Source organism: Ascaphus truei, chromosome 2 (genome assembly GCF_040206685.1).
Source record: "Ascaphus truei isolate aAscTru1 chromosome 2, aAscTru1.hap1, whole genome shotgun sequence".
Classification (NCBI taxonomy): domain Eukaryota; kingdom Metazoa; phylum Chordata; class Amphibia; order Anura; family Ascaphidae; genus Ascaphus; species Ascaphus truei.
This window is the reverse complement of record NC_134484.1, coordinates 316,754,696-317,267,680: the sequence shown is the minus strand read 5'-3', so window position 1 is coordinate 317,267,680 and position 512,985 is coordinate 316,754,696. Positions and strand designations below refer to the sequence as shown.

Sequence of the window (512,985 nt, the reverse complement as noted above, 5' to 3'; positions counted from 1 at the left end):
GTGGCTGGACCTTAAGAGAGCTGTGAATAAACAAATGCCCACAAACCTCAATGAAGCAACGTTGTAAAGAAGAGTGGGTCAAAATTCCTCCACAACAATGTGAGAGACTTATAAAGTCATACAGAAAATGATTACTTCAAGTTATTGCTGCTAAAAGTGGTTCTACAAGCTATTGAATCATAAGGTATACTTAGTTTTTCACACATGGCTTCTCCATTTTGTCTTTATTTTTGTTAAATAAATCATGACACCGTGTAATATGTCTTGTGTTGTTGTTCATCTGAGGTTGTATTTACCTAATTTTAAGACCTCCTGATATGTAAAACCATTGAATTCAAAGAGGGCGTACTTTCTTTTTCACACAACTGTATGTGTTAGGGGGTGGGGGTGTATTTATTTAAAAGTATTGTTTATTTTTATTTTTGGTACCGCAGGCCAGCGGCGACCCCCGGACTCCCTCGGGGATTACCTGAGGACACCGGCTAGCCTGTTGTATTAATGGTGTGCCTGAAAAAAGGTAGATAAACCCAAGTGATTTAGAACGGCGCTAAGACACAGTATAGTGTATAAAAGATAATAGTGACTTGTAAGGTGAGTAAGAAAAATTCTCAACCTTCACAGGGAATTTGTACAAGTTCCCTCATAGGCAGTAACGGATATCCAGAATGTGAAGGGAGCGATATTTCAGGAACACCCCAAAAAGAAAAACACAACAATAGTGCAATAAAATCACACAATAGTGAAGCAGATAAAATCTTGGCTCAAGTGGATTTCCTACTTACAACAAGTAAGTGAAGAATCAGCATTTAACAGGAAAGCAGGATTGGTGCTTCTGAATATCACAAAAATTGTCTCTTAACAATGTAAATTGTCATATATCTAGACTATTATCTTGAAATCTATTGGTTATATCAATTTCTATATGATACTGTTATTTACCACATATGATATAAGGGTTAACTCTATATACTGTATTATATATGACACAAGGGTTAACCCTATACAATGTATTAAGATTATACTCTCTTCATGATTAATTAACAAGCAAATCATATTTCATGTCCTGTTCACATCCATATAATGAACCAATTGCGCATACAATTAGAATATATATGTTATACGTTGTTGTTTTGTATATTTTAACTTTGTGTTTTATCCCTTGTTTTCTCCTTCACTCCCGCAGCTGAACGGGAGACCTTAGCCCCACCCCCCCTCCCCAGACGCACCTTCCGAATCAGCTTTCTGATTGGAAGCCTGTTTCAGCCAATAGCATTGTATGGTAGCGCTCGCGCCAAAACCGCGAGGCATCACTGGGTAATGGAGGCGGGGAATCCCCTTCATAACTGCGGGCTAGTGAGACGCGATTGTACTCTTTGATAAAGGGCTGCATAGCCTGAAACGCGTCAGAGTATGTTCTGTCTCCCCCCCGTTCATACAATGTTTCAATAAATCTATATTTTTAACCTTTCACTGCTGGTGCTGGCCCCATTCTTCAGCTGTGCTCCGCTGCAAATCTCTGGATTTCAAGCTTCTGTTTACCTACTCTGCGTGATACACGCACCGATGGAGAAAGGATCTAGTAAGTGAGTATTGTATCTCCCCACCAATGGATTTAAGGGGAGTTGTAGACCGGTAACAGTGCAGCAGGTAAGAGTTTCTTTTTGTCTTGTGAGGTGCCATAAGGCATTGAATAGTCCCTCACTAAAAGATATTATTTTTTATGACACCTTCCTGCGTTTGCACTGGGTCCAATACTCCTACAATTGCAATATACCTCTCCGTATTTTGGTCATAAATATATATACCATTTATTGGTGCATCTCATCTGCTGAAGCGCCGTTTTTGGGAATCTATCCCACCTTTCCACTGCTAATGGAGACAGTTTAGGGTGAAATTAACATATGACTTTATTGGGCCTGTCCCTTTAAACAGCACAGCAAAAAAGAAATATACAAAAATAGCAAACACCTAACCCTTGGCTTACTTCCCCAGTCCCTCTCTGCAAGGCAGGGGGGGGGGGCGTGGGTGGTGGGGAGAAGTCACTTACCCACCTATCACCCGAAAGTCTAAACAGTACCTTTAACGCAGGTGGCCCTTCAGGTCAGTGGTGTCCGGGTAGTTGTCTGCTTGAGGGTCCAGGCATAGAGGTCTGGTCCACTTGTGTCTTGCTCTCAGAACACAGCCCTCCTGTGCTCTCAAGACTCTCCTCTCTTTCTGTCATCCCAATTGTAACTGTGCTAAGGAAATCTCCCTCCTGTTTCCAACAGCAGGCTTTTTCTTAGCGCTATAATTTAGCCAGGTGGAGTCTGATTAATTGTCTAGCTTAATTAACCAGCTCCCTGCGGGATTTAGAGGCAGTTTCTCCTAACCAGGGATAAGTCACTGTTCCAGACAGCCTTTTAGGAAGTGTGGGATGTGACTCATTTAAATACACTTTTCATACCTATTATCATATCTCCCAGGGTACCTAAGGTGTGTATCTTTTTCAGCACAAACATCTCTCCCTAACTAATTGGAGGGAGGTTTGAGAGGATATATATATATACACAACTAGCAACTACTAAAATGGAACCCCCCATCTGATTCTTAGTGAAAGTAAAAAAAATTTAAAAAAAGAGTATTTACCTTTTTTGAGACTGATCCCCAAAATTACGTGGATGAAAGGAACTGGCCAGTCCATGGTGGATTCAAATTGTATTTACCATGTGCATTGGAAATACTGTTTGGAATAATATTGGCGAACCCCCTCCCTTTTTTCCCTATGTTTCTTTTTTTTGAGTGCTTTTCCTCATTTTATATCTGTACCCTCCCCTCCATCAATCCCTACTAAAATTCTCAATGAAAATGAAACCACGTAGGCAGTCTCAAACCAGTAAGTCATAGAAAAAACAATTTAATTTGAATGGCTTAATACAGTACGTTCCCTACATACCTACATCCTCTCCCACTCTCACTCTGTGCTCCTAGTTTTTTTTTATATCCTCCCTATGCAGCACTTACCTATTACTGTATGTCAGCCACATTGCTTTGATAATCCTTTTAAGTCTCGATGCAAAACAATAATATGGTTTCCTTTTAAATGATTAATGAAATTTGATTACTTTGCCAAAGTGATGTTTAGCCAAAGAGCAGCAGCAGCAACAACAACACTAAACATTTTAATCTTCTAATATTTCTGCAGTTCTGTCATTTTATGATGGTAATGGAGTTTCCGAAACATTATTCCTTGCAGGGCATCACGACAAGCTACATTAGAATGACTGCCATGATGAAACAAATGGATGGTAAACAGTAATTGTTTGCTACTATTTCTTTTGGAAACAAAAGCTGCCGTCCTACAGTTTGCTAAAAATAGACGATTGAATGTTTGTTGGTAACTATTATGACTTTGTGACTCCAAGGTAAAAATGATGTAAAAATTGAACGCAGGAAAAGTCAACATTAAATGGAAATAAGGAAACTGAACTGTTCTTTTTTTTGGCCTTTAAGAAAAATGTACTTGGGACTTGTGACTTACTCTAGGATTATGCCCAGTTTAGGATTACAGAAAGTGCTAATCTGGCACCATGTCATCATGAGACTTTAGTCCAGTTCGTGTGCTCTAATTTTAATCCTAATACATTCTGGTTTGTTGTAGTCCTGTACTGCTATGGAAAATTTAGACTGGGAAAACCGGCACCAGTATTCAATCTCATTATGACATGTAGTCAGCATGGCATTACTGGAATCGCCCTAATTTTATTTACCATATTTGCCCTAATTTCAGTAGTAGCAGGAAAGAAAAAAGTTTATGCACACACACTGCCCACAATTTTCAATTTAGCCCAGTATCCGAAGCGGAGATTACACAAGCGCTCCTCAAATTAAAACTAAGCAGCCAATGTGGACCTGACTTACTACAATCTAGGTTCCTAAGACTTGGTGCCCCAGCAATTGCCAAACCAATTGCTTCCATAGTCAACTCTATCCGGTCTGCAGGCCATATCCCTAAGACATAGAAAACTGCCAGAGTTGTCCCAATCTTCAAATTTCCCTAGCCAATTCTAATCTGGCTTTCGCCCCAAACACTCTACCGTAACTACCCTGCTAAAAGTTTGCAATTAAATCCAGTGTGGAATGGAACTGGGTCAACTCACTGGTGCAATATTCCTAGATTTTGCAAAGGCTTTTGATACTGTTGATCATGCTAAACTTCTTAACAAACTCCAGAGCTCTGGAATAGGGAAGCATGCTTTAAACTGGTTTCAGTCCTACCTATCGGGTAGATCCCAACATGTGTCCATCTCAGGCTCTAACTCTAACCCCGTGGATATCATCTGTGGCGTCCCGCAAGGCTCTGTTCCCCTACTCTTCTCAGTGTTCATCAATGATCTTCACACAGCTTGTAAGGAAGCTTCAATACAACTGTATACAGATGACACAATTCTATATGCACACAGCCATAACCTCTCCGACCTTCAACACATACTTCAGTCTGACTTTTTGAGACTCGAAAACTGGATTTCCCAAAACAAACTGTTTTTAAACACTGACAAGACTGTAACAATGGTATTTGGGACCAAGACTAAATTTTTAAAGCTTCCAGTGACTGAGCTCCAGATCAGAACCAACGTTAATACCACCCTAACTCCTGTTACTAGTTATAAATACCTGGGCATATGGTTTGACTCCCACTTAACATTCGGAATGCACATTGATACCCTCACATCCAAAACCTATGCCAAACTAGGTGTACTTTACAGGAACAAATCCTCCATAAGCCTGCTGGTCAGAAAGCGTATCGCACAGCAGATGCTAATGCCAATTATATACTATGGAGACATAGTATATGGCTCGGCACACCAAACCCACCTTAGCAAACTTGACACCCTCTACAATTCAATTTGTCGTTTCGTTCTCCAATGCAACTACAACACACACCACTGCGAAATACGCAAAGAACTAGATTGGTCGTCACTCGAGTCTAGGTGCAAAGTTCACCTTTCCTGTCTTGCCTTCAAATACTTTCTGGGCAAGCTACCCACCTATCTGAAAAAGCTCCTCACCCCTACCACATGCAGCACTTATCATCTGAGATCAGACTCTAAAAGACTGTTCATGGTCCCAAGGCTCAACAAAGTATCCGGCCGCTCCTCCTTCTCTTACCGTGCACCCCAAAACTGGAACAACCTAACGGAGACTCTCACATCCACCACCAGTTTAAGTTCTTTCAAAACTAAGGCTGTCTCACATTTTAATCTGGTCTGTAACTGTTACATAATGTAAGCCTATAATATACATCTCCTCTAGCTGTGCATGTAATGTACAGTATTGTATATAATGTATACCCTGTTAATTTATGTAACAGTATTTGTAACCATGTATTATTTGTCATATTAACTATGTATTGTATTGTATGTCTTTATTTATATAGCAACATAGGGCACAACGGGTTTAGCAAATCAAACTCATTTATTGAGCCAACACGACGTTTCGACCATAATGGTCTTTATCAAATGACAATGGCATAAGTACATTCCCTAGTAACAACATATAAATAGTGCCCCAAACCCCCATACTGCAACCTGTTCAATTAGTGCTGATGGAATTAATGTGCGGATTCAGTCCTTCTAGCCAATGTCCAGTCTGTATCTCTTGTTAGATAACCCCAACAGCTGTTAGCAATCCTCGTGGAGTTTACATTCTGATCATTTCTGTGTATCCTGGCATCCATCTTGCTGACGTCATCAATCTGGGTTCTTAGCAGTTGGAACGCTTGCGTTTCAGGTTCGCGCATGTGCGGTAGTTATCCGCTCGATCCTCTTCTATAATTTTGGAATGCAAAAAGCGCAGACTACTTGTGAGTCATTGCGCACGCGTGAACCAGTCTCCCTGCGGTCCTGCAGGCATAAGGGGGGTTAGTTGATCTTCCGTTTTCATCCTGCAGACGCCATCAGTCCGGGTCTTTAACAGTTGGAACGCATCCGGATGTCTCATCTGGTGCGTTGCAAGTTCGCGCAAGTGCAGTAGTTGTCCGATCGATCCTCTTCCCCTTCTGTGACAACTACTGCACTTGCGCGAACTTGCAACGCACCAGATGAGACATCATCTGCAAAATGAAACAAAAATATATACATGTTCTGAACTTGGTGGAACATCACAATAAATGACCATCATACAGTACATGGGGACGGTAACAGGGATGTATCACTAGTTAAGAGAATCTGCCTCTAAATCCAGCAGCGAGCTGGTTAATTGCACACAGCCAATCAACCAGACTCCACCTGACTGATTAGGGCTCTAAGAAAAAGCCTGATGTGAGAAACAGGAGAGAGATTCCTTAGCTCACATTTGGGCTGACATAAGGAGAAGATAGACAGCACAGATTTTCCTTAGCCCACAACTGGGCTGACCTGAGGAAAAGATGATGTCTTGATGCACACAGAAGGACTGTATGCTGACAGCAAGACAAGGGGATAAGACCTTTATACCTGAACACGGACATTTCTATAGCACACAAGCGTGCTGACCCAGGAGAGCAGAGAGGCTTTCCCCCTACAGCTACAACAACAGAAACAGATAAGAGACTTTCTTGGTGGACTGTTGTATATCTATATATTTATATATGTTTGGGGTGGTAATCAGCTTAGCTACCCACCCAGTTAGAGAGGGCTGGAGTAAAGGTTTAGATATTCTCCAAAGTGGAATAGGCCTTTATTTTATTTATTTTGAATGTTTTGCCTTGTTAAAAGAACAGGCGCAATAAAGCTGGGATTTAATTTCACCCTAATCAGTCTCCATTAAATATACCTCTGCACACATCTCTTACAGGGACACTTTCCAGATCCCATTTCATAAAAAGAGTGGCAGGGTTGTTGCTAAAAAGATTCTACTTAGGGGGCACGCATGCAGCATCTGGGAGGATAGGAGCTTTTTGATCTCCTCCGTGGGCTCCGTTTTAATTGCAGCTGTTTAAGCCCTCCAAACCGTCAAATAAGTACTTAAAATACCTGCCCCCATCAGCGGAACCCTCAGCGATGGCTCCCAAAAAGGATAGGAAGCGGCAGACTCCCCTTGGTCTTCCAAGTGACCTTGGACAAAGCTGTGGCAGAATTCAGGTCAGATCTCTCTACCCTGGCAGAACGGACAACGCAGCTAGAGAATAAACTCAAAAAATCCGTGCAGAGCCAGGGTTCAATGGTACACGAGTTATTCAGGTTTAACGACGAAATTAGGAACCTGAAAGATAACGTCGACGATTTGGAAAATCGGGAAAGAAGACAGAACCTTGGTAAGAAATATCTCGGAAGAAATTAATCCAGATAACTTGCAACCCTATTTAATACATTTATTTAAGCAAATATTCCCATCTCTCTTAACAAGCGACATGCATATGGATAGAGCACATTGAGCCCCAGGCCCAAGGTTCACGGACATCTGGAAATCCAGGGATGTAATTGTAAAATTACACTACTAAGGAGAAAAGTATAAGATGCTGCAGAAATCAAGAATTTTTGGACTTTGAGAACTCTAGGATTCAGATTTTCCAAGATCTCCCCAGATCTACAATCACAAGATGAAGAAGTCCTCATCCAGTCAAAACAAGATCCGCTACAGATGGACTTTCCCATTTCGACTTGTGGTTAATTAGGATGGCAGGCAAGTTTCATTAAGATACCTGGAAGAGGCGGAGAATTTCCTAAGAGCCCTTGGTCTACATGAGCGGCTGACCATGATATCCCAGCTTTCCCCGAGGTCTGAGGGATCACGGAAGACCCACACCAAGAAGGATTAAGTGACCGTCCGAGGTGTTTCCGAGTCCACCCACCCACCCTGATGGTGCAAAGTGTCCTTCCCCATGCTTGAAATCCGATCAAATGATAGAAGAGGTCGGCCGTCCAGAATTTATGCCCTGCTTGTGATGCTTTTTTCTCTGTGTTTTTGATATTTTATCTGCCTCATTGTGGTCCCGTGCGACCTTTGAGGAGATCAAAGGAACTAAAGAGAAATGAGACTTTTTAATAGTTTCAATGCTATCCTATTTATTTCTTGTGGGGTATTAACTCTATTGATTTTATGAAATTTTATATGACCCTAAACCGCATCCCAATTATTATAACGATAAGCTGTATATTCTCTAGGAAATGTGAAACCATCTACTTTGGGAGGTTTAGGCGGTTTTTTTTTCTCTTTAGTACTAAAGGCTAATATTAGTCTTTCTATAAAAGGGATAGGAACTTAGATGATAAGTGGTTGGGAGGTATGAATATTTAGGAGCCCATCTGCGGAGTTCAGGGTTCCCGGAATCCTCGAGGCTTGTGCCCATAACCCCCCCCCCACCTCCCCCAGCCCCCACCTCCCCTAACTGTTTTTTCTAGCCCTTTATTTTGGTCAACTGTAGGACCATTAGTTAAACGGTTTTGGGATGGACAGTGTTTCTGTTCTGTCTCTTCTAACTTCTCTATTCCCCCAAAGATGTCCCCCCCCCCTAGTACCACCACAGATCATCAAGGAGGATATGGACTATAGTAAGTCTTCAACCTCAGTTAATGACTCCTTCACACCCACACTCCATTCCACATTTTATGATAAGTAGAAAGGGAGCTTTATCTTGTAACCTATGGCTAATCAGAGAAAATGCTGTGAATAAAGCACTAAAGTGACCAAATAACTAACTAGTAATAAATCAAAAATACACTCTTTAAATAAAGATATGCTGCCTGATAACTACTGTCCAGTACAGACAGAATAACACATGAAACAAAATAAACAAAATAAACCTGGCGCCAGATAATGTCCAAAAAGATGAGACCTGTGATACTCTAGAATCCGCACTGTTGCTCACAGGTCATGTAAAAAGAGAGAGAAGACAAAAAAAAACCCAAAAAAAAACAGATCATAGCATTTAACTGTTGGGTAATGACAGCCTATGCTAAAGATACTACATACAAACTCAAAAGTAACAGACTAAAGTAATTTATTAAAACATAATGAACTATGTCATAAAAAAGGACCAAAGACAGTGAGAAATAACTGGTGATCCGGAGGTGCTAAAATCAAACCCCTACTTACAAGAAGCAGGGTGATATCAGGCAGTAACAAGCTGAGGTAACTTCCTATAAAAGTAGTCTCTTTAAATGTAAAGGGGCTAAACTTGAACAATAAAAGGAGACAAGCTCTGAGAGAATTTAAGATGCAGGCAGATATTTTATTTCTCCAGGGATCTCATTTTAATAGCCAGGACCCCCTAACACTTTTCGAGGTACTTACCCGTTAGCTTATTATTATTCTTTCTCCAAAAAGAAAAGAGGAGTAGCTATTTTGTTTAAACATGATTTCAAATGGAAGAAATTTAAAGGAATAAGGAGGGCAGATTTATAATGGTGAGGGGTCTTCTGGTAGGGGTTAGACTAAACTTAGTTAATATATACAGTATGCTCCGAATGATCAACAAATTGAATTTCTGAAATCAATTTTAGAAGAAATTGGGGAGTCCCCCTCGGGAGATAATATTTGGAGGAGATTTTAATATGACCCATAACCCCGATCTGGACAGATCCTCATCTCCATGGCAAAAGATAGCGAATGAGGTATTTAACAAAGCAAAACATTTTAAGAAACTTTGAAAATAATTTACACACGAGGACGCTTGGAGCATGAAGAATAAAAAACAAAGAGATTATAGATTTTATTCTCACCCTCATGATATTTATACAAGAATTGATTATATATTTATGTCAGTGAATATTTTGGATCTGGTCGGCCGGCCAAATACTGTAGTGCCGACGAGTATTCTAAAACAAATCGGGGGCAATCACCAAGACCCAGGTACATACTGGGTACAGGAAAAGGGAGACCAAAAAGCGCACCAGCAAAAACGGAGCAGGAATACCCAAAACGAAAAAATGATTAAAAGGGCACTTTAATGTGACAAGAGACCCATCCAACGCGTTTCGAACGTCACAGCGTTCTTTTTCAAGGATAAAACACAATGTAATGACATCCATTAAATACCCTCTTATCTGTAGGCCGTTTCGCGCCAAAAAACGGAACCTGACCAGAGCGACCCAGTGCCGTTCTAAGGGCAAAGGAAGTCCCACAGGCAGTGTGGCCATCTTGGTTAAGGGCAAGCCATAGAGAATCACTGACCCACTGATACAATAACATCCCTATGACGCTTACACGCAGTGCTAATCAATGCGCATGCGCATTGCGGCGATGCAGACATAAACAAAACTAAAATCAAAAGTTTAAGAAAAATAGAAAAAAGAAGAAGAATAGCATTCTATTCATAAGGGAAAATGAAAAAACAACAATAATAACTTACATCTTATGCTAAAACATAAAGGGAAAATAAGGGTATAAAACATATAGCCACAAATTTACAAAAAGTAGAGTAATTTAAAGCATCTAAATAACTTGAAAAACATGTAAATACATGAATACTGCATAACATATAATGTATATCTAGAACCTAGGAACCAGGGAAATATGTTCACATATAGTACATATAAAACATTGTATAATAAAGGTATCATCAACACAAGACATCAAAAACAAGTGTATTGTATACTATATGAAACTTTATGAAACTTTACACTTTGATCAATCCATTTGTCGTTTAAGCAAAATTGATTTGAAGTGTAATTAACTCATAAAAATTAGCATATTACAAAAAATGGGTTAACTGCCAGTCAATATTCAGACCCATAGGGAAGCGCGTTTGGAGAGTGAAAATCCAATACGCCTCCCTATGGTTCAGAAGGTTGACATGATCACCTCCTCTAGATTTACAATTAACTAATTCAATTCCCAGGAAGGAAAAATTACTTGTTCCTCCCTGACCACATTGTGTGAAGTGTTTGGAAACAGGATGATTAGTGTCTTTCAATCTTATGAGCCTTAAATGCTCTAACATCCTGACCTTAAGAGCTCTAATCGTTCTACCCACATATCTTTTGCCGCAACCACATGTTATGAGATAAACAACAAATTGACTTTTACAATTTATAAAACTGTTGATATAAAATTCCTTGTTTTTTACTTTATTCACATCCTGTGGCTGCGGCAAGACATATTGTAGAAAACTTTTCGCTGGCTTCATGTGTTTGCATATACTACAAGAGCCACATTTAAAGGATCCCCTGGTGACATAAGGTCTTACAGACCCAGGAGTAATAAGATCACTTGGTGAGACATAAGATCCAATTGTTCTCGCTCTACGGTATACAAACGTAGGACCAGGTTCAACATATTTTTTAAGTACAGGGTCCATAGATAGGACATTCCAATGTTTGGAAATTATAGAATTAATTTTTCCACTTTGTTTGTTAAACTGTGAAATAAAAAGAGGACATTTATTTTTGGACTTTACCAATCCATGTGTACCCTGTTTATTAACATGAGTCTCATTGGTGTTACCAAGACGAGAATCCCCAATTGAATATGCGGGTAACAATGATGCCCTCTCTGTTTGTACTGCATTATTGAAAGCAACTGCTATATGGGATTTAGGATATCCCCTTTCCAAAAACCTCTTCGTCAGGTCCTCAGACTGAGAAAGAAAACCACTAAATGTAGAGCAGTTTCTTCTCAGTCTGAGGAACTGTCCCTTGGGTATGGCTTTTATTATATGATATGGATGATGGCAGCTGTCCGCCCTAAGGAATGTATTTCTTGCGTTTAATTTCCTATAGACATCAGTTTGGATTGTTTTGTCTATATCCACAAATAATTGTAGATCCAGAAATTCAATGTGATGAAAATGAAAATTTAATGTAAATTTTAAGTTGTATATATTGTCATTAAGATAAGGAACAAAAGCGTGAAGTGTAGTGACATCCCCTTTCCAAATAATAATGAAATCATCCACAAACCTTTTATAAAAAACAATATTGTGACGAAAAGAATTAGTGCTTGAATATATAAAAAGTGCTTCCCACCACCCCATAAATAGATTTGCATAATTGTAGCTGCACAGCTTGCCTACCTACCACCAGGATGTGAGTATTGCTTATTTTCAGGGGAACCTGCCGATGAGACTGAGGGTGAGTGGGCTTGTACCATCTACCACCTATCTTCAGGAGGATAGTACCCATACTATTGCACATTAAGTACTATATTATTCTTATTAGTACCCTGGTTTAGTGGTTTGGCTTATTTTATTCATTGCACCTGCATTTGAGCGCTTTAGCCTACTTTACATACTGGGTACATGCTGGGTACATTCTGCAACATTTCAGTGACATTTCTGCAGACAGACTAATGGCCCATCGGATTAACAGCAGGGGTACCTGGCAGTCCCATTCAAACTGAATGGGACTGCCAGGGACGCCTGCTGTGTTAATCCGATTGGCCATTAGTCTCTGCAGAAATGTCACTGAAATGTTGCAGCATGTACCCAGCATGTACACAGCATGTACCTGGGTCTTGTTGGTGATAGCCCCAGATTTTCCAAGACAAGTTTAAGGCAAGTTTTAGAATACTCGTCGGCGCACCTATATAGGCCCTTTAACATGGTCAGACCACGCCCCAGTGGAAATGGTCCTGTAACCCCCTTTTTTTAGGCCCAAGGTGTTCCAGTGGCACCTAAACGAGTCGCTTCTGAACCAGACAGGGATCAGGGAACAGATAGGGAATATTTTGGTAGATTATTTCAAGTTAAATAAAGGCTCAGGTGAAAGCTCGTCCACCTACTGGGAAGCCCATAAAGCCTCCATTAGAGGTGAATTAATCTCAATAGCTTCATACAGGAAAAGAGCTAAAAAATTTAAGCAGGGAAAACTTACGCCAAAAATAATTGAACTAGAACAGGAAGATAAATCACGCCCATGAAAGAAGATGTATCAACTTCTATGCCAGACCAGAGAGGAATTACATAAACTAAGATTGGAAGACACAGAGAAAGCATTAAAATGGACCCGTTGACTTATTATGAGCAGATAAGCTGCTTGCTAGTAAGTTAAGAGGTGTTAAATCTAAATCACGTTTCAGCGATATGACGGGGTAACAGGGAAATCACATAACCCTTTCCAAATTGTCGAGGAATTTTGAAAATTCTACAATAATTTGTATAATCTGGACTCATCAGACCCTAATTTCAAAACAAAATCCAGTGAACAAATAGCTATTTACAGGCATGCAAACTTCCAAAGCTGTCTGTGGAAGAATCGGAAGGTCTCAATGCTAAAATAAATATTAGAAGTAAGAACAGGTCATTAAAGGTCTAAAACCCTCAACAGCCCCAGGCCCGGTTGGATTTTCAAATCTATACTATAAAAAATATTGGGGAATTTTAGCACCATATCTTTTAGATATGTTCAATTGTTTTTTATCGGGTTCCCAGATTCCTACGCAAATGTCAAAAGCAAATTTAGTAGTGATACCTAAGGAAGGAAAAGACCCAATGAGTTGTGCAAGCTACAGGTGTCACAGGGGACCAGGCATTTACACCTTTTATACCGGGATCATAACAGTGAGCAAAACAAGTTGATAAAATAAATTGTCATTTATTCACTTAAAATAGGTTAAGCACAACGAAACACAAAATACATGAGAAAGACACACTTACTGGGGGTATGGGGCTGAAACAAGACTTTCCTAGCTTATATAGAACGTAAAACAAAGTCTTTGGTTGACCGGGACTTGGTCCCAAACGTCCTGGAACTATTTTCGGCTTGAAATCCCAGCCACAACCTCTACAGTCAATTCTCAGAACTTGGCCGCAAAAAAGTGGAACTTAGAAAATTTCTCGACCTGAAATTTCTGAAGCTGTCTCGCTGCTATTTCTCCTTGAGCATCTTTTGGCACATTCAAATTTGCCACTGCTGTTCTGGTGCTTAGAATCTGCTCTCCGGATTGGCTGAGAGTTTCTTATAGTATTTCAGAGTTTATTCATGAAATACTACAGCCAATCCCAGCGTTTGAGAATTCCTACCACCCAATCAGAGCGCTGTCAGTCTAGTGAAGCCGGGCAAGCGTGGATTCAGAATCTGACAAGGGCATGCGCCAACTTGGCACCTATGCCACCTGTCATGCATAAGCCACCCGCTGAGTTAAGCTCCTCAAAGTCTGGGTTGGGGCAAATGGGGGTCCGATGACTTCCATTCACCCCAGGACGTGAGTACATGAGGCTAACTCCGGTACCCAAATGGCTTTCATACCTGGCAACCTCTGCGGCTTTCATGTCTGAGACCTGCACAGACTTGATGGCACCAAGCTTGGTAGCCAAATGGTCTCTCGGAACCCTGGACCTGGAAGTCCAAGCTGATAATACTGTGCACAAGCATATACAGGCATACCCCGCTTTAAGGACACTCACTTTAAGTACACTCGCGAGTAAGTACATGTCGCCCAATAGGCAAATGGCAGCTCACGCATGCGCCTGTCAGCACGTCCTGAACAGCAATACCGGCTCCCTACCTGTACCGAAGCTGTGCACAAGCGGGGAGACTATAGAGCATGTTACAAATGCGTTATTTACATCAGTTATGCACGTATATGACGATTGCAGTACAGTACATGCATCGATAAGTGGAAAAAAGGTACTGCTTCACTTTAAGTACATTTTCGCTTTACATACATGCTCCGGTCCCATTGCGTATGTTAATGCCGGGTATGCCTGTACACACTTTAAACATGCTGTTCAATAAAATATATATTTTATACCTTTCTAAATCTTATAGTTATGGGGAATACAATAAGAATCTTGCGCTTTATTCCTACTAGTCATATTCCACACACGCTATACCGGACTTAGACTTTAAAACTCTTTGCAACCTTATGTATGGTTGCAGTATCCCCAGAACCCCTATACCGGATTCTGGGTGACCTGGGCATTAACTGGGCATTCCTTCTTAAACTAAGACCTTCTTAAACTATTACCGTTCCAGGGATACCACACATCCCTATGCCCCATTTACCTTTCTGGTATGTGCTGAAGCAGGGAATCCTAGCGTTGAGTCGCACAAGCATTTTCAAGGGGACATTTTGCCGGAACAATGTGTCTTAACGTATCCGAGAATCCATCCTGATTCCCGGGTACATTTTTGGGGTATCCAGCAACTCTGGAACCCGGTTAGCTAGACACATTCTGACAAGACGTTCTCCATTAAACCCCCCTTGAAACTCATAGCCTAGCAATCTCTGCTTGCTGGCACACCTGGAAAGGTAGAAACTCAAAAATGTATTTATTGTCGCACATTTTTACAGAATGCATTAGCAATCACTGGGCTCAAGAGCTGACACTCCCGAACTCCAATACATGGATCAGAGGTAACCAGACAGGCTTAATCTTTATTAAGATTAATACCATCAGGCCAATTTCACTTCTTAACACAGATTTCAAAATTGATAGTAACATTTTGGCGAATAGATAAAACCCAATCCTGCCCCGCCTAATCTACAACGATCAGGTAGGTTTTATAAGCATGTGTTAATGTGAGGATTCGTCATCCTGGTGGTCGCAGACCGCCTCCTCACCTCAACAAGCCTTCCGTGACGGATACCCAGCATGCGCGGTTTCATGGCCCCAGTACGTGCGTGCGCGCACAGACCTTGCGCACTCTGTACAACCGCCCGCAAATTCAGACCCCGCCCCATCACTGTCACACGACGTGGACGTTCACCAGCCTCCCTGCTGATGCGCGAGTCAGGCCCCGCCCTCTGACCTCCGTGATGCGTGCTGGTCAGCACACGACTGTCTCTGCCCACCTCTGGTCCCAGGAATCGGTGTGGGAGTGACGCGCACTCTAAAGTCCGCCCCCTGGCCTCCGTGACACGCGCAGTACGGCGCGCGAGCAGTTCTACCCTCAACCCTGATTAGGCTGCATCATAGTGCAATATCTGTGTGCACCAGCAGCCAATCGACTCTCACTTCCTGGTTCTGCCCTGGCTGGCTATTGGAGGCTCATCCTATATATACCCTCAGTCTGCAATCAGTCTGTGCTGAGCATAGTCATTGTGACGCCGTGCCCTGCCACATCCTTGTTGCTGAATCTTGCCTTGCCTTGTATGCTGTTTAACCTCTTGTTGCCTGAACCCTGCTAGCTCCTTGGACTCCGCTTCTCTCTACTCCTGATCCGGCTTGTATGACAAACCTCCAGTCTCCAGTCCTGACATTGGCTAAGTACTCCAATGATCCGACATTCTCCTATCCTGAACCTGGCAACGTACCCTGACTATCCGATACTCTCCAATCCTGAACCTGGCTATGAACTTCAATGATCCGAAACTCTCCACTCCTGAACTTGGCAAGTACCTTAACCATTCTCCAATATATAACCCTGACCTGGCTTAAACAACTACTCTACATCCTAGACGCGCCCGCGTGGCTATGGGTCAGCGTTATCCAATTCCCTACATCAGCACCGCGGTCGCGCTTAGTTTGTGGTGAGCTACGCGTTACAGTCAAGCTTCAGACAATACACATAAGATTATCAATATAATAGATTATATACAATCTGCTAAACCCAATGCGGTGTTATTGAGTTTAGACACCGAAAGAGCGTTCGATAGAATTAAATGGGATTTTCTGGATCAAACTCTGCCATTACCGAACTCTTCCAATTCCTCCCTCTCTTGCTTTTCCCTCCTTTGAGGCTCCAGATCTTCTCTCCTCTCCCTGTCCATGGGCGGTCATCTATCGCCTACCTCTACTCATCCCCCTTCTGCCTTTCTCTCTCACTTTGAATCCTGGCTCTCTTTCTTTCTCTCCTCAGACTCCCCTGTTCTTCTCCTTGGGGACTTCAATTGCCACATTGATGACCCCTCTCTCTCTTGGGCTTTCCGCTTTCTCTCTCTAACCTCTTATTTTGGCCTTCAACAGTGGACTGCAGCCAGCACCCACAAAGATGGCCACCACTTAGACCTGGTTTTCACTAAAAACTTCTCTCTCTCCAATTTCTCCATTTCCCCTTTTCCTTTCTCTGACCATCACCTCATCTCATTCTCTCTATCTCGCTTCTCCCCTTCTCCACCTCCATCTACCCCCCGGTTCTGCAGAAACCTGCGCTCTATTCACTTACCTGACTTTGAGTCCACTTTACGCTCCTCCCTCTCCTCTCTCAGCTCTGCTACAGACACTGACTACCTGGTCAGGAACTACAACTCTGCCTTGTCCTCCTCTCTTGATCTACATGCCCCGCTTTCTCTCTGCCGCCCTCGCTCTTCTAACCCTAGACCCTGGCTAAATTCCCACACACGCATGCTGCATTCCTCCACTCGTTCCTCTGAACGCCTCTGGAGGAAATCTCATACTCTCGCAGACTTCCTTCACTACAAATTTATGCTATCCTGTTTCAACTCTGCCCTCTCGCAAGCTAAACAAGCCTACGTTTCTTCACTAATCAACATGCACAAGTCTAACCCACGCCAACAGTTCTCTGTCTTTGATACTCTACTCAAACCACCCTCAGATGCCTCTCCTTCCTCCATCTCCGATCAGGACTTTGCTGACTATTTTAAGGAAAAGGTGGAATCCATACGTCAGAACATCCCCTCTGTTTCTTCCTCCATACTACACCTCTTCCTAACTCTCCTCCTGCCTTCCTTGACTCTTTTTCCACTGTCTCAGAGGAGGATGTGTCGAGGTTGATTGCCTCTTCTCCCTCTACCACTTGCTCTCTTGACCCCATTCCCTCCCATCTCCTGAAACCTCTTGGTCCTACTGTAATCCCTATGCTCACACACATTTTTAACTCCTCCCTCTGCTCTGGAACCTTTCCATCCTCCTTCAAACATGCAACAGTTATACCTTTACTCAAAACAGCAAGCTTGACCCTACCTGTTTTTCTAACTATTGACCTGTCTCCCTCCTGCCTGTTGCCTCTAAACTCCTTGAGTGTCTTGTATTCTCTCGCTTACTCCATTTTCTCAACACCTATTCTCTCCTAGACTCTCTACAATCTGGCTTCCGCACTGCTCACTCCATGGAAACAGCCCTCACTAAAATAACTGACGACCTCCATGCTGCCAAAGACAGAGGTCATTACACTCTGCTCATATTACTCGACCTCTCTGCAGCATTTGACACCGTGGATCACCCTCTTCTCCTTCACATTCTCCGTACTCTTGGTATTCGGAACAAAGCTCTATCCTGGATCTTATCCTACCTCTCCTATTGTAATTTCAGTGTCTCTTCTGCTAACACCTCCTCCTCCTCTATTGATCTCTCTGTGGGGGTACCCAAAGGCTCTGTCCTGGGACCTCTTCTCTTTTCTCTGTATACACACTCTCTAGGTGACTGTTGCAGGGTACATGCAACTACACATGCGGGTTCTTTGGATAAGGCTTATTTATTTGAGCCTTAAAACATACAGCACACCAAAAACAAAGAGCTTCTCATCAGCAAACAAAAGAAAAACAGCTTTTTCTTCAGCAGAAAAACATAATATCTTCTTTTTAGCAGACAGAGTAAAATAGGTTCTCTTTAGCAGACAAAACAAAAATAAGGCAGCTACTCTTTTGTATGTAGGAGACAGACAGTTCATCACATAAGTACTTTGCAACACAGACCTTACAGCAGTAATCTCTTCAGCACTTTCAGTCCTATCTCCTCACCAGCCAGGCATGTGTGCACAGCCTGGGGTTTTTAACACACCTTGATTAGGCAGCTGGGATTCAACTAATTGCCATGAGCTTCCCAGCTGAAGTTAACCTCATCACTGCTGCACTGCAGACTAAACATATGTCTGCCAGGCATATAGCTGGTGGCTTTTATTTATCCTGTCACAGTGACCTAATAACATCTTTTGGGTTTAAATATCACCTCTATGCTGATGACACACAAATGTACTTTTCAACACCCGACCTTTCACCTGCTGTACAAATCAAAGTTTCTGAATGTCTCTCTGCTATATCATCCTGGATGGCCCTCCGCCGCCTTAAACTCAACATGACTAAAACAGAGCTCCTCATACTTCCTCCCAAACCTGGCCCTCCTACCTACTTCCACATTACTGTTGGAACTACGATCATTCACCCAGTAGCCCAATCCCGCTGCCTAGTGGTCACACTCGACTCCTCTCTCACATTCGCCCCTCACATTTAAAACATATCTAAAACCTGTCGCTTTTTCCTCCGCAATATAACAAAGATACGCCCTTTCCTCTGTTGCTCGACTGCAAAAACTCTGACTCAGGCCCTCATTCTCTCCCGTCTTTATTACTGTAACCTCCTGCTGTCCGGCCTTCCTGCCTCTCACCTGTCTCCCCTACAATCTATCCTAAACGCTGCTGCCTGAATCAATCTACTCTTTCCTAAATCTGTCTCTGCGTCTCCCCTCCTGAAATCCCTCTCCTGCCTTCCGATCAAATCCCACATCTCACACTCAATTCTCCTCCTCACTTTTAAAGCTTTACACTCTTCTGCCCCTCCTTACATCTCAGCCCTAATTTCTCGTTATGCACCATCCAGACTCTTGCGTTCTTCTCAAGGATGTATTCTTTCTACCCCCTTTGTATCTAAAGCCTTCTCCCGCCTTAAACCCTTTTCACTGACTGCTCCACACCTCTGGAATGCCCTTCCCCTCAGTACCCAACTAGCACCCTCTCTATCCACCTTTAAGACCCACCTTAAGACACACTTGCTTAAAGAAGCATATGAGTAGCACTGTGGATATTCTGAACACATGATACATAAAGTTTGGCCCCCTGCAGACGCACTTACCGGAACTCCCTCCTACTGTCTCTGTACGTTCTCCCTACCTACCAATTAGACTGTAAGCTCGTTGGAGCAGGGACTCCTCTTCCTTAATGTTACTTTTATGTCTGAAGCACTTATTCCCATGATCTGTTATTTATATTATCTGTTATTTATTTGATTACCACGTGTATTGCTACTGTGAAGTGCTATTTACATTAATGGCACTATATAAATAAAGATATACAATACAATACAATACAATACAATACAAACTATGCAAGAGTTTGTTTTTTCCGATCCATTTTTAAGGGGTCGAAGCCCTATATGAGACCCTGATAGCTTCTTTAAAAAATGCCAGGGGGGGAGTTAAACCAAATTAAAATCAGCAATTGCACTAGGCAGGGTTGCCCATTATCGCCCCTGATTTTTGCGTTAACAATTGATCGGCTTGCAATTAAAATTATGAAAAACCCTAATGTACAGGATATCAAGATTGGCCAGGAAAATGTCATATTAACTTTGTTTGCTGACAATATCATTTTGACAATTGCTAATCCCCTGATTTATCTTCCCAATTTACAAGAAGAGCTTTCTTGATTTGGTTCGTTTTCAGGCTATAAAATTAATTCAGCCAAGTCAGAGGCTCTAAATTTAGCTTTATCAGATATTGAGGTAAAAATAATCAAATTAAATTTCAATTATCACTGGAATACCATAAAAATGAAATATTAAGGGATCTTTCTCACAAAAAACTATCAATCTCTTTATATATTTAATAGAGCTTTTCACAAGAATTCAACAGATCTTTTATTATGGAATGGTCACCAAATTTCCTGGATGGGCCATAATATATCAGTCAAGATGAATGTTCTCCCAAAACTGCTTTACTGTTTCCAGACATTACCGGTCGCTATCCCGATAAAATATATAAAGGATTTACAGAATAAAATCATGCAATTTATATGGGGTAATAAAAGACCAAGAGTGGCGAGATCAGTTATGCTCGCATCCAGAGAAAGTGGAGGTTTAGCGTCCCGGATATCAGGAAATATTACTTAGCTTCCCATTTGAAATAGATAATTTTTTGGCACTCTCATGAAAATCAATATAGGTGGGTAGATTAGAAAGTATATTTAATAGCTCTGTAGCTCTCCTGGCCCTTCTATGGAATAACAAGCCAAAAAAGGGTTCTAGGCTAGACTTTTTTGATTCTGCGGTAATAAATTTTTCTCTTAAAATTTGGCATACAGTAGGGTCCAAATTTATCATCAACTTTTTTCACCTCCTTCGAGATTTATCCCTATTTTTACAAGTTTCCCATAATCTTAGGCGGTTGTCCCCGGGTGGGTCTTTCCCAGAGTGTTCTGTATTCGAAGAATTATATAGAAAAATAAACTATCAATGGGGTCTTATCTCAAAATTATACCAAGTTTTTATTTCTCGGGAATTTAATGCTCCCTCCACACACTGTTATGTGGATCAATGGGCCCATGATTTTCAGGCAGAGATTTCTTGGGAAGATTGGCAATATATTTGGGACAATCAGGTAGAAGAACATTGTTCAAGTATAGTGCTCTAGTGACAAAGTTTGTAATAAACAATAATATCTTGATTGAAGGTCATAGGCTGGATTTAAGGTATATATATATGAGTGAGGTATATATGGGTGAATATATATGTCTGAGACCTGAATAAATGTCCTGGTGAGTGTGGGTAATGGAGATATATGAGCCCCACCCCCTCACTGCCAATATGGACTGGTACTGACAATTAGTAATAACACCAATAAAATACCTCTGTTTACTGTTTAAGGTACAGACTCACGTGACCTTGCCCATTGTGCCTTCTGGAATGCGTGCTTCTGCCAGTTGAAATGATTCAGGTAGCCACAAGTGTAGAGATGCAGCGCACAGCAAAGAACTGGATCCACGGGACAGCAGCAGTTTTATAAAAATATATTTCTTTAATGAAAAAACATGGTGCAGACAGGTATGGGTGCAGGGAAAAAAAAGCCTCTGTCTCTAACGCGTTTCACGCCTGTGTGGCGCTTCGTCGGAGAGTGCTGCTGTCCCGTGGATCCAGTTCTTTGCTGTGCCCTGCATTTCTATATTTGGGACAATGCAACAAATACATCATTATGCACAATATCTAAAGAGAATATCTATAAAGTTATGTTCAGATGGTATCTGACGCCTCAGAGGTTAAATCAGATCTATCCAGGCACCACAAATCTTTACTGGAGAGGTTGCAGCGGTGTTGGTGATATGGCCCATATTTGGTGGTTTAGTGCAGAATTTGTTACGAGAACCTATTAGGATAAGAATCTCCCTAGACCCGCTTATAATGGTCCTGGGTAAACTGCTAGATAATTTAAAACAAAATATATTGAAATTATTGTTACACATTCTAACCATGGCGAGATGTGCAAACGCAGGGGCCTGGAAAAAGTCCCAACTCCCCCCCATCTGTGGAAAGACTAACAGCTTATGTGAAACATAACTCAAGAAAATTTCAAAACGTTTGGGAGCACTGGTACTCTAAGGGGAAATAGGTGAATTTTTGAGTTACTGTGGACTGTATTTTCTCAGAGAGTTGGTTACTCTGTGTAATGGGTGGAGATGTGGTTGTCTAGCATCATTATATTTATATATATTGATACCTGTGTTAAAACTGGGTTCCTTTCCCCCTCCCTACCCCCTTTTTCTATTTCTGTATTCTTTTCTTTATGTTTTTAAAAAAAACTCAAATAAAAAATAAGTTACAAAAAAAAAAAAAAAAGATTCTACTTATTAAGGTCTTCCCTGCATTGTACAATTGTAAGGTAGAACAACAAATGTTGTGAGTGAAGAGTATATATATATATAGCTCTTTACACAATCAATACTTAATATTTGCATTTAGTTGCAGATCTGCATACAGTTAATAACTTTGTGTGCTCATTTATTATTTGTATTATATTTTGTTGTACTTCTTAGTTTTTAGCCATATTTGTTCAATCACAACATATTTAAGTGAGGTTCCTCATAAAACAGCGATCACCGCGGGATGAATTAAAGCCTTCCCGCACTAAGATGCGAGCGCGGCGAGTGCAGAAAAACAAATTTTAGTGTTCTGGCTTTTAAAAACATGAAATTGACACAGTAGCACAGTAGCAGAGTACTGTACACATTACAATTCATCCATTTTATTGCAACAAATTCAAACAAAACATCTGCGATAAGCGCGGGTGCCTGGGGCGATTGGCCGCGTTTATGCTGCGTGGGGAACAGCAGAGAACTCAAAATCGGTGCCGTGATGTGTTCGAATAACAGCCGCTGCATCAGTACTTAAGTTTCCTGGCTGCAAAACTGAGGTAAAACCAATGTCAAAAAAGCACCATATTTATCATAGAAAATTAATGTCATTAGAAGCAACTGGAGTTTTTCTTTTAAAATAAATTATTTTGCACTGGGTTTCCCTCATTTTTGCTAGTGGAAGGCTTTCAAATAACCCCCACAATGACTGCAGAAGGGTTGAAGACTAGTTGCTAAATGGTGTTGACACCATAAATAATTTGAATACAAAAAAGAATGGGGGAGCACAGTTATAGGAAACGGGCAGTTAATATATCTAGTGATCGATATGGTAATTAACACATCTATTAAAGTGATAGTTCATGGAGCAGATTCGAAACGCAAAAGGTATATATACATTGATGTGTGTATGTGGGTGGAAAGGTAAGAGAATAAATAACTTACACAGCCTTGTGTAAGTTCTGTCACATCAAGGTTTCTTTGGGTTTCTTGTCGTCTTGGAGTGATGTGTTCTTCTGCGGTCTAGACTTTTCTCCTTGGTGTGTTTTCAGCTTTCTTCGTTCATTTGATGTATCCCTCCAGGGGGGTTTCCTCTCATGTAAACAAAAAAGGAGGTTAGATTAAGTCAAATATACAGAGGCTGCAATATGGGGAAGGATGATACAGCAGTAGACCATTGAAATGCAATGGTATGATCAACCACTCACATGGGCCAATGTGAGTCTTCTCCTATCTTGGTATCTTATTGTTGCCCGTTAGGGCAGGGCCTCAGATATTGTTATCTGTGGATAACTTTCAAATGGTTGCAGGTGGTGATGAAGGGGGAATAAAAAACGATATAAACAGACAGCCGGTCCATATCTATCGAGCCTGAGGAAGTCCAGTTCTGGACGAAACGCGTTGCTCTGCTCTTCAGTTGGGACATTTGTATAGCATATTCAAAGGAGGCAGAGGTGCAGTCGTAGCTCCCCATCCGGACGCGGAAGGAGAGACCCCCTACCACTAAACACCTTATTACTCCCCTTGCTTTTATTTCCCTATAGAAGCCTTTGGTTTCTTTGTTTTTTACCTGTTTCATTTTTATAGCATGTTTTTTATTTAAATAAAGTTTTTATCCTGTAGACCATAGTGTCATTTAATCTGTCTTCACCCCATTATCAGTTTTAGGGGCATATAACGACTAAGAACAGAAGTGTAAAGAAAACACTAGGAGTGTGAGTATTGTGTTATATCATTTTTTATTGTGCTCCCCCATTCTTTTTTGTATTCATTGCCAACAAGGGTCCCGGATAGATACTGCTGGGGTTCCGAGTCACAGGAGGACATCAAAAGAATACTATTTTCAGGCAGTATCATACCCCCATTTTTTACATCTTTACATCTTCAATACGCCTTATAGAGATAGCGCCCGGGTACCTTTTCAAACAAACCATAAATAATTTGCATGACAAAATAGTTTTTTTGAAATGATTCTTTATTGCATTATCAAAATAATCAACAGATAAAGGTCATTTTAAAACATAAACGTCTCATTAATATAATGACCTAAATTGAAAGAAACCTGAAAGAAATCATGAAGGGGTTTGCATTCAAAGGAATCACAGTATGTCATGTTAATGTAAATAATACCATATTTGTATAACAGAAAGTTTTGAGCTCTATTTTACAGCTCCGTCCATTTGCTACTGGAAGAGTCAGCAACACATTACTAGGATAGCGCTCCGCTCTACAATACTTTGTTGCTCATTAGTATTTCCTATGCCTCAACTGCCCATGGTAGAGATTAACCAGAGCAAAACGTGATGGACTATATATCAAAGATTTATTTTTAAACAATTGATGTAGTGCCAAGCGGTACTAAGCGGTTCTAGGAGGTACTAAGCCATAAAACACCTCCTGGCACCAGAAGACCCCTAACAGCCTACAGTATTCAAGGTAATGGGCCGTATTGTGTCTTCTGGCACTGAAAGGTGTCTTAAGGCATGGCACTGCTTATTAAATAAACATAGCTCTATGTATCAAGTACAATGGAAGAAATGTAGACAGTGTACAGTACTTAGAAAGTACTCTATCTTCATCATGTTTGAGGAACATAGGGCAATAGTGAAAAAAGTATCTTATTTATTTGAGGCACACACACAAATAAAAGTGCCATAGAGGCAAATTGGTATGTAGCCACAAAAGATTTGACACAGTATGTAATATACACCAAAACATGGACTGTATCCAAACCAACACACACACACACACAGTAATAACAAAATTGAATACAAAAACAGAAAACATTGTACAATGTTTCAGTTCCCAGAGATACCTTTCTCAAGAAGTAGCAAGCAAATGTGTCAAAAATGTCTTATAGTTGTAAATTAGAACAGCACAAATTCAGTTTATTTAAAATCTTTGTAGTGATAAATAATCCCTTTATTTCAGGGCAACCGTTCATGTTTGCTAATAGTATTACTTAATACACCTTTACATATATATATATATATATATATTGGTACTATATACATATATATATATATATATATATTGGTACTACTAGGAAGTAAAGTATCTTCTCTCCAGATAGAACATGAATTTGCCATCCTTTGAATGTCAACAATCCCATCCCCAATCTGAGGAAATTGATTTGGCAATCTTGACCAGAAATGCTGCTAGCAAGTATTTGTTCTATTATCCTACTACTGTAAAAGAACCACCTGCTATTGTCATGTACTGTACCTTTTTATGTCAATACAGATAGTGTAAATTCAGCCACCCTGGCTTTCAGCAGTTAATATGTCATAGAATGAGCAACAGGACTTTTGCTATAATGTGAGTTAGCATAAAATGCTGGAATACAGAAAATCCAATAAAGATGATCTTGATATTGCTTGTATCTTATCTATTTAAATACCTAGATGCAAAAATGATGGGAGTACAACTAAGATCACACATGGGGGTCTCAACCCTTGCAATGGGACAAGAGTCTAGCTCAAGTTAAAAAGGTTTATATAAACAGTAGTTATTCTCCAACAATATCTAGTGATTATGCTTTAACAATTTATACTGTAGAAAGGGGGAGATTTCTATCGTTTCTAGAAGAGGGGTTGTAAAGAGTTCTAAGTATCAAGGCAAATGTTTGCGCTATTCTGATCACATTCTTAGCACATATTTTTAGTTGTACAGCTTCTTGAGCATCATTTTATATTACTACCCACTAAGTATATCACACGCATACTATTGCACATAATTTGATTAGGAAAATGCCACTTTCATCACATGTATGGGCTTCATGGTGTGCTAACCATGATCACTCATTAACTTTAGTTACACGTCATTGTAATTACATTTTAATGAATATACCCCTAGTTCATTGGTTCTCCCTTGGTAAAAAGAGTATAGGTTAATATCTGTGTCTATCCCCTAGGGGGCTATTCATTGAACTATGATTGTGCCGATCAGGGCACAATCACACAGAAACTCCCATTGACTTCAATGGGAGTTTCCCTGTGATAGTGCCCTTATCAGCACTCTAACAGTTTAGTGATTAAACCCCTTAGAATCCATTTACTTAGATATGATATTTGACAAAAACATGATAGGAAAACAGGAAAGCTCAGATAGAGGCAGTGCACAGTGTGCTGGTGCCTTAAAGGTCAGAAACTGGAGAGGAAATAGACTTCATTTGTGGTAGTGTATTACTGAGACAAAAAAGATGAGTGATACAGGAATTTGAAAAATAAAGACAAGGCATTTTGAAGGTGATTAGAATATACTTAAATGACATAGCCTGTCAATAATACATTCATAAAAATTGAAAGAGAGAAGAATAAAACAATGCTAAAGATGAAAAAAGAAACAAAATATGAGTTGTGTGTATACAGTGTGTGTGTGTGTGTGTGTGTGTGTGTGTGTGTGTGTGTGTGTGTGTGTGTGTATGTATACACACACACACACACACACACACACACACACACACACACACACACACACACACACACACAGTAACACAGTACACACACAACTTACATTTTGTTTCTTTTTCTTTTTCTTTAAGTTCTTTAGACTCTCATAGCAAATCTAACCATGAGATATATATATATATATATATATATATATATATATATATATATATATATATATATATATATATATAAAATAATGTATACAGAATGTAAAAAAAAAGAGAGAAACATTATACAATAGCAAAAGTTCATTACTTTTGCTACAACACCTGCTGCTGACAATAACAGCTGCCACTCAGCATTTTCAAAATTCAGGATATAACTGAATCTGGTTGCCCAACAAGTATTTTTTAACATTTGATCAGCATGTACTGTATATCATATAGAACAACATATCACTAAAATTCTATTCTATGGAAAACAGCAACATCAAGCAGACTAAGATACATCACATGTAATTATGTGATCATTAACCTTTTTATGTACCCTACGAAATGATTGAAGGGTTATAATTTTGTTCTAGCATTCAATATTGAATACACTACACTACACTAATAAGTGTATCATCTGGTTTGTCATCAGAGAAATACTACATCCGAGCGAAAAAAGTGTTAAAGGAGCAATCCAAGCAATATCCTATGTTTTTAATTTTTTTTTTTTAAATAAATCAGTTCTGTAGTTTTAGATAATACTAACAACCTTTTTTTAATTTAAAATTCAACTCTTAATGCTATTTTAATGAGTTTGAATATACATACTTAACATCCTTTGATTTCTATACTAGGCTTTAGCCCACGTCCCCAGCAGTGCAAGATCAAACACTTTCCTGTTTGTGATAAATTGTTGCCAATATTCCCAGCAGTTTGCGCTGTAAACTGTAACAATAGATAATGTTACCTTTGTAATATAACGATACATTGTAGCTGCTGAGTTCCACTGACTGATGGATTGATTTCAAACTGCAAGGCAGCCATTTAGTGAACCCCAGGAAATAGAATTTTACCGATCTATTGACAGCTTAGGTAATTGGTTTTCAATTAAGGTTGTTTAAATGCTGCATATATTAAAAAGAAAACATACATATAATATACTGTATATATCAAATAAAAATATTACTTGTGAGCACATTCATATGTCTTAAGCTGAGTCCCCGCTGGCGCTGAGCATGCCATTTAGCATGCTTGAAAGTATAATTTTTTGTTTACATAAGCGCGGGTGAGCGTGTGTGCGGGGACTTACATATAGCTATATATGTAAGTAACCGCCGCAAGTGCAGCCCACTCAGCGCCAGCGGGGACTCAGCCTTAGATAGGTCTGCAACCGTGCTTTTCACCATTATCACCTAGCATACAGTTCTTCCACTGCAGCAAGGGATTCTGGTAAATGGCATGCAAATGAGCACACATGCCACCTTTTGTCTCAAATCCATTATTACATGGAACTCTTAAGCCAATGCTCGCCGCTGTTTTAAACACAGCTTTTAAACACAGCCTGGGATCGACTTTGCATCTGATCCCCGGCTGTGTTTAAAAGCTGTGTTTAAAACAGTGTGCAGTGGCTTAAGGGTTCCATTTAATAATGGATTTGAGGCAAAAGGTGGCACTGTGTGCTCATTTGCATGTCATTTCCCAGAATCACTTGCTGCAGTGGAAGCATGGCATGCTGGGTGATAATGGTGAAAGGCAGGGTTGCAGACCTGTCTAAGACATGCAAATGAGCACACAGTAATATTTATATATGCTATATGCTATACGGTGGAGGGTTTTCTGTCACCTTTTCAGCCACCATAACCTAAATAATGTGTGGTATATACAGTCATGTGAAAAAGAAAGTACACCCTCTTTGAATTCTATGGTTTTACATATCCGGACATAATAACAATCATCTGTTCCATAGCAGGTCTTAAAATTAGGTAAATACAACCTTAGATGAACAACAACACATGACATATTACACCGTGTCATGACTAATTTAACATAAATAAAGCCAAAATGGAGAAGCCATGTGTGAAAAATTAAGTATACCTTGTGATTCAAAAGCTTGTAGAACCACCTTTAGCAGCAATAACTTGAAGTAATCGTTTTCTATATGACTTTATCAGTCTCTCACATCATTGTGGAGGAATTTTGGCCCACTCTTCTTCACAACATTGCTTCAGTTCATTGAGGTTTGTGGGCATTTGTTTATGCACAGCTCTCTTAAGGTCCAGCCACAGCATTTCAATCGGGTTGAGGTCTGGACTTTGACTGGGCCATTGCAACACCTTGATTCTTTTCTTTTTCACCCATTCTGTTGTAGATTTGTTGGTGTGCTTGGGATCATTGTCCTGTTGCATGGCCCAATTTCGGCCAAGCTTTAGCTGTCGCACAGATGGCCTCACATTTGACTCTAGAATACTTTGGTATACAGAAGAGTTCATGGTCGACTCAATGACTGCAAGGTTCCGAGGTCCTGTGGCTGCAAAAACAAGCCCAAATAATCACCTCTCCCACACTGTGCTTGACAGTTGGTATGAGGTTTTGTGCTGATATGTTGTGTTTGGTTTTCGCCAAACGTGGCGCTGTGCATTATGGCCAAACATCTCCACTTTGGTCCCGTCTGTCCAAAGGACATTGTTCCAGAAGTCTTGTGTTTTGTTCAGATGCAACTTTGCAAACCTAAGCTGTGCTGCCATGTTCTTTTTAGAGAGAAGAGGCTTTCTCCTGACAACCCTTCCAAACAAACCATACTTGTTCAGTCTTTTTCTAATTGTACTGTCATGAACTTTAACATTTAACATGCTAACTGAGGCCTGTAGAGTCTGAGATGTAACGCTTGTTTTTTTTGCAATTTCTCTGAGCATTGCACGGTCTGACCTTGGGGTGAATTTGCTGGGAAGTCCACTCCTGAGAAGATTGGCAACTGTCTTGATTTTTTTCCACTTTTGAATAATCTTTCTCACTGTAGAATGATGGACATTAAATTGTTTGGAAATTGCCTTATAACCCTTCCCAGAGTGATGGGCAGCAACAATTGCTTCTCTAAGACCATTGCTGATGTCTTTCCTCCTTGCCATTGTGTTAACACAGCTGAGTGCCCCAGACCAGCAAACTGCTAAAACTTCAGCTTTTATAGAGGTGGTCACACTTGCTGATGATCAATTAATCAAGGGCATTTGATTAGCAGCAACTGTCTGCTATTTAGCATCTTAATTCCTATGGAAGCAGTAAGGGTGTACTTAGTTTTTCACACATGGCTTCTCCATTTTGGCATTATTTTTGTTAAATAAATCATGACACAGTGTAATATGTCATGTGTTGTTGTTCATCTGAGGTTGTATTTACCTCATTTTTAGACCTGCTAAGGAACAGATGATTGTTATTACAGTATGTCCTGATATGTAAACCATGGAATTCAAAGAGGGTGTACTTTCTTTTTCACATGACTGTATATCTTCTTTTTTTAAGATGCTTGGATTACCTCTTTAATTTAATTTAACAAAAAACAAACATCAACATTTGAAAGTCTGTTTATTATATGATCACATAAAAAGCAGCTGTTAAACTCTATATCACATTATTTGCATAAAAAGATGCCACAGGACACCTAGAAACCTGGGTACCACGTTGTGCAAATAAATAACACTTTGCACAGGAGTTGAACTCCGATACATTTCCCTAAACAGAAAACACTATTTTGAATAGTAGACACTATTGTCAAGCATCTATGTCATTGACACAGGCACCAGAAAGCAGTACATAGGAGTACTGCACATTTATGTTCTCATTCCACTTAAAAAAGCAAATGCTCTGTTGTTGTTGTTGTTGCTGAAGTTTTTTTAAAGACATACAGAGCGGCTATAACTTTATTTCTAAACCTCCAGTTTTCTTCTCAGCACTGTGACCCTTTCCCTTTCCACTATGGAGATCCCAAACACCTTGCAATTTCCTATATGTTTTCTCAATTAGTTAACCTATTTTAGTTTTTTTTTCAGTGTTGAACCAGTCTAAAAGGTCTTCTGTCTTCTTTTCTTTCACAGCTGTCTGTCCAAGATGGTCAACGCGACTCATCTTAGTGACACAGTGTGAGATGAAACAGACCTGTATTTCCAGAAAGCTTTTCCAATTGCAACATTCAGAGGCCAAAGTCAGATATTTTCCAACACATCTAAGGGGACAAAGCCTTTTTTCTTTCCACTGTTCACTTTGAGAAATCCATTGTGTTCCTTCTCAGAGCTTGCACATATCTAAGTGTGAAGAAAGGAGAAGAAAGGTAGATAAATAAATAACACATATGAACATAATATATACACATACATATATCCATGTTATATTTATATTTATTTTGAGAAAAATAAACATAAATGCAACATTTGACAATTATGTTTCACAAGGGAAAATGTACATCCTTTATTACCCAAGTGAATCAAAGTTGCAACCTGTATCAATTAACTTGAATCAACGTGCCTACATATTTTTTTCTTGTGAGTAAGATGTAGGGGGCCATATTACCTAAGCGGTGCTATTCCTTTGTCCTTTGTCCTTTCTAAACTTTTTCTTGAAGTTGTCTTTCTCTACGTTGTTTTATAGAGTAGCACTGTTTAGTGAATATGGTCCACAATTTGTCCCAGTCATACTTTTGTTTTGCATCTACCATTGTCCCCAAGGGTGGTAGAATTAACATTTGTATTTCCCTTCCTGAGAATTACTTTCAAGAAATTGAAGCATGAAAGTTTTGAGCCAAGAAACTGCACAAACCTCTGAAGGCCTGTCTTGAAACATACCCAAGTCTTCTTGCTGCAGAACATTGCTAAACAATGCACAAAATGAAGAAATTCCGTACATTTGAAAGTGGCCCCTCCTCCCTCTTCCAGTTGTGTAGTCTGGATGAAATAAAACCAACTAATTTAGTAAACATTATATTAATTATCTTTAGAGCATTATTCTGTTCAAATAATTCAGGAAAAATCTGAACAATTGCCACCATATTGTGCATTCTACAGTGTTATTTTTCTGTTCTACCTAGATAAGTCAATAAGTATATACAGTAAAACACAAAGGGATACGTATATAAAGTTAAAACGTGCTATTTCTTAATTCGGACAAAAATTGGCTTTAATTGCCAACAGAAAAATGTCATAAAAAGCCTTGTGTACATTGATGCAACTTCAGAAGTATGGACTCTGAATTTACTTCCTAGTTACAATATTTGACTGCATCAACCCAGACCAAATGTGTCTATTCTTTCTTAAAAAACATAAACAGTTGTGAATTGTTCAATATTTAACATTTATCTCCACAGTTTATTAACTTATGAATTACTTTACCAAAACCGTCAATTTAATATCTCAATTACTATTCAAATACACATATGGTGTGACAAAATCAGGTCTATCTATTCATTTACTATTAGATTTAAAAAAAATCATGCTCAGTTTCATTTTATCTAAAACAGTGATTGCCACAGTGATGTTCTAATTCTAAGGGTTCACCTCAAAACATAAAATTTAATGGCAGATCCCAGTCAGTATAGTGTGGGGGTTGCGCACTTAGTAAGACCACAAACTGCCCATTAGTGTGGGTGGTATAGCTCTCAATTACAGTAGGAGATTCCAAACTTGGTTATAACAATGCTTTGCATTCATAGCGGCTACGGCATTGTAGGGCATGACTTTAAAAGCTACAGCAGGGATTGACAGCTATACCTCCAATGCTGTCTACACACACTGACGGGCAGTTTTGAGACTTATTAAGTGACTTTTCCCCCCCATGAGCTCAGAACACTATATTGTCTGGGATTGGTCTAAGAGTTCTTTTAGACATATGGGCCTATTCTAGTAGCTTCGATGACTTTGTGTCCCTGGCTTATGGTGCTACTTAGCTATCAGGGACCCACAATTTTCAGGTTTAAGGAGTGGGGCTTTATTATGAAGACTGACTTCCCCCTACCATCACAATCACCACCTCAAGAAGCCCTGTAAGCCATGTAACCGAAAAACACATTCCAAAAAAAGATTAGCAGTTTCTCTTGCTGACTGTAGTTTTTTGCCAGAATTAAATGTGCCATCTAAGTTGACCGCCAACTACCAAAATGGTGTTAATGCCCAGGGAAGGTGGGAGTTCCACAATAAAATCCTTGGAAGTTGAAGTTTTGGAATATATCAGAATTGGTATGGGCTGCAGGAAACTGCATGGTTAAGTTTCAGGTGATTTGTGGCAAGTGCAGACTTCACAGGATAGAACATACAGATGCCGTAGCCGTTATATGATCATTTCACGGGTTGTATTCCTTTGCGCACTCTGTGTTGGTTCGATATTTCTTTAAATTTACCCGCCTTAAGACGCGAGTTTACTAGTGTTTTGATCGAGTGCAGAAAATTGCATTTTAGCATTGTCTGCAATACCATCGAGAAACTCAAGTGGGCGATCACGAGTTGTCTTAAAACATCTCATTGCAATTCAACCTGTCTTTTATTCCCGTACAGTACTTCAAGTGTGTATGTGTAATTTTAATTTGAAGTTTAAAGATATTAATTCATATACTGTACAGTTCGTGGGAAAGAAGTTCTTTCTAAGGCTCCTTAGCTTTTAGCCATACAAAAATTCTCGAATTGTAGAAGATTTAAAATATGAACACAAACAACAAAAAGTATTTTTAACGAATTAAATGTTTTATTTGTACAGGATAATAAAGTTTATGTTAAATTGGAACCTTGTTGAAACGTATACTGTATGCCGAGTCATCACATTTCTGCGCATGCGTTTGTTAAATTGGAACCTTGTTGAAATGCATATGCATGTCATCCCATTTCTGTGCATGCATGTATGTCAAATTTGAATCTCATTGAAACGCATACGCATGTTATCACATTTCTACGCATGTGTGTATGTCAAATTGGAACCTTGTTGAAACGTATGTGTGTCATCACATTTCTGCGCATGTGAGGAATGTACAGAACAGTACTGTGCATGCGTGTTACTGTACAGTAAGATACAGTGCATTTCCTCACGGAGTCGCTAAATATCTGCTATGCAGTAGTACAGTTCTGCTGGTAGTGTACTGTATATAACTAGTAAAAACAACTTTTATTTTCTAGATTTATATAGTATAGTGTACATACTGTACTGTATGTTTATTTAAGCACTAAAAGCAAATTAATTTCATTACTGTACAGTAAGATATAGTACAGTGCATTTCCTCATGGAGTCGCTAGATATCTGTTTTACGGTAGTACTGCTTTTTGTGTATCTACAGTACTGTACTGTACATAGTAAAAATACAATTTATGTACTATACCATACTTATATACTGTAGTATACTGTACAGTATCTCAATTAGACATTTTTATATATTTAAATGCATTTAGAACTTTACATTACAGTATGTACTGGATTTTAAAGATTTTTATAGTGTACTGTATGTCAAAGATTAACAGTATTTATATATACTATACTTAAACTACATCAGTACTTAATTTTTTTTATAGTACTTTTTAAGCACTAAAAGCAACTTAATTTCAAGATTGATATGCTGTATATGGTACTGTACTGTATATCATATATATATATTAAATGCCTTTACAACTTTATGTACAGTGAAGTACTGTACATGTACTACTGTAAGTGTGTAAACAGTAAAACATGAACACACCAAAAAATTATGAGTAAAGAATGAAAAATGTTAATTTTTCAGGATAACAAAGGAAAAATGCATAATACAAAAATACAATGTCGCTTCTTTCAAATTTACAATCTGGTCTTTTTCTTCTTCGCAATGGATGGTGCTTCTTGGACATCTTGGTCTGTAATGAAAGAGACAATATTATATATTTACAATCGCACCGTACATTATTCAATACAGATTTTTGGGGTGTTAAGGGAGAAAGGGCATGACATGGGGAACAGTACATTATGACTACAGTGCCTTGTATCTTCTGCTTTTGGGTGAGAGGGGGTTGGAGGAGGCAAAGCATGCATGACATTGGCTACGGCACTGTACAATAGGAATAGAGGTTTACAGTACATTAGGTTTTGGGGTTTTTGGAGGAAGGGACATGGCATGCATGGATTTGAGCACTGTGTCTTACCTGGCAGTATTGCTGAGAGAGTTCCTGCACCAAGGTTTTTTTCCCCTGCATGTTGTTTTTGCCCAGCTCCAGACATGCAAAATAGAAAATAAGCATTAAACAATTAAAAAAAAAACTGTTGATTTTTTTAAATGATTTAAGATTAAATACATTGGTGGCGCATCATTATTTGTAAATAAATTTAAGACCAATAGTCATCAAACAAGTCGATGTACCTCCAGGGAAGAGCCATAGTATGCCTCAAAAGGCTATTGATGCTGTCTCTCATGGTTTTCAGAAGAAGACTGGTAGCTTTAAAATAGAACTTCACATCCTCCATAATTGTTCTCCTTAAATTTGCTGCAAGAGCCTTGTTGTATTTATTGCCTTCATAATTTACATTTTGGGTCCACTCGCTGTACAGCTCAAAACTGACGTGGTGTTTAAAGATGAACTGGGCATATTTCTGAGGTAGACCACCACACCTGATCTTGTATTTCTCCCTGATGCTCTGGGGCAGGTCTCTCCTCATGATGTCTGGAGCTGTACAATCCTGGGTGCTGAAGCGGGTGTGCTTCTGGCAGAAGGCGGGGGTAGATGGTCGGATGCTTTCCTCCTGGCGTGGCCTACTGATGCAGCCACGAGTATCCGAACATTTGCCTGGGAAAATCTGGGGCAATACCCCAGTAATGCTGCCACATTTCTGTGATATTTCTGCAGGCAGACTAATGGCCCATCGGATTAACACAGCGGGGGTCCCTGGCAGTCCCATTCAAACTGATTGAGACTGCCAGGGACCCTCACTGTGTTAATACCGATGGGCCACTAGTCTGTTTTCAGAAATGTTTCAGAAATGTTGCAGCATTACTGGGGTATTGCCCCAGATTTTCAAAGGCAAGTGTTCGGATTCTCGTTGCTGCATCTGTAGCTCTTACCGGGGTTGTCATTTCCTCCAACAGAAGGGTAAATGTGTATCCTGGAGTAAGAGGGGGTACGCCTGGCAGGTCCCATGGTGTGCTTTGTGTTGGCACCATGGTCAAATCCAGGGATTGAGATTGTGCACGGGGGTGGGGGGGGGGAGGGGTTTTGCAGTTCCTTCATGGGAGAAAAAGGCACCTCCAGGCCACCCTCCTGCTCCTGCATTGGACATACAGGGGCAGGGATTCAAGCAAAGAATAGAGCCCCGCGATGTGCCTCTCAATCTTATCCAGACGAACAACCATGCACCTATCCATATTCACCATGGTCTCTAAAAGACGATCCATCTTGGCCTCCATTTGATCCCTGTATTGCTCTGTTGAGTTGTCAGCGATTTCAATACCACTGACAACATCCAGCATGCGAGCTGGATCTGGTGCAAGCTGGTGTAACCCAGATGAAGGAGGAGGTGAGCTGGGGGCTTCGGGACGAACATCAGCCTTGCTGGATGCAGGAGCAGGTGAGCTGGAGGTTTCTGGATGAGCATTGTGTGGATGGGTCCTGGAGCAGGTGAGCTGTTGGTTTCCAGATGAGCATTAGTGTGGATGGGTGCGGGAGAAGGTGAGCTTGTGGTTTCCGGACGAGCATCGGTGGACAAAGGGCCTGAGCAGGCGGATGTTTTGGAATCGGTGGCGGTGGGCGATGGCAGTGAAAAGTCCGGGACATCGATTTTGACTTCGGTGGGTGAAGGGACACTTCTGGGACCCGTCCAAAAAACTTGATCCTTGTTGATTTTTGCTATTATCTTCATCACATAATAAAGGCCAGGGTTCATTGCCTTGGGAACCCTCAGAACCTTCAGAACCTTTTCTCTAGGCACCTTTGGCTTGTGCTTGAAAACAGCTTCCGAGTTTCACTTTCTCGAGGTCGGCACAGCAGAAGAAACCAGGATCCTGCGTCCATAGAATCGGTGTTGATCCATGGAAGCAGATGGAAGAATGCACAATACAGTACCTGTTCAAGAGCTCGTTGAGATAAAGATCAGTGTGTGGAAGGCTGTCCATTTTGTGTCACCTTTTATGCACTGTGTTCCTCTTTGAATTTTTTGGCGGGCAAGGACACGAGTTGCAGGTGTTAAAAGTGGGCATACTGTATACATTACTTAACCTGTCGAGTGAGCTCCATTACATTATAAATACTCCCTCACTTATGTTGATTCAATGCACATTGAATATACATCAGATATACATTCCTCTGTACTTGATTTATTTTCTAAAGCAGCGATGCCGAAGAAAGTTATTTCAAAGGATCTCAGCATGAGAATACAGGACATGTACAAGAGAGGACACAGAATTTTACAGATCAAAAGTTGGTTACTGAATTCGGGCCTCAATTTAGCACAAAGCACTGTCAGCTATCATGCCCATGGTCAAGCAAAAAGTGTAAAGCGGAGTCCCTCAGTAACAACAGAGTAAGTATTTTTGGTTTCTTTCTACAATTATTGTATTACTCAAAAAACTTCTTACATATCAAAAAGCATGTTTCTGTTTACTTGTTTTCTGTTGTATTCTTTTAGGCCCAAGCAATTACTGTACTACTGTGCTTTGAGAAGAAAATAGAAAATGTTTTTTTTCTCTTTCAGCTTTGATTACTCAAATTCTTCACTTTTCCTTTTAACTGTAGGCAAAGCATCTAGTGGACGAAATCAGCTAGGCTAATGATGAGCGCTGTGCAGCATTAGTCAAGATCTGTTCTAAAGAACAGTCACTATATCACAGCATCTGAGACCAGCATAAGGGTGTTGAGAGGCTAATTGGGATGGAAATATGAACGCATCAAGTAAGTGTCTTATTGTAATAAAGTCCTGTATAGCATAATGCAATACTGTAGTATGCAAAGTGACAGAACAGAGTGACAGAAGAGGGTTGATAATGTAATTACTGTGCAGTAGTTAGGACAGTGCAGGCAAAGTGTTTTTTTGTACACTACTGTACTGTAGATAAAAGTGTGGTTTTACTGTACCTGTAAAATTCTTCCTTTTCTTTACAGAGCGTATCCAATGATAAGGGATCCATCTTGGCCTCCATTCGATCCTTGTATTGCTCTGTTGAGTTGTCAGCGATTTCGATACCACTGAAAACATCCAGCATGCGAGCTGGATCTGGTGCAAGCTGGTGTCACCCAGATGAAGGAGGAGGTGAGCTGGAGGCTTCGGGATGAACATCAGCCTTGCTGGATGCAGGAGCAGGTGAGCTGGGGGTTTCCGGACGAGCATCGATGTGGATGGGTCCTGGAGAAGGTGAGCTGTTGGTTTCCAGATGAGCATCAGCGTGGATGGGTGCGGGAGCAGGTGAGCTTGTGGTTTCCGGACGAGCATCAGTGGACAAAGGGCCTGAGCAGGCGGATGTTTTGGAATCGGTGGCGGTGGGCGATGGCAGTGAAAAGTCCGGGACATCGAATTTGACTTCGGTGGGTGCAGGGGCACTTCTGGGACCCGTCCAAAAAACTTGATCCTTGTTGATTTTTGCTATTATCTTCATCACATAATAAAGGCCAGGGTTCATTGCCTTGGGAACCCTCAGAACCTTCAGAACCTTTTCTCTAGGCACCTTTGGCTTGTGCTTGAAAACAGCTTCCGAGTTTCACTTTCTCGAGGTCGGCACAGCAGAAGAAACCAGGATCCTGCGTCCATAGAATCGGGGTTGATCCATGGAAGCAGATGGAAGAATGCACAATACAGTACCTGTTCAAGAGCTCGTTGAGATAAAGATCAGTGTGTGGAAGGCTGCCAATTTTGTGTCACCTTTTATGCACTGTGTCCCTCTTTGAATTTTTTGCGGGCAAGGACACGAGTTGCAGGTGTTAAAAGTGGGCGTACTGTATACATTACTTAACCTGTTGAGTGAGCTCCATTACATTATAAATACTCCCTCACTTATGTTGATTCAATGCACATTGAATATACATCAGATATACATTCCTCTGTGCTTGATTTATTTTCTAAAGCAGCGATGCCGAAGAAAGTTATTTCAAAGGATCTCAGCATGAGAATACAGGACATGAACAAGAGAGGACACAGAATTTTACAGATCAAAAGCTGGTTACTGAATTCGGGCCTCAATTTAGCACAAAGCACTGTCAGCTATCATGCCCATGGTCAAGCAAAAAGTGTAAAGTGGAGTCCCTCAGTAACAACAGAGTAAGTATTTTTGGTTTCTTCTACAATTACTGTATTACTCAAAAAACTTCTTACATATCAAAAAGCATGTTTTTGTTTACTTGTTTTCTGTTGTATTCTTTTAGGCCCAAGCAATTACTGTACTACTGTACTTTGAGAAGAAAATACAAAATGTTTTTTTTCTTTTTCTGCGTTTATTACTCCAATTCTTCTCTTTTCCTTTTAACTGTAGGCAAAGCATCTGGCGGAGGAAATCAGCTAGGCTAATGATGAGCGCTGTACAGCAATAGTCAAGATCTGTTCTAAAGAACAGTCACAATATCACTGCATCTGAGACCAGCATCAGGGTGATGAGATGCTAATTGGGATGGAAATATGAACGTATCAAGTAAGTGTCTTATTGTAATAAAGTACTGTATAGCATAATGCAATACTGTAGTATGCAAAGTGACAGAACAGAGTGACAGAAGAGGGTTGATAATGTAATTACTGTGCAGTAGTTAGGACAGTGCAGGCAAAGTGTATTTTTGTACACTACTGTACTGTAGGTAAAAGTGTGGTTTTACTGTACCTGTAAAATTCTTCCTTGTCTTTACAGAGCGTATCCAATGATAAGGGATCCATCTTGGCCTCCATTCGATCCTTGTATTGCTCTGTTGAGTTGTCAGCGATTTCGATACCACTGAAAACATCCAGCATGCGAGCTGGATCTGGTGCAAGCTGGTGTCACCCAGATGAAGGAGGAGGTGAGCTGGAGGCTTCGGGATGAACATCAGCCTTGCTGGATGCAGGAGCAGGTGAGCTGGGGGTTTCCGGACGAGCATCGGTGTGGATGGGTCCTGGAGAAGGTGAGCTGTTGGTTTCCAGATGAGCATCAGCGTGGATGGGTGCGGGAGCAGGTTAGCTTGTGGTTTCCGGATGAGCATCAGTGGACAAAGGGTCTGAGCAGGCGGATGTTTTGGAATCGGTGGCGGTGGGCGATGGCAGTGAAAAGTCCGGGACATCGAATTTGACTTCGGTGGGTGCAGGGGCACTTCTGGGACCCGTCCAAAAAACTTGATCCTTGTTGATTTTTGCTATTATCTTCATCACATAATAAAGGCCAGGGTTCATTGCCTTGGGAACCCTCAGAACCTTCAGAACCTTTTCTCTAGGCACCTTTGGCTTGTGCTTGAAAACAGCTTCCGAGTTTCACTTTCTCGAGGTCGGCACAGCAGAAGAAACCAGGATCCTGCGTCCATAGAATCGGGGTTGATCCATGGAAGCAGATGGAAGAATGCACAATACAGTACCTGTTCAAGAGCTCGTTGAGATAAAGATCAGTGTGTGGAAGGCTGCCAATTTTGTGTTACCTTTTATGCACTGTGTCCCTCTTTGAATTTTTTGGCGGGCAAGGACACGAGTTGCAGGTGTTAAAAGTGGGCGTACTGTATACATTACTTAACCTGTCGAGTGAGCTCCATTACATTATAAATACTCCCTCACTTATGTTGATTCAATGCACATTGAATATACATCAGATATACATTCCTCTGTGCTTGATTTATTTTCTAAAGCAGCGATGCCGAAGAAAGTTATTTCAAAGGATCTCAGCATGAGAATACAGGACATGTACAAGAGAGGACACAGAATTTTACAGATCGAAAGCTGGTTACTGAATTCGGGCCTCAATTTAACACAAAGCACTGTCAGCTATCATGCCCATAGTCAAGCAAAAAGTGTAAAGTGGAGTCCCTCAGTAACAACAGAGTAAGTATTTTTGGTTTCTTTCTACAATTATTGTATTACTCAAAAAACTTCTTACATATCAAAAAGCATGTTTTTGTTTACTTGTTTTCTGTTGTATTCTTTTAGGCCCAAGCAATTACTGTACTACTGTACTTTGAGAAGAAAATACAAAATGTTTTTTTTCTTTTTCTGCGTTTATTACTCAAATTCTTCTCTTTTCCTTTTAACTGTAGGCAAAGCGTCTGGTGGAGGAAATCAGCTAGGCTAATGATGAGCGCTGTGCAGCAATAGTCAAGATCTGTTCTAAAGAACAGTCACAATATCACTGCATCTGAGACCAGCATCAGGGTGATGAGATGCAAATTGGGATGGAAATATGAACGTATCAAGTAAGTGTCTTATTGTAATAAAGTACTGTATAGCATAATGCATTACTGTAGTATGCAAAGTGACAGAACAGAGTGACAGAACAGGGTTGATAATGTAATTACTGTGCAGTAGTTAGGACAGTGCAGGCAAAGTGTTTTTTTGTACACTACTGTAGTGTAGATCAAAGTGTGGTTTTACTGTACCTGTAAAATTCTTCCTTGTCTTTACAGAGTGTATCCAATGATAAGGGATGTCAACAAGGTAAAAGAGTGGAACAAGTACGGGCATGGATCGAAAGTGGCAAGACTTTTCAGGATGTCATCTTTTCTGACGAGACAACTGTAGCTCTTGTGAGATTTGCCACTTTTGCATTCCACAAAAAAGGAAACCTATCTCTGAATCTGCGTCCCAAGGACCCAATGAAGATGCATGTGTGGGGTGTGATCTCTAGACGTTGACCAGGATGCATAATAATATTTGAGGGTAAAATAATGCACAAAGTCACACACTGTAGTGTATTCTGTACCCTAATGTTCAGTTTAAACATAATTTGTTTTTCTCTTGTTCCAGGAATCACGGACAAAGTATTTTTCTAAGAGCAAATAGTCCCCCGTATTGTTGAATACATTAGGCATGATTTTCCATCTGGTGGTCACCGGTTCTTCCAGGACAATGACCCTAAACATACTGCCTCCCTACCCATATTCCTGCAAGCGGTATCAACTGGGTTAAGATGCCACTGGTGTAAGTGCTCCAGTGTAAACTACCGACACACTTTATTGAAGTGTGGTCGGTACCGCAAGCCGGGAAATCTCCCGGCTTGCTAGTGGCCGCCCCTCGGCGTGCCGCGCGTCATAGACGCGCGGTCACGCGTCATCGGGAGCGTGCGCCCCCTGCAGGGGGTTCCGGGGGACCCGGCGGACCCGGCAGCGGTAGGGAGAGCGCCCCGATCGGAGGGCGCTCTTCCGCTGCTTCGGCGTGCGCCCGTCACACTCGGGCGCGCGCCAGGCTACTGCTGCGGCACAGAACGGGCAAATGCTCGAATAAACTGTGCCGCAGCAGTACCTGAAGCACTTCTCATTGTTTTAAACAGTTTTTATCTGTTCAACTACACTGGCGACACACTTTATTCGAGCTTGGCTAGTCCCACGAATTCGGGTATACCCGGGTGTATTGAGGTTTGTGACTGTTTTCTGCCCGAGTGCATTGAGTTATTTTCCAAGCAGGGATTGAAGCATTTTATTCTAGCTGGCTGCAATACTGCACAGTATATATATATAAACTGCATTACAATTCATGAATTTATGCCATATGGTAGACACGCGAAGCATTGCAGCCTATTAAATCCTAATCATTATCATTTAACAGATCAGCCGCCCATCAGCCAGGCATGAACCCAGGCTGGGAAGGCAAATGCAACGGGGCTTGTCAGAGGTTAGGAGCGGCGCATTCCAGGTATCTGCCAGGTACATACCGGGTATTTGCTCGAATAAAGTGTGTCGGTGCAGTAGTTCACTTTTTTCCCCCTCCCATTCCAGATCACCAGATTTGAACCCTATAGAATTGGTGTGGCATACGCTGAAGGATCATATCGGAAAGGTTGTTAATCCGTACAAAAAGGAGGAATTAATACAAGGAATAATGAGTTTCTGGAATAACATACTGACTGTACAAAGATGCAACAACTACAAAGCCATATTAGCAGCGTTTTGACCGTTCTTTTAGAGCATAATGGGAGTTCCATGGCATGTAGTAAGGTACATTACTGTGCTGTACTGTACTAAGGTAAGTACAGGTACAGTAAGTATAGTACAGGTAAGTATGGTACTGACAATAACCTGATTAAATGTTAGCCTTCTATTAAAGGTAATTGAATGTTAACCATTTTATCTCTGTGCTTACTCTCTACTTTATATATACTAAATTATATACAGAAATGTATGTACAGTATAGTATTTGTATTAGAAAAACATGTAATACATATTTTTTTTTTAAATTCATTATAGTTTACATGTATGGGATGTTACTGTATAGTTTATTCGTTTTGTGTGACTTTCAGTAGTGTTAACCAGTCAAGGCCTTCAATTCACTAATCCTGCAGCCATGTATGGTACAGACAATAACCTGATTTAATGTTAGCTTTCTATTAAAGGTAATTGAACATTTTCCATTTTATCTCTGCACTTATTCTTCACTTTATATATACTTAATTATATACAGAACTGTATGTATACAATTTGTATTAGAAATACGTGTAATATCCATTATATTTAACAATTCATTATAGTTTACATGTATGGCAAGTTACTGAATAGTTGTGTGTGGCTTTCAGTAGTGTAACCAGTCAAGGCATTCTATTTACTAATCCTGCAGCCTTTTTTTTCTTTCACAGATGCAGCACTGCTGGAAGGGGAGGGGGATGTCCAAGCGTATTGTACTGTGTGCATAATAACAGTGAATAGTTTGTCCTAATCCCCCCCCCTCTCTCAATGACAAAAGAACTCCACAGTCGTCTACACCTTGTGAGTTGATTCAGTTAAACCCCATGGAATTAATAACTAATTTAGTCCGTCTTGGTCTAATGCTGTGATGAGCCTGCAGGAAAAAGTTGAAAGAAATCATTTCAACTGTTATAAAATCCAATAAAAGTTATGACTCCCTTTATACCATGTGTGTGTGTGTTATATTTCCATAAACAGTAAGATACTGTAAGCAGACCAAGCCTACCCAAAGTTGCAGGTATTGAATAGAATTCCCACCCCCCCAAAAAAATTTGTATCACAGTATGCCACCTCCAAGAGAAATAAAAATGTAGGTATTGAATAGATTTCCATGCTCCCCAAAAAGTAATAATATTTTTTGGGGGGGTTTCTTCCCCGACTTAATTACACGTGCAAAGTCTATTTATAATGCAAAAAGCAACATCATAGAGAAATAAAAATTTAGTGATTTTTTAAATGTAAAAATTGATCAAATATGATAAAAAAAATGCATAACAAAGTTTTCCTTAAAATCACTCATTTATTAAGCCCTGCTCGATAGAATTTTTTAAAAAAAAAATATGCCTTTATTTATTTTTTGCACTTGAAATTCACATTGGCAGTTAGTAATTTTTCAGCCCAAAACCAAATCCTGAAAGATTGTGTGAATGTCCTATCCCTGGCAGAGGTGTTGATAACCAGTTGAAGGCCTTGGCTTAGTGAGGGTGGGGTGGGGGAATGTGCAACTATGCAAATTGTTTAATCTTTGAGTAACTAGGGGATACCCGTGCAGGATTACACTTGAAAGAAGTCATTTGAAAAGATATGACCCAAAGTTGAAGGTATTGAATAGAACCCCCCCCCCAAATGTATTAATATTATTGGGGGAGTTTCTTCCCCAACTTAATTACACATGCAAGGTGTATTTATAATGCAAAAAGCAACATCATAGAGAAATAAAAATGTAGGGATTTTTTTAATGTAAAAATTGCTAAAATATGATAAAAAAAATGCATAATATAAAGTTTTCCTTAAAATCAATCATTTATTAAGCCCTGCTAGAGAAAATTAAAAAAAAATGCCTTAATTTAATTTTTTTTGGACTTGAAATTTGATTGGAACAATGTTGACATTGATGAAACATTAAATAAAAGCATTATATAAAGTGTTTCTTCAAATCACTCATTTATTAATCCCTTCTCGAGGAAAAAAAGGAAAAAAAGGAAAAGGCTTTTTTTTTGACGACTAGAAATTCACATTGGCAGTGAAGTCATTCTAGCCAAATTAAAGTGCAGGCCTTCTTATCAGCCATGTACATGCGTTTGAAAGTGGGAAAAGTAATTGCTCAGCCAAGACCCGAAGCATATGTAATGTGTCTTTTTGTGTGAATGTCCTTGATCAGCCGGGGGGAGGTCAAATGCCTTTTGCTTGGCTTTGTTGAGGGGGGGAGGTGCAACTAAAGTCTTGGTGAAAGATGACCAACCCTACCAAAAGTTGAAGGTATTGAATAGAATTCCCCCCCCCCAAAAAAAAACAATGACAGTACTGTATGCCACCTCATAGAGAAATAAAAAGGTAGTGATTTTATAAATGTAATAATTGATTAAATATTAAAATAAATTAATCGCATAAGGTTTTGTTTACAGCTCACAATTATTCTCTACTTCTCAAAAAAAAATTACTTTAATTTTTTTGTTTCCCATTGGATTCTACAGTTAGTCCGATTGGCAGTGAGAGCTTTCTATTGTACACTAGTTCACAATGCTCATGCGTGGGGAACCAGGAAATGTAAATTTCTATACCAGCAGACAAATCATGAAACCGTCTTAGACTTTCTCTATTACAGGTAATTTCTGTAGGTGTTGATAGCTAGTCCCATGCCTTTGCTTTGTGGGGGTGGGTGGCAGGTGAGATGCAACTCAATTGCAACTCAATTGGTCTGTCTTACAGTACTGCACGTCTGATCGTGAAGGATTCGAAAACAACTGTTTCAACTGTTTGCAAATGTAGTTATTGTCTAAATCTGAAAATTGATTAACTATGAAAAAAATGCATCACTTAATGTTATCCATTAACCATGAAGTAGAATAAAATCAATCAACATATCTGTATGAAATTTTATTATAGGGTCATGTGACATCACGTTGCCATGGTAATTTGATGCCGGGTTACCATGATGACATGTTGCTGGAAGGGAAAGTACTGTAAGTGTATTTTGAAGGCTTTGCACGATCTCCCGACATTTAATTTAAATGCCTGGTGGGAGAGCGTGGGACCTCTATAACTAACTCGCCCCCCCCCAGAAAATCTAGTGACCCCCCAGGGGAATTAAAGTTAATACTGTATAGTACATTATATTTATCTTCATTATAAACTTTGTGCCAAACGGGTGGCGATGAGCCAATGTCAGAGGTGTATTGTGCGTACAAGCTGGGGTCACTCATGTAATCAGCATTATAGTTGACAGGTGCCTGCTGAAGCTGGTATCAGGCGGAGCCAGGTAGCAAGGATTGCGATTCATCAGGTTTTTCAGTCACAGTAGGCCCGTTATTGCAGAAGGGAAGCCGGTGTTGGTACCTGTACACTGCAGGGTCGGGAAGTACATACAGCTACTGTAAGTATCTTAAATGGATGAAACCCGACCTTTCTTCTTCCATGATCAAACATACCGGCAAAAGCTGGTAGCACAGATCAATATCCTCTTGTACAGGTATCTCCCGGAGGAGGGGCTGTGCGAAAAAAGTAATCCTCATTAGTCAAAGTTTACCTTATCGAATGCTCCAGCCACATTGGTTCGGTGAAAATTTGAAGAATTCCTGTTTTTTCATTATATAGTCATATATCTCTGCTAAAGTCGTCTTCTTATCTGTTCCAGCATTAATTGCAGAAAATATGAGAAATGCGTAACTACATTGTGGTTTGGTAAAAGGACTTGACATGACTTGACTTGACATGATGTCTATTCAACAAGTGCAGGGATAGCAATGTAGAATAATGAGACAAGCATTGTGTATACTGTGGAGATTTTAATTATGAAACTCCTAAATTTGATAACGCCTTCAGCGACCAAGGTAAATTTACAATGGATGACTGTAGTGGCCACACTTTTTATCTAGTTTTTAAACACCTGCAAATTGACTACCCACAATTCACTGGTTGCCCTGTGCAAAAGGATTCGTTTTTGCCATCTGGCAGAAACACGCAGAACTTCACCCAACCAAAACACAATCACAGTAATCACGGAAATCAACAACGGTAAACAGGTGTGTGATTGACAGCCTTCACACAAGATTAATCCGTAGATGCCGCATGGATCCACGGGTGGATCATTCAGGAATGCTGGGTTCAAAGACACTAGGTACATTGATCTGGCACAGGAAACAGGATCTGGATGTTTTAAATAGTAATACCAACAAAATGTATTCTATTTTCTTTCATATTTTTTTGCTGTACCGTTTAGAGTTAGGCCTAATCTGAATACCTTTCAAAGTATGTTAACATAAGAAAACAAACTTCAAGGAGGCTAATTCAACATACAAACCTGAAGCAAACAATTCTGAACGTGATTGGCCGGAAACCCTCATTAAAGTGAATTGGGTGCTGTTGGGTTTAAAATCCTATTGAATTATCCCCAGAGTTGTTACAATATATGGTTGAATCTCACTTCTTTACAACTCTAATCAGTGGCGGATTTCGAAATACGCCATCCCTAGTCACTTATATATGCCGGCAGCCTCCTTTATGCCGCCCTCCTCATCCTTACGATTCGCAGAGTCAAATGTTAAATGTTATGACAACTTAATGACTTAATTTGATGCCACAATGTCACATTGCCATGGCAACGAGTTGCAGTGTGATGCCACATTGGTGATGTCCGCGGCGTCATTTGACGCTGCGAATTGGAAGGAGGACGAGGGCGGCAGAAAGGAGACAGCAAGGGGGCGCCCGGCATATGTAAGTGACTTCCCATCAGGCCCGATAGGCCTGAGAGTGCGGCAAATGTATATGGGGCGGACATTTTTGCCACCCCCAAATTTTTCTGCCCTAGACCCGGGCCTAATGGGAAATCTGCCACTGACTCTAATACAAAGGTATTATTTGCTCTAGTGGTGCCAGTTCATAATTAGGATTAGTATTTTTTAAATGATTTCTAATATTAAGAAGTAAAGAAAAGCAAAACCTAGTAATATTTTTGTGCTGTTAAAGGTATAATGTTAAAACATGAGAAGAACAATGCCTGTTTTATTTTATGTTGCCAGACAGTAAGAGCAGTGATGCATGGAGCTATGCTGATCCAGTGTCCCCTACTGATTGTATTTAAAAATCTGGTAATGCTCCACTGCTCTACTTCCAAACCTAGTCTCCAACCCAACCTTCGAATAGCTGTCACATTGAATAAAGAACGTAAGCAGTGGGACTCAATGCTCTGCCATGGCAGTACCCCAGCTGCCTGGCAATTTATACAACACTAATACATTTGTTGGCAGGTAATAATCTGGCCCTGAAAAATAATAAAGTGTGCAGCTTTGGATAGATGAAACCTGACACCTCTGCTTTGTATCAAATTGGAACCACTAAGAAACAAAGGACAGAGTGTCCAGACTGGTGGGAACATTTTTGGAAGATGTCAAATTGAGCAGGTAATCAGACAGCTGTGAACCAAGTCTCAGCTGAACTGCCACCAGGAATTGACACTGATGCTTGGCTATAGTACTGTGTTTTGGGAATGGTGTTTTATACAGTATAATTTCTCATCCTATTTTAGAATGATCAGATGCCTCTGTGATGTATAGTTAATAGTTTCTCTTTTCTTAGCTCCAATAAAACAAATGAGATAACTTAGCACATGAAAGTTGTACATCAGCACAGTTGGGTCTCGCTATCCGTTGTTCCGTTATCCATCTAACACGATAAACTGATGCGTCATAATGCATTCAGCAGAACGCATTATCCGTCATCGGAACAGATTATCCGCCGCACACTGCCTTGGATTAACATGGCATTTGCAATCCGGCGTTTTCCTATCTGATGGTGGCTTGCAGAACGGATTCCGTTGGATAACCGAGGACCTCCTGTAATAGCAAAAAAGTTGTAGACAAATTTTGATCAGACCAGCACTCAAAAACAACAATTTGCTAACTCAATGGGTAATTCCCTCCAAATTATTTAATAAGAAATTACAAAAAGGGTACGTTTACAAAAAATCTATTTAATCATACTTCATGAATAATGAAGTAAATAATCACAAAGAGTATAATAGAAAGTAAAAAATATATAGGATGTACATATTCAATAGACGGATTTCAAAGCAACACTAGCGTTTCAGGGCTTCCTTGTCCTCTCCTCAGGCTTAACTAAGAATAGCCATGCTGGTCTGATCTAAAATTTGTATGTACTGTATGTACATTGGACCTGTTGGTGGAGGCAGTAGACCAGAGCAGTAGATACAGTTATCAAGAGAGGATGATTGCTTTGTTTGTATTGTATAGCAAAAAAGAGAACGCTAAAGCATTCATAACAATAGAGATGCCTCAAATTGGATATTATCAACATATCTGGAATTCTCTTTTAGTAAGATGATTCTTTCAGACACATGATACATAAGCTCAAAGCCATAAGGAGTAATAGGTAGCTCTGAAGCCATTTGCACAAGGGCAGCATGACTGAGGGTCCTCCCTCAAAAAAATTTAAGCACGTCAAAAAGGCGTTCATTATTATTTTGACATTTATTTTAATTAAGGGAATACAAATATCACTAGTGACTGGTGAAGTGCAGAACACAGGGATAAATCAGGAAAATTGTGGTAATTTGGATTGCCCACAAAGCAAGTATGGTAACTATGGTAAGTATACAACTTCATCTGGAACTCTTAAAATATGTTTTGCTGGCAATGTACTCTTAATTTATGTATAAAATTATAAATGGTGGCTATCTCACAATTGTGTCAATTTGTATGCAGGAGTAAAAGATAAGTGGGATGCCACAAAGGTGAAGTGGCAATTAAGGAGTCCACCAGTCAAACATTCTTATGATTTCTTGAGAGCAATGATATATCTTTAGTACAGTATAAAGATGTACAACATGCTTTATCTATGTATCTGGTGTGCGCTAGACTGAAATAATATGCTCCTCTAAATATTGTGTTTAGAGCAAGTTATTTTTATTTCCTTCGCCATGAGATTTAAGGAACTAGAAATCACTTAAATAATATTGGCAAAAAGATAGCAGCATTTACATACTGTATATCCATGAATCCACATTTCATTTTGATGCCCTTTCGTGTTCCTGTGATTTCTTATTGTGGTCTTTAATGTGTTTTATTTGGCTGGGTACGCTGTCAACACTATACAACAGGAAAAAACACACCTTATAGAGAGTTCACATGAGGTAAAATGCTATTGAGTTGATAAGGTCTGTAATTTAGTACCATTTGTGATCTTTTATAGTTCTCAGTCAAGGTGCTTATCGCTATTTAAGCTTTAATTAGCTCTGTGTATTTGCAACTGGGCGGCTGCTTTTATTCACTGTCACTGAACTCCAAATAAATCTTGGTGGTTTTTATAATAAAAACATCAATACAAATAAATTCAATTTTGAATTACTATTACTGGCAACCATCCAAAGAACAAGAATCTAGGGATAAGAAAACCGAACACTGAACCTTTCCCCTGAAAATCAAAAGCCACATACATTTGCATAGTATATTCCAAAAGTAAGCTTTTCAATAAGTAATATTTCAGTTGTATTCATTAATTACATACCGTTAAAATGTAAATCAAAATTATTAAACACCTGCAAAAATAAAGCTATAGAATGCACCATATAAATATGTGCACCACATTCATCACAGTTCTTGGTACTATAATTCAAGAGTAATTAAATATGCATATATTGGAGTTCACATCCATCCATCCATTATCCATCTTTCTTTCATCCATCCATCTATCATCCATCCATGATTGACACTTAATTTTATGTACAGAGAGAAATATGTTTACATACTGTATGTGTTTATATGTGTACACATGCACAAATGTTTGTACAGTATGTCTGGAAATATACAAACTGTATGTATAGGTTTACTAACTTTCATTGGGGTTTTTATTTACTTAAGTAATCGAGTGTCCTGTGGTTCATTTAATGTTTCAAATATTTTACACGGTTTATTTTCACACTCCATATTGGGATACTATTTGGTGTTGATTATATCATTGGTTTTTGGTTATGCAATTGTGACAAACTTTTGTCTTCTTGTTTCCCTTTTTCCATGCCTGGTTCTCTATAGCAGTCCAACTACATAATTCCGTTATTACGTCACGACCGCTGGAAGGCATTACTCTGGTGAAATACATGGTGGAATGCACTGTAAAGGAAGTGCGCCACCCGAACTTCTGGTTCCCGTTTTCGGAAAGGGTATAAATATGTGATGAGACATGAAAGACAGGCTCTGTCATAAGGGTTGCAAAATCATTTTTTTACTCAGAAACTTCTGATAAATATATTATTTTTTGTACTTGAATACTCACTCATCTTGCTGTATTCATGACAGACTCTGGGATAAATAGCCATTTTATTTAAGGTTGGCAGGATCTTTGTACCAATCCCTCTATATCACACCCAGTTACATTTCAATAGTTGGTGGGTTTTATTGTACAGCAAGGCCCCGCTTCTCAGCGCACCACTTTTCGGAGATCCGCTGATACAGCGGCACCGAGAAGGGGGCCTCCATGCCTCTTCAGAGGCTGTTGCCGCTGGCGCGCATGCACAGAACGTAGCTTGCGCGCGTAGAACTTAGGTCACGCACGCACAAGGGGGAAATTGCCAGGTTGCGCATGCGCACAAGGGGGAAATTGCCGGGTTGCGCATGCACACAAGGGGGAAATTGCCAGGTTACGCATGCGCACAGCTGAAAATCGCCGGTTCCGCTTTTCCGCTTTCTGGCGATTTTCACTATATGACGGGCCCTTAGAACAGAACCCGCCGTATGTCTGGGGCCCTACTGTATTCAAAATGCCAAAGGGTAAGTACTGGGGAATGATTGTAGTTGTTCTTGCTGACACGTTTATTGATTTCATTACTATTTTCTACTTACCTAAGCTACCAATAATTTTTAAATGTAACAAACTTTTAATCAAGGTTGCTCAAAAGAATGACAAATGTATTGGTGAAAGGGAATTATTAAAAGAAGTGACAAAGCATAAATGTAACGTATAATCATGAAAAATGTAGAGGGATATTCATGCAACCATTTTTCAAAAGATGTATTCCCTAGGAAGTAAATGATCTGTTTAAAAATAAGAAAATTAGGTATTCTTTTCCAATACCATTAAACCTGAATTGACTTATACCCATGGATTTTTGATGCCCTTTGTCTTCCTATGATTACATACTGTGTCCTTGGCATTAAAATTTTAAAGTGGAGAGCATACTGTAGAATCTAATTTTTGTTACCTAATGCTGATGTGGTTGGAAATTGCCATTCATCTCGCAGAACTGTGAACGGCCACAGTGTGTCTTATCTACAGTCACAGGGAGCAGACACTGTGATTCAAAGTAGAAACACGCTCCAAAGACCATTCCGCTTCACATGAACTATGAATTACATAAGCAGGTGAAATCACATGACTGCATAGCTACAGTGACATACTGTAAGGCATCTTAACTTTCTTGTGGCACACAATTTCTAGCGCATACCTGATTTTCTTTGAGCGTTATCTGTCCTTGCTCCTTGCATCCGATAAATGTCCTGCTGCACCGGAAAAGTCTTTCATTTTGTTGCACCTTCTGAACAAAATTTGCGGGGAAAAACCCCACTCGGTCTTCTATTTTACCCTGCAAGCAAAAGGGGGTGTTATGGATGTTGGAGAAATCAGCGGTCCTTCAAATTGCTAGCAAGTTCTTACTTGGCACGGTGCGCCTCTATTTTCCAGCAAACTTTTCACTAACCCCCTTTCTAAATCAATGCCAATTTGCAAGTTTTTCCAGGAAAATTTGGTCCAGTCATAGCCAATATTATGGAGTTTGTAGGGCTGTTTCAATAAATATGAAGCACAGGGCCTATAAATAAGGAATGCTGCTTAAAAACTTGACCAAATCGCCCTAATTCGGGTTGGTTAGTCGACAAGCATGTTTCACTGCTTAATGATGCTAAGGACCTCATTCAGAGAGGGTTGATAAAAATTATCGCCAGGGCTTTTAAAATGACGCTTTTTGGGGTGTTGCTATCATGGTATTCAGAAAGGCTCGATTACCAGTGATAGCAAAATTCCCAAAACGGGCGAGTTGCTGCCAGCGAGAGCCTCGAGCCTCTGAAAAGGCCTGAACCGGCAATTCATTTCTGCTGCAGAGAGAGCGGCTCTGAGAGAGCCGCCTCTCCCAGCTGAAATGTCACCCGAAAATTATTTATTTAAATATACATTTCTTTCATAGTGTATATTTGCAGGGGGTCTCCGGAGCTGAACCACGTTGGTTTCAGGTCCAGGGACCCCCTGCTTCCCGAGATACAGGCACTTTTATAGGGTGCTGCAAGGAAATGTCCCGGTCACGTGACGCGGGATCACATGACCCCATAAAGGTGCCTGTATCCCGGGAAGCAGGGGGTCCCTGGACATAAAGCCAACGTGGTTCAGCTCCGGAGAACCTCTGCACATCTACACTATGAAAGAAATGTATATTAATAAATATTTTAATAAACATTAATACACGCCCCCCCCCCCTCCGCCCAAACCCATATGGTACAGTAATGGGGCAAATTACTATTATACAGATATGGATAATAGATTATTTGCCCATTAATAAACACTGCATTAGCATACAAAAATAAAGTAAATAAATACAGTTATACTTACCACAACAGCAGGTTCCTCTGTCCTCCGTAGCAAGAAAGCATATATACATAATAAAGACATTCTAATGGCCCCTAACCCCGTAATCACCTTAGCGGTTACTAACCGCTATAGTCATTAAGGGGTTAACCCACCCTGACTCGATACAAACCCAGGAGGCCTAAGCACCCACCCCTGACTGACTACCCACCCTATACCCATTGAGTAGTATAGTGGTACATCATACCCATATAATAATAATATGGGCATGATAAGCCTCTATAGCACTCAATGGCCAACCTAATTACAATACATTAATACACAAGACACACAATAATAAAACCTAGCTAAACTCCAAAAAAACACACTTCACTAAATAAAAACAGTAGCCAGCTAATCCAATTAATACAAGCAATAACAACATCAACAATGAATTAATTAAAACATTAACCAATCAAACCAATTAATTCCTAAACCAACTCAAAATGAATAGTAACACTAACCAATCCAAACAATGAATTACTCCAACATTAATGAATTTAAACAGTAAAATAGAAAGAAAGAAATTCTAACAATATCTGAACTAACCATAAAACACATTAGCTAACATAATATAACATTAAATACAAACGAACACCAATCGCAAACCTTTTATTACATTAAGCATGAACAAACAAACAATGACATCCACATAATAAATTAAATGAAAAAAAGCAACAGCAATACCAAGCGAGAAATGCCCCCCAAATATTGGCATAATAATGTATTCATCTGTACCCTAAAGAGGTACAGATTAATATATTATCCGTCAATGTGCCTCCCCAAAAAAATCAAAAAACAAATCCAAAGAATAAACCTGTAAAAAGAGACATTTACAAACATTGAATATATTACTTACCATTAGAAGCGGTGGCCCTCCGACTCCCGGGGTAACAGGAAGCTCACGTACCTTGAAGGCCTCCAACAGCATCCGATGCCATCCGCCATGAAGATCCGGATAAGTTACCCAAATCTTCTTTTTTCTTTCTTTAATCATCTTCTTCTATCTTCATCTGTAACCATTTCTTGATCTTCTTTATCTTCTTTCTTCATCTGTCAATCCAAAATACCCCATGTTAAATCCCAACCGATGTTGTCTCGTCGGCTTCTTGGGCTCAAATGAGGCGTCACAGCCTTAAGTAGGGCTTGTGACGTCACATTTAGCCTCAAAAGGGTTAACAGCCACCTGATTGGCTTTTAAAACCATGTTCCGACTTTAATTTTTTTTGACATGACGTCACTTAAAGGGAATGATGCCAGCCAATCAGAATGGCTGTGCTTCATTTGCTTTAAGATGACGTCACGAAGTCGGCGTCACATAGTATTTCAGCCAATCAGATCGTGGGAACCAATTCCACACTCTGATTGGCTGAAATACGTGACACAGCGGCCATCTTGGATTTAGTGACGTCATGTTAAAGGGAATCATGCCAGCCAATCAGAATGGCTGTGCTTAATTTGCCTTTAAGATGACGTCACTAAATCCAAGATGGCCGGTGTGACAAGGTATTTCAGCCAATCAGAGTGTGGCATTGGTTCCCACGATCTGATTGGCTGAAATACCATGTGACGCTGGCTTCGTGACGTCATCTTAAAGGCAAATGAAGCACATCCCTTCTGATTGGCTGGCATCATTCCCTTTAAGTGACGTCATGTCAAAAAATAAAAATTAAAGTCGGAACATGGTTTTAACAGCCAATCAGATGGCTGTTATCCATTTTGAGGCTAAATGTGACATCACAAGCACTATTTAAGGCCGTGACGCCTCATTTGAGCCCAAGAAGCCGACGAGACAACATCGGTTGGGATTTAACATAGGGTATTTTGGATTGACAGATGAAGAAAGAAGATAAAGAAGATCAAGAAATGGTTACAGATGAAGATAGAAGGTGGTGATTAAAGAAAGAAAAAAGAAGATTGGGGTACCTGATCCGGATCTTCATGGCGGGTGGCACCGGATGCTGTTGGAGGGCTTCAAGATACGTGAGCTTCCTGTTACCCCGGGAGTCGGAGGGCCACAGCTTCTAATGGTAAGTAATATATTCAATGTTTGTAAATGTCTCTTTTTACAGGTTTATTCTTTGGATGTGTTTTTTGATTTTTTGGCTGGAGGCACATTGATAATATATTAATCTGTACCTCTTTAGGGTACAGATTAATACATTATTATGCCAATATTTGGGGGGCATTTCTCGCTTGGTATTGCTGTTGCATTTTTTCATTTAATTTATTATGTGGATGTCATTGTTTGTTTGTTCATGCTTAATGTAATAAAAGGTTTGCGATTGGTGTTCGTTTGTACTTAATGTTATATTATGTTAGCTAATGCGTTTTATGGTTAGTTCAGATATTGTTAGAATTTCTTTCTTTCTATTTTACTGTTTAAATTCATTAATGTTGGAGTAATTAATTGTTTGGATTGGTTAGTGTTACTATTCATTTTGAGTTGATTTAGGAATGAATTGGTTTGATTGGTTAATGGTTTAATTAATTAATTGTTGATGTTGTTATTGCTTGTATTGATTGGATTAGCTGGCTACTGTTTTTATTTAGTGAAGTGTGTTTTTTTGGAGTTTAGTTAGGTTTTATTATTGTGTGTCTTGTGTATTAATGTATTGTCATTAGGGTGCCCATTGAGTGCTATAGAGGCTTATCATGCCCATATTATTATTATATGGGTATGATGTGCCACTATACTACTCAATGGGTACAGGGTGGGTATAGTCAGTCCGGGGTGGGTGCTTAGGCCTCATGGATGGGTGAAGGGGGTATGAGCCCTAAGGATGGGTGTTTAGACCTTGCGAGGGGGTAGTGGTTGGGTTAACCCCTTTATTACCTTAGCGGTATTAACCGCTAAGGTAATGAAGGGGTTAAGTCCCCCCGCAAGGCCTAAACAGCCACTAAGGGCCAAATTCCCCCTTCACCCACCCTCGCTAGCCACAGTAGTGTATTGTATTGTATGTCTTTACAGTAAGCCTGCCACGGGTGTTTAACCCCTTCATTGCCTTAGCGGTTAGCCGCTAAAGTAATGAAGTTGCTGTACATGCATGTTTCCTGCATCAGATGCATGCCGGGGGGGGTCCGGAGCTGCTATTAATGGCTACCAGCTCCGGAGACCCCCGGCATCAATCCGAGGCAGGAAAGGGGCCTGATTTTTTCTAAGTCCCGACACATCGCAGCTCATCGAGGCCATCTCCCCACCAATTTACCTAAAGTTTGAGGTGAATTGGATTTGGGGAGAAGAACGCCTTTTAGGGCTGCGATGGGCTGCGATAGGCCGCGACAGCTGACTCGCGGGTATCTGAATCGCGTGAGTTTATGATCCTTCAGAAAATGGTCGATAAGCGGCTGATCGAATTTGTGTTGGTGATAAAATTTTGCGTTGATACAGGCCGTTATCGAGCACTTATCAAGGCTTACTGAATAGGAGTAGCCATTTTGGTCGATAAGTGCTCGATAAGGGCCTTATCGAGGCTTTCTGAATGAGGCCCTAATTATTTTTATATACACCTTTTCCTAAGATAGATAAGAATGCATATTACCCCCCCCCCCAACACATCTTTAGAGAACATATAGGGACGGAAGAAACCTGTGCACAAAAAGGAGCACAGCTGAGATACTTGGGTCATATGCTTAACTTAAATAATTTGAATATACTTTGCATCTCTCTCTCTCTCTCTCTCTCTCTCTCTCTCTCTCTCTCTCTCTCTATTTTAGAGTCTGGGTGGAAGTAACACCACCTTAAGTATGCAAACGACATGTTAACAGTGCATGTCCATATTAGGATATGCAAAGTATGTTGTAATGACTCCTATTAACATATTTCCCAGGTATCTAGGTGTGCACTCGTTTGAGCACAGGTATCTAGCCACATGGTGTTTGAAAGGAGTTTTCAGGGGACGTATTTAGCACTTGAGAGTATTCTAAAATAGATCTAAAATACCCTGCTGGGGAGAAGAGATTAGATCACCAACATCATCAGAAATATTACAGATACGCACACTGTTCCAGTTTTAATTTTGTAATTTGTTTGAGGGGAGAATATTGCAATCATTTCACAACATTTTCATGGGGGACGTTAAAGAAACTCTACCTTTAAAAAATACAAAAGTATTCCCCTCCTCAGTGGGAATCAGAGGTTTTCCGGGCCAGAACTGTGTTCATTTCAGTTTTGGCGACCCCCTGCTCCCTGAGATACTTATCTCTAAAGGGGCTGCCAGTATTTCAAATGTGTTATTATTCACCCCTTGTGGCCTACAGAAAACTGCAAGTGATGCTACTGGCAGCCCCATCACAGGTAAGTATCTCGAGAAGTAGGGTGTTCCCAGAACTGAAATAAACACAGTTGAGCTCAGGAGACCCCTCCCTTCCTCCCCCCCCCCCACTTCCAACCTAGTCCAATTATTCTTACTGTTTTTTTACAGAAACACTTTAGAGGGAACACCATTTTAAAGTCACCCTATGTTTCACATTTTACAAACAAATTCAGCATAACAAAATGTTATTTATTTTAAAAAAAAAATACTAGGTAACATAGACATGTAACCTGCACATTGGACATGTGACCTTGCACTTTAAGGTCATATGATCCAGCAAATTTGTATTTATAAACTGTTTGTCGCAATTTTTTTCGACAAACAAACCTAGCACATTTTTTTGCGCATTCATGAACAGTTTGTTCATCTCTATGAAAAAGCATTATTTTATCCTGATCAATAGGACATTAGGGGTTTTTAAAAGAAGAAAGGGAGAGACACATAACTATGTCAGCAAAGTACACTGAAAATATAATATTTAAAGCACCAATCCCAGCTGCTCATTTTTTTTTAACCTATTTTTTTATTTTATTATAATAATAATAATAATAATTATTATTTTTATTTGAACCCAGGAGTTTCCCGGACCTAAACCGTGTGATACTCACTGGTGAGGTTACCGGTACTTCTTCTCCCTCCATGGGAAATTGTCTCCAAATTTCCAGCCTAAAGGAAGCCGCGATGTCATAGCTAGTGGCTTCCTAAGCACAAACACTGCTAACTTCATATGTGAGTATTTAGGGGGCCCGGGGGATCCCAGTATCTAAAATTAGATCTAACCCCCGATTCGAATCATATCTAAAAATAAATAAATGGGATTTTTGTTTTACGCAATATCTTGCAATTCTCTGGGAAATTGATGATACTGTATGTTGTGGTACAGTATATAACCATTATTATAAAAGTGTTGGCTATTTAAAACTGTAGGTTACACATAAGAAGATATAAAATGTACCTTCCACCAGTCCTCATTTGAATCATCCAGGATAGTTATTCTATCACCTGGCCTGCAATAAAGACATACTATACTGTACACATTAAAAAACCTATGACAACAGCATTTTCAAATATATACCAATGTATCCCTTGACTTATTTACATAAACTGTCTGTCTACTCCTATCTATCTATCTATCTATCTATCTATCTATCTATCTATCTATCTATCTATCTATCTATCTATCTATCTATCTATCTATCTATCTATCTATCTATCTATCTATCTATCTATCTATCTATCTGTTTATAAACAATGGAGTGATTATATAATCACATTAAGGAGTTTTCACTGAAACTAGTCGCAACACAAATAATGTGTTGCTCACACTCGTATTTTATTTCCAGTTTTTACACGTTTGTAAATGAAAAGAAAAGCAATAAAATGCAGTTTTGACAAGTTTGTCTCAGAAATAAGTTGTAAGCAGAAGAAAAGCACGTTTGTTTCTGCAAAATGTCTGCAGGCAGGTTGCTTTAAAAAAAAAAAGAAGTTTAGGTCATGATTGTTTTTATATAGTAGCTGTTTCAGAGTTCGGCCAGAGATATGTCATATACATATGATATACAGTATGTCATTTTAAGAAATGGGTCAGCTCGACAGTCTCTATCTCTTTTGTCAATTGTATACATTCATATTAACTTCCATGCTGTTTTGCAATGCTCTGCAGGTTTCTCAAACCACAGGATTAATCATTAAAGTGGATCTTTTGTTAGCTTTAACGACTGTAACAAAGAAAGGGGTTTCATAACACAATAAGTGTCAGGGAAAGGAGTCAGTATGGTTTCCTTTCTCAAGAACTGGTGCAAAGCGACAAAATGACTCAGCTGGCAAATGGTAAATGAGCTTTCAACACTGGCTCTTTGTAAGTCTGCTTAGATGTTATGGCTGTAATGCTGGGACCATGAATAAACTGCAGAGATATATCTCAGGTGGCAGATTTCATTCGATGCTCTGCAATAGATCACTCATCCGCACCTGTGAAGTCTACTGAAGCCAGGATATTTAAGTCATGGAACCGTAGCAATATTTCAGACGCTATGCATCTAGAGTCAATAATAGAAAGGTGACAATGGCTAAGCTGACACTGGGTCTTCTCTGTAAAGAGGTTAAAGAGTGTTAAATATTCACTAATATGGCTTTTGAACACTATCAAGCATAATAGTAATTAGTGATTAGTCCTTTGATCTGAGATAGCCATAAAGGTTAATAAAAAAGAGAGAAAAGAGCAAGTCACACTCAATGCACAGTAAGTGTTTGAACAAAATTGAGAAAAAAAAAAACATATGAAAAGCATATTTATTTAGTAATTTTTCTTCTAATGCACCACTCACCAACCTACTACAGTGCGTACATGTGACATAAGCAGTTTAACCCTTTGCGTGCCCCCAGACGTAGTGGCTATGTCGTGGCCTTTTTGTGCTTGTTTTCCAGGGGATATTGCATGCTGCGCTCCTATGGACTATGGTGATCTGACACGCAGGCAAATGGAAGAGAACTCCCCCTCTTCTGTTTTCAGATTAAGTGACACCGCGAACACACGATCGCTCTGAGGAGAGGTTATGTGATTGCCATACACTACCGACACACTTTATTGCAGCACGGCTAGCACCGCAAGCCGGGGGATGCCCCGGTGTGCTAGCCGCACTCCCTCAGCGTGCCGCGCAACACCGATGCGCGGTCACGCGTCATCGGGTGCCTGCGCCCCCTGCACGCCCGTCCAGGTTAATGCGCGCGCCAGGTTACTGCTGCGGCCGAGAACGGGCAAATGCTCGAATAAACTCTGCCTCAGCAGTATGCCGGAATGTCAATAATGAAGTGTTTAGTTCATAGACATGAAAAGAAGTGGAAATATGGTATAAACTGAAATAGCCACTGCTCTCTACCAAACAAATACACTTTTAATATAGATGTAGCCAGGTCCCTCTTGCCCCCTTACCTCCATTGCAGGAGCGGGGAGGATGCACAGGCTACCGCCGGGAGCTGCGGGTGCCGCCAGTATTGCGGGTGAACCCGAGGAGGAGTAGGGAACCAGGCAGGCTGGTGACCGAGTCGCCGGAGCTCTGCGGCACACCAAGCAAGCAGGGGCCACCATGTTGATTGCGTGCGCATGCGCAGGGTGAGCTTTGCCCAGGCGCAGTGTTCCCAATAGTGCAGCGGCCATTAGCCAAGCTCTGCATAGCAGCCAGAGGGACTACAAGTGCCAGCATTCACCAGGGTGACTGGTCAGGTGGCGGAGCACAGCCAATAGGGCTGCAGTATCCACGGCAAGCTGCAAGAGATACATTTGGCACTTGGCACCACGCTTCAGTTGGAGCCAGGACTCAGAAGGGTAAGGTAGTGTTCGAGTGCCAGTGGTTCCGGGACTAGACCCAGATTGCCCCTTAGGTCCCAGATAGACCCCACACGTTGAGGTTGTGGCTGCTACAGGAAAACTCCCCCATATAGGGGCATTTCCCCATAGTTATAGCAGACTTAGGGTATTGTGTCAAGACACTGCGCATATAGACACTTAAGGTGAGACCCTCCAATGAGAGTTCACCCCACGCAGAAGCGGATTTTTCACGGACGATGACATCGCTGGATCAGCAGATCCCTGTTTGTTATTCGGCAGTACCCAAGTGCTGGAGCGCCTGGGCAGGTACCAGACCATGTACACCAACGGTTCATGGGATAGCGCTATTCCATACACTTTTGGGTGGGCCCTGACATTGGGGGAGAAGGACATCAGGTATATTGGTGCCAAGCACCCTATGTACTTTGGGTACACTCAATTGGTGTATTGGGGTTATGTGTGGGTTAAATACAGTACTGTGGGGTGCAGATTGCACATTTTTGTTCAATAAAACCTGTTATTATATACCTGTGTGTATTTACTATTTGGTCCCTGTGAGGGACTTATCCCGCTATGCTAGGATCCCTCGCAGGTGGAGGTGCTGCACTGAGGCGACCAAGCGACACCACAGGCACCAGTGGCAGAGGCTCAGGCCCTCTGGTAGCCAAACAGGTAATGACAGTACCAGTGGTTCCTTTAGTTATGGGGAAAGGGCTGCATTAAGTTAATCAAGTCCATAAAAATATCTTCAATTCAAATAAATACATGGGAGGTAGGTGCTCCTTCTTCCAGGTTGATTCCCAGACTCTTTGTTACCAGTAGTAGAACTCTAAAGGTGTGAGTGACCTATGTTTGTATTTTATAATTTACTATTAAAGGGTGTGTTTGTATGCTGCTCTGTTTTCTTTAGAATTAAATAGAGTGTTTTGTAGCCACGATGTTATACAGGTATCTTTTTACTAAGATATCTATGGATAGTAATTAGCTATTCACTTGACCATGGTAATTACTCCCTTTAGAGAGTTGTTTTCATTATTTCTTTATTAAGTAAGTTTGGTTAATGTAACACAGGGCACAGCTTTTTTCATTAGCGAGTATTATGGTCAAAACTGTGAGGATGCTGGGTACTGAAGAGTCTGTTTTCTATGACAAAACATGTTCCAATGTTAAAGAAATAACCCTCTTAACAGCTCCCCACATTCTCTGATTGCATGCATACATGAAACTCAATGCTATTTCTTACAAAACTTGAACTTTTTTATTTTACTCAATATTTGTTTGCATCTTGCCAACACAACAACTAAAAAAAAAATCTAAAATCTATTCAACCCAGAATTTTTTAAGAGAGATTGGCAAATATGTATTGTAGATTTGGATACCATCATTCCAGTCATTAGGTTGGTGCCTTATTTAAAACGTATTTTATTAGGAAACTCTCACATATACATTCTGGGAACATTTACTCTAGATTTTGTGTTTAATGTATATACAGTGTCTTTGTCATCTATGTGCTGATATACCCCACTTCTTTTGTTGATTAAATAGAATAAAGTATTTTAAATTAATTATTTTTTCACCACTGTTTACTAGAGGTGTGTCCAGAGTTTACTAGCTCAGAACCAATTAATTAAATGAATTAGTCGTTTTGTATGGTGTCAGATCAATTATCACCTACAGATGCAGCCACCAGTATCCGATGACTTGCCTGGGAAAATACCATGGCGATTTCACAGCAAATGGTGGAACATTTCTGTGAGATTCTGGAGCCAGACTAATGGCCCATCGGATTAACACAGCGGGGGTCCCTGCAGTCCCATTCAGTTTGAATGGGACCTTCAGGGACCCCCATGGTGTTAATCCGATGGGCCATTAGTCTGGCTGCAGAAATCTCACAGAAATGTTGCAGTTTACTGGGAGATTGCCGCACATTTTCCAAGGCAAGTCATCGGATACTGGTGGCTTCAGCTGTATATAGGAGAGTGCACGGCAAAGGGTTCTATGGTGTGTGCCGGGTCTTCCGCAGCCACCCCCAATTCTTTCTGTCCATTGCCTATCCTAACCCTTATGCACCCCTAAATATCCTGAACTTTTTGGCTGTGGGTGGTTCTTTTCTTTCTTGCTGCCTTGGGCTTATCTACTCTATATGGTTGGTATGGAAATGCCCCTTACTCTGGCTTTGGATACATATTGAAATCTGAGGGCGGCTTCTTAAAAGTCCATCCAGATGTTCCTATTTATTAGACACAAAACATTAGCATTGAATACTGCACTTGATGCTGTTTTGAATTTTCTTTGTAGCAGGGAAATGTTGATAAATCTTAAAGTGTATATGTTTTAATATTTTATCTTGGTGTGGAGGCAGACAGGCTTCCTATATTTTGTCAAGAGATGCAACTAAAGAAATACATATGCTTCCCCCCCTACTTATGCCATTATATGTATTGATATATGATTATACATATATTGAAAACTATATAATTTTATCGTTTGCTATAAACTATGTATGAAGTGGGCAAAACACTGTAAGATCAATGTATAAAGCAATTTTAGAGCAATATTTATGCAAAAAGCATGCTTTCATTTAATGTCATAAATGGATAAAGTTATGCGCTCTGATTTTTGGCCCATTAGCTCCAGTTTCCTATTGGAAGAGTATTAAAAGGAGGAGCTATGGATGAGTTACACGACATTCATATTATAATCAGATGTATAATTATATGCACATGGGGCATTGTTTAATTCATAGCATACACTTAATGCCCTGTGTTAACTGAAAATAACATGGAGTTAAGCATGTCTTACCTAAAGGTGACACTACTTTCATACATACCCTGCATGGGTGTTTAACTAAAGGTAAAGTTTCTTGTTTGTGCCATATGGCTGTGTAACTTCTTAAGTGTCACATATAAAGTGTCTGGAGTTAATACTGGTGTAACGGGTATCCCCCCCCCCCCCAATCGCATATATGGCGTATGTAAGGGGAACTTAATGTTACCAGGTGTTGTGCATTACCTGTTAGGCTCACAGGAGGGCTGAGCTTCCGCCACGGGGAACCTGGGGCAAGTATAATAAGAGTAACCTCGTACTTGGTGCAGCGCCTCCACCTGCGATGGCTCCCACCAGAGAGGGAGTGGTTCCTCGCAGGACAATATATATTAATACACACACACTCAGCATGTATAACAATCAATGCCTTTACTATGATAACGAAGGGTGGCAATAATACATAACATGTACACGTATACTCTAACAGTATAACCTTAACGGCTCCCTCACTCATCAGGAGTACATCTAAGTCCCCTCACCGCAGTGCCCCACACACCGTGTCCATGTATAGCAATATGTTGGTATAGGCTCGGTCCTCTAGCCACTCGCTAGTGTCCTTAAATAGTTGAGCCTAAGGCGGGATCAGCACCTGGTGACCGGTGTTGGTGCACTTGTTGTTATAATACCTCCCGGTCACGGCGGTGACCGGTACCTCTTTGAAAATGGTCAGGCGGATCGCGGTCTGCCTTCTGGGTCTCAATGTCCAGCCGTCTGGTCCCAGACGACTCGCCAGCAAACCTGCTCCGCACTCTTGTCCCTTTGTCCCTAGCTGGTACTCAGTAAGGGTGATGCTCGTTGCTACTATAGGCCGTACGGGGTAGCCTGTCCTATGCAGGTGGGTCACTGACCCCCTGCACCTACACTACCTCTCCCTTCACCACCCGGGTCCCCTCTGACTAACTTCTACCTAATACTCCCAGCACCTGTAGCAATGCACTGCAACCTGCTTGGTACCTGCAGCAAACGTGCTGCACACACACACGATGCCTTCTTGTCAGCCCTCACAGCACTGACAGCCGTGACACTGACAAGACTGCACACCACACGCACCTAAGGGCAGGGTCCCTAACCTAGGGGCCGTCCCTCAGTAATTACCCACTAACCTAGTGGGGAGTTGGGGCCTGCCTGGGATCTGGGGAACCTTACCTGGTGTAGGAGCCACTTGCTCCCTACACCCTTCCTTCCCCTTCCTGCTCCCAGCTCCAACTGCCGTGCTCCAAAGCACGTGAAATGTATCTATCTCCCTGCCTTGGAATCCTGGGCCTTCATTGGCCACCATGAGGCACCTGGTGCCTGCCTCCCTATGCATCATGGGACATGTAGTCCCGTGGAGGCTGCTAATCCATTGGGGCCGCGTGCGCGATCCTCCTGCGCATGCGCGAGTCTCCAATGGCTGCCGCAACTCCCTGACTGTCCCCGCGTATGCGCGATCACTCACACGCTCGCGCAACCTGTCATGGTGGCCCCCGCTAGCCGGGTGCACCACGGGACTCTGAGCACTCTCAGCGCTCCCTGCACTGGCCCCCACCTTCGTGTTGTGCCGGCGGGTCCGTCGCTGCCTCCAGCGGCACCCGCGACCGCTCGGCACTTCGTGAGGGGGGTCTCTGGGAGCCGGAGGGTACCTGGGGTACACTCTCCCCCTGGTGAAAAATCCAACGTCCCCGCTTGGGGAACGACGTCACTCAGCATACGTTTATACAATAAAAATGCAGGGCGTGATATGTACAACTTATCACACTTGACTCTAAACAATAGGGTACAGTCCAGTGCACATAAGATAACCCAGGCCAGCTGCATGTTTGCTGAGACCATTTGTTGGGTGCCCCTAACTGATCATGTGGGGGTACCTCACTTTGACGTCTGTGAGCCTCCCCCGGGATAAACTCTTGGAGAGCATGTTCTGGGGTAACATTCACAGGGTCCTTACTACTTCCTCCCCGTGGTGGAAGGAATAGTACAATGTCTCTTAGCCAGACCTTTACCCGGCCATCTGCGGCATGGATGTGGTAGGCCAGGATATCGTGACCTTTTCCGCGGTCCACCACATGGTGAATGGAGTGCTCCTTTTTGCGCGTAAGAGATGCCAATTTCACTGGATCACTCACAACACAGTCCTTGTCCCTAAGTACTTGAGAGGCTTCCACTGGGAAGTGAGCAATTGGCAATGTCTCTGTCCTCAAAGTCTCTGTTTCATCCTGCAGGGGATAAAGGGTTGATACCTTACCGCTGTGGTGATTCACGGTGGCCAACAGGTCCTCGGGGACCAGTCAGTTCCCACCTCGGCTGTCTTGGGACCTGTCCCCGACACTTCCGGGGAAGTCCACTCACTTTCTGGACACTCGGGAGCGTGGGGTCCCAGTCATGGGACCAATTGGGTTGGAGCGCACGGGCTCACACTCAGCTCAATTGTGGTAGCGGTTATGGCAGCACACGGGCCCACCGTCAGGTCATGAGCAGTCTCACCTCGGGCACACGGATGTCCAGCGATGTTCTGCTGCTCAGCAGGAGCATTAGTTGAGGCCTTTTCCACGGCCACCTCCATTGGAGCCATTTGTGCTTCACTGGACATCACGATGGGGCTGCCTTTTCTCTTCACCTGGATGATAGGTGGTAGGTACTGGTCCACTCGCACCACTGGACAGCGATCTTCTAAGGGGGACACCTCCGCCAGGACGCGATGCCAAGTGGAGCTAATCGCCCTGGTTGCCAGAGGTAAGGAGCTACCGTGCTCCGCGATCACCTGGAAGCTCACACCCGACACCCCTGGGGTAGTCAACTCACACTTGTCGTCGTTAGGTACTGATCCCCAGCCTAGACCCGATGGTACCATCGTAGTAGGCCAGACTGGCCATTGTAGGGCACACGGGCCCATCTCAGGATCCGCAGCAGATGGGATAAATGTCTGTTTATCTCCAGCTTAACTTGTGTGGTCTGCCGGCGGGCGCATCGCCACAGTTGGTTGTTGGTTGCTGGAATCACTAAGCGCAGATGGGGGTAGAGACACCTTACCCTGTGATTCTGGAATTTGCGGTTCTGAGTGAGCAACCAAGTCTAGAACCGGGGTTAGAGTGCACAGGCCCTCCGAAACCTTCGTGGCTGGGTAGATTGGTTAGCTGCAGTGACCGGCCCGGTACTGAAGCCAATCACTTCCGTCGGGGCAGGTTCCATTATCCACGGGCTTCAGGAACCGTTCCCCGCAGCAGGCACAGTCGGGCCCCCACATCAGGTCGTCCCTAGAACAATCACAGGTGGCAATAAAGCATTGTAGGCACTTTTCCCAATCAACCTCTGTCCTCCTGTAGTCTAGTGGAAGCTGGAGTAGGTCAACTCCCTTCTTCCAGGTTTCCCGTAAGCAGGGGCACAGTAGCACGAGTTCGTCTATTCCTGGTAATTGCCGGCTCACATACAGGTGCGGGTGGGTTTTACTGCATCCTGTACCTCCCTTAGGGTGAACAGTTGTTACAGGTTGAGGCTCACTGGGTGTGCTCCCCCTGGTGGAATTAAAGGAGGGACGGCACACTCTTTCAAGGAGTGTTTCTGGCTCTGCACTGCGCCACTCAGTTAGCGGGGGCGGGGCTTAGGTTTTCCCGCCAATCACGGACAGTTTTCTGCAACATTTTTCTGTGAAGGCTCGCAGTCAGCGACACATGCGCTCTCCTGACTTGGCGGGAGACGCCATTTTAGAGGTGACTCACTGGATGAGGGAGCCTCCATTTTGATCACAGTTCTGTTAACTACACCGCAGCTTTTTGCATAGATAAGAGGGTAGCCTCCTGTGGGGCACCTAGGGCTGATAAAGTCAGAGGGGCATTTTCCCAGCATATCTCCTTCTCCACCCTCATTAGTACGGCAGCCCAGTAACGAGGGACGCCATTCTTATGGTCTATCACCCACAATTGGTCTAGACCCAGGAGTTTCTTTAGGGCTTTCCAGATTCCACTCATCGGCACACGTGTGGAAACATTCCCTACTGCTACCATGTGGCTGGGCTCCTCGTGGAGCTCTAAGGCCCATTCGCTCACTTGTTGCGGCGTGAGCGCAGACATGATGATTGGGACAGTAACCAATTTAGAGTACTTAATAGGGCACCCCAGGTCTATCTCAGCAGCACCTCCAAATGTAACGGGTATCCCCCCCCCAATCGCATATATGGTGTATGTAAGGGGAACTTAATGTTACCAGGTGTGGTGCATTACCTGTTAGGCTCACAGGAGGGCTGAGCTTCCGCCACGGGGAACCTGGGGCAAGTAACCTCGTACTTGGTGCAGCGCCTCCACCTGCGATGGCTCCCACCAGAGAGGGAGTGGTTCCTCGCAGGACAATATATATTAATACACACACACTCAGCATGTATAACAATCAATGCCTTTACTATGATAACGAAGGGTGGCAATAACACATACTGCACCGACACACTTTATTCGAGCAAATACCCAGTATGTACCTGGCAGATACCTGGAATGCGCCGCTCCTCACCTCTGACAAGCCCCGTTGCATTTGCCTTCCCAGCCTGGGTTCATGCCTGGCTGACGGGCGGCTGATCTGTTAAATGATAATGATTAGGATTTAATAGGCTGCAATGCTTCGCGTGTCTACCAGATGGCATAAATTCATGAATTGTAATGCAGTATATATATATGTACTGTGCAGTATTGCAGCCAGCGGGAATAAAATGCTTCAATCCCTGCCGGAAAATAACTCAATGCACTCGGGCAGAAAACAGTCACAAACCTCAATACACCCGGGTATACCCGAATTCGTGGGACTAGCCGAGCTCGAATAAAGTGTGTCGCCAGTGTAACATGTACACGTATACTCTAACAGTATAACCTTAGCGGCTCCCTCACTCATCAGGAGTACATCTACGTCCCCTCACCGCAGTGCCCCACACACCATGTCCATGTATAGCAATATGTTGGTATAGGCTCGGTCCTCTAGCCACTCGCTAGTGTCCTTAAATAGTTGAGCCTAAGGCGGGATCAGCACCTGGTGACCGGTGTTGGTGCACTTGTTGTTATAATACCTCCCGGTCACGGCGGTGACCGGTACCTCTTTGAAAATGGTCAGGCGGATCGCGGTCTGCCTTCTGGGTCTCAATGTCCAGCCGTCTGGTCCCAGACGACTCGCCAGCAAACCTGCTCCACACTCTTGTCCTTTTGTCCCTAGCTGGTACTCAGTAAGGGTGATGCTCGTTGCTACTATAGGCCATCCCTACAGCACAGCAACCTTAAGTGACTTCAGGGAACACTCCTAGGGGCCTACGGGGTAGCCTGTCCTATGCAGGTGGGTCACTGACCCCCTGCACCCACACCACCTCTCCCTTCACCACCCGGGTCCCCTCTGACTAACTTCTACCTAATACTCCCAGCACCTGTAGCAACACACTGCAACCTGCTTGGTACCTGCAGCAAACATGCTGCACACACACACGATGCCTTCTTGTCAGCCCTCACAGCACTGACAGCCGTGACACTGACAAGACTGCACACCACACGCACCTAAGGGCAGGGTCCCTAACCTAGGGGCCGTCCCTCAGTAATTACCCACTAACCTAGTGGGGAGTTGGGGCCTGCCTGGGATCTGGGGAACCTTACCTGGTGTAGGAGCCACTTTCTCCCTACACCCTTCCTTGCCCTTCCTGCTCCCAGCTCCAACTTCCGTGCTCCAAGGCCCGCAAAATGTATCTATCTCCCTGTCTGGGAATCCTGGGCCCTCATTGGCCACCATGAGGCACCTGGTGCCTGCCTCCCTATGCATGTGCGAGTCTCCAATGGCCGCCGCAACTCCCTGACTGTCCCTGCGCATGCGCGATCACTCACACGCTCGCGCAACCTGTCATGGCGGCCCCCGCTAGCCAAGTGCGCCGCCGGGACTCTGAGCGCTCGGAGCGCTCCCTGTACTGGCCCCCACCTTCGTGTTGTGCCGGCGGGTCCGTCACTGCCTCCGGCGGCACCCGCGACCACTCGGCACTTCGTGAGGGGGGTCTCTGGGAGCCGGAGGGTACCAGGGCTACACTGGAGTTGGAATTAGAGGTGAAGAATGAAGATCTGGACTCTGCACTACAACAACACTGTAACTGTGAGAACGTGACTTTCTAAATGCTCTTATAATTTGTACTTTTCCTATCATCCAAAACCTGAGAAGTCTCTCCTCCTGCATCTCACTATGCTCTCCCTATTGCTTTTTTGTTTATTGTTTCCTCACTCCTTTGTAAACGTTTCTGTTCTCTCACACTTCCCCACTCCCCTCCTATCCACATTTCTTCATCTATCCTCACCTCGACCTATGCCTGTGCCCATACACTGCACCATTATTTATACACCTCTCTCTCAACAATTTGTTTACCCCTCAATAAAAAGCACCCACACAAATCCTCTATTCACACCCTCTATCTACTCCTTCCTGCTACTGGGGATATCTCTCCTAATCCTGGACCCAGATATATACACACCTGCTGCCACCCGCACCTCCCTGACAGCTCTTCCCCTACTAATGGTGTTAACCTATCTGATTTAATACTAACTAACTTTAAAATTCACCCACAAATCAAGTATCACAATATCCTGCACTCATGGCTATTGTCCCACACCCACAGTCACTCCTACCAAACATTGTGGCCAAGCACTGCCATCTACTGCACTTATTCCCTGACCTGCTGTCTCTGTGAGTCTCCCATCACACCACTTAGATTGTAAGCTCTTTGGGGCAGGGATTTCCTTTCCTATTGTCTGATTTTGCTGCGCTAATTATATTATAATAATTCCCTGTACTGTATTCTTTGAGAAGCGCTGAGTACACTTTTGGCGCTATATAAATAAATATATACATACACATATAAAAAAAATAGAGGAAAGGAGAGGGATATAGCAACGTAACTAATGCTATGTTAAATAATAACTTACTGTGGTGTTACACTCATCTAAACCATGTGAAAGCCCTATTTCAGAGTCTACCTGTGAGTAACACCAAGTTTAGCTATAACTTAACATCAAGTTAAATTCCTGCATTAACTTTAATGGTCCTTTGTGGATACAGTACAGTATGTGTTGTTAAGGGGAAACAACTCCTTAACATAGCATTAGCACTAATGTCCATTATAGTTAACACAATGTCCTTTCAGGCTGCAAACAGCACCTAACACTGCGTTATAAAGCTGTGAAGATACCCGTTAATGCTGAATGAGGCGTTAATTTAAATTAGCGCCACATTAAGTTAATTATGGATCTCTGTGGATTTGGGCATTAGTGGGTTATTCATTACACTAATAGTGATAATCAGGATACTATCAAACAGAAACTCCTGTTCAAGTCAATAGCAGTGTCCATATACTGTAATAAGACCCAAATGGGCACTAAAGTAGTTCTGAGGCAACCAATGCTACTAAATATAACTTTTAAAAAGAATGCATTTATAATAATTTATAAATTATATATTTTTTTACATTTTTTGGACTAACCCAAAAATATATTTTCAAGACAAGCTTTCAAGAGCAATGCATTTTTCCTAAGGTCAAGTATTATAAAATAGCTTTACAATGTTTGTATGTATATGCTTATTTAAATAGCACAAAGAATGTACGAAGTGCTTAACAAAATAGAAATAACATACAGGGAATTATAATACAAAAAGGATAACATATCTTTAAGCAGGGAATGAAAGTCCCTGCCCCAAATACGGGCAAATGTATTAAGGCAAAAAAAGAGCAATTCTGGGAAAACAATGGCACTATATAGTATGTATCCAAGAAAAAAATCCTATAGATTTCAAATGGGATTTTTAGCTGTTTTAGCTGTTTTATATGAGGCTATATACCCCTATGTGAAAATATATTCTGCTAGTCCAAATACAAGAGTTATTGCCTACTATTAAAAGTTCTCACTTATTTTTGCACAATGGCTATGAAAGTGGCTCAGTTATATACGCCAGTAAGACACCGTGGGCGAACAAAGAAATCTAATAAAATAAAAAAATTACAAAATTAAATTGATACATTTGGTGCAGTTTTTTGTGCAAGAAATGCATTTAACTGGGCATTTAGGAGCCTCTGGGGGTTATTTATTAAAGTAGGATGAAAGATTGGGGCAAAGTCTGTGCAAAAGGAATTGCACCAGATTTCTCAAGGGGCAAACTCTCATTACTTTCATGCAATTCCTTTGCTTTGATAAATATGGAAACCAAACAACAATTCCTGCGCTCCAACCAATTGGACTAAAATATACTAGTGACATTTTGAAATTTTGACATTTACAACCTAAGTCTGTGTAACAAAGGAGTTATTTGGTTGCATCTTTGGATCAAGACATGATTCAGCCTGACAACCTCATTAAGGTAGATTCCATTTAGCAGGTACTTACACTGAATATATGCAATTTCTTATTGTCTTATGAACTAAACTTTGTGAAGTATGTGAAAGTGCCCTGAAGGGGTTAAATAAATTAAGCATATGCTTATTTGTGATTTAGTGCAGTTAAAAGCTGGCCAAAGCCAGTAACAAAGTTCCCCCATTGTTAAATATAGCTCTATTTTATGCACTCGGTTTGCCCTACTTATACAGCCAGGAGACTTTAAAAAATAGTCAGCTCTGGGTGTTATGTCTCAAAGTCTCCAACTAGAGCAATACACTGCACCATATTTATCTAAGCACCAAAAAGCCATTGTATCCTAAGGGATTTTTAATTTGATAAATCTGATGCAGTTTTTTTGCTATTGTTTTTCCCCCCACATTTTGCAGCCAACAGCCTTTTATACATAACCCCCAAATATCATGGCAAATATCATGCAAATCTGAGGTAAAAAAAAACAGACACCATATGTATTAAAACCTTTGTACCCCCTTCAGTGTCGGAGGCCCCTACATCAAGTCATGACCATGTGATCGCTCCTCAACAATCACATGGTCACAACGTACCCATGCTGATGTGAACTAAACAGAAGGGTCCACCTCTTCCGTTCAGATCATGTTTCACAGTGAACCGATTTCCCCAAGAAAAATTAGAAAAAAAGGGCATTACATTCACTGATCATTATAAGGGCCCTCAGAGTGAACACCAAAAGGGCAATCCACCTGTTATTAATGCTTCCTTGGTATAATTCAAGATCATTTTCTGATATCACAAATTGGATGTGATTCTACATTTACAGTCATTTACAACATGATCCATCCTCAATTACCTCATTGTCAAGTCTTCATTTTCTTGTGGTGCAAATTTGTACAAAGCAACAAAAGTATCCACTGCATCTTTATATAAAGGTACCTGCAGCAAAAGAAAGATAACATTGGTTGGTTAAATGTCCAGTGTATGGACTGCTGTAATGGTACAAATAACAAGTTGAGATGTGCAAATCTTTTGTCCAAAACAGGTGAATATTGGACTTTCAATACTTACAAAAGTTTTTTTTCCATTTTGGATAAAAATGCAGGAGATAGAGAAATAAACATATTTAATAGTCAAAATAGATTAAATTGTTGCCTTTTTTGCATGTATAATGAATATTTTTACATATGCAATTGCTCTTTGAAAACACCTTAGTTGAATCAGTTAAGTATTTTTGTGAAAAAAGATGGATAGAAGAAGCCTCAATGTTACTGTATTATTGGCATTATAATATCAACAATTATAGGCTAAAGCAGTCAAATTCTGGGCATTATTGAAATTCCTGCCCTCTGATTAAAATTCCGGGCATTATCCAATCAGTAATGCCCTGAATTTAAGCTGCTTGCAAAGTGTTGATTTCAATGTGATTATTTCCAGCCAATCAGCTTTCAGAACAGCTGAGACAGGGCAGGGGATTGGTCTAAAAGTAGGAAAAGCTCTGAGACAGGGCAGGGGATTGGTTAAGAAGTATCAGCCATGGGTTGACTCCTCTCTTGCTCTGTGAACTGAGCAGATTCAGTTGAATATGTAGGGTGGGTGGGGGGAGTCTGCAAAGCAAGTTAGTGTCTGTCTGCAGTTTGTTTCTGGCTGTAGTTTTTGTGTGTGTGTTTGTGTGTGTGTCAGCAGCAGCAGTGTTTATGAGTGTAGCAGCAGCTGTGTGTGTGTGTGTGCTGTGCTGTTGTGTTGTATGTGTGTGTGTAGCAGCAGTTTGTGTGTGTAGAGGTGTGTGTTGTGTGTAGAGGTGCTGTGTTGTGTGTAGAGGTGCTGTGTTGTGTGTGTAGAGGTGCTGTGTTGTGAGTGTAGAGGTGCTGTGTTGTGTGTGTAGAGGTGCTGTGTTGTGTGTGTAGAGCTCCAGTGTGTGTATGTGAGTGTGTGTGTGTGTGTGTGTGTGTGTGTGTGTGTGTGTGTGTGTGTGTGTGTGGTGTGCTTGTGTGTGTAGAGTTACTGTGTGTGTAGAGGTGCTGTTTTGTGTGTGTTGTGTGTTACTGTATGTGTGTGTGTGTAGCAGCAGTTTGTAGGTGTGTAGATCTGGTGTGTTGTGTTGAGCTGCTGTGTTGTGTGTGTGTGTGTGTTTACACAGAGGGGGCGGCAGTGTGTGGATATAGATATCTGCAGTGTAAGAGTATATAGAGGTGGATTCATGTATTTATCATTTTATTTTAATAAAAACATCTATATAACTATACAAAAGTGTCTATTATTTATGAAAAAAGTTTCCATTAATCTATAATAGTAATAATCCCCTCAGAACAGGGCATTACTGGCCAATAATGCCCTGGCTGGGTTAAAGTCCCTCGACTTCGCCTCGGGCCTTCAACTCTTTCATCCAGGGCATTATTGGCGAGTAATGCCCTGTTCTTCTGGGATTATTACTTAAGTATAAAGGAAAGGGACCTGGGAGTCCCAATTTCTGGTGATGTAAAAGTAGGCAAGCAATGTAACAAACCGATAGGGAAAGCCTTATGCTTTATAACATTGTTAAACCTCACCTAGAGTACTGTGTTCAGTTCCAGAGACCTTATCTCCAGAGAGACATAAATAATTTAGAGATGGTGCCAAGAAGGACTATAAAATGGTGCATGGTCTACCTCATAAAACAGAACTAATACAGTATGCACAGCTTGTATGAGGAATGAAAGGATGGATATGTATGTACTGTATGTATGTCTTTATATATCACCATTAATGTACATATCGCTTCACAGTAGTAATACACGTGACAATCATATAAGTAACAAATAATAAAAATAACAGATCATGGGAATAAGTGCTTCAGACATAAAAGTAACATTTAGGAAGAGGAGTCCCTGCTCTTACAATCTAATTGATAGGTAGGAAGAACATACAGATAGTAGGAGGGCATTCTGGTAATTGCGTCTGCAAGGGGTCAAGGTTTATGTATCATGTGTAGAACAAGCAAACAAGAAGACACAAGAGGTCTCCCACAGATCCCTTTTAACACTGCACAACAAGGCTGTTAATTGTATTAGGGGTATAGTGCTCCCTGATGTATGATCAAATGAGCTGTATGGGGTACAGAAAGTAACCGCTCCCAACACTGTGGGCGGACGGTTACCAATAAAAGCCTGATGTAGGAAAAACAATAAAGTTTTATTAATTACACAAGACAACGACGCGTATTCAAATATCATAAAAACAATTAAAACACAAGGTATTGGGTGACACCAGAAGGAAATGGAGTAAACAATCCAATAATGGATACATCAAATGAACCCTCCTGGTGGTGACTAGAATCAGGACAGGGGGTGTGAAGGCTTGAAACATTGTATATGTGCTGTGGGATTCCAAGTCCATGGTTCTGAGAGACCAGATGGCTTCCAACCTTGGCACCACTGAGTCTACTCCAGACCCGGAGTTGAAAGCCTCAGGGACGCCATGGTGTTAGAATAGGAGGAGTACTGTAGTTATACATGAGTACCTCCGCCCTGGGCTAAGAAAGGGCTGTCAGGAGAATTCCCACGTGCTGATTTGTTGTAGTGGTTTCTGAATGGGACTCTAAAACCTATAAGAAACCTTGCAGCCAATCAGGACCTCAGATTCCAAGCGTCAAACCATCAGCGGCAAATTTAAAGATGATCTGTAAGGAATAGACGCGAGCCGGCTTCAAAGATTTTGACTAAAGAAATTTTCTAAGTCCCGCTTTTTGAGGACGTAGCATTCGCGGCTGGAATTGCATACTAAATTGCGTTCCAGGACTTTCATGAGTACCTCCCGGTCATTGGAAAGAGCTCCTACAGTGGTTGTTTGTGTGTGACAATTATGTTTTAAGGAAAGGTTATTTTGTTAGCCCCGTTCCCAGTAAGTGTGTTAACCGTGTAAATTGTGTTACTGTGTGTGTATGTCAAATTCTGGAATAAATTACAATTTATTTTACTGCTGTGTCTTGTTCAATCAGATGATCCGGTAGGAAAAGTTGTTAATAACCGTGGTCTCCCGTGACATCAAATATATAACATGTTTACACAAAGTTCAGTAGGGAAGCATATTTCAGAGAAAGAGGGGTGATAGAGCAAGAGGTGATGCTCTAAGCTAAGGGTGGTAGATTCATGAAATAGCCTCCCAACAGAGATGAAAGAGGCTACTACAGTAAGGGAATTGAAAAAGGTTTGAGATAGATGTAGCCCTGGCTGGTTTTGGGCTATAAGTCTGCCCTTCTCCTGGCAGTAATCCCTAATAACGGTAGGTTGCCAGGAGTAATCATGGGTTTTCCCCACACCTTGCAGCTCAGTGAGTCAGAGAAGGTAGTGCCATCAGGCCTGTTGTCCATCAGGGATAGGGGATTGTTCTTACTGGAACTGACTCAAGGAGTTGCACTTCCTCTATTTAGCAGTGTGCCTCTACCGTGATAGAGGTGTAGTCTATCCAAACTAGTGAGCAGGGCTCTGCTTACTGGGTGCCTTCCCTGAGGGGAAAGGTGGAAGACTATTCCCCTTACCATACCAGGGGGTATGGGAAGAGCAATGACTGCTCCTGGTGGCCAGTGGTCGGGAGTGTAGGTCCAGAGACATCCTAAAGACCTGATTGTTAAAGAATTGATTTGGTGCAAACTGTACACTGCCGTTGATTGTGTGAGAAAGAGCAACCAGAATAAAGATCATCTTTTTCCACGTTCTTCTGGCCTGAGACTGAAATCTATCAGAAAGAAGAAGAGGTTGTTCTCCTGCAGAGATTTCTCCCCACACCTCCGGGGGCTGCAAGAGATGGGGGCGCTGTCACCGTGAGTACGATTCAGGCAAGACCCCAGAAGCCTGTCCTGACCTCCCCCATAACACCAGGCGGGAGACTCAGGGCCCCCTGTTACCAGCAGGTATGCACCAAACTACCATAAGTAACCAGAGCAGCTTTCCCCTTGATAGACCCTATATGAGATTGGGTGGGGGAAACAGGGTTAAATAGATATTAGGCTCTTCCAAATATGAGAGAAAGCCAAGGATTAACTAAGGTCTGAGGTTTTACAATAAAAAAGATGCAGGCAATTCTAATTTACATTTTATTAATATTGTAAAAATAATAATTTCTTTAGATATAATGGTTATTTCAAGTTGAGTAGGTCACTTAGTTTCTGTGTTATATAGGCAGAATGGACAATCTCGTGCTCTCTCTTTCCTCCGCCAAAGAAATAAACTTGTAGGTGAAAATGAGAAAATGTTAATTAAAATGAATTGTGAAACGTTTGAATATGTGAAATAAACAGAATTATATCCACTGGCCAATATGTGAAAAGCTTAAAAGGTATTAAAGTGAACTCAGACACATTTGCACCTCTCTAACAACAAGCCTCTGTTTTTATCCAAGGGGTGAGATATCTGTATTAGTGTTTGGACCTCAAGATTACAGCATGAGTGATCAATGCTGGTATGGTATCTACTGACAAAAATGATTGCGATCTGGTGATCCTACTGGTGACACCGACTTCTCCTCATTGAGTCATTCCATTCATTGAGTTAGGGGGACTATTCAAATCAATAGGAGTTTTCAGTCCTTCAGAGCTCATTGAAATAAGCCACTCAGTCTTAATGGTGGACATGTGTTAGGTAAGCATACATTAATTACGTTTTGAGAGATGCAGATAGATTGACCTAAGAAAGATATCTTATAATACTGAGGTTTGGAGATAAGGATAATTCATTTAAAAGCATTTAATATTTGAGAACCCACATATACACACACACACACACACACACACACACACACACACACACACACACACACACACACACACACACACACACACACACACACACACACACACACACACACAGTGTGTGGTGTGAGAGCAGAATCAAAATAAAAGAAATACAGTTCATGGTTAGTTATATATAGTGTTATTGTTGGGAATATTTATAGAGATGGGGAAACGTAGTGAATTTCGGTCCATGAACATTTGCGCAAACTTTTGTCAATCCTGGTAAACCCGCAAGAGTTCTTCTGCGCAGTTTGTGCGTCTAAATCAGAGTGAAATAATGGAAATCTGTTTTTGCAAACTCTTTTGTTTTTATTTTGGTGCATACATTTTGCACAATGAAATAATAATAAAATAAAAGAGTGGCAGGTTTTTCCAAACTCGCACTCGTCATTGAAGATTTGCACTTTTGAAGATATGCCAATTTTGAGGACAACTCAAAGTTTGCGACAAGTTAGCCCATCTCCAGTTAGTTATTGTTTGTTATAGTTTGAGAGTTATTAATCAGTTAGTTATAGTTATATCATTATATTATAGTTGTAGTTTGTTAGAGTTACAGTTTTATAGTTATAGTTCTATAGTTATAGTTTGTGTGTTACAGTTAAATAGTTAGAAAGTTATAGTTAGTTTATGAAGTTTATTAAGTTTTAAATTGTTTTATGGTTTATAATTTTGTTTCATACAGTAGTTGTATAGTTTATATTTTTATTATTAATGTCAGGGGTGGATTGCCCTATTGGTTGTTCAATCTTGCACCGGTGGGCCAGTGCTGTGGGGGGTCCGGTGCAGCTATTACAGAGGCCCTCTGTAACAATTAAATTGTTAATTAAACTATTAAACTGATTGCCGGGGGAGAAGTTGGTGCCTCTCTAAATAACGATGATGATGATGTGATGATGATGATGATGACGATGATGAAGATGATGACGATGATGACGATGATGACGATGATGACGATGATGACGATGATGACGATGATGATGATGATGGCGATGATGAAGATGATGACGATGATGACGATGATGACGATGATGACGATGATGACGATGATGACGATGATGACGATGATGACGATGATGACGATGATGATGATGATGATGATGATGATGATGATGATGATGATAACTTTATATAGTGCTTTTCTCCCAATGGGACACACAACACTTCACAGTTACAGAAGGGGGAAAAGAAAAAACACATTAACGTAATAGAAGAGACCAAACAGAAGCAAATATGCAATACAGGAGTGGATGGTACTGTAGCTATTAAATGCCAGGTGTGGTTCATTATATTAAAAATATATAATGTGGTTCATTATATTAAATACCTGGGTAAGCAGTTAGGTCTTGAGCCTGTTTTGATAGATTTCCACAAAGGTGGCTTCTAGAACTGTATGAGGCAGATTGCCCCAGAGTGGGAACAGCGTGGCTAAAAGCTCTGTCCCCAAAGGAAGTCAAGGATATTCTGGGAAATTTTAGGAGTCCTTCAGCTTCAGAATATCAACAAGCTAATCTTGAAATACATTTATAAAGGTCTGTTACCTTCTCCCTATATATTTTTAATTTATTATGGAGGGAAAGAGTGGAGGAAGAGTCAGGGGAGAATGCCATTTAGTAGGTGGAGCCTAGCAGTGGCTCCCCTGCTCCCCGCTTTAAGATAGAGCATAAATGGAAGCTATGATCCACCAGGTCAAGTACAGTCTCTAAGTGAGACCAGCGCTACAAGTCAGACCACTACGTGAGCAGCAGTATTAGGAGAAGTGGAAGAAAAAAAAATGTATGATACTGTAACCTGAAGTTATATCCATAGCAATGTCTGTTTTTCTGTATCAGAACCTGCAAAACTTGCTAATGAGTTATAATGAGAAGTGAATTCTAAAGATTATTTACTGCCCAATACAAATAAATGAAACTTGTCATAGAGCCCAAAAACTGTTTATTTTACTCTGAAAAAAATATTTGTTATATTTAAATTTAAAGGGTGCTGGACCAAAATATTACATTTTAACAGTTTTTTCCTGGTATCTGGGAGTATCAGCCCATTGAAGGCCACTGATGCTGGGAATGAGTGAGGCTATCTTCCAATGAGTGAGAGTCAAATTGGGGATGCTGCAATGGCGGTCAATTCACATATTCAACCAAAATATTATATATACTTACTGTAGAAAAGCTGTTTATGAATTTAAAAAAAATGGTCTCTTCCATCAGTAAGGCTAAGGCCCCGCTCCCTCAGTCAACGTGTCCGCACTGCATGCAGGCAGCGCGCTGAGAGGCACAGACCGCTATCTGCGGTCTGTAGGGAGCAGGAGCCGGAGCTGGGGGTGTGTGGTTTGAGCGGGGGGGGGGCATGGTTTGAACGGAGGGTCCGTCCGTTCGTACCCCCCTCCCCTCCTCCGGTGTGCAGGAGCCCGGAGATACGATCACGCTCTAGCACAAACAAAAAAAAAACAAGCCATGACACAGCTCAACAGGCCGCCTCCCTACGAGCTCCTTCCCTGCTCCCCTGCTTACCTCATTAGCTCACACACGCACCACGTGATGCGTCAACGCTTCAGAACACCTTCTTCTGGTAGCGCTGGCCGGCTGACGCGTCACAGCACGTAGTGAGCCACGGAGGGAGGAGGCAGCGGGGACCAACGGATTGCAGGTAAGGGGCTGGTGGCCGCACGCGCCACCGGACGCAGCGGGACCAAGCACTTAGGCTCATAACCAGCTCTTATTAAAATCATTGTGTGTTGTATAGACTGTGCAAAATTTGTCAATGTGTTATTCAGAGTTAGGATACAGGGTACAATTTTGCAAAACTGTAGCACATATTTTTTTTCATTCTGCAGTGCTTCATTACTGTACATACAATACATAGGGTTTACTTAGTCTCCTGGCTGCAAATTATCATTTGTGTAGGGTGCGATTTTAGGTTTAAAATGGTGAATTTCTATTGTCACCAGATATTTTTCACCTTAAATCTTAACATTAGAAGTTGTGGTAGGTTATGATACATTTCAAATGACCAACAGCAGAGCTACAGTATTAGATATATTACTGTACTTTTCTCCATGACCTATATGACTAATAGAACTTTGAATAAACTTAAAGTCCACAATCTATTTACTAACATCTAACAGCTTGAAAACAGTGTAAAAACACGGAAAACAAAATAGCACCATATTTATCAAAGAAAATAAATTCCAATGGAATGCATTTGAGTTTCTCTGATTCATCTGGTGCATTTCTTTTAAATTGGTCTTGCTCAAGTTTTGCATTCGGTAGACATTTGTAAGTAACCCTCAATGTATCAAGGCAAAACTGTATACAGGCATAACCCGCATTAACGTACGCAATGGGACCGGAGCATGTATGTAAAGTGAAAATGTACTTAAAATGAAGCACTACCTTTTTTCCACTTATCGATGCATGTACTGTACTGCAATCGTCATATATGTGCATAACTGATGTAAATAACGCATTTGTAACAGGCTCTATAGTCTCCCCGCTTGCGCACAGCTTCGGTAAAGGTAGGGAGCCGGTATTGCTGTTAAGGACGTGCTGACAGGCACATGCGTGAGCTGCCGTTTGCCTATTGAGCGATATGTATAAACCGGGGTATGCCTGTATAAGAAAAACTAATTTTATATAAGTACTGTAGGTTACATTTTCTTCCAATTGTACCAATTATAAACCAAGGAATAATAGATATCTAGTGTATATATCCTGCAAAAACATCTATTGCATCATAGAAAATGTTATGGAAATAACATGTTTCTTTAAGAAATTCTCCATCACTTTTAACATAATGATTACATTAAATAACAAGCACTGCACAGTTTATGAAAAGGTTAATTAAGATTTGGTATCATGGCTCCAATGTCCATTTGATGTTACATAAAAACGACTGAATTATTTTTCTCAAACCATCAGGGAAAATGTTGTGTCCAAATTAATAATACATTTACATGCTTTAACTAAGATGGACTTTTCTCCATGTCTGCTGTCTGAAGGTTTTATATCCTGTCTGAGTTAATAATTTTTCTGATTTCTTATTTGGAGAGGGTTGACAATACTGTGATGTGACATTTATGTCAACTTAAATATCAGCTTTAGGTTTCCTGTTCTTGACTACTTGAAAGGGCTACCTCTGCCCAATCAGCATCTTCCTTCCTAATTATACCCCACATATTTATCATACTATGAATGTTGAGAAAGAAGGAAAAATCTAACTACAAGGTGTTATTTGCAAGATAAATTTGAAGCAATATATAATTATGGATTCCTACACAGGCACATGACATGGATTTGACCTTGTGACAGGAATGGTAACGTTAATGACATATGTATTTCACTGCATATTAAACCAAAAAGGCTAAAACTACTTTAGAACATTCAGAAACCATGGTCAAAGGGTTCAATTCTAAGCACGAATGGCGTAGGAATGCCCAGACATTTCAAATGAAATAACGGCTAGCATTAAAATAAAATGTAATTAAAACAAATGTACCCTATAATATTAACAATCCCAACATAACCTATTTTGGGGCCTTCAACTCCTCCAGCCATGCCAACAATGGTCAAGTAATACCACAACTCAATGCCAAACTGGTTCTTGAGTTAAGTAATGAAGCCTGTAGGAATATTACTTAAATGTAGTGAACAATATTAGCCAGTTAGGCATACTGTTGTTGTGGGAATATGGGCAATATTTACAAAGCAGTGCCGAGCCATAAGACACCTTAAAGCGCAATAAGACACCCTAGGCTGAGTCCCCACCAGCTCTGAGCTCGCTGAGCAGGCGGCGCTTGGCGCGGTCACTTGCATATATATATATGTAACGGGTGTTCCCTATGAATACCGCCGCTGCTACTTGCTGTGCAACCTGTGTGGCTCTCAGGAGCCTAAGCCTCCGCTTGGGGAACCTGGGGTACATATATATCATACATCTCTAGGTGCAACGCCTCCACCTGGGAGGGATCCCAATGGAGTGGGAGGAGGCCCTCACAGGAAACAACCACACAACGCTACCGAATATAAAACAGGACTGGCTTTACTGCATGGAAACACACATATCACGTAATAACATCATAACATCATAACAGCATAACCTCATCATGCGCCACGGCGGGCGCTAACCACACTGGGTGTCACGGCGGACACTAACCACACTAGGCGTCACGGCGGACGCTACCACCTCTGGGCGTCACGGCGGACGCTATCACCTCTAGGCGTCACGGCGGACGCTAACACCTCTAGGCGTCACGGCGGACGCTAACCACCCACAATGTGACCCCACCCTGTGTCCAGTAACCCCCACCCAAATGTCTCGTGCTCCCGAAGTCAAATACCACTGTACATGTGTATGTGTGACTGCGCAGCCACTATGTTTGGTGATAGGCCTGGTTGGTGCACGTGAGTTGCAGGTTACCTGCCCGGGCTCCAGCCACGGGTACCGCGATATAAATCCGCACGATCCGACGTGGTCCTCCAAACCGTGTGGGTTGAAAGTCCAGCGCGAACAATGTCACTCCTTGTCGCAGGGTCTTTGGTGGTGTCCTGAGCCCAGAACCCACCTCACAGGGCCGCACGGCTTCAACACTGTGTCCCTGTCTATTCAACCAATAATGGGGCAGTGTCCCTATCTAGGGCCTGTCCCTAAGCTCCACAAGCTACTAGATAGCTCAGGACCTAACTGGGACCTTGGGGGCTGCTGGCCTAATGCAGAGGGTCACTGACCCCTGCATCCACCTCTTACCCCTATCTAGTCCGGATCCTGACTGCCTGCGTGGCTGCAAAACCCCGCGAAATGTAGCAATCTCTTCCCAGGCAAATCCCTCAGCCCTACAGGTGTCTCTACCCCTATGCACCCTGGGGACTGGCATGCTCATCTCGCGCATGCGCGAGCTATCTGGTCCTCCCGCGCTGGGTTCGGGCACTGCGCATGCGCAACAGCCCTAACATGGCGGCGCCCTGCTTCCCGAGCCGCCGGGCCGGTAGCAACGCGATCGCAGCCTTAGCGACGGCCCGATCGCGTCCCCGGCAACCGGCCTGCTTGCCGCTCGCGTCCCTAGCTACCAGGGATCTCTCCTTCGTGCGCCGGCCCCCCCTCACTCCCTCGCACACAGCGTCTGCCGAAAGGGAGGAGGGGGTCAGCCATGACAGGGGGGACATGGCTACATCCTCCCCCTAGTGAGAACTTCAACGTCCTCGCTTGAACCACATAACCTTCCAACAGTGTACCAAAATTATATAATAAAAATGCAGTGTAAAAATACAACTTAACGATTACTCTAAACGAGATTGTACAGTTCAACAAACATATTTATAACTGAGGCTAGCTTGGCTTTAGCTTGCTGCTGAGACTCATAGTGAGGTGCCCCTAATGAATCATAAGCCACTCTAGTGGGAGGGCGTCTCACTCGCTGACTCCTGCGAGTCTCAGTCTCCATTTCTTCCTCTTGAGACAGACCATCGTAGGCTTGAGGCCTAGACTCTCTGGCAGAGGGTGAACCAGTTTGGGGAAAGTCTCTTTGTAACTGAACATTGTCTCTTTGAGGCACAAAACTCGGAGTGGTAGGATCTAATGATTGGTTACTTGGTGATAATTCTGATGAAGGTACTTTGTCAGCCGGCCCCTTACTTGTTGCTCCTTCGGGAGGTGCCCACCAGTCTCTGTTGGATGTTCCCTCCAAAGGATCTTGAATTGTCTCATCTGTGGGCCCTGGATTCTCAATAGACTCTTCAGGCTCACTGTCGTTTGTTACTGTTTCTGTTTCGGGTTCACTTTCTCCCAGTTGGGAGATAGGTAACAAGTGGTTTCGGTGCCAGACTTTTACCCTGCCATTCACGTCACGTATGCGATAAACAGGGAGGCCCGGCATTTGGGACTCTACTTGAAAAGGCCCCTCTCTCCAGCGATCAGCTAACTTGTGCTTGCCTGGAATCCCTAAGTTGCGTAGGAGAACTGCGTCTCCCGGTTGGAGCGCTCTATAGCGTACTTTGTGGTCGTACCGTCTTTTATTATTGGCATTCAGTCGAGCGGTGGCTCTTTCGGCTAACTGATAGGCACGGTTCAGACTGTCCTGGAGTCTCTGCACATATCGATAATGAGCCATGTTGGGTATACTCGTAGGCGGATGTCGATTGGCAGTCTGGCTTCTCTCCCGAACATCATGAAGTATGGGGTGTACCCGGTGGACTCGTGCCTAGTGCAATTGTAGGCATGCACCAAGGCCTCAACATGTTTACTCCATTCTCCTTTTTGGGAATTTTTCAGAGTGCCTAGCATGTCCAGCAATGTCCGATTAAATCTTTCAGGGAGCGCATCTCCCTCTGGGTGGTAGGGAGTAGTCCTGGACTTTTGAATGTTCAACAGTGTTAACAACTCTTTGATCAGCTTGCTCTCAAAATCCCGTCCCTGGTCAGAGTGCATCCTGCTGGGCAGACCATAATGCACAAAATACTTCTCCCACAGTACTTTAGCCACTGTGGTAGCCTTCTGGTCCTTCGTGGGGAAGGCTTGAGCGTATTGAGTGTAGTGATCTGTCACTACTAGCACATTTCCTATACCCTTTGAATCTGGCACTATGCACAAAAAGTCCATACAAACTAAATCCATAGGCCCAGCACTTTTGAGATGGCCCATTGGAGCAGCACGGGTGGGAAGGGTCTTCCTATGAATGCACCGTAGACATTTTCTGCAGTGTTGTTCAATGACTCCCGCATTCTAGGCCAGAAGAACCGGTCTCGCACTAAACCCAAGGTCTTATCCACCCCCAAATGTCCATGATCATCATGTAGTGATCTTAAAACGAGGCCTTGCATACTCCGAGGTAGAAATAGTTGTCGACGGTCAGGATGATTGTGGAATTGAACAACCCTATAGAGTAGGCCGTTATTCATCTCAAACTTATCCCATTCTCTCATGAGAAGACGCACATCCTCGCGAGGAGCCCGTTTCACCAGTGAAGAGTCATTTTTGTGTAGGGCCTCTCGGACAGCCTTAGCCGCAGGATCATGTGTCTGTGCTAGTACCAGTTCCTTCACCGTGAAGATAACGTCTTGTGTTAGACCCATGCCATCGGGGTGGCAGTAAGCTTCTGGAAGGGCTTGAGGTCGACACCCTAAAGAATCCACTACTCGTAGCTCGGAGAATGCCACTCGGTCGTTTACAATAGCCGCAGTGGAACACATAGCTCTCATTCCTGGTCCTGGAATTTCTTCCCAAGGGCCATCGTCGGCGGTCTCGCCCAGTCCCGATCTCCTAGATAGAGCATCGGCTCCTATATTGAGAGGTCCAGGCTTATATTTCATAGAAAACTGGTAATTGGCAAGGGTGGCCAACCATCTGTGACCGGTCGCATCTAACTTGGCCGTGGTTTGTACATAGGTCAGCGGATTGTTGTCTGTTCGGACCTCGAAGGTGACCCCATATAGGTAATCATGTAGTTTGTCAGATATGGCCCATTTGAGGGCGAGGAACTCCAACTTGTGAACTGGATAATTATTTTCACTGGGAGTCAAACTTCTACTTGCATATGCCACAGGACGAAGCCCAGTGGGGTACTTCTGGTGTAGCACAGCTCCCAATCCGTTGAGGCTGGCATCCACGTGCAGAATGTAAGGCTTCTCCGGATCAGCATAGGCTAGGACGGGAGCCTCTGTTAAACTATTCTTCAGCCTCTTAAATGCTTCTTCACAAGCGGGCGTCCACCGATCCCCGAAGGGGGTCCTTGGGGTGGTCCTCTTCTGCTTGGGTTCCTCTGGATAGACCTTCAGCAGATCGTTCAGCACAGCTGCCTTCTTGGAGTATCCGTCCACGAATCGTCTATAGTATCCACAGAACCAGAGAAATGACCTCAGCTCCATCACATTCTCTGGTCTTGGCCAATTCACCACCGCCTCCACCTTGGCCGGGTCGGTGGCCACTCCGTCTGCGGACACGATATGACCCACATAAGTGACCGATGTTCGACAGAAGCGGCACTTATCCAAGGAGAGCTTCAGGCCTTCTTTCCCTAAGCGATCCAACACTTTCATCAGCCTAGTCTCGTGTTCTTCAAGTGTGGTTCCGAACACAATTATGTCGTCTAGGTAGACCAGACACTCACGCGGACACATATCTCCAATCGTCTTTTCCATAAGCCGTTGGAAAGTGGCTGGAGCGCCACAGATACCTTGGGGCATCCGAGTGAACTGATAAAATCCCAGAGGACAGACGAACGCCGTCTTCTCTTGATCAGTGGGGCTCATCGGAACCTGGTAATACCCAGATCGAAGGTCCAACACGCTAAACCACTGGCTTCCGGACAGTGCGCTGAGAATCTCCTCTATTCGGGGTAGCGTGTATTGGTCAGGCACAGTACGTCTGTTCAATGTTCTGTAGTCCACGCACAATCGAACAGACCCATTCTTCTTTCGTACCACCACAATCGGTGAGGCATAGGGACTCCGAGATCCGGTCACTATACCGGCCGTTTCCATCTCATTCAGGACACCACGCACATCCTCCACATCTCTGGGAGCTAAGCGGCGCGACCTTTCCCTAAATGGCGTGTCATCATTCAGACGAATCGTGTGCTGAGCGCTTCTGCTGCATCCCACGTCCATCTCACTAGTAGAGAACACATCTCGTCTCTCTCTCAACTGAGCACGTAGCTTCTCTTTCCATGCTTCCTCCAGGGGAGACTCTCCGAAGTCGAATTGTAGTGCCTCGGCCTCTTCTCCCACACGGGCAGTGTGAACGGTCACTGGGTCGTCTACAGGATCCACAGGATAAATTCTACCCAACCTTTGTCCTACTTCCAGCGGCACGGTATGGAGAGACATGTTCTGGATAGACACGGTAATCTTCCTGGGGACAGTAGATGGCCAATCCCGTACTTCAGGTATCATTCGGTATCCCCACTGACTCTCAGACTCGGGGAGGGTCTCCAGCGAGAAGTATCGGTCGTGTTCGTGCCGACTGGGGTACTCGATCAGCGCTGTCACTTGCCTCACTCCCCCTGGTGGAATCTGCAATAACCCTCGCTCTTGATTAAAGATTTCACCATACTCTTCTTCATACGCCACCCTATAGCATTCTTCCCGCAGGCCAGGGGCTATATTCAGGGATGACAACGGTAGCTCGCCGGCTTCTTGTAGGAATGAGTGAATCACCGACCTCACAATATCTGCATTCGTGCCTAGTATGATGGGGGCACTGGGATGTTCTCGAGCCTCCGGACAGACCAAAGCTTCCACCAGCATGGGATGCGACTTGTTAGTGTTCAACTGCAAGATATCCAGCTTGACCGCCACTATTCCGTCTATGGGATAATCATCTTTACTCAGTCCCCATAACTTCATCTTTTCGGCTGACTGCAAGGGAAGATGACTGAGGTGCTGGTCGTAGAATGGACGGTAGATGATGGTCACTTGTGATCCAGTGTCCAGAAGTGCTGAAGAGTATATCCCCTCCACGACGACTCTTATTACAATGGTGGGCCCTACTCGGCAGTAAGCATCGGCCGGGGGCGTCTCCTCCGTGGAAGGCCTCCCCGACTCCTCAGCAACATCCTCAGGTACGGTTGATAGGGACGAGATTGCCTTCCGCACGGTCACGGTGTAGGTCTGGGCCTTAGTGGGGTGCGAACAGCTCCTTGCAACATGGCCCTGCTCGCCACAGTTGAAGCAACGGAAGTCTGGGCGGGGACCCGGACCGTCAAGTGACCTGGGAGCGGACCTAGGCACCTCCGGGGTGGCCGTATCCTTACCGCTCTTGCTTCCCTTTGCTTTGGGCACTGTTGCTTCCTTGGTCTCATCCTTGCGAGGGTCTTTGGCCTTCTTGGGCGTATGCAACCTAGTATAGGCCTCATGACCCTTCACCTCATCCAGTAGGTCTTCCAGAGTAGGGGGGTCCCCCTTCTGTAGCGTGCATCTGATCATTACCACGATATGGTGCGTGGGTATGGCTCCCTGCAGGAATTGAGTGCGCCTATACTCATTTACTTCTGAGGCCTTGATGACTTGGCGGGAACGTAGCTCCCACAAGAGCAATTGGATCCGTTGTATGAACTCGGATAGGTCTTCCCCCTCTTTCTGGCGGAGATTGTAATACTTAGTCCATAACTCACTCACATCATCTTCCTTACCATATGCCCGGGTAAGCGACTCCATCATCTGATGTGCGGTAACCTCAGTATGCTGATCTTTATACATCTTGATGGTAGTGGACGCAGGCGGGCGCAGGCACTCCATGATTCGTTGTCTTTTCACCTCATCAGGACAGGTCCACTCTTCCAGTACCTGTGAAGCATATTCCTTCCAAACATCAAAAGCCTCTTCACCAGTGGGAGTAGGGTTTACCCCTGAAAAGAGCTTTAACTTGCGGTATGGCTGAGGGGAAGGGGATTCGTGCTTGGGCCCACCCAGTTGTTGGATGGCCTGGGCTAGTAATTGGATTTCTCCCATTCTACTGGGGCTGGAGCTCCGTCTGCTTGAGCGACAATTAGCACAGGATAATACACTGGCCTCATCCCCGCATATACTTTCTGGTGGGGACAGGGACATGCGCATACTAGTCTCTAGCAGGTCTGTACTGGGGCTACAGGGTTCGGGTTTTATCGGCATTTCAGGATATATGCCGGAGGGCCCCGTGGAAACGCAAGTTGGATGGGCCTTGCTGTGGCGACAATTCACATCCCCCAGTGATTAATACGGTGCACCATGACCCATCTGGGTCGGAGCGGCGACCCAAGATTCTGGCATCTTCTAAGCCTGGGTACTGCATTAGGATTAAACATAGTTCATAGGATGAGGCATTGGCGGGAACTTGTCCTACAGCAAGGGTTTGTGAGGGCGGGACTTGCCTTTTTACCGCCCACGTGTACACCTCTTGGCGGGAAGGTAACGTGTAACCTAACGACATTTTTACTGAGTTCGGGCACCCCAGGTCTGACTCTCAGCAGCGCCTCCAAATGTAACGGGTGTTCCCTATGAATACCGCCGCTACAGGTTGCTGTGCAACCTGTGTGGCTCTCAGGAGCCTAAGCCTCCGCTTGGGGAACCTGGGGTACATACATATCATACATCTCTAGGTGCAACGCCTCCACCTGGGAGGGATCCCAATGGAGTGGGAGGAGGCCCTCACAGGAAACAACCACACAACGCTACTGAATATAAAACAGGACTGGCTTTACTGCATGGAAACACACATATCACGTAATAACATCATAACATCATAACAGCATAACCTCATCATGCGCCACGGCGGGCGCTAACCACACTGGGTGTCACGGCGGACACTAACCACACTAGGCGTCACGGCGGACGCTATCACCTCTGGGCGTCACGGCGGACGCTATCACCTCTAGGCGTCACGGCGGACGCTAACACCTCTAGGCGTCACGGCGGACGCTAACCACCCACAATGTGACCCCACCCTGTGTCCAGTAACCCCCACCCAAATGTCTCGTGCTCCCGAAGTCAAATACCACTGTACATGTGTATGTGTGACTGCGCAGCCACTATGTTTGGTGATAGGCCTGGTTGGTGCACGTGAGTTGCAGGTTACCTGCCCGGGCTCCAGCCACGGGTACCGCGATATAAATCCGCACGATCCGACGTGGTCCTCCACACCGCGTGGGTTGAAAGTCCAGCGCGAACAATGTCACTCCTTGTCGCAGGGTCTTTGGTGGGGTCCTGAGCCCAGAACCCACCTCACAGGGCCACACGGCTTCAACACTGTGTCCCTGTCTATTCAACCAATAATGGGGCAGTGTCCCTATCTGGGGCCTGTCCCTAAGCTCCACAAGCTACTAGATAGCTCAGGACCTAACTGGGACCTTGGGGGCTGCTGGCCTAATGCAGAGGGTCACTGACCCCTGCATCCACCTCTTACCCCTATCTAGTCCGGATCCTGACTGCCTGCGTGGCTGCAAAACCCCGCGAAATGTAGCAATCTCTTCCCAGGCAAATCCCTCAGCCCTATTGGCTCCCTTGCGTCAGGTGTCTCTACCCCTATGCACCCTGGGGGCTGGCATGCTCATCTCGCGCATGCGCGAGCTATCTGGTCCTCCCGCGCTGGTTTCAAGGGCACTGCGCATGCGCAACAGCCCTAACATGGCGGCGCCCTGCTTCCCGAGCCGCCGGGCCGGTAGCAACGCGATCGCAGCCTTAGCGATGGCCCGATCGCGTCCCCGGCAACCGGCCTGCTTGCCGCTCGCGTCCCTAGCTACCAGGGATCTCTCCTTCGCGCGCCGGCCCCCCCTCACTCCCTCGCACACAGCGTCTGCCGAAAGGGAGGAGGGGGTCAGCCATGACAGGGGGGACCTGGCTACATCTATATATGCACGTTCCCGCGTGTGCGCATGAGCGGGCACACATGCTCGGCGCTTTTGTAAATAAAATTTTTAAACTTTCCCGTTTGCACCGATAGCCCGCAATTGCGCCCCCCCGCTCCTCCCCACTGCGCGCGCGCCCGCAAGTTGCAGAACATCTGGCGCTCATGCTCTAAGCATGAATGCGCTCAGCGCCAGCGGGGACTCAGCCTTATAGACCTTTAAGCAAATTTTTTTGATGGCACTATATGGTGTATTATGGTTTCATTATGGAATAAGGTGAAAGCTGCACACCAACAGGTATTTCAAGTATGATACAATTATTGGTGCCTCACTTGACAAAGACCTTTAAGGTCGAAATGTTGTGTTTTTTTTGGCTAAATAATAAATTAGATTCATTTCAAATCCATTGTGCCCTATATTGCCCTTCTCCTTGTATTATGGTTTCAGACATATGACCTTTTATGTCTACATTTATCATAAAGTTTTATATAGATACTGTATGTCCTGCATTATTTCCTCCATTAATTTAACTAATACAGGTGAATTTTGGAATCTGTAATAATGTTTTTTTTTTTTAATTGATGTATGTACAGTTGTTTTCAAGGCCATAAACAAATGTTGAATCCCTATGCTTACAGCTTTTTTCATAGTGTATTCAGTAATAAAGACTCTGCTAGGCATATGTAATAATACTTCATTTGTGTACTTACTTACAGACTTGGCATAAAAAAAACATTTCTGAATAGGCCGTTATATTTACTCTCTATGTTAAAACCCCTGTTTCTGGAAATATAAAAATATCAGTAAAATAATTACACAATACTGTGGGATTTGGAGTAAAGATAAAAGCAGTTTTGTACCGTGGAGTTAATGCTCTTCTGTTCTTGGTCTTCCGTGAAGTTTGCTGTGCCGTTTTCTAAGTAGCTAAACACTGTAATGAGACAGCAAGACAGAGTTGGGTAACAAGTTTTCGGATATAAGAAATCAGTGAGAAAAGGAAAACGTATTTATATTCCATTGATCAATATAATAAGTGAGATACATTATACAGTAGCACTATACATAATGACATACTGTACAGAGAAAATAACCCAGCATAAACAGATATAACTGAAGCTAGGAACCTAAAATGGGTTTCTAGCTCAGTGGTTTTCAAAAAACATTTGGTTAAGGAACCCTATAACAATATTGTGAAATTCTTCATAAATCCAATCCCCTCTAATAGCACATCTGAGATCAGGTGCATTGTAATGAACCACTAACCCTCTCTAATAGCACATCTGAGATCAGATGCATTGTAAGGAACCCCAACCCTCTCTAAAAGCACATCTGAGATCAGGTGCATTGTAATGAACCCCAACCCTCTCTAATAGCATGTCTGAGATCAGGTGCATTGAAATTAACCTCTAACCCGCTCTAATAGTGCATCTAAGATCCAATGCATTGTAAATTCTTCTATATTTGGTACAATTGTCAATTGACCTGAACATTGCAGGGAGCCCTTTAAGGATAACCCTACGAACCCCTGTTAAAAAACACTGTTCTAGATGTATAACTTCAACAACAAAAAATAACATATAGTTTAATTGCAATGCTTGCATTAAACATTAAATAAAGTGCCCAGTAATATTAGGACCCAATTGGGTATTGTTGGAAAGTACAAGTGCGGAAAATGCAAGGTTTGTAATCATGTTAAAACTGATAAGCAGGCAGTTTTTTCAGTAACAAACAAAACATATAAAGTTACAAATGTTATTCATTGTCTAACTACACATGTAGTGTATGTACTACAGTGCCAATGTAATTTACAGTACATTGGCAAAACAAAAAGGGCATTGAAACTAAGAATGTTGGAACACAAGGAATATTAAAAACATACCTAAGCTATTAGAAAAGGGTCAACCATTAACACCATTATTAAAACACTTCAAGGAAGTACATAATTGTGATCCCAGTTCTATCAGCTTTATGGGGATTGAATGTGTTCCACGCACTTTGAGACAAGGTAATAGAGACTTTTTTTAAATTAAAACGAGAGCAATATTGGATCTACAGATCAACCCCATTATAGTGTGGTTCGCTACAACGTGGATCCGCTTATAATGCGGTCTGAGCGTGGTTCCCGATTTACAGTAGAAAATCTCCAAGGTTTTTTTTTTTACATATCTATTCAATGCTTTATTGCTAATGGACACACACAGAGATAGATGCACACAGAGACCCCCCCCTGCAATGGCTGACCAGTGGTGTCAGATTCCCAGCATCCTGCGAAGCTGCTCCGGGTCTGGGACAGCTGGGAGAGTTATCCAAGCTCTCCCCCTTTGGCGGACGCGGAACCCCAGATCACGATCCTCGATATAACACGGTCACATTATGTGGACCCCAAGCACTACGTTATAACAGGGTTCAGCTGTATACCTTTGATTCAAAGTATCCTAAAGTTTTCAATTAATAGAATTAACACCTTTTCTTAGATAGAATGTGTTATCTGCTTGTCCGTTGATAGAATATGTATTTTATTGTATATTTTTATACATTTTAGGTATTTCTAACATTATGTTTATGTCTGTTTTGCCTTATCATGGGTAGAGTGTTGTTTATTGATTATATATGAATGGTAATACATTTCCCCATGTATTATGATATTGGAGGCATTTTTGTATTTTGTTTAAGTCATTAAGACATCGGGGCTGGTAACAGTGATTTCATTGGCTGTTGGAGCTTTATTATGCACGTGAGTGACCTTTAACGTGACCTCCTGACAAAGCACGCAGTTGCAAAATGCTTGAGGTCACGAGAGGTCACTAAACACAATCACTCACTGGTTGGAGCAGGGAATCTGGGGAGTTCGGGTGGAAGAGTCATCGCCATATGCTGGTGTAGTCCGGACTGACCATCAGCACCAGCAAATGGTAACCTACCTTTCACTCCTGGCTAGTACCTATTCCCCTCAGTGCAGTTTTATGTTCAGTCACTACATTTCACTATATCTAGGTGTTTATCTGTCAGACTGACTGTACTTGTGACCATTGCATCTGTGCATTTGTGCATTTGTGTTCATCTTATATGTATTACAAGCAGGGATTTTTTTCTCTATCTTGAAGAGAGGCTGGCGCCTCCTAAGTGTTGTATTTTAAATTATGTGTGGTAATTTTACCTATTATTAAATTGATTTTTATTCTCTAATTTTCACCCATTAGATTTGATTATAATATTCTATTTGAGCTAATACACGAATACCTGGTGTGCTTTGTGTATACTTTCCTCATTTGTCTGTTTGAGACTCCCTTTTTGGGAAGTCTCTTCTTTAGGAGCGTTTGGGGAGGTGCTACACACACACAGCTGCAAGGGCATTTGGTGTTAAACGGATATTCTACTGACAGCATGAGCACGGAATCCTTGTTGTATTTTTTGCATTAAATATCCTTATATAGTAAAGAATGTCATACCATCACGGTGAATAGTTATGTAATAGCACAGATGTACATAATTACTGAACACTTACTAATATTGGCATCATTGCAAAAAAAAAAATGCAAACTTTCCTAATCGGCTGTAAATCCTCAGACGTTATTTGATCCTTAGAAAGAATGATTGTTACCTGTAGCGCTCTACACCCAATCAGTAATTACAAAGATTCAAATAGTGTGTAATCTTAGTAAAAGAACCTCAAGTAGGTCTAAACGACCTATGTGAGTAATATCTCCCCATTAAATGTGTTACATATGTATGTATACAAATGTATGTAAACAAAAAGTAACACGATACCCTCTTTTCTTTCTGTGCCCCAACCCCCACCTTTTTCACCTTAATTCAAATAAAGTAAATAAAAATAACACCTTTACACATGCATAGAGTAAATAATCCACATACTGTACATCATAAAGTGAAGAAATAAATAAAAATGTGAATAAATTGCTATAATCTATAAAACAACCATTGATTGCAGCTCAAACCCTTAGTGTGAATTGCTTTCTCAATCCCTCAGTGTAGATGTCCAGGACTTGGGGAGCGCAGATGTTGTAACCAAAAAAAAGTAAATGACACAGTATAGCGCAATATGTCTGATAATATGTCTGATAATAATTTTTAAATTATCACGACTATAATGTGAATATACTCACATGTTCCCCACAATCACAAGCATATCCAAAATCAGTGGCAATGGTGATTGTGGTATGACCCGCTGGTAATCTTAGAAGAAAGAACCTTTTAAAAGAGAAGTAGAAAGGACCAATCGCCTTACTGTCCAAGCCCCTACCACCTTTGTTATGTAGCCCGGAGCTCCTGCAGCTCCTTGAGACCCCCCTCCCTTGGAGCAGTGCAGTCGCGGGTGCCGTCGGAGCCAGCGCCGGGCCCGTCGGCTACTTCCAAGGGTGGGGGCCGGAGCGGGGAGTCGCGCGCTGTTCCCTGATGCGGCCGGTTGCCGGGGACGCGAGTGGCCCGTTGTTAGGGCCGCGATCGCGTTGCCGAGGCCCCGGCGGCTCAGGGTACAGGGCGCCGCCATTGCGCAACAGCTCGCGCATGTGCAGGGATAGCCAGGCAGCAGGAGAGCTCCAGAGAGGTCGCGCATGTGCAGGACAGAGCCTAGAGAGGTTGCGGCGGCCATTAGGGGTTAGCGCAGGCGCAGGAAAGGCGCGCACGCGGCCCCAATTTATTTGCAGCCTCCACGGGACTACAACTCCCATGAGGCTTAGGGGCAAGCACATCAGCTGCCTCCGTGTGGCCAATAAGGGCCAAGGATTTCCAGAGGGAGCAATAAGATACTTTTCGCGCGCTGAGAACGGCAGTTGGAGCTGGGGAGCTGTGAGAGAAGGAAGGGTGCAGAGAGCATGTGCAGCTCCTGCATCGAGTAAGGTCCCCACATCCCAAGTAAGGCCCCAACTCCCCACCAGGGTAGTGGGTAAGTGCTGAGGGACGGCCCAAGATAGGGACGCTGCCCTTAGTGCGTGTGTGAGTGCTGTCTTATCAGGGTCACGGCTGGCAGTGCTGTGAGGCTTGACAAGAAGGCATAGTGCTAGTGTGCAGCAAGTTGCTGTACGCGTTCCGAAGTTTGCAGTGCGTAGCTGCTAGTGTTAGTGTTAGTGTTCAGTCAGTGTCCAGAGTCAGGACTGGGACGAGTTAGGGGAGTGGGGCAGGTTATTACCCCGCAGGCCCTAGGAGTTTCCCCCAAGTCACCTCAGGTTGCGGTACATCAGGGACAGGCCCTAGGCTAGGGTTCCTGCCACGCTACTGCCCGTTAGCGAGATAGGGATATAGCGGCGGTTGCTGTTCCCGTGATTCGGTTGCTGTTCCCGTGAAGCGGTGGGACCCACGTTGGGGTCCTGGAGAATATCACCTGGATAGGATCAGACGGATGCATCGCACGTCTGACCCTTTGAGAAGATTGTTGCAGGCCCGAGAACCGGAGTGCTCGGCAGGTAACTCTGAATCACATGTGCACCAACAGGCCTAGTAGTTCTTAGTGACTGCGCAGTCACCCACGTTCTCTACTAGAGTGCGAGACATTGGGTGGGGATTCTCGGGACACTGGGTGGGATCACCTAGTGTTGGGGAAGCATCCTGCGCGACGCAGTAAGTGTCTCCTCTAGAGAGGGACACAGGTTATGATGATATTGCTGTGATCTGTTTTCTTGCATGTTCAGTAAAGTCCCTAGTTAATATATATATCTGTGTGAGTATCGATTATTGTGATTGTCCTGCGAGGAACCACTCCCCCTCTGGTGGGAGCCATCGCAGGTGGAGGCGCTGCATCGTTGGAAGTAAGTACCCCTAGTATAAATGCCCCAGGTTCCCCGTGGCGGAAGCTCAGCCCTCCTGTGAGCCAACAGGTATAGCACCACACTGAGAAGTAGTCAGATACACCTACACACCCCAATCTCACTTAAGGGGGGGGAAAGAGGGCTACATTTGGAGGCGCTGCTGAGATCCAGACCTGGGGTGCCCTGTCCATTTTTTTTCAAATTTGTCCACCATGTTTGTAAAGTCCGGACACGAGGTCCTTGCCTGGGGTTTGAGGCAATATATGGAACCTGGCCGGGTGGTGGCGGTAGGAGGCCTTCCCGCACATACACCCGCGGTTGAGGTTCAGTACTATATGCGTAGAATTCCTGGGTGGCCGTGTGCATGTGTCTTAGATGAAGAACAGGATACCACGTCCCCATGGAAAACTCTACTTTTTGTGGCAATCCCCACTGCGGATATATGCCTGGCAGAGGCACCGTCCGCCCTGTGTATGCCCGGGGGCCCGTCTGAGGGGTACCCCCTGGTTTACGCCGACCCAGCCAAATGGCGTCTCCCGCCAGAGCAGGGGAGCGCACGTGCTGCTGGCTGCAAGCCTGCACTAAATTGTGTGGAAGAAAACTGTCCAGGATTGGCGGGAAAACCAGAAGGCTACCCCCCTATCTATACAGAGAGCCCTAGTGTAATTGCAGAGACTGTGATTAAAATGGAGTCTCTCTCTAGCAGTGAGTCACACCTAAGATGGCGGCTCCCGCCAAGTCGGGAGAGCACCAGGACTGTGCAAGAAATTGTTGCAGAATATTGTCCGGGTTGGGCGCGAAAACCTGAACCCCGCCCCTGCACTGTGAGTGACTCAGCACAGAGCCAGAACCACTCCCTTGTAGAAAGTGCACCTCCTTCAGATTCCACCAGGGGGAGCAAGCCTTGTTATCTTCAAGCATACAGTGAAGCCGCTACTAATTCTTTCACTTCAGCGATGGAGGTAGTGGAGGGGCCGTGTGCCCAAATGGACTTTTCAGACGCTGAGCCGGAGCCGCTGAAGGCGGATCTCCAGATGTCGGAACCCCAGATGTCGGTTCCAGACCCGGTTCCCGAGCAGGAACCACCGAGACCAGAACCACAGATTCCGGAAGCCCAGGGTAAGATGTTTATACCCCCATCTTTGTCTGGTGACTCCAGCGGCCAACCGCTCGTGGTGATGCGCCTGCCGGCGGACCACTCCAGTGAGGTCACCGAGCCAACCACCTCAGCTGATGCAGACCGTGATATGGGCCCGTGTGCCCTGCAACGGCCAGTCCGGCCTACCACCGAGTTACCAGCGGTTCTAGGCTTGGGATCAGTACCTGCCAACAACGACAGGAGTAAGTTGACTGCCCCAGGGGTGTCGGGTGTGAGCTCCCTGGTGATCGTGGAGCCTGGTGACTCCAAAGGTAGGGTCACCCGGGCGATGGGCTCACCCCGTCATCGCGTCCTGGTGGAGGTGTCTCCCCCAGAAGATCTCTGCAGACCAGGGAACGAATCCGACCTCATCAAGGAATCCGGTACAATGGACCGGAGCGACACTTACTCCTGCGTGAGGAATCTCCAAGCTTGGCCTTTTCAAGACACGGGCCGGCACGAAGAGGTTGTGCTGTCCGCAGAAGATGTCACCGTTAAAGGGATTGCTGGAGCGGACAAAGACTGTGTGGAGAAGGATTCAGGGAAAGGTGCCTCCTTTAAGCCCAAAAAGGAGCGCTCCATTCACCATGTAGTGGACCGCGGGAAAGGTCCTGGCCTCCGGGTCTACCGCATCCCTGCCGTGGATGGCCGGGTAAAGGCCTGGCCCAGAGACACTGTTCTATTCCTTCCACCAGGGGGAGGAAGTAGTACAGAACCGGTGACTGTCACCCCAGAGCGTGCTCTACAGGAGATTTTTCTAGCGGAGGCTCACGGACGCAAAAGTGAGGTACCCCCACTTGATCAGTTAGGGGCACCCCACAAATGGTCTCAGCTAGTCTCGGGTATAGTATGGTGTGAAGTGCATTGTAATCAGATGTTTATAGTCGAAATGATAAGTTGTATTTTCTGTGCAATGCATTTTGGTTATATAACTTTTATGCCTTGTGATGTCGTTCATCAAGCGGGGACGTTGGATTTTCCACCAGGGGGAGAGTGTAGCCTGGAGCTCCCGCAGCTCCTTGAGACCCCCCCTCCCTTGGAGCAGTGCGGTCACGGGTGCCGTCGGAGCCAGCGCCGGGCCCGTCGGCTACTTCCAAGGGTGGCGGCCGGAGCGGGGAGTCGCGCATTGTTCCCTGATGCGGCCGGTTGCCGGGGACGCGAGCGGCCCGTTGTTAGGGCCGCGATCGCGTTGCCGAGGCCCCGGCGGCTCAGGGTACAGGGCGCCGCCATTGCGCAACAGCTCGCGCATGCGCAGGGATAGCCAGGCGGCAGGAGAGCTCCAGAGAGGTCGCGCATGCGCAGGACAGAGCCTAGAGAGGTTGCGGTGGCCATTAGGGGTTAGCGCAGGCGCAGGAAAGGCGCACACGCGGCCCCAATGTATTTGCAGCCTCCACGGGACTACAACTCCCATGAGGCTTAGGGGCAAGCACATCAGCTGCCTCCGTGTGGCCAATAAGGGCCAAGGATTTCCAGAGGGAGCAATAAGATACTTTTCGCGCGCTGAGAACGGCAGTTGGAGCTGGGGAGCTGTGAGGGAAGGAAGGGTGCAGAGAGCATGTGCAGCTCCTGCATCGAGTAAGGTCCCCACATCCCAAGTAAGGCCCCAACTCCCCACCAGGGTAGTGGGTAAGTGCTGAGGGACGGCCCAAGATAGGGACGCTGCCCTTAGTGCGTGTGTGAGTGCTGTCTTGTCAAGGCTGGCAGTGCTGTGAGGCTTGACAAGAAGGCATAGTGCTAGTGTGCAGCAAGTTGCTGTACGCGTTCCGAAGTTTGCAGTGCGTAGCTGCTAGTGTTAGTGTTAGTGTTAGTGTTCAGTGAGAGTCAGGACTGGGACGAGTTAGGGGAGTGGGGCAGGTTATTACCCCGCAGGCCCTAGGAGTTTCCCCCAAGTCACCTCAGGTTGCGGTACATCAGGGACAGGCCCTAGGCTAGGGTTCCTGCCACACTACTGCCCGTTAGCCAGATAGGGATATAGCGGCGGTTGCTGTTCCCGTGATTCGGTTGCTGTTCCCGTGAAGCGGTGGGACCCACGTTGGGGTCCTGGAGAATATCACCTGGATAGGATCAGACGGATGCATCGCACGTCTGACCCTTTGAGAAGATTGTTGCAGGCCCGAGCACCGGAGTGCTCGGCAGGTAACTCTGAATCACATGTGCACCAACAGGCCTAGTAGTTCTTAGTGACTGCGCAGTCACCCACGTTCTCTACTAGAGTGCGGGACATTGGGTGGGGATTCTCGGGACACTGGGTGGGATCACCTAGTGTTGGGGAAGCGTCCTGCGCGACGCAGTAAGTGTCTCCTCTAGAGAGGGACACAGGTTATGATGATATTGCTGTGATCTGTTTTCTTGCATGTTCAGTAAAGTCCCTAGTTAATATATATATATCTGTGTGAGTATCGATTATTGTGATTGTCCTGCGAGGAACCACTCCCCCTCTGGTGGGAGCCATCGCAGGTGGAGGCGCTGCATTGTTGGAAGTAAGTACCCCTAGTATAAATGCCCCAGGTTCCCCGTGGCGGAAGCTCAGCCCTCCTGTGAGCCAACAGGTATAGCACCACACTGAGAAGTAGTCAGATACACCTACACACCCCAATCTCACTTAAGGGGGGGAAAGAGGGCTACAGTTAGGAGGCTTTTCCCGAATCACCGCCCTTTCCACGAAGAAGCACTGCCTCACATTTTCCATTTGTCTTACACCCTCTACACAAAAGGAGATATGTTGACCAGGAAATTAACCTGGGTTAACCAACACAGCCTCAAGTCACCACTATATTGGCAACATTCATGATTTTTTTTTTTTAAGTGAGTTTTGTAATATATTGAAACTTCCACAAAATCATTGGTGAAATTCAAAAACATAAATATGTGTTGGAAAAAATAAAGAAAAAAGGAAATGTAAGTTTTCTGCAAATCTCAAAAAAATAGAGTATTTCAATGTTGCTATTTTTATTCAATACATTGTCTAACCTATAGATATTTCAGAATAACCTTTCTTTTTTAAACAAATGGAAGCTTCCATTATAGATATGCACATTTCTTTGTGGATAACAAGATGAGTGCATATGAAATATTTATCAGTGGGAAGTAACCCTTCAAAATCATTAAAAAAAATGACACGACTTGTCAAATTTTGTGTCATTTTCCAGCAATTTGTCAAATAATGTATTATTAAATTTCTCTCTATTGACAGATTAGCAACAGTGATGAATTGCACCATATCTGCCATACATTTATCTTTTGAAAGACAGGCTTCCAAATAATGCAAGGGACAAAACACTGCAAACAGATACAGGAGATGAATAACATTAGAAACACTGTACACAGAAAGAAAAATATTTGCAATATTTTTGGCATTTTAAGAAGTCAACTTTTGAAGATACCTAACAGAAATCTACTAAAGGGTTTAAATAAAACACCAAGCTCTTCAATGACTGTATTTGTTCAGCCTAACTAATACCAAACTACAAAATCTAGCATTAGGGTGGGGGTACGAGGGGAGGTGGGTGTTACGTAATGGAAATAGGAAAGTTTCCTGCCAAACAATAACTAACTATATTGGCATAAAAGCTGAACAAATAGATTCTAGATTCTTATGTGCAATTTGTGAATGGAAAAAACATTAATTTGACTCACACTGCATGTGTAACATCCTCCAAAGGGTAGAAACACATGGAAAGGCACGTCATGGAATATAAAAGTTCTGGACAACAAATAAAGGCATCATTTATCTGTGTCGCAAAGTATCAGAATGTGTTTACTGCTAGTGCCAGAGTAGCCTGCTTGGAATGTGTTACTGGCCCCTTTTGGAGCAAAGAGATAAATAAATTGTACAAACTAGTAATGTGTAAGCCTCTCCATTCAACAAAATAATAAAGGAAAAAAAAAGATATCCAATTTAACCCTTTGAAAGAAACCATTAGGTGGGACAACTACTAAGTGTTAGTGCAGTCTGGACCATCATGACACCTTCCAATTACCTCCATGTCTACTGAGTGGCTTTTGAGGTTGTAAATCAAAACAGTGTGGTTCCAGAATATGCAGTTCAGCAGACACAGTGTAGATTATTATAAAAAATGAGCTAATGTTCTGACAAGGAGACATTTTCTAAGTCAGGCGTGTGCAGTTTGATGCATGTGCTCCTATGTCAATAATCATAATGAATCTTCTGAACTGCCCGCTTGAAGTACATACTCTGGAAGACAAGCAATGAATGGCTCAAACTTTCTTTATCAGTGTCTGATGAATAAATATGAAATAAGTGATTGTACATTGTATGTTTTTATTGTATATATATATATATATATATATATATATATATATATATATATATATATATATATATATATATATATATTGTGACAAACGCCCCTCTTTTGTAGGGCTGACATCTGTCTGGGTTCTTCCCAACACAGTCTTCTAGGGTTATTTATACAAAAACAGGATCATGCAAAGTATTATGCTGCTTAACTCAGGCTTCTGCCTGCTTTATTTTCATCCAAGTAAGGTACTGCAGCTTTAACAAGTGTAGATTAGAGGTACTCAGATACTTTCATTCAGCAGTTCACTCCTTTCAGTGTTACAGTATTTCCCACACTGTTATTTCAAATAGCAAGAAACCAAATTATATAAACAAAATCCTATCCCTTTCAGGGATCTAACTACACATCAGAATCAGTCTCTCTAACAGCTGCTAGCCAATTAACCTGGTTCCCCAGCTTAAAACCATGCTCTCTCATTTAGGGTCACTAGATACAGCACAGTCTTTTAGCAACAGCAATAACCATTTGTTTTGTCTTATCTGTTCGTGGTGGGAACACGGTCCCAAGTGTCCAGGCAAATCCTCTGGTACTGTGATACTTGGAGGGGCCGTCCACAACGAACTGGATTCCGGGGAGCAGCGATACCCCCAGCCTCCAGGCTCTAAGGAGAGAGAGTGAAATGCAAAACCTCTCTGCTCTAAATACCTGTGCATGTGATTAGAAGAGCAGGTGAGGGAGAACTAGAGCCATTGTAATCTGTGGTCTGGATTTTCTGTAATCTGTGTAATCTGTGGTCTGAGTTAATGGGAAGCTGTGGAACGGATCATTTTGAACTATTCCTGCACTGTCTGACCTAAAATGGGGCAGAAAGCTGCCTAACATCTTTGGACTATGTCACAATATATATATATATATATATATATATATATATATATATATATATATATATATATATATATATATATATATATATATATATATTAGTTTAATTTCCCGTGTCAAAATGGTTAAGGATGGCGCGGTCTTCAATCACATTTTTCACACCGCACATTGCCATGCTATGTTTCAAATGAGACATTCCTAGTGAAATTGTAACATTGTTTCTTGTTTAGAAACATGTGCAAAAATATTTTCAGATCCAACATGGCATGAGTAAAGATACTGAATTCAGTGCACCGTCTGGTGTATGAAATACATAAATCATACAGGTCTCGCAACCAAGGAACCATTACACACTTTCATTCATTGTTTTCCAAAACATAAAAAGTAGACAGCGCATGCACGGGCATAGGCAAAGATATTTAGTGCGCCATCTGCCGGCACATGCAAAAAAGAAAAATGTGCTTAACAGCGCTAATGCTTAAAATATTATTAAGTGCTTACAAAAGGAATACTTTCAATTGTGAAAGATAGGCAGCCTGAAAAAAAGATTGATACAAATCTAACCAATGACATGTATAAAAAAAAGAGGCAATTCGGACCCAACATGTTTTGTGAGACTGCGCTCACTTCATCAGGGGAAGGATGAATGATGAAGTGAGCGCAGTCTCACGAAACATGTTGGGTGGTAGTGTTTTGTACACTGCATGTTGATATTTTGCCCAAGCTGATTTTATTAGTTGCTCCGTTGAAGAGACTGAGTGGGTGAATACGCATGGAGTCATACTTTTCATTAGTTGTTTCACTCAACGATAAGGACACTTTCAGTCTCCAGTCGCAGTCCTGTGACATCACCAGGAGGCGCCGGAACAGCTGGACTGGTTTTCGGTTCCTGAGGTGTGTGTCCACGAGGCAAAGGCGGCTGCTTGTCAGTATTGATCCAGAGTTGGTGCGATTGGATCCTCCACGTGTTCAGGACGCTTATACAACTTTTCCCTGTCGTGAGTAGGATTCTAATTTTAACCCTCTTGAAGTGAATCACTGTGTCAGTATTTCCCTTTGTGAAGGCATTTGTCTGTTTAATTTATATTAAATGTATTAGTTTTTCTAGCTATTCACTAGTGACGTGTCTTTGTTTATATATTGGTATTAATTGTGGTTTATTATTCATTGGTTATTTTTTTTGTATTAATAATCATTCGTATTTATTTTATATCTATTTTCTATTATTTTGGTTATTATTGGCGTATTTATGTGTTTTTCTTGTTGTATGGTGTTGCACTATTATATTCTTTATTTTTAATTTCCATGTGCTGTGAGACCACTTTCAAGAGACTCATTAGAGGTTTGTTACATCTTGCCATTGGACTATTTATGGTTGGAGTTCCTTTTATTTATTTTTTGGACACTTAGTTCACATAGTTTTTCTATGGTCTCTTAGTAATATTAGGCGCCGAATTTCCTTTTTTTTTTTTTTTTTTATCTGTCGGCACATACTGAATTGCAATTACATACAGCAAATAACCGCACAAATAATTCTGCCGACTGACAGTAGCCAGGAGCCATTGTACTGTCGTCAATTTAATTCTTCATTCCATTGGGTACATTCCATATCCAACTTCTATTTGGATTCTTCTTGAAGAATTAATACACCCCAATTTAAATATATGTATTGTAGACCTTTACTGCTAGAGGGGCCTGCAAAACATTGCACAGCCCAATACAATACAAATACAAAATAATATATTTTTTATTATCCTATTAATTTAAACTTAAAACACATCAAAATAGCATCTAAATCATCACAGACTCATATAAAAATAGTTTACATTCATTTTATGGGTGGGCATTTATCAAAGCCTTCCAGTTACACAACCAGGGCCAAACTGGTGCAAACAAACTGCACCAGATTTATCAATCATGAAAATCCCATTGGTTTGAATGGGAACGTTTTCCTTAACAACTCTGCTGCAGTTTCCTTGCCCTAGTTTTGCAGCCGGGTAGACTTTGATAAATATAGTGAAAGTTGTGTGTGTGTTCAAGTAATTCCAAAAAAAGATCTTTAGCACAAGAATCTTTAAAAAAAACATCAGAGTATATAAATATGGAGACCTCCATTTTGAGTGGGTGATAAATAAGAATATTCAAAGTGTCTTGCGAGAATGTCTTGAACTCATCTTAATAAATGGATAATTATTCCCTGAAGGTAAAGGTGAGTGAATTATATCGGTTCACACCCCTAAATCATCATTGGAAAATGTCCATATACGTATATACACTTCTTCAGCAAGACATCCAGAAAAAGTAATACATCAAACATACTTACATCTTAGTCTTCTTCACCCACTCATGGAGTCTCTGCTTCAGCGTGAACAGCCGCAGGTAACGAAATCCAATGGCAAAAAAACAACCATGGGAGTCAGGGTCAGAAAAATAGAATATAAAAACAGCTCTCTCTGCAGCTGAAAGGAATCGCCGGGTAACGCCTTATCAGAGAGGCGATCTTCACGCCGCTGGCTACTCTCCCATTTTGTGAATTGTGCTATCACAGATAATCGAGGCTTTCTGAATACCGTGATAGCAACAGTCACAAAAACGGCGATTTAAATGGCCCAGCGATTTATTTTAATGAACGCTTAGTGCATAGACGAGAAATAACTCGAGTATCCACTAAAAGGCTAACATTATACTCAAAATATTTTACATGACTACATAACTTAAATTATAGCTTTCAAGGTATGTTCAAATTAATGGGGCCTTTTCTAGAAGCTTTGATGAGTTTGCTGCTATCTCGCAAGGTTTGGCATGTTCCCGCCGAATGTTTTGTCATTTGAGTTATCGCGTTATTCAGAAATAATCTGAAACCCTCTCAAATCGTGCGGTAGGAAAATGCCAAAACCGTTCAGCGTAGCAGCCAAGAAATCTCAGATTTTTTCCAAGTTCTCCCCCCTGCGATTTTATTGCAATCTGAGCTGCACAGGAGACCTGCCTCTCTCTGCAAAGCTCTTGCTTTCTCTTATATCATAGTGTTTTTATTAACCGGTGACCCACTGCTCCCGCACACTAGTATTACAATTTTAATAAAAACAGCTTAATTATCTTAGCGGATAGTCGCTAAGGCAATGAAGGGATTAAACATGAATAACCTGTTTATTGGGGGCAGAGGGGGTGGATGAAGGGGGTAGTTGCCCCAGGGTGGTAGGTTAGGCCTGCCGAGAAGGTTGTGGAAGGAGTTAACCCCTTCACTACCTTAGCGGTGGAAACCGCCATGGTAATGAAGGGATTAACCACTCCCGCTACCCAGCCAGTATGGCTAACACCCACCTTTGGGCAACTACCCCTTCCTTCACCAAATCACTCTACCCCCCAATAAACATTAAAAAACACAACAACCCTACAACCCACCTCCTCTACCCTAACAACCCCCCCCCCAACACATACAATACAGTAATGGCCAAAATAACTATTATCCAGATATGGATAATACTCATTTGTCCATTCCAAATAAAACATTATCCAGCCATCATAAAATAAATACAACTTGCACTTACCTCTGCCAGTATGAAGGCCATCCTCATCACAATCCTCTGCGTCCATGTCCTCCGTTGGAAGGAGCACAACAATAAAAAATACAATCTAATGGCCCCTAACTCCTTAATCACCTTAGCGGTTAGAAACCGCTAAAGTAATTAAGGGGATAACTTTCTCCCCCGCTGACCACCCGGGTGGCCTAACCACCTACCCCAGGGCAACTACCCCACCCTCTACCCATTGACTGTCAAAGCGGTACATCATACCTATATAATATGGTCATGATTACCCACTATAGTAGCCAATGGGCAACCAAAAAAAAAAAAACAACTGCACCAAAAAGATACAGCAATAAAAAACTATCCACGCACCCAAACACCGGAACAATAGAAGAAATCAAACCTCTAAACAACACAACATTAAAAGAAATCAAACCTCTAAATAACACAATATTAAAAGAAATCAAACGTCTAAACAACACAACATTAAAAGAAATCAAACGCCAAAATACCAAAAGAATAAAAGAAACAAAAAGCCAAACACCAGAAGAATAAAATAAATCTGACACCTAAACATCCGAACAATAAAAGAAATCGCATCTTTACACCAGAAGAATACAATAAATCAAAATCCTAAACAACACATTAATAAAATAAATCAAACGCCTAAACATATAAACATTAAATAAAAACAAGCCCTACATATACATGACAATTAACTCAAAACAATAAACAGAAATAGATAACATAACAATTAATTAAAAACAACCATTTGCCAAAAAATGCATTGCCTGTCACTGTATTTATCTATACCCTAAAGGGGCACATATTAATACATTGGTAGTCAATGGGCAAGCAAAAAAATAAATATGAAAAAATACAATAAAAAACCTGAAAAACAAAAATGACATACATTCAATGTTTTTCTTACCTTTAGAAGTCTTCACCCTCCAAATACCGTTGTATCAGGAAACTATCGATCCGCAACGCCATCCTCCGCGATCCTCAGCATCAGGTAAAATCTTCTTTCTTCAATGTTCTTTCTTCAATGTTCTTTCTTCAATCTTTTTTACATGTAATCCATAGGGAGATGTTGTCTCGTCTGCTTCTTAAGCTAAAATGAGATGGAATGGCTGCCAACACATTGTACTACCGCCAATCGGATTGGGGACCATCCGATTGGTTGATGTACCATGTGACAAGTTCAATTTTTTTAAAAGGATGTGACATCACTTTAAGGGATGATGTTACATCCTTTGAAATAAAGACTGTATAGCCATATAGTATAGGAACCAATGGGATTGTGAGATATACCACGTGGTACACTCACAATCCCATTGGCTCCTGTACCCTGGGTAATGAAGATAATGAAGGGGTTAACTCCTCCCGCAACCAACCTGCAAAGCCTAAACACCCACCATGGGCAAACACCACCTTCACCCACCCCAGCTACCCACAATAAACCGGGCAATGGCAGTTAACCCCTTCATTGCCTTAGCGCTAAGGTAATGAAGCTGCCTGTAAATGGTTTTTTTTTTTTTGCATCGGATTGAAACCAGGGGTCTCCAGAGCTGAAATTAATGTGTATCAGCTCCGGAGACTCCCAGTTTCAATCCAATGCAGGAAAAATGCATTTTCTTTTTTAAGTCTTGCTCTTAGATCTCATCTTGCCAGCCTTTTACTGGCGAGATAAATCTTTGATAAACTCACAATTCCAGAGCTTCGATAATCTCATCAGAGCTACTGGAATAGCCAAATTTATCAAAATGACACTATTTGGATTTTTGCAGCTCCCATGCAATGTGTTTTGGCAGGAGCCAGAAATTGCGAAAAAAGGCCTTCCCTGCACGATTTATCCAACTCATCAAGGCTTTCTGCATAGCTACTTAGCAACATTTTTCGATAGCTGCTCAAAATCCTTTATGAGTTGTTATCGAAGCTACTAGAATAGACCCCAATGTGTTTGGTATAATGTAAATTATAGGTTAAAACTGGTAAATTCTGGGCATTATTGAAATCCCTGCTCTCTGATTGGTTAAAATTCTGGGCATTATCCAATCAGTAATGACCCGGAATTTTTGCAACTTGCCAAGTTTTTCAGTCAATCAGCTTTCAGGTTTCATTCACAAAGAGTGACATTTGCTCTTAGACAGGGGAGGTGATTGGACAGAAGGCAGCAGCAAGGCACTGACTCCTTCCCCACCCTGCCTGCAGAGAGCTCCGCACAGGAGAGTGAGGGGAAAGGTTTGTGTGTCTGCTGTGAGTTTTGTGGGTATAAAGGGGGCCAGCAGAGTGTTTTATTAGTGTGTGTGTCTTCTGTTGGTGTCTTGTTGATTTGTTTCTGCTGTGTGTGTTTTGCTGGTGAAGAGGTGGAGCTGCAGTGTGTGTGTCTTCAGTGTGTGTTTTGAATGGTGGGGGAGGGGTGCAGAGTGTTTTGTTGGTGTGTGTGTCTGCAGTGTGTGGGTTTTACAGGGGGCTGCAGTGGGTCTAGGGAGGGGGATGCTAGTGTGTGTGTTTGTGGATGTAGAGGGGCAGAAGTCTGTTTTGTTGATTTGTGTGTATCTGTGCAGTGTTTGTTTTGTAGGTGCAATGGGGGGGGGCTACAGTGTGTGTTTTGTGTGTGGAGGAGGGGTGCAGAGTGTTTTGTGTGTGTGTCTGTAGTGTGTGCTTTGTGGGAGTAGAGGGGGGGATGCAGTGTGTGTGTCTTCAGTGTGTGTTTTGTGGGTGGAGGAGGGGTGCAGAGTGTTTTATGTACAGTATGTGTCTGCAGTGTGTGGGTTTACATGGGGTCTGCGGTGGGTGTAAAGGTGGGCTGCTGGTGTGTGTTTTAAGGATGTAGAGGGGGCAGCAGTCTGTTTTGTTGGTGTGTGCGTCTGCAGTGTGTTTTGTGGGTATAGGGGGGCAGCAGTGTGTGTGTGTGTGTGTGTGTGTGTGTGTGTGTGTGTGTGTGTGTGTGTGTGTCAGTGGGTGTAGATGGGCTGTGTTTTGGTGTGTGTGTGTGTGTGTGTGTGTGTGTGTCTGCAGTGTGTTTCTGTGTTTTGTGTGTTTGTGTGTGTAGAGGGGGCTGCTGTGTGTGTTTTGTGAGTAGAGGGTGGAGGAGGTCTGCAGTATATTTTGTGGGTGTAGAGGAGGGGGGCTGCACAGTGTGTAGGGGGGACTGCAGAGTGTGTTTGTGTATATAGAGGGGGGTTGCAGAGTGTTTGTGTTTGTGTGTGTGTGTGTGTGTGTGTGTGTGTGTGTGTGTGTGTGTGTGTGTGTGTATAGAGGGGGCTGTGTATATGTACAATTTCCTTTTAATAAACTTGCAGTAAAAGGATAAGAATGTAGACAATCATGCTGATAAAAATCAATGACTACAAAAATGTATCTTTTTTATTAAAAATTATTTTTTTTTAAAAATAAGCCTACATTTAGCCTATAATAGTAATAATCCCCTCAGAACCGGGCTTTACTGGCCAATAATGCCCTGGCTGGGTTAAAGCCTTCAACTCTTCCAGCTAGGGCATTATTGGCCAGTAATGTCCTGTTCTTCTGGGATTATTATTTAAATATAATTGTGTGTTATGTTAAATGGTTGTATTGTGTATGATATATTGAAGAATGACTACCCTAGTGCTCTGGATTTTATTTGCAGGACTAGGAAACAATGGTCAAATACTTTTGATTACATCTGCACTGTTTTTCACAGTCGTACAAGTTTTAGTTGTTTAGTCTCTTCACGTAAATCAATGAGGTTAAGTAGGACCTACCCTGGAAGAGTACCCACAGTTTCATGTTATTAAGATTGATGCACCTAGAGGAATAGAGTGTTCAGTGGGAACTAAAGATCAACTTCTTCAAAGACTGAGATTAAAATTGTAGTCACTCATTATGTCTTGTACATACGGTATATATTGCTTTATACACATTTATATACATTTATATACATTCACCTTCCAGAAAAAATATGCATATTTAAATAGTCATGAAACCGGGCTTGATTTAATTCAGTGAAGAATCTTGTTTAAGAGGTTTCATAAACATACTTCCATACTTTATGTAAATATTCTATTTCTTGAAACCCATTCTAATGGCTGCAGTTATAAACATGTCATGATCATAAAGATCAGAATATGCTACCCCATTTCCATTATCTACTCTTAACATCTTAAATAACAGGCAGGTTTATATTTTATATATTATTATTGTTATTATATATTATGTTTTCTCTTTAAAGACTTCACTTCTGTGTCCTCCGAAACTCTCTGGCCCCCCTATTCAACATGCGGAGAAGTTGCTTCATTGTCGGGGAAAATATTTTGGTTCCATTCACTAAAATGGAGCTGGTCTCTTCTCTTCCATTGGGAAACAACTTCAGAAAAAATAGAACAAGGGACTGAACTTCTCTCTCTTTCTCCTATATGTGGTCTTTACTCTGCATCAACATAAATGCTTTCTAATTGTTTTTCTACATTGTTTTTTTATGTAACGGGTATTCCCTGTGAATACAGACGATACTAATGCTGTATATTACCTGTGTGGCCCTAAGGAGCCTAAGCCTCCGCTCGGGGAGCCTGGGGTACATATATATTTGCTTTCTCGTGGTGCAATGCCTCCACCTGGGAGGGATCCCGACAGGGCGGGAAGGGGCCCTCACAGGACACAACCCAATAACACACAATTGGTATGAATAAGCAATAATAACCTTTACTGAACATGCATATATATATATCTTATACTCTATAAGTCCCAATGTCATTCACTCCCACTTAGGAGTGTATGCCCCTTACCCACCACCGTGTACCCCCACACCATGTCCACAGAATAACCCCTGTCCCGTGGTCAGCGCTGCCACTATGTGTGAGTACTCTGTAGGTGGTGCACGTGCGTAACAATACCTGCCCAGTGCGACGGCACCTGGGCGTTCAAAGGATCTTCAAAAAGGATCCGACGACCTCCTGGCAACGTCCGGTTCCTCCAGTGGGTTGATCGGTCAGGGCCGTCCACCCTGGGTACAGTCCGCTCTCTCTGCGGAGTAGGCTTGATCCCAAGCATCTTGGTGGGAAGTGCAGCATCCGCTGTGTCCCTAACTGACACTGTATATGCTAATAGGGCAGGGTCCCTAACCTAGGGCCTGTCCCTGAAGCACCGCAAACTTACTGAGGGGCTCAGGGCTAACTGGGGACTAGGGGGCTGCTGGCCTAGTGCAGTGGGTCACTGACCTCTGCACCCTCAACTCCTTTCCCTAGCCTCTCCTGGCGCCGACTGACGTGCTCCTCCAGCGCGCGAAATGTATCCTTTCCTGAGCAGGGAGTTTGGACAACCCTATAGGCTCACTGGAGTCACCTGACCCTACCCCTGTGTACCGTGAGGGCTGTATTCTTCTTGGGAGCTATTCTCCCATTGGCCGCCTCTCGCGCACATTCCTTGCACATGCGTCAACCTCCGTAATGGCCACCGGCTGCAGGGACCCATTGTGCATGCGCAAGCACAAATAAGATGGCGACGCCCCTCGCGGGAGCCGCCGAGAGTCCCCAACGATGCGCCCTCCCGCGCACAGCTCCCGGCACCCGCCGGACACCCCTCCCACGCACCGGAAGATGCGTGGACCCCCGTTCCTATCCCGTGACCGGCCGCTCTACTCCCGACTGCTGCGGTGAGTACCTGGAGGGGGTTCCACACACAGAGCTACATCCTCCCCCTGGTAAAACCCCAACGACCTCGCTTGGGTCACATCTTATGCAACTATGTACAGCAGTTATATAATGAAAAATTGTACGACATCATTATATAATAAAAATTGCATCAATCATATACAATCTTACACTTGTCAGCTCTATATCAGATTGTACATTTCATTGAACATCACAATGACGGACTGCACTTTGTTGTGAGCCCACTGCTGAGCCTCATAATGTGGTGCCCCAATTTGGTCATAGGTTACCCGTTTGGAGGGTACCTTACTCTTTGGCTCCTATGGAGCTGTTCTTCAACAACTCCCTCTGGGGAGTAATAGATACAGTCCTGAGGCTCAGCCTCTTCCCTTGAGGGGAGAAATGTCTCTGAACTGTCTCTGTTTGGCACAAAACACGGGCTCTGTGGATCCAAAGGCTGGCCTGTTGGAGCCACCATATTAGGTGTTGGCCTACGGGGCCCTTTACCGTAGCTCCTCCGGGAGATGCCCCTTCAGTGGAATAGTCCCTTTGAGAGGGTCATTCCATAGGATCTTCAGGAGTTTCAGAGTTGGTATAATTATTTACAGTCTCTTGACCAATCTCTGAGGAATCGGACTCACCGTTCAGCGCTGTGGCCAGTATTTCTGCTTCCTCGTCTCCCACTTGTGGAATGGGGAGAAGATGATTACGATGCCAAACCTTTACCCGGCCTTCAGTGTCTTTGATGCAATAGACCGGGAGGCCAGGCATCTGTGACTCTACCACATATACACCATCTCTCCATCAGTCCGCCAATTTATGTTTTCCTGGGACTCCCAGATTACAAAGCAACACAGCGTCCCCAGGACGTAGATCCCGATATTTGACTTTATGGTTGTATCGTCTTTTGTTGCCGGCATTCAGTTTAGCTGCAGACTTCTCAGCCTGTTGGTAAGCTTGTTGCAAAATGTCCTTAAGTCTTTGCACATATTTGAAATGGGTAGCGTTGTGTATCCCATCCGTTGACACTCGAAGACGTACATCTACTGGCAGTCTCGCCCCTCGCCCAAACATAAGGAAGTATGGGGAGAATCCAGTTGACTCATGGCGGGTACAGTTGTACGCGTGTACCAAGGCCTCCACGTGTCGATTCCATTCCGTTTTCTGCGCACCCTTCCCGGTTCCGAGCATGTCCAACAAGGTCCTATTAAATCGTTCTGGCAAATCGTCTCCTTCGGGATGGTATGGCGTCCTCCGCGATTTAGCAATATTCAGCATTTTGAGCAATTCCTGGATCAGAGTGCTCTCAAAATCTCGACCCTGGTCTGAGTAAAGCCGGTTTGGAAGACCGTAGTGAACGAAGCACTTCTCCCATAGTATTTTTGCCACTGTGATGGCTTTCTGGTCTTTAGTGGGGAAGGCCTGAGCATTCCGGGTGTAATGGTCCGTGATGACCAGCACGTTGCATATTCCTTGGGTATCGGGCTCAATGCACAGAAAGTCCATACACATCAGGTCCATTGGGCCAGAACTGTTTAGGTGGCCCATGGGCGCTGCTCTTGTAGGCAGGGTCTTGCGTTGTATACACCGTGAACAACGGCGACAGTGTTGTTCTACCGCTTCTCGCATTTTGGGCCAGAAGAAGCGGTCTCTGACCAACCCAAAGGTCTTCTCTACACCGAGATGTCCATGTTCATCATGTAGAGACTTCAATACCATATATCTTAAATTCTACAGTAGAACCAATTGTCGCCTATCAGGGTGGTTGTGATATTGTACTACATGATAGAGTAAGCAATTGTCAATTTCAAACTTGTCCACCTCACGCATTAGCAATGCGATCAGGTCTCTGGGTGCACGTTTCAGTAGGGCTGGATTCTTCCTTTGAACAGCTTGCCGAATGATGCTGATTACCGGATCTTTCACTTGGTAGTCCACCAGGTCATTCCATCATATCACCTTGTCGTGAGTTATATTCATCCCCTTTGGATCGCAGTAGGCGGCTGGGATAGCCTGCAACTGGCATTCTAAGGAATCTGCAACTCGTAGTTCTGAGAAGGCCACTTGGTCGTTGATGATGGCAGCGGTGCAACACATTGCTCGCATCCCTGGCCCTGGGATTTCTTCCCACTCATCATCATCTGGAGTAGTACTTACAGCTGCAGCAGCCTTTATCCTAATGCGGCCGTTGGGGCGCAACTCTGATAACCGCGGGCAGATGCAGTATATTTTTTTTTTCCGGAATATGTTCCAGTATTTTAGCGCTCGTAATATTAGCATATTATTAGCGCTGTCTGCAATACAGCAATACTGTCTAAAAAACTCAGGTGGGCGTTCGCGAGCTGTTGTCTTCAAAGTCTAATACTGTAGCAGTTCAACCTACGTCAGTACACAGTCTGCGTGTGTAAATTTGCATATTTATACATGCATGTACAGTGCTGTATGTCTCATTTGAACATTGTTGAAACGCATAGGCATGTACTGTAACAGTATCACATTTCGGCGTACTGTATACAGTGCTCTCCCCTCGCTCGCCCCCGTGCAGGCTAATTTACTGCACTGCAGTATTTCAACTTCGTATCTTATCTACAGTACACCTCTCCCACACTATTCCTTTGAATGGATGGCTTCCTGTCTTTAATCACATTCCTGTCATCACATTCCTGCGTGCAGAGCCTGGTTTGATTTATTCTTCTGTGTTGATTATTAATGCTCATTGTGGGAAAAAAAAGTTCAAGACTGACCAAATTTTTTTTTTTCTCGTCATTTTTTATTTTTATTTTCTCAACATGTGCCTGCCTAAGCCATCTTGATATTCCGATATTCAATTGGTGCTGTAGCTTGTGGGATTTTTATGTATTTGGGGGTGTGGGGATCAAATTATTATGATGACCTGCCTGCGTGTAATCCTCTTTGGGAAGGGAGCTAGCTGATGATTACTGCGCATGCGCCTATAACTTCACCACTGCTTGCTTGCAAAGTTCAAGAGTGCCCAAAAAAAAAAAATTCTCATCATTTTTAATTTTTATTTTCTCAACATGAACATGTGCCTGCCTAAACCATCTTGATATTACGATATTCAATCTGTGCTGTAGCTTTTGACTGCGACACTGTGCGTTTGACTGCACATGAATGATTTGTGTGATTTTTATGTATTTGGGGGTGTGGGGATCAAATTATTATGATGCCGTGCCTGTTGAAAATATGTCATGTATTTGAACTACAGTACAGCTAATCCTTCATGCAGCTTTACCCCCCTCTCATACACAAGGCTCGCCCAAGAATTTCAACCTCTTATCGACACCTCTCGAAAACCATTCATTTTCATAAGCTTGTCTTTGTGCTTTTCAACCTCTCCCAGACCATTCGTTAATTTTCCTATTGTTGGCTTTCCCGTATGTTAATCTGATTATGTAACCAATTATTAAAAAGGTAACCAATTATTAAAACTGTATGTCTTCTTCAAGAATCCCCCCCACACACATTCACAGTGAATTTAAAGTTCAAAGAAATAAAATCTTGATGTAATTAAATATGTATTTTATTTTATCAGGAAAGAAAAATACAAATAATCATTGAGAGAGGGTTTTTTTTTTGTGGAAATCATGACTGTAGATACACTATTGAAGTATGCAGAAGAGAAATAACAAAATAGTACAGCACAGTTGAAAATTGAGGGCCGGTGGATAATCATGAATAATGCGCATTGATAATAATAAAAACAGTAATACAAATTTTCCGTCTTTATCTTCTTCCTCATTCTGTGAATTTCATTGAGAGAGGGGAAGTTTTGTGTAAATCATGACTGCACTTTAGATACACTTTACTGTACACACAGTTCACAAAATTTACACATGATACCCCCCCCCTCCCCCTGTGCATCCTTTTTTCTCTGAAAAGACAAGAAAAGAAAAAATTAGTGCAGTTGTGTGCATACTGTATTATGGAATTGTGTACTGTATAGCTACTCCATATTGGACTATAGTATGCAGATAATACTGTCAAACTAGTCTATACTGGAACTACTATATACTGTAACTACTGTTAAATACTTTGTAACCAGATGGCTAGTGCTGCTCTCTCAGGAAAGAAAAAATGTGTGCAGTTAGGTGCATATTATGGCATTGTGTACTGTATAGCTACTCCATATTGGACTACAGTATGCAGATAATACTGTCAAACTGTGCCATACTTACCTGTATCATACTGTACTTGGTGTGCCTGTACTTACCATACTACAGTACAGTACAATACCATACTACCTTCCTGATACTTGCCCATTACGCTCGATCACAATGGTCAACACAGTCGCAATAAGGTCAATATCTTTATTGCATCGTTCCACGGTGAGTACATCGTTCCAAATACTCAATATGCCTTGCGCCAACTCATCCTTTTTGGAGGGTTTCACGACTTTTCGGATATGATCCTTCAGCTGATGCCAGACCATTTCGATTGGATTGAAGTCTGGCGATCTGTCATTGGAGGGGGAAAAAAAGGACAATTAGTTAAAGAGATACACAGTAAAAACAGTGGGGAAAAATGAAACACGGTTACCGCACTTACTCCGCTGGCGTCTTCACCCAGTTGATACCGCGGCCAAGAATATGCGCTGTTGACGCGGTGTGCTTCGGATCGTTGTCCTGGTAGAAACGATGACCATCTGCAAACTCACGTGTGATGTATTCCACAATCTCAGGCACAATTTGCTCTTGGAAAAAAGCTTTATTCATGATTCCTATAACAAGAAAAGAAAAGTGCTCAAAAAAATGCACACTAGTACAGTACAGTGCATAAGGCAAAAGCGTGTGACTTATTTTACCTTCAAAGATGACAATGAATCCTGGTCCACGCCTAGAGATGGCACTCCACACATGCATCTTCACTGGGTATTTTGGACGCGGCTTCATAGATATGCGACCTTTTTTGTGGAATGCAAAGGTGTCAAATCTCTCCAGCGATACAGTAGACTCGTCAGTGAAGATGCAATCCTGGAAAGTTTCTCCACTGTCGATCCATGCCTGGGCCTGGACCACTCTCTTGATCTTGTTAACGTCCCTTATCATAGGGTACGCTCTGTAATGACAAGGAATAATTTTATAGGTACAGTACAGTTTCTTAAACAACACTTTAACCTCCTGTACTGTCCAGTCCTAACCTCACACGTCCATATTTCCATCCAATTCTTTGTCTCATCTTCTTTATGCTGGTCTCGGATACAGTGAGATTGTGATTGTGCAGCAGAGTGTATTTGACCATTAAGGCACTCTTCTCATCATTCTCTTCACTTATTTTGTCGACCAGAAGAGTTGTCTCCCTACAGCGTAAAGAAAAAACACAATCCTGTAAGTTACAGTGCAGTATTCCACAAGTACAGCACATCATTTACAGTAAACAATAATAGATAGATATACTGTATTATATAGTTATATAAATATACAGAAATAACTATATAATATTAGATAGATCTATACTATATAGTTATATTAATTTGCAGCAATATAAACAATAATAGATAGATATACTGTATTATATAGTTATATAAATATACATAAATAACTATAATATTAGATAGATCTATACTATATAGTTATATTAATATGCAGCAATATAAACAATAATAGATAGATATACTGTATTATATAGTTATATAAATATACAGAAATAACTATATTAGATAGATCTATACTATATAGTAATATTAATATGCAGCAATACTGTATAAAAAATAATAGATATACTGTATTATATAGTTATATAAATATACTTACGCGTTAGTTACCGTTGGTGTCCTCGTGCGTTGTTTGGTCTGACCGTGTGCATGATAGCACGCGGTGGTTGTTGGTACAACGAGGCCAGAAGCAGTTAACCAGCGTTGGATAGCTGCAATTCGTTGTCCGCTCGAGTAAATCTCCTTAATTCTCATGCTGAGAACCTTTGAAATCTTTTTAACAGGCATTGCTGCGAGTAGAAAGAAATACAAGCACATGAATGTATATTCGATGTTTAGTCGATGTGTATTCAATGTGCAGTGAATCCACAAAATGGATTGTGTATTTATACGTTAATGACTCACATTAGAGTACGCCGACTTTTAACACCTGTACCTCGATGCCATGCATAAAAGGTTACACACTTTGCATAGCCCACCACTCGATGATCTGTATCTGAACTTTCCCTTGTCCAGATATTGCATTGTGCCATCTGCTTCCATGGATGAACCCCGATTCTATGGACGGAGGAACCCACTCGCTTCTGCCGTGCCTGTCATGCAGAAAAAGCGAAAGGCGGGAGCCATTTCCAAGCCAACGCCAAAGCGAAAGGCTAAGGCTAATAAAGAAAACCTTCTGCTGACCCTAAAGGCTAAGGGTTTTAATACACGTAAGCCTTATTATGTCAAGAAGAAATTCGGTGATGTACACTCAAAGCAAAACAAATGGCAGCCAACCCATCGAAACCGCAGGCCACTTCCTCGATTACGCTTCGACGACTCTGCCGCTGCTCTCCTGGAAATCCACACCCCATCTTCTCCACTACTCGTCCACATCGCTGTCGCTGCTCTCCTGGAAACCCACAGCCCATCTTCTCCACTACTCTTCGACGACGCTGCCGCTGGTCTCCCGGAAATCCACAGGTCACCTCCTCCATCCTTCTTCGACGACGCTGCCGCTTCTCTCCAGTGAACCCCCATCTCATCCTCCGTAGCACCCATCCACCCAGATGTCCACAGCACCCCATGCACAAGATCCAGCTCGTTAGACCGCATGCTGAATGGGTTAAGTGTCGATATCCCCGGGAACTCTACTATGTTGGTAATGATAGATCTTCTTTTAGAGACCATGCTAAATATGGAACAACGGATGGAGAAGATGGATCAACGGATGGAGAAGATGGATCAACGGATGGAGAAGATGGATCAACGGATGGAGAAGATGGATCAACGGATGGAGAAGATAGGGACTGAGATAGCGGGGATACATAATTTGCTCGGAGTTCATGCCCCTGTATCTCCGACGCTGGAGCAGGAGGGTGGCCTGGATGGGATGAATGGGACCTTCGTCCGCCTACCATAACCAAGCGCACCCCCTCCACCAGAAGAATATGTGTACATGTATGCTGTTGACGAGGATGACATGACAACCCCGTCAAGACCACGCCAGGAGACAACACGGCGACCAAGACAGGAGGAAAGCATCCTCCCAGACAACCTACCCTCGCCCGCCACCACAAGCACACCCGCTCCCAGAAGAACACCCGCTCCCAGAATCCAACCCACATACGCTTGCATCGATACAGTGCCTGACATCATCCTGCGCGAGCTGCCCAATCCACTCAGGGAGAAGTATAGGGTGATGAGTGCTGGTTTACCCCAGAAGTATGCCATGTTAATTTTCAAGCACCACGTGTCCTACTTGGTGTACTGCGGGTGGGCCAACAATGTAAACTACGAAGGAAATCACGACAAAAGGAGGAGAAGGACTATTGTGGAGGAATTGCGGCGCTTTTTTTCAATTACAGATCGTGAGAGACGCCATTAATGGCATTTTGCATCATACAAGGCATCGGCCCTGGAAGGACAATCTGGTGGGGATCGAATTTGCGTGCCTGTTCAAATGTTGTTTATTTTTTGACTTGTTGCTTGTTTTATTTTGTATTAATAAAGAAATGTTTTTACTGTACTTACACAAGACCTGCACAACTCCAGTCCTCGAGGGCCGCAAACAGACCCGGTTTTCAGAATATCCTGAAAACCGGGCCTGTTTGCGGCCCTCGAGGACTGGAGTTCTGCAGGCCTGACTTGCTGTTCAGCACACCATCCTTGTTTAAAATTTTAATAATAAAGATTTTTTTTTACTAACACCATACTGTTGTGCTGTAAATGTTTTGACTTTCTGTACTTTAATAAAGGAGATGTTGCGTGTTTTAAATTTTATTAATTAAGAATTTTTTTTACTAACACCATACTGTTGGGCTGTAAATGTTTTGACTTTCTGTACTTTAATAAAGGAGATGTTGCGTGTTTTAAATTTTATTAATAAAGATTTTTTTTTACTAACACCATACTGTTGTGCTGTAAATGTTTTGACTTTCTGTACTTTAATAAAGGAGATGTTGCGTGTTTTAAATTTTATTAATAAATAATTTTTTTTACTTACACAAGACCTGCACAACTCCAGTCCTCGAGGGCCGCAAACCGGCCCGGTTTTCTGAAAACCGGGCCTGTTTGCGGCCCTCGAGGACTGGAGTTGTGCAGGCCTGACTTACTGTACTGTACACCATCCTACTGTAAATGTTTTGACTTTCTGTACATAAATGGTTTTACTAGCAGTACACCATACACCTGTAAATGTTTAGAATTGCTGTACACTTTAAATGTTTTTAAATTGTATTTGTAGATAAATGTTTTGCTTACTCCATAAATGTTTTTGTACTTACTCCACCAATAAAAGAAAATGTTGATTTGTTTTAAATTGTTCCATTGTCTCCTTTTATACTGTGACAAAATACAGTGTTTCTAGAACATACAGTACAGTACTGTATACTGTAGGCACGCTCAGTACATCACAAGAGTATTAAAACAATAAATGCTGTACGGGTATAGAATACACATATGTACTGGAATACGTGTAGAATAAATGCATACTTTTTATTTTTCAGGGTTATTATTCAGTATATATATAAAAAAGTATTGCATACGGTCTGAAAACAACAGCATACTGTTTCAGGTTTTTTTTTGAAGCTCTCGGTTACAGTATTCTATCCTAATCAATAACAACAGCCACTAAACTGTTGACTCCGGAATGTTTTTTTTTTTACATGAAGCGATATTATCCATCGAAATCCCTCCATTTGCCGTTTTCCGCATGAGATGACAAAGTTTTCTTTTCTGAGGAAAACCAAAAGTATAAGTTTTACTGTAATGGTCAGTCAGTCCCCTAAAGAAGTTCCCACAGTCAGTCCCACCAATAATTTTCTCTGGGGGCATCTCCTGTTCACATGCGCATGCGCCTACTGTCGATGTGATGACACGCATACTGTATGCGTTTCAAGAAGGTTCCAATGTGCATGCGCCTAGCTTTCCACCAATTGTTCAGTATCTACTGTAGAAGCTGCTCAGCCAATCATATTGCTTACAGGAGAATCGCTTGACTGTGCATTGATATTGATATTTCAAAAACAGAATAAAATATGGCAACATTACTCACCATAGACTTTGCCAATCAGCTGGCACCGAGCCACTGCCAGTCCCGTATTCTTGATTATACACGTAGTTGACAGGTGACAGCGGGACTACTACACCTGTAGTCAGCTGATGAGGCTGGAAATCGCTTTGGTACATGCAAGCTTGCTGGAATCTGTACGCGAAATCTGGCTCAGGCTGCAGGTATCCGGGCAGGGACAGACAGCATGGGTTGCCGGTCACCAGGTTTTCACTGACGGTCGGACCGTTATTGGAAGCCGGTGCTGGCGCTGGCGCATTGCTTGCCTGCAACTGACGTTTCTTAGTTGGTTTTAACATGACCTTTCGCCTTTTGAAGTCTCCATGATCAAAGATATGGAAAACATCTGGTGCTACACACCAATACCCTTCTTTAACACCGTGTGCGGGATCAATACGAAAAAAACACGGATCGATACAATTACATTACTGAAGCGCATGCGCATTACAATTCATGAATATCTGCCACCTGGCGGATACGCGAAGAATTTCAACCAATTAAATCCGAACCATTATCAATAAACACATCAATAAACACATCAACCGCGGGTGACGCCGGCATGAATGCAACATGAATGCGGCATGAACGCGGTGAAGTTCGTGGCATTCGGAAAAAATCCCAGAAAATCGGAGAATAAAAGGGGCCGCGGCTGTAGTCCTGGTCCTCGGGATAGAGCATCAGCTCCGATGTTCAAAGGCCCCAGCTTATACTTCAGAGAGAATTTGTAATTGGATAGGGCTGCCGGCCATCGTGCCCTGATGCATCTAATTTGGCAGAGGTATTAATGTACGTGAGGGGATTGTTGTCCGTCCTTACCTCAAACGTAACACCGTAAAGATAATCATGGAGTTTTTCCGTGATCGCCCATTTGAGAGTCAGAAACTCTAACTTGTGTACAGGGTATTATTTGTTCACTGGGTGTCAGACTGCGGCTGACGTAGGCTACGGGCCTAAGACCCTTGGGGTGTTTCTGATGTAAGACTGCTCCCAGTCCATTGAGACTGGCATCCACGTGCAGAACGTAGGGTTGTTCTGGATCAGCATATGCAAGCACCGGTGCTTCCGTCAGGCTTTTCTTCAAATTCAGGAAGGCCTGTTCACTCTCGGACGCGCATTTATCACCAAACGGTTGACGGGCCAAAGTGGCCTTCTTTCCTGTATCTTCGGGATATATCTTCAAAAGATTGTTCAGGGGTTTAGCTCGACTGGAGTACCCTTCCACGATGCAATGGTAATACCCACAGAAGCCCAGGAATGATCGCAGTTCCGTGACATTCTCGGGACGGGGCCAGTTCACTACCGCTTCTACTTTGGCCGGATCGTTGGCAATTCCTTGGGCAGACACGATGTGTCCCACGTAAGTCACAGAGGTGTGACAGAACTGACACTTGTCGAGCGACAACTTCAACCCTTCTTTTCCAAGACGGTCTATCACCTTAAGCAGCCTCTCTTTGTGCTCCTCCAGGGTCTTCCCAAGACAATGATGTCGTCCAGGTAGACTAGACACTCCCGAGGTTTCATGTCTCCGATAGTTTTCTCCATCAGTCGCTGGAAGGTAGCAGGGGCCCCACATATACCTCGGGGCATATGCGTAAATTGGTAGAAACCCAGGGGGCATACGAAGGCTGTCTTTTCCTGGTCCTCTGCACTCATAGGTACGTGGTGGTACACAGATCATAAGTCGAGAACACTGAACCATTGGCTCCCGGTTAGAGCATTCAGAATCTCTTCAATGCGAGGAAGGTTGTATTGGTCAGGTACCGTACGATTGTTCAGGGTTCGATAATCGACACACAGTCTTACGGATCCGTTCTTCTTCCTCACCACCACTATGGATGAGGCGTAAGGACTCTGAGACTCAGTCAAAATCCCAGCGGTCTCCATTTCTTTCAAGATGTTCCTTACATCGTCCACATCCCTGGGGGCAATGCGACGAGAGTGTTCATGGAACAGAGTGGCGTCACTCAATCTAATGGTGTGTTGGGCGCTGCGACTGCAACCCACATCCATCTCACTTGTGGAAAACACCGTCCTTCGCTCATTCAACTTGGCTGCCAGCCGACCCTTCCACTCAGTTGGCAGCGTCGAATCTCCGAAGTTGATATCCAGGTCGACTAACTGCTCATCCACTGCAGCGGCGTTCACCTGTGGCACTGTTTCCACAGGGCTGACCGGATATATGCGGCCCAAACTTCGTCCTGCATGAAGGTCCATCGGGAATGGGGAGATATTCTGAACATACAGTATTCGTAGGTTCGTAGAGGAAGTTTAGTCGTCCACTCTCTCACTTCGGGTATTACCCTATACCCTCTCTGAACATCTTTCTCAGGGGTACTCTCCAGAGAGAAAAGATGGTCGGTCTCATCTCGATCGGCATAACAGCACCAGACGGCCATACGTTGCACTCCCCCTGGTACAATTGTCATCAGTCCGCATTGACGATTGTAGAGGTCCCCGTGACGCTCTAAGGCATATACCCGGTTGCACTCCTCCGGTAGTACAGGGTCAAGGAGTGGATTGGCCATTGGTAATTTGTTGGTCTCTTTCAAGTATGCTCTGATTACAACTCGCACTAGATCAGTATTTGTTCACAATATGATCGGGTACTGGCACTGTTCTTGAGGCTCAGGACATACCATTGCTTCCACATGCATGGGATGTTTCTTGCCGGTGTTCAGTTGGAGTATCTCCAGTTGAACCCTTACAATCCCATCGATGGGGTAATCTTCGTTACTTAACCCCCTCCCCTTCATATGTTCCGCCGACCGCAGGGGACAGTGTTTGAGGTGCTGGTCATAGAATTGTCTGTATATTATGGTCACTTGGGACCCGGTGTCCAGTAGAGCAGAGGCATAGATCCCTTCTAGTACCACACGCACAATGGCAGATGGGCCTACCTGACTGTAAGCATCCCATGGTGGAGTTCCATCGTCGGTGCTTGGGTCAGTAGGAGTTTCGGGAGGCTCAGGGATGGCCTCAGATATCTTACTTCGGTGGTCTGTATCCGGCAGATGTTGGACCTAGCAGAGCTTCCTTTACTTGGAGTTTTTTTCTTGGTTGCCTCCTCCTGGGCACTCTCTGGAGAAATGGCCCTTCTGCCCACAGCCATAGCAGACAATATCCTTGGGATCAAACCGTCTTGGGTAAGTGGGGGATGATTTCCCAGAAGTTCGGCCTTTCACTGAGGGTGACTTGGGTGGCTCCTCTTCTTCTTTGACAGGTTTCTTGAGCCTGCGAGCGGAGGCTCCCTGAATGTCACTCATAAGCTGTTCTTTGACCTTGGTGGACGTATGTAGCTTTGTATAGGCTTCATGCCCCTTGACGAGCCCCAAAATGTCCATGAATGTAGGGGGAGGCCTCTGTAATAGGGAGCACCTAATCATGATCACTATGTGATGAGTGGGAATGGCCCCTCGGAGGAACTGCTTGCGCCGGTATTCGTCCATAGCCGAGGCTGGAATGAGGTCGCAAGTTCGCAATTTCCAAAGTACTAGCTGGATTCGTTGAAGGAAATCTGACAGATCTTCTTTCTCTTTCTGTCTTAGACCATAATATTTGAACCACAGCTCACTTTCCTCTTCATCTTTGCCATTGATCTGGACTAACAGCTCTACCATCTGATGAGCAGAGAGATCAGGGTCTTGGTCGCGCGGTGCACTGACCATGGTGGATGCCGGGGGTCTGAGGCTCTCCAGGATTCTCTGCTGTCTTACCGCTTCAGAGCAGGGCCATTCATTGATCACCTTGAGGGTGTGTTCCTTCCAAGACTCGATGCCTTCTTCACCTGCGGGGACAGGAACCGTTCCTGAAAACGCCTTCAGCTTCCGATAATTCTGAGCTTGTGCTGACATAGTTATAGCTTCCCCAAGCTGCGGGAATGTCACGCCCAGTATGGAGCCACCACTATCTGAGTGACTAGCGATCCCTGCTCCCATATTAGGGGTTGGTGTGAAGCTGCTCGTTAATCTGTCAGGGGCCTGTGATGTTGGCGGGCTACCGGGCCAGCTGGTGGCCCCTTGCCTAGCATCAGAAAGGAAAGTCACTCGTGGCAGGGATACTGCACCGACACACTTTATTCGAGCAAATACCCGGTATGTACCTGGCAGATACCTGGAATGCGCCGCTCCTCACCTCTGACAAGCCCCGTTGCATTTGCCTTCCCAGCCTGGATTCCTGCCTGGCTGATGGGCGGCTGATCTGTTAAATGATAATGATTAGGATTTATTAGGCTGCAATGCTTCGCGTGTCTACCAGATGGCATAAATTCATGAATTGTAATGCAGTATATATATATGTACTGTGCAGTATTGCAGCCAACGGGAATAAAATGCTTCAATCCCTGCCGGAAAATAACTCAATGCACTCGGGCAGAAAACAGTCACAAACCTCAATACACCCGGGTATACCAGAATTCGTGGGACTAGCCGAGCTCGAATAAAGTGTGTCGCCAGTGTACGTCCAATCTGATGGGAGTACTGGCGGCCATACCTTTGCCTTCCCAACCCGCATGTCTGGTAGGGGAAGTTGCGTAACTAGAGGCTGTTCCAGGGTAAATGAGAGGGCACCCTTGCGGTAAGGTCTCGGGTATATATACTACTTGTGGGCCTTTATCAGGGCGTAGAGCTTGTTCTACGGCCAGTAGTAGGGTGTTCTCTTGCTGGTCAAAGTGGTAGTGCTTACTGATGAGGCAGGCTCACGCCAGACCAAGTAATGTCCTTACTGCACTGCAGACAGTGAACATGGGTACATGGGCGGGCACCCCTCCTACGGCGACCACGTGTCGCAGAGGTTCTTCTAGTTTCTCGGCCCATTCGCCCACTTGTTGTGGCGTGAGCGCAGGCATGCTGATTGATGCGATACTACGTGAACTACTGAGTAGGGCACCCCAGGGCTGATCTCAGCAGCGCCTCCAAATGTAATGGGTATTCCCTGTGAATACAGACGCTACTAATGCTGTATATTACCTGTGCGGCCCTCAGGAGCCTAAGCCTCCACTCGGGGAGCCTGGGGTACATATATATTCACTTTCTCGTGGTGCAACGCCTCCACCTGGGAGGGATCCGACAGGGCAGGAAGGGGCCCTCACAGGACACAACCCAATAACACACAATTGGTATGAATAAGCAAGAATAACCTTTACTGAACATGCATATATATATATATATCTTATACTCTATAAGTCCCAATGTCATTCACTCCCACTTAGGAGTGTATGCCCCTTACCCACCACCGTGTACCCCCACACCATGTCCACAGAATAACCCCTGTCCCGTGGTCAGCACTGCCACTATGTGTGAGTACTCTGTAGGTGGTGCACGTGTGTAACAATACCTGCCCAGTGCGACGGCACCTGGGCGTTCAAAGGATCTTCAAAAAGGATCCGACGACCTCCTGGCGACGTCCGGTTCCTCCAGCGGGTTGATCGGTCAGGGCCGTCCACCCTGGGTACAGTCCGCTCTCTCTGCGGAGTAGGCTTGATCCCAAGCCTCTTGGTGGGAAGCCCTAGGGCCTCTCCCTGTAGCACCACAAACTTACTGAGTGGCTCAGGGCTAACTGGGGCCTAGGGGGCTGCTGGCTTGTGCAGTGGGTCACTGACCCCTGCACCCTCACTTCCTTCCACTAGCCTCTCCTTGCGCCGACTGACGTGCTCCTCCAGTGCGTGAAATGTATCCTTTCCTGAGCAGGGAGTTTGGGCAACCCTATAGGGTCCCTGGCGTCACCTGACCTTGCCCCTGTGTACCCTGGGTGCTGTATTTTTCTTGGGAGCTATTCTCCCATTGGCCGCCTCGCGCGCATTTTCCTTGCGCATGCGCCAACCTCCGTAATGGCCACCGGCTGCAGGGAACCATTGCGCATGCGCAAGCACAAATAAGAAGGCGGTGCCCCTCTCGGGAGCCTCCGAGAGTCCCCAACGATGCGCCCTCCCGCGCACAGCTCCCGGCACCCACCGGACATCCCTCCCATGCACCGAAAGATGCGCACACGGCTCCTTCCCCGCAACCGGCAGCTCTACTCCCCACCGCCACGGTGAGTACCTGGAGGGGGTTCCACACAGAGAGAGAGGACCTGGCTACATTTAATTGAAAGTAGGCAAGAGAAAAAATGCACCCACTCTACCTAATATGACCTAGGCGGTCAATGAAACAGGCCGGTGCAAATGAGCAAGGAGCAATATATCAAACACAGAGAGAAACACTGTATGAAGCAAAGACACAACATACAGATAAGGCCCTATATAATTATTCTAACACCTATATTCTAACACCAAAACTGTAAAAGAATAAAAATTATGTCATACCAAAATACTATAATACAATTAAAGAAACATCCAACCAACAAACAAATCAAGAAATTAAACCGCTAACCAATCAAAAAAATTACTAAAATGTACTAAAAACAAGCCATCCAAATAAAAAACTATTTAGTGAAAACAATAAACAGAAATAGAAAAATAACAATCTATTGTAAACCAGCATGTGCCGAAAAATGCATTGCCTGTCACTTTATTTATCTGTACACACAGATTAATACATTGGCAGTCAATGGGCAATTAAAAACATACAAATAAATAAATACAATTAAAAAACCTGAAAAAAGACAATTACATACATTCAATGTTTATCTTACCTTTAGAAGTCCGAATCCCAGCGTAACAGGAAGCTCTCGACCCGCGACGTCATCCACTGCAATCTGACCAAGATCAGGTACAAAAATGTATTTCTTCTATCTTCATCTGTCATTCTTTTCTTCTTTTCTTTAATTTTCTTTTCTTTCAATCCAAACCCCATGGTAAATCCAAAACGGCTGTTGGCTCGTCGACAACTTCAGCTAAAATTAGACCGAACAGGCCTTATATAGGGCCTGTGATGTCACATTTTAGGGTCAGATGGTATAGCTCCAATCTGATTGGACTCTGTATCATATGACCATCTTCTTTTTTTTTAAGGATGTGAAGTCATCTCCAAGGAGGTACGTCACATCCTTAAAACCACATGGTACAGACATGTACCTTATCCGAGCATATATGGTACTTTAAAAAAATGCACATCTCAATGTATTTTTTCTTGTAAACTGTATGAAAAAATAAACAAAACCTCAGTTCTAAAGCAGACAGAAAAAAAGAATTAACACACAAATTCCCAGCTAGGCACCCCTGTCTTTTGTTGTAGAAAAAAAGAATGCCATTTTCTAAATGCATGCCTGTAGTTGTTAGTCACTTTTCCAAACATGCTATGACAATGTATGTCAATATTATAATAAGATTTGCATTAGCTTTTGGTAACGCACGTTACAAGTGCAAAAATTATCGCGGGTCCGAACCCTGACCTGCAGCCATTTTGTGCAAGATATTTCTGCCAGGTGACAAACTACAAGAACCAGGGTGGTCCCCAGACATTAAGTCAAGGTAAATTTAAAATAAAAAAGTTTGAGCAGCGTGATTGGCTGCATTAATTAAAGACTGCTTAGTAAATATGGCCCATTTTGGCTACATATGTATATATAAGTGCTATACAATATTATATATGGGAAAACTTTTTATTGTAGAATTTGTGTTATTTTCATACTTCTTTGACCGGAGATAAAAATAATCTGCTTGTATTGTCAACCCTTGGCCTTGTTATTTATTTTTTAAGTGTTCATTCGGTAATATTGAAGCCAATGGCGCTTTTCAGCCAAATACGGACCTGATTGCCGACTTAATATACAATGTAAAATAAGACCCTTTGTCCTACATAAAACCAAAGCATCGATGACAGACTTTAGGACAATTACTGTAGAAGAGCAATTTCTCTTTGAACTAAAATATAATGAGGGTAAAGAACTCATAATAGTTTAGCTACTGTACAGCCATGAGAATGTAGGTACTAACCTATTTCAGTCCAATGAGCTCTCTTGCAATCCTTTTTTATGAAGAACGCAAGTATGGATTTAAAGTATTTCACAGTTTTAGTGCCAACATGTGGCATAAAAACAATTTGGACCCAAGTTTATGTCATTGCTTTTATAGTGATCACATGCAGTATCCAAATGTCATTCTCCCTAAGGCACAAAAAGAAAGTGCTCTATTTCTATTCCCATCACAGTCCAGATGGACACGAAAATAATTGCAGGTTTGAGAACGACAAAAGACCCACGTATCTGTTCTCAGTATGTCACAATGACATTGAAATACTGCAGTTCACCTCAATTGCAAAATCAGCATTGACAATTATGTTAAAAGCTAATTTCAAGATATGCAGGGTACCTGCTACTAAAATCCACTTGCAGACAAGGAGCACATTGTATACTAATTGATTAATTTTGAATAATTAATGCTCTTTGCTAGAGGATAATACCTGTTGCTATAGTATTAGCAATGACTTTTTATGAACACAGTACATCAATTTACATTTGCATTTGTTCCCACTGCCAAATTCAGTGCACCCTTTTTTAAGCAGGAATCATCAGCACATTATTATTTATGTTACAGTCTGTTCTCTCCCATATTGGCAAACAAAAGAAATGGAATACTTAAATCCACGTGACTTTATTAATATATATCAAAAAGTCATAATATTTTGTTCGTCTTTTCGATCTCTCTCAGAAGACAGAGAAACAGACAAATAAGCTAAAGTATCATATAACTCTGATAATGTGTAAATAGCTGCAATTTGTGTATAATCAAAGACATTAAAGTGTTTTTATGTGTACCAATGTTTATATGCATGTTTACTAGGTAGGTATTTCAATGTAAATAAGTACTTAATCAATTATGCCTTCTAGAAGAGAACAGAAGTCTTATAAAATATAAAATAACTGTAAACATCATATGAAATTCAAAACAGGGACTTTGTATTACTAACTTAATTTTTTCCTGTTGTTTAGTAAAAAAAAGTTTAAATCTCAAACAAAATGTCACCAGTACTGTCTTAATTGGAAAGGTGATAAATGGCAATTACATTGCAAGTGTAATGTGCTGATTAATAAAATAATGATCCATGTTGTTCCCACTGGAAGAGAATTCTGATTATCACCTCTTCCCTTACTAGGGAACTGAACTTTCGGGTGCAAAAACATTGCCACTAACAGTGAGCTGTCATCAAGTACTCAATATGATGCTCAGTGGATTTACAAAGACAAATCTGGCAATTTTCTGCATTTGTTTATGCTTTGTTGATTTTTGTAGGGTTTATAGTATGTGAATTGACTATCAATGTTAGTAACAATTTTCCAAGCATATATCGTTGCTGTAAAGGTAAAACTCATGAAGTGCGTTTTTTTAAACCTCGTCATGAAAATAGGCTTAGTAAATAAAAAAAATAAAAAAAATTCTAAGGACTCATTAAAGACCCCTAATCTTCAGAATTTGTCATAGCAAAACACCTTCCTTTTTAAATACAGATTTTTTTTCCTGTCAAAAAGAACACCTTTTTCTCAGTACTTAAAGAATGTAGTTAATGACTTTTACCTCTACAACGACAATATGCGTAGTTCAAATGTTTTTAAAATGTACAATTTGTACATCTAAACAAAAAGTGTTTCTGACAATATCAAATTTGACTCGGGATATATATACTACTGTATATAAAGAAAAGCAAAAGAATACAAATTATGCACCGCCCTTGATCACAGAAAACTCACCACTATCGCTACGTTGTCTGTTTATTTCCAATAAGCATGAACTGTCCCCTTCTTCAGGAACTTCAGCCAGATCTGTAGTCTGATGCCAGTAAGAAAGAAAGAAACAGAAAGAAGAGAGAGAGAGGGAGATGGAGAGGGAGAGGGAGAGGGAGAGGGAGAGAGAGAGAGAGAGAGAGAGAGAGAGAGAGAGAGAGAGAGAGAGAGAGAGAGAGAGAGAGAGAGAGAGAGAGAGAGAGAGAGAGAGAACATGCAATGAGGAAGGAAGAAAATAGAAAGATACATGAGTGCAAAGGGACATAGGCAATATAGAAGAAAGATATATGCATCTATAATATATATATGAACATTATATATTGTATAACACCATTACATGGCTACAGAAACCCAGTTATTATTATTTTTTACCCAGTTATTTTAATTTGTATATAGTACACAGAAAACACAAATATCACTTGTGAGCACATTCACATCTGAGACAGGTCTGCGAACCTGCCTTTTCCCCATTATCCCTTATCATACAGTGCTTCCACTCCAGCCAGGGATTCTGGGAAATGACATGCAAACGAGCACTCACACTGTATCACTTTTTGCTTCACATCCATTTTAACATGGACCCCTTTAAGCATATACCCACAAATATACATTTGTATATAAAATGTTTGCAGTTCTAGTCAAACTAATTTCCTTATAAATATGGAATTTCAAACATAAAATGCCAACACTTTGTAACTTAAACAAAATGGCTGTTTGTCCCCCAGCTTCCTCTTAATAAACCTGAGCCATCTGGTGACCTTTGCTATTTAACGAGCATCCAGCTTGAAGGTACTACAATTATGTACGTTTTCATGGCTTCATCATCATAACAATAAAACAGTATCACCCATGCCTGTTCATCATTTCCCCTGTTTTTATGGCTTTTAATGGTTTGCACAGCAAAGTCCACAGAAATCATGTAAGGCCAAGCAAATTTACCAGACTGTTTTGCACAATGAACTATGTTATCTATACCTTATCAATTGATCAATATCAGAAAATCAGCCCTCATACATTATTACATCTTCTGTACTATGTTTTCTGACTGCTATAACTAAACCAGTTAAACAACTGAATGGGACAATATAATAGTAACACTTTGAAAAGCTTGTGCTGGGAAGGACAGTTAACAGTAAAGCACATCGTTAGATGACTAGTAAATACTGACAAACAGGTGCATATTAAATACTGACTTTTATTCAGTGGGAAAAGTGACTTCAAGCATTGGAACTGTGCCTGAATTAGAACAATACTGGATTAAACATTGTGGAAAAGCTACTTGGACCATGTTTTAGAAAAATTAATATCTTGTAATGTTTAGGGTTAAAAGCCATTAGATTATGGTTAAAAGCTTTTTGTGCTATGGACTAGTTCGATTGTAGGGCCTCATTATAGCCCATATTGGGGGAATTAAAGGCCGGAGGTGTGGCAAATGCACTACTTGCCAGGTTATGTACACTCCTGGTCAGGACTACCACTATTATAGGCTAAATATGTTTTTATACGTTTATTGTTTTCTAGTCTGATGTTTTTGTTGTACTTGACATGCATCGGAAATTAACACCTGTAATTTACACAAATCAGAAAGCCCTGTTTATGATTTTTCACAAGGTTTTGTCTTTCGATTCACATAACTACAAACAAAGAAGGGTGGGTAGCCGTGCTGGTCCTTTCTTCCATGTAGTAACAAAGGAGGGAGAGGGAGTAAGGGGTATGATACCTTTATTGACCAACAAGTAGTTGATATGTTACATGCTTTTGAACCTCTCAGGGTCTTTCATTTGGTATGGCAGAAATACAGAAACACAGAATATAATATACCGTGTATGTAAGAGGAATATCTGTTGCAATGGATGTTTATAGGAAGTGGGAAATAAGATGAGGTGGAAACAGGTAGTCTAGTGTGAAAATTAACATTAGAGACAACAAAAGGCTTCTCTCTGTTGAAATGCAAAGTTAGCCTAGACAGTCAGGAGAGGTGAGGGGGGAGTGGAAAGGGACAAGACAATGTATGTGTATAAATATCTATCTCTATATAAAGCCACTGTAACAGGGACTTATCACAGTTTGAGAGAAACTGTCCTATATCCAACAGTGTGCTGGTTAATTGCACATAGGCAATCAACCAGACTCCACCTGGCTGTTAGGACTCTTAGAAAAAGCCTGATGTGAGAAACAGGAGAGGGATTCCTTAGCTCACAATTGGGCTGACACAGGAAAGTAGAGAAGCCTGCACACAGACACTGTCTTGAGCACAAAGGTGTTCTGAGATAAAGACACCCAGACACCCAGAGACCCATATTTCCTGGACACAGAGGACCCAGGAACCTGCCAGAGACTGACACCTGCTTAAGGTACATCCTGAGACTTTGGGGTGATAGGCTGGTAATGGTAATATCCCTCCAGTCCTGTAGATAGGTTCTGGGGAAGTAAGTTAGCTCTTACAAAGGGATAGGGGTTTGTTATTTTGTTGTTTTTGTATGTTTTGCCTGGATAAAGGAATAGGCTCAATAAAGCAAAGATATAATTTCACCCAAATCGGTATCCATTATATGTACCTCTGCACACATCTCTTACACCCACTATAACTATAATAATGTTACTTACTGACTCTTTGATAAAGTGCAACGTGCACGAAATGCGTAGGAAACTGTTATACCTCTATTTTTAATGGACCTAATAAAATAATCTTTTTATATCCATTTTGGACCCACGCTCTTGGCTGTGCGCTGTACTTTCTATTTTTGCATATCTATTTCCTACATCCTGAAGTTATGACCCCATGTTGTTTGTACTGCCCTTGGGACGAATAATTATATTTAAAGCTCCTTGTATTGTCACCGAATATATTTGTATATAGTTATCATATCCACTCTTACACGCCTCTTTTCTAATGTAAACAAATGTAAATTAACTTGCCTCCCCATATAAATCAGATTTTCTAGCCCATTTATTGATTTGGTGACTCTTATTTCTCTATTCCATAATGTCTTTTTTTATGGAGTGGTACCCAACACTACTCCATATTCAAGGTGTGGTCTTACTGAGGGGCATCATTATGTTTGCCTCCCTTCCATCCATTGCCCATATAATGCAAGGTAAGATCGCACTTGCTTTTGTAGCTACAGTACTGCATGACATTGGGCACTATTGCTAAGCCTGCTGCCTATTAATTCTCCTAAATCCTTCTCCATCAAGGACTCACCTAGTTTTCCCCCCATTGAATTTGTAAGTTGCCTATTTATTCTTGCTTCTCAAATGCATAACCTACAGTAACAATTATTTGTTTAAACCTCATCTGCCATTTACATGCCCAAGTTTCTAGCCTATCCAAGTCCTTCTGGAAAGAAATGACATCCTGCTCTGATTTTACTACCTTACAATTTAGTGTCATCAGCAAAGATTGAGACCTTGTTTTCTACGTCAACCACAAGGTCATTAATAAACAACTTAAAAAGCAGAGGTCCCAGAACCGATCCTTGAGGTATTCCGCTCTGCTCACAACTTTAGACCGAGCCTGAAAAGGTTCCATTTATGACAACTCTCTGTTGTCTATCCTTCAACCAGTTTTCAATCCAGGTGCACACATTTTTACCGAGTTCAATTTCTTTTAATTTGTACACTAAACTCTTGTGTCACAAAAGTAAAAGCTAAGTAGACCACATCAATTACATTACCCTGGTCTTAATTCCTTCTTACCACCTCGAAGAAACTAATAAGGTAAGTTTGCATTACCTATCCTTCATAAATCTCAATATATTCTAACATGTTGTTCCATCCTAGTCATCATTTTCAGATAAACTTTCACATTCAGTACTTAGAAAAGCTCACTTAGGTTTTGGAGGGGCCAGTAGGGATATGTAATATGAATATGTAGTAATATCCTTTGTTTGTATTTATTTTTAGCAGAATTGATGGTACTACACTTTACACCTCTTGAAATGTTACTAGCTTTAGTTAATTATTCTCTGGACATTAAAATAATGGAATCAGAGTTAGCAGGAGCAATCCACGTTGATGATTAAAACTTTTTACATTAAAAAAAAAAAAGTGGTGCTAAGGTGAAAAGAATGAGCAATCAGAAATAAGTTGTAAATGAAGAGAGAGAGAGAGAGAGAGAGAGAGAGAGAGAGAGAGAGAGAGAGAGAGAGAGAGAGAGAGAGAGAGAGAGAGAGAGAGAGAGAGAGAGAGAGAGAGAGAGAGAGAGAGAGAGAGAGAGAGAGAGAGAGTTAGAGTTAGAGTTTTTTGGGGGAAAGTGTAAAATTAATTTTGGAACAAATGAAGATTTGGAACAAATGAAGATTTGGAACAAATGAAGAGGTAGGAATTTTTAGGTCGTACCTGTATGCACCGATATTTACTGTATGATCATTACCATCCATTATTGGTTGGGGTGGTTAACTGATATACATATAGTACATATAGTTTTTAAAAATATGTAAGAAAGACAGAGCATCCCAAAAATTTTCATAAAAATATCTCTTTATTTGCATCTTGTTTAAAAACTTAAAGCCTGGTGTGGGTGGAAAAACAAGCTTACAATTACATGTACTCTTTACTCGTTTAAAAAAAAGAAATGTGCTTAACAGCGCAGATCCCTATACAGTGCAATGATACAAAATATACAAACAATAAGATAAATAATGACAACAAAATAACAGGGCAGCCAGGAAAAAACTGGTAGAACCAGTACCAGAGGCAGAACAAAAAAAACAGATACAGACCAGCGCCCACAATGATAATATAATGTCCACTGAGTCCAAGATAAAATTCCAATCAGTCGTGATATATGATGAGGCTCCACTCAGTAGGTCCATGACATGCGGAAAGATACAAGAGAAAGAATCATAGTGCGCATTGCAAACACAAATGACATAGAACAATACTAGCTAGCAACACACAACATAAAACATGAAACACAGAAGCTGATGACATAAAACTAATTTATTAAAACAAAGAGGCCTGTGGCAGCGGATCATCAGGGGTTAAAACCCAAAACCCTACTTAGAACAGGACCGGAACATAAGCGCGTTGAACACCAAACAGTGGCAAATCTTCTGGATGGAGCGAGTCCCCTGCGAATGCCGAAACCAGCAGGAGAAGCTACGCACTTCCTCGGCTGTCTGTGGATCCGAGCAATGGTGCCGCAACAAACAGAGACCGCTTCTGCACACTCCACGTGTGCTGTGGGGTAAAACAACACGTAATGCAATTCCTACTATCTCCAAGGCGCCGTAACCTCTGACCCTACGCGTTTCGTGATAACGGCACTTCCTCAGGGAACTTCTGCTTAATAAACCATTTATCTTTCCCAGTGGGAGACTCAGTCAATGATGGAATAGATCAGAGTTTTGCAGGGTGGTGTATGGTCTAAGGTTACCTAATGTTCTTCATTATCTAGATTACTTCCTTTTTGTAGGCCCTAGAGGCACAAATGTTTGCATAAAATTGTTTCAAAGTTTTCGGAGGATAGCGAAACAATGGGGAACGGTCCAGTATGGTCATTAGTTTTTAGGTATTGAAATAGATACAGATAACATAATTTATCAGTTACCAGAGCAGAAGTTGCGGTTTTTAAGGTAATTGTTAAATGTAGCAGTGTTAAGTTAAAAAGTCACATTACGACAATTACAGGCGGAAAATGGTGCTCAGGCCTAGGGCCAGTGTTGTGGAAAAAGAAGGCGGTAATAAAGAACTTAGTTTTCCTGGAATTTTTCTTAATCCTAACTGCAGTAGAGTTGTTGGGGACCGAGCTTTCCAGTTGTTATGTTGTGTTTAGATCAGATTACAAGGGTGGTTTTGGCAATAAATACCTTGTCAGCATTATCCCACCCGGTAGTTCTGTTGCTCAGGTTTTTGGTATTGCGATACTTAGAGCTTAATATTTGTTTTAGAGCAAAACATGTACAGGGGTAAACAATGTGATTGCAAATGCCCTTTCTTGTTTGCAGTTCCTGTTATTCTTAAGGTTGGGACCGTCAGCAGATACCATCGGTTTGACCTGTTCGGGTCACCTGTGGAGATATGGCTCAGTGGAGTGATGGAGCTTATTAAGATGTAATTAGTCCCATCTACTTGGGCAGCATACTGTAAATCTTGGCAAGAATGGTATGGAGTTTTATTTTATATTTATTTAATCGTTTTACCAGGAAGTAATACATTGAGAGTTACCTCTCGTTTTCAAGTATGTCCTGGGCATAGAGTTAAGATGACAAACAATACATGGTTACAAATACAGTTACATAAGTGAACAGGGTACATTATATACAAGACATACAGTAGCATGCACAGTTAGAGATAATATATATTATAGGCTTATGTAACTGTTACAGACCAGATTAAAATGTGAAACAGCTTTAGTTTTGAAAAAGGTAGACTGGTGGTGCTTTGAGAGTCTCCGGTAGATTGTTCCAGTTTTGGGGTGCACGGTAAGAGGAGGAGGGGCCAGATACTTTGCTGAACCTTGGAACCATGACCAGTCTTTTGGAGTCAGATCTCAGATAAGTGCTGCAGCTGGTAGGAGTGAGGAGCTTGTTCAGATAGGCGGGTAGCTTGCCCAGAAAGTATTTGAAGGCAAGACAGGAAAGATAAACTTTGCGCCTAGACTCAAGTGATGACCAATCTATTTCTTTGAGCATTTCACAGGGGTGTGTGTTGTAGTTGCATTGGTGGACAATACAGCATATTGAATTGCAGAGGATATCAAGTTTTCTAAGGCTGGTTTGGGTTGCCGAGTTGTAAACTATGTCCCCATTTCGATAATAGGCATTAGCATCTGCTGTGCGATACGCTTTCTGACCAGCAGACTTAGGAAGGATTTGGTCCTGTAAAGTACACCTAGTTTGCATAGGTTTTGGATGTCAGGATATCAATGTGCATCCCAAATGTTAAATGGAGTCAAACCATATGCCCAGGTATTTAAAACTAGTAACCGAAGTTAAGGTGGTGTTAGAGTTGGTTCTGATCTGGAGCTCAGTCATTGGAAGCTTTAAAAATTTAGCCTTGGTCCCAAATACCATTGTTACAGTCTTGTTAGTGTTTTAAAACAGTTTGTTTTGGGAAATCCAATTTTCAAGTCTCGAAAAGTCAGATTGAAGTATGTGTTCAAGGTCGGAGAGGCTAGGGCTGTGTGCATATAAGATTGTCTCATCTGCATACAAGCTGTAGGAAGATCATTGATGAACACTGAGAAGGGCTGGGGCCCCAGAAGAGAGTCTTGCGGGACACCACAGGTGATATCCAAGGGGTTGGAGTTGGAGCCTGAGATAGACACATGTTGGGATCTTCCTGATACTATACGTAGGAATGAAACCAGTTTAAAGCATGCTTCCCTATTCCAGAGCACTGGAGTTTAAGCAGGATAACATAATCAACAGAATCAAATGCCTTTGCAAATCAAGGAATATTGCACCAGTGAGTTGTCCCAGTTCCATTCCACACTGTATCTCATTGCAAACTTTTAGGAGAGTAGTTACAGTGGAGTGTTTGGGGTGAAAGCCAGATTGGAATTGGCGAGGGAAATTTGTCTTGGTATAGTAATCGCTTAGTTGGGAGTGAACACATTTTCCATGACTTTGGATAGTATTGGGAGAAGAGAGATTGGCCTGTAGTTTGAGACAGTGTTTTTGTCCCCACTTTTGAAGATTGGGACAACTCTGGCAGTTTTCTAGGTCTTAGGCATATGGCCTGCAGCCAGAATAGAGCTGATTATGGAAGCAATTGGTTTGGCAATGGCTGGGGCACCAAGTCTTAGATTGCAGTAAGTCAGGTCCACATTGGCTGCTTAGTTTTAGTTTGAGGAGCGCTTGTGTAATCTCCTCTTCGGATACTGGGACAAATTGAACATTGTGAGCAGTGTTGGGAGAGGGTCGGGCTATAGGGGTACTCTCAGAATGAGGTTCATGTTTGTGGTTTGAGTTGCGTTTTGCTAATAAGTTAGTAGCACATCCCACAAAGTAATCATTGAATGCATTTGCAATGTCAGTGGTATTTGTCAGAGTAATATCATCCTTAGTGATGGTTAGAAGACTGGAATATATTGTTGATAACCTTCCAGAAGTTATCTGGGTTTGATGTATTCTGGTGAAGATTGTCAGAGCAATATTGTACTTTTGCATGTCTGGTTTGTCTTGTGTATATATTGCACAGGCATCTGTAACGATTAAGATCTTTGGTAGTGCCAGGTACTTTGTAGCTTTTCCACAAGGCATCCCTGAAATGGTAGAGTGCTATAAGCTCAGTTGTAACCCATGGAAGGTGGGCCCCACATACTCTTAATTCTGCGTTGTGGAGCATGAGTATCACATAGTTTTAAGAACTCGGATTGCAAATAGCTCAGCGCAGAATCAGGGTCAGGAATTATGTTGATTCTGTACCAAGGGCAGTTGGTAAGGTCAACCAGAAACTGTTGTGGGTTAAAGTTTCTAAATGTTCTAGTGAGGAGAACTTTAGGGCTTGATTCGGGTGGTTTAATCTTCCTTACACAGTACACAATTGCATGGTCACTGAAAATGTCAGGAAGGATGCCAGAGGATTGGATTTTGCTGGGATTTGAGGAGAGAATCCAGTCTAGCAAGGAATGGTTTTGAGATTTCAGGTTTGTCCGTGTGGGTTGGGAAAAGAGTTGCGTTAGGTTAAGTGACTTAAGTTGTATCTGGATTTTGTGGTTTTTAGGGTCAAGGCAATTGTACTTGAAATCCCCTAGAACTAGCAGCTCACTCTTCTTATTCAGAGAGGAAATGGAGCAAAGAAACTGGGTGATATCAGTCAGGGACTGTAGATGGGCTTTAGGGGGCAGTAGATGCCAGCAACCAAGACGGGCTTAGAAAGGGGAGGCAGATTTTGCCAACAAGGATTGGCAGTGGAATATATTGTTAATTCGTTTACATTAATCGCCCTGCTCATAAAAAAGGGGAGGTGGGTTTTGTCCCAGCATCAGTAGCTAGGTTCTTAGTGTGTTTATCTATAATGTCCAAGATTATGGGCTGGGAAGACATCGCAAAGCTGTTCATAGTGAAGAGAATGATAATGGGATGGAAGAAGGATCCGGCATTTGGAGGTGGGAGGCACCAATCATCGGTAATACTGGGGTAGTTGCTAACAGTGTCCTCGGCAATATATTTTTCTAGTGACGAGGCAAGTTTGTTTAATGCAGCTTTCATTCTGGCCTTTTTTGGTGCATTAAGGGTGGGAAAATTTGACTCAAATTCCAAACAAGCCTCAGGTGGACTTCTATTCGGGGAAGTAATAATCAACATGGATGGTATGCGTGTTTCATTAGAAAATTAAAAACAGATCAGGATGGTCTAGTGGCTTTTTTATTCATATCAGGGGTTTAGATGGGTCTCCCATTTGTGCGGTAAAAATTATGCGTTGCTATGACAGTGTGACACCCCAAGGGAGTGAGCATTATCTAATTCACCAAGATGATTCACCATTATCCCGTTAACAATTTTCAATGGTTTTCAAATTGGTAGGGGGTCCATCACTGTATGCGACACATTCATTCTGTGTAGCAGAAACCTGGTCTCAGGAATGAGGTCATAAGGAGGATTGAGAGATGGAAGTCTAGTAGATTTACAATTTATGTTCGACTTCAGTGAGCACATTAATTATTTATTACCACATGTTAATTGGGTGCTCCATATGTGGGGAAATTATTTGGTTTTCCTGCGCACACTTGATTTAATTATGAGTATGAAGTGATATTTGTCACATATCCTCATGGTTTATAGCTCGCCCTGCCCCACTTTCCAATTAGCAGTTTTTATCACGATTCTGTGAATCACAGACCCAGTATGGTTTTTCTCCCTCCAGCTGAAAAGAGAGGTACATGAGAATTGTGCCAGGTTGTGTTAGGACATGCAGATTGGTCATGCCGTGAAGTTGCTGCAGGCTTATAACCTTTTGGCCAAAGGGTTTAACTAAATGACCCTTACTCATGAGCGGATAAGCACTGATGTATTGTACTATATGTTGTGTCATTTTGTATGTTGCGCTGGCCTTTTTGTTTTTATATCCTCATATATCTCCCGGGTACCATGATTGTTTGGTCAGAGGTTGTCCCACGGTTGCACTGAAGGGAGGCTAGGGAGGCTAGGGATGCTAGGGCAGTTGAAAGTACAGGCGTAAACTCAAGAAGACCATGTCCTAATTTTTTTAGGGGTATTGGGGTTTGGTGGTCCAACATGTTGACGTGTAAGGTCTGGAAGAGGGCTTATTTTGGCAGGATGGTATTCCCCTTTTTGGCATGGGTTCAGACGATTTCAATATGGGGCTACAGGAGGAGGCATTTCATTAGTTGGGGGCATTGCTAATTTAAGCCTGTCAAATAACCCTGCCTGGGCTGGATTGGTTTCAGGGGTGCCAGACTGGGTCATGTGATATTATAGTTATTTGGGGGGACTGTTTTATGCCCTGTGGTTTGGGGGTGTAGACCTAATGGGGTCACAAGGAGAAGAAGTTATTTGCTGTCCGGTTGTCCGGTGAGCAACAGAGGTCTTGAGTTGCGGTACCCGTGGGCTTTTGACACTGGCAATGGGTTTGGTTTTGGTTTGGTTTTGGAATTTACATCATGTGGTTATATTACATTACGTTGTTAATAATAATAATAATAATAATAATAATAAAAAGCTGTGGGCGTTGTACTCCAGCACGTTCTTGTTTGTGTTTGTTGTTGGGTTGGGCAGAGGGTAAAGGTTAATGGGGGCATCCTATGGTCAAGTGTTTCCCTTCATTTGATGCAAATTGTTAGCTAGTAAAGTTCATGCTACCTGAGACCTTGCAGATTTTTTGGGCACAAATGCACGATAATAAAGTGATGCACAGAGACTTAGAATTTGATACTTCTCATTGTACAGCAAATAAAAATACCACTGGTTGATACATTTACATGTCTCAGACAGGTCTGCAACCCTGTCTTTAAGGATATGCCTGCCGTATTACAAAGCTTTCTCAGCACAGCCTAACTTTTTTAATGTCTGGTTATACTTCTCATTATAATCTGTGCATCATATAACAACTCCCTAACTCCTCCCAGTAACACTCTCTAAATCGTAAATTGACACCGGACACAAAGCTTGGGGCAAAGACCATAATACATTAACATAAAGAGCCGCAAGATGAAAATGATTCAATTTGCATCAATTTGCTCCAAATTTGCCTAGTGCCTTAGTCATTAGTATTTAGACTATTTTGTGCAAGGTACTGCAAGAATCCTTGAATTTAGTATCAAAATCATGGGCGCTCATGTTTTGTCTCTAGAGTTATAGTACACTACTAAAGACAGTAAGATTACAAATCTCATAATTCCTTAGGGGACAAGGCACCAGCTTCAAAACTAGAGCAAACTGGGGGAAGATTTTACACTTGATATCCTTTAAAAAAACCTGCGGCTTTCAACTGATTTTTTTTTTTTTTAAAGGAATCTGGTTCTTTGTGTTTATGATAAACAATGGAGGAAAGAACCCCAATAAAGCACTCATACACTGTGTTGAGATGATGGTGTAAATTTAAAACGAAACTTTATTAGAAACATAGTAAAACAATGGGGATTCAAATGGGATTAAACTCTGTATCACTACGCTTAATTACCTAAGGGATATGATAGGCCCCAGGTAGGTAGTTGTTATTGAAGTGTTGCATGAGTACACTAGTCCCCAGCCACCTTAATTAGGGAAGCCTGGGGGAAAGCTAGATTGAGGGATTATAAATACTATTCTTATATGGAATGCCAATTATATACTTGTAGTGCATTGGTGCAATAGTATTGAAATGACACTGCTAATGGTGGGTTGATTGCACAGCCTGTAGTTAGCCATAGAGTATCATTTAAATCTTGATAAGATAATGCAGCTATGTTGCCTTAGGCTAAGGCCCCGTTGCACGCGTCCGCATGGCTGTCTTGCTTGCCGGAGGCGCGTGCAACTCACTGCACCGCGATCTGCAGGAAACTTTTTCTGGTGCGGGGGGGGGAGGGAGGGTGTGGCCAAAACGGGTGGGGGGGCATGGCCTTGACGTGAGGGGGTGGGACCACCCCTCAGCCCTTCAGCCCTTCAGCTGTTCAGCCCCTCAACCGCTGAGCCCCTCAGCCATTCAGCCCCTCAACCGCTGAGCCCCTCAGCCGTTCAGCCCCTCAACCGCTGAGCCCCTCAGCCGTTCAGCCCCTCAACTCCTCAGCCGCTCACACACACAGACAGGCACTCACGCACTCAGGCACACACACAGACAGGCACTCATGCACTCATGCACTCAGGCACACACACACACAGACAGGCACACACACAGACAGGCACACACATACACACACACACAGACAGATAGGCACTCACACACTCCCAAATACACACGGGGGGTGTGAATCGGAGCCCGGGGGATCGGAGCAGGGGGGGGAATCGGAAGGGGGATCGCTGACACACAGCTCGGCAGCCGAATTAACCCCGTCACTGCTAGGGGGCCTTCAACCCAATACTTAGGTGCTGATATTGTCCCGCAGTACATGAGCAGCGCGTACAATGGCCCACACACACACAATCCCCCCCACCCCCCGCGAAGAGGAGAGAGTCTGTGGGAGGGAGCAGGGGGGACTTCCTTGGTACTGCAGAGTTTATTTAAAATCGCTACTTTCCCTCCACACTCTCCCCACCGCTCCCCGAAGCCTCCCCTCCTCATTGGCTCACAGCCACACCACGTGACGCGTCGCCGCTTGGGATTACAATTCTCTTGAATCTCCTGGCGGCTGACGCGTCACAGCGTGTAGTGAACCATGCAGGGAGGAGGGACTGGGACCTGCTCGGGAGAAGAACATCAGATGGTGCACGGGCCGTCGGAAGCAGCGGGACCCAGGCCTTAGGGTTAAATGAACAGTGTAAATTACTGCCCTAAGGATACACAACAGCTATAGCTCTAGGTCATATTGGTTAGACCTCTAGCTCTAGCTGATATTGCACAGTGTAGTTATAATAAAGTGTGTTGCACTTCTAAAACCTGTTGCTAACTGCAGTAGGTGATAGATTAAATAGAGCACCGTATAGACAAATGGTGGCAATGCTATATAATCTGCCCCAGACCTGAAGGATGTGCTATTTAATCATATAAAATTGTGAACTGACTTAATCAGTAGATTGAAATAAACATAATCTCTGATATAGAGCACCATGTGTATACTGATTGCTATACCTGGAAATCCCTGTATGGGAGTTACTGTGCAGAGTAGTTGGTGTATAAGTGTAAAAACAATTCAGCTCAGCAAGTGTAGAACATGAACAGTACCTTAACATCCCAGATTAGAGCTACTCTGCTGTAACAGTAAATGGTAGTGAGGAACAGCACAGGTAAGTATACTCTACAGCTGTTGTATAGCTTGTCAGTATAGATATATATATAATCCCTAGAAAAGGAGTCTCCCTTAGATCATCGGGTAATACAGGAGTGTAAACTGTGCAGGAGCTGAGTCTCAGAGCTGCCTGCTCTGTCATTAAGCATAGATAGCAGTGTCTGTCTCAGAGGACTCAGTGCCTGCACCTAACTGAGGAGTTCTGCCGACGTGCACGTTTCACTAGTAGTGCTTAATCATGGCCAGTGTGGAGGGGAGATCCCATGAGAGCTTGGGAGTATTTATAGCGCTGGTGGTTATGACCTAGAGTAACCCTTCAGCCTGCACATGTGCAGTGATTGTCAGTGCAGGAGCTTGTAATGCTCTAAAGCCTGTCTGTGTGCTTTGACAATAGGTGCTGGGTTGTGTCTAATAAGTACTGTGGTTACAATGTTAACCATTCACATTGTTGCTTCTGGATCTCAACTGTTACCACTGATAATTTCAAATGAATAAATGGATAATAACAATACTGTGTCAGGTTTGTGATGTTGTTAGCCTAAGCTCGAATTGCAATTTATATTAACTGGCAAGTGTACTGTAGGAGGTGAGACACTAGTAAATGCCAAACCATATCATGATGACAATTATAGGATGGTTATAGTTATAAGAAAGGACTGAACATGAAACCTTCATTTAACCCTTTTGGTGAAAGTGCTTGCAGGGTATAGATCCAGCGTGACTCTTTTTGTAAGAGGATCACGTCAATATCCCCTTTCCTTTGGCCCTTTCCACAGTGTGTGAGTGCTTTACTGGGGTTCTTTCCTCCATTGTTTATCATTCTTATATTGCCCCATCAGCACCTACACCTATCATTATTAATTCACTATTGCAAGCAGTAGCGGGGGTTTCTCTATAGTTTATTATTATTATTTGTGTTTATACCAGCTTGATACATTGCCTGTGTGTTGTCAAATAGGTTTGGGAAAAAATGTATGAAGATGGTGCAATTTGCTTCAAAACACAGAGCAAAAATATTTGCATCATTTTGGATTGGCAGCATATTCTGCACATCATATCATCTGATTAAGGGTCATTGAAGCGTTATGCCACAATTGCGATATACTTTGATTCTGGGGTAGCACTTTGTATCCATAGCTGATCACATGATATACAGATCTGCATTAAGACATGAAACCTATTATGTTTTAATTGCCCACAATAAAAAAAAAAAACAAGGGGCTGAATATTTGAAATATCCTTTGCATTTTTATTTTTGAGTAGGCCTGTTAACGTAAAACATTTTTGTTGCTTATTGTTTGGAGGGGTTGTGCTATGAACCCCAACCTTACATGTGTGCCCCCACAAAGGTATCTTGCTTTAATATTCTTGTAACTTGTTTTAAGTTTATTTTTCTACTGGTTTTGGTTGTACACCAAAGATATATGTATGAAACTTGTTAGTTTAACTTTTTCCATCTGATGCTTATCTCTTGGGTAGAGAGGCTAACATCACCCCATGCATGTATCTGGATTTCAAGGTGTACAATTTATTGACACAGACTAGAATTATTTTATGATACTATTTCTCCAAGCCACTAATTGACGCAGGATGAGAAAAATCAAGTCAAAACCTCAAGATATATTGATGCAAAGTAGAGCTCAGTCATGATGCATGATGCAACTTGAGTAATGTTTGGACCCATAGTCCAGTTTGTGATGCTTGATACATATTGTCCTTTGTATTTACTGGTCCTTGGTGCACATATAAGTGAAAAATGGCAGTCAGCTCTCTAAACTTTGAGGAATTAGTTAAACTATGGATCTGCTGAAGGAATTAAAATCTGTTTCTTTTTAGTACATTTTTCTTCTATACCCAGCACTTTATAGTAAAAATAATATAATTTCTGTATGTTTTTATGCCCATTTCTAGCAGAGTGGTCGAGATTATGACGTAAGAGCTGAAATAAATGATTCAGTGAGTAAAGGCACTGAGTCTGAACAATGACACTGGCAACTCCTTTTGACCTTGATCAAGTCACTTTATCTCCCTGTTCCTCAATCCCCAAAACAGATTGTAAGCGCGTTGGGGCAGGAATGTGCCAATAAAAATCCATGTGCATCGCTGCATATAGCGTGCTATATCGTAAATGTGAATCTCTTTAAGTCCCATTGGGAGTAAAGTGCTACATAAAATAAAGTTATTATAATGGCTTACTATGTCATTTATTACTCTTTAGAAGTACAGTATGAATCATCTGCATTATTAGTAACAATTACTAAGGTTTGCTTTTTAAGGAATGCTGTTTTATTAATTGGTATACAGTTAAAATCCAAGTATAAAAATACAGTAAGGCAATCAAAATGTGCCTATATCTATTGTTAGAACAACAAGTAAAACATGATTCTGAAGGCAAATAATAAAACCTACTGTACTCTAAATAAACAACTATTGTACTATTCTTACGAGTTCATGAATCTAGAAATGTATCTAAAATATTCTAGAAGGCGCCTTGTTGCATGAAACAAAATAGAGGAACATAATATAAGAACTGACAAAATTATATAAGACAAATGGTCACATGTCTCAAAAAGTGTCCAGAACTGAAAGCTTTTTCAGATAACACAAGTCATATATGGCCTATAAATATCCCATTAAAACCATTTAAAAATACCAATCATTAAATTTTTAAAGGGTATTGCAGATTGTAAGTAGTTAAAATACTGTTGGGATATTCATTGCACTGTGATATTGGCAATCCGGGCATTATCACAAAGAAACTGCCATTGACTTCAGCAAATACAGTAGTAAATATGGGCGCTATTCTATATAACACTTAATGGCCCATTCAAGTCAATGAGGTTTCTTTCAGCTCTTGAAGGTATTTTATGGAGTAGCACCATTTAGTAAATATATAGATGTTAATATGTAATCCATGTTTTGTTTTATTTGTTTAGCCCACAATGAGCAGTTTGAGGCTAGAAGTGTAAAGAAATTCTCATGTAAGGACAGCTGTGGGAGAATTAATGGCATTCTATACCAAGTCTAAAATGTCGTTTCAAAGTATAGCAACGCATATAAATACAGATGCAGCCACTTTTTACAATTACTTATGTACAGATGCAGCAGTATCCGATGACTTGCCTGGGAAAATACTGTGGCTATCTCACAGTAATGCTGCAACATTTCTGTAAAATTTCTGCAGCCAGAGTAATGGCCCGTCGGATTAACACAGCGGAGTCCGTGTAGTCCCATTCAAACTGAATGGGACTGAAGGGATCCCTGCTGTGTTAATCCGATGGGCCATTAGTCTTGCTGCAGAATCTCACAGTAATGTTGCAGCGTTTACTGTGAGATAGCCACAGTATTTTCCGAGGCAAGTCATCGGATACTGCTGCATCTGTACATAAGTAACTGTAAAAAGTGCAAAATAAAGCAACAGCTTCACTTCCTCTTTAATAGTCAACATAGTCAGGTAGAAGTCATCTTGGATTAGAAGTATCAGGAATTTTGCAGTCTAAGATTTGCATGGCTTCTCTTGCATTTAGTATGTCATAAAACTGCCTTTATCCTCTTGACTGCGATGTGAACCACACCAAGTAAAGAAGATCTAGGAAAAGTAGAGGCATGTGAAAAAGTGATCAATTAGAGATTACTGTACAATGCAGACTATTGAATCCTTCTATTCCTTCTACTGTAGGTCAATTCCAGTACCCACCATTTGCCAATCTGTCCATAATCATGAAACTGTTCAAAGAGAGTTAGGATGATTATGCACATTGCTAATTCAGGAATCTCAAGACCTTCTGCATTATCGAACACTCATGCACAGCAATATAGCTGTGTTACTGCCATGATGGTTGAATAAAAGCTACTATAACTTGTAAAAAGTCTATCAAATTACATCATGGGGCATATTTACTAAGCAATCTTCTACCATAAGGCACCTTCCAGCAGTGGAAGGAAGGTCAATACATGAATAATCATTAAAAGGGCATAAAAAGTAAGTATCAACACTACCCAATTTATTTATCTGAAAAAAAAAATATATATAGGATTTTTAATTTAATGATTCTTTACGTGTATTTCAATTATTTTAACATTTAGAGAATGCATTAAAAAAAATTATAGACTCCCTTGAAGAAATATTACTTTTGGAAAATCAACACTTGCCCATTATACGCTTGGTGGTCGTAATTTAAAATTCTAACTCATCCATTGCAACATAACAGAGGGAAAGATGTAGAAAAGAAACAACAACATTAATTAAAACAAACTATTACAGAGTTCCTATTGGGCGAGTCGGACCCACTTCCAGAGCTGCTCTTCTTGTTCTTCTGTGCCAATGAGGTCCCAAACCGGAGGGCTTCATACACAGGGTCTACCTTGTTACCACATGCTGCAAAACACAGGTGATTTAAGAGAAATTTGAGAAATATGAAAACAGAAATGCTTCTTTATGTACAGTGGCGAGGAAAAGTTTGTGAACCCCAATGATAATAACAAAAATTCCATAGTTTTCCTATGATAACCTACTTGAATAAAAAGTAGTCTTTTCTTAAATATGCAATCGGGTTTAAATTAACCAATTCCATGTCTTCTGAAACAAAATGATGTATGAATTAGACAAACAATCAGCAATTAAGGGTCAGGGTATGTGAAAAAGTGTGTGAAACCCTGATTTTATTACCTCAATTAAAGGGGATAATTACAATTGGCTGTTTAAATAATTAGATAGATCTTCAGGTGAAAGTTTGGTCTTCACCATACAGGTGTGTGGAAACACGTCATGCCACAATCAAATTAAATCTCTGAGGACCCTTTAAAAACAGTTATTTATGCTTATCAGTCTAGACAGGGTTACAAAACAATTTCTAAGGATTTGGGGCTCCAGCAATCCACTGTCAGTCAAATGGAAATATTTCAAGACACAAGTCACTCTACCTAGGAGCAGTTGTCCTACAACAATCTCTCCAAGAACAAACCAGCAAATCATCCAGGAAGTCACAAAGAACCCCAGAGTGACATCCAAGGATCTGCAGATCACTCTTGTCTTGGCTAATGTGAGTGTTCATGACTCAACAATCAGAAAAAAGACTGAACAAGAATGGTGTTCAATGGAGGATAGCAGGTGGAAACCACTGCTCTCTAAAAAGAACATTGCTGCCTGTCTGATTCACCGAACAAGACATAGATGATACACAAGACTTCTGTAACAATGTTCTCTGGACAGACAAGTCAAAGGTAGAACTTTTTGGCTGCAATGAGAAACGTTATGTTTGGCTAAAACAAAACACTTCGTTGGAACAGAATTAACTCATCCCACCCCTCAATCATGGTGGTGGGAGTGTGATGGTTTGGGGCTGCTTTGCTGCCTCATGGCCTGGATGGATTGCCATCATTCACACAACTATTAATTCTGCATTGTAGCAGAAGATTCTAGAGGAGAATGTCAGGCCCTCCGTCCATGAGCTGAAGCTGAAGTGAAAGGGGGTCATGCAGCAAGACAAGGATCCTAAACATACAAGTAGATCTAGAAAAGAATGGCTGCAGAAGAAGAAAGTCTATGTTTTAGAATGACTTAGTCAAAGTCCGGATCTAAACCCCATTGAAATGTTGTGGCAGGACCTGAAGTGAGCTGTCCATGTAAGGAAGCCCTCTAATGTCACTGAGTTGAAGCAGTGCTGTAAGGAGAAACGGGCCAAAATTCCTCAAAACTGATGTGAGAGACTGACTAGCAGTCACAGGAAATGCTTAGTTGAAGTCATTGCTGCTCAAAGGGTACTGAATCTAAAGGTCCTCATACTTATTCTCACAAGGATATTGAATGTTTAATAATTTGTGGATAAATGAATGCTAAAAAAGTATCATTTTTTTGTGTTATTTGTTTGACCAGGTTATCTTTAGCTATTATTAGGACTTAGATTAATATCTAATAACATTTTAGGTTTGAAATATGTGAAATATGTGAAAATAGTAAGTGGTTCACAAACTTTTTCTCGCCACTATACACAGATATGCACTGTCTATTGTGATTAAAAACTGAACTGCCTCTGAGCTTAGTAAATAAATAATCAGTAGAACCTTTTGGCATTGTAGTGGGGACATAAATCACAGAAGACATGTAATACATTATTAAATACATGAAAAAATACAAAAATAATATGCAGCAGGAATAAAAGTGTTACAAAAGGCCTTTGGTAAAATGTCTGTATTGTAAAGAATTTGTATGTTTATATGCATATATACTTTTAACTAACATAGCAACAGCAACGAACATTGCTTCCTGATAGTTATTTCCTTATATTCAACATCAAACAAAATAAATCACACACAAAAATTGCAGGCACAAAATAAAGCAATAAAACAGAATACAGATTGGAGGATCAAGACTCACCAATAGGCATGACTTCCTTAATGCAGCCAAACTGCTCATGAATGAGAAGTGGGGAGCTGTAGTAACGCCGAAACCCTTTAGGCTAAAATATGACATAAACAAACAAAAGAATTAGACAAAGGAAAATGTATCTTAGTGATTTGTTGAAAAAAACTATTTGAGGTTTGTGTCATGAAAACAAACACAAAATTAAGTTCTTAGTTGCAGTAGTATTTATTTCAATATAGTAGGTATTATGACCTCTATTTACTAAGAGGTGCTATTCTAGAATACACCTGTCGGTACAGTAAGACACCATACTGTAATACCCTTTCACTTGAATTGCTTAACTGACTGAGTATCCATGTGGTAGTTTTTAGAGAGTTCTTTTATTATGAGCTCTCTGACTATTCCCCTTCTCCTCCCTCCCCCTCACAACGTGGGACATTACTCCTTGATCATACATGCTTATGGGTTCGACTCCAACTACCAGTATTGAATACATTTCATTCTTCCCGTTGACTGCAGGCTTTATATACAGCATTTGTTTATAGATACAAATGTAATTATGTTCCTTGTGATTGAGTTATGTAGCACCATTCTTGGGACCTTGTCCTAACACACAATTCCATGTGATAGTGCCCTGATCGTTACTTTCTCAGTTTTAGGAATAGACCCCAATGTGGTTTCACTTAGCAATGTACCTGTACATTTGAGCTCATGAATTTCAGTTGTAGACAAAAATTCAATATATAGTATATTATATAGTTCTCAGAAATCTTTCGGAAGGGTAACAATGAATTCTAGGGCTCCTACTAAATATGCTTTGAATCCTTCTATCTCTAGCTAGGAAAATGTGAGCCCAATTCAATTAAACGTGCTGTACAGATATAGCCAGACTCACTGTTCCTGTGACTGCGGGTAAAAAAGTGGAATGCCTCTGCACTTAATTGCATGCTGTGGCCCTGTGACCGTGGCTGCTCAGTGGTGTTTTGCAGCTTCCATAATTCTTTGAATTAATGATAGATGATACTAGTGTGTAGGTAAGCTAAATTCAATGTATTCTGAGGCTATTGCTACATGTATCATGCACGTACCTATAACAGTGACAGAATATTACAAATATTTGTGTGTAAAACCACATTAATATTAAAATATTATTATTTGAACTGTAAAGTACTCATGCCATGGAAAAGCCTCAATGCAGCTATCAACAATAAAAGATATTGACTGTTCCATTTGGCAGACATACTCAAATTGCAAGTAAAAAACCCCGCAACCATGGGATATACCGTAATTTTGTAGGCTTCCAGGGGCTTATCTGGACTTAAACATGTCTTCGCGCAGGTGGGACCCGATGCCGGGATCAGTAAGTCTGGCTACATCTGTAGCTGACATTTTCTTGGGAAAGTTATAATAGAAATATATGTTTATGGGTGGTGGAACAAAAAATATCAGCTAAGATAAAGGAAAGAAATATCTTTAACTTCCAACAAAGACATGGCCCACTTAAAGTCTCACCAGTTTTCCCATGCAACGCTGTGATCCAGTGCTTTCTGTACATTTGTGGTGGATGCTCATTTTGCAAGCTTTGCAGCGCAGGCCGTGCTTTGTATTTGTTCCTGTCAAATGAAAAAGGATTTTAATTAACCCAGATCAATAGTTTCCATGCATTTAACAAGTGATCAATTCAAAAGGCTGATGCAAATTCACACATGAAGCCTTTTTAGCAGGTTTAGAATATGGTCTGCACTTTCTACATTATTCAAACTTTTCCTCTTTCTTCTATTTTTCCAGGCAGCATAGGTCTTTCAGGTATTCTTCTAGTAAATGTTTCAAACTAATGCCTTTATACATTTGTTTAAAGAAATTGTGCACTCTATCATGATGATATTGTGGTAACACTGGTCTGTCATGTGTCAGTTGTGTAGAGATCAGCAAAATGATTCCCTATAAAGTTGCCCTTCCGCAATGGGAGAATGATCAGCAGATGGAATGAGCTTGGGCCTTGGATTCCACCGCCATAACATACTGCCATCTTCTACAATCTTTCCTTTCCTTTCTTTCACAATTAAATTTAACATTTTTTATAGGTGGAACCTTTCAACCTTCTGCTACATGTGGTAAGAGAGAGCCCTACTGTACACACAGTGAGAGACTACAGTATGATGGTTGATCACTGCTGTTTTCTCCAAACATTGGTCTTTTTAATGCTAACACTGGCAAAACATTCAAATGCAGCCAATATTCCCTGGATGAGATGTGAACATGTCTTGCAGTTTTCTTCACTAACACTCCTTGCTAATTTTTGCATGTTCACAAAAGTATTAGTGAACATTTATATGCAAAATTGTATACTTTACCAAGCTTATTGCTGCAGAAAGGTGGAGATAACCTTTGCTGCAGCCATAATCTTGGGAAGTACATATTTTTAAAGGTTATTTTAAAGTATTTCATAGGGCACTTTTGGTTATATAACCAGTTAGCATTGTTTTGTTTCATCTTTACTCTAGGCAGAGGTGGAAATACAAAGGACACAATATAAAGTTGGTATTTTAGGAACCTGTTGAAAGGGTCTATCTTGCTGTGTTGTAGGCTTAACCTGTTTTGGGCAAAAGACTGAACTAAATGAACCAGTGGCGTAACCACCATGCCGCTAAACCCGGCAATCAAGGGGTAAGGTGGGGGGCAGATACAGCAGAGGGCCCTGCCAACTGGTGCTTGAAATAGGGCCTTACAGAGGCCAGAAATTGGGCTCAATTTCCGCGCCAGCTGCTGCTCTCTGTCTCTCTCCCTCACTGCTGTTTGATGCAGGGCCAGGGAAACATGTAGGGTTTGTCTGTATGGAGTGTTGGCCCACCCCCGCATCAAACAGAAAGTAGGGAGAGAGGCAGTGACCAACACCTCACACAGACCTTCCCTGTTTCTCTGCCCCCGCATGGCTGACTGAGTTACATCTCCCCTATGCATGCACAGCAACACGTACTATTATCAGAAGTCAACCACAGATGTAGCAAGACTTACTGCGTTGTGGGTGCAGTGAGCAGGTGAGACACCTGTGTGAACACATTATTTTCCATACAGGTATGCGGCCGTGCAGCACCTCTTTTGTGGCTCAGATACAGTCAGGCGGAATAATTATTTGTGTTGTTACAGTATTTATGTTATTGTAGTTCATTAAATGGATGGCAGGAGGCACACTGAATATATTCACCTATGATACTCAGCAGCCACAAGTATCTATGTCCTTAAATGCTACAGTACTGTACAGTTGTAACCCATGCAGATGTCTTGATACAAGTTGCAATGTAGATATGTCTCGTTTTAAACACTGCCTTTCTTTGTGTTATGGCCTTGTACTTTTCTATCACACTTTACTCAAATCACTATGCATTAACAAAATTTGTCTCAGTCCATGTGTACTTTACATGGCATGTAACATGTCACTTTCTAAACCGGTCTGCAGTTATGCATATAGGATGTGTATATTGTGCCATTCGAGACCGTACAGATAAGAAGTCAACTCTATCTGACATCTATGATTATATCACTAGGAAGTACAGATTCTACGGAAAAAAAATAAAGACTGGAAGTATTCTATTCAACACAACATAAGCATTAATGATTTATTACAATAGCGCACCCAGCCAGATAAATAATGTGTGAAGGGCGGTATTGGACACTGCATATGTCATCTATGGGTATGTTCGATTATGGCAGCTTTCGAAGGAGAAAGCGATCAAATAGACCTTTCCTAACTGATCACTCCACCAATCTGCCTCCACCCGAGTTCCTGTCACCCCTGAGTACCTGCCTCAACCCAATTACCTGCCTCCACCTGAGTACCTGCCAAAATACCATTACCATTACCAGTACGTCCAACCAACTCTGAAATCGGAATGAACCTACATCCCAACTGCACAGACCTGCAGGAAAGCATCATCCCAGAGCAGTTAGCTGTGCCTGCTTTCCAAAGCACACCTGCAGCACCGTGGGGGAAAAGATCACAGATGATCCATGGGAATGCAGTAGGTGACATCTATCTTTTCGTTATACCAGCGGAAACTTTTGCAAGATATCTTATGTACAGCAGAGAAATGCTAATCAATATGCCCTGCTAATTTTCAAACACCATGTTGGTTCTGAGCTATATTGTCAGTGGTGCAACCAAGTCAACTATAAACGCTACAGGGGTAAGAAGATTCTAAATAATTTTAGGAGAACCATTGTACTGTAGATGAACTGAAGAACCAGCTGCAATTCACTGCTGCACAATTCAAGACTGTGAAAGACACAATGAATGAACTTTTACAACATCAGAGGACTGTGGGCTGGAGTCTTCGGAGTGAAGAAGAATTCATGGATTGAAATAAAAGAAGTCTATAATTAAATAAATACAGTTTTTAAAAAAGTTTTTCATTCAGTAATTTCTTATAGCCATTGCTTAATTCTAGTTTTCATCCTTGTTTTGCAGGTTTGGCAGGCTGATGAACATCAACACCATGTTCATGTAGGAACAATCCCAGCGATAATGTAAAGGAATGGAATTCATGCATCTATTTCTTGTATTGTACTGTATGAGTTCCACTCAATTGTCAATGCCTGTACAGTGCATGTGCAGAAATTCAATGACGCATATATGTTCCATACAAGTTCTATACTACAAGCATGCACAGAAAGTCAATGTTTATCGATAGTACGTTTAATTCATGCATCGATTTCTTTTAGAAACAACATTCTCACAATTAATTTTCACATGAAACTGCACAAGAGCCAGCCCGAACAAGATGTCGGTTGAAGAAGATTGTATATTTGGAATATTGAAGAAGATTTGATTATTTCACAAAGTCTTTGTTAGTTATCTCTAAACTGCCATTTTTTATAATCTAATAAAAATACTGTAATATTTTAAATATACTCTTTAGTCATCTGAAGTTTTTAGGGGAATAAGTGGAGGGTTACATTTAAATAAATAAGATATCATATCATACGAAATGAATGGGAATAGTGGATGGATTACAGCACATTGCATTTACATAGAGATTAAAGACACACTAGCACCACCTATCATTACTGCAAAGTACTATGACTGATGCTAAAACTTAATTTGTTGCAGTCATGGCGCACACTCCGCAAAACTTAAATAAACTAAATAATTGAAGCAGACTTACAACCACCTTGCGGCACTCACAACGGCAGTAAATCTGACTACATCTGTACTACTGTGCATGATATTACTTATGCAAAGGAATTCAGAGCAGGACTATAAATGTCTATGAATCTGCTTCAATGACGTTGCGTGGCCTTTTCAAACAATACATTATCAATAGTATTTGCACATCCAAAGTACTGTTTTATGCAGACCCGATGAATATGTACTCAATCACCTAAAAGCTTTCTTCTTTGAAAAGCTTAGTAAATATGTTGTGCCAAATGTGCTACTGTACAGGTACAGTTCATAAGTCATTACTGGAAAACTAAAATGCTTTAAATAAGAACAAGTTGGAGGAGTCTAATGACTTATTCTGACATATACAGCAATCAATGTATGATTTATGTAGTGAACAAGCACTTCATTTGAACTCACATAATTTTAACAATGGTCAAACATTTAGCATTTCTGTTGGTTTACATATCAGTGTTGATATATATTGCCTTTGTATATTTACATGTCTTCGAACCATTAATAAAAAGAAAATATATTCATTGCAATTCTAGACACATTGACGGGAAAAGTATTATAAATGTAATTGTGTGTAATATTCAAAGTATCTCTCCCATGCTTTATTTTTTTTCACATTGACATAAAGTGTAATGCATGCACAAAGAGGACTGCTATTTTATAGTCTACTGATGTCTGAAGAGCATTAACAAGACTCACAAAAGTAATGTCTGTATATCACTTTCCAAGTTAGTAATGAAGAAAAAACACGCACCAGAATAGCATTGAGAATCTCATACTGTATATAACATGCTGCCATTTTTTTCCACTCACTTACACGGGGCACATAACTATTATATTATCTATTGCTTGTCAAGGCATAATCTCAAAGGAAGGCAAGTGCCACCTTTGTAAACATTAACGCTATTATATTAAACTGTACTGCTACCAGAAGATTCCTTTTCCCTACTTTTTAATACCTGTATTTTGTTCAGTACTTATGTGTGAACACAATATGTGAACAACATCCTTTTGCTTTCAATCTGATTTTTTTCTTTGATCTATTGGTATACTGTAGATAATTTTTTCCTGCTTTGTTGCTGTACCATATGATGTCATTACAGGTCTTCTGCGACAGCCATAGCCAAAATAAAAGGCCCAAGCTTTCACAGTAGACCAGAAGCTGTAGCAGAGGCCACATCCGGTGGCTATAGAAAAAATATGGGAGACGTCTAGAGGAACAGATGAAGAAAGAAGAAAAGAATAAAGAAGAAATACTTACGGATGAAGACTCTTCAATCAATGGAGAATCGGGGGCATCGTACCAGATGACAATCCCTCATCGCCAGGCCATGGATGACCTCGGAATTCAAGTATGCCACCAGGTTTAGATTGATTTTTTATTTTTCTGTTTTTTTTATTCTATTCACCATAATGCCTGTGGGCTGTTTTTAATTTGGGGATTTTTAATTTTGTTATGTGTTTTTAGCCATTGGGCCAGTGGAATTTACTTTTATGGTTTTGCATCAACCCTTTTGGGGAGGGTCGATTGGTTCCAGGGGGCCCATTGCCATGAATATGGTGACTGTATAATAGAATGGGGTGTCCAATTTTTTTTCCAGGTACCCATTGAGTGCCATTTTGGTGTAACGATGCTCGTCTCAAGCAGAAAACAGACCCACAGGGCTGAGGTAGAAAGGTGAAATAATCGACCTGAGCCGAGGGACAGAGTCCTGATAGAGTAGTGAGTCATAAGCTGAAGGTCAGGGCTGGCAGCAGGGTTGTGTAGTCGGTGGGGTTGCAGAGGTCGAGGCAGGCCGAAATCAAAGGTTAGTCGTGGTGCTTGCAGTGGTCTTGGCGGACTGAAGACAAGGGTAGTCGAATTACGTGAGCCTGGTCTGGTAACATGAGAGACAAAAAGCATAAACGCGTTATATGAACACAGCAGGAAACTGGAACTTTGCAACTTCCTGCTAACCGGGCTGTCCTTTTAAAGGAAGTTGACAGGAGCAAAAATGGATGATCCAGTGACAGAGGGCGAGCAAGAGCTAAATCCTGAACCAGAATGTGAAAACCCAGAAAGGATTTTGCCAAACCTCATAGTACCCCCCCCCCTCCAGAATCAATCTCCGGACGATTTAACCCGGGCTTGTCGGGGAATCTTCAGTGGAAACCTTGGATCAAGGAGGAAGTGTGGACATCCCTAGCCTTCACCCAAGAATTCTTCTTTGGAACATATCCCCTCCAAGATACAAGGTACTGGAGACTGCCTCGAGAGCTATAATAATCCAGAATCCGACGAGTTACATACTCCACTTGGCCATCTACCAGAACCGGGCCTGGGAGGGTGGGAGCAGAAGAGGAGTTGTTGCAGACCACCACCTTTAGGAGCGACACATGGAAGACTGGAGGAATCTTTAGGGTATCTGGTAGCTCTAATTTAAAAGCAACCAGATTTACTTGTTTCACAATCTTGTAGGTACCTATGAACCTGGGCCCGAGCATCAGGGAAGGAATCTTCAGATGGGTTTTCCTGGTAGATAACCAGACGTGATCTCCAACCTGCAACTGCAGAGCTGGCCGTCGACGCTTATCTGCGTGATCCTTCTGCTGAAGGGAGGCTTTAGTTACGTTGGCATGAATCCTCCTCCAGAGTAACTGTAGCTCCTGGACCTTGTCATCCACCGCAGGAACTCCAGATAGAGAGACAGACGATTGAAGAGTAAAAGAAACTGCCGAAATAGTCTGAGACGGTATCAGGCTGCACCTGCAGCCCTCAAGTCCGGCTTCTGGGTGTCTATATGGACGACTAAGTCCTGCACCACATCACACATCTGTGCCAGTTGTTGATCGTGTAGGGCGAGGCATTGCTCATGATCTCCCAAGTACTGTCCTTGCAGGGTAACGGCTTGTCCTAACTCAGCGGGGTCCATATTTGGGCCGAGCAAAATTTAACAATGCTCGTCTCAAGCAGGAAACGGGCACGCAGGTCTGAGGTAGGAAGGTGAAAGAACCGACCTGAGGGACTGAATCCTGATAGAGAAGTGAGTCGCAAGCCGAAGGTCAAGGCTGGCAGCAGAGTTGCGTAGTCGGTGTGTATGCAGAGGCAGGCTGAAATCAAAGGGTAGTCACTTGAAATGGTCGGGGCGGGCTTAAGGGTACGTGAAGGGTCGAGGTACGTGAGCTGGGTCTGGTAACGTGAGAGACAAAAAGCATAAAGGTGTTACATGAATACAGCAGGAAACTGGAACGTTGCTTGGCAACTTCCTGCTAACAGCACTGTCTTTTTAAAGGAAGTTGCAAGGAGCAAAAATGGACGATCAAGCCACAGAGGGCGAGCAAGAGCAAAATCCCAAACCGGAATGTGAAAACCTGGAAAGGATTCTGCCAAACCTCATAAATTCGCTACCCAGGCTCTTCTTGAGAGAGCCAAAGTAGCCCCACTGACATTCAATCTGTTCTTTTTAACCTTTCAATGGTTTTTGTGTGTCTGATATATGTATATATATATATCTATATATACATATATATACATATATATATATATATATATACAGTTAATTTAGAGAGTTCTTCTCTTTTTCGGAGGAATCAAGCAAATAGGAGAGGTGGTGGATTATGTTTATATATTAAACCGGATTTAAAACCTATAAGTCAAGGTGTATCTGAAGGGATTGATGAAAATGTAGACTTTGTGGATATAAATTAGCAGTGGAGGTAAAAGTACAAAGAACATGTTTGTAGGGATATGCTAGAAACCACCAAATATCTGTGAGATTGAGTGTAAGGATTGGGGAGTCACGCTGTCCTTGGCACGCTCCCCGCTTACCTCTCTCCGCTGCCGGGGGTCCCGCTCCACGCACCCAGCTCAAAGCTTTATGCTTACCTCACCGGCCTTCCTCTGGACTTTGCCCATGCCGCACCGTCAGCGGGGCGCAACGAGCACGCGCAACGCAGGACCAGCACACGCAGGAGGCGATACCTCAGTAATCCACATAGGCACCTCCCCACACCTGTCATGTGCAGCGGAGCGGCCAATGGTGATCACCACCGGTGACACACCTCCACTACATCATCTTCTATTGTATGCTCTCTCCTATATATGCTCAGCTGTCCCACTGCCACATTGGCTGAGCATAATTCAATGATCCATTGTGTTCATTGCTTCCTAACCTCGCAGTCTTGTCTTGTCCTCTTGTTCGCATCTCTCTGTTATCGACCTGGCTTGTTTTGGACTCTGTTCTTCTGTACTCCTGACTCCGCCTATCTACGACAATCTGCACCTCTCCAACCCGGACCTCAGCACCGTACAAACGACTATTCTCCTCTCTCCAACCCGGACCTCGGCTAATAGTACCTACAATGATCGATACCTCTCCAACGCAGACCCCGGCAAGTATATCGACTATCCGTACCTCTCCAACCCAGACCGGTCTACCCTGACCAACCTACACTCCAGACGCACCTACGCGTCTGTGGGTGGTGTTTATATCCATCCTCAGGCCCACGGTCATGCCTTGTTTGTGGTGAGCACATCGTGACATTGAGGAAGCAAAAATACTCTTGCAAATGGAAAAGGCATCAAAACTAGGTCATGTTTGCATAATGGGTGACTTTAATTATCCAGACATGGACTGGAGTGATGAGATTAGCATTACAATGAAAGGAAACAGGTTTTTGGGGATGCTAAGAGACAATTATATGACCCAAATTTTCTAGGAACCGACCATTGAAGAGGAATTAATGGAATTGGTAATATCAAACAATGTAGAAGTCATAACAAATATTGAAGTCAGGGAACATTTGGTCTCAATTTAAATAAATGATAAATCTAATTGTAAGGGTTAAAAAAAAAGACTACATTTTAGAAAGGCAGATTTTAATAAAGGAAGTCTACAAGGAATAAATTGGGATGACATTGTTGCAGGAAAAAATCTGGATGATAAATAGGCAGTCTTTAAAACATTGTTAGATAAGTACACTTATCAGTGTATATCCTTGGGTAATAAATACTGTATAAAAGAAACTTGTCTAAACCAATGTGGCAAAATAAACAGGTAGGGGAGGAAAGAGAAAGGAAGAGGTAGGCATTTAGATTCTTAGTCAGAAGGGATGGAGGCATCATATCAGAATTATAAGGAATTTAACAAAAGTTGCAAAAGGGCAACAAAATTAGCAAAAATTGAAAATTAAAAAAGGATTTCAATAGAACGTAAGATCAACACAAAAAAAGTTATTTAAGTACCTTAGGAATAAACAAGCAATTTACTAATTAAATTTGGTAAAATTAGGTAAATCCTTGATGGAGAAGTAGTTAGGAGTGCTAGTAGACAGTAAGGTTAGCAATAGTGCCCAATGTCAGGCAGTAGTTTCAAAGGCAAATAAGTTCTTATCTTGCAAGGAAAATAATCTTTATACTAAGGGCAATTTAAATGTGGAATTCATTATACATGCAGAATGTGATGGGAAATACAATAGATAAAGGAAAGGTATACAGGGATATACCAAATAAGTAAACATAGGAAAGTTGTTTATCCAGGGAGATATCTGATTGCCATTAATAGAGGCGGGAAGGAATTTATTTTTCCCCTTATGAGCGCATTTGATGATGTTTCACTGAGGTTTTTTGTTTGCCTTCCTCTGGATCAAAATACTGTAAATACAAATATAGGATACGTACCTCTTGTCTAAATTTAACATACTGCACCGACACACTTTATTCGAGCAAATGCCCAGTTTGTACCTGGCAGATACCTGGAATGCGCCACTCCTCACCTCTGACAAGCCCCGTTGTGTTTGCCTTCCCAGCCTGGGTTCATGCCTGGCTGACGGGCGGCTGATCTGTTAAATTGTAATGATTAGGATTTAATAGGCTGCAATGCTTCGTGTGTCTACCAGATGGCATAAATTAATGAATTGTAATGCAATATATATATATATACTGTGCAGTATTGCAGCCAGTGGGAATAAAATGCTTCAATCCCTGCCTAGAAAATACCTCAATGCACTCGGGCAGAAAACAGTCACAAACCTCAATACACCCGGGTATACCCGAATTCGTGGGACTAGCCGAGCTCGAATAAAGTGTGTCGCCAGTGTACAGTACGTTGAACTTGATGGGCATGTCTTTTTTCAACCTGATCTACTATGTAACTAACGGCCTACTGTGGATATGTGTTGCCATTTTCTACACCTCTTTTGCCTATCATTAACACTTGTAGCTATTTAAGTTTACACCAGGCAAATTTAACAATAAGACAAGCCTTAACACACATTTTGGGAACACAGAAGATCCTTTTTAGAACTTAATACTGCGTTAAGTTCAGTTAGCGCATCATTAAGTAAATAACGGAGATATATGGATCTGTGCCTAAGAACTGCTGCTACTAAAATATCAGCAATTGTACTTGAGTCCCAGTAGCATTCTAGTAGTAAAAGAAATTAAACTGAAATTAAGGATTCAACATTAACAGGTCAGGACAATCAGGATAGCAAGGAGAAACATGTTTCCTAAAAGAAGTGTATGTTGTTGAATAGTTACATGGTGGATGATACTACTCCTATATTTGTATATACAAATAGAGGTTAGAGAGATTATTCATAGCCATACCAGCAGGGCTGCAGACAGCTTTTATAGGGCCCAGGACTAGAATTTTCACCCGGTCCCCCGTGTCAGTGGCCTTGCGAGACACCCCCCCCCCTTTTTCTCTTATACTCCCCCTTCTCACACACCACCTCGCTCTCTCATCTACCTATATTTCCTCCCCTTTGCACACTCCCCCTCTATTTCTCACCCCTTATCACACTCCTCCCTCATCCTCTCCCTCCCTCTCATTCTCTCCCGCACTCCATGTCTCTCTCCCCCTCCTTCTTACACAATCACCTCTCCCCTTCCTCCCTTACACCACCACCTCTCCCCCTCACTCTTACACCCTACCCTCTCATGCTCAATCACTCACTCCCCCATCCTCACTCTTCCTCCTCAGGCCTCCACCTCTCCCCCTACCTCTCTTACACCACCTCTCTTGCCCTCTTCTTCACTAAGTACCACTCCCACAATCCCCCTCCTTCTTCACTCAATCCATCCTTCCCCTCACCACACTCAATCCCTCCTTCCCCTCACAAACACACCACCACCCCCCTACACATACACCACCCCCCCTACACATACACACACATACATTACCTTAAGGTAGGAGACCTCCAGTGCCATGCCGATTCCGTGGGTGGATGCAGAAGTTGGGCCTGATGCAGGGGTGGGGCTTCAAGTGAAATCCGTGCTGTAGCTAGAGAGAGCTGGGGCCCTGTGGACAATAGAGGCCCGGAAGCTGGATGCGGATGTTGGGTCCAACCTCTTGCCGGGCCAAACTTCCAGCACCATCTGGCCAAGTCGCCTGCAGCTGCTAGGCCTGGGACAGTTGTCCAGCTCTCCTCCCATGTGGCCATGCATACAAGTATAAGCAGACCCATTGTTAGTGTGAGTTCAAGGAAATAACCTGTCTTTGAAAGCACTCCAACAATAGAAACACCAATCAATTACAGTCAGACTAATGTTCCATGAACATAAAAATGGAGAGGGGGCGGAGCAGGAATCTAAGGAGGAGTATTTTTCTCATTCTGGACAGGCCTCAATGTATGAGTGTTCAAGGGCACCAGCAGAAGAAGGGATTGGGATAGATTTAGAGCCAGATACATATTCCTCAGTAAAACATTCCAGGATTGTTGCTGAACTGGCTCTTGCTCTCATGTCAAGACTCTGAGGAGCTGGAGGGAGAAGGGATGGCTGAGGAAGGTATTGAGAGAAGTTGAGATATAGGAGGTAGATGATGATGTGTGCAGTGCATAAACTGCACATGCAGAAGAGAGAATCAACTCTTATGGTAGTGGAGTAAGTATGATGGGATCTTTGGCGCTACTACAACTGATAATGGTGTTAGTGACAGTAGCAGTGCAGAAGGTGATGATAATTCTCAGTCAATTACTCTGAGCAGCAGGCAGCCATGATCACCCCAGTGAGTAGAACACTGGTAGAACTAGTGTTTCTATTATTACAAGTATATATGGCGAAATATGTATTACCTCGCTCAAGCCCCCAAGGAATAGAATGGTCGCATGCTGCCTGGGAGTGAGTAGAATATACCAAAAAAGGTGTACAGAGTACACAGAAGATCCCAAATGATAGCGCACCGCAGACCAGAGTGGTGTTAGATCATGGTCCAAAATGTGCGACTAAACAAACATTTAAAATAACTTTTTTACAAATAAATGGATAAAACCGTGAATTAACCTAAATCTCTAAAATTAGAGAGAAACTAGCCTCTATCTGGAGAGTGTTTACCATTATACCATAGGCATTCACAGGACACCTTGGCAATCTGTCAGGGACACATGAAATCGATACTGCTACCACAGGTACACGATATAGGCAGTACCTACATTCATACACCCTCTACTCATCAGTATTTTCAGTTCTGTACATGTGTTCACTTAAGGTATACTTTAACACTATCTTACCTTATAGACCTAGCAGTCATCTATTAGCAGACTCCTTATAGATATCTGATACACTATCAGATCCAGTTATGGTGGAACATCTCCTCTTACACACTCTGGGCAAATAAATTGATATATTAATATCCTTCCCCCCATGATCTCTACAAGAGGACTTTGTTCTAGTTCTGGATTCACCAGATAAGCACCATACAATTGCATATACTTCTATGCTTTTCACCTAGGTCCAACTGGTCCCAGACACTCTCCAGATAGAGGCTAGTTTCTCTCTAATTTTAGAGATTTAGGTTAATTCACGGTTTTATCCATTTATTTGTAATAAAGTTATTTTAAATGTTTGTTTAGTCGCACATTTTGGACCATGATCTAATACCACTCTGGTCTGCGGTGCGCTATCATTTGGGATCTTCTGTGTACTCTGCACACCTTTTTTGGTATTATTACAAGTAGACTGAAAGATAATGATGGCGGTGGTACTGTTTTTACAAGCAATCAACGTAGTTCTCTCAGGCACATATTTCCACATTATGATATTGTGCATGTAAGGTCACAAACAGTGGAGGAGGTGGGAGCATAGATGGCTAACATGGTTGAGGCATACATGAATAACACAACTAATGTCTGTCCAACTCTGACCCTCTAAATTACTGGAGTAAAAAAAAAAGTTGTGGTCAGTGCTGGCATCTGTGGCATCAAAATACCTCACATGTCCACCAGCCAGCGTGCTATCTGAATGAATGTTCAGCACAGCTCGGTCCATCATAACTGATCGTAAAAGACAATCTGTAGCAGTTTGGAAGCCTTATTTCCCAATTCTATGTTATGCGAGTCCATATCAACTCGGAGGAGGAAGTAGATTAAATCACAGAATATGTAGAATCGTCATCAGCTCCAGTTGCCAAACTGTTAGTGGCATCATTAAAAATAACAAAATGTTTACAATTTTGTGTGGGCCCAAACAAACTGGCACTCATTTACTGCATTGTCAGCAACAGAGATAAATTCATGTCGGTAGAGTGCTCCTACAGTGCTCAGCTTGTATGTACTATATTTCCTAATTGTTTTTTTTGTGACAGGTTGGACACTAGAAAATAAAATACAGAACCTGAGAAGGAGAAATGTACATTCCTTTTAAATTCTGCTATCGATTATGTAAACCATTAGTAGAGTTGTTTTAGTTGTACGGAGATTTTGAAACCTCAAATGTAGCCTCTTCTGATGTACTGCAGCATAACACGATACTGTTAGCTACAGGATACCTAAAAAACATATTTTTAAATCTCAGTATAATTACATCAGTGAAGAACTCTCAGGTTGGACCATAAAAAGGATTGCAATTTGCAACAAATGTAAAACAGGCATGTAACTCATTTGTGTTAGTGCTAAGTTTTTGGAGGTTTAAAGCACAGATATATTTGTGGATATTTTACCTACCCATTGTCTTAATTTTTCCTGCATTCTCAGGTCTGTTAAGGCCGAGTCCATGGTGGGTATGTGCGGGCGCGCAACCGTGCTAGTGGCTTCACGCCCGCCTCTAGCTTCAGCAAATTGTGCGCTTTAATTGGACGTGTCAAGGGGGTGTGTCGTGTGCGTGGCCGTGATGACACGGGAGCTTATTTGCCCTCATTGGGCGAACGGCTCACGTAATCAGGAAGTCGCGCAAGGAAACAAATTTGTGTGGTCGCGCGGTCTCAGGACAGCCTCATAAAGGCACATCAATTTGATCGCGCAGTCACGCCAGCTGTCGCGTTAACCATGGATGCAGCCTAAAGCAGCAGTCCAAGTTGCCGTTTTCAACCCCCTCTAAATTATGTGCATCAATACAATCCACACAATGATAAGTAATTAGCTAAATTGCCGATAGATCGATCTATTCTCATGGGATCGATCGGCGAAGGTTCACTAAATGGCTGCCAGGGAGCATTCTGCAGTCATTGGATTGCATATGCATATTAATATGACAGTTATTAATATGACCCTTCTGTGGGGAAGATCAAGTGACCAGGAAGTCACTAGATACAATTGGTGCACTGCTAGAGAGGGCGGGGCTCAAAAATGGGTGTGCCAGAGCCGGTTTCAGAAGAGGAAGGGGGAGTAATGTTGTAAATGGTTGCTAAACAAACGAAAAATGCTTGTTACATTATAATACATTACAAATGTAATTCAGAGTTGTTGTTTCTTTTATGCTACACGTATTTTCTCATAGTAGAGAACTGATTTATTTAAAAAAAAACATACACATGTAGGATATTGCTTGGTTTGGAGCTTTAAATATTACATCTCCTTTTGCTCAATAACAACTACCTCACTATATTCAGTAAATACCAGAGACACAAAGGAGTTAGATTAGTGAGCCGAAATACTTAAAAAGAAGTCTTTGAAATAACTGGAAATCTGATTTTAGTGTCTAAAAATAAATTAGCTTGATCATGCTGAGATATTAAGAAATGGTGTAGCTTAATGATGTCCATTAGCCATCTCTTGAACATACAGAAGGCGTGTTCGAGAAGTATTGTATTACTGCTTTATGAAGAATCTAATTTTATTATTCTGAAAAATAAAAAACACTTCTCTACATCCTTCCAACCCAAATTGTTTAACTTAATGCTGCATAAAAGTCTGAAACTCATTAAAATGTGGATCCATTTAGAAATATAACAATATATTTTCAGCGTGTTCTAGGTACTTCACAAACATATCTAAAACTGGATAACATTGAACCTATTTAATGAAAAGACGTGGGCTGTATTCATTTTATTAGGTGAACAGAAAATGACCTCTTAGATGTGTCCGTATTGTAAGGTATATACTATAATAGCACATAAAATCGTTAATAATAAAAATTACACCAAATGTGTCATATTCAATGATTAGTTTGCAACCAAATGCACTGCAAAATGTACCTCGGACATTGTGTATAAGCTTTGCGTACAGTAATCATAAGTTCAATTATTTTTACTCAGAATATTTCTGTTGTCCATCTGATGAAAGTATTCCCTCATTTGCTGCAATTTAAGAATTGTAGTTTTATACAGAACCATTATGTGACCGTGACAGGGAATATTATTGAAACTCATAAATGTTGCTTATTTAAAATGGAATGAAAAAAAGAGGAAATTAATATTGCAAGCACTCAACGTTCACTTAAGTACTTCATTACAATCCTTCCTGTGGAGATATGGGGAGTCTACATACTAAGATTTTTACTCAACGTTTTTTTCTGCGTCACAATTTCAGAGCTAAAAAAGCAATACGAAGCTTCAAAAACTGTGCGTCTTATGTATAAAGATTATATGCATATGGCACATAATTTGTGGTTTACAATACCTTTGACACAGACCTCATTTTGAATACCTGATTGGCGCAATTTAAATTAAAATAACGTAGAAGTATCTGTTTTTTTAATTTATAACTAGTTTTATTAAAGATCAATTATTAGTGTAGTATTTATATTAGCCATACTGTGAAAATAATAAATTTTGTTAAGATTACTGTATATATAATGAAACCTCCGTTCTGTGTGAAATATATTTTGGGGTTGGTACACCCCTTTGTGAATGTCTCTGTTCTCTCCAACTTCCCCTCTCCCCACTGCACCATTATTTATACACCTTTCTTCCATCAACTTCTTTACCCCTCAATAAAAAAACACCCACACAAATCCTCTATTCACACCCTCTATCTACTCCTTCCTGCTGCTGGGGATCTCCCCTACGCTGGAAGCCAGACATACACACCTGAGCTCACCCACGCCTACCTGCCATCTCTTCCACTGTAAATGGTGTTTACCCTTTCATTTTAATACTGACTAACCGTAAAACTTGCCCAACAAATCAAGCATCCCAATAGCCTGCGCTCATGGTTACTGTCCCACACACAGTCACTCTTACCACCCATTGTGACCAAGCACTGCCATCTACAGCACTTATTCTTTCACCTGCTGTCTCTGTAAGTCTCCCAACATACCTCTTAGATTGTAAGCTCTTTGGGGCATGGATTTCCTTTCCTAGTGTCTGATTGAGCTGCACATATTGTATTATTATAATTCCCTGTACTGTATTCTTTGTGAAGCGCTGATTACACTTTTGGAGCTATATAAATAAAGACATTCAATACAATACAATAGCAACCTAATTTTGCTCTATGTCTATTAACAGACTTTTTAAGTTTTAAGACAAGTTGAACTTTGTGTTATATCTTTCGCACATCCGCAAACAGATTCTTAAAAATAAAAACAAAACAAAATTGTGAGTTGCTCTTTTGGAGAGTGTTTCGTTGTTTAAAGGAACCGGTCAATCTGATGCAGATTGAAATCCGCTGCAAAAACGTGTCCATCTCTAAATACTGTCAGGACGTGCTCACCACAAACGAGACGGGACCGCGGTGCTGAGGTGGGATAGGATATAACGCCACCCACAGCCACGAGGGCACGTCTTGAGAGTAGAGCGGTCTGGGAGTCCGGATCGGGGCAGGAGAGGTACGGATGGTAGAGGGTGCTGTTTGCTAAATCCGGGGTTAGAGAGAGGGACGTAATCGTTTACCGTTTGCTGAGATCGGGATGCCAGAGGTGCGGAGAGTCGTGTTGCCGTATGCCGAGTTCGGGATGCCAGAGGTGCGGGTAGACATAACGGAAGCCGGTTCGGTACACGAGGAAGACTGCAAAACAAGACAGGACAAGACAGAACTAGGGAGGCAGAGAGTGATGAGAACAACTGGTTCTATGCTCAGCCGATAAGTTAATGAAGCGGCAGGGTATATATAGGCAAGAGGGTCCAATGGCTGAGTAGCAAGGTGGAGGTGTGTGAATGGGCCAGACTGAGTCAGGGATAGGTCCAGAGGAACTCCTGGGGGAGGGAGTAGACGAACGGATGTATTTGATTGCAGCATTACAAATGGACGATACGCCTTTAAGAGGCTGACGCTCCTCTATGTGGGCGCGCCCCCGTGTGGCCATTCCTGCGAGCGCGTGACCGGACACACGCCCAGACCCGACAGTAGAAGGGGAGTGCTGGCGTGCGCGCGCATCTAGGCAAGATGGCGACCGGCGTCCTGGAGGAAGGATCGCTGCGAGGCGCGGGAGAGTCCGGAGGAGCCGCGGGTAAGTGAGGAGCACGCCGAGGGCGGCATGACTCCCAGGTCGTGACAGTACCCCCCCCTTCAGGGGCGACCTCCGGGCGTCCATGACATGGCTTGGAGGGATTCTTACGATGGAAAGCCTGGACGAGTCGAGGTGCGTGAAGATCCCGGTGGGGAATCCATGAACGTTCTTCTGGTCCGAACCCCCTCTGGAAATCCTAGAATCCAAGACATACTGAACCTCGTACTCCTGTTGACCTTGGATCAGAAGAGGAAGTGGAGGAGAGATCGTCTTAGAAAAGCGAGGACTCTGAAATGCTGGTTTAAGCAAAGATACATGGAAGACTGAAGGTATCTTCATCGAGGGTGGAAGACGCAGGCGATAAGCCACAGGATTAATCCTCCTGACCACAGGGAAGGGACCAAGGAACTTGGGTGCTAGCTTCATGGTACTGCACCGACACACTTTATTCGAGCAAATACCCAGTATGTACCTGGCAGATACCTGGAATGCGCCGCTCCTCACCTCTGACAAGCCCCGTTGCGTTTGCCTTCCCAGCCTGGGTTCATGCCTGGCTGACGGGCGGCTGATCTGTTAAATGATAATGATTAGGATTTAATAGGCTGCAATGCTAGGCTGCAATGCTTCGCGTGTCTACCAGATGGCATAAATTCATGAATTGTAATGCAGTATATATATATATATATACTGTGCAGTATTGCAGCCAGCGGGAATAAAATGCTTCAATCCCTGCCTGGAAAATACCTCAATGCACTCGGGCAGAAAACAGTCACAAACCTCAATACACCCGGGTATACCCGAATTCGTGGGACTAGCCGAGCTCGAATAAAGTGTGTCGCCAGTGTAGGAACCTTTAGTCGGATATTCCTGGAAGAAAGCCAAACCCTGTCTCCTGGGACGTACTCCGGAACCTGCAGAATTTTTTTCTGCGTCACAATTTCAGAGCTAAAAAAGCAATACGAAGCTTCAAAAACTGTGCGTCTTATGTATAAAGATTATATGCATATGGCACATAATTTGTGGTTTACAATACCTTTGACACAGACCTCATTTTGAATACCTGATTGGCGCAATTTAAATTAAAATAACGTAGAAGTATCTGTTTTTTTAATTTATAACTAGTTTTATTAAAGATCAATTATTAGTGTAGTATTTATATTAGCCATACTGTGAAAATAATAAATTTTGTTAAGATTACTGTATATATAATGAAACCTCCGTTCTGTGTGAAATATATTTTGGGGTTGGTACACCCCTTTGTGAATGTCTCTGTTCTCTCCAACTTCCCCTCTCCCCACTGCACCATTATTTATACACCTTTCTTCCATCAACTTCTTTACCCCTCAATAAAAAAACACCCACACAAATCCTCTATTCACACCCTCTATCTACTCCTTCCTGCTGCTGGGGATCTCCCCTACGCTGGAAGCCAGACATACACACCTGAGCTCACCCACGCCTACCTGCCATCTCTTCCACTGTAAATGGTGTTTACCCTTTCATTTTAATACTGACTAACCGTAAAACTTGCCCAACAAATCAAGCATCCCAATAGCCTGCGCTCATGGTTACTGTCCCACACACAGTCACTCTTACCACCCATTGTGACCAAGCACTGCCATCTACAGCACTTATTCTTTCACCTGCTGTCTCTGTAAGTCTCCCAACATACCTCTTAGATTGTAAGCTCTTTGGGGCATGGATTTCCTTTCCTAGTGTCTGATTGAGCTGCACATATTGTATTATTATAATTCCCTGTACTGTATTCTTTGTGAAGCGCTGATTACACTTTTGGAGCTATATAAATAAAGACATTCAATACAATACAATAGCAACCTAATTTTGCTCTATGTCTATTAACAGACTTTTTAAGTTTTAAGACAAGTTGAACTTTGTGTTATATCTTTCGCACATCCGCAAACAGATTCTTAAAAATAAAAACAAAACAAAATTGTGAGTTGCTCTTTTGGAGAGTGTTTCGTTGTTTAAAGGAACCGGTCAATCTGATGCAGATTGAAATCCGCTGCAAAAACGTGTCCATCTCTAAATACTGTCAGGACGTGCTCACCACAAACGAGACGGGACCGCGGTGCTGAGGTGGGATAGGATATAACGCCACCCACAGCCACGAGGGCACGTCTTGAGAGTAGAGCGGTCTGGGAGTCCGGATCGGGGCAGGAGAGGTACGGATGGTAGAGGGTGCTGTTTGCTAAATCCGGGGTTAGAGAGAGGGACGTAATCGTTTACCGTTTGCTGAGATCGGGATGCCAGAGGTGCGGAGAGTCGTGTTGCCGTATGCCGAGTTCGGGATGCCAGAGGTGCGGGTAGACATAACGGAAGCCGGTTCGGTACACGAGGAAGACTGCAAAACAAGACAGGACAAGACAGAACTAGGGAGGCAGAGAGTGATGAGAACAACTGGTTCTATGCTCAGCCGATAAGTTAATGAAGCGGCAGGGTATATATAGGCAAGAGGGTCCAATGGCTGAGTAGCAAGGTGGAGGTGTGTGAATGGGCCAGACTGAGTCAGGGATAGGTCCAGAGGAACTCCTGGGGGAGGGAGTAGACGAACGGATGTATTTGATTGCAGCATTACAAATGGACGATACGCCTTTAAGAGGCTGACGCTCCTCTATGTGGGCGCGCCCCCGTGTGGCCATTCCTGCGAGCGCGTGACCGGACACACGCCCAGACCCGACAGTAGAAGGGGAGTGCTGGCGTGCGCGCGCATCTAGGCAAGATGGCGACCGGCGTCCTGGAGGAAGGATCGCTGCGAGGCGCGGGAGAGTCCGGAGGAGCCGCGGGTAAGTGAGGAGCACGCCGAGGGCGGCATGACTCCCAGGTCGTGACAGTACCCCCCCCTTCAGGGGCGACCTCCGGGCGTCCATGACATGGCTTGGAGGGATTCTTACGATGGAAAGCCTGGACGAGTCGAGGTGCGTGAAGATCCCGGTGGGGAATCCATGAACGTTCTTCTGGTCCGAACCCCCTCTGGAAATCCTAGAATCCAAGACATACTGAACCTCGTACTCCTGTTGACCTTGGATCAGAAGAGGAAGTGGAGGAGAGATCGTCTTAGAAAAGCGAGGACTCTGAAATGCTGGTTTAAGCAAAGATACATGGAAGACTGAAGGTATCTTCATCGAGGGTGGAAGACGCAGGCGATAAGCCACAGGATTAATCCTCCTGACCACAGGGAAGGGACCAAGGAACTTGGGTGCTAGCTTCATGGTACTGCACCGACACACTTTATTCGAGCAAATACCCAGTATGTACCTGGCAGATACCTGGAATGCGCCGCTCCTCACCTCTGACAAGCCCCGTTGCGTTTGCCTTCCCAGCCTGGGTTCATGCCTGGCTGACGGGCGGCTGATCTGTTAAATGATAATGATTAGGATTTAATAGGCTGCAATGCTAGGCTGCAATGCTTCGCGTGTCTACCAGATGGCATAAATTCATGAATTGTAATGCAGTATATATATATATACTGTGCAGTATTGCAGCCAGCGGGAATAAAATGCTTCAATCCCTGCCTGGAAAATACCTCAATGCACTCGGGCAGAAAACAGTCACAAACCTCAATACACCCGGGTATACCCGAATTCGTGGGACTAGCCGAGCTCGAATAAAGTGTGTCGCCAGTGTAGGAACCTTTAGTCGGATATTCCTGGAAGAAAGCCAAACCCTGTCTCCTGGGACGTACTCCGGAACCTGGCGTCGAAGGCGATCTGCCTGGAGTTTCTGTCTCCCTGTGGCCACCTTTAAGTTCTCCTGGATCCTAGTCCATAAGTCTTTCAGCCGGGAGATACGCTTGTCAACCACTGGTACTCCTGAGGATAGCGAGGAAAACGGTAAACGGGAAGGATGAAATCCACAATTTATGAAGAAGGGAGATTCCTCAGTGGAGTCATTGCGAAGGGAGTTAAGAGCAAACTCGGCCAAGGAAGCAGATCCACCCAGTCATCCTGTGTATCGGTTATAAAACATCGGAGGTATTGTTCCAGGTTTTGGTTGGCCCTCTCCGTCTGCCCATTGGTCTGTGGGTGGTATCCCGAGGAGAATTGTAGTGAAATACCCAATTTTCGGGAAAAAGCTCACCAAAATCTTGACACAAATTGGGACCCCCGATCAGAGACGATGGTTGCAGGCACTCCGTGAAGACGAAAAATTTCCTGAATGAAAACATCTGCAAGCCTGGAGGAATTCGGAAGACCCCTCAAGGGAACAAGGTGCGTCTGTTTGGAAAAACGATCAATTACCACAAGAATCGTATTCATCCCTTTGGAGTTTGGGAGCTCTACGATGAAATCCATAGAAATATGGCTCCAGGGCCGGTCTGGAATGGGTAAAGGAAGAAGAAGGCCTGCTGGTATGACCCGGGGTACTTTGTTGCGAGCGCATGTGCCACACGCTTTTACAAACTCCTCCACATCCTTAGCCCTCTCTGGCCACCAGAAGGTACGTTGAACAAGGTCATTGGTTTTCCGTATCCCTGGATGTCCTGCCAATTTAGAGGAATGGCACCACTCGAGAACCCTCTTGCGGTGTTGGGGTTCCGTGTAGAGTCTTCCCTCCGGGACCTTGAGACCCATTGGAGCTTGTGATTGCTCGGATCGAATTTTGTCCATAATATCAAAGGAGTTGGCGGACAGAATACATCTAGAGGGAATACTTGTCTCTAGCTGTTCTTCAGACTTGTCCTCTGCCAGGAACTGTCGAGACAGAGCGTCCGCCTTAAGATTCTTGGAGCCAGGAATAAAGGAGATGAGAAAATTGAATCGTGAAAAAAAAAGTGCCCAGCGGGCTTGTCGAGAGCTCAAACGACGTTCCCCTTCTAGGTAGAGAAGATTCTTATGGTCTGTGAGTATGGTTATAGGTGTCTCCGTACCCTCTAAGAAGTGTCTCCACTCTTCTAATGCCAACTTGATAGCCAAAAGCTCCCGGTTCCCGACATCGTAATTCCATTCTGCGGACGAGAATTTCTTCGAGAAGAAGGCACATGGGTGTAGTCTAGCTAAGGGAGAGATCCTTTGGGATAAGACAGCCCCAGCCCCGATGTCAGAAGCATCTACCTCCAAGGTAAATGAAAGTTTAGGATCTGGGTGGGTGAGGATAGGGGCAGACACAAAAGCCTTTTTCAGAAGATTAAATGCCCGTATGGCGGTCTCAGACCATGATGAAGGATCTGCACCTTTCTTCGTGAGAGCCGTTATGGGAGATACCGTAGAAGAAAAATTGCGAATGAAGCGTCGATTATAGTTTGCAAAACCTAGAAAGCGTTGCACGGCTTTGAGAGTGGTCGGACGGGGCCAGTCCAAAATAGCCTTAAGTTTGTCTGGATCCCTATTGAATCCCGAGTCAGAGATAACGTATCCCAAAAATGCCACAGACTTGAGATGGAACTGACATTTCTCCAATTTCGCAAAGAGATGGTTCTCCCGGAGGCGTAACAGCACTTGTTGAACGTGTTTGATGTGTTCTTGAGGGGATTTAGAAAAGATTAGGATGTCATCCAGGTAGACGATAAGAAATGTATTAAGAATGTCCCGAAAAATCTCATTGATGAAATCCTGGAAAACTGCTGGTGCGTTGCACAGACCGAACGGCATGACCAGGTATTCATAGTGGCCGTCATGGGTGTTAAAAGCAGTCTTCCATTCGTCCCCCTCACGTATCCTTACTAAATTGTAAGCACCTCTTAAGTCCAATTTAGAAAAGATAGTAGCTCCCTGAAGACGGTCGAAAAGTTCCGGTATCAAGGGCAGTGGGTAGCGGTTCTTGCGTGTGATGTTATTCAACCCCCGGTAGTCTATGCATGGACGAAGAGAACCGTCCTTCTTTTTGACAAAAAAGAAGCCTGCTCCGACTGGAGAGGAAGACTTACGGATGAAACCCCTCTCTAAATTCTCTGCAATGTAAGTGTTCATGGCTTTAGTCTCTGGGAGAGAGAGAGGATAGGATCGTCATCTGGAAAGAGGTGCCCCGGGTAGTAGATCAATAGGACAGTCGAAAGGACGGTGCGGAGGTAGAACCTCGGAAGGTGCTTTGTCGAACACATCACGGAATTCCCAGTACACAGAAGGTAGGGAGTCAACCTTCTTTGGCAGGGTACACAACCCACCAATCTTCTGGAAAATCCTGGTACATGTCTTGGCACAAGGAGCACCCCACTGGATGGGTTCCCGATCCGTCCAGTCGATGCGAGGATTATGGAGTTGAAGCCAAGGAAGACCCAAAATCAGCTCAACAGAGGGAGTGTGGATAACATCGAGGGTAATGATCTCCATATGAACGTCGATGTACTGCAGTAGGAGAGGCACCGTCTGGAGCGTGATGAATGCCGGCTGTAGAGGTCGACCGTCAATGGCCTCCAGACCTACTGGCATCTTCTTACTGATAAATGGAATATTGTTCCGTCTCGCAAAAGTCTCATCGATGAAATTGCCTGCGGAACCGGAATCAATGAACGCCCGTGCTTGAGTGTGAAACCCCTCTCCAGACAGTGTTATAGGCAACATTATCCTGGTGGGAAGAACGTCTTTGATGATGGGAGAAAGTGTCAATATTCCCAACTAAACTCTCCGGGATTTCATTGGGAGTTGGCGTTTCCCGGCTTGTGGGGACACTGAGGTAGTATGTGACCGGAATTGCCACAATACATGCAGAGACCAGCATTGCGCCGACGTTGTTTCTCGGCAGCAGACAGCTTGTTACCTCCCAACTGCATTGGTTCCAGGACGTCACCGGAAGGAGGTGTAGGAGCCATGAATGATGGAGCCAGATGCCTTGAAACCCGTTGACGGTAACAAGAATGTTCATTTCTCTGCTCCTGCAGACGCTGGTCCACTCGAACACACAGACTGATCAAATCCTCTAGGTCAGTGGGACGTTCCCGCGCTGCGAGCTCATCCTTTAGGGATTCGGTCAGACCTTGCCAAAACGCTGAAGATAGTGCTTCATTATTCCATCCCGTCTCAGCAGCAAGTGTGCGGAACTCCACCGCGTACTGGGCGACGGGTCGATCTCCCTGGGTTATGTGATGAAGAGAAGATGCTGCCATTAATTGCCGTGCAGGGGTGTCGAAGACTCTTCGGAACTCCTCACGAAGAGATTGATGTCCTGTGTGAGGAGACCTTGTTTTTCCCAGATGGGAGAAGCCCATGCCAGCGCCTCGTCGATGAGAAGAGCCACGATGTAGCAGACCCTGGAGACAGAAGAGACAAAACGAGAGGGCGAGAGTCGAAATTGAATGAGGCATTGGTTAAGGAAGCACCTACATCCTTGGGGATCCCCAGCATAGTGTTTGGGAGCCGGAATACGAGGTTCCAAAGCAAACGGAGGTGCTGGAAAGGCAGTTGCGGAGACTGTGGAAGCCACGGGTGAAGGTGGCCGACTGAGAGCTCGGACTTGAACGGTAAGCGAATGAACGCTTTGCTGTAAGGTATCCATTCGCCTATCAGCTTGTTCCAGATAAGTCTCTAGCCTGGTGAAGAGATTAGTATGAGCATTTAAAGTGCGCTCCACCTCAGCGAGGTCCATGTTTGTTGGGCTGAGCATAATGTCAGGACGTGCTCACCACAAACGAGACGGGACCGCGGTGCTGAGGTGGGATAGGATATAATGCCACCCACAGCCACGAGGGCACGTCTTGAGAGTAGAGTGGTCTGGGAGTCCGGATCAGGGCAGGAGAGGTACGGATGGTAGAGGGTGCTGTTTGCTAAATCCGGGGTTAGAGAGAGGGACGCAATCGTTTAACGTTTGCCGAGATCGGGATGCCAGAGGTACGGAGAGTCGTGTTGCCGGATGCCAGAGGTGCGGGTAGACGTAGCGGAAGCCAGTTCGGTACACGAGGAAGACTGCAAAACAAGACAGGACAAGACAGAACTAGGGAGGCAAAGAGTGATGAGAACAACTGGTTCTATGCTCAGCCGATGAGTTAATGAAGCTGCAGGGTATATATAGGCAAGAGGGTCCAATGGCTGAGTAGCAAGGTGGAGGTGTGTGAATGGGCCAGACTGAGTCAGGGATAGGTCCAGAGGAACTCCTGGGGGAGGGAGTAGACGAACGGATGTATTTGATTGCAGCATTACAAATGGGCGATACGCCTTTAAGAGGCTGACGCTCCTCTATATGGGCGCGCCCCCGTGTAGCCGTTCCTGCGAGCGCGTGACTGGACACACGCCAGACCCGACAGTAGAAGGGGAGTGCTGGCGTGCGTGCGTCTAGGCAAGATGGCGACCGGCGTCCTGGAGGAAGGATCGCTGCGAGGCGCGGGAGAGTCCGGAGCAGCCGCGGGTAAGTGAGGAGCACGCCGAGGCGGCGCGACTCCTAGGTCGTGACAAATACACACTCACCATATGTAAACCAAAAAGAAGATCTAATAAATGTTTTCTTTAGTAATGAGATTTTATCACCACTCCAACAACCGAGAAGTGTTAATTACTGCAGTCCCCATGGGGTGTTTTGACTTTCCTTTCTGTCAAACAAAACAAAAGTGTACTATACCTATTCTCCGGTGACATATGTTGGGTAGTTTGTTATTATAGATGAAAGAAACAAAGGGCTATATTTACTGAGCACCAAGAGCCCATTCGCTTCAATAGGCCGGAAGGTATCCTGTGGCTTAGTGCCATTAAGTTAATACAGCACAGAACCATAGTTTGGGCCATATTTATTAAGCACGTTGCAGTCCATTAAATATGTTTCGATTGAAAATGTGAAAAACCTTACGGGCCATAAGTGCTTGGTCAACTCTACGTTAACAGGTAGTTGAAGGGGTTAACAGTATTGACAAATAGTATATTTACAATTATCTAAGAATAGTGCATACAGCATTTTAGTACAGGAAAACAAGTGACTTGTATAACTCCTCCCTAGCTCCTCCTAATGACGCTACGAAAGCTGCAAGATGAAGCACATGGGGCAGAAAGTGGAAGAAAGACCTTAACACATTGATACAGAGGAGCAAATTGAAAATAGATTTTGCTCCAAAACTGCCTCCGTAGCTCCCTATTTTTCTGATCTGTAGCAGTGAAAAATGTTAAGATTAAACCAACTCATACTGTATGCATAGGGGAATAGGGAACAATCCCCTAACTGGTGCTACTTTGATAAAGCGCCTGACGGGGAGAAACGCGTCAGAGAACCCTGTATCTGTCTGCTGTTATGCTGTTTAATTAACAAATACAGGTAAACCCCGTTATAGCGCGGTCCTCAGGGGCCACCCAATCCGACCGAGCTAGACCCGGGGTCGCGCTAATATAAAAAAAAATGGCCGCTGCGCGCCTGATCGGGAGGGAGGGAGTGAGGAGGGAAGGAAGGAAGAGGTGGCCGGAAGCCCTACACGTCCCCTAGCAACGGCGAGTCCAGCCGCAACCTGCTCCTTACCTCCCACCACCGGCATCCATTTCCTCCCCCCCATACCCCCACACCTACACCCCCTCCTCGGCATAGCCCATGCGGCCCTCCGAGTCCCAGTCTGCTCCTCACTCACCCCCCCTCCTCGGCATAGCCCACGCGGCCCTCCGAGTCCAGCCTGCTCCTAACTCACCCCCCCTCCTCGGCATAGCCCACGCGGCTCTCTGAGTCCCAGCCTGCTCCTCACTCACCCCCCCTCCTCCCGACACCAGCCCTCCTCCTGACACCCCCCCTCCTCCCGACACCCCCCCTCCTCCTGATGCCATCTCCGCTCCGATCTCAGCAGCCGACATCAAAGGTAGGGAGGGGGAGTGGGAGGTGTGGTGTAGTGTGCTGTGGGAGTGTGTTGTGAGTGCTGTGAGAGTGTGCTGTGAGTGCTGTGTGCTGTGAGTGCTGTGTGCTGTGAGAGTGTGCTGTGAGTGCTGTGTGCTGTGAGAGCTGTGTGCTGTGAGAGTGTGCTATGAGTGCTGTGTGCTGTGAGTGCTGTGTGCTGTGAGAGTGTGCTGTGAGTGCTGTGTGCTGTGAGAGTGTGCTGTGAGTGTTGTGTGCTGTGAGAGTGTGCTGTGAGAGCTGTGTGCTGTGAGAGTATGCTGTGAGTGCTGTGTGCTGTGAGAGTGTGCTGTGAGTGCTGTGTGCTGTGAGAGTGTGCTGTGAGCGCTGTGTGCTGTGAGAGCTGTGTGCTGTGAGAGCTGTGTGCTGTGAGAGTGTGCTGTGAGTGCTGTGTGCTGAGAGCTGAGTGCTGTGAGAGTGTGCTGTGAGAGCTGAGTGCTGTGAGAGTGTGTGCAGTGTGCAGTGTGTGCAGTGAGCAGTGTGTGCAGTGACCAGTGTGTGCTGGGAGAGTGTGTGCAGTGTGTGCAGTGTGCAGTGTGTGCAGTGAGCAGTGTGTGCAGTGAGCAGTGTGTGCAGTGAGCAGTGTGTGCAGTGAGCAGTGTGTGCAGTGAGAGTGTGTGCAGTGAGAGTGTGTGCTTGGAGACTGTGTGCAGTGTGTGCAGTGAGCAGTGTGTGCAGTGAGCAGTGTGTGCACTGAGCAGTGTGTGCAGTGAGCAGTGTGTGCAGTGAGCAGTGTGTGCAGTGTGCAGTGTGTGCAGTGAGCAGTGTGTGCAGTGAGCAGTGTGTGCAGTGAGCAGTGTGTGCAGTGAGCAGTGTGTGCTGGGAGAGTGTGTGCAGTGTGTGCAGTGAGCAGTGTGTGCAGTGAGAGTGTGTGCAGTTAGAGTGTGAGTGTGTGCAGTGTGTGCAGTGTATGCAGTGTGCAGTGTGCAAAAAAAACATTTTAAAATTGAAAACAAAAAAATTAAAACGGGAGCCACGTGAAAACCACGTTATAACCGATTTGCGTTATAACGGGTCGCGCTATAACAGGGTTTACCTGTACTTTTTTTATTGGTTACCTGCCTCCAGCCCTATCACTTGCTGTGATCAGTCCCTTCTCTGAACTTTTGCTATACTGTATGCATAGCAATGACATGGTTAATTAGCTTACCTTTCTTCCCCCCAGCCTCCCTCCCCGTTAACAATAAGGTTGTCAGGAATAGTTAAATCTGCATAATACTATTGGCATTTAAAGACTTACTTATCCCACTACTCGAAGAAGCAATAAAAATGTTCAATCAGAATAAATGGGTTTTTATATACAGTATTTTAGGAGTTCCCATTACTGAACAGATACAGAGAAAAACAAACATTCTGCCCAAAGTGTTGTATTTAAAATGAAGGCATAATAAACAATGGGCAAATTGCTTATTCTAATTAAAGCTCTCTTTGATTTTTACAATTGTGCATGAGCATTTGTTATCAAAATAAAAGCCCTTTCACTACCAAATACTGTAGGCTAGGAAGGCATTTCTGTTTGACTGTTTGTGGCAGTGTTTATCCACATCTCCTGTTTGTTTTCATGTTCCTAAATATATATCAATGCCAACATCCCTCTATTTTCATCTGGGGCCAGACAATTACGTTTTTTTTCATGTAAGTTTATGAATGCCTGTGTTATTAGACTGAACGATAATAGATTAATCAATAAACATATCAATCAGGAATTGCATGCATGACATAGACCTTTGGCAGTGTTCCCATCAATTAAATGGAGAGGTAATTCACCAGGAGACCTACACTGGCGACACACTTTATTCGAGCTTGGCTAGTCCCACGAATTCGGGTATACCCGGGTCTATTGAGGTTTGTGACTGTTTTCTGCCCGAGTGCATTGAGTTATTTTCCAAGCAGGTATTGAAGCATTTTATTCCCGCTGGCTGCAATACTGCACACTATATATATATATACTGCATTACAATTCATGAATTTATGCCATCTGGTAGACACGCGAAGCATTGCAGCCTATTAAATCCTAATCATTATCATTTAACAGATCAGCCGCCCATCAGCCAGGCATGAACCCAGGCTGGGAAGGCAAATGCAACGGGGCTTGTCAGAGGTGAGGAGTGGCGCATTCCAGGTATATGCCAGGTACATACCGGGTATTTGCTCGAATAAAGTGTGTCGGTGCAGTACTGTGTGTGGTCACCATGAAAGATCACACATACTGTAGAAGAAAAATAATCATTGCTCATGAATATTGAAAGTTCATATATACATCAAGGTTGATAAATAAATAAGCACTGACCCAACAAATAACAGCAGCAGTGTCTGAAATAATATAAGTACCAATCATTCACCCATGAAGGGCAACAAAAAAAAAGCTGTGTGTGCTGTGCACGCGCATAGTAAGTGAAACTTCTTTGACTTTTGTCGCAGAAATTGACTTATAACGCGCGTGCTCGGCACACATGTGTCAGTCAGTGTGTCAGTCAGTGAGTATGTATGTGTGTCAGTCAGTGTGTGCATGTGTGTCAGTCAGTGTGTGCATGTGTGTCAGTCAGTGTGTGAATGTATGTCAGTCAGTGTGTGCATGTGTGTCAGTCAGTGTGTGCATGTGTGTCAGTCAGTGTGTGTGTCAGTCAGTGTTTATGTGCGTGTGTGAGTGAGTGTCAGTCAGTGTGTGTGTGTGTGAGTGTATCAGTCAGTGTATGTCTCTCTCTCTGTGTTGTGTGAATGTCTCTCTGTGTCGGTCAGTGTGTGCGTGTGTCAGTCAGCGTGTGTGCGTGTGTGTCAGTCAGCGTGTGTGCGTGTGTCAGTCAGTGTGTGTGCCAGTCAGTGTATGTGCCAGTCAGTGTGTGTGCGTGTTTGTATCAGTCAGTGTTTGTGCGTGTTTGTGTCAGTCAGTGTGTGTGCATGTGAGTGTGAGTCAGTGTGTGAGTGTGAATCAGTGTGTGAGTATGAGTCAGTCAGTGTGAGTGTGAGTCAGTCAGTGTGTGAGTGTGAGTCAGTCAGTGTGTGAGTGTGAGTGTGTCAGTGTGTGAGTGTGAGTCAGTCAGTGTGTGAGTGTGAGTCAGTGTGTGAGTGTGAGTCAGTGTGTGAGTGGGAGTCAGTGTGAGTGTGAGTCGGTGTGTGAGTGTGAGTGTGAGTCAGTATGTGAGTGTGAGTCAGTGTGTGAGTGTGAGTCAGTGTGTGAATCAGTCAGTGTGTGTGTCTCTCTCTCTGTGTTGTGTGAATGTCTCTGTGTTGTGCCCCAACCCCTCCACCCCCCCCTCCCACTACCCCAGGCGGAGCTGCGGACACGGAGCTGCGGACTCCCAGCCCCCCCGGCGACACGGTGCTCCCGTTACCCCCCTCCTCCCGACTCCCAGCCCCCCCGGCGACATGGAGCTGCGGACTCCCAGCCCCCCCGGCGACACGGTGCTGCGGACTCCCAGCCCCCCCGGCGACACGGAGCTGCGGACTCCCAGCCCCCCCGGCGACATGGAGCTGCGGACTCCCAGCCCCCCCGGCGACACGGTGGTCCCGTTACCCCCTCCTCCAGTTACCAAAGCAGGAGCAACAGAGCAGGGGGTGGATTCTCGGCCTCAGATAGCTACCCCACCACGGAGCAGCGTACTCCACGGCGGGCAGCACCGCAGAGCCCATGCCAGATGAGGGGAATTAAGAGACCCCTTAACTGACTGACAGCCCCTCAACCAATCGTCAGCGGCGGGACGCGACAGCCAATCACCGGTTGCCTCGCAGCAGCGCCCTCTGCCAATCACACCCCCACGAAACCTGCCATCCACAACATGGCTATGGACAGATCCTCTGCGCATGCGTTGAGGAGGACGGCTGCCGGTGTGGAGGAGCGTTAAAGTAAATGTTGAGCGGGTGGGGGAGAGCGGCGGCGCCGCTGCATGTCAGCGGCTGTGTGGGGGATGCGGCGGCAGTTAGATGTCAGCAGGCGCGGGCAGCGGCGGGGAAAGGTGTGGGGGGAATGGTTCGAATGGTCGGCCGTTAGGAGCGGCGACGGCGGCTATCACCGCCGCCGCCGCATATGTCATCGGCCGTGTGGGGGGAGCGGCGTCTGTTAGGAGTGGCGCCAGCGGCTATCGCCGCCGCCGCCGCATGTCATTTGCCAGAACACAGCCCGGCCTCATCTGCCAGCACTGTGACGTCACATCCGTTTCATTTTCTGTCCCTACAATCCATTTTTGTCCCATTAGGAATGAGGTGCCACTAAAGAAGTTTCACTTCAAAAACACCTTTAAAGTATTTGCTTGCTGAAAAATCTGAATGTTTTGATTTTTTTTTTAAATTACTACTATAGAGTTGATTGTTGCTGTTGTTATAATGATGTAAGCGAAACACATAGTTATAGGACTATATAGTAAGTTATATATCCAGTGGAATGTTTGACACAAGGGTTCAAATGTCTATAGTATACAGTATACTGTATGTACATATATGTGTGTGTGAACAAAAAACAAACAAAAGCACAAGCTCCATAGCACATAACTGAGTAAAAAATAAGGTACATTTATTTAAAAAATCAGCAACCCATAAGAATGTGCACTTACAGGATTTTAAACAGAACCATTCGTGGGAGAGAAATCTCTATTGTGGTCATCTGCGGTGGTAGGGTGAGTCCCAGGTTTGCAGAGTGGATGTAAACAGCCCAGGTTCACCATGAACTCCTATCCCAAATTGGCAGCAGGATATAAAGGCATCCAATGCCTGCACGTCCTTTGCTCCCTCATACAATGGTTGCTAACACTTGAAATTACCGCCAACCGGAGTGCAGGGAAGCCAGGGACTCCAAATACACCAACACAAACGCGATTACGTCACAGCTCTACGCGTTTCGTCACACTGCGGCGACTTCATCAGGCGTTTTGTGATTGTCAAGGACAGCCAATTAAATAGGCTGGATCAAGTAAAACTATTTTCACATTGGTACTAAGTTTCACCACAAATCGTATAACTCTACAATTACTATAAATATCAACATTACAATGAATAACAACAAAAAAACATCAATAATTATGTTGTTCACATCATACAATGAAAATAGCTAAAACTAAACAATTTAATTATGTATAAACTCAACTAACACAATGACATGTTAGAGAAAGCTGTCCCACTATTACCAAGTTTCAAAAGATATTAATAAATCAATATATTAATTAGAATATAATAATATGAATATATAAACAACCAAATACCACTACACCATATAAAAATGAATGATAGAAAAATCTAAATAAAATTGAAAAAATATATTAAAATCAACCTATTTAATTCCTTGTGTGATGAGAACAACATTCATAAAACAATCTTTACATTATATGTACTAACAAAAATTATTAAATTGATAATTCACATAGTGCATTAATTCACATTATATCTAATTACATATAATAACAACAATTGTTACATTAAAAAAATAACTACAATTATAAAAAGATAAAGGAAAAAACTGGATTAACTATTAAATAACACCTACTTTAAAGAAATATCATATAATATAGAGGAATCCCCTCCAAAAACACAGAACCCCATCCTAAGATATGGGGAGAGGAACCAAACTAGCAACCAGAGCAGCAAGGCAGAGAACAGCAAGGCAGAAAACTAAACCAGTGTGCTAGTATCCAAGCACTCATTGAGACCCCTGGGAGAAAGTGTACCTCTCATACATAGTGTCTTAAATCTATCTCCCCCTAATAGGGTACTCGGAATACTCTCAATACCCATAATAACAAGTCCCTTGAGATCTTTTTGGTGTACTTGGGAAAAATGTTGAGGAACACTGTGTGCCAGCCCTCCCTTAATGATGGAACGTCTGTGTTCCAGGAATCTGACACAGTGCTCTTTTAGTGCGACCCACATATTGCAATTGACATGGACAAGATAAAACATACACTATATATGTGGAGAGACAGTTGATTGAACTTTTTAATGTATATTCAGACTTGTTGCTAAATGAAGAGAAAGTATCCGACAGATGCAGATGTCCACACATTAGACATCTAGATCTGCCACACCTAATGTTTCCAGACACTAACTGTGAACCACTATTCTCAACTGAAGTATCACTAAGTCTACTTGGGGCCAAGATATTCTTGGAAGACCAGTGGTGCCACAGTGGACAACTGACTGTTGAGGTGCGGATCTGAGAGCAACACTTTCCAGTAGCGATTGATAATTTGTCTAATTTTGTGGGAATAACCATTAAATAAAGAGTATTCCGAGTACCCTATTAGGGGGAGATAGATTTAAGACACTATGTATGAGAGAGTCTTTTTGGATATACTCACTTGGTACACTTTCTCCCAGGGTGCTTAATGAGTGCTTGGATACTAGCACACTGGTTTAGTTTCCTGCCTTGCTGTTCTCTGCCTTGCTGCTCTGGTTGCTAGTTCGGTTCCTCTCCCCGTATCCTAGGATGGGGTTCTGTGTTTTTGGAGGGGATTCCTCTCTATTATATGATATTTCCTTAAAGTAGGTATTATTTATTAGTTAATCCAGTTTTTTCCTTTATCTTTATATAATTTTAGTTATTTTTTAATGTAACAATTGTTGTTAAATATATGTAATTAGATATAATGTGAATTAATGCACTATGTGAATTATCAATTTAATCATTTTTGTTAGTACATATAATGTAAAGATTGTTTTGTGAATGTTGTTCTCATCACACAAGGAATTAAATAGGTTGATTTTAATATATTTTTTAAATTTTATTTAGATTTTTCTATCATTCATTTTTATATGGTGTAGTGGTATTTGGTTGTTTATATATTCATATTATTATATTCTAATTAATTTATTGATTTATTAATATCTTTTAAAACATAAAATTATAGGTTTAGGCTTTAATTTTAATTTGGTGTATATATATATTTTCTTCCATATTTGATGAAACTTAGATTGGTAATAGTGGGACAGCTTTCTCTAACATGTCATTGTGTTAGTTGAGTTTATACATAATTAAATTGTTTAGTTTTAGCTATTTTCATTGTATGATGTGAACAACATAATTATTGATGTTTTTTGTTGTTATTCATTGTAATGTTGATATTTATAGTAATTTTAGAGTTATACGATTTGTGGTGAAACTTAGTACCAATGTGAAAATAGTTTTACTTGATCCAGCCTATTTAATTGGCTGTCCTTGACAATCACAAATGTCCTGATGAAGTCGCCGCAGTGTGACGAAACGCGTAGAGTTGTGACGTCATCGCGTTTGTGTTGGTGTATTTGGAGTCCCTGGCTTCCTTGCGCTCTGGCTGGCGGTTATTTCAAGTGTTAGCAACCATTGTATGAGGGAGCAAAGGACGTGCAGGCATTGGATGCCTTTATATCCTGCTGCCAATTTGGGATAGGAGTTCATGGTGAACCTGGGCTGTTTACATCCACTCTGCAAACCTGGGACTCACCCTACCACCGCAGATGACCACAATAGAGATTTCTCTCCCACGAATGGTTCTGTTTAAAATCCTGTAAGTGCACATTCTTATGGATTGCTGATTTTTTAAATAAACGTACCTTATTTTTTACTCAGTTACGTGCTATGGAGCTTGCACTTTTGTTTGTTTTTTGTTCATAGATTCCATAAGTGGTTGGCTATACCACTCCCCTTAAAGCTGCAAAGACACTCCCTGGATCTTCTATTGGGACTATATTTCTCTCTGGATTTTTTGTTTGAGTGGAACATTCAATTTGGATTTTCCTTTTTTTTTCTCACTATCACGTTATGGTTTGTAAATATTATTAGGTTAAATTGTGGTAATTTTAATTTATTTTAATATTTTAAATATGTTATTATAATTGATCATTTATCAGGGTTATTTCACATCCTCTTTAGCGCTACTTAATTTTTGTGTTATATATGTGTGTGTATACAGTATGTAAGGATTCTCATATGAATTCAATTGGTGTGACAAAAATGTTAGATGCCCTCATTACAGTTTGTTAATGGCTATTTGTGTTGATGTATTGTGGATGGATTGCTGTGGAATGGTTGTCAGGGGGATGGCTTTCTGCACCACAACGCTATGCTTGGTGACCTCTGTCTTCTTGGCGATATCATTTGCCTGTGCCGCCATTCACCCGGCTGGTCTATGCGGCTCCATGGAGGGGCTATTTATTTGTATCTGAGGTACATTAAATTACTCTTTGGTAAATCACCACACTTGGTGCGAAACGCATCTGCTACAGATCATTCATAATTTTCCATGCTGATCTTACCCAATAGCCAAATCGCCTCACTGTGAAAAGACAAAATTAAAAAGATGAAAAGGAGTACAGAAGCATACTGTAGTGTGCACTACATACTGGATAAAAAGCACAAGGAACAACAGTGTTCTGTATACAGTAGTGTATGTAGTCGGTTCTGACCCTTTGGACCATCTTACGAACCTTTGTCTTCACTTGAGCATAATATCAGACAGTGTTGTGTCACCTGGGTGCCCCCTTGCTGCAGCCACCATTGGATTCTCATGTGCATTATTTGAATACTATTTTTTTTGTCAAATGTTTTGGTCATACTTGCTATTCAGAATATAGTGTTGAATGTTTAATACAGGTTTTATACAATTTTAAATGCGTTGTAGCATTAAAGCTAAAGGTTTTCTGCTACTTTTGAAACCTTGTCATAATAGATACTCAATCACCAACTTGGCCCTACAGAACATTAACACCTTGTATTTTACGTATGAATGTTGCTCCAACCAATGAGAAGTGTCCAATTTTTTACACCTTAACAGAATAGTTGTCAGCTGTACTGTGTATAAAGTCGCACAGACATTGGATTGTCATGCAGTACAAATAGATAGAAAAGGCTGATTTAGAACCGGATTCTTCTACTGCGTCTCTATTCATCTTTTGCTTGAAGGATCAATTCAGCTTCTACAGATGCAAGACAATACAGTCCAGTAGGATAAGGTGCTCAGACCAGATAAAGACTTTGTGGCATTGCGTACATGAGCCTTATAAAGTCCATACACCTCCTTAATAATCCTTAAATGTATAAAAGAGTAACTCATGGTAGAAAAGCACCTAATGGAATCTAAAATAGATTCCCACATGAGACAGCACAAGAAACCTCACCCATATAGTACAATGTGAAGAGCATAATACTTTGAGATAAGTAAGAAAAATAGTGGGACGCTTACTTATTTAATAAGATGCCCATAATTCTGTCCTTGTAGTCCAGTGGCGCTGCTGAGGTGCGCAAAGCATGCTGTGTTGAAATCCTCAGGAGAAGACAAATGGGGGTGCGGAGCACTAATGCAGCGCAATAATATTTATTGCTGGGATAGCAGTAAGCAGGTTCTGGATCTGTAGAAGAAGAGACTGTAGTGTGGAGCACTATCGTAGCGCAAAAATAAGATCAAGAGGGACTCCCATAAAAATATTTATTGGATCACACTGGAGGTAAAAACGCACCTACGTGTTTCACACTGACCATACTTTATCAAGGTGATGACGTCATGATGTCAGAAGAAGCTTGAGAACATATAGAAGGGGGGGGGGAGGCACGAGCAGGGGGTGAGGGGAGACAGGGGAGGCGTAGACTGAAAAGTTTGACAGCCACATTGATTTTCCCAGTTAACAGTCCAAAATCATGTACCTTTATCTTTATGAAGAGTGGGCCAGAAATATGAATTTTGATGGCTCACATTGTAAGAAGACTTTACCAGATAATTTGAGGAAAGCTGTTAAAGATGCATTTGGGAAGCAGTATAAATACAATACTGTAGAATTTAAGAAAGTCAAACACCCTATTATTGGACTATTACGGCATCTGACAACTGAGGGCTGGGGTAATCTGTGACTGAAACTGATGAAACCATGACATTTTAAATAAAATATGTTTATATGTCGGGGTGCAACTCAGTAGTGTTCAAGTGAAGTAGTTTTGGTGTGTGCTTTTTAAGTAATGTTGTTGATTTCATGCAATGCTCCAATAATGCCATTGTTTTTATTCTTGTTTTGCAGCTTGTTAATGTTTCTCAACATCAACAACTTGCTTGTGTAGAACACACCAGTGACACAAAACATCACTATTGAATAATTAAAGTAACAACTGCTTTTCAGCATGCCTTTGCATTGAAAATGAAACACATACAGTAAAAACTGTATAAGAGATAGCCAGGGCATGTTGGTGGAAGAATATTGTATTGTTTTCCCCAAGTCTATGTCATTTCTGTTATTGTAAAAAGCAATAATTATTTTCATGAAATTTATTGTACTTATTGTACAATAAAATCTTCTCTAATTTACTTGAATAAATGTCAATATTTATAAAGTCTGGCTGTCTGTTATCTGAAGTTTCCGAGCATTGAAAGAGTGTATGGGAATAAGGGGTGGGTTACATTACACCGGACATTATTGAAGTAATAGCCTCAGAATATTGTACATACATAGAATTTTGATTAGAGACACATTAGCACTGCCTATCATTACTGCAAAGTACTAAGGCAACCGCATAGCATCATCTGGCAGCTGCGGCCACTGGGCTGCAACATTCAATGATGTGCCGGGGAATTGCACCTGGATTTACACAGTCATGGGAACAGTAAGCTTTGCTAAATCTGTATACAGTATCAAGCACATACTGTATAGCTTGATATGGTTTCCACTAATATCAGTGAAGTTCAGAACATGTTAAAAACATGCAAAAAACTGCAGGAAATATTTTTTTCAAAACCTGTTAAATATACAAGAAAGTAAGACTGCTGCTTTATGGCTTACAGAAATACTTCCCAACTATCATCCAAAGCAAAAGGTTTTAGAAAATCTTTTAGTCTTTTATGGAAATGGTTTTAAGGATTCAGGAAAGAAAGTGTGAATGAAGCAAGCGCCTGAGTATCTGCTGGCCTTTTTCTTTTTTTTTTTTGATTGTTACAGTTTTGGTGGAATAAAACTTTGCCAAGTATGAGTTATTATAAATCCCTCGAGCTTAAAATTGTCAAGAAATTTCATTAACAAAAAGAAAATATTTTAGATGATATTCATCACAGTAAATGTTCTTTGCCTAGCCTTTCCTTTACCTTGATAGTAGCTTCAATGAATCAAGCTTTTACAAGGACATAATTATTGATAGAGCTATTCTTTATATATCCAGAACACAGCTTACATTAAAGCAGCAATATTACTTTCCAACTTTGTATTTGTAAAGCATATGACAAGGTAGAATTGTACAGTCTTATGTAAGCCGGCAATCGTTTGGTGCTCCTGTTATAAATCTGTTAAAATCTTATTGTGTACCTAACATAATGCCTGCTTCAGTCAGTGTAGCTGGGTAGCAACAATCTATCATTATATTACCCAGGTAACATTATCTATTGTTACAGTTTACAGCTCAAACGTCTGGGAACATTTGCCACAAATTATCCCAAACAGGAAAGTGTTTCAAAGATCTTGCACTGTTTGGGAGGTGGGTTAAAACCTGCTATAGAAATCAAAGCATGCATTAAAATTGATTAAAATGCCATTAACGCTTGAATATATATATATATATATATATATATATATATATATATATATATATATATATATATATATAGCAGAAAATAGCCGTGTTAATCCAGTTGCGATAGTGCAGAATAAATTAGTTCTTCAGTATTCGGTGATACCTTTTTTATTGGACTAACAATTTATGTCAAAGGACAAGCTTTCGAGAGTTATCCTCTCTTCTTCAGGTCAAGCAATACTGATATACAAAGGAATCTATGGCTAAAACAGTGTGGAGAGAGGGGGAAAAAAAACCAACAGATATTTACTGTAGATAAGGTATCTACAGTAAATATCTGTTTTTTTCCCCTAAAACAGTGTGGAGAGAGGGAAAAAACAACAACAGATATTTACTGTAGATAAGGTATCTACAGTAAATAGCTGTTTTTCCCCTCTCTCCACACTGTTTTAGCCATAGATTCCTTTGTATATCAGTATTGCTCGACCTGAAGAAGAGAGGATAACTCTCAAAAGCTTGTCCTATGACATAAATTGTTAGTCCAATAAAAAATGTATCACCGAATACTGAAGAACTCATTTATTCTGCAATATATATATATATATATATATATATATATATAATCAAAAAAATAAATAGATGATACCGTTCTGTGGCTAACGAAATGCTTTTATTTGTGCGAGCTTTCGAGATACACTGATCTCTTCTTCCGGCGATGTTACAATGAATGAAGCAAAAGGTAAACTTAAAAACAGTGTCTCTTGGAATGTTATCTGTGCTGTTCCTTCCCCTGGTGTGGATGTGTTTTATGGCTAGAGGTGTCAAAAGGTTACTGTGAAAGCAAGTTAAGAAAGAGTGTGTATGTGTATCAGTGTGAATAAAAATGAATGGAGAGACCACAGTATATACAGTGCTTTACACAAGGTGTGTGTGGAGTGGGACTGGATATAAATGGTGTGGGTGGGTGTGGAAATGTGAGAGTTAGTAGCACAACTAAAAGTGTGTGTGGATACTTAGTGGTCCCTATTGGTGTATAGGGATGGAAAAACAAGGAGTATTAGTATGTGTGAGAGACAGCTGTGTGTGCAAACATATAGCACAGTATGTACAGACATGGCCTTTAGCGCTTATGGGACGAGCGTTCACTACTGTCAGTAATGACTCATAAAATTTCGATCTCTGTTTAGGCCACTGCTAAGTGTCCCGAACAGTTGCATAAATTTGTATTCATGCAACCGTCTCTCTTTCGGGGTTTTAAGATTACCTTTGAGTATGGCAACCCTCAGATCGTTCATCTGATGGCCAGAGGCAGAGAAATGTTCGCCAACAGGACTGTCTCTTGTACCGCGTGTGATGCTGTGGCGATGCAGGTTCATTCTCTTGTTTAGCCCCTGCCCTGTCTCACCTATGTAGTAGCAGCCCCCTGGGCATTTCATGCACATGATGAGGTACACGACATTGCTGGAAGAACAGGTGAACCTTCCTCTGATTTTGTATTCCCGATTCCTGTGTGGTATTTGTATTGTGTCCGCTGTGTAGAGCATTGCGCAGGTTTTGCATCTTGGGTCCTGGCATGGTTTTGTCCCGCATTCAGTTGTACTGCTGAATACTTTACTCCTCACCATAATATTCTTGAGATTATGGGCTTGTCTGTATGATAATAAGGGTGCTTCAGGGAAGACCTGTTGCAGTCTTGTATCTTCCTGGAGGATGGGTTGTAGTTTCCTGGCGATCTTGCGTAGGGCTCCTAGGTGTGGGTTATATGTGACCACCAAAGGTACCCTGTCGCTTGTCTCCTTCTGTTTGTATTCAAGGAGATCACTTCTTGGTATTCTGGTGGCTTTGTGAATTTGCTGGTCTACAATTCTGTGATTATATCCACGGTTTATAAAGTCTGATCGCAAGGCTTTAATCCGCTGGTCTCTGTCTGCTGTGTCGGAGCATATCCGGTTGTATCGTATGGCTTGACTGTAGATGGTTGCATGTTTGGTGTGTGTCGGGTGGAAGCTGTTGTCCCTCAAATAGCTGGCTCTGTCTGTAGGTTTGCGGTATACAGAGGTCTGTAGTTGGTTGTTCTTTATAGTAATGGTGGTGTCTAGGAAATGTACTTCATCCGGGGAATGGGTGAGTTTGAGGTTGATGGTCGGGTGGAAAGTATTGAAGTTGTCATAGAACTGTAGGAGGTCCTGTTCGCCAGAGGTCCAAATCAGGAGGATGTCATCGATGTAGCGAAGGTATGTAAGGGGTTTCAAGTGACAGGTGGACAGAAAGTCACTTTCCAGTGTCATAGAACTGTAGGAGGTCCTGTTCGCCAGAGGTCCAAATCAGGAGGATGATCCACACACACTTTTAGTTGTGCTACTAACTCTCACATTTCCACACCCACCCACACCATTTATATCCAGTCCCACTCCACACACACCTTGTGTAAAGCACTGTATATACTGTGGTCTCTCCATTCATTTTTATTCACACTGATACACATACACACTCTTTCTTAACTTGCTTTCACAGTAACCTTTTGACACCTCTAGCCATAAAACACATCCACACCAGGGGAAGGAACAGCACAGATAACATTCCAAGAGACACTGTTTTTAAGTTTACCTTTTGCTTCATTCATTGTAACATCGCCGGAAGAAGAGATCAGTGTATCTCGAAAGCTCGCACAAATAAAAGCATTTCGTTAGCCACAGAACGGTATCATCTATTTATTTTTTTGATTATTGAAGCTCGGCTAACACGGTACTGATACCTCTACATGAATATATATATATATATATATATATATTACTACAGAACTGATACATCTTTTTTAAAAATCCAAGATATAAGATTTAACATGTTTTACTTCTTTATAGAGTACATGGCAAGTAGAATGTGTGAGCCTGTACTGTACCTGTTTGCAAAAGAAAAAAAAGAATGAGGAAGGTAACATGCTTTAGCAAAAGAGTTTTGTTGATTTGCAGGGTCAAAAAATACATTTTTTATATTTTTTTTATTTACTGAAAACAGTGGTGAAACTTACATCTACAAATATTTGCCACAGTTTTCACTAAATGTTTGCCAATTTTATTGTCAATTGTGCTCTCTATGGCCATATCTATTCAATATGCTGTGAAACCACTTCTCCATGTAAGAGAAAACCATTCATTTGAATGGGGCACAGAGCCTTCACTGACATGGAGAAACATCTTCATAGCATTTTGCATGTAGACCTAACTACTGTACGATATTCTCTGTTTGCGGGTTCTTTTGAAGTTTCACAGCTGCAGATGTCCAAGATTAACAAAGTTTAAGAACGTGTGCAAAAGTGTAGCCTATCTCTGTGTTAGCAGTGGGAGGAAGTTCCTACTTTGAATCTGGTTTTTATTTTGCTTGATAAGCTCTTGTTTATTATGTTGCCCATTTCCTTATTCATGGATTGTACAGATGTAGCTGGTGTTTCTCTGAATGAAGACGGTCTGAAACATCGCATTACGGATTTACCTTCCAAACGAGTTTGTTTGTACATTGACACTACATCTGTAGTTGATCCTGTTTACATGTGTAGCCCCCTCTTTGGGGACTACTGGTTCTGTAAGGAGTTAACTGTGTGGGCACACTAAGGTTACCCTCCTCCCCATCGTGTGATGTATGATTACAATGTAGATAAATATAGGTAAATATAGCCTACCTTATTTTATAGAAACAGTCCCTACTGTATCCTTTATAATAGGCCCTCAAGCTAAGTATCTCTCCAGCATAGGAGTGAACTATCAGGGGATGAACTATTGAAGTATATGGTTTGCCAGACGTTTTCTGTCAAGTGCAATATATGTTGATACCTGTGGAGCATTACAGACGTCAAATAAAGCACATTTTTTTTTAAAGTTACTGGCACCCATGTTTTTCCAGTCTGCTTATTCACGCTAGGCCCGCACCTACCCAGCACCCTACAAAGTCCTGAGAGACTGAGCACTGCAGGTGTATACCTAATGTGATGTGACCTCCTATAGAGCCAGATACGGAGGGTTACACATTTATTTAGCAACAATATCAATAACTAATGCTAAAGTACTGTATGTTTAATTTCAAGGAAAACAAACATTTTATTTAACAAATCGAACATCATAACAAGTTTTAAATATCTTTTTAATTTTTCATATTTACCTGATACCTTTTTTTTTTTTTTTTTAGAAGATTGTTTGTTGACAGACAAATTGTAATTTCCTATTTTGTTTTTGGTTTCTAAAGTAACTATGGTGTAATTAGTAGGTAAGTAGTTAACAGCATGGCACTACAAGTTGAGGGGAAAAATCAAAATGGCACCCCAAATGAGTCAAAAGGGAAGAAATCTGTCAGCCGAGGAAAGAGAGGAGGATTTAGGATACAGCAGAAGACAAAAAAATAAAGAGAGGAGGATTTAAGATACTGTATAGCAGAAGACAAAAAATAATCAGAGAACAGTAAATATTACTGGGATTTTTTATTTGTCTTCAGTTGTTCTAACTTGGGAACAGAAGCAACTTTTGGCAAAGGGGCTTATTTGTTCCAGTACGTGGACCAAATTGATTGCAATTATTTTTAGATCTCAAGAGATTTACTCGGAAAATTGTTCTAAAGAGACAATATAGTAAATTAGATTATAAAAAGAATATTGATCTTTTAGCATATCAACCACCAACTAATGGTGATACGACTTCTAAAACAGAAACTAGTTCTTATACTCACCTAAAATCTCAATCCACATTTTATCCAGTGGAATCAAGAACGGACACCATTGAAACTTGTTACAGTATAGTTAAATCTGAATGTGATCAATTATGCTCAGAATATATGTAAAAACAATCTAAAGATAAGAGAAAGCACTGGAGGAACTGTTAGATTTGGATACAATAGTTATAAAGGAAGCTGATTAAAGGCGGAGCCTGGAGGACATAATAGACAATAGACAAGATTATGTCAATGAGGCCCAGAGATTATTGGGCGATCATGGTTTCTATCACTTACTGTCTCTAATCTGACTTTAGATTTCTTAGACAGGTACTAATAAAAGCAAAGGAAGAATTGTATTCGATTCTAAGGAGTATAACTATATTCTTATTTCATTTCTACCTGTGCCCATGTATTACCATTTCCCCAAAATACATGTCTTTCTTGAATTTCCCGTATGTCCGATAATCTCAGGATAAACTCTAAAACATCCAATCTATCACATAATTTGGATCTATTTTTACAAAAATATGTACTAAATTTAAAATTTTATATAAAAGTCTAAACACGTCTTGTGTCTTATCGAGGATTTACGATGGGATCATGGTTTTCACTGGGTCACGTGTGATGTACAATAACTCTAGAAAGTATTAGAAGGGGTTGGAAATGTTCCACAGTAGCCCCTCTATCTCACACCTCCCTCCCTCCTCCTCCTCTCAACCCCCTCCTCCTCTCACCCCCCCTCTTCCTCTTTTCCCGCTCCTTCTCTCACCCCCTCCTCTTCACCTCTCACCCCCTCCTCCTTCATTCACCCCTCCTCCTCCTCCACCTCTCTCACCTCTTCCTCTCTCACACCCTTCCTTCTCTGTCACCCCCTCCTCTCACACCCTTCGTCCTCCTCTCTCTTACCCCTTCCTCTACCTCCTCTCTTGCCTCCATCTCCTCATCTTTTCTCTCTCAACCCCTTCTCCTCCTCTATCCCCCCTTCACCACCTCTTTCCTCTCTCACCCCCCTCCTCCTCACCCATCCTCCTCCTCTCTCACCCCCTCCTCCTCCTCCTCCTCTCACCACACTCCTCCTCTCAATCCACTCCCTCACCCTTCTTCCCTCCTCTTCTCACCCTTCTTCCCTCCTCCTCTCAAACCCTTCCCTCCTCCTCTTCCACCTCTCCTCCTATCACACCCCCTCTTCTTCCTCTCACACCCCCCTCCTCCTCCCTTACCATCTGCCTCCTCCTTTCTCTGCGGCAGTGAAGACTTCTGCATCAGACAGCTGGGGATGCTCCTCCTGGCTATCTTCCTCCTCTGCCATCCTGCTCAGTTCCTCCGGTCCTCCGTTTTCCTCTGGACTGCTCTGTGCCCCCCACCCATTGTCTGCCTTCCTGCTCCATTCCTGCCTCCACCCAAAATGTACTTCCCTAGGCTACTGCCTATGTCGCCTAGTAGTTTCACCGGCCCTAGTTGGAAATTGTGGACTCCTATTTACAGAATGATCCAACTATTTCTGATAAACATAGACTTTTTCTGATTGATAGAGTACTGTAAGTTATTTTCTAAGTCACAAATACTTTTCTTTCTTGAGCATTGCTTCTTGCAGATCGGCAGTACAGCAATGGGTACCCATTTCGCTTCAAACTACACAAACTTATTTATGGGTAGCTGAGAGCAGAAATATATCTGGGACCTAGAGATGGACAATCAAGCCAATAATTTTTCCGAATTTGCCATTCAAAATTCGTTCCGTGGTGTAAATTACGCCATCGGAATGCTGAATCTGTGGATTGGTTTCTTAAAATCTGTCAGCGGATTGCGGAATGATGGTCAGTGATATTATTTCCGAAATGCGCAAGGGCATTTTTGGAACTTTGAGAGAGCCAGACGAGCAAAGGAAGTTCAGCTATCTTCACTAATCTGCCGGGAGACTGCACACACTAACAGTGACATAATTGAGGTGACAGCCTAGTCCGGTTTGTTTGGAGAGCGGGTGAGCTCCGCAAGGCGTATTCATGGGTCCCACACTTCCCATTAAAAGTACGAAAGCTGATTTATCATGGATACCGTGTAAGTCATTTACCACTTGCCTTTCTTAATTGTATCATTAAACTGCATTACGCTATGGCCGTTTTTGCGCTTTCTTCTTTTTTATCACATGTGCTGTTAAGAGGAGTTGGATTCTCAGACGGAGATAGGTTGTTTAAAAAATATGTTTTGTCTTTTGTGTGGGACTTCACAGTGGAATGTTTTGTGTACAATCTTCTGGCAGGGGCATGTGATCCCCTGTGCTCCAGAATTATGGGATGCTTATTTCTAATATACTCTCCTCGTTGTCTACTACCTAGAATTTATCCAAATCATACAGTAACAATATAATGCAAAAAAAAAAAAAATCAAAAGTTTTTGCCTACCGTAATGTTTGTTTACAAACATCACGAAGTATCTTCAAAATCTGAACAATTTTTGGGTGTCACTGCACGTGATCAATATTATGCTCAAATTACACTATTGCAATAGGTTTACATTATGTGCACACAGTAGAAGGTCTAATCAGTACCGGACCAAGACTTTATTGCGCCAGGGGCAAACACAACATTTGGCGCTTTTATTCACCAACACTACTATGTGGCTCTGGCCTACAAGGCTCACAAATGGCGACGGAGCTTCCCCTTCAAGCTGCATCATCCAACGCAGCCTCTTGGACATGCTCAGTACGTACTGTCAGTACCACCAGTGCCACCAACACTACTAAGTCGCGGGGAGCCTCACTAGGCCAGCACACTCTCATACGTGTGGGACCACGTGCAACCCCTTTTGGTCGGCGAGGTAGGTGCCCAGCTAGCCCGCCCCTTAATCCGCTACTGGTTCTAACAGAGAACTTTGGCCATGAACACACCTTCCACAGGGCCAGTTTAGTTAGATATCCCTTCTCAAGGGCTGAAAGCACAAACCATACCAAATTATTCCCTGATTTATTGAAACCACTGTTCCAAATTATGGGCATTATTGAAATCCCTGCTCTCTGACTGGATAATGCCTCGAATTTTAACCAATCAGCAATGGCCCGGAATTTTTGGCACCCTGCCAAGTTTTTCAGTCAATCAGCTTTCAGTTCTCATTCACAAAGAGTGAGATACGTTCTCAGACAGGGGATTTGATTGGACAGGAGGCAGCAGCAAGACACAGACTCCTCCACTACCCTGCCTGCAGAGAGCTCCACACAGGAGAGTGAGGGGAAAGGTTTGTATCTGTGTGTGTCTTCTGTTGGTGTGTGTCTTGTTGGTATAGAGGGGACAGCAGACTCTGTTTTGTTGGTGTGTGTCTGCTGTGTGTATGTTTCGTGGGTGTAGAGGGGGGCTGCAGTGTGTGTTTTGTGGGTGGAGGAGGGGTGCAGAGTATTTTGTGTGTGTGTGTCTGCAGTGTGTGGTTACAGGGGACTGTAGTGGGTGTAGAGGGTGGCTGCTGGTGTGTGTTTTGTGGATGTAGAGGTGGCAGAGTCTACATTAAGCCTATAATAGTAATAATCCCCTCAGAACAGGGCATTACTGGCCAAAAATGCCCTGGCTGGGTTAAAGCCTGCACCGCTTCCATCTAGGGCATTATTGGCCAGTAATACCCTGTTCTTCAGGGATTATTACTTAATTATGTTAATGCTTTAGTGTTGAAATGAAAATGACAAGCATCCAAACTCAAAAGAAATGCACTGAACCGAAGCAATGCATTTATCATGTCATAAGCAGAGATTTGCAAACCTGTCCAAGTTCACTTCAGAAAGTTCTTACAAATTCACAAAATCTTGTATTGTAAAGCTGTTTGTTGATTTGCAAATGTAAAATGTGACATTTTCAATTTAATTCTGAAAATATTGGAAATTCAGCAATCTTGGCACATTTCACCAATATTCGCCAAACATGTGCTCAATGTGATCATGAAATTAAATATCAAGATGTTCTCTATTTATTTATTTATTTATAAAATGTTTTACCAGGAAGTAATACATTGAGAGTTACCTCTCGTTTTCAAGTATGTCCTGGGCATAGTTAATATGACAAATAATACATGGTTACAAATACAGTTACATAAATGAACAGGGTATACATTATATACAAGACATTGCATGCACAGCTAGAGAAGATGTATATTATAGGCTTATGTAACATTTACAGACCAGTTTAAAAAGTGAGACAGTCTTAGTTTTGAAAGAACTTAAACTGGTGGTGGATGTGAGAGTCTCCGGAAGGTTGTTCCAGTTTTGGGGTGCACGGTAAGAGAAGGAGGAGCGGCCGGATACTTTGTTGAGCCTTGGGACCATGAACAGTCTTTTGGAGTCAGATCTCAGATGATAAGTGCTGCATGTGGTAGGGGTGATAAGCTTGTTCAGATAGCTGGGTAGCTTTCCCAGAATGTATTTGAAGGCAAGACAGGAAAGGTGAACTTTGCACTTAGACTCGAGTGATGACCAATCTAGTTCTTTGAGCATTTCGCAGTGATGTGTGATGTAGTTGCATTGGAGAACGAAACGACAAATTGAATTGTAGAGGGTGTCAAGTTTGCCAAGGTGGGTTTGGGGTGCCGAGCCATATACTATGTCTCCATAGTCGATAATTGGCATTAGCATCTGCTATGCGATACGCTTTCTGACCAGCAGGCTTAAGGAGGATTTGTTCCTGTAAAGTACCCCTAGTTTGGCATAGGTTTTGGATGTCAGGGTATCAATTTGCATTCCGAATGTTAAGTGGGATTCAAACCATATGCCCAGGTATTAAAACTAGTAACAGGAGTTAGGGTGGTGTTAGCATTGGTTCTGATCTGGAGCTCAGTCACTGGAAGCTTTAAAAATTTAGTCTTGGTCCCAAATACCATTGTTACAGTTTTGTCAGTGTTTAAAAACAGTTTGTTGTGGGAAATCCAGTTTTCGAGTCTCGAAAAGGTCAGACTGAAGTATGTGTTCAAGGTCAGAGTGGCTATGGCTGTGTGAATATAGGATTGTGTCATCTGCATACATGTGTATTGAGGCTTCCTTACAAGCTGTGGGAAGATTATTGATGAACACTGAGAAGAATAGGGGGGCCCAGAACAGAGCCTTACGGGACACCACAGGTGATATCCAGGGGGTTGGATTTAGAGCCTGAGATGGACACATGTTGGGATCTACCTGATAGGTAGGACTGAAACCAGTTTAAAGCATGCTTCCCTATTCCAGAGCTCTGGAGTTTGTTAAGCAGGATAACATGATCAACAGTATCAAAAGCCTTTGCAAAATCTAGGAATATTGCACCAGTGAGTTGACCCTGTTCCATTCCACACTGGATTTCATTCAAACTTTTAGCAGGGTAGTTACTGATGTTCTCTAAGTAAGATATTTGTGGCTGGTAGATTCTGTCAGTTCCATATCTTGAGAAGATGATTTGCCTCTCACTAGTCATGGGTTAAAAGGGCCAAAAAAAAATGTCACAACGTTCCCATTTAAGAACAGTTTATTGTAATCTGATATATTGTGCCAAGGCAAACATATAAAATCAAGACAGATGCTGATATAATAAACACTACTTGCACTGGAGTGTCTGCTACACCATATCTAAAGGTTATAGCTGCCATTTAATTCGCTGGCCACTAATGAGCGATAAAGTTTATGACACCAGTAACTATAAATATTAGTCAATCATTTACCAAAAGGTTCTGGCCGCTGACATGGGGGGAGAGCCGGGACAAGTGTCCCGGGCCCGTTGGATGCGTGGGGCATCAGAGGCTCGGCGTGGGACAGTGTCAGTGATGGAGGCCTGCAGCTGGGGAGAACCGGGGCCCGGCAGCAACGAGAGGACCGCCAGCTAGGCAAAGAAGCTCTCCCCAGCTGCGGGCCTCCCTCACTGTCTCGCAAAGCAGTCCTCCCACACAGGGCCTCTCTCTGACATCAACGCTCACCAGCATGAGATTGAGGTCCATAAAGCTGTATGTATTTTGCAACTGGCCACTCCCATTGAAGTTATTTATAGAATAAATCACTAAGGGATGATAGGTTGAAACACATAGAGCTTTTTAGAGTTTGCTAAATATAGAATGGTGAGACAACTGAATGAAAGTTGAAATACTGTATACAAAAATCGAAATTTCCTCATAATTCTGATTATGCTGTCAAACATCAAAGTACCTGACCCTATTCACATGTTCAATATATTATAGCATAATATACATTGGTGTTTCAATATGGTTAGCATTATTCCTTGCAAAAGAAACTGAGTTGCAAACTTATTTAGAATGGCAAACGTCTGAACTCCATGTTAACAATAATTTGTAAGGGAACTACAGTAAAGGCAGTATTAGTAGCAATAGCTTTACATTTTCAAAGTGTACATTTTGTATAGTAATTGGCTAGACTGTCAATCTCAGAATACAAAACAAAAGTCCTCAAAGAGCAAGAAAAGTTACTGAGCATGTCACAATTGATGCACTGTGATTATGGTTAAGAGAAGCGTGAAGGACATAAATAGATTTCCGGGACGCGCAGTACCCATACTTAGCTTCTCCCTTGACAGAAAAAACATTGTTTGTGATAGCTGCAAAAATCTAACAGATTTAAAAGCGATCCCAGTGGTATTTTCTAGTAACGCACGCAGATTTCTGAGAGCAATATTTACTACCAGGGCAATGTGTCGGCTATATTGTCTTGCTATGTTTCTCATTAATATTTCCAACACTATTTTTTATGTTTTTGGCATTTCAACTGTACTACAACATTAGTAAATAATTGCAAAGTGATGTGATAATTGTATCCAGATTTACTGCTCCCTAAATAGTGGTAGAAAAGAAACTTAGTCTTGGCAATGCTTAATGCACAATCCTAACCACAACAAAGTGATGAAGTATATACATTTTTACAGCCAGGGCAGCTGACAGCTTTCCTGGGGCCCAAGACTAGAGACTCCCCCTGGGGCTCCAGGTTGTTGAACGGGGAGGAGGTGCCCACCTCACCCCCATCGGTGGCCCTGCGAGTCTCCCCCTTCTCTATCACACACTCCCCCTCTCTCAATCACACACTTCCCCTCTCTCTATCACACACTTCCCCTCTCTCTATCACACACTTCCCCTCTCTCTATCACACACTCCCCCTCTCTCTATCACACACTTCCTCTCTCTCTATCACACACTCCCCCTCTCTCTATCACACACTTCCCCTCTCTCAATCACACACTTCCCCTCTCTCTATCACACACTTCCCCTCTCTCTATCACACACTTCCCCTCTCTCTATCACACACTTCCCCTCTCTCTATCACACACTTCCCCTCTCTCTATCACACACTTCCCCTCTCTCTATCACAAACTTCCCCTCTCTTCCCCCTCTCTCTATCACCCACTTCTCCTCTCTCCAACACTCTCCCCTCTCCATCACTTTCTCCCTATGTCTCTCAATTTCTCCCCGCTCTCTCTTACACACTTCTCTCTCCCAATCTCACTCTCCCACTCCACCTCTCTTACTCTCTCCCTCTCTCACCAATATTTCTCCCTCACCCTCCCGTCTCTCACTCTACGCCTCAGTTCTCTCTCCCCCTCCCCATTATCTCTCTCCTGCTCTGTCCCCTTCCTCTCTCTGCTTCTCTTTCGCCTCCTCCTCCTCTCACTGTCACACCCTTTGCCTCCTCCCCCCGGGCCCTACTTGGCAATGTACAAAAAAGAGAAAATATATGCAAACTATAAAGGCAAAATAAATATTGGTACTGACAAATTGTATTGTATGTCTTTATTTGTATAGCGCCATTAATGTACATAGCGCTTCAGTACTAATATTTGTATGTATACAGTAACAAATATTTATATGCAAAATTATACTTAATACTTAATAAACACCTACCTATTTGTATTTGGTTGTTTGGGCTATATACTTGCTTTTTAAACACACAGTCAATAACAAAAGCTAATTAGCATAGAAATGCAGAAATTGTCAGCAAATAAGAACCCCATGGCCCACCTAGTCTGTTTGTCTATCTGTTTATGTCTGTATCAGTCTACTTATTGTGTAAAACCCCAGACCCTATTAAAAATAATATTTTTTTCATATTTAAGATGGCCTGGTATTTTCCCCCAACAATTTTGAATTCCCTTACTGTATTAGATTTCACCACTTGTGTTTTTTGAAGCTTTCCCAGGAATACCCCACCCTGTCCGTGAAGAAGTAATTCCTCACATTTCCCCTGAGCTTCAAAGGTTGACCTCTTGTTCTAGCACATTTTTCTCTTAAATATGCATCCCTCCTGTACCTTGTTTAAACCCTTAATATATTTGCAACTTTCTATCATATCAGCAATCTCTCTTCTCTGCTCTGTGCAGTACTGGTTGAAATTATCTTGGGTTACTTGGTAAATTTAATAATGTAGACCACAAACCATTTTAGCAGCACTTATTTGCACAACCTATATTTTTTCATGTCATTCTGGTTGACACTGTATGTATGTTCTCCAGAACTGTACTGCAAGGTTATCACCCCCGTTCTGGTGTTAAAATGATTGCAATCAGGTCCACTCAAGAGCTGTAAATGTGAAAAAAGGTTTTATTCAAACAAGATCAAAGTTTCAGTCCTTGCAAGGACCTTTCTCAAGAAGTACCACATTCCATTTTTAATTCATCATTGATGTGAATGGCCTAGTATTTTGACACACTATTATATAGCTGCTTTTATACTGTATAGCACCCTTTACATTTGGGCAATAGATGCCCTGTTAGCATATGCACATAATTAAATATAGGAGATCTTTTATACCCCTTTCTGAACTGAAGTTATTCCTCACCGACATGAACTTGGCTATAAATGAGTATTTTTATATTTTATATGAATACAAGAGGACCTAGATAGGAACAGAATGTCCATAAAATTAAGTATTTTTTCATACAAAAGAACTGGATGTTAGCCTGTATTTGTCGATTGTTACATTGTATGAATATTTCAATGTAAATGTGTACAATTTCATTTCCTATTGATTTTTGCCTAATATACTTGATATTGTTGACTATGATTTTTGCTTGTTTCCTTTGAGTGCTGGAGAACACCAATTATAGATATAATCTCTACATTTTAGGTATCAATTTTAAGTATCACCAAGTACCATTACAATATGAGATAGACTCTATCAGTCATAGAATTTAAGATCATGATGCTCAGAGCTGCTTTCACAAACATACATATTGACCAGATCTCTTCTCAACAACAAAGCAACCAGCAATTCAAACTCATTCAAGTGAGCTACGGTGACTGTGATGATCTGATGTGAAATGACATTTGGCTCACTTTCAGCGCTCAAAAATAACATCAAAATATCCTATGCCCACAAGGCTGTATTTTGTAGAACTTATGCATATATACACAATCAAACATCGCTTTGTAAACAGTCTGCCACATAAATCAGCAAATAAATAAATGCATGTACTGTATGCACAACAACAAATAGAAATAAATTGTACACACAAAGGTCACCAAGTTGTCAATGTTGCAGTCACTTTGTCTGCCATCTGGATATCCCCTCTGCAGATAACAATAAAAGAAAATGTTCAGTGATATTTCCTCTTGAACATTTATTTAAATGGTTCCCAATGTTACTTAAATATTTTTAGCAATTGACTAGCTCAGCGCATTGAAAAAACAGAACTGTGGTCTATTGTTCCCTGAACATACACTTTTAATGTGTAACTTCATATTAAGCAATCAGACCAAGGATGAAAAAAAAATATTTAAAAAACTCACTGGATCTAGAAGCAAATACATGACCTTGGAGCCCATGATCTAGCTCCCCCCCCTCAAAAGCATGCCCTTAAATAAAACATGCAACACAAACAAAGGTCTGGAGGTTCAAATGGCAAAGGCTTTTATTAAAATAACAACATACTGTAACAGAACAATAACCACCAAAACCCTGCCAGAGAGCTCCACCAACCAGTAAGGCTAACGTGCTCAACCGTGGCCTGCAACCTCCCATGTCAGGTTCTGCAAAGCCCTGGATACTCAGAGGATTTATCAGTTGTGACAATGGACCCCAGATATCCCCCACTCAGTGAGCCTTGAACACTGCCCAATAAATGTCACAACTATGCATCTCTGTACTCACAGCGCCTGGTCTGGCAAGCTTACCTCACAGTTAACCAAAAAACAGCCTCTGCCACCGGGGCTATTTAACCGACACTTAAATTAGCATTGGAGCCTCCAGACCCTCAAGGACTCTTTCAACCCGCTCCTGAAGTGAAATATTAAATAAACCAGGCCAAGGCTTGACAAATGCATCCCGACCGACCAAAATAACCCCACGTTATCTAAAACAAAATCCACATGATCGATCATCCTGCCACCTAAGTGCCAAACGAACTTACCAACTGCCTTAGTATATTTCTTCCTACTCTTCTCAACTGCACTCACCAGAAGAGCCTCTCTCAAAATCATGCTATGATCCAAATTTGACCAAAACAACACCACCAGAATCTGCACCAAGTCCCTCCTGGTTGTCAGAATTAAATCAAATGACGACCAAAACTACATTGCTGATAACCTGTACCATTAATAACTGAGAAGGCCTTGTACCACCAATAAGTCTGACAACAACTGGTCCCAGCTTACTCCACTTTTAATCTGACAAAAAAACACTGCATGACCCCTTGCGGATCCAAAGTTCTCCAATAAGGCGAACCTCAGCCAGATCTTGGCCCAGTAGTCATAGGATTCAATGATTCTCCCGATGTCAGTCACAGCCTAAGCACAAAAGGAAACAAACCAATAATGAATCAATATCTATCTTACCAACTCATAGATACATATAACCCCCCAATCAGTCGATCACATCAACTCCCAAATATAAGAGGGCCACTTCGCTGCCCCTATGTGGAAGGAATGAGTGCTCTGGCCCAAACCACCCAGATGTAATTGGAAAACACGCTGAAACTGATTCTGCCAAAGGCTTCACCGTCAGCACCACAAAAAACCTTCAATGGATACCCCAAACCGAACAACCTCATAATTAATGTTTAAATCCTTACATTGTAAATAACCTGCTGTCTTGTGAAAGAGAAATTAAAAAACCCTGCTGAACACAAACCCACACCAGGCTGGCAGCCTCTTTCTTGGGTTAGTGATACAGTATAGCTGCATCGTGATCCTTTCTACACTCACGAGCATAGTCACCAAGCTTGCCCTTACAAAAGCATACAGCTGCTGAGTGGGGGCCACAACACAAAGAACACTTTTGCCATAATCTGCATTGGCCCTCATTAAAGGCTCTTTTATATATATTTTAATAAATAATTTTTATTACCTCGGTCGACAGCCCAGTGGACAACCCACTACCGACCGCCCCCTAAAAGGGTAAAAGGGGGTCAATTTCTGCATTGTCAGTTCAAACCATAAATCCATATATTTCGCGCCCCATGACAACTGCTTGTGTACGGACACTTTCTGCCAAAATTGCTTGTCACAGAGCTACCAAGCCATCCCACCATAATTTCTGCGCACAAACCCTTCCAATTAAGATTGGGCGACTTTCACAAATTATTGTCACTAAAATGGAAAACACTTGATGCCAGTTATAAACCGTCTGGAGAAAAAAACTTTTTTCAATATCATCTTTTTTAGTTTCCCCTTTAATACTAGACCTTGCTAAAGCCTCTCTGTAACCTAGCAGCAAGAATAGTATTTCAACAAAATCTACCCCCCCCCAGATCTTCTTCTTCATATTAGCTAGTAAATGCAACCCCAACGGTCTAGTAACACACATATATGCAACACAATAACAAATGTGCAAAACTGTAGGACCTGGCAGCACCACCACTGCCCCCCATCTGGAGGCAGCCACTTGAAGCCCACCCGGGCAAAAATCCTATGAACCCCCATCAGCAAATTCGAGGCACCATCCCATGCTACATCCACAGTAAAAGGAGCCATGCCAGCCCCAAGCACCAGAATGGCTGTTGGCAACCCATATTCCCCCTGGTACTCCCGTAAAATCCCTTTGAGGGGCTCTCTAAAGTGACAACATGCTTCTTTACGAGGTCAATAACTCAGCCGCCCTTCACATGTGTGTTTATTATGCTTGATGTACAGTACTTACTATATCAACACTAATTGTATTCTAATCTATTTTACAAAGCTTGTTGAACTTTGTTGGTACTATATATATATATATCTGTACCATGTTAGCCAAGCTCAATAATCAAAAATGAATAAACAATACCGTTCTGTGGTTAACGAAATGCTTTTATTTGTGCGAGCTTTCGAGATACACTAATCTCTCCTTCTGGTGGTGTTACAATGGATAAAGCAAGAAAGGTTTTACTTAAAAACAGTGCATCCTGGAATGTATCTGACTGAAGCCTATCCCTTCCCCCTGGCAGTATGCGATTATACTTAAGGTGTTAAATGGTCCCTGAATGTTAGTGATGTGTGTGTGTATGTATGTGGTGTGTGTAAGTGTGTAAATATACATTTATAAAGAGCCCACAGTGTATACAGCACTTTACAAAAGGTTTGTGTGGGAGTGTATACCAATTGGTGTGTGTAGGTGTTGAAATGTAAGAGGGTGTTGATTTACTATTAATGTGTCTAGATACAATGTGGTCCCTATTGGTATATAGGGATAGAATAACATTGTGCATATGTATGTGTAAGAGACAGGTTTGTATACATTCATATAGCGCAGTATGTATAGACATGGCCTTTGTGTTGGGTGTTTTTTTTTGGTACTGCTGCGGCACAGTTTATTCGAGCATTTGCCCGTTCTGTGCCGCAGCAGTAGCCTGGCGCGCGCCCGAGTGTGACGGGCGCACGCCGAAGCAGCGGAAGAGCGCCCTCCGATCGGGGCGCTCTCCCTACCGCTGCCGGGTCCGCCGGGTCCCCCGGAACCCCCTGCCGCTGTCCCGCGATCGCGGGACACCAGGGCTCCCTCGGGGAGCCCCTGGACACGCGTGCAGGGGGCGCACGCTCCCGATGACGCGTGACCGCGCGTCTATGACGCGCGGCACGCCGAGGGGCGGCCACTAGCAAGCCGGGAGATTTCCCGGCTTGCGGTACCGACCACACTTCAATAAAGTGTGTCGGTAGTGTATGTTTTTGGCTTCTTTTTTTTTTGTATGTATTTGAGGTGTGCAGGGGATCTATATATATTAGGGGGCGGTTTGTTTAGTATGTATTTGGGGTGTGGGAGTTTGTATGTATTTAGGGGGGTGGGAAGGTTTTTTTGTATTGGGAGGGTAGTTTTGGTATGTATTTTGTGGTAGTGAATTGTCTGATAGGAGGGGGGATTGATGAGAGTGGGGTAATTGATGGAGGGTGGGTGAGAAGTAAGAGGAGAGAGGGGGTGTAATAGAGGGGTGTAAGAGAAGGGGTGAGGGAGTAAGTGAGTAAAAGAGGGAGTAAGTGAGATGCAGGGGAGAGAAATACATGGGAGGCGGGAGGGATTGAGAGAGAGTTGGAAAATTGATGGATGGGGGGGAGAGCGAGAGGAGGTGAGTAAGGAAGAGGGAGTGAGATGGAGAGGAGAGAAAAACATGGAAGAGGGGGGAAATAGAGGGTGCTTGTGAGGTGTAAAATGTGGGGGGGTGTAAGAGATGTGCACAGAGGTACATTAGGGTGAAAATTAATATACTGTATGGCTTTATTGAGCCTGTCCCTTTAAACATCATAGCAAATAAAAATGTACAAAACAACAAACCCCTATCCCTTTGTACGGACTAACTTCCTTCCCCAGACCCTATCTGCAGGGCTGGAGGGATAATCCCATTACCAGCCTATCACCCCAATGTCTCAGGAGGTACCTTAAGGCAAGTGGCGCTTCATGTCAGTCTCTAGTAGGTTCCTGGGTCCTCTGTGTCCAGAAATATAGGTCTCTGGGTGTCTGGGTGTCTTGGTCTCAGCACAGCCTTCGTGCTCAGGACAGTGTCTGTGTGCAGGCTAACTGCTCTCCTGTGTCAGCCCAATTGTGAATTTAGGACTCTCTCTCCTGTTTCACACATCAGGCTTTTTCTAAGAGTCCTAATCAGCCAGGTGGCGTCTGGTTGATTGCCTGTGTGCAATTAACCAGCACACTGCTGGATTTAGAGGCAGTATTTCTCAAACAGTGATCATTCCCTGTTACAGGGGGGCTTGCAAGATCACTGACACGGGGGGCGGTCTTAACTCTTGTCCTGGGCCCCCAGGAAATCTTTCTGCGGCCCTGTGTGTGTGTGTGTGTATGTGTGTGTGTGTGTGTGTGTGTGTGTGTGTGTGTGTGTGTGTGTGTGTGTGTGTGTATATATATATATATATATACTGAAAACACCTGATGAAAACAGGTGTGCAAATTGGATTAATTCATAATTGCTGTTCCCATCTCAATTTTCACTTACCTGTACTTGCTTTCTTTGCCATATACTACAATCTGCTCAATTTATATCTACTATAACTGTCTCTATAAGTTTCCCGGTCTCTTAGACTGTGTGACCCTCATATCTAATATTTATTTACATGTTTTCATGTTTGATACACTAATTTATCCATTTATACCATGTGTACATTTTTATTAATTAGTTCAATTCAACCAACATAACTGCTACAATTACATACCTGGTAAATTAACGATATCCTTCACCAAGCAAATCAATGCATTAAATACTGTACTGAAATACAATTAAAGAATCATTAACAGGCAAACAAATGCAACCCTGTTTAAGTGCATAGTATTGGGTACAACAGATGAGATGACAATACAGTTACCACCTCAACCAGAGTGGGGCTGTTGATGGTGATTACTGATTGACTTTGCACAGTGAGGGTGAGGAGGAAGAACCTGAACAGGTCTTATTCGTATGGAGTGTGCAAGGGCACCTGACACCTAACCCAAGCCAGGCCAAGTGCAGCCCTGCCTACTTTAATCCAATCCATTACAATACAATTTCCCACTTCTCAATACAGTTTGAGCGAGAGAATCCGGAACAGAACAGGCCCTCAACTCCTCTGTGTAGAAGGCACACAGGGCCCATAATCGCCAGTAGAGCTTGTGAGAAAACCATCAAATTCCTCCAGCATGGCAAAGAGTGATGGATGCTGAACTGGTCTAGTACCACATGTGATAACATGTGATAGGTGTGAGTTAAGTAATCACGTGGTGCATTGTATTTTATATAGCTGTATAATATATATATATATATATAAACACACAGAATTGTGCCGCAATGAAATCACCTCAATCACACATCAAGTTAAGTAAAAAAAAAAACAGGAGTAAGATAAATAAATCATCTGGTGGTGCTAGGGACTAATATAATACAAAAAACACAGGAGAGAAATAATATGTGTGTGTGTGTGTGTGTGTGTGTGTTTACTTCAGTGTTACATATGAAGTGTCTGTGGAGTCAAAATTGGTGTTATGATCTCTGGAAGTTTTCTATATCTTCAAACATGGATACATATCTGGATTCATTTCTTCACACGTATGTTTGCAGGGCCGTTTTAACAGCATTATAGGCCCCCCCGGGCAAAGCAGTGTGCTGGGTCCTGCCAAACACAACCACTCACAGGAATTTCTACCGAGTTATCAGGAGATTTGAATGTTGAGGCGGGTGATAGGAAAATTAGTGTTAAATTCTGGTCTGTGCATAGATTAGCATGGGGGCCCTATGCTCGTGGGGCCCCTGAGCAACTGTCCGGCGTGCCCATGCGTTAAGACTGCACGGTACTGTATGTTTGTCTGAGCTGATTTCCCTTCTATCAATTTAAACCCAACTGCAACAGAACTATTATCACATTAACATCTCTTTGGGATGTTTGTCTGAGTTGATTATGCACAACTCCTCCCTTAATTTGTATTTTCATGTGACATTATTAGCATATCTAAATTGGCTGTGTAATATTTCAGTCTAAATTGGCTGTGTAATATTTTAAGTGGTACATGTGAAGAGTCTGTGGAGTTAAAATTGGAGGTGAAGAATACAAGAGGAAAAGGATTCTGTACTTCAGCAACTCTTCAACTGTGAGAATTTGGCTTTCTAAATGCTCTGCCAATTTTTCTACATTTATAGACTAACTCTCTAAGCTGCTCTTTAACCCTCAGTGCTACACTGCCCTCACAGGCTTTCTTTATACATCTGCTCTTTCAACTCCTACTCCTTATATCCTCCAATACCTGCAAAATCTCTCCTTATACCATTCTCTCCATGTATCTCATTATTCCCTCCCTATTGCTCTTCCTGTTTGCTGCTTCCTCACTCCTTTGCAAACTTTTCTATTCTCTCCAACTTCCCCACTCTCCTCCTTCTATCCACATCTCCTCATCTCTCCTCCCCTCTACCCATGCTTATGCTGATACACTGCACCACAGTTTACATACCTTTCCCAACAACTTCCAAACCCCTCAATAAAAAGCACCCCCACAAATCCTCTTCTTGCCTAATTTCACTCTCTTATCCTCCTTCTTGCTGCTGGAGATATCTCTTCTAATCCTGGACCCAGCCATATACGCACCTTCCTGCCTCCTCCTCCAACCCTGCTAATGGCGTTAACACATTTAATTTAATACCGACCAACCTTAAGACTCATCTCTTAAATGAAGCACTCCAATAACCTCGACTCATGGCTACTGTCCTACACCCACAGTCACTCTTACTAGCCATTGCAGACAAGCACTGCACTTATTTCCTCACGTGCTATCTCTGTAAATTTCCCACAATACCACTCAAATTGTAAACTCTCTGGGTCATGGGACTTCCTTTCCTATTGTGTGTCTTTGCTGTGCTTATTGTGCTATTATAATTCCATGTACTGTATTATCTTTGTAAAGGGCTGAGTACACTGTGGGCACAATATAAATAAAGATATACATATATACATCATGTGCTGCTGAATATCACCAGTCTGAAATTAACATTCCAATGCTAATGATCCCAATCCTGATTAATGGAGTCAAAAATCAGATAAAGGTAACAGGATCCATAGCACTTTGTTGTCCGTACATCCACGGCCTTGCCGTGGTGAACTGCACGGATCTTGTTTGTGGCCAGACAGAATTATTATTTGTGTTGTTGCAGTTCAGTCGGGCCAGCAGGTGGCATACTGAATATCTTGGGCTATGATACTCTGAATGCTACAGTTCTGTAATAACCTAACAGGTGTCTGAATGGAAGATAAAATGTACAGGTCTCTTTGTCTAATGACCTTGTACATTTCTACTGTAACAGTTTCACACATTATTCAAATAGTACTATGCATTAGCCTTATCGGTCTCATAACTGTTGTACTGTACTGTACAGGGCATGAGACATGGTGCTTTCTCTATGCCACACAAGACCAGCTTGGAGTTATGATAGCCAATATGATATATTGTGCAGTTGAAGCCAGGACAGATAAGAGTGTGTCTCTGTTTCAGATCTATCAGTATATCGCTGACAAGTACCCATACTACGCAAAAACACCAAACCAGAAAGGCTTGAAGACTTCTATTCAACACAACTTAAGCATTAATGGTCGCTTTATTAGAACACATGCTCTAGCAAGGGGGGCGGGTGCTGAGCACTGCATGCATCATGGATGGGTATGTTCGATGATGGCAACGTTCAAAGGAGAAAGAGATTGAATAAAAGACCACTCCGAATAGATCCTTCTAGTATGCCTTCAGTCAAGTACCTGCACCAACCTGGGTGCCTGCCCCAACACCATAACCAGTATGGACCAACCAACCCCAAAAACAAAATGAACATACATCCAAAATAAGAAAAAACACAAAAGCGCACCAAGATGAGAGATAGATATTGTATTAGCAACAAATAATAAAATTAGTAACTTACATATAAAATTTCTTTAATAATCCCCGATTCTGGTGTCTATCACAGGAGTAGGGCATCACATAGGAAGTATGAAGGGTAATCTCAGTTCTGAGAGATCAGACCCGCGCACTGGGGCTGTCTCTGTTCACTCTCCTGTCCTCCACGTGTGGTAGCGTGGTGCGGAGTGTAGCGCGCATGTGCAGGAACCGGGGCCTTCAATAGGTGTCCTTAGGATGCCTGTCCGTTTTTGATAGCATAGAAACGATCGGAAATAAGCAGGAACGGTACACTTGAGTGTGTACTGGTGGTGGGTAGTAAAACCGCCAGCCACAACAGTCGCGACGCGTTTCGTTTAACAAAGTAAACTTCTTCAGGCAATGAAGAAGGCGATGCTTCAGGCGATGCTTCAGGCGATGCTTATTTCCGATCGTTTCTATGCTATCAAAAATGGACAGGCATCCTAAGGACACCTATTGAAGGCCCCGGTTCCTGCACATGCGCGCTACACTCCGCACCACGCTACCACACGTGGAGGACAGGAGAGTGAACAGAGACAGCCCCAGCGCGCGGGTCTGATCTCTCAGAACTGAGATTACCCTTCATACTTCCTATGTGATGCCCTACTCCTGTGATAGACACCAGAATCAGGGATTATTAAAGAAATTTTATATGTAAGTTACTAATTTTATTATTTGTTGCTAATACAATATCTATCTCTCATCTTGGTGCGCTTTTGTGTTTTTTCTTGTTTTGCTGATATTGGTATCACCATCGGGGTTCCGGTGGAGACCACATTTGGAGGTGGGGGAGACACCTCATAAACACAGAAGCAGCAAGAGAACTGAGAGGGACCAACACTCCAAGTTTAAAGAGCCAGAGCGCGGACTGAACTTTTCATAAATCCAAAATACCTGCCTCCAACCGAGTACCTGCTCTAACCTGAGTATCTACAACCACCCAAGTATCTGTCCCAACCTGAGTACCTGCCTCTGCCCGAATACCTGCTCCAATACCATTCCCAGCACAGACCAACCCCGAAAATGAGACTCGAACAACTACGAACAGCACACTTCTTGCATCAACAATGAGTTGCTGCCACCAATTGCCACCAATTTTCAGGTCGTGTATAATCAAGGTAAATATAAGTTTCCACAAGTTGACATAATGGACAGTAGAACTGTAATTCCCAAATAACCTGCATATGCATTCCATAGACCACGCATGCACCTACATTAAAATACCTGCATATCCAATCCATAGACAATCTCCACCAAAATACATCAAACCCAGCTAACTTCTGGAAGGTTATCAACAATATATTCCAGCCTCCTAACCATCAACAACCAAGTAATATCACTAATGGGGATATTACTATGACAAACCCCACTGACATTGCAAATGCATTCCATAATTACTTTGTGGGGTGTGCCACTAACTTATTAGCGAAACGCAGCCCAAACAACAAACCTGACTCTCATCCTGGGAGTACCCACATGGTAAATGTGCAGGGGAAAGGGGAAGGGAAATGGACAGGGCGCTTCCAAAAGTGAACGTCAAAACAGTGTTTAAAGAAAACAATAGGACACAAATGTGAATCACCTATAAACAATTAAATAATACCCTTCACCAACCAGTGATAAAAAAAAGTATTAGAAATACAAATAGTGATTGGCAGCTCAACTTCCTCAAATGGGACTGTTCCAAGTCTCAGGATTTGTATTTTCTTTTTTTCTGGGAGAGGAGGAGCGCAAATGTGCTCAGTGGTACATGTGAATAAAAGAAATAAAGGCAAATATAGTGCAGAGTGTAAATACTATAATGTGTCAATCTATAAGCCTTAGGTAGTAGCACTCACAAAACTTCTTGTAAGATTAAGCATGTCAGAGATTCTTCTCTCTCTGACTGGAGCCCCGTCGGGGTCCTTCTATGTTCGGTGGTTCTCTCCAATGCCTGTTATTTTCTTTGGAAATGTGAGTTTAAGTGCTCTTATCATGCTGCATTGAATACATTTGGTCAAATAATATGCACTATTGTGGCTTTTTTCTTTTTCATGCCAAAACCTTACACTTACTGAGGGACATCCTAAGAATGATTAGATACATCAATTACAATGGCTCCAGTCAGAGAGAGAATAATCTCTGACATGCTTAATCTTACAAGAAGTTTTGTTAGTGCTACTACCTAAGGCTTATAGATTGACACATTATAGTATTTACACTCTGCACTATAATTGCCTTTATTTCTTTTATTCACATGTACCACTGAGCACATTTACGCTCCTCCTCTCCCAGAAGAAAAGAAAGTATTCACATAGCCCCACCCCCTCCAAACACTGCCCACAATTTTCAATTTGGCCCAGTATCTGAAGAGGAGATTACACAAGCGCTCCTCAAACTAAAACTAAGCAGCCAATGCGGACCTGACTTACTACAATCTAGGTTCCTACGACTTGGTGCCCCAGCCATTGCCAAACAAATTGCTTCCATAGTCAACTGTATCCTGTCTGCAGGCCATATCCCTAAGACCTGGAAAACTGCCAGAGTTCTCCAAATCTTCAGAAGTGGGGACAAAAACACTGTCTCAAACTACAGGCCAATCTCACTTCTCCCAATTCTATCCAAAGTCATGGAAAAATGTGTCCACTCCCAATTAAGCGATTACTATACCAAGACAAATTTCCCTAGCCAATTCCAATCTGGCTTTCGTCCCAAACACTCAACCGTAACTACCCTGCTAAAAGTTTGCAATGAAATCCAGTGTGGAATGGAACGGGGACAACTCACTGGTGCAGTATTCCTAGATTTTGCAAAGGCTTTTGATGCAGTTGATCATGCTATCCTGCTTAACAAACTCCAGAGCTCTGGAATAGGGAAGCATGCTTTAAACTGGTTTCAGTCCTACCTATCAGGAAGATCCCAACATGTGTCCATCTCAGGCTCTAACTCCAACCCCCTGGGTATCACCTGTGGTGTCCCGCAAGGCTCTGTTCTGGGGCCCCTACTCTTCTCGGTGTTCACTAATGATCTTCCCACAACTTGTAAGGAAGCCTCAATACACATGTATGCAGATGACACAATCCTATATGCACACAGCCATAGCCTCTCTGACCTTCAACACATACTTCAGTCTGACTTTTTGGGACTCGAAAACTGGATTTCCCACAACAAACTGTTTTAAACACTGACAAGACTGTAACAATGGTATTTGGGACTAAGACTACATTTTTAAAGTTTCCAGCGACTGAGCTCCTGATTAGAACCAACGCGAACCCCACCCTAACCCCGTTACTAGTTTTAAATACCTGGGCATATGGTTTGACTCCCACTTAACATTCGGAATGCACATTTATACCCTGACAACCAAGACCTATGCCAAACTAGGGGTACTTTACAGGAACAAATCCTCCCTAAGTCTCCTGGTCAGAAAGAGTATCGCACAGCAGATGTTAATGCCAATTATTGCCAATGGAGACATAGTATATGGCTCGGCACCTCAAACCCACCTTAGCAAACTTGACACCCTCTACAATTCAATTTGTTGTTTTTTTCTCCAATGCAACTACAACACACATCACTGCGAAATGCTCAAAGAACTAGATTGGTCATCACTCGAGTCTAGGTGCAAAGTTCACCTTTCCTGTCTTGCCTTTAAATTCTTTATGGGCAAGCTACCCACCTACCTGAACAAGCTCCTCACCCCTACCACATGCAGCACTTATCATCTGAGATCAGACTCCAAAAGACTGTTCATGGTCCCAAGGCTCAACAAAGTATCCGGTCATTCCTCCTTCTCTTACCATGCACCCCAAAACTGGAACAACCTACCAGAGACTCTCACATCCACCACCAGTTTAAGTTCTTTCAAATCTAAGGCTGTCTCAAATTTTAATCTGGTCTGTAACTGTTTCATACGCCCATAATTGATATTTTCCTTAACTGTGCACGCAATGTCTTGTATATAATGAATACCCTGTTCATTTATGTAACTGTATTTGTAACCATGTATTATTTGTCTTAACTCTGTGCCCAGGACATACTTGAAAACGAGAGGTAACTCTCAATGTATTACATCCTGGTAAAATATTTTATAAATAAATAATAGACCAGGGGCACGCAAACTTTCTGTGCTGCGCCCGCCTGACTGCCAGCCCCTATGCTCGCACACCCCTTACCTAATATCCAGCATCAAATGACATGTCCTTTGACGCGCGTTGCTATGGCGACATGCACATCACCGAAAATAAGGTAGGAGAAGTTTGCACCCCCCCAGAATAATCTTGCGCCCGCCAGGAGGGCATGCCCGCCCCTTTGCACACCCCTGCTATAGACCACACATGTGCATGCTGCTCATGCAGACACTGCCCCTGTCTTGTGGGACTAAAATATTGGACTGTGGTTGTTCTTTACATCTGACTATGTACATATGTAATGAAGAGGATTAGTATTGGGAAGGACGTGTGAAGGGAGCGAGGGTTACCTTTTTCATCTGGACTTCAGGAGGAGGGTGGTTCATGGCATAACTCCCCCCCTCTTCCACTCTCTGTCTCCCTCCTCCACCCATTGTTTTCAGCTACCCTCTCTTCAAGGACTGGATTTTCCATATCTTTGCGTAGTCGTCTCTGATCTCAGGGTACATGACCGGATCATAGGATACATACATTGTTCATCCTATCAGAAGAACATCTTTCCACACTTTAACTTGAATTAATTTCTATATTGTGTACCCAGTCCCATATGTCTGTAAACCTAATGAGTATTAATATTCTACATCTACTTTGAAAAGTTTGGAAGATATTTTTCCCCAAGCCTGGTTCTTATTGGTAGCACTGGTCATCAGACTCCAAAAGACTGTTCATGGTACCAAGGCTCAACAAAGCATCCGGACGTTCCTCCTTCTCCTACCGTGCACCCCAAAACTGGAACAACCTACCAGAGACGCTCACATCCACCACCAGTTTAAGTTCTTTCAAATCTAAGGCTGTCTCACATTTTAACCTGGTCTGTAACTGTTTCATACGCTCATAATATATATTTTCTTTAACTGTGCACGCAATGTCTTGTATATAATGTATACCCTGTTCATTTATGTAACTATACTTGTAACCATGTACACTGGCGACACACTTTATTCGAGCTCGGCTAGTCCCGCGAATTCGGGTATACTCGGGTGTATTCAGGTTTCTGATCGTTTTCTGCCAGAGTGCATTGCGTTCTTTTCCGGCAGGGATTCAAGCTTTTTATTCCGGCTTGAATGAAATACTGCAATGCCGTGAAAATACACATGGTGGCGCTTGCGAGCTGTTCTCTGTGAAGCCGTACCCTATAATGAATTGTAATGGCGTATACAGTATATACTGTACAGTATATATATATATACTGTATAACAACAACCCCTATAAGCCCTAACATACAGTACTGTACACATACAGTACTGTATACTGTATGCATATACATAAATGATACTACTGTATGGGCGGCGGGGGCGTGATGTGTTTGCAGCAGAGAGAGATCCGCTGCTCTCTCTCTGCGCAAACATCGGCACAATAAAAATTATTTGAAATACATTTTTATTGATAGAGTAGATGTGCAGGGGGTCTCCGGAGCTGAATCGCATTGGTTTTAGGTCTGGGGACCCCGTGCCCCCCGAGATACAGGCCCCTTTAGGGAGTGCCGGTATCCCTCTGCGTTTAAAGGCCCCGATCACGTGATCGCGGCCTGTTAACCAAGCAGAGCAGAGGGATACCGGCACCCCCTAAAGGGGCCTGTATCTCGGGGGGCACGGGGTCCCCAGACCTGAAACCTGTGCGCTTCTGCTCTGGAGACCCTCTGCACATGTACAGTATCAATAAAACACATACAATATACAGTATAAATAAACACTCGTTCTTTGCCTTAGCGGCTATGCGCTATGGTAAAGAAGCATCATTTCTGTATTTTAATAATATTGTACAGTGAGCAGGGGGTTCCCTGAGCCAGAAATAAATGCTCAGGGACCCCCCCTGCTCCTTCTCTGCTCAATATTATTAAAATTACAGAAAATGCTGCGTCATTACCATAGCGGATAGCCGCTAAGGCAATGAAGGGGTTAACCCACCGTGCCCGCTTTATTGTGTGTAGTGGGAATGGGTGAGGGGGGTATTTGGCCCTTGGTGTGAGTTTAGGACTTGCGGGAGGGGGGGGGGGTTGCGGGTGCACTTAACCCCTTCACGACCGTAGCAGTTAATACCGCTACGGTCATGAAGGGTTTAAGCCCTCCCGCTACCCCCCCCCCGCAAGCCCTCCCCAACCATCGTTGGGGCTAATACCCCATTCACCCACCCTCCCGCTACCCACAATAAAAAAATACACACACACACAGCAGCCGCCAAAAAATAAATAAATAAATCTAAATAAATAAATAAATAAATGACAATAAATACATTTGAAATACATTTTTATTGATAGTGTAGATGTGCAGGGGGTCTCCGGAGCTGAATCGCATTGGTTTTAGGTCTGGGGACCCCGTGCCCCCCGAGATACAGGCCCCTTTAGGGGGTGCCGGTATCCCTCTGCTCTGCTTGGTTTACAGGCCGCGATCACGTGATCGGGGCCTTTAAACGCAGAGGGATACCGGCACCCCCTAAAGGGGCCTGTATCTCGGGGGGCACGGGGTCCCCAGACCTAAAACCAATGCGATTCAGCTCCGGAGACCCCCTGCACATCTACACTATCAATAAAAATGTATTTCAAATGTATTTATTGTCATTTATTTATTTATTTAGATTTATTTATTTATTTTTTGGCGGCTGCTGTGTGTGTGTGTATTTTTTTATTGTGGGTAGCGGGAGGGTGGGTGAATGGGGTATTAGCCCCAACGATGGTTGGGGAGGGCTTGCGGGGGGGGTAGCGGGAGGGCTTAACCCCTTCATGACCGTAGCGGTATTAACTGCTACGGTCGTGAAGGGGTTAAGTGCACCCGCAACCCCCCCCCTCCCGCAAGTCCTAAACTCACACCAAGGGCCAAATACCCCCCTCACCCATCCCCACTACACACAATAAAGCGGGCACGGTGGGTTAACCCCTTCATTGCCTTAGCGGCTATCCGCTATGGTAATGATGCAGCATTTTCTGTAATTTTAATAATATTGAGCAGAGCAGGAGCAGGGGGGGTCCCTGAGCATTAATTTCTGGCTCAGGGAACCCCCTGCTCACTGTACAATATTATTAAATCTCTCTCTCTGCTGCAAACACATCTCGCCCCCAGTATGTGCAGTAATTTACTGAACATGTACTGTAGAATAAATGCATAGTTTTATTTATTCGGGTTTATTACACAGTATACTGTTCGGCCGGAAAACATCAGCATACTGTACAGCACAATATTATCCATCGAAATCCCCCCATTAGCCGTTTTCTTTTCTGAGGAAAAACAAAATGAAAAGTTTTAATGTACAGTAATGGTCAGCCCCCTAAAGAAGTACCCAGCCTGCCCCACCAAAATAATACGGCAACAATACAGTACTCACCATACTGTATTACTGAATTTCCCATTCAGCTTGCGCCGTCGCCGGGCCACTGCCAGTCCAGCTTTCATCATCACCCACGTCGATAGTTTGCAGAGGGACTAGCCCACCTGTAGTCAGCAGGTGAGGCGGGAAATCGCTTAGGTACATGCAAGCTTCATCAAAACTGGCTGCGAAATCCGACTCTGTCTCAGGGTTGTCACTGACGGCGGGACCATCATTAGAAGCTGGTGCTGGTGCTGGTTCTGGTTCTGGCGCATTGCGTGGCAGGGACTGTCGCTTCTTAGTTGGTTTTAACACGACCCTTCGCCTTTTGCCGCCTCCATGATCATAGATACGGGAAAAACCCTGTGACACACACCAATACCCTCCAACAAATTGGGGCTCAATACGGTGAAAACAGGGGTCACTACATAACCTTTTCCTTAATGCATGCTTCCACAAATGAGGAGTTGGCGAAAATCTGTAAAAGTCATAGTTTTCGATAAAATACTGATACATTTGAACAACTGTTGCCATCTTATCCTCTGTTGCATTAATAGCGGCCCATATCAAATAAGCATAACTTCTGTCAGGTTTTTGGAACACGGGCTGCATTTGAACACTCATGTCTCTGGAGAATAGTGTAAGCGAAAATGGTCTTTGTCTTTATTTAATACAGTATGTAAAGCCTAAATTGATACATTTTTTGCAACGTCTTCCTTCAGTCTCAAGGGCAAGTTACAATAGCATACTGTACTGTGGTAAAGTATCTTTTTTTAAACGAAACAACTGCAAAGCCCACACATTACTTAAGTCATGAGTTTATGCCATCTGGTGCACAAGCGAAACATTGCAGCCTAGTAAATCCTGATCATTATCATTTAACAGATCAGGCCCCCGTCAGCCAGGCATGAACCGTGGCTGGGAAGGCAAACGCAACGAAGCATGCAAGAGGTGAGCAGCGGCGGATTCCAGGTATCTGCCAGGTACAAACTGGGCATTTGCTCGAATAAATTGTGTCGGTGCAGTATTATTTGTTTTACTCTGTTCCGAGGACATACTTGAAAACGAGAGGTAACTCTCAATGTATTACTTCCTGGTAAAAATATTTTATAAATAAAATCAACTCAGGTTCTATCTCAATCAATCTTAACACACTTTTATACTACGGGAGTTTCACTGAATAAAGACCTGGCACCCACAAAAAACATTGCAAATGCAATGCACAGTGACAGAGGTTTCTACTTTTGTTATATTCTAATCATAGTGGGCATACATAGATATACAGTGCTCTATACATTATTATACATACATATATATATATATATATACGACTGTATGGTTGTTTCACAGAAATAAAAAGATTGTAACTGTGTGTTTTTTGGTTTGGCAGGCTAACGAGCATCAACATTGTGTTTGTGCAAGAAACACATCAAGCAATATTGTCAGGTAATATTATTTAATTAATGCATCTATTTTTTGATCAATACCCGTTCTGCATTCAATGACACACATATGTGTTTCAACCAGGTTTCATATAAACTCACATGCACAGAAATTCAATGACATGCATATGCGTTTCAACAAGGTTCAATAGAAACACACACGCGCAGAAATTCAATGACGCATATGCATTTCAACCACGTCCCATAGAAACACACGATGTAATTTTTATTTATAAAATATTTCACCAGGAAGTAATACATTGAGAGTTACCTCTCGTTTTCAAGTATGTCCTGGGCACAGAGTTAAGATAAATAATCCATGTTTATGAAATACAGTTACATAAATGAACAGGGTATACATTATATACAAGACATTGCATGCACAGTTAAAGAAAATATATATTATGGGCGGATGAAACAGTTACAGACCAGATTAAAATGTGAGACAGCCTTAGATTTGAAAGAACTTAGACTGGTGGTGGATGTGAGAGTCTCCGGTATGTTGTTCCAGTTTTGGGGTGCACGGTAAGAGAAGGAGGAGCGGCCGGATACTTTGTTGAGCTTTGGGACCATGAACAGTCTTTTGGAGTCTGATCTCAGATGATAAGTGCTGCATGTGGTAAGGGTGAGGAGCTTGTTCAGATAGCTGGGTAGCTTGCCCATAAAGAATTTAAAGGCAAGACAGGAAAGGTGAACTTTGCACCTAGACTCGAGTGATGACCAATCTAGTTCTTTGAGCATTTCGCAGTGATGTGTGTTGTAGTTGCATTGGAGAACAAAACAACAAATTGAATTGTAGAGGGTGTCAAGTTTGCTAAGCTGGGTTTGTGGTACCGAGCCACATACTATGTCTCCATAGTCAATAATTGGCATTAGCATCTGCTGTGCGATACCCTTTCTGACCAGGAGACTTAGGAAGTATTTGTTCCTGTAAAGTACCCCTAGTTTAGCATAGGTCTTGGTTGTCAGGGTATCAATGTGCATCCCGAATGTTAAGTGGGAGTCAAACCATATGCCCAGGTATTTAAAACTAGTGACAGGGGTTAGGGTTGTTCTAGTGTTGGTTCCAATCTGGAGCTCAGTTGCTGGAAGCTTTAAAAATGTAGTCTTGGTCCCAAATACCATTGTTACAGTCTTGTCAGTGTTTAAAAACAGTTTGTTGTGGGAAATCCAATTTTCTAGTCTTAAAAAGCCAGACTGAAGTATGTGTTGAAGGTCACAGAGGCTATGGCTGTGTTCATATAGGATTGTGTCATCTGCATACATCTGTATTGAGGCTTCCTTACAAGCTGTGGGAAGATCATTGATGAACACAGAGAAGAGTAGGGGCCCCAGAACAGAGCCTTGCGGGACACCACAGGTAATATCCAGGGGGTTGGAGTTAGAGCCTGAGATGAACACATGTTGGGATCTACCTAATAGGGAGGACTGAAACCAGTTTAAAGCGTGCTTCCCTATTCCAGAGCTCTGGAGTTTGTTAAGCAGGATAACATGATCAACAGTATCAAAAGCCTTTGCAAAATCTAGGAATACTGCACCAGTGAGTTGTCCCCATTCCATTCCACAATGGATTTCATTGCAAACTTCTAGCAGGGTAGTTATGGTGGAGTGTTTGGGGCGAAAGCCAGATTGGAACTGGCTAGGGCTTAGGGATATGGCCTGCAGACAGGATAGAGTTGGCTATGAAAGCAATTGGTTGGCAATGGCTGGGGCACCAAGTCGTAGGAACCTAGATTGTAGTGTCAGATCCACATTGGCTGCTTAGTTTTAATTTGAGGAGGGCTTGTGTAATCTCCTCTTCGGATACTGGGCCAAATTGAAAGTTATGGGCAGTGTTTGGAGGGGGTGGGGCTATGTGGGTACTCCCAGGATGAGATTCAGGTTTGTGGTTTGGGCTGCGTTTCACTAATAAGTTAGTGACACACCCCACTAAGTAATCATTGAATGCATTTGCAATGTCAGTGGGGTTTGTCAGAGTAATATTCCCCTTAGTGATAATACTTGGTTGTTTATGGTTAGAAGGCTGGAATATATTGTTGATAACCTTCCAGAAGTTAGCTGGGTTTGATGTATTCTGGTGGAGATTGTCAGAGTAATATTGTGCTTTTGCGTGCCTTGTTTGCCTTGTGCACATGTTCTGCAGGCATCTGTAGTGATTGAGATCCTTGGTAGTGCCAGTTACTTTGTAGCTTTTCCACAAGGTATCCCTGAACTGGTAGAGTGCTATAAGGTCAGCTGTAACCCATGGAAGGTGGCCCCCCCGTACCCTTATTTTGCGTAGTGGAGCATGGGTATCGCAGAGTTTTAAGAACTCGGATTGGAAATAGTCGAGCGCAGAATCAGGGTCAGGAATTAAATCGATTCTGTGCCATGGGCAGTTGGTAAGGTCATCCAGAAACTGTTGTGGGTTAAAGTTTCTAAATGTTCTAGTGAGGAGAACGTTAGTGCTTGAATGGGGCGGTTTAATTTTCCTTACACAGTACACTATTGCATGGTCACTGAAAATATCAGGAAGGATGCCAGAGGATTGGATTCTGCTGGGGTTTGAGGAGAGAATCCAGTCTAGCAAGGAATGGTTATGCGATTTCAGGTTTATCCATGTGGGTTGGGAAATGAGTTGTGATAGGTTAAGTGACTTGAGTTGTATCTGGATTTTGGGGTTTTTAGGGTCAAGCCAATTGAAGTTGAAATCCCCAAGAACTAGCAGCTCACTCTTCTCATTCAGAGAATGAGCCAAGAAACTGGGTGATATCAGTCAGGGATTGTAGAGGGGCTTTAGGGGGGCTGTAGATGCCAGCAAGCAAGATGGGCTTAGAAAAGGGGAGGCAGATTTTGCCAACTAGAATTTCAAAAGAGGGTGGGCTTGGGGGCAATTTAACAGTGTAAATTGTAAGGTGTCTGCAATATAAAATAACACCCCTCCTCCTCTCTTTGACCTATCTCTCCTAGAAATGGAGTATCCCTGAATGGCGATATTTGCATCGGGGGTTTTAGGGGTTAGCCATGTTTCTGTAAGAACGATGGCTTTGGGTTTATGCATAAGGCACCATGCCCTTAGTTCGTCCAGTTTGGGCAGCAGGCTCCGGATATTTATATGGGCGACAGATAGCCCTTTTTGGAATTTAAAGGTGGAATTCTCAAGGGCATGGGACAGAGCTGAAATGGGAGGACCCGGGTTAGGTTCAATATCACCTGCTAAAGAGAGTAATAGTATGAGTAGAAATTTGGGTAGTTGTTTGCAAGTTGTAAATTTGTGATGTTTGCCATTTGAGTGTGAGGTTGTTGGTGTGCTGGCTTTTAGAGTTCTCCACCAACATTCAGTAGATAGTGCAAGGCTTTTGAGTAGTCCAGGGTGTATGGTGATGTTGGATGTGGGCCAGGAGGGAGGAGTTTGCAGTGGATAGAGGGAGTAACATCTCCATGAGGCCAGGAGAAAGAAAAAGTTAAGATACATAGCAGGCTCATTATGCCAGAGGTAGGCAGTACTGCATGGAGCTGTTGTGAGCAAAGTGAGTGTGTGCAGACAAAACAGCAGGGGTGTGCCTGTTCCTTGTCAAATGTTTTGCTGCATTGTAATGCTAGAATCAATTCAGGGTTTCAGTGAGTGAGTGTGGGAGGTAGGTTTGTGCAGTCAGTTTTGGGAGAGGCTGCAGTGAAATAAGTTGTAAAGGGGTGGGGGTTAAAATATGCAGGCTAACAAGCATGGGATCATATTGTGGTCATATAGCTCACCGTTTGTTGCCTTGAGTAAAAGAGTTTGCAGAAAGATGAAGTCCCCAGTCACCTCTAGTTAAACTATAGTCTAACTATATATAGTCACTTAAAATTATCACTTTAAATGCATCACTCTTAAGATGCCAATGCTACCCTGCCAATGCAGGGGGGATATTTGTTTTATACAACTAAAGCAGTCACATGACCCTCGCGCCCATCCAATAAATCAGCTTGTTCCAGTTGGTCAATTAGCAGCACACAGTTAAGAGGGGAAAAAAATGCACTACACTATTGTATTTATTCCGTCTCTATTATTAATATATAATATTCCCATTTTACAGGTGAAAGTGTCCAAGAGCCAGTCTGAAGAAGATGCCGGTCGAAGATCGATGAGATTTGTGTTATTGTATTTTCACAAAGTAATTTAATGTAATCTAATTGTAAAAAAAATCATATTTTAAAATATGTTGTAGTCACCGGAAGTTTTTAGGGGAATAAGTGGTGGGTTACATTTAAATAAATGTAAATACATCATACATTTCATACATTGCATTTAGATCTGAAGACACACTAGCACACTAACGCCAACTATCATTATATTACAACCAACGCTGAAACTCAATTTTCCTGGCCGTAACGCACTTGCGAGTCAGCTTCGAGCCACCCAAATAATATTGGGGGACGCAGACGCAATCTGTGAGACCCAGGCTATAGTAAATGAAGCTATATCTGTATTTAATGGCAATCATATTATTATTGTCTTACTGTGCTACAAAGTCTGTTGGCATAATACAAATAAACAATATTATTGATAATAATAATTATTATTATTATATTAGCTCTCCTTGTGACATTGGGAAAGTCATTTTATCTTCTTGTGTTTCTCTGGGAAAGGAACTCATTGTGCCTTTACAAATCAATGAACACTGCCAGCGCTATATAAGATAACAAAAAATATTATTACTGTATATTATAATACTTCAAATGATTAGAAAATAAATAAAAAACTGAACTAAAACATTTCCTCTATCCTAATAGACTCCTGAGTATGACGATCCATCAAATACTTTTTGGTAAATTGAAAAAACGTCTCCAAACATTTTTAAGAAGGTACTTTATCAGCGGGATACCTATCATCACTTGACTCTGTTTAGTTGGTGTGGGTATTAGGTGATGGACCTTTACAAACAATACTGCAGCTGGCTTATTGCTCCACTGTTCATTTGCTTCTAGTGCTAACAAGCGGGAGCTGTATTTATTTCCCTGTAGACAGTGTTAGAGCACAACATTTCATAGCACAGCATAACGAAACTGCAATGATTTAGTAACTGTGGATTAATACGTCATTTCTCAGATGAAAATAATGCACACCCCTCTGAAAGGGTTAAAAGTACAATTTTACAAAAACACGAAAATACTCTCTTATAAAAGTTTATTCACTAATTTATAAAGGCTCTTATTAACCCTTAAGTGAAGAATTATACCAGTATTTACACTACCTTGGGCTTTCACTGTGATCAAGATTTGCTAACAACATATTTTCCACTTACCTGGAAATCCTAGCTTCTCAAATGAAACCCCATACTTTACAGGAATCAAGTCCATTAAGAATTGCTCTAACAATATATTCACTGTTATTGTTTCCACGGAAATAGAATGATTATATATTGAACAATTGCATTTGTCAAAAATAAAAATCAATGATTGAATTATATATATGTAACCCTGGTCCCCAGCAGCTCCTGGAGACCCCCCTTCCCTGGCGCAGCTCGATCGCGGGTACTGAACAACCCGACGGCTGCTTCCAAGGGTGGGGGCTGGAGCAGGGAGCAGCGCGGTTTCTCCTGCCTGCGGCCGGTTGCCGGGGACGCGATCGGGCCGTTGCTAAGGCCGCGATCGCGTCTCTAAGGTCCCGGCGGCAGCAGAGCAGGGCGCCGCCATTGCGCTTCAAGTCGCGCATGCGCAGTGATCGCGCGAGGGCAGGAGAGCCCCAGATAGGTCGCGCATGCGCAGATAGGGGTAGGGAGCTAAGGCAGCTCTTAGGAGGTCGCGCGAGAGTAGGGAAGCATAGGGAGAGCTTGAGGCGGCCATTAGGAGTTAGTGTAGGCAGAGGGGAGGACCGCACGCGGCACCAATGTTATAGTAAGGGCCTCGGGACTACAATTCCCATGAGGCATAGCGAGGCAGGCACCAGGTGCTTGATAGGAGCCAATAGGGCTGTAGGACTGCCCTGGAGGAAAGAGATACATTTCCCGGGCTTTTGCATGAGTCACGTCAGTTGGAGCAGCGGAGCTGAAGGGGAAGGAAGGATGCAGGGAGTGAGTGCAGCTCCTGCATCCTGATAGGTACCCTCACCCTCCAGGTAGGCCCCAACTCCCCACCAGGTTAGTGGGTAACTGATAAGGGACGGCCCTAGATAGGAAGGTCGCCCTTAGTGTGTGTAAGGTGCAGGTTTGGCAGTGCCACAGCGGAGAGGGCTGTGGGCACTGGCAAATAGGCACAGTGTGCTAGTAGTGGATTGCTACGGGATCCAGGTGGCTGTGTGTGATTGCAGCTGTCTGTGTGTGTGTCGCTGCATGTGCTGGGCGCAGTGCGTGCAGTGTGTGTGAAGTGTGTGTGAATGTCTGCAGGCTGACAGTGTGAGCTGAGTGTTGGCAGCAGGTGCGTTAGGCTGTTAGGATTAGCCAGATACAGATAGGACTGGGTAGCTAGGGGAAGGGGGGGCAGGTTATGGTTCCACAGGCCCTAGGAGTTCTCCCCAAGCCACCCCAGGTTGCGGTTCATCAGGGACAGGCCCTAGGTTAGGGTTGCTGTCACTCTAGGAGTAGTTAGTGATAGGAAGGGATAGCGGCGGTTGCTGTTCCCATGCGGTTGGTGTTGCCGTGATCCGGTTGCAGTTCCCGTGGAGCGGTGGGACCCTCGTTGGGGTCTACCGGCAGAAGTACCTGGAAAGGATCAGACGGACGTCTGACCCTTTTAGAAGAAAGTTGCGGTCCCGAGCATCGGAGTGCTCGGAAGGTATCTCAAGTATTCTAAGTGCACCAACTGGGCCCTAGCTTAATTTAGTGACTGCGCAGTCACCCAGTGACTATCTCTGTAGGAGTACGGGACATTGTGTGGGGTTCTTGGGACACTGGGTGGGATCACCTGGTGTCGGGGAATCGTCCTGCGAGATGTCACGGGTAGTGTCTCCTCGTGAGAGGGACACAGGTTATGAGGATATGTAAAGGCGATGATCTGTTCTATGTTCGAAGTAAATTCCTTAGTTATTATATAATCACTGACTGTGTGTGTGGTTTCTAATTGGGTTCCTATGTAGGGTCATTCTACACGTCCATAGAATCCTACATAGGTGGAGGCGCTGTAAAAGAAGATTCGTTCCAGAGGATTCACCCCAGGCTCTCATTAGCGGAGGCTCAGACCTCCTGTGAGCCTGCAGGTATACGCACCACACCGGTAACACCGCATGTTCTACTCACCCACACTACATATGAGATTGGGTGGGGTGGAATACCCGTTACATTTGGAGGCGCTGCTGAGATACACCTGGGGTGCCCTGTCCATTTTTTCTAAATTGTCCCGTTCCTATTTTTGTCGCTATGTTTGTAAAGTCCGGAGACGAGGTCCTTGCCTGGGCGTTGCGGCAGTATATGGAGCCTGGCCAGGTAGTGGCGGTAGGAGGCATACCCGCTAGTATACCCGCAATGAAGGTCCGGGAGGGTATGTGTAAAATTCCTGGGTGGCCGTGGGCATGTGTCCTAGAGGAGGAACAAGATCCCACGTCCACATGGAAAACCATTCTGTTTGTTGTAACTCACACTGAGGATATATGCCTGGCAGAGGCACCGTCCGCACTGTTAATGCCCGGGGGCCCCTCAGAAGGGTACCCCCTAGTCTATGCCGACCCAGCAAAATGGCGTCTCCCGCCAAATCAGGAGAGCGCACGTGCTGCTGACTGCAAGCCTGCACAGAAAGATGTCGCAACATTCTGTCCGGGTTTGGCGCGAAAGTCAGAGCCCCTCCCCTGTGCTGTGAGTGACTCAGTGCAGAGCGAAAAACAATTCCTTGTAAAAGGTGCCCTTCCTTTAGATTCCACCAGGGGGAGCAAGCACGGTTATCTTCAACCATACGTGGACGCTGTGATAGACACTCTGATCTCTGAGGATGAGATGATGCATGAGGATGAGATGATGCATGAGGATGAGATAGACTGTCAGGGGATACACCCTAATGTGTATGTGCCCTGGCGAGCGCCAGGAATAGATCTCCTTATGCTCCTGTGCCCCTGCTTGCAAGAAGCCTATGACGAGGGAGCCGTTATGTCCCAAGTGCCACTAGACTTCAGGATCACCGAGGTGGATGGGGAGCCGTGTACGCAGTGCTTTAGCCCCACCTGTGACTGTCCTAGAGGTGCACTGGCATGGGAACCTCAATGTGATTGTTGCGGTGCAATTTTCTTGATGCCTATTGTACCCCAGCCTACAGAGCCAGCTAAGGAGCTAAGTGAACCCTTGGCAGAGAAGAGTGCGGCTGCAGTGGAGGTACCGGAGCACGCCAGCTTTGTACCCACAACCACTGGCTGCATTTCAGGAGAATCTGGTGACTACCTTGCGGAGGATACTGTCATGAGATCTTCCGGGGAAAAGGTGGAAGTCCCATCGGTGGCGATGCGCCTACCGGCGAACCACCCCAGCGGTAATGCAGAGGATATAGAGTCTGCTGTGGGTCCGTGTACCCTGCAAGAGGTGTCTTCCGATGTTGCGGACCCTGCTGTGGGCCCGTGTGCCCTACCATGGTCAGTCCGACCTACTACAGAGGTACCATCGGTCCTAGAATGGGGACCAGTACCTAACGCCGACAAGGGTGAGTCGACTGCCCCAGGGGTGTCGGGGGTGAGCCTCCAGGTGACCGCGGAGCACGATGGCTCCTTAAGTCTGGTCGCCCGGGTGAAGGGTTCCCCTCTGCATCGCGTCCTGGCGGAGGTGTCCTCACTAGAAGGTAGCTGTCCAGAGGAGAGAGTGGACCAGTGTCTACCGCCGATCCTTCCGGAAGAAGGGAAGCCCATCGTCAGCCAGCCGAGTGGTAAGGAACCCCCTTGTTCCTCACAGACTCCGATGGAGGTGGCCGTGAAGAAGGCCAAAGCTATGGTTCCTGAGCGGAGTGTGAGCCCGTGTGCTCCGACACAAGTGGTCCCAGGACTGGGATCCAACGCTCCCGAGTTTTCAGCGCGTAAGTGGACTGCCCCAGAAGTGCCGGGGGCAGGTCCCGATACCACCAAGGTGGGAACTGACAGCGTCCCCGAGGACCTGTTAGCCACCGTGATTCACCGCAGGGGTAAGGTGTCTACTTTTTCCCCCCTGCCAGGTGAAACCGAGACATTTCCCAGTGCTTGCTTCTCAGTGGAAGCCTCACAAGTCCGTAGGGACAAGGACTGTGTAAAGGAAGATCTAGGGAGACTGGCCTCCTTTACGCCCAAAAAGGAGCGTGCCATTCGCCAGGTGGTGGACCGCGGGAAAGGTCCTGGCCTCCTGGTCTACCGCATCCCTACCGCGGATGACCGGGTAAAGGTCTGCTTCAGAGACATTGTGCTACTCCTTCCACCAGGGGGAGGAAGTAGCGAAGAGCCAGTTGCTGTCGCTTTAGAGTGGGCTCTCCAAGAAATTTTTCTGGGGGAGGCTCACGGACGCAAAAGTGAGGTACCCCCACATGTTCAGTTCGGGGCACCCCACACATGGTCTCAGCACGCTTCGGGTTATTGGTGTGAAGTGCAATGTAACCTGAAGTATAAATTTGACAGGTGTTGTGTATTCTGTGTACTGCATTTTCACAATGTAATGTTTGTGCAAGATTACAACTGCTATCCAAGCGAGGACGTTGGAGTTCCACCAGGGGGAGAGTGTAACCCTGGTCCCCAGCAGCTCCTGGAGACCCCCCTTCCCTGGCGCAGCTCGATCGCGGGTACTGAACAACCCGACGGCTGCTTCCAAGGGTGGGGGCTGGAGCAGGGAGCAGCGCGGTTTCTCCTGCCTGCGGCCGGTTGCCGGGGACGCGATCGGGCCGTTGCTAAGGCCGCGATCACGTCTCTAAGGTCCCGGCGGCAGCAGAGCAGGGCGCCGCCATTGCGCTTCAAGTCGCGCATGCGCAGTGATCGCGCGAGGGCAGGAGAGCCCCAGATAGGTCGCGCATGCGCAGATAGGGGTAGGGAGCTAAGGCAGCTCTTAGGAGGTCGCGCGAGAGTAGGGAAGCATAGGGAGAGCTTGAGGCGGCCATTAGGAGTTAGTGTAGGCAGAGGGGAGGACCGCACGCGGCACCAATGTTATAGTAAGGGCCTCGGGACTACAATTCCCATGAGGCATAGCGAGGCAGGCACCAGGTGCTTGATAGGAGCCAATAGGGCTGTAGGACTGCCCTGGAGGAAAGAGATACATTTCCCGGGCTTTTGCATGAGTCACGTCAGTTGGAGCAGCGGAGCTGAAGGGGAAGGAAGGATGCAGGGAGTGAGTGCAGCTCCTGCATCCTGATAGGTACCCTCACCCTCCAGGTAGGCCCCAACTCCCCACCAGGTTAGTGGGTAACTGATAAGGGACGGCCCTAGATAGGAAGGTCGCCCTTAGTGTGTGTAAGGTGCAGGTTTGGCAGTGCCACAGCGGAGAGGGCTGTGGGCACTGGCAAATAGGCACAGTGTGCTAGTAGTGGATTGCTACGGGATCCAGGTGGCTGTGTGTGATTGCAGCTGTCTGTGTGTGTGTCGCTGCATGTGCTGGGCGCAGTGCGTGCAGTGTGTGTGAAGTGTGTGTGAATGTCTGCAGGCTGACAGTGTGAGCTGAGTGTTGGCTGCAGGTGCGTTAGGCTGTTAGGATTAGCCAGATACAGATAGGACTGGGTAGCTAGGGGAAGGGGGGGCAGGTTATGGTTCCACAGGCCCTAGGAGTTCTCCCCAAGCCACCCCAGGTTGCGGTTCATCAGGGACAGGCCCTAGGTTAGGGTTGCTGTCACTCTAGGAGTAGTTAGTGATAGGAAGGGATAGTGGCGGTTGCTGTTCCCATGCGGTTGGTGTTGCCGTGATCCGGTTGCAGTTCCCGTGGAGCGGTGGGACCCTCGTTGGGGTCTACCGGCAGAAGTACCTGGAAAGGATCAGACGGACGTCTGACCCTTTTAGAAGAAAGTTGCGGTCCCGAGCATCGGAGTGCTCGGAAGGTATCTCAAGTATTCTAAGTGCACCAACTGGGCCCTAGCTTAATTTAGTGACTGCGCAGTCACCCAGTGACTATCTCTGTAGGAGTACGGGACATTGTGTGGGGTTCTTGGGACACTGGGTGGGATCACCTGGTGTCGGGGAATCGTCCTGCGAGACGTCACGGGTAGTGTCTCCTCGTGAGAGGGACACAGGTTATGAGGATATGTAAAGGCGATGATATGTTCTATGTTCGAAGTAAATTCCTTAGTTATTATATAATCACTGACTGTGTGTGTGGTTTCTAATTGGGTTCCTATGTAGGGTCATTCTACACGTCCATAGAATCCTACATAGGTGGAGGCGCTGTAAAAGAAGATTCGTTCCAGAGGATTCACCCCAGGCTCTCATTAGCGGAGGCTCAGACCTCCTGTGAGCCTGCAGGTATACGCACCACACCGGTAACACCGCATGTTCTACTCACCCACACTACATATGAGATTGGGTGGGGTGGAATACCCGTTACATATATTATATACTGAATAAGTAACTAGCCCTGCAATTATCTACAGCCCTTAACTACTCTAAATATGACTACTTTTACGTATCCACTTAAGCAAATCTTTATATAGTTCTCTATAACCAGAGTTGATCTTATTCCAAGTCAACTTCACAGCCTCAAACAAGAACATATCAAGAAGACATACTGTATGGAAAAATGAAGTAGCAAAACAATACATGCATTTCCTCCTTTTTAGATTCTCCCTGAGATAGACAGGGATTAATATAGTTTTTCTCGTCTAAATATACACCTCCCTAGATACCCAAGGACAAAAAAGCAGCCAAATAATATTCTTTTCTCCAGCTAAATATATCCTTCCCCAGATACCTAAGGAAGAAAATCAGTAGAATAATATACAGTAGTTTTCTCGTTCTATATACAGAATATCCGTCCCTGGATACTTTAAGAAAAATCATACAGTATTAACAAAGGCTTTCTCTTAGAAATATATCCTGCCATAGATAACGTACAGCCTAAGTAGCTACAGTAAGCGTTGCTGTCAGCATTTTGCAAACCTAGATAAACTAATCCCAAAGAACTGCAATCTAATTATAGAACCAACCATACATTTTCATAATTGTGCAGTTCTGATATAGTACTCAGAAAAGCATAGTGTACAGTACCTGTCAACTAACTCCACATTCTTAGGATGTTTTTAGGCTAGTAAGGATTTTTTAAATTGCAAACTACAGCTGGGTTAAAAAATACATTTGAATGCTGTCTATAGTGATTCTTGTTTTTTTTAAGAAGTAATACTCCATACAGTTCTGTACTAACATCTCATGACTGCAACACTGTGACTAATAGTAGCCCCCGGTTATCAAAATATCCACATTTCTTTTCATGGGAATTGTTTCTTTGAGAAATCTGGCACAGAAATTGCCCAGTTTTATAACTAGGAGACTTTGAACCAAAGTTATATCTGATTGCATTTTGTTGTACTGATGCAGCGGCCGTTATTCGAACAAATCTCGGTGCCGATTTTGAGTTCTCTGCTGTTCCCCACGCAGCATGAACGCGGCCAATCGCCCCAGGCACCCGCGCTTATCGCGGATGTTTTGTTTGAATTTCATGGATTCTGTTTCTTCGTTTGCAATAAAATTGATGAATTAGTAATGTGTACAGTACTGTGCTACTGTGCTACTGTGTCAATTTCATGTTTTTAATAGCCAGAACACTAAAATTAGTTTTTCTGCACTCGCCACGCTCGCATCTTAGTGCGGGGAGGCTGGAATTCATCCCGCGGTTTCAAATCAGGATTCTGATGTACATGACGCGTGAAGTGTTCGAATAACAGCCGCTGCATCAGTATTTATTCTATATCTGATGATAGAAAATAGAGGCTGCCATCTTCTTCATAGGAAATAATGGTCCTGCAATCTGATTAATTAAGCATGGAAGAAAACGGCAGGCTAACAAAAAGCTTGTGATTGTGTGTGGGCGGGAACAGCTCTTCCCTCTGCTGCTTATAAATTCCCCTCCCTTGCCCTCTTCCTTACAAACATAACCACCCTCCTTCTCCAGCAACTATGGGTGCTATAAGGACCTAAAATGAACAGTGACCCCAATCAGTTTTCAGGCATAAGCAAGGACAAAGTTCTCATGCCTCATGTACCGTCAATTCTTGGCACTTCCGTCTCCCACAACACCAATAAACATAGACATCTTAAGTTGGGTCCAGGTGGCCAAAGCCTTTTATTTAGCCATAAACTGCAAACCTTCCTGGACCTGGTCACCCCAAACCTGTGAACCTGATCTTGCTCACTGCTGCTACATGACCCAGTGAGCACTCTCAGTTCATTACCCTTTTGTCCCTTTTAGGAGGACACCCTTAGGCCCGCCGCACCTGGCCCTAAACTAAGACCACCTCCTTTTAACCCTTCATATGCCACATTAACATCCAGGGCAAAACTGACAAGTCCAAGCTCCTTTAGTTGTGAGAAATGTAGCAATGCAATAATACAATACAGCACTTCATACAGTGATATTAACCATCAACCTTTACTCCAAAAGGGAAGAGTGGACGGCAACCTTTTGGGAAGGAGTCCGGAAGAGAGACAGGTAAGCCACAAATCACCTGCTTCTTAATTAAGCTTTTGCCCTCCCTCCTTCTCTTCCGACCCCCCTTAGGCCTCTCTGTCCAGACCCCTTGGTTCAAGAGTCATGCCACCACTATGCTATTGGTCAGGGTTTTCTTTACTCCATTCTAGCACACAGATAATAACAACCATGTCATCATTGTACTGCTGTATTCAATCTATTATGCTCCACTTGTCACTATGTAAATCAAGACATGGTTAAATGAGAAGCTACTTGATGCACATAATTACACATATACATTTTTTGTATCATTTGCATAATTTATTTCCATTTGTTTTATATCAAATAGATTTACAAGTCTGGCCTTCAATAATCTTAAAAAAACAACACACAGAACCTCAGCACGCTCATTTTAGGAACCCCTGAGCCCCACAAAATATATATGTATATAAGTTTCAAAAAGAAGAGCTACTGAGCGTGGCAAATGTATACATTCTCCTTTTACCCTTGTAGGCTATTTGGAGAAATAATGCAATGCTCCTCAGGGTTTAGAAGTGAGTAAGGGCAGCTTTCAGCAGGTGCTAAATATCATTGCCTTATTTGAATAATGTTAACAGTAACGAAGATCTGAGGATCTCCGTTGGTAGGAGGTAAAGTGCACATTACCATATGATTTGCATATGAAGGTCCGTTCAAATGTAAGCTTCCCTTATTTCTAAGGAAAATGCCCCAACATAGCATTAAGCAGCTTTGGGGATATGCAATATGGATACGGATACATTAAATTGATATAACGGAACGTTAAAAAAATGAGCGACCTTCTGAGGATCTACCCTTACATCTTTCAAAAGCAAAGGCTGGCAGATGGAATACATGAAACAGTGATGCATTAAGCTAATAGAGTCAAGCTAATCTCTGATGGAAGTTGGTTATGTCACCTATGCCATGTCTACCTTATTACACTTTTTGCACTGCTACATTGTAGTCAAGTCTGATGATGAAAAGTGTAATGATTCACGCATGACTGGAATATAACCTGCTAAATAAATCATCTACACTCAAAACTTTTTTCACAAACTGAAAATAAGTAAGTCAGCTTACAAGAAATTATTCAATAAAGTAGAGTGAAAAACAAATATATTATGCATGAAAAAATAGAATTCTTGTGTAAATCAGAAAAAAATAGCCCCTATTTCCATGGAATACCCAAGTTAATAACAGAGCAAATTACTTTTCAAGACAGCATGACACCGTTTTCAGGTCAGTAGACATTGAAATCTGGGGAGGAAACCTGCAATTAACATTACTTCCAGTACAGACTATTATATGTGTTTCACAGGATAACGTTTTTTTATACACTACAGTAGGTTACTACCAGATAGTTATGAAGCAGCTAACTGAGAACCAAATCCATGCTTCTCTATGGGTAAATCAGATAATGTTGACATTCTTGAAAATAGACTTAACCCAAAATGTTTGATGTCAGGAAAGTGTTAGGGTCTTAGGTATAACCTGAGGCTGTTTTGATTTATTGCTTTGTTTATTTTTTGCTTTCCTTATTGTGTATATATGATGTACTGTATATACTTTTCCTAATTGTTGATGTATACAATTTGTTGTTGTTGTTATATTATTTGTGTGTTTTTTCCAGTTTTTATATTTGTATTGTATTATATGTATGTTAAATGCCCGTAAACCCAACAATCTGAATAAGGAGGTTATCATGTTTTTTTTAAACTAATGTTAATTGTGTCCCGTTTTTATGACTGCTGATTTTTTTTTTTAGCTATATACACAATTTAGTGGTGTGGTGACAAGTTATATTTGCTGCTACTGTATTCATTTCTGTTTCAGCTGCTGGAGGTTAGTGGCTCCTCCTTCCCAGGTTTTAAGCCCGCCCCTACCCACTTCCCTAGTTTGCAAGTCCCTCATTCTGCTGGATATAGACCCACTGTGGTCTTTCTCCCTCCTAATAGAGGTAAATGAGAATTTTATTCCTAATAGAGGTATATTAGTATTTTATCTGGTAGTGTTAGGCCTTGCGAACAGGTGTCTGCCTTGTCGCGGCTCGCAAGCTTACAACGCTTTGGCCAAAGGGTTAAACTAAATGACCCTATTTCAAGAGAATATATAAGTATTTGTCTGTGTATTTCTGTCATGTTGGATGTAGCATTGGGCTTCTCTGTCATCTGTTGTATTCATTTCTGTATGGTTAGTAACCACATGGTTTCAGATGCCTTCATACCCTGAATTTGCACCACCATTTTAAATAAAATGTCTCTTTAAATTAATGACTTTGTATGTTTTTTTTCTCATGTTTTATTTCCCCATTAGCACTCTTTGATCATCTTGCACTAATTATCAATTATATAATTGATCAGTTGAAAAAAGTGTCAGTGTATGTGTTTTTTCTTGTGCAATATTTATACTTCAATTCATAGCTGCTATCAAACTGTGGGCCTCATTCAGAAAGCCTCGATAAGGCCCTTATCGAGCACTTATCGACCAAAATGGCTACTCGTATTCAGAAAGCCTCGGTAAGTGCTCGATAACGGCCTGTATCGACGCAAAATGTTATGATAAAAAGAAAATCGCCAATTGAGCGGCGATCAGCCGCTTATCGACCATTTTCGGGAGGGTCATAAACTCGGGCGATTCAGATACCCATGAGTCGGCTGTCGCGGCCTCTCGCAGCCCTAAAAGACGATCTTCTCCCCAAATCCAATTCACCTCAAAGTTTAGGTAAATTGGTGGGGAGATTGCCTCGATGAGCTGCGATGTGTCGGGACTTAGAAAAAATCAGGCCCTTTTCCTGCCTCGGATTGATGCCGGGGGTCTACGAAGCTGATAGCCATTAATAGCAGCTCCGGAGTCCCCCGGCATGCATCCGATGCAGGAATAATGCATGAACAGCAACTTCATTACCTTAGCGGCTAACCGCTAAGGCAATGAAGGGGTTAAACACCCGTGCCAGGCTTACTGTTGCAGCGAGGGTGGGTGAAGGGGGAATTTGGCCCTTAGTGGCTGTTTAGGCCTTTCGGGGGGGTTGCGGGGAGACTTAACCCCTTCATTACCTTAGTGGTTAATACTGCTAAGGTAATAAAGGGGTTAACCCAACCGCTACCCACCCGCAAGGTCTAGACACCCATCCTTAGGGCTAATACCCCTTCACCCATCCGTGAAGCCTAAGCACCCACCCCGGACTGACTATACCCACCCTGTACCCATTGAGTAGTATAGTGGTACATCATACCCATATAAAAATAATATGGGCATGATAATCCTCTATAGCACTCAATGGGCACCCTAATTACAATACATTAATACACAAGACATACAATAATAAAACCTAACTAAACTCCAAAAAGCCACATTTAACTAAATAAAAACAGTAGCCAGCTAATCCAATCAATACAAGCAATAACAACATCAACAATGAATTAATTAAACCATTAACCAATCAAACCAATTAATTCCTAAACCAAATCAAAATGAATAGAAACACTAACTAATCAAAACAATTAATTACTACAACATTAATGAATTTAAACAGTAAAATAGAAAGAAAGAAATTCTAACAATATCTGAACTAACCATAAAATGCATTAGCTAACATAATATAACATTAACTACAAACGAACACCAATCGCAAACCTTTTATTAGCATTAAGCATGTAAAAACAAACAATCACATCCACATAATAAACTTAAATGAAAAAAAGCAACAGCAATAACAAGCGAGAAATGCCCCCCAAATATTGTCATAATAATGTATTAATCTGTACCCTAAAGTGGTACAGATTAATATATTATAATAAAGGATAGAGAGAGAGAACCCAATGTTGCACTCAAGTTCACCCTCTGGTGATTAGTGAATGAATTAAAACATAAACTTTATTAAGAGCAATTGTTAAAATAATGGGTATTAAAATGACGTACTGTAGGTAGGTGGATCAGTAATACTGACAGCTGTATAGGCTCAGGATCAAAAATGGTGGTGTGTGTTTAGGATATCCAGATCACACACACCTGACGAAACAAACACAGAAATCCTAATATGGACCTGTGTAAAAGGAATACTCTAGGGTGTATTCAGGTAGTTACTTGAACTCCTAGTCACCTATGGCAGGGTCTGCATAAACCAAGGTAGAGATGGGTAATATGACTAGTAGTGACCAATATATATAAAAACAAATAAACTCTATATACCAGTAAAGTAAGTGATCAGCTCAAACTCCTTTAATACATGATAGTGTACCTAGCACGGTGTCAAAGTGACCTAAGGTAACCTATTCTGCAAGAGTGTTGAGTCCTCTATACACACATATAGCGCCAGTCAGAGGATGGTAAATCAGATACTTAATTGCAGAAATGGTAAGTAAGCCTTATGCAGAGGATAATGACACCTAGGAACATATAGGCATGGTATACTTCAGAGGAGTTAATATTGCTGTGTTGTGCACAGAGAAAGTGTAACCGTGGGGCTGCTGTTCAATACAGTTTATACACGAGTGCAGCCCCCAGGAACTGTGCTTAATACTACTACTCGTTCAGAGCACTATCCCCATAGAGATCCCTGTTAGAGAGGCTTGTAGTGTCCGTCGGGGCACTTCTAGCCTGTGTATTATAGCACGAGCAAACAGCCGCATGAGATCGCTGTCTGAAACATGGATGCGGGGGCAGTCCCTAGTCTGCTCGTGCACGTAGGAGAAGGAGCCGACGCGCGCGTTTCGCGAGAGGCTTTCTCAAGGCAAAATTGTAAGTGTAACTAAGGGTACCCTGCAGGCGAGCAGGTATATGTAGGAGCCTCCAGCATGATGACGTCACATGTTAACCCTCGGTGCACCGGGGTATGCACGGGTCTGTTCTAAGGACACAGTGAGTATTCCTATGTATATGACTGCATACCTTGCACACTAAGTAATAAAGTACTGACTGATGTTGTGTTTGGTTATTTTACTTCATGGTCAGTTGCAGGCACAGTAGAGCAGATATACACTCATTCTGTGCTTCTCAAGGGTAGTGTAAAAGTGACTTAATAAAGGATTATGTTAGTGGGTAAAATGATAATGTTAGGGTTCAGAGGTACCCTAGGGAGAGTAATGTCACCACTTCTAGGTGGTGATGGTAGTTAGTCAGGATTAGGGAACTGCCTGAAACACACATGGCAACAATAGTTTAATGGTTAATTGAGGTTTACATCATAAGTTAAGACATGCACTTTGCAATGAACTAAGAGTGGTGCAGGCTGTCATAAAAATGGAGTATACAGGTATCCCTCATTGAGACCTCTAGGTGAGAGTGTCCCGAGAGTGTATATCCATTTGGACTCTTTCTGTAAAAGGACTTTGTACCAATCACCCCTTCTTAGTCCTCGAGTGGGATAATCGATTCCACAAAAGGAAACGGCACTTGGATCTCCGCCATGACACAGGTTAACGTGTCTTGACAGAGGCTTGTCAACCTTGTTCCTAATGGTACCGATATGCTCAAGTACCCTTTGTTTGAGACATCTATTGGTTTTCCCGATATATTTTTTCCCACATATGCATTTACCCTGGTATATGACACCTGTACTAAGGCAGTTGATAAAACTGCGTATTGAGTACATCTTAGTGTCATTCCAGTTACCAAACTGTTTGGTGATGTTCATATATTGGCATGCCTTGCATCTCTGGCAAGTGTATGATCTGGTGGGTTTTCGGGGGGAGCCATGTTCTCGGTGTCTCACCTACAAAATGGCTATGAACCAGTAGATCTCGCAAATTCTTGGCTCGTCTACTGGTCATAGAAGGGTAGTCCTTAGTCACTCCTTTTAGAAGTTCATCCGCTCTTAGGATGTGCCAATGTTTTTGTTTATTTTGTTTTTGTTTTGTTTATTTGTGTTTTAAAAAACAGGTAACTGTATTACATCTGTCTAGATAATTTTCTTGCAATGATTTATGTTTAATCATAAACACTATTATTGCACTGTTCGTATTAATAGTATTTATTTTGGTTTAGTATTAATATTTAACACACGTTTTTATATACACTTGTTTTTGCTTTTGAATTTATTTAATTTATATTGGCAAGATTTTTGCACTATTTGTATTGTTTAGTATCATACAAATTACAAATGAGTGTTATCATTTTTGGATCACCTTGCACTACTTATCAATTATATAAATGATCTGTTGGAAAAAGCAACGGTGTACTGTATGTGGTTTTTCTTGTTGTGTAATATGTATACCGTGTAAATAAAGAAATATATATATATATATAGATATATATATATAGAAAAAAACCTACAGAAAAAAAAAAGAAGAAGCACAAGCGCCATAGCATAAATCTGTGATACAATAGGGGATTTATTTAAAAGGGAGTATGCCCAATCGATAGGGCATGCACCTATAACGCGTTTCATCACGATCATGTGACTCCATCCACTTGGGATGTTAGTTGCTGACGTGACATCACCACGCTGAGGAGCTACGGGAAGTGACTGTGGTGTTCCGACATGTCTCTAAGCTGATCAAAGGCATCCAGTTGATTTACAACAGGCTGTGCTCCGTGAGGCTGAGGGAATCACTTCACATAGTGAGATTACTGCACCGCTATACCGCTGACAAGAGAAGATGATTTGTTGGTATTCGGCTACAAAAACTCCAGTCCTCCCACTCCCATGGTGAAAAAACGTTTCCAGCACTGAGTATTAACTCCACATGCTTTTATGGTTTAACCCTGTTGTAAGTGCATAATAAATCCCAAATTGTATCACAAATTTATGCTATGGAGCTTGCGCTTCTTTTTATTTTTATTTTGTAGGTATTTTTGTGGTTGGCTAAACCACATTAGAAGCTGCAGTTTGGCTCCAAGTGATCTGCTGTTTGGACCAATTACACCAGACTGTCCTCTCTGTTTATTATTATTCTGTGGTAACTGGCTGTGTTTGTTGTAATTTAAGTAACTATCTAATTTTATTTATATTTAAATTGTATTTATTTAGCTTCAATTGGCAATTGATTGAATTAATATTGTTTTTGTTTATATTTAATTTCACATTGTCATGTAGTGTTAGTAGTTACACTGATCTAGCGCTACTTTTTGTTTGTTTGTTTTCATATATATATATATATATATATACTGTGAAAAATGTTTTTTATGTATATACTTAATGTAATATTACATCAGTATTTGTTTTATTTTTAAAGATCAAAGGAAAAAAAGGGAGTATTGACAAGTTGCTTATAGGTGATCTTGATGAAAAGGCATCTCCATCTTTATATTAGAATTGCAATATGTTTGATGATAAAGTATCTTCTGCTTGTTTATAACAGTACTGAATATTACAAAGAGGATATGCAGTACACAGTCCCTGATGAATTGTTGATGTATAACACGCATCTAGGTAATGCACAAGGATGCAAGAGCGAACATAATGTGATCACGTCGGCTTCTTTCATAAACTCAGGTGCCAATAATGAGGTCAGTTAACAAGGAAACCAGAAGTGTTTCCACCTAGGCTTCTCATTTCAATTACGTTAGTTGTTTTACAACTCCAATGGACAAGCATTATGCTGAGGGAAGGCATCCCAATCAATCTAGGAGGACCCAGACTGAGTTATGGGGAATTCTGTGAACCACTGAGGTTTCTTTATGAACTAGAGATGCTTCTTTACTGTTAGGACAGCATAGTATGCACAGGTTGTTCAACAGTTGTGTGTGTGTGTTGTGATGTGTGGAAAGGTCCCTGGCGAAATTCAGATTTAAATATCTTAAAAACATGCCAAAAAATCCTCTAAGTATAAAAATGAACTGTTAAAACTGTTGAGTAAAGAGCATGGTGAGTTGTGTTCATAAATAATATAATTTTATCATTATGCAGGACTTCACCTTAAAGCTGCAGACCAAGCAATATCCTTCATGTGTTTTTTTAAAAATAAATCAGTTCTGTATTATGAGCCATACTTGTAGCATTTTTTTTAAACAGCTTTTAATTACATTTTTAATGTATTATAATGTAACACACATTTTTTGTTTCAATAGCAACCATTTACAAAGTGACATTCCCTTCCTCTCTGGCACACCCCTTTTTGAGCGCTGCCCTCTCTCTATCAGTGCACAATTGTATCTATTGACTGCCTGGTCACATATTGTTCTACTCAGAACTTTGCATCTTTAGTCCTCTTCTGCTGAACTAACAGCCATTTAGTGAACCCCCGAGCAGAATCTTCGCCGTTCGATCACAGGAGAACGGATCAATCAGCAACTTAGCTAATTTCTTAACATTGTGTGGATTGTATTGATACACATATTAAAGGGGGAAATTTTTAAAAAACAGCAGCTTGGATGGTTTCTTTAAGGGATTTCTGCTGTATTCCCCAAATTTTACTAACAACATGCAGCTGTGCAAAGCTGAATATTGTAGACAGGCACTATTTTACATGTTAGATTGTTGTTTCCACATAGCAATTTCATATAAGTAAACGAGAATGGTTTATGTGATGTAATATTCATATTGATCCTGAATAAAGTAAAACTATTTTGTATGTAATGATACATTTTCATTTGTCAATACAGGAAGTCCAGCATGGGCGTTTTCCATGAGTTTGTACATGTGCAGTATGTTATTCAGGGTACAAGGTTTATCAAAACTTACACGTATAACCTGACAAAAGCAATTAACAAAAAAATTCAATATATTGCTGCCTTTACTATGGGTACAGTATGTGATTGTGTCATATTGTAAAGTTCTAAATCACACTTTTAAATTGACTATTAATTGTGTGGAACTGAGGAAATTTGGAAAGCTCCGATACATTTAAAAAGCCTCATAATTCAGTTTTGCATTGATTGCAGTGAAGAAAAAACACCAGCTAATTTTATTATATAAATCTGTAAAAGTTTAATACTATAAAAAATAACTCCATTACGAAGATCCCATCCAATAGTCCATCTATACTGTCCATATAGCTGCAGCTAGGTTATTGTTCTAAGTATTTTGCTTAATAATTACAGTACGTTTTCCTTATATATAATTCTATACAATTATTGTAGATATCACATGAGAATACTGTATTTCACGTCACTTAACAGATCAAATTACTCATCTATTTCTATAAAATGTTCTATAATGTTTTGGTCAGCCTTTATATTATAAATAGCTCTATTTGCTTTGTGCACCCATTCAGTAAAAGATATTGTGCTGTACATTAATATCCACATCTCAAATATTCATTTAGATCCTGAATAAAGGCAGCTATTTTTGGGGAAAAAAATAAACTTATTAGATATTAATTTAATGCCTTTATTGATCTTCTAAAATGTATTATGAGAAACCAAAAGTCACGGTGAAATAATTCAAAGGCAAATGAATAAATGCAAGATAAATAAAAGGAATGTATTGAATTTCAATCAAACTGCACTCGATCAATGTGATTATGACTGTAGACGTGCCAACTTTAAATGATAAATTGCAGTTTTCCAGTGAATTAGAACCAACCTCCTCAGCATCACAATACTTCTTTGTCTGCATTACAATATTAATATTAATACATTTGCTGCTCATTTTTATTGAATTAATTTAGCATACAGAATACACTGAGATAACCATCTAACTTGAAAGTGACACCTGAAAAGGCGTTTATTCTGATGAATGCCCACAGCTGTACAGTATGTTTGATGTAACAGTTTCTTAGAACATACATTTTCAATTTTATTTAATGTATTCTTTACATCAATAATGTACGATCAAAGCTTCCTTTGCCATTCTCGCTGGTGTTTTTAAATATATATTTTGAAATAATTTTAATTATGTACAAAACTAACAAAATCAGTAAAGAGGGGTCCCTCTGAGCTGATCTGCGCATTTCCTATCTGTGTGGACTCTCTGGTTCCCCAGATACAGTAGCTACCTTTTTATATGCCGGTAAAAAGAAAGTAAAATAAGAGATTGCTGCTGGGGAATTGCAGTGCGCTGAGATGTGACGGATGTTGACTCTCCTTCTTCTTTCTCCCCGCCATGCTCCGCTATGGAGGATGGGTTCTTGAGTTGGTGGAGTGTCATCGCCTCTGGGTGTAACACTGTCACGTGCTTGTCACTCTCGCACACTGTGCATTTGATCTCTTCCTTACAGTCCCTGGCTAGATGGGTCGTGGAACCGCAGCACTTGAAGCAAACTCCGAATTCTCCAAGTAACCTCTTGCGTTCCTCTAGGGACTTCATCCTGAACCCAAAGCACTTGTTGAGTGGGTGTGGCTTCTTGTGTATGGGACATTCCCTGTTTGGGTCCCTTGGTTCCTTGTCTCCGGCGACCGACTGATCGGGAGTAGTTTGGGTCGTGGGAGGCACGTCCGTCCTGCGGGCCGAGATGGGTGTTTGGGGGTTACCATATCTCGTCGCTGGTCTCTCGTTCTTCAGGCTGCTCGCACTGTATGTGGTTTGTGCACCTAAGATGAAACTAGGATCGTTCCTTGTCCTTGCCGCTTCGCGGATGAAGCTCACGAAGAATGAGAATGGGGGGAAGACAACCTGCTTCTCCCTTTTGTATTTGGAACCTTGTGAAAGCCACCTTTCTTGGAGGTTGAAGGGTAGCTTCTCCAGGATGGGTCTCACTCCACGAGCTGAATCTAGGGCGTTGAGACCTATTAAGGAGTGGTCTTTCCTTGCGAACTCCAGTTCTTGCAGCAGGTCTCCAAGATCTCGTAACTTCGAGTAGTCTTTATTCGTGATCTTGGGGAAGCTCTCGATTCTTTTGAAGAGTGAATCCTCGACTGCTTCGGGGCTGCCGTAGGACTCTTCTAGCCTTTCCCACACTACTGCTGCGGCCGAGTTTATTCGAGCATTTGCCCGTTCTCGGCCGCAGCAGTAACCTGGCGCGCGCCGGAGGGTGCCGGGCGCGCGCCAAAGCAGCGGAAGAGCGCCCTCCGATCGGGGCGCTCTCCCTACCGCTGCCGGGTCCGCCGGGTCCCCCGGAACCCCCTGCCGCCGTCCCGTGATCGTGGGACACCAGGGCTCCCTCGGGGAGCCCTGGACGTGCGTGCAGGGGGCGCTGACACCCGATGATGCGTGACCGCGCATCAGTGACGCGCGGCACGCCGAGGGAGTGGGGCTAGCAAGCCGGGGCATCCCCCGGCTTGCGGAACTTGCCCTGCTAGGATAAAGTGTGTCGGTAGTGTAGGTCAAGACCTACTTGGGGTTGATGCGCGTTTGCCATCCGAAGTCTCTGCGCTTGCTCCCTGGATACGTTCCCCAGGAACTTGACTAACAGGTTGAGCTCTTCCCTTGCTGAGAAGTCCAAGCTGTCGATTGCGTCTTTGAACGTGAACTTCCACGTCCGGTAGTTCTCAGGGCGGTCGTCGAAGCTGATGAGTCCTGCGTGCACCAAGTCGCGCCGGATCATGTACTTGGCTATGTCTGTCAGACCTGAGACATCGGCGAGTTTGTCCCGTTCTGAAGTAGTTGCTGGGAGGGTCCGTGCGGTCGCCTCTTCCTTGGCATGAACGCGTGATGACTGCTGGCCAGTGTGAGGGGCTGTTTTCTCCCGCGTGGGTGTACCTGGATTGCGAGCCTGTTGTGGTGCATCCGTGTGCGCGCTGGCGTGTGGATCACTGTTGCGGCTGTGGCTATCCCAGGCAGCATGTGCCATTGATGGAGCAGCGTCTTCTCCTCGTGGTCCTAGCGAGTCTTCGGTATCTGTGGAGTTGCTCCATCCGTGTTGAGATTGTGCGCTGGTGTTCACGCTGAAGAGGCTCCTGACGTAGTCTTCAGTGCGTTGGACTGGATCCTCTGAGGCAATCCGTCTGTAGGGTTGCTCCCCGCCATCCTGTTGCGCGGCTGCCTCTAGGACTTCACCTTGGGCTATGGCGGCAGCGGCTTCCTTCTCTTGATTAAGTGCCTCTAGATCCGCGTCCAATTCGGCCTTTTTACGCGCCGCGGCAGCGGCGGCATTTGCAGCGGCGGCGGTAGCAGCGGCGGCAGTGGCAGCGGCATTGGCAGCGGCGGCCGTGGCAGCGGTGGTGGCATTCTGCTCCTCCTCTTCTAAGCGCGCTCTTTCTGTCCTTACGGCTGCCTCTCTGCGACTATATTCAGCCCTGGCACGTGCGGCCTCTGCGGCGGCTCGCGCCCTGGTAGCGTTTGTGCTTGCGCTGGACGCGTTAGACTGCGCTGATCTTGCTGACCTTGATGAGTGCCTGGATGTGCTTGAGCGCTGCGATGCGGTCTCCAGGAGGAGCTCTTTTCTCTCGCTTTGGGCGTCTGAGATGGCGGTCTGCACGACGCCATCGCGCTCCAAGTCAATCGCCTTTTGCAGATCGCGTTCCCGCGTGCTGTCTTCTGTGTTAGTTCTTATCAGATAGGTGAAATATGCCTGTGACAGCATTACGTAACGTCTATGGTTTGACTTAATCTGAGTGATAGCTTGCTTAATCTGGGTTTCTTGATCGCTAGCACTTGCGACATTACTTATCTCACGATCAGTGTCCTCCCAGGCCTTCTCTAATTTAGCGCGGTGCACTTCAACGTCAGTTTCGTATTTTTCGCGGGCCTTTTGTGTCAGTGTGACTGCCCGTTTGGGCCTTGCGCTTGCCTGCGCCTGTTGCAGTTGCGCGGCGGTCTCTGTGTCTGAGTGATCGCTCTCCTGCGTGATGTCTTGTGAGGCTTTGAGTTCTGCCATGCTGTAGGTGTGTGTAGGCCTTTTGCCAGTGCGTGTGGCGTGCGGTCTTTTACCTTGTCAGCGAAGGGCGTCTGTCTCAGATGGTGCCGAGCGGTGTCCTGCAGCGTGCAGCGTTGGGGTAGCTGTACTTACAGGTATCCGTAGGCTCCTCACTGTGGGGCTGAGCAGCGGGTGGACTCAGACAGAGAAAAAGGCAGTTAGGTATTGTGAGAGAAGCAGTTTGTTGCAAGGCTGCTGTGCAGTTTGAGCTACTGGTTGTCTGTGAAAGCTGCAGACTGTTTGCAGTTTTAGCTGCTTGGTGCTTCCTTTGTGTGGTGTAGAGGTTGCTCTGTATAGCTGTGTAAGCTGCTTGCTTGTACTGCTGTAGAGGCCACTCTGTATAATGGAGTCTGGAGTAGCAGCTCCTGTTAGTGTCTGTAAGGCACACGATAATCTTTTCACTGTTCTGTTTAAACTGCTGCTTGTTTTGCAGAAAGCTGTAGCAGTTTGCTGTATAGCTGTGTAGAGCTGCACTTTTGTAGCATGAAGGCTGTGAGTGATAGCTTCTGCGTAGACCTCTAATACACGGTCTCTCTCTTACTTTCCTGGAACCAGGGTCACGAATGATGTATGAATAATTCCAGTAAGCTCAACTCATGTCCTCCCTCTTCCAAAGCATGACAAGTCCTTAATGTCTTTCTTAATTTTATTGCTGGATTAGAAAACACAGGAACTTGTAGGTGTAGTGTAGGCAGAGAGTGCTTCTCTATATGGGATGCTTCTATGGGGTTAGACTATGGTAAGAGAGAAAGGCCTTACCAGGGGTGGATGCAGACAGGTCTGTACTCACTGTAATCTAGGGTGGAAAAGGAAGTGAGGGGCAGGGGTCACACTAAAGGTTGAGTGGGACTGCACTAACTGTCAGCAAAAGACAGGGGAGAACATGGGAAAGTCCATTAACTGGGAGGACTGGAGAAGCTGCAGTAGCAGTTCACTGATTACGTGCTCAGAGGCAAGAAATGCCACATTGTTGCATGTTACACAGGCACAGTGTGTGTATGTGGAACCAATGCCTGCAGCTGAACTTAAGGAGCTGACAAGCAGAAGGGGGGTCGGGCAGGAATGTGATTCTTGTTCCATGACAGTAGTTGCCGTGTTTGTAAATAGCTGTTATTAACACCAATTTAGAGAATTTTGGATTTCATTCAATTAAAATATTAACTGTACAGCAGAGAATATGGAATCGTTCCTATTTCCCATACGAAAATAAAAGCATCCATTTTATCTTTAAAATAGTGCAACTGCGGACATACCGCGGGCATGAATATTTTGCCAGAAATATGACAGCCGTGTTATATAATTCCTGAACATGGTAAAGAGAAGCAACACAAGGCACTTCGGTTTTGTTTAATCTAATTTATTAAAACCAATAGTTGTACAATGTTTCGACCTATAGGTCTTCCTCAAGTGAATAAGTGGCATATAGTGAGTGTCCCAAAATATCTCTTTATGCAGGGCCATCTTAACGTATGGGCACGCTGGGCAGTTGCCCGGGGGCCCCACAGCATAGGGGGGCCCCACGCGCCCAGCCCATGTGTGCCCACCAATGCTCTCCCCCCACCCGGCACCCCGGCTCCACTCGCTCTCCCCCGCCCGGCTCGCTCTCCCCCCGCCTGGCACCGCAGCTCGCTCTCCCCCTGCCCGGCACCCCAGCTTGCTCTCCCCCCGCCCGGTACCTCGGCGCGCTCTCCCCCCGCCCGGCACCCCAGCTCGATCTCCCCCCGCCAGGCACCCCGGCTCGCTCTACCCCCGCCCGGCACCACCACTCCGCTCGCTCTCCACCAGCCCGGCACCCCCGCTCGCGTCACAACCACTAGCAGTGCAGCACTTCCGGTGCCTGCTGCTGCTAGTGAGCGCATGGGAGGCTGGGAGTGACAGTGTAGGCAGGGCCCCATGCACTGCTTTGCCCAGGGCCCCTAATGCTGTTAAGATGACCCTGTCTTTTTGTACTCCACACCAACCCACAATGCCCTCTGTTGATAATCCACACCAGCATTGATGTAGCTCTCTGTCCTTCAGCTGGTAATCTGTATCATTGCTTCCATGCTGGCTGAGATCCACTGCCCTCCAGGTCCTCCGGTTTTTGGCTCCATTGATTGGTCGTCGTCATGTCACGTGCCGCGTCGTCAGCATCTGACGTCATCACGTCATCTGATGTCATCGCGCAATCTCCACGTTGTTGTTGAACACAAGAGCATCGGTAACTCCATTGTTTTTTGTATTTATGGTGTGCAGCATTTGCCATTACTTTTGCATCTATTTCCTGAAGCCATGGAAAAAAATGTTTTTATGTCATGGCTTTAAGGAATATCAATCAAACCGCATATGTATTTTTGCAAGTGTGAAATTATGTATAATATTCTTAAATACAGTCAAAATAGTCCTATGTAAAAACTGCCCTTGTATTGTTGTTCCTTAAGTTGTGTTGTACTGAGAACTGTGCAACTTTAACTTCAGGTGAGTATTACTTTCTCAAGGTCACCTCAATGAAGCTAAAAGAAAACCACAAGCTTCTTATTCCCATTGCTGTAAATCTAAATATCATGGTTGTCACATTTCATTTTCTTGAAATAAGTTAGAGGTAATTGGTTACACAGCAGATGTGGTAATACTGTATTTACAAATACGTTATTGATACTTTTTTTGAATTGAAACTTCTTTGCTGGCACCTACAGAGTTTTGATAGGAAAAATCCCTTGTGTTGTAACACAATTCCATAACGGAAGTGACGTCACTGCTGGCAGAAGAGGCCACCAGTGATGTCGGGGGAGGGAGAGGAAAGACACTGACTGACACTCACACACGCACACTGACTGACACTCACACACACCCAGACTGAAACCCCCTCGCCCCACAAACACACACACTGACACACCCACACACACACACACACACTGACTGACACACAAACACTTACTGACACACACACACACACACGCGCACGCGCACACACACACACACACACACACACACACACACACACACACACACTGACTGACTGACATACCCCCCCACACACACACACATACACTGACTGACACTCACACACCCACACTGACTGACACTCACACACACCCAGACTGAAACCCCCTCGCCCCACAAACACACACACTGACACACCCACACACACACACACTGACTGACACACAAACACTTACTGACACACACACACACACACACACACACACACACACACACACACACACACACACACACACACACACACACACACACACACACACACACACACCACACACACCACACACACACACAGAAACACTCACACTGACTGACACACAGTGACTGACACACACACACACACACACACACACACACACACACACACACACTGACTGACATACCCCCCCACACACACACACATACACACATACACTGACTGACACACACACACACACACACACACACACACACACACACACACACACACACTGACTGACATACCCCCCCCATACACACGCACACATTCACACAAACACTGACTGACACACCCACACACACATATACACTGACTGACTGACACACTGACACACACACTGACACACACAGACAAGGAATTCACAGTTACTATAAATATAGAAGTGCAAATAGCTAAAATACGCGTTCTAAGTCAAACTTCTTTGCGTTTTGGCACTGAAATTGTGTTTTGATTTTTAATTAAAAACATCACCATCACAAATACAATTTCTGTGACAAAACAGTGACAAAAGACAAAGAAGTTTCACTTTAAATGTATTTGTTCCTCACTTTTTTCCTGGCTACACTTTTTCTCTGTTGCAGTTATTTCTTCATCACTGTGGTGGAATGGGATTTTATTTGTCTTCTTTTACATGTGATACTCACCTTCTTAACAACCAATAGCATTTTTTTAATACTTACTATGTTATGAGGGTCGCATGCTTTCCTCTACCCTTGTTTTCTAGCACCTGAGATACCGAACAATCTTCCTGGATAGCTGCAGACTCTCTATTTTCCCCCTAATTGGATGAGGTTTTTTATTCGAGTTCATTTTTGTAATTAACTCCTTTCCTTCACTGCCATTTGTGATAGATACTCGGTCACATTTATTAATATTTTCAGCCCATCTATCACTACTGTATCCTGTTTCCTTACATTATCTTATTTTCACTCATGCTTTTTAATCCATATTACAGTATATAGTCACTTAGTCACGTGCGCCATTGCCCTTCACAACTGTGTACAGTTAGTGCGCTGCAAACCCCTTTTTTTACTTTAGGCCAAGATAAGAGCATGAACGATGCGGCAATGAATGCACAAACATGGTAATGAAAATAATAACTTTATTTACATAGCGCTTTTCTCCCAATGGGACGCAAAGCACTTCACAGTTACAGAAAGGAAAACAAAGAAAACATTTAAGGTTTAAAAAGGGACCAAACATAAGGAAAGATACATTACAGTATGTGATGAAATTGTAGCTATTAAACACCGGACATGTTGTGGTTCATTATATTAAATGTGGTGAAAAAAATTAAACTAAAAACATATAATCAGCGCTCAAACCTATAAACCCTAACCTATATACTATTGAAATAAATAGGTGCTCTACAAATAAAGAGAGATCCCCTATATGGGAAACCCTGTATGTGATCCCTCACAAGCTATTTTAGTAGAATGGGGAATGGCTGCCTAAGGAATAAACAAACCTATCCACAAGGCATGTATACAAAGCATGAACAACAAGAAACAGAAAACACAAAAACATATACAATACAAACAATGATTCCCTGGCGCACTAACAGATATTGAACTTGACAGCAGAGTGCAGTCCCATGAATCAAGTAGATGATATTGGATGAGATCTACAGTCCACACTGTCCCATTCCTTTTAGATTGAAGACTTGTCTGGAAATAAAAACAAAACAACCATTGCGCAGTACCCTATGGTCAGTTCTCTTCACCCCCACCGTTGCTATCTACTTACTTAAAAATAGATAGAAATGGGCCTCAAAAGGTTTCTTTGCTCTCCTCCCGGTTGGCTCCAACTTGTTGCTGCTGCTGGTGACGTGATCTTTACTTCCAGCGTCAGCACCGCCATACACCATGTGGGAACAAGAATGGGCGCCAATAGTGTGATAACATAACATTTATTGATAAAAATAGCAGGGTAAAAAACATGCACTCACATGCTGTAATGCCCTATGTGCGTCCTACAACGTGCCGTCCGCTTACATGGGAGGATGCCGAGGGATTGCAGGAGGAGGCTGGATTCGGCGTGGGTCCCCGCTTCGTGGCCGCGACTCGGAGCGCCTATTCCCTCCTCAGATGACTTTCCCCGCCAATCAACCTCTTCTCCTCTCAATGGGTATGCACGCCGCAGCACGTCCTGGAGGCTCCACCCTACGCGCGTTTCGTGACTCTGACGTCACTTCTTCAGGGGTAATGGAGCCGTGGGGGCACTGTAGGTTATTTATATCCTTGTGCATTGCTAACGAGGGATTCCCATTGGGTAATTGTCCTCACTGGGAACTCCCACTGATTGTCCACTTGTAGATAATGAAGGGCAATTTGTATACAGCTGACTTAACCCCTTCATGCCTGGACAGTAACAATCACAATATACATACACTCCAGCATATTCGTGAAACATACTTATAAAAATGGCAGTAGGCTATAATTAATATATTCTAATGCCAATACATCTTATACATAGAAATACATCAATAAAAATAATCTGATTGCATATAAAAATATAAATAAAAAGTGGATAGCAACATTATGGCTTATAATTCCAAATTGTATTTTGAAAGATAGCTATTAAGCTGACTCCCTGCCAATACCGGCATAGAGGACCCAGAGGTGGAAAGAGAATATATTAGATTGAACCATAAGATAACCTGGTTATGCTATATCCAACATCAGCAGTATACTATATAGACCTAACTATCTCTTAGGAATGCTGCCAGGTCGAATTCAATATTTAGTCCTCTTGGGGTCATGGTTTTAAGGGTATATATCCAGTAGCTTTCGCGTCTGGATATAAGATTTATTTTGTCACCCCCCCTCCAATTCTGCTTGGGACATTCAATCCCTTTACAGATTAACCCTTCAGGATTTTGTCCATGCTTACTTTTAAAGTGGCTGGAGACACTGTGTGTCTCCAGACCCCTTTTAATATTGTAAACATGTTCTGCAAGACGTCGTTTCAATGGTCTACCTGTTCGCCCTACATATTGTAGTCCACATGGGCACTCTAACAGGTAGACCACAAAAGGAGTCTTGCAGGAGATGAATGATTTAATGGGGAATTTAATCCCCGTAACATTGGATTGAAATTGATTACATTTAGAGCTATATCCACAGCCAATGCATTTACCACATGTGAAAAATCCATCTAATTCCTTTAGCCATGTTGTTGTAAGGATGTGCATATATTAAAGGTTCCGCGCTGTCAATTACATAGGCAGCGCCATATTGTCCCTGTTTGCCAGCGAAGTTACTGCGTACCAGTTGGGCTGCGCATGCGCGAGGGAAGCGCGCGAAGGGGTTGAACTATGAACTCTGATGGTGAGAAGGTCAGCTGAGGCTGAGGACCAATGGGATGCGAGACTGTGTATGCAGGAACCGGATGCGTGTGGGCGGTGGGGCAGAGCAGCGAGGGAGGTGAAGGAGGAGGTTGGCGGAACCTCGGGTGCGAGAGCAGAGGGTCAGTGACCCGTCTGCTTAGGTAGGATATGCCCACAGCCCCAGGAGTCTTTCCCCCGCCATCGTAGGGTGCTGTATTTGTAAGGACGCCCATAGTCGTCAGGGACGTTTCCCTTTAGTGAGGTTCATATGCGGAGCTGCGGAGTTGCGGCCGCCATCTTGGATTTTCCCCGTCTGATGGTGCTGCAGAAGGGAGAGACGGCGCAAGGCTGGATTATCACTGGGGCCCTGTGGAGTGTCAAGGTCATCGTAGTGACCGGAAGGTATCCTTGTCTACACGTGCACCTACACCGGTCACCAGGCGCTGATCCCGCCTCCCACTAACTAATTGGGTTTCCTAAGAGAATTGCATATGGTACTATACTTTACGGGTTATGAGACATACTCCTAAGGAGAGCGGCAGAGTTGCTTATGTACAGGACACTATCCCAATAAGGTGTGGCCGAGCCACGTTGTGTGTGTGTATGCAAATGTTATATGATAAGTCTGCATATCATTTGTTATTGTGTGATATAAAAAGGTTGCTGTTGCATACTGCTGTTGTTAGGTTCTTGCTCAGGGCATAATCTCTATAATGGGGATCCTGGGTAAGTGGAGGCGCTGCACCACAAGTGATAAAGGTATACCCCCAGGCTCCCAATATGCGGAGGCTCAGAGCTCCTGAAGCCACAGGTTTATGCACCGTAGTCCCTTAGTTCAGACGTTCACAAAAAGGGCTACATTTGGAGGCGCTGCTGAGATCTTAGACCTGGGGTGCCCCCACATTTTTTTTTGTCTCTATTGTGCAACCAACCCACATCATGTCGGTGCCCTCGGCGCTCGAGGTGCGCAAGTGGGCCCAACGGCGCGGGATCCCCTTGAACCGTGTTTTCGCGCTGGGCCATGTCCCCGCCATGATCTCGTTAGGCACAGTGACCGAACAGGTCCGAAAGCTTCCTCTCCTGGACAATGCCCAAGTACAAGACCACTTTTATGACCATGACCAGACCTGGCGCCGGATCTTGTATGCCACTGAACAAGATATATGCCCCGAGGCTTTGCCCCATATACTGCTGCTGCCCGAGGCTCCGGGGGTGCGCTGCCCACTAGTCCAGGCGGACACCTCTGCGCCCCTGGCCACCTCTACCCCTAGGAGAGAATATGCTCCCACCACAGGTGCCGCGACGGGAGGCCCCGACCACTTCCCTGACAGTGGCCTACACCCTCGTTGGCCAGCCACCCTGAGCCTAGGCTCGTCGTCCACCCCGTCCGGCCTGCGGGCTGGCCTCAACCGCCTTAGCGTATCAAGATTGGACGCTTACCCTGCAGTCGGGGACAGCTTACCAGGAGACACCTCTATTCCCGCCATAGCCGCCGCTATCCACAACACCACCCAGTCGCTCCAGTACAGGAAGTTAAAAGCCTTCTCCGGCGAGAAACCCACGCCTCCAGGGGAAGTAGGGATAGAGGACTGGTTGGATCATACCGAACAGGTACTGCCTGAATGGACCTGCACGGACGCGGTCCGCAGACAACGCATAGTTGAGTGCTTACGGCCCCCCGCGTCCCATATGGTGCACTACTACCGAGATGACAATCCGGAAGCTGACGCGGCTGATCTTATCTACTGCCTGACCAAGGCCTATGGAGCCCCGGTGGACACGTACACGTTGATGTCCAAATTTCATGCGTTAACCCAGAAAGAGGGAGAAATGGTGTCCGATTTTCTCAGACGATTGCACCTGGACCTCTGGAATCTGGTGAGGAAAGGCGTATTACCAAGGATAGAAGCTAACGGACTACGCACCACTCAGCTGTTGCGGGGCCTCTTACCCCTACACCCCGTGTCGGTGCGGGTCAGTAGCTGCCTAACGCCTGGACAAGCGTTGTCGTTTCACGACCTAATGGACCGGGTTCAAGCGCATGAGACGGTGCTGCTGGGGCGTGACCTAGCCACCGGGAAGAAGCCCCAGCTCGGAGGTAAGGAGGCCAAGAAAGTGGAACCCAAAACCGATGCGCCTGAATCTGGGGACCCTGACCCCGAGGATGCCCCCACCCCCGTGACACCCAGACCTCGTCCCCCGACCAGGCGGAGCCCCCCCACAAGGAGAGACGAGGCTTACCTCAGCCAAATACAGTGTTATGCCTGTGGAAAGATGGGACACTTGCGGGCCCACTGCCCCACCTCACGAAGAACGTCGTCCCGACCGGCGCATTCAATGCCGTGCCAACCCCTGAAGGATGACCAGGCATCACCGCCTCCTCAGGGCTCCCGAATCGGCCCCGCCTCCATTATTCGCGTAGTTATCGAAGGCATCTACGCCGCCGCATTGTTGGACACGGGATCCCAAGTAACGATCGTATACCGGCCCTTCTACGACCAACACCTACATCAACTACCGTTGCTATCGGCGGATGCCCTGCGGCTACGGGGACTGAGTCATGAAGATTACCCCATAGACGGAGTAGTAAAGGTGCAGTTAGATATTCTCCAGCTGAATACTGGTAAACATCACCCCATGGAAGTGGAGGCCCTAGTGTGCCCCGAGCCGCAGGACCACCCCAGCGCCCCAATCATCTTGGGGACCAACGCTGACATTGTGCGCGCGGTATTCCGCCAGTTTTTGCAGGAAGCAGGAGAAGCCCCACTGCTGGCCCTGGCGGCCTGTCCCGCCCTTCAAGAGGTCTGCGGTAAAATTGCGACCGAGGAAGAGCATGGTGTCCTCTACAGTCAAGAATGGGGACTGACCCAGATTCCCCCGGGGGAAGGACGAATGATGGTCGCCGCTTGCCATTACCCCCGTCGACGGTCGGAGGATCAGCTCTTCACCTTGGAGAGTGTGGCCCAGGACGAACAACGTTTGGGCTACAAGGTACTAACCTCGGTCAAGGAATGGCCCGGGAAGATCCCGAAGCGCACCTGGGTATATGTGCAGAATATATCCCCGTACCCGATGACTATTGACCGGCGACAGACGCTAGGGAGGATATACCCGGTAACTTCCGAGGAGGAGGCCTCGACGGAACTAGCTAGGAGCTCGCCGGCTACCATAGCGCCGGCATTGGAATTTGACTTTGGCGACTCGCCCCTCCCGGATGAGTGGAGGAAGAGGCTACAGGATGAGCTACACGACCGAAGGGGGGTGTTCTCCACTGGTGACATGGATGTGGGGTGCAGTCGCAGTGCCCACCATACCATCCGACTGAGCGACGCCACCCCCTTCCGGGAGCGCTCCCGCCGGCTTGCCTCCAAGGATGCTGACGAAGTGAGGGGATTAATCGACGAGATGAAAACGGCTGGCATCGTGCGGGAATCTCGGAGCCCGTACGCCTCACCCATTGTGGTAGTCCGCAAGAAGAACGGGACGGTCCGTCTATGTATGGATTTTCTCTGTATCGAGCCCGACAGTCGGGGAGTTAGTAATGTTCTTGTGATCACTGACCACTACACTAGGTACGCCCAAGCGTTCCCTACGAAAGACCAGAAGGCCGTAACGGTGGCCCGAGTACTATGGGAGAAATATTTCATTCATTATGGACTACCAAATCGTCTTCACTCCGATCAGGGCAGGGATTTTGAGAGTACCCTGATACGGGAGTTGCTCACTCTATTGAACATTGCCAAATCGCGTACTACCCCGTACCACCCCGAAGGGGATGCTCTGCCTGAACGGTTCAATCGCACTCTGTTAGATATGTTAGGAACCTTGACGAGCCCGAAAAAGACGGAGTGGAGTAAACACGTCGAAGCATTGGTACATGCGTATAATTGTACCCGACATGAGTCCACCGGGTATACTCCGTATTTCTTGATGTTCGGAAGAGAAGCCCGTTTACCGGTGGATGTGCGCCTGCGGATATCTACCGATGGGGTATCCAATAGGACGCACTTTCGATATGTCCAGCGACTAAGGGACAGTTTACAGCTGGCCTATAGATTGGCTGAACGGACGACTGCGAAATTGAATGCGGGAAATAAAAGGCGCTACGATCACAAAGTACGTCACAAGGAAATTCACCCCGGAGATGCGGTCCTCTTACGCAACTTAGGTGTTCCTGGGAAGCATAAATTGGCCGACCGGTGGCGGGAGGGTGTGTATGAGGTGGAGTCACAGATGCCTGGTCTTCCTGTGTACCGAATCAAGGATTCTGAAGGCCGCGTAAAGGTGTGGCATAGGAATCATCTGCTTCCCATACCTCAAGTAGGGACGGACGAATTGGAAATTCCAGCCACGCCCATAGATGGAGAAGTTGAACACACAGAGGATGGCCCAGAGACTGTAAAAATTGCCACCTCTGAGGATCCAATGGAAGGAACCTCTCAAAGGGGCCTTCCGGCCGTGGAGGCATCTCCCGAAGGAGCCACGGGTAAAGAGCCTTTTGGCCCGAACATTGATCAATTGACTCCCGTGAGTCAGCCTCTAGACCCCCAAAGTCCATGTTTTACACCCCAAAGAGACTGTGCTAATGCTGAACACCCCTCAAGGGTAGAGATGGAAATACCAGTTGAGACTGAGCACTCTGCAGAGGAAGATCAACCCCGCCGAAGTCAAAGAAACAGTCAACCTCCCATGCGAATGGCATATGATCAGTTTGGGGCACCCCATTATGAGGCTCAGCAGTGGGCTCGGCATAGGATGCAAGCTGTGATGGTACTGTTTAATGAGATGTGTAACCTAATCTAGGAAGAGAGGGTTGTGTACATAGTTAATATATGTGCTTAGGTAGTCCAGCGGGGACGCTGGATTCTGGGGGGGGGAGAATGTAAGGATGTGCATATATTAAAGGTTCCGCGCTGTCAATTACATAGGCAGCGCCATATTGTCCCTGTTTGCCAGCGAAGTTACTGCGTACCAGTTGGGCTGCGCATGCGCGAGGGAAGCGCGCGAAGGGGTTGAACTATGAACTCTGATGGTGAGAAGGTCAGCTGAGGCTGAGGACCAATGGGATGCGAGACTGTGTATGCAGGAACCGGATGCGTGTGGGCGGTGGGGCAGAGCAGCGAGGGAGGTGAAGGAGGAGGTTGGCGGAACCTCGGGTGCGAGAGCAGAGGGTCAGTGACCCGTCTGCTTAGGTAGGATATGCCCACAGCCCCAGGAGTCTTTCCCCCGCCATCGTAGGGTGCTGTATTTGTAAGGACGCCCATAGTCGTCAGGGACGTTTCCCTTTAGTGAGGTTCATATGCGGAGCTGCGGAGTTGCGGCCGCCATCTTGGATTTTCCCCGTCTGATGGTGCTGCAGAAGGGAGAGACGGCGCAAGGCTGGATTATCACTGGGGCCCTGTGGAGTGTCAAGGTCATCGTAGTGACCGGAAGGTATCCTTGTCTACACGTGCACCTACACCGGTCACCAGGCGCTGATCCCGCCTCCCACTAACTAATTGGGTTTCCTAAGAGAATTGCATATGGTACTATACTTTACGGGTTATGAGACATACTCCTAAGGAGAGCGGCAGAGTTGCTTATGTACAGGACACTATCCCAATAAGGTGTGGCCGAGCCACGTTGTGTGTGTGTATGCAAATGTTATATGATAAGTCTGCATATCATTTGTTATTGTGTGATATAAAAAGGTTGCTGTTGCATACTGCTGTTGTTAGGTTCTTGCTCAGGGCATAATCTCTATAATGGGGATCCTGGGTAAGTGGAGGCGCTGCACCACAAGTGATAAAGGTATACCCCCAGGCTCCCAATATGCGGAGGCTCAGAGCTCCTGAAGCCACAGGTTTATGCACCGTAGTCCCTTAGTTCAGACGTTCACAAAAAGGGCTACATTGTATTATGTGCTTTCATGGAATTGAACGGACAACTTGGGGATAGTTTAAGTTTTAGATTGTCAGCTTTTTTAAAAACTATCTGAGGATGTTTGGGTAATATTGATTTTAAGATTGTATCACCCTGTAGAATGCCCCAATGTTTCTTAATTATTTGTGTTATTTTATTGGACATTCCATTGTATTTGGTGATGAAGGGAATAAACTCAACACCATCTGATTGTTTTGATCTCTTATTATCCATACAGATAAGGTCATCTCTATTGACACTTTTTACAGTCTCCAAGGCCCTCATAACCTTATTGGGATTATACTCTCTCTGAATGAATTTATCTTTAAGGTCATTGGCCTGTATCTCGAATATTTCCGGTTGAGATCAATTCCTTTTAGTTCTTAGGAACTGGCCCTTGGGAATATTGTCAATCCATCTATGGTTGTGATGGCTGGATGCCAGGAGGTACGTGTTTATATGAGATGCCAGGAGGTATATGTTTATATGAGATGTAATAGACCTTTTTCAACATACTACACTATTGTGCGCTCTTTCTTCTTTATTTCAATCCCTGGGAGGGATGTAAAAGGATACTACCACACATACAGCACACCATTCAAGATTCATCTTCCACAACAGATGTCCACCTGAAGGTCCATATAAAGGGCTCCTATCAGAAAGAGATGGGTCTCTGATATGCCTTCTATTTACAGAAGAAATATGTGAGTGAGACTGACACTGTTTGGATTCACTTTTATTTATTGTCTGCACCATTATATATTTTCTCCAATTCTCTACATATGTCATCTGAGATCTTCAGCGCTCCCCTGACCTGGAAGACAACGCTTTGCATTTTGGACCTGGACAGTCCACATTAAGGATGTAGAGCTGCTGCATCTAATTTCATTTTTTCACTATATTTGCACTATTCACTTGTGGTGAAAGCTATTGTCACTTTTTATTAGTTTAGTACATTTTTTCGAATTTATTCACTTATGTTTGGGTGAATCACTATTATAGAAACTTGTCGCTATCATTTCACTAGAAGCGCCTTGTTCCATTTTTTCTGTTTATATAGTACTTCTGCAGATAAGTTTCACAATATATTTTGTTTGTGTTATCATTCAATAATAATCAAAGCTACCATTTGTCAGTAAATTAGTTGTTTTAATGTATTGTTTACTCACCCAAGAGATCTGTTTAATCTGCCATTTTTTTCAGGAGTTAATGGACAGCAGAAGTGTCCTTCAAGAATAATAACCAATGTTAATACTGCAGTGCGGGGTGACCGCTTGCAGTAGTAGTCACCATGGCAGACATTTTCTGGGAAAAAGAAGAGGAGGGGTCTCCTCCATTTCCTCAATGGGCTGATTGCGTCCTTCACTCTATAGTAACGCAGGATGCGATCGAATCTGGGAAAAACAGACCCTTTGAGGATTACCTGGTCACTATGTCATGGCCCCTGGGACACCGGGCATGCCAGTCCCCATGATGCAATGACCACATCCCGGGGCACTCAAAGGGTTAACAGGGGATTTTCTTAATTATGCTTTTAATCAAAGTCCATCCATAAATTTGATTCAGTTCCAGTCTCCTTTTATTCTGGCAAACACACAAGTAAAAATGTATGTCCCTTCCCAGACATGACATGTTTCTGCAAACTGGTAACATACAGTATTAATATTCCTTCAACAAGTAGCACCTTGATCAGACAAGTGACCATGTTTTCAGTCATCCCATCAGTACCCTTCAGTACAGCTTCTTTTACTGTTCTATTTGCTGTCACCACAAAACAATCAGAAAACTGTAAGAACAAGCAACTGATGACTTACTGTAGCATATGCACGTGTTTCCTAAGCTTCGCACCTCTGGTCGCCTTTGGAAGAAATCGTACATGCTCACTTGCACGACACTAATTTCTCCGCACCTCTGGGCGCCTTTGGAAGAAATCGTACACGCTCGCTTGCACGACACTAATTTCTCCGCACCTCTGGGCGCCTTTGGAAGAAATCATGCACGCTCGCTTCCTACGACACTAATTTCTCCTTTCCTGCTTCAAATATGCTTTCGATCATGCTAAGCAACATTACTTCGCTACACAAATTAGTTCTCACAACTTGTATCCTGTGGTTACACAAGTAGTCAATGTTTTTTGACCTGTCAATGCATCAATGTTGTAAACAAACCATATTATTTTGCACGTATCAATATTTGTTTCAGTGATGCTGCGTCAAATCTTGTGTTTAAATGACCCGCTGCTTTACCAGTGTGCTAATTTCTATTTTGGATACTCTGAAGTTGAATTCTCTGAAACTGAAGTCTCATCTTCTATAATGAGTGAACAACACGCTACTCGTGCTTATGAAGATGTTGATGTAAATAAAAATGTCTTCTAATGAGTCTGTTTCACTCTAATGAGATATTAAAAGCCTAATTACCTATTTCTTGCTCTTTAATTATGTTTTGTGTATCTTTTTCTTTATACTGTATCTTACATTATCTCATTATACAGTTATATTTTAAGTCATGGATTATTATGCTTCATTCACATTTTACTGACATGCCTGGGAAATGTAAACACCATTTGCTCCCCTTGTTTCTTAGTCAAATAAATTATACCAAAACTTAAAACTTAAATATGGTCTAGTTTTGATTGTCACTATTATTGCTGCTACAACTCTTTGCAATGCATCCTTTGAGGCTATTCTTCATGCCCCTAGCAGTATTTGGCCAACAAGATAACATTGCAAAGTATATTGACTGTATATGTTACAAAGCATATAATGAAGCAAATCAATAATGTAGTATGTTGATTCTTTAATTTGGCTCTGAAAGTAGGGGTATGATAAAAGTGTTCAATTATTCCAATACAGATGTGCTTTGAATGGCTTATGAAATAGTTAGCTAGCTGCAGTATGAATACAATATATTTATTTTTGTCTTGCTTAATTTGTATGGCTCTATTCAGTATATTGGTAAAGAGAAACACAAAACCAGTCCTAGTTCTTTGGCTTTCTGATGAGTAATGGGCTTAGGGTATAGAATGATATGGTTTTTTTTTTTACATTTAATTATACATTTATAATATTGGTATGGAAACAAAAGTGTGTAGTTTGCACAGGCCTGGGTAAGCAATAATTCATTGTTACTTAAATTATGAAATGAAATATGAAAATTAATTTCAAAATAAAAATATTTGTAGAAATGGTTTTGAACTGGAACAAAGGTGGAGAAAATGTTACCTTAGATGTTTCCTAATGTCATCTAATATGTATTGAATTGTCAAAAGTGTGTTCTAAATTTTTACTGCATATTTAGGTCATAGCATTTGAAATGACCCAAATCGACTAATTTTCCTCACATAACAAATTGATGTTAACTTGCATCAAGTCAGTCCCACTTATCAAAAGTGAAGAACATACATTTTATTGAAGGTTTTGTAACAGCGGTTGATACATACTGTAAATAGAGAAGGTTGGGGTGGATGGAGAAATTCCACCTGCATCTACAAATAACGTAGACATCGTATAAATGTACAACGACTGAGATCCAAATGGCAAAATACATGAAATGAAAGGGTAGGGGGAACTCCGTGGTCACCAGTAGCTCTACTAGATTTATTAAATGAGTCCTTTCTGGATCTCTTTATTTTGCCCTTAAACCTGAACAGTTTAATCTTTATGTAATTTATCTGTGAATCCATGGATCCTAAACTTTATGAAAGCTTTTTATATTGTGTTTTAGGAATGCTGTAAGACTTTCCATCATCACCCAATTTTTTTTGGAGAGTGGTATTCCTCGATGGAGTTAAATGTTTCTTCCAACAGCTGAGATGATACATTTGGCTGCTGTTAAAATGTGGGAGATTAGTTTTTGAAATGATATGTTCATGTTATCAATTGCCTTGGCTAGGATAATTATAGCCAGATCAAGATGGATTCTAATATCAAAAGTTTCTTCTATTAAATCTTGTATCATTACCCAGAACCGCTGTGCTTTAGGGCAGAACCACCAATTGTGGTCTATGTCGCCTACTTGACCACAATTTCTCCAGCATTTGTCTGAGGATATTGGGAATATTATGTTTAATCTTTAGGAATAAGGTATTCTCTAAATAAAATCTTGTACATTGTTTGCTTCATTGTGGTATAAATAGATGTTTTAGAGGCATTATCACATATACTGTATCCAACCAATTGACATTTCAATTTGGTGATCTGTCTACCATTTCCTCATATATCTATGAAAAATGTAGTCAAGCACACCAAAAGTATAGATCAATCAAAAAAGTATTATATAAAAAAGATAATGCCTTTATTTTTTCAAGCGTCAAAAGAGCTTGTGCTCCATCCTGGTTGTAATGTACGATTATCAAGATCTCGCTAGTCTCGGTTTCTTATTTTGCCAAATACAATTGAAAGCTCCATTCTATTTGTAGGTCTTTTATGTTCTTATGGGGAATGGGAATCAATAGAGTTTTGTAAAAGATATTCATTTTGATTGAGTTTATACTACTAAAAAACTTCCATGCCATTTGGAAGTTGTTCCACGTTTGCAAATCTTTTTTAATTTGCCGAGGTATTTAAGATGAGTCTCTTTCAATCTGTAATTGAGCTTTAGTTGTTCTAGTTTCACCTTGTGTTGTGGTAAGGTTAAATTGAATACATCAGACTTAGCAGAGATTATTTTATAACTAGAAAATAAACAAAATTCTGACAATGCAATATGTAAATTAGGAAATTATGCAAAAGGTTTGAGATGTTAAGAATGATGTATTCAGCAAAAAGTGATAGTTTATTGCTTTATTTACCAATTCTTATACCTTTGATGTTAGGATTATTTATGATTGTACATACACGTGGTTCTATTGTAAGTGCAAACTGCAGTGGGGAGAGAGTGCAACCTTGTCTGGTGCCATTTGTAATTTGTATTTTTTCCAGATGTGCTCCTGGGAGTTTAAAGAGGCTATTGGGGATTTATATAAGGCTTGAATCCCCTTGAGAAAGGGCATTCAAAACCAAAAATCTCTAATGTTTTAAGGAAAGGCCAACTAATCTGGTCAAAAGACTTTTTCCACATCTACTGTAGGTTTAGGAGAGGGGGCTTTGATTTTTGACGCATTCACATGTTCTATAACAGGGGTGAGCAAACTTTTTATGCCGAGCCCCCCTTTTCATCCATGAAATTTCTCGGGGCCCCCCTGCCTGATGTAATCAATCACATGAAAAAAAAAACCTTTATTAAATGGTATACAATGTAAATTCAAATATGTCTACAGTAAATACTTATTTCAACAGCTCGTGCTTGCAAAATTAGGCTGCGTCCACGCTGCCGCTGAGAGTGGTGACATCACCAACTCTTCAAGCATGAGCACAGGGTGTCCTGCATAATTCTGGAAGCACGAGCGGGGGGGGCATGGATTGGGGCTATTTTTGTGTGTGTTTGTGTGGCTGTGTGTGTGTGTGCATTGACTGCTGCTAAGCGCGCTTCAAAGTCAATTTTGTTTGTCTCCCGAAGCGCCAAGCTGTGGAGACCGTACGCCCCCCAGTTTGCGCACCGCTACATTTAATCACAACACATACACACAATCACACCACAAACACAGCACACATACTCAATCACAACACACACAACACACACTAATATCACAACACACACACACAACACAACACACACTCAATCACAACCAACATAGACACAACACACACACAATCCACACACACACAACACAGTATCAATCACAACCAACACAGACACAACACACACACACTCACTCACAACACAAACATACTCACAACACACACACACTCAATCACAACCAACACAGACACAACACACACACACTCACTCACAACACAAACATACTCACAACACACACAATCACAATACACACACGCAATCACAACATACAAACAGACACAACTAATCACAACACACATATATAGACTCAATCACAACACACACTCAATCACAACCAACACAGGCACAACACACACACACACTCAATCACAACACACACACACCACACCACACACAATCACAACACACAAGACAGACAGACACAACACACAATCATAAGTCACACACTTTCACCTGGGGGAGGAAGTACTACTGTAAGCCTGCTCCTGTCCCCCATGCTGCTGAAAACTGGGACGGGTAATACAGGAGGGGATGCCTGTGTGCAGGGAAGGAAAGCCCCGCCCCTGCAGCAAGGACCCGCCCCACAGCAATACGCAGAGAAGCAGCCTCAGCACAGAGCTTGGCTGTCCATGCACAGCTCTGCCCGCCCCCAGGTTTCCCTGCATGCAGCTCGCGCCCCCCTAAATAATCTTGCACCCCCCAGTTTGCGCACCGCTGTTCTATAATATTGATGATTTTTATAGTGTTGTCTGATGCCTGGCTCGTGTTCCCAATTTGACTTGATCGGCGTGGATCAATCTGGATAGAATCAACTTTAACCTATTAGCAAAAAAAATTCTGTACATTTTAAAGTCAGATCTTAGAAGGGAGATGGGTCTGTAACTTTTATGGGTCTTTTTCCTTTTTGTGAATTACTGTGATGTTGTCTTTAGACATTTGCTGGGGGATAGTCTTGTCCTCCCAAGAAGAAGTTAAACATATGCAATAAATTCAGGGCTAGTAATACAATATATTTTTATAATATATATTGGGTAGTCCATTAGGACCAGGGGCTTTCATTGATTTAAGGGATTTGGCCACTTCCTTTAATACTGTTTATGTTATTTTAGCAATTATGTTTATAAGATCTTCCCACGTTAGTTTTGAGGAGCCCACAGCTCTCAAGATAACATCTTTAGGCATGAATTTGTGGATTGGGTTTCCAGCTTCCAGGTGATATATTTTTGAGTACTGCAAATAAAAACGCCACTTGTGGTGCATTTGCATATCTCAGACATGTCTGCAACCTTGTGTTATTTGCTGTACACACTGCACGGTGGAGGGATTTCCTCACTTTTTTTTACCCGCCATAACTTTTTAATTTCTGGTTATAATTTGAGTAGAAGGTATGGAACTCTGTAGCTATTTGCAAAGGGTTGTATGTGGTCTCTTCATTTTTTTAATTTTTTTTTTTTATGTCTAAGGTCTGTGATTTTGATTTTTGGCCTTAGTTTATTAGCAAGAATTTGGTTAGCTTTGTTGCCTTTATCAAATAAATAATGTTATTTTTTGTCCATTTAGCAGCTTTTCTGTTTGTTCTAATTGGAGTTTATTAACTTCATTGTGAGTTATAGGGCTGCTTTTAATGCTCTTGTTCAAGGGTAATGATCTCATTGGTCAAATCTTTCAATAATTGCTTTTTAGCCTTTTTTATGGAGTTATTAAAATGAAAGTACTGTACCTGTAATGGAAGCTTTATGAGCATCCCATAAGGAAGTGGGTGACTACACTTGGAAGACAGAAAAGACTCTGGCGCATGACTATAATCGTGACTATAAAAGCAGAAATAAAATTGGTACTGAGATCCTCAAAAACAGAGCATTATTATATAAAAAGAACAAATTTATTAAAATACAATGCATACAGTAAAAACATACAAATGTGTTCCACCTGAACCTTGGTAAAGCTAAACCATATATATAGCAGACAAGCCTCTGGAAGTCACTTAAAGGCTACGTATGCGGATTCCTCTAATGAAAAAAAGTGTAATTGGAAAAACAGGGTATATTACTGTAGTTTGTGTTCTCCTGTCTGGTATTCATAATGGTAATTCTGATTCCAATAGTAAGGGAGTTGATTCCTCATTAGGGTGTAATTGATTCCAAGTTTCTTATCGAGATAGTATATTGAATTAAGAGAAACAAATTCCTTTTATTTTTCACAAGTAAGGTTAACCTTTAGGGGATATTATGATCACTCTGTGATGTTCCAATCAGGTAAATCCTTATTAGGCAAGTGTGATAAATGCTGCAGGATTGACAAGGGTGTTTTCCCCGTAGTATATTGTATAGATAATGAACTCTGGGCGATTTGTACTGTCATTGTAGGTAACTTTATACTTCTCTCATTTAATCTGTAACAGTCTTCCAGGGAGTCGCATATTTTTTTTTGTCTATTTCTCAGTAATTTAGTAAGGAGTTGATCAATCTCCACTGAAATTGTATTATATGAAAACAAAAGGGGCCTTAAAAGATATGTCGATTAAAGAGTACCATAACCAAGTAATTAAACTATCATGGTTTGAGTAATTCCTCTCAATACTTTGGGTCTAGCAAAAATATGATGAGTCCTGTAGTATGACGGAGGAAAATAAAATAACGTACCTTTGTCCTTGATTTTTGGATCTCCACATATTTATTAGAGAGAATTCTTTCATTATGTCTTTATATCTCTTTGCATTTTTAATTGTGACATGCTAGTGGGATTGGTATGTTAGATTTATCTAAATTTGGGTTCTGGACCATAAAAGTTTCCTCCCATTATCAGAGAATTTGAAATAAACTCCTTGAGCAGTTCCAGGATGTATCTCAGGAACTCAGGTTGTTATTCATTGGGAGTGTAAATGTTGGCATGATATCGGAACTTGCTAGTGAACCATGGATAATTATATATCTGCCTTCTGTATCAATCTTAACATCTTGCACCTGAACGGAAGCATCATGTTTAATTGAAGATCAAAGTCACGAAACTGAAAGTCCCGAATTAGTGCTACACAGCTGAAGCAGAACGATGCAATAAAAATATCTGTGCTGAATCATATAATGAGTTGGGGGATGCGGTCCAGATACAAAATGAGTGTAAATGATTATGAGTAAATCTGGTGACAGTGTACCCTCCACAGTCCAGTAAATGAATAAACACAGTCCAGCAATAAATCCAATGATAATGAGTGTTGTTGAATAAACACTGCAGTGGGGGGAAGGAGAGGGAGAACTGGCAAAAAAATCGGGACACAGTCTAGTGTGAACAGGACAGCCCGATCACTACCCCCTCCACAATCACAATCGCTGGTAACCCCTGCTACACCACAGAGGGAGCACAAAATCTTCTCAGACATGTGGATGAACCACTGTGTGTTTATGTAGAAATGCCGCTGAGTACTCACTGCACTGCTCTGTTGACCTGCAATCCCTGGCTCCGTGGGCGCACTGCCTCCGGAGAGTTGATTGAAGATAGAAAACCTGAATGACAGGAGAGAGGAGAGCATAGCTCCAAGCGCGAAAAAATGGGGGATCCAGATGGATGTGCTGATAAAACAGGTGTGTTTATTTGCAGGAAGGAATCACAAGTAACATCATGGTCGCAAAAAAGATAGTCCTCTTACGCATTTCATGCTCTAGGCTCTTTATCAAAGAGTTAATTGAAGTAACTACCCTTCTCCTGTTGTTGAAAGATGAGTAATATAATTTAGGATAGGTTTTGATAAAATTGTTGGGGTGTCCTTTCTGTTAAAATGTGTGTCTTGAAAGTAGATGACATCTCCATATAACTTTTTGAACTCAGATAGCACTAGTCTTTGCTTGTAGTTAGAATTGAGGGCTTTGATATTTAGAGAAAATATTGTAATTATAGATTGGCTAGCTATGAGATTACTTTGTTTAGAATCATTTCATAATTATCTTTTCTCTCTTTATTAGAAATGGGAGCAGTTTCCCTGTTCTATAACAAACAATTTCTTCAAAGTGCAGGTCTCCTCTAAGACAGAGATACAAAGTAGAGCTCTGCTCACAAGTTCATAATGAAGTTCTCCATTTAATGTGACAGCCAAGAACAGTGGAAAAAAATGTTTTAGGTCCTGTTGGTACATGCAACCACACGTGGGTTTCTTGCAAAGGCTTATTTATTGAGCCTTAAAAATATGGCACACAAAAACAAAACAGCTTCTTTTCAGCATACAAAACAGAAATAAATCCTGAGCAGGGCTTGGCCCTTTTCCCAACAAGGGCTGTTTAGATTCCAGCGTAACAGTACAGCAAACAGTTCATCAACATAGTATATTGAAGAAAGACCTTAGCAGTAGTTCTCCCTCAACAATTCAGTATCTCTCACTGGATCAGACAGACTGCATGTGTGTGCAGCCTGGGGTTTAGCTCTTTGATGAGGCAGGTGGGACTAGACTAGACCAGACTAAAATTAGGGATCCGCTATTTCTCTGGTTAACGCAAAGTTCATTGTAACGCTACTCACCTTTGTGGATATCCGTTCCGATATTTGATACATTAAATGGGGGTAACGCCACAATAAAACATTTAATGGACCTCTGAGGATCTACTGTAACCATGTGTCTTATATTCTAAGGCTACACTTATAGTGCCGGCGACGACGACGCGACGGTCACGCGACGGTCACTGGAAAATCAAATAGAGATGATTCCAGCGATCGCAACCAATCTGTCGCTCCGTTGCGCCATCGCGTCACGCATACTATAAGCACACGCGATGGCGGTAATGCATTTGTTTTGCCACGACATCGCGTCACCGTCACTATAAGCGCGGCCTAATGAGTTCCATTTTCTTTTACACTGCCTTTTCAGGAATTCAAACTGCACGTTATAGTGTAGTATGATGGGAGAATATCCTACAGTTGTTTAACCTCGGAGTACACAATGGAATTAATTAAATTTTTTAACATACAAAAAAGAAATTGTTGCTAAAAACGATGGTGCTTTAGGTCTTTTTAATCCTGTTGTTCCAATTACTTCACCTCTTCTTCTGTGTTTCATTTTTTTTCTTCTCCAAACTACAGTACTTTATATAAAAGTGATTTTTGTAAAGAACACAATAAAACAGACTAGATTGTTTAAAGAAGAAAACTGTAGGAGCTAACTATATTTGAGTGGATATTTCAAAAAGATTAAGCAACAAAATCACATTAATCAAATATAAAATGTGCAAAATTGGAATTTTCTATGGAGTGTAATAAACAGTGCAATGTAAAGTGCAAACAATCCTTTTAAAGTCTTGAAACAATAGCAACCCAAGATAAAGAAATTCCAATTCCTTAAAACATGTGGTGAATGAAGCTCATGGGCGGCGGCTGACGTGATGGCCGTTTGAACACGGAGCTCCTCCAATCCCCGGGCAGGGAAATAGAAAAAAAACCTGATCTGATAAGACAGGGTGCACAGGGCTTTAGACCCTAAACAATCTGACCCTAACAAGATGAGATATGTTATATTGCGGGCTCACTACTATTCGGTGAAAGACGCTATTATGCAAATCTCCAAAACGCAACCTTAGATAGGATACGAAGGAAAGCAAAATGTATACATTTATCTGGGGAAAGAAAAAACAGAGAATAAAATGAATTGCACTAAAGTACAAGTGCATTAAGGTCAGAGGGTGGGTTAGCTTTGCCGGCACTAAACAAATATTTTGCTGCAGCACAATTACTGTAAGTCATTTACCAGCCTGGCATAGATCCACACAGGTGATTAAATGGGTGGAAATTGGGGGGAATGAGATCCCAGTACAGAATATAATCACATTATTATGGATCCCCAAAAAGAATAGACCTCAAGAGGTGTATCCCTTTTTTTCTCCCAGTTATCCCAAATATTTAATGTGATTTTAATAACCAGGTGGTTATTAAAATCACATTAAATATTTGGGATAACTGGGAGAAAAAAAGGGATTCAAAGGACAACCCTTACTTATGACCCCCTTATGGATGAATGTGGAATTTCCCCGAGGATGTATACCGGGAAGGAACAATATTTGGATTACAAGAGGTATAAATTGGATTAAGACGTTATGTTTCTGGGGAAAATATATACATTCTATGAAATACAAAATAAATATAATATTCTACTTTCAGAATATTTCAGATATACACAAATCAGACATTTTATTATTTCAAAATCTTTTCCACGAGGGAATACACATCTAACCAAATTTGAAGAGATGTGCACAATATAAACACATCAAAAGGGGTTGAGTTCAAATATATATTCTACTCTGAGCTCTCTAGACAAAAAACACTCATAAATGACTCAATGGGAAAAAGATATAGGATCAGAGATTTCTAAAGAAGATTGGGCAGAGATATGGGTAGAGAAAGAAAATGGGTACAAGATTATGATGAGATGGTATTTAACACCGGGACATATTTACAAAGGCGCAAGTGCTCTGTGCTGGAGAAATTGTGGTTGTAGAGGTACATTGTACCACATACTGTATTTTGGACTTGTCCAAAAGCTGTTCCCTTTTGGAGGAAAATTAAAAGAGAGATTACTAGTGTGTTTGGTGCAGCTATACCAATGGGCCCTGTAATAATGATTTTGGGGAAACCTTTGCCCAATGTGTTGTATGCAACAAACAAATCAATTGCACATCTGTTAACAGCAGCTAGATGCACAATAGCTCTTAATGGAAGCAATTAAATATACCATCCTATCAGGTCTTTCAGGAAAAGGTGCAACATGTTCTAGAAATTGAAAAACGGACGGCATTTAGGAATAACACCACAGAGAGATTTGAAAAAAATCTGGAATCCCTGGTTGAGTGCCTTTCCAGAAGATATAGCATCAATACAAAATATACAAATGTAAACAGATTGGAAGATATTACAAATTAATAATTAAAAATATGTTTCTATAATGGGATAAATTATTCAAAAGTGATAAACCTAACTATATTATAAAACCAAAGAATCAGGAAAATTACTAAGGTTATTACACTAGTGTCTCTTCCACCCACCCCCCATCCCTCTCCTATATATCCTTTTTCTATTTTCTATTAGTACTGTATTGTTAAAGATATTAGTATTATTTATTAAGTGTATCGTTGATTTAATTATGTTGGGGTTTTGTTATGTCCCCACCCCCACCCTTTCCTTTTTTATTCTGTATCCACCTCTCCCCTTTATGTTATTAAAAAAACAAATACAAATTGTTTGAAACAAAAAGAAAAACACGGTGAAAAGGAAATCTTGTGGCACATACAGTCAGAAAAGGTAAGTAAAAAAATGGGGAAAAAGAGGGGAAATGCTTCAATCCGTGTATTTCATTGGCCATTCTAAAACTGCGCATAGCAATCCTTGTTCATAATCATTAACTGTGTTAAATACATTATGGGTGCTTCCATAATGCTTATATTCTGTCCATCATAAAAAACCTGTATATTAAAACTGCTTGGTTTATTTTTGTGAACAGCTGTACGGTACATTTGCAATATCACCAATTCATTTTTAAAGGTATTGAATCCTTGAATAACTGCCCAATGAGAACCAGGATGGTCTCAATCAGCAAAACTTAATTTTCTTCTTCTGCGACCTCGGACAGTAGACAGAGCTACTGACAACTCTTCTACTTTTGGGTTGCCAGTTGGAATGCATCAGGTTATTCTCAAATTGGTCAAAACTAAAGCCAATCCTGTGACTATGATAACTGTATTTTTCTTTAAAAAATCAAGATTTGCTACATGGAAAAACTGGTTAGTCTTAATAACGATACCTACACAGATTTTCAGAAGGTGTGGTTACCTTGGATTTTGAGTGAAAGTCAACCAGAAATTAATACCCACTTAATTTTGTTGTAAAAAAAAAAGTTGATATTTATATTAACTGTGTTATAGAATATTTTAAGATGTCTTGTTAGGTAAAATTTTAAATGAATGTGTTTTTTCTCCCATCTCTATTTTTTGTACCCTTCCCCCCCCCCCCCTTCATTTTTGTTATTTTCTTCATTTTCCACTCTCCCTAAAATAAAATAATAAAAATTATGTTAAAAAATAAAATAAAAAATCAGTAATTTGTTATAAACTGTGATTGTATAGTACAAATATAACTCATAGAAAATGGTTTACATAAACAAATGCAAATACAGATATACTGTATTACCCCAAATAACTTCAAAATAGAATGGACATTAAACATTTAAACATTTCCACAAGCAAAATGAAATGTGAAATCCTATCTTGGGTTTCTTTGCAAAAGTTTCCCCAATTTATTTAAGAAATTATCGAAATGGTGAAATTATTTAAAGTTAGTTGTCGAATCGCAGGGCAAACAAATAATTACAGTACATCTCAATTTTTTATGCAAAAATTGTAAAAGGTCCCCAATATTCACCAGTATTACCTAACTTTTCCAGACTTTTCCACAAAAGTTTGTCATCACGCTGTCTAACCTTACTGTAGGCCTAGAATAATTAAATCCCCTTAAATGCAAGCAAATTACGGTATGTTGCCTAAAAACAGGAAGGGCAGTTATGTTCCATGAGTTAACGCGTTATTCACTGAGAATCATAATTGAGCTCATTGGCATAGGGTTAACACAACATTATTTTTAAGTCTTGATGTTACTCTCAGCCAGACAATGATTTATTGCTTAGCTGTTGAGAGTGAGAGAAAGAAACAAGTTTACTATAGTAAAGGGCCCAAATATGTAAAGTGCAATGAAATGATTCCTTTTTATATTTGGCAGGTAACTCTCAAGTGCATTCCCAGGCATATCTCTCTCTCTCTCTCTCTCTCTCTCTCTCTCTCTCTCTCTCTCTCTCTCTCTCTCTCTCTCTCTCTCTCTCTCTCTCTCTCTCTCTCTCTCTCTCTCTCTCTCTCTCTCTCTCTCTCTCTCTCTCTCTCTCTCTCTCTCTCTCTCTCTCTCTCTCTCTCTCATGAAATAAGTTTCTGGCGCCAATATTGCTTACTAATGCCCAGCACTGCACAAATCCAGCACCCTGACAAGGTAACCAAGCTATTTACATAGACTGTTTGATGTAAACTCCTTAAGAGCTGGGTAGGGAAGGTTAGATAGATATGTGGTAAGAAAAAGATACAAGAAGACACTTTGCCAGTCACGTGCTTGCTTGAGTTTCTTTGAGCGATTCAACATTATTGTTATCATTGTAATATATAGATCTTGTACATACCTTGCACACAGATAACATATGGGGTCTCAATCATTAGACACATGTAGAGGTCTGGGACATAGGGTTGGCATTCAACGATATTACTTTACCTCCTAAGCTGCTTAATGAATGTAACCGCTACACCATAACAAAGCTAGTTGTATAATGTGTAAATTATACAAATGATACAAGAAGGGGACAAGGGGGAAAGCAGGGGTATGAAATCAACATCAAGTAATACAAAATAAACAGTACAAAATTACTTCTTAACAAATAACATGAACAAAAAAAGGAATATACTATAAGAAAGTACATACACATTCAATTCCACCAGACTGGCCAAAGCGTAGCTCACTTCTGTAATAAATTGGGTTTACGGCATTACATTGATAGTAATGGACATAGATTACTCAGCTTGGTGACTTCTGCTCAGCCAGATTGATGATTGGGACTTCAGTACTATTTACCTATCAGACCAATTGGGACTCCACAGTGGGACCACTGCAAATTAATTGGATTGTGAGTCTAATAATCGGTCTCTATCGAGAAATGAACTAGAGACAAGCTTATATTTATTTCAGAGAGTATTAGTTTCATTGGGAAATATATACTTTACTGTTCATATTCAGGTCAATACAGTGTCAGTAAGAAATTCCATTACAAGATCTTTAAATAGACGGAATATACAAAGAACAAAACTAAAAGGGTACAAGTGGATTTTAATTTGGCTCAATATTAATACGATTTGTCACTTGAGGCTTCTTTAGATGCAAAGTGGTAATATTAAAATGTTCTGCTGCCAGAGCATCAGTTGGTTGAAAAAACAATAATGAAAGGAAATATGCCATTTTTGTGGGACAATCCTTGGTATTACAGTGATAACTATACACAAGGGATGAAGGTATTCAATCTCCTGACAGGAATCAATGTCATTTTTGCACAGCTGAGGCATGTTTTTAAGCAGTGTGAGAATACAGAACTTGCCATTGCTAAAGAGGTTCCACTCTGTAACTGAATCTATAATGATAAATAGCTGAAAACTCTTTTCAAACAGATTAGCTAGGAAAATGTGGGTTCTCTTCTATCTATTGACTTGCACTGGGATGAGATTTATTTTGTTCAGGGAGAAAGTAAAAAAAAAAAAAAAAAATCTATGTTATAATTGAAATATAACATTTCCACATAAAAAAAATCATCAAATTATGACTTATTCCACATAAACAGGGAGATTTGGCCTTTATTGGAGCACTGGATGCATTTAGGACTATTCCTCCGAATAAATAAGGTATAGTGGAAATAGCCACAGCTATATATATATATAAAATCATTCACATCTTTTTTGTATACAGGTGCGCCGACGAGTATTCTAATACTTGCCTTGGAAAATCTGGGGCAATCACCAACAAAACCCAGGTACATGCTGCAACATTTCAGTGACATTTCTGCAGACAGATTACTGGCCCATCAGATTAAAACAGCGGGGGACCCTGGCAGTCCCATTAAAACTGAATGGTACTGCCAGGGAACTCTGCTGTGTTAATCCGATTGGCCATTAGTCTTTCTGCAGAAATGTCAGTGAAATGTTGCAGCATGTACCTGGGTCTTGTTGGTGATAGCCCCAGATTTTCCAAGGCAAGTTTTAGAATACTCGTCGGCGCACCTGTATATATTTCTTTTATAGGAATTTATTTAATATTCTGTAAGTTAATGCGCATTGTGGTTTATTAAACATTTTACTGTTGGGTGTATTTTTATTGTTTTGTAATGCACGACTGATCATGTTTCATTTAGGGTTTTACATGTCGAGAAGTCAGGGAGCGCAGTAAACCAGTGGAGGCATAAAAAACAGAAATACACAAAAAATAGTGCAACTCTAAATGAACAATACTAATGTGGAAATAAATAAAAAATTAAAAATGTCACAGATAATGCGACAAAGTAAGTCCCACACAAAATGAATAATGATAATAACCATACCTCTTGACCTAGAGGTACTCAGATTAATAAACATGCAAAGCTACAAAGGCTTGTGATGGTGTGCTGTCAAGCAAGTGAACACAGCAAACCAGTGAAGCAAGTGCTCACAAATGACACACACACAAACAATACCACTCAACCACTTCCACCCAAACTGTAGGAATGGCAGAGGATAACAAGAATGATGTAAGGAATACACATGTAAATAAAAATAAATGGACCACGTCAGCTAGATTTAGCAAGAAATAGCACTGTTGTAATTGGTAATGCTGAAATAAACACAATTATAAGCAGTGGAGACTTACAAGAAAGCCCCATGCTTGGGCATTGTGTACAATACACAGAGTAGTGTCCGATGGTGGGGTATGGGGAACCAGACGGTGGTATACTGCTGTAGAGGACTCACTGTGCCGGCGCCTCCTCCACTGTGATACACCACAGGACTTCCGGGTTCTCCTTGTCCCACAGGTTTAGAAACCTCACGTGACGGCTTCAAACTTCAGACACGGCAGTTCCCACCTACGCAGGGATCAGGGCCCTGCGTAGCTGGGAACTGCCGTGTCTGAAGTTTGAAGTTTATTGTATGTTCTACTTGTCCCAATATCGATTAAAGGTCATTTTCCATAATTTATTGGTTAGACAAAATTTACATTCTAGGGGACCAACACCAAGTCCCTGTCAGTACTTTATATTAGCGCTGTCCTTATTTTGTTTTGATATATATAGATGTAGCCATGTCTCCCCACACCGTCTGTGCCCCCCTCGCCCTGCTGCCGATCGCGGGGGCCGCTGCGTCCAATGGCGGCTCCGTCCGGCGATGGCAGGGGAGAGGGCGGTCAGGTCCCGGCTCGGGGGTTGCTGGGGACGCGTGCGGCCGGTTGCCAAGGCCACACGCGCGTCACAAGGCTCCCGGCGCTCCCGGAGCCGGGCGGTAAGGGCGCCGCCATTGCCCCTTAGCTCGCGCATGCGCAGTGGTCGCGCATGCGCAGTTAGAGCCCCAGAGTCAGGGCGAAGTTGCGCGAGGGCTAGGTTAGGCAGGGAGAGGTTGAGGCAGCCCCCTAAAGCTTGCGCAGGCGCAGTACAGCGTAGGAAAAGCCCGCGAAGCCCTAGCCTACCAGGGAAGGCTCTGAGCTGGGACTACAGATCCCATGAGCCTCTGTATGCCCCATGTGACACCAGGGAGCCAATAGGGCTTAGGAAGTCTGCAGAGGCAAGTGGATACAATTCGCGGGCTTGCAGCACGTTGAGCAGTCAGAGACCGGAGCAGCCCAGGGAAGGAGGTAGGGTACAGGAGTCAGGGACTCCCTGTACTAGGCCAGCACCCTCAGGGCCCGAGGTATCTAGTTACCCCCATGTAGAGAGTGTTGCCAGGGACTGCCCTAGGTTAAGGGACCCTGTCACTCAGGATTGCAGTTGGAGTCAGGGAGCTGTGAGGGAAGGAAGGGTGTGGGGAGCGAGTGCAGCTCCTGCCCCATATAGGTACCCACACCCCAGGTAGGCCCCAACTCCCCACTAGGTTAGTGGGTAAATGCGCAGGGAGGCCCGAGATAGGGACGCTGCCCTTAGTGTTAGTGTGCGGTCTGGTCAGAGTCACGGCTGTCAGTGCCGTGAGGTCTGACAGGCAGGCACAAGGTTGCACAGCACGTTGGCTGTCAGCATCCAGTAGGTTGCAGCACGTTACTGCAAGTGCTGGAAGTATTAGACGTAGTTAGTCAGGACTGCGAAGGTTAGTTGCAGGGGTAGAGTAGAACAGGGAACCGTAAGGGGAGCGAGGCAGGCTATTAACCCCTTAGGTCCCAGATAGGTTCTCACCCCAGTTGTGGTACTACAGGGACAGGCCCTAGGTCAGGGTTCCTGTCACGTTAGTGCCAAGTGTTAGTTAGGGACTCAGCGGATGCTGCTTTTCCTGTGAAGAGGTTCGGACCCACGTTGGCGTCCCCAGAGACTTTCATCAGAATAGGATCGCCACTGGCGGTCCGCGTGCCAGGAGTTCGGTTGGAGGATCAGACGGATTCATCACACGTCTGACCCTTTGCGAAGCCAGTTGCTGATCCGAGTACCGGAGTGCTCGGTAGGTACCACACAGTCATAAGTGCACCAACGGGCCCTTAGTGTAACTGTGACTGCGCAGTCACCCACGTTCTCTCCAAGAGTGCGGGACACTGGGTGGGATTCTCAGGACACTGGGTGGGATCACCTGGTGTTGGGGAACCGTCCTGCGCGACGCAGTAGGTGTCTCCTCTAGAGAGGGACACACGTTATATTGTGGTATTGCCGTGATACGTTGTTTGCATGTTAGTAAAGTCCTTAGTTATTATACCTTACCGTGTATGTTATTATTGTTTGTCCTGCGAGGAACCACTCCCCCTTATGGTGGGAGCCATCGCAGGTGGAGGCACTGCATCGTAAGAGAATACCCATAGTATAATTGCCCCAGGTTCCCCGTGGCGGAAGCTCAGCCCTCCTGTGAGCCAACAGGTAACGCACCACACCTGAGTAACAATATATGTTCCTGCACCCACACAGTATAATCTGCGATCGGGGGGGGGGGAAACCCGTTACATATATATATATATATATATATATGTACACAAATTAAATATTATATCTTTCATACACATAACATGATAATTATTATTTTTGAATATGACACATATACTCTTTTACTCTTGCCTTTTCCTTGTTGCTCGCCGTCACATACCTACATGTAAGTTATAGATAGCACTTTGTAGAAAAAATACAATATTTTTGATGCTTACACAAGGTGCACTTCTTTCATGTGTGTTCTTCTTTTTGAGAGATAGTTTTGGATCCTCAGAGTGGGAGGGCTGGGTCCCTCGGAAGAAAGTCACACAGCTGAAAAGGGGGGGTATTGCTGTTTGCAGAAATTACAGAAATACTGCAATGGGAGCATTGAGAGCAGAAGGAATTTTGCTTTTGTAGACTGAACTATATTAAATGTTTTGACAAGTAGTGATCACTGATTGGTTCTCTGCTAATTACATGTTAATGTAATGTTGGAAAGAAGAGAACTGATTTAGCAGAAGACAAAAACGTTGAACATTAAGAACCTTAAGAATAAAAGCAGATAATTATAACTAGAGCTAAAAATAAAAGTTTCGGTTTGCTCAAAATGCACGAGGACATTTTGAAAAACAATTACAAAGACTGTATGAAGATTTTATCTGTAAGGGAAGACAAAACAAGGAATTGCTAACAAAAAATAGGATAAGAAAATAGAAGATCAGCCGAAGCATTTACTATGGAAATGACAAAAAAATGATATACGTACGGAGCAACACAAGATGATCCTTGCGTGTTTTCACTTGAAAAGCCCCATTGATTATAGTAGGGCTTTTCCTGAGATAGTGCGTCATCTGCGCTCATCACAACTTTCAGAAAAAAGACCTACTGTAAGTGTATAATTAAGGATGTAAGAAAATGTAACTGCGATGGGGTTAAGAAGACTATCAAAGCTAACAGAAGTTTAAATAAAATGAAACAGTGATTTATGATTGGATTTAAGCTAATCTCACTCAAACAAGATGATGGATAAACAATATAAGACTGTGCACATATAAAGAGATTTGGATACTTATACAAAAAATGTACAAGAACACAGATAACACAGGGCATAATCAGAGCAGATGAAGAGCGAAAAGAGACCATCACTGATAAACCATGCTTTCTTCCAGAAGAAGTAGCAAAGACAATAACATCCATGAAGAATGTAAAGGCCCAAGAGGAAGATGGTAAACTGCGGAAATCTTGAAGGAAATTGGGAAAGAAGTCGATAAAATCTCTTTACATATTATTTCTAGAACATAATTTTTTTTGAGGACAAAGACCTCAAAAACTAGACCAATCAGTCACCTTCCAATCACTTATAATACAAGATGGTTACGAGATACTCATAATAATTGGATGCATGAGACTCTGGACTTTCCCCAGCCTAGAGAACAAGAGGGATTTTTGCAGGGGATATAAAACAATGAACCTCATCTAAGTACACACAATGCCAAGCAAATAAGCACACTGACTAGCACAAATTATCATATGCACTGACTAGTATACAGTAGTACTCAAACATACACTGCCAGTACAGACTCAGATACTGACCAGCATAGACTCACACACACTACCAGTACACTCCAAAAAATTGACCCGCACACTAACACACATGCTCTGAGCACCCCACTCACAGACACTGACCAGCACAAATTCTCACACACATTGAACAGCACAGATCACACAGTTACAGACCTCCACTCTCACTCACACTAACTAGCAAAACACACTGCCCAGAATACTCAGAAAATAAATGATTAGCACAGCACCTCCCAGGAATATTAACCAGCACTTATTCAGACACACATACACAAAGACTAACTATCACATACACACAAGGACTAAAACACAGACTGACCAACAGTCAGTAGGGCCGGGCTTCAGAGCCCAAAGCAGGAGAGCAGAAAGAACTCGGCCCAGAGCAGATACCACATGAGATCTGGTTGCTCACAGGCACCATCAGTGGCCAGATTTGCAACTGCAGGTTCCTGTCAGAGCAGCCTAATAACAGCCTAAAATAGTTTTCCAACAAATATGGTAAATGCCAGTTTCTTCGTTAGCTAGATAACTGATACATGTAGCACTTTGTGCACAAAACAGACGCCTCATTTTATGTGGATCACGTCTCTGGGAGTTTTACTCTTACACTAAGCAAAAGACACTACTTTTAAATGACCCACTTACTAGACTGACTGCATGATTTATTTTTCTCTTTGCCATTAAACAGTAATATTTTAGATTCATAGCCACTCAGATTGGCACGAAACGCATGATAACGTTTCGCTTGCAAACATGTGAGGTTTTGTTTATCATGGAATTTTTAATGTGAGTTTAATGATACGAGTTGTAAGTGCTTGACATAAATATTTCTATATGAACAGAGTTTTGCACTACAAAGTTAATCATCTGAATTTATTGATCAGTAATGGGAGATACCACAGGTGTAAGTTGGTCTACACAGAAGATATTCTCAGGTTGCTTGCACCATTAGGCATCTGTGTGAATATGAATCACAAACATTTTTGGGATTCAGTTTGGAATAAAAATGCATTATATGCATATGTTATACACATATGTACTGAATATGAAAGTATATGCATACTTAGTACATTCATTATTTTTCCTTATTAACAATTACAGTGGTAGTTACTTATTTGAAAGCATTTAAATAAGCGACAAAAAACAACTGATTGAAAATGTATTCAGTGATAGCACAAGAACAAGAATTGGGAAAAAAAATACAGAAGGAAATAAAGAGCTGAACTGGGATTTACCTCAAATCTTTCAGCCAGTGCCCTTTACAAGTCTTCACAGGTTATTTGCAGCCTTTCAATGCTTCCTTATCAATATAGAATTACACTTATTACCCTTTCCTCAACTTAAATGTCACAGTCTTCTAAAAGAGAAGATGGAATGAGATGTGAACAAATAAGAAGGAAACATTTTAATAGTGCAATGAATTGAAGATGCTGGCAGAAATGACTATGGGAAAAACCTATAAACGAGAACATTTTTCATCTGTCCAATATAGAGTAGACAGGAAATATATTCACTTCAGATAAATCCTGCTTTCATTTGACAGGTTGATGGCCCATGCAATTGTTCAACATATTGTCCTGATCTTGTAAACTTTCTTCTTATGTCAGTTAAATCATGATACATTTTTGGGGAGACAACAGCAGTTTCCATTATGTTACCTTACTGTACAGTAGTTATTTGCCATACCAGATGGTTCATTGTGGCTATGTTCTGTTGTGCATCTTTGGTCTCTACTGCTGAACAATAATTAACACATGTTGGAATAAGCAAAAGAAGTGCCTGCAGAACATTACATTGCAGTGGTGCATGGAAAATGAAAAGTATGTACACTTTATACACAGGATAAAAAACAGTGCAACAGACTCATGCCCTCAAAGAAAACTTAAACAAAAAGTCTGAATATGAAAAAACAACAATTTAATATGGTACAAAGTATCACAATATTAAATCCAGTATATCAATTTTTAAAGCCTTTGTAAACATGTATTGAACTGTACTTTTAGTAAAACAATAAAATAAAAAAAGTTAGGTCTTTCAGAGGTTTCTATAATTTCTTTCAATTTCCTTTGGTTACATGTCTGGCCATCCAGGTAACCCTCCCCTGCCCTCCATTGGCTCAATAGATTGCCCCTTCCCCTCCTCCCCCTCTCCTCAATAGGTGAGGATCTTTACAAGAGCTGACCTAAGGAAGTCCTACACCTTAATCTTTATCCGTGAGTCAGGAGCAGCATGGGTCATGAGGGGAGAGGACCCCCCTCCTCCACAGGTCTATGCTGCTCTTGGCTCATTGGCGGTTTGGGCTGTATAGCTCCTGGTACACGGATTAAGGAATCTGAAACTGACCTGCTGTAGGCAATCCAATATGCAGGGAAGAAGCCTTTGCCCAGCCACAACAAAGAGGATTCAGCTTGGGTCCCCACCCCCCCTCACTTAACTCATTTGCTTACATCTCAGCCATACCTCCAAGTCACTTCCAATCAGCAATCAAAGTAAATACTGAAAACTAGCACTCTGCTAAAACTCTGGAAATTCCTGGGCAATTAACGCCCTTAATGTAACCAATGAGAGAACAGGATTTCAATAATGACAGAGGGGCAGATTCACAGAGCTCTGTTAGTGACTAAACAAAAGGCTAACTTCAGTTTAGTGCTGTCTTTCCCTCAGGAAAGAGCCCCTATCAATTTTCCAATCAATACTGGTATATTACACTTCAGTGTCAGTCTGCACATCACCCTCCAAGAGTAGTGTATTTATAAGGCTGACAGAAAGATAAAGTATATGTAAGTTTTATTATATTTACACCAGGGAATTTGTGTACCCACAGTTTACCTCTTTAGTAAGGTAACTATGATACTGGCTTTAGTCAGCTTTTATTTGCATTACTCACAAAAGCATATGCTTTATTTAACCACTTCAAGGCTTTCTCACATTTTTCACTAGTCCATGGGACAATAAATACATATATTCAGTGTAGGTAACTGCAAATTCGGTTATGCCTTGACGTTGGCTGCAGGCTTATAACGCTTTGGCCAAAGGGTTTAACTAAATAACCCATATTCATGAGATCACTATTTTATTTTAGCCTAATTGGTAGGAGCGCAGGAATCATTCTTTTTGTTTTTCTATATGTAAGGCCTATCTTTTTACATGCAGCAAACTTCTATAGGGAGGAGCGTGGTAATATGTACAGTCTTTCAATAATGACAGAGGTTCAGATTCACAGAGCTCTGTCAGTGACTAAATAAAAGGTTAATTTCAGTTAATTGCTCTCTTTCCTCCTCTAAGACGGCTTGCCGCTAACTTTAACGGTCGTTAGTGTTAATAATATGCAAAAGAGGTGGGAAATAACTCAACGCATATCCTCAGCAGGCCGTTCAAGTTAACGCGGGACGTAACACATTTTGTTAGGTATGGGTATACCTGCAATTAGATGCTTCCAGCTTTATTAATGCTGAGTCGCAGACATTTTTTTGGCCTTGTCCAGGGTTCTGAAGTGGGCTACGTTGCCTTCCTTTATTGCCTTAGTAAAATAGGAAGCCAAAGTGAATACCTTGGACTAGGCCAAATACTTTAGCTACTACCTAGTATGTATTAACACCTTCAAGCCATATTGGCCATGAAGTCACATGATAACTAAAGTACCTAAGGTGTACCATATCCTAACTACACTACTACCCATTGCATGTCCTAGCGATACAACTGCTATAGCATACAAGGGGTTAACTACCCTCTTAATCACCTCAGGTAGCCTAACCTTCGTCCCCAAGGCACCTACCCCAAAAACCCACCAACCCCAACAAACAACACCCCTTCGCCCCCTCTACAGTACTGACCATTAGCCCTACAAACCAAAAGGTTGCCAATTAGCCCTTAACAATTTTTTATTGGGAAGGCAGAAGCCAGGTATATATTGCATTGCAATATGTACCTGGCATCTTCCTTAGCATATGGCTAACGCAAGCCAGGATTACTGGCAGCTAGCACTGGGGTGTCGCCATGTAAGTCAAATGCAAATGAGGCACAAATGGTCATTGTTTTTGCATTTATTTAGTTTTGTCGCTCTCTGTTAAACTCCGGGAAGCTAACGTCCATTACCTATATAGGTAACATCATGTTAGTTGCCCTGATTTTACAGAACTTAGTGGCTCTTCCCCTTGGTTTTTAGCCTGTACTTTACATTATGTCCTATACATACAGTATGTGTAGAGTAAACAAAATCTCAAGCCTACATACAGTACAAGTATTTAAAGCAGTTCACCAAGTAGCCATTGTTTAGAATAGCTTTGTGATTGCATCATTAAGAAGTTTTTATTTTTATTTGGGGTTATCCAGCTATTGATCCACAAAGCCTTAAATTGTAAACATTTTTAGATTTGTTCAGACTATGTTACAGTAACAAAAATTTAGACAGAAAATGAATAGGGGGTAAAAAGCGCATAAACATCATGTCTATGTGTAAGAACATTCATTAGAACAAAAGACAAAAAGGGCCTAGTACTACATGTAACCTGACTATATAGGTAAACACGTAGCTGTATATCTTCTCATAAGCAAGGGTCATTTAGTTGAATTATTTGGCCAAAGTATTTTAATCCTACAACCATATCACAGTATGGCCCATCTGTAGTTTCTAACACTGCTATATGTACCTGCAAAAGGCTCTCATAACCTCTCTAATGGAGGGAAAGCTGTCTTTAATAGACTGGTAATGTACAGGTGATTAGCAAGAACGTTTTGCAGGTGCAGCAGTGTTAGGACCTACAGATGGGCCATACCGTGATATGGTTGTACAGTAGGCTTAAAATACTTTGCCCAAAGAATTGGGAATTAGTGTATGAGAATGTGTCACAGCTACAGCAGTTTGGTTTAGGTTTTGTGTTTTGATACAATGTCATGCGTATATTAGGCAGTTGGTTAGAAGGAGCATTGTCTGCTGGGCATTTGGTACAGGGTTCTTCCTCAGATGGATATGGTAATTTGGGATAAGAGTGCTGGGTGATAGCTGGCTGTGTTAATGGGGCCATGGTTGTACGCCATTGCCTGGTAACATGGATGGGTGTTTGGCAGAAAAAATTGGGTTACACTGTTTATGTGTCTTTGTGTTATGGTTTAATAAAAGCTCTGCCAATTTAACCTCCAGCTCAGTGTTACATGTGTTTATTGGATTTTATGGATGGATGAGGGTTCATATGTTGGGGAGCGAGAGAAAGAGGGGGGATCTTGTAGGTTCAATGGGTCTGCATCAGATTGTCTGTAAGTTTATCAGCAATGCGTTCCTGGTTGCTCTGGCTGTAGTAAAGTGGCTAAAATTTGTGCTTACAAAAAATTTGCCCTATCTGACTCCCCTGGTATTCACCTGTCCTTAACGATCACACATGCTAATTCGGAAATAAATCACACAGCACCTAAGCCTTACCTACAATCATGTGGTTGCATATGTCGCAGAACGTGGGTTTTTTAAACACATGCTCCTGGAAAAAGTGAGCCTTGCTGTCGGGCTGCTGTGTGGCTTTGGTCGGAGTAGATGACTGGCTCCCTGAGCTCTGTATCTGGCTGGCGCTTGTTGCAGTCACTTCAGGCTCCAAATCTACCTGCAGTTTCATGTCGCTATTAGTCCTCTGAAAGAAGTTGTCAGCGCTTTTACTTCGTGTGCTCTTGGTCTTGAACGAAAGAGATTTCTTAAGTTTCTGTAGCTGCAGTGAGACAAAAGTAAAAGATAATTAGGTTTTTGCTATTTGTTCTTCGCACATAATGTTACTACAGATATAGCCAGATTTACTGTCTCACCCCCACTAAAATTTCCCAGAGGCTTTCTATTTTGGAGTAGTATTCATTCTAATGTAGCATGCCTATATAGCAGCAAGCCCTAGAAAGCATGATTGATTGTGTATACTGTAAAAAAATCCTTTGCTCTGCTGTATGGAGTTCGGCTTTTCTAGTTTATATCTTCAATTCTAATGAATTACATTATTTATCACATTTGGAAAAAAAATGCAGAGACGCACTGTGGAGCTGAACTCTTTTAACTCTAATATTGGATAGCGAGGCAACATCTTTAAACTCAAAAACGAATTGTGGTCCATCCTAGGACAAAATATAAGTAATACAGTAGTAGTGGCATGTTTAAGTTGTCACATTTGGAGAATTCTTGGGTTTGTTAAGAAAAATAAATAAGATGCCTATGAGTATTTTAAAATAATAAATGTCCGTAAGTATGTTAAGCTGAAACATGGTGGAGTTCTGCAGGTTCTGTTTTTCAGAGCTCATGTGTAAAAGTAAAACTGTCTTAATTAAAAAAAAAAACATTGAAAAGAATATATAATATTTACTTGAAAGGTATTTAAGGAAAGTAATTATATCTTTACTGGAAGTGGTTCAAACTTTTTTTCATTCTTTGGTTAGCTAAAAGTAATTTTGCATTGTTGCATCATATACATTGCCTGTTTATATAATTATTGCTAAATACTACGTTCTAGCAGCATTGAATGTAGAGTACTGTACTGTAAATATAACATTTGTTGCATCATACAATTGTCAAATACATTGCAGATTGGAATAAGTTTCATTGTTATTTGCATACACTGTAGATAAAGGCTTTTGTCAGTTGTTGCAGTGGCGGATTACTTTTATTGGGGATCTAGAGACCACATAGCTTTTTTGATGCTGTAGAATAAAAATACAAACCCACATATGGGAATATGTGTCGAGATGGTGCAATTTGCTCTCAAAAAAGCAGAGCAAATACTTGTATCTGTTTGAGTTTGTGCAGCAGCATAATTGTATGTATGAAGCTTGTTAATATTGTTTATTATATTTGGTGCATATGTATTTAATGCAAAAGGGGAAGAGAAAATTGCACCAGTTATAATAATAACAACAACTTTATTTTATATGGTGCTTTCCTCCCAATGGAACTCAAGGCACTTCGCAATTGCAGTGTGGTGTGTGGTGCTGTAGGTATGCAGCACATATGAATTTTTACAGTCCCTGTCCAGATGACTTTGCAATCTATGTTTTTGTTTTTATGTTTTGTTTTTGGTGCCTGAGGCTCGGGGAGATAGCATAGCTTGCCCAAGATCACAGGGACTAACACCAGGAACTGAACCAGGTTCTACCTGATTCAAACTTAGTGTAATTGTTATTAGTCAGTATCTTTACTCACAGGGTCACTCCTTCGGCCCTTCGGTTTTGTGTTTAGATGAAATAATTAACTGTTGAGTTGCTCAACACTGGTATCCCAAGCACCATATAACAAGCAAGTAAAACATAAAATTGCCACAATAAACATTATAGATATTTTTCAGATAGTATTTAATTAATACAGCTTTAAGTTATGTGAAATGAAATATTCTGCGTTATGGGCAATGCTTACTAGGCAGTTTTCTGCCATAAGACCCCTTCCAGCGCTAAAAGACACCTTACATCCCATTCAAGTCAATGGGCTGTAAGGCGTCTTCCAGCATCAGGTGGTGATTTATTACAGTAGACTGCTTAGTAAAAATGGGACGGGGGTTTATCTGTTACTCTACTTCCTGTATAAGTCATATCATATCATTTTCTAGTGGAAAGCTAGTGGCATAAGGCGGAATCAGACATTTGGTCGCGACCAAGTTAGCACCGGCAGAGTAGAGCCAATGAGCAACATGGTAAATGGTACACACATGGACTTATGCCATTTGTAGATAGCCATGCGATTTTGTGCTACCCCTCCACTCCCTATGACACCCTGAGCCAAATGTCACTATTTTCAGCTCTGGAGACCCCCTGATTCCCTAGTTACTTACCGGTGAAGTTACCAGGTTTAAATTTCCCTCAGATTAAATAAAATGGCTTCCAAATCTCCGACCAATAGGAAGCTGCAACATCATTGGTTTTGGTTTCCTTTTGGAAGGCCATTTAAACCCCCTTTAAAAAACAGGAAGGGATAACGGTAACTTCACTAGTAAGAATCAAACCTGTTCATGGGCACCTGGTAGAATCTACTTCTGTCCTGATGATGCAGTATTGCAGTTGTCCACTAGACTAAGAAGAAAACTCCCAGAGGCATTGCAATGTATAATCCTCCCACACCCTGGCTAAACCCTATTTAAAGGTCAGAAGTCCTATTCTCCTGGTGTTGCAGCTTTGTTCCTGAATAGTTCACATATACTCGTGTTTTCCTGCCTAGCGAAGTACTCTGTACTTATTCCCTTGTGTTTTGACCTCTGACTTCCTCTGGACTTTGCTTTGCCTTACCCCTCAAGTACCTTGCTGCCAGATTGTGTATGACTCCAGAACTGTACTGGACTTTGCTTGTCTCTGCCCAAATTAAACCCAGTTTTTCTATAATTTTATTTCCTGAGTTCTGTTATCATCCTCAGTTTTCTCAGAGTTTGCAACGCTTTTATTGCTCCCAAAGAAAAATGGATCTTAAAAAGTTAACAGATTATCTTCAGGAACTGGTAGACGCAGTACAAGCTTTGTGGACTGAGGTTGGTGCCCTGCGTACTGAGAATGCCAATACCCATGTTCACTTGCATGCTGCTCTGCAACCAGTTATCCCAGCTCCAGTTACTATTGTGGTAGCAGTTGGAAAAAATCCCATGCATCTACCCTTACTTGAACTATTCAATGGGAACCCTAAAAAATTCCAAATGTTATTTTCCACAGTGCCAGGTACAATTTCTATTTAAGTCTTTAACATATGCTACTGATAGGGCTAAAATTGCCTTTATTATTTACAGATGCAGCCACAAGTATTAGCACAGTTTGAATGGGACTGCAGGGACCCCCCGCTGTGTTAATCCGATGGGCCATTAAGAATCTCACAGAAATGTTGAGGAAATGTTGAGGCATTTATTGTGAGACTGCCCCAGAATTTCCCAGGTAAGTGTTCTAATACTGGTGGCTGCATCTGTACATAACCTTATCGGAGATACCATGCTCTGGGATTCATCACTATTGTTCACAAACTATCCCTTTCTTTACAATTAGAGACTTCGAAAAAGAATTAAGGGGGACCTTTGAAAGAAATACCCAAGATGAAAGAAGAGAGAATGCCTTGTTAGACATAAAAAAAAGGTTTTGGAAATCTTTTTTACTTATATTGCCAAGTTTAGTAATCTTGCAGCCACTACCAATTGGACTGATGGTAGTTTATCTGCATTGTTTCATCAGGGACTAAAAATGAATTAAAGGCTGAATTGGCTCGGGTTTAGCTTCCTTAAACAATCTCATAGATTTTTCTTTGCAAATAGACCAACAATTATCCTAACGGTGAGCTGAAAACAGATGGACTAGCAGAGACCATTCAAGAACATTCTTAGATGCAGACCCCAATTTTTCCAAGGAATAGACCCCTGGACCCATGCCGATTGGAATGTCCTGGAGCCCTGTAACACCTGTGGAGAGGTATCGACATTACCAATCCAAATTGTGCTTCTATTGTAGGCTAGAATTACATTTTCTCAACATTTGCCAACTCGCTCATCATGGGGAAAAACAATTTCTCCCGAAAGTAAAAAAGGGATTTTGTTCAAGCAAAGTAAAGATTGGGGAGCCCTCAATGGATCATCAGGTGGAGCAACCCTGGATGTTGCACTATGGCTTGCAGACTGAGCTACAGAAGTGTCTGTCTGCAGCGATAATTAAGTGTGAGCACAGTACCGCTGATGCTAAGGTTAAAGATATAGAAGAAGGTGGTTCTCAGCTTACCATGGAAATTGCAGAAAGAATTAAAGATGACCCTGGAACATCAGGAAAGCATGTGTTAGAAAGGAGCCGAGATATGCTGCAGCATAGAGCGACTAGCAGGATCGTCCCAGGAGTGGTGGGAAAAGAAAAGGTGGAAGTTGGCACGGACGATAACATTGAGTTACATGTCGCCTGTCTGTCCTATTTATCAGTGGGTAGTGAGTATTCCAAACATACCTCTGATAGGGAAAACGTACCTGACTATGCCAATATAGACAAGGAAGGAGGAGCACACAGTGACTAGGACCTGGATGTCACACTCAACAATGAGGCTGGGACTTCACCGGCTAGTGCCTTCTACCACATGGTATTAAAGTACCACCCATGTTTCCCTTGCCCTGGTTCTAGGATGGCGGGAGCTGTCTCCAAGAGGGGAAATACTGCCAGACCTGTTCATCAGTGCCTGGCAAGAATCTAGTTCTGTTCATGATGCAGTATTGCATTTGTCCACCAGGCTTTAGATTAAGAAGAAAACTACAACTTCCAGAGGCATTGGATTCCATGACCCTCCCACTTCCTGGTTAAACCCTATTTAAAGGTCAGGAAGTCCTATGCTCCTGGCGTTGCAAGTTTGTTCCTGACTAGTTCATGTATATTCCTGGTTTCCTGTTCAGCTAAGTACACTGCACTCTGCCTGGTTCTCTTGTGTTTTGACCTCCGACTTCCTTAGGACTTTGCTTTGCCTAATCCCTCAAATACCTTGCTGCCAGATTGTGTATGACCCCAGAACTATACTAGACTTTGCTTATCTCTGCCCAAATTAAACCCTTTTTCTCTATAATTTTCCTTCCTGATTTCTGTTATCATCTTCAGTTTAAATATCTTGGGAACTGGGGTAAAATAGTGTGGTTCACCATTGGAGGTTCCAATCTTTTTTTAAAAAAAAAGGAGGTTAGATAGAGTGAATTGCTCTTTTAAACAGTTAAAGTATAGGAAACTTGTGCCGGCAACTAAGAGATTACAAAGAAGTTTATTTTTTTTTAAATTATCATGGAATCGGCATGTAATTACTCACATATATTTTCTTTAATAAATCCCCATTTAGTTATTTTTTCTACATTCCCAGCTTCACAAATGATAGGTAATGTATTAACAATTGATGCATTTTCTTAACATACAGCAGAATTGCAGAAGAAGAAAATGTTCTATTTGGAGCAGGATGTTGAGTGGAAATGCATAAATTCTTAATAAACTGCTGTTTACCATTTTCATTACACAAACTGAAAAGGGGAGTTTATCCATTTGGCACCTTTGCTGGGAATATGTGACTAAGGAAACAAACCAGTATTTTGGCAATTAGGGAGACCTTACAAAGAAACACCCTATTGAATAAATAATTACTGTAAGTTTTTTTTTTTTTAAACTCATAACTCATTTTAAAAAGGGTCATATAGGCAACACTGAATTAAGGAGTAAAAATAGACAAAACCGAAGTTGCTACTATTCAGTTCATAGGAAATAAATTAAAACAGCATTCCTATTCCAAGAAAGTATTGTAAATGATCATTAACGTACCCACTTTACTACATGCACATAACATTTTCCCAATAAACTACATATATTTATGTACACAAAATAACAGGGTGACTAAATAAAATGTTATAGCTATAGTAATGGTAATACATTACATATCATTATATTTTGTGCAGTTTTTTAATTGTTTATAATTTTAGTATTTTGTAATACATTTTTATATTTGTTATACTGATAACATATACCTGTTAGTAGGTTCAACTATTTATAGTTAGAATTTCAATAAAGAATGGGGAGGAGCTCTCTATTTGGGAATAAAAGTATAAGTATATAAGTATGTGAGAGGAGGACTAAGGCAGCATTCACTAATGAAGCCAACTTGATTAGCGAAATGTGTAGGACTGAGAAAGTACAGGCCTAACTGGAAAGCGGTCCCAGTGCTACACTCGCATCATCAAAGCACATGTTCTGAGAATGAGAATGACGAGTGCCAGGAGACGGAGAGAACAGGAACGCCGCTTTGGGAAAACGCCAACTGGCACCATGAGGAAGTTGAGTCTGCAGCTCGAACAAGCTCAGTAACCCGCTCTGTGTGACCCAAGTAGGAGTGCTGGGACCCGCGATCCTGGACATTGTACCTTGCCTAAAATATCTTTCAATTTGAGTGAGACCATTGCATGTTGCTAATTATATATTAATTTTGGAACGTTTAACACTATTGGTTCTCCTTGTAACGAATGCTCAACACAAACAGGGCTGAGGTGAGGATGTCAGAATACACCAACCAACAACTGCGCAACGGCGTCCGGAGTGCAGAGTCATAGTCGTGTAGTTGGGTCAGGGTAGAAGTGGTCAAAATAGTCGTGATACTCGCTTTGGTCTAGGATTGGAGAAATCGGATGGTCGTTGTGCATAGCCGGGGTCCAGGAGTAGAAAGGTCAGAATGGTTGTTGTGCGTAGTCGAGGTCCAGGGGTCAGAGAAGGTAGAGGTCCGGGTACAAGGTGAGGTCAAAAGGTACAAGAGTTCAAGGCAGAATGCACAGAGCCACGGCAGGGCAGCAGGATGCTTGAGGCAAGAACAAGTACATAAACACAAGTTTATGCTCAGCCAATTTGCCTAGGGGCTGGCCGAGCATATAAAGCACAGAGAGCCAATGGGAAGGCTGCAGGCAGTGAGTCATCACAGGTAGACTGTGATAGGCAGGGGCAGAGTGTATCCCAGCTGTGGAATAATTAATGCTGTCAGCATTAACCCCTCGAGTGTTTCTGGTCATGCGATGCCGACGTGTAGTAGAGACAGGAGCGTCCTCTGTTGCGTCATGGGACGTGGTGCGGGGGCGGAACCTAAGTCCGGTGCCGGCAAGAGTAATGCGGCGCTCACGCGCAGTGCACACGCGAGGGGCATCACGCAATGAATCACGGGACGCGTCACGGGGGTGGGACCGAGGCTCAATCCCCACACTCCTCTCTTTTCTTCCCTTTTTCTTTTGTTTTGTCCCTTTAATGTTTGGTATTTGTTTGTAGTCTGTTATATCTCTGGAACTTTTTTGATGAAATAAACCCATGTTTGTGGGCCTAATGAATTTAGTCCCGCTTTCTAAATATACTAATAACTCTAGGTAGACCTGGAGGGTTAAATCCTAAATTTTTCCCCATAGTAGAAGGTTGCAATCTCATGAGTTAAAAAAGAAGGATATCTCTTGCAATTAGTATAGGTTTAGTCTGCACTTCTACAGTATATGTTTACTATATTTGGTGTCGACCTATCATATTCCATTCATATTGCTGTTTTCATTTCTCTTTGTATTTTTTTACGTGTTAAAAATGTATTATCTAGTGGGCAATTCAAATGTGGAATGCCTAGTAACAAAGAAAAAAAAGACATAATTTGGGAATAATTATTCGATCTGGTTTCCTTAAGCAAATGTAACCTAGCTTAGAGCAAATATTTGGCTGATTTTGTTTCTTTGAAAATAAAGCACAAAATGTATTAATTCACTGCCTCTGAATAGGAAAATGTATGGCAATCAACTATTTTCTCTATCCTTATACCCCGTCACTGAGAACCAATAAAGTAATATAGAGGATAGGCAGGTATTGTCTGTGCCAACTCTTGATGAGCACAGAGGAGTAGATAATGGAAAGCAAACCCATCTAAAGTCTTAGCTCACCATGTTTACAAACTACAGTAGGTAAAAAACATAAAAAACAATAATTGTGTAGTATATTGATAAAAAAATGGACTAGATGCAAGTCTTGGCTCTTAAGGATATCCTACTTACAAAAATGAATAAAGTATAGTGCTTTGGTCTGATTCAACCAGGAGGTGTATAGGTAGTTGGTATTCCTTTTAGATGTGTATTGGCCCCATTCTGTTCTCATGCAGAGAGACTGTTCCAGATACTCAGATCCCAATGCGGTATATGCAAATAGAAAACACAACACAGAACGGCCCAATGGTGCAGGTTGCAAAAACAGTGGATTTATATCAATGAAAGGATAAGAAATGTACTCACACTAAGTACAAAAGATATGTACATGTAAGGGTATCTTTGGCAATTAAATGCTCGCAATCGCGGCGGTGTATCCTCGCTTTCCTCTTCTGCTATCGGCCGTGCCGCCGGCAGTGGCGTGTGACGTCACTTCCGTCTCGCGGGTGACCGCATCCGGTGGAGATGGATGGCGACGGCGATGGGGAAGAGTCTGCGGGAGAGTTCAAACGTCCGGCATCTTCTCGTGGAGGCAGCTGCTGCGGATTCGTTGTCTCTACGCGTTTCGCTGTAGTACACAGCTTCATCAGGAGTATAATGCTCCTGACAAAGCTGTGTACTACAGCGAAACGCGTAGAGCCAACGAATCCGCAGCAGCTGCCTCCACGAGAAGACGCCGGACGTTTGAACTCTCCCGCAGACTCTTCCCCATCGCCGTCGCCATCCATCTCCACCGGATGCGGTCACCCGCGAGACGGAAGTGACGTCACACGCCACTGCCGGCGGCACGGCTGATAGCAGAAGAGGAAAGCGAGGATACACCGCCGCGATTGCGAGCATTTAATTGCCAAAGATACCCTTACATGTACATATCTTTTGTACTTAGTGTGAGTACATTTCTTATCCTTTCATTGATATAAATCCACTGTTTTTGCAACCTGCACCATTGGGCCGTTCTGTGTTGTGTTTTCTATTTGCATATACCGCATTGGGATCTGAGTATCTGGAACAGTCTCTCTGCATGAGAACAGAATGGGGCCAATACACATCTAAAAGGAATACCAACTACCTATACACCTCCTGGTTGAATCAGACCAAAGCACTATACTTTATTCATTTTTGTAAGTAGGATATCCTTAAGAGCCAAGACTTGCATCTAGTCCATTTTTTATCAATATACTGCACAATTATTGTTTTTTATGTTTTTTACCTACATGAGGTGTTCCTGACTGGATCGCTCCCTTCCCACCCCAAACAAAGACTGTATCTGTGGGAAATCTTAGCACATTTCCTTGGAAAGGTTGAGAAGTATCTTGTTGGGTAACAGTTTATGTTTATTTTTATCATTTTTTTCATATAACACTGTTGATATTTAAGGAAACTGTGGCGCCTATGCAAATCATTTAAGTACAAACTACAGTATACATTTATATAGTTGTATGGGAACATTTTGAGAGTCACAAAGTCCCTAGCATAATGTACTCTTTAGTAAAAAATAGAGGGATAATACAAATTATGAGATACAGCCAGCTCGCCGTCTCCCACGGGGTGTAGTGATGTCACGCCGGTGATGCTCACGAGAGAGATGGCGAGCGGGTGTTTGTGACTATCTGCAGACACGGTTGTATCACTCTGGACATTCTGGAGTCACTTTGGCTACATTACTTGCTACATTACTTATTACCACATAGTATTATCTATGGCTATACACATACCATCATTCCAATGATATTTATATAAATTGGATATGGGTTCGAATTACAGTACATTTTTATATACTGTATCTCTGTGTATCCGTGTATCAGTTCACTTGATATTAGTAGTGATGTGTCACCATCTATGATCATCCGTCTGTTTTGGCCTGTATGTTCAGACAGATATTCTGTTTTCTTATGTGTGGTCACTTACCTTAGAAGCCATTATTTCTGGTACAAGACTCCAACATAATATAACATATAACAACACATTAATTATATTATCAGTTGTCTGATTTCCCTATTTGTCCAAGCTTATATCCGCTAATCTCCCTTTTATCTATTAACACCACTCTATCAGCCCTCAGTGTAGGTATATTTAATTATGCCCTTAGGCATACCTACCATGTAAATTGCTCTACCGTCTAAACTCTGGAGATTTTATTATTTCTTGCACTGTATACAGTATATATTCACATTTTTCATCGTTCCAGTTTATTAATAAAATTTTATTATTTTCATTTTAATGATACTGTATATGAAGCGCCTTTGATCTGCTCATTCCCATCCTCTATATATTGACAGAGCTATGTAGTATATTCAGCCACATAAAGGGATATTAGTATACATTTGTATTATCCCGCTATTTTTGACTAAAGAGTGCATTATGCTAGGGACTTCTAACACCTTGGTCACTCTCAAAGTGTTCACATGTAATAATTTTCCCCTCTGCACCTAGTCATTTTACTATATTGTTGTCCTATGGCTGAGCGGTTTGTCACCACGTAGCTAGTATTTACATAGTTGTGTCTGACGCCCTATACATATGTCACTACCATTAGTATACTTTAATCAAAGAAGAGACTGTTCATTTAAAACATTCCCAGAATGTTCAATATGCAGTTAAAGTGGTTCACTGGTTACATAGCAGAAGTACAGTATGTGTTGGAATTTTGAGAGTGCCAAACTGTTTAAGTTTCTATAAATGTTCAATATCTATGGTAATAATAGTAAAAAAACAGAGAAGACAGCCCTAGAGCCACCTCAGAAAGGGTGGCTAGGGAAGAAGCCCCCTGGTCACATGCACATAACTGCAACTAAATGTACTCTTGAAAAAGCGACTTCACTGCCTCAGCGAAATGTACGTCGGGTATGCGCTAACGTCATCATCGTCAGCGCAAGGATCACACTGGGACACCACGAACCAGGAAGATAAGTACATTCTCTAATATTGGTGCTCTGATTTTTCACACTAGCGCTTCAATTCATTGCATTAGGGCATCTTACCATAGGTTTACTTATGTATTTTTGACCTAAATGATCAGGTTCCTACAACTGTGTTTAATTAGACCTATAAAGCTCACAACTCCACCAGTGGTAGGGATTCACAGGGACACCCACCCACCTACCTGTCCTTACACTGATTACCCTTAAGAGTAGGGTGATTAGGGCGACTGGAGGTATCAGCGTTTTCATCGGAGCATTTACTATTCAGCCTTAGGGACTGTGCATGGATACCCACCTACCTGCTTATCCTACCACAGTATAGTCTTATACCTAGGGTGCATTTAGGTATTTTGCTCTGATGTTTATGTTATAGGGCCCACACGCATTTCCCATCTTTTATTTTTATGACTGATCAGTCTATTGAACATTGTTGTTACAATTTCCTGTGATGTGTTATAACTCTTTTCAATCATTCAGTCAGCCATGATTTTCCCATCTTGACATACAGCGTTGCTATTATTGTTGTGTTCCCTGTCCCCCAGGGTTCACTTATCTACAGCTTCTGGCTTCTACATAGCCAGTCAAATATATTGCTGTTACTATCAGCTGTTTTCATGTTATACTGTACATATGACTCTAAGATCGCTCCACCACTAGGTGGAGTCACCTACTATTAACACAACAATAACCTGTTTAATGTATTAACGCTGCCTATTACTTACTATTACTCAACTGTTCTTGCATCAAGGGCATCGGGCTGACTTTTTACACAGTGATTGATCCTTTGGGAATGTTTTTTCATTATAGCTGTCAATAGCTATTTACCTACCAGGACTTCCCACTATATGTTGGCTATTTGTCATCACTGTTACCACCAGTTTTAATATTTATCGTCTTTTTTCGTAAGTGTCCCTCTATTTTTAGATTAGTATATGTACATTTGTTTTAATTACTATACATTTAGCACAGGTATCATCATTTGTTGTCAGTGACGTTCTTTTGACTTGTAATACACCCTTCTTCTACTACATTTAGTTGCAGTTGAGTGCATATGACCAGGGGCCTTCTTCCCTAGCCCACCCCTTCTGAGGTGGTTCTAGGGCTGGCTTCTCTGTTTTTCATGTAGTATACATACAGATGTGTAGCAGGCTTCATTAACCCTTTGATGTATTATTATGTGATATGGTGTGATATTCTGCACCAGACGGCCGTTTAACCCAGTGGAATGTCTGATGTCTGGGGTTACAATGGGAAATGTTCTGTTATCTATGGGAACAATGTCCCACACTTCTGTATGTTCACAATAACTGTTTAATTTTTTAACATTTAACACAAAGCATGGCCATTATCATTCTGTTGCATTAAATATTTTCGTTTAATGGTTTATGCTATCTAAATCAGGTAAGAAAAAATCTGCAGCAATTTTTTGGAACGCGGTTTTTAGTGTAAAATGTCTCAGAAGCAACAAAAACAGCAATAAATAACATTATGTCCCCAAAAGTTGTGAGCCAATAGGATAATTAGTGATGTCCTGTTCTTTTTCCTCTGTACATCACCTGGCAAAGGGGAAGGTAATTCCTGGGACATTTCACTACAGGTATTATGTCTTAAAAATAAGTGTGCTGATTATTATGGCAGGAGCTATGAGGACAGCACTCTACTTTACATGTACTGTAGATGTTTCATCAGAGTTTGGGGCACTAATTAGTACAGAAGTGCTTGAATCATGCTAGCGACTCCTTTTTCTTGACTGGCCTCTTGCACTGCAAGTTACGGACTGAGTGCAGGATTAATACAAATATTCTGGGTAAGTGATACTTATATTCATACATCGTTTCTTTAAACTTATAATAAGAAACAGTGTCCTAGATCAACAGGATACTTAAATTAGAAAATCAATTATTAAATAATTTTATCAGAATCAAAACAGTGAGTCACCTCTTTGCTCCTGAAATGACTTTTCTGATAGCTTAGCAGGGAATAGCAATTAAGCTTCATTAATGGAACTAAAGAGAGAAAATTATAGAATCACAAGGTGGCTAAAACGGCATTCATTATTGATTTGTCATGTAATTTAGATGGGTTTCACCAAGTCAATTAAATTGTGTGCTTTAGCCTATTTTATCCAAGCACTTATCTATATGAAAAACGCAGAGCTTTTTCTTGAATTATAACCAATTGCCTTTTTGCTATGCTCACATTCATTAATTTTTAAATGGGAGATTCATTCCTATTCATGAAATATTAAAAAACATTTTAAACAGATATGCGGTATCGAGGCTAAGCAAAGTAGCAACTTCCATGTTAAATACTGTACATTTACTTGAAGCTGAGCAGAATATGTTGAGGCTAAATAGTATTACAGAATGACAGAGGTACCTATATATAATCTAAACGTTTTAATCCTCTACAGCAGCATCTTGAAAAATAATGAGTTGCATTATTTCAATACAGAACTGCAGAAAGGGCAGCATACTTACTAATCAGATTTAGCCTGGTAATCAGACAGCGCAAACATATTACTAGAGATGAGCAAACCAGTCCAAATCCGTTTCCCTACATTTTCCAGATTTTTTTTTAGACCAATTTTGTGTCTCCCCACCAAATCCATCTCTAGATTGGGCACTAAAAGATCAATTCGGAACAATTCAAATCCACCATTGGATACAATCCGTACGTATTTGTAAGACTGAGATCCACTCATTCCAGTATCCATGTGTGGATTGTTTAAAATCCAAACACAGATGAATCCACGGAGAGAAATCTCCAACCCCTCCCCCTCGCTCCCACCTGTTGATTCATCAGTGGCTGGAATTCTAGCAATCCAGCCACATATTTCGGATTGCTCACTAAAATAAAATAAAAAATCCCAAACTGCGGATATGCTTTTTTGAGATTGATCAGCGGAAATCCGTGAATCAAAGGAATCGGACGATCTGAGGTGGTTCCAAATCTGCACAAAAAAAAATCACCTAAAAAAATCACCTATCTCTACTTAAGACTCGATTTGCTTGTGCTATTTATCACACTCACACATTTAAATGAATGAATTAGCGTATTTGAAATTAAAATACTTTACGGCATATCAATATTCTTGCTTGCCCAAAAAGTTAACATATTGGGGGCTACAGTATTTACTTAGAGGGAGTTCTCATGGTTAGCCAAGTCAGGTTTTATAGTAAATATTAAAATGCACTGTGCATGTATAAATTTACAAATAGACTAGTAAATGCAGACTTCATTTATTTTGTGACATATATTGACACTGTATATAGTGAGATCACAAGGGATATTATTAAATAGTCTTTGTTGTCAATGTTTGTAAATTAAACAGAATGTATAGAGATGTGTGTGTTCTTTTCTTAAACAATTTGTAATGTGATGCCTGACGAAGTAGTTCGCTACGAAACACATAGCATTTTTTTGCTGTATACTGGACACTCTCCTGCAACTATCACCGTGCTCTTGACCTTGCACATGCTGTTTATAGGACCCTGTTTGTTTTTGCTAATTATTGAATTGGCTGCTGCGAACTTGCGACGCACTGAAGTGACGTCTTTACCCTGATCTACGATCGCTACAGGGTGGAGGTCTGTGGCTGACTGACGGGTCAAAGCTGAAGTGGGTCTAGCGGTGTAGGAGAGGTTTGCTCCATTGCTGTCTTCATTGTAACCCTGTGGGTACTATGTAACAGACTTTTCTACATTAACGTGATTGGATACTCTTGCTGCAACTGGGGTTAAGTTTCCTGCCCGGACAAGAAGGAGTGTATGCTGAGGGATCCTCACGAAGCAAGTCATCCATCTCCAGAGTGGTACCATGTACCCTAAAAATGTCCTGCTTTTATAATTAATTTTTCTTGTACGTGCAATCATTTACATTTTAATATTGTCACAATATAATTATTTTATTACACTATGAGAGTGGTGCGCTGTGTTTTCTCTTTTTTGCTTGTTCCCTGTGTGATGTTGAGCCATCCACTCTGACAGGCTGCAGACTCTCCACAGACGTTAAAGGTTTTTTTGTATCTTATTTTCATCTTAATATATTTATTTCACATTTAGGAACATAAGTTTGTGTTTCCTTAAACCTTTAAAGTGCACTTTTGATTTACAATTTCATTTGGGTTGTAAAGTGTTCACAATTATTATGTTATCTATTATCATATTACTAAGCTGCATTCGGTGCAAAGTATATATATATATATATATACAGTGGTTGACAAATCACCAAAAAATCTACTCGCCACACAAAAAAATCTACTCGCCACCTAGTACCAAACGTGTGCTGCTTGGGCCAATATTTACTCGCCCGGGGGTTAAATCCACTCGCCCGGGGCGAGCAAATGTATAGGTTTGTCGAACACTGTATATATATATATATATATATATATATATATATATATATATATAAAACCTTCCATTGCTTTAACTTAATACTATTCATTTAAAACTGGTACAATATTTAGCAGTGCACTCAAATTAGGTTGGAGATTAAATGAAGCTACAAAAAGGTGGAGTCCATACGGCAGAACATCCCATCTGTTGCCTCCTCCCATCCCACAATGCTTCCCAACTCTCCTCCTGTCTTTCTTGACTCTTTTTCTGCTATCTCGGAGGAGGATGTATCACTGCTGATCTCCTCTTCTCCCTCTACCACTTGCCCTCTTGATCCCATTCCCTCCCATCTCCTAAAACCTCTTGCTCCTTCTATAATCCCTATGCTCACACAGATCTTTAACTCTTCCCTCTACTCTGGTACCTTTCCTTCATCCTTCAAGCATGCAACCGTTATACCATTACTCAAAAACAGCAAGCTTGATCCTACCTGTCCTTCTAACTATCGACCTGTCTCCCTCCTGCCTTTTGCCTCCAAACTCCTTGAACATCTTGTATTCTCTCGATTGCTACACTTTCTCAACACCTATCCTGTACTAGACCCTCTACAATCTGGCTTCCGCACTGCTCACTCTACTGAAACAGCCCTCACTAAAATAACTGACGACCTCCACGCTGCCAAAGACAGAGGTCATTACACTCTGCTCATATTACTCGACCTCTCTGCAGCATTTGACACCGTGGACCACCCTCTTCTCCTTCACATTCTCCATACTCTTGGTATTCGGAACAAAGCTTTATCCTGGATCTCCTCTTACCTCTCCCATCGTACCTTCAGTGTCTCTTTTGCTAAAACCTCCTCCTCCTCTATTGATCTCTCTGTGGGGGTACCCCAGGGCTCTGTCCTGGGACCCCTTCTCTTTTCTCTCTACACACTCTCTCTAGGTGACCTAATCACATCTTTTGGGTTTAAATATCACCTCTATGCTGACGACACACACATTTACCTTTCAACCCCTGACCTTACACCTGCTATACAGACCAAAGTTTCTGAATGCCTCTCTGGAATATCATCCTGGATGGCCATCCGCCGACTGAAACTTAACATGGCAAAAACAGAGCTCCTTATACTACCTCCCAAACCTGGCCCTACTACATCCTTCCACATTGCTATTGGAAATACGATCATTCACCCAGTAGCCCAAGCACGCTGCCTAGGGGTCACACTTGATTCCTCTCTCTCATTCTCCTCTCATATTCAAAACGTTTCTAAAACTTGTCGCTTTTTCCTCCGCAATATCACAAAGATACGCCCTTTCCTCTGTTACTCAACTGCCAAAACTCTGACTCAGGCCCTCATTCTCTCACGTCTCGATTACTGCAACCTCCTGCTGTCCGGCCTTCCTACCTCTCACCTGTCTCCCCTACAATCTATCCTAAACACTGCTGCCAGAATCACTCCACTCTTTCCTAAATCTGTCTCAGCGTCTCCCCTGCTGAAATCCCTCTCCTGGCTTCCGATTAAATCGCGTATCTCACATTCAATTCTACTGCTCACTTTTAAAGCTTTACATTCTTCTGCCCCTCATTACATCTCAGCCCTAATTTCTCGCTATGCACCATCACGACTCTTGCGTTCTTCTCAAGGATGTCTTCTTTCTACCCCCTTTGTAGCTATAGCTCTCTCCCGCCTTAAACCTTTCTCACTTTCTGCCCCACACCTCTGGAATGCCCTTCCCCTCAATACCCGACTAGCCCCCTCGCTATCCACCTTTAAGACCCACCTTAAGACACATCTGCTTAAAGAAGCATATGAGTAGCACTGGATAATCATGGACACATGACACAAAGCTTGGCCCCCTGGAGACGCACTTATTAGTATTCCCTCCTACTGTCTCTGTACGTTCTCCCTACCTACCAATTAGATTGTAAGCTCCTCGGAGCAGGGACTCCTTCCTTAATGTTACTTTTACAGTATGTCTGAAGCACTTATTCCCATGATCTGTTATTTATATTTGTTATTTATATGACATGTATTACTACTGTGAAGCGCTATGTACATTTTATGGCGCTATACAAATAAATTTTTCTCAAACATCCAGGGGGAGCATATGGGGAAAGAAATAAAAATTTAAGTGCAGACGTTTCTATAAAGTAGAATGATATAGTCTTGGCTCGTATAAATGTATTACTCACAAGATGTATGAGTTAATCAGGCAATTGGCAAATTGGGTTGCCACCCATCTGTATCTGGACCCCCCTTGTTTAAGATACCGTCAGCAGGATGATGTATATATAATAGAGAGAGAACTACATAGTGCGATCAAAAAGGTACAACTTTATAATTTAAAAAAACGGGTCAATAAAATGCGCACTTACAATGTGCCAGTAAAAATCATGCATGTATCTCACAAATGGAGAAAATGGAAGCTCCCCGAACTGCTCACCGCCTCCCTCGGGTGTTTGGCTGGCTTTCTCTCACGGATCTGTGTGCCGATTCAGAGCCTCCCTCACGGCGCCCGTCCAGGAAGATGACGTCACGGCTGCAGAGTTGGTCAGCTACGGGTCGCGTTTGAGTCCAAAATTGGTACACTCTACGCGTTTCGCCCAGCTTGCTGTAGCTGTTGTCGGCTTCGTCAGGAGTGTGTCACGCTATACAAATAAAGACATACATACATACATACATACAGCTACACTTATGACTATTAGAAAAGTGAAGAACTAAGACCACCTTAAAAGTGGCAATCCAAACAAATGGATAAAGTAAGGGTGTGAAACCCTATAAAGTTTGTAAGAATTTACGGCTACATTTTAAATTCCTACAACAAGGCAAAATAGAGAATACACCCATGAAAACATCCGTTTTTCCTTTAGAAAATCACCAAATGTTCCATTATTCTTTGCTCAGGAAACACATTCAAATTGAAGAAAACTCATCAGAACAAGCTTTATACAGTAAATGCTCAATGGCAGAAACACAATGTAATCTACGCAATTCCCCTGGTTTTCAAGGATTTTGCTAGATTATCCACTTTTCTTACATAGCCCCAATTAATGGCAGTTTCAAAAACGGATATTTATATTCAGCAAATATAAAGGTTTGTTCATTTTCTTTCCTTAGCATTACGGCCCATATTTTAAGGGTGGGTACTTTCACTAGTGTTTTGGTTTGGGCTCTAAAATTGTTATGCATTATGTTTTTGGACATGGTTTTGTTTTACACATTGTCTGTTTTCTAGTTTTGGTTCTGGTTTTGCCAAATATTAATATGTTCGATTTTGTATTTTTACAAAATGATGGAATAATCTCAAAATTTGACAGAAAATGTTAAAACAACATCGTAAAGTATTAAACAAATCTTCACGATAGTATACAATTATTCAAATAATTAGGAAATTGAAATAGCATAACTAAAATGTGTGAAATATTTTATAAAGATTTTAAAAAAAAATAATTACAACATTTTAAAATGCTTATTACTTTAAACAATGTTAGTCCACGTTTTCGTGTGTACATTTTCTAAACAAAAAGGTTAAACTGTTTCAAATCACATTTTGTAACAATTACTGTTTTGTTTTCATTTTTAAACTGCAAAATATAGATCCAGAAACTGGTAACCACAGTAGATGGTACTGTAGGATACACAATATTTATCTCTTTCCTATCCATCTAAAAATAGATGAAGATGCTAAGAAAGTGCCTGCCAGCTGTTTGACTTTCAGACCTACTTCTTTTAAATGAAATGGCATTTCACAGGAAGTGAATTTAACAAAGCCCGCGTGGATATGTATTAAGATCCTGAAATAGCAACTAGATGTACTGTACTTCATACTTTCCATTTCCTGCAGCAGAATCAAATGTAAGAATCTTGTTAATCACATTTCTTACATCTGACGATAATTTGTTTGTCCTTTGCATTATATTAATAACCAGCTAGCCATATAACTCCTCCCTACTGTATTTGTGACTTTCTATCAACATAACTGTGAGAAACAAAAAGATTTATTAAATAAAATGTTACTTTTAAAACAATGTCATTTGATATTCTGCTATTTTTGGATCAGGTGCACTTTGATACACGAGTCTGTTTACCATGGCTTTTCAGCTGAAAATTCTCCTCTAAAGTTCTTCACTTCTCAGCCCCTTCTTATATTGTTCAAATTCCTCATTATGGGGGAGATTCACTAATCATTGATGCAGAGTATCTCACCCTGATCTATGGCCATTGTAGTAAACATCGGATTGCAAAACTTAACCAATAGTAAATCCCAGTGTGTGTACTTGCTCGCCTGCTTTGCTCTTCTCAAGGCTGTCTTCTCGGATTCCCGTGTGTTTTTACTGCTCTGTCCCACCAGAAATGTTTCTATCACACTGCCCCCTACCTGCAGTAGTACACTTTTTCCCTCCACCAAGATCCCTCTCTCCTCCAGCTTCAAAGCCTTCCTGCAAAGTCACCTTTACAATGCAGCATTTCCATAGCAGAGTAATGTGACTACATGACCCATTTACCCTCTTGATGAAAGATGTGCCAAACTTTTGTGCAACTTCGCAAAACTAGTCAATATTGGTCTTTTTACACTCATTTGGTATACATTATTGTGACGACTCTGGCGCCCACCTTGGTATAAAAAGTGTCAAAATTACCTGGCTCACAGCGTGGTCGGGATAGCAGGCGAGTGAGTGCACATATTTCAGTTGGTCACTCTTTGGTTGCCCCTCCCTCCAGTAGAGACTTACATGTACAGTATGTAGTATTAAACTGTTTGAGTAATATAAATCCAAGACAGTCTGCGCTATTTCAAAGTTGCCACAAAGGTGAGAAAAAAATGGAGACAAAAAAAAAAAAGAGAACAAATTGGTGCAGTATGTCAAAAATTGGAAGAAAAAATAATGGTGATACTTAAATTAACACATGTGAGTGCCTAAGATAGGCACATAAAGGCATCTTTCTCCAAGGTGAGAGATGTGGTATCTTGGAGAAAGATATATTTTATGTGTCTATTTTTAGGCACTCACGTGTGAATTGTAGAATCCCCGTTATTTTTGCTTTCAATTTTTGACATACGACACTGCACCAATTTGTTTTCTCTTTCTTTTTTTTTTGTCTTCTTTTCCCATACTATTTTATTCTGACCTTGGGAGCAACTTTGACATTTTGCAGACTCTCTTGGATTGTTTTTCTTTTGTTTTGGGACCAAGGGATTGTTTTTTTGGTCTGCTGCAATATTTTTTCGTTGTCAGGGATAGTACCTACAGTCCCATCATTCAATTGTATCCATATCATTTCACATAAATTATACACAGATTTATATTTACATTTCTAATTTCAAACACCCTGTTACATATGTGTTTTTGTTTGTGTAATATGTACATTTAATCTGAGATTTAAATTTGTAGTTATTTTATTCTTGTTAAATACAAATTTATTTATTTTTTGTCATAGCTGGTGGCTGAACCTTAAATGTGTTGATATACATTTTGTGGTTTTAAAATGAGTGGGAATAATTTCTCTTGAGATTTTTTCAGTTGTTTCTGCTGTCAAGGAAGCAGCGACATTGACGAGCTGTGGATAGGTCATGGGCTCTAGATATTTTGTTACTGCTAGCCTGGCAGAATCCTTCACATACTGTTATGTATTTAATTAATGAAGCAGTGGCCTTGTTGTCAACAAATAGATTGTGTCAATGGTTTTTTTTTTGTGATGGGAGGTCATGCTGGGTCATGACTGGTCATGAAACAATCACTACAAGTGTCTTCCTTTAAAACATTTTTTAAAATTTAAATCCCTGTTGGATTAAACATTCAGAGGCAGGAGGTGCTACATTGTTATGCTACCAAATAATAATTATATACGTATTTGAATTCCATGTAGTTGCTTATGCTTTTCTTTGTTTTTCTTTACTATTTTTGTAGCAATTATGTACTACTGTATGTACATTATGTACTACAGGCATACCCCGCTTTAACATACGCAATGGGACCGGAGCATGTATGTAAAGTGAAAATGTACTTAAAGTGAAGCACTACCTTTTTCCCACTTTACAATGCATGTACTGTACTGCAAACATCATATATGTGCATAACTGATGTAATAACGCATTTGTAACCAAAATAAATACAGTAGGCTTTATTGAAATAAAATCTTTAATGTCAGCTGATTTTTCTTATGTGCTGACAGATACAACATGGATGAATGGAAAATTATTTTAAAAATATGTAGGAAGGATGAAGGAGAGGGCATATCTTCTACTGTACAGTATTTTTACTGAAAGGGCATGAAGTTGAGGTGCATTTATTTGACTGACTGATATATTTTTGGGACTTATTTTTTGTGACTTTGGTGAAAACAGTACAGTACAATACTGACAGTACTGTACAGTGTTTTACAATGCTGTGCTTGCTTAGGCCGTGCGTATAGTGCCCGCGACCGGCGACATCACCCATCCCCGCTAGCGAAAGTTATATTTCGCTTTGCGGCGGCATCGCAGACTCCCGGACATTTGATTTGTTCAGGGGCTGTCACATGAGGTGACAGCCCTTGAAAATCAAATATTCCCGGCTTCCAAAGTCCGCTCCATCGCATTGCCGCTCTCGCGCTTACTATAAGCGCACGCGGCGGCAATGTGTTTGTTTTTGGGCGGCATCGCCGGCACTATACGCACGGCCTTACTCAGGTCCTTGATCAGCTTGGCTTACAAGCACGCACTCCCTCAGTCACACAATCTCTCACGCACTCCCTCAGTCACACAATCTCTCACGCACTCCCTCAGTCACACAATCTCTCACGCACTCCCTCAGTCACACAATCACGCACGCACTACCTCAGTCACACAATCACGCACGCACACGCACTTAGTCACGCACACGCACTCAGTCACGCAGACGCACTCAGTCACGCACACGCAGACACACGCAGACACACACGCAGACACACACGCAGACACACACGCAGACACACTCAGACAGACACACTCAGACAGACACACTCAGACAGACACACACACTCAGACACACACACACACACTCAGACAGACACACACACTCAGACAGACACACACACTCAGACAGACAGACAGACACACACACTCAGACAGACAGACACACACTCAGACAGACATACAGACACACACACAGACAGACACACACACACACACACACACACACACACACACACACACACACACACTCAGACAGACACACACACACACACACACACACACTCAGACAGACACACACACACACACTCAGACACACACACACACATTAGCACAGAATGCAGTAGAAGAGGACCTCCTCCTCCCCCGTAGCCTGTAACTCACATGCAAAGTTCCGTTCTGCTGCAGCAGCAGCAGGCTAGAGCGAGATCTGAGGAGGGAGGAGGGAGGAGGGAGGAGGAGAACGGAGGGAGAAAAGCCAGGAGCTGCAGTGCGGGCGGAATCACTGCTATAGCAGCTGATTGATGGCGCACCCGATCTCCCCCTTCCCCCTGCCATCTGGCCCCGTTCCCCATTACCCTTTAACTGCACTCCCACTCAGTAAGGGACCACAATGAAGGAGGTTGCTGTATTGGAGGTGCGCACGCACGCACGCCGCCCCCTGGTGTCCGTACTCGCGAAGCACGTGTACGTACATAGGGGTATGGTGTAACTAAAAAAAAATGTACGTACTTGCAAGTGTACGTAAAGTGGGTGTATGTAAAACGGGGTATGCCTGTACTGTAACACTTAACATTTAATTGTACAGTAGTCTACACAAGGCTTGCTACTCACACTTGGACTGTTCATGAGATGTGACATAAATTTGTACTCTATGCAGGGCCGCCAACAGGAGGGGTCTGTCGGGGTTGGTGTCCCGGGCCCGTTGGCTAAGGAGGCCCAGCCATCCAGCTCTCCACATTTCCCCCGACCTCTGGCTAGGCCCTGCTGCCGGTCACGGCTGGGCCCCGACTCTCAGCTGCCTGTAAGCCTCTTCCTTTCTCTGCCCCATGGCGCTGAGCTTCCACTGCCAGCTCGCAACGGGGCTCTCTGTCATCAGCGCACGGTGCACCGGAAGCTGGGTCAAGCTTACTTCCGGCGCTCTGATGTCAGAGAGCCTGTTGCGCGCCCGCAGTGGAAGATTGGCGGCATGGGTCAGAGAATGGAAGAGGCTTATAGGCAGCTCAGAGCGGGGACCAGTCGTGACCGCCACACGTCCTGGCCAGAAGTCGGGGGAATCTGCAGCACTGGCCGGGCCCCCCCAGCCATTGGACCCCCCGCAGACACCGGGCTTGTCTGACCCAAGGTAAGTATTTTTATATGTATTGGGGGTATTTTTCATATATTTATTCAACCCCATCAGGGCTTTCACACATTTTTTCACCAGTCCATGAGATAACTATTACATATATTTAGTGTAGGTACCTGCATACGGTTATGCCTTGTCGTGGCAAAATTACCACTATATATATATATATATATATATGTATATATATATATATATATATATATATATATAAAAACAAGCAAAAAATTGAAGTAGCGCCGCTAAATAACCCAATTTATATATATAAATAGATTATATTTAGAAAACCAGTAGCTATTAATGGATGTGCTTAGCGGGGCGGCTAAAGTTAGGCTAGTACACTATGATAAAACCTTAAAATAATACAATATAAATGCGATCTCTTGACAATTGAACCCTAAAAAATATAGAAAAAAATTTAAAAAATATATTTAATATGTAAAAAATAGAAAAAATTGCCAAAAATGAATAAAGATAAAAAACCTTCAATACATAAAGTCCTGTTCCAATGGCAATGTCTTCAGTTTCCTGCAGCCCGTTTCAAAGGGATCACCAGTACCTAATATATCTAGAAAAAAGGAAAGAGAAAGAAACAGGCGCACACCTAGTGCATTACCACAATAAAAATGTATTAAAGGAACATAAAATCTAATAAATGCCCACTCACAAAGGTACAGCAAATATAAGCGTGTATGAGATAGGCTCTCATGTGCCAAACAGCTCGATCACCAGCGTCCGGCTGCAGTCAATGGCGTCATCACGTGAGTCTCCTCCGTGGAACCGGAACCGGAAATGGGGTCCTTCGCCTTTGGTGTTCAATAGGACAGGTCCCTCCAGGAAACGAAAGCCTCCAATGTCACTAGTATGGTAGGTTATTGGCCGTGAGAGCCGCACACGAGAGCCAAAGTTCTATGATCAAGTAGTAGCAGTGTTCGTGGGCAAATGGCGGCCGGAATCTAGCCACGCCCTACGCGTTTCGTCATCAAATGACGACTTCTTCAGGGGATGAAGAAGTCGTCATTTGATGACGAAACGCATAGGGCGTGGCTAGATTCCGGCCGCCATTTGCCCACGAACACTGCTGCTACTTGCTCATAGAACTTTGGCTCTCGTGTGCGGCTCTCACGGCCAATAACCTACCATACTAGTGACATTGGAGGCTTTCGTTTCCTGGAGGGACCTGTCCTATTGAACACCAAAGGCGAAGGACCCCATTTCCGGTTCCGGTTCCACGGAGGAGACTCACGTGATGACGCCATTGACTGCAGCCGGACGCTGGTGATCGAGCTGTTTGGCACATGAGAGCCTATCTCATACACGCTTATATTTGCAGTACCTTTGTGAGTGGGCATTTGTTAGATTTTATGTTCCTTTAATACATTTTTATTGTGGTTATGCACTAGGTGTGCGCCTGTTTCTTTCTCTTTCCTTTTTTCTATATATATATATATACAGTGTTCGACAAACCTATACATTTGCTCGCCCCGGGCGAGTGGATTTAACCCCCGGGCGAGTAAATATTGGCCCAAGCAGCACACGTTTGGTACTAGGTGGCGAGTAGATTTTTTTGTGTGGCGAGTAGATTTTTTGGTGATTTGTCAACCACTGTATATATATATATATATATATATATATATATATATATATATATATATATATATATATATATATATATATATATATGTGTGTGTGTGTGTGTGTGTGTATATAAGTGTCAAAAGGAGTGCTACTGGGCATGGCTAAATGTATACAACAAGAAACAAAGAAATCCAGAGCAACATCCAATGTGACAAAAATACACAGTGAAATACCTATATATCTCTTGAAAAAGGTTAATTTAGTTAACCCTTTGGCCCACACCCAGTAGCACTCCTTTGACACTTATATACATATATTTTGTGGTCATTTTGGGGGGTTTCTGAGAGCTTGCTGGGTATCTGTGTGTTTGGTAACTTTGGCCAGCTCGTCTCAGCTATTTTGGAGGTAATGGATCCTCCCTCACAGGGTTTAAGATCACCCCTCCCCACATTCCAAGTAAGCAGGTTTTCTTTTCATGCAGCTTGTTGTGACAGGTTCAATGCTAGGACCATTCTTCCTCTAATTATTGAGATAAATAAGAATTTTAATCAGTTAGTGTTAGGACCCGCAAATTGGTCATGCCTTGAAGTGGCTCGCAGGCTTATACGCTTTGGCCAAAGGGTTAACTAAATGACCCTTTTTCAAGAGATATATAGGTATTTCACTGAGTATTTTTGTCACATTGGATGTTGCTCTAGACTTCTTTATGTCTTATTGTATACATTGATAAATAAATCTAGTAACCACAGGAGGTCATTGATCAAAGTTTCCTGGCTGCAGAACCAGGGCAAAACTAGTAAATAAAGATGAAAATCCAATTGGTTCCAAAGGGGATGTGTTTCCCTATTAAATATGTTGCAATATATTACCCAATGTTTGCCAACGGGTGACTACAATAAATAAACCCCAGGGAGAGAAGTTTTTCTTTTACTAAAAAACAGTGGAGCAGTGGTGAAGGGAGCAGGTCCTTTACTTAAATGTTTTCTATGCTAGTACATTATATGGTAAATTATCCCTGTTTTTTCCCTTTGATGCAACAATTGTATAAAATGTCAGTAATTCGTTGAAATGATGACACCTTATATATATAAAAAAAAAAAAAAATCTTATAATTGGAGATTTTCTTATACAACTAAACCCAGATATAATCCTATCCATTTTTATATTTAAAGCTCATCAAAACTGAGACCAGGGCATCCACAACAAAATAGCACATAGAAAATATGTAATTTGTCAATCCTCATTTCATGAATCAGGACTTTGTTAATTATTTGTGTTAGTGCAAAAAATGTCAGACAAGGGTACTGCAATCTGTATAACACATGTACTGAGAATAAAACCTTTTGGAAAAATCAGACACATATGGGAGAGTCAAGTAAATCTTAAACCTCACTTTTCATGTCCTTCCTCCAATTAGACCAATTTGTTATGTACCAAAATGAATCCCTTTTACAATGACATTTCATGGCTATTTGTTCTCACTCTCACACTGTCCTTCTCCTTTTTTTGTTAGCAGATATTTCCAAATAAATGTTCACTTTTGGATATGCTGCATCATTATATAAAAAATTGAACATTTGTATCTGCCTTTGTTGATGGCAGACATTGGCAATAATAATACAATAGGTTACATAGTTACATACTGTAGTAAATGAGGTTGAAAAAAGACATATGTTCACCAAGTTCAATCTATGCTACAGTAAATGTAGACGACAGATACTTTACCTTATATTTGTATTTACTGTACATTGATCCAGAGAAAGGGAAACAAAAACCCCAGTGAAATATCATCCAATGATATCTCAAAAGGGGAAAAATAAATTAATTCCTGACTTCAAATAATGGCAATCAGATTTCTCCCTGGATCAACATCCTTCCCCTGTTTACTTACTGTATGTAGCCATGTCTCCCTCTTACCTTCAGGCTGAAGACCACATGTTGCCAGGCAACCAATAGTGCTGCTAGAATCTTCTGAGGGGAGATTGGAACGTTAGTTGAGCTGACAGTTAGGACAGTTAGGGCAGTTAGGAGTTGGAAGCTGGACACTGAAGGGGTAGGGTGTGAGTGTGCAGGTGCCTGTGGCATCTGCACTAAGCCAGAGACTCCTGATTGGCCCCAGCTAGGCCCAACTCCCCCCCCCCCCAAGTTTGTGGCTGCTACAGGGACAGGCCCATAGATAGGGATACTGCCCCTGTAGCTTGTAGTGAGGAACACAGCCAGGACACAGCAGCATCCTGACCCTTGGTGGGGTGGGACCAGACCATCCCACGGAAGAGACTGTCATTGAGGTGGACATCCCACATGGGGACCACCCCACGAGGAAGCACTGGAGCCGCGGATCATCATTGTGTCCATGTACCCCATTGCAGAACGCAGAGTCCGCACCCGGGCAGGTACCCCACACCAAGTGCACCAACATACACTATAGTGGCAGCGCTGACCACATATAAGGGTGTGGGGTTATATCCTTGTAGAAACTAGAGTAGTTGGGTGCATGAGGGCCCCGTCAGGTACTGTGGGGACTGTGAACAAGTGTGTGGGACACTTGGTGGGTGGTTACGGCCGTGTGAGGCCTGGTGGGTAGGCTGTAACCAGTAGTAATACTATCATTCTGTAGTAAAGTTGTTACTTTATGTTTCACCCAGTGTGTGTGGTTATTGTATAAGCTATATAAATCGGTCCTATACCGGGTAATTCCACACAGCAGAATCAATTACAGGTGGGGCACTGAAGAACACCTTAGGCTCCACCCTACACCCTACACCTTAGGCTCCCTGCAGCGGAGGCACAGACGTCCTATGAGCCACAGGTATTGCACCACCCACACCGTAGCCACACATCCTCCAAGGGGGCGGGGGAAAGTGTGCAACACATTTTGTATATCCCTGAATACCTTTAATTTCTAAAAAAAATGTCCAACCTTTTTTTAGAACATATCTATTGTATTTGCCATCCCAGTCTCCATGGGTAACGAATTCAAAATTTTAACTGCCCTTACTGTAAAGAACCCTTTCCTTTTTTGATGGTGAAATATCCTTTCCTGCAACCTTAAGGGATGATCCCTTTGTTTGTGCTTTGCATTATATTAATAGCCAGCTAGCAATATAACTCCTCCCTACTGTATTTGTGCCTTTCTGTTAACATAACTGTGAGAGAGAAAAAAAGATTTATTAAAGAAAATATTCCTATTAAAACAATGTAATTTGATAAATCTGATATTTTTGGATCAGGTGCACTTTGATATCATGGTTTTTCAGCTGAAAATTCTCCTCTAAAGTTCTTCACTTCTCAGCCCCTTCTTATATTGTTCAAAATCCTCATTATGGGGGAGATTTACTAAGCACTGATGCAGGATATCTCACCCTGATCTATGGCCATTGTAGTAAACAAAAACTGGATTGCAAAACTCTGCAATAACCAATAGTAAATCCCAGTGTACGTGCTCACCTCCTTTGCTCTTCTCAAGCCTGTCGTTTCTGATTCCCATGTGTTTTTACTGCTCTTTCTCACTGGAAATGTTTCTATCACACTGCCCCCTACCTGCAGTAGTACACTTTTTTCCTCCACCAAGATCCCTCTCTCCTCCAGCTTCAAGGCCTTCCTGCAAAGTCACATTTACAATGCAGCATTTCCATAGCAGAGTAATGTGACTACATGACCCACTTACTGTCTTGATATAAGATGTGCCAAACTATTGTATAGTTGTCGGGGATAGTACCTACAGTCCCATCATTCAATTGTATCTATATAATTTCCCATAAATTATACACAGATTTATATATATATTTCTCATTTCAAACGCTGTGTTACATATGTGTTTTTGTTTGTGTAATACTGTATGTACATTTAATCTGAGATTTAAATTTATATTTATTTTATTCATGTTAAATACAATTTATTTATTTTTTGTCACAGCTGGGGATTTTGATGGCTGAACCGTAAATGTGCTGTTACACATTTAGTGGTTTTAAAATGAGTGGGAATCATTTCTATTGAGATTTTTTCAGTTGATTCTGCCGCCAAGGAAGCAGCAACATTGACGGGCTGAGATACAGTAGGTCATGGGCTCTAAACATTTTGTTGCAGGCTAGCCTGTAATAAAAACGAACCTTATAAGTTTCTATGAGGAGGTAAGTAGGAATTTAGACCAGGGTAATGCAGTTGATGTGGTCTACTTAGATTTTGCACCTGGATTGAAAACTGGTTGAAGGATAGACAACAGACAGTTGTCATAAATTGAACTTTTTCCAGTTAGGCTAAAGTTGGAGTGGAGTACCTCAAGGGTCGGTACTGGGACCCCGGTATTTTAACTTGTTTATTAATTATTTTGAGGTTGGCATAGTGAGTAAAGTCTCCATCATTGCTGATGACACTAAATTGTATAAGGTAGTAGTATCAGAGCAGGATGACATTTCTCTCCAGAAGGACTTGGATAAACTGGAAACTTGGGCAGGTACATGGCAAATGAGGTTTAATACCGATAAATGTAAGGTTATGCATTTGGGAAGCAAGAATAAACAGGCGACTTACAAATTAAATGGGGATGAATTGGGGTAATCCTTGATGGAGAAGGATTTAGGAGTGCTTGTAGACAGCAGGCTTAGTAATAGTGCCCAAAGTCATGCAGTAGCTGCAAAGGCATTAAACAGGCAATGGATGGAAGGGAAGTAAACATAATTATGCCCCTTCATAAAACATTAGGGAACAACTCCTTAGAAAAGACATTATGGAATTAGAGTGCAGAGAAGAACCACCAAATTAATAAAGGGGATGGATAATCTGAGTTATAAGGAGAGGCTATCTAAATTAGATTTGTTTACATTAGAAAAGAGGTTCTAAGTGGGGCTATCATAACTATATACAAATATATTCGGGGACAATACAACTATTCATCCTAAGGGCAGTACATATGACACAGGGTCATCCCATAAAGTTGGAGGAAAGGAGATTTCACCAGCAACAAAGGAAAGGGATCTTTATAGTAAGAGCAGTTAAAATGTGGAATTCATTACCCAGGGAGACTGTGATGGCACATACAATAGATATCTTCAAAAAATGGTTGGACATCTTTTTTTTTAGAAAGGAAAGGTATATAGGGATATACCAAATAAGTAAACATTGGAAGGATGTTGATCCAGGGAGTAATCTGATTGCCAATATTTGGAGCCAGGAAGGAATTTATTTCCCCCCTTATATTAGATTCTATTTCACTGGGGGTTTTTTTGTTTCCCTTCTTCTGTATCAATATACTGTAAATAAAAATAAAAGATAAAGTATCTGTCATCTAAATTTAGCATAGGTTGAACTTGATTAACGAACGTAATTTTTCAACCTCATCTATTATGTAACTATGTAACCCCCTCCCAGGTGTTAGTGACCAAAGGGCACATTCACAGTTTAATGAATAACCACCATCATGTGCAGTTTCATGCAGCAATGTATATTGGAATTGCAAATAAAATTAACACATTCACTATCTGCTCCTAACAATTTAACACATATATTTAATATATTATCTGATGTATCCCTGATTAACAATGTATGGGGTAAAATGGTAAGACAATAAACATTGAGCAATTCACCACACTTTATTTGTGAGTACACTACCAAATATTTATCAAATGTAATTCTCAACAGGGGCCATATTTATAAAGACTAGCAATTTACCTACAGTAAATGAGAGATTGTGATGATCTTGACAAATAACTTCCAGTTATTAGAAAAATATTTTTGAGTTAACTGGATTTACTTTCTACGTCACACCACAGGATAGAAAACCTAAATGATACCATACACCAAAAGTATAGAATTTTAGGACTTAAATATATACTAAAAGATACAATTAAATATAGAACTCAGAAGCATTGCCATGTTAGGAAGTCTAACACTGAAGTAAAAAAAAAAGCTTTTTCTTTTTTCTTTCCATTGCTATAATTTCCCTTTTCCCTGCTTCTAACCCCTCACGATCTCCAAGTCTAAAACATTTGTCTACCTCCTGTTTCCACCTTCTCTCGCTTACATTTTAATTTCCCCTGACCTACTTTCCCTCTGATTTGTGATGCTACTGAGCGATAGGATCGCTGCAGAGGAACAGTTGCAGCCAACATTATTACTCCCGCTGGTGCAGTGGGACAAACAAACGCACTAGCGCAAGCATCCCCCGTTCTGCAGAATTGACCATGCATTAAAAGGTGGCAGGGGTAATGCATCCTCTAACTTACTGCAACACGCCAGTGGGAGCAATAACGTGTGCTACATCTGGATTCTGTACAACTTATAAACTTCTGCTATAATGCTGGTGTTAGATTTAAAAAACAAATATATTCTAAGAATGCTCTTATTAATTTATATACAGTGGATATATATCGAACACAAATATTTAAATCCATCCAATATACCAAAAAATAAAGCAGTGCAATGTTTTGAGCCTACATGGCTCTTTGCCTTATAGGCTCGAAACATCCCGCTGTTTTATTTTCTGGCTATATTGGATGGATTAAACAATTTCTGTTGAATACTTGGTAAGTGCTGATAACTTTTGTTTGATCTATACTATTTTTGAACTGGCGAGGTGATCCAAGTTTGGCTGCAGGCACCCCACAAAGATAGATAATGCATTTCTTCTTTGTTGGTATTACTTTGATATTTTTCTGTACTGTAGTTAATAGTATTTATATGTATGTATATATCAAGATTGTTTGAAAAGTAATTATGAGGCATTAATTACTGAAACAGATCATCATACAGTAAGTACCTGATATGCTTAAATCCAGTGTTCCCAAAAATCCCATACCCATAATATTACATAATTTTTTACAAGATAGAAATAAGTAAAACAAAGAGTGATAGAATCTTTCTAGAGAAGCCCATTACATTGATAAGTTGCTTAAAATTTGTTTTGAAGAGAAGAGTGGAAATGTGGAGCACAACCATCGTACAAAAAGAGCAGGGGATCAAGAGGGGACTCCATTAAAAATATATATTTATTAGATCACATGAGATCACAAAAAGGTAAAAACTGCACCTATGCATTTCACACACAAAGCGGTTTATCAAGGTGTCTGAGCACTACATCCTCGTGAACTCTACTTCTCTAAAAAAAATAGTTTTGTCCCACGAAGTTAAACGTCAGTTAACACTTGTTTTCTAATTTATAGTATTACACATTTTCTATCTTTATCAACTTATCCCTGAAGGCCTACTGTAACTCTAAGGGACACATTGGTAAATGCCAGGGAATCAGCAATTCCCCATGTTTTCTTTAGGAATACACTATAAATTAATGATTTCACATCATTACTAGCTTTAACTTATATGTCAGTGATATGGTACTTTCCATACTTGTGAACAGTAAATCACTTATGTTTTAGAGGTGAACTTTTAACTACAGCAAGGCCCCCCAAGTTCAGTTCTTGAGAGCATTTAACGGGCAGTTTTCCCAACTTCTCTATTTAACACTTAATTAACCTAGCTTTATTTATCACTAAGACAACTTGCGTAAATGTGTGCTGACTTAGAAACCTGGTCTGTTGGTTGCTCTCAAGGGCTGAACTTGGAGAACACTGACCCTGATATTTTAATACCATATGTCTAAGTGTACTTTTCAGTAAATTAGTAACTAAACATACAGTATTGCCAATATGAATAAGAAACCAAGAAAGAGTACATTTTACTACAGCCGCGGCCGCTTTTATTTTAACACTTCTCGGATATTTTCCGGTGATTTTTTCCGAATGCTTCGCCGCGTTCGTGCAACATTCATACCGTATTCATGCCGTATTCATGTCGCATTCATGCCGGCGTCATCCGCGCTTGATCTGTTTAATGAGAAGGGTTCGGATTTAATTGGTTGCAATTCTTCGCGTATCCGCCAGGTGGCAGATATCCATGAATTGTAATGAATTCTAATGTACACACTACATGTGCTTCAGTAATGTGTCGACTTGCAGGTGTTTAAAAAATACTACAGTGGTCCTTTGTGAATTGACCTTGGTACTGAAGAAGTTACAACACTGTGGGCCTCATGCAGTAAGCGACGATTATGTGAAATCGGCAAGCTTATCGATTAGTCATGTTATTGGCGTTTTTCCCTCTCCGTATGCAGTAAGTGCCGAATACATTCAAAATCAACCAGAAAACAAATCCGCCCACTCTCACGATGATGAGCCGATCACACACAGGTGTATCGGCGTGCGTGGCGGGGTGCTGTTAGGTTGCACAATCACAAATCTTGCTGAATCAGGCGAAACAAGCATGTTTTTGATTGCGCGCCATATTTAAAGGCAACGTGTACTGCTAATCATTCTCTGTGTTGTTGGGAGTGAGAGAGAGAGAGAGACGCACAGAGCTGGACGATTGAAGATTTGCATATTGACTGAGAGACTTGTTGTGTATTGGGTGAGCTTTGTCCTTTGTTGTTTTGTTTACATCTTTGTCTTGTTTTATATGTGGAAGTGGGTCGTGTGATTGCCTGTACATTTCTTGTCTGTTTTTTGTGAGTGCTGGAAGTATGCCCGCAAAGCGTGGGAAGAGTGATGCTGGTGGGAGTGGGAGTGCTACTCGTGCGAGTACGCGTCGGAGTGAACGTTCTGTTCAGGGGAGTGATGTTGCTGGTGCACCGAGTGGTGTTGCTGGGAGTGGGAGTGCTGTTGTTGGGAGTGGGAGTGCTGGTGCTGCGAGTGGTGTTTCTGGGAGTGGGAGTGCTGTTGTTGGGAGTGGGAGTGCTGGTGCTGCGAGTGGTGTTGCTGGGAGTGGGAGTGCTGTTGTTGGGAGTGGGAGTGCTGTTGTTGGGAGTGGGAGTGCTGTTGCTGTGAGTGGGAGTGCTGGTGCTGGGAGTGCTGGTGCTAGGAGTGTGAGTGCTGGTGCTAGGAGTGTGAGTGCTGGTGCTAGGAGTGGGAGTGCTGGTGCTAGGAGTGGGAGTGCTGGTGCTAGGAGTGGGAGTGCTGGTGCTGGGAGTGCTGCTGGTGGCGCAGTTGCTGATGGGGTGTCTGGTGGTGGCGTGCTTGCTGGTGGCCAGCTTTTGGAGGCTCTTCCATTGGAAGAAGGAGAGTCCAGTCAGCACCAGCCAAGCTCTGACCCTAAACCTGCTCGGAAAAAACGTGTGGAGAAGCCACGTAATCCTCGCTTCAATGACCAGGAAAATAGGGCTCTTGTCACTGGCATTCTGGAGTACTATGACAGTCTCTATGGACATTTAGTAGGTAAGTGTAACTTTACATTTATTATTCAAATACATGTGATCCTAGGTCATCTGAGTTTTGTTCATATGCAAATATGGGTACACAATATCTTTCTATGTTCATTAGTGTGGAAACACAGCTTTTTATCATGCCTTACAAGGACAAATAAACACAGGCGGTCAATTTGCCAGAACTGCATACAATATGAATGCAACCTTGCTTACATGTATAGGTTTAGTAGTGAATGCTCATGTGCTGCACATATTACACATAAAACAGCATGTTTGCTATCTCTTGGAACAGCTAGCAGTGTAGGAAACTGGTGCTTATATTATTATTAATTTACCTCATATCTTTTATATGTTTTTCAAGGGCGGACAAGTGCAGCAAGCAAAAAAGAAATGTGGGACACAATAGTCATTGGTGTCAATGCCTGTGGGAATAGTGTCAGGGACAAGTATCATTGTCGGAAAAGATTTGATGATATTAGGTCCAAATTGAAAAAGAAAATACAAGACCAACGCGTGCATGCTACTGGCACTGGAGGTGGGCCCACACCACAACGTCTCATATTGACTCCATTGGAGGAGCTGCTTCGGCCAAAATTACTTACCGTCGTCGTGGAAGGCTTGGCTGGTGACCGTGACATTGGAATTTATCCGTCACAATTTCCAGCAGGTGATAAATATTACTGTACTAGGCGTGTCGTTGCTTACAGTTATTTTGCATATTTACACTGCTTTTTATACTGTCTTCACAATATAAGCATACCTGCATCTATATATGTATATGTCTGATTCTGTATATATTTATCTCAAAATAGACATATATGTAGTAGTCCTACTAAAAGCAGTAACTAATATAGCACGTGCCATTGCGTGCTCATTTACATGTGAATTCCCAAAATGCATAGCTGCAGTGGAAGCAATTGATGGTGGGCGAAGATGGGGAACAACAGGGTAGTACACATGTGTAACACATGTTAATCAGAAATTATTAGTAGCTACAGGTACAGAACAGAAATATGTATCATATTATTGTGTATTTTATTGATTTTACTCCGACAAACATGACATTACTGCCTATTTTAAGCATGCATCAAAGAAATTGCATGTAACGGCCTACAAACATCACTGGCACTAACACATCTATAGTTGCTTATGAAAAGGTCCATTTTTGCTTTATGTCATATACAGACAGCATAATGAGGCACACGTATCATATGTTATGTCATTGTTTTCATAACTTAAACACTGCAGATGACTACTTAGCTCATCTACCATTGTGTTAAAGCAGCTGCAATTAATATCTCATCACAGCATACACTTCAACAGAGGGGGTGGGGTTCAGCACACACACTAATTACAGCCTCATTTCACGGTCAACTTAGTTCACACCATTTGCACCTGTTTCAAGTCATTGAAAGGTGTGGCTGATTAGGCTTTTTGGGGAAGGGAATACCTTTCTTACAACCTGAATAGCACAACTGAAGTTAATCACACTCATTTGAAAGCTTAACTCTAGCTACTAAATGCCCCAACAACTCATTACTTATCAAAGCGTACGTCACACATTAGTTCACTCATATCTATAGTTGAACTACTATGAAAGACACATTATCACACACTGCATGTGTTGTCTTGTTGAGTCACAGCCACATTCAGGTGTGCCACATCTTCGATTAATGTACCACACATATCCTCTACCAAAAACAACACTTTTTGCAATATGACCACCTTCATGATAACCATTGTGAATGGTCATCTCATGATAGTTATGTACATTATGATACTGATATCACTACACAACATATGATTTTTATGTACTCATTTAATCTATTTATCCTCACGCATTACTGCAGAAACATAGTATGTTGTATGTTAGGGAACTCAAAAATTCTAAGTACACAGGCATGTACAGTGTTATTACAACTATTTATGTTCACTTTCACACACATTTTCGGTTAAGGAACTGATGTTGTTAGTTAATCATAAATACAGAACATACAATAAGTGTTTGTTCAATATTTACACATGTAAATGTAAAACTTATGTTATTGTTATATATAGTTGCCCCTGGAGGACATGTGTCACCTGAGATGGAACAAGTGTCTTCACCTGGGTCAGCCAGCTCAACACTACTAGAAGGTGAGTGTATCATTTGCTGGCCATATAATATGTGCTCTTCTATATGTTATGTTGTCATGTGCATTATTTGTTTTGCACATCTTCTTTAAATAGGATTACTTAGTGTCAGTGAAAATTAAGTGTAAGGCAACATGTATTGTGTTAGTGATGTTAATTATCATGTAGGACTTCTGAGTTTAGAGCAACTTTTCATTCATTCATATTTCATACTGAGTCCAAACATTATTCGTAAGTCAAGGTAGTTTTTAATGAGGTTATAAAACGTATGCTAACATGTTAGGTGTTACTTAGGACACAGTACAATTACATAGTAACACAGCATACATTAACATGCCATTTAATAATGTGTACATTTCTTTTTAGAACATCATGGTGATGAGGATGATGAGTATGATGAGGATGACGCCACAGAAGAGACTGAAATACAATCATGTGACCATGAAGAGGTGCCAATAGAAACTGTTGTACCGCCAAATCGTCCATCAACTTCCACATACGATGCAATTGTAGCTTCAGAGGGAAAAATAGTGGACGCAGAAAATCGTCGCCATTCAGACATGATGACAGTGCTGGAAAGGATGATTGGACTGCAGGAAGAAACAGTATCACAATTGGCACATCTCCACAGAGTCTTCATTGAAGTGCCTAAACAGTTGCAAAAAATCAACACCTCATTCGAAGCATTAGTTGTTCAGCAAACACAAGCTAATTACTGGAGAATGACTAATGTACCACAATTCAACACCTCCCAGCCAGGATCTGTTCATGCAGGTCAGTTTTCACCACATTCATCTGATATTCATTCACCAGGCCCAAATGTTACCGGTCAAGTAGCAGACATTGCTGTGCAGGTTCCTGATGACATCCTACCGCTGCCATCTGTACAAATTCAGCAGCAGACACCTACAAAGGAGGCGACAAAAACAAAACAAGACACACATGAAACAGACCAACCATCACTTGTGCAGTGTCTACCAACTTGCTCACATGTGTCACTGGGCACAAGCCCTGTCCGTGAACAGTCACTACCCAAAAGCCCTGTAGGTGAGTCGCTGCCCAAAAGCCCTGTAGGTGAATCGCTGCCCAAAAGCCCTGTAGGTGAATCGCTGCCCAAAAGCCCTGTAGGTGAATCACTGCCCAAAAGCCCTGTAGGTGAGTCACTGGCCACAAGCCCTGTAGGTGAGTCACTGGCCACAAGCCCCGTAGGTGAACAGTCACTGGCCACAAGCCCTGCCCGTGAAGTGCCAGAGGCCACTCAAAGTGGCTCTGTTGTGCCTAAAGTTGGTGGCAAAAGAAAAAGGAAAATTCAAGAGACAACAAGCAGGCCTGTTACTCGCTCGCAAAAGGAACAAAAAAAATAAATGTTATAATTCAGAAAATATGTCTTTGGCCTTGTTTTGTTGACTTCAGATTATCTAATTACTATTGTATGTATGCTGAAGACTGTGTTGTTTCCAAACTTTCAACTATGTTCTTGTACACGTGAAGTTTTGGAAATGTTAACACTCATAATTAATTGTGTTATAAATATTTATGTTGTAATCGTCTGTTCAGTAATGGTCCACCAGGAGCCAGTTGCTAAGTTTAGAGAAGCTGCCATTGACTTTGCAGCAAAACATTGCATTTGGGTGTGTTAATTGATGTAAGAATTGCATATGCATATTAGTCACATGCAATTATTAAAACACCTAAGTAAGTGCAAACATCTTTCTTGTACGTGTACAGCAGGATTATGTGTAAATTATTACTTACCTTTGCCTTGCTTGGCCATTGTAATTTTGTCCTTTAATCAGTTGTGTGTTCGTTTCTATAACATCTCAGAATGTATAATAATATATATATACACACACACACACACACACACACTGAGTGTGAGTGTGAGTGTGAGTGTGTGAGTGTGTATATATATATGTATATGTGTGTATATATATATGTATATGTGTGTATATATATATGTATATGTGTGTATATATATATGTATATGTGTGTATATATATATGTATATGTGTGTATATATATATGTATATATATATATATATATATATATATATATATATATATATATATATATATAGTACTATATAAACTGGTATACACAAACTAATACACTTCATGCTTCCTTGTGAAAACACTATTTTAATAATACAGGCCTAATGTTTGAGAAATATCCTAAGTATGAGACTCTAACAGTATTGTGCTTAAACAAATGTTTATTACTTAATTCAATCATGTTTCTCACCATTTAAATAGGTTTCATACAAGGTATACTTAATGCCATCAATGTTGTGTGTACTCCTGCAATATAAAAAAAAATAAAATATTATATATAAATATATATATATTTTTATAAGAGATATATTTATATATATATATATATATATATATATATATATATATATATATATATATATATATATATATACACACGTATTTAAACTCATGCAGACAGGGAGTTAACCAGACTTTCACATACACACAGAAATGTAAGCGGGGAAAAAACATTTCTTTTTGCAGGTGTGTTTTTACTGATATGCCTGGCTAAGAAATATTTTCACACACTGGTCTTTGTTAGTTTTCAAAAAAACACTATGTGAACGCATTCACAGTCTAGGGATGTTTTTCACAAACGAGATAAAAGAAGGAGAAATGTTTCTCCCACAGTCCCATATCACGAACCACAACTGTTAACCCAATTAGACAAACAAATCCAATTGGCGTTTGAAATAAGGAGTCAAAGTAGTTACTTTTGTTGACCTTGACAAGGAAAAACAGGAGTTTGTTAGCCATTCAGCACATTCATTTTGATGAGCAAATAACACAGACCTGCACACAGCTTTTGTGCTACTCAGACATGGCTGATGAATTCGTTAACAATATTAATCCCCTTTTAGGGTATAAGTACATGATCTGTGAAGCCATCTTGAACAGTCGCGGACAGAAAGCAAGCACACGCCAAATCGATGATTTCATTCGAGCAAAATATCCTTATTACCAAGACCGTAAGCATGCACGGAATTTTAATTCCTCAATAAGATTCACTTTATCAAGTAATGACTTTTTTGAACGTGACCAGGATAAGCTACAACACACCTATGGTTTCTGGAAGATTGCCCCGGAAAAACAATTTATCCTGAAAGACGGCACTTATATTGTCGTGAAAGGCATATTTATTCCTAATGGCAATAGCAATGTATCCGCTACTACTGATCCGTTTGAATCGATACGTGCTGCAATATCTGCAGCCTCCATTCCTGAAACCCACATTGTACAAGAACAAAAGTACTATGATTATGTACCAAGCCTTTCAGCTGAAATTGCATTGGAATGGGAACCGGAAGAAATGAACCTACCTCCCGACCAATTATTTGAAGAAAGCAGTGGCGATTCCTATGAGCGCATCCTGGAGGAGATATGTGCCATACTGGATTCAGCGGTTGGGTTAAGCGTGGATGAAAATGGCTTGCATTTCTGGAGCGACCAGTTGCAGCCAGGCGAAGAGTTAATTCTAGAAGAATGGTAAATATAACAATCGTTATGCGTTGACTCTGCGTTTAATTTTTTTTTTTTTTTGTAACCACCATTTTCACTTTCAATGCGTGGATACAGCGTAACATTGCAGACTGCATAACATGTAGCGATCACAAACAAATTGTTTCCTAATACAATATAGTAGGACCTGAAAGAGTAGTACACATTGCTGACGGAATAAATATACGTACTTTCCTATCCCTTTAAACATATTAGCAACATTTTACCATTACTCTAACACATACCTGTTTTGTTATCATGCAACATCTACAACATTGAAAACCGGGTCCACCACGTATGACGTGGGACCCTTGTCATGGGCCAAGGCGTCCTTAAAAAGGATTAGTGATGTAAGTCCCGCCCCCAAGCGACGTGCGCGCCTCAAAGCCTATTGGCTGTCATGTTTTGTTATAGTAACGGTAACTGCAGTGTGTGATGCGTGCGGCTCAGTGTTTGTAGGCGTACCCTGGGCGTTAGCCGAATGTTAATTGAGTGGGAGGAGTGTTAGCGTGCGTTTCACGCTGGCTTAACATGACGTCACACGTATTGCATTTGCGCATTGTGTTATCGGCCGTGCTTTCTGTTCAAACACGTCTGTTTAAAAAGAATACAGATGTACTCGTTTAGAACGAATGTAGTTTCGTCTTCATTGTATTTGAAATAAAGATGTTATGTTTACTGGTATTTTCAACATGTATTGAACGCACAACGTACGCTTTGTTTTGCGCATGCGCTAACAGTTAGTGGAGCCAAGCGTGAAGTGCGTGCGCACACAAAGATGTGCGCGCACATCTTTCAGTATACAGGCAACGTTCACTTCTTATACATAGTTATGCCTGCTACAAATTTAAAGAAACATTACATACTGATGAACAGTTTTACTTCTAACATATAAGTGAGTGACGTGTGTATCTACACAATCATATAGAGCTGCGTAACGCGTTGTCACGGATGCATATCTAGTAAGGTGCCATCTTTGACCATCATGTGTTTGCTGTATTTCAGAGATGTCAGGGAAGATACAATCGGATCAATGTATGATTTCAGAAGAGTCTACCTTTATATGAGATGATTGTGAGGAGGAGCCACCGACTACTATACTACATATGGAACTAATTTTATATTGCTTGCAGCGCTTATTAACAAACAATTAAAAATGTGATACCCTTATGCCTATATTGCATAAGCACTTAATTAACATAATGATGTTGCAAAAGAGTGCCTCATGAATTTTTATTGAGTGTTCTTTAATGACTACTAACATTTTATGACATGGTGTGTTTTATATATAACAACCATTCCCACTCTGCTAACACATTTGTGTATTCTAATATGTAATGGAACGTATGACTGTCGAAACTATGTAACAATAATAATAATAATATGAGCATGTTCATGTATAGGGCTGCTAGTTGTACGCAGCGATTTACAGACACATGTTTCAGCCTGAGGTCCCTGGCCCGTGGAACGTACAAATGTTTTTTTGCCGCATGAGGCACAGGGAGATAAAGTGACTTGGCCAAGGTCACAAGGAGCCCACACCGGGAATTGAACCAGACTCCCCTGCTTCAAACTATCAGTGCCAGTGTGTGTCTTTACTCACTGAGCCACTCCTTCTCCCAATGTAAAGGACACTTACAACCAAGTAGCCATTTATTTTTAAAATCTCTTGTTACATGGGTATGTAGATAAAATGGTTTGGGACTGTAGCAAATAATGTTACTGGCCAGATGTTATGGTCCCCTCCAATGCATGATGTTCTGAATATGACATCACCATCATGTTATGAAGTACGTTTCTGTGTATATTTCATTAACCTAACTAACTATAGTTTACTGTGTTTATTAATCGTTTAGAAATACATAGTATAGTCAATATGATGATATAAGCTACCATAATAAAGCTGGTGTTATCATTTGTCGGTGTTATACATGGATCCTACACCAATTGATAGAGACACAAACAGTTGTCTTAAAAAGTGTGTCTATGCTAGTGATGAATGTGCTCCCGTAAGTAAACAAATAAGTACAGTTATCCCCTTTTCTCCAACCACCTCTATATTACATTAATGGAAATTATAAGGAAACATACATAAAATGTGATGAAATGTGAGTAATCATTTTGTAATACAATGCACATGAAAGCTCAAGAGTAGCTAAATGCATATACATGATACAGAAAGTACATATATGTAACATTTGTGTTTAAACCAATATGTTGGGTTTTTAGTTCCAATAATTATAGGAAGATTGAGGTAGCCACATCTTATGAGAGATGTCAGCAAATATACATACCATGATCAGTCATACTGGAGATATACCTATAATGCAAAGGAACAATATATAAATTGCAAACATTGACATGCCATCTTCAGTACCGTAAACAACACAGCAAAGTGTGTATTTGGTGTTAAATGTACAACACCATGTATATTTCATGACATTCAAAATGTAAATCAGCCTGGTGTACACATCATATGGATGTACATGTTACACTGCACCAATAACATTGTATGTAAGCATACTAGAAGCATGAATGATTATGGGCATAATATGTGTTTTGTCTTAGCATAAGGAATAACACAATGCTAAAATATTATTGCTTTGTTACCCAAGTTGTATTCACATACACACAACTAAAGTACAATTGAAGAGGGATTAAATAACCTGTGCAACAATAACATACCGGTGCCACATCCCTTTGTGCACACAGCAGAGAAAAGAAAGGTGTGCAACCCATATTCATCTGTGTCCTAACAGAAGGTTATATAAAGAAACATTATTGTTAATATAACATAATTAAACTATAAAAGTAGTACTAGGAACATATGAGTTTGTACTTACAAGAAAAAAATGAATTGATGAGATTCTGTCGTGTCTGGCCACCACTGGCTGTTTGTTCATTTTCAGCAGCTACATGGGTGGGATGCTCGTCTACCAAAGCCTCAGCTAGGTCTGACTGTACATTGTGCCTGAGTGCAACATTGTGCAAAATGCAACAGGCAAGGATAATATCAGACACTTTTTGAGGCTTGTATAGAAGAGCCCCACCAGTTCTGTCCAGACACCTAAACCTGGTCTTGAGTAGGCCAAATGTCCTCTCTATAACAGATCTTGTAGATATATGGGCTGCATTGTACCTGTCCTCTGCTTCAGTTTGAGGGTTTAGCACCGGAGTCAAGAGCCACGGCCTAATTCCGTATCCTGAGTCACCTATAATGAATGGAGCACACATAAGCTGACATTAGTGATCAAATTGTACAATGCCAACATTCCTAAATCAACATGTGTTTTGTGTTAGAACATGTAAATATGTACTCACCCAGCAGCCAACCAGGTTCAAAATGTCCCTCTTCGAACGCATGGAAGACTGAAGAGTTCCTCAGGATAGAGGAATCGTGACTGGAACCAGGGAACTTGGGTACCACATGCATTATCCTCATCGTGGCATCACATACCACCTGTACATTGAGTGAATGGTAGTGCTTCCGATTGCGGTACACATGCTCACTCTGACTAGGTGCAATCAAAGCAACATGTGTGCAATCGATTGCACCCAGCACACATGGTATCCCTGCTATATTATAAAAGCCAGTCCTGACTTCCAGCCACTCTGTCGCCTCTGTAGGAAAATGAATATAATTCCTAGCGCGTCTATTGAGTGCATAGAGAAACTGGGTCAAGGCCCGCGAGAATGTAGATTGCGAGACCCCGCCCACTATGCCCACAGTTGTCTGGTATGACGCGGAAGCAAGATAATGTAATGAGCACAGCATTTTAACAAGCCCAGGGACTGCACGACCTCTGGCTGTGAAAAAATCTAAATCCCCCCTTATCTCCTCATAAAGAGCTAAGATTGCTGCTGAACTCAAACGATAGCGACTTACAATCTCCTCCTCACTCATCCCATCTAACAGGGTTCTCTCCCTGTACAGACGCGGACGAGGCACAAGTTGTCTCCTCTGTCTTCTCCTCTGATCTCCTGTCCCTCTACCTGTCCCTCGGCCTGTCCCTCTCCCTGTCCCTGTCGTATCCGCGTCACTGTCACTGTCCCTCGGTGTGTCCCTCCCTTGCCCTATATGATTCTCTTCATCATCAAGCATGTCATAGAAAAGAATGTTCCTCCGTCTCCTAAACAATCTCAACATTTTGAAATGAGTAGCTGTGAATGATCAGGTAATGTGCGTCCTTTAAATAGGTATGTGATGATGTCAGGTGACATAGTAAAATGCAAGGTGTTACATTAACATAATAAAGTACTTCTGTGGCAAGCTGTGTGCACTTGTTGTTCTAAGTATTTGTTGTGTGTATTCTGCAGGGAATGATGATATTTGGCAATGATGTGACGTGAAGCTTTGTACAAAGATTGCTTGCAAATAAATAGTTGCATGTGCAATGCATGTAACACTTGTGAACGCAAGAGTCAGTCATGTAATGAGACAAAAAGGCTGAGATTGACGTGGGAAAAGTTTTGTGTAACATGTGTAATTATCCATGTTATTGTGACATGTTGGCAACAATGAATAGTCGTGTGCATATGCATGCATTTGTGTAAGGAGGATAGTTGGTATAGAATGAGTTTACAAGGTGTCCCAATGATGAATTACTGTACATGTGTGTATAAGTTAGGTTGAAGTGCTTGTAATGCAACGGTTACAATGTAAACATGCAATGTGATTGAGCGTCCAATAAGTGACGTCATGAAAATAGGGAGGACCCAAAAGTATATGTAAACATGAGAAGACAGATGTACATGAACGTTTAAAGATGCGTGTCACATTACAAGCATTGTGTAATGTAAAGGAAGATGAATATACTGTGTATGAGTGACATGTGTGACATGTGTGACATCATGTAAATAATTGTCGCTGAGTTGAGTAAAATGTGTGATATGATGTGAGGTTCTCCTTTAAGAGTGTAGTATAGTATTTTCCCTTGCCACATCATCACATGATGAGTAATGTGACCCGCAAATGCTGAAAACATGTAAAAGTCGAATGTTATGCAAATAAGACACATCAGCTGTGACACAATGCAGGGAATGCCCCCACACTGTAATGCAAATCCCCCTTGTATTGTGAGCAATGAAACGTAAACAGTACTATACTGTTATACGTCCCCGCTCCATTGACTTCCATTGATGTACAGAAGATTTTTTTTTTCTAAGTGCCGTTCCGGCAGCCTTAGCGATCGTTCTCCCGTCCAAAATGCCAACTTTAGTTGGCGGGAGAAATCGGCCATAACATCTCAATTTCGTAGTGCCGATCAGCCCCGATAAGCTGTTTTTTTTTGTTGAATCCAGCCGATTTAAAAAAGTGGCGATCAGTGTCGAAAACAGGCTTATCGGCAGGCGACTGGCCATAACCAAATTATCGGCTCCGAAACCTGGCGATATGAAGCACTTATCGGCGCTTACTGAATCTCAAACCCAATTTTGGCTATAACATGGCCATATTTCCCTTATCAACGCTTACTGCATGAGGCCCTGTATCTATTTAGGCGTTTCATATTAAAAACTTAATGCAAAGTGTCTGGTGTTGAATTCTATTGTCTAGAGAGGTCCAGAGATGAGTACACGACTGCAGTCCGTGTTCAAAAAACCCGACATAACGTACGCTTATTTAATATGGTCAGCAATTAGTGCAGTAGATGATAAGATGGCCACAGTTGGTCAAATTTATCAATATTTTATCGAAAATTATGACTTTTACAAATTTTCACCAGATGCTCATGTGTGGAAGCGTGCAATAAGGAAAAAGTTATGGATTGATCCGTGTTTTTTTCGTATTGCTCCTGCACCTGGAGTTACAGGAGGAGGGTATTGGTGTGTTGCCCCTGATTTTTCCAGTATCTTTGATCATGGAGACTTCAAAAGGCGAAAGGTCATGGTAAAACCAAATAAGAATTGTCAGTCCCAGGCAAGCAATGCGCCAGTGCCAGCGCCAGCACCGGCTTCCAATAACGGTCCGACCGCCAGTGAAAACATGCTTACCGGCAACACTTGCTATTTGTCCCCGCCTGGATACCTGTAGCCTGAGCAGGATTTCACGTACAGATACCAGCAAGCTTGCATGTACCAAAACGATTTCCAGATTCATCAGCTGTCAACTACAGGTGTAGCAGGCCCGCTGTCACCTGTTAACTACGTGTATAATCAAGACTACCGGATTGGCAGGGGCTTGGCGCCAACCGAATGGCAATGTCTATGGTGGGTACAGCTGTCGTATTTAATTCTTTTTTTACCATATCAATATAAATGCGCAGTAAAGCGATTCTCCTGTAATCAATCGCTTTGCTTATGGTTATTTAGTTCTTTTAGTCACAATTCGCCAAAATGTTGTCCAGCAATATCATTGGCTGAGCAGCTTCTACAGTAGATACTGAACAATTGGTGGACCGCTAGGAGCATGCGCATTGGAAGCTTGTTGAACCGCATATGCGTCTCATCACATCTAGGCGCATGCGTGTATGTGAACAAGAGACGCCCCCGAGAAAATTATTGTTGGGACTGCCCGGGGGGACTGCGGGAACTTCTTTAGGGGACAGACTAATTTGAAACAACCATCACAGTAATACTTTTATTTTTCTTCCTCAGAAAAGAAACTTTGTCATCACCCTGAGAACGGCAAATGGAGGGATTTCGATGGATATCGCTTTTTGTAACGATACTTGCACACTGCTGAATCTGAATCAGTGCCATTTTTATTGATTAGGATAGAATAACTGTGAACTTTATAGAAAACCTGAAACAGTATGCTGTTTTTTTCATAAAGTATACAATACTTTTTTACATACTTTACTGTATAATAAACCCCGAAAATAAAAAGTATGCATTTATTCTGTACATGTATTACAGTATGTGTGTTCTAATAATAATACTAATACTAAAAATGCGTTTTTTTAATTGGTGGATGGGAAAGGTTGAGTCCCAGCCTTTATTTAAAGAAGCATCAGCATCAGACCCTAAGAGAAGAATGAAAGAGGCTTTTGCTGTTCTCTGAACCTTCTATTTAGTAGGGATTCCACATTCACGTGTACATCAACAAGTTCTCCCAGCGTGATGTCTCCAGCCACAGAATAGCCAGCAATATCTGCATTAGAAAGTTTGCATCCTTTCACTGAAGTTCCACAGACATCCTCATATCACATAACAGCAATAAGGAGTGCAGAAAGAGACAACCTCATATCACACAGCAGCAACAAGGAGTGCAGCAGGCCCCAGGGAAAGAAACTCCCTCCCTTTTATTACTGGTTAATTAGGGCACAACCAAATGAAGTAAACCACACAGGGGAGTTGTCTCCCCAAAACTTACACAATTTGCAAACATAATACACTTCACACAACATACAATTTTCTATAGCAAGCCCCAAAACAGTACCTTTTACAAACATCCCATGCATGTCTTTACTCTGCAAAATAAATGACATTCAGTATCACTTACTTTAATTCCCCCCCCTCCATACCATGGTATAATCCACCCTGAATGGTATGAAGGAAGGAAACGCCCTTTTCCTTTTTCACAGAGACTGCCCATGGCTGTGTAACATCAAACTGTGTTTAACTCCAACCAGACCTGTATTTTACTGACTGACCTCAGGACACCACATTAAAGGTTAGTAAAGTTTCAGATAAAGGAAACAAAAAAAAGATTGCTGGGCCAAGCAAAAAAAGACAGAAACAGAATGAAAGAAAGATAAAGTGGTGCACTTGATGCCAGAAAGCAAACATGCATTTAACTTCTACAAAAGTACAAGCAGCCCTGTCACAGTGGAGTAAGTAAAAAATATATTATGTGTACTGTAAGTAAAAACATTTAAGAATACAATTTAAAACAAGCAGCATTTTTTTATTGGTGGAGTAAGTAAAAAAACATTCATGGTGTACTGTAAGTAAAAACATTTTAGAATACAACTTAAAACAATCAACAAGTCAAAAATGAATCAACATTTGAACAGACGACCAATCTCGCAGCGAATTCGATCCCCAGCAGATCATCCTTCCAGGGACGATGCCTTGTATGCATCAAAATGCCATTTATGGAGTCTCTCACGATTTTCATTAAATGATCGCTAATTGTAAAATAGCGCCGCAATTCCTCCACAATAGTCTTTCTTACATTTTCAGGAAGAGCATTTTTGGTGCGATTCCCTTTGTAGTTTACATTGTGGGCCCACCCACAGTACACCACGTAGAGCACGTGGTGCTTGAAAATGTACATGGCATGTTTCTGGGCTACACCACCACTTGCAAACCTATACTTCTCCCTGAGTGGCTGGGACAGCTCGTGCAAGATGATGTCGAGCACCGTCTCAATGCAAGTGTATGCGGGTGGGATTCTGGGAGCGGATGTGCTTCTGGGAGCCGGTGTGCTTGTGGCGGAGGGCGAAGGTAGGTTTTCTGGGAGGATGCTTTCCTCCTGTCTTGGTCGCCTTGTCTGTGTTGTCTCCTGGCGTGGTCTTGACGGGGTTGTCATGTCATCCTCATCAACGGCATACATGAACACATATTCTTCTGATGGAGGGGGTGCGCTTGGTGATGGAAGGTTGAAGATCCCATTCATCCCATCCATGCCACCCTCCTGCTCCTGCGTCAGAGATACAGGGGCATGAACTCCAAGCAAATTATGTATCCCATCTATGTCAGTCTCTATCTTCTCCACGCGCTTATCCATCTTCTCCATCTGCTTATCCATCTTCTCCATCCGTTGATCCATATTTAGCATGGTCTCTAAAAGAAGATCTATCTTTACCAGCATAGAGTTCCCAGGGAACTTAAACCATTCAGCATGCGTTCTAACAAGCTGAATCTTGTGCATGGGGTGCTGTTGACATCTGGGTGGATGGGTGCTGAAGAGGATAAGATGGGGGTTCTCTGGAGAGAAGTGGCAGCATCGGCGAAGAGTGATGGAGGAGGTGACCTGTGGATTTCCTGGAAAGAAGCGACAGAGTAATCAAAGAGTGATGGAGAAGGTGACCTGTGGATTTCCGGGAGAGAAGCGACAGCGTCGTCGAAGAGTGATGGAGAAGGTGACCTGTGGATTTCCGGGAGAGAAGCGGCAGCGTCGTCGAGGAGTGATGGAGGAGGTGACCTGTGGGTTTCCGGGAGAGCAGTGGCAGCGTAGTCGAGGAGTGATGGAGGAGGTGACCTGTGGGTTTCCGGGAGAGCAGCGGCAGCATCGTCGAGGAGTGAAGGAGGATGTGACCTGTGGATATCCTGGAGAGAAGCGACAGAGTCGTCGAAGAGTGATGGAGAAGGTGACCTGTGGATTTCCGGGAGAGAAGCGGCAGCGTTGTCAAGGAGTGATGGAGGAGGTGACCTGTGGGTTTCCGGGAGAGCAGCGTCGTCGAGGAGTGATGGAGGAGGTGACCTGTGGTTTTCCGGGAGAGCAGCGGCAGCGTCGTCGAGGAGTGATGGACGAGGTGACCCGTGGGTTCTGTGGGTTTGATTGGTGGGCTTCCATTTGTTTTGCTTTGTGTCTACATCAGCGAATTTCTTCTTGACATAATAAGGCTTCTTAAAAGCCTTAGCCTTTGGAGTCGTCAGAAGGTTTTCTTTATTAGCCTTAGCCTTTCGCTTTGGCCTTGGCTTGGAAACGGCTTCCGCCTTTCGCTTTCTTGGCACGACAGGCACGGCAGAAGAGAGTGGGTTCATGCATCAGTAGAATCGGGGTTTATCCATGGAAGCAGATGGAACAATGCAGTATCTGGACAATGGCAAGCTCAGATACAGATCATCGAGTGGGAGGCTATGCAATGTGTGTCCCCTTTTATGCATGGCGACGAGGTGCAGGTGTTAAAAGTGGGCGTACTCTAATGTGACTCATTAAAGTATAAATACACCATCCATTTTGTGGATTCACTGCACATTGAATACACATCGACTAAACATCGAATATACATTATTGTGCTTGTATTTCTTTCTACACGCAGTGATGCCTGTTAAAAAGATTTCTAAGGATTTCAACATGAGAATAAAGGAGATGTACATGAGAGGACAACGAATTGCAGATATTCAACGCTGGTTAAGTACTTCTGGCCTCATTGTACCAGCAGCCACCGTGAGCTATCATGCACACGGAAAGACCAAAAAAGTCAAGGGGACAGCAACAGTAACTACCGCGCAAGTACTGTAAAGTATTTTGAATACTGTATGTTTTCTGTACCGTGCAGTACTGCAATAGCTCTTTTATTGGTTAGATGGCTTATTGTTTTTTACAGAATCATTTATTAGATAAACTGTACTGTACAATTTGTTTTTGTGTTGCACCTCCTTCCTCAATTATCATAATTGCATTCCTACATTCTTATAATCAATTCTATTTGAAAGTGAGTTGCACCTCTTTCCTTAATTATCACTCACTTCATTATTACTCATTATGACTCACGCACTCACAACCCCCCATTACAGTACACAGTTTACTCACATTCTGACACACACATACACTGGCGACACACTTTATTCGAGCTCGGCTAGTCCCACGAATTCGGGTATACCCGGGTGTATTGAGGTTTGTGACTGTTTTCTGCCCGAGTGCATTGAGTTATTTTCCGGCAGGGATTGAAGCATTTTATTCCCGCTGGCTGCAATACTGCACAGTACATATATATATACTGCATTACAATTCATGAATTTATGCCATTTGGTAGACACGCGAAGCATTGCAGCCTATTAAATCCTAATCATTATCATTTAACAGATCAGCCGCCCGTCAGCCAGGCATGAACCCAGGCTGGGAAGGCAAATGCAACGGGGCTTGTCAGAGGTGAGGAGCGGCGCATTCCAGGTATCTGCCAGGTACATACCGGGTATTTGCTCGAATAAAGTGTGTCGGTGCAGTACACACACACACACACACATTAAGTACCGTTAATATTATAGCTGTTATATATATATATATATGTTACATATATATATATATCTGTTATACTGTATATATATATATATATATATATATATATATATATATATATATATATATATATATATATATATATATATATATTGTTATCGCTGTATATTTATAACTCTATTCTATATCTATCTATTATTATTGTTATCGCTGTATATTTATATAACTATTATATTACAGTATTATATATTTAGCCATACTGTAGGCCTGAGCATAAATTATGTACTGTACTTGTGGGCTACTGTAACGTATTGTTGTTTCCTGTAGGGAGACAGCTCTTCTGGTTGACCAAATAAGTGAAGAGAATGATGAGAAGAGTGCCTTAAGGGTCAAAGACACACTGCATAAAAATCACAATCTAACCGTATCAGAGACCAGCATCAAGAAGATGAGACGCAGAATTGGATGGAAATATGGACGTGTGAGGTTAGTACTGGACAGTACAGGAGGTAAAAGTGTGGTTTAAAAACCTGTACTGTACCTATAAAATTATTCCTTGTCATTACAGAGCGTACCCTATGATAAGGGACGTCAACAAGATCAAGAGAGTGGTCCAGGCACAGGCATGGATTGACAGTGGCAAAACGTTTCAGGATTGCATCTTTACTGACGAGTCTATTGTGTCACTGGAGAGATTTGCCACCTTTGCATTCCACAAAAAAGGACACATATCTATGAAGCTGTGTCCAAAACACCCAGTGAAGATGCATGTGTGGGGTGCCATCTCTAGTTGGGGACCAGGATGCATCATCATCTTTGACAGTAAAATAAGGCCCAAACTCACACGCTGTTGCCTTATGCACAGTACTGTATTAGTGTGCATTATTTTGAGCACTTTTCTTTTTTTGTTACAGGAATCATGAATAAAGCTTTTTTCCAAGAGCAAATAGTGCCTGAGATTGTGGAATACATCACACGTGAATTCCCAGATGGTCACCGTTTCTACCAGGACAACGATCTGAAGCACACCGCGTCAACTGCGCATATTCTTGCCTGCGGTATCAACTGGGTGAAGACGCCAGCGGATTAAGTACGGTAACCGTGTCTCATTTTTTCCCACTGTGTACTGTGTATCTCTTTAACTATTTTTTTTCCTTTTTTTCCCCCTCCAATGATAGATCGCCAGACTTCAATCCTATCGAAATGGTCTGGCATCAGCTAAAGGATTATATCCGCAAAGTGGTGAAACCCTCCAAAAAGGATGAGTTGTCGAAAGGCATACTGAGTTTTTGGAACGATGTACTCACCGTGGAACGATGTAATAAATATATCGACCATATTGCGACTGTGTTGCCCATTGTGATACGGCGTAATGGGCATGCATCAGGAAGGTAGTATGGTACAGTACTGTACTGTACTGTAGTATGGTAAGTACAGGCACACCAAGTACAGTATGATACAGGTAAGTATGGCACAGATTGTTTTACAGTATACAGCATGCACTTCACTGCACTAATTTTTTCTTTCCAGAGAGAGCTGCACTCCCAATCTTGTTACAAAGTATTTTACAGTAGTCATACAGTAGTTCCAGTATACAGTAGTTTGGCAGTAGTAACTGCATAGTCCAATATGGAGTAGCTATACTGTACACAATGCCATTAATATACACTTAACGGCACTATTTTTTCTTTTCAGAGAGCTGCACTCCCAATCTTGTTACAAAATATTTTACAGTAGTTATATAGTAGTTCCAGTATACAGTAGTTTGACAGTAGTAACTGCATAGTCCAATATGGAGTAGCAATACTGTACACAATGCCATTATATGCACTTACTGTAACTGCACTCATTTTTTCTTTCCTTTCCACAGAGAGCTGCACTAAAAAAGGACGGGCGGGGGGAAGGGGGATATCATGTGTAAATTGTGTGAACTGTATGTACAGTATAGTGAAGGGCGAATCAGATTAACATATTAAATTCGAGAAGGGATTATCACACGTGCGCATGCGTTACCCAAACAAAGCCTCAAAGGGTTGGAGGGGGGTGGGTGGATGAGTCATATGAATGGTCTGTGCATTAATAATCAACATCAATTTCAGACTTGAACTTCTAAATGAATGTGAAGTTGTACACGCATGCGCATTAATAATCAACAAGGTCCCAAAGAGAATTACACGCAGGCACAGAGATGTGATACCAGGCTCGGGACGATTAAAAAAACAAAGCCAACCATTTGAAAATGACTGGTCTGTGTCGATAAGAAGTTGAAATCAAATCCTTGAGCCTTGTGTGTGTGCGGGGTGGAGGGGGGTTAAAGCTGCATGAAGGATTACCTGTACTGTCGTTCAAAGAAATATTTTGAACAGGTCATCGTAATGTTTTGATCCCCACACCCACACCCGCAAATAAATACAAATCACATAAAGCATGTGCATGACTAGTGTCGCATTAAAAAGCTACAGTACCGATTGAATATCAGAATATCAAGAATTTTTATGCAGGCACATGTCTGGAAACGAAACCAAAAAAAACACACACAAAAAAATAGACTTAAAGTTATACACGCATGCGCAGAAATGTGACACCAGGCTCTGTACGTTATACACTCAGAAATGTGATGACAGGTTCGGGAATAATGAAGCCAGAAAGCCATACATTTCAAGGAATGGTGTGGGAGAGGTGTACTGTAGATAAGAAGTTGAAATAGTGCTTTAGCCTTGTGTGTGCGCGGGGGCTAGAGGGAGAGCCCTGTATGCGCCAAAAATGTGATACTGTAACACGCCTATGCGTTTCATTTTACAATTACAGTACTGCGCGCGCACACAGACTTGCAGAGAATGTACGGCTGTACTGTACTATACTGTAGGTTGAATTGCTATTAGACTTTTAAGACAACAGCTCGCGAACGCCCACCTGTGTTTTTAGACGGTATTGCAGTATAGCAGACAGCGCTAAAAATCCGACCACTAACATACCGAAAACCGCTCCGGAAAAAAATAAAACAGACCGCATCTGGCCGCATCTTGTCAGAGCGACGCGGCTACATCCGCATTAGGATAAAGGCGGCCGCAGCTGTATGAAATAGATGGATATCTTATTGTATATCCTGAAAAATACAGAATGACAATCATTAAGATGTGATTAGATACATAATCAACTGCAATGTTGTATTATGGTAATATGGTGCATACATTTATCAGGGTTATAATATAGAAGATTGTCCTAGTCTCACTTGTCTTTCTGGGTCTAATTGGAGTTTAATGGGTTTCTATGTGCATCCAATGTTTCTCAGTTGCCATGTTGGTACTATATATTGACATCTTATTTTAAATCTGTTCTAACTGATTTTTTAGGGCTTTGAAAACAGTTTGGCAGATAGTCAGTTAAAAATGTAAGTGGCTTTGTGATGAAGATCTGTTTGAAGATGGTAATTACTAAAATTTTCAGAGAACTGGCTCTTGCTGGGACTTAGCAAGAGTTCTCATGAGCAGGTCCTCTTGACGCCAGGAAGCCATGTGTAGCTGACATAAGAGACAGACAGAAAAATAGAGGCCATTATTTAATATGCTGTGAATCTGAAGCCCCTGTGCTTGAGGAGATTTTAGTCCTAATGATTTTAACAGTGGTGGCATTTTCTCCAGCATTAGAAAGTGATGTCACAGCATATTGAATAGGGGCCAGAGAGCAAATGCTGGCACACTTCAAAAACATCAAAAGACCATATTTATTGCTATATTCTATTCCCACCAACAACTCGCCTATCTTAAAAAGAGAGAAGATCCAATGGAAAAAAAATAGGAATGTAGTGAAGAGAAAAGTAGTTTGGTAGACCTATGTAGTTACCCTAGTCATTAAACACCATGTTTTTAGCCATTTATATGTCCAAAAATGAACGTTTCGATAAACAGGGAGAGTTGGTTATTCAGTCACCAGTCTTCACCCCTGAGTAATCTGTAAAAGAGAAGAAGACGCCACCTCCTGACGTGAGGGGGTATCAAACTCCTGCCTGAATTCCATCTTGAAGGCTAAGTAATTCTGGGTACGGTCATCTCGCAGCTCCCAGATGGGGGAGGCCCAAGCCAGTGCGCTACCCGTCAACAGGTTAAAAATGTAGGCCACCTTCTTTCGGTCAGTAGAAAACTGGTGGGGGGGCATTTCAAACTGTACCTCACATTGATTAATGAAGCCCCGAAAATCTTGAGATTCACCTGCGTAAGGTTTTGGTTAGGAATCCTCATATCAGAGGAGTATATGGTAGCTACTCTGGCAACCTGAGTAGAGGTTGTGAGCGCTGGGTTCCCGAATCGACAGTGCGGCTAGTGGTCGTATAGGTGCCACAATTTGATCGGCCATGACTTGATTCTGCTGAAGCAGATTCGTGGGAATCATACTCAATTCAGTCTGGTCTGCATTTTGTGGGCTCGACATAATGTTATGTCGGTGCTGCCCGAAGACCAGACCCGTCCCCTGTGCTGAGGTGGGATGTAGGGATACACGCACCCGCAGCAAAGGGAGCGTGTCCGGAGGGTGGTGTTAGTATTGCCAGGCCAGGTATAGTAAAGAAGACAATACTTGCCGGTACCGGTAGTAGAGGAAGGGTAGTTATTGCCATTGCCAAGGTCAGGGATTGGAGAAGTCACACAGTCCAGGTAGAGCCGAAGTTGAGAGGGGTTAGTCGTCCAAGCCGCGTCGTTAACTGAGGAGTCACTGAGAGAGTAGTTAAATGCTTCCATAGAGAACTGTGTGGAGCGACGAGAGATGGGAAGCATAGGCATAATAAAGCTGGGCAGGCCAATGGGAAGAGGGGGCAGGCCTGGAGGACTGCAAGGAGTCCTCTCTGATAGGAGGGAGGTGTTACAGCCCAGCTGAGTGTAGTCATTGATTTGCATGGAATCATGTGGTACTTGGGGGCGACGCCTCACTGCAGGGGCAGAGGGTAAAAGGCCTGTTAGGCGTGTGCTCTGTAAGCTGGGAATGCGTGCACATAACGTCTGGGGCTGGCGCACGTGTGCGCGTGGATTCGGTGACTGACATGCATATGCGTATGGGGTCAGTGACAGACGCGCGAGTGTGCATAGAGCACGGAGCCAGAGATACGCAGAGGCTATCGTTCAACAGGCACCTCTTCGGTAGGTGCAATCCTGTGATGGCAAGGAGCGAGAGTGCCAGTGGCAGACAACGGAGGTGTGTGGGAATTGCACTGCAGGCGCTGGGACGCCTGAGTACCGACGGGGGGGTGGGTAATGGTCACACTGACGGCGCTGAGACACCAGATTCCTTACACTCACAGGTATTAGCAGTAGTTTTTTTTATCACATTCTGCAATTCTTTTTCCTATTTCCAATCATCTGCAGCAAACCTAGAAATGTAACGCAGCAATCCCCTCCAGCTAACCTGACCCTATTTTTCACTGCAAGGACCCTCGGTTCCTAAGATACTTAAAGTACCAGTGAAATTACCGGTATTAATTCCTCATTATTTAAGGAGATTTAAATGGCCATCAAACACAAAGCTGCAACAAATGATGTTGCTGCTTCCTATTTCCAAGATTTGGCATTCATTTCGTTTCCCCTGGTGGGAGATTTTAGTCTGTTAACCTCACTAGAGATTGGTGAATTTGGATCCGCAGTGGATCAGCCGGTTCCTTTTGGTCTGCGGATTTAGGCAGATCAATCTCCAAAGTGGATGGATTTGTAGAGTCCAATCCACTGATTCAGCAATCTGCTGGCGGATTCATAATAATCAGCCAACGAATTGTTGAATACGCGTATTGGAATCTACAAATCCGTCCGCAGGCTGCATTCAATCCGTTTGTGGATTTTACACCATGAAAAGGATTTTGGGGTGGAAATGCGGAAAAAATCCAGGAAACAGATTTGAGTGGATTCGCCCATCTATACCGGTAAATATCTCAGGAATCGGGGAAGAGGGGTCACCAGAGCTAAAAATAATGCGGTTCAGCACCAGGGTACTTCCCGCCCCATTCCTTTATAAAAAAAAATGTAACAACACTTATCAGTGCAATTAAATATAATGCACCTTACAATTCATTTAATTTTGCCATAGAATATGGTGGTTTTGCATGTATTATGAATACAAAATATCTGAACAAAAGCGAGGCCAAGGCTTTAGGGATTATATTTTCGTTTTGCAAGGCAAAATTGTGGACGCAAATGAAAGATTTTAATAAGCAGCCTCAAGGCTGTTATAGAGAAACATATCTTCTAATACTGTACATATCCTTCTCTTTGCTATTTTAAAATATTACCTTTAGTCAGAGATTAAACCCTTAAACTATACAACACAGCGCTAACTGTGTCATTTTAAGCCTTTGCTTACCAAAGGGATTTACAATTTTCTGGCAGCAGTCCATACATACTTGTTACAGTGAAGAGGTTAAATGTTATTGTTCATTTTAGGCAAAAGAACTGTTCATGCATTCGAATTTTTTTATGTATAGTACTAGGTTTGCTTGCATCTCACACAGACACTAACTATAGGGGCAATATGGTGTATCATAGTGTGTAAGAGAGGAGCAGTCACCCCTGCTGAATCTGTAATGAATTTCAAACAGATTGCCTATTGCGGCTTTGAGCAAATGTGCCTGTTTCAACTATGGAATAAGCTCTGAACCAATGCATCTCTCCTGTCTTTTGATATGGCATGTGAATGTGCTCATAAGTGGTGTTTGTATTTGCTGTACGGGGGAGGGTTTTTGTCACTTTTATTCACCACATCTTACTTTGTGTTTGGTTGCAGTCACTACTAGTTTCACATTGCAAAGCCAATAACCAGCCTCACACTGATGAGACCTAAATGGTCGAAATAGCTGTCTGTGAATAGGTTTACTGGCTGTGTACTTCTCTAACCCAGGCTGTGCTGAAAAGCTGTGTAATGTGGCAGGCATACGCTTAAATGGATCTATGTTTAAATGGATTAGAAGCAAAAAGTGACATGCTGTGAATGTTCCTTTGCATGCCATTACCCAGAATCCCTGGCTGCAGTGGAAGCACTGTATGCTAAGAGATAACGGGGAAAGGCAGGGTTGCAGACCTGTCTGAGACATGTGAATGTGCTCACAAGTGGTATTTTTATTTGCTGTACAGTACACTGAAATGGAATTAAAAGAAGCCTTATTTTGGCACTTTGACAAACTCCATTCCACAGAAAGGTTATTTGAACTCATGCACCAAGATCATTTTGCACAATAGTAGCAAAAAGTGTTTCTCACAGCCATCCATCAGATTTCTCTTCTTTATCAAAAGAAGTGAGGTGCACCTTTAGTGAACCTTGAACTTGAGGTATCTGTTGTTATTTTGCTGTCGGAACAATCGCACACGTGAACCAGCAGAACAGTTTCAGATGAAATGGCATCTGTTGAATGAGCCATAATCTGCCCTGCAAGCTCCTCTTTTATAATATAAACACATGCAGCATGAGTCACAGAGAATTGCAAATGATATTGTCCAGAAGAGATCTTTAATAAAAGTATTTTGGCTACATAACAATGCGGATAAGTATGTCATTTTGCCACTGATTTTGATTGATCTACAGTACAATAAAAGACCATTCTAGCAGTGAAAACAACTCTAAAATCCACTTGAGAATGCACTATGCCAATGCTGACCACAAGGCTATCCCGCATACAATATACACCAATTTTAGATCTAAATTCATTTAAGTTCAAAAGTGCTTTTGGACACAATGGGCCTTATTCTGTAAGATGTGATAAGCCCAGGTGACGTGCTATCGCATGATATTGCCCCATTATAGTCAATGGTACTTTTCATACGCTAGCACATCATGTGCACTCATCACACCTTATAGAATAAGGGCCAATGGCTGTTCTAGCAATCAGGGCTTGCACAAAAAATAGCACTTCCATGCTTAAATACAGTGTAGTTCTACTTACATTGTAAGATTTTATGGACATATTTCCTCTCTCCCAATGTATACTTTTTTTATTACATTTTTGAAGTGAAACTTCTATGCTGGCACCTACCAAATGAAAATGTCCCTTGGAGTAAATCACTTTCATGGTGATGGAAGTGCTAGACAGAAGTGACGTCACTGCTGGCCGAAGTGGCCGTCAGCGTTGGCATCTTGGCGTGCATGTGGAGGCCTCCCACGCTCAGCGCGCAGGTCCATGAGTTGTTGCCACCGACTGGGCATGCCTGCATAGTAAGCGCCGGCTGGACACGCCTGCGCAGTAGGCGTTGGCTCGGCGCTCCTCCGCAGTAGCCGCCTGCTGGGCATGAATGCGTAGATGCAGCACACACACACACTCGCAGACGCAGCGCACACACGCACAGAGATAAACGCACAGACACACACAAACACACACGCACATGAGGAATTCACAGTTACTATACATATACAGTATTAGTGCAAATAGGTAAAACAGGGGGGGGGTGCCGCGCACACACGTTCTAAGTCAAACTTCTTTGCGTTTTGGCACTGAAATTGTGTTTGGCTTTTTAATTAAAAACATCACCATCACAAATACAATTTCGGTGAAAAAAAAAGAAGTTTCACTTAAAATGCGCGTGCTTGGCACACGCACACTTTTTTTTCTCTCGTAACATACTGTAAATTATTTATTTGTACCTTTATGTCAATGTGCTAATTCTATAAAGCACAGTATACACAGTTGGCACTGAATGAATAATGTACAATACAATACATGTGCAAGGAAAAATCAAGCGCAAATAATATCACAACAGATCAAAGGTAACACAGATGATATACTATCCTTAATGAGTGCAGCTCCTGACGTAGAATTCAAACCAAATTCAATCAGCAAACGAAAGAGAAACAGGTGCGCAAATCACATCAGGACATGTAAGAGAGAGTAAAAACACCAAATAGTGCAATATTGTCTACTTCAGCAAATTAGCTTCAATGCTGGAAGTTCTATAAAATTTGCACTCACGTGTTTAACGTGAAATCAGAGCGTTGTGGTTATTCAAAGTTACCAACTTATGTCTCCAGACAGGTACTCCAGATCCACATAGAGAGGGGGAAATTCCATATACAAAAAGAGGAGAAAAGCAAAATAGTATAGTACTGTTTTTAATGTTAAAAACACAAAGTATTCCATTTACATAAGTGCCTTTGTTTGAGAGCATTCAGACCACACTGGGTCACAGGGTCAGACAAAATATTCACAGCAAACAGCATCCACTCCACGGCCGTCACAGCAGGTACTGGGCTGATTAAAGTTGTCCTCCACTCCAGATGTCATCAACAAGGGCTCCTTTAGTGGTCACTGATATCACCCAACACGTGTTTCCACTGTAAAGTCTTCCTCAGGGGATAATCTCTTTATTTCGCCTGTTCCTTTAACACGGCAAAACATTCAAAATAAACAAAATAAAGGCCTACTCTGCTTTGGAGAATATCTACACCTTTACTCCAGCCCTCTCTAACTGGGTGGGTGGCTAAGCTAATTACCTCTCCAAACATATATATGTAGCCATGCCACCTATGGCTACTAGACTGCCCTACTCCTGGCAGTAAGTCCTGGTAAAGCAGGCCTACCAGTAATCAATATGGGTTTTCCCCACTCAATGGTGCTGCACTTGAGTGAAAGGGGGAGGCGGTGACATCAGGTCTGAGCATGTCCAATCATGGGACAGACCTGATGTCCTCTTCCTAGCTTTACTTAAGGGTTGTACTGCCCCAAATTTAGCAGTGCCTTTACCCCCTTGAGAGAGGCAGGTCACACAGCCAAGAGCCTGACTATTGGGCTTTCTCTTGTCCTCTTCCCTTTGAGGGAGAGTGAGTGTGCCTCTGCCCCTGTTAGAGGGGCAGGGAAGAGCTGTGACTGCTGCGGGTGCCCTTGGCCTGTAGTGAAGGTCCAGGGACCATCCTTAAGTGAGTAGCTGAGAGGGGAGCTGAATTGGGCAGAATATTTATGTGTACTGCTGTTGGTGTACAGACAATAAACCATTCCTGTTATTATACCTCCGGCCCGGTGTGTGATCTTACTGGGGGGAGAGGTTATTGTTCTACCGTGGGAGATCATCTTCAGTTCCCTGGAGCCTAAGGCAGATGGTGATGCACTGCTAAGATATGTTGGGTATGAACCCCAGAAGCCAGGTCCTGTGTCCCCACAACAATCGGCGGACGACTCAGCCCTCCTGTTACCAGCAGGTATCATGCACCACATGACCAGTAATGGCAGAATCTCCCAGAGGGTGGGGGAAACACTGTTACATATATATATATATATATAGACAGACAGACAGACAGATAGACAGATAGATATACAACAGTCCAACAAGAAAGTCTCTTATCTGTTCTTGCAGCTGTAGGGGAAGGGCTCTCTACTCTCCTGGGTCCGCACACTTGTGTGCTATGGAAATGTCTGTGTCCAAGTATAGAAGTCGTGTCCCCTTGTCTTGCTGTCAGCATACAGTCCTTCTGTGTGCATCAATACATCTTTTTCTATGGTCAATCCAGTTGTGGGCTAAGGAAATCTCCTTCCTGTTTTTTAGATCAGGCTTTTTCTAACAGTCCTAATCAGCCACGTGGAGTTTGGTTTATTGTCTGTGTAATTAACCAGCACACTGCTGGATTTAGAGACAGTTTTTCTCAACAGTGATATGTCCCTGTTACAGGCCCGGAACAAGAAAGAGAGAGAGGTGAGGTTGAAGATAAAGAAAGGTGAGGGTGGGAGAGAGCGATGAAGCTAAGGGCAGAGACCAGAAGGTAAATGGGGAAAAGGTGAGATGAAAGAGAGAAAGAGGGGAGATGGGAGAGAGAGGTGAGAGAGACAGGTGAGGGGAGAGAAGTAGAGGTGGGGGTAGAAAGGCAGAGTTGGGGTTAAAGAGAGGTTAAGGTGGGGGAGAGAGGTGTGAGGGGGATAAGAGGAGGTGTGAGGGGGCAGAACAGGGTTGCCACCTTCTATTGAAGGCTAACCGAGAGACTTTGTCCAATTACATTTTTTACATTTATTTATTTTGTTTATTTATTTCTCTTACCTTAAGCAACAGCAGTATCAGCAGCAGCATCTCTCCCTGCAAGGTCAGTCAGCATGGCTCAGCAATATCAAATGGCATGCTTTGCCATGACGACGTGATGTTGCAGCGCCATGCTGTGTCAAGTTGCCATGACAATGGGATGCCTTATGGCACTGAGGCATCACGTGCACCCATTGTCATGGCAACATGATGGCACGTGACGCCACGCGACAGCATTTGACATCGCGGAGCCATGTTGACGGGATTTTCAGGGGAGATGCCGGTACCGCCGCCCGGATTTTTTTTAGATGAACCTGTGGCCCGGAAATGCATTGCCGAAACCTGTAGTCTCCCGGTCAAACCCGGAATGGTGGCAGCACTGGGGCGGAGGGAGAGGTGTGAGCGGGCAGAGAGGGAGAGAGGTGGTTAATGTGATTATGCGAGTCAGTTAGGAAAGGCCTGTTAAATTAAGAATAGGTTGGGGGCAACATCTGTGATGAAAATTTAAGCTTCTTCAGCCGCATGCGGCACACGGACCATGTTTTTTACAGGCCTGCTTTAAGCCATATGCTTTCTTTTTCCTTCCGCCCCTCTGATGTTGCCCGAGTCTTGCAGTCAGATTTCAAAATTGTCCCCCAACCTATTCTGAGTTGGACGGGCCTGATCTACAGTACACATTCAAAGTACTGTATTCCTTCCGACCGTCCCACTGTTCACTAATGAAAGGTGTTTTCCACTGTTCACGTCATGCTGTATGTGTTACCGGATACGATATTTAAAAAAAAAAAAAAAAAGCTATGAGATAAAATTCAGCATTTAGTGCAATTTTATTTTTGATTTCTAATATGAAGTAACCCATAATTGTAAATGTTCACCTTTCAGCACAATTTGGTATGTTTTTCAATATATTAGAAGCATCCGATTATAAGCAACATTTAAGGCAAATGAAAACTTTCGTTTTTAAAAGAACATACCAAAGCAATGCAGATGCCGGTGAAGTCCACAAATTGGAGTACACTTCTTGTAACATATAACTTACTAAATTGTGTTTACTTTTACCTTAAGTATCCCCCATAGCTTTACATCTTCTTTGGCTGTAAGGCTGACCAGCACTACACAACCTACTGTACTCTTGGACTACATACATTCAATGCATGGCAAATCACTTATTTTAGTTATTACAATGAAATACATTATCATGCCTAACTCCCTAACATCTGCTCAGGCAAAATAATGTTGGTGGTACTATTTCCATCGTGCATTTTTCTTGCCCGAAGAGTGCTATGCACATGCAAAATTACTCTGCTTCATTTAGTGTTTAATGTTCACATCTTCTTCAATAGAATATTAAAGACAAACAAGACGGAAACGTCCATGCATGTGGTTAATTTAATTTTTCCCTGCCTCAAGCTTTTAAACATCAAGCAGTGTTTAAACCGTGATTGCATGTGTGAACAGAATAAGAATATAAGTCTATTTAAACATTCTCTATTCTGCACTGGGATTCCCTAAATGCAAAGCATGGCACATTGGGCAAGGTGTACAAAAGTACACACCAATCAACTTTTTCTAGAAGTGATATCAGATCTTTTTAGACATATCATCCTTATCATCCTGCCATCTTTCCCCTGGTTTAACATCTTGATGTTTGAAGCACACACTGTATACCAAACACAATAACAGAATAGATTATACTACTTAGGTAGTGATAATTCAAGCAATACTTGTGTGAGTGTAATAATTCTATAATAATTATTTGTGATCCAAACTGTAAGCATATGGCTATTTGTACAATACTAGCAATCTTGCAGTGCAGCATCATTTGTATGGTGTTGGTGGCCACGTGCATCAGGGAAACAAGGCACGCTGCAAATGTTTATGCTTTGCCATTCAAGCACAATAAAAATTAGAAATGAGAAAAAACATATCAATCATCAGTATAGAAATGACAAGGCACAATACTATGCCTCGTGTTCTGCATCAAAAACATATTATGTTATCTTTGGGTGCTGGCTTTATAAAATAAAATGTCTACCACCTCGGGCATCTGGTTGCTAAGTTACCATTCAGCTTAATTCTGCTTCTTCATTCTGTTCGTACACATGGGTAAGACAACCCTTTTTCCACAAAAACATTTATTTTTGGTTTTAGAATTTTAGGCTTAAGTTACAATTATATTCATGGCCATTTGGATGTTTTCTACTAGCCATTGAATAGGAGGTTCAGTAACTTCTATTGAAATCTTTTGCTACACAAACCTTATGTATAGTATTTTACTGATTTATTGGATGTCACCTTTTATGTGTTTGTGTGTGTCTCTCTCTCTCTATATAATACATACACAATGATTCATAATATAATTTTTCGCTATATTCAATATTTTAAATATTAATTAATAATGTGTTTACACTTTGCTTCTATTTAATAATATCATTTTATATTTATTTCTTAACAAGAGAACATAAATAAAATTGAAAGAAGGCAGAATCACCATATCATGCTCCACTATAGGGGCAAGAGATAAGAAAGACCCAAACAGAGTAAAAAAGGATATAGTCATAGTCACTAATGGTAAGCTTATTTTTAAACAGGGGAACATTCTCAGCTTCTGCATGGCTGGATATTCAAAGGGCCATTGAATGTCTTTAAATCAAAGTACAGATGTACTGTAGCAGACGTTATTAGCCATTAACATAAGTTAACGCACAAAATACCATGTTAAATAAAACGTGTATAATCTCCTATTGACTTCAATACTTAATACTGTTAAAAAATGTGCACAATCCATTGTGATAAAAGGTGCAGTAACGTCTACTACATCTGTACTTAGACTTCACCCTCATGTTCCTACTCTCGTACTTTATTTCTCCCACAGAATATGGGATAGATCCTCAAAGGTCCGTTAAATCTGAGCTACTAATGTGATGTTACCTAAATAGGTAACGTCCATTATTTTTTCTCAGTTTAATGGGCAGAGGTGGAGCTAGGGGTGGGCGAGCAGGGCAGTTGTCCACGGATGCAGCTGCTTGGGGGCGCAGGTCGGGCTTGAAGTGATGGGCTGCAGAGAAGGAGCATGGTGAGGGAGGAAGGAGAAGGATGGCGATGGTGAGAGCGGCGAGATGGAGGCAGAGCCCGGGGGGCAGAGCCCATCCCAGCAGTTCAACCCGGAAGTTAGTCACAACTTCCGGGTGTCTGTGGCCAATACGGGATTCACTCCAGCCAGCAGTTAGGGACTGGGGACTTGCAGGTGAGCAATCGGGTGTGGGAGCAAGAAATGGATGGAGAGGAGGGCTAGGGGAGGCAAAAAATGGATGAAGGCAGGGCACTTGACCTGGGTGCAAAAATACCTTGGTCCTACTTTGTTAATGGGTGTCCACAAAGCTAATGAACGGCCATTTGGCAGACTAGCATCGTTCCATTAGCTGTATTAACAGGGATTTTCATTGCGTTGAGACATGCTAATCAATATACTACACATATGCATTGCCAAAACTATTATAACCATTACAATTAACACACATCTGTTAAAGACAGTTCTGCCACAAAAAAAGAGGAGGGAATGATTTTGTATACAAAGTTTTGTAGTTATTTTCCCTGTGTAGATTGTTGGATTTAATTTTCCCAGTTAATTTGTTGTGTGTTGTGTATGATTAAAAGTTTTGTCTCTTGGTAATTATTGTTATAATATGAATAAATATTATTGTACACCTATACTTAATACAGTCGAGATAATATACCATATTCAGTCAGACAAACCTAACCAACATTCACTTTAATTACTAAAAACCATAGTATAGTTTATTACATGAACTTCATGACACAATATCAGATGCATCACTTGATGTGTTTCAGACATTTCTATGATCCATAACATATATCTTTGTATGACATATGTACTGAAAGGGTTAAGGCCTATACTCAGTACAATAATTTGGATAACACTTTACACCTGCCCTTTTTTCCTTGTAGGCTAGTCCCAGAAAAAACGTTATGATAATCATGGTCCGGATTTGAGTAACGACAGTTTTTGTTGGAACCTACGGTAATTATCGTAATGTTATTTCCATACGCTAACATTAACGTAGGTTTGTGGATCTGCAATGTTATGCTAACAGATCATTAGAATATTATTTGCATATGAGTAAGCCAGACGTCCATTAAAAGTTAATGATCCGATATTTCTCTTGTTTTACGCAAGGGCAGCGTAACGCTAATCACCTTTGTCGATATGCGTTCCAACTATTGATATACGTTAAATGGGGGTAACATCACGATAAAAGATTTAACGGACTTGTGATGATCTAATCCTTAGGGCTTTATTCTATATTCAACTAACGGGAAATATGGGATGGTTTTGGCCATTGACTATAGAATTACCCCCATAACAATTCATGTCATGTAAAAGGGGCTCCCTGCGGGATCCATGGCTAGTAGCATTACCTACAATAACAGTTCAGATTAAGTGGGAAAAAAACGATTTACTCTTCTACTCTTAATCAGCTTACCCCGTGGGGAAACAGAATTTAATACGAAACAGTTTCCACGTCGGCACATGTTTTCTACTATAGAATACTCTAAGAATAGTTAGAAGGGAGAATATATAAACAGAAAATGGTCTGCCTTGTCTTTCTCAAGGTATAAAATGTTGTAAATATGAAAAATAATACTTGCCAAGTCAAATATGGCTTTGCTTTATGGCAATTTGTTACAAAAAAGTGAGTCTGCATTAATATCATAATAGTGTCATAAATCATGCATACCAGAGTTAGCGTACATTACAGCGCATAGAAATTGACACAAACCATGCAACACCACAAGTGGTAAGTTTAAAAGGAAGCAGGACACTGCGGATTTCTATAAAGCTATTTGTTACCAAGGAATTGACGTTTCGACCTCAAGGCTCTTTGAATACATAGCTTTATAGAAATCCATTGCCCTGCCTCCTTCATTCATTCACACCCCTTGGGATATTATGCAGAGATGCCTGCACCAGGAGCATAGGTAGATGTATTTTTTTGTTTATTATATTTTTATTCGTGTGCAGCATTTTCCAAATCAAGTTTAAAAGGAAAACATAGGGACATATTTGATATTCATTAAAATTCACCTTTACTTCCATTGTTTTAACACTAAGATTTCAAAAACAGTCTGGCTAAAATCATTCCTCCTCCAATTTTGTCAGTGGGTCTGAATTTGTTAACCTTCGTTCCCAACGTCACAAGAGCCAACGCTCTAGGGGCTATTATGATCTTCAGTGAATGTCATATGAATTTTGCTCCTTCTCTATCAGGATATTGCATTCGCTACTCCATTGAAACGGAAGTGCTTCCAATCTCCCGGCATTTGGAAGGGTTACATTTTGATGAAAAGCTTTCGACACCATATTTTTTGATTGAATACCGTAATTATGCTCAGAAAGCAAAAAGGCAGAGAGGCCTCCTAAAACATATTGTTTTCCCCCCTTTCAATATAAAGTGGAGCAGTCAGTGTGTAAGAAAAAAAATAGTGTTACTGTGGCCTGGAAATAAAAAAAAAAGTAGTTGTACAGTGAGTCTTAAACGTTCGTATAAAAGTAAACAGTTACTATATTCAACATCCTTTCTGAAATAAAAACAGGTTTTCTGTAACCCAATAAACGTACTGTACGTACAGTATTTAAAGGCACAATCCGAGCTGTTTATTTGGCTTTTTAAAAAAATTTAATACAGGATTGAAGCAGAGTGTCTACCAAGCTGAACTCCATTAATTTCAGCTCCGGGGAACCCCTTCTTCCCAAGATACTTACCTCCTAAGGGGGTGCCTGTATCTATCTTCAGTTTAAAGCCCCATGTCACATGGGCCACTAGCAAGCCGCACTTGATAACATCACATCTTCCTATTGGCCTGCAGGACCTGGCATCCTTTGAAAATCAGCCATAATGTGAACTCTGGAGTGGTTATCGGCACCCACTATGGAGGTGAGTATTTCTAGAAGCAAGGAGTCCCCAGAGCTGAAATTAAAGGAGTTCGGCTCTGGAGACCCCCTGCTTCAATCCTCATTAAAGCTGCAGTTCAGGCAATATCCTGCATGTGTGTTTTTTTAATAAATCAGTTCTGTAGTAAGACAAAATACTTTTAGCATTTTATGTTTTTAAAAAAACAACTTTGAAAGACCAATTTTCTTGTATTCTATTTTAACAACCATTTACTAAGGCACTGCCCCTTCATGTCCTGTCACAAGCCCTGGGACACCCCTTTGTGAGCCCTGCCCTCCCTCTTGCACATGTTAGTGCAGGAGTGCTCATGAATATTCATGAGCTTCCACTGAGTGACAGAAACAGAGGAAATACATTTCCCATATTTAAAGATGTCGCCAAACTTTGCCGATCAATAGACGGAGAACGAATTGACCAGCAGCTATGCAGTTCTTTAAGAAATTAGAGATTGCCCACATGAAAAAAGTGAAGTAAAAAAAAACTATATATTTTTTTTTTTTAAAGCCTGAACTGTAGCTTTAAGGAGGCAAATTCAAACCAGCTTGTACAGAAGACTGGAACCTGTACCAACTACTTACATTGGCTTTACCTTGCTCCTACTGGACCATCTTCATGAAGCATTTGTGAAGCTGTCCATTGAAATATAAAGCTTTATTCTATAGTATAACCTGGCTATATAGTAGCTAAAGTAAGCCCCGATTTTCTGATGTGTCCTGTATTACTGGCAGCGCTTTGCTACCAGCATTCTCAGGTGCATTAGACATGAACAATAACATGTGCTTCATTAAAATAGAACTTGACATTTTTGGAACTATTCTTGGGGGTGTGAATGTAATTATTTTCTCAAGTATGCGTTTTTGTTCTATTTTTCACTACACATACAGACACGCAGAGTAGAGCTAGAAATAACTACAGCACAGCAGGACATCCTAATACTCATGCGTTGAACAAAATGTAAAATGACATTGGTATTCATAGTATGTATAAATATATGATGTATGGCATTTCTGCTTTTCTATACTCATGTCGTGATATCACCCTGTGTTCCCATTTATAGATTTTCTCCTGCTGCTCAGTTGTAGAAACAATAATGTGATTTTACACTGGGAGTGAGTTTGATGAGTGCTAATTCCTCAGGGAAACCAATGACTGAACGGAATATTGTATACACCATTGTTTCTCAACCTTTTCCGTGTGATACTTCAGCCAGATCATGTTTTAGGCATAAACAACTACAGGTACAGTAGTCGCCACAGCTAAATGCAAATATGTGCTTGGTAATTCCTAAAATCTAGAGCAGGAGTGGCCAACTCCAGTCCTCAAGAGCCCCCAACAGGTCAGGTTTTAAAAGGAAATCGCTGCTTCAGCACTGGTGGCTCAATCAGTTGCTCAATCGAAGACAGCCACTGATTGAGCCACCTGTGCTGAAGTAGGTTTATCCTTAAAACCTGACCTGTTGGGGCCCCCCCTGCTCTAGAGGGTAGCCTGGGAATGTGGATGGGGGGGTAGCGAGGGACTTAACAGATTAATAAAAGGAATATTTACAAAATGTATGTACAGTATTATTACATGTTTTCTGTTTTTGGTGTATATAGTTAATTTTTAGATGACATCAGAATGATGAAAATGACTCCTCTTTACATTTACACTAGCTGATGAATATAAATGTACAAATCATATTCATAAAATACAAAAGCTTGCGTATACATTACTATTCTGCTTTGTAGATAAAAGAACTTTAGCAAGACATGTAGAGAAATAAGTGTGTTGTCCAAGTCAAGTAACTCTATGGGGGTTATTCATTAGACTGCGATTGTGCAGATTGGGCCACTATCGCGCAGACACTGCCATTGATTTTCATGGGAGTTTCCGTGCTGTAGTTCCCCGATCTGCACTATTGCAGTTTGATAAATGACCTCCTTTAATACAAAAGAACTAACCAGTGTGTATCAGCAACATGCAGCCAATAACATATCTCTGAAACAAACTGACATTTTTTCATTTATGACTGTGCTTTCACTCCCAAATATTTTTGTTAACTCATTTATGGTCTTTTTCAGGATAATGAAAATGTAATGGATAATTGATATTTCAAACCTATTATTTAGCACTTCATATTCCCTCTGCTCGACACACTGCATTTATAAATCCCAGCATGAAAGCACCTCTGTTTACTGCTATTACTGCTCTGTAATGTATCTTTAAATAAGCTATTTTTAAAGGTTCATGAAACAAACATAATAGAAGTGTATGTTAGCATAATCATTCTCAATGTGCAGTTGGAAACCAGCAACGATAGCCTTTGATTCGTTTTGCATTGTATGTGTAGAGAGACGGTGTCCCTGGGAATCCATCTGTTCTGTTGCTTATCCACTTACAATGTGAATCCGCTCACTGTGACATCACAAGAGTTACCATGGCGATTGCAGACAACATCAAAGGAAGAGGATTTCTCCTGTTTTCAGGTGTAGACGCTGTTATGGAAATGAGCTCCTGCTATTCGCTGCCAATATAATATACTATACACATACAGGGAGGGCTACCACCATACTTGATAAAACCTAATTGTACTGTATGAATACAAATATAGGATAAGAATCTCAGTCAACTAAATTTAACATAGTTGAACCTCATCTACTATGAAACTATGTAACTAATTGTGAAGAAACACAGACTTATATTTAATATTTAATTTTTACAGTATGCTGCATGTACAGTATATAAAGATATAGCAACCATTGTATCTCCCACTAACACGTTCTAGCGTGACACACACAATGCGGCAACAGGAGGTGACACAAGTGTGTGGCAATTAACTGAATGTGAAAAAGGGACGGAGCAACGTGTTATTGTCAGAAGGCGCCACAACGCCTGCTATATTTGTATGTACGTGTATCTTTCTTTATATAGCACCATCAAGGTACATAGCACTTTACAATACACATGACATAATAATATATCACATGATGGGAATAAGGGCTTCAGACATAAAACAATAGGAAATGCAGTCCCTGCTCCGAAGAGCTTGCAATCTAAATTTGATTGACTCAGTGGTAGTAGTGTGATTAAAAATCAGGTTATGCTTTTGCAAATCTGGAGCCCTGTGTGATATTCATGGTATTACTGGCTCACCTGTCCAATGGGAATAAATATATATGTATATACACTTACATTATACTGTGTGTGTGTGAATGTGTTATATACAGTACATACACTCACCCAAGCACATACTGTACATATGAAACTCAGTAGATTATGGCACCTTTTTGTAGGGAAAAACAAGAAACTCCATATCGTGATTATAAAATCATTATAAATGGGAGTAGATAGGAAAAATAGGCTAAAGCGCTCCAATGCCAGGAAAATTAAGAATATTGTAAGCCAAAACCACTTCATCCAAGGTAATAGAAATGAGTAATGGTATTAATGGTAGTACATAATAACCACTTATATGGGTACTATCCTCCTGAAGACAGGTGGTAGATGGTACAAGCCCACCCACAATCAGTCTCATTGGCAGGTTCCCCTGAATAATAAGCAAGTACTCACATATCCTAGGAGTGGTAGGCAGGCTGTGCAGCTTCCAATGGTGTAGTAAGCAGGGATAGAATGATGAAACAGAGCGCACAAGCAAAAACAGAGCAGGAAGGACCCAGAATCAAAAATTGAATAAAAGGGCACTTTAATGTAACAAAAGACCCATCCAATGCTCCGTTTTTGCTTGTGCGCTCTGTTTCATCGTTCTATCCCTGAATGGGAGTCGATAAATGTTTTTTCTACCACATTTCAATGTGAATTATTTATTGCAGATTATATTTAAGTACATTTTTCTTTTCTTAACGTTCTGGCACCCTTTTCCCTACAGAAAGACCACTGTATGTACAGAATGCATACACACAAATAAAATAGCATACTGTACAATACAGTTGTTCTCTGTGATAAATCTGGCTGTGTTGTTTAACTGTTTCTCCCTCTGTGCTTCCTAGGCTTCTCTCTTCATCTGGGCCACCCATGTCTGTCTCTCTCTCTGTGCCCCCAATATCTGTCTCTCCTTCTGCGCCCTCCATGTCTGTCTCTCCCTCTGCGCCCCCCATGTCTGTCTCTCCTTCTGTGCCCCCCATGTCTGCCTCTCCCTCTGTGCCCCCCATGTCTGTTTCTCCCTCTGCGCTCCTTGTCTCTCCCCCTCTGTGTACCCCATATCTATCTCTCCTTCTGCACTTTCTATGTCTGCCTCTACCTCTGCGCCCCCCATATCTGTCTCTTCCTCTGTTACACCATGTCTATCTCTCCTTTTACGCTCCCCGTGTCTGTCTCCCCTTCTGTGCCCTCCATGTCTGTCTCTCCCTCTGCGCTCTCTATGTCTGCCTGTCCCTCTGCGCTCCCTATGTCTGCCTCTCCCTCTGTGCCCCCATGTCTGTATCTCCCTCTGCGCTCTCTATGTATGTCTCTCCCTCTGTGCTCCCCATGTCTGCCTCACCCTCTGCACTCCCTATATATGCCTCTCCCTCTGTGCCCCCCATGTCTGCCTCTCCTTCTGTGCCCCCCATGTCTGTCTCTCCCTCTATGTCCCCCATGTCTGTCTCTCCCTCTGGGATCTCTATGTCTGCCTCTCCCTTTGCACTCCATATGTCTGCCTCTATGCCCCCCGTGTCTCCCTCTCCCTCTGTGCCCTCCATGTCTGCCTCTATGCCCCCCATGTCTGCCTCTCCCTCTGTGCTCCCCATGTCTGCCTCTATGCCCCCCATGTCTGCCTCTCCCTCTGTGCTCCCCATGTCTGCCTCTCCTTCTGCGCTCCCTATGTCTGCCTCTCCCCAAGTGTGTCTCTGCCTGCCTCTCCCTCTGTGACCCTCATGTCTGTCTCACCTTCTACTTCTATATTTCATTTTTTTTTTAAATAAAATTAGTTTATTTTGGAAAGTCCCCCCCCACTCCCATTTACATCACATATATAATTTAAATATGTTTACATTATAATCCACAGAGTTTTGTCACCAGTGTTTAATCAACATTGCACAATACAGCTATTTAAGCCACTTTGAGGATTCACTAAATACATTTGTGCTAAGCCAGGGATGTCTTCTCACTGGGCTGTGTTTTTGAAGCAAGTGGAAGGAGAAAACATATGCACAGAGATGCAGAATTTAACAAATTCCATTTTAGGGCCAGTTCCAGAAAGTTCCGTTAAGTGACTTAATGTGGCACCCACCTAAAGTTAGGTCCGGAAATAATTGGACACTGACACAATTTTCATAATTTTGGCTCTGTACGCCACCACAATGGATTTGAAATGAAACAACCGAGATGCAATAGAAGTGCAGACTTTCAGCTTTAATTGAAGGGGTTGAACAAAAATATCATATGAAACGTTTAGGAATTGCAACCATTTTCATACACAGTCTCCTTATTTCAGGGGCTCAAATGTAATTGAACAAATTAACACAATCATAAATAAAATGTTCATTTTTAATACTTTGTCGAGAATCCTTTGCAGGCAATGACTGCTTGAAGTCTGGAACGCATGGACATCACCAAACGCTGAGTTTCCTCCTTTGTGATGCTTTGCCAGGCCTTTACTGCAGCTGTCTTCAGTTGTTGTTTGTTCGTGGGTTTTTCTGCCTTAAGTTTTGTCTTCAGCAAGTGAAATGCATGCTCGATCAGGTTGAGATCAGGTGATTGACTCGGCCATTGCAGAATATTCTACTTCTTTGCCTTAAAAAAACTCCTGGGTTGCTTTCGCAGTATGTTTTGGGTCATTGTCCATTGTAAAGTGAAGCGCCGTCCAATCAACTACGCTGAATTTAGCTGAATCTGAACAGACAATATATCCCTATACACTTCAGCGTTCATCCGGCTGCTTCTGTCTTCTGTCACATCATCAATAAACACTAGTGACCCAGTGCCATTGTAAGTCATGCATGCCCATGCCATCACTCTGCCTCCACAGTGTTTTACAGATGATGTGGTATGCTTCGGATCATGAGCCGTTCCAAGCCTTATCCATACTTTTTTCTTCCCATCATTCTGATACAGGTTGATCTTAGTTTCATCTGTCCAAAGAATGCTGTTCCAGAACTGGGTTGTCTTTTTGAGATATTGTTTGGCAAAGTATAATCTGGCCTTTCTATTCTTGAGGCTTATGAATGGTTTACACCTTGTGGTGAACCCTCTCTATTTGCTCTCATGACGTCTTCTCTTTATGGTAGACTTGGATAATGATATGCCTACCTACTAGAGAATGTTCTTCACTTGGCTGGATGTTGTGAAGGGGTTTTTCTTTACCATCGAAAGGATCCTACGATCATCCACCACTGTTGTCTTCCGTGGACGTTCAGGCCTTTTTGTTTTGCAGAGCTCACCAGTTCGTTCTTTTTTTCTCAGATTGTACCAAACTGTTGATTTGGCTACTCCTAATGTTCCTGCTATCTCTCTGATGGATTTTCTATTTTTTTGCAGCCTAAGGATACCCTCTTTCACTTGCATTGAGAGCTCCTTTGACCGTATGTTGTGGGTTCACAGCAACAGCTTCCAAATGCGAATGCCACCCCTGGAATAAACTCCAGACCATTTACCTGCTTAATTGATGATGAAATATGAAGGAATAGCCCACACCTGTCCATGAAACAGCTTTTGAGTATATTGTCCAATTACTTTTGGTCCCTTGAAAAAGAGGGGGCTACATATTGAAGAGATGTAATTCCTAAACCCTTCCTCCAATTTGGATGTGAATACCCTCAAATTAAAGCTGATAGACTGCACTTTAAGCCCATATTCATTATTTAACTGTAACTTGAATTTATTTTGGTACACAGCCGAAATAACAAAACTTGTATCAGTGTCCAATTATTTCTGGGCCTAAGTGTAAGTAACCTCACATTAAGGCTTACTGTACCTTCAGAGACTAATAACATAAATATGTCCCTTGTACCCTCAACTCCTTTCCATTTCATGCATTCTTGACCTTTGTCCCCTTGAATCTTGCACCTTCCATTGAATAGCCCACCCAAATAAATACAAACACCTTGGTTGGGTACAAATGACCACAGTGTTTGATTAAATATAAAAAGCAACCTCCTGGAACTGGTTAGCAAGTAGCGGCAACCAGTGAACCCACTTATGCTCACCATCGCTACATGATCAGTGAGCACTCATGGTTCGTACCACCTGGGGTACCCTCTTACGAGTACACCCATAAGCCTACTGAACCTGAACCTGTCCCTGACCCAAGAGCACATCCTGTTTTACCCCTCACCTTTACCCAAATTAACCCCCTGGATAAAATTGAGATGCACGATGGAAATGCCTTTTTTTCTATTTTTATACCTTGACCAGTCAGTGGTACAGATATTGTCTATGAATTGGGAAAATGCAGATTGAAAACATTACCACTGATTTGTGTGTTAGTCATGGGAATATTATGAGCCTCTCTTAAATGTGACATACATTTGAAAGTGAGAAGTTACTTTTGTGACTGACAACCGACAGCCTTTAAAATTAAATCATAAATCATACCACAATTCTAACTTTAGTCCACTAATATAGGTCATCCATGCATTTTCTGATTGTAACCTATGGATAGTAGGTAACATTACATGGTGTGAAATAGATGCATTTGAGATTGATAGCCCTTAGCGTTCAGATCGCCAAGCTTTTCCATTATGTCAAGGCCCCCAAAGCCATTAAATCAAAACTTAAACTGATGCACCTTATTTGCATCTTAATTACTTTCCCAAGATGCACAAACAAGATAATGTACCGTAGAAAGCTTGATTTTTCATTGAAATTTGGGCATCTATTTACAGCATAATGTGAAGCCAACCATGGCGCTCAATGGAGAAACTTGAGCCACTTGATTGGTGTTTTTTAGCTCCATATGGTGCACTATTAGCAGCTTTGACTTCCCCCATAGACATAATAAAAAAGGAACACTACATGTGCTTTTCTATTACAATCAATCCATAGACTATAATGAATATGCATGATATGCACACCTTTCTGTTACAAGGGTATAGAGATGGGGTTGCATCTGTTGATGTCCTTTTTCAAAATGGTAAGACATCATCAGTGCTCCCAAAGATATGGGGTGACACACAAACTGTAAAATAATGTATATGCACAAAAAGGGGGTTATTTATTATTATTATTATTATTTATTATTAAGATCAGGCACTATCGCACAGAAATTCCCATTCAAGTCAATAGGAGATGTGATTAGCTCTGTGACCAGCACTATCGCAATTTAATGAATAACCCCCAAAAGTGTTTTTATGTGATGAAAAACGACACAATTGGAAATTGACAGTTTAGTTAGAATCTAGCTATTGGAAATATAAGGTAAGCCTCATAAGTATTTTCTTACTCAATAAATGCGAAAGTACCTGTAGAAGGATATTTAATATCAACTTTGATTTTATTTTAATTTGTTCTCAAACTTAGATTTTTCCAAATTGTAACCCCATTCCATTTCTAGTTCAAAACTTAAAACAGGAATATAATAATAATGAAAAAAAAAGAGAAAACAGTTTGCAGCATAGAGCTTTGTAAAAGCAGACATTTTGGAGGAGACTTTTATATTATAATCATTTCTTTTCACGTGACCAAATACAGTATATAAAGATTATGAAATCTGAAATGGTTTTTACATTGACGCATGGTGACATTACCCTGCACAGCTTGCCCTCGGCAAAAAAAACAAAAAAAAAAACTATATTTAAAATGGCAAGCAGAGGGTTTTAAACAACCTGCTCTTGCTATTGAAAACCTATTAGTTTGTGAACAACAATTGAAAAACAGTTCTGTCTTATTTTTAGCACATTTGAAAGCAGTCATAGCTTCAGGTAATCATACCTCATGTTAGGTTCCGAACCTGAAAGTTTCTCATTCAATTGTGTAACACGGCATGTGCATGTGAAGCCTTTCACTGCCAGATGAGCCAGTAACACATTGGAAAGATTTACATGTTGTTTCAATGGGAGTCGGTGGCCCAGATTCACAAAAAGGGTGCTAATCTTTAGCACGCCCTAACTCCCATTCATTTAAAGAGGAGTTAAGGCGTGCTTAAGTGTAGCACCCTATAAGTGAATCTGGGCATTTATATTTTCACACCTAAATTATTTAAAAGCAGCATTTCACGTGTTTATTCTTGCATACTATTATAACCAATGCTTCAGTCAAAATGAATCTACCACCGCTACCACCTATTATTACTACATTTCTGTTGGTTATTACTGTGGATAAGAAAGCAGTGAGCATTGGGAATTACTCAACATTAGGAAAGAGACGTTAAAAAAGTCTGCCTGGGTTATGTATAAATCCATGGCGCAAAGGCAGGCAAAAGCAGGTGCATCAGAGCAAAACAAAACCATTGCCTTCAATTGGCTTTGTTTCTTTGAAACATTTGGTGCTGTGTTTGCCCTAGTTTTGCACCTTAAAGCAGCAGTTTTCCCAAATGGATTTTTTTTTTTTTTTAATCTTACTCAGATCCCCAGAACTCATCCATGGTCGTCAACGTCTGGAGACCCCCCTGGTTCTGGGGGATATTTGTAATTTTTTTTCATGGCAACAGGACTATATAATAAACATGGCTGCGGGGTCAGCCAATAGAAAGCGGCAATGTCAGCTTTTATATTGGCCGCCGATACCGGATCGATATTTGGGAGGATTCCCCGGATGTCTGGGGTCCATAGAACAGCTCTCGGGGACCGTCCAGTTAAGGTAAGCTAAAAATGTCAAAACAAGCAGCGTGGAATGCTGCTTAAAATACTTACTTAACAATTGACATCACAATATAGTGCAAATTGTTAAAATTCAATATTCTGGTTTATTTTATCAGAATTTCCTTTTGCAAAAGAAGAATGAATATGATTGTACCTTGGACCCTGAAGAGAGAACATTTTGGCTTTTCTGTAGAAATCATCCCATTTCTGCTCACCTGAATGAGAATGAATAAGCATCATTCCTGTCACAATATGAGGTTACAGCAGGGCTAGTTCTGTACTGACATCTCTGTGCCAAGAAGCTATCCTAAGTTGGCAAATATAATTCCCACATTTTCTATACACTCTTGTTGCACATTGTGTGCTCATTCGTGTGTTGCACCCATGCTTTGATTTGACAGCTTTGTACAGGCTGGCAGGGTGACCTGAATATCTGTTGAGTGTCTCCAAAATAGGTAAGGTATGCTCTTTAACAACATTACCCCCATATGTTTCACAATATTCACATTATAATAGTTTCCGATTATCATTATGCTGACATTTTGCCATCACGCAACACACATCGCTGTATTTTTCAACAAACATTACGTTGAACTGCAATGTAACGTGCATCATCTGATAATCAAGCGTACAGTATGTAATATTAGCGTTGGCATAACCAAGTTTCTCATACAGAATGCTGAGTATACTGTCAATATAAAGCAATCATGTAATCAACCCCCTCTTAGCTGTAATAGAATGCAATATTGGGTTGTTAGAAGTTAAACTTACATCTGTCACAGTTTATTGCAAATCTTAACACAACACAGGGTTATATACAATTCAAAGGTAATGTGCAAAACAACTAGTGCCCATCAGACATAATCCTATTAAAGAAGCGTGCAACAACCTGTTACAGTATATAAATTGCCTGGCAGTGCAAAGGAAGACACATTGAAATACCTTTGATTCTTGGCTACTGGTGGATGCTGGTGAGTGAGGTTGTTCAGTGCTTCCAAGTTCATCCTCTTTTTCCACAGTGTCTTCTATAGTACTGTTTGGTGGAATCATTTTCTTTGCTATCAAATCAGGATTTAAAATATCTTTCCTATTTATTTATTTTTTCTTTTAATATAAAGAGGAGAACGGACAATCCCCTTGTTTCATTAAGTGCTACACTTATTTCTGCTTTAAAAGAAGTACCTTCATGCTCAGTTAGAATAGAAATGCCTGGGTTATCTTTCTTCAGTATCCTGCTCCTGCTTTAAAATCCTCTCTGTGTATTTCTTCTTCCAGGCAAGTTGTTTTGAATAGAATTGTTTGTGTAGGTCTATGCTGCTGTGTGTTCTCCCTTTATAGTAAAAAGCCTAGAGGTATGGGACACAGAGCTGTGCCTGTCAGCTGTGGTGATCAGAATAGAAGTGAGCTGAAGCAGAAAGCCAGGGCTGCTTACACATGAGGCATGAGAGGGAGGAGTTGCATAGCTAATGCCTAGGATGGCTTGCATAGACATGTGCTGCTGTCATCTACAGTACTACTGTAGTAGTTATGAAGACAAGTGCGCACAGAAGCTGTGAATGTGGCAGAGGATGCATTTGCAATGAAGCCTTTCATTGCTTGATTCTCTTTAGTGGAGGATCATTAAATATTCATACAAAGGATCATGAAGACAAGCGTACGTGAGCTGAAAAGTTTTCATCAAGGTTTTGTAAATTCTAATAGACTAAACAGAACAAACAATTTGACAAATACATTTTAAGAAGAGTATATAAGAATCCCATTTGATGTTAACAGATGCAATATGCATATAAAAATTTGATGGCGTGTGCAAGCAGCAACTTAAAAAAAAGGCCTTGCGGGGGGCTTGCGGGTGGACTTAACCCTTTCATTACCTTAGCGGTTAATACTGCTAAGGTAATGAAGGGGTTAACCTGCACCCACCACCGCTACCCACAATACAAAAAACACACACAACAGCCCTACTTGCCACTTCCTAGGCCACCAAAAACCTTTACAATATTTAATAAACAACAATACACAACCCACCCCTGTGCCCCCATATTAAACCAATATTTATTTTTTTTAGACACAGGATTAATACCACAGGCCGGCGGGGGTCCCTGGGTGGTCCCCATGGGTGTTCGCAGGCCCCACAGGCCACCCCAGTGGGTTCCGATGGGTGTGTGAGGGCCCCAGGTTGGTCCCCGCAAGGCTCCGTCGGCCTACAGGTGTTCCCCATGTTTGTCCATGGGCCCCAACAGGGTCCACGGGTGTTCCCCGCGAGTGTCTGGGGGTACCCCGGCCGTCCCCATGGATGTCTAGGGGCCATCGGGTTGTTCTCACGAGTGTCTGGGGACCCTCGGGTTGTTCCCACGGGTGTCTGGGGACCCTCGGGTGGTTCCCACGGGTGTCTGGGGACCCCCGGGTGTCTATGATTCTGATTGGCTGGCCAGTCCCTTTCATAACGTCACATTAAAAAAAAAGGACACGGTTTTCACAGCCAATCAGATGGCGTGGGAACCATTTGCCGCCCAAATGTGATGTCACAGGCCATATTTAAGGCCATGATGTCTCATTTGAGCTCAAGAAGCCGTTGGGTCAACATCATGGATTTTACATGGATATTATATTACATGGATATGTTATTGGATTAACAGATGAATATAAAGACAGAAGATAAAGAAAAACAAGAAATAATCACAGATGAAGAAAGAAGAAGATGATGGAACATTACAGAAAGAAGAATTTTGTTACCTGTCCTTGATCTTCACGGTGGATGGCGTTGGATTGCGTTTCGTGATGTCATGGTACGAGAGCTTGCTGATTCCCCAGGATTCGGAGGGCCAACACTTCTAAATGTAAGATAAATATTGAATGTATGTACTTTTATTTTTGCAGGTTTTTTGATTGGATTTTTTAAAAAATGTTTTTCATTGCCCATTGACTGCTAATGTATTAATCTGCGCCTGTTTATGGTACAGATGTATACAGTGGGAGCCAATGCATTTTTTTGCAAATGCATTATTTCTATTGACTGTTTTATTTTCTATGTCTTTTTATTGTTTAGATTAAATTGATTTGAATTGTGATGGCTTGTTTTTTTCTTTTACAGATTGGTTAGCAATTGTATTTAATGACGTATTTTGGTGGCTACTGGTTTTAATTAATGTGTTGCCTAGTGGTTGTATAAATTAATTGGTGTGTTGGTTACTGTTTTTACGTATTAAATGTATTTTTTGGCTAGTGGTATGATTTATGTAATTGATTGCATAGTGGTTTTAATTATTTTATTGAATGCCTAGTGGTTTTGTTTATTTAATTGATTGGCTAGTGGTTTTATGTAGTTAATTGCTTAGTTGGCTAGTGGTTTTAATTTTTGTTTATGGGTGTTTAGGTGCTTGTTGTATCTGTTTTATTATTGTGTATTTTTGACATTCATGCTTGTGTGACCATTGACTGCTATAGTGTATGTGTGACCATTGACTGCTATAGTAGCTTATCATGCCCATATAACTTTATATGAGTATGATGTACTACTATGCCACTCAATGGGTACAGGGAGGGTATAATGGGTCTGGGATTAGTGGTTAGGCCTCCTGGGTGGGTAGTGGGGCAGGGTTAGTTAACCCTTTAATTACTATAGCGGTTATTAACCGCTAAGGTGATTAAGGGGTTAGGGGCCATTAGATTGTATTATTTTATGTATTGTTGCTGGTATCAGAGGACATGGCCCTGCAGTATGCTGACGAGGACACCCTTCATGTTGGCAGGGGTAAGTAGAACAGTTTTTATTTAATATATTATTGCTGGCTGGCTAATATTGTGTTTAATAATGGGCAAATAATCAATTATCCATATCTGGATAATAGTTATTTTGCACATTACTGTACTGTATGTGTTTGTTGGGGGGGGGGAGGTGTATTTATTGAAATGTAGGCCATGTTTTTGTTTTTTTTAAATACTGGAATGGTACCGCAGGCCAGCGGGGACCCACGGGGACCACCCACGGGACCACCCAAGGACCCCCGGACACCACCGGAGGACACAGGACACCTCTGGGGATCACCTGGGGACCACTGTGGGGCCCCTGGACACCTGCAGGGATCACCCGAGGACCCCCGGACACCCATGGGGACCACCGAGGACCCACGGACTCCGACGGGGACCACCTGATGACCCGCGGACACTCGCAGGGACCACTCAAGGGCCCACAGACACCTGTGGGAACCACCCGAGGGCCCCCAGACACCCCTGGGAAATACCCGATGGCCCCCAGATACCCGTGGGAACCCCCCGGGGTGCCATGTGTGGCCTGCGGACATCTGTGGTGACTACACAGGGACCCCGCCCGTATTAATCCTGTGTGTAAAAAATGAAATAATGGTTTTATGGGGGGGCACAGGGGGTGGTTTGTGTATTGGTGGTTATTACCTATTTTAACTAACATTTTATTACTAGTGTAGATGAGCAGGGGGTCTCTGGAGCAGGACCGTGTTGATTTCAGGTCTGGGGACCCCTGCTTCCCGAGATACAGGCCCCGTTATGGGGTGCCGGTATCTCCTATGCATGTAAAGGTCCGCGACAAGTGACCGGGACATTTCAATGCATAGGAGATACCGGCACCCCATAACGGGACCTCTCTCAGGAAGCAGGGGGCTGTGGACCTGAAATTAAAGCGGTTCTGCACTACACTAGTAATAAAATTAAAATTGAAATATTTTTATTTCGGGCGAGATTTGCGCAGGGCGAGAGGTGACTCTCTTTCTCTGCAGCAGAATAAACTCGCCAGGTGAGCCCTTTTCGGAGGGCAGATCATCTCAGCGCCGGCTACTCGCCATTTGTTGAAATTTTGCTATCACTGGTATTCGGGGCTTTCTGCATACCGTGATTGCAACACTGTCAAAAATGGCGATTTAAATTTGCTGGCGATTGTTTTTATGACTGCTTATAGCATAGGCCCCTTAATCGGAAGTGGGTGCCTGTAGCAGCACTGGCTGGGCTAGTTGGGGATATTGAAATTGTGTCTTAAATGTCCCATGTCACACGGGCCAATAGGAAGATTACTTGATGCCTCATACAATAAAGTAACTATAAGTGTAGGAAAGCAAAGGAGGAGTAGAGAAATAATATATGAAGCAAAGGGTTTTGATGAAACCTTATTTCCTCATATAATTTTGATCTTTGCTACTGTAATAATTTTAGCTTTAAGAATGAAATAATAGGAAATGCTGACATTTGTGTAACTGTCATTATTGTCATTGCATGATCTCCATCTGCACCATAAATAATTAAAACATACAAGTATTAAACAAATATAATTTGGTACATATTTTTCAGTTTGCAGTAAAAGTGCATAACTTGAATATTTCTGTCAGTGTTCGGTACAATCACACACGGGGTTTTTTTTTTGGTGTAAGGGGCAGAAGGTTTGATCTTTGTGTCTTGGGGCTCTAAAGCAACAGTTCAAGCTGCATTGTTTTATTTATTTTTATTCCCTTTAATATGTGCATCAATACAATACACACAATGATAAGTAATTAGCTAAGTTGCCGATCAATCAGTTCTCGTGTGATCAATTGGCAAAGATTTGACTTCGGGGTCCACTGAATGACTGCAGAGGAGTATTGACTATGTAAATGGTTGCTATAGACTTTGTAAATGGTTGCTATAGAAACAGAAAAGGCTTGTTACAGTACATTATAAAACATTAAAAATGCTGCAGGTATTTTCTCATAGTACATAACTGATTTATTAAAAAAACACACATGTAGGATATTGCTTGGGCTGCAGCTTCAAAGCATCTTTTGCATCCCCAGGGGATTTATGTGTTGTTTAGTTGATGCATGTGGTTTTTGTGCTATGGTTTGTGATGGCACTAAGCAGAAGGCATTTGGGTGCTAAGCTTTAGCATGCCTTTACTCTTATTCACATGAATGGAAGTAAAGGGACACCCCTTTGTGGCTCTGGATCTAAGGCTAAATCCCTGCTAGCGCTGAGCGGGTGGCGCCTGGGAAGGAGACTTACATATATAGATATATGTAAGTCCTCGCTCACGCGGTGCGCTTGGCACTTGTGAGTGTGCACACACGCTCAGCCGCGATCGGCGCTTAGCACAAACAAATTCTATACTTACCCGTGCGCTGAACTACCCGCAATGCTCCTCCCCCGCACACGTACAAGCCGGACACCCGGCGCTCTTGCTTGGAGCGCTCTCCAAGCATGAGCACGCTCAGCGCCAGTGGGGACTCAGCATTAGTGTGCATTTTGTAAACAACTATCTGACAATCCAGACAACAGATCTTAATGAATTTGATGATTTGACACTCATTTGCAATTTCCCCTAACTCATCATAACGTGATCCCTTTCAGAAAACTTGTCTACACCCAATCTTATTTATTTTATTTATAAAAAATGTTTTACCAGGAGGTACTGCTGCGGCCAGCTTTACTCTAACGCTTACCCGTCTTGTCCCGTGGCTTGGCGCCGAACTTGGCCGACCGCCAGCCGCATCTTCCCCGCATCCTTCCCCTCGCGACCTCTGGCTCCGCTCTGCCCCTCTTCTCCGGGTCCCCCTCTGCTCCCACATCCCCCCTTACCCCGCCACCACATTCGGGTGAAACCTGGGCACGCGCGCCACGCGCGCACACTCCCTAGCACGAGTGACCGCGCATCAGTGACGCGCGGCACGCGGCGGGACCCAGCCACGTCTGGACGCGGATTGCGGTGGCGGCCGCTGAAGACTCAGCTCGGCCGCCACTGTAATACATTGAGAGTTACCTTTCGTTTTCAAGTATGTCCTGGGCATAGATTTATGATGACAATACATGGTTACAAATACATACAGTAGTTACATTAAGTGAACAGGGTTATACATTATATACATGTAGCCCTCTTACCCCCACCCTAAGTGAGATTGAGGTGGGTAGGTGTATCTGACTACTTATCAGTGTGGTGATGTACGTGTTTGGCAACCAGGAGGGCTGAGCTTCTGCCACGGGGAACCTGGGGTGAATTACTCTTACTACTACTATATGGTGCAGCGCCTCCACCTGCGATGGCTCCCAGCAGAGCGGCAGTTGTTCCTCGCAGGAAACATAGAAATGAACACATACACTAGATGTAAAATAGCAACGGTCTTTACTATATGCATAATGTAACTTAACACATACATCAGCAATACACAACAAGATATATGTACCACCCTCTGCCACTAGCTGGCAACTATAACCTTGCCCCTAACTGGGCTATAACCTCCTTCCCAACCCCGTGTCCAAAGAGTCCAAGCCCACCCATGTGTGTGAACAGGCCTGTCACATGTGAGGAGCAAGTTAAAGTTGGTGCACGTGTGGAAGGTTGTAAATACCTGCCCAGGTGTCTCTACACCTGGGTGTCTTCGCAAAGGATCTACCGGCGCCGCTTGGTCCAGCGCTGATCTGTACCTCCGCGTGGATGGGGTCCAGCCGAATGTCCCACCATAAGGACAGTCTCTGTATTAGCAACACAGCTTACAGGAACATGCAGCATACACTATACTGGGCCCCTGCACTAGGAACTGCAGCAGGGCCTCTCTCTCTTCCTGCACTAAGGAACAGCACAGGATCTGTCACTAGGTCCCTGCCTAGCACACAGCTGAAGGGGCACAGGGTCCTTACCTAAGGGCCTGTCCCTATGAACACCCACCCTCTTTAGTGGGGAGTCAGGACCTCAACTCTAGCCTGGGGATTTCTGGCCAAGGGCAGAAGCTCGCAGCTCTCTGCCCCCCTTCTTTCCCCCTCTGTGTCCTCAGCCTGACTGAACAATCCCTGTCTCCACACAACATTGTATCTTCTTTGCAGCATGAGAATCTGTCAGCCTTAGTGGCTGTCTGACTGCATGTGACAGGGATCATAGGGCATTCCCCAGAGGCTGCTGGGAGATGTAGTCCACTTAGGACCTCTTTCCTATGGGAACCGCGTGCGCGATCTCTTCTGCGCCTGTGCGAAGCTGTAATGGCCGCCGCTACGCTTAACTGCGCCTGCGCAACTTCCCAGAGCTCCTGCACACTTGTAATGGCCACCGCTACCCTTGCCAACCTCTGCGCATTGCGCGAACCTCGCATCACAACCAAGATGGCGGCGCCCACCGGGAGAAGTCGCCGTCCCCTTCCCCCACTGCCACAGGGATAAGACAGGGGGCCAAGGAAAAGTTAGTGGTGACAGCAGTTACTGATTGAGCATCCTTGTGCTGGCTCCCCCTGGTGGACTCCAGAGGCGGAGCACCCTCTTTCAAGGAGTGGTTCTGACTCTGTGCTGAGCTACTCTCCGTGCAGAGGTGGGGCTCTGGTCTTCGCGCCCAATCCGGACAATACTCTGCAACAATTTCTTGCACAGTCCTGGTGCTCGCCCGACTTGGCGTGAGCCGCCATCTTAGGTGTGATTCTCTGCTTGAGGAAACCTCCATTTTAATCACAGTCTCATCAATTACACTATGACTCTCTGCATAGATAGGGGGGTAGCCTTCTGGTGTGGCCTCTGGTTTTCCTGGCATTTCAGGGTAGATAACAGGACACCATACTTTAGTGAGGGTTCCATGGAGCAATATTTTGGATGGGCCTCCTTCTCTTATTAAATCTTGTTCGGCCCTCACCAACACTGAGCACCACACTCCGTCTGCATCTACGCAGCGGCCTAAGACTTTTGCACCCCATAAGCCTGGGTACTGTCCCAATATTAAGCAAATATCACAGGAGGGAGTTTCAGCAGGAACTCGTCCTACAGCAAGGGTTTGTGAGGGCGGGACTTGCCCCTTTAATGCCCATTCGTACACTTCTTGGCAGGATGGCAATGATAATGAGAGCAACATAATTTATACTGAATTCGGGCACCCCAGGTCAGGATCTCAGCAGCGCCTCCAAATGTAGCCCTCTTACCCCCACCCTAAGTGAGATTGAGGTGGGTAGGTGTATCTGACTACTTATCAGTGTGGTGCTGTACCTGTTTGGCAACCAGGAGGGCTGAGCTTCCGCCACGGGGAACCTGGGGTGAATTACTCTTACTACTACTATATGGTGCAGTGCCTCCACCTGCGATGGCTCCCAGCAGAGTGGGAGTTGTTCCTCGCAGGAAACATAGAAATGAACACATACACTAGATGTAAAATAGCAACGGTCTTTACTATATGCAGAATGTAACTTAACACATACATCAGCAATACACAACAAGATATATGTACCACCCTCTGCCACTAGCTGGCAACTATAACCTTGCCCCTAACTGGGCTATAACCTCCTTCCCAACCCCGTGTCCAAAGAGTCCAAGCCCACCCATGTGTGTGAACAGGCCTGTCACATGTGAGGAGCAAGTTAAAGTTGGTGCACGTGTGGAAGGTTGTAAATACCTGCCCAGGTGTCTCTACACCTGGGTGTCTTCGCAAAGGATCTACCGGCGCCGCTTGGTCCAGCGCTGATCTGTACCTCCGCGTGGATGGGGTCCAGCCGAATGTCCCACCATAAGGACAGTCTCTGTATTAGCAACACAGCTTACAGGAACATGCAGCATACACTATACTGGGTCCCTGCACTAGGAACTGCAGCAGGGCCTCTCTCTCTTCCTGCACTAAGGAACAGCACAGGATCTGTCACTAGGTCCCTGCCTAGCACACAGCTGAAGGGGCACAGGGTCCTTACCTAAGGGCCTGTCCCTATGAACACCCACCCTCTTTAGTGGGGAGTCAGGACCTCAACTCTAGCCTGGGGATTTCTGGCCAAGGGCAGAAGCTCGCAGCTCTCTGCCCCCCTTCTTTCCCCCTCTGTGTCCTCAGCCTGACTGAACAATCCCTGTCTCCACACAACATTGTATCTTCTTTGCAGCATGAGAATCTGTCAGCCTTAGTGGCTGTCTGACTGCATGTGACAGGGATCATAGGGCATTCCCCAGAGGCTGCTGGGAGATGTAGTCCACTTAGGACCTCTTTCCTATGGGAACCGCGTGCGCGATCTCTTCTGCGCCTGTGCGAAGCTGTAATGGCCGCCGCTACGCTTAACTGCGCCTGCGCAACTTCCCAGAGCTCCTGCACACTTGTAATGGCCACCGCTACCCTTGCCAACCTCTGCGCATTGCGCGAACCTCGCGTCACAACCAAGATGGCGGTGCCCACCGGGAGAAGTCGCCGTCCCCTTCCCCCACTGCCACAGGGATAAGACAGGGGGCCAAGGAAAATCAGGGATACCGGGAGTGACCCCCTTACATACAAGACATTGCATATCTGTATGCAAAAAAGCGCTTGGTCATTAGGTCAGATTAAATCAATCCTGTTATTCTCAAAATTTGTGAACGCAGTGGAGATGTTTAATGGCATTTGTAAAGCAGACAAACATATGCCATGGCAGGAAAAAGGTACGTCCAAAATCTGCTACAGCAAGGCATGGTGGGAGTTGCTGCGATCTGGAGCACCCTACCTATATAAAAGTTATATTGATGTGAATCCTGCTTTCTAGAGAGGGGCACATTTTTTCTTCGAATTTGAACCCGACAATAATTGCTCCGTTCTTTTCAGTCGCAGAATTCCACGGATCAGTCTCCAAAAGTCAAATCCGCAGGTTTTTTTCTAGCGCTCAAAATCTGCCTGCTGGATTACTAGTTCGAACCTGAAAACTGAATCTCAATCTGAAAAAACGGAATTGTAATAGGGGAAGGAGGAGGCGCTGAGGAGCAGTATAAATAGTGGTGCAGCCTCAAGCTGAATCCTTTGTGTGGTTTAGCTGTGGGTTGGTTTGGCTGTTGCTGCTGTAGAACAAAAGTTTAAAAATGTATACATTATTTACTTAATAAAAGTTGTAGGTGAAGCATTAACCTAAGATTGATTGGAGTTTCAGTTAAGTAGTACTCTAGTACTGAGTGAACCTTATCAGTGTGGTGTGGGCTCTGGGCTCCTGTACATTTCTGTTTGCAGTATATTAACTTGTATATAGCAGTTTTTAATATTAATCTTAAATAATCACAATAATAATATTAAGATTGTTGATGTTGGATTATTCAGATGTAGTTTTTGTACAATCCAACGTCAGATTCAATATAAACATAGTCCGATGTCTGATTATTGAAAATCAGAGATACCAAGCCCTACAGACAAATTTTAAATAATATTTTAATAACAGATTATAGTTGGTACACTCCGAAATCAGATTTTAACATGTTCAGTGGCGGTTTTCCCATTAAGCCCGGTAGGCCAGGGCCAGGGGCGACAACATTTTTGGGGCTGCAGAATTTGGAGGCTGCATGCGTGATCGGCACTTGCCATCCACATTAAGAAAATCTCTATTCTCATTGAGAAAATTCTGCTTCTTTGTTCTCTTTCACTTCGTTTTTGTAACTAAGATTTTATTAAAAGGCATATTTTTATACGAAGAAGTGAGGGTTATAGAAAATAAAATGGGGTTGGTGGATGGTGGTATGCACTCAGTATTTTCAAGTAGTCATACAGTTTATTCAATGCAATGTATACAATATAAACAATTCAATGTACCTGTCTCTAGCTCATACTTATATCATTCTGGTTTTGGGGTTTACTCAATAAAGTATGTTAGGACTGATATTATCTTAAATTTCAGTTAGGGTTAATCAAGAGGTTGAGTGTTGCATGGATATGTGTCATAGGATTTATTAGTCTTTCATATTCAATTCAGGGTTCCCATATCCCTTGACATTTCTGCCAGTTTTCTCACAACATGCTAGTCAGGTTTTCCATTGTCAGGGCATCCCATATTTTATTTTTAATCTGTTTTATTGAGGAAGCCTCTGTTAGACTCCAATGCCTTGCTATTACACATTTAGGCCCAGATCAACAAAAGGGGGCTAAGCTTTAGCACTCCTCAGCTCCCATCCATATGAATGGGAGTAAAGGTGTCCTAAAGTTTAGCACCCTTTTGTCGATCTGGGCCTTAGTTGCTGAGAGTATATGTGTGACGTAATTTTATCTAATTCATTGATGGGGTTAAGCAATAATAGAACCCAGGGGTCCCAAGGCAGGTTGCAATCTGATACTCCATGTATTCAAGTTTTAGATTTTTACAGAGTTTAGTGATATAGAAAATGATCACCAAATGTGGTGAAAAGTTTCCGGTTGACGAGCAGTTTGGGGAATGCGATGGTGAAAAAGTGTGCAATCTGGATGGGCTATAGTGCCACCTGGGAAGAATCGTAATATTTGCCTCTCATATGGCCGAATTTCCAGTCTTTAAAAGGATGTCCCCCCAAACTTCCATCTAACTTGGACCCTAGGTCACTTTCCGATTGTATCACAAAATTCATTTTTTTCTCTCTGATATCCATGGTAAGGAGTCTATAAAATAAAACATTTATTATCTTTCATATTACAATAAAGGGTTTCAAATGCAGTGAGTGATCTAGTTATTTGTTTTTTCTTTATCTAATGTGGTTACAAAGCAGGATTCGTGCCCTCCTTTGGATCACTGTGATTAAGGAATTCAAGACTTCTGTCCTTTGAGTATCTCATGAAACATTTTTAGAATTCTTAGAATAAATATAGTGGCACATTTTTTATCATGTTTCAGAGAACCTCTCTGGTCCTGGGACATTAGAAGACTTAAGAGTTTTTATTTTTAGTGATATCTCTTCTGCCGAGATAGGCCGCTCAAGGATCTTTGAAATCTTGTCATCTAACCTTGGTAGTGCATGAAGATAGATACTTTCCTATTGCATATTCTCTTCTATTATTTGTTAATTCTTTATCTTGTTGTCTATGTAATAATGTGGACTATTCTCTATTAGACACAACAGAGTCTCTTTTGAAGGACAAACTGCTCTTTTTCCAACTGCTTGGAAAAAGTCAGGTCCCCATTACTGAGGGATTAGCACAGAAAGGTTAGGGAGGTCATGGCTTTGGACAACATTACTAGTGACTAAAGAATCCACCCTGTTTTGAGGGTCTGGCTTCCATGGCAGTTGTACTAGGATCAAGTTTATGCTTCTTCATACCCATCCCCTGCCACCCTCCCTCCTCTCTCCCTTTCTCCTGTGCCCTTTGGAATGCTCGCTCCCTTTCTAACAAGTTCCTCTCTGTGCATGACTTCTTTCTCTCTCACTCCCTGCTCCTATTTGCCATAACTGAGACCTGGCTCACTCAGACTGACTCTGCTCTGGAAGCTGCCCTCTCCTATGGTGGCCTTTCCTTCTCCCACACTCCGCGCCCTGGTGGCACGGGTGGAGGCGTGGGGCTCCTGCTCTCCTCTCTCTGCCGCTACCGAACAGTTTATATTCCCCCCTCTCTTGCTTTTCCCTCCTTTGAGGTTCACACAGTCCAGATCTTCTCTCCTCTCTCGGTCCATGTGGCGGTCATCTATCGCCCACCTTCCTCTACTCATCGCCCTTCTGCCTTTCTCTCTCACTTTGAATCCTGGCTCTCTTTCTTTCTCTCCTCAGACTCCCCTGTTCTTCTCCTTGGGGACTTCAATTGCCACATTGATGACCCCTCTCTCCCTTGGGCTTCCCGCTTTCTTTCTCTAACCTCTTCTTTTGGCTTTCAACAGTGGACTGAAGCCAGCACCCACAAAAATGGACACTACCTAGACCTGGTTTTCACTAAAAACGTCTCTCTCTCCGACTTCTCCATCTCCGCTTTTCCTCTCTCTGACCATCACCTCATCTCATTTTCTCTCTCTTGCTTCTCTCCATCTCGAGCTCCATCTCGCCCTAATTTTTGCAGAAACCTGCGCTCTATTAACCTACCAGCTCTTGATTCCACTTTACGCTCCTCCCTCTCCTCTCTCAGTTCTGCTTCAGACCCTGACAACCTGGTCAGGAACTACAACTCTGCCTTATCTTCCTCTCTTGATCTTCATGCCCCGCTTTCTCTCTGCCGTCCTCGCCCTTCTAACCTCAGACCCTGGCTAAACTCCCACACACTCATGCTGCGTTCCTCCACTCGTTCCTCTGAACGCCTCTGGAGGAAATCTCATACGCTCGCAGACTTCATTCACTACAAATTTATGCTATCTTGTTTCAACTCTGCCCTCTCTCAAGCTAAACAAACCTACTTTTCATCAATAATCAACACACACAAGTCTAACCCACGCCGTCTCTTTTCTGTCTTTGACTCTCTACTCAGACCACCCTCAGCTGCCTCCTCTTCTTCCTCCATATCACCTCAGGACTTTGCTGACTTTTTTAAGGAAAAGGTGGAGTCCATACGGCAGAACATCCCATCTGTTGCCTCCTCCCATCCCACAATGCTTCCCAACTCTCCTCCTGCCTTTCTTGACTCTTTTTCCGCTATCTCGGAGGAGGATGTGTCACTGCTGATCTCCTCTTCTCCCTCTACCACTTGCCCTCTTGATCCCATTCCCTCCCATCTCCTAAAACCTCTTGCTCCTTCTATAATGCCTATGCTCACACAGATCTTTAACTCTTCCCTCTACTCTGGTACCTTTCCATCATCCTTCAAGCACGCAACAGTCATACCATTACTCAAAAACAGCAAGCTTGACCCTACCTGTCCTTCTAACTATCGATCTGTCTCCCTCCTGCCTTTTGCCTCCAAACTCCTTGAACGTCTTGTATTCTCTCGATTGCTACACTTTCTCAACACCTATTCTGTCCTAGACCCTCTACAATCTGGCTTCCGCACTGCTCACTCTACTGAAACAGCCCTCACTAAAATAACTGACGACCTCCACGCTGCCAAAGATAGAGGTCATTACACCCTGCTCATATTACTCGACCTCTCTGCAGCATTCGACACCGTGGACCACCCTCTTCTCCTTCACATTCTCCATACTCTTGGTATTCGGAACAAAGCTTTATCCTGGATCTCCTCTTACCTCTCCCATCGTACCTTCAATGTCTCTTTTGCTAACATCTCCTCCTCTATTGATCTCTCTGTGGGGGTACCCCAGGGCTCTGTCCTGGGACCCCTTCTCTTTTCTCTCTACACACTCTCTCTAGGTGACCTAATCACATCTTTTGGGTTTAAATATCACCTCTATGCTGACGACACACAAATTTACCTTTCAACCCCTGACCTTACACCTGCTATACAGACCAAAGTTTCTGAATGCCTCTCTGGAATATCATCCTGGATGGCCATCCGCCGACTGCAACTTAACATGGCAAAAACAGAGCTCCTTATACTTCCTCCCAAACCTGGCCCTACTACTGTACCTCCTTCCACATTGCTATTGGAAATACGATCATTCACCCAGTAGGCCACGCACGCTGCCTAGGGGTTACACTTGATTCCTCACTCTCATTCTCCTCTCATATTCAAAACGTTTCTAAAACTTGTTGCTTTTTCCTCCGCAATATCACAAAGATACGCCCTTTCCTCTGTTACTCAACTGCTAAAACTCTGACTCAGGCCCTCATTCTCTCACGTCTCGATTACTGCAACCTCCTGCTGTACGGCCTTCCTACCTCTCACCTGTCTCCCCTACAATCTATCCTAAACGCTGCTGCCAGAATCACTCTACTCTTTCCTAAATCTGTCTCTGCATCTCCCCTCCTGAAATCCCTCTCCTGGCTTCCGATTAAATCACGTATCTCACACTCAATTCGCCTGCTCACTTTTAAAGCTTTACATTCTTCTGCCCCTCCTTACATCTCAGCCCTAATTTCTTGCTATGCACCATCCCGACTCTAGCGTTCTTCTCAAGGATATCTTCTTTCTACCCCCTTTGTATCTATAGCTCTCTCCCGCCTTAAACCTTTCTCACTTTCTGCCCCACACCTCTGGAAAGCCCTTCCGCTCAATACCCGACTAGCCCCCTTGCTATCCACCTTTAAGACTCACCTTAAGACACATCTGCTTAAAGAAGCATTTGAGTAGCACTGGATAATCACGGACACATGACACATAAAGCTTGGCCCCCTGCAGACGCACTTACTAGTATTCCCTCCTACTGTCTCTGTACGTTCTCCCTACCTACCAATTAGATTGTAAGCTCCTCGGAGCAGGGACTCCTTCCTTAATGTTACTTTTACAGTATGTCTGAAGCACTTATTCCCATGATCTGTTATTTATATTATTTGTTATTTATATGATATGTATTACTACTGTGAAGCGCTATGTACATTTATGGCGCTATATAAATAAAGACATACAATACAATTCTTCTTATGAGCAAAGAGTATCGAATTAGTGTACAATGATAGAATGCTTTGGGTTTCATTGTTCTCTTCTTTCATTTTTCAGCATATTTCTTCCTCAGTATGAGGAAAGCATTATGCATTAACAAGTTGTCCTCTATGTTTTTTTGTCTGTGAAGAAAATATATACAATTACATAGCAGTTCATACTTACTATACCATAAGATACCTTAACGTGAAGGGGCCATAAGGGTCCGGCAAAAAGAGGGGGGAGGGGAACACAAAATGAATGAGTCCCCTAAAGAATTCACTAACTGCACACCTACATAATGTAAAATCTAACTTTTAATAAATTTACTTAAAACATATATTACCAAATGTAGTGTACTATGTGTTTTTAAAAATGAATTAAATGTACAATAACGTGCAACCCTGTCAATAAATGTATGATTGTACAAACCCAAATGCAATATTTCTTGGGTTTGACAGGACAGTGGATGCTGTAAGTTAGGGTATTAACCCCTCTGGATTTTATATGCAGACTGTAGGTAACCGTATCCTACTCAGTGAGCCTTTAACTGGTCAAAGATCCAGCAATCCTGCAATGATATATATAGCAGCGAACACCTATGGTTGTATTAAATGCATATGCTTGAGAGGTGACGCTGACACAGGCACAATCAATCGAGAATAACCTCAGTATAGTTGAGCTGGGACTCACAGTGCCATTGACATAGAGTTACCCAGCAGAGAGGCTCTAATTGTGCATATATCATGTATTGTATGTAGCAGGGAGGCAGACTCACTGCCTGTTGTTATATTTATCCAGCAAAATGCCGTCTACATAAATAGAGCCAGGAGACTTAAAAGCACTACATTAAAACAGCTCCAAGTAGGAGACTGACACAACTGCGCGTCCAACACGCGTTTCCCTCCAGCAAAGGAGCTTCTTCAGGGACAAATTATTATTACTGGGGGAGAGGGAACTGAGACCTTTTATACCCCAGCAGTACCTTAATTAGTGATTAATGGTTAACAGCTGTTGCACAAGCGCAATGCATCATATACCTAGGTACAACTCCAAAACACACATATGGCCATAATCAGCAATAAAAACAAATAACTACACATTTAGATGGTAAAGTGTCATTTTATTCAGTTTGTACGATTGTTTTTTTGCCTCTTAAGACTCACCTATATGATCGGCGTGTAGAGCTGTACTGCGCATGTGCAGGGAGTTGGTGAACAAAGCAGATCCCACCTAGTCATAATGCGCATGCGCCGACACTTAGAAAATAATTGCCATATTGCTGGCAGTATAAGGGGGGCATGCGCTGGGACTTAGAAGCTGTTAAGCGTCAGCCCTTCAACTGTGCATGCCTGGAGACAAAGTGATATCTTCCTGCACTCACACCACCCTCCTGCGCATGCGTGGGCAGTTTGAAATCTCCCCCCTTACCACAGCGCACCGCGCACGTGCGGAAACTGGGCAACTTTACAATTGGACCACAGGGACTGAGTGAGCATGCGCCGGGACTCTGATAGTTATACAGATTGTGCATCCATACTCACACCGCACAGCGCCTGCGTGAGGACTTGGAGGTGATAACAAATGTCCATCACTGCAAGCGCGTGTGCTCAGACTAGGTTAGCAGTGTCAGTGTCTATATATCATCCCCGCGCATGCTCACAAACCCAGAAACAGATCGCATCCACATCGAGCATGCGCAGATAGGTAGAGAAGGTTGCTTTAGCTTTCTTACTGTTAATGTGATACTTATTTAAAGTGACATGATATTTATACCATGCCACCTGACATTGGTACTGTGTGTAACAGGGATAGAGAAGGAACAGCAGGACCTTTGTCCACTGTATTTTAAGAAGTGATTGCAAGTATACAGTTCTTTCTATATGGTCCCCCAATGTTATTTACTCCACAATGTGTCATAATGTAATGTAGTGATAAAAATGAAAATAAAACAATTTTTAAAAAACATATGACTGTATATATGCGTGAAGTTATTGTCTGTACCAAATTAGTTATACGCATATACACATGTACACAACGACCAAACACCACTGATGGGTATTTAGGGCTCTGGTATTATAGTCAATAATATACTAAATAATAATAATAATCCTATAATTTATATCAATACCAAAAGCTGGGAACCAACACCATGGGCATAGAAAATGGCCTGGCTGCTCATGAAATTGTCGCATAGGTGAATTGTATATTCACATCTAGCCTACAAAAAATGAAGGATAAATATGAAGGTCCAACCAGGGAGCGCTCTCGGGTCAAATAAAGGGTGTGAAAGTAAACCCCTCATTTAGTCCATTAGGGCTCCTAGTTTTAAGTTTGTAGATCCATTCTGCTTCGATACGAAGTAGAGATTGGTCAATATTAATCCCTCTCATGGGGCATTTCAACTGATAAATGCCCATGAACTTAATTACACTAATATCGCCGTTGTGATATTGTGTGACGTGTCTGGCAACTGAGGTCTCGGCAGAGTGCTTGAGGGAATTAATGTGTTCAAGAACACGTCTGCGGAGTTGTCTTGTCGTTTTTCCAACGTATCTCTTACCACAGTTACATGTGATAAGATAGATAACGTTGGGAGTCCGACAGTTGATAAAGCTGTCCACACAGAATTGAGATGTATTGTCATGATTGGTGAACACTTTGCCAACGTCAATATGTCTGCATGCTTTACACCCTTGACAACGATACATGCCCTTCACAGGGCTCAGCCAAGTGGTGGTCCAAGGGCGCTGAAAATGACTATTTACTAGTGAGTCTCGTAGGTTCTTAGACCGTCTGCTGGTAATAGTGGGTCTAGAGCCTATAACCTTCACCAAGTCATCATCTGCTTGAAGGAGATGCCAGTGTCTAGCGAAAATCTTTTTAATGGCCCACCATCTTTTATTGTAGGTGCCAATGACTCTGATAATTTTGTCCTTAGATTTGACCTTGTTATTGGACAAAAGTGAACACCTATCACCAGTGTTCGACAAACCTATACATTTGCTCGCCCCGGGCGAGTGGATTTAACCCCCGGGCGAGTAAATATTGGCCCAAGCAGCACACGTTTGGTACTAGGTGGCGAGTAGATTTTTTTGTGTGGCGAGTAGATTTTTTGGTGATTTGTCAACCACTGCCTATCACTATGTAGTGCCCGATGGTAAGCCTTGTTCAGTGTCTTGATGTTATAGCCACGATTGAGGAACCTGGATCTAAGTTCTTTAGATTGAATTGTGAATTCTTCAATGGTAGAACAGTTCCTCCGAAGTCGGAGATATTGCCTTATAGGGATGCCGGTAATGAGGCTACTGGGATGCTGACTTTGAGCGAGCAGCAAACTGTTAGTTGCTGTGCTTTTCCTGTAAGGGTCCACTAGAATTTAATGGTGTCTTATGGCATAGTACCACTTAGTAAATATGGGTCCATAGTGGTTGTTCATTGTTTTTTTACACCGTTCCTGTTACAGAAGTAAATCTTTATTTCTGTAAAATGTGTATATTTTGTAAAACAGAAATCCACTCAATGAAAAATACAGCAGGTTCAAGCAGATGGTAGAATTTTATGTCTGCTTAATGTTTACCCTGATCTAAAAAGAGATGGGTAAAGCCTTCACTCAACTTGGGACATAAACAATAAGTAAACATTTTTAAAAAAAATCCGATTTACATTGTGCAAGTATTTTCTTGTAAACCTTAAAAATAGTTTGCTGAATACTTCATCCCTGGGCAAATGTAATAAAAAAATGCCAAACCTTTGTGAAGCAAAAGATGACAGGAGAAGAGGACAACATATTTGCAATGTTTGAAAAGAGATAGATACAGTACCGTATGAATGTTGTAGACATCTACCTGCAGTCACTTATCTATAATTATGTACACATTTTCTTACAATAAATATGGTGATATACTGTATTTGAGAAGTGGAAATATTTCACTCACTCAACTCTCAGTTGTTCATAAGACAGCTGGGGAATGAAAATTGATACTATTGGCATCCTCATAATATAGCTCCTCTAATTAGTTTTTAATCAGAAAAGTGTATTTTCCCTCACACACACTACATCAACCGATACAAATTGTCTTGCCTCATTTTTCCCCGCCTACTCTTCTTTTTTTAATAAATGTACTTGGGTACAGTATCAACAGTTGAGTCTCTCTCTTCTACAGATGGGAAACAATCTGACTACTATTACCTCTGTAATGTACATTTTAATGTCACCAGTGTTTTTTCATTTCTATGTATATATATATATATATATATGTATATATATATATATATATATTTTTTTTTACCTAAGCTATATTAATGTGTACAAGGGAAGAAATAGAGCACAAATGTCAGTAGTAGGTATACAAATATGACACATTTATTAAAATACAGGATAAGCAAGATCCCTGAATCTATAAATGAAAAAGGAGATACCAAACAATTGTTAACAACAATGTATATATGTTACGCCGGTGCTGCCCGCAGACCAGACTCGTCCCTTATACTGAAGTGGGGATGTATATGTGCACGCACCCGCAGCAGAAGGCGCGTGTCCGGAGTGTGGTGTTTTGGCGTTGCCAGGCCAGGTGTGTATACTGTAGGTGTAGCAATACTTGCCGGTACCGGTACTGAAGAGGCGAAATCGTTGCCGTTTAGCCAAGGTCGGGGACGGAGAGAGATCCGGAAGGTCAAGGTCAAAGCTGTGGTCGAGGGATGAAAGAAGCTGCAAGGTCAAGAGGGAGCCGGGATCCAGAGCCAGATAGGAACGTCCGCCAAGCCGGGTCGCAACCTGAATACACGAAGACAAAGGGAGAGCCAGAATTGACGTCTGTAGCAGAGACTATGTCGAGCGATGTGAGAGAGGTAGGACATGGATTAAGTACTGTGGCTGACCAATGGGAGGCAGGCCTGGAGGAGCCCTAGGAGCTGTCCAGGATTGGTCCCCATAATATGCCGCCAGTAGGTAAGGTTTAGGGTTAACAAGTAACCAGCATGTGGGCGGGGGGCGTGGCTTCACTGCAAGAGCAGTGAATAAATTAGCTGGTGCCGCCACGCGCTCCGTAACGGGAGGGGATGCGCGTGCAGGGGCAATGGCAGGCGCCCGAGCATCAGCCGCACGCGGAGCGGCGGCCCGACGGAGAGGATGGGGAAGCCCCTTCACCACGGGGGTCGGGAGGGAGCAAGGAGGACGGAGCCGCACGGCAGCGGGAGTTGAAATACACTGGCGACACAGTTTATTACACTGCGGCCAGATCCGCAAGCCGGGAGATTTCCCGGCTTGCTAGTGGCCGCCCCTCGGCGTGCCGCGCATCATAGACGCGCAGTCACGCGTCTTCGGGAGCGTGCGCCCCCTGCACGCGCGTCCAGGGGCTCCCCGAGGGAGCCCTGGTGTCCCGCGATCGCGGGACAGCGGCAGGGAGTTCCGGGGGACCCGGCGGACCCGGCAGCGGTAGGGAGAGCGCACCGATCGGAGGGCGCTCTTCCGCTGCTTCGGCGCGCGCCCGTCACTCTCGGGCGCGCGCCAGGCTACTGCTGCGGCACAGAACGGGCAAATGCTCGAATAAACTGTGCCGCAGCAGTAGGTAAGGGGAGGTTACACTGTGACCACCGTGACCCCCGAGTCCTCACAATATAGAACATATATAGCCAATCATAAGCTGTAGCTCCAGTGAGAAATGATTATGTGTGAGGCACACAGTGAGGTGAGAGCTGCTGTAATGTTGGAGAACTTTCAGGTAATAGTTCCAGATGCAACCATAAAGCCCAGAGGGACTGAGGACTATGGTGAGGTTTAAGAATGTAACAGTCTAGTACCTCTGCAGGGATTAGCATAGATATACTGCTGCGCCAGCATTTATTCTAAAACTTCTCGGAGTCGTTGTCATTGCATTCCCCATATTCCACGCACTATAAATTTGGCATCCCCCGTGATTATACCGCTTTCACATCGTGGTTGATCTGCGGTTGATCTGTTTAATTACTGGTTTCGGATTTAATTGGGGGAAATTCTTCGCGTATCCGCCAGGTGGCAAATATTCATGAATTGTAATGAATTCTAAGGCTGAGTCCATGCTGCCGCTCAGCTTGCTCATGCTTGGAGAGCGGTGATGTCACTAGCTCACCATGCATGAGAGATCATTGTCCTGCAACATTTTTAGAGCAGGAGTGGAGGGGCGTGGCTATTAGGGGAGGGGGCATGTCATTGGCTGAAAAGGGGCTGTGTGTGTGTCTTTCTGTCCATTTTCTCTCTACCCCCTTCCCTCCCTTCTCTCTTTCCCCCATTGTTCTCTCTCCCCCCATTGCTCTCTCTCTCTCCCCCCTATTGCTCTCTCTCTCCCTCTCTCTCCCCCTTCCTCCCTCTCTAGCCCCTTCCCTCCTCTATCTCCCCCTTCCCTCCTCTCTCTCACTTTCCTCCTCTCGTTTCTCTCCCCCCTTGCTCTCCCTTCCCCTCTCTCCTTTCTCCCCCTCTCCTTTCTCCCTCCTTCTCACCTTTCTCCCCCCTTCTCTCCTTTCTCTTCCCCCTTCTCTCCTTTCTCCCCCCCTTCTTACCCCTCTCTCCCTTTCCTCCTCTCGTCTCTCACCCCCTTCTCTCCTTTCTCCCCCCTTCTTTCCTTTCTCCCCCTTTCTCTCCTTCCCCCCTCACTTCGTTTGCCCCCCACACCACTTTGTTGTGCCCCCCACACCACACCACTTTGTTCGCCCCCCCCACACACCACACCACTGTTTGCCCCCCCACACCACACCACTGTTTGCCCCCCCCCCCACACCACAGCAGTCCATTTTGCCCAACCCCACACCACAGCAGTCCGTTTTGCCCCCCCCCCCACACCACAGCAGTCTGTTTTGTCCCCCCCATGCCACAGCAGTCCGTTTTGCCCCCCCCCCCCACCCACACCATAGCAGTCTGTTTTGCCCCCCACACCAGTCTGTTTTGCCCCCCAACCAGTCTATTTGCCCCCCCCCCACAGCAGTCTGTGTTGCCCCCCCACAGCAGTACGTTTTGCCCCCCCAACAGCAATCCGTTTTGCCCACCCACCCCCACAGCAGTCTGTTTTGCCCCCCTCCCACAGCAGTCCATTTTGCCCCTCCCCACAGCAGTCTGTTTTGCCCCCCCTCAGCAGTCTGTTTTGCCCCCCCCCAGCGGTCCGTTATGCCCCCCCACAACAGCAGTCCATTTTGCCCCCCCCCCGCCCACAGCAGTCCGTTTTTCCTTCCCCCCACAGCAGTCCGTTTTGCCTTCCCCCCACCTCCCCTCCACTTCTCTTGGCTAGAAATCCTATGTTTGTGTTTGTAGTAGTGACATTGGTCAGAGCAGGGTCATGTGACCCTGCTCTGAGTCTGAAAATATCTCTCCAGAGTCTCCTCAAGCTCAAAGCTTGGGAGAGCATGCAGGCACGCGCATGAGCGCCCACGCACAGCACGAGCGTGAACGGGAGGATTCCCATTCACAGAGGTAAGCGTGCTAAGCGCCAAGCGCATAGCATCTCAGCGCCAGAAGGGACTCAGGCTTATGTGTACACTGCTTGTGCTACAGCAATGTGTTGACTTGCAGGTGTTTAAAAAAAAAACAAGTCTACCACTGTGGTCCATTGTGAATTGACCTTGATACTGAAGAAGTTACTGTATCAATTTAGGCGTTTCGTAATAAAAACTCAATGCTCTGTGTCTTTTTTACACAATTGCCGACCGACGCAATAAGTACACAACAGTACATGTGCAAAAGACCTGACGGTATTTATGCATTTTTAATATGTTCTGCAATTAATGCAGCAGATGATTAAATGGCCACAGTTGCTGAAATCTATGATTTTTTTCATCGCAAAGTATGACTTTTACAAAATTTCACCTGATGCTCGTGTGTGGAAGCGTGCAATAAGGAAAAAGTTAAGTAGTGATCCATGTTTTTTTTCGTATTGCCCCTGCACACGGAGTTAGAGGAGGGTATTGGTGTGTGATGCCAGATTTTTCCAGTATCTTTGATCATTGAGACTTCAAAAGGAGAAAGGTCAGATTTAATCAAAATAAGATTTGTCAATCCCAGGCCAGCAATGTAACAGAGCCTGCACCGGCACCAGCACCGGCTTACAATAACGGTCCGACCGTCAGTGAAAACCCGGTGACCGGCAACCCTTGCTATCTGTCCCCACCAGGATACCTGCAAACTTCCAGCCTGAGCCTGATTTTATGTACAGATACCAGCAGGCTTGCTTGTACCAAAAAGATTTCCAGCTTCATTAGCTGTCAACTACAGGTGTTGCAGGCCCGCTGTCACCTGTCAACTATGTGTATAATGAAGACTACAGGTGTGACAGTGGCTCATCACCACCCGTTTGGCTAAGTCTATAATGAAGGTAAATACAGAATAATTTACTACAGTAGCTACCTGTATTACACTAACTGTATTACACTATCTGCAGTTCAAGCTGCCGTATTTTATTCTTTTTTTTAAATATCAATACATTATGCACACAGACAAGTGATTAGTTACTGCAGATCGGTCCATTCTCCTGTAATCAATTGCTTTGCTCATGGTTATTTAGTTCTATTATTTTATTCACAATTCTAGAATATGTAGTCCAGCAATACAGTATGATTGGCTGAGCAGTTACTACAGTAGATAATGAACAATTGGTGGACAGCTAGGCGCATGCGTGTATGTCTCATGGTACCTTACTACACTACCGACACACTTTATTGCAGCACGGCTAGCACCGCAAGCCGGGGGATGCCCCGGCGTGCTAGCCGCACTCCCTCAGCGTGCTGCGCATCACCGATGCGCGGTCACGCGTCATCGGGTGCCTGCGCCCCCTGCACGCGCGTCCAGGGCTCCCCGAGGGAGCCCTGGTGTCCCGCGATGTGGGGGACGGCGGCAGGAGGTTCCGGGGGACTCGGCGGCCCGGCAGCGGGAGGGAGAGCGCACCGATCAGAGGGCGCTCTTCCGCTGCTTCGGCGCGCGCCCGGCACCCTCCGGCGCGCGCCAGGTTACTGCTGCGGCCGAGAACGGGCAAATGCTCGAATAAACTCGGCCGCAGCAGTACTTACTACAGTAACAAGACAACGGTAATGCAACTGATTATCAACACCGTCACCCCCCCCCCCTGAGCCATTCATGAAAATTCTTGTAGCCTTCTTGAAGGAACCATTACAGTACAGTATGTAAATGTTATACTTACTGTATGTTTTATAAAAGTTGACACAATGAAACAATTTTAAAAAGCATTTTTTTTTAGTAAAGACATTATTTTATAACTTTTGAACAACAGAACAATAAAGCAGCAGCAATAACGGAAATGAATAATATACTCTACCAGTAATAATTTTATTTATCCCCAGAAAAGAAACTTTGTCATCAAGCGGAGAAAGGCAAAGGAGGGATTTCGATGTACCTACAGTATAACATCACTTTTTTGAAACGTTGCTTGTGTATTGATGAATCTGATATAAAAATCCAAGTACTGTATGCAACAATTTAGTGACAGTGCAATTTTTATTGATTAGGATAGAATAATTGTGGCTTTATAGAAAACCTTAAACAGTATGCTGCTGTTTTTATATTCAATACTTTTTACATACTGTACAGCAATACACTTGCACGTTGAATTAACTCTTATAAGAAATCCCAAAAATAAAAATGTATAATCTTTTATTCTATACAGTGTGTATTTATTCCACAGTATATGTATTCTATACAGTATGTATTGTTTTAATACTGTTTTGATTTAATGTGCATGCGTGTATGTCTCATGGAACATTGTTAAAACGCATATGTGTGTTATCACATTTAGGCGCATGAGTCTATGACTTCTCATTCAATGTGAATTTCAAGTCTGAAAAAAACAACTTTTTTTTTGTTTCTCGACCTGGGCTTGCATAACAATTTTTGCTATTCTGAGAATCAATCTACACTGGCGACACACTTTATTCGAGTTCTGCTAGTCCCACGAATTCGGGTATACCCGGGTGTATTGAGGTTTGTGACTGTTTTCTGCCCGAGTGCATTGAGTTATTTTCCAGGCAGGGATTGAAGCATTTTATTCCCGCTGGCTGCAATACTGCACAGTATATATATAACAGATCAGCCGCCCATCAGCCAGGCATGAACCCAGGCTGGGAAGGCAAATGCAACGGGGCTTGTCAGAGGTGAGGAGCGGCGCATTCCAGGTATCTGCCAGGTACATACTGGGTATTTGCTTGAATAAAGTGTGTCGCAGCAGTACACTAGACATGTACGTACTTTATGAGGTGGGTGGCATACTGTGATTTTTATTTGGGGGTTTGGGGCTCAAAACATTATTATGACCTGTTGAAAATATTTATTTGAACTAATAATCCAGCATACAGAACTCTCCTCCCCCCACCCCCCACCCCCACACACACAAGGCTAAAGTATTTCTACTTCTTATCGACACCTCCCCCAAACCATTCATTTTTAATGGGTGGCTTTGTGGCTTAGTTTAATCTTCCCAAGCGTGTTATCACATTTATGCGCATGCGTGTAAATCTCATTGGAACCTTGTTGAAACGCATATGTGCGTCATCGCATTTAGGCGCATGCGTGTATGACTTCTCATTCAATGTGAATTTCAAGTCTGAAAAAAAAAAATTTTTTTTTTACATTTCTTGACAGGCTTGCATAACAATTTTTGCTATTCTGAGAATCAATCACTACTGTAGCTTTTTAATTCTACACTAGTCATGCACATACTTTATGAGGTGGGTGGCATACTGTGATTTCTATTTGGAGGTGTGGGTCTCAAAACATTATGATGACCTGTTGAAACCCCCACGTCACCTTTTCCAGCACCCATTCCCCACGACGCTGCTGTCCTGGGAACCCCCAGGTCACCTGTTCCAGCACCCATCCCCTACAATGCTCTGCTGGGAATCCCTATCTCATCCGCTCCAGCAACCATCCACGCAGATGTCTGCAGCACTACTATTAGAGTTTTAAGACAACAGCTCGCGGTCGCCCACTTGAGTTTCAAGACAGTATTGCAGACATTGCTAAAATGCAATTTTCTGTGCCTGATAGATGAATTCTGCGCCCGATAGAAAACCGATAGAAAACCGATAGAAACCCGAGTCAATTGCTTTATAGTTCGAAAACATCGCTCGTCATGACCTTGTATTCAGAGCGGTACGCATGGTGAGGTTTTAGAATAAAGGCTGGCAACTCTGTAGGGCTCAAATGAATCTCACCATTCCCATAGATGTAAATGAAGCAGGGGGTCCCCGGACCTGAAACCAACGCGGTTCTGCTCTGGTGACCCCCTGATCATCTACACTAGGAATACAATTTAAATGTAAAAATATTTACTGTAGTAAGCACAAATACCCCACTCACCCCCTTTGCCCCCCCATAAAACCATGATTTATTATTTTACACATAGGATTACCCCAGACTGACGGGGGTCCCCGGTGGTCACGACGGGTGTCTGCAGACCCCACAGTGCACCCCGGGGGGTACCCACAGGTGTCTGGGGTTTTTTGGGTGGTCCCCTCTAAGTGCCGTGGGCCTCCAGGTGGTTACCGTGGGTCATCGTGGGCCCAATGGGGTCCACGGGTGGTCCCGTGGGTGTCTGGGGGTTCCCGAGTTATCCCCACACGTGTCTGGGGCCCATGGGTGGTTCCCTCGGGGGTCTGGGGCACTTGGGTGGTCCCTGTGGTTCAGTGGGGCCCCCACAGCAGTGGGGCCCCCAGTTCTTCCCTGCAGGTGTCCCCCGTGTGTCCGCAGGTGGTACTCATGGGTGTCCAGGGGTATTTGGGTGGTACCTGTGGGTGTGCGAGTGTCCTCGGGTGGTCTCCATGGGTCCCCACAGCCCTGCGGTACTAATCCTGTATGTAAAAAAATAAAACATGTCCTACACTTAAATTAATATACCCTCCCCCCCACCAAGCACATACAGTACAGTAATGGGCAAAATAACTATTATCCAGATATGGATAATAGATTACCTGCCCATTATTAAACACAACATTAGCCAGCATACATAAATCAAGTAAATAAATACAGTTCTACTTACCACTGCAATATGAAGGGCGTCCTCGTCAGGATACTGCAAGGTCCCTGTCCTCCGTTTCCAGAAAAATACATAGCAAATACGATCTAATGTCCTCTAACCCTTTAATCACTGTAGCGGTTAATAACCGATACGTAATTAAGGGGTTCATCCACCCTGCCCCGATACCCACCCGGGAGGCATAACCACCCTCCCGGGACCCCCTATACCCATCCTGTACCCATTGATTGTTATAGTAGTACATCATATCCATATAATAATATGGGCATGATAAGCCACTATACCACACAAAGGGCACCTAATCACAATGCATTAATGCACAAAAAACACAATAATAAAACATTCAAAAACACCAAAACACCCCAATTCACTAAATAAAAACAGTAGCCAACAAATGTAATTAATGAAAGCACTAACCAGTTCAACAAGGAATTAATTAAATAAAACAATTATTAATAAAACAACAGGGAACTAAACCAGTAATCAATAAAAGCAATGAATTAATAAAACAACAAGGAATTAATTAAACCAGTAACCAATCAAAGCAATTCATTAACAAAACAACAAGGAATTAATTAAACCAGTAACCAATCAAAGCAATGCATTAATAAAACAACAAGGAATTAATTAAACCAGTAACCAATCAAAGCAATTCATTAATAAAACAACAAGGACTTACCAACATCACCAACATTTTTTTAAAATAAAGAAGTAAAATGACAAACAATTACATCCATATAATAAACATACATAGAACAAATCACCATCAATACAATGCAAGAAATTAAAAACAAATTATTGGCCTAATAATGTATTGATCTGTACCCTAAAGGGGTACTGAGTAATATATTATCTGTCAATGTGCAAAGAAAAAATAAAAATACACATCCAATCGAAAAACCTGTAAAAAAATACATTTCCATACATTCAATATATTACTTACCTTTAGAAGCGCTAAAAACAGCAGCCAACAAATTAATTAATAAAAGCACTAACCAGCTCAACAAGGAATTCATTAAACCAGTAACTAATCAAAGCAATTTATTAATAAAACAACAAGGAATTAATTAAACCAGTAACCAATCAAAGCAATGAATTAATAAAACAACAAGGAATTAATTAAACCAGTAACCAATCAAAGCAATTCATTAATAAAACAACAAGGACTTAATTAAACCATTGACCAATCAAACCAATTAATTAATAAAACAAGGAAGTCATTGTAACAGTAACCAACAAAGATATTCATTATTAAAAAATATCGGCAATACAACCATTAAAAGCATTAGCCAACACAACACATCATTAATTAAAAACGAAAATCAATCGCCAACATTTTTTAAAATAAAGCAGCAAAATGACAAACAATTACATCCATATAATAAACATACATAGAACAAATCACCATCAATACAAAGCAAGAAATTAAAAACAAATGATTGGCCTAATAATGTATTGATCTGTACCCTAAAGGGTCAATGTGCAAAGAAAAAAATCAAATTAAAAATACTCATCCAATCGAAAAACCTGTAAAAATACATACATTCAATATATTACTTATCTTTAGAAGCGCTGGCCCTCCGACTCCCGAGGAAACAGGAAGCAGCATCCGATGCCATCCGCCATGAAGATCCGGATCAGGTACCCCAATTCTTCTTTCTTCTATCTTTAATCACCTTCTTCTATTTTCTTCTGTAATTATTTCTATTTCTTCTTTATCTTCTGTCTTCATCTGTCAATCCAAAAAACCACATGGTAGATCCCAACCGATGTTGTCTCGTCGTCTTCTTGGGCTCAAATGAGGCGTCACGGCCATAAATATGGCTTGTAACATCACATTTGGGTGGGAACTGGTTCAAATGCCATGTGACTGGCTGCTAAAACCATGAGCCGATGTAATTTTTTTTAATGACATAATTTAAAGGGAATGATGCTAGCCAATCAGAATGTCTGTGCTTAATTTCCCTTTAACATGACGTCACTAAGCCGGCATAACATGGTATTTCAGCCAATTAGATCGTGGGACCCAAATCCCCAATCTGATTGGTTGTTGTACACCATGTGACGGAGTCATTTTAGGTCAAGTATGTGATGTCATCCAAAGGGAGTGTTCACTGCAATACTTGCCTTCTGTTAGAAACCTTGTCTTATCACTGTCTTGTCTTGCCTGACCTTGCTTGATTTCTGGACTGCACTCTTCTCCACTCCTGACCCCGGCTTACCAATGACGATCTGCACCACTCCAACCCCGACCACGGCAAAGTACCTACGATAATCCGCACCTCTCCAACCCTGACCTCGGCAAGTACCCTCAACAATCCGCAACTCTCCAACCCCAACCTCGGCAAATATTCTCTACCATCCTGACCTCTCTAACCCTGACCCGGCTACCACGACTACTCTACACTGCAGACGGCATATAGGACTGATTGGGGTGGCCTCTGCTGTGTTTCCCCGTCTGACGGATGCTCTGATCTGCCTGTTTTTATGCTTTAATGCGAGGGGGGTAGAGAGGCTATGCCGGAAAGCTGTGTAATATGACAGGTATAAGCTTTTAAGTGTCCTTGTTAAAATGGATGAGAAGTAAAGAGTGGCATGCTGTGCTCATTTGCATGTCATTACCCATAATTCCTGGCTGCAGTGGAAGCACTTTTTGCTATGCGATATAGGGCACTTTAAACACATACCGTATTAAATAAACCCAGGAATAAAGAATAACACACAAAAACAAGAATATTTATCAAGTGTTCCAAATTGTCATTATGATGTTGACTCTAAGGTTCCTATTCAGTATGTTGTAAAGCTGTCTTGCTCTTGCTTGGGGAGATTACATTTTCAGATAAAGTTTCTTTGTGTGAATGTATTATGGTACAGATGTAGTAACTGACCAACATTTTGACATTTCATTTTGCAAGATTAAACAAATTAGAAAGGTGACTTCCTAACATGCATATTTTTACATCATTCTCATCCAAAATGTTCTCTTTTGCAAGCACTGACAAAGTTAACCCCTTTACTACAAGAACTCAAAAAATACAAGCATGAGTCAAAAGGTTAACTGTGTTTTCACTTTCTTAATGCAGCTTTCTTTCTCTTTCCTGTTGCTCATACACTGTCACACTCTCACACTCTCACACTCTCACACTCTCACACCCTCGCACCCTCACACCCTCACACCTAGTTTTTCTGGCCGAGTCTGGGACAGGAGAAATCAGAGTAAACGTATACTTGCCGGGTCCGATGCGGGAGAGGTCCAGAGCGTGTGAGGTACTATTGCCAAGGTCAGAACTGGAGAGGAGCAGAAGGTCGTAGTCCAGAGCCAGGGGTCAGGGCAGGAGAGATACGGATGGTCAAAGTTCAAGCCAGGGTCGGGGTTCCAGAGAGCGAGGGTTCCAAAGGCAGGCAGAGTCGGTACACGGGTAAGCAGAACTAGGACAAGGTAACAAGACAAGGAAGGAAGAGCAAAACACCAGGTAACGTGAGTCTAAGCTCAGCCGAAGTGCTAGTGGCACAGCTGAGCATAAGTAGCAGGCAAGACCAATCACCCCAGAGGGCGGAGCGGAGGCGTCACCCCAGCGGGGGCCAGGGATAGACCGGGAGTGAAGAGACAGCTGGCAGTGCTGGAACTATTGAGTTCCTCTTGACTCGTTGCTCGGGGGTGTTGCACGTGCGTTGCGTGCGTATGCCACACGCCGGTGACACGTCTCGCCTCTGCTCTCCAATTCCGCGATGCGGGGTCTGCGCCTCCCATGGGGAGCACTCTGCGAGTGCGGGGAGAGGCGAGTGATGGAGGAGGACATTGTTTCACATTCACTTACTATTTAAATAATGTTATCCTCTGGGTGTACTCATTTGTATATACAGGCATATGCCATTTTACGTACACCCGCTTTACGTACACTCGCAAGTACGTACATTTATTTTTAGTTGCTCCATACCCCTGTGTACGTATGCATGCTTCGCGAGTACGAACACCAGGGGGCGGAGTGCGTGTGTGCGCACCTCATCAACACTGCAACCTCCTTCATTGTGGTCCCTAACTGAGTGGGAGTGCAGGTAAGGGGGAAGGAGGAACGGGGACAGATGGCAGGGGGAATGGGGAGATCGGGCGCGCCATCAATCAGCAGCTATAGTAGCTATAGCAGTGATTATGCCCGCACTGCAGCTCCTGGCTCTTCTCCCTCCGCTCTCCTCCCCCCTCCTCCCTCCTCCAGCCTGCTGCTGCTGTAGAGCGGATCTTTGCATGTGAGCTATGGGCTATTGGGAAGGAGGAGGTGCTCTTCTACTGCATTCTCTGCTTGTGTGTGTGTGTATCTGAGTGTGTGTGTGTGTGTGACTGAGTGTGTGTGTGTGCGTGTGTGTGACTGTGTGTGTGTGTGTGTGTGTGTGTGCGTGCGTGCGTGCGTGCGTGCGTGCGTGCGTGCGTGTGTGTGTGTGTGTGTGTGTGTGTGTGTGTGACTGAGTGTGTGTGTGACTGAGTGTGTGTGTATGAGTGTGACTTGGTGTGTGTGTGTGTGTGACTGTGTGACTGCGTGTGTGTGTGTGTGTGTGTGTGTGTGTGTGTGTGTGTGTGTGTGTGTGTGTGTGTGTGTGTGTGTGTGTGTGTGTGTGTGACTGCGTGTGTGCGTGTGTGTGTGTGTGTGTTTGTGTGACTGAGTGTGTGTGTGTGTGTGTGTGTGTGACTGAGTGTGTGTGTGTGACTGAGTGTGTGTGTTTGTGACTGAGTGTGTGTGTGTGTGTTTGTGACTGAGTGTGTGTGTGTGTGTTTGTGACTGAGTGTGTGTGTGTGACTGAGTGTGTGTGACTGTATGGGTGTGTGACTGTGTGGGTGTGTGACTGAGTGTGTGCGAGTGTGTGCGAGTGCGTGCGTGACTGAGTGAGTGTGTGCGTGACTGAGGGAGAGAGTGCGTGCGTGACTGAGGGAGAGCGTGCGTGACTGAGGGAGAGCGTGCGTGACTGATTGAGAGCATGCGTGACTGAGTGAGAGCGTGCGTGACTGAGTGAGAGCGTGTGTGACTGAGTGAGAGTGTGCATGACTGAGTGAGAGTGTGCGTGACTGAGTAAGAGCGTGCATGACTAAGTAAGAGCATGCGTGACTGAATGAGAGAGTGCGTGACTGAGTGTGTGACTGAGTGAGAGTACGTGACTGAGTGAGAGTGCGCGTGAGAGTGTGCATGTGAGAGTGTGCGCGCGAGAGAGAGAGAGTGTGCGTGAGAAGGAGAGAGTGTGCGTGAGAAGGAGAGAGAATGTGCGTGAGAAAGAGTGAGAGAGTGTGCGTGAAAAGGAGAAAGAGTGTTAGAAGGGGGGAGAGAGAGCTGCTATACAGTACTGTCCCGCGTGCGTGCCTCTCACCTCCTTGCTTGCTCCCATTCATTGCGCTGTGGCTGCCCCTACAGGTCGCCGTAGTTGTGACTCACCAATTGAAGATGATTCACCTCAGCCAATAGGGAAACAGCAGTTCGCGCATGTGCCATTCAGCACCAGCTAAACTGACTCCCTACCTGTACTGGAGCTCTGATCAAGCGGGGAAACTACATGTACAGCACATAGAGGCTGTGAATTTCATCACTGTAAGCCAAGCTGATCAAGTAAGGACCTTATAGTAAGCGCGATGGCGGCAATGCGACGGAGCGGACTTTGGAAGCCGGGAATATTTGATTTTTCAAGGGCTGTCACCTCATGTGACAGCCCCTGAACAAATCAAATGCCCGGGAGCCCGCAATGCAGGCGCAAAGCAAAATATAACTTTCGCTAGCGGGGATGGGTGACGTCACCTGTCGCGTCGCCGGCACTATATGCGCAGCCTAAGGAAGCACAGCATTGTAAAACACTACTGTACTGTACTGTACAGTATTGTACTGTATTGTTTTCACCAAAGTCACAAATCAATGTCCCAAAAATATATCAGTCAGTCAAATAAATGCACCTCAACTTCATGCCCTTTCAGTAAAAATACTGTACAGTAGAAGATATGCCTTCTTCTTCATCCTTCCTACATATTTTTAAAATAATTTTCCGTTCATCCATTTTGCATCTAACAGCACTAGTAAGAAGAATCAGCTGACATTAAAGATTTTATTTCAAAAAAGCCTACTGTATTTATTTTGGTTACAAATGCATTACAGCAGGGCCCCGCTTCTCGGCACTCCGCTTTTCGGCGATCCGCTGATACGGTGGCACCAAGAAGGGGGCCGCCATGTTGAATTTAAAATCATGCATGCGCAGAACAGGCGGGTGCGCCTGGCACGCATGTGCAGACCGCCAGTTGCGCGCGCAGACCGCCGGTTGCTCGCGCAGACCGCAGGTCGCACATGTGCAGAACGGCAAAAATGCCGGTTTGCACATGCGCAGCACTGAAAATCGCCGGATCCGCTTTTCGCCGATTTTCACTATACGGCGGGCCTCTGGAACGGAACCCACCGTATACCCGGGGCCCTGTTGTATTTACATCAGTAATGCACATATATGATGTTTACAGTACAGTACATGATTGTAAAGTGGAAAAAAGGCAGAGCTTCGCTTTAAGTACATTTTCACTTTACATACATGCTCCGGTCCCATTGCGTATGTTAAAGCGGGGTATGCCTTTAATCTGCATGCTATGCTTGTTTTTTTACCTGATTAGCACGCTTATATATGTTCTCTTTTGGACATTTAACTTCTGTCATTTTGGTATTAATTCTGTATTTTGGTAGCAATTTACTTGTCATTTTTATATGTGCAACTTTTGTATATAGATTAATAACCATATGTAATGGGCCAGTGCATGTTAATTGTGTTTTATTATATACACACTTTTGCTTGGTAAATTTACCTAACAGATTTTACTTTTCAATACAGTTTTTTTCTGATCCCTTGTGTGCTTTTTTTTAAAAAAAATACTGGCCTTTGTCCATGAGCTCTCTTCTGGGTACTCTTGTTCTAGGAGTTGATTAGAATGCTCCTGATCACAGCAGCACAGAGACAAAAGTGCACATATTTTATTGGAGGGCAAGCATGAGTACAATATCCAGGGCCATCTTAACAACCTTAGGGGCCCCCGGGCAAAACAGTGCACGGGGCCCTGCCTACACTGTCGCTCCCAGCCTCCCACGCGCTCACTAGCAGCAGCAGGAACCTGAAGTGCTGCACTGCAAGGCTGCGAGCGGTTGTGATGCGAGCCGGGGTGCCAGGCGGGCGGAGAGCGAGCGGAGCCGGGGTGCCCGGCGGGGGTAGAACGAACTGAGCCGGAGAGCCGGGGTGCCGGGCGGGAGGAGAGCGAGCAGAGCTGCCATGTGGCTTGTCCAAAAATACTGGACACAATGGTGAAAGGTGCGACGCACTCGAGAATCGTTGGTGGGGAAGAATGTCATTTATAAATGACCTGACTGTTATGTAATTTGTTCTAAATTTCACTCCAAGTAGTCACCAATTTGCAGCAATGTATATTCTATTTCGTAAAAAATCTGGGGAGGAGTCTTGGGAGGGAGCGCCCTTCGGAGGATTGTTTAAGGAAACAGAATATGAAATAGTGCAAATTGGTGCATGCTTGGTGTGAAATTTAGAACAAATGATGTAATGGTCAGATCATTTATAAATAACTGACCTGCAGTCATACTGTACATGGCGAGCAATACTGATCTTACTGCTCCTCCCACAAATTCCAAGATTCTTGCACCCCCTCCTCATCCTCTCTCTCTCCCCCCTTGTCCTCTCAACCTCCCACCCCCTTTGTCCTCTCACCCCCCACCCCTTCATCCTCTCACCCCCCTCCCTGTCATTATCATTACAGTAGCTTTAAAATTTAGACCTCAAAATCCAGCTTTAAATTGCATATTAAATCATGCCATTGAATAAGTAACCTGCTCTGCCTTATTGGGATGATCTGTAAGTAAGAGTGCTGCAGAGATTGCAATGCTGCTGTGATGAGAGCTGAGTTATGGAGCTTTCTGAGAATTTACAATGGTGATTATTTTTAATAGATCTTGAAAATGGGAAGACAGTTAGTATAGTAAAAGAAAAGTAAGGGTGAGTGAGCAATTAAACATATTTGCCAGTACTGTATGTACTGTCAGTCACCACACACACACACACACACACACACACACACACACACACACACACACACACACACACACACACACACACACACACACACACACACACACACACACACACACACACACACACACACACACACACACACACACTGAGGCACACACATATACAGCCAGGACACAGGACACAGACAGAAAGACCGACACACTGAGCCACACACACACTGAGACACACATATACACTCACACACAGATACACACAAACAGATACACACACACTGATACAGACATGACACAGATAGGCAGACAGACACTGAGACACACAGACACAGCCTCACCTCTCTGCTGCATGCTTTTCCTCTGCTCTTTTGCCCCACTCCCCAGGCTCCTGCCACCTCCCGATTGGTTGAATTACACAGCAGCAACCAATCAGAAGCTGCCCAGCCCCCTAGCAGCAGCAGCCTTGCTCTATCCCATGTCCGGTATTACCTATCATATTTTAACGGACAGGGGAACCAAATACCCGACACTAAGGCCTCGTTCATGGTGCTGGCTTTGGAGGGAGGGCGTGCTGCCGTGCGTGCTGCCGTGAGAAACAAAGTATTCAATTTGAATACTGGTTTTCAGGGTAGCAACTGCCCTGTCTCCGAGGCCAGGAGTTGAAGCTGACTACAGTTTCAATAAACGAAAATTTCGTTTTTTGGAGCTGCAGCAGTGTCACAGGGACCAAGGCAGCCAATGAAATCATTCTTCAGAATGATTTCATGACTGCAACTTGGATACTTACCCTGCTGTGTGTAACCCCGCCCCCTCCCCAACGCTGAAATGTCTGCTGGGGGATAAACACAGATCGCCCAGCAAACTGCAGCACTGCCTCCCTCACGCCCTCCCTCCGAGTCCTGCAGCTGGCACCCTGAACGAGGCCTAAGAGCGAGCCGGGGTGCTGGGCGGGGGGAGAGCATTGGTGGGCATGCAAAGGCCGGGCGCGTGGGGCCCCCTTATGCTGGGGGGCCCCCGGGCAACTACCCCACGTGCCCATACGTTAAGACGGCCCTGACAATATCCTTACTTCTTTTGGGCCTTTTCCCTTGTTTAATTCTCATCCCTTGACCTCATATGACAGCAAGTGGAGAAGGAAGTAACTATGTGTTACTCTGAACCTGCCAACATGTGACTTCTATTATTCTTTAAGCAGCAGCAATAAAAACTTGCACTGGAAGAAGATTTAAACAACAGGGAGAGGCCAGCCGCAGACTAAAATTCCAAAGATTGGACAGTCTGTTGGGAAACTGAGAGATGGGCTTGCCTTTTTGGGAGTCCATGAGATTTGTAATTCAAAACCCATCACATTTGTCCAATCTGTGTAAAAGATAAGCATCAGATGTAAGAAACTCAAAATGTATTATTTTCAGCAGAGATGGTCAAGTTCAGGGGCAGGGGAGAGAAATAATAAATGAGGAATAGAAAATGTAGTGAGCACTGAGAGAGCAAACAATAATATCTGTGTATAATTTTATTTATATGGCACCAACAATGTACAAAACACTTAAAAAAATTATAATACAAGGTAAATAAATGACAAACAATTGGAATATGTGCAACATATACAGTAAATGACCACAGAAGGCAAACAGAGACACTGCCCCAAAAAGCTCACAATCTAAAATATCAAAAGCAAAGCTTGTGCTGATGGATACCATATAAGGATGTATAGGCATTTATTGCAGAAGGTTTTTCCATGACTAAGAGCACATGAGACAAATGCCACAGTAACAGAGTTGCTAAGAGTTTATTAGTTAAATCATATAAGTAGGCGTATGGGCATGTGGCAGATACTGGAGACACTAGCAGCCAGAGGTTTCATGGACAGCACTCGTAGGCATATAAGATTTATAAATATTCTATTTTCTTGTGTAGGGCTGCTAACCGCTAGTGGTCCATCAAATTATGTGGATGGGCAGATACTGTATATAATGTCTTCCAGCAGCTTGATAACAGTGCCCATAGGTATGAAAGTTTATAGAAGGGTCAACCAAACTCAACAATCTGGACTCATTAGACCCTTTTTTATGGTAACCGTGCCAAAAAGTGTATCCACTTTGCCTCACATTTTAAAATTAATTAATAAAAGGTAGGGCATGAGTCCTTTCTACCGGTACTCAATCAATAGCTCATACTTGGTACTTTCATCATGCTTGTGTTTTTATTAAGAGGAACTGCAGAGGGCATGCAATGTTTCCAGCTGCACCAAGTCCGTTTTCAAGCATAGTGATACTAATGAATCAGTTGATACATATAAATATAACAATATGACGACCTCAGATTTTGGTGATTTCCCAGCTTCTTTAAATTACTGCACCGACACACTTTATTCGAGCAAATACCCAGTATGTACCTGGCAGATACCTGGAATGCGCCGCTCCTCACCTCTGACAAGCCCCGTTGTGTTTGCCTTCCCAGCCTGGGTTCATGCCTGGCTGATGGGCGGCTGATCTGTTAAATGATAATGATTAGGATTTAATAGGCTGCAATGCTTCGCGTGTCTACCAGATGGCATAAATTCATGAATTGTAATGCAGTATATATATATATATACTGTGCAGTATTGCAGCCAGCGGGAATAAAATGCTTCAATCCCTGCCTCGAAAATAACCCAATGCACTCGGGCAGAAAACAGTCACAAACCTCAATACACCCGGGTATACCCGAATTCGTGGGACTAGCCGAGCTCGAATAAAGTGTGTCGCCAGTGTATGCTTTCCAACATAACAGAAAGTCCTGTGCAAAGTGAAATTTATTAGTAGTTCCACTGACACCACCTGTGAGCACCTGACTTGCATACAGGACAAGTAGGGCCACCGAGAGGGGGGGAGGGAGAGCCCGCCCCCAGCTGCAGGTCTCCCTGACTATGTCCAACAGCAAGCTGCTAACGCTCGCCTCAGTGACGTCGACGTACATTATAAGTAAATTAATCTCAGCTTCTGGCATGCACCGACTGACATGAGAGGAAGACCCGGTGTATGCCAGCAGCTTGGCAAGGGACAGAGTGAGGAAGAGTCAGGAGCGGTGGAGACATGACCAGCAGCTGGGTTGGACCTAACTTGCAGCTCCGGTCGGGCCCCCTTCAGCCATCGGGCCCAGCCTGACCATCCCCAAGGTAGATTAAAGTATTTGGGGGGGGGTTCAATATGAATTTTGGGGCAGTGTTTTATATATATATATATATTTGGGCAGGTGGTTTTTCTTTAATGTGAATTTTGGCGGTGGGGGCTTCTTTTATATGTATTGGGGTGGAGGCCTTTCTGTGTATTTGGGGGGAGGGGGCTTATTTTCTATGTATTTGAGGGGTGGGAGGGCTTTTTTACTATGTATTTGGCGGTGTTTTTTTTAAATATGCATTTGGAGTGGTGGGGGGTGTTATTTTATATGCATTTGGGGGGTTCTTTTATATGTATATAGCCCTGGTCCCCTTACCAGCGTGGGTCCCCAGCTATGGCACACTTCCCTGCAAACCCCCTTTCCCCTGGTTAAGTGCCATGCGGTCAGCAAAGGCGATGCGGCAAGATAGCCGGCAGCAGGAGGCGCAGGGAGGCTTTGGCGGCTCTCCTTTCTTTGGCGCTGCCATCCAGGCAGGCGCCACCATGTTGGAATTGACCACGCGTGCACAAACGCTCGCGCATACGCGGACGAGTGCGGCAGCCATCTTGTGTGTGGCGAAATGGCCGCGCATGCGCAGCAGAGTGCCGGCAGTTGTCATGGCCATCTTAGAGGTGGTAGACAAAGCGCAGGAGAATGTAGAGAGGCAGGAAAGTCCCTTAGATGTTGCGCATGCGCAGAAAAGTGGTGCGGCGGCCACTAGTATAGCACAGGCGCAGATAGAGAAAGGTAGGTGGCCATTAGAGAGGCACCCACGCTGTCTCCATAGGCAAGAGCCTCCTTGGGAACTACAGTTCCCAGGAGGCATAGCTGCAGGCAGTCAGGTGCTTTAGCTTTGCCAATAGGGCTTTGGAATCCTCCAGTTTAGGGGAGGATCTAGTTAGGGATATTAGCAGGCTTGCAGGAAGGAAGTCACTCAGGGATGGGAGGCAGACAGGGGAGGAGGTAGGTGTGCAGGGTCAGTGACCAATGCACTAGGCCAGAGTACCCTCCCAAGGCCCCAGATAGCCCTGAGTCACCAGTGAGTTGCTGCAGCTAGGGACAGACCCAAGATAGGGATGCTGCCACCTTACCTGAGCAGGATAGCTAGGCTGAGACAGTGTTGCTTTGCAGCGTAGTCACAGTAGTTAGCTTTGGCTGCTTCAAGAGAGGCCCTTCGATGCAAAGGGGGGTGTTTTCTATAGTACACACAGTGTTATGTGATATCACCGGTGTCAGTTGCACACAGTGATCGCGGCCTGAGTCTGGGCTCAGACAAACTCTACAGTAAGAGACATTCTGCAGGTGAGATGCTCCACGAGGGAGAAACCTCACACGGAGGTGGGACAGCACGGAGGCGGATTCCTCTTCCTGCGTCAGACCCTTTTCGAAGAACTTTACACCTAGGCGCGGGGACGTGTGCCCGGGCAGGTATCAATAAGTGCACCAACTATACACACGTGGGCAGCGCTGCCACACATCTGGGGTGGGAACGGGCCAGGACACTGGGACACTGGTGCCGAGCACCCAATTATTGTGGGTACTGTGTGGTTAGGTTACTTTTGGGGGCGGAAAGGCCAAGGGCCTGTACAAGGGGATATCGGATCTCCTTGCACGCAATATATGTTATGTATAGAGCTGGTAGTACTCCGTATTGTGTTACTGTGATGTATTGGATGACCTGCCCATTCTATGGATGAGTGTTATAGACACTAACTATTACCCTTAGTAAATACAGTTGCATATACTTAGTGTGTGTGTTTACTTATGGTGTATTCGCGGGAGGGGCTATCCCACGAACTGTACGGATCCCTTCTGGGTGGAGGTGCTGTTGCATCATCTACACTCCCAGTGGTGGAGGTTCAGGCCTCCTGGTTGCCAACAGGTAAAGAAGCAGTACCGGTAGTTACGGAGTATAATCCAACCTCACTTAGGGTGGGTGGGGGGGGGGGGGGGAATACCAGGGCTACATGTATTTGGGGAGTGGAGGTTATTTTATATGTATTTGGGGAGTGGGGGTTATTTTATATGTATTTGGGGGTGAGGAGTTCTTGTACATGTACTTGGTGGGTTTTTTTTTGGTATGTATTTTGTGGGGGGATTGTTTGTGTCAGGGGAGGAGGGAGGGAATGAGTGTGAGGAAGGGGGATTGAGTGATGTAACTGATGGAGGGGGAGAGTAAGAGGAGAGAGTGAGGAAAAGAGAGAGTAAGAGTGAGACCGAGGTGAGAGAAATACATGGAGGGGAAGGGATTAAGTGAGAGTGGGGTAATTGATGGAGGTGGGGAGTGAGAGGAGAGAGGGGTTGAGGAAGAAAGGGAGTGAGATGGAGGGGAGATAAATACATGGGAAGAGGGGTGAAAATAGAGGGGGCTCGTGAGTTGTGAAATGGGGCAGGTCACAAGATCGCTAACATGGGGGGGTCGTAACTCTAGAACCTTGGCCCCAAGAAATCTGTCTGTGGCCCTGAGGACAAGGGTTCATACACAGCTCTCTAGCTGGCCCACTTTTCACCTTCGCTAAGGTCCCTCAAATGAAAAATATTTCCCCTCTGTCCCAATATACCAACTGTCATAGACAGCACAATTGTGAGCACACATGTGACTTAGATATGCAACCAGGGTTAATACACACGGCTACTCTAGCCAACTCAACTTTCTCATGCGCAAGGTACTTTCAATGAGTTTATAGTAACCCCTTGCTAGATTGCAACTATGGGCCTCATGCAGTAAAGTCCGATAGAAAAAATCGGCAGGGTTTTAAATCGCCATTTTTGACAGCGTTTCTATCACAGAATGTAGAAATCCCGGAATACCAGTGATAGCAACATTTGCAAAAATGGCGGGTAGCAGGCGACGGGAAAATTGCCTCTCTGAAATAGGCTCACCTGCCGAGTTCTATCTGATGCAGAGAGAGAGAACTGCTTCTCCCTGCGCAAATCTCACCCAAAAATAATGTTTTTAAAATTAAAATTTTATTAAGAGTGTAGATGAGCAGGGGGTCTCCGGAGCAGAACAGCATTATTTACAGGTGCTGTTATGGGGTGCCGGTATCTCCTATGCATTTAAATGTCCCGGTCATGTAACGCAGGACATTTACATGCATAGGAGATACCGACACCCCATAATGGGGCCTGTATCTCGGGATGAAATCAACGCGGTTCTGCTCCGGAGAAGCCCCTGCTCCTCAACACTATTTTTAAAATTTATATTAAAATATGCATTAAGCACCAATACACAACCCACCCCTTGTGCCCCCCACATAAAACCATTTTTTATTTATTTTAACACACGATTGATAACATAGGCTGCCATGCCGGCAGGGGTCCCCATGGGTGTCTGGGAACCCTCGGGTGGCCGCCGTGGGTCCCCGCTGGCCTGTGGTACCATTTGTGTTGTAAAAATAAATAAATATGGCCTACATTTCAATAAACACACCTCCCCCCAACATATACTGTAATGTGCAAAATAACTATTATCCAGATATGGATAATAGATCATTTGCCCATCATTAAACCAAACATTAGCCAGCCAGCATAAATAAAGTTAATAAAACTGTTCTACTTACCACTGCCATTATGAATGACGTCCTCGTCAGCATACTGCAGGGCCATGTCCTCCGTTGCCAGAAAGAATACATAAAAAATAAAATCTAATGGCCCCAAACCCCTTAATCACCTTAGTGGTTAATAACCACTATAGTAATTCAGGAGTTAACCCACCCTCCCCTGCTACCCACCCGGGAGGCCTAGCCACCCACCCCGGACCCACTTTACCCACCCTGTACCCATTGATTGGCATAGTAGTACATCATAACCATATAATATGGGCATGATAAGCTACTATAGCAGTCAATGGTCACCCTAATACAAAAGCATGAATGTCTAAAATACACAATAATCAATCATATACCAGAACCTAAACCCCCCAAATCAAACATTAAAAGCACTAGTCAACCAATGAATTATCTAAATAAAACCACTAGCCAATGATTCATGCCGGGGGTCTCCGGTGGTGATATTAATGGGTATCAACTCCAGAGTCTCCCGGCATGAATCCAATGCAGTAAAAATGCATTTTTTTCTTAGTGCTGTCTCGCAGCTTATCGGCAGCTTCTCACGACCTTCTTGCCAACTTTTCCAGGCGAGACGATATGGAGAGGAAATCTCCATTCTAGAGCTGCGCTTATCCTCCATAAGCTAATCGGGGCTACTAGAATAGTGCGAGTTTGACAAGCTGGCGATAAGCGGCTTTTCACCACGCTTTTGGCGATTTTTTATCCGGCAAATTTTTGGTGATGAAAAGCTCTTTTACCGGGGCTTACTGAATAGCAGTAGTTTTTTTTGGCGATAAGTGGCTTATCGCTGCTTACTGCATGAGGCCCTACAGACACAGGGGCCGTAATTCCAACATTTCTCAGAGCCGTCTGCTGTATTCCACACGTGATTCACTTGTTATTCTTGGTGAACGCTAGCATTAACGCGGCATATCACACCAATCACACCTGTGTTTAGCGTTGTTGATTTCTTCGGGTATCCACCAGGTGGCAAAATTAATCCCCTTTGCACTATCCAGTGCATAGCACAGTTACTGTACTGTATGTGTCAATTTTCAGATGTTTAAAAAACAGATAAAAAGAGAGTTCACCACAGTGATCCATTGTAAAATGACCTTGGTCGCTGAAGACGCTGAAGACGTCATCAAATTTATGCATTTTCATCATTTCAGTATCTAAACACAATGTTCATTATTCTCAATTGCTATGCCTGCACAATTTCTCAATAGACTGAACTTGTACAGTCAACACCATGCCAAGTCTCTATTCAAAACCGAACGTCAATTACGCATATCTAATATTTCGTGATTTAATGCTGGAACAGATAAGAAGGCAACTTTAGCAGAGATATCATCATATCATTGAGAACTACGATTATTTCAAATTTTCACCTAACCGTCGTGGGTGGAAGCATTCGATAAGGCCAACTAATGGGGATTGTTTTTTTTGCACTGCCCCCTCTGAGGGAGATAGCAGAGGTTATTGGTATGTGCTCACAGGTTTTGACGGTATGTTTGCTGAAGGCAACTTTAAAAGGAGAAAAGTCGGGTTTAATCCATTTAAGATTCATATTTCCCATCCCTTTAATGTACCGATCCCGGCTTGCCAATACGATTGCAATAACGGGCCGATCGCCACTGACGTCACTGAAAACCTAGTGAACCCACCGGATTACAATCTTTGCTACCTGACCCCACCTGTCAACTATCATTGCTACCTGGCCGGTCTGACTACCAGCTTCAGCAGTCAACTGTCAACTCTAATGCAGATGACATGAGTGACCCCAGCTTCTACGCACAATAAACCCCGGCTTGCCAATACGATTGCAATAGCTGTACTACAGTCACTGAAAAACAACTGAACCCGCCTGATTACAATCTTTGCTATCTGGCCATACCTGATTACAATCATTGCTACCTGGCCCCATCTGACTACCAGCAGTCACCTGTCAACTATAATGCAGACGACATGAGTGACCCCAGCTTCTATGCACAATACACTTCTGACATTGGCTCATCTCCACCTGGTTGGTAAAGTTTATAATGAAGATAAATATAATGTATTGTACTAAAAAGAGTTACACTCTACAGTATTAGGTTTAATTCTCAATGACACTACAGTAGTGTACAGTATGCTTGTAGACATGCACCATATAGTGCAAGTTGACGCATGCGCAGTTCAAGAAATAATAGCATATTTTTTTCCCCAGAAAAGTGTAACGATGTGCTTACCACAAATAATGTGTGACCGTGGGGCCAAGGTGGGGATTGATATAGACACCAACCCACAGCTGCGTGGGCGCCAACTGGGTCTGACAGGCAATGGCCATGAGAAAGGGTTGCGCCTGCCACGAGGGTCGCTGCCATTGATATCAATGGCGGAAAAAAGATGTTAGGTTTCAAAAATGACAAAACCTGATGTGCTTATCTCCGGTTCGGTGATAGCTGGAGAGCTGGAATTTGGCCACCGGGTAGTCATGCCTCAGGCATGATTGCGTGGCAGTTTCCAGCCCTCTCAGACTAACGGAACAGAGGGTATTTCATATGTAAAGTTACGGTCACCGCCATTTGCCGCCATGAGGGAAAATATGTTGCTGGTTTAAAATATTGTAAAAAGCTGATATCCCTATCTCCGTTTCGGTGATAGCTGGAGAGCTGGAATTTGTCCACCGGGTAGTCATGCCTCCGGCATGATTGCATGGCAGTTTCCAGCCCTCTCCGACTAACCGAACGTAGGGTATTTCCTATGTAAATTTATGGTCACCACCATTGGCCACCATGAAGGAAAAAAGATGCTAAGTGTAAAATGGTATAAAACCTAAATCATTATCTCTGTTTGGTGAGGGCTAGAGGACTGGGATTTGGCCACCAGATAGTCACACCTCCGGCGTGGTTGCATGGCCACTCCCAGCCCTCTCAGGCTAACTGAGCGGAGTAAGGTTAACTGTGTAAAGTGTGGTTGTTGCCATTGACTCCAATGGTGGAGAAATGTGGTTTGTATAACATGAGGTTTAAAAAAAACGATATTGTTATCTCCGTTTCGGTGGGTCGCAGCAAGCTGAAAATCGGCCACCATGGAGAGTCCCCTCCGGCATGAGGGAATGGTAATTTTTAGCCCGCTCGGCCCAACCGAACGGAATATTTTGATATGTATAAATTGTCTAAGGTTTACTGTATTTCGTGCCTACTGTAAAGCCTGCAAATGTTACTGGCCCATGAGGTATGTTAATGGCCTGAAGGCAACAGTGTGTCTACAGGGAAACCACTGAACAAAGGCTCACACCCCCGGATTAAGTATGCAGGGCAGAGAAAGAGCAGGACATGGCTATTCAAGTTAAGTGTCATACTTCACACCTCTGGTCAGAGTTTCCCGGTCCAGAATACCATATGGCAGACTTGGAGACGCCAACTTTTGAGAGTGGGGCTAAGGAAATGGACATCTGACTAGAATAGTGCCAACCCCCTGTGGGCAGGTTCTATCTAGCTTCCCACATGAGCTGGCAAAAGGCAATTAGTTCCAGGTAATTGTTCTCCAATACCTGAGTCTCAATGTTAGGGATAGAGCCCAAATCCCAAATAAACAATTGCAAGCTCTATGCCCATTCTCTTCGTTATTCTACTTGAATTGATCCTGTTGCCTGATGAACTGCTAGCCTGAGTCCTGGGCTATTTCATCTGTCCCCTTCCCAAGTAAGTGTATATATTTCCATTGTTATTTGTCCAACATTGTGTGTCCACCTGTCTTGTAAGGAATACAATCTCTTTATTATATCCAACATCAGACAATACATTAATTGCAAGACAATCAATGTAATCTATCTTATAACCTGTACCTATGGTCATAGACATGTGGGCAAGACCATAAGGGAACTCAGACGATGAGTACTTGAGCATGTTAATTCAGTTAACAACAAACTTGACACCCCAGTAGCTCGTCATGTCAATAACTTTCATCAAGGGGATGTAAAATGCCTTTCTTTTATAGGCATTGATCACATAAAGAATAACATTCGTGGTGGTAATATTGACAACAGGTTGTTGAAACGTGAGGCAGAATGGATCTATAGATTAAAAACTCTGAATCCCCATGGCCTCAATGAGGGCTTCACTTATACACCCTTTATCTAAACATCCATGTGGGTGTTATAGTAGTCAATCCCTCGTGCAGTTAGCACACACTACCAATTCTCCATACCACCAAATGTGATTATTATAATCACTGCTCTAATATATTATGGGCATAAGTAATCTCATTATACCCCCTTGATTATGTTGGTTACCATCTCTGAGCATGCATCACTCTCTACCTGTCTCTCCTCTATACTATAACAACATGACAATCTCTGGCTCTTTGCCAGGTTAATCTGCGGCTATTTTGTTATTGAGCTCTTTTGTCTTTCTCATCCATGAGCATCTGGTACCTCTATTGATATCTACCCCTTGTAACAAAGAAAATTGACATGTTGGTTTTAATTTTTAAGTCTACAATGCGTTTGGCATCTATGAGGCTCGTACTCTGCGATTAGCAGTGTGTATAACACACACATGACTGCGGATTGGTTACGGGTTGCTATGACAACCACGGATGCTATAAAAAGCAGGTCCTGCCTCAGCTGTCATTCACTCATCCCTGATGAATCTCCGTGTAGGAGGGAAACGCGTAGGGCGTTCGGCGTAGTGACGTCATCTGGGAGGAGCATGGGAGCTGTGTATCGTTGGTAAATTGTATCCTCCACAAGGTTGCTACTTACTGCACCGACACACTTTATTCGAGCAAATACCCAGTATGTACCTGGCAGATACCTGGAATGCGCCGCTCCTCACCTCTGACAAGCCCCGTTGCGTTTGCCTTCCCAGCCCGGGTTCATGCCTGGCTGACGGGCGGCTGATCTGTTAAATGATAATGATTAGGATTTAATAGGCTGCAATGCTTCGCGTGTCTACCAGATGGCATAAATTCATGAATTGTAATGCAGTATATATATATATACTGTGCAGTATTGCAGCCAGCGGGAATAAAATGCTTCAATCCCTGCTTGGAAAATACCTCAATGCACTCGGGCAGAAAACAGTCACAAACCTCAATACACCCGGGTATACCCGAATTCGTGGGACTAGCCGAGCTCGAATAAAGTGTGTCGCCAGTGTACTTAATAACAGCAGTTTGGCTACTGTGCGCTGTTTGACTCCTCATGTTGTTTGGTAATTGTATGTTATCTGCTGTCTTTATTTCATCTGGCACCGCCGTGTGCATTCTCTGGGCACAAAGCTGAACGTTATGCATTTTACCTTGCCTCGTTCTTTATTTCATTTGTGCATTGAATGACACGGTTTGAAGTTCATGTACTGCTGCGGTCAGCTTAATTTTCATGTTTACCCAGTCCGTGCTGGGGCTTTTTTCGGCTGGCGCCGAACTTGGCCGCACGCCAACCGTATCTTCTCCAGCCGCATCTTCGCATCTGCTTCTCCCGATCCCAGTCGCAGGGACAGTACCCAACGCGTCACTGGGCCATACCCCGCCATACCCCGCCTTCAACCTCCATCACCTCCATCTTTGGGATGCCGGCTGCTTCGGGATGCCGGCGGAACCCTGACCGGCGCGTGACCGGCTCACCAGTGAAGCGCAGGAAAATAAAACAAAACAGCCGCGTCTGCACGCGGTTTTAAATTACCCAAGATGGCGGCCGCATTAGACTAAAGCGGGCCGCCCCTGTATAGCCAGTATCACTGTATATGTATATTTTTAGCACAATCATTTGTACACTTCTATTAAGCATCAGTATTACTATACCATCTTCTGCCAATTTATTTCTACAGTATACAGTGTAATAATAGGCTACATCTCCCTGTGGTTATATTACCATCAACCACAGACCATTGCAAGCATTTACAAACACCTCAGCATTATTTATAGTGGAGTGTCAGTTCTTCATATCTGCATTAGCATTGAAAGCTATCTTTTTAGCGCATAGGGCACATTAATATTAACAATTATTGTATGTATTTGCAGTCACATATTTATTCACCTTAACATTGTGTTTAGAGCTGTTGTCCTGCACAGGCTCAATCCACATACCACCAACCTATGATTGTGTTGTGTCTTCCGTATAGACATTATATTAAAGAGTTATAAACCTTTATTATCCTATGGTCTTTCAGCTTATACCATCAACCTGCTACTCCATCTGGTTTTGCTACTAATTTTACACCTGTAATCTTTAGCGTAGACCTTACCAACTGGTTGGTACAACGTTAAGCAATCATGGGTTGGTTTGACTGGTATGCTGTGCTACTGATGCAGCGGCTGTTATTCGAACACTTAACACGGCAATTAATGCGGGAAACCGTGATCACAACAGGGACAAAGCCCGCTGTGTTTAGTGAACTGACCGCGGCGCATTAGCTTCCCAAATCAGGGACCACTGCTGTGTGAATGCTACCGGCATCTGCCTGTGTGCAATAGACGTGCAGAAAGAGAGTCTGAATCAGTCCCTCTAACTGCGCATCTCTCAAAGGCGATCGCGGGGGTTTTATTAAACACTACAGTGTTGCTGTGTTTCAATTTCCTTTAAGATGACGTCATGATAAGAAAGATGGCCGGCCTCACATGGTACGGTAGCCAATCAGAGCGTGGGAAATACATCCCAACTCTGATTGGCTCTAGTACCTTGTGACAGGCTTTCAATGATGTCACATCCGTTCTCCCCCAAGCCTCTGTCACATGCTTTACTAGACTCGAGCCAATCAGAGTTGGGATGTATTTCTCACGCTCTGATTGGCTACCGTACCATGTGAGGCCGGCCATCTTTCTTTTCATGACGTCATCTTAAAGGCAATTGAAGCCTAGACATTCTGATTGGCTGGGCTTTCATTGCCTTTAAATTACGTCATCATTTTTTTTTTTTTAGCGGCCAAAGCACATGTTTTTCACGGCCCAATCAGGGCCGTGGGAACCATATGACGAAAATGTGACGTCATAGGCCTTTAAAAGCCTATGTCGTCTCATTTTAGAGCCAGACGACGTGGAGGGAGGACCTCCCCTCAAAGAAGAAGGCCGGGGCGTGGCCGCGGAACAGAAGAAGAGCGGATAAAGAATACAGATGAAGACTCCACAGACGGAATGGATTACAAAAAGAAGACAAAGACCCCTGGATTGTTATGATTTTTTTTTTATGGTTTATTATTTTATGGTTTATTATTTTATGGGTTCCTGTGCGTGGATTGGTTCTAGAGTAAGCAGTATCAACGGGAGTCGGTGAGTGGGACAAGTAATGGTAAGTTTACAAAAGAAAAGTATTTTATTTAGCTTTTACAGGTTTTGAATTTTTTTTTTTTATGTGATTGATTTTTTTTATGTCCATTTATTGCCTCTGTATTTATGTATGTCCCTATGGATATACATAATACAGAGCAAATAAAAGCTTGTATTGCTCATGTTTGCTTGCTTTTTTTTTTGATGCATTTTTAACTGTATTTTGCAGCTTGGTGTGCAAATGTGTTTGCTATGGTTTATTTCAGTGGGGGGGGGCTTGCTTTTTAATAGTGGCTTAAAGTTGGTTAGATTTAGTTGATTGATGGTAATTTATTTCTGATTCCTTTTTTTGTTTCTAGGATTTGAATAGTGAATTCTGTACAGTAATTGATTTGGATTGTATTGTTATCGATTTGTGAATGGATATACAGTAGCGACATCTTTTATTGCACTGAATGCCGCCGGCAAGCCGGGATCTACCCCAGCTGCCGCCAGTAACAACCGCGCGCCGCCGCGTTTCCCCCACGCACCCCCCCTCCACTTCGCGCGCAATTTAAATCCCTTCCCGACCCCGTACAAGGCTCCTGCTATGCCGCTCTGCTTCCCCGCACCCCCGCTTACCTTCATTTGATCTCCAGGGGTGTCGGGGAAGCCTGCGGAAGCCGGGGAAGACGGGGAAGCCGGGCGCGCATGTTACTGTGACGTCACAGTGCGCCGCCACGCGCCGCGGCTACCCGCTTCCCAGACGCATGCAGCCGGCGGCTTTTACTCGAATAAAAGCTGCCGCTGCTGTATGGTAATTTATTTATTTTATTTTATTTAGAGCATTGCTTGGTTGGCATACAGTACTGTAGTGTTGTATGTGTCAGAATGTACTAGTACTGTATTGCGGTGGTAGTAAGTACAGTAGAACTGTATTTATTTTATTACTGGTATGCTACTGTCACGGGAGACTCCTGTGGCGGGTAGGATCTCGGTGGCTGGAACAGCAGGAAGCGTAGTAGGGGTCACAAGCAGGGGTCCGAGGCAGGTGGCAGGTAGCGACGTCAGGTAACAAGCAGAGGTCCGAGGCAGGCGGCAGGTAGCGAAGTCAGGTAACAAGCAGAGGTCAGCAACGAGGAGACTGGAACAGGACAGGGGAGCAAGGACAGGTCTGGGGGCAGGGACTGAGAACAGGAACAAACAGGGACAAGCCAGATTACCAGCAAGGGCTTTTACTGTGAACAGACTTCTATGGTACAGGTACAGAAAACAGATCAGGATCAGAGGCATGTGCAATACTGAAGGAGTCTGACTTCAAGCAAAGGCAAAAACAACAGACAGGAAGCAAGCTATAAAGGACAGAGACAGGAGCAACAAGAAGACAGACACACAGAGGAACCCAGAGCCAACAGAAGGCAGCAGCACACCCAGTGGACAAGGAAGCTATGGCTAGGCAGGAGGTCTAGGCGATCCTGACATTACTCCCCCCTCTCAAGAGCGTTCTCCAGACGATCCTCTATGCTCTTCCCGGAGGCCTTGATGAAAAGTGGGCTCAAGGTGACCCACCTCTGGTGGTTTGTCAGCGGGCAGAGAGTACTCCACAGGTACAGACTGAAAAAGTCCATCAGAAAGCCAACAGAGGAATTCAATTCTCTCTCGGAACAGTTGAATGTCAGGATGGATCAACCCAAACGCCAGAGAATCTGTGAGCAGTAAGCTTGACTTTGCAGAGTAGGTCACAGGCTCAGCAGAGGACGCATCAGATATTCGTAGATAAATGGAAGAACGTGCGCTTGTCTTCACAGCAGGAGCAGAGGAGCCAGTAGATCCTCCTGACAACCCTCCAGGTTTAGCAAGGTGTCCCTGATGGAAGGCCGACTCAATGTGTACGTCAAGTGCTGATGGGAAATCTGTGAAAGGTGCATTTATCGTCATCGCAAGAGCGTTGGCATCAGCATCAAGAATATTAGGCATAGCAAGGAACTTCACAGGGATCCGTCTAACGTCATAGCAGGGGCATCGGGAACAAATACATCAGGCTCTTCACATGCGGCAGAGGGGACATATTCACTTTCCGTGGTCTCTTTTTGTGACCAATATATCTCTTTTAGTTTTGGAATCTGGAACTTCCCAATGGATACGTTCAACTCCATTGCAGAGGCATGGACATCAGGAATGTGGGCATCAAGGATGGGTGCAGACTTTTCACATGGGTAAGTGGGAACATAGAGTTCGCTCTCCATGGTCTCCTCTTGCGACTGCCGTTTCGTGGCATCACCCAATGAAAAAACAGCTATTTGAGTTTTCAGCTCTTCCTCCAACGAGGCTCTGGTTATGCTCAGTGTGGCCTTCAGCTCCTCAGGCTGTTCTTTGGTGACACACTGGGTACTCAAATAATCTTGCAGCATCTTTATTTTGTAGACAGTCTGGAAACTTTCTTCCTGCAGAACTCGTTGCTTTTCTTCAGCATTCACCCATTTCTCCTTGGTGTCCTGCAGATGTGTACGCAGTTCTTGCAGCTGACTCTGCAGCATATTTTCTGCTTGTGTGCGCCGCTCCAGGGAGACACGTTCTTCTTGCAGCACTCTCTCTGCATTCTGCAGTGCTGTCTGCACATCTAACTTTTCCTGGGCCAACTGTTTCTTCTCCTCTCCTAATTTATGGAGTTTCTTATCTCCTTCACTGACTTGGACATAGAGATTCTTGCACTCTTGTGTTACAGTTTCAAAACTGATATTTAACCCTTCGAAGATTTCTCTCAATGAACATAGTTCTGTGTTGAAGTGGCAACTCTTCTCCTTAGAGGCTTCCAGCTCTGTAGTAAGCCTGTGAACCTCTTTCTGAGATGCTTCCAGTGCTGCGTCAACTTGAGCCATGAAAGTCTGGTAATGGGCAGAATCAGCATAGGCCTTCTCCAGCTTACTTGACAAGATCAACCTGTCATTCTCAACTGATATTTTTCTTTTTCCCAGTCACCCTCTGCTTTTTCTAGCGCTAATTGCATCCTTGACTTTTCTTCTATCAATAGTCTCTTCTCCTCTTCTGATTCATGGAGTCTTTTATCTCCTTCACTGGCTTGGACAGAGAAGTTCTTACTCATTTGGTTTATAATTTCAAACCTACTATTTAACTCTTTGGAGGCGTCTCTAATAGAACGTATCTCTGTTTTCAAGTAGCATCTCTCCTCCCGAACGACTTCCATCTCTTTTTTGAAGTAACAAACCTCCTCCTGGGAGACTTTAAGCTCTGTATTAAGCCTGTCAATTTCCTTCATAGAGATTTCTAGGAATTCGTTACTTTTAGAAGCGAGGCGCCGATTCTCAGCAGCATCAGTATATGCCTTCTCCAGCTCAGCTGAAATGCCATCCAGGTCACTCTCCAACTGCTCTTTTTCTTTCTCCTGTAGAACACACTTAGCAATTGCTGAGGATAGACAGTTTTGTAGTGCAGAATTAGCTTCTTGCTCCTTATCTAAACGTCCATACAGACAATCAATCGCTTTCTGTGCAGCTTGAAGCGTCTGAGTAGGGGCATCTTTCTTCTCTTCCACTATTCTTGGGATACATCTGTGAGTTACCTTAAGCTGCAGCATATCTCTTTCATTAAATGCAGACTCTGAGGTTAAATTTTCATTCTTAATTCCTTCTGTAACTTCCACAGTAATGCCTCCCTTCTTTTTCTTCTTCTTCCTTGCTTTGAGAAGTTCTGAAGAATCAGTGGTACTGTGTTCACATTTACTGCTCAAGACTGTTTGAGTGGGAGTCATAATTTCAGACATGGGAAAACCACACTTCCCAAGAAACCAGTAAAGAGGAAATGTTTTTTTAAAACAGAAGCATTAGAATGAACAACAGGAATATTAGACACAGAGAGACACAAGATAGGAGAGCTGACCCTGTGAGACTTTAGCATCAGTCACAGAGATTTATAAATGCAAGGAAAAAACATAGACAGAGAAACCTGTAGTTATATCTGAAACTTTAGGCATCAGGCGTAGGGATATCATATAGACAAAGAAAACCTGCAGTTGAATCTGAAACTTTAGATATCAGGCATAGAAATATCATAGACAGCAGGAAACTAATACAGAAAAAACTTGTAGTTAGATCTGAAACTTTTGACATCGGACATAGGAATATCAGACAGAGAACCCTGCAGTCAAATCTGAAACCTTTGATATCAGGCGTAGGGATATCATATGTTGCAGAGAAACAAACTTTAGGGGAACTTGCAGGTACACCTGAAACCTTAGAACCAATCATATGAAAAACTACAGATTGCAGTGATTTTTCCTGCATGCAGTAACAAAATAATAGAAGCACTCTTGTCTTTTGAAATGGGAACCCTGTGAACAGCAGTGGTCCAACCAGGGATGCAGAGACAAGCCTTATCCAGGAAATGAAAAGTCAGAGTCTAAAAAGGTGGCAACAGGTACTGCAAGGGTTAACGCAGGCACTGCACAAAACGAAAAATCTCAAAGAAAGCTGCAATAATCTCTGCAGCAACAGTTCTAGTCTCAGAAAAAACGTTTTTTCGTTATGAACGCAATAATTCTTGCAGAACACTTAGCAGCAACAAAAAAAAAAACTTTCAAAATCCCAACTTGGATTTCCAAAAAAGAAACGAAAGTACTTATCTTCAACCATGCGGATGTGGTCTGCTGCAGCAGGCAGGAAAGGGTGCAGGCAGAAGAAGAATCTGTTCCAGTGAGATCCAGAAGTGGCCTTTGCTTTCTGTCACGGGAGACTCCTGTGGCGGGTAGGATCTCGGTGGCCGGAACAGCAGGAAGCGTAGTAGGGGTCACAAGCAGGGGTCCAAGGCAGGCGGCAGGTAGCGAAGTCAGGTAACAAGCAGGGGTCCGAGGCAGGCGGCAGGTAGCGAAGTCAGGTAACAAGCAGGGGTCCGAGGCAGGCGGCAGGTAGCGAAGTCAGGTAACAAGCAGAGGTCCGAGGCAGGCGGCAGGTAGCGAAGTCAGGAAACAAGCAGGGGTCCGAGACAGGCGGCAGGTAGCGACGTCAGGTAACAAGCAGAGGTCAGCAACGAGGAGACTGGAACAGGACAGGGGAGCAAGGACAGGTCTGGGGGCAGGGACTGAGAACAGGAACAAACAGGGACAAGCCAGATTACCAGCAAGGGCTTTTACTGTGAACAGACTTCTATGGTACAGGTACAGAAAACAGATCAGGATCAGAGGCATGTGCAATACTGAAGGAGTCTGACTTCAAGCAAAGGCAAAAACAACAGACAGGAAGCAAGCTATAAAGGACAGAGACAGGAGCAACAAGAAGACAGACACACAGAGGAACCCAGAGCCAACAGAAGGCAGCAGCACACCCAGTGGACAAGGAAGCTATGGCTAGGCAGGAGGTCTAGGCGATCCTGACAGCTACTGTAGTTAATGTGTTTAATAATGGGCCAAATAATCTATTATCCATATCTGGATAATAGTTATTTGGCCCATTAATGTAATGTCATTAATGTAATGTACTGTACAGTATGTGTGTTTGGTGGTACGGGGGGGGGTGATTTTTTTTAAATGTACTATACTGTGTAGGCCATGGGAGACACTTGCTCCCTACACCCTGCCTCCCCCTTCCTGCTCCCAGCTTCAACTGCCAAACGTGGTCCCCGCAACATTGCAGCCTTCCTCCACAGGAGAAGCTGCAAAACCCTATTTGCTGGCTGGCTGCACGTCATGTGGGTGAAAGGGCAATCCCCAGAGGCTGCTGGGAATTGTAGTCCACTCAGGACCTCTTTAGCATTGGGACCGCGTGCGCTACCCTTACTGCGCCTGAGCGACCAACACGCACGCTCGCGCAACCTGTCATGGCGGCCCCCACTAGCCAGGTGTGCCGCAGAGCCTCGGAGCGCTACATTGGGGGTCTCTGGGGCTGAAAAGAGACCGGGTTTACATTCTCCCCCTCGCAGAATCCCAACGACGTCGCTTGGGTAGCAAACATACAACAGAGGGTTATATAATGAAAAATGCATTGCAAACGATACACCACACCCAACATGCATTGGTTCACTGGTACCCAACATACTCACGTGGATACCCGAGGCCAGCTGAGTCTCAGAGTGTAGTGCCCCTAACAGATTTAGTGAGGGCTTCTCACTTTGACTCCTGTGAGTCTTTTGGATCTCAAGATCGGATGTTACAGTCTCTACCGCTAAACCATCGCCTCCCTCTCGCAGAAAAAATAGTAAGGGGTTTTTGGTATTGATCCTTGCCGGATCCTCCGCTTCCGTCTCGTGGGGGACAGGGAGGTTCAGTCTCTTGCCTCGGTCCACCACATGGCGAACAAAGCGCTCCATCGTGCGCATGGAAGAGGTCACAACTACCAGAGCGGTCACAGCACAGTCTTTGTCCGCTCCAGCAATCCCTTTAATGGTGACATCTTCTGTGAACAGCACAATGTCTTCGTGCAGGCCCGTGTCTTGAGAAGAAAAAGCTTGGAGATTACTCTCGCAGGAGTAAGCGTCGCTCATGGCCGCTGTACTGGATACCTTGATGAGGTCAAATCCGCTCCCTAGTCTGCAGAGATCTTCTGGGGGAGACACCTCCACCAGGACGCGATGACGAGGTGAGCCCATCGCCCGGGTGACCCTACCTTTGGAGCCGCCAGGCTCCACAATCACCGGGGAGCTCACACCCGACACCCCTGGGGCAGTCAACTCGCCCCTGTCGTCATTGGCAGGTACTGATCCCAAGCCTGGGACCGCTGGTACCATCGTAGAAGGCCGGACTGGCCACAATAGGGCACATGGGCCCACAGCAGGCTCTGTATCCGCCAAGATAGTTAGCTCAGTGACTTGGCATGAGTGGTCCGCACGAGTTGTTGATCGCTGGAATCACCAAAAGAGGATGGGGGCCTTACCCTGTGATTCCGGAATCTGCGGTTCAGGGCTCTGTGGTTCCTGCTCGGGAACCGTGTATGGAACCGACATCTGGGGTTTCAACACCTGTGACTCCGCCTTTGGCGGCTCCGGCTCGGGACCTGAGTCTAGAATATCCCTTTGGACACACGGGCCCTCCACAACCTCCACAGCTGAGGTAGGTGGACGGGAACGGCTTGGGCCGGCAGGGTGGAGACATCAGGCATCTCTTTCTCCGCAGGTTGGGATATGTAAGGCTTTAAGAACCAGGCACCGCAACAGTCACATGGGAGCTCCCATGCCAGTGCATTTCTAGAACAGTCACAAGTGGGGCTAAAACACTGTATACCCAGTTCTCCGTCCACCTCGATTTCCCTGAAGTCGAGCGGTAACTGAGACAGGACGGCTCCTTGGGCATGGGCTTCTTGAAGGCAGGGACACACTAGCACAACGTCATCTATTCCTGGCGCTTGCCGGGCACATACACATTAGGGTGTAACCCCTGGCAGTCTATCTCCTTCTCGGGGAAAGAATAATCCGTTTCCACAACAGGGTCCTCCTCTCCCCCTGGCGGTTCTGTAGGCTGCGGCAGTTTGGGTTGCAGGAACTGTGCCGCACAGTCAGGACACTCGGGCCCTCGGGTCAATTCACCGACGGGGCAATCACATTCACTCAGGCAGCAGTGCATCCATTCTTCCCCATCTACCACTGTCATCATGAGCGCTACAGGTAACCTCCCAGTCTCTGAACGCACACGGGCATAATGCTATTGGCAATACTGAACGTGGGGACCATATGACTCTATACAGCCAGGGGTGTTCTTCTCTGCATCCCGTACTTTCCTTAAGGGGAACAGAAATCGCTGATTGCTGCTCACTGTGCTCCCTCCTATTGTGGGGGCGGGGCTCGGATTTTCCCGCCAGTCCCAGATAACTGTTTGCAAGATTTTCCCGCGCGGCCGGGAAGTTAGCACGTGGCCTCTTCCGCCTTGTGGGCTTCCCCATGGCAAAACAAAAATAGCACAATTTAGAAAAAAAATTACCGGGCACCCCAGGTCTGATATCTCAGCAGTTCCTCCAAATGTAGCCCTTTTTCTGAACCCTCCCAAAGGAACTACTGGTCGCTGTACAACACCTGCGGCTCCAGGAGATCTGAGCCTCCGCTAGCTGGGAGCCTGGGGTAACACTCATACATTTACTTAGCGCAGTGCCTCCACTTACCCAGGATCCCCGTGATGTGAGATTCCCCTGGGCAAGAAATACATACACACATATGTGATGCAACCAACTTTACTGTATATGATAATGCATGGCAACCTTATCATTCTAACATGCAACTTAGCAATAACACATATCCTCTACTTATACTCTAATGGTATAACTTTAGTGGCGACCCCACTCATCAGGGGCAACGTGTCCGTCCCCTCACCGTGTGCCCCACACACCGTGTCCATGTATGATACTATATGGTATAGGCTCAGTCTTGTAACCACTCGCTCAGTGTTCCTACAAAGAGTTTAGCCTAAGGCGGGATCAGCGCCTGATGACCGGTGTTGGTGCACTTGATGATATAGTACCTGCCGGGCACGGCGGTGACCAGTACCTCTTCGCAAAGGGTCAGATGAATCAGCGGTCTGCCCCCTGGGTGTCAATGTCCAGCCGTCTGGTCCCCGACGACTCGCCAGCAGCCGCTCCACATGCTTGTCCCTTTGTCCCTAGCTGTCCACACAGTAAGGGGTGATGCTCGCTTTCACTATAGGCCGTCCCTGCAGCACAGCAACCTTTGGTGTTTTCAGGGAACAATCCTAGGGGCCTATGGGGTAGCCTGTCCTATGCAGGTGGGTCACTGACCCCCTGCACCCACACTACCTCTCCCTTCCTGCCACTACCTGTCCCCTCTGACTAGCCTCTTCCTAACCTCTGCAGCAACCCATTGCACTCACTCGGTGCCTGCAGCAACCGCACTGCACTCAACCAGTACCTGCAGCAAACACACTGCACTCACACTGAACCTGCAGCAACCCACTGCACTCACTCAGTACCTGCAGCAACCCACTGCACTACTCGGTACCTGCAGCTACACTGCACTGCACACGGAACCCACTGCACTGCACACACACACTGTGCCTACTTGTCAGCGCTCACAGCACTACCAGCCGTGACACTGACAAGACTGCACACTCACACCTAAGGCTGGGTCCCTAACCTAGGGGCTGTCCCTCAGTACCTACCCACTACCCTAACAGGGATTGGGGCCTGCCTGGGACTTGGGGATCTACCTTACCTGGTGTAGGAGCCACTTGCTCCCTACACCCTGCCTCCCCCTTCCTGCTCCCAGCTTCAACTGCCAAACGTGGTCCCCGCAACATTGTAGCCTTACTCCACAGGAGAAGCTGCAAAACCTTATTTTCTGGCTGGCTGCACTTGATGTGGGTGAAAGGGAAATCCCCAGAGGCTGCTGGGAATTGTAGTCCACTCAGGACCTCTTTAGCATTGGGACCGCGTGCGCTACCCTTACTGCGCCTACGCGACCAACGCGCACGCTCGCGCAACCTGTCATGGCGGCCCCCACTAGCCGGGTTTGCCGCAGAGCCTCGGAGCGCTACATGGGGGGTCTCTGGGGCTGAAAAGAGACCGGGGTTACATGTACATAAATGTTTCCACTAGCAGTAAACCATACACCTGTTGATGTTTTGAATTGCTGTGCACTTAAAATGTTTCTACATTGTACAGTATTTGTAAATAAATGTTTTTGTACTTACTCCACCAATAAAAGAACATGTTGATTTGTTTTACATTGTTCCATTGGCTCCTTTGCTACTGTAACAAAATACAGTGTTTCTAGAATGTCGAGGCATACTGCACTGTATACTGTAGGCATGCTCAGTATAAGAGTATTAAAAAAAATAGAAGACACATACTGTACTGTACTGTATATACTGGCACTGTATACTGTAGAAGACACATAATGTATGTACAGTACTGTGATACATGTAGAATAAATACATAGTTTTTTTTTCGGGTTTATTACACAGTATACTGTATATAAAAAGTATTGTTTACTGTACGGCCGGAAAACATCAGCATACTGTTTCAGGTACAGTATTCTATTCTAATCAATAATAACAGCCACTAAACTGTAGACTCCGGTACATGGCTTTTTAAATTCAATTCAGCAATGTGCAGGCATTGTTACACAAAGCGATATTATCCATCGAAATCCCTCTATTAGCCGTTTTCTTTTCTGAGGAAAAACAAAAAGAAAAGTTTTACTGCAATGGTCAGCCCCCTAAAGAAGTTCCCAGCCAGTCCCACCAATAATTTTCTCGGGGGGCGTCTCCTGTTCACATGCGCATGCGCCTACCGTCGATGTAATGACATGCATATGCGTTTCAAGAAGGTTCCAATGCGCATGGCCTAGCATTCCACCAATTGTTCAGTATCTGCAGTACAGTACTGTAGAAGCCACTCAGCCAATGATATTGCTTACAGGAGAATCGCTTGACTTTTGAATCGCGCTGATATTGATACTGTATTGTCAAAATAAAAAAAACACAGAAAATAATACGGCAACAATACTCACCATAGAATTTCCCATTCATTGTTGGTTGGTGCCGGTCTACTGCCAGTCCAGTGTTCTTGATCATCCACGTCGATAGTTTGCAGCGGGACTAGTCCACCTGTAGTCAGCTGATGAGGCTGGAAATTGCTTAGGTACATGCAAGCTTGATCAAAACTGCACGCGAAATACGGCTCAGGCTTTCTGGATAGACAGCAAGGGTTTTCACTGACGGTGGGACCGTTAGTGGAAGCAGGTGCTGGTGCATTGCTTGGCAGCGACTGTCATTTCTTAGTTGGTTTTAACACGACCCTTTGGCCTTTTGCCGTCTGCATGATCATAGATACAGAAAAAAGCCGGTGATACACACCAATACCCTCCAACAAATTGTGGCTCAATACGATAAAAACAGGGATCGCTACATAACCTTTTCCTTATTGCACGCTTCCACGTATGAAGAGCTGGCGAAAATTTGTAAAAGTCATAGTTTTCGATAAAATACTGATAAATTTGAACAACTGTTGCCATCTTATCATCTGTTGCATTAATCGCGGCCCATATCAAATATGCGTAACTTCTGTCGGATTTTTGGAAAACGGGCTGCACTTGAACACTCATGGCGGGCGGCGGGTCTCTGGAGAATACTGTAACCGAAAAGCCTAAATTGATACATTTTTGCAACCTCTTCCTTCAGTCTCAAGGCCAAGTTACAATAGCACACTGTGGTATCTTTTTTAAACGAAACACCTGCAAGTCGACACATTAATGAAGCGCATGCGCATTACAATTCATTAATATCTGCCATCTGGTGGACATGCGAAGAATTGCAATCTATTAAATCCGAACTATTCTCAATAAACGCATCAACCGCGCGTCAACCGCGCATGACCCGCGCATGACCCGTGGCTGAGAACGCAAAATGAATGCGGCATGCTCCAGGTGAAGTGCGTCGCATTCCAGGAAAAAGCCAGGGAAAAACCGGTAATGTGTTATAATCAGATGAGCCGCAGCAGTATATTCCCGGTACCAAGAATATCAAGGCCGATGCTCTTTCTCGACAATTCTCTACAGAGGAAGGATCTAACGAATATTCTGAAACGATTCTTCCCGCAAAATATATTATTTCTGCCAATAATTTTGATATCCTGGATGAGATCAATAAAGCCCAGGTTCATATTCCTCGGAGATTTAAGGTGCCAGAAGGTCGTCTGTATGCTGCTCCACGTTTTCACCACAAGATCCTAGAGTGGGGGCATTCTTCTAGATCTGCTGGTCATACAGGCTTCAAGAAAACAGTGGATCTTATTAAACGGACCTTTTGGTGGCCTAAAATGAACAAGGACGTTTTTGATTTTACCAGAGCTTGTTCAGTCTGTGCTCAGAGCAAGTCCGCCCGACACAAACCTACTGGCCTCCTCCTGCCTCTTCCTATTCCGGAACGGCCTTGGAAGCATATTTCCATGGACTTTATTGTGGAACTTCCAAATTCTCTGGGGATGAATACGATCCTCGTGGTAGTGGACAGGTTTTCTAAGCACACACACTTTATACCCCTCAAGGGTCTCCCCAATTCAGCTACCTTGGCTGACATTTTTTCTAAAGAAATTTTCAGGTTACACGGCGTGCCACTTTCTATTGTTTCAGACAGAGGTACTCAATTCATCGCTAAATTTTGGTGAGCGTTCTCTCAAAGACTTGGCATTTTCCTTCTCTTCTCCTCTGGTTACCACCCGCAAACAACGGCCAGACAGAGAGAATGAATCAGACCTTGGAACAGTATATAACGTTTGTGCAATGGAAAGGGAAAGGGAGGTGGACCGGGCACTTCCAAAAACGTGAATAAGAAAACTGTGTTTGTGACAAATCTATTATAACACAAATGTGAAACACCTAAAAACAATTGGTAACCTTCACCAGCCAGTGACCATAGGTAAATACAAAATGTATACAAATGGTGATATGCAGCTGAACTTCCTCAAAAGTGACTGTTCCAGGTCCCCAGATGATAGGTAACTTTTCTTCTTGGAAAGGAGGAGCGCAAGATAGCTCAATATAATACAGTATGTGAATAAAAAGAAAAAGGCAAATATAGTGCAGAGTGTAATTAATTATAATAGTCAATCGAATAGCCTTAGGTACAGTAGTTGCACTCACAAAACTTCTAGTATATATAAGCATGTCAGAGATCCTTACCTCGAGCCCTGGAGCCCTTTGATGGTTGAGTAGAAAATTCTCAGGATATCCCTCAAATGGTAATAGCATGAAAAAAAGAAAAGCCACAATAGTGCATACTATTTGACCAAACATGTATTGAATACAGAATATAAGAGCAGTTAAACTCACATTTTCAAAGAAAATAACAGGCATTGGAGAGAACAACTGGATGAGGTAGGACCCCGTCGGTATAAAGCTCCCCCCTTCACTACACTCACGTCTCACGTTGATAACTCCTGACGAAGCATCTGCGAAACGTGTAGAGTTAGCGCTAGCATTGTTGGAGGACCTGGGAATTGAAGGACTGGCAAATCGGAACCATCTTCAGAGGCAGACTGCACTTCTGCCCTCACCTGTGACGCAATCCAGGAAGTGACGTATGCGGAACTTAGACTGTGGGATCCACACCTCTCCAATCGTGACCACGGCTAAGTACCTTCAATAATCTGCACCTCTCCAAACCCGACCTTGGCAAGAATCTCTGACCATGCGTACCTCTCCAACCCCGACCCATGCTACATCGACCTATCTACAATCCAGACGTGCCCACACGGCTGTTTGGTTGTGTTTATATCAATCCCCACCATGGTACCGCATTCACGCTTTGTTTGTGGTGAGCACATTGTTACAGTATGCTCTGCCCCACAAACATGGATCCCACTGAGGTGGGGCGAGTCTTGAGCATGCACGCCAGCATGTTTTCTAAAATTGAAAAATATTTACAACAGAACGACTGTCGCATGGACATATTGCAACAGATCCTCCTGTCTCTTACTGACCGGGCGCAAACACCTCTTCCTAGTCCTGTCCCTTTGGGGCCTTCTGCGGCAACTCTACCTTCTATATCCATGACCTCGACATCAGAACCCTGACTTCCAACAACCAACCGTTATAGTGGTATACCCATGGCTGGCGGGGCATTTTGAATCAATGTTTTATACAGTTCAACTAATGCCTTCTTGATTCATTTCTCAAACATCCAAGGTGACATACATTATCTCGCTACTCACCGATGATGCCCTGGCCTTGGCTTCTCCCATCTGGGATCAAAGATCGGACCTCACTCAGGATATCGCAGTCTTTGATACGCCAGGTTGTAAGGTAAATGCCAATTCTTCACTTTCCACATTTCCCAGGGAAATCGCTCCGTGGCTATATACGCTCTGGAGTTCCGCACTATCGCCGCCGAGGTCGGATGGAATAACGAGGGATTATCAGCTGCCTTCTGCCAAGGGCTCTCTGAGATTTTGAAGGACGAGTTGCTGCACATGAACACCCTACCGATCTCGAAGAACTCATCACCATATGCATCTGCATAGATCAACGACTAGAGGAGAGGAGGTCGAAAGAACCCATCACCAGCAGCTCACTCTGAGATTCCCTTCTCTCCTGCTGTACAGGTAATCCCATTTCTGCCAGATGTTACTGAGCCCATGCAACTTGGTGGCAACAAGTTGTCTTCCAGTGAGAAACAGCACCGATGCAAAGTTGGTCTCTGCCTACTGTGGCAATCCTGGACATCAGGTACTCTATTGCCCCCAGATGTCGGGAAAACTAACTCCCAATGAGGTCCAGGGGAATCACATTGGAAACACTTTCTACCTCCCCTACCAAACAGAAACTATTGCCAACCAGGATCCTTGTACCTGTTACAATGACCGGCGAGAACTTCAACATCACCGCTCTAGCCTTTGTGGATTCCGGGTCGGGAGGCAATTTTATTGACCAGGGCTTTGCTGAGAGGAATAACATCCCCCTCGTCCACAAGAAATGCCCTATTGGGTTGAAGCAATTGATGGTCGACCACTGCAACCAGCATTTATCTCTTTATAGACCACTATCTTTCATGTACGTATAGGTGAGGATCATACGGAGGAGATCCAGCTGGATGCCATTCATACTTCATCGGTCGACGTGATCCTTGGTCTCCCGTAGCTCCAACTTCACAACCCCGGTAATGATTGGACTGACAAGGAACCTGTCCTGTGGAGCGCTTCATGTTCTTAGAATTGTACAGTGCCCATCAAAAGTATATGCGGGGTTACTGCTCCTAAAGAAGAAAAGGTAACTTTGCCCGAGGTTTACATCGAATTTCATGATGTTTTTGACAAGGCAAGAACGGAGCTTCTGCCACCTCATTGCACCTTCAATTTCCTATTGACCTGCTACCCGGTTCACTACCTCCTAGGGGTAGCTCATATCCACTTTCCCTTCCAGAGACTAAAGCCATGAAGGAGTATATACAAGAAAATTTACAAAGGTGGTTTATTCAGAAATCTTCTTCCCCATCCGGAGCAGGCTTCTTCTTTGTGAAGAAAATGGACAGATCTCTATGACCCTGTATCGATTATAGAAGTCTTAACAAGATCACCATCAAAAATCGCTACCCCTTGACATTGATTTATTTATTATTTATTTATAAAATATTTTACCAGGAAGTAATACATTGAGAGTAACCTCTCGTTTTCAAGTATGTCCTGGGCACAGAGTTAAGACAAATAATACATGGTTACAAATACAGTTACATAAATTAACAGGGTATACATTATGTACAAGACATTGCATGCACAGTTAAAGAAAATATATATTATGGGCGTATGTAACAGTTACAGACCAGATTAAAATGTGAGACAGCCTTAGATTTGAAAGAACATAAACTGGTGGTGGATGTAAGAGTCTCTGGTAGGTAGTTCCAGTTTTGGGGTGTACGGTAAGAGAAGGAGGAACAACCAGATACTTTGTTGAGCCTTGGGACCATGAACAGTCTTTTGGAGTCTGATCTCAGGTGATAAGTGCTGCATGTGGTAGGGGTGAGGAGCTTGAGCAGATAGCTGGGTAGCTTGCCCATAGAGACTTTAAAGGCACGACAGGAAAGGTGAACTTTGCGCCTAGACTCTAGTGATGACTAATCTAGTTCTTTGAGTATTTCGCAGTGATGTGTGTTGTAGTTGCATTGGAGAACAAAACGACAAATTGAATTGTAGAGGGTGTCAAGTTTGCTAAGGTGGGTTTGAGGTGCCGAGCCATATACTATGTCTCCATAGTCAATAATTGGGAGGATTTGGGAGGATTTGTTCCTGTAAAGTACCCTAGTTTGGCATAGATCTTGGTTGTCAGGGTATCAAAGTGCATTCCGAATGTTAAGTGGGAGTCAAACCATAAGCCCAGGTATTTAAAACTAGTGACAGGGGTTAGGGTGGTGTTAGCATTGGTTCTAATCAGGAACTCAGTCACTGGAAGCTTAAAAAATGTAGTCTTGGTCCCAAATACAATAGTTACAGTCTTGTCAGTGTTTAAAAACAGTTTGTTTTGGGAAATCCAGTTTTCGAGTCTCAAAAAGTATGTGTTGAAGGTCAGAGAGGCTATGGCTGTGTGCATATAGGATTGTGTCATCTGCATACATGTGTATTGAGGCTTCCTTACAAGCTGTGGGAAGATCATTAATGAACACTGAGAAGAGTAGGGGGCCCAGAACAGAGCCTTGCGGGACACCACAGGTGATATCCAGTGGGTTGGAGTTAGAGCCTGAGATGGACACATATTGGGATCTTCTTGATAGGTAGGACTGAAACCAGTTTAAAGCATGCTTCCCTATTCCAGAGCTCTGGAGTTTGTTAAGTAGGATAGCATGATCAACTGTATCAAAAGCCTTTGCAAAATCTAGGAATACTGCACCAGTGAGTTGTCCCCGTTCCATTCCACACTGGATTTCATTGCAAACTTTTAGCAGGGTAGTTACGGTGGAGTGTTTGGGACAAAAGCCAGATTGGAATTGGCTAGGGAAATTTGTCTTGGTATAGTAATCGCTTAATTGGGAGTGGACACATTTTTCCATGACTTTGGATAGAATTGGGAGAAGTGAGATTGTCCTGAAGTTTGAGACAGTGTTCTTGTCCCCACTTTTGAAGATTGGGACAACTCTGGCAGTTTTCCAGGTCTTAGGGATATGGCCTGCAGACAGGATAGAGTTGACTATGGAAGCAATTGGTTTGGCAATGGCTGGGGCACCAAGTCATAGGAACCTAGATTGTAGTAAGTCAGGTCCGCATTGGCTGCTTAGTTTTAGTATGAGGAGCGCTTGTGTAATCTCCTCTTCAGATACTGGGCCAAGTTGAAAAATGTGGGCAGTGTTGGGAGGGGGTGGGGCTATGTGGGTACTCCCAGGATGAGATTTAGGTTTGTGGTTTGGGCTGCGTTTCGCTAATAAGTTAGTAGCACACCCCACAAAGTAATCATTGAATGCATTTGCAATGTCAGTGGGGTTTGTCAGAGTAATATCCCCCTTAGTGATATTACTTGGTTGTTGATGGTTAGGAGGCTTTAATATATTGTTGATAACCTTCCAGAATTTAGCTGGGTTTGATGTACTTTGGTGGAGATTGTCAGAGTAATATTGTGCTTTTGCGTGCCTTGTTTGCCTTGTGCACATGTTCCGCAGGCATCTGTAGTGATTGAAATCCTTGGTAGTGCCAGTTACTTTGTAGCTTTTCCACAAGGTATCCCTGAGCTGGTAGAGTGGCAGGTGTCACCCTGAGGATCGCATTGAGCCTGTTGTTCGAGCAGTTAGTCAAGTGCTTTCAGTGTAACAGTTACAGACCAGATTAAAATGTGAGATAGCCTTAGATTTGAAAGAACATAAACTGGTGGTGGATGTAAGAGTCTCTGGTAGGTTGTTCCAGTTTTGGGGTGTACGGTAAGAGAAGGAGGAACAGCCAGATACTTTGTTGAGCCTTGGGACCATGAACAGTCTTTTGGAGTCTGATCTCAGATGATAAGTGCTGCATGTGGTAGGGGTGAGGAGCTTGAGCAGATAGCTGGGTAGCTTGCCCATAGAGACTTTAAAGGCAAGACAGGAAAGGTGAACTTTGCACCTAGACTCTAGTGATGACTAATCTAGTTCTTTGAGTATTTCGCAGTGATGTGTGTTGTAGTTGCATTGGAGAACAAAACGACAAATTGAACTCCTGACGAAGCAGTGTGCGAAACGCGTAGAGTTAGAGTTTGGAGAGAATCTGCTCACTGAAGGACTGGCAATCTACTGCTGACACCAGACCCATTTTGGCTTCCTGCCCTCACCTGTGACGCGAAACCGGAAGTGACGCGACCGCAGAGACTGATGCGGAACTACACTGTGAGGTGTAAGTGAAAGGAAGCACCGGGCAGCAGCCTTACACTCCACCACCCTTCTATCGGCGGTTCTCTCCACCACCCATTGAATTTTTGGAAAATGTGAGTTTCCTTAACATTTGTGACTAATACATATTTATAGTTTATACAGTATGCACTATTTGTGGTTTCTTTCACTTGCATATCATCCACTCCACTGAGAGGCATCCTGACCCCAGCTACACAAAGGGCTCCAGTCAGAGAGAGATGGATCTCTGACATGCAGTAATACAATACGATTTTTGTGAGTTCATTTCATTTATTGATTATCTTTTTAGCAGTGATCTACCATCTGCACTATATTTTTTTTTATTTTTTCACATATCACGAACTTATCCTGCGCTCCTCCTCAACCCCAAGAAAAGAAAATTCTACATCCTGGGACTTGGAACTGTCCCACCAGAGGAAGTTGAGCTGCACTTGTACACTTTTATTTCTATTATCACTTTGTGGTGTAAGGTTTATTGTGTGTATCTAAGGTGTGTCACTAATTACACCAATCTAATATTAATTGGGAAGCGCCCAGTCCATCCACATTCCCCACTCCCCCACCCACTGTCACATTTAAAACTAGTGACAGGGGTTAGGGTGGTGTTAGCGTTGGTTCTAATCAGGAACTCAGTCACTGGAAGCTTAAAAAATGTAGTCTTGGTCCCAAATACAATAGTTACAGTCTTGTCAGTGTTTAAAAACAGTTTGTTTTGGGAAATCCAGTTTTCGAGTCTCAAAAAGTATGTGTTGAAGGTCAGAGAGGCTATGGCTGTGTGCATATAGGATTGTGTCATCTGCATACATGTGTATTGAGGCTTCCTTACAAGCTGTGGGAAGATCATTAATGAACACTGAGAAGAGTAGGGGGCCCAGAACAGAGCCTTGCGGGACACCACAGGTGATATCCAGTGGATTGGAGTTAGAGCCTGAGATGGACACATATTGGGATCTTCTTGATAGGTAGGACTGAAACCAGTTTAAAGCATGCTTCCCTATTCCAGAGCTCTGGAGTTTGTTAAGTAGGATAGCATGATCAACTGTATCAAAAGCCTTTGCAAAATCTAGGAATACTGCACCAGTGAGTTGTCCCCGTTCCATTCCACACTGGATTTCATTGCAAACTTTTAGCAGGGTAGTTACGGTGGAGTGTTTGGGACAAAAGCCAGATTGGAATTGGCTAGGGAAATTTGTCTTGGTATAGTAATCGCTTAATTGGGAGTGGACACATTTTTCCATGACTTTGGATAGAATTGGGAGAAGTGAGATTGTCCTGAAGTTTGAGACAGTGTTCTTGTCCCCACTTTTGAAGATTGGGACAACTCTGGCAGTTTTCCAGGTCTTAGGGATATGGCCTGCAGGCAGGATAGAGTTGACTATGGAAGCAATTGGTTTGGCAATGGCTGGGGCACCAAGTCGTAGGAACCTAGATTGTAGTAAGTCAGGTCCGCATTGGCTGCTTAGTTTTAGTATGAGGAGCGCTTGTGTAATCTCCTCTTCAGATACTGGGCCAAGTTGAAAAATGTGGGCAGTGTTGGGAGGGGGTGGGGCTATGTGGGTACTCCCAGGATGAGATTTAGGTTTGTGGTTTGGGCTGCGTTTCGCTAATAAGTTAGTAGCACACCCCACAAAGTAATCATTGAATGCATTTGCAATGTCAGTGGGGTTTGTCAGAGTAATATCCCCCTTAGTGATATTACTTGGTTGTTGATGGTTAGGAGGCTTTAATATATTGTTGATAACCTTCCAGAAGTTAGCTGGGTTTGATGTACTTTGGTGGCGATTGTCAGAGTAATATTGTGCTTTTGCGTGCCTTTTTTGCCTTGTGCACATGTTCCACAGACATCTGTAGTGATTGAAATCCTTGGTAGTGCCAGTTACTTTGTAGCTTTTCCACAAGGTATCCCTGAGCTGGTAGAGTGGCAGGTGTCACCCTGAGGATCGCATTGAGCCTGTTGTTCGAGCAGTTAGTCAAGTGCTTTCAGTGTACTGTTAGCCTCTGGCATCCAGACAACAGCCCCTATCCCTTTAAGAGTACGGGCACACTCGCGCGCGGGTGCGCGTCTTCTGCCAGGGGGAGAGGAGAAGGAAGGAAGGGGAACCAGCCACATGTGCTGTCGGTTTGTGTACCCCGGAGAGACTGCTTCCACCACTGGCACGTTCCTTGTACACCACGGAAGGGATTTCGGGCGAGACATTCCCAGGACATTCCCCTGCGCCGAGAGGACACTGTTATTTCACCGCTTGTTATCACCCTGCTTGTCGTAAGTAGAGTTTTGATTTTACCATCTCCGGATGACCAGCTGCCCTCAACTGCTCTAATGCTGTCCTGTATGACAGAGTTCATTTTATAAAAAAATGTATTTTTTATTTTTAGTCTGTTCACTAGGAGTCTTATTGTTGTATGTTATTAGTGGTAGACTGAGTTACCCAGCAGTTGTACGCTATTATCTGTGTTTGTTTTCTCTTTTCTCGTTTCATGGCCTGTCAAGCACTTGTGCAGATTCTCTCAGGATCACAGGACTTACCATTTGAACATTTGGCACCAGGTTTTTTCTTGTTTCATGTTGTATTTTGATTGTACTAGACAGTAGGTACCAGGCAGCCTACCTTTATTTAAAGGATATTTTTCACTGTTTACCACTTAGTAGGTGTTTATACTTTAGCGCTATAGTCACATTTCTTTTTTTCGATGAGCTGGTAGAGTGCAATAAGGTCAGTTGTAACCCATGGAAGGTGGGCCCCACGTACCCTTATTTTGCGTAGTGGAGCATGGGTATCGCAAAGTTTTAAGAACTCGGATTGGAAATAGTCAAGCACAGAATCAGGGTCGGGAATTAAATCGATTCTGTGCCATGGGCAGTTGGTAAGGTCATCCAGAAACTGTTGTGGGTTAAAGTTTTTAAATGTTCTAGTGAGGAGAACTTTAGAGCTTGAATGGGGCGGTTTAATTTTCCTTACACAGTACACTATTGCATGGTCACTGAAAATATCAGGAAGGATGCCAGAGGATTGGATTCTGTTGGGGTTTGAGGAGAGAATCCAGTCTAGCAAGGAATGGTTATGCGATTTCAGGTTTGTCCGTGTGGGTTGTAAAATGAGTTGTGATAGGTTAAGTGACTTGAGTTGTATCTGGATTTTGGGGTTTTTAGGGTCAAGCCAATTGAAGTTTAAATCCCCAAGAACTAGCAGCTCACTCTTCTAATTCAGAGAGGAAATGGAGCCAAGAAACTGGGTGATATCAGTCAGGGATTGTAGAGGGGCTTTAGGGGGGCAGTAGATGCCAGCAAGCAAGATAGGCTTAGAAAAGGGGAGGAAGATTTTTCCAACTATAATTTCAAAAGAGGGTGGGCTTGGGGGGGGCAATTTAACAGTGTAAATTGTAAGGTGTCTGCAATATAAAATAACACCCCTCCTCCTCTCTTTGACCTATCTCTCCTAAAAATGGAGTATCCCTGAATGGCGATATTTGCATCAGGGGTTTTAGGGGTTAGCCATGTTTCTGTTAGAATGATGGCTTTGGGTTTATGCATAAGGCACGATGCCCTTAGTTCGTCCAGTTTGGGTAGCAGGCTCTGGATATTTATATGGGCGACAGATAGCCCTTTTTGGAATTTAAAGGTGGAATTCTCAGGGGCATGGGACAGAGCTGAAATGGAAGGACGTGGGTTAGGTTCAATATCACCTGCTAAAGTGAGTAATAGAATGAGTAGAAATGTGGGTAGTTGTTTGTAAGTTGTAAATTTGTGGTGTTTGCCATTGGAGTGAGCAGTGGTTGGTGTGCTGGTTTTTAGAGTTCTCCATCAACATTCAGTAGATAGTGCAAGGCTTTTGAGTAGTCCAGGGTGTATGGTGATGTTGGGTGTGGGCCAGGAGGGAGGAGTTTGTAGTGTATAGAGGGAGTAACATCTCCATGAAAAAGAAAAAAGTTAAGATACATAGCAGGTTCATTATGCCAGAGGTAGGCAGTGCTGCATGGAGCTGTTGTGAGCAAAGTGAGTGTGTGCAGACTAAACAGCAGAGGTGTGCCTGTTCCTTGTCAGATGTTTTGCTGCATTGCAATGCTGGAGTCAATTCAGGGTTCTCAGTGGGCTAAGTGGGTGTGGGAGGTATTTTTGTGCAGTCAGTTTTGGGAGAGGCTGCAGTGAAATAAGTTGTAAAGGGGTACGGGGTTAAAATATGCAGGCTAACAAGCATGGGATCATAGTGTGGTCATATAAGCTCACCGTTTGTTGCCTTGAGTAAAAGAGTTTGCAATAAGATGAAGTCCCCAGTCACCTCTAGTCAAACTATAGTCTAACTATATATTGTCACTTAAAATTATCACTTTAAATGCAACACTCTTAAGATGCCAATGCTACCCTGCCAATGCAGGGGGGATATGTGTTTTATACATCTAAAGCAGTCACATGACCCTCCCCCCGCCCCAATTAGTCAGCTTGTTACAGTTGATCAATTGATTTCAGAACTCTTCGATCACCTCCAAGGGGCCACCATCTTCACCAAATTGGACCTGCGTGGGGCCTACAATTTGGTAAGAATTCGCCAGGTTGATGAATGGAAAATGGTTTTCAATACTTGAGATGGCCATTATGAATACCTCGTCATGCCTTTCGGCCTTTTTAATGCCCCTGCCCTCTTTCAAGACTTTGTCAATGAAATCTTCAGGGACCTGCTCAATTAGTTTGTTATCGTCTATTTGGATGACATATTGATTTTTTTCTAAGTCTTCACAGGAACATGTCGACCATGTAAAACAGGTACTGCTACGCCACGTGTAAACCATTTGTTCGCCATGCTGGAAAAGTGCCAGTTCCACCAAACCTCCATGGCATTTCTCGGATACATCATTTCTGACACTGGTCTCACCAAGGATCCAGCTAAGGTGAAGGTGGTCCTGGATTGTCCTCGTCCCACTACTCTTATGGTTGTTCAGCACTTTCTGGGCTTCGCAAATTACTACCGCAGTTTCATTCAAAATGTCTCTTCTGCGGTAGCTCCCATTACAGCTTTAACAAAGAAAGGTGCGTATCCTACTTCATGGTCGCCAGTGGCTAGCCAAGCCTTTGACCATCTGAATACCGCTTTTGTTTCTGCACCCATTCTCATACATCCAGATCCCAAACTGCCGTTCACCTTAGAGGTGGATGCATCAGACGTCAGGGCCGGAGCTATTCTGTCTCAGAGAAGGACTCCTAAAGCCAGATTTCATCCGTGTGCCTTTTTTTCGAAAAAAAATTCTCCAGCCGAACAAAAGTATGGCATAGATAACCGGGAAATTGTAGCTTTCCAGTTAGCTCTAGAAGAATGGAGACATCTTTTAGAAGGCATGGAAAATCCTATTACCATCTTGAGGGAGCGCGACACTTAGGGGCTCGTCAAGCCCGGTGGTCACTTTTCTTTTCCCGTTTCAATTATATTATTTCTCACATACAGGTTAAAAAAATGTCAAGGCCGATGCCCTCTCCCGTCAGTTTTTTGGGGACGACAAAACCGAGGATCGTCAGGAAACCATACTTCCCAATAAAAATACTTACTTTCTGTTAACACCTTCGATGCCTTGAGAGAGATTGTACAAGATCAGTCCCACATCCCAGAAGGTCTTGAAGTTCGAGAAGGGTGATTTTTTACCTCACCACCTCATTAGAGGAAGGTTCTTGAATGAGGTAATTCTTCCAAGTCATCTGGGCATCCTGGTACTAGAAGAACCACTGATCTTGTGGAGCGGACCTTTTGGTGGCCAGTATACAGTAGGACATTAAGGAATTTGTTGCTGCGTGCCCGACATGTGCTCGGAATAAAACTCCTTGGAACAAACCCCCAGGACTTCTTAGACCTCTCCCCATCCCGGACCATCCATGGACATACCTGTCCATGGACTTCATAGTAGAACTGCACATGTCTAAAGTGATGAACACCAACTTAGTAGTGGTAGACCGCTTCTCTTAGCAATCCCACATTATTCCGTTGAAGTGCCTTCCCAATTTTCCCAAACTGGCAGACATCTTTGTCAAAGAAATGTTCCGCCTCCATGGGGTGCCACAGGTCATCGTTTCCGATCGTGGGTCACCGTTTATATCGAAGTTCTGGCGCTCCTTCTCTCAGCAATTCGGTATATCTCTACATTTTTCTTCGGGTTACCATTCCCAAACCAACTGTCAGAAAGAGCGAATCAACCACTCACTGGAGCTATATATTCGTTGTTTCATCTCAAACACCCAGGATGACTGGACTGACTGTCACGGTAGCCACAGGGTTATAATATACACCAAATACTCTGGGTTGAATTGAATATGACTGTGATATAATAAAGAGTAATGTCAAAAATTAGAGAGAAAGGTGTATTATCACCACTTCACTCTAGCTAGAAGCTCATTGATAGATGCACTCCGGGACTATTAAAACATAACATTTATTGAATATCAAATTAAAATAAGGTCTACATGCATGAATGTGAATACTGTATGTATAACAAAATGTGATTAAAATTGAATGGGAGCGAGATGGGGGTGGTAAGGTTGAGCTGAAGGTTTATTGCCAAGTATAAATTTACCTCTAATTGGGAAAGGTAAGTATGCAATATAATCACCTAAAGACACCTATCAAAGATAGGGCGTAGTCCCTCAAGTTTGCCACTGATGGTATAACTAAGGTATCAGATACTAATCCAGGTATGAGATGCAGTATCTACTGATGCAGCGGCCGTTATTCGAATGGATCACAAATTGGAGAATGATATAATCCCCTAATTCTCCCCGGTTTTGGCGCGTTATTTTTTTGAACTGACCGCGGCACATTCGCTTCCCAAAGCAGGGACCCCTGCTGTGTGAATGCTACCGGCGTCTGCCTGTGTGTAATAGACGCGCAGAAAGAGAGTCTGAATCAATCCCTCTAACTGCGCGTCTCTCACAGGCGATCGCGGGGGTTTTATTAAAATTCTAAAATTACAGTTTTGTAGCAGGGGGTCTCCTGAGCTGAACAAAGTTTATTTTAGCCTTGGAGACCCCTACTTCCCGAGTTACAGGCCTAGTTATGGGGTGCCGGTATCCCCGCCATGTTAAAATTGTGGGTCACGTGACCACGGGACTAGAGGGATACGGGCACCCCATAACTGGGACTGTAACTCGGGAAGTAGGGGTTCTCCAAGGCTGAAATAAACTTTGTTCAGCTCAGGAGACCCCCTGCTCACGCACACAATAAATAAAAATTAAAAATGTAAGCAACTTCATTACCTTAGCAATGCCCACTAAGGCAATGAAGGGGTTAAGGCACAGGTGCCAACCCTGTGTGTCAAAAACCTAAAGTAGGTACTGAGGGACAGCCCCTAGGTTAGAGACCCAGCCTTAGGTGTGAGTGTGCAGTCTTGTCAGTGTCACGGCTGGTAGTGCTGTGAGCGCTGACAAGTAGGCACAGTGTGTGTGTGCAGTGCAGTGGGTTGCTGCAGGTTCCGTGTGCAGTGCAGTGTAGCTGCAGGTACCGAGTAGTGCAGTGGGTTGCTGCAGGTACTGAGTGAGTGCAGTGGGTTGCTGCAGGTTCAGTGTGAGTGCAGTGTGTTTGCTGCAGGTACTGGTTGAGTGCAGTGCGGTTGCTGCAGGCACCGAGTGAGTGCAGTGGGTTGCTGCAGAGGTTAGGGAGAGGCTAGTCAGAGGGGACAGGTAGTGGCAGGAAGGAAGAGGTAGTGTGGGTGCAGGGGGTCAGTGACCCACCTGCATAGGACAGGCTACCCCGTAGGCCCCTAGGATTGTTCCCTGAAGACACCAAAGGTTGCTGTGCTGCAGGGATGGCCTATAGTGAGAGCGAGCATCACCCCTTACTGTGTGGACAGCTAGGGACAAAGGGACAAGCATGCGGAGTGGCTGCTGGCGAGTCATCGGGGACCAGACGGCTGGACATTGACACCCAGGGGGCAGACCGCTGATTCATCTGACCCTTTGCGAAGAGGTACTGGTCACTGCCGTGCCCGGCAGGTACTATATCATTAAGTGCACCAACACCGGTCATCAGGCGCTGATCCCGCCTTAGGCTAAACTCTTTGTAGGAACACTGAGCGAGTGGTTACAAGACTGAGCCTATACCATATAGTATCATACATGGACACGGTGTGTGGGGCACGCGGTGAGGGGACGGACACGTTGCCCCTGATGAGTGGGGTCGCCACTAAAGTTATACCATTAGAGTATAAGTAGAGGATATGTGTTATTGCTAAGTTGCATGTTAGAGTGATAAGGTTGCCATGCATTATCATATACAGTAAAGTTGGTTGCATCACATATGTGTGTATGTATTTCTTGCCCAGGGGAATCTCACATCACGGGGATCCTGGGTAAGTGGAGGCACTGCGCTAAGTAAATGTATGAGTGTTACCCCAGGCTCCCAACTAGCGGAGGCTCAGATCTCCTGGAGCCGCAGGTGTTGTACAGCGACCAGTAGTTCCTTTGGGAGGGGTCAGAAAAAGGGCTACATTTGGAGGCACTGCTGAGATATCAGACCTGGGGTGCCCGGTAATTTTTTTTCTAAATTGTGCTATTTTTGTTTCGCCATGGGGAAGCCCACAAGGCGGAAGAGGCCACGTGCTGACTTCCCGGCCGCGCAGGAAAATCTTGCAAACAGTTATCTGGGACTGGCGGGAAAATCCGAGCCCCGCCCCCACAATAGGAGGGAGCACAGTGAGCAGCAATCAGCGATTTCTGTTCCCCCTAAGGAAAGTACGGGATGCAGAGAAGAACACCCCTGGCTGTATAGAGTCATATGGTTCCCACGTTCAGTATTGCCAATAGCATTATGCCCGTGTGCGTTCAGAGACTGGGAGGTTACCTGTAGCGCTCACGATGACAGTGGTAGATGGGGAAGAATGGATGCACTGCTGCCTGAGTGAATGTGATTGCCCTGTCGGTGAATTGACCCGAGGGCCCGAGTGTCCTGACTGTGCGGCACAGTTCCTGCAACCCAAACTGCCGCAGCCTACAGAACCGCCAGGGGGAGAGGAGGACCCTGTTGCGGAAACGGATTATTCTTTCCCCGAGAAGGAGATAGACTGCCAGGGGTTACACCCTAATGTGTATGTGCCCTGGCAAGTGCCAGGAATAGATGACGTTGTGCTAGTGTGTCCCTGCCTGCAAGAAGCCCAAGGAGCCGTCCTGTCTCAGTTACCGCTCGACTTCAGGGAAATCGAGGTGGACGGAGAACTGGGTATACAGTGTTTTAGCCCCACTTGTGACTGTTCTAGAGATGCACTGGCGTGGGAGCCCCCATCTGACTGTTGCGGTGCCTGGTTCTTAAAGCCTTACATACCCCAACCTGCGGAGAAAGAGATGCCTGATGTCTCCACCCTGCCGGCCCAAGCCGTTCCCGTCCACCTACCTCAGCTGTGGAGGTTGTGGAGGGCCCGTGTGTCCAAAGGGATATTCTAGACTCAGGTCCCGAGCCGGAGTTATGCAACTTATGTGTTATTGCTAAGTTGCATGTTAGAGTGATAAGGTTGCCATGCATTATCATATACAGTAAAGTTGGTTGCATCACATATGTGTGTATGTATTTCTTGCCCAGGGGAATCTCACATCACGGGGATCCTGGGTAAGTGGAGGCGCTGCACTAAGTAAATGTATGAGTGTTACCCCAGGCTCCCAGCTAGCGGAGGCTCAGATCTCCTGGAGCCGCAGGTGTTGTACAGCGACCAGTAGTTCCTTTGGGAGGGTTCAGAAAAAGGGCTACATACAGAAAGTAAAAATATTTACAGTCAGTCAGTATGGTTTACAGTCACATGTTATAAAAACAAATTCTTTATGAATAAAATATACAAAACGCAGCATCTCCTGTATTAAAGGACGGCAAGTCAAAACATATACAGTGGGATGGTGTGCAAAACAGTCTGCACCAGTACAGTCCTCGAGGGCAGCAAACAGGCCCGGTTTTCACGGTAACCTTTCAAAACCGTGCCTGTTTGCGGCCCTCAGGGACTGGAATTGTGCAGGTCCTGTGTGTGTGTACAGCAAGTTAAAACATTTCTGTATAAATACAAGTTAATAAACACACAACAACATCTCCTTTATTTAAGTACAGCAGGTCAAAACATGTACAATACAGTTCAGCACAACAGTATGGTCTTACCTGTGATTAAAAAAAATCTTTATTCATAAAATACAGTATACAAAACGCCACATCTCCTTTATTAAAGAAACATATACAGTACAGTGGGATGGTGTGCAAAACAGTGAGGCAGGCCTGCACCACTACAGTCCTCGAGGGCAGCAAACAGGCCCGGTTTTCAGGACAACCTTGAAAACCGTGCCTGTTTGTGGCCCTCTGGGACTGGAATTGTGCAGGTCCTGTGTGCTTGTACAGCAAGTTAAAACAGTAAGTTAAATACAGTACAGCAGGTCAAAACATCTCCTTTATTTAAGTTCAGCAGGTCAAAACATGTACAGTACAGCACAGTTCAGCACAACAGTACAGTATGGTCTTACAGTTCCCGTGATTAAATCAGAAAGTCCACCACATTGTCCGTCCATGGCCGATTCCTTGCATGGCGCAAAAAGCCATTAATGCATTCTCGAACGCCTTTCATTACAGGATCTGTAATTGGATAAAAGCGCCGCATTTCATCCAGAATGGTATTTAAATTAAAATGGCAGGAAGTGCCTTTTTCACGCGATTTCCTTCGTAGTTCACTCTGAAGGCCCAGTCGCAGTACAACAAGTAGGGAACATGGTGCTTAAAAAGTAACAAGGCATACTTGTGGGGTGCACCAGCACTCATAACACTATACTTCTCCCTGAGCGCCGGTGACAGATCACTCAGGGTGATGTCGGGCACTGTATCGATGCGAGCGAATGTAGGTCTTCTGCGAGTGGGTGTGCTTGAGGCGACGGGCGATGGTAGGTTGTCTGGGAGGAAGCTTTCCTCCTGTCTTGGTCGCCGTGTTGTCTCCTGGCATGGTCTTGATGGGGTTGTCATGTCCTCCTCAACGGCATACTTCTGGTGGAGGGGGTGCGCTTGGTGATGGAAGGGGTTCGATGCTCCCATTCATCACATCCATGTCACCCCCCTGCTCCGGCGTCGGGGAAACAGGGGCATTAACACCGAGCAAATGATGTATACCCGCTATGTCAGCCTCTATCTTCTCCATCTGTCGATCCATCCGTTGATCCATATGTTGCATCCGTTGATCCATATGTATCATCCGTTGATCCATATGTAGCATCCGTTGTTCCACATTTAGCATGGTCTCCAGAAGCAAATCTTTTTTTTCTAGCACAATAGAGTTCCCGGGGAGATCCACACTTATCCCATTCAGCATCCGGTCTAACGAGCTGCTTCTTGTGCATGGCGTGTGGACATCTGGGTGGATGGGTGCAACAGAGGATAAGATGGGGGTTCCATGGAAGCGGCAGCGTCGTCGAAGAAGGGTGGAGGAGGTGACCTGTGGATATCCGGTAGAGGAGAAGCGGCAGCGTCGTCGAAGAGGGATGGAGAAAGTAACCTTTGGATTTCCAGGCGAGAAACAGAGTCGTCTAAGAGCAAAGGAGAAAGTGACCCATGGATTTCAGAGGCAGCATCGTCGGATAGAACTGGAGAAGATGGACTGTGAGTTTCCGTGAGGGCGGCGGCAGAGTCGTCGAAGCATATGTGAGGAAGTGGTCTGCGGATTCGATGGGGTGGCTGCCATTCGTTTTGCGTCGAGAGTACATCACCGTATATCTTCTTGACATAATAAGGCTGACGTCTATGAAATACAGAGGGTGCAGACAGAGCACAGCTCCAGACGTCCTGCAATGTCAAGCAGGAAGAAACACACCAGGCCACTCCGCAGTAGTAAAAAATTGAAGATTGTATTGAAAGCTAATAACACATACAGGGAACAAAAATAGGACAAGAGGAACGCACCTACGCGTTTCGTACAGGTGTACTTTATCAAGGTGACATAGGGATCAAGTAACTGCCTATTTATACTCACCCTGTGCGCCTCTAATCAGTGGGTTGCGGCTCCAATAGCCGGCAGCTGTTGCCAGTCGCGGCCATATGACGCACGTTCCCCAGAGATAGGGCGCATCAGGTAGTGTATAGGGACTGCCACGAGGTGTCCGTCGCGTCATGGAAATGACGTCATCAGCGTGCGACGCCGAAGCCAAGCACGTCGACGTAACGTCTATTCCCATTGGCTGGACATGTCGTGTGGTATAAAACTTTTTATCAACATACAACTTTATTAACACTAAACACATAACATTGTTAAAAATACCAAGAAACCTTGGCACTGACATATGATAAACGAACAACTTTCAGGATGATTAAATCACAGACTCCCAAACCTGGTAAATTATATGTACGGAGTAAACCTCCAGATTAAATAGTTATGCATATTAATGTTCAAAACAATTAGTGATAAAGAAGTTAAACCACATAAGCATATAATAACCATCTATGGGACAGAAATGATACCTTGTTAATTCCTAGAAGACTGAAAAACCGATATTTATAAACGATGTTTATAATTAATAATCTCAAAGGATAAACCAAAAATTGAAGAATGAAACTGTTATTAAAGTGCATTACACATTGTTTGAGTTAATAATATATTTTAACAGTTTATATTACATCAAATGGTAGAAGAGTTGAATGAAGACTCAATTATAGCTCAATATATTAATTAAGCATAGAACACTGAATGGGAATTATGTGTTAAATCTACAATGCAGAAATTAACCATTGTTTATACAAATAATGAGTGACTATGTATGTAATTGCATACCTAACATATAACCATCTATATTAAAAGGAATATGTGTGTATATATAATATGTGGTAAGAATATGTCTATTGGGATACTTATAAAAATATGTGTGATACAAAAAGGTGTATATAGTTTATAATTAAATTGGTATGTTTACTGATTAACAATTATTAGGAAATTGTAAATGTTTATTTAGGATGGACATTAATGATGAAAAATCATAAAAAATGACTTAAGTCCCATTCAGTGTTCATTCCTAGAGGTGTTCTAGTTCTAAGGGTAAAAATCCAATAGGATTCACGTCTATCTAAATGTTTGGTCCTATCCCCACCTCGTTGGGGAATAGGCACTTGCTCAATTCCTTGAAATGAAAAGGAGTTAATGTTTCCTAGTGGACAATTAAAGAAATGTTTAGAAACCGGGTGATTTTGGTCATTAATTCTTATAAGACGCAGATGTTCTAAAATTCTAATTTTCAAACACCTAGTCGTTCTTCCGACATACTGTCGGCCACATCCGCATTGTAGTAAATAAATTACATAAGTGGAATTGCAGTTCAAAAAAGATTTGATTTTGTATGTAATTCCAGAATAAAATGAACGGAAGCTATTGCCTTTTCTCATTTTCGGACATACTTTGCAATGGGTACAAGAATATGTACATATTCTTGTACCCATTGCAAAGTATGTCCAAAAATGAGAAAACACCTCTAGGAATGAACACTGAATGGGACTTAAGTCATTTTTTATGATTTTTCATCATTAATGTCCATCCTAAATAAACATTTACAATTTCCTAATAATTGTTAATCAGTAAACATACCAATTTAATTATAAACTATATACACATTTTTGTATCACACATATTTTTATAAGTATCCCAATAGACATATTCTTACCACATATTATATATACACACATATTCCTTTTAATATAGATGGTTATATGTTAGGTATGCAATTACATACATAGTCACTCATTATTTGTGTAAACAATGGTTAATTTCTGCATTGTAGATTTAACACATAATTCCCATTCAGTGTTCTATGCTTAATTAATATATTGAGCTATAATTGAGTCTTCATTCAACTCTTCTACCATTTGATGTAATATAAACTGTTAAAATATATTATTAACTCAAACAATGTGTAATGCACTTTAATAACAGTTTCATTCTTCAATTTTTGGTTTATCCTTTGAGATTATTAATTATAAACATCGTTTATAAATATCGGTTTTTCAGTCTTCTAGGAATTAACAAGGTATCATTTCTGTCCCATAGATGGTTATTATATGCTTATGTGGTTTAACTTCTTTATCACTAATTGTTTTGAACATTAATATGCATAACTATTTAATCTGGAGGTTTACTCCGTACATATAATTTACCAGGTTTGGGAGTCTGTGATTTAATCATCCTGAAAGTTTTTCGTTTATCATATGTCAGTGCCAAGGTTTCTTGGTATTTTTAACAATGTTACTGTATGTGTTTAGTGTTAATAAAGTTGTATGTTGATAAAAAGTTTTATACCACACGACATGTCCAGCCAATGGGAATAGACGTTACGTCGACGTGCTTGGCTTCGGCGTCGCACGCTGATGACGTCATTTCCATGACGCGACGGACACCTCGTGGCAGTCCCTATACACTACCTGATGCGCCCTATCTCTGGGGAACGTGCGTCATATGGCCGCGACTGGCAACAGCTGCCGGCTATTGGAGCCGCAACCCACTGATTAGAGGCGCACAGGGTGAGTATAAATAGGCAGTTACTTGATCCCTATGTCACCTTGATAAAGTACACCTGTACGAAACGCGTAGGTGCGTTCCTCTTGTCCTATTTTTGTTCCCTGTATGTGTTATTAGCTTTCAATACAATCTTCAATTTTTTACTACTGCGGAGTGGCCTGGTGTGTTTCTTCCTGCTTGACATTGCAGGACGTCTGGAGCTGTGCTCTGTCTGCACCCTCTGTACTTCTGAATCTACCAACGGACGGATTGCACGCATTGATCTGGAGAGTGCCCCTGGGAACCAGCAGGTAAAGTGCCATAGTGCCTTATCTAAATCCTGCTTTCCATGCTTATTGCCTTCTTCAATATACTGTTTGGGCGATTATTGTGTTCATCCCTGTGGTTGTCCCAACTGACTCCACTTGTCACTTCCCCTACAGTACTACTCAGTTTCTCTGCAATTTATTGAGGGGCACCCCATTATCACCGGACCACCATATAATGGTTACAATATGTTATATGTCTCAATAGGACACTTGCCCAGGTTTGAGCACCACACACACCACGTTCTTCTGACGTCTATGAAAACCCTTAGCCTTTGGGGTCAGCAGAAGGTTTTCTTTATTGGCCTTAGCCTGTCGCTTTTGCCTTGGCGTGGAAATGGCAACCGCCTTTCGCTTTTTCTGCTTGACAGGCACGGCAGAGGCGAGTGGGTTCCTGCGTCCATAGAATCGGGGTTGATCCATGGAAGCAGATGGCATAATGCTGTATCTGGACAAGGGCAAGTTCAGATAAAGATAATGGAGTGGTGGGCTATGCAAAGTGTGTAACCTTTTATGCATGGCGGCGAGGTACAGGTGTTGAAAGTGGGCGTACACTAATGTGAGTCATTAACGTATAAATACACCATCCATTTTGAGGATTCACTGCACATTGAATACACATCGACTAAACATCGAATATACATTCTTGTGTTTGTATTTCTTTCTACTCGCAGCAATGGTTGTTAAAAAGATTTCCAAGGATCTCAGCATGCGAATTAAGGAGATGTACACGAGCAGACACCAAATTGCTGCTATCCAACGCTGGTTAGCTACTTCTGGCCTCGTTGTGCCAGCAACCACCATGAGCTATCATGCACAAGGAAAAAACAGAGAACGCAAAAGGGCACCAAGAGTAACTAACGCGTAAGTATATTTATAAAACTTTAAAAACCAATTTAGATCAAAAAATGTACTGTACATCTACAGTACTGTATCTAATATTTTTGTTATTTCTGTTGATTTATATTACAACAGTATATATATTTTGTATATTTATATTTATATTACAACATTATATATATTTCTATATTTATATAGACAAAATCAAAAGAGTGGTCCAGAATCCCTTGCTGCAGTGGAAGTGCTGTATGCTGGGTGATAATGGGGAAAGGCGGGGTTGCAGACCTGCCTAAGACATGCAGATGAGCACACAGCTATATTTGCATATTTGCTTTCCTGTGGAGGGTTTTTGTCACTTTTTTTAATCACCATAACTTAACTCAGTATTATGGTTTAGCCTATCCCATAGCCTCTCTTGCATTCCCAGTAAAATCAACCCCACACTGATGAGACCCATAAAGGTCGAAACAGCTGTCTGTGGGTGGTTTTCTGGGTATGCACCTTAACCCTGGCTGTGCTCAAAGCTGTGACCATGCAGCAAGCTTAAGCCTATAGGGAACCATGTTAAAAATGGTTATTGAGGCAAGAAGTGACACTGTGTGCTCATTTGCATGTCATTTCCCAGAATCCCTTGCTGCAGTGGAAGTGCTGTATGCTGGGTGATAATGGGGAAAGGCGGGGTTGCAGACCTGCCTAAGACATGCAGATGAGCACACAGCTATATTTGTATATTTATATATATATATATTACAACAGTATATATATTTTGTATATTTATATTACAACAGTATATATATTTTGTATATTTATATTACAACAGTTTATATATTTTGTTTATTTATATTTATATTACAACAGTATATATATATATTTTCTATTTATATTTATATTACAACAGTATATATATTTTGTATATTTATATTACAACAGTATATATATTTTGTATATATATATTTATAATACAACAGTATATATATTTTTTCTATTTATATTTATATTACAACTGTATACATATTTTGTATTTTTATATTTATTTTACAATAGTATCTATATTTTTTCTATCTATATTTATATTACAACTGTATATATATTTTGTATTTTTATATTTATTTTACAACATTATCTATATTTTTTATATTGCTGCATATTAATAGAACAAAATATTGTATCCTGTTGATCTACTGTCTCTAATATTTTTACTTACCAGATTGTTTTTCTTTACATTGTAGGGAGACAACTCTTCTGGTGGACAAAATAAGTGAGGAGAAAGATGAGAAGAGTGCATTAAGGGTCAAATACACTCTGCAGGAAAAACACAATCTCACTGTATCCGAGACCAGCATAAAGAAGATGAGACGCAGCATTGGATGGAAATATGGACGTGTGAGGTTAGTACTGGACAGTACAGGAGGTAAAAGTGTTGTTTAGGAAACTGTGCTGTACCGCTAAAATTATTTATTCCTTGTCATTACAGAGCGTACCCCATGATAAGGGATGCAAACAAAATCAAAAGAGTGGTCCAGGCCCAGGCCCAGGCATGAAGCTGCATGTGTGGGGTGCCATCTCTAGGCGTGGACCAGGATGCATTGTCATCTTTGAAGGTAAAATATATAAAATATAATGTAGCCTTACGCACTGTACTTTACTAGTGTAGCCTCACTGTATGCACTGTACTGTACTATTGTGCAGTTTTTTGAGCACTTTTCTTTTCTTGCTATAGGAATCATGAATAAAGCTTTCTTCCAAGACAACATTGTCCCTGAGATAGTGCAATACATCACACACGAGTTCACGAATGGTCACCGCTTCTACCAGGATAACGATCCGAAGCACACCGCATCAACAGCGCATATCCTTGAGCGTGGTATCAACTGGGTGAAGACGCCAGCGGAGTAGGTGCGGTAACCGTGTCTCATTTTTTCCCCACTGTTTTTACTGTGTACTGTATCTCTTAAACTAAATGTCCTTTTTTTCCAATGACAGATCGCCAGACTTCAAACCGATCGAAATGGTCTGGCATCAGCTGAAGGACCATATCCGGAAAGTGGTGAAACCCTCCAAAAAGGACGAGTTGTTGAAAGGCATAATTCGTTTTTGGAACGATGTACTCAGCGTGGAACGCTGCAATAAATATATAGACCATATTACGACTGTGTTGCCCATTGTGATTGCGCGTAATGGGCAAGCATCAGGAAAGTAGTACTGTGCTGTAGTATTGTAAGTACAATATGATACAGGTAAGTATGGCACAGATTTTTTCTTTCCCAATAGGCAGAGTATACAGTAGTTACAGTTTTTTCTTTACAGAGAGAGCAGCACCAGCCATCAGGTTACAGTACATAGTATTTAACAGTAGTCAGGGTATACAGTAGTTCCAGTATAGACTAGTTTGACAGTACTACAGTAACTGCCTACTAACTGCTCAATTTTTTTCTTTCCAGAGAAAGCAGCACCAGCCATGTACAGTAGTACTATACAGTACGCACATAACTACATTATTTTTTTGTTTTCTTGTCATTTCAGGAAAAAAGGCTGGCTTGGGGGGAGGTGGGGTGTTGTGTCCAGTCTAATCTATTTGTACAGTCAAATGTACAGTATATAAACAGCAGTAATGATGTACACAAAACCTCTCCTCTCTCAATGAACTACTGTACTGTACACAGAATGAGGAACAAGATAAAGACGGAAAAAATAATATTACTATATATATATATATATATATATATATATATATATATATATATATATATATATATATATGGGATGAGAGAGAAAAGAAGGCCCTAAATAAAGCACTCTAGTATGTGTATCAGTACAAATCACATAAGGTTTATTAATGTATTGTCACAGAACAAAAATAGTTAAAACAAAGCACAGAAATGTTTAAAATACAGCATGGATCCCCTGTTCATTACAGAGCTAAACAAATCCTCCAAAAAGATGCCCAAAATACACTCAGATAGTATTCTGAAACACCTGACAAAATAAACCTGGTGTGACACCCAACAGACTAAGTAGTCACGGCTAGGGCTATGTAATCATCAGCAAAAGGTCAAATATGCCTACTATCCCCTGCAGTATAGGGTTTGTCTGAGGCGACAAAGAGTAGCAGGTAAGTGACAGCAGAGATACACAAATTACAGCCTACAAAGCACATGTAAGCCTATAGCTAGGAAGAGTGATACATCACCTATGGTCAGGTACAGTGTGATCGGTACATGTAGGGGGGAACAAGGAGGGGTGTTAGAGCATAGTAATGTGACCCAGAGAGGGGACAAACCAGGGGATCCTGCCTGCTGGACCTGCTCCTACGCGTTTCGGCACACAGCCTTCTACTGGGAGTGGTGATGTAAGCAGGGTAACATGCAGGTTTAAAAAGGAAACTAATTGGGCTAGTGGGTGTGATCACCTGGTAAAAATCAGACTGACATAGATTATGCAGAGGACAAACAGGTGTGTGCTAAGAGTGAGGCTGTATGAGTCAGTGATGGTCACAGGTTATCAGCCAATGAAAAAATCTTATTGTGGGTGCACTCACACTCCTCCAAAATAGTCAGTAATTACATGAATACCTGCCTGGTGAGTCCAATGTGTGGCAGTAGCAGAAAGCTTATCCTCAGGCTGTAGCACATAATGTACCTCAGGGCCACAGGTGTAATGAATTCACTATAATGGTATATTGTGTTTGAGGGCAGAAAACGGGCCTCCCATATGTCACTGCGCATGTCCGTGACGTCATAACGTCGCGTCTGGTAAGGCAGGACGCCCTGAGCCTTGTAATGGGCACTTGTGAGGCAGAAAGTGTCTATGGGCAGTTCACTGCGCATGCGCGGCTCTGAGTCTGGTGTGTCCATGTATTTAGCAGGCTAGATAAGCCCTGCTTCGCGTCTCGCGCGTGCTCGCCTATGCATAATAGTATCAAATGTAATGAGCAGTCAAAAGAGCACACATATCCGCTCACCACGATCGCACAGCGCCCACAGATTAGCTGATATAAGCACAATATACATGAGGATCAATCTAATTCATTCAGAGTGCAAAGGAAACCTAAGGATTAAAAGCTCATCAAATATAGCCCCCAGAAGGGCAGCCAGGCAAACAATGGTGTGGTCCGCATCACTGTGGAAGCCATAAGAATAGATGAAGCACATATTGCTTAAGGCATGACATATAACACCCAAAAATAACTATTAAGGGATGATATAGGAGTGATATTATGTTGTACAAATATTATTAACAGGTAAGTACATGTAGGTATGATCCATACCTGTACATCAATAAATGTATGTACTTGTGCACAAATGGGATTCAATGAAGGATGATCTTCCACATAACTGTGGACTAGCAGTATGATGGCACATACATGATGGAAAGGAGCGATAGAGTTCTCCAATAAATCACTATTAGTATATATGATATTGACATATCAGTGGAAGTACATGAGCTCCAATGCCCAAATTAACGTCCAGACTTGGAAGAAAGAACATGATGTGTGGTTTTCATTTCGCTGTAATAACGCCAGATGGTGTCCTTCCGGATATTCGTCTTCAAATAGAGACGTAAGATGATAAACGTCATGGTGATGCATAAATCAGAAATAAGTCCCTCTTGGATGGTTCAAGTGGAGTGTGGAGCAGTGCTGAGCAGGACAGCCAAGAGTCTTTATGGAAATATCCAAACGGAGAGGCGATGTGAGTCGTGTGTGGTTGGGAACCAGCCATGTAATATGCAAACCCAGGACTCTGTGAATATAAAAACAGGGGTTGGGGAAGGGGAGAAAGAGAGAAGTGTATGAGATTCTCATCACTACATTTGTACTTAAGAAGCCAGGGGGTATCAAAAACATTCAAAGGATGATAATGGCAGTATGATATAGTACAGGCTAATGCAATGCCTATATAAACATTGCGAAACCTAGGTAGTCATTGAGACCCCTGGGAATCATTGAATCCATCTGTACAATCCACCTCGACTCCCTGCGTAGTAATGCCCTTTCTAAGTCACCTCCTCTGAGTCCTAAACTTACCCTCTCAATCGCAAATGCTTGTAAGAGGTTAAAGTCTGACATGTGTGCCTCAAAGAAATGTCGGGCTACCGAGGTGATTTTCTTAAACGCCTGAAGGTCTTTTGAGGCGTTTTTGATGTTTCTTACATGTTCAAGTATTCTAAACCTTACTTCACGGGTTGTCATCCCTATATAAGGGAGCCCGCAGGGGCAGATGACACAATAAATGACGCCTTTAGATTTGCATCCCAGACAGTCTCTTATTTTAAAGGTATGGGTCTTGGAGGAGTCAGTGAATACCTCTGTCTGATACATATACCGAAAGGCAGAACAGTTTTTACATTTATAGAAACCCTTTTTTCTCTTTGCTGTTGAGAGGAAAGTTGTTTGTGTAGTAGGAACAAAATGACTAGTCACTAGTTTGTTTCTAAGGTTGGGCGATTTGCGACTGCTCATTGTAATCCTGTCGCCTAAGGCTTTTTTGAGATCCGGGTCTGTCATCAGGATCTGCCAGTGATTTTGAAGTGTAGTACGCAATTGGCACCATTGTCGGTTATAAGTACCTATAAAGCGGATTTTACAGTCTGCATGGGCTTTGCTTTTAGGGTACAATAAAGTGTCTCTGGGGATAGCTAGAGCTAATTTATAGCCCTTGTCCACACTGCGTTTATATATTATACATTACAGTATATATTATTAAATAATATTCTTATAAATGTGCATTAGTCATGGTTCCCGATGTTTTACAAATGTTTTCTAAATGTTTATCCAATTTCAATCTGCCAGAAGAACTTAATAAAGACTGCATTATGTATTATTCATGGTTATTTTTATATTTATATTTTTTGGTTCCTGATAAAATAAAATAAATATTTATTTACATTCCTGCTAATCATAATCATTGAAAACACCCCCCCCCCCCCACACCCACAGTACACCAATGAATAAGAATGAATGACAAAACTAAATGAATCAGTTAATGGTTTTTTTAACTCTCAATTCTCACAATGCTGTGCAAATCAGATTTACATTTCAAATTCGAGAAGGGATTTTCCAAAGCGTTACCATAAACAAAGCATCAAAGCATTGGGGAGGGTTGGGTGAGTCATGTGCAGCAATCAGCTATCTCCCATCTCAAAGAGGATTACACGCAGGCGCAGTGAGGCTTTGTAGCTCGGCTATGGACGGATTAAGAACACAATGGAAAGATTCAGAAAATGAACAACTGTGTGGAGGGGGGGGTTGGGTGACGCATGCGCAGTAAGCAGCTAAGTAGCTCCCATCTCAAAAAGGATTACACGCAGGCGCAGTGAGGCTTTGTAGCTCGGCTATGGATGGATTAAGAACACAATGGCAAGATTCAGAAAATGAATGACTCTGTGGAGAGGGGGGCGTTGGATGACTCATGCGCAGTAAGCAGCAAGATCCCATCTCAAAGAGGGTTAGAGTACACACAGGCGCAGTGAGGCGATTGACGCTCGGCTAGGGACGGATAAAATAAACACAATGACTAACTTCAGAAAATTAATGACTCTGTGGAGGTGTCTGTCGAAAAGAGTTTGTGTGTGCATGGGGGAGGGATGAAGATTAGTTGTGCAGCAGTTCAAAGAAATTACATACTGTAGAGTAGAGTACAGTAATTTCAAAAGGCAGTTCATCATAATCATTTGATCAATAAACCCCCAAATACAACCCCCAAATACAGTACATAAAAAGCACAGAAATCAACCATGTACAGGCCAACACACAGATTGAATATCGTAATATTAGAGGGAGTGGCTCAGTGAGTAAAAGACAGAGTGGCACTGAGAGTTTGAAGCAGGGGAGCCTGGTTCAATTCCCGGTGTCAGCTCCTTGTGACCTTGGGCAAGTCACTTTATCTCCCTGTGCCTCAGGCAACAAAAACATAGATTGTGAGCTCCACGGGGCAGGGACCTGTGCCTGCAAAATGTTTCTGTAAAGCGCTACGTATAACTAGCAGCGCTATACAAAAACATGCTATTATTATTATTATTATTATAATATCAAGTTGATGCTCTGTGCAAATCAAATTCGAGAAGGGATTTTCCAAAACGTTGCCGTAAACAAAGCCTCAAAGCTCCCGTCTCAAAGAGAATTACACGCAGGTGCAGTGAGGCTTTGTAGCTCGGCTATGGACGGATTAAGAACACAATGGCAAGATTCAGAAAATTAACGACTCTGTGGAATTTCAAATCCTTGAGCTAGCATTCGTAGGGGAGGGGCCTACAGGGTACAGCTGCATGAAGTTCAAAGCTAAAGACATACTTTAATTTCAAAAGGCAGTTCACCATAATAATACACACCAAAATACAGTACGTAAAAAGCACACAAATCAACTATGTGCTGTCAAACACACAGGGTCGCAGTCAAAAGCTACAGCACAGATTGAATATCGTAATACAGGAAGATGGTTTTTGCAGGCTTGTGGAGAAAATAAAAATAAAAAAATTACAATAAAAAATTTTTTTTAATTTTTTTTGGTCACTCACTCAGGCAAGCAAGCAGTGGTGGGTGAAGTTACAGGCGCATGCGCAGTAAATTCCTGCTGTCAAGCAGGAATGTGATTGAAACCAGACACACGTTAAAAGGAATGGTGTGGGAGAGATGTACTGCATTGTAGAGAAGATAAGAAGTTGAAATATCCTGCAGTGCAGTTAATTATCCAGAGCGAGGGGACAGCACTGTATATGCCGAAATGTGACACTGTTACAGTACAGTACACGCCTATGCGTTTCAACAATTTTCAAATGAGACATACTGTACTGCAGAACAGCACTGCAAATGCATGTATACTTTAAATATGCGAATTTACAATTATTGCGCGCGCACACACAGACTGTGTACTGACGTAGGTTGAACCGCGAAGGTATTAGACTTCCAAGACAACAGCTCGCAAATGCCCCCCTGAGTTTTTACACGGCATTGCAGTATTGCAGACAGCGAGAATAAAATGCTAATATCACAAGCGCGAAAATAACGCAGTCCACTCCGGGCGAAAACGACAAAAAAACACACCTAACCGGGATTATCTGAGAGCCGCGGATCTAGCCGACTTAGACTCAGGTCGGCCGCCACTGTAAGAAATCATGTAATTGAAACGAGAGAAAAACAGTGCCCAACGTGTTTGACGGGATCCCAGACGACGAGCCCCCTCAATATATAATAAGTTTTTGTGATCGGTGAGAATGGCTACTGGATTTTTGGTACCTTTGAGGAAATGTCTCCATTCTTGCAAAGCTAATTTGATAGCCAAAAGTTCACGGTTCCCGACATCATAATTTCTCTTGGCCGAAGAGAATTTCCTGGAAAAGAATCCACATGGATAGAGTTTTTCTTGTGAAAAGGATCTTTGTGAGAGTACTGCCCCAGCTCCCACATCAGAAGCATCTACCTCCAGGGTGAAAGGAAGGGATGTATCTGGATGCCGAAGGATGGGGGCGGAGACAAAATCTCTTTTGAGAAACTTGAAGGCTTTGATGGCTTCAGAAGTCCATGCTGTAGGATCAGCACCTCTTTTGGTCAAATCCGTAATGGGTAAAGCGATAGTGGAGAAATTACGGATGAATTTTCGATTGTAGTTAGAGAAAGCAAGGAAACGCTGAACGGCTTTTAGGGAATTCGGCAGCTGCCAATCCAGAACAGACTTCAATTTCTCAGGATCCATGGTGAAACCCTTATCGGAGATAATATAGCCAAGGAAGGCTGTGGAAGATTGGTGGAAGAGACGTTTCTCCATCCTCGCGTAGAGGCTGATAGCACGCAGCCAAGAGAGGACCACCCTGGTCTGACAAATGTATTCTTCCAGGTTCTTGGAGAAAATGAGGATATCGTCTAAATATACGATGGCGAAGATTTCCAGAATGTCCCGGAAGATATCATTCATAAATTCTTGGAAGACGGCAGGGGCATTGCAAAGGCCGAACGGCATCACTGGGTATTCATAATGACCTGAACGCGTGTTAAATGCAGTTTTCCATTTGTCACCGTCTCGTATTCGGATGAGATTGTAGGCTCATCTCAGGTCGAGTTTGGAAAATATAGAGGCTCCCTGGAGCCAGTCAAAGAGTTCCGAAATTAGAGGAAGAGGGTACAGATTTTTGACTGTAATCTTGTTAAGCCCATGAAAGTTCGATACAGGGTCTTAAAGAGCCATCCTTCTTTTTCACGAAGAAGAAACCGGCCCCGGCGGGGGAGGTGGAATTTCGAATGAACCCTTTCTTAAGATTCTCCTGGATGTAGGTCGCCATAGCCTCGGTCTCGGGCACAGATAAGTATGATATGATATGATTTAGACTTGGGGAGTGTGGTTCCAGGAATTAATTTGATGGGACAGTCGTACGAACGATGAGGTGGAAGAACTTCAGCCTGAGTCTTGTTAAAGACATCCGAAAAGTCGTGGTATACCTCTGGCAGGGAAGAGAGAGAAGGAGTAGAGGCGTTGAGACCAGCGAGCACGGTAACGGGTGGTGTCACCGTCTTCTCCAAGGCAGGAGCCCACTGGATCGGTAGTTCGTTGGTCCAATCAAGACGTGGGTTGTGAAGCTGGAGCCACGGTAGTCCCAGAATGACTTGGCCATAGGGGAGTGGAAGATATCGAAGATGGTAACTTCAGTATGACTATCCGCAGTGGTCATGGAGAGGGGAATAGATTCCCAAATAATGAAGGCTGGTTGGAGCGGTCAGCTGTTGATGGCCTCCAGGCCGATGGGCGATTTCTTCTTGACTAACGGGATTTGATTATTGCAAGCATAGTCGTGATCCAAAAAGTTGCCACCAGACCCGGAGTCGACGAAAGCTCCAACCTCTACCTTGACATTAGGACACACAAGAGTTATGGGGAGAAGGATTCTCTTTGGTAGCTCTTTGGGGGAAGAGGGTCAAGAAGAAATGGTACCCAGTAGAAGCACCTCTGCCTTTACTGGGCGTTCTCGTTTCCCGGTTTCAGGCGACAGTGACGTAGTTGGTGTTCCGGGGAGCCGCAGTAGTAGCAGAGACCCTCATCTCGGCGGCGTGTTCTCTCAGCGGTCCGAAGCTGTTGGCTACCGATTTGCATCGGTTCGGGGGTGTCCAACACAGAGAGAACCAAGGGAGGAGGCCTAGGAGAAACAGGCAAGGGAGACATTAAACGAGGGCGCTGGCGCTCGTGGCGTCGCTCTTGAATGCGCTGGTCCATCCGAATGCTGAGGGCAATGAGATCCTCTAGAGATGTGGGACGAACATGAGTTGCGAGGTCATCCTTGAAGGATTCGGACAAACCCTGCCAGTATGCCGCGGCGAGAGCCTCATTGTTCCACTGGGTTTCTGCAGCGATGGTGCGGAACTCCATCGCAAATTTTGCAGCCGGTCTGCGACCCTAGGAAAGATGGAACAAGGAAGAAGCTGCAGTCTCCCTACGTGCTGGTGTGTCAAAGACCAGCTGTAACTTGGGTTAATCTTGGGTTAGGCCTGATCGGTGTTCCCAGAGGGGGGAAGCCCAAGCGAGCGCATCTCCAGTGAGCAGAGCATAGACGTAGGCCACCTTAGAACGACCTGAGGGAAATCGAGATGGGGACATTTCGAACTGGACGTCACACTGGTTCAAAAAACCCCGGCATTAAGGGGGTCTCCGGCATACCGGTTAGGAGGTGTAATACATGGTTCCAAATTACCCATATGTAGTGGGGCAGGAGGGGACGGTGCAGCTGGAGATTCCTGGGGGGAAAGTGTAGAACGTTTTTGCGCCACAGCGGTAACTTGGTCGCTTAAATATTGCCAGTGATTCATAGTGATACCTTGGCCCACCTCAGGGGGGTCTGCATTTGTTGGGCTCAGCATAATGTAACGCCTGTATGCCCACAGACCTTGCCAGTCCCCAGTACTGAGGTGGGTAAGGGTATAACACACACCCACAGCAGTGAGGGCATGCCCGGAGTGTGGTAAGATGCGTTGCCGGGCCTGGTGAGAAAAGGGTTAACGATATACTTGCTGAGTCTGGGGTGCCAGAAGTTGGAGGGTTAATGTCCAAGAGCCTAGGGTCAGGGGCAGGAGAAAGCAGCGTAGTGAGGTCCAAAGCAGAGTCCAGGGGTAGAGAAGTACACGTAGTCAAACCAAGCTGAGATCAATCCTAGGGAATCCAAACAGGGGCAGGGACAGGAACAAGAGCTGTAACAGAGAACAGAGCTACACTGGCGACACACTTTATTCGAGCTCGGCTAGTCCCACGAATTCGGGTATACCCGGGTGTATTGAGGTTTGTGACTGTTTTCTGCCCGAGTATATTGGGTTATTTTCTAGGCAGGGATTGAAGCATTTTATTCCCGCTGGCTGCAATACTGCACAGTATATATATATATACTGCATTACAATTCATGAATTTATGCCATCTGGTAGACACGCGAAGCATTGCAGCCTATTAAATCCTAATCATTATCATTTAACAAATCAGCCGCCCATCAGCCAGGCATGAACCCAGGCTGGGAAGGCAAACGCAACGGGGCTTGTCAGAGGTGAGGAGCGGCGCATTCCAGGTATCTGCCAGGTACATACCGGGTATTTGCTCGAATAAAGTGTGTCGGTGCAGTAGGCATAGAAACTGCACACAGGAGCCACAGAGAAGCTATGCTGAGCGACGACGAAGAGGGCAGACTGGGGTTATAAAGGAAGGAGGGCCAATGGTAGCAAGGGGTGGAGCGGAGGCCTGTCTGGGAGATCGCAGGGATAGGTCCAGGTGAGCAGGGAGGGAGACAGGGGTGTGATTCCTGGTAATGGCCTGCAGCCGATGGGGGGCGGTGCCAGCGGCGCGAGAGCACTGGTAAGAGGATCGGGTGCGTGCGCCTTCTGTAAGGCTGCCGTGCACGCGCCCCGGTCGCGTGCGTGCGGATGCGGCGTGCACCGCGGAGGAACGGCTTGGCGTGGGACAGATAAGAGGCTGAGGGAGCGGGGAACTGGGGCAGAGAGCCGCCATGGGGCCAGAGGTGATGGGGACCCGCTGAGAGGCGCATGTCCCCTGATCCGTTACAGGTGGTCTACCTCAGAAATATGCTAAGTTCATCTTTAGAAGGTAAGGGAAAGATTCCCTATAAACAGTGCTACAGCAAAAAAGTGGTACAATGGCAATTGTTGCTCAAAAATGTAGATAAATAAGTTGGGACAAGGTTTGAATAAGTAATAAAGAGTATTGGACCCAGTGCATCATAAAGCAGGAAGTGGTATGATAGAGTGAACTGTCTTTGGTGAGGGTATATTTGTAATGCTCGAAAAGCACATCACCAGACTAGAAAAAAACTCTCTTACCTGCGGCACTGTTACTGGTCAGCAACTCCATAGGTGGGGAGAAACAAAACTCTTCTTGGAAACCTTGATCCATGTTGTGCGTGCATCACGCTGAGTCAATATATACAAAGATTATCCAACGATGGCAGCGGAGCACAGCTGAAGGATGGGGTCAACACCAGCAATGAAGGGGTAAAAGTATTTCTTTAATGAAACATGGTGCAATCCTGACCAATTAGAACGCTAGCTGATATTTACAGCTACCAGAGACGCCTCTCCGATTCAGCTCCTAGTTGGAGGTCTATTTTAACCTATGAGAGAGCTACTAGCATCCGCGCGAAAACCGCACGGCATCTCTGGGAAAAGTGGGCGGGGTTTCCCCTTCATAACTGCGAGTAGTGGAGACGCGATTTCACTCTTTGAAAAAGGGCTGCATAGCCTGAAACGCGTTAGAGTTTTTGTTGTCTCCCCCCGTTGTGCACCATGTTTCATTAAAGAAATACTTTTACCCCTTCATTGCTGGTGTTGACCCCATCCTTCAGCTGTGCTCCGCTGCCATCCTTGGATAATCTTTGTAAGTTCATCTTTAAACACCACATCAGTTTTGAGATGTACAGCAAGTGGGTCAAAAATGTAACTTATGAAGGCAATAAACACAAAATGGGTCTTCCTGCAAATTTAAGGAGAACAATTATGAAACAAGTGAAGCGCTATTTTAATTTTAACAGTCAAATTGGGAAATCCGTCGCAGATAGCATCAATGCCCTTTTGAGGCATACAGTACAAGGGCTCTTCCCTGGAAGTCTACCAACCTGTTTGATGACTATAAGTTATACATTTATTTAAAAATATAGATGCGCCACCAATGTTTTTAATCTAAAAAAAAAAAAGACAGTTGATTGTTTAAAATTATTTAATTGTTTAATGCTTATTTTCTATTTTACATGTCTGGAACTGGGCAAAGAGAACGCACAGGAAAACCCCTTCCTTGGTGCAGGAAACTCTCCCGGCAATACTGCCAGTTAAGACACAGTGCTCCAATCCATGCGTGCCAAGTCCCTTTCCCCCAAACCCCAAAACCCAATGTAAACCTCTAGTGCTAATGTAAAGTGCTATACCCAAAGCCATGCATGCTGTGTCTCTCCCTCCCCCCTACCCAAAAAAAAGCAGAAGATACAATTCTGAATAATTATGGTCTGTACTGGTGTCCTGGTCCTTTTAGATCCTTTTAGCTCCTTTTAGCCAAGTAACAATTTTCCCACTAGAATTTAACATTGTTGTGGCAATACTAACTTGAAATTCTGAAACTTAGTATACTGTCGCAGCACTAATATATTGAATAAGTCCTGTATGAGTAGCCAATTACAATTAATCAGTGACTCTTGGCGTACAGTAGATCATGCTGAAAAATGAAAGAATATGTAGACATTTTTTAACCATAATGAATGGTACAATTGATAATATAGAATATTGTCTCTTTCTTCCCAGACCAAGATGTCTAAGAAGCACCAGCCATTGCAAAGACGAAAAAGACAAGATTGTACATTTTGACGAAGAGGCGACGTTGTATTGTTCTATTATTATTTTTCCTTATATTATTCTGTCCAAATAATATTGTTTATTTTTTAAATATATTTTTTGTGGGTTCATGTTTTTACTGTATTGACACTTACAGTAGTACTATACCTAAAGTTCTAAAGGCATTTAAATATATAAAAATGTAATTGATACTGTATACTGTACAGAATACAGCATAAAGCTAGAAAATTAAAGTGTTTGCTACTAACGGCTGCTGCATCTGTATATCTATCCGCTGCAACCACCCAAGAAATATGCAAACATATATCATTAATATAAGTATATCTGCAAGGGTCTATAGTCTGTGTTTATTAAAGAAAAACTATGCACTTAACACACAAAAATCTGTTGTAGCAAAATATGTCAGAAAATTTACAGTACTCTCTCTACAAATTGTTCAACCAGTTCAATCAAAGCCCAAAATATTATTTAATAAAGTTTGGCTTTAATATTCAAAAAGACTGTACTTAGATTACATAAAAAGATTATTACAAGAACATACAGTTACAATAAATGCAGAACAGTTTCTTAAAATAAAAATATAAAACTAACAGAATTCCCAATATATTACTACACTTCATAAATTCTTCCCAGGGAGGCCACTGGCACAGAAAAATGAAAATGCACGTCTGATCCCAAACACCTCTTTTTAATTCATATTTTTCTTTTTAAACATGCAAACGATTATCCCGAACCTTCTTGCATTGAAACACACATAAGATCCACCCCTGTCATAAAACAGCTACTGGGTTGACAGTTTTACAAGTTAGAAGAAAAACAACCTTTCTTGACATTTAAGTCTGCCTAAATATACGAAAGATCACATATCTTAATTTTTCTAATACTTAGATAGACGCCATCTTCACGGTTATGTTGGTGTAGTTCCCATACATGCCTACAGTACATATAAAATGTGACAGCTTAACATCTATTTTTGCAGGAGAAACAGTTATCAGTCTTTTGCACCTCTTACCCATGCAGTGTGTGGTATGGTTTGATTTGTCTAATCGCAACGGTGACAGATACCCATTAGTTACTCTTATGAAGATTTAACCACATTAACCATCAGATTGATTAAATGTACTTTCCAATAGTTATATAAACAAAAGTAAATTGTCACTGCCATCGAATCCAATAGAAACTCTGTGATATTTTGTGCTACAATGTAATATTTATCACTATCAGTAGGTAAAATAAAGCTTGTTACAGTTTATGAGGAAAACATAGCAGATACCATTAACCTCAAATTAGCATTTAAAATACAAAGTAGTATATTTAGCAGGACAAGGTTGATGAGTTGCACCATAAATATAATGCATTTTTTGGAGTGGTATTACCACATGTCTACCTAACGAACAATACATATCTGTTGTTACATAGTAGATGAGGTTGCAAAGACATACAGTACACTGCCGACACACTTAATTGCAGTGCGGCCAGATCCGCAAGCCGGGAGATTTCCCGGCTTGCTAGAGGCCGCCCCTCGGCGTGCCGCACGTCATAGACGCGCGGTCACGTGTCTTCGGGAGCCTGCGCCCCCTGCACGCGCGTCCAGGGCTCCCCGAGGGAGCCCTGGTGTCCCGCGATCGCGGGACGGCGGCAGGGGGTTCCGGGGGACCCGGCGGACCCGGCAGCGGTAGGGAGAGCGCCCCGATCGGAGGGCGCTCTTCCGCTGCTTCGGCGCGCGCCCGTCACCCTCGGGCGCGCGCCAGGCTACTGCTGCGGCCAAGAACGGGCAAATGCTCGAATAAACTTGGCCGCAGCAGTATGTTCATCTACTGAAGTTCAACCTATGACACATTTAGATGACAAATACTTATCTTATATTTGTATTTACAGTGAATTGATCTAGGGGAAGGCAAACAAAAAAAACCCCAGTGAAACATTATCTAGTCATGTCTCTTAAAGGAGCAATAATAATTTCTTTCCTGACTCCAATAATGGCAATCAGATTTCTCCCTCGATCAATATCTTTCCCATAATTACTTATTGGGTTTTTGTATGTATATCTTTATTTATATAGCATCCACAGCTGTACTTAGTGCTTTACAAGAGAGACAATATAATGAATTATAGTACAATATGTGCAACAATAAGATCAGAAAGTAAGAAAGGAAATCCTTGCCATGAAGAGCTTACAATCTAAGTGGTATAATGAGAGGTGAGGGAATAGCACAGTTTCTGTTGAGGGAGCTGTGTGAAAGCCAGATTGTAAAGGATTTAGGAGGGCACAGGAATTTAGAAAGTTGATCATATGGGAAAACATAAGACGTTCTAGCAGTTTGGAGGCAAAAGGCAGGAGAGATAGAGGTCGGTGGTTAGTAAGGGACGTAGGGACTAGGGTGGTTTTGAGAATAGTTATGACCACTGAATGCTTTAAGGATGAGTGGAAAATGCCAGAGGAGAGGGACGAATTACAGATATGGGCGAAAATGGGGACTAACATAGGAGTAAGAGTTCTAGTAAGGTGTGAGGGGAAAGGCTTAAGAGTGCATGTGGAAGAGGAGAAGAGAAAATCCTCTTCGAAACTTCCAACTCTGTAACAGGAGAAAAGAAGTCGAGTGGAGGAAGGAGGTTTAGGTAGAAGTAGAGATGAGGGTAAGGGAACAGATGGAATCGCCTTTGGTATAGCATTCACCTTGCCTTTAAAGAGGTCGGAAAAGGTTCGTGGAGAAGTGAACAAAGCATGGGAAGATGGAGAGGGGAGTTCGAGGGGGGAGTCAAATACAGAGCGTATTAGATGTGTGAGTGTTGATGAGTGAGGAAAAGTAGTGTTGTTTGGCCTTTGAGAGAACAGAGTTAAAACAGGATAAGAGAAATATATAGTGTAGAAAATCATCATATGTGAAAAAATTCCTGCATAGGTGTTTTGAGGAGTAAGTGCAAGTGTGAAGGAAGCGTGTTTGTTAATTTAGCCACGGTCATTGGTTAAAGTGACCTGTGTGCCAGAGCCCAGAAGGGGCATATAGATAAAAAAGGAGGAGAGGATAGAGTTATAAGTGTATCCTTGTACTTTCTTCAAAGATGTTCAACTTTTTTTGAAGATATATAATGTACAGATGTAGCCAGCCTTAGCATTCGCGTGGCCATGAGTGAAACACCAAAAAGGGTCTTCTTAGTGGTCATTGTTAACCTCTTGATTACCTTAGTTGTTAATAAAGCTTTGCATGCCAAGGCTTTAATGGCCCATGGTGGACAAAGGTGTTAGCTAGTCATTTAAACCTACTGTATTTATAGTTGACCACTTGGGCTACTAAGAAGTTAATATTTATTGTTATGCATTTAAAGTAATATTTTATCACCTATTTCAGGCTGGTTTAGCTTATGGCCACTATATTGCCCATTATATACATCTGCTCTGGAACCTTTCCATCCTCCTTCAAACATGCAACAGTCATACCATTACTCAAAAACAGCAAGCTTGACCCTACCTGTCTTTCTAACTACTGCACCGACACACTTTATTCGAGCAAATACCCAGTATGTACCTGGCAGATACCTGGAATGCGCCGCTCCTCACCTCTGACAAGCCCCGTTGCGTTTGCCTTCCCAGCCTGGGTTCATGCCTGGCTGACGGGCGGCTGATCTGTTAAATGATAATGATTAGGATTTAATAGGCTGCAATGCTTTGCGTGTCTACCAGATGGCATAAATTCCTGAATTGTAATGCAGTATATATATATATATATACTGTGCAGTATTGCAGCCAGCGGGAATAAAATGCTTCAATCCCTGCCTGGAAAATACCTCAATGCACTCGGGCAGAAAACAGTCACAAACCTCAATACACCCGGGTATACCCAAATTTGTGGGACTAGCCGAGCTCGAATAAAGTGTGTCGCCAGTGTATCGACCTGTCTCCCTCCTGCCTTTTGCTTCTAAACTCCTTGAACGTCTTGTATTATCTCGCTTGCTCCATTTTCTCAACACCTATTCTCTCCTAGACCCTCTACAATCTGGCTTCCGCACTGCTCACTACACGGAAACAGTCCTCACTAAAATAACTGACGACCTCCATGCTGCCAAAGACAGAGGTCATTACACTCTGCTCATATTACTCGACCTCTCTGCAGCATTTGACACCGTGGACCACCCTCGTCTCCTTCACATTCTCCATACTCTTGATATTCGGAACAAAGCTCTATCATGGATCTCATCCTACCTCTCCCATCGTACTTTCAGTGTCTCTTCTGCTAACACCTCCTCCTCTATTGATCTCTCTGTGGGGGTACCACAGAGCTCTGTCCTGGGACCTCTTCTCTTTTCTCTGTACACACTCTCTCTAGGTGACCTAATAACATCTTTTGGGTTTAATTATCACCTCTATACTGATGACACACAAATATACTTTTCAGCACCCGAGCTTACACCTGCTGTACAAACCAAAGTTTCTGAATGTCTCTCTGCTATATCATCCTGGATGGCCCTCCGCCGCCTTAAACTCAACATGGCTAAAACAGAGCTCCTCATACTTCCTCCCAAACCTGGCCCTACTACATCCTTCCACATTACTGTTGGAACTACGATCATTCACCCAGTAGCCCAAGCACGCTGTCTAGGTGTCACACTCGAATCCTCTCTCACATTCGCCCCTCACATTCAAAACATTTCTAAAACCTGTCACTTTTTCCTCCGCAATATAACAAAGATATGCCCTTTCCTCTGTTGCTCGACTGCTAAAACTGACTCAGGCCCTCATTCTCTCCCGTCTTGATTACTGTAACCTTCTGCTGTCCAGCCTTCCTACCTCTCACCTGTCTCCCCCGACAAGCTATCCTAAACGCTGCTGCCAGAGTCACGCTACTCTTTCCTAGATCTCCCCTCATGAAATCCCTCTCCTGGCTTCCGATCAAATCCCACATCTCACACTCCATTCTTCTCCTCACTTTTAAACCTTTACACTCTTCTGCCCCTCCTTACATCTCAGCCCTAATTTCTCGTTATGCACCATCCAGACTCTTGCGTTCTTCTCAAGGATGTCTTCTTTCTGCCCTCTTTGTATCTAAATCCCTCTCCCGCCTTAAACCTTTTTCACTGACTGCCCCACACCTCTGGAATGCCCTTCCCCTCAGTACCTGACTAGCACCCTCTCTATCCACCTTTAAGACCCAACTTAAGACACACTTGCTTAAAGAAGCATATGAATAGCACTGTGGATATTCTGAACACATGATACATAACGCTTGGCCCCCTGCAGACGCAATTACCAGAACTCCCTCCTACTGTCTCTGTACGTTCTCCCTACCTACCAATTAGACTGTAAGCTCATCAGGGCATGGACTCCTCTTCCTTACTATTACTTTTATGTCTAAAGCACTTATTCCCATGATCTGTTATTTATATTATCTGTTATTTATTTGATTACCATGTGTATTACTACTGTGAAGCGCTATGTACATTAATGGCGCTATATAAATAAAGACATACAATACAATACAAACCTGGGGCAATCTCCAAAAAGACCCAGGTACATGCTGGGTACATGCTGGGTATATGCTGGGTACATGCTGCAACATTTCACACATTTCTGCAGACAGACTAATTCAAACTTAATGGGACTGCCAGGAACCCCTGCTGTGTTAATCCGATGGGCCATTAGCCTCTGCAGAAATGTCACTGAAATGTACCCAGCATGTAGCTGGCTAGTTTAAGGCAAGTTTAAGTCAAGTGTTAGAATACTCGTTGGCTCGTCTGTAGGTAAGACAGGATAAATATCAGAATATGATGTGTGGAAGGATAATACCTAAAAATGCTGTTGTAGGAGACATGCACAGAGGTATTAGCAGGGAAATGTATGTGAGGGAAAATAACATGGGCTTTTATTTAGCCCGTGAATTTAAACATTACAGCTTTTTGTCAGCATGCAAAATAAACGAAACAGGCCAATCCCTTGGTAATGGTTAACGCACTTCCCAGTCCATATATGCAGGGTTGGGAGGCTAGGCCTCTTACCAACCTCTGACCTCAAAGTCTAAAGAGATGCCTGTAAGCAGAGAGCCTTCTATATCGGTCAGGGGATGAGTTGGTATCCATGGGGTGCATACTCTGGCAGGTTTCATGGTGCACTGCGCCCTGTAATAGAGAGTTTCGGTTTGCTGGGATCTCTCTCTGGCAGCACAGTCCTTCTAGGCTAGAGAGATCCCATGGTTTCTATGACACCACAGTCCTTCTGTGCTTGAGAAACCTGTGCAGTTTGTGCAGCACACCTTTAAACCTGCTTGAGGAACCAGGTGGAGACTGGTTAATTGATCTAGTTGCAATTAACCAGCTCCTTGCTGAACTAAACAGCTACAGACAGGCTTTAGGTGTGCTGCCTTTTTAAACTGGGGGAACGCCCTGTCACAGCGGTATTTTACATTTTATAACGGACCAGATATTTTTAACAGATCCGATAAAAAATGCGTTGTTTTTAGTGGTGGAATGTTGATTTCTTTGGACGATAATGCTTCCCTTTTTCCTTACCGGAGCTTGATGTCTTGAAGCCTTCGCATACTTACAACACATTTTATGAAGGGTTATTACTACTTTAGTATTAAAATGTGGACGCACAAAGAAAATTCAAATATGATCTGAGTACATATGAGATTTCCCCTTTGTGCTCACTTTCGTTTTAATGTTAATATAATGTTGGTGCCTGAAGTACCAAGCTCACAGATTGCTGAGAATGAGATTTAAACTAGGCTACGAAGCCCTTGCTGTTACCACTAGATCACAAATTAGTTCTTACAGTTCTTTTGTATGTTGCCTGCATATTATTGCCATACATTACATTTTACATTGCAGTACGTTTATATTTATCAAGCTTTATCAGTTATTTTCATATCCTTGTTTTAAGTTTACCTAAGTCCTCAGTTTTAAATTGCATCTTGCTGTGATTTTACTATACTATATGGCACACAAGAAACCTCACAGTCTCTAAGTAATTAATGAAAATGTAGGTGAGGAGACATAATGAGGCTCTTAGATAAATGAGGTATTAAGCTTCACATGAGAGTTGTGGGGCAAAGCAGCCAAAGCAGGGAGATACATCTTCAAAAATAATTTAATGAAGCTTTATTTATTTCACTGCTAATATAGGCTTTATTCAGAACATATCCCATTTTAATTAGGAGGCCCACATGAACTGAAGAAGAAATTAAAATATGCTGCTCAGCAGGCAGCTAAGACAATGTCCTTGTGCCATACAAACAGCAGCCTAACAATCTGTGTGTTGACACTGAAAATGTGCACAGATGCCAGGTACAAGAAATTGCAACGTGAAGCTTGAGAGCTGAGATGTGACCTGTAGCATGTGTGCATAATGGAGACACATTAGTATATTCACACTTTAACCTAACAGTAAACTGCTGTACTCTTTACCAGTAGTTCTGAAATTTCTCTTTTTAGGTGTACAGTAATCAATGCATTTGCAAACACCAGTGAAAACACACAATTTGCGTAGAAATAGGCTGCTGATTGCTTACCCCCATAACCTTGATAAACTCACTATTCCGTCAAAGCATGTAGAAGATACAAGGAAGTACCTTTGTGGCTAATGCGTGATGTGCAACTGCTTCAAAATATGAGATGCAGAGCACCAAAATAATCGTTATCACATTTGTAGGTGTGCTATCATTGTAGCACAGTGCTAAATGTAACTACACTTCTGATTAGATTTTAATAATCCACATGTCCACTATTTTACATGAATTTGAATTTGCAACGAAGATAGCATTTTTTCAGCATTTTTAATATTTGCGACTTCGTGCTAGTATGAAGAAACCTGTGTCGCATGGCTACTAGGGACTACTAGTAGTTAAATCTTTAAGGACCATTGAAGGTTAACTGTATAGGGTCACACAGAGTCACTTCTCTCCCCATCATGTAATACATGGTGACTTGGCATAAACTAAGCTATGCCCACTTTCTGCCTGGGGATAGTGACATCACCACTAGAGTATATATACTAAGCTTAGAAGATTCTAGACTCATGTTCCTGGAGGTGTAATAGTTGGAGGATCCTCATTGAGTATATTGTAGATATAATCCTGAGTATATAGAAGTAAGTAATAAGAATATGTCCCTGTTTATTGTGTTGTAGCAAAAGTGTCTATTTAGATAGTACCTGCACATGACCAAGGTGAACACAGTAGTTCGCAACAGAGGAGGCATATACTGTACCCTACAGAGGTTTCCAAGAGAGGGATATCAGGGTGTAAAAGAACAGCCCCAACCCGCAGGTTCCTGTTGGCCTCAACACTTGCGTGCCTAAAAGTGTCCACCAGAATACATAACCCTTTCCAAGCCAAGAGGATGCCAGGGGGCCTGAATGTAGAACTTGCCTATGTCTGACTAGTATGCTATCATGCGTAAGGGGCTTAGCCCCCCAAATGCAGATAGACTGAACACTGTATAGTCAGCTCTCCAAAGTGGAGCTAGACCTGTTTTGTTTTGTTCCAGTATGCTGAACCCAAGCACTATTTGTGTTGTCAGAGCTTTGGCTAATAAAAGTCTACATGATTTTACCCGAAAAATACGTCTCCTGTTTTACAACCTCTGCACGCATCTCCTACACTGCCTTTATCCAATGGTTCCACTACAATCTGTGACATTTGCTGAAGCTCTTTTAGAGCAATTTGTTCACTCCTACAAAGTTTATACTCACGTGAGCTATCTCAGTTTTTTTTTATGTCACTGATCACAAGGTTGGAAAAATAACATTAGGATTCAATATCATACCAGGTATAACTTTTTTTTACAGAGGTTTCAAAGTGTGCCCATAATATACTAGAATCACTTTCAACATCACTTTTTGGTTGTGTCACTATATTTGCCTCTAATAAACTTTCCAGATCTTCTAGAAATCGTTTATCTGTATCTTCTATCTGTACTAATGCTGCTCTAGATGGATCTTTATCCCTATCGAAGAAAGATTTAACCAGTATTTTCCAGGCAAACAAATGGACATTTGACCCATTCAAACTCCACAACATTTCTAGATGGAGAGAAGGTTACGCCATTTTTAATATTGAATTTTGGTCTTTACTTAACGTAATGTCAGTGAGATAATGAACCAACATCTCTGATTTACATTCAGATGTTGTATCAGTTAAACATATAATTGCCTCTCTTTCCCTCTGTATCCCCATCGCGACCAAACCCTGAGCCTTTTTCTTAGTTTTCTACCTCTCATTGTTTTCTTCCTGGATTGCATCTGTTGTAATTGTATGCTAATAAAAGAGACATTGGATGTGTGGGACGAGGGGTATCTTGATAGGCTCCTTCTGAACTTGAGTAACCACTCAATTCTCCTTCAGAATTCACACCGTCCGTTTGACCAACAGGTTGCACTCCTGAAACTTTAATTACACAATTAGTTTTATACACTGTTAAATTGGTAATCCTTCAGATTTCTGGTAAACTTCTTTTGTTTTCTAGAGATATTAATTTGTTGGTATTTCCCCATATTAAGTTTTAAATTATAATTGAACTGTGCATATTGAACTGAGGACATAGCCGAGCCAATTTTATTAAAGGCTTCCTTTTCTAAGTCTGTCAATAATCTCATTAGTTCCATAGAACTAGTTCCTCTTTTAAAAAGAATAAATCAGTAATGTGATGGGATGGCTGTAATCTCACTCTTCATCCTCTAGGGACCACTGCTTTTTTTTTTTTTAACATAATTCTCCAAGTTGGAGTTGCCCCAAAACAAACATGTCTGGGTCTTATAAAATTAATGTAATGTATGGAATTGCTGCTTCATCTGTGGATTATCAGATATACAGTATCAGCATTTTGTGTTCACTAAGGCTACTATTAAAAATCTCATTAGCTTTATTTGTCTGAGATACGTGCTATATTAGGAGTTAAAACCTTAGCATGGTAATTAAAAGTAAATAATTTGATGGTCCAATTGATTTAAGGTTTTGAAACCTTCATTCCTATTTAAATACTTGAATGTGCAATAAGTATTTGAATGTGCACTTGATGCTTTATATACTGTAATGCCTGCTTTTACCAACTCTTACTCTGTTTACCAACTATTTTAACTGTTGATGAATAATGTATTTTTTTGTGTACAAATAATGAAATAATGATGTGTGCAACAAAAGGGTACTTATTTCTATTTTTGTACTATCTATTAACATGATCCCTTGCACCGCCCCATGAATACATTGAATATTGGGGTACAGATGCAGCCACCAGTATCCGATCACTTGCCTGGGTAAAAACTAAGCCATCTCACAGTAAATGCCTCAGTTTGAATGGGACTGCAGGTGCCCCTGCTGTGTTAATCTGATGATCCATTAGTCTGGCTGCAGAAATCTCACAGAAATGTTGCAGTTTATTGGGAGATTGCCCCAGATTTTCCAAGGCAAGTGATCAGATACTGGTGGCTACGTCTGTATTATAGACTAATTAAATTAGCCTTGAGCACTGTGGCAACAATTGATATTGGTTGTTACTGCCTTTTTTGGATTGTTTGGACTTGAGTTGGTGGAGTAGCATAATTATCTGGCTACTGTATACATGTATGTGCAGTGGTCGACAAATCACCCAAAAATCTACTCGCAGAACCAAAAAATCTACTCGCCACCTAGCCCTGCCCCGCTTTAAAAAGATAAAAATAAATTGAATAAATTCCCAATAATACAATTAGTCCTTGTTACATAGTTATGTGTGTGTGTTTGTGTATAAATGTCGGATCTAGAAAAAAAAGCCACATCTAATGACTAGTTTCCAGAACCTATTAACCAGTGCCTGGATGTCCCTGCTTCACAATATCTAAAGCAGCAATCCCAGCTGGGATCTTACCTGACCCGCAGTCCCACAATGTCTAGGTATGTCACGGTAGACCAGTGCTTACCAACAAATGAATACCGGGATTCTGGACTGAGCATACAAGATGAGTAAAATAAATTGTAATTAATTTCCTTTTAAGACAAACACACAATATTCACGATTACACTTACTTGGATGGGGAAACAAAATCAAATGTCCACAGAACGAATCAAAGTCTCTGGGCACCCCTGCACACATGCAAGTGGGTGCGCGGTTTGAGTCCTGCAACAGTCCTTGGCTAGGGGCGCAACTTGCCAGCCCTCTATCTCCACCAAAAGGAATTATTTCATATAGTCCTTACAGGATTTGTTAGAGAATCCCTAGCTCAAACGAATTCTGGAAGAGGGGTGCAAATCTTTGTTACTATGTAGTTAACCCCTCACACTCCGGAACCGCTGAGGGTGTAGCTTGGACGTATCTTGGTAAAACGGAGATGAATCTTAGATGGAACTGCCTGGGACTGGGCTGCAGGCATCTTTCTAGGGTTAAGGGTCCTATACCTAACATATACACCCAATCCTTTCGTGGGAATAATTTTCCCCACCTATCCCCAACTTGCCAGTACCTTACAAAGAGGGCAGAAGTTGCTTCCCGGTTTGCATGTGCTAAACTCACACCTGAGCTCCTTAGCATACCGGGCCCAACCCCTTACCTGGCGACAGTAAGTCTGGGGTTTGGCTACCAAGTGTGAAGTGCCCATACTTCCCACCGGTATCGGGCAATTAACAATCACCTGGCCACCCTAACACCTAGGGTCTCTGAGGCTTTTCAACTCCGAACTTCTCATAGACACTGGGGCACCATCTCAGCAGGGTGCCTTTTGAAATTTGTAGATTAAAAATCCCTCAATTTATTCATTGATAAAATATGGGCATGTTAATGGATTCAGGACAGGAAAGGATCCCTGCCTGCACATTTTAAAACACCATACAGTACAGTTTATTTATAAATGTATGTTCTGCTTGTGCAACAATGATAAACTTTATATGTATGTTTATGGTTTCTTTTTACCTAGCTGCTCTCCAAAAATTAGAGTGCCAGCTCATTCCTAATGCAAGTTATCCACTTAATTGAATGGGCTCTCTGATGTGGGTTGAGGTTTGACCTATACTCGGTCTGGGTTACAAGCAGGCATACAATGTATCCATGCTGGCTTTGATCTGTAACTGCAGACACACACCAACAATTTCAGCTTAAGTGGTTAACGAGCGGAGGGATACATTTTGACAAGGAGGCACTTCAGCTAAACTGCAAACCACTTATCCAATTGACTTTGCGGTTTAGAGGTCTACAGCTTAGGAAGTGATCCCCATACTTCAAAGCGGCCACCCATTCATAGGCACGCTTCTTCACTTAGCGATTGGTTCAGCGCTAGCGGCTCCCCCTTGTGTCACAAACACAGTTAGTATATTTTCATTCATTCAGTGTAACGGCAGCTAGCTTCTAAGCTGCAAACCAGGGACAAAAAAATAGTGTAGGGGAAAGCATGATATGATGGGGACAATACAGTTTAACCCCTTCAGTCCCAACAGAGTGCAAAACAGGGACAATAATGGTAGTGTAGGGAAAAACATGAGATTATGGGGACAATACATTTTAACCCCTTCATTCCCAAACGTGTTTAGGGTTAACCAGCCGGGCATAATACCTTTAATATTGGCCTGGTTAACCCTCTCCCGCCACACCTACCCAACTCAAAGCACAGGCTCTGCCCTGACCACCTCGTCCAGTGGTTGGGCTGGCCTGGCAGCTTTTGAGTTTGTTAGATCACAGGGATTGTCCTGGTGGGAAAGGCCATCAGTCTTGCCATGTTCACTGCCCTCCTCTCCCACTTGGTTGAGTACAGCGCAGATGACATTGTCCGAGGCACCAGTGTGCACAAAAAATAAATAACTGTTTGAAGTAGTTTTGTGCAGCTGGGATAGGTGCACTGGCCAGTGCAGTGTTCAGTGCCTGGAAGGCGACTTCACAGGTGGGAGACCAGACAACCAGCACAGATAGTCGCTTTGAGTCAAGTCAGTCAGGGGTTCAGTCACAGCACTGAGCTGTGGGTTAACCTTTCTACCATAGCCAGCTGCCCTCCCCACACCCTGTGCCACAGATACAACACCTCTGCCATCCCTGCTAAGCCCTTGGTGGGTTTTAAAGCAAGTCCTGCCTCCCCACCCCTGGCTAGCCCTGCGGCTACCCCTGATAGTTGCGAAATCCATGTCTGTGTAAATGCAGCTATCTGCCACAGGTACAGTATGCCCTTACCTTGCGCTGCACTCCATCCAGTACCCTGTGAACCAGGCGTCCTTGAAGTGCCTTGAAGTGGCTTGTAGGCTTATAATGCTTTGGCCAAAGGGTTAAACTAAATTACCATTTTTTCAAGATATATATTTATAGATATTTCACTGTGTATTTTTGTCATATTGGAAGTAGCTCTGGGCTCCCTTTGTGTTTTGTTTTTTGTAGTCCACTATAATGTAGTCTCAATAAGCCAGTTGACGTTGTACTCTTATGTTTTCAAGAAATTGGTTACCACCACAACTTTGTATGTATGCTTCAAGTGTATTTTTATAACTCTATTTAAATATCCTAGATTTTTACAGAAAAATATTATTTATGGATTAGGTGATGTTAATGGCATATGCACATAAAAAATAACATGGGTGTTAAATCATATGTATTTATTGATAAGCAGATAATACAATGCATAACAGTGTAATAGTACATGCAAAAACATAACAGTAGCACATAATTACTTTGTCATTATGTTCATAACAAATGATAATTTTTAATTAATTAGTGATGGATGAGGAAACCAATTCAGATTTGTCTGCCACCCCCAATCTGGAAGCATTAGTAAGTGAGGAGGAATTTACGGCGATTAAGCACATATAGCTAAGACAATAACAGTGAGAATTAAATATATATAATTCTTAGCAGGGCTGTATTGACCATAGGGGCAGCCTACCCAGCTAGCTCACAGTCCTACACGATACCAAGTGCAAACGTAACACCTGGTGTTAACATTGTATATGTGCTTATAAGGTATTAACCCCTTGTTTTACCCGTGTGAGATCAGAGCCGCATTTGCATTTTACTCTGTTTATGGATACTAATTACATAGCTAGGCCAAAGGGATAATACATGTGCATCTGCATTGTCTTCATTAAAAACAGCAGGCTGTGGCAGCCAATCAGCAGCAAACCAATCACACAATTTGTCAAGAACTGAAGAACATGTGAGTACTTTTCCAGGAACTACTGGAGACTCTAAAGGCGATTTGTAATAGTGCAACTATTATTGCACAAAATATGTCACAGGCACGGGCCCAGCAAATAGCACAGGACCAGCCAATGGTATAAGCACTGGCACAGGCCCAGCCATGGCACAGGCCCAGCCTCTGGCACAAGCACTGGCACAGGCAAGTACAAGCCAAACTCACAGTCCTGTTGTGACCCCACCAATACCAGAATATGTACCACCTATTTGTGCATCACCTAGCACTTAAATAACAGTATCTTTGACAACTACCAGTCAAACAGAGACAAGCTCAAGACCTACCACCCGGTCTTAAAAGAAAAGCTTAAGTAAAAAAGAAACATTAGGCCATCACATAATAGTTTAACAAAAGTGAAACTAACTATTGATTTGGACCATTGTATATACATCTCCCTGTTGGACCCTTAAATTATGCACTAAGCGTATACAAAATAAGTCTGTTTACCTGGGTTCGTAGTTAGTTCAAAGTAGTCAAAAATTAGGGATAAGGAAGTGCATATTCTGATAACAATCAGCAATTCCTCTTTCATGATTTGAACATGTCCTGCTCATGTATAGTGTACTGTGTGTACAAATATATGTGCTACATTGAATTCTATATAGTACATGTATGAGGGATAACTTTATTATAACTGTATACACAGTGAAGTGTGACATGGGTATAGATAATTTACACATTTCATACACATACTATACTTCAGTAATGCTAAAGCCACATCCTGAACAACGTGAAATTAGTAAGTGTGTAAGAGAAAATATTTCATGTGCATACATATGTGAAATAAACAGCACTGCAATTCTCATGTCTGTTGAAGGATCATTATCATGCTGACATGAAAAAGATTTATTTATTTAGTACACACAGAGAAACATACTAATTAATTATTGTGTACATTTTCAAATGTTCTTTAGACACAATAATGTTTCCAATTAATGTATGTTTCGTAGTTTGGTTAATGAATGATGTTGAATATTCAAGCCAAAATGATTGAATACACTGCATGCACCTGTATGTGGGAGAAGATTACATGGACACTTCTTCCTTTGTATAATGACCTTGTACAGTGTTCTCCACATTGTGAACATTTTGATACAAGCTGATTTTAAGGAATAGTTTGCATACATTTCCGCCATTCCATGAGAACACATGCCATTAGAAATGTCTTCAAACAAGGAAACTCTGTTCTGTTATGCATATCTAATATTTAGCGCTATTCAATACCGTACAGACAAAAGAGCTACTGTATCAGAGATATATGAATATATCACAGACAAATACCCATTTGATCAAAATAATCCAAAGGCTGATGTATGGCGAAATTTGATCCAACAGACTTTATCAAGCAATGATTGTTTTATTCGAAACCCACCGTTTCCCGGAAAGAGGGGTGGCTGTTGGTCAGTGCATGAATCATGGATGCGTATGTTTGCTCATGGAAATTTAAGAAGAAGAGAGCACATTTTTGGCCACAACTACCATGATATAGGTGCCCGCAGCGGTTCCTTAAATGTTTAGCAGAATTGTTATTCTTTTCAACCGGAGTGGTTAAACCAATACCAGAACCATGGCAAGCCTAACTATTACGAGAACATACATAATAACGACCTGGCTTTAGCAGATGAAATTCCCCAAAGTAACTGTCTGGATCCGCCTCAGTACATGACACAATATCCAAACTATTATGGAGCAAGCTACAACCCAAACGAGCTGAACACACAGAACAACCAATTGATTGACTACAGCAGCTACCTACGCAACACCCCGTGCATGACTGCACAGAATATGAATGCAATATAATGCACGTAACTGTAACAAATGTACTTATACAATCTGTGAATCGCTTATTCCCGAATGACACGCATATGCGTACCATTCATTATTCATGCCTATACCATAGAAAAAAAAGTTCAGTTTATAAAATTTTCCATGCCCCTTTTACCTCTTCTCCGTCATCTGTTAATTTTACAGAGATAGCAGTGTGAATAGCACCAGATGCCGGAACACCTTCTGAAAGAAGGTAAGAGCCCGTTAATGAGATCTGTGGCAATATTGTTCAATGTGCTGTGCAATGCTGCTGTAAATCAGACCACTTCCTGAGCATCGCTTAAATGTCATTCCACAATGTTTACGCCCCTCAGTTTGAAAAAAGCTCTCCATTTTGTGTTTTAGGAGTTTAACAAATATGTAATATGGGCAGCAATGCAGTACATATATTCATAATTATTTCTGTACTTTGCCTATGGATACTGCTGCGGCAGCTTTTATTCTAACAAATCACCGGTTTTTACCTGGCTTGTTCCTGGAATGCGACGCTGTTCACCTGGCGCATGCCGCGTTCATCTTGCGTTCCCAGCCACGGGTCATGCCCGGCTGATGCGTTTATTGATAATGGTTCGGATTTTAATAGGCTGCAATGCTTCGCGTGTCCGCCAGATGGCAGATATTCATGAATTGTAATGCGCCGAATCAGTAATGTGTCGGTTTGCAGGTGTTTCGTTTAAAAAAGATACTGTACCACAGTGTGCTATTGTAACTTGGCCTTGGCCTTGAGACTGAAGGAAGAGGTTGCAAAAATGTATCAATTTAGGCTTTTCATATTAAAGAAAGACAAAGACCAGTTTCAGTTACAGTATTCTCCAGAGACCCACCCGCCATGAGTGTTCAAGTGCAGCCCGCTTTCCAAAAACTCGACAGAAGTTACGCGTATTTAATATGTGCCGCGATTAATGCAACAGATGATAAGATGGCAACAGTTGCTCAAATTTATCAGTATTTTATCGAAAACTATGACTTTTACAAATTTTCGCCAACTTCTCATACGTGGAAGCGTGCAGTAAGGAAAAGGTTATGTAGCGATCCCTGTTTTCATCGTATTGAGCCACAATTTGTTGGAGGGTATTGGTGTGTATCACCGGCTTTTTCCCGTATCTATGATCATGAAGGCGGCAAAAGGCGAAGGGTCATGTTAAAACCAACTAAGAAGCGACAGTCGCTGCCAAGCAATGCACCAGCACCAGCACCGGCTTCCAATAACAGTCCCGCTGCAAACTATCGACGTGGATGATCAAGAAAGCTGGACTGGCAGTGGACCGGCGCCGGCGCCAGTTGAATGGGAAATTCTATGGTGAGTACTGTATTGGTGGGCCTGGCTGGGTACTTCTTTAGGGGGCTGACCATTACTGTACATTAAAACTTTTCTTTTTGTTTTTCATCAGAAAAGAAAACGGCTAATGGGGGGATTTCGATGGATAATATTGTACTGTATGCTGATGTTTTCCGGCCGTACAGTATATTGTGTAATAAACCCGAAAAAATAAAACTATGCATTTATTCTACATGTTCAGTATCGTTTACATTATGTGTCTTCTACAGTATACTGTACAGTGGTATACAGTGCCTAACATCTATGGGCAAAATGAATTTTATTTCTAGGTGCCCTAGAACAGAAGTTCACACGCCAATAGGCCATGAACTTGACCGAGGCCCTAAGTAGTTCCCACGCCAATTGCGCGAATATAATTTAAAATAATCCGTTCTGTGGGTCTGAGCGGGTTGAAATTCGCCTGGTCCTCATGCGGAAGGACCCTTGCCATTGTGGCAAAATATCAGCCTTCCACGACCCCGGAACCAGAGATACCAAAAGACAGTTTAAAAGCACATTACCAAAGTGGCTTTTTTTTTCTGCCATGCAAGTCAATGGCAGAAACCTAAACTTTAACATTACCCTGACTCTATTCTGTTGCCACGAGAGGGTCGCAATTTGCCATGAAATCCTGCCGCAACTAGGACTACATGGTGACCGAATCTGAGCCCTCTAGGTTGAACAGAACAGGAGTTGTGGGTTCCAGGTTTCTGCTCATTCTGACTTAGCCGTTTCAAAGCTTTCTCCGCGATTACGCTGAATGATAGGACCCTCCTCGTCGGCGTGACCCTTTCTCGTCGCCATTACTGGTCGGACCCTGTTGGGGTGAAGTGAGGGGGTTCCTAACATCTAGGGGCAAAATGAATTTTATCTCTAGGTGCCCTAGAACAGAAGTTCCCACGCCAATTGCCCTAGTTCCCACGCCAATTGCCCTAGTTCCCACGCCAATTGCGCACTCATTGCTCTTTTTTTTACAATGTTGCCGATCTTGCGGCTTTGCGGTCAGGCAGTAAAAAAACAGTGCAGCAAGCCTCGACATTTGTTACACTGTCAAAGGAGCAAATGGAAACAATGTGAGACAAATCAACATGTCCTTTTATTGGTGGAGTCAGTACAAAAACATTTATTTACAAATACTGTACAATGTTGAAACATTTAAAGTGCACAGCAATTCAAACCATCAACAGGTGTATGGTTTACTGCAACAGTACAGTACTTTACATGTGTGAAAACATTTGTCAGTCAGTATGGTTTACAGTCACATGTTTTAAATACAATACAGTACATTCTTTAATATCTTTAAAATATAAATATATAAATATAATTTAAAATAATCCGTTCTGTGGGTCTGAGCGGGTTGAGATTGCACCAGTACAGTCCTAGAGGGCAGCAAACAGGGCAGGTTTTCAGGGCAACCTTGAAAACCGTGCCTGTTTGCGGCCCTCAGGGACTGGAGTTGTGCATGTCCTGTGTAAATAAACACACAACAACATCTCCTTTTTTATGTACAGCGGGTACTGTAGGGCAAAACATGTACAGTACAATACAGTTCAGCACAACAGTATGGTCTCACTGAAAGTCCTCCACATTGTCCAGCCATGGCCGATTCCTTGCATGGCGCAAAACGCCATTAATGCAGTCTCTAACGCCTTTCATTACAGGATCTGTAACTGGATAAAAGCGCCGCATTTCTTCCACAATGTTTTTCCTTAAATTGACAGGAAGCGCCTTTTTTACGCGATTCCCATCGTAGTTCACTTTGAACACCCACTCGCAGTACAACGAGTAGGGAACATGGTGCTTAAAAATGATCAAGGGATACTTGTGGGGTACACCAGCACTCTTCACCCTATAATTCTCCCTGAGCTTCGGTGGCAGATCGCACAGGGTGATGTCGAGCACCGTTTCGGTTGTGTAGGTCTAGGTCTTTTGGGAGCGGGTGTAGGTCTTTTGGGAGCGGATGTGCTTGAGGCGACGGGCGATTGTAGGTTGTCTGGGAGGAAGCTTTCCCCCGGTCGTGGTCGCCGTGTTGTCTCCTGGCGTGGTCTGGACGGGGTTGTCATGTCCTCCTCAACGGCATACATGTACACTACATCTTCTGGTGGAGGGGGTGCGCTTGGTGATGGAAGGGGGTTGAAGGTCTCATTCATCACATCCATGTCACCCCCCTGCTCCGGCGTCGGGGAAACAGGGGCATTAGCACCGAGCAAATAATGTATGCCCACCATGTCAGCCTCTATCTTCTCCATCCGTCGATCCATCCGTTGTTCCATTTGTAGCATCCTTTGCTCCACATTTAGCATGGTCTCCAGAAGCAGATCTATCTTTGCCAGCACAATAGAATTCCCGGGGAGATCCACACTTATCCCATTCAGCATCCGGTCTAACGAGCTGCTTCTTGTGCATGGTGTCTGGACATCTGGGGGGATGGGTGCAACGGAGGATGAGATGGGGGTTCCATGGACAGAAGCGGCATCGATGGAGAGGGGAGGAGGTGACCTGTGGATAACCGGTAGAGGAGAAGCGGCAGCGTCGTCGAAGAGGGATGGAGAAAGTGACCTTTGGATTTCCGGGCGAGAAGCAGAGTCGTCCAAGAGCAAAGGAGACAGTGACCCGTGGATTTCAGAGGCGGCAGCGTCGTCAGATGGAACCGGAGAAGATGGGGGTGGAGAAGACAGGCTGAAGATTTTCGGGACAGCTACAGCAGAGTCGTCGAAGCATATGGGAGGAAGTGGTCTGCGGATTCAATGGGTTGGCTGCCAATCGTTTTGTGTCGAGAGTATATCACCGTATATCTTCTTCACATAATAAGGCTGACGTCTAAGAAAACCCTTAACCTTTGGGGTCAGCAGAAGGTTTTCTTTATTGGCCTTAGCCTGCCGCTTTTGCCTTGGCGTGGAAACGGCAACCGCCTTTCGCTTTTTCAGCTTGACAGGCACGGCAGAGGTGAGTGGGTACTTGCGTCCATAGAATCGGGGTTGCTCCATGGAAGCAGACGGCATACAGTAATGCAGTATCTGGACAAGGGCAAGTTCAGATAAAGATCATCGAGTGGGAGGCTATGCAAAATGTGTGACCTTTTATGCATGGCGACCAGGTACAGGTGTTGAAAGTGGGCGTACTCTAATCTAAGTGAGTCATTACCGTATAAATACACCATCTATTTTGTGTATTGACTGCACATAGAATACACATCGACTAAACATCGAATATACATTCTTGTGTTTGTATTTCTTTCTACTCGCAGCAATGCCTGTTAAAAAGATTTCAAAGGATATCAGCATGCGAATTAAGGAGATATACACGAGCAGACACCGAATTGCTGCTATCCAGCGCTGGTTAGCTACTTCTGACCTCGTTGTGCCATTAACCACTGTGTGCTATCATGCATACGGAAAAAACAGAGACCGCAAAAGGGCACCAAGGGTAACTAACGCGTAAGTATATTTATAAAACATAACAAAAAAAAATATAGAAAACTGTACGTACTGTACTGTTTATACAGTACAGTACATCTACAGTACAGTTCTGTATCTACTGTAATACTCTTGTTATTTCTTTTGATTTATATTACAACATAGTTTGTCTATTTATATTTATAGTACAGCAGTATACATTTTTTGTATATTTCTATTTATCTTACAACGGTATATATAGGATGTATATTTATATTTATATTACAACAGTATATTTATTTTGTATATTTATATTTATAGTACAACAGTATATATATTTTGTCTATTTATATTTATAGTACAGCAGTATACATTTTTTGTATATTTCTATGTATCTTACAACGGTATATATAGAATGTATATTTATATTATATTACAACAGTATATTTATTTTGTATATTTATATTTATAGTACAACAGTATACATTTTTTGTATATTTATATTTACTGTATATTACAACATTATATTTATATGCATTTTATATTGCTGCATATTAACAAAACAATATATTTTCTTTACATTGTAGGGAGACAACTCTTCTGGTGGACAAAATAAGTGAGGAGAATGATGAGAGGAGTGCATTAAGGGTTAAAAACACTCTGCAGGAAAAGCACAATCTGACTGTATCCGAGAGCAGCATAAAGAAGATGAGACGCAGCATTGGATGTAAATATGGACATGTGAGGTTAGTACTGGACAGTACAGGAGGTAAAAGTGTTGTTTAGCAAACTGTACTGCAATGTGCCGCTAAATTTTTTTATTCCTTGTCATTACAGAGCGTACCCCATGATACGGGATGCAAACAAAATCAAAAGAGTGGTCCAGGCCCAGGCATGGATTGACAGTGGGGAGACTTTCCAGGATTGCATCTTCACTGATGAGTCTACTGTGTCGCTGGAGAGATTTGCAAGATTTGCGTTCTTTGAAGCCGCGGCCAAAACACCCTGTGAAGCTGCATGTGTGGGGTGCCATCTCTAGGCGTGGACCGGGATGCATTGTCATCTTTGAAGGTAAAATGTATCAAATATAATGTCGCCTAATGCACTGTACTTGACTAGTGTAGCCTTACCGTATGCACTGTACTGTACTATTGTGCAGTTTTTTGAGCACTTTTCTTTTCTTGCTATAGGAATCATGAATAAAGCTTTCTTCCAAGACAACATTGTGCCCGAGATAGTACAATACATCACACGTGAGTTCCCCAATGGTCAACGCTTCTACCAGGACAACGATCCCAAGCACACCGCGTCAAAGGCGCATATCCTTGAGCGCGGCATCAACTGGGTGAAGACGCCAGCGGAGTAAGTGCAGTAGACCGTGTCCCATTTTTGTTCCCCACTGTTTTTAGCTCTTAAAACTTTCTTTCCAATGACAGATCGCCAGACTTCAATCCGATCGAAATGGTCTGGCATCAGCTGAAGGACCATATCCGGAAAGTGGCGAAACCCTCCAAAAAGGACGAGTTGTTGAAAGGCATAATGAGTTTTTGGAACGATGTACTCACCGTGGAACGCTGCAATAAATATATAGACTATATTGCCACTGTGTTGCCCATTGTCATCGCGCGTAATGGGCAAGCATCAGGAAAGTAGTACTGTGCTGTAGTATTGTAAGTACAGTATGATACAGGTAAGTATGGCACAGATTTTTTCTTTCCAGATAGTAAGAGTATACAGTAGTTAGTTTTTTCTTTACAGAGAGAGCAGCACCAGCCATCAGGTTACAGTACAGTACATAGAATTTAACAGTAGTCAGAGTATACAGTAGTTACAGTATACAGTAGACTAGTTTGACAGTACTACAATAACTGTCCCCTAACTGCTCCATTTTTTTCTTTACAGAGAAAGCTGCACCAGCCACCTACAGTAGTTCTACACATCACACAATGCCATAATACAGTACAGTATGCACATACAGTACAGTACAGTAACTGCACTAATTTTTTGTCGTTTCAGGAAAAAGGGTGGCCTAGGGGGAGGTGGGGGTGTTGTGTCCAGTCAAATCTGCTTGTACAGTCAAATGTACAGTATATAAACAGTAGTAATGATGTACACAAAACCTCTCCTCTCTCAATGAACTACTGTACTGCAGACAGAATGAGGAAAAGATAAAGACGGAAAAAATAATATTACTATATAGTATATAGTATATATATTATACAGTACATTACAGTACTGTATATAGTATTAAATAATATTCTTATAAATGTGCATTACTCATGTTTCCCCATGTTTTACAAATGTTTTCCAAATGGTTATCCAATTTCAAGCTGCCAAAAGAACTTAATAAAGACTGCATAATGTATTATTCCTGATTATTTTTATATTTGTATTTTTTGGTTCCTGATGAAATAAAATAAATATTTATTCACTTTCCTAAGAATCATAATCATTGACAACCACCCATACAGTGCACCAATGAATAAGAATGTTTTGTAAATGTTTCTCCGATTTCAATCTGCCAGAAGAATTTAATAAAGGCTGCAGTACTGTATGTATTATTCATGATTATTTTTATCTTTGTATTTTTTTTCTCTGATGAAATATCAGTTTACTCTCAATTCTCACAGTGCTGTGCACATCAGATTTACATTTCAAATTCTAGAGGGAATTTTCCAAAGCGTTACCGTTAACAAAACAGGCCTCTAAGGGTTGGGGGGGGGGATGGTGTGATTAGACGCAGGCGTACTGAGTCTTTGTAGCTCGGCTATGGGCGGATTAAGAACACAATGGCAATATGCAGAAGATTAACGACCCAATGGAGAGAGGGGGTTGGTAGGATAGGGTGACTCAGCCGATTGACGCTTGGCTAGGGAGGGATTAAAAACACAATGACTAAAGTACTGCAACTGCAGAAAATGAATGACTCTGGAGGTGTGTGGCTGAAATAGTTAACAGCACTGTTATTTCAAAAGGCAGTTCATCATAATAATTTGATGAATAAACCCCCAAATACAACCCCCAAATACAGTACATAAAAAGCAAGTCACTTTAACTCCCTGTGCCCCATGCATCAAAAACAAACAGTAGATTTTCTATATATATATATATATATATATACTGTATATATATTATTAATTAATATTCATACAGTATAAATGTCCATTTTTCATGTTTTACAAATGTTTTGTAAATGTTTCTCCGATTTCAATCTGCCAGAAGAATTTAATGTTTTTTTACTGCCTGATCACGCAATTGGCGTGGGAACTAGGGCAATTGGTGTGGGAACTAGGGCAATTGGCGTGGGAACTTCTGTTCTAGGGCACCTAGAGATAAAATTCATTTTGCCCCTAGATGTTAGGAACCCCCTCACTTCACCCTCACTTCACCCCAACAGGGTCCGACCAGTAATGGCGGCGAGAAAGGGTCACGCCGGCGAGGAGGGTCCTATCATTGAGCGTAATGGCGGAGAAAGCTTTGAAACAGCAAAGTCAGAATGAGCAGAAACCTGGAACCCACAACTCCGGTTCTGTACAACCTAGAGGGCTCAGATTCGGTCACCATGTAGTCCTAGTTGCGGCAGGATTGCATGGCAAATTGCGACCCTCTCATGGCAACAGAACGGAGTAAGGGTAATGTTAAAATTTAGGTTTCTGCCATTGACTTGCATGGCAGAAAAAAAGCCACTTTGGTAATGTGCTTTTAAACTGTCTTTTGGTATCTCCGGTTCCGGGGGTCATGGAAGGCTGATATTTAGCCACTATGGCAAGGGTCCTACCGCCTGAGGACCAGGCAAATTTCAACCCGCTCAGACCCACAGAACGGATTATTTTAAATTATATTTATATATTTATATATTTATATTTTAAAGATATTAAAGAATGTACTGTATTGTATTTAAAACATGTGACTGTAAACCATACTGACTGACAAATGTTTTCACACCCTGATGAAATAGCAGTTTACTCTCAATTCTCACAGTGCTGTGCACATCAGATTTACATTTCAAATTCGAGAGGGGATTTTTCAAAGCGTTACTGTTAACAAAACAGGCCTCTAAGGGTTGGGGAGGGGGATGGTGTGATTAGCCACAGGCGTACTGAGTCTTTGTAGCTCGGCTATGGGCGGATTAACAACACAATGGCAATATGCAGAAGATTAACGACCCAGTGGAGAGAGGGGGTTGGTAGGATAGGGTTACTCAGCCGATTGGATTAGATAAAAAACACAATGACAACAGTAACTGCAGAAAATGAGCAACGCGTTGTTGTGTGTTTTTTTACAGAGGACATGCACGACTCCAGTCCCTGAGGGCCGCAAACAGGCACGGTTTTCAAGGTTGCCCTGAAAACCTGCCCTGTTTGCTGCCCTCTAGGACTGTACTGGTGCAATCTCAACCCGCTCAGACCCACAGAACGGATTATTTTAAATTATATTTATATTTTAAAGATATTAAAGAAAGTATTGTATTTAAAACATGTGACTGTAAAATATACTGACTGACAAATGTTTTCACACATGTACAGTACTGTACTGTTGCAGTAAACCATACACCTGTTGATGGTTTGAATTGCTGTGCACTTTAAATGTTTCAACATTGTACAGTATTTGTAAATAAATGTTTTTGTACTGACTCCACCAATAAAAGGACATGTTGATTTGTCTCACATTGTTTCCATTTGCTCCTTTGACAGTGTAACAAATGTCGAGGCTTGCTGCACTGTTTTTTTACTGCCTGACCGCAAAGACGCAAGATCGGCAACATTGTAAAAAAGAGCAATGAGCGCGCAATTGGCGTGGGAACTAGGGCAATTGGCGTGGGAACTAGGGCAATTGGCGTGGGAACTTCTGTTCTAGGGCACCTAGAAATAAAATTCATTTTGCCCCTAGATGTTAGGAACCCTCTCACTTCACCCCAACAGGGTCCGACCAGTAATGGCGACGAGAAAGGGTCATGCCGGCGAGGAGGGTCCTATCATTGAGCGTAATGGCAGAGAAAGCTTTGAAACGGCTAAGTCACAATGAGCAGAAACCTGGAACCCACAACTCCGGTTCTGTTCAACCTAGATGGCTCAGATTCGGTCACCATGTAGTCCTAGTTGCGGCAGGATTGCATGGCAAATTGCGACCCTCTCGTGGCAACAGAACGGAGTCAGGGTAATGTTAAAATTTAGGTTTCTGCCATTGACTTGCATGGCAGAAAAAAAAGCCACTTTGGTAATGTGCTTTTAAACTGTCTTTTGGTATCTCCGGTTCCGGGGGTCGTGGAAGGCTGATATTTTGCCACAATGGCAAGGGTCCTTCCGCATGAGGACCAGGCAAATTTCAACCCGCTCAGACCCACAGAACGGATTATTTAAAATTGTATTTGCGCAATTGGCGTGGGAACTACTTAGGGCCTTGGTCAAGTTCACGGCCAATTGGCGTGGGAACTTCTGTTCTAGGGCACCTAGAAATAAAATTCATTTTGCCCCCAGATGTTAGGAACCCTCTCACTTGACCCCAACAGGGTCCGAGCAGTAGTAGCGACGAGAAAGTGTCACACCGGCGAGGAAGGTCCTATCATTGACCGTAATGGCGGAGAAAGCCGTTTCAAACCAGCGCGGCTAAGTCAGAATGAGCAGAAACCTGGAACCCAAATCCTATGTTAGCGGCGAATTAAAAATAAGGTGGAGGAAGGGTAGACCAAAAGGAAGTATGTATCCCAAATAAATTCTAGGCTACTGTAGCTCTATACCCTGTAACAGGGCAGGCAAGTACAGTATATGGAATGATACAGTGTATGGTTTCCAAATGTTTGATACAGTGTGTAGCACTGACATGCGAAAGGAGATACAATATTGCCAAAAGGGCTACTCAAACAATGTCAGTAGCGAGGGTTCCCTTTACACTGCTACAGTACTGTACACGCCTATGCGTTTCAACAATTTCCAAATGAGACATAAAGTACAGCAGCACAGGACGCAAATGCATGTACAGTACTTTAAAATAAATGAAATATGCAATTTTACTATTACTGCGCATGCACGCACAGACTGTGTACTGACGTAGAGTAGGTTGAACCGCGAAGGTATTAGACTTAAAAGACAACAGCTCGCAAATGCCCCCATGAGTTTTTACACGGCATTGCAGAATTGCAGACAGAGGGAATAAAATGCTTAAATCACGGGCTCGAAAATAACGCAATACACTCCGGGCGAAAACGACACAAAACCGCACATAACCGGGATAATCTGAAATTCGCGGAGCTAGCCAAGTTAGAATAAAGTTGGTCGCCACTGTACATTATGATTTCTTGGATCCGATCATTCTGTGTTAGTCACTTAGATAAATGACAGGGAATGCTGCAGATTTACTGCTAATATGTAACATTCTGACGGGTATTTCATGTTATGTAGCATTGGGTACACTGGCGACACGTTTAATTTGAGTAGGGCTAGTACCGCAAGCCGGGACATGTCCCGGCTTGCTAGCCCCACTCCCTCGGCGTGCCGCGCGTCACCGACGCGCGGTCACGCGTCATCGGGAGCCTGCACCCCTGCACGCGTGTCCAGGGCTCCCCGAGGGAGCCCTGGTGTCCCGCGATGTGGGGGACGGCGGCAGGGGGTTCCGGGGGACCCGGCGGACCTGGCGAGCGGAGGGAGAAAGCCCCGATCAGAGGGCGCTCCTCCGCGGCTTCGGCGCGCGCCCGGCAACCTCCAGCGCGCGCCAGGTTACTGCTGCGGCCGAGACCGGGCAAATGCTCGAATAAACTCGGCCGCAGCAGTACATAAATTTGTTGCAGTGATAGCATGTGTAGCACAAGAAATTACTGTAGTTCAGTCGGTTTGGGCATTTTCACTTGTTGCCAATAATAAAAAATCAGATGGAAAACAAATAATTTTAAGATGTCACAAAATATTTCAATACGCAAACTTTAACGTGTACTAGCCAACTGTTACAATACAAAAACGCGTATGATGTCTGTTTTGATGCAGCTGAAATGGAGTAGGAAACGTGTACATTTATAAGTAACATTACATATCTACTTCTTTCACAGATGGTGACATCTCCATTCCACAAACAGAAATTCATGTGAATGGAAGTATCCAAACACACGTTACACCTTTTACATACTGCGGCGGCCAGCTTTATTCTAACAATTACCCGCAATTTTTGGGGGCTTTTTTCGGCAGCCGCCTAACTTGGCCACGCGCCAGCCGCATCTTGCGGCCGCGCGCGGCCCGTTTCTCCATTCAGCGCTAAAATTTAAAAAAGCCCTTGTCTGAACGGGCTTTTAAATTACCCGCGGAGGCAGCCGCATTAAATTTAACCTGGCCGCCACTGTACTCTACACATGCTGTCAACATGATTTTGACACTTTGCTGCAGAATGTTGTCACTCGTGCTATGACACACAGTATATGTAATACGGGGAGTAAACCCCATGATGTTTGGTGCTCTGAAAAAGTGTATATGTGTAGATATGGGTCGGATAATAACCCTTGGTTAGCTTTGAAAATTGGTGGAAAAAAGAAGAGAAAGTGATCCCACTGCAATCACTGTATAAAACGTTGAATGTATAACTGGAGCAATAAAGCAATAATGCAGACTTAGTAACCTTAGGGGGGGGGGCCCGTTGTGCAGGGGTTGGTAGGGAGACCGGATTAGAAGCTTTGTATGGAAACTCCTCTCCTGTACTCACGTATACACCAACCGATGCCTGCTGCCCTTTGCCCGCCTGGTGTCTTCACTGCTTGCTCCGTAGAACTCCCGGCTTACTCCACGTGTGCGGCGCCTCCGAATGACGTCATCGCCGTCGCCAGCCTGGTGAGTCCGGGAGGGTTAACAGGACGCATCACGAACGCCAGCTATCCCCGCAACTGCAAGGGGAGGGGATATCGGAGCGTCTGTTCCGTAGTGCAGGGTATCCTTAGCGTGCCCCAGCCGTGCGGGTAGAAACAGCAAAATTGAAGAAAACTTCGGCGGTCACTGCAAACGTAGGAACTCAGCCACAGACGAATTAAAATCAATATTTATTCAAATCTTGGTGCTGGACATCACAGAGATTCACATCCTCTGACGCGTTTCATTCCGTTAGGAACTTTATCAAAGAGTACAATGACTCTGTTCACAAGTATCTTAAATAGGCAGGTTCCTGTCTCCCATTGGCTGAATATTTAATTAAATCAGTTGAAGGCCATTAGTAAATCACTGATTATAATTGAGCCCTTATGTGGAGACGAATCCTGTCTACAAAGATATACTGTGAATACACAATAAACATTCAACAAACAAGTGATGACAAAAAATCAATATACAAATAGTTGATGACAAATTAAAAAAATTAAAAACAAAGCAAGTAATGTGCAGCAACCTACATATAAAATATGGTGATAATACTTTTGCACTTTGAGGACATATTTAGATTTATGGAAGGAAAAAATGATAATAGATATACATATATGAATCTATAACTCCCAAATATTAGGACTGAATGAACCTTGCTTGTTCATTAAAGGGTAAGATATACATATATAAACCAATACCGTATCAATGTATATTGAAGAGTTAATAAAGTAATAGATATGTATACACATACGTTGATAATCATGAATTTGTATACAATTTAAGTACAATTATACAATATTGCGAGTATCTCATTGTTATATACTTTCATAAATATACAAGGGTCATACTGTATACCCTACATGAAAGTCAATTGAACACTTTTAATGACATTGATAGTTAGTAACATATAACTGTCATGTGTATGAATTACATTGGGGACAATATCCAAATACTACATACTTTGTATTGATGAAAATGCAGTAAATAAAATAAATTGATACAAAATATATGAATTGAGATGCATGGAGACACACTCTCAAGACTCCCCTAGACATCAACCATGTAAGAAGTGTTTTAACTCCCACTCATGGTTAATGCCGTGTGGGTGGAGAGTGTTGAGAGTGTATATCCAATACATCTCTTGTTTGTTTAACATATTTTCCCTGTTGCCACCTCTAGGGTGGCAGGGCACATGTTCTATAGCAGAAAAAGAAAAGTTTTTAATGCCCCCATGATGACATTGTGCAAAGTGCCTGGGAACCGGATGATTTAAGTCCCCTTTCTTGATTAACCGTACATGTTCAGATATTCTTATTCTGAGTGGTCTTATAGTGCGGCCTATGTATTTTTGTCCGCAACCGCAAAAAAGTATATAGATAACAAATGAAATGTTACAATTGAGAAAAGACTTAATATAGTATTTCTTAAGATTGGTATTATAAGAAATATATTTCCTTTGACAGGCGTACTGGCACATAGAACAAGTTCCACACTTATAAAAACCTTTTGGAATGCTGGAAATTTGGGTTAAGTTGGACTTAGAATTAAACATGCTTGGTGATAAGTGTGATGCCAAAGTTTTGGCTTTCCTATAGGAAAATCTAGGGCCTTGTGCCAACATTGGGCAGATGTCTTTGTCTAGTAAAAGTGTATGCCAATGTTTGGAAATTATCTTACAAATTTCCTGGGATTGTGAGCTATACGTGCTGATAAAGAAAGGACTTTTTTTATTGTCCAATCTTGACAATATTTCTCTATCTCTTTTTGGGATATAATTCCTAGTTTTTTTGCACACAAGTTCACTCCTTTCAGTATGATCTGCTTTAGCGAATGCTGTTGCTATATCTTTAGCAGAATACCCTCGCTCTAGAAACCTATCAGACATTTCCCTTGCACGGGATAGAAACACCTCATTATCTGAGCATAATTTTTTCAATCTGATAAATTGGGCCCCTGGTATATTCCTGATCAATGACCGAGGATGGGAGCTCTGAGCACATAATAATGTGTTTCTCGAATTTTGCTTCCTATAAATATCTGATTGTATGGTTTTGTTAGCGTCAATATACAGGAGTAAGTCCAAAAAATGAATATGATTAATGTGGTGCTCAAAAGTGAATTTGATATTAAATGTGTTGTTATTAAGATAAGTGAAAAAAGAAAATAGTGATTTTTCGTCTCCCTTCCAAATAAAGATCAAATCGTCAATATATCGTCGGTAAAAGACGATATTATGACGATATGAATTGTTGCTGTGATAAATAAAACGTGACTCCCATAAACCCATAAATAAATTTGCGTACGATGGTGCGAAACTTGTGCCCATTGCGGTACCCAAATTCTGTAAATAAAAAAGTGAATCAAATAGAAAATAATTGTGTGTTAATAAAAAAGATATTGACTGTAATAAAAAAGTGCATTGTGAAATAGATAAAGTGGATTGATCCAAAAAGTGCTCAATAGCCTCTAAACCGTATTTATGTTCAATAATAGAATACAGGGAGGTCACATCCATAGTGACCCACCTGTATTCATGTGACCATGGTAACTCCTGTATACTGACGAGGAAGTCCGTAGTATCCCTAATAAAGGATGGTAATTTAAACACCAGGGGTTGTAAAAACCTGTCCACATACTGCGATAACCCATCTCCCAAAGATCCAATGCTCGCAACAATGGGTCGACCAGGAGGGTGCACCAGCGATTTATGGATTTATGGGAGATGGTGGAATACCGGAATCACGGGATGTGGACAGGAAAGAAAAAGAAATTCTTTATTGTTGATAACATTCAGAATTTGACCCGTCTCCAGTAATTCTAATAACTCGAGACAGTACTCAGACGTGGGATCACCCTTTAAATTATGATAGGTGTTTCTATCACTCAATTGTCTGATGGCTTCAGCATGATATTGGGATTTGGACAATATAACTAAAGCCCCTCCCTTATCTGCATTCTTGAGTACTAAATTGTGTTCATTTTTAATACATTCAATTTGTTGAACTTCCAGATAGGACAAATTTCCATTTTTGACAAAAGAACTAGAGAAACCCTTTGATAATATGCGTAGATCCCGCTCAACCAGTTGCTCAAAGAGGTTGATAGAAGGTCCCCTGTTGAAATTGGGGCAAAACAATGATTTTGGACGATATCCCGAATCCTCACGGCCAAAAAATGGCTGACTGTATGTAGTGAGGGGTTCTCCCTGTTGTTCTAATAAGGAGTCCATATCCGATAATGTACAGTTCTCCTTAAAATTCATAATCGGGACATTATTAATAATACATGTATCAACTGGTTGTTCAGGATCCTTTAACACATCAAATCTATTTCTAGTAGACATCATTTTGTTCAAGGCCAATTTCCTAGTAAATTTTTGGAGGTCTATGACCGTCTGAAATAACTGGAAATTTTGGCGTTCGTGATGCGTCCTGTTAACCCTCCTGGACTCACCAGGCTGGCGACGGCGATGACGTCATTCGGAGGCGCCGCACACGTGGAGTAAGCCGGGAGTTCTACGGAGCAAGCAGTGAAGACACCAGGCGGGCAAAGGGTAGCAGGCATCGGTTGGTGTATACGTGAGTACAGGAGAGGAGTTTCCATACAAAGCTTCTCATCCGGTCTCCCTACCAACCCCTGCACAACGGCCCCCCCCCCTAAGGTTACTAAGTCTGCATTATTGCTTTATTGCTCCAGTTATACATTCAACGTTTTATACATTGATTGCAGTGGGATCACTTTCTCTTCTTTTTTCCACCAATTTTCAAAGCTAACCAAGGGTTATTATCCGACCCATATCTACACATATACACTTTTTCAGAGCACCGAACATCATGGGGTTTACTCCCCGTATTACATAGACTGTCGTTCTGTTCTGGTGGCTTATAAGTGTGTATATTTATACAGGACTTTATTCATTTGTTCAATTACCGTTCTGAAGGTTCAGTATATGGTGTCTGTATTATCTTATATATCTATATACCTTGGAGGACATTGTTATAAGGAACTCTGCCATTTATTTTATGTATTAACAAGGACTGTTCTTTAATAATACCTTCATACCTTTCTTGCACACCATGGAGGAATCTAGTGGGGAGGAAAGTATACGACCGGATCAAGTGGACAATACATATGTGTTTAACTGTGGGGATGATACTAAAAGATTAAGAAAAGCAACACATTTATTTGATGGAACGTCTGATGTTATTTGTGATGAACCCTCTGATTTGACACATCATTTTGTCAAATTAGAAAAGCTGTTGGTTGAAAATATTAGACTCTGGTGGGACATCACCTCACTGGAGAATTATATAAGATGTAATCGCATTCCCAGGGGTTTGAGAATTAAAAAAGTTCCATCATTTGGCTTTACCAGTAGTCAGTTTGAGCAAGACTGGATTGAAATCCTCAATACATGCTCTGTAAAACTAATGAACTTAATTATCCAACAAAAAATTACTGAAAAGTCAAGCCTCATGGTGGAAATCAATAATCTCAAATCCAAATTACAGCCATTTAATAAGAGGGAGCAATTCATCAAAAACGATAAAACCTTATCTTCTAATGTGGAGATCAGTGAAGATTTAATCAGCAACAAAAAACATTTAAAATTCGAGAGGGATCGGGTAGATTATGTTAAAAACCAAGTTTACTGTTGGCAAAAACCTACTATGGTGAAAGAATTTACTGGCTCAAGTACCCCTAAACCTAAAAAATATCCAAAACGCAGACAGGAAAATTTACCCAATAAATCTATTTTAAAAAATACACGTGCAGAAACATCTAGCTTAGAGTCTGATTTTTCAGATGCAGATTCAAGGGCTCATTCAGTCTCTTTTGACAGATCACGTGATCACTCTAGAGACAAAGGGACCTCCAAATATTCTGAAAATGCCACCACCTCATTTAATCAACATAAGCAAACGAAGGGATCTGGGCAACCATCTTCAGCTTTTTTAGATCTGGGGGCCAAAAGCAGGGGAGAACGCGCAGATCCAAAAGAAACCGAGGGGGGCAGGGGAAGGTCCAAACGCAAAAAATACGACTAGAGTCTAGTGATAACATCATTAATCTGTCCGGGGTAGAATTAACCTTAGAACAACTATCGATCTTGAATAAAGGGTTAGGGTTTGCCCCCAGCCAATATTTCCAGTTATTTCAGACGGTCATAGACCTCCAAAAATTTACTAGGAAATTGGCCTTGAACAAAATGATGTCTACTAGAAATAGATTTGATGTGTTACAACCTTTTGAGGATCCTGAACAACCAGTTGATACATGTATTATTAATGATGTCCCAATTATGAATTTTAAGGAGAACTGTACATTATCGGATATGGACTCCTTATTAGAACAACAAGGAGAACCCCTCACTACATACAGTCAGCCATTTTTTGGCCGTGAGGATTCGGGATATCGTCCAAAATCATTGTTTTGCCCCAATTTCAACAGGGGACCTTCTATCAACCTCTTTGAGCAACTGGTTGAGCGGGATCTACGCATATTATCAAATGGTTTCTCTAGTTCTTTTGTCAAAAATGGAAATTTGTCCTATCTGGAAGTTCAACAAATTGAATGTATTAAAAATGAACACAATTTAGTACTCAAGAATGCAGATAAGGGAGGGGCTTTAGTTATATTGTCCAAATCCCAATATCATGCTGAAGCCATCAGACAATTGAGTGATAGAAACACCTATCATAATTTAAAGGGTGATCCCACGTCTGAGTACCGTCTCGAGTTATTAGAATTACTGGAGACGGGTCAAATTCTGAATGTTATCAACAATAAAGAATTTCTTTTTCTTTCCTGTCCACATCCCGTGATTCCGGTATTCCACCATCTCCCAAAGATCCATAAATCGCTGGTGGACCCTCCTGGTCGACCCATTGTTGCGAGCATTGGATCTTTGTGAGATGGGTTATCGCGGTATGTGGACAGGTTTTTACAACCCCTGGTGTTTAAATTACCATCCTTTATTAGGGATACTACGGACTTCCTCGTCAGTATACAGGAGTTACCATGGTCACATGAATACAGGTGGGTCACTATGGATGTGACCTCCCTGTATTCTATTATTGAACATAAATACGGTTTAGAGGCTATTGAGCACTTTTTGGATCAATCCACTTTATCTATTTCACAATGCACTTTTTTATTACAGTCAATATCTTTTTTATTAACACACAATTATTTTCTATTTGATTCACTTTTTTATTTACAGAATTTGGGTACCGCAATGGGCACAAGTTTCGCACCATCGTACGCAAATTTATTTATGGGTTTATGGGAGTCACGTTTTATTTATCACAGCAACAATTCATATCGTCATAATATCGTCTTTTACCGACGATATATTGACGATTTGATCTTTATTTGGAAGGGAGACGAAAAATCACTATTTTCTTTTTTCACTTATCTTAATAACAACACATTTAATATCAAATTCACTTTTGAGCACCACATTAATCATATTCATTTTTTGGACTTACTCCTGTATATTGACGCTAACAAAACCATACAATCAGATATTTATAGGAAGCAAAATTCGAGAAACACATTATTATGTGCTCAGAGCTCCCATCCTCGGTCATTGATCAGGAATATACCAGGGGCCCAATTTATCAGATTGAAAAAATTATGCTCAGATAATGAGGTGTTTCTATCCCGTGCAAGGGAAATGTCTGATAGGTTTCTAGAGCGAGGGTATTCTGCTAAAGATATAGCAACAGCATTCGCTAAAGCAGATCATACTGAAAGGAGTGAACTTGTGTGCAAAAAAACTAGGAATTATATCCCAAAAAGAGATAGAGAAATATTGTCAAGATTGGACAATAAAAAAAGTCCTTTCTTTATCAGCACGTATAGCTCACAATCCCAGGAAATTTGTAAGATAATTTCCAAACATTGGCATACACTTTTACTAGACAAAGACATCTGCCCAATGTTGGCACAAGGCCCTAGATTTTCCTATAGGAAAGCCAAAACTTTGGCATCACACTTATCACCAAGCATGTTTAATTCTAAGTCCAACTTAACCCAAATTTCCAGCATTCCAAAAGGTTTTTATAAGTGTGGAACTTGTTCTATGTGCCAGTACGCCTGTCAAAGGAAATATATTTCTTATAATACCAATCTTAAGAAATACTATATTAAGTCTTTTCTCAATTGTAACATTTCATTTGTTATCTATATACTTTTTTGCGGTTGCGGACAAAAATACATAGGCCGCACTATAAGACCACTCAGAATAAGAATATCTGAACATGTACGGTTAATCAAGAAAGGGGACTTAAATCATCCGGTTCCCAGGCACTTTGCACTATGTCATCATGGGGGCATTAAAAACTTTTCTTTTTCTGCTATAGAACATGTGCCCTGCCACCCTAGAGGTGGCAACAGGGAAAATATGTTAAACAAACAAGAGATGTATTGGATATACACTCTCAACACTCTCCACCCACACGGCATTAACCATGAGTGGGAGTTAAAACACTTCTTACATGGTTGATGTCTAGGGGAGTCTTGAGAGTGTGTCTCCATGCATCTCAATTCATATATTTTGTATCAATTTATTTTATTTACTGCATTTTCATCAATACAAAGTATGTAGTATTTGGATATTGTCCCCAATGTAATTCATACACATGACAGTTATATGTTACTAACTATCAATGTCATTAAAAGTGTTCAATTGACTTTCATGTAGGGTATACAGTATGACCCTTGTATATTTATGAAAGTATATAACAATGAGATACTCGCAATATTGTATAATTGTACTTAAATTGTATACAAATTCATGATTATCAACGTATGTGTATACATATCTATTACTTTATTAACTCTTCAATATACATTGATACGGTATTGGTTTATATATGTATATCTTACCCTTTAATGAACAAGCAAGGTTCATTCAGTCCTAATATTTGGGAGTTATAGATTCATATATGTATATCTATTATCATTTTTTCCTTCCATAAATCTAAATATGTCCTCAAAGTGCAAAAGTATTATCACCATATTTTATATGTAGGTTGCTGCACATTACTTGGCTTTGTTTTTAATTTTTTTAATTTGTCATCAACTATTTGTATATTGATTTTTTGTCATCACTTGTTTGTTGAATGTTTATTGTGTATTCACAGTATATCTTTGTAGACAGGATTCATCTCCACATAAGGGCTCAATTATAATCAGTGATTTACTAATGGCCTTCAACTGATTTAATTAAATATTCAGCCAATGGGAGACAGGAACCTGCCTATTTAAGATACTTGTGAACAGAGTCATTGTACTCTTTGATAAAGTTCCTAACGGAATGAAACGCGTCAGAGGATGTGAATCTCTGTGATGTCCAGCACCAAGATTTGAATAAATATTGATTTTAATTCGTCTGTGGCTGAGTTCCTACGTTTGCAGTGACCGCCGAAGTTTTCTTCAATTTTGCTATGACACACAGTATACAGTACATTATAAATTTATGTTATATGTCAAAGCAATTCTTATATTCACAATGTTCTACATTTTACATAGATTAAATCTATTAACGTAATTTAAAAAAATTCTAAAAGAAAAAAATGGTTGGGAACATGACAATAAAATTTGACATTATATACATTGTATCGGAGTGCCATTTTTCAGATAGATTAAGTTCATGACCCTTTACATGAGTCATATACATCCTACGAATAAGGTTTTACTACGTTGTGTGAAGAAACAGTAAAATTGTGTTCTTGTACAGTAGAAATATTATACAGTATATTCATGAAACTTCAACATGAGTAATTGTATGAAGTATTGACATGAAATATGACTATTGCAGTGTGTCAAGTTGCCATACAACTAATGTAACTGTTGTTAGGGACACATACCAGGTTACAGATACAAGATACAGTAGAGGCAACTCTTATTCTAACAAAAACCAGTGGCAATTCCCCAAAAAACCCAGGAAACACCCAGGTACATTCTGAATACATGCCTTAAACTTTCTTTAAACTAGCCCCAGCATTTCTGCATTGATTAATGGCCTATCAGATTAACAGCGGGGGTCCCTGGCAGTCCCATTCAAACTGAATTGGACTGCCAGGGATCCCTGCTGTGTTAATCCTATGGGTCGTTAGTCAATGCAGAAATGCCTTAAACGTGCCTCAAACTAGCCCAGAACATACCCAGCACATACCCAGCACATACCCAGAATGTAACCCGGCTAGTTTACGGCAAATGTTAGAATAAACGTTGCCTCTACTGTATCCCCTTGTCAGCAGCTCATACTCATGCAGGCATAGTATAATAATGTATGTTGTAATTGTTAATTAAGTGTCAATTATACAATGAAGTAATGAATGTGAACAATCACATTTGGTGAACTATTTGCTATCACAACTCCTCATAAATAATTGTATTGAAGTATCCAATTGTTATAATGAAGTGTAAATGCAAAAAAAAACATTAAATATGTTTTAATGCACAGTAGTTGCTAAATATATATAGATCTAACACATTCTATGAATATTCATCACTACACCAATATCTCTTAGCTTAATGCACAATATTCAGCATTGTATGATGCACACATTGTAGAAGGGGGGGCATGCTTTAGAGGAGGACAAATGTGTTAAAACTGACATACCGTTGTCAGATGAAGTTGTGCTAATTCAGTACAAAATGTGCACTCGAATTTCGAGAGAGCAGGATCCTATGATTAGATACACACAATGAAATGTGACACATCACGAGATGAGTCTAGATTATCTTATATGTAAATGAAAATCTTACATGTGAAATAATTGTTGATTAAAATCCGGCGGGTTTCTACCTCACTGGCTGTATGCTTCCTAACCCCTGCAGGATGCACACGAGGATTTTCCTCCATATCCTCCCGTATGCTGCTTGAAGATTGTGATGTAGTGCAATGTTGTGCAGAATGCAACAACAAATCACTATGTCCGCTACCTTCTGCGGTGAATACTGTAGGGCACCACCAGATATATCAAGACATCAGAAGCGACTTTTAAACATTACAAATGTCCTCTCAATCACCGAAAGGGTGGATACGTGGGCCGCATTATATAGTTCCATTGCAAAGGTTTGAATATTACCCAGTGGGGTCAGAAGCCATGGCCAGCTTCCATATCCTTAGTCACCTATACTGTAAGAGAGTTAAAACACATGAATGTTAAGCTAATATGTAACATTTATTCCAAATATTGCCTGTTGCCATGTCCTAGTACATGAAACAGAGTGAAGAATATATCACACATATGCCATTACAATACAATATTCTTGAATAATTAGCTGAGACACACTGTAATCACGACATCCATTGAACATTAAATTCATAAAATAACACCTCTGATGGCTATAGTAATAATCCTGCAATGTGGAAGCAATGACTGTGTATTTCCAACTAATTCCCTGTTGTTGTGGGATTAATAATTGAAGACTATTTAAAGCTGCATAACATGGATTATATATTTTAAGTGTAACATAACAAATTGCAAATGTAACAAATAATTTGTCGTTACATTATATATTAGCAAAGTATAATGAAACATTAACCTCTACATGAAATTTAGATATAAGCGCAGTTTGTATAACATTGACTGGCCCAACCGGACTAGCCAACCGTCCTCGAATTCCCCGGCATCAAATGTTTGGAAGACAGATGTGTTGTGCAGGATATGGGAATCATGGCAGGCACCTGGGAATATGGCTACCACACTCAGAATGTTCATGTGCGCTTCACAATTAAGCAAGTGGTAATGTTTCCTGTTACAGAAACACCTCTCGCCTTCATGTAGCTGTGTCAGCGCAACATGTGTGCAATCTAAAGCACCCATCACATTCGGTAGCCCTGCTAGATTATAAAATGCAGTCTTCCATGCCTGCCACTCTGTCTGCTCACTAGGAAAATGTATATAATTCCTAGCGCGTCTAGTCAGTGCACATAGAAACTGGCTAAGGACCCACAAGAATGTTTGCTGTGAAATCCTGCCTACTATGCCCACAGTTGTCTGAAAAGACGCAGAAGCAAGAAAATGTAATGAGATCAGCAATTTAACAAGGCCAGGCACTGGATGACTCCTGTCTGTTGATGGCTCTAAATCTTCTCTTAACTCCAAATAGAGGGGCCTATGCAGAGAGCAGCGAATTTTAAAATTGGCGAATTTATTAAAAAGTAGCTTTTTTGGAGAGTTTTATTCTCCATATGCAGAAAAGTGCGAATTCTGCTATGTTTAACATGGATGCGTGTGGCGAGTTTAAATTGGCGAGATGCGCGCTTCAGAAACGTGTAAAAACAAATTCGTGCCTTTTTTTTCCCTTTGCAATGGCCGCGAGCGGCAGCTTCTTGCCAATTTTTTCTGCCGAGGCAAAAAGGAGACAATCGCGCCATTTTATTGGCGCGAACAGCCGCTAGATGCCGTTCGCGCCTCTCTGCATTAGGATATTTTTAAAACTGGCGAGATTGAGGTTCTCGCCAGCCGCGAGGCGAGTTTTACAAATAGAAAAGAAAAATTGGCGCGTTTTTCGGAACTCGCCATTTTCTGCTGCTTTCTGCGCGATTTTCTCCAAAAAATGGCGAATTTCGAAAAAGCGCTGCTCTCTGCATAGGCCCCAGAGTTCAAAGATAGCCGCTGAGCTCAATTGATAGTGCCTGATGATTTCGGCCACACGTAACCCCTCTAGGGAGCACCTTACTCGGAAATGTCGGGGCGCAAATTCACGCCTTACAGAGAATTATAACTCCCTCGCTCTCCTTTCTCTCTCCTTTCTCTCTCTCTCTCTCTCTCTCTCTCTCTCTCTCTCTCTCTCTCTCTCTCTCATTCTCCTCTCTCTCTCTCACTCTCCTCTCTCTCCTCTCGCTCTCCTCTCTCTCTCTCACTCTCCTCTCTCTCCTCATCCTTAATTATAATAGAATCTCCCTCCTCCTCCTAACAAAGTACTCCATCAATTCACAATTCGCAATGACATCCATTTCACCCTTGAAGGTATGTTTTTGCATGTATCCTTTATATAGGCAGCCTAATAAGCCACATTAGTGTAAACGATAGACATGTGTTGTATAATATGTAGAACATTTGGATTGCATTAATCCAAGCAGTCATTATAGTTTGAATGAGATGTGTTACAGACATACAGTAACATAAGATGATGTAATCTGAAAATAAACACCATTCATGAATCCACAGTCAAAGCGATGATGCGACCAAATATGAAAAATTGTTGTTAAAAATCACACAATCATGACATTTGTATGTAACATGTTTAGTCATAAAGGTGTTAAATCACAAGAAGTACTTGGTTTTTCTAGAGAGGTGTGACAGAAGGTTTGATTAGTGTCAGGGTGGTTGTTTTCTGATCACAGGAGTATTTCCCTTTAAATTAACCCCCTCCTAACGTTTGCGGTTAGCCTATCAAGTTATGAAAATGGATGTCATACAATTGTTATTAATTTGGATTCAATAATGGGTTCTCCTTCGATTCAATTAATGTGAATCAGCTCCATGAATCCAGGGGGCCACACAGTTATTCACGCAACACCTGTGGACCCCATGGGTCACACAGTTATTCCCACCAATACCCGGGGACACCCGATGGCCGGTTGTATTAATTGTGTGTTGAAAAAAACATAAACAATGATTTAATTAATGGCTCCATTTCTTTTGCACCAGCCTTTAGCGAGTGCAAAAATCTGGCGTGCTTTTAAAGTATGATTCACTTATCACTGCTTAGTGAATCGCGCTGACTGGCAAAAAACGGCGCGTTTCCCATTTTTTGCCTGATCGGATGTATTTTTTTTCAGGGGCAGGGGGGGGAAGCATCTGGCGGCAGGAAGCAGCACCCACCTGGTTAAAGTTAGTCACCCACCACACCCAGTCACTCAATACACCCAGTCACTGTCACCCACCGTCACCCACCCACCCAGTCAGTAACCCACCCATTCAGTAGCCCACCCATTCAATTGCCCACCCACCCAGTAACCCACCCTCCCATTCAGTAACCCACCCACCCACCCATTCAGTAACCCACCCATTCAGAATCCCACCCACCCATTCATTAAAAATTCCATAACCCACCCACCCATTCCATAAGTGCACACTTATACACTAGACTTAGAATAACACTAGAATAGTTAATAAAGTGAAATGATATAAAGTAAAGTTGTGGACGAAACTAGTAAAAAATGATGAGTGTGATATAGGGGATACCTATACAAAATTATAAATCAATATCAACAATATGGTAATGTCACCAATATTGAAAAATTGATGATGATCAATCAGGTATCTAATATTAAAACACAAAAATATATAAAAACATAACCGAATATGTGTCCATTCAATAAAGACAGTCCAATAGATGATAAATAGTCAGATGCTGTGACTCCACTGCAGCCTCTCAAAGGATACACCACATCCAGGCAACATCAATCACAGCTGATTTCTGTCTTTACAGCTGCTCCATCTTTGTTCCCAGCTCAGCTCTGAGCCTTGACCACTCCCCAACCCTTTTTGTACGTACCATTTATTTGACTGTGTCATGTTATACTTCCTTGGTTTAGCATATTGGCTGCTAAGCCTGACCGGCAATGTCACTTCGAGTATTCCCTTGTGCCTACCCACAATGCAAACCTCTTTTCTTGCCTATGCATGTCACTACTTTCTGTACACCTAAGCCTGTCATCATCCTCTACGTCTTCTTCCACAGGCATTTCCTCTTGCTATTCAGCATTTCTCCATACTATCCCCCTCCCCACAGACATGACCTAGTCTCTCCCTATTTCCACCAGCACAGCACGCTCATCAAATGAATTTGTCAGCTAGCAGAATCTTCCAGCACTCTCTACCCTACCGTCCCTCGGTAAAAGCTAAAGGACCTACCCGCCATGCCACCCTCTCCTATAGAGATCTTTGTCAAATTGTGGTGTCTGCCAATGCTGGGCAAAGCTGTATCTTGCAGGCCCACTGCTTCAAGCATGCATTCGCTGTCAGGGCACCGTCCATTTTGGGGATCTTAAATTTCTATCCCGTATTCCTATAGAGTTACTTTCTTTAGTATGCCCAGAGGCAATAGGGCAGCCATGTTTCTCCCAGGTTTCTTGTCCTGTGTGCAGCTACACACTCTCTGAGAGTTGGAGGATCTAACCTTTTCGGCCTTTATATACTCTGCTTTACACATTCTACAATAGGTAGAAAAAAAGCCAAAGTTTTGCATTAAAAAAAAATGCTCATAAAATTGTAATTTTGTCACTTACATATACACATGATTATTGGAAAGATGTAGCCTGTCTTTCTCATGTGAGGGAAAAGCAATTGCAGTCCAGGTCTTAAGCCTTGCTGTAGTAGGTTTACTAATCAAGCATAGCTGATCTCTGCCTTTAATTACCATAATTTTCCTGTCAGATTTGCTAGCTAGAAAATCAGTATGAACCTTCTTCTTATTTAGTTTTCAACTTAGTATGGACATGTACAGTATATGCTCGTTCCTACACATTCTATGATAGGTAGAAAAAGACAAAGTTTCTAATTTAATAATCTGCTGCCAAAATGATAATTTTCTCACCTACCTGCATGTACTGTACACACACAACAACATACTTTTAAGTAGCTTTTTCTTCCTTTCCATTTATCAATTAGCATTTCTTCTGGATGTACTATTGACAGCCTATGGCAAAAAAAATATTGGATGCAAAGATACAATGAAAGATAATGGATATACTCATAACATAAGGCATTATGGTGAGGTATTGTAAAGTGTGTTTTACAGGTTGACTTTGTTATTGTCAGCTTTCCCTCTTGATCCATAAGATAAAAAGAATGAGCAGTGAGAGAAAAGAGAGGACATTTCAACAAGTTGACTCTCCCAAACAATACCCGAAACAAGGGGGAAGGGGGGAGTCTGCGGTGAGGGTGTTTCACCATGCAAGGAAACAGTCCCTGAGAGGCCTAATCCCATCACAAGGTCATGAGAGAGCTGCATGTAAGTGGAGCTGCGTATATACCACAGAGCACTGCAGGCCAAAAGAGGAGTCCCACTTAAATGGCTGTAAACAACTTTAACATTAGTCCTTTAGCACATAAAGGGCCTCATGCAGGAAAGGTTCATAAAAAATATCGCCAGCCCATTTAAATCGACGTTTTTTGGAGCGTTGCTATTATGGTATTCAGAAAGTCTTCCTTACCTGTCATAGCAAAATTCCCAAAACGAGCGAGTTGCTGCCAGCGATGGGATCAACCCTTTGAAAAGGCCTAACCCGGCGATTCATTTCGGCTGCAGAGAGAGCTGCTCAGAGAGCTGCCTATCACAGCGAAAATCTCGTCCGAAAATATGTTTTTTAATATACATTTTATTCCTAGTGTAGATGTGCAGGGGGTCTCCGGAGCCGAACCGTGTTGATTTGAGGTCCAGGGATCCCCTACTTCCTGAGATATAGGCCCCTTTATGGGGTGCCGGTATCTCCAATGCATGGAGATATCCCGATGATGTGGTACATCTCCATGCATAGGAGACACCGGCACCCCATAAAGGGGCCTGTATCTCGGGAAGCAAGTGGTCCCTGGACATAAAACCAACTTGGTTCTACTCCGGAGACCCCCTTCACATCTACACTAGGAATTAAATGTATATTAAAAAACATTTACTAAGCATCAATACACACCCACCCGTGCCCCCCATAATGTTAAACCATTATTTATTTTTTAAAATACAGGCTTAATACCCTAGGCCTATGGTAGTCCCTGGTGGTCCCAATAGGTGTCCCCAGGCCCCACAGTGCAGAGGGGTGTGCCCACAGGGTCTGGGGGTCTCCAGGAGGTCCCCGCTAGGCGCCATGGGCCTCCAGCTGGCTAGTGTTTTTATTTAGTGATGTTTTTTTTGGAGTTTTGTAATGTTTTATTATTGTGTGTTATTGTTAGGTGCCCATTGAGTTCTAAAGAGGCTTATCATGCCCATATTATTTTATGGGTATGATGCACCACTATAATACTCAATGGGTACAGGGTGGGTATAGTGGGTCTGGGGTGGGTGCTTAGGCCTCCCGGGTGAGTAGAGGGGCAGGGTGTGTTAATCCTTTAATGACTATAGTGGTTATTAACCGTTAAGGTGATTAAGCGGGTAGAGGCCATTAGATTGTATTTATTATGAATGTATTCTTTCTGGCAACAGAGGACAGGGACCTGCAGTATTGTCATGAGGACGTCCATCATGTTGCTGTGGTAAGTAGAACTGTATTTATGTACTTTATTTATGCTGGTTAATGTTGTGTTTAATAATGGGCAAATAATCTATTATCCATATCTGGATAATAGTTATTTTGCCCATTACTGTACTGTATGTGTTTTTGTGGGGGTGGGGATTGATATATATTTTAGGCTGTTTATTTGTTGACATACCGGGTTGGTACCTTAGGTCTGCGGGGACCTGTGGAGACCACCTGAGGACCCCTGGATGCCAACGGGTACCACCTGCGGACACACAGGGGACATCTGCAGGGAAGAACAAGGGGCCCCACAGCTATGGGGGCCCTGCAGGAACCACCCAAGGGCCCCCAGACCCCTGTGGGAACAACCCAAGGGCCTCAGACACATGTGGGGTTGACCCGGGGACCTCCAGACACTCGCGGCCCATCCGTGGATACCATTGTGGCCCACGGTATCCTGCTGGGACCACCTGGAGGCCCACTGCACCTAGACCTCCATACTCTGTGGGCACCCCCCTCTGGTGCACTGTGGGGCCTGCAGACACCCGTCGGGACCACAGGGGACTACCATAGACCTGGGGTATTAACCCTGTATGTTAAAAAATAATGGTTTTAAATTATGGGGGTCACGGGGGGGTGTATTGATGTTTATTAAATATTGCTATGTGTATTGTGGCCTAGGAGGTGGTTTTTGGGGCTGTTGTGTGTGTATTGTTTTAATTGTGGGTAGCGGGGGTGGGTGAAGGGGGTATTATCCCCAAGGATGGATGTTTAGGCCTTGCATTTGGGTAGCGGGAGGGATAACCCCTTCATTACCTTAGCAGTATTAACTGCTAAGTTAATGAATGGGATTAAGTCCACCCGCAACCCCCCCTCAAGGCCTAAACACACACCAAGGGCCAAATACCCCCTTCACCCACTCCCGCTACCCACAATAAGCATGGCACGGGTGGTTAACCCTTCATTGCCTTAGCGGTTAGCCGCTAAGGTAATGAAGTGGCTGTAAATGCATTTTTTCCAGCATCGAATTCATGCCGGGGGTGCTGTATTAATGGGTATCAGCTTCGAAGACCCCCGGCATCAATCCAAGGCAGGAAAAAGGCAAAAAAAATTCTAACTGCCGTCTCGCTGCTTATTGATGCTTCTCCCCACCAATCTGCCAACTTTTTCTGGCGTTTGGATTTGGGGAGAAAATCGCCATTTTTGGGGCAGCGATAGACGGCGATAGGCGGCGATCGCCAACTCGCGGCTACTAGAATCCTGCGTGTTTCTGAACATTCCGAAAAGTGGTCGATAAGTGGCTTATCGCCGCTCAGTCGGTGATTTGATTTTGTTCAAAAGTTTTTTCAGCGATACAGGCCGTTATCGTCCACTTATCGAGGCTTACTGAATCTGAGTAGGCATTTTGGCAGCTAAGTGGCCGATAAATGCCTTATCGACACTTACTGCATAGGCCCCAAAGACTTCCTCATGAAAACACATCAGGCACAGTTGACTTTTCACTCTTTTCTGACCAGGCGGCTGACCTATGACCTGTGGCCTAATGGACAGAGAAATGGAGAAGATGTAAGGTGAGGACACATGTCTCCCCCGCTCTCCATTGCCAGAAAAGTACCATTTAAAATTATCATCTACTCAGAATGTAACAGCTAAATAAGTCACTGTACAAATCGTTTGGATTTTTAACTCCTTAATAAACTGCTAAATTACTCTTCACTGTCATTTGGAAAGACTTCTTTCCCTGCTGGGCACCAACATGACGCAAAAGGCTCAAAAAGTGGAGAAAGTGAGAAAAAAAAAAGAAACACCAAAATCCACTGACCCCACCTGTACCCCGGGACCAAAACCAAACCAAAGTCAAATCAAAGTCTGCAGAGACAAATTAATCCATCACACAGAACATTGAATCTAATATCCAAAAAATAGTACCAGCACTCTCTGTCTCACAGCTACAGATATAAGCGAATACCAGTGTAGGGCAAATGAATAATTTAATGACACTAATAATAAACTGAAAATATAGCAACAATAGCCAATACGCCAATGCAAGAATAAATATCACCATAGAGGAAATGAAAATATAGGGGGTAGAGGGGAAAGAAGGAGAAGGGGAAAAAACACAAAAGAAAAGCAAAAAATCACAAAAATGGAAAAAGGAAAGCAAACTAGGGGGGCAACGTTTCGAGGGGTGACCTCTTCATCTGGCCCATTCCCCCTGGTCCCAAAGGGTCCCAGAGGTTGATCCCTTGTCAAGTTCTTGTCAAGGCACCAGGAAGAGGGTTTGCTTATACTTGTTCACTGATTGATATCTGATATCTGCATATGTTCTGTGTCTTTCACAATATTCTTGTATCTACATTCAGTGGTTGATATTTGATATCTGCTTATGTGATTTGCCCTCTTTAGACTTTAGATTTATATCATTAGCTGAGTGTGGGATCATTTGACAGTGGGGAGGGAAGGCTTAGGGAAGTACCTCTGGGACCCTTTGGGACCAGGGGGAATGGGCCAGATGAAGAGGTCACCCCTCGAAACGTCGCCCCCCTAGTTTGCTTTCCTTTTTCCATTTTTGTGATTTTTTGCTTTTCTTTTGTGTTTTTTCCCCTTCTCCTTCTTTCCCCTCTACCCCCTATATTTTCATTTCCTCTATGGTGATATTTATTCTTGCATTTGCGTATTGGCTATTGTTGCTATATTTTCAGTTTATTATTAGTGTCATTAAATTATTCATTTGCCCTACACTGGTATTCGCTTATATCTGTAGCTGTGAGACAGAGAGTGCTGGTACTATTTTTTGGATTGTTAGTACTTCTGAAGGGTATTAGGGTCCCTTCCTGTTCCGTGCACCCTGCAACCTTGCTGAGTCATTGTGTCAGAGTGCTGTCTATCACCCCCCCTTTCTACCATTGAATCTAATATGAGACGGTACAGGTGGAGAACACAGCTGCTACAAGGAGGCTGTTTGCAGAGGTAAGGGAAGCGATGGCCACTAATGTGACCCGGCAGTTTGTGGAGTTCAGGGAATAGACGGTCATTAAAATGAACAGGCTGTTCGTGGAGTTCAAAGAAATGTTCCTATCGCAAGGTATTATTCTGTACCAGATAAGATGACAAAGATAACTTCTTGGAACGTGGGTGGTATTAACTCCCCAATAAACGAAGACAGCTACTTAATCACACAAGGGGCTAGGTACATAGGGCCTATTAAGCTAGCTTCGATGTTATCACTGCGAAATCAAACCGTTTTGGTATGACATTACTGAACGTTCTGACATTTGTGTTATCACAACAAATTATCGCATGCCAGAAACCGTGAGGAAGGAAAATACCAATACCACTCGGGATAGCAGTGCCCGGGCGATCTGCCCAGAGAACTGCACAGAGAGAGCTTTATCTCCCAGCATACTGTAGCTCTCACCAGCAATCACACACTTTTTATTTGATTTTAATAACAGAGTATTGAAGCAGGGGTTCTCTGGAGCTGAAGTGCATTCATTTCAGCCTCGGGGACCCCCTGCTTCACAAGTTGCAGGCCCCGGTACGCGGTGCCGGTATCGCCTGTGCATTTAAATCTCTCAGTCATGTAATACAGGACATTTAAACAATGCAGGGAGATACCGGCACCCCATATCGGGGCCTTTAACTCAGGAAGCAAGAGGTTCCCGAGGCTGAAATTAATGCGTTTCAGCGAAGGAGACCCTCTGCTTCAATATTGTGTTATTAAATTAAAATAAAAACAGCTTCATTACCTCCGTTTCCTGCGTGCGACGAGCATCGTTACACCTCTTTGGTAACCCAGCCACGGATCACGAGATTATACTAGGGGTAAATTTTAGCATAGCAGAAGACCCAATATTGTATAGATCAACATCTTCCACAACATCTTCCACAACCAAATCTAAAAGGAAGCAATATAAGATCAGAAGCCAGTCGGATAAAAAAACAATTGAATCTTGTAGACCCCTGGAGACTGCTCTACCCTTTGGAGAGGGATTGTACCTGTGTCAAGCATTGATTACCACCTGTTGGTCTAGTCACCTCTTTTTCAGAAAATATCCAAAGCGAAGATATACAGTATAATGCCTGTATATCAGATCACTCCCCCATATGGCTCCAAATACAGTTGGACCCCAATATGATGGTCCCGAGAACATGGTCATTCCCCTCCAAATTGTTAGCTCAGGACAGCTTTAGAGCAGCAGTCCATAATAAATGGACACAATTCAAAGAAAATAACGCAGAATATATAGGGGACCCCTTCTTATTTTGGGAAACTGCTAAAGTAGTTTAAAGAGGGGACATAATATCATACGTCTCATAACAGTGTAAAAAAAACACAACGAAAAATATCTTTACTGCAACCAAAAATTAATTGAAACACTCCAAATTCAAAGAATCACTGACCCCTAAAAACAAGGAGGCGTACAGTATTTGGCGGAAAAAAATGGAGCTGGATGTGTTATTACATACGAGAGAACTGCGGAATCAAAATGATAGAAATGCAAGATTCATGCGGTGCAGAAATTAAGCCTGGAAGAAGCTACTGCACCGACACACTTTATTCGAGCAAATACCCAGTATGTACCTGGCAGATACCTGGAATGCGCCGCTCCTCACCTCTGACAAGCCCCGTTGCGTTTGCCTTCCCAGCCTGGGTTCATGCCTGGCTGACGGGCGGCTGATCTGTTAAATGATAATGATTAGGATTTAATAGGCTGCAATGCTTCGCGTGTCTACCAGAAAGTGTGTCGCCAGTGTAGCTAACGTGGTTGAAAATAATCACTATATGTCATATAGCGGCCCTGAGAAACCAGACTGGAACTAGGTACTTGTACCAAGAAAATAGCCGACAACTTGCAAAAATTCTACGCAGACCTATATAATCATCCAAAAATGTATGTAGATCATCAGGAAGATTCTGGAGAGATTTGATGCTTGAAAAATTCCCATCACCACAGAAGAAGTCTCTAGAGCCATTAAACAGCTTAAAACACTTAAAGCTCTGAGACCTGATGGTTTCTCGGCTGAATATTTTAAACATATGACCATAGAAGTAACACCACACCTTGTAGAGGTATATAATCTAATAATGTCATTAGGAGAATGCCCCTGGGTTTTGGTTCAGTGGTAATCAAATGTATCCCAAAAAAAGAAAAAGACTTGGAAGAGCCGGATTCTTATCTACAAATTTCCCTCCTCAATCTTGACTACAAAATAGTCACCAAAATTCTAGCAGACAGACTTAAACATCTTCTCCCTGAGGTGATACACCCAGACCAGACTGGCTTTGTGAAGGGCAGACACTCAGTCACCAATATACGGAAACTCTTAACAACCATTCAATATTATGGAGAGGCCAATGGACCTTCCTCTGCCCCAGACGCCCACGGACCGGCCTATGTTCTCAGTCTGGATGCGGAGAAAGCGTTCAATATGATAACCTGGCCTCACCTGTTTCAGACACTAGAGAGATCACTCTACTAAGGCTACAGACTGACAGAGAACAATGGGGTCTGAACCTCACTGAGCGTTTAACCTGAAAGCACTGTCTTGGTACATTAGGGGTTGGCTACGTTGGAATTCTGGAATAGAGCGACTGCTGGCTCTCCCACACTCCCTGGGGTTCCTGCCCCTACTACAAGATAAGGATAATGCTAATAACACTCTGAATAGCATTATGTTTGGAAATATTCTAAGAGCCTGGCGTAAATCAGAAAATATTTCAATGGTGAACAAAAATTGTGAACTAGCGCTAAAGTGTAAAACACAGTGTGGTAATATAAAATTACTTATAATAAAGGTTGGCTGCCCGGTGATACTGCCAGTACTAACAGAAAAACACAAAAATATAGAAAAAACCTGGCGCCAAATTGTCAGTGGAATGTCCTGTACTCCTCAAGGGATCCGCACACTTGCTCGACAAACCATGCAAAGAGATGTTTGTTTGTGTTTTTCTCTTTGCATGGTCTGTCGAGCAAGTGTGCGGATCCCTTGAGGAGTACAGGACATTCCACTGACAATTTGGCGCCAGGTTTTTTCTAGAAAATATTTCAAACTACCACTGAGAGTATTTAAAACCAGAGACAGAACATAAAACACAGACAGAGCTCAGTGCACATCCAGTGAAACTCATACACGGTACAGTGCCTAAATATATATGTATAAATATCTATTAAATAAAATGGTCTT

General features: G+C 42.6%; 1 protein-coding gene and 1 long non-coding RNA gene across 3 annotated transcripts; both read right to left on the bottom strand.

Annotated features, from left to right (window-relative positions):
- Positions 1 to 30,280: 30,280 nt before the first annotated feature.
- On the bottom strand, positions 30,281 to 366,246 carry STAC (SH3 and cysteine rich domain). 2 transcript variants are annotated; one of them, XM_075586507.1, is made up of 11 exons: positions 365,743 to 366,246; positions 287,331 to 287,607; positions 152,591 to 152,691; positions 151,091 to 151,172; positions 148,977 to 149,092; positions 131,349 to 131,427; positions 92,163 to 92,233; positions 73,086 to 73,168; positions 58,716 to 58,767; positions 52,276 to 52,413; positions 30,281 to 31,088 (listed from the first exon to the last, which is right to left on the bottom strand). In XM_075586507.1, the coding sequence occupies exons 1-11, from the start codon at positions 365,848 to 365,850 to the stop codon at positions 30,990 to 30,992; spliced, it is 1,206 nt and encodes a 401-aa protein (XP_075442622.1). In that variant the 5' UTR covers positions 365,851 to 366,246; the 3' UTR covers positions 30,281 to 30,989. The 2 variants fall into 2 exon arrangements, with proteins under 2 accessions (XP_075442622.1, XP_075442623.1); XM_075586508.1 differs by lacking the exon at positions 30,281 to 31,088 and adding an exon at positions 51,843 to 52,173.
- On the bottom strand, positions 324,059 to 327,313 carry LOC142488682 (uncharacterized). Its single transcript, XR_012799578.1, has 3 exons — positions 327,122 to 327,313; positions 326,011 to 326,066; positions 324,059 to 324,674 (listed from the first exon to the last, which is right to left on the bottom strand). It is a non-coding gene; the product is annotated as an uncharacterized LOC142488682 (long non-coding RNA).
- Positions 366,247 to 512,985: the final 146,739 nt, after the last annotated feature.

Coding starts and splice junctions, on each gene's coding strand:
- STAC (XM_075586507.1), bottom strand. CDS start 365,850: ATGATTCCACCAAACAGTACTATAGAAGACACTGTGGAAAAAGAGGAT. Junction 131,428..148,976: donor ACTCGCCCAATAGGAACTCT/GTAATAGTTTGT, acceptor TACTGGCATCAG/ACTACAGATCTGGCTGAAGT. Junction 52,414..58,715: donor CAAATGAGGACTGGTGGAAG/GTACATTTTATA, acceptor TTTTGCTTGCAG/GGTAAAATAGAAGACCGAGT.